The sequence below is a fragment of the Manis pentadactyla genome, chromosome 9 (genome assembly GCF_030020395.1).
Source record: "Manis pentadactyla isolate mManPen7 chromosome 9, mManPen7.hap1, whole genome shotgun sequence".
Classification (NCBI taxonomy): domain Eukaryota; kingdom Metazoa; phylum Chordata; class Mammalia; order Pholidota; family Manidae; genus Manis; species Manis pentadactyla.
The window spans coordinates 73,570,162-74,146,877 of record NC_080027.1 but is presented as its reverse complement, the minus strand read 5'-3'; the positions used below and the strand labels follow the sequence as shown (position 1 = coordinate 74,146,877).

The 576,716-nt window shown below is 41.0% G+C and overlaps 5 protein-coding genes across 9 annotated transcripts; 3 read left to right on the top strand and 2 right to left on the bottom strand.

Moving 5' to 3' along the window:
- The first annotated feature begins 64,189 nt into the window (after positions 1-64,189).
- FBXO3 (F-box protein 3) lies at positions 64,190-93,883 on the top strand. Its single transcript, XM_036891701.2, has 11 exons — positions 64,190-64,335; positions 68,485-68,574; positions 70,519-70,682; positions 77,833-77,947; positions 79,674-79,878; positions 80,995-81,040; positions 83,763-83,847; positions 84,675-84,797; positions 86,164-86,279; positions 88,222-88,412; positions 93,361-93,883. Exons 1-11 carry the CDS (start codon positions 64,232-64,234, stop codon positions 93,535-93,537), a joined length of 1,416 nt encoding a protein of 471 aa, XP_036747596.1. The 5' UTR covers positions 64,190-64,231; the 3' UTR covers positions 93,538-93,883.
- A 3,506-nt stretch (positions 93,884-97,389) lies between these two features.
- On the top strand, positions 97,390-118,158 carry CD59 (CD59 molecule (CD59 blood group)). Of its 2 annotated transcripts, none has more exons than XM_036891733.2 (4): positions 97,390-97,440; positions 107,254-107,338; positions 111,611-111,712; positions 116,693-118,158. In XM_036891733.2, the coding sequence occupies exons 2-4, from the start codon at positions 107,272-107,274 to the stop codon at positions 116,893-116,895; spliced, it is 372 nt and encodes a 123-aa protein (XP_036747628.1). In that variant the 5' UTR covers positions 97,390-97,440; positions 107,254-107,271; the 3' UTR covers positions 116,896-118,158. The 2 variants fall into 2 exon arrangements, with proteins under 2 accessions (XP_036747628.1, XP_057363521.1); XM_057507538.1 differs by lacking the exon at positions 97,390-97,440 and adding an exon at positions 104,543-104,700.
- A 9,415-nt stretch (positions 118,159-127,573) lies between these two features.
- C9H11orf91 (chromosome 9 C11orf91 homolog) lies at positions 127,574-129,689 on the top strand. The gene is made up of 2 exons (XM_036891804.2): positions 127,574-128,127; positions 129,384-129,689. Exons 1-2 carry the CDS (start codon positions 127,662-127,664, stop codon positions 129,467-129,469), a joined length of 552 nt encoding a protein of 183 aa, XP_036747699.2. The 5' UTR covers positions 127,574-127,661; the 3' UTR covers positions 129,470-129,689.
- A 21,702-nt stretch (positions 129,690-151,391) lies between these two features.
- On the bottom strand, positions 151,392-431,419 carry KIAA1549L (KIAA1549 like). 2 transcript variants are annotated; one of them, XM_036891807.2, is made up of 21 exons: positions 431,023-431,419; positions 273,085-275,688; positions 271,618-272,229; positions 269,630-269,745; positions 267,227-267,446; positions 266,256-266,389; positions 257,019-257,181; positions 255,042-255,101; positions 249,084-249,235; positions 243,664-243,835; positions 233,780-233,943; positions 222,083-222,273; positions 209,200-209,327; positions 202,463-202,641; positions 197,974-198,191; positions 191,974-192,103; positions 173,046-173,396; positions 163,298-163,395; positions 160,754-160,902; positions 159,446-159,597; positions 151,392-154,561 (listed from the first exon to the last, which is right to left on the bottom strand). In XM_036891807.2, the coding sequence occupies exons 1-21, from the start codon at positions 431,252-431,254 to the stop codon at positions 154,280-154,282; spliced, it is 6,507 nt and encodes a 2,168-aa protein (XP_036747702.2). In that variant the 5' UTR covers positions 431,255-431,419; the 3' UTR covers positions 151,392-154,279. The 2 variants fall into 2 exon arrangements, with proteins under 2 accessions (XP_036747702.2, XP_036747705.2); XM_036891810.2 differs by having other exon boundaries at positions 275,344-275,688; positions 431,023-431,406.
- A 21,772-nt stretch (positions 431,420-453,191) lies between these two features.
- Positions 453,192-575,389, bottom strand: HIPK3 (homeodomain interacting protein kinase 3). Of its 3 annotated transcripts, none has more exons than XM_036891924.2 (17): positions 574,857-575,389; positions 534,603-535,701; positions 476,001-476,124; positions 469,270-469,389; positions 468,512-468,598; positions 467,835-468,019; positions 466,612-466,771; positions 466,101-466,224; positions 461,714-461,835; positions 461,326-461,450; positions 461,073-461,234; positions 460,854-460,916; positions 460,263-460,559; positions 459,813-459,953; positions 458,328-458,563; positions 457,912-458,036; positions 453,192-457,082 (listed from the first exon to the last, which is right to left on the bottom strand). In XM_036891924.2, the coding sequence occupies exons 2-17, from the start codon at positions 535,697-535,699 to the stop codon at positions 456,606-456,608; spliced, it is 3,645 nt and encodes a 1,214-aa protein (XP_036747819.1). In that variant the 5' UTR covers positions 535,700-535,701; positions 574,857-575,389; the 3' UTR covers positions 453,192-456,605. The 3 variants fall into 3 exon arrangements, with proteins under 3 accessions (XP_036747819.1, XP_036747820.1, XP_036747821.1); XM_036891925.2 differs by lacking the exon at positions 574,857-575,389 and adding an exon at positions 574,111-574,841; XM_036891926.2 differs by lacking the exon at positions 460,854-460,916 and having other exon boundaries at positions 574,857-575,388.
- Between the last annotated feature and the right edge of the window lie 1,327 nt (positions 575,390-576,716).

Below are 576,716 nucleotides of genomic sequence, written 5' to 3'. Positions count from 1 at the left end.
GAATGCGGTGAAAACCAGAATCCAGGTGATACGATTTCCAGAGCGCAGTTTCCTCCCTGCGCGGGGCCAGGCGTCGGGGCAGGGAGCCCGGGGGCGCCTCGGCCGCACGGGGTGGGCGGAGTCCGCAGAAGTTGAGCCGAGGCGGCTCCGGGTCTCCGAGCGCGGCCAGCGCCACCTCTCGGATGTCGCGGGTCACTTCGTCGCTGGCGATAAAAAGACAGGGGTTGCCTCAAAAAGGGGAGCTTGGCTTGATACCTGGTAGGCCCCGGGGGAGAGAGGTAGTATCAGACCGTGATGTTAGCGGGTGTCCGGGAGCGGGGACCCAAGCACCCCGGCGGGGCGAGGCTCCTCCTCTCTTCTCCCCCTTCTCACTCAGCCGGGGCTCCAGGCTGGCTTTTCAGGTGCATCTCCAGTGTGGCCCTGGGGGCTGCTCAGGGATCTTCCAACCCGGAGGGGAGGGGAGAACCCCCTGATCCGGCGAGCCCCGGGAGGTGCGTTTCCAGGTAGAACGCAGAGAGGGACTTGTTCTCTGCCACAGGCAGCGTTTGGGGACCCCGTACTACCACCAACCAATCCGACCCTAACCCAGGCGGATCTGGAGAAAGGTTTTCCGGGCTTTGGCTGCTTCAGAGTGCCCAGGAGCAAGTGAGGAGTATGGATTAGGGTCACACACCCTCCTCTATGCAGCAGGCTTACCCCCTTCTCCGGCCTCAGGCCTCGGTATTGGTGTTGCGTGCCTGGTGCTGGCCCAGTCATGTCCTGTTCTGTGTCCCCAAGGTGAGGGAAGAAGTCTTGTCCTCCCAACTAACTGGATTCTGCTCTCCCGTCCCCGCAGTTCCTCTGTAAGTGACCATGACCAGCGGGAGGTCCTCTAGGGCAAGTTTCCTCTGAGGTGCTGGGCATTCAGCTCCCATCTGCAGAGCAGGATGCTGACCTGGCTCTGGGGTGAGGAGGGCTGGAGCCAGAGCACCTTCAGTGTCTGGGGCCATCTTGGCCAGGCAGCACGAGCCAGCAGGCCTCCTGCAGGGAGAAGTGGAGCCCAGCCTGCCGCAGGGAAGCTCTAAGGCTCCCTGTGGTCTTCCCGGAGGACTTGGGGGTGTCCTGACATGAGTGCTGAAAGAGCAGGGTGGGTGTCAGGATAGATGTCTTGGGGTTCAGTGTAAAGTCTTGTCATTTCAGGGCACCCCCCCAAAGCCATCTGCTCTTGTTCCTGTACATGTTGCTGCTCTTTTGTCTGATTATTTGAGTTGAGAAAAATAAAAAGCAGAAATGCAGAAGGTACAGACAAGGAGCAGACCTGGCCGTGAAGAGGAGGAGCAGCTCTGAGCTCTGCACTCTCTCCTCAGCAAAGCATCCAGAGAGAGTACACAGTAGGATACACCATGCTCTTTAATGCCTTTCTCCACTAAAATGAAGTTGACCACTTGACCCCACATGACCACAGTGATCAGTGCCGGACAGAATGTCATGGCAGGAGGGTGCTTGATCATTAAAACTGAGATAGTGTCATCTGTTTAATGTAACCACAAGAACCCCCTCCCTTTACTTCTTTCATGCCCCCCCCAGCCCGTTACTAGTAAAGGGCTGACAATGCCTTCCTTCATGTCGGAAATCAAAGAGCTCTAGTCAAAGACCTCTTCTAGAAGGTAAAGATCAGGACCAGTGTGAGGTACCACCAGCTCACAGAGCTGCGATGAGATGTGCTCTGTTCCAGGCCATCACTCGCCATCCATCCCCTTTGTGTGTGATGGACCCTTTCTGATGGGGAGATGTGGGGCTTCCTCAAGTGCCTGTTAGTCTAACTGCCAACCCAACATGCAGCTGAACCACTGTGGCTGTCACTGGCAATGCCAGGTGATTGCAGGACACCTCTCCACACCTTAGAGTCAGATGTAGAAGCTGCACTCATCTGAGGAGAAAATTCACATGGAAACGTAGGATCCTCTGGCACATGCTGCCTCCCTTTTGGGAGAGGAGCCCCTGGCTCTGCCTACTTGCCTCCTAATTATAGGTGGGTCTCTTGAGTTAGTCCTGGACTAGAGGAAACCACATACAAAGAGATCAATGGTGTTTGAAGTGTTCAGGAAGATTGGAAGTTAGGAGAAAGATATCTATTTATATTTTCTTATTGGTACCTGGGAACCCCTAACTACAACAGCTGCAGCCTCAGGTGGCCCTCTCCATATCAGGCACTACTGCAAGCCGTTTTCATGATTTTCTTATTTAAACATCTCAAAAGCCTATGAGGGTTTTAGTATCAGTAAAACAGAGGGGGAAGCCTATGCATTAACTGAAAGTACCTTGCCCAAGGTATGGGGAAAATGGAAATTCCTATGGCCAGGATCCTCACCTGACACTAAAATACTTGATGATGTAATTGGCCTACTGCATAGGCTATGGCTTCCACACCCATAGGCAATAACTATTATTGACTGAGTCACTCTATAAAGAACTCTGCCCAGTGCTCTGTCCAGAAGCATAGACAGAGGGGGATTACAGACCTGCAGACTGTTGGATGCAGACGTGATTCTAGTGCTTGACCTATCACTGGAAGAATATAAACCCTTTACCCCAAGAACATTCCATTGTCATTTCTTGGTCTCACTGAATCCACAGTGAACTTCCCTGGGGCTGAAACCCTCAGACAAACAACTGGCATAGCCAGAGGATTCATTATAAATCAAAGAATGGAAGTCTGCTTTCATGGGAAGAGTACTTCTGTGGGCTGCCCCTATGAATGGGGAGACAGTCGAGTGTCCCACAGTGGGCAAATGGTCTGAGGTGGCTCACCTCCTAGAGGGCTGGGCCCTGCCCCAGGACTGGGAGCAGGTGGAGGTGACATCTGAGGCAGTTGAGGTAGCCCTTGGCATAATGAGGTCCTTTGAGAAACAGAGTTCCTGTGAGGTGGCAAGAACTGTGTGTTGGCTGTTTCTCACAGTATTAAAAGTATACAGATGGGAAGAATGTGTTCCTGCAAGAGACGTGAGAAATGGCAGCACAAGAACATGAGCTGCAAAGTGCTGTGGATTTGTTGAAGAAGGAAATGGCATGATAGAAGAGGAGGCAACATGAGAATGCAAGCTGTGAGATGCTGTGGAGGTAGTAAAAGATTTGTCAAACAATGAAATGGTGTTTCTGTGAGGCACTGTGGAAGAGGTAAAAGCCATGAAGGAAAAGAATGTACCCCTGTGAAAAGCACAAGAAGAGACAGCATGAGAATGGGAGCTGCAAGGTGCTGTGGAGAAGGTAAAAGATTGTTTGCAAAATGAGGCAGCAGTGCTGCAAAGCACTGTGGAGGAGGTAAAGGCCATGAAGGAGAAGGATGTACTCCTGTGAGAAGCACAGGAAGAGGCAGCGTGAGAATGCCAGCTGTAAGGTATTGAGGTGAAGGTAAGAGAGCTTTTGAATACTAAGCTAGCATTGCTGCAAGGCACTGTAGAAAAGGTAAAGGGCGTAGCACAGGAGGCACTCAGGGGAATGGAGAGAAAGGTGCCATCAGCCCCAGAAATGGAGGAGGAGCTGGAGAAGGACAATGGGGTGGTGCTGGAGGCACTGACCACTCCTCTACTGAAAGCCTGCGTAGTTGTAATAAAGAAAATAAAGACGCAGCAACCAGAGGTTCCTCTGGGAGAGGTGCAGCCCCCTTCCCAGGTCGTGGAGCCCTCCATGTCCCACCCCTATACTCAGGTTGAGCTGGTGGATTTGGGCCCTCAGTTTCAGCAGAAGACTTCAGAGTCAATATCAGCTTGGCTCCTGTGTTGTAGGGATATAGAGGGGGATGGAATCGTTCTGTCTGTATCAGAGATGGGAAAGCTGGCTTCCCTGACAGTTCATCCTGCCTTGAGGCAGTAATTACAAAAGGCACATCAGACCCCAGAAAATCACTCCCTCCTCAATTGGCTTATGGCTACACTTTGTGTTGTAATGCCCAATCAGGGTGATCTACCATCCTCCCCTGATGGATGGCAGACGTATGCTGAGCTCCAACAGGTATGATGGGAGTTAGGCATGAAAAATGCCATCTATAGTCCAGATAATTATGGCCCAGATGAAGAGCCTTTTACTGTGGGGATGAGAAATATCGTGCTTCAAATGGTTCCCATATCCCTCTTTGGGCCCCTAGTGGCTATTCTTGCCCTTCACTTAGGGCAGCCCATAAGTGAGGTTACCTGTACAGTAGCAGACTGGAAGAGGCTGAAGCAATGAGATCACAGAAGGAAATACGGTCTACTACTCAGAGACAGAATTTAAAAGGCCCCATGAAGGTCATGAGGACCCAGATGTGGGTTGACTTAATAAAGGCAGGAGCACACAGAGGGAGATTAGATGGAAGTCAAATAGAATCTTACTGGATCTATGGCAACACCTGAAACCAGAGCAGCAATTCTGGCCACTGAGGACCAAGAAGCAGAAGTCAGAGACAGAGCCACAAGTCTGGCCTGTGTGTTTGCAACCTGCTGAAGAGTGAACCAACCTCGCCTGAACATACACCAGAAGATGATTGGGGAACACAGTTTGACTGAGGGGAGGTTCAAGGTACCTGCCCTGAGGGACAGTGGAGGGGATGGGAGGCCACACGTTGAAATATCAATTTATTGGTCCCCAGTGAATGTACAATGTGTTCTGTCTCTGGTAGACACAGGAGCTGAATGTTCACTGATTTATGACAATGCTGAGAGGTTTTCCAGGACCCCACTATTATATGGATATGGGAGCAAGGCTATCAGAGTGAAACAAGCCCGAATCCCATTGGGAATAAGGCATCTGTCCCCAAAGGAGTATACTGTGTATATCTCTACTATCCCTGAATATATTTTGGGGATTGACATTCTGCAGGGTCTGTGGTTGCAGATGACTGCAGGTGAGTTCAGACTGAGGATACAGTGGTGAAGGCAGGTCTGAGGGGTCATACTAAGCACCCACACATAGCTTTGCCTGTGCCTCAGCTGGTAACTAATACCAAACAATACAAATTGCCTGGAGGGCATAAAGAAATTGGAGAACCCCTCCAGGAACTGGAAAAGGTGGATTTTATAAAGCCCTCCCATAGTCCTTTCAATTCCTCAATGTTACCAGTAAAAAAGTCAGATGACTTCTGGCATATGACTGTGGATTTCAAAGAATTGAATAAAGTCATACCCCCTCTGCATGCTGCCGGCCCCTCTATTTTAGACTTGATAGACACCCTCAGTCATGAACTAGGAACATATTGTGTTGTGGACCTTGCTAATGCCTTCTTTTCCACTGACACAGAACAGGAAAGTCAGGAACAGTTTGCCTTCCCATGGGAAGGATGGCAATGGACTTTCACCGTCCTTCCACAGCGATACTGCTACAGCCCCACCATCTGTCATAGGCTTGTAGCCCAGGACTTGGTAGCATGGGAGAAACTACCAACAGTACAGCTGTACCATTATATTGATGATGTCATGCTTACTTCTGGTTCTCTTACAGATCTAGAAGGTGCAGCTCCTAGACTGCTGCAACATTTTCAGAAGAAAGGATGGGCTGTGAACAGCACCAAGGTTCAGGGACCTGGTTTGTAAGTCAAATTCTTGGGGGTCATCTGGCCGGGTAAGACTAAAGTTATACCAGAAGCGGTTATAGATAAAGTCCAGGCCTTCCCTAGCCCTACAACTGTGGCATTGTTACAGGAGTTTGGTGTCTTTTAGGCTACTGGAGAGTGTTTATCCCACACTTGGCACAAATTCTGAAGTCCTTAAACCATTTGGTATGAAAGGGCATCAGGTGGGACTGGGATGAGACATGTGCACGGCCTTTACTACAGCAAAATGGGCAGTCGAGGCCATGCAGGCCCTGAATGTAATAGATCCATCAAGGCCCTGTGAGCTGGATGTTCATGTAACCTAAGACAGTTATGGCTGGGGTGTCTGTCAGCAGCTTGAAAGAACTTGCCAACCTATTGGAGTCTGGTCACAACTCTGGAAAGGAGCAGAGATCCAGTACAACTTAATAGAGAAAAAAAAACTGTCTGCCATGTACCGCACCTTGCTGGCTACAGAACCCATCACCAGAATGGCCACAATAAAGGTAATAACCACCTATGGCATCATGGGGTGGGTTCGAGACTGGACCCAAAAGCCACGGTGTGGTGTGGCAGAGACAGCTACACTGGCCAAGTGGGGTGTGTACCTAAAGCAACATAGTACCCTTTCTGCTAGCCCTTTGAGTGAAGAACTCATACTAGTGAAAAGCAGGAAGAATTTACTTTAGAGCCATTATTAGCAGAGAATCCTTATTGGGAGGGAAAAACCCCTATACCCAAAGATGCATGGTACCCAGATGGCTCCAGCCGTGGACAGCCCCCAAAATGGAGGGCTGTAGCTTTCCATCCTAAGACTGAGACAATATGGATGAAAGATGATGAGGGGAAGAGCAGCCAGTGGGCAGAGTTCTAGGCAGTATGGCTCGTGATCAGACAGGAGCCCTCCCCAATAGTTGTCTGCACTGACAGCTGGGCTGTCTATCAGGGCTAGACTCTGTAGCAACCAACATGGTACCATGCCAACTGGTTGATTGGTTCCTGACCCCTTTGGGGCCAAGAGTTGTAGCAAGACTTATGGGCCTGTGGTCAGACTAAAATGGTTACAGTATATCACGTGACAGGACATTTGCCACTGGCATCCCCAGGCAACAATGAAGCAGATAAATTGGCCCAGGTGCGTTGGTTAGAAGGAAAGCCTGCCTCTAATGTGACCCAATGGTTACATCAGCATTTGTTGCAAATGGGGCAAAAGACAATGTGGGCTGTAGCCCATCAGTGGGGCTTGCCTTTGACCTTTGAAGAAGTCAGCAAATCCTGAGAGGAGTGCACTGTATGCTCTAGAAGGGACTTACACTGAGTCCCATGCAACATGGGGCAATAGTTAAGGGGCTGATACCCCCTCATCAAGTGGCAGATGGACTATATTGGGCCTCTGCCCATGTCAGAAGGGTACCAGTATGCCATGACTTGTGTAGACACAGCTACTGGAGCTCTGGTTGCTTTTCCTATACTTTGTGTAGACCAGAGGACAACCAAAAGAGGCCTGGAGCATCTGTTTGCAGCCTATGGCTGGCTGCGGGTGATTGAGAGTGATCAAGGCACCCACTTTACTGGACATGCATTACAAGAATGGGTGCAACGTTAGGAATCGAATGGAAGTTTCATGTACCATATAATCCTATCAAGGCAGGCATGATAGAGAGGTATAATGGTTTATTAAAATCTGGCCTGAAGTCAGACACCAATAGTCTATGGGGATGGTCAGTCTGCTTATGGACAGTGCTGTGGTGTTTGAATGAGAATCCCTTGAAGGGGGCATTGAGCCTCATAGATATGCTAACACATATTACTGCCTCGCCTATACAACTGCAAGTACAAAGCAAGGAAAAATTGTTGAATCTGAGGATGAGCCACCAGAATAATATCTTGCTGCCAGCACAAACTACACTAAACCCTGGAGACTCCATGGAGTGGATGTGGCTTTGCACATTTTCACACATGGACCAGCAATGGCTGGCACTCACAGCACCTTGGGGACAAGCCCTGGAAGCTGGCCTCCTGTGTATTCCTGGAGTAACAGCAAAGTGGCCTCCAAAGATCACAGTAGTATATCCTCAATGACCGGAAGGTAGGAGCATCTTACTGGGGAGTTCTGTTTTGTCATTATGGCCAGTGCATGCACCTCCAGTAGCATTATATATGAACCCCTCAGTAACCCCACAGGGAGAGGGGAAAGGTATGGTATACTAGACCTGATGGGACGCCCTTCTACCATGGCCCTATCACAGGACCACTTTCTTGCATGCATCCTACCCATGGACAAGATTTGCCTATATTGGCATCATTAAAAAATTTGTCTTACTGCCCTTAAGGTAATCTTCTCTGACGTCTTTGTGGATGATGCACACACCATATCAAAAACCTCCTACTTGCAGGAGTGCAGGGAGCTCCCTATCAGTACCGCTACTGGCCTCCCCTGGAAAGTGCAAGTCATAAACTCATCTGAGTAGAACTGGTTTTGAATACATCAGGAGTAACCTCCTCGAGCTTGAGGATTATTACAATTTTTGTTGCCTGTGTCACAGTTTTGTTGTAACATAATTTTTGTTATTATCTTTATGTTGTTATTCCCTGTTGTTATTGTGGAGTCTGGTTACAATGCTCCAGCTTTCTCACACAGGGACCATTGTGGAAGATTAACAGTGAGAATCCTGGAGGGGTGGAGTGTGGAGAAAATGGAAGTTCCTGTAGCCAGGATCCTCACCTGACCCTAAAAACTACTGGATGGTGTAATTGGCCTACTGCATAGGCTATGGCTTCCACACCCATTGGCAATGAGCTATTATTGACTCAGTCACTATATAAAGAGCTCTTGCCAGTGCTCTGGGTGGAGGCAGAGACAGAGGAGGATGACAGACCTGCAGACTGTTGGATGCAGATGTAATTCTAGTGCTCTAACTACCACTGTAATAATAAAGCCAGGTATAAACCCTTTTACCCCAAGAACATTCCATTGTCATTTCTCAGTCTCACTGAATCTATAGTGAACTTGCCTGGGGCTGAAACCCTCAGGCAAGACACCAGGTCACCCAGTCTTAGAGGGGAGAGCTGGCAACTAGTCCTGGGCCTCAGGCTCCGACTCTGGCCACACATAGTTAACCACTTGGCTCCTAGTTCCAGCTTCCCCAGTCCATTGTCCTTCCCCTCACAGGGCACACTGTCTCACTCGCCCTGCTCTGGGGGAAAGGGAAGGCAAAGACAGCGAACAGCAGAAAGTATTGGCTGGCCATGACACAGACTGCAACAAATTATCATTTCTGTTTGATGCCCGATGCTTTTTAATCAAAAGTATCAGGTAAGACCAGGCTGGCAGCTGAGAGTAACTAGATCAGCCAGAGGTGCTGCCAGGGTATCTGAAAATTAAAATGAATCTCTCTAAGATCCAGCCCAAGTCATTTCACCTCGCCCAGGGGGATGTAGGCAGGTTGAGCACTCACAGCCTGAGGAGTTTGTCATCTACTTCACCAAAGCAGGCAAATTAGCCTAGAAACCAGTACCCAAGGTGTGTTTGTGGAGATTCTCAGTGCAAATGCTAGACACAGTTGTGTTTGTAGTTCCCTCAACACTGGGCACTCAGAGAGCAGTGAGGCATTAGTGCTGTCACCAGTCCTGTTTTCCCAGCACACAAAGAAGTCGGTATTTGTGAGCTGGTGAAATGAGATTTTGCAGACCCTGGGTTTTCTAGCTATTTTTTTCACGATTTACTGGGATGGATAGTGAGTAGTACAGATGTCAGAGACGCACCTTAATGTACTCACCTCCCAGGTGAAATGGGTAAGTGAAGCATGGGCTGGGCTGCTGGCCCCGGAGCTCAGCGCTTCACCTTTGTTTCTGATTATCCTAATTCCCATCTGGCCACTGGATTCCACACTGAGAACTATGGAGCGTGCTGCCTTCCACTTCCACAGGAGCCCTGTGATGATCTGAGCAAGTGGCAGGATGCCTTTTCTATTGTAGTTGTTTAAAAAGAGTTTTAATAATAAATTATGTCAAAAAGAGAACTCACGAACAATAGTAGTCAATTGGATTTAACAAATGTCAACATTTAAAAATATTTGCTTTAGAATTCTCCCCCTCCCTCTGTTAGAAATAAAACATTGCAGATACAATTACAGCTGTATCTATTCCGAAGAGCTGTATCTGTGTCTAAAAGGAAGCCACTGTAATGGAGTTGGTGATTGACTCCCATGTAAATCATACTTTTCTATACAGAAATAAAGCCAGCAGAAAGAGATCGTATGGCTTTCTGTGTTTCAGTTTTCATGAAGGGCATCACCTGTGCATATCCCTTTCAGAGGTTCTCTGTAATAAGGACCTAGGCTCCAGTACTCATTTGGATATCTGTTCCTAAAGTTTTGCTGGTGAACATTAGGAAAGGGTCAGGTTTGTTCCTACAGAAAACAACTTTTTCCCATTATTCTTGTCCCCCCCAGTAAAATGTGAGTGGCAGGAAACCTAGGATTGAGATTTCATTGTCCATGTCTTTTGTCCATAGTCAAGGTGGAACCCAGAACAGCCTAGAAGGGACCAACCTTATCCTTTTATAGGAAAGGCTGAATTTTCTTGCTCAAGGTCACAAATAAGTCAGTGGAAAAAGAGGAATGCTCATCCAATTATTCACTAACTCATTAATTTAGCAAACATTTCCAGAGTGTGTACTGTGTGCCAGGAAGACAGGTACCTGGAAACCTCAGGGAACCAAAGGAAAGATGTTCCTACCTTTTTGCACTGACACTCTAATGGGCAGAAATACATAATAAACTAAAAAGTTAATAAATCACTTCATATTAGAAGGGATAAATGCTATAGCTAAAAGAAAAAAGAGGTCAGGTTTTGAGGGTGTGGGCCTGTAGGTGGAGGGGAACACTGCAGAGCAGAGGCCAACTGTGGTCAAGTAAACCTCATTGAGATGATGAGATTTGAACAGACTCAAAAAAAGTGAAGAATAGAGAATACTCCAGAAAGAAAGTACAGCCAGCGCAAAGGCCCTGAGGCTGGAGTTTGCTGGCAAGTTGTAGGAACAGCAAGGAAGCCCGTGGGGCTACAGTGGAGTACCTGAGTGAGTGAATACAAAGGAGGAGAGGAGAGCAAAATGTAATGAGGGGCCAGACATTATAGGCATGATAAGGATTTCAGTTTTTATTCAGAGTGAATCCTTATGGAGTTTAAATAGAGTAACTTGATGTCACTTAGGTTTAATATGATCACTTTGGCAGCTTTGCTGAGAGGACACCATCGTGGGTGAGGCACAAGCCAGAGACAGTCAGGAGGCTGCCCTAACAATCTGCTCCAGACATAAGGTCTCCTGTCCTGCAGTGAAGCAATGGAATGGTCAGAAACGGGTGGATGCTGAGCCACTGCACCTGCTTTTCCCTTTGCCTTGAGTGCTCTTCCCTGTCTATCTGTTTGCCCATCTTACTTAGGGCTCTGCTCAAATATCCCTTAATTAGAGAGGTCTCTCTTGACCACCCTGTACAAAATGCCCTAGATGTACCATCCATTTCATCCTTATACTGGTTTTTCTCCATAGCATCTATTGCCATCTGGTGTATCTCTTCCTTTCTCTTAATTATCTCCCTTCCCTGACTAGAGTAAAAGCTCTATGATAAAGACTTTGTTCTGTATCTGCAGCATTCCCAGTACCCAGGATGGTCCCTGACCCATAGTACCAGCTCCAAAGGAATGTGTTAAATGATCAAATTAATGAATAGATCCTCTTTTCCATATTAGTTATCTATAGCTGCAAAACAAATTACTCCAAAATCTAGTGACTTAAAATAACAAACATTTATTATCTCATACAGTTTCTGAGGGCCAAGAATCTAAGAGCAGCCTCATGGGTTGTTTTGGCTCAGCCTCTCATAAGGTGGCCATGGAGCTGTCAGGGCTGCAGGCACCTGAAGGCCAGCCTGGGGCCGAAGGACCTGCTTCCCAGATGCATCGCTCTCCTCACAGGAGGTGGCTGTTGGTGGGAGGCCTCTCTTCTTGGCCTCGTGGGTTCCCTGACTGCCCTGACTTTCCTCAGAGCAAATTATCAGGGAAAAAGAGAGAGAGAGAAGCCTCAGTGGTTTATAGAATCCAAACTCAAAAGTGCCATGCCATCAGTCTGCCATGCTCTCTGGTCACACGGACCATCCTTGAAGACAGTGTGGAAGAAAATTCCACAAGGGCATAAATACCAGAAGGTATTAGTGACTGTGTCCATCATCTTGGGGCTGAATACAACACGCCCTTTACCAAGACCTTTCTCCTCCCAGCTCCAGCTATTCACTTACAACCCACAGGTAATAAACTGGTGACTCAAAGCTATATTCAACACATGTGCGGGTTTTTTTCCTAAACTACCATGTTTTAGGTTATCAGAAACAACATTTAAAAGTAAATAAGAGGAAAGGAAAGGCAGCTGTCACGGTCAGGTGGTTGGCTTGGGCTGAGTGACAGTTGGCAGTTGGAATGAGGGGCTGTGAAGAATCTGAGACAGTTGGAAGGCAGCCTTTAGACCAGGGTTGGTGGAGGTGGGAGATAGAGGCTAGGGATGAGACAAGGGCAAGAAGGCGAGGATAAATATCCTTTCAGAGGCAAGAGGAAAGGATAAATAACAGTTCTCTGAGCAGAAATAGGAAAATTGGGAGGGAATATGATCTGAGAGAGAGTTGAATCTGCGTCTGCTGTACCTGAGGCTGAGTGAGGCTTGGAGAGGACAGGGCTCTGCCTTCTAGTGGCTCATGGGCTGGTAAAGGAGCCAGGAAATGAGCCTGCAAGGCTGAATGAAAGAAATTCACTGATAAAGCTGCAGAATCATGTTGCCTGATGGAGGAAGGGACTTGAGGTTAGTCAGGGGCTCTCTGATGCTAAGAGGAAGGCAGGCCATCAGGAGGCGCCCGGCAGGCTCCCGGGTGGGAGGGGGGTGGGAACTGAGACTCGGCAAATGAATACACAAGCTCTGTGAGCACACGAGTCTGGGAAAGGGAGAGCTGGCTGAGGTGGAAGAGGAGAGGAGTCCAAGCCCCAGCCTGGAGCCCTTGGAGAACTGTAGGCGGAAGGGAGGGGTGGTTGAAAGGAAGGGGCCTGGAGCCAGTGGGCTTGGGTTTGCACCCTGGCCCTGCCCCTTGCTGGTTGGATCTTCTTGGGCCAGATTACTTCCTCTGTGCCTTAACACCCCCAGCTGTTAAATGGGTACTATTGCAGTCCCTATGCTGTACATGTCATCCAAGTAAAATGCTGGGAGCATTGCTTGGTACATAGTAAGGGTCTGATCAATCTAACCAGCTTTTAGTGCACTGGGAGGGAAAAAGGAGTAATTGGTGAGAGTGTAGGCAGCACTGAGGTGGTGCAAGGTCACAGAAGCTCTGGGGGGGAGAGAGTTTTAAGGAGAATGGGGTCCAGACAATGACAGGAAACATACTGAGTGTGTGAGTGCTTTATTTCCTTAATACTCATACAACTCTGTGTGAGGAACTGTTATCATCAGCTCAGGTTTGCAGATGAGGAAACGATGGCCCCTAGCAAGAGATGAATGGCACGAGGTCACAGAGCCTGACGGATGTGGAGTTGGGATTTGAACCCACGTCTGTACAGTCCATGTACCCACACTGCCCCTCAGCAGCCTCCAGAGAGGGAAAAGGGATTGAAGGTGGGGGAGGGGCTGTCAGGCATGAGGAGAAGGAGCCAGGCATCTGGCACACAGTGGGGCTGCAGCCTGGGTCCAGATCTGCCGGGAGAAAGGAAATGGAAGTGGTGGGTGTAGGTCACTCATCTGAGACTTTGGCCAAGAATGAAAACTGGGGTAAAGGACAGCCTGGAGGCATAGAAGGGGTTTTTCAGAGCAGCCACCCAGGGCTTGTTTTTCCCCTTGGGAGGAAGAGAAGGAGGAGGCACTAAAGAGGCCATGGAGTGTGACTGCTAGAGAAAGGCCCTTGCAGGTAGAAAAGAGCTGAGATCAGGGCCCCAGCTGAAGGAGCTTATTTTTGGACAAAAGGAAAAGAAAGAGTTCACCTCTGCACCTCAGCATTTGAGTGGGGGCTCAGCGGGGCTCTGGGGAGGGAAAGCTAGCAGGGTCCCAGCTGGAAGTCAGGCCAGCCTGCCCTCTGTCTATGCATACCCCCAAATAGAAGTAACTGGAGAGTAGGGATTTGACCAAACAGAGATTCTGTCTTCCCCAAGGTGATTCAGTGTGTCAAGTCGGACCAACAGGTGTACCTGCCTGTTGGGTGAAGTGCCTGACGCTGTAGGATGCCCACAGTGCAAAAGTGAGGGGTAAGCTAAAAGTGGAGGGCAGGGCACTGGGGAGGGGCGAAGAAGGTAAGAAATCATAGGCAGCAGCTGCAGCTTCTGATTGAAGGAGAGCGACACAATACAACCTAGAAACAGAATTAAGTTCACAGCCACAAGAGCAAAGACTGGGGGGTGGGGGAAGCTGCAGTTTATTTTAATAAGGCTAATTGGGCCGTTGATGTCTTTTGAGCAGGAAGAACTGCCTCTATTTCATCTGTAGGATGTGAATTGAACATGCACATGGTGGAGGTAGGAGACCAAGAGGACCATGCAGTGTGAGGCAGGGAGGGATAACCTTGGCGGCCATCATAGAGCAGAAAGACAGACTCAAGTAATAGTCCAGAGGAGGACCTGGGCATTTGGCAGTGGGGAAGACAATAGTGTATACTTCAGTGTGGGGGTCATGCTGGGGAGGAAAGGGGGCTTTGTGCGAGTGAGGGAGAGAGGCTCAGTTTGAAACTGCATTTTGATGGGAATGCAGGACATCTGGGTGGTGACCTCCAGCAGGCTGCTGCAGTGGTGGGGAGGTGGTTTGGAAGAGATCTGAGAAAGAGTTCATGCCGTGGGCAACCTCTGCACCAAAATCAAGTCCTAAATCTGGGTAACGTGTGGAAGAGTCCTCCCTCATCTCCCCAGGAATAGGAGGACTGTTCAGCCTGGGGAAATAAGAAGGTCAAAGTTTGGTTTTGGTTTTTAAGGCAGATAAGGTTTGAGCTCATCTGGACATCGATTGGAAGGAGCCAGGAGAGAGGCAGCTGGTGGAATCCCAACGGAGGGATGATCAGTGGAGGGATGCCCCTGAGAAGTCCGGAGAGCAGGAGGGCAAGGATCCACCCTGGGCAGGAGAAGAGGGAAAGGGGCAGGAGCTGAAGTTGTAAGGAAAGAGGAGACAGGTTTAGATGGCTGCTTTAACAGTGAGAAGACAACTGGGCAGAGAAACAAGGAGAGGGTACCAGACATTGCCGAGGGCTGGACTGGGCTTGGGGACATCACTCCACAGGGGCAGAAGAGGGTCATTTTTAACTGCTTTTGTCCACAGGACTCCGAAGCTTAGGTGCAGGGGAGGAAATTGACAAGAAGCTAAAGCTTGGCCGGCCACTTACAAAGGAAGGCTGTAGAATCCACCCTGCACTTGAAAGGAGTGGACAGAGAGGTATGCTGGAGACATGCGGACAGCCCTGACAGATGTCTGGCCAGGGCTGAGGGTGTGGGCAGTCCTGTCATGGGAGTAGTGTAAGGAGCCTCTGGGGAGAGACCTCATCCTGAGGGGCCATAAGGCCAGGCTCTGAGCACTGGCCTTTTGACTAGATCAGCAGAAAAGTACCTGGAGTGTCCCACAGGGCAGCAGCCATGCTCAGCAAGAGAGGATTGTTTGTGAGAACATCTGAGATGCTCATGGGGCCCCGGGAAAGAAGGGTGCTCCAGGTGGCTTTGCAGGAAAAGAGGGGCCAGGGAAAGCAAAGGAACCCCAGGTGCTTGGCTCTGATCACCCCACAGCTGGTGCTGCCTGTGGATGCTCTGTCAACATCTGTGCCCACCAGCCACCTTTCATGCACCACTCACACCCCCAGGCAATACCTGCCATACCCAGCATTCTTCACAGGTGGGAAATGCTTGCCCACAAAGTACGTCACTGAATGCTCACAACCTCATGGAAGGGGCACTTTGATGCCCATATTGTAAATGAGGAAAAGGAGGTTAAATGACTTTCTAAGATCACACAGCTTGTGTGATTGAACAGTTTCTATTCATCCTCACCTCTTCTCATGTCCAGCTTACCTTCCACAGCTGTTACGCAGTCCCTCACACACACTGAAGCTCCCCTTCCTTGGGCTTATCAAGCACGTGGCGACCCTGGTCACGTTCAACTCGGCCCACTCCTGCCTACAGGACCGTAACTGGAGGTGGCTCTAGGAAACCTCCCCACCCTGATGACAGATTCATGACTTTTGATCTCAAGGAGGCCTGGGGTCCTTGGCACTGTCTGTCCCATGCAATTGCCTCCTCTCACTGCCTCCCATCTTTCTCTCTGACGTTTCTCCCATCCTGGGATCACCCAAGGCCCCAGTGGGCTCTGTGGTTCATGGTGGGAAAGCCCCGCCTCTGACCAGCCCCCTGATGGCAGAGCTGTGCTCCGACCTTGGCTCCTTCCAGCTGAGTGAGAGGAGGGCTGGGCCTGATACCTGCAGGGACCACTCCCAGGCCCAGTCCGCAGGGGCCCACCAAGCAAGCAGAGTCATCTCTGTAGCAGTAGGTCCTCTGACACGAGTTCACACATTGGATATGCTCTTGGGAGGAGGCCCGTGGTGCGTGGGCTCTACCCTGTTGCCATGTCTGGACCTGGGAAAGACTCGGAACCACATCCGGCTCTAAAGGCACAACCTGGGGGAACACACGGGGAGATTCACAGCAACTCCAAATTCTCCTGGAATGCATAGAGCCAGGATTGCTGCTGTCGGCCCCACCCTGGCCTCACACACCACCTCTGTCTGAAGAGCACCTGGCACCAAGCAGAAACATAACGTTGTCTGAGCAGGATAACCCCTTGGCACCTCAGTGCTCCAGCCCAGCCCTGTTAAGGGTCACAGAACGGAGAAGTCTAACTAAGCTCAAGTCTGTCCCTGCCCCAGAGCAATAGTCCTTGTATTCACAAGCCTCTTTGTGAACCAGTTATTTAGAAAGCTAAATAATACTAGAAAAACTACTTAAAAGCATGCATTTTCTAATAGCATTCTAGCTCCATAACTATTTAAATGGCTGCTGGAAGCAAGTGGACATTTCCTCCTCAGGCTACAAGCTGAGGTGACCCGCTTTCGTGGTGAATATTCCAGAGTCAGAGTTGACTCTGGAAGGTTGAGATGTCCACACAGGTACAGAAGCATGCAGATGACACATCTCTTAACTCCCAAATAAGAATCCCTTATGGGTGAGACACAACAGGAATTGAAGTTGAAGTGACAGATGTCCATAAAGCCCCCTCAGTGAGGAGGATAGTTCAGAGAGACGAGCTTGGAGTTGGCATCCTTCTAACAGGGAGACCAGGTATTTTAGTATTTTGCTGGAAGTGGGCCTGTTTGATTCCTTAGCTACCTATATGCTTGGCAGACCTGGGAAAATGCAAGTCCACAGGCCCTGGGCCACAAGTGGGTTTGCAGGAGTGGGTGGGCCCACGTGGTGAAAGGTAGAGAGGCAGGGATGTGCAGGAAGGCTATGCCCTGAATTTGTTTCTGAGAGCTGGGAAACAATGCCCAGGTTAATGTGGCCACCCTGCAGAGTCACTGTGGAAGGTGCTGGGAAGAAAGGCCCAGAAGGAGGAGGGAGAGAGCCTTACATTAGCACCAAGACTTCTCTCTGTTAATTCTCAGTGCCGGGCAGCTTGGCCTTCTGTCCCTGCCAGGCCAGTTCCCTCCTCTTCATTCCTGTCAGGAGGGGTGCCCATGCATCCCCACCGCTGCCGTCCTCCCGCCTCTCATAAGCCTCCCCGGTACCCACCCACTTGCTGGGGCTCCTCATCCTCAGTTGCTTTCTGAAAGCGTGCTGCTGTCCCACAGCCCTAGAGCTCTGAGAGTTGCAGGGACCTAGGAAATGAAGCAGAAGGCTTCTCAGGACACGGAGTGCTGTGTGGGGACAGAAATGGGAGCCCTGTAAACTCCTGGCAGGCTTCCTCCATGTCACTCAGGCCACGTGGCCTGGAGTTTCCATAATGATGGTAACAAGTCTAAGACTCTAAGCTGTAATGGCTGTCCCTTCAAGCTGCTCAAATTAGACAGTGATGGGGAAGAGGGAGGTGGAGGGAAAAGAGTTCCAAGGTGAAGGGTGGTGGCAGGGGTTGGGGGTAAGCAGTGGGTGGCAGACCCCAGGTCCATTTTCTTTCTCCCTTTCTCTGCAATGACTTTCATACCTTTGGTCTTTCCTCAGGCCTCCAGTGCCCTATCTTCTCCTCCCTCTCAGTTGCTACTTTGCTTTCTGTTTAACCGAGGAAACAGATAAACTACCCCTGATTTTACCAAGTGCCAGTGATTCCACTTAAACCCTTGGCCCCTACTACTTCCTAGTCAAGGACACCCCTCTTGCATTGACCTCTATCCACCTGCACTGTTGGTTCTTTCCTATGTGATCATTTTCAAGCAACTGAAATCATGCAGGGAGAGCAAACGTTAAAAAATCAACTCTATTGTGGCATAATTTGGATATAAAAGTTTGGATATAAAAGATTGTCAGTGTGAAGTTAGATGAGTTTTGACAAATGCGTACACCCATGTAACCACTACCACCACCGTCAAGCTATAGAACGTTCCCATGATCCCCAAAACGTATCCTGCCGCTGTGAAGAAGTCTTCCCTCATATGGATGCAGTACAATTCATTTAGTCAGTCACCTGTTAATGTACAACTGGGCTGTTTCTAGTTTTTGGCTATTATGAATGAGAAGTACAGTGAACCTTCATGCATAAGTCTGTGTGGACATATGTTACCATTTCTCTTGAGTAAATATAAGTGGAATGCCTGGTCCATATGGTTATGTTTAGCTTTATTAGAAACTTCCAAACTGTTTTCCAGAGTGGTTGTGCCATTTTACAACTCCATAGTGGGCTATCAGCATTCCAGATGCTGTACTTAGTATTGTCAGTTTTGTCCCCCTAACTTTATCCATTCTATTGTGTGTGTATGCTTACAGCTATGTTCATTTTGTTTGTAATTTGCATTTCTTCGATGATTAATGATGTTGAGCACCTTGTCATGTACTTATTGGCTATACATATATCTTCTTTTATGAAGTATATGTTCATCATTTGTCTATTGCATTAGTTTTCTACATATCACCATAAATTTGTCAGATTAAACAAAAAAAATTATCTTTCTTGTCTCACAGTTTCTATGGTCAGGCACAGCTGAACTGGATCTTCTGCTCTGGGTTTCATTAACTCAAGGTCAACTGATTAGGAATCTTAATTACATCTATCAAATCCCTTCAAATAATATAACTTAATCTGAGGAGTGGTATCCAAATCACAGGCCCCACCCATAGTCAAGGGGAGATAATCGTACAAGGCATGGGTAATTGGGGTCGTCCTAAAGTTCTTAATGTCCATTTTTAATTGGTTGGTTTTTCTCCTTATTGAGTTTTATGAGCACTTTGTGAATTCTATGTACAAGTCCTATGCCAATATAGCTATTGCAAACATTTTCTCTCTGTCCCTAACTTGGCTTCTCATTTTCTTAATGGTGTTTTGGTAGAACAGAGATTTTTAACTTTGCTGAAGTCCAACTTGTCAACTTTTCCTTTATGGTTCATGCTTCTTATTCCTCCACAAGAAATCTTTGCCTATGCAAAGGTTGCAGTACTTTTTCCTGTTATCTTTTAGAAGTTTTATTTTTTTTAACTCTTTAGTTCTGTGACTCATTTTAAGTCAAATTTTGTGTGTGATGTAAGAATTGAAATTGTTTTTTTTCCCCAAATGGATGTACCATTTTACCAGCCTATCTGTTGAAAATATCATTGTCTCCTTTAAATTACCTTGACACTTTAACTGAAAACCATTGATCGCATATATGTGCATGTGTGTGTACATATTTCCAGACTTATTATTCCATTGATTTCTATTTCTAAAATTACAGTAATCTACTTGGTTACTATAAATTTATATTGTCTTAAATCTAGGCAGATCAGCTCAACTTTGTTCTTTTCCAAATATTTGGCTATTCTGTGACTTCGAATTTCTATATAAACTTTAGCATCAGTTCATCAATTTCAAAAAAAAAATAACACAAATAAGCCTGCTGGGATTTTTATTGGAACTGCATCAAATGTGTAACTCAACATGGGGAGAAATGCCTGTTAATGATACTGAGTCTTCCAGTACATAAATTTGGTATATATCTCCATTTATTTTCTCTCAGCAATATTTTATAGTTTTCAGTGTACATGTTGTTCACATATTTCATTAAAATTTCAAGTATATATACTTTAGTTGCTTTTATAAATGGTATTTTTAATAAAATTCCAATTTCCAGTTGTTCATTGCTAACATATAGAAATATATAATTTTCCATATTGACCCTATATTTTGTGACTTAGCTAAATTCACTTGATAAATAGTCTAGTAGATTTTTTTAAAGATGCCTTAGCAGTTTCTATATACATGATCTTATCATCTGCAAATAAAGCTTTGGTCCTTCCTTTCCAATCTGTCTGCTGTTTTGTACTGGCTGAGACCTCCAGAACAATACTGAGTAAAACTGGAGGGACCAGACATCTTCACCTTGTTTCTTTCACTAAGGAGAAAAGCCAACCTTTCCTGAGAATTATTCAATAGTTGCTAAGTCTCAGCAACTACTTATTATTAAAGATCTTAATCATTTTCCCTCAAAGAAGCAGGCACACGGGCAAGAATCAGAAGCCCCATCTGTGTGCAGCTGCCCAGCACAAGACACTAGAGGTCGCTGTTCTCCCAGGAGAGGAAGGCCACAAACCAACAAGAAGGGACATTCTCCCAGCCATCACTCGTGCCAGCTCCGCAAACTATCTCTATCACCATGAAAAGGCAGAATTTGAGGCAGACAAAGATCACAGAGACAACACCTGAGAAGGAGACAGACCTAACCAGTCTTCCTGGAAAAGAATTCAAAATAAAAATCATAAACATGCTGATGGAGATGTAGAGAAATATACAAGAGTTAAGGTATGACATCTGGAGGGAGATTACAGACGTACGGAGGGAGATTACAGAAGTGAAACAAACTCTGGAAGGTGTTATAAGCAGAATGGATAAGATGCAAGAGGCCATTGATAGAATAGAAATCAGAGAACAGGAAAGCATAGAAGCTGATGCAGAGAGAGATAAAAGGATCTCCAGGAATGAAACAACATTAAGAGAACTGTGTGACCAATCCGAAAGGAACAATATCCACATTATAGGGGTACCAGAAGAAGAAGAAGAAGAGAGGAAAAGGGATAGAAAGTGTCTTTGAAGAAATAATTGCTGAGGACTTCCCCAAACTGGGGGAGGAAATAATCAATCAGACCACAGAAATACACAGAACTCCCAACAGAAAGGACCCAAGGAGGACAACACCAAGACACATAATAATTAAAATGGCAAAGATCAAGGACAAGGACAGAGTTTTAAAGGCAGCTGGAGAGAAGAAAAAGGTCACCTATAAAGGAAAACCCATCAGGCTATCATCAGACTTCTCAACAGAAACCTTACAGGCCAGAAGAGAATGGCATGATATATTTAATGCAAAGAAAGAGAAGGGCCTTGAACCAAGAATACTGTATCCAGCACGACTATCATTTAAATATGAAGGAGGGATTAAACAATTCCCAGACAACAAAAGTTGAAGGAATTTGCCTCCCACAAACCACCTCTACAGGGTATTCTAGAGGGACTATTCTAGATGGGAGCACTCCTAAGACTAAACAGATGTCACCAGAGAAAATAAAATCACAGCAAAGAAAGCAAACCAACCAAATACTAACTAAAGGCAAAAAATAAAATCAACTACCCACAAAAAGCAGTTAAAGGAAACATGAAAGAGCACAGAATAAAACAACCAACATATAAAGAATGGAGGAGGAGGAATAAAAAGGGAGAGAAGAAAAGAATCTCCAGACAGTGTATATAACAGCTCAATAAGTGAGCTAAGTTAGGCAGTAAGATACTAAAGAAGCTAACCTTGAACCTTTGGTAACCACGAATCTAAAGCCTGCAATGTTAATAAGTACATATCTTTCAATAGTCACCCTAAATGTAAATGGACTGAATACACCAATAAAAAGACACAGAGTAATAGAATGGATAAAAAAGCAAGACCCATCTATATACTGCTTACAAGAAACTCACCTCAAACCCAAAGACATGCACAGACTAAAAGTCAAGGGATGGAAAAACATATTTCATGCAAACAACAGAGAGAAGAAAGCAGGGGTTGCAGTACTAGTATCAGACAAAATAGACTTCAAAACAAAGAAAGTAACAAGAGATAAAGAAGGACATATAATGATAAAGGGCTCAGTCCAACAAGAGGATATAACCATTCTAAATATATATGCACCCAACACAGGAGCACCAGCATATGTGAAACAAATACTAACAGAACTAAAGGAGGAAATAGAATGCAATGCACTCATTTTAGGAGACTTCAACACGCCACTCACCCCAAAGGATAGATCCACTGGACAGAAAATAAGTAAGGACATGGAGGCACTGAACAACACGGTAGAACAGATGGACCTAACAGACATCTATAGAACTGTACATCCAAAAGCAACAGGATACACATTCTTCTCAAGTGCATATGGAACATTCTCCAGAATAGACCACATACTACATCACAAAAAAAGCCTCAGTAAATTCCAAAAGATTGAAATTCTACCAACCAACTTTTCAGAAAACAAAGGTATAAAACTAGAAATAAATTGTACAAAGAAAACAAAAAGGCTCACAAACACATGGAGGCTTAACAACATGCTCCTAAATAATCAATGAATCAATGAACAAATTAAAATAGAGATCAAGGAATATATGGAAACAAATGACAACAACAACACAAAGCCACAACTTCTGTGGGACACAGTGAAAGCAGTCTTAAGACGAAAGTATATAGCAATCCAGGCACACTTAAAGAAGGAAGAACAATCCCAAATGGATAGTCTAACATCACAATTATTGAAACTGGAAAAAGAAGAACAAATGAGGCCTAAAGTCAGCAGAAGGAGGGATATAATAAAGATCAGAGAAGAAATAAACAAAATTGAGAAGAATGAAACAATAGAAAAAAATCAGTGAAACCAAGAGCTGGTTCTTTGAGAAAATAAACAAAATAGATTAGCCTCTAGCCAGACTTATTAAGAGAAAAAGAGAATCAACACACATCAACAGAATCAGAAATGAGAATGGAAAAATCACAACAGACACCACAGAAATACAAAGAATTATTAAAGACCACTACGAAAACCTAAATGCTAACAAGCTGGAAAACCTAGAAAAAATGGACAACTTCCTAGAAAAATACAACCTTCCAAGACTGACCCAGAAAGAAACAGAAAATCTAAACAGACCAATTACCAGCAATGAAATTGAAGCAGTAATAAAAAAACTACCAAAGAACAAAACCTCCGGGCCAGATGGATTCACCTCGGAATTTTATCAGACATACAGGGAAGACATAATACCCATTCTCCTTAGAGTTTTCCAAAAAATAGAAGAGGAGGGAATACTCTCAAACTCATTCTATGAAGCCAACATCACCCTAATACCAAAACCAGGCAAAGACCCCACCAAAAAAGAAAATTACAGACCAATATCCCTGATGAATGTAGATGCAAAAATACTCAACAAAATACTAGCAAACCGAATTCAAAAATATATCAAAAGTATCGTACACCATGACCAAGTGGGATTCATCCCAGGGATGCAAGGATGGTACAACATTCAAAAATCCATCAATATCATCCACCACATAAACAAAAAGAAGGACAAAAACCACATGATCATCTCCATAGATGCTGAAAAAACATTCAACAAAATTCAACATCCACTCATGATAAAAACTCTCAACAAAATGGGCATAGAGGGCAAGCACCTCAACATAATAAATGCCATATATGATAAAGCCACAGACAACATCATACTGAACAGTGAGAAGCTGAAAGCTTTTCCTCTATGATCAGGAACAAGACAGGGATGCCAACTCTCCCCACTGTTATTTAACATAGTACTGGAGGTCCTAGCCACAGCAATCAGACAAAACAAAGAAATACAAGGAATCCAGATTGGTAAGAAGTTAAACTGTCACTGTTTGCAGATGACATGATATTGTACATAAAAAACCCTAAAGACTCCACTCCAAAACTACTAGGACTGATATTGGAATTCAGCAAAGTTGCAGGATACAAAATTAACACGCAGAAATCTGTGGCTTTCCTATACACTAACAATTAACCAATAGAAAGAGAAATCAGGAAAACAATTCCATTCACAATAGCATCAAAAAGAATAAAATACCTAGGAATAAACCTAACCAAAGAAGTGAAAGACCTATAACCTGAAAACTGCAACATACTCTGAAGAGAAATTAAAGAGGACACTAACAAATGGAAACTCATCCCATGCTCTTGGCTAGGAAGAATTAATATAGTCAAAATGGCCATCCTGCCCAAAGCAATATACAGATTTTATGCAACCCTATCAAATTACCAGCAACATTCTTCAGTGAACTGGAACAAATAGTTCAAAAATTCATATGGAAACACCAAAGATCCCGAATAGCCAAAGAAAACCTCAGAAAGAAGAATAAAGTGGGGGGGATCTCACTCCCCAACTTCAAGTTCTACTACAAAGCCATAGTAATCAAAACAATTTGGTACTGGCACAAGAACAGAGCTACAGACCAGTGGAACAGATTAGAGATTCCAGACATTAACCCAAACATATATGGTCATATTCGATAAAGGAGCCATGGACATACAATGGGGAAATGACAGTCTCTTCAACAGATGGTGCTGACAAAACTGGACAGCTACATGTAAGAGAATGAAACTGGACCAATGTCTAACCCCATACACAAAAGTAAATTCAAAATGGATCAAAGACCTGAATGTAAGTCATGAAACCATAAAACTCTTAGAAAAAAATATAGGCAAAAATCTCTTGGACATAAACATTAGCGACTTCTTCATGAACATATCTCCCTGGGCAAGGAAAACAAAAGCAAAAATGAACAAGTGGGACTATATTAAGCTGAAAAGCTTCTGTACAGCAAAAGACACCATCAATAGAACAAAAAGGTACCCTACAGTATGGGAGAATATATTTATAAATGACAGATCTGATAAAGGCTTGACATCCAAAATATATAAAGAGCTTACGCACCTCAACAAACAAAAAGCAAATAATCCAATTAAAAAATGGGCAGAGGAACTGAACAGACAGTTCTCCAAAAAAGAAATTCAGATGGCCAACAGGCACATGAAAAAATGCTCTACATCACTAGTTATCAGAGAAATGCAAATTAAAACCACAATGAGATATCACCTCATACCAGTAAGGATGGCTACCATCCAAAAGACAAACAACAACAAATGTTGGCGAGGTTGTGGAGAAAGGGGAACCGTCCTACACTGCTGGTGGGAATGTAAATTAGTTCAACCATTATGGAAAGCAGTATGGAGGTTCCTCAAAATGCTCAAAATAGACTTACCATTTGACCCAGAAATTCCACTTCTAGGAATCTACACTGAGAATACAGCACTCCAGTTTGAAAAAGACAGATGCACCCCTATGTTTATCACAGCACTATTTACAATAGCCAAGAAATGGAAGCAACTTAAGTGTCCATTAGTAGATGAATGGATAAAGAAGATGTGGTACATATACACAATGGAATATTATTCAGCCACAAGAAGAAAACAAATCCTACCATTTGCAACAACATGGATGGAGCTAGAGGGTATTATGCTCAGTGAAATAAGCCAAGCGGAGAAAGAGAAATACCAAATGATTTCACTCATCTGTGGAGTATAAGAACAAAGGACAAACTGAAGGAACAAAACAGCAGCAGAATCATAGAACCCAAGAATGGACTAACAGTTATCAAAGGGAAAGAGACTGTGGAGAATGGGAGGGTAGGGAGGGATAAGGGCAGGGAAGAAGAAAGGGGGTATTATGATTAGCATGTATAATGTGGGGGGTGGGGGAAAGGGGAGGGCTGTGCAACACAGAGAAGACAAGTAGTGATTCTACAACATTTTGCTATGCTGATGGACAGTGACTGTAATGGGGTTTGTAGGGGGGACTTGGTATAGGGGAGAGCCTAGTAAACATAATATTCTTCATGTAATTGTAGATTAATGATAACAAAAAGGGGGGGATTACTCCCTGATAGGATAAAATTAACTGCAAATCAATGATTAATGCATGCTTTACATATCCTTAATTTTGATCTTTTAAAGGGTGTTGGATGATCAGCTATGGAAGTACATTTTTCTGATAATATTTCTTTCTCTTAAGAAAAAAGGCAGTTCCTGTGTGGTGGTCTCCAATACATTCTTCACAATGGTATAAAGGTAATATCAAAGTGTGGGCAAAGGGTTTGTTTGTGTTTATACAGAGGATCAAAGCCTAATTTGGCTACCCAGAAAACGAATTAAGATACGATATGAAGAAGAACTTCCAACAGCAACATCCTCTGGAAGAGTCATTCCAGAAGATGATCATCAAAAAACTTCAACAAAGATCCTAGCACTGTTGCATTTGTAGCTGCATTCATCCTGCCAGTTCCTGGACTTGCCATTGAAATGAAGAAGGAGATACCTAAGCTGGCCTGTGCATACAGTAAAACAACAAATTTGACTGGATCTATATTGTTGGAATTCAACCAAGAATTAGGAGAAGTGCAAGTTGCAGTGCTCCAAAATCGTGCGACTATAGACTATCTACTGTTAAAAGAACATATGGGATGTGAACAGTTTCAAGGAATGCGTTGTTTTAATTTGTCTGATTTTTATGAAACTATTCAAATTCAGTTAGACAATATCCATCATATTATTGATAAGTTTTCACAAATGCCTAGGGTGCCTAACTGGTTTTCTTGGTTTCACTGGACATGGCTGGTAATTGTAGGTCTGCTTTTGTCATGTATCTGTATTCCTATTCTGTTACTGTGTGTACGCAATTTAATTAGTGGTTTCTACTTCTAAAGTTTTTCTTCTTCCTTCCTAATTAGAACCCTTTAGTAGAATTCATGCCTCATACTGAAAATTACCAATCATAATTCTTCCAAGTGGTAAAGATACCTCAAGACAAATGCTGGGCATAGAAGCCACAGGGCATAAATCTGCAAAAAGTAAAAAGCTAACCTTTTCAAAGAATATTGCTTCTCTCTCACTTACCAACTTTACATTTCCCTGTATGGCCCCGGAAGATGACTGGTTAGCCAGAGACGGGTAAGATTCCTCAAGGGAGGAACAACCTAAGACAGACACAGTTGCAGGGGGGCCATCAGGTGAGAAATTGGGGATCAACAGAGGTGAAGCTTAGAACCTCATCCCCCTGTTTTGAGAGAAATCTTCTGCATCCGTAATGTTTTGTTGCCCTTGTCTGCTTGGATCAATACTTAGTCTATAGGCACAGACCTGATCATCTACATTTGCCCTCTTATAGCACTAAATTATGTTTTCTACCTTTATCTTGTATCTACCTACCACTTCAGCATTTTATTAAAAAAAATAAGGGAGAAATGTGGGATTCACATATAAATCAAGTATAAAAATCAAATGAATAATCATATCTGACTTGATAGTTTATAGTTCATGATGTGTGATCAAAACCGAAAGTTTCTGTAATATGACTGCCCTTGCACTGTTCAGCATGTAAGAACTTATTCACTATGTAAGACCTTGTTTACAATGTAAGAATTTGTTTGTTATGCTTCAGAAGAATGGAGACTGTTGAGAATTAGGCTTGGGGTTGATTAATGATTGTGCATTGAGTCCCCTATACAGAATTTTATTGTTGTTAACAACCATTTGATCAATAAATATGAGAGATGCCCTCTCAAAAAAAAAAAAAAAAGAAGCAGGCACGTACCCATGAAATTTTGTATAAATTTCAGTGGGTTGACCCCCTTGGAGGCCATATGTGTACTTTATTTGATTCCATGGACCCCAATTTAATAAATTGTTGACTAAGGTCAGCTCCTACCTACAGACATAAGAGGAAGGTAGAAATCAACTTTAATCTGCTGCAAGAGAAATGGGAAACAAGGGATTATTGGACTACTAGGAGCTATGGTCAAACCCCCAACTACAGATCTAGCACAGGGAGAGGCCTGCACCCATTTCTGTGAAGATGGCAGTGTCTGAGCCCTGGGCTGAGTGGAGGACAGGTGTAATCTGAAAGATCAGGGACCAGAGCTTCCACAAGAAAGGAAAAAGTGATGATGCCACATTGAGAAGGTGATGTTTTCAAAAGCTGCCAAATCTTCCTAATAGCAGGAGGGTAGACCCCAAAGGAAACTGTCTGGAATCTGTGAATGCATCAGCTGACTGTGTAAAGCACCCTAGAGTACACAAAGGATGCTGGTATCAGTAAAGGCTTAAATCTGCATAATTATAATCAAAACTGGACCTTTATTGGAATAACTCCCTCTTGCTTAATAATTTTGCTGTTCCCATCTCATGCTACTGGCCATGTCCCAGTGTGAGAAAACAGCTCACCCTCTGGGCACTTCTTTAGAGGAAAGGACACTCTCTCTTGGGCTGGCAGTGCAGATGGGGAAATCCCTGGGCAGCATTTTCTAACAGGGAAACTCTTCCCTTGGAAGGTTCTGATGAGGAAATATACAGGAAGTTCTCAAATCCCTCCCCTACTCTGGGTTTGGTAGAAAGCCAGGAAAGCTAAGAAAGTCAAGGACACAAAGTTTCTGTTAAGGCTTCCAGAATATAAAGGAATCACAAGGTTCTTGGGTTTTTGAGATTGAAACAATGTAACAATATATTCCCCCAACACCAGGATTCAGTGATATGGAACAACTTGTTAATCATAGTCATGGAAGCCCATTAGTTTATAATACAGTATTCCAGTAACCTTTACAGAAATGAATCAAAATATAACTAGCATCCTAAATACACCTATAGTGACCTAATAGCTCCTACTGAAACAGTTTCTGAAAATTCCCCTTAGCTTTGTAGTAAATGTATAAAAGGCATGGCCCTGCTGTACTTGGGGCTCAGACCTTTGGAGATATCACTCTTCTCTGAGCCCATCAGTGTGAAATAAACGTCCACCCTCCAAGACCTCTGAGTGCCGCTTGGTTCTTCCGTCAGCGATCCAGTCCAGGTTTTCCAGTTTTCTGTACCAGTTACAATGAACAATGAAAGACATAGCAGACGTGATATTTCAAAAAGTTTATATTGCTTCGAAAGTAGATGACATTATTTGGCTCCTCTGCTTGCCCCCCTCACCCCATATTTAGACATGTGACCTGCTAGGATGCCTAGGAGCAAAACATTACCCTCCCTACCCCTGGGGAGGCTAGGTTGAACCAGGTTCCAAGAACATCCAGCACTGGGGAAAATGGAGTGTGTTCCTATGTGGTGACCAGATGTCATGGAGCAAGACAAGGGCACACACCACCAGTGCTGTATGGTATAAATACAGAATAGGGCTCATTGGGGAGGAAGGGATCCTAAAAAGCAGAGACGAAGTGGAGTATACACAATTCCTGAGCTCCCATTATCCAAAAGAGAGGTGGGCCAGGCTGGGCCGGTGATAAAGCCTTACAGATGTATGAGGATGGGGTGGAGTGTTAATGCCAGGCTTCTGGAGCTTTCCTGAGGTGAGGTTTCTGGGATCCCCAAGAACATCCTGACTTAAAGAGGAAGGGAGAGAGGGATGTTCCCTCACTCTGAACACCCTGCCCTGCTCGTCTGGGCAATGACCGTTCTGACACTCTTGTAAGCTGTCAGAACCTAGAAGAGCCCTGCTTCTCTCTGAGTGACTCTATTCATTCCATAACTTTCCTACGACCCCATCTGCAGAGGGCACTCTTGTACTCACGTGGCCCATTCCATTCAGCAAACACTTCTAGGACACCTTCCAAAATCACACCTTTTCTAAGTTCGGAGCACCTGGAGAAGGGTGGTCCTAAGGGCGTTCCCTGGGCGGCACGCCTGCACAGGCTGCCTCCACCTCTGGCCCCAGTGGTATGTAGGGCCCGGACCACCTGTGCCCCTCCAAGCCTCAAACACCATGTGTTTCTTCACTGCAACCAGGCTAAAATCTGGAACATTTCCAGGTTTCCTGGAACATTTCCTGTTTCCTCTGTCTGGATGTGCCTCTCCGTATGGGCTGTGCCCCTTCTCTGGGGTGTTAAGTCCCACTGCTCTCCAGGCCCCATCTTTGCTCCACACATACTGACTCACATGGCCCCAGCCATGCCCATCAATGTCCTGGTCCTCTGGTTTGCAGCACAGCCCCCACCATCTATGGGCCACTAAAATCCGACCAATCCTCTACTCCTGCTTCCAGGAAGCCCTCCTTGACTGCAGCTGCCCTCACCATCGCTCTCTTGCTGCTCTGGTTTCCTAGAGCACTTAGCACTGACTCAGCCAACACGGGGTTGGGGTTGCTTTCTAGCTGATTTCTGTAGATCAGTCCTGAATTCTTCCCTCAGTGAGGAGCTCCATGAACCAGGAACCACACAGTCCTGGATCAGAGGGGAGGGGAAGAGCCATTCCTTGGTGCCCTGATGCCCAGGCCCAGCTTAAACATGGAAGAGCCATGTGTTATGGAGGAATGAGAACTGGCTAGATGTCAGGGTCCTGGCTTCTGTCTTCCAACAGTTCCTTAGCCTGTTGTCTCTAACGCTGAGCCTCAGTCCCTGAAGCTTTGAAAGGGAACAGACAGGCTTGGCTCGGTGATTCCAAAAACCCTTTACAGTTTTCAGAATTCAATATTCTCCGACAGTGGTTCTCAGTTCTCTTCGTGTATCAGAATCACCCAAGAAACTTAAAGACTAGCAATGCCTGTGCCCCACTACCACGGATATAAAATGCAACTGGCTTGAGGAGGGGCCCAGGCACCCATGATTTTATACAGGTTGGTCCGATTATTCTAACGTGCAGACAGGCCTGGGAACTCCACGTCACATTTGGCAGGGTAGCCCGTTGATGAGAAGGACCTGTTTATGTTTGGATAAAGCTGGGGTGTTGTGCTGCCTCCTGGTGGTCCTATCGCTCACGACAGGCAACTTTTGCATCTAAGTGTTTGAACCTGGGGCAGGAAATGTAATTAAGAAGAGAAAAGGGGAAGAGGAAGGATAACAAGCTGCTCCACGACCACAGGTATATCTTCTGACAGGCATTTCCCCTCCCACTTCTCCCTATGACAAATAAAGTACCCCCAGAGTGAGTCCTGGGGGCGGTCAAATTTGCGTTAAGCGTGAAACATCTCCCCCGGGGTCCACATGTACAGCGTTAAGGGGAATCCAGATGAACAACGGTTTGAAGGGGCGCCTGAGAAAGCAAACCCAAGCAGCAGGCTTGAGGTGATGAGATAGTACAAGTAGACCGCCTGGGAAAATGAGTGTTCAGTGTTGGCTTTATCATTATTTGCCAGTCACTGTAACTTCAGGCAAGATAATCTCTCTGGGCCTTGGTGACCACTGCACACCTTGCAGCACTCTTCTGAACACCAAACATTTTCATGGACAAATGACTCATCAAGGGCCCTAAACCTTTAACAGAGTCCAGACTGTCCAAATTCCAGGCCCATTTGATATGGCCAGGGCTTTCCAAATTTGGTTGTATGTCTGAAAAAACTGGGGAGTTTTCTTTTTTAATGTAAAATAAAGTTATTTTAAAATATTACTTTATCATCACAATGCAATCCATATAATATTTACAAGAAAAAGAAATAGCAAAATCTGGCAGTCTTGAAAGCTACAGCTTAGTAAATTCCAGGGGGAGTAGAAGCAAAGATGTGGGCTGTCCTCAGTGTATGACAGCCCATAGGGCCATGTGGGAGTGGGTATTTTCTGTGAGACCAAACTGGACAAATATACAAAAGGGGTTTTCAGTGTCACATTAATTATGCCGTGCAACAGGCCCCAGATCTGAGAGACTACGTATCAGACACCCGGATGACCTCACACATAGGCCAAGCACCTTCCCAACACTGCCTTCCAACACCAGCCCCACACCTATTTAATTCCAACACAACCTTCAGATCTCACCTCAACTGTCACCTTCTCAGGGAAGCCTTCCTTCATACCCTGAGCAAGTCACATGCCCCAGTTTAAATGGTCTCACAGCATACCCTGTTTCTCCTTCAAGGATCACAACTTTAATTCATTTTAAGAATTGTTTTGGGTCCATATCTCCCAAATGGATGTGAGGTTTTAATGGAGGAACTGCAGAATCCAGCACAGTGTCCGGTCCATCACCAGGGGCTCAAGAGCCTGTTGAAGGAATGAATCCTATCCTGCAAATAAATACTCTCTCTGTTCTCATTGTTCCATATTTATTTGTCATTCCAAATTTTCCTATGAACTCAAGTAGAAGTAATTTATTACAGTGTGTTTAGGGTCGCTACTTTTTATTTATATCAAAAAGAAATCATTGATTTCTTAGGCTAAATTGAGAACAGATTATTCATACATTAGAAATAGCAACAAAGTTCATACCTTAGCATAGTATTAATCCCCACCTTTTTCCAGAAATACATTAGTCTAACATCTTTTTCCTTGTTTCCCATGTACCCTCTGGCTTTTCAGCTTTGTATTTAAGAGAAAACACATGCACACACCCACCACTTGAATTGCAGTACACTCATCATACAGGTCAAAATTAATTTTAGCTTTGTGGCCATAGGCAATCCTGATCAGAAGTTCACAGGTAAGAATGTTCTCGTCTGCCTTCCACAGCCGGGGTAACTCTAACAGGACCATGCTACTTAAAATATGTTCCCAAGACCAGCAACAATGTCATCAACATGGAGCTTCTTAGAAATATGGAATGTCAATTCTCACCCCAGATGGAAGAATTAAAAATGTGTTTTCATAAACTACCCTAGTGATACACATGCACAAAGAAGTGGGGGAACTGCTTTTGTAGACTCTGGGATTACTATTCTGTTGAACTATGCTGTTCAAAAATTCATGGATCTTATGAATAATATTCAGTACTCATGGATCTGGGTCTGGAAAAACCTTTCTTCCCAAACTCTTCATAAAATTAAATCTTAACTAAATTTGAAATGGCTAAAAAAGTTTGTCAAAAATTTTCCAAGTCAGTATAGCTAACAACAAAATAGAAAACAGAAACACCTGAGGGCAAGGACTATGTCTGCTTATTGCTTTATCCAGAAGAGCATGAAATCATGTAGTAACTAGTACTCAGTAAATACTTGTTGAATATCTTGCAACAGATTACAGTTCAATAAATGTTTGCAGGGTGACCTACAATTAGTTAGGCAGTATATGGGGCACATTCACATTATTACCTCCATTTTACACTACTACTATCACCATTATCAGAGCTGTATACAGTTAACATGCAAGGTAACAATAGAGGTCATCATTTTCTTTCATTTGGAAGAGAAGAAAAAGATAGTGGTCAAACTGGGTGAGTAGTATTTCTTGGAACCTGTGGAAAGAAGAGTTCACCTTAGATATAAATTAAAAATTGGTGATTTCTGGAGTTTATTAAGAGTTGGGGTTTTTTCTACCAAATTTATTTTCAAAAGATAAATACTGATCCCTGAATTTTGCCCAGCTGAAGCAATTCCTAGAGGAATGTCACTATTATAGGCAAGAAGTGAAGGGACACAGTCCATGGGTATTTCCATGGCTGGGTTTTTAGTCTTCCACTTACCACTTCCTTTTCTCTCTCTCTTATTGTACTGAACAATCTAGATATATGTGAACATAGGAATAAATGATATGGAAGACATTAAAAAAGCATGGTGGTTATGCCTAAGGATCTGAGCTAAAGCTGCCTGATGAACATCCTTCAAAAACAGCCCCTTCAGGAGAGAATGGTTTTTCACTGTAATTCAGGCCTGTCCTACAGAAGAAATACAGACAAAACTCTTGTCATATGAATCTCTTGATCTAGCACTAAATTTTGTACTGATGAAGCCCTCTACCTACTAAAACCTTAACTGAAAGACTAGGTAATACAGGACAAGACAGAACTCAGTTGCAATTCCGACTCCACCCATTACTGCTTCTTAGAGTGGACCCTGCTCCATGGCAAATGCTAAATAAATGCAGTTATCATCACCACTGTGGTCACTGTTGCAGCCTCCTGCTCCATCTTTGATGATTTTCTCTGTATCCTCAAGGATCCACATGAGTCTGTCATCTCCATTGCTGCTCCTAAGTGGTAAAGAAGTGTGAGCTTCTGCACTTTGGTGCTGATCTTCTAATCTAGGTTATACAATGCCTGGTCAGTCTCTTTCTGTCCAGTCAAATTACCAAGAATGATTTTCAGGTTTTTCTTCTAAGATGAATGTAAAATATTTTTAAAAAATGAACAGCCCATGAGACCTAATACTCATACTAACACAATGTTAACTGGTACTACTAATAATACAATACTAATCAACATGTATGTTGGAAGTAAAGGCAAGAGATAAATATATATAGAGAGAATGAATAGATCTGAGTGTCAGACACCAAAGGAGACTCAACTGATGCTGACTCCAGTAGGGACCTAAAAACCAGCAAAGCCAACCCTTCCTGAGGAATATCCCTCAGTTACTGAGTCTACACCAGAGTCTAACTTTCGGGGTTTTTTTGAAAGTTACTGACCCTCACCACAGCAAAAGATTTACACACACACTAAAGTGTGAATAAATACTAATGTCTGAACTTTCAGGGTGATAACTGGAACTCATTTGATTCCCTGAACACCATTTTCAGAAAGCCTGGTCTAAGATCAGACCCTGCCTTTAAAAATAAGAAAAAAAAAAAGTGGTGGAGAGGATTATAGATGGCAGCATGAGAGGTGAGACAGAGGCTTCCTCCTAAAACTGCATATAATATGAACATATAATTAATACAACTAATCCTGAGAGAGCAACAGGAAAGAGGAGTGCACCGGACTGCACACCCCTGGAGAAAAGAGCAGACCTCATGGAACAGGGTAACGTACCAAAGCTGTGGCCCAGTGGGATCCAAGCCCTTCCCCCACCCCAGCTCACTGGTGGGAGGAAGAGAAACAGAGCAGGGAGGGAGTGGAGGCCTGGGACTGCTGAATACCTAGCTCTGGAGATCTGCTCTGGGAGCACAAACCTACATTTCATGGTGCTTTCATGGTACTCTTGTGATTAGGGGGTTGGAAAGCTAAGACAGGCAGAATTCCTGGAGAGACTGAGATTCCAGCTGCTTGTGGAAAGCAGGGATCCATAGCTGGCTGCTCTGGGACAAAAGAAAGGTAGACAGTCTGAGAGACTTCCTAACAAGGAAGCCCTTAACAAGACAGCTGTTAAAGGGGCAAGGATTGCATAGAGCTTACTGCTCAGGAGAAAGGACAGGTAGACAAAAGTGTCTGGGTGCACTCTGCACAGCAGGTTGGGAGCTTTCATGATCTTCAGGTGCTCCAGCTCCCTGGCTGGCTACACAACTCCAAGGACCCCCTCCATATATGCAGACTACTTGCACCTTTCTCCAGGCCAGGCCCACCTGGCTTGTAAACCAGCAAACCCTACATTGGTGTTAGGCCAGCCAGAGAGAAGATCTGTCTACAGCAACTACAAATGCAAAGCATAGAGGCTTATACCTGTGCGCTTAGCCCACTGCTTCCAGCAGTGGAGACAGGCATAGCAGCTGGGAAGCAAGAAACAGCTCTTCCCACAATGCCATCCCCCCACTCCCAGGCACCAATACCACTCCCCTGCAACCCCTGACATCGCTTCAGGGGCTGAGCCGCTCCAGAGAGTAGAGCTTCTGGATGCTAGAGGGCACCATATACAAAAATGAAATGTCAAAGGAACTTTGTTCAAAGTAAAATTATTAATACAACTACTGAGAAAGACTTAAGTGACATTGACCTCATGAATCTTCCTGAAAGGGAGTTCAAAATAAAAATCATTAACATCTCATGGAGGTACAGGAAGATATTCAAGAACTCAGGAATGAATTCCAGTTGGAGATTCAATCATTGAAGAGCACAATGGAGGGTTTTAAAAGCAGATTAGATACAGCAGAGGAGGAGATAAATGAAATAGAAACTAGAGAAGAGGAATACAAAGAAGCTGAGGCACAGAGAGAAAAAAGGATCTCTAAGAATGAAAGAATATTGAGAGAACTGTGTGACCAATCCAAACAGAACAATATTCACATAATAGGGGTACCACAAGAAGAAGAGAGAGAGAAAGGGATAGAAAGTGTCTTTGAGGAGGTAGTTACTGAAAACTTCCCTAATCTGGGGAAGGAGATAGTCTCTCAGGCCATGGAGATCCACAGATCTCCCAACACAAGGGACCCAAGGAAGAGAACACCAATAGTAATTAAAATGGCAAAGGTAAAGGATAAGGACAGACTGCTGAAAGCAGCCAGAGAGAGAAATAAGATCACATACAAAGGAAAGCCCATCAGGCTATCATTAGACTTCTCAGCAGAAATCTTATAGGCCAGAAGGGAGTGGCATGATATATTTAATGCAATGAAACAGAAGGGCCTGAAACCAAGATTACTTTATCTGGCAAGATTATCATTTAAATTTGAAGGAGGGATTAAACAATTTCCAGATAAGTAAAAGCTGAGAGAATTTACTTCCCACAAATGATCTCTACAGTGTATTTTGGAGGGACTGCTATATATAGAAGTGTTCCTAAGGTTTAATAGCTGTCAACAGAGGTAATAAAACCACAGTTTTATTATGCAAAATTAAATTAACTATCCCCAAAGACAACCAAGGGATAGACAAAGAGTACAGAATATGATACCTAATATATAAAGAATGCAGGAGGAAGAAAAAGGAGAAAAAAAAGAACCTTTAGATTGTGTTTCTAACAGCACATTAAGTGAGTTAAGTTAGACTCTTAGATAGTAAGGAACTTAACCTTGAACCTTTGGTAACCACAAATCTAAAGCCTGCAATGGCAATAAGTACACACCTATCAATAATCACCCTAAAAGTAAATGGACTGAATGCTCCAGTCAAAAGACATAGAGGCACTGAATGGATAAAAAAACAAGACACATCTATATGCTGCCTACAAGAGACTCACTTTAAACCCAAAGACATACACAGACTAACAGTGAAGGGATGGAAAAAGATATTTCATGCAACTAATAGGGAGAAAAAAGCAGGATTTGCAGTACTTGTATCAGACAAAATAGACTTCAAAACAAAGAATGTCACAAGAGACAAAGAATGATATTACATAATGATAAAAGGGTCAATCCAACAAGAAGATATAACAGTTATAAATATCTATGCACCCAACATAGGAGCACTTACATATGTGAAACAAATATATAATTAAAAGGGAAAATAGAATGCAATGCATTCATTCTAGGAGACTTCAACACTCCACTAACTCTGAAGGACAGATCAACCAGACAGAAAATAAGTAAGGACACAAAGGCACTGAACAAGGACACATTAGAACAGATGAACCTAACAGACATCTACAGAACTCTACATCCAAAAGCAGCAGAATACACATTCTTCTCAAGTGCATATGGAACATTTACAAGAATAGATCATATACTAGGCCACAAAAAGAGCCTCGGTAAATTCAAAAAGATTAAAATTGTACCAACCAGTTTTGCAGACAACAAAATAATGAAACTAGAGATAAATTACGCAAAGATAATGAAAAATCCCACAAACATATGGAGGCTTCACAATATGCTCCTAAATAACCAATAGATCAATGACCAAATAAAAACTGAGATCAAGCAATATATGGAGACAAATAACAACAATAATTTAACACCGCAAAATCTGTGGGATGCAGTGAAGGCCGTGCTAAGAGGAAAGTATATTGCATACAGGCCTACCTCAGGAAAGAAGAACAATTCCATATGAGAAGTCTAAACTCACAATTAACAAAACTAGGAAAAGAAGAACAAATGAGGTCCAAAGTCAGTAGAAAGAGGGACATAATAAAGATTAGAGCATAAATAAATAAAATCGAGAAGAATAAAACAATAGAGAGAACCAATGAAAGCAAGAGCTGGTTCTTCAAGAAAATAAACAAAATAGATAAACCCCTAGCCAGACTTAGTCAAGAAAAAAAGAAAATCTACTCACAAAAGAGAATCAGAAATGAGAAAGGAAAAATCACTATGGACACCACAGAAATACAAAGAATTATTAGAGAATACTATGAAAAATTATATGCCAACAAACTGGATAACCTAGAAGAAATGGACAACTTTCTAGAAAAATACAATCTTCCAAGGCTGACCCAGAAAGAAACAGAAAATCTGAACAGACCAATTACCAGCAATGCAATTGAACTGGTTATCAAAAACTACCTAAGAAAAAAACACCTGGACAGCTGAATTTTATTAACCATTTAGTGAAGACCTAATACCCATCTTCCTTAAATTTTTCCAAAGAGTAGAATAAGAGGGAATACTTCCAAACTCATTCTATACAGCCAGCACCACTCTAATACCAAAACCAGGCGAAGACACCACACAAAAAAGAAAATTACAGACCAATATCCCTGATGAACATAGATGCAAAAATACTCAACAAAATATTAGCAAACCGAATTCAAAAATACATTAAAAAGATCATCCATCGTGATCAAATAAGATTTATTCCAGGGATGCAAGGATGGTATAACATTTGAAAATCCATCAACATCATCCACCACATCAACAAAAAGGACAAAAACCGCACGATCATCTCCATAGATGCTGAAAAAGCATTTGACAAAATTCAACATCCATTCCTGATAAAAACTCTTTACAAAGTGAGTATAGAGGGCAAGTACCTCAATATAATAAAGGCCATATATGACAAACCCACAGCAAACATTATACTTAACAGCGAGAAGCTGAAAGCTTTTCTTTTAAGATCGGGAACAAGACAAGTATGCCCTCTCTCTCCATTTCTATTCAACATAGTACTGGAGGTCCTAGCCACAGCAATCAGACAACACAAAGAATAAAAGGCATCCATATTGGCAAGGAAGAAGTTAAACTGTCCCTGTTTGCAGATGACATGATACTGTACGTAAAAAACCCTAAAGAATCCACTCCAAAACTACTAGATCTAATATCTGAATTCAGCAAAGTTGCAGGATACAAAATTAATATGCAGAAATCTGTGGCATTCCTATACACTTAACAATGAACTAGCAGAGAGAGAAATCAGGAAAACAATTCCATTCACAACTGCATCAAAAAGAATAAAATACCTAGGAATAAACCTAACCAAGGAAGTGAAAGACCTATACTCTGAAAACTATAAGACACTTAAGAACTTACACACCTCAACACCCAAAAAGCAAATAACCCAGTTAACAAATGGGCAGAGCATATGAAGAGACAGTTCTCCAAAGAAGAAATTCAGATGGCCAACAGACACATGAAAAGATGCTCCACATCATTAATCATCAGGGAAATGCAAATTAAAACCACAATGAGATATCACTTCACACCAGTAAGGATGGCCAGCATTGAGAAGACTAAGAACAACAAATGCTGGCAAGGATTCGGAGAAAGGGGAACCCTCCTACACTGCTGGTGGGAATGTAAGCTAGTTCAACCACTGTGGAAAGCCATATGGAGGTTCCTCAAAAAACTAAAAATAGAAATACCATTTGACCCCGGAATCCCACTCCTTGGAATTTACCCAAAGAATACAACTTCTCAGATTCAAAAAGACATATGCACCCCTATGTTTATTGCAGCACTTTTTACAATAGCCAAGATATGGAAGCAACCTAAGTGTCCATCAGCAGATGAATGGATAAAGAAGATGTGCTACATATATACAATGGAATACTATTCAGCCATAAGAAATAAACAAATCCTACCATTTGCAACAACATGGATGGAGCTGGAGGACATTATGCTCAGTGAAATAAGCCAGGTGGAGAAAAACAAGTGCCAAATGATTTCCCTCATTTTTGGAGTATCACAATGAAGCAAAACTGAAGAAACGAAACGGCAGCAGACTCATAGACTCCAAGAAGGAACTAGTGGTTACCAAAGGAGAGGGGTGTGGGAGTGTGGGTGGGGAGGGAGGGAGAAGGGGATTGAGGGGTATTATGTTTAGTACACATGGTGTGGGGGATCATGGGGAGAACAGTGTAGCACAGAGAAGGCAAACAGTGAATCTGTGACATCTTACTACACTGATGGACAGTGACTGCATTGGGGTATGGGTGGGGACTTGATAATATGGGTAAATGTAGTAACCACATTGTTTTTCATGTGAAACCTTCGTAAGAGTATATATCAATAATATCTTAATAAAAAATTTTTTTAAAAAATAAAACAGAAGTGGCATTCAGTCTCCTGGGAGAGAAAAGGGAAACAAGGGGATCCCTGACCTACCAGGCAGAAAGACCAGGCCCTGCCCCACCATGAGGACAGGTGTCATTCAAAAGATGGGGAGGAGCCACCGCTGTCCCAGTGGGAGGAAGTTACAAGCCCACTAGGAGAAGTTGGAGTTGCCAATGGCTGCGGAATCGCCCTAATGCAGGACTCCTTCAAACCAAGGCCTGGGTTATTTTTTTCTTTTCTTGGTCAAAGCGAAAAAACTAATGTTTCAATCCAGTTCAAGCTTTAGTAGTACAGGTCATTCTTGGCCTCGCCCTTGGCTCACTGTTTATAGAGGTCACCAAGAGGATCACTATGAATGTATACAATCAGGACGTTGGGGGACCTGAGATTAGGCGTAGCAAATGTACAGACTGACAAAAGAATGAACTACTACCAATAGCCATGTAAATTCTGGGCTTCAGCAAATTCAGGAAATTTGGAGCCACCTCTTGAGGAAGAGGGGAAGTCAGAGACCAAATCCCAGGCCTAGTCTTGGTTCCTGATCACCCAGTCTGTCTAATTGTCTTAAAGCCTTTCCAGGTTTTCCCATTGGCCCATAAGCCTGCCTCAAAGGAGTATCATAGTCTGCGCCAGGGTTTTCTCTCAGCCTGTCTGGCAGGCTGCAGGTCTGACAGCTGCGCAGCTGGCTTCTTTACCACCACTGCATTTTCATCGTCTTTGCTTCAGCGCCCACCTCCCTTTTGGTGGCAATGAGCAGCCTTGCCACCAGGCTTTTCTTTCTATAATGAATCTGCCTCTTCTTCAAACGATCCTCTCCCTTTTGTCTTCAGCAGCTGGCAGAGTCCGTGCTATCCCTCTCAGATCCCAGATCTCAGAGCAGACCACCAAGCAGCTAGCTTCTGGAATGCTGAGGCCGCCTTACCCAGCCCTAGGCTTGCAGCCACCTGAGATCCTGGCTTACCAGTCTTCATCCCTCCCTGCGGCCTGACACAAAATGTTTCCCACCCCTAAGATGGACCTGCTTAAAATGACCACTTCCATGACCTCCAATGAGTTCTACACAAGGGTATAAAGGGCATATAAAAGTGTAGGCAAAGGGCCTGTTTGTGTTTATACAGAGGATCAAAGCCTAATTTGGCTACCCCGAAAATCAACTAAGATACGATATGAAAAAGAACTTCCAACATCAGCACTCTCTGGAAGACTCATGCCAGAAGATGATCATCAAAAAACCCCAACAAAGATCCACGCACTGCTACAGGTGTAGATGCACTCATCCCACCAGTTCCTGGACTTGCTATGGGAATGAGGAAGGAGATATCTAAGCTGGCCTGTGCATACAGTAAAACAACAAAATTGGACTGGATCTATACTGTTGGAACTCAACCAAGAATTAGGAGAAGTGCAAATTGTAGCACTCCAAAATCTTACAACCACAGACTATTTATCATTAAAAGAACACATGGGATATGAACAGTCCCCAGGAATGGGTTGTTCTAGTTTATCTGAATTCTCTCAGACTGTTTAAGTTCAGTCGGACAATATCCACCATATCATAGATAAGTTTTCACAAATGCCTAAGGTGCCTAACTGGTTTTCTTGGTTTCACTGGAGATGGATGGTAATTACAGGTATGCCTTGGTTATGTAACTATACTCCAATTATGTTAATGTGTGTGCGCAATTTAAGTAGTAGTTTAAAACCTATCCATGCTGAAGTTACTCTACAAGAAGATATGTCAAAGAAATAATCAATCTTCCCAGGTTTTCTTCCGCCTGCTACTTCTATAGCTTTTCTTCTTCCTACCTAATCACAACCTTTAAATAGAACTCGTGCCACATGTCGAATTTACCGAGTATCATAATTCTTCCAAGTGGTAAAGACACCTCAAGACAAATGCTGGGCATAGAAGCCACAGGGCATAAATATGCAAAGAAGTAAAAAGCTAACCTTTTCAAACAATAAGGCTTCTCTCTCACTTACCAACTTAACATTTCCCTGTATGGCCCCGGAAGATGACTGGTTAGCCAGAGACGGGTAAGATTCCTCAAGGGAGGAACAACCTAAGACAGGCACAGTCGCAGGGGGCCATCTGGTGAGAAAATGGGGAGCAGCAGAGGTGAGGCTTAGAACCTCCCCCCTCATGTTCTGAGAGAAATCTTCTGCATACATGGATGTTTATTGCCCTCGTCTAGCTCGGATTAACACATAGTCTACAGGCACACACCTGATCATCTACATTTGCTCTCTTACAACACTAAACTCTGTTTTCTACCTTTATCTCGTATCTACCTACCACTTCAGCATTTTATTAAAAATAATAATAATAAAGAGAGAAATGTGGTATCCACATATAAATCAAGTTTAAAAATCAAATGAATATTCATATTTGAACTGACTGTTTATAGTTCATAATGCATGAACAAAACCGAAAGCTTCTGTGATGACTGCCCTTGCACTGTTCACCATGTAACTTACTCACTATGTAAGAATTTGTTCTCCATGTAAGAACTTGTTCGTTATGCATCAGAAGATTGGAGACTGACGAAAATTAGGCTTGGGGTGGATTAATGATTGTGCATTGAGTATTGACCCCCCTATACAGAAATTTATTGTTGTTAACAACTATTTGATCAATAAATATGAGAGATGCCCTCACAAAAAAAAAATATATATATATATATATAAACAGACTTCCAATTGTAAAATAAATAAGTAACCGGGATGTAATGTATAGCATAAGGAATATAGTCAAAATATTGTAACAACTTGGTATGGTGATAGCTGGTACCTAGAATTATCATGTATATAAATGTTGAATCACTGTGTTGTACACCTGAAACTAATGTAATGTAATACTGTGTGTCAACTACCCTTCAATAAAAAAAAAAGAAAGAAAGAAAAAGAACTTCCAACATCAGCACTCTCTGGAAGACTCATGCCAGAAGATGATCATCAAAAAACCCCAACAAAGATCCACGCACTGCTACAGCTGTAGATGCACTCATCCCACCAGCTCCTAGACTTGCCATGGGAATGAGGAAGGAGATATCTAAGCTGGCCTGTGCATACAGTAAAACAACAAATTTGACTGGATCTATACTGTTGGAACTCAACCAAGAATTAGGAGGAGTGCAAATTGTAGCGCTCCAAAATCTTACAACTACAGACTATTTACTGTTAAAAGAACATAAGGGATGTGAACAGTCCCCAGGAATGGGTTGTTTTAATTTGTCTGATTTCTCTCAGACTGTTCAAGTTCAGTTGGACAATATCCACCATATCATAGATAAGTTTTCACAAATGCCTAAGGTGCCTAACTGGTTTTCTTGGTTTCACTGGAGATGGATGGTAATTACAGGTATGCCTTGGTTATGTAACTATACTCCAATTATGTTAATGTGTGTGCGCAATTTAAGTAGTAGTTTAAAACCTATCCATGCTGAAGTTACTCTACAAGAAGATATGTCAAAGAAATAATCAATCTTCCCAGGTTTTCTTCCACCTGCTACTTCTATAGCTTTTCTTCTTCCTACCTAATCACAACCTTTAAATAGAACTCGTGCCACATGTCGAATTTACCGAGTATCATAATTCTTCCAAGTGGTAAAGACACCTCAAGACAAATGCTGGGCATAGAAGCCACAGGGCATAAATATGCAAAGAAGTAAAAAGCTAACCTTTTCAAGCAATAAGGCTTCTCTCTCACTTACCATCTTAACATTTCCCTGTATGGCCCCGGAAGATGACTGGTTAGCCAGAGACGGGTAAGATTCCTCAAGGGAGGAACAACCTAAGACAGGCACAGAAGCAGGGGGGGCCATCAGGTGAGAAATTGGGGATCAACAGAGGTGAGGCTTAGAACCTCACCCCCCCTGTTCTGAGAGAAATCTTCTGCATACATGGATGTTTTATTGCCCTTGTCTAGCTTGAATTAACACATAGTCTACAGGCACACACCTGATCATCTACATTTGCTCTCTTGCAACACTAAACTATGTTTTCTACCTTTATCTTGAATCTACCTACCACTTCAGCATTTTATTAAAAATAATAATAATAAAGAGAGAAATGTGGTATCCACATATAAATAAAGTATAAAAATCAAATGAGTATTCATATTTGAACTGACTGTTTATAGTTCATAATGCATGAGCAAAACCGAAAGTTTCTGTGCTGACTGCCCTTGTATTGTTCACCATGTAACTTATTCACTATGTAAGAATTTGTTCTCCATGTAAAAAAAAAAAAAATGACCACTTCCAAAAGCTGGAGACAAAGAGGATGTGTGCCTTTGTGGCTGGAACCATCATGCAAGAGGACAAGGACACACACCCCAGCAGGGCCACACACCAATGCAGAGTTCCCAGGGACAGCTAGGAGCAGGGAAGTGTGTGTGTGTGTGTGTGTGTGTGTGTGTGTGTGTGTGTGTGTGTGTGTGAACAGAGGGTGTGTCTAGGCTAAGGGGGCATAGCTGGCCTGGTCACTGCAGTAGTAGCTTAGCGGTGTTGTGCTCTCTAAGGGACAGCAGGAATCCACATAACTGCAAAGCTTCCTGGCTGAGGACATGGCTTTGTGAGGAAGGAGGCCCCTCTGCTCTGGAGCCCAGCCTGCCCTTCCTCTGAGCTAACTCAAACCTGCTGAACCAGTGTCTTGAAAACCACCAAAAGGCAGAGGACATGAACTTTCAGGGCATCCTGTGTTGGTCCCTCCTTAATCCAAGTATTGCCTTTTTTACCTCTAGAGTCTTAAGAGCACAAACAACATTGCATTAATCTTTGTGACCTCCTCAATACTAAGGAAGTAAAAACCAGCCCTGCCATTCATCAAACTGGGATAACAGACACAGATAAAGACAACAGCACGGTTCACAGTAAACAGTATTTCTCCCAAGGACACAGTGTGCAGCTGAAAAGTGCCACAGGACATCCTTCTTAGAGCGACTGCTGCTTCTTACTCCCTAAGAAAACGTGTCCTCTAAAATCAGACTATCAGAAACTTTGCTGTTTGAAATTACTTCAGTAAGAATGAAACATTCAGGTCCTGCCGGGAGGAACTAAGAAACTTTGACAGAGATGCAAACTGGATTTACAGCCCAGGTGCAGAGGTTCAGATAAAGGTATCTGGACACAAGAGTTCACTTTTATCTTAACTTAGTGGTTTCCAAGGAAATATGACCTTGTGCCATTTCACGGTCCAGACCTGATGTTGACACTCTTACACTCACCCTGCATTGTTCTCCGTGCATTAAAGCACTATTTCATTTGAAATTCACCTAGATTCTATCCTTCCCCAAAATTCTATAATAATTCTACTTTCCCCTTTGTTGAGAAGCTCTTGAGTAACTCTATTGTGTAGTTTTCTCATTGCAATGAGCTAATAAGCCTGATTTTGTCAAACTATAAGTTTGTCCCCAGTGGCCTTAGGCTGACTGTATGGTAAAAGTGCCAAGAACAGAGACTTGCATGTAATGGGAGAGACTACTGATTTCTAGACTCTCAATTTTATTCCACTGATCTATGTAAATCTCCATATGCCAATACCATACTTTCTTGATTGTTGCAGTTTTCTAGTAAGTTTTGAAATCAAAATATGTGAGTCCCCCAATTTTAATTTTCCTTTACAAGATTGTGCTGGTATTCTGAGTCCCTTGCATTTTCATATGAATTTTAAGATCAGCTTGTCAATTTCTCCAAAGAAGCCATCTGGGATTTTGATAAGGATTGAACTGAATCTGTAAATCAATTTGGAAAGTATTTCCCTCTTAACATTAAGTCATTCATGAATATGGTATGTCTTTCTATTTACTAAGGTCTTCTTTAACATCTTTCAGTGATGTTTTATAATTTTCAGTGTACACATCTTATATTATTTTGTTAAATTTTTTCCCTGTTTTATTACCCTTGATGCTATTGTAAATGAAATTGTTTTTCTTATTTTTCATTTTGGGATTGCCCATTGCTAATCTATGGGATTAAAATTGATATTTATATATTGATCTTGTATCCTGCCACTTTGCTGAACTTATTAGCTAAAATATTTTTGTGTGGATTCCTTAGGATTTTCTGTATACAAGATCATGCCATATGCATAGTTTTGCTTCTTCCTTTCTAATGTTGATGACTTTCAGTCTTTGTTTGTTTGTTTGTTTGTTTAACTGCCCTAACCAGAATCCCCAGTATAATGTTGAATAGAAGAGATGAGAGCAGACATCTTTGTCTCATTCCTGATCCTAGGGTTAAAAGTTTTCAGTCTGTCACTGTGAAGCATTATATTAGTCATGGGGTTTTCATATATGCCCTAATCTACAAATGTTATGATTCAAATGTTAATCTTACCCAGAAACACCCTCACAGTCACATGTAGAATCATGTTTGATCAAATGTCTGGGCACTTCATGGTTCTGTCAAGTTGATACATGAAATTAACCATCACACTAGTTATCACTGTTAACAACAAAACAACACAAATGTAAGAAATTCAGATGGCCAACAGACACATGAAAAGATGCTCCACATGCTAATTATCAGGGAAATGCAAATTAAAACCACAATGAGATACCACCTCATGCCAGTTAGGCTGGCCAACATAGAAAAGAATAGGAACAACAAATGCTGGAGAGGATGCAGAGAAAGGGGAATCCTCCTACACTGCTGGTGGGAATGTAAACTAGTTCAACCATTGTGGAAAGCTGTATGAAGATTCCTCAAAAAACTAAAAATAGAAATAACATTTGACCCAGGAATTCTACTTCTAGGAATTTACCCTAAGAATTCAGTTTCCCAGTCTCAAAAAGACATAGGCACCCCTATTTTATCACAGCACTATTTACAATAGCCAAGATATGAAAGCAACCTAAGTGCCCATGAGTAGATGAATGGATAAAGAAGATGTGGTACATATACACAATGGAATATTATTCAGCCATAAGAAGAAAATAAATCCTACCATTTGCAACAACATGGATGGAGCTAGAGGGTATTATGTTCAGTGAAATAAGCCAGGCGGAGAAAGACAGTATCAAATGATTTCACTCATCTGTGGAGCATAAGAACAAAGCAAAAACTGAAGGAACAAAACAATAGCAGACTCACAGAACCCAAGAATGGACTAACAGTTACCAAAGGGAAAGGGACTGGAGCGGGTGGGTGGGAAGGGAGGGAGAAGGGGAATAAGGGGCATTACAATTAGCACACATAATGTAGCGGACGGGAACGGGGAAGGCAGTGTAGCACAGAAAAGACAAGTAGTGATTCTATAGCATCTTACTATGCTGATGGACAGTGACTGTAATGGGGTATGTGGTGGGTACTTGATAATGGGCGGAATCTAGTGACCACAATGTTGCTCATGTAATTGTATGTTAATAATAACAAAATTAAAAAAAATTTTAAACACAAATGTATAAGGAGCAAACCAATCATCTTCTTTCATTCCTCTTATTTTCCTTACTCACCTTATCCACAACATTCTCCTCTCCATCCCCAGCAAACCAGTGTTAACAGCCACTTTAAAAAGCCTTCCTGTTCCTCAAGGGAGGAACAACCTAAGACAGGCACAGTCGCAGGGGGCCATCTGGTGAGAAAATGGGGAGCAGCAGAGGTGAGGCTTAGAACCTCCCCCCTCATGTTCTGAGAGAAATCTTCTGCATACATGGACGTTTATTGCCCTCGTCTAGCTCGGATTAACACATAGTCTACAGGCACACACCTGATCATCTACACTTGCTCTCTTACAACACTAAACTCTGTTTTCTACCTTTATCTCGTATCTACCTACCACTTCAGCATTTTATTAAAAATAATAATAATAGAGAAATGTGGTATCCACATATAAATCAAGTTTAAAAATCAAATGAATATTCATATTTGAACTGACTGTTTATAGTTCATAATGCATGAACAAAACCGAAAGCTTCTGTGATGACTGCCCTTGCACTGTTCACCATGTAACTTACTCACTATGTAAGAATTTGTACTCCATGTAAGAATTTGTTCGTTATGCATCAGAAGATTGGAGACTGATGAAAATTAGGCTTGGGGTGGATTAATGATTGTGCATTGAGTATTGACCCCCCTATACAGAAATTTATTGTTGTTAGCAACTATTTGATCAATAAATATGAGAGATGCCCTCACAAAAAAAAAAAAAATATATATATATATATAAACACTTCCAATTGTAAAATAAATAAGTAACCGGGATGTAATGTATAGCATAAGGAATATAGTCAAAATATTGTAACAACTTGGTATGGTGATAGCTGGTACCTAGAATTATCATGTATATAAATGTTGAATCACTGTGTTGTACACCTGAAACTAATGTAATGTAATACTGTGTGTCAACTACCCTTCAATAAAAAAAAAAAAAAAAAGCCTTCCTGCACCTTTCTGTAGGGTTTTACAAACATACACCACACACACATACACACACACACACACACACACACACACACACACACACACACACAAAATAACATTGTTTCTTTTCCTCAAAAAAAGAAAACATACTGAATTTAGAAGTTTGTGCCTTGAAAACACTCCTAACAGCAAGGACAATAGAAAGTATACCTTTCTGGAAAAAGAAGTTCTACATATCTCACTTTTCCTATTCCATACTTAGAATATAAAATACTATACCTTAGTTATGGGACACCCAACAGAGAAAGTCCTAAAATTGTTTTAATTTATGAAAAGATTTCCATATGGTTTTATAGACTTTCTATTCTTTGACAACACTTAAATCCATACAGTAGGATAAAGGTTTTAAATATATCTTTGCATGCTAACATCATCAGCTAATTACAGATAAGAAATTTAAAAACATTAAATTTATATGAAGTTCATTTTCTGTCATAATTATTAATAATGTAAAATAGGCTCTAAAAATATATTACCTGAATCAAAAGAAATTTTGCTGTAAAAGAAAGTGCGTAAGTAAAAATTATAAGGTTGTGTATTTAATAATCCTATAGATGGCTAGAACTAGTTAGCCATGGGAAAGAATTCTAGTGCCTTGAAACAATCACCCACACCTAGACTTCACTTTCTCTATATATGCATTTCACTTGGCAAAATTCTCCTCAAAATTCTGTGAGATGCTTTCCTTCACTAACCTGCCCACCACTAAACTAGTCACTTCCACAATCGTGCTTTCATGACACTACTGACACTGACATTATCCCAATTAATCTCACTGTGTCAGTTAGTTTTGAGTTTCTCTTGTCTCCTGAACTGTCAGCAGAATGGAGGTGGTTTCCGTGGTGGTCCCTGCATCGAGCACAGCTGTATATACACACATACACAAATGCACATTCATATACACATAGAGCAAGATATGGAACATATCTGGCAACTCCACTCTTTTCTAGCCCCAATTCCTTCCACTATGACTTTCCCTTAATTCATATTATCTGGCTTCCTCTAAGTGTATTTGTTCTTTTATAACTTGTGTGGGATGCTTTGTATACCTATTTTTCTCCCTTGTTTAATACAGAAAATATTTAAGGTTTTAAATTTGCTTCTTGGTAAAGTTTTGGCAGAAAAGTGAATTTTTTATATGCCATTCTGGTTGTCATTACCATCAAATAATGCTGTAATATCAGTTTTAACTTATTTGACCGAAAAGGTTTTCAGAAGATATAATTTTAGTTTTTTGAAGGGTGTTAAAATGTTGGGGCTTTTGAGATTATTCATTTGTTTTCATTTCTGACTTTATTATATTTGGGTCAGATAATATGGTCTGCACTACTTCTACACCCAGAACTCAATGTTTTATTTGTAGCCTATTTTGAGACCCATTTAGAAATAGGTGACAAACTGTAAAAAAAATGTTTGCAAATTTGACCCAGTAAGTCCACACCTAAATTTATGCTTGAACATAACTGAAACAATTCACAAAAATGAATGTACAGGATATTTCTAACAATGCTGTTTATTATAATAAAATTAGACTTTTTTCACAATATGAGACAATATGTAAAATATGCTGCATTCATATTAAGAAACACATGTAGTTATTAATAATGATGATATAGATGAACATTTGCTAAGAAGGATTAATTTACAATTTGTTAACAAAATACATTGGAAAAATGTCTATTCAGGTCCTTTGCCCATTTTTTAATTAAAAAAATATAAGCAATTCAACAAAGCATACTTCTAAAAATATGTATGCATTTCTTTTTTATTGTATTTGTACTTTATCTTATTATCTGTTAGCTATTATTATTATCTCTCCCATTTTAGTTTTTTTCCAGCTTGATTGAAAATTGACAAATTGACAAAGCTTTCTTTAATTAACAAATAAAGTAGTAATATATTTAAAGTGTACAGTATGATAATTTGATACACATAAACACTATGAAAGAATTCCCACAATCCTTATGGAATTAGCGCATCCATCACTTCATATATTTACCTTTTTTGTAAGAACACTTATGTTCTACTCTCATAGCAAAATTCAACTCTACAATATAGCGTTATCAACTATAGTCATCATGTTATACATTAGATTCTCAGATATAATTAAAAGTTTGTACGCTTTTGTCAACCTCTCCCCATTTCTCCCACCCTTCACCCCATGACAACTACCATTTTACCATCTGTTTCTGTGAATCAATTTTTTTTTTTTAGATACCACAAATAAATGATTCAGTCTTTGTCTTTCTCTCCGGCTTTTTTCGCTTGATCCATGTTGTTGCAAAAAGCAGGATTTCCTTCTTTTTTAAGGTTGAATAATATTCCATATGTATATACTTTATCCATTCATCAATCAACAGATTGCTTCCATACTTCGGCTATTGTGAATAATGCCACAATGAACAGGGGAGTACAGATGCCTTTTTGAGATAATGATTTCATTTCCTTTGGATTTATACCCAAAAGTGCAATTACTGGATCATATGGTAGTTCCTTGAGGAACCTCCACACTATTTTCCATGGTAGCTGTACTGGTTCATATTCCCACCAACAGGAACAAGCGTTCCCTTTTCTCCACATCCTTGCCAGCATTTGTTGTCTTTTGTCTTTTCAATAATAGTCATCCTAACAAGTGTGAGGTAATAACACATCGTGGTTTGACTTGCATTTCTCTGATTATTAGTATTGAGCACTTTTTCATGTACCTGGTGGCTGTTTGCATATCTTATTTGGAAAAATGTCTATTCAGGTCCTTTGCCCATTTTTTAATTGGGTTATTTGTGGTTTTTGCTACTGAGTTGTTTGAGTTCCTTGTACATTTTGTATATTAAGTCCTTTTTGCGTATGTGATCTGCAAATATCTTTTCACATTCCATAGGCTGCTTTTTCGTTTTGTTGTTGGTTTGCTTTGCTGTGCAAAAGCTTTCTGTTTTTGTCTGATGTAGTCCTACTTGCTTATTTTTGCTTTTGCTGCCTTTGATTTGATGTCAAATCCAAAAAATCATTGCTATGCCTGCTGTCAAGGAGCTTACCCCCTATGTTTTCTTCTAGGAGTTCTATGGTTTCAGGTCTTACATTTAAGTTTTTAATCCATTTTGAGTTGATTTTTGTGTATGGTGTAAGATAGTGATCCTGTTTCATTCTTTTGCATAGAGATATCCACTTTTCCCATCACCATTTCCTGAAGACACTATCCCTTCCCCATTGTATATTCTTGGTGCATTTGTTGAAATTAATTGACTATATATGCATAGGTTTATTTCTGCACTCTCTATTCCATTTCTCTGTGCCTGTTGTTATGCCAGTACCATAATGTTTTGATTAGTATAGCTTTGTAATATGAAATCAGAAAGTGTGATGCTCCTAGCTTTGTTCTTGTTTCTCAAGATCACTTTGTCTGTTTGGGGTCTTTGATAGTTCCATACAGATTTTTGGAGTATTGATTCTATTTCTGTGTAAAGGCCACTGGAATTTTGATAGGGAATGTATTGAATCTGTATATCACTTTGTGTAGCATGGATATTTTAACCATATTAGTGCTGTCAATCTGTGAACACAGAATATCTTTCCATTTATTTGTGTTTTCAATTTCTTTCATCAATGTTTTATAGTTTTCAATGTACAGAAATGGTTAAATTTCACCTTCTTGGTTAAATTTATTCTTAAGTATCTCATCCTTTTTGATGCTATTGTAAATGGGATTGTTTTCTTAATTTCTCTTTCTAATAGTTCATTGTTAGTATATAGAAATGCAACTGGTTTTTCTATATTGATTTTGTATCCTGAAACTTTACTGAATTCATATATTAGTTCTAACAGTTTTGGGTGGAGTCTTCAGGATTTTCTATATCAAATACAAGATCACCAGCATACAGAGATAATTTTACTTTTTCCATTCCGATTTGGATGACTTCTGTTTCTTTTCCTTGCCAAATTCTTCCTTGTGTTATTTATCTCATCTCTTAGCTTGGGCCTGCCCTTATATATGGATGCCGGGCCTGAAAGGCTGCAAATGACATCTCCCTGTTGCTTTTGCAAGCTGGTTCCTGCCATTCACTGTCAATCAGGAAACACTAGCAGGAGACTGCAAGGCAGGAGGCGGAGGAGGAGGGGTTCTCTTGCTGTTCGGCATCCTCAGCAGGCCTCCCTCCAGGGGCAACTATGAGCCCCAACCCCTGGGTGCCCTTTCAGGATCCTAAGCACTAGTTATGAGGTTGTCCCAATGCCAACCAAGAGACACCCTTCATGTAGGGTTCCCAGGAGTCCTCTATATGATGTGTTCTCTATTTAGTGACTGTGTCCTGTATCCTGTATTGACTTTCTCATGATATGCTCAATGCCCTCTTTTCAGCCTTCTGTTTTCCAATAAATTACAAAATATCAGCCCTTAGAGCTCTTTTTCTGCCATAATAATTGAAGCTTAAATAATTGCTTAAATGTAACACAGCTGAAAACCACACCCCCACAAATAAACTCATTGACAATCCCACATGGTTTCTCCAGCAGCTATGACTTAGGATAGACCAAAATGGGGGGACTGAGAGTTAAAGTACTGGTGTTTCATATCATCAAGGAAGGAGATTATTCTTTGATCAACATCCCAGGTCATGGACAAGTACCCACCATTAATTAGAGATAATTTTTCCTCTAAAAATTAATTAGTGACAGCTTCACTCAAATAACCAAACTTCTGAATGTTAGCAAATCCCTGATAGCCTCAAGCTTCTGAAACTGAACCAGTCAGTGTCAGTCAGTACATATCAGTATGCCAGCTCATAATGCAATTGCTGAGCATGTTTTCTCATTACTGAGTGTTCACTGTACAAAAGAACAAAGTAAGTGAGATGTGACCACTGTAGAAACTATGTTACACTGTAAATAAAATGCAGATTGTAAACGCAAGGACTTTTGTAAGCAAATTCTGCAAAACAAGAAGACATTAGGGAGAGCCAAACCAAGAAAGTATAATTAAAGAGATAGATAATTACAGGGTTATGATTTATTTCAGATAAAGAATGAATGATTTTTAGTATAAATATGCCCTATGTGATGTCTTCTTTTTATTTAAATGCACATATACAAGACCAATTACAAATCATTCAAATTTCACTGGGTGTCCCGGCTGTTGGCTTTTTTGTTGTTGTTTTTGCTTCCTTTTTGTTGTTTGACAGCAATGGGGGTGGTCACAGTATGTAGTGTATGTACTAAATCTGGCAACTTCACCTTTAAGGCTCTGAGCATCTGCTGTGAATTACCTGTTCTGCTATCTGGCACCTACTATGAGGTGTTCCCCTTTCAGAGAGCTTGACACCAGCTGCATGTAATCCTTCCTCAAACATCTAAGCATTTGACCCTCAGGGATGCCAGTGTCAGCCCCTCTTTCTAGCTCCTTCATTCTGTAATCTTTTATTTTCCATCTTGATTCCAGAACCCTAGGATAGTAGCTGCTTCTGGCAGTCCAAATTTCTGGATTACTTTCTATTCCTTCTTTGCTTTTCAGCCTTCCCACATGTCTATCTGTTCATTAAATCTCTTCCTTTGAAATCTGTAGTATGGTTCTGTTTCCCCAAAGTACTCATACATTCCTCAACTGTGCTGGGTGTGGGAGGGAGTATCTTCTTCCTGTTTACGTTCTCCTCTGTGCCTGATGCTTGACTCCTGGGTGCCTCGGGCTAAGCCAAGACAGAGGGTGGTATGGTAGTGTGCAACTGATCAACGGCCACAAACAGCTGAACTGGCCAGGCTTGTGGAGACCACCAGGCCACCAACTGGACAGACACCAAGAATGGGCCAAGAGCACAAGCTTTTTCAGTATTAGTGGCTTCTACATGTATTGAAAAAATTTCTAGTTGGATATCCTGTCCTTTTGATGGTTCCATTAGTGTGGTGGGTTAGACTCAGTGGGCTGTCATACGTAGACATGATGCTCATATATGCTTTATCAGTCTTTTTAGTCAGCATTTTCTAGAATTTGTTCCTTTATAATTATTTCCTCAGAAGGTGCCCCTTTTGTGTATATCTTTATCGATTCAGTCTTTGGGTGGCCCAATGGCCTGACCAAATTGCTAGGCCATTAGTGATGTTTTCCTGTGTGATGGCCATAGAAATATCTCAGATTTCCTGCTCAGATCTCCTGCAGCAGGTACCACAATGCAAGCTTGCTGCCCACCATGCTTTTGCATCAAAGTCATACTTCTTCTGGGTTGCTCCTAATCCATGACTGACTGTGATGGAGTATTTGTGCAGGCCAATCCTGTGGGTCTCTGCACTTCTCTAAGGGACAGCTTTGGCTCAAGGACTCTCCATCAACCTCACTGAGACATTCTCAGAGCTGCAGTTGCATGAAATTCTTTCTTCCTTCACTTTTCTTCACCTGCCCAATCCTCCTTCCTCCACCTTCTCTTTTCCCAAGCATCCAGACCTGCCTCGTGGTGTGAAAGCTTTCTTTGCTAATTCTCTGTCCTTCCCTTGTATTCCTCACAAGCACTCACCCATTCCCACCCCTCCCACCCCTGTCTATCTCTTTTGAATCTAATTCTATCTTGACATTTTGACATTTGTGTCTTGGAAGATCCTAATACCAACTATATAAAGATTTGTTTCCATCAATCTTGGAACAGTATGTGCTACAGACAAGAGCAGCACCTGAAGATTAGCCGGTTCTTCAGTGTGTCTAGTGCTACGGGCTTCAACAATTTGTGCTGTGGCATGTCATGGGATTTACCCATCTCAGAAGCAGGCTATTTAATCAGTGAACCATGCCTTTTTGCTACATGTAATTCTTGCCAAAGAGGCTGTCATGAGCTAACAACATGGGTTTAACAGTAGGCCAGTCTCTCTGTGCTTAGTGGGTGGGAAGCCACCTGTTCCTGAAGTTGGCTAGGGTATCAGGAACTAGACTTGGGCCTTGACTGGAGGTACCATTTCTGTATCACTACAGAAATTTCTGGGTATTTCAGTTCAGACAGTCTAAAACCCAAGGCAAAGAGAGAGTATCAGGTTGCAGAGTCATTTTCCTTTGAGTGACAGTCTCTTTTTCCAGCATGGGCTACTTTCAGGCTTTACAATTAGAAGGAAATCCTTGTAGGCATTGCTGACTAGAAAGTGGGGCCTCATTTCCAAAATCTCTAATCTGCTGTGAGAAGGAACATTGATATCTGTAATTCCATGGGTCTGAAGGGCAAGGTTTGCTTTACTGATGATTGGGTTGCTTTCAAGGCTTCTTCCCACAGGCACCCCCCCTCAAATGTGCTTCCTTATCTGGTATATAAAAGCTGTAATAAAATTCCTGGATATGAAGTGTCATTTCCAGAGTAGGCCAGTCAGAGTTTGGGTTTCCATTCCTATCACTAGCTGGATGCTAGCAGCACAGGAAGCCTATGAGGAGGTCACATGAGCGGCATGAGTATTTCTTTTTTTTCTCTTTTACAACTTTATTATACAAAATATTGCACATATTTAGTGTATACAATTTGATGAGTTTGTCCATACATACACTCCAATGATCACCACCATCAAGATTGTAAATATATCCATCACCTTCAAAAGTTTCCAAGCTCATCCATCTTTGGTCAACTTTTCCAGTTAAGTTCTCCAAGTTGGGATGCAATAGAATGCATGCAGTACACCCCGTGCTCGTGTAGTGATCAATGTAGGGGAACGTTTGGCCCCAAGTAGCAGTTCTCATGGTTTAACGTACTATGTAGGAGTCTCATAGTACTTCTTGCCTGGGTAGGTGAAGGAAAAAGATATCAGTCAGGGTCCTATAAGGAAACAGACAAAATTTTCAAAGGGACACAACAGGATTCAGTGAGGAGATTACTTACAGAGATGTGAGCAAGATGAAGGAACCAATAAGGGATGGTGAGGTGCCCAGGGATTAGTAACAGGGGAGCTATTTTCAGTCCTGCAAGAGCAATGGGAGGGACAGTATAGCTGGCTGAGTGGAAGATAAGAAAGAAGGCAACAAAAGGAGTGGGCCCACACCCCAGCCAGTAGAAATTCCCTAATTTTCTTTTCTCCTCCCTTCTCCAATCTCCTACCAATGCTTCCCATTTGCTGAACCTATCCAGAAGTCAGGAGACAAGAGAGCCGAGGTGAAGTTCATAGATGTCAGTGTCCTGGGCCACATAGCAGAACACAGATCAGAGACTGATTTGTCCCTTTTCCTGGAGAGTATCCATCTCCGCCTGTATACCAGGTGTCACTGCTTCAGTCACTCTTCCGATGTCTCTCAGGCACTACAGGAATAACAGTGTACAAGCTAACTTGTTTAAACCCCAAAAGGACATAGTAAGACTCCACATACTAGTGGCTTCCCTAGCCCTACAGCCTGTTGGATTGGTGGGTGGCATCCATTTGGCATCCTGGCCTGTATTAGATATCTCATGTGAGAATATTGCCTTTTCTCTGCCCCTGGTAGGAGACATTGTTTCAATGATGTAATCTTGGCAAATTTGGGGATTCCAGGCCATTCTTGGCCACACCCTCAGGATTCACTGATTTAGAAGCTACCAATAGAGGACACTTAAATGTATTCCATCAGCAGGTCCATTCACCATGCATCCAGAAGGATCATATCAACTACACAGCCTGCAAGAAAACAGATATTCCAGACAAAACAAAAAGACAGACATTTGATTAGCAAATTCAGGAATATTTAAAGTCTTACCTAAGGGAGGAGCAGAGGACCAAAGTCCCAGAACCTAATTTTTATGAACTGTGCCTTTAAATTTCTTACATCCATTTCATGTTTCTCATTAGCCATGGCTTCATATGTGTATGTTTTTTTGCTCCACATGAGCAGTGAAATCCATTCTGTATTTTTACCTCAACCTGTCATGCTGGCTGCCTTTCTGAGCAGCAGGGGCAACCCCTAATCTCCATGGTACCTGAAATTTTATCCTTCTCCCTGCTTCCAGCCTTAAAGCATAAGCATACTCCTGCATTTTCCTGGGCTCTGGCAGAGGCAGGCCTCCTTCTAACCCATCAGGAACAGCCCTTCTGCCCAAGGTCCGTCTGTTGGTGGATGCACTTGTTTGGAAAAGTTGGTGTCCGGAAGCTCAACCCTGGTCCTCCCACCAGCTCATCTCCTGGGCTCCCTGATTCCAGGGCTGCCCCACCTTCCTAAGAGAGCTGACACCAGGGCTGGTGCTGTCCAGTCCCAGTCCCACCCTACAACTTGACAGGACCTCCTGAGAATCTCCAGAGAGCGGCTCCTTCCCCTGGGAAGCCCAACTGGACAGGGCCATTCCCAAAAACACTCAGTGTGAGACAAAGTGGAGTGTGACCTCCATGCAGCTACCATTCAGGGGCCCAGGACACATACCACCAATGCCACGGGGCATAAATATAAAATATTGGGGAGGCATTTTAGTAAGGAAGAGAAGGAAAGTGCAGGCGGAGAAGGAAAGTGCACATGACCCTCTCTCCCCACCTCACTCCCATCCCAGCTCTCAGCCTTCATTGTCCCCCTGAGAGGTAAGCCTAGGCTGGGCAGAAGGCTGAACACACCCTGGAAAGTTTAGAGGGGGACCCTAAACTACAACGTTTTACATATGGGGAGTGGGGCACAGCTAGACCATCATTTAACAGGAGCCTCTGGAGCTGAATATCTGGAGAATGCCTGTCCTGCCTCCCAGTAAACTCAGACCTGCTGAGGCAGCCAGCTACCAAGCCAGAGGATGAGGAAGAAAACAAGACACCAGGGCCCAGTAGATTTGTCTTTCATCAGCCAAACAGGGAAGGAGTGTATCTCTCACCCTCTAAAGAGTAACTGCATCAAAGCAGGGAGAGCACTGTGTTCTTCTTGATCCCTTACATCCTGAGCCCAACCCCTCACATGTGAACAGGTGAATGAATGTCTGAGGGATTTACCAGAATAGCCGATGGGAACCCTGAAGCTGATGAAGCTACAGTGTAATCCCCTAGAGGTAGGGGATTGTACCCTAAGAACTACTCACCATAGACCAAGGTGCCACTGAGTTCTAAAGAGAACATGTAAGTATATTTATTCTCAGGCATTATCTATCTCTATTCCTGAAAGAATAGACAAAAAATTTTTTTAAATGCCACTTACGAACTCTTCTTTCAGAACCTTGTGCTTTCTGATCTACCATAGGACCAGTGATGGCAAACAAATACTATTTGGGGGAAATCCTTCTATGCCCTTCAGGGACTAGCTTCCAAAACAGTAAACAGGTGTGGAGGGACTCTTCTTCCCGTGCAGATGCACAGGCTCTGGAGCCCTTGCCCTCAGCCTTAGCCCAGGAGAGCCGAATAGCCAAGTCCCAGCTCCCTTTTCCAGCCAATATTGAGAGTGTATGGGGATGGGGAAGGGTGCGAACGGTAACAGGAAGCCATAGTCCAGGAAAAGGCTCTCCTGGGTCCTGTTTACCTGCATTGCTCCTCCAACCTCCTCTATCTGCTTTATCATACATTGGGGAGAAAAATGGAGTATGGGTTGAGACCACTTCCCTAGGGAGGCATGGCCCCAGAAGGGGCTGGCACCTTGATGACACTCAAGATGACACTCTGAGACCAGCCACCTGGGAGAAGCAAGTCCTCTTCCTGAGTGCCCTTCGGGCCTTCTGGAGTAAAAAATAACCATTTAAAGAAGACATAAAAACACGTATTTAGGTGCACATATTTTCCTTTTGGCCTTAGGAAATTTGGCTTGCATAGCTCTGTGTGATCCTGTTTTACCTAAGATTTTGGTATTTTGCTCATCATGGATTTTTTTCCACGTTACTTTTGATTGCATTAAAATATTATTTATCTTGATTACTGAGGGATTTTTGACACCCCCTTAGATTATGTGCCCTGGATAAGTGCCTCTCTCACCTCACCTTAATCCTGGCCATGACAATAGGATAACTTCATACTTTTGGTCTTCTCATTAGGTCATTTGGACCAAGTCCAAAGGAAAGGAAAATGCGATAAGATAGCAGAAGCAAATGCAGTGTACTTGAAAGTCCTACCAGCTTTTTGATTTAAAACAATTGTAAAGTAGCCCTTCTGAAGGAGAATAGAGAAAAATGTGAATTAGTATCAAATGCTCATATAAGCATTTACCTATATAAAGAGAGATGACTGTTCTGTCTTCATCCATTCAACCTGAATTTAAACTTCCTACTTGTTGGACACCATGTAGGCCTTGGGGTTACAAAGATGTAAAAGACTGAGTTTACAGTCTGGTGAGACAAACAGGGAATGACTGGCCTGAATTCAATTCAATAGAGGCTCTAAGTATGTTCATAAATAGTTTGGAAGTACAGAGTTGTAAGCAGAGTTTTGTTTTTTGTTTTTGTTGTATTTTTTTGCTGGGATTTGTGCCTGTGGGATTGTAATTTATGGAGGTGACTGAGTAATGACATGGCAAGGGCGATGCCACTGGAAGGTTATTATTACTTACAGTTCCCTAGAGAAAGGAACACACCATGCCATGCAAGGCCACACTGGAAGCATCAGGTTTTGGTCAGGAGGCAGATGCAGGTGCAAGGGGAAGGTTTAGGCTGGAGCCTTTATTAGGGTTTCCACTGGGAAGGCAGGGCAGACCAGAATAAACAGTTTAGGATAGACTAGTTTGAACAATATATGATGGCTTTGGGCTATATGGGTGGTCTCTAGTTGCCGGTTACCTGGCCCTGGGATGATTTAGGGCAGGGAAAATACTTGCTTGGTGTGTGAAAGTTAGATAAAGGGTGTGGTTAACTTGTATGAGAGAGGCATGCTCCTAACTAAGTGGTTTACTATGTTTAGGAATTAGCTAGCACTGGGAGGGCAGTCTCTCCCCAGCCAAATTTTTATGTCAAAGCAGCATTAGATACAGAAAAGTTAAAAACATGATTAATACAGTGTGTATGTGTGTGGGGGGGTATAAATAGACAAAACCACAGATACAGAACATGAATATAAAGGTGAATTGCAGAAATGGAGTGTTTTTGTGTGTGTTGGGGGTGGGGGTTGGGTAGAAGGGATCATTCCACTTTTCCAAATAGTTGGGAGGAAACTTTCTCCAGGATATAGGAAAATTTTCAAAACTTATTGATGGATGCACATGTAGGCTTGGGAAATTAACATTTATTGAATACCTAGCCAGGAGCTTTACACAAACACTTCATTACCAACCCTAAAACACTTTAGGGGAGGGATGGTTTCTGGAAAGGAATGAACAGACTCATAGAATTAGGGCATAGTTAACTAGTCCACCATCTCACTTCGAATAAAGTAAATGACAGACATGTAAAGTCCAGATCTGACTAGACCCCACCCAAAGGTCCTTACACCATACTGCCTTTGGAAAAGCAACCAGAAGAAGAAATAAGATACTTGTGTATTCCCTGCTGGTGGGAATGTAAACTTGTTCAACCATTGTGGAAAGCAGTATGGAGGTACATCAAAATGCTCAAAACAGACTTACCATTTGACCCAGGAATTGCACTCCTAGGAATTTACCCTAAGAATGCAGCAATCAAGTATGAGAAAGATCAGTGCACCCCTATGTTTATCGCAGCACTATTTACAATAGCCAAGAATTGGAAGCAACCTAAATGTCCATCGATAGATGAATGGATAAAGAAGATGTGGTACATATACACAATGGAATACTACTCAGCCATAAGAAAAGGGCAAATCCAACCATTTGCAGCAACATGGATGGAGCTGGAGGGTATTTTGCTCAGTGAAACAAGCCAAGCAGAGAAAGAGAAATACCAAATGATTTCACTCATCTGTGGAATATAAGAACAAAGGAAAAACTGAAGGAACAAAACAGCAGCAGAATCACAGAACTCAAGAATGGACTAACAGGTACCAAAGGGAAAGGGACTGGGGAGGATGGGTGGGTAGGGAGGGATAAGGGGGGGAGAAGTAGGGGGGTATTAAGATTAGCATCCATAGCGGGGTGGGAGAAAGGGGAGGGCTGTACAACACAGAGAAGACAAGTAGTGATTCTACAACAGGTTGCTACGCTGATGGACAGTGACTGTAAAGGAGTATATAGGGGGGACCTGGTATAGGGGAGAGCCTAGTAAACAAAGTATTCGTAAGTATTCGTCATGTAAGTGTAGATTAATGATTAAAAAAAAAAAAATGCAGTTCCTATGTGGTGACCTCTAATGAGTTCTACACAATAATATAAAGGACATATAAAAGTGTAGGCAAAGGGTCTGTTTGTGTTTATACAGAGGATCAAAGCCTAATTTGGCTACCCCGAAAATGAACTAAGAAACGATATGAAAGAGAACTTCCAACATCAGCACTCTCGGGAAGACTCATGCCAGAAGATGATCATCAAAAAACCCCAACAAAGATCCACGCACTGCTACAGCTGTAGATGCACTCATCCCACCAGCTCCTGGACTTGCCATGGGAATGAAGGAGATATCTAAGCTGGCCTGTGCATACAGTAAAACAACAAATTTGACTGGATCTATACTGTTGGAACTCAACCAAGAATTAGGAGAAGTGCAAATTGTAGCGCTCCAAAATCTTACAACTACAGACTATTTACTGTTAAAAGAACATATGGGATGTGAACAGTGCCCAGGAATGGGTTGTTTTAATTTGTCTGATTTTTCTCAAACTATTCAAATTCAGTTAGATAATAACCATCATATCATTGATAAGTTTTCACAAATGCCTAGGGTGCCTAACTGGTTTTCTTGGTTTCACTGGAGATGGCTGGTAATTACAGGTATGCTTTGGTTATGTAACTATACTCCTATTATGTTAATGTGTGTGCGCAATTTAAGTAGTAGCTTAAAATATATACATGCTGAAGTTACTCTACAAGAAGATATGTCAAAGAAATAATCAATCTTCCCAGGTTTTCTCCCGCCTGCTACTTCTATAGCTTTTCTTCTTCCTTCCTAATTACAACGAATTCTTAAATAGAATTCGTGCCTCATATCAAATTTACCGAGTATCATAACTCCTCCAAGTGGTAAAGATACCTCAAGACAAATGCTGGGCATAGAAGCCACAGGGCATAAATATGCAAAGAAATAAAAAGCTAACCATTTCAAACAATAAGGCTTCTCTCTCACTTACCAACTTAACATTTCCCTGTGTGGCCCCGGAAGATGACTGGTTAGCCAGAGACGGGTAAGATTCCTCAAGGGAGGAACAACCTAAGACAGGCACAGTCGCTGGGGGGTCATCAGGTGAGAAATTGGGGATCAACAGAGGTGAGGCTTAGAACCTCACCCCCCCTGTTCTGAGAGAAATCTTCTGCATATGTGGATGTTTTATTGCCCTTGTCTAGCTTGGATTAACACATAGTCTACAGGCACACACCTGATCATCTACATTTGCTCTCTTACAACACTAAACTATGTTTTCTACCTTTATGTTGTATCTACCTACCACCTCAGCATCTTATTAAAAATAATAAAGAGAGAAATGTGGTATCCACATATAAATCAAGTATAAAAATCAAATGTGTATTCATATTTGAACTGACTGTTTATAGTTCATAATGCATGAGCAAAACCAAAAGTTTCTGTGATGACTGCCCTTGTACTGTTCACCATGTAACTTATTCACTATGTAAGAATTTGTTCTCCATGTAAGAACTTGTTCGTTATGCTTCAGAAGATTGGAGACTGACGAAAATTAGGCTTGGGGTGGATTAATGATTGTGCATTGAGCATTGACTCCCCTATACAGAATTTTATTGTTGTTAACAACCATTTGATCAATAAAAATGAGAGATGCCCTAACAACAACAACCAAGAAAAAGTACACACTTCCAATTGTAAAATAAATAAGCAACCGGGATGTAATGTATAGCATAAGGAATATAGTCAAAATATTGTAACAACTTGGTATGGTGATAGCTGGTACTTAGAATTATCATGTATATAAATGTTGAATCACTGTGTTGTACACCTGAAACTAATGTAATGTAATACTGTGTGTCAACTACCCTTCAATAAAAAATAATTATCTAAAAAAAAAAAAAAAAAAAAAAAAAAAAAAAAAAAAAAAGATACTTGTGTATTCCATAGTTCGATATTCAGGACACCTCTCCCATTCCTATTTTAATACCACTTTGTCAAAGCTAAAGAGCAGCCATCATAAACGTTCAAGTATGCCCACTGGGGATCTGTTTGTCCCTTCACATTCGGGGTATTTGACCCTTCGAGATCAAACCTTGGACACACACACACACAAAATCCGTTTACTTTACACTTTGCATTGCCCTAATAGACTGAAAACTAACCATGACAGCCAAATTGAGGGGGGCTGACCCTTAGATTCAGTCCCTGGGCACCTTTCACTTGCGACGGGGGGTTAAAATTATGCCCTCAGTTTTGGTAGATTATTTCCCGGGTTTGGCAGATTGTGCCTTCCGCCGGTGCGTCTGGTTGATTCCCAGCTCTGCCCCACCGAGTGGACAAAGCTCAGTGCTGCCCTGCTGTGTACAAGGCACTAGCGGGGCGAGGGAGGCTGAAGCGGAGGGATGAGGGGTTTTCTAGGATGGATTTGGGGCCAAGAACGGAGGGGACTTCTATGAGATTTAGGGCTAGGCTTCAGGGATACCGGGTGTAAAACTTGGCAAGAGGGGCTGGAAGGGCTCAGGCATAAGATCTGGGAACAAAGACTGAAAGGGGTCCGGGCTGGATAAGTTTAGGGATTGAAAGGGAGGCGACAGCTCGAGAGATCTGAAGGGGAGCATGTGAGCAGCGGGCAGAGTTCCAGCACCTTGGCGGAGTGGAAAGCAGACTCAAACGGCCCCAACCACGCTAGCGCTGCGCTCGCGGCCGGCGGGCGGAGCCTCCCCGGGAGCCGCCCCTTGTCCCGCCTGTGGGCGGGGCTGCCCCGAGGCTTGCATAACATCCTAGGGCGAGCGGCGGAGGAGCGGCCCGGGCAGCGGCGGCGGCGGGCGGGGATTGGGCGGTGCGGGGAGGAGATTGGGCGGGGCGGGGCGGGGCTGGCCGGGCCCGGGGCGGGACCAGGCCTGCACCGGGCCAGGGAAGATGGCGGCCATGGAGATGGATTCGGCCCCGCTGACCCTAGAATCGCTGCCCACCGATCCCCTGCTCCTCATCTTATCATTCTTGGATTACCGGGACCTAATCAAGTAATAGGACGACGCGCATGGCAGGGGTGGAGGTCGCAAGGTGGAGGGAGGCAGTGCGGCAGGAGGGACAGAGGGCGGGCTCGCAGACAGGACCCGGAGTCCCCCGTCAGCCAGAAGGTGACGCCAGGGCCGTCCTGATCCTGCAGAGCCACCCGGGGGCCGGGGCGAGCCGCGGGGTACCGGGCGGAAAGGGCACCGCCTGGAGGTCTCCCGTCCAGGGCCCAAGCTTGCGGGCCGAGGAGAGCCGTGTCTCTCTCAGGCCTTGACAAGGCCCGCTCGCCAGGAGGGGAGTGGGGGCGGGAAGGGTGTACTGCTCCCCGCCGCGGACCCCCGCGCCCCTTGCCCACCGGGCCTGCGGGCCTCCGCCGGATCGGGACTAGCCCCGGCCGCTTTGCAAAGGCGCTGTCCGGGCCCGGCGCTCTTTGCTCGTGCCCGAGGCCTGCGGAGTCGGGCGCGGGAGTGGGAAGGTGGGCCGCGCGCGAGGAGCCAGGTGAGCCCCCGGCCCTAGGTGCGACTTCCGCGGCCCCACGGTATCTGGCAGGGCTCACTTTCGGACTTCCACGCGTGGTAATTGTTTTGCTCTCAGGCTTCCTCCTCGCGGTTGCATGTTGTTATTTTGTGCTTTGGTACTGACTTCCGATGACAGATAACAGGTGACCGTCTTGTCTTCTGTGCGCTTTGGGTTTCCCCCGTTACCAGCATGTCACAGAAATAAACAGCGTTTGCTGGTAAGGGTGGTTAAATGCCCAGTTCCCTCAGTGCTTGAGACCGTCTGGGACGGCGGAGGAAATGGCGCTGTTTACAGTTGACAGCTGGTGGCATGGTCCTGTCTTCCTTGTGCCACCATGTGTATTTGCAGAGGAGGCAAGTCGCCCTCTTAAGGATGGGTAGGCAAGATTCGTTTTATTTATTTATTTATTTTGGATTAACCATTGGATTCTGGCCATTTGATGTTGATTGTGCCTTGTGTTATCAGGGATCCTTTTAGTAACACAGTCTAATTGGAGTTCCCGGGAACTGTTAGTGACCTAGCTAAGTGGTGACAGGGACAGAGGAATAACTAGCTTCTGGCTGCTATCTATAGTAGTACCTGTACCATTTTATTTTTCTAGAAAATAAATTTTTCTCTACTCAAGCTTATACTAAAGCAGGTAAAGTTTATCATCATTTTGGTAAAGTCTGTTCAGCTGCAAACAGTTTTCCTCTGAAATAATATGTTACTATAGCATCTTACAAATCTATCACACAAACCCTTTTTATCTGTGGGATACACCAAAGAAAGAGTGGTATTTAAAAAATCTGTCACTCTTAAAAACCTAGGATGCCTCTTGTTGTTCACAGACTGTAACCTATCATTGGCACAGTCCACTCTAGCCATGTCAGACTACTGCCGGCAAACTGCACACTTGTGTTTTTTTGTTCTGTGGTTTAATCTCCAGACCTGGAATGCCTTGCCCCTGTCTTCACAACCTGGCAAGTTGGAATTCCTTTAAGATCCCCTCTCCTGAGTCCTCTTTCTACTTTTCGTCCTTCCTCTCCAGAGTTTGTCATGCCACATAGATTGTGCACTTCTTAAATGTAAAGACTGCCTTGTTTACCTTTGTATTCATTATTTATTCAACAGATTTTTTCAATGCCTGCTGAATGCCAACCTATTAAATGTTAGGGTGCAGTAGTGAACAAGACAGAAGGCTCCTCTCATGAAGCCTACAGTCTAGTAGGCAAGATGGAAAAGCAAACAAGTGCACAATTAAAGAGATGCTATGTGCTGTGAAAGAAATACAGCAATTGCTCTCTTAAGGAATGAGAGGGAGGGATTCAAATTGGAAGTAGCTGCCATATGTGAAAGACATCATAGAGCAGTCGTAGAAGATGGAGCAGTGTCTTTAGAAGCTGACAGGACAATAGCCCAGCCTGTTGGAGGAGTTAGAAGACTGGTATTGCGAGAGGTAGGGAGTGACTCACAGGCAGCGTGGCTTGAGAACAGACTGGTGAGATCATGCAGGACCTGTGAGCCAAGGTGAGAAGATCAGATTTTATTTTAAATGCTTTAGGTAGTAATGAAAGTTTTAAACAGAAGGGACATGATCCTTCCATAAATATTTGTGGAAGTAAACTAAGTTGAATACTGTATTAGGGTTCTTGAGAGAAAAAGAACCAGTAGACTGTGTGTGTGTGTGTGTGTGTGTACACAAATGTACATTTATGTATACACGTATATGATTTTTAGATATCTGTGTGTGTGTGTATATATATATATATATGCATATATATATGATTTATTATAAGGTATTGACTAATGAGTTATGGAAACCTGAGAAGTACTACAATCTGCCATCCACAAGCTGGAGGAGACCCAAGAAAGCTGTTGGTGTAGTTCAGAGGGCTGAGAGCTGGAGAGCTGATGGTGTAGTTTCCAGTCTGGGTCTGTCTGAAAGCCTGGGAACCGAGAGCATGAAGGGCAGGAGAAGATCAGTGTCTGGGCTCAGGCGGTCAGGCAGAGAGCAAACCCAGCCTTCCTCTGCCTTTTCTATTCAGGCCTCAATGGATTGGCTGATGTGCATCCACATTGAGGATGGCCATCTGGCTGACTTAATCCACCAGTTCAAATGCTAATCTTTTCCTGAAACATCCTTACAGACACAACCAGAAATAATGTTTAACCAGCTGGGCATCCCTTGGCCCAAGCAAACTGACATATAAAAGAAACCGTCATATAAACCATTGAAATTTTATCCACGGAAAAGTTTCCAGTGTACTGCATCTTCTTTCCTACACTCTGCAGCCTGGCTCTGCCAAGTGGTCTGCCCATTGCTAAGTTCTGAAGTTTTTGGTAAATATTTGCTGAACTGGATTGGATTGGTCCAGTGGGGTCATTATGTAAAATCAGTGGCAGAAGTTTGAATCTTCTCTATTCTATGGTAACTTATTATGTATAATTCATTCTTAACTCTCACTCTATCAAAATTACAAGTGGCATTTTTTAAACATGCACGTACCTGAGGTACAGATCTCACTCCAAGCCAGCTGAATCAGAATCTGTAGAACAGTAGTTCTCATCCTTGATGTGCAGTCAGAGTCACCTTTTGTGCTTATTCCAGAGATTCTCTCATGTTGTTTAACTCTTGCGACAGTGGAGGGAGAGGGATCAAGAAAAGAGGGTGTGTACTCTGAATTCACAAAACGAGGGATTCCTATGTTTGCAATTGTTAGTTTGGGCATCTTCTGAGGTTGGCAGAAAAGGATGAGGATGATGTTTGTATAAAATCTGAAAATGAAACAAAGGCAGTGTTTTTTAACATGCCCTGTTCATGGCCTTGACAAACCCCATATGATTTAAGATTCCTTTAATTGATTAGCTATTGCCTAAGGGAGATCTTTGAATACTTTCTATCATTTGATTCCTCTTAAAGGATAGAAATCCATTTTCCTAATCTTAGGTTAATTCTTTTTACAATTTGTTATGTAGGGTGGGATTTTCAGGATTGGAGTGTTATTGTACTAGAAATCTCTGTATAATAAAATAATTTTTCCAACATTCCATGTTTTTAAGCAGCTGATACTAACTTGAATAGCTATGGATAATGAATCAGAATTGTTATGAATCTGACACCTTTTAGAGGTGGGCTGCCCAATAGTTCTTAATTAAAAAGTGTCTTTGGCGGCAATATTTCCTTAAGAAAAAAATCAAAACAAACACAAGGCCTGTATATTTAATATCAAGTGTCTTGCAGATTTTTTAAAAAAGAAGAAAAGAAAAACCACTTTTATACCTGAATAACATAACTTCCTGTAATGAATAAATAATTTTGAAATAATGTAGAAATGACATAGGAAAACTCTGATTTGAAATTAATTCCAATAGTTATATGTTTTATAGGCTTTTCATATGAAAATTATAATCGTAGAGATATGGGGGTTTGTTTGTGACCTCAAATAATTAAGATTTCACTCCTTACAAGGTAATCATACTAGCTAACATGTAAAACATGTTTTAGAAAATACTGTTTTGCAATTATAAGAATAGAAAGTGGAAAATTAAATAAACAGAAGGAATAAAATAAAACATAACATTGAATATATTCATCTTTATTTTTTAGTTATTTTCTTATTTTCTTTTATACTAACTGTGAATCTGGTTACTGCCAGTTGTTGCTATGTCAGTCGAAGACTTAGCCAGCTATCAAGTCATGATCCGCTGTGGAGAAGACATTGCAAAAAATACTGGCTGATATCCGAGTGAGTATTTGGGAACTATGTATTCTTGAAATTTAGCACTTGGCTTCTCTAACACTAGTCTGTTCTGATTCTCCTCTCTAACCCTTGTCTCTTTATCTCCTATGATGGCTCTTCGTGTCCCTGCCCGTAAGTACTGGTGTTCTCTAAACTTCTGTCCTTGGCCCACTGCTCTTCTCCCTCTATGAATCCTCCAACATGCATTGTTGCAATTTATGGTGACTGCTGTGTGCTCCAAACTCCCAAACCTGATTGTCTATCCCTGACATCCCGCCGAGCTCCAGACTTGTTTGCACAACTGTCTGGTGGGCCTTTCTATTGGATGACCAACAAGGGTTCGCTGAATTCAGTAAATGTTAATTAATTTGACAGAATAAAAGCATAGATGAGAGAAGGTAAGAGTTGGAAAATGTGAAAGAAGGGGTAGGATTGTTAGTATCTTTTTCCGAGACTGAGGGGAGTCAGGTAGTGACTGAAGTTAGTGAAGCATGAAGTTAGAGCTTAAAGTATATTATTTAAAGCTGCAAGCTACTAAAAAAAAATTAATAACTAGTAAGAGCTATCAAATATTGGGAGAAGGAATCCAACAGTGGGTAAGAAGGAATTTTAAGTATTACCATATTCTGATCTTTTATTTTGGGGTACCAATAGATAGATATAAAATTGATAAGTTAACAACTAGAGACATAAATATCAAGAATTATAGAGATAACTTCCAGAAATAACAAAAGTTTCCTTTGAGGGGTTGGGCTTAGAACCAGTGACTAGTTTTTCATTGTAAGTTCTTGGGTACTTTTTGGTTTTGATAATATGTGTATGTATTATTTATGTCTTTAATAAAAAGATACTTCCCTGCTAAATCCTCCCCCACTGCATTGTAAAGCAAACACCCTGAATTGTGCTTTTCTCCCTAAACCTGATCCCACTACATTCCTGGCCTTTGTGGCAGTACCATCCACCCAAGCATCTAAACCAAAACAGCAATCAACCCAGATCCTCTCCTCCACTCCCTATATTCATCCAATTACCAAGCCTTTCTGATTTTAACCTCTATATTTCTCGAATCTTCCTACTCATTTCCTCTAGCTATCAGTTTTAGTTTAGTTCATCATATCTTACCAGGATTATGGAAAAACCCTCCTAACTCATCTCTGTGCTTCTATTTACACACCTCCCATACCACAACTACATTCTCCTCTTAACTTCCCTGTTAAAACACTTCAGTGGCTCTCTGTTCCCTACAGGATGAGATCCAAGCTCATTCATATGTTACCTTCAGGCCTGTTGTGGCTGTCTTATCCTGCACTACTTCTGACTCTTAAATTTATACTTCATTCTTTCTCTCTGATTAGGCTATACATTTTTTAAGGCAAAAAATTTGCCTTATTTTTAGTGTCCTTAGTGGATAAGTAGATATTCAATAAATGTTTGCGGAATTGTACAAAATAGAAATATTGAGTTATGATTACTTTGATGCTATATGATTCTCTAGCTAATCCAGTTGGATAAATTAGATTACTATTACTGCTTTGTGAGATGCTCAATATACTTTAAAACAGAACAAGTACATACACGTTTTAAGTTGTTAATTGGTATGTTTTAGGAGCAAGTTGAAATTCATATCCCATGTTATTCACATAACTTTTTTAAGGATTCAAAAGTTAGGAAAAAAATAAGTACAAAGTAAGAAAATAAGTGACTCATAATCCTACCATGCCAGCAGTAAATTAAAATGTTTTAATTAAAAAAAAAGTAATTTAAAATTTTTAAATGTTAAATTTTTTGATGTCTCACTTTTTGCTATCTAGTCTTCATTTGTGGCTAAAACAAATGATAAGGAAGACAAAATTAAGCAGAAATTCTCAAAGTATGTCAGTAAGTGTCTAAAATGTATGCTAATTTAATTTCAAAAGATTTTTTAATCTCTTTTTTTTTTAACCTGTTTAGGGAAGAGAAAACACAGAAGAATCAGTGTTGGAAATCTCTCTTCATAGATACTTACTCTGATGTAGGAAGATACATTGACCACTATGCTGCTATTAAAAAGGCCTGGGATGATCTCAAGAAATATTTGGAGCCCAGATGTCCTCGGATGGTTTTATCTCTGAAAGGTACTGGGAATGCAGGGTCTCTCTTCCCCATTTTAATTAGTATAAGTAGGTTAAATAATTTGGGGTGTCTATCATCTATGATAGTGCTAATCTAACATTATTTGTAATTCACCATTCACATTTGGTCAAGGAAATAGAAAGCCTATATTGCTAAAAGGACCCTTACTCTAGAGTTTGCCCCATTTTTGCCTACCTTAGGACTCACATGATTATTTATTAGAAGGGAAAGCTGAGCTCTTTATCCTTACATTTGTTTTATATAAAGAAACTAGTAATGCTAAGATTGCTTAAGAATAACTATTGTGATTTCTTTTAAAATATTTTTTACTACCTGCTGTATCAACCAACTTTCCTATTTTCAGTATAAGTAAGTGTTTGTTTGACATCCTAATCATCTGGAAAAAACAAATATTAAAGACCTTGGTCTTTAAAAGTATAAGGGCAGCATAACAGAGTAAGGAAAACTTTTATATCTGTTTCGGCATTTACAAATGGTAAAAACTATGATTTGAACTGAGGTCTCTTTGACCCCAGAATCTGTGCTCTTTGAACTATACTATTACTGTCCAGTTTTGGCAAGAAATATTAAAAGCTAGTATCCTATTACCCATTACTTTGATTTGTTACCTTATGTCCAATAAAGTACAAAAACAGATTGTACATATATTGCTACTTACCTGCTTTAGCTTCCTAGCTTCTTCACATTCCTCTACAGAAAGGAATTTTTTTGGTTTTGCTAAGCTGAAATTGGAATCAGTTCTTCTCAAATGCATTCCTTTCTAACTAAGGTCTCTTTTGAAATAGCATTTCTTTTACATTTCATATTTCCACTGTAACTTCCCATATGAATTTCATATAAATCATGATTGCATCACCAAGTACTTAAAACTAAATTGCTAGGAGGTAGAAGAAAGAATGATGTGGCAGAGAGAGTAGAACTTTGAAGGAAAGTACCCTTGATTAGTATTCTCAATAGCTTTTTTCCCTTGGAAGAAAAGAATGATATTACTCACTTAGTATGTGGGGTTAAGTAATTTCAAGAGGAAAATAATTCTGAAGATAGGTATTAGGTAGTGATAAGTAAAATAAGAAGGGTTTATGATACTATTATTTATTAAATGAGAAGTTGGCAAACTTTCTCTTTAAGTGACCAGATAGTAAATATTTTAGTCTTTGGTGGACAGATGGCCTCTGTCATAACTCTTCAATTTTGTTATGTGGGGAAGCAGCAATAGACAATACACGCACAAATGGGGGTGGCAGTGCTGCAAGAAAACTATTTACGGAAATAGTGGCTGACTGGGATTTGGCCTGCCGGATATAGTTTGCTGATCCTGGGTTTATACCAGTTCCCTCATTTTACAGGTGAAGGAACAGGCTCAGAGAGTGTAGGTGACTTACGCAAGGTCCCATAGCTAGTAAGTGACAGAGAACTCTGCTGTAGGTTTCTTGACTCCTCCTAACCTTTTCACTACTTCCTCATACATGTAGGCTAGGGGATAAGGAGAACAAATGAACATTTATTGAGTTCCAGTAAAGCATTAAACACATGAAGTTTCTTTAATCCTCATTATAATCCTTTCAGGTAGGTAGTATTATCCCCCATTTCATGGATGAAACAGGGTTAAAGAAGTGAAATAACTTGCCAGAGATCACCACAGCCAGTACTTGTAGAGCTGAGATTTGAATGTGGTCAGTCTGGCTTCCAAATTCTTTTATAGTAGGATGCCTCTCTGAACCTTGATTTTACTGTATCGTAAACACATATATCCTTATATTTCTCTTTTGCCTCGTTTGTCTGTTGTTTTTATTATTTTACCTTTTTTCCATCTAGCTATCTCTTCTTCAAGAAATTCTTGATTTCTTAATGTTATATGTTACGTGTCCAACAATATTAGTTTCTTTCCTCATCCAACTTATGGTTCAGGCAGCTGTTCAACTTGTTTTCTTCTGTACTAAACATTTTTTTAGTAAACTGTTTATTTCGGAGTAATTACAGGAAGGTTGCAAAGGTATAGTACAGAGAGTTCCTGTATACCCCTCACCCAGTTTCAGTTTCCCTTTATCAATCTCCCCATAGAACATTGGTCAAGACCAAAGTCTTCATTGGTACATTATTATTAACTAAACTTCAGACTTGATTCGGATTTTGCCAGGTTTTCCATTCATGTCCTTATTGATTTCTGTATCCAATCCAGAATGCCACATTACATTAGTTGTCATGTCTTCTTAGTGTCCTCCAGTCTGGCAGTTTCTCAGTCTTCCCTTGTCTTTCATGACCTTGACAGTTTGAAAGAGTACTGGCCAGTATTTGTAGAATGTCTCTGAAACTGGTTTTGTTGAAATATTACTCATGATTAGACTGGAGTAATGGGCTTTTAGAGAGATTATCATTGAGATGAAGTGTCTCTTTTTTTACATTATATCAGTAAATGTTATCCACATCACTAATGATGTTACTAATATAACAGAAATGTGCACAGCTCATAAGTATACAACTCACACTTCATAAGTGTGTAATTCATAACTGAACTACCACAACATGAACATTCCCATTGTAACACCTTCCAGGTCAGGAAGTAGAATAATTATCTGTACCTAGAACCCTCCCTCTTTCTCAGAGATAAACATTATCCTGTTTGCTAATGCATCTGAGTAGCTTTCTCTGTTTTTGAATTTTATATAAAATTGTATTTTGTGTGAATTACTTGTTTTGTTTGTGAGATTCAACTGTACAGTCGTTCATTTTTGTTGCAGTATAGTACTCCATTATAGGAGTAGACCACAATTTATAGATTTATTCTACTGTTGATGGATGATTGAGTTTGAGTTTTGGGCTATTACAAATAATGCTGCAAGTCATTTCTTATGTATATAGAGCATATTTCTATCTAGGATTGAGTTTGCTGGGTTTAAAGATGCTTATATGGAACTTCAAAAGATACCATTAATTTTCCAAAGTGGTTCTACCACTTTATACTCCTACAGGACTGTAATGACTTTAATGTTGTCATTCTTTTTTAATTTTAGACTTCCAAGTGTGTATGTAGTGGTGGCTTTAATTTGCATTTCCCTGAGGATACAGAATACTGACAGTTTTATTTCTAGCTTTCCAATCCTTGTATGTCATTTATTTATTTTTCTTGCTGTATTATACCAGCTAGGGCCTTCGATACAATATTGGATAGAAATGATGATAGGGAGCATTCTTATCTCTGATCACAGAAGGAAAGCCTTCAACATTTCTCTTTTTTAAAGATGATGTTTGTTGTAGTTTTTTGTGGATACTTTTTATCAAATTGTCCCTTCTTATCCTAGTTTGGGAAGAGGGATTTTGTTTTTGTGTCTTAAATAGACAAATGAATTTTTATCAAATGACTTTCCAGCCTTAAGTTATCATATAATTTTTTTACATCATTCTGTTGATCTACTGAATCACATGGACTGATTTTCTGAATGTTAAACCAACTTTGCATTCCTAGAATAAACTTACTTTGGTTGTAATGTATTATTTTTATATATTGGATAGATTTGACTTGCTAGTATTTGTTCGGGGTTTTTACATCTATGTTTATGAGAGAGTTTGGCCTGTAATTTTCCTTTCTTGCAATGTTCTTGTCAGGTTTTGGTATCAAGATGATGCTGACCTTGTAAAACAAGTCGGGAAGTTGCCTCTTTTTCTATTCCCTGGAAGAGTTTATGTAAGCTTGGTCTTATTTCTTGCTTAAATGATTGGTAGAATGCACCAAAGATCCTTGAGTTTTCATTGTGGGAAGGTTTTTAATTAAGAATTCACTTTTTATGAGATAATCAGACTCTTCAGATTTTCTACTTATCCTTAGGTCAATTTTAATAAGTTGTATTTTTCTAGGAAATTGTCCACTTCATCTACATTTTATAATTAATTGCCATAAAGTTTTTTTGTATCATCTTTGTAATGCTTGTTGGATCTATAATTGTTTCACCTTTCCATTTCTGATATTATTTGTGCTTTCTCTCTGTTATTCTTGATCAATCTTACTATGGTAGGGGCTGGTCAATTTTACTAATCTCTTCAACGAACAGGCTTTTGCCTTGGCAATCCTCTCTGTGTTCATTATTTTATTAATTTATCTGATTTCTTCAGAGTTTATAATGGCTTTTTGTCTGACTTGAGATGACTACTTAGGTCATAAATTTTCAGCCTTTTTTGTTTTCTTCAGTTACATTTAGGGCTATTAATTTCACTCTAAACATAGTTTTAGCTTCATCCCACAAGTTTTAATATGTTGTGTTTTCATTACCAGGCAGTTAAAAGTATTTTCTGATTTCCTTTGATTTCTTCTTTGACCCATGGGTTACGTAGAAATATATTGCTTGATACCCAAACATTTGGGGTTTTTTTTTAGTAATCTTTTTAACATAACTTGTATTTTAATTCCATTGTGGTCAGAGAATATACTCTATATAGAGTTCAGTTATTTGAAATTTATAGTGATTAGTTCTGCAGTCCAGCATATAATCTGTCTTGGTAAATGTTCCATGTTCACTTGAAAAGAATGTATATTCTGCCATTGTTGGATTCAATATTACATATCTAATTAGGCAAAAATTGTTAATCTTGTTAAAGTCTTTCTTACTCTTACTGATTTTTTTTTGTCTGTCTTTTCTGGTATTTACTGAGAGAGATTTGTTAAAGCTTCTCACTATGGTAGGCAGAATTCTGAGATAGCACCTAAGATTCCCATCCCACTGTAATTGCCTGGTATAATAATTGCCTGTCTTGAGTGTGAGCAGTACTATGGATATAATCGATTTCAGTCTTGTGATTAGGTCATATTATATGACAAAGATGAAGGGACTTTACACAAGTAATTAAGGCCCCAAATTAGATGAATTTGAGTTAATCAAAAGGGAAATTATCCTAAGCAGGCCTGACCTAACTAGATGAGCCCTTAAAAGGAACTTGGCCCTTCCAGAACTCAGAGACTGAAAACATAGGTGTCTCTCCTGTTGGCCTTGAGTAAGCAAACTGGCATATTATGGAAAGGGCCAGGTGATAGAGAATGGCAGGTGGTCTCTAGTAGCTGAGGAAGGCCTCAGTTCTACAACTGCAAGAAACTGAATTCTGCCACAGCCAGTGAGCTTAGAATTGTAACATGCCTTAGATGAGATAGCAGCCCCAGTTGACACCATGATTTCAGCCTTGTTGAACCTGAGCAGAGGATCCAATTCAGTCATGACCTACAGAAACTGTGAAATAACAAATGAATAAATAATAATATATTAACAAATAATAATAAGTTGGTAATACTGCAGCAATAGAAAACTAATACACCCTCCATGATTGTAGCTCTTTTTTTTTCTTTTAATTCTGCCATTAAAAAAAATATGTTTTGATGCTGTGTTATTAGGTACACAAAATTATAATTATAATATCAATATAGTGAATTTAACCTTTTTGCATTACAAAAAAATCCTCCATTACCTCTAATCATGCTGTTTGCCCTAAAGTCTATTCTGTGTGACTGTAGTAGAGCTAAGTCTACCTTTGTTTTCTCTATCTACATTCTTAAGACATACCTCTTATATATGATGTGTTTTGTCTTTTTTACATCTGATCTGTCAGCCTGTCTTTTAATTAGATTATTTAGTTTCTCTATAGTTAATGAAATTATCAGTTTTGGGACAATGAAAGAACCTTAGAATGCCTTAACTCCAATTACCTCCCTCCTGCCTATTGTATTATGGTTTTGATTATTTAAATTTTCAATATATTTTATATCCCTGAAAACATTATTATCTTACATATTCAATTTTATTTTAGGTTTACCTCCATATTTACCTTTTCTTGTTGCTTTTCATTTTATTTCTTCCTGAATCTTCATTCTTCCATTTGGAATCATTTTTCTTCTGCTTGAAGAATTCCTTTTGGTATTTTTTGTGTGTGTGTGAGGAATTGTTGCTGTTGAAGTTGGTTTTTTTTTTGGTCTAAAATATATTCATTTCATCTTCACCTTTGAAGTATATATTTACTGGATATAGAATTCTAGTCAGCACTTTGAAGACACCATTCTTCTGTCTTCTATTGTTCCTGTTGAGAATTTAGCTGTGAGTCTTATTGCTCCTTTGAAGGTGATATTACGGGCTTTTCCCCTTCTCTGGCTGCTTTTAAGATTTCTATGTCTTTGATTTTCAGCAGTTTTCCATTAATGTGTCTAGATATGATTTTCTTTGTAATTATTCTCCATGGGATTTATGGTGCTTCTTGAATCTATGGTTTGATGTTTTCATAAATTTTGAGATATTCAGCTCTGTGGTGCTACTGCTGAAACCTTTACTCCACCCTCTTGGCCTCTCAGCCTCATGTTTGCTTTCAGAACTGGCAGTTGCCTCAAAGACAAGGTGACTCCAAAGGCCTGGGGAACCTCTCAGTTTCCCTGTTCTTCTGGACACCCCCTCTGCCAGCCCTTCTCTCCCCACCCCCGCCCTTCTCACTATCTGTGAGGTTCTCTACAGCCTTGAAACCAATTTTCTGTTGTTCAGTGTTTTTAGTTCTCAGAAAGAGGTTTGGTCCAGCAATCTGGTGGGACATCTATGGAAGTAAATCACTTGGAATTTGTAATTATTTCCTGCTTTTTAAAATTAGAATATATTGCAAGCTTACATTTGTACACAATTGAATTCAAGTTAATGGCCTCCTTACCAGCAAAAACCTTCACCTATGTCTTATATTTTCCATTAAGAGACTATGTTATGAACTCTTGAACATCAGTTTAGCCAACTTATGAAGAGTTTTTTAAAAATAGAGAAGTGTGAGTTTATTAAATCAAAAAAAATGAGATATGTCGTAAAGTTTGTACTATGATGTGAGAAAAGTATTGTGGATCTCCCCAGGGCCTACCTTTCCATATTTTACTTAGTACCAGTATTTTTCCTATTGAGAGGAAACTGAGGAATTTGTTTGCTTAGTACTTCAAATGTCAGAGCCAGTCAAAAGAGTTGTAATGTTTCTCTGAATTTTCAATTCATTTTCCTGTATTTCAGCAATACATTTCGGACAGAAATTACTTGCTCTAAGATTTTTTCATTGGCTATTGGATAAATTATATTTCTTCTTGGATTTAAAGCTTATTATTTCTTCATAATTTACTTTTTTGTGTATTTGCAGAGGGTGCTCGAGAGGAAGATCTTGATGCTGTGGAAGCTCAGATTGGTTGCAAGCTCCCTGATGATTATCGATGCTCTTATCGTGTCCACAATGGGCAGAAGTTAGTGGTTCCTGGGTAAGATATTCTCCATTTTGGTTATTTCTCAACAACTTTACAAGTTGTTTTGTAGATTTAAAAAACAAATTATATTTGTAGTTACTCCTAACAGATTAAAGATGGCAATTCCCTCTTCTTTGTAGAAATCCACAAGACAAAAACCTGTAGCTTGAATCTGATTTTACCAAAATATATATGTCTCATAGGAACAACATTTCTATCAGCACATCCTTATAAAACGTCTGGTTGGGGATGGGGGCTATGGGACATAGAGTAGATGTGGGTGGGTGAGTATATTTTAACTAAAACTGTTCAGAACCCTTGAGGTATTTATCCTGTTATAGGTAAATTGTTTCAGAGAGACAATTTGGAGAATTTGAATCAAATTCTATGCACCATACATGTGAAAAGCAATAATTTGTTCATAGCTATATATACTAAACCAAAGAAAGTATATTTATCCTATTGAAGTGTAGTCTGTAATTGAATGGCCTATTTTTAAACTTACTTCTAAAAACTGAAGTATTCACTGTGGAACCTTTTAATAAAGACCATCCAGTAGCTGTCAAATTCACTCATAGTTTTAAAGCTCTATGCTTTGAATGGATCTACTCCTTTTGTTCTTTTATGAAATTAAGCTATTTAGGAGACATTTTATACTTGTGAAATGCTAATAAGAACTTTGGGAGAACTTTCCATTGTTATTAGACCATGGTGTCTCTTTGTGAAGAATCACATGAAGCTCTGTTAATCATTAAGATCAGGATTGAGTGAGTAAAGGAAATCTTAGAGGTGATCATAACTGAGATAACAAGATAGTGTTCAGAAATCTATTATTGAAATGCTAATAACTTTGGGAGAACTTTGCATCGTTATTATTGGAACATGGTGTTTCTGTGAAGAATAACATGAAGCTCTGTTACCATTCAGATCAGGGTTGAGTGAGTAAAGGGAACTTAGAAGTGATCATAACTGAGATTCTAAGATAGTATTCAGAAATCAAATAGAAGGCAGTTAGGACTAGATAACGCTAAGTTACTGGCTGTTTTTTTCTAGTCTCTTTTTCTGTCAAACCGAAACCTGACAAATAGAAAAATTGTCATATTTCAAGAGCAAGCAGAAAAGAACTTTATTAAAAGAGTTGCCCAGAATTGACATGACAAACAGATCATGAGTCTCAACACAGGGACTTTTAGCTACCCATCGCCCAAACCATGAAACTTAGAAGAGGAATCTTGTCAAAGACTGACCCCTGTGTTGTTCTCATCTGTTTACAGTGAAACGAATTTAGACCCCATGCATTCCAAGTTTATGAAAATTTGGACAAGGTTTAGGCTGATACATTTATACTGTCTGGAAGCATAGGGTAAGCTAAAGATTGTATCAAGATAAAGGTATCAGAGAGAATGTACCCCTTTAAACATTAAATTAGTCATACATATGTAGCAGAAACATCAACAAATCAGTATATCATGGCAAGATAGATTCTTGAAAATAATAGAAAATTTTTCTTTTAAAAAGGCTGATATTTAGACAGGCTTTTAATTTAAATCAGAATCTTACCAGTCTTGAGTTTGAATTTAATATATAGAAATTATAGCATTTGGGGTATTCCTGGTTTAGAATTGGCATGTTAAAACTCTTATAAAGTTGTCAGTATGAAATTATTATGTATCAAAAAGATGAAACACAGCTGTTTGTTTAGCACTGCAATTGATTTAAATTTTTGAGTCTGTGTTCTCAGGTTGTTGGGAAGCATGGCACTGTCTAATCACTATCGTTCTGAGGATTTGTTAGACGTTGATACAGCTGCAGGAGGCTTCCAGCAGAGACAGGGACTGAAGTACTGTCTCCCTTTAACTTTTTGCATACATACTGGCTTGAGTCAGTACATAGCAGTGGAAGCTGCAGAAGGCCGAAACAAAAACGAAGTTTTCTACCAGTGTCCGGTAAGTAGGAAGTGTGTTTAAGTGCAGCTTTAAAATCTGTTCTGATGAGTATAGGAATGTATGTATTAGGGATTTTCAGGGTTGTAGAATGAATATATGCAATTATTCATTATGCAATTTAACGATAGACTTAACCTAACTGGAGGGCTAGTGTTCTGACCTGATGGCATGGGGTGCCAAAAGAAAATTTTACCAATGGTCAAATGTTTGCTGTTGTACATACAGGGGGGCTGTAATTTGTGTTAACACATTTTAAGTCTAAGGAAAACTAATGAAATTTTTGGTTGAAATAATTATAATACACATTTCTAACTAAAAATTTTTAGCTTTTGAACTTACTTGTGTCAATTTCTGAGTGCAGTAATACTTTCAAAACTCTTCTGTAGGTATTTGAGTTGTGGAAGAATGCAGATCCTTTTAGGAGGCTTTTGTTACAATTTTAATGTTATCAGAAAATATGGTATTATTTCTTCAGTTCTTTACAGTACTCAGTTGTGGAGCTTCTGCTTAGGTGTGAACTTCTAAAAGAGAGATTTACTATATAGAAAGTATTTTTCAGTTATCCATGACGTGTGACTCCATATAACATATAAAAATATTTAAAGACCTTTCATAGCTTTTAATTTTTTTCTAAGCATTTTCAATCTTTTGCCTCATCTCTCTGACTGATACCTTGGTAAGGCTGTAGACTGCTGGCTTGGTCTCTCTGTCGACCAAAAGAAGTAACCAGCCTAGAATTGTTAAAGTCTCTTGACTCTGAATCCAAAACCCTTTCTTCTAGGATAATAAACTATATATCTTCTTACTTTAACATCCTAATTGTTTTCTTGAAGGGAGACTTTTTAATTCATTGTAACAGTAATAGCAGTATATAGGCACTTTACCTGCTATCAAGGAGTGCCCGGCACTCTTCTAAAGACTTTATAGAAAGATTCTAAATATAGAAATCATAAGAGCAGGAACTGAAAAGTGTGAGGAATGTCTCCAGTGTTGGTTAGAGCACCTAAGTTATTTTTGTCTGTTTTGCCTTGTCTCAGGGAAGGATACAGAAAAATGAACAAAGATAAATTAAGTAAAGGTATTTTTCTCAGTTATAATCCTCTTTTTCTCACCTAGGACCAGATGGCTCGGAATCCAGCTGCTATTGACATGTTTATCATAGGTAGGAGAAAAAAAGTCTTCCTTTTTCCCTTCTACCTCCTGGTCAAAAAAATTAAGCTGGTAAAAACTTTGTAGTTACTAGATGAGATGGCAATTTTATACTTGTATTTCTTAAGGCTTGCTGGTTTATAAAGTACTGTATCTAGGCTTGAATTTGGTTTCTATTTGGAAAAAAAGTACAACCTTGAGCTCTTAGGAATCTGCTCTAGAACAGTGAAATGTGTAGAATTGCTATGAGTATGTATATAGTTCCCTTAGACACACAAGCAATTTCTATCAATCATATTAGCTAAAAAAATCAAAGATAAAAATATATAAAATAACTTTTTACTTTTTCTTTTTTGGTACCAATTCTATAATAAGTATTGATAAGTCACACTAGAGACCTCAAAATAGTAGTCTTCAGAGACCAGTATAAACTGGGCTTCATAAACTCCTTGGCACCACTTGTGTTTCTTGGCCTTAAAAAGATATTTCTCCTAGGATTTTGAAAGCAACTCAATTTGGTGCAAGTGCAGCTCACCCCTTTGCTGTTCATCCAGTCTTGTTTTGCTTAATTTTGCTCACTTATGAGAAGCTTCCTGGCTATCCATTCTGCTTTTTAAAGGGATTTCTGGCACATATTAGATATCCCCATATATTAATAGTAAAGGGGACTTGCGGGCTGAGGCATCTGTATTTAGTTACATGTTTTAATTGGAGCCTTGAACAAAGTATAAGTTTCCATTTGTTCTATACTGTGGCATATTCCAGGGTTGTGGCTTACTTCACAATATCAAGAATCTCTCACCGCGGCGTAATAAGTTATAAAAAGCTTTTAAACTTAGCCTCCAGGTTTCAGCTCACCCTGATTCATGTGTTTCTATGTTAAGCACCCTCCGGGAGTCATGACCCTGCTCATTGCTCTCTTTGGCATCTTTGTGCAGCACATACTTTTGAGAGTTGAGCATCCTGGCTCTAGTCCAGTGGTGCTACTTGATTTATAAACTAAAGACTGCCTGAGCTCACAGAGTCAGCTAGGCTAGGCTCTGTGAGTTTCTTACTCTTATTTTGGTGCTGGTCTGGCGTGGTGTGTAAGACCTCACCACTATAGCAGAGTACAGTGGTCTGATACTATTCTGATAGCTAGGATTTCTCCCAGAATGAGAGAGCAAAGCAAAAGATTTGAGTTGCACTGAGAAGGGATGAGGTGGGATGTTAGTGCTGGGAGGAAAGATGAGAAAATGGCTTCCTTTATGCTGTCTTCATAAATTCCCATTCTACCAAGGAAACTTCAAGAAACTGCCTTTAGAACATATAAATTACATCTTGATTCAACTAAATTTGACTTTTATTTGAATTTTTGGTAAAACACTAGATGAAACCTTTTGGTGTTCCATGCATTATTATTAATAGATACTTAAAAAAACTGAAATCTATGTCCAGGTAAGTTTAGGCTACAAAGAAAATTCTGTCCTCATTTTAAAGAACATATTTTGGTATAATAACAAACTAAGGTACATGAAAATACACCATGCTATTTCTTTTGTATGTAAACCATAATAGATTTATTTTTTCTTATACAACATTTTTATCCCATGAAATGTACCAAAATAATTTTTTAAACTTTACAGTGAAATTACTAGTTCTAAAAATGTAAAATTGTGCCTTCTGTGAATTTTAATGACATTATATATGTGGTTCCTTAATTTCTTGCTCAAAGCAGGTAGATGACCGTGATCATTTGAATACAATAGCATTTAATAAATAAAGGATCAGAATAGGCCATTAAACATTGAGGAAAGAACCAATTATTGTAATTTACCTTATCTCAGTTAATACCTTTAAACTTTTTAAGCTATATACCCTCAGATCCAAGCTTCAATTGTTTTTCTCATTCCCTTAATGGAACAATAAGTAAATACTATTTAAGTTTAGCATCTGACACTCAGCATGCCAAAGTGCAGAAAATGGGTTAATAGAAACAAGATTACAAAGAAATTCATTGAGTAACATTGTTTAAGGGACTTAAAGTGTGCTAGGCACTGAGATGTGTTAACCATAGATAATGGGGGTCTGAGAAAGTTATGTATATTACCTAGAAGGGGCAAACCTAATTCATGTAAATACTTGTGATTGATCCAATCACAAGATCACAGATGTATGGTTTGGGCTGGACTTTGAGCTGGTTCCTGAGACTATGGAGGACCACTATGCATTTGAATCTGTAGTGGTACAACTAGACTAGGTTCAGATTGGCCTGATCCCCAGCACTCTGCAGTGCCATCCTTGTTAGATGTCCCAGCTGAGCCTGGCTTCTGCCAGAACTGTGTGCATGAGTCAGGATGTACCCAGACCAGGGATGTACCTCAGTCGCCTGAGCATAGGCGCTGATATTTTTCCTGTAGTTTCTTCCCAGACATAGCTGTATCCCATTTGTTCTTGAACCAGAACAAAATAAAGTTTAAAAATATGTTATTTAATTTTAAATGTAAAAAAGTGGTTTAAAGGTAGTTGGAGGATTGTCTAGCAAGGAAGTTGGGAATAAGGTGGATAAAACAGAATAAAAATTGACCTGATAAAGGACTAGTAAAATTACATCTATAAATGTTTCTAGTTTGGGCCTCATTATCTTATGCATAGAACAAATAATTGTTTCGTTGTTTCCTGTATAGATTTAACAAAAACTATCTGTACTTTCTCCCCACGACCCCCACCTCCCTGTCCCCTTCCCGGGTTTACAGGTGCTACTTTTACTGACTGGTTTACTTCTTATGTCAACAATGTTGTATCAGGCGGCTTCCCTATCATCAGAGACCAAATTTTCAGGTATTTCACTTGGGACTTTGGGATTGAAACGATTATAAATCAGGAAATAACCATTAGTTACAGCTTATGAGATGCAGTTTCCAAGAAGATTAATAACAAGACCTCTCATTATCTTAAATCTCACTATTTTATTCTCACTTTATAGCCATTTGAACAGCCAGTATTTTTCTTAACCTTAAGGAATCAGGAGAAAAATTGATTTCGATTTAGAAGCTGTGGCTTATAGTATAGTTTCTTTTTGAAAAAAAAATTATTTGCCAATTAGTAGATGTATTATGAATAGCAAGTCCCTAACTCTTAACTCCTGGCAAATACTATGTACTATCTCTAAAGGGAACATACAGGTATTAAAGATAGTATTAGAGGTAATACTGGTTCACAGCAGCCTGGCTGGCAGAAATGATAGATTAGTTGTACATGAGAGGCTTCTAGAATAACATGAACACATTTTATTGTCAGAGCCACTGTTGCTAGGTATAGTTGGGTTTTCAGATGTCCCAAAAGTTTCTTAACTCTGAAAACTGAGAGGGGCTCTTTTTAGTTTCCAAATTAGTTTTGGAATCATTATTTGAACCACTGATCATTGAACCTGGACTACTCTTATTCCTGATCCAGAGTCTTCAAGGTTTTCTAGTTTGTAATTTCTAGTTTTCTTCTGAGCTTACTAGGTTTTTATATACTTTTTACTTTTAAGGTCCAAAATATGATTTAAATTTTGATCATAAAATAAAGTATAAAAGCTATTTTGCATTGTATCTTTAAATCTTTTATCTTACAGACTTGAAGTTAGTTGATTAAAAAATGTTCAATTTTTAAAAATTACCCAGGTATGTTCATGATCCAGAGTGTGTAGCAACAACTGGAGATATTACAGTTTCAGTTTCCACATCGTTTCTGCCAGAACTTAGCTCTGTACATCCACCCCACTATTTCTTCACATACCGAATCAGGTGAGAATTGTAAATGGGGTTGCCTTTTATTTTGATCTGTCTTTAGGGTTGTGTTGTTGTTATTGCCTCATTTGATAAGATACATAAAACATTTTGAAAGGCAGCTTCTTGCTGAAGTGTGGAGGAAGGTGGTTAACAAGTTATTATATTAAAGTTATCTATAATATAGTGTTTTTAAAGTCCCTTGAGTTTACATTAACCTCTATGTTATTCGACTATTTCTTGCAAATATATTGCATGAAGTATTATGCCAGGTACTTTGCAAGGTGGACGCTAGTCTGTAATAATCATGAAAGCTCACTATTAAGAGTTGTAATCCATTCTAGAAGCTGTCAGATTGCCCAAGGTAAAAACCATGCATTTAAATTTTCATCTGGTCTGTCTATATTCAGTTAAAAGCCTAATAAATATTTACGGAGTGCTACCTGTGTATCAGATATGGTGTTAGGATTGGATTTGGTTTAGTAAAAAACCTAATAAATTCACTTTAATTAGAATTACTCTGTACTATGACACAAAGGCAACTTACAGTTGTAAGGGATAATGGATACATTGCTTTTATGTGTATTTTTATAAATTTTGTGATATGTCTTATATATACTTATATTTAAAACGTGTACATGCATATATACATACTGGAGATATTTTAGTAATGTATACTTACCAGGATGCACCCTAGGATTTGATATTATGTGCAGCCTTTGACATATCCAGTATATCCATGTACAGATGTTTGTTTTAATTGTTTGATTCAGAACCTGCACAGTATTGAGACATGCTTAATATAACAACATTACACATGCTTATAGGGTACTCAAAATGAAAATTATATCTTTAGCAGATTTCTAGAGAAGTGGGAGTAAATAATAGTATTGGGAAACAGAGACAAGGTGTAATGCCAATAACTGACTAATGATATTTTGCTTTGAGCTCTCTAGAATTTAATGGAAGAAAGGGAGACAGGTTGCATAGCCTTGCAGTGAAAAAATAATATCATTTTTTTAGAAAAAGGTTTTCATGGCACTACATTCTAGAAAGCATTTCCCACACTGATCTTATTTGACCCCAAAAGATTGTTGCCACCATTGGGTTGGTAAGTTTTTATGTCATTTTCTGTTGTTGAGCCTCACTGAAAGTCAGTTAACTAAATTGAGAGAAAGCATTTTGATGGTGGAGTCAAGCTAATCTTTGAGAACTTAACAGAAATAGATGGTTAACACAGACTCTGTGTTGGGTTTCTTAATTTCCTTTGGAAATTCCTTTCATTTAAAGTCAAAAGTCTTAAAGTAAAAAAATTGTAGCTCTAAAGCAAAAGAAACAAAACCAGACCAGATCTATGTCTCTGCTACCCCACTCCCTTATCCAGGATTGAAATGTCAAAGGATGCACTTCCTGAGAAGGCTTGTCAGTTGGACAGTCGCTACTGGAGAATAACAAATGCTAAAGGGGATGTTGAAGAAGTTCAAGGACCTGGAGTAGTTGGTATGCAACCAAAAATTTGGGTTTATACATCAGTTGCCTCTAGGACATTTTGGAGAGCATATATGTGACATACACCTTAGAAATGCATGATGTACTTAGCAGATAAGACTGTGTCGTTTAACAGCTGTCTTTACAGTGTGAAAGATACCATAGGTTCTGGGCTTTTTCTAACAGTAATACTTTGCTTCCTAATATCATGTGCTGTAAAGGCTATTATTATATCAGTTTAGTACCTTAAACATGAACTTTTCTAAAGTTAGAGCAAACTCAAAGTATTCAGGGGTATTTTCCATTCTGTGGGTCTCCTGGGTTCCTTTTTTTTCCTTCTTAAGTTCAGTATTTTTTTTGCCAGATAATTATTCATTATCATATTCTATAGGATTACAAAGGGCAGAAAATAAATTTCTATTGGTCATATTTTTGAAATTTAGGTGGAAATGTTAATAGCACAGATTTTTATTTGTGGATTTCAGTCGTCTTTAGCTCAGATTACATTGACATTCAGCCTTTTTAAAAATTATAATTATCTTAAGTTTCTGAACCCCCAGATTCTTCAGTTTTTCTTTTTGTGCTTCAGGAAAATAACAGCACTGTATTTAAGCTATGTACTTCTGTTATCAGTCCTAATAAGCATATTCAGAATTCAGTTTAAAGTTAAATCTACTGCCACAAATAGATTCATGTTTTACATGTTTATTTAAGGAATGTTTCCTGGATATATTTGAGGACCTAATTGCTAAAGAATTTTATTAAAACTAATTATTTTTCTATTTGGTCCATTGTTCCATTGGACAGACCTCTCTCTCTTGTGGCTGCCATTTTGTCTGGCTAAGTGTTTAGTATGTGTCTTTAGAATTTTATGTTTTAGTCTCTTCCAACTTTAAAACACTTAGGTTACCCTTAGCTCTGTTTGAACTAGTGTCTAACTGTGACACTTTTATTACTCATGTCTTAAAGATGGTGTCTTCAATATAGCAAAGCATTTTGAAAAAGAAAATATTCCTGTTTTGTTTTATCTAAATATTCTCCCTCCCTCTGCCTCACTATAGAGGATTAGGGGAATACCAAAAAATAAATAAGTAAATAAAGTCAATAAATAAAATACTTATAATAACATCACTGTTAACATTTTTTATGTTTCCTTTTAGATCTTTTTCTAGCTGTGCATTTATTTTAAGATAGTTTACATAATCCCACAAAAAAAAGGACACATCTTTTTTTTTATTATTAAGGTATTATTGATATACACTCTTATGAAGGTTTCACATGAAAAAACAATGTAGTTACTACATTCACTCATATTATTGAGTCCCCCCCCATACTCCATTGCAGTCACTGTCCATCAGTGTAGTAAGATGCCACAGAGTCACTGTTTGCCTTCTCTGTGCTACACTGTCTTCCCCATGATTCCCCCCCCACCATGTGTACCAATCTAATACCCCTCAATCCCCTTCTCCCTCCCTCCCCACCCGCCGTCCCCCACCCCTCCCCTTTGGTAACCACTAGTCCCTTCTTGGAGGCTGTGAGTCTCCTACAGTTTTGTTCCTTCAGTTTTGCTTCATTGTTATGCTCCACAAATGAGGGAAATCATGTGGTACTTGTCTTGCCCTGCCTGGCTTATTTCACTGAGCATAATATCCTCCAGCTCCATCCATGTTGTTGCAAATGATAGGATTTGTTTTCTTATGGCTGAATAATATTCCATTGTGTATATGTACCACCTCTTCTTTATCCATTCATCTACTGATGGACACTTAAGTTACTTCCATATCTTGGCTTTTGTAAATAGTGCTGCAATAAACATAGGGGTGCATATGTCTTTTTGAATCTGAGAACTTGTATTCTTTGGGTAAATTCCTAGGAGTAAAAAGGATACCTCTTATTTGCTGTACTGAATAGCTAAATCTTATACTTTGGTTTATTGTTACTGTTTTCTCTGCAGGTGAATTTCCAATCATCAGCCCAGGTCGGGTATATGAATATACAAGTTGTACTACATTTTCCACAACATCAGGATATATGGAAGGATATTATACCTTCCATTTTCTTTACTTTAAAGACAAGATCTTTAATGTCGCCATTCCCCGATTCCATATGGCATGTCCAACATTCAGGGTGTCTATAGCCCGATTGGTGAGTTAAATTTTCCTCTGGGGCTGATATACATGACTCTGTAGAATTCAATCCCAGAGGGACGTTGTTGATTATCCAGACAAATGGTTTATAAATGGTGTTCCAGAGAACCCTAGAGATCCTGAGGAAGTATCATAGGGGACCATGTGAATATGTTGGGGGAGGTGGACTCCACACGATTGAATCAAAGTAACTCTACTTATCTTTTGTTTGTTTTTAGTAGACATCACTTTTTTTTTTAGCAATTTTAGATTCCCAGAAAATTGAGTAGAAGATATAAAAATTTCCCAAATACCTCCTGCCCCAACACATGCATAGACATTCCCATTATCAATGTCTACCGCCAGAGTGATACCTTTGTTACAGTTGATGAACCTATATTAGCACATCAAAATCACGCAGAGTCCATGGTTTACATTAGGAGTCACTCTTGGTGTTGTACATTCTATAGGTTTGAACAAATGCATTATAATGACATGAATACACCACATAGTATCATATAAAGTGGTTATTGGTTTTTAAGGTTCAGCCTCTTTTCCACTGTTTTCAAAAACAGTTCTGTGGCCTAATGAGAAACACCACATTAGACCAGTTAGAACAGGCTGTATTTCATCAAGACTGGGAAGACAATTTCTTAGTGTTTTTGCTAAAACTCCCAATTTTGTAAATTAATGGAAATATCCTATAGCCATCATTACAAAGAGGGCTTAATGAATGGACTTGTATTTTCAATAGTCTCTCTTAGGGATCATTTCCTAAGTCAACTAGGCATATTTTTAAAATCTCATTTTTAGGGTTACCTTATGACAGGTGTAACAGTACCCCAGTCTTATGGGCTGTAAAATGATTAAATAGAATTATGAAGGTCCAGTTATACAACAGGATTAATGTGTGAGAATTGTATACCTAGAATGTAATTGAGTTGTAGGTGTTGTTCAGAAAGTGCTCTCTGGCTCCTCGGGTGACCCTGATGGGTAGGTCTGAAATAAGTCTGGGAAGATGGATGTGACATTAACCTAGCCAGAGCTAACACATTCCCAACTCCAGTTCAGAACTAGGAGGGTGATGATGAGATAAGCCAATATACTTCTGGTATGTCTGGTGAAAGGAGCTACAGTCTGGGTTTGGAAGTGAAGTTTAGCTTCCCTCCTAGTGGAGAAATGCTTTCTATTGTATATTTCTAGTACTTGGAATTTGTTACTTCTGTAATAGTTCAGTAAAGCCTTCTGGAGTTCTCTTTGTGGAAAAGTTTTGAAATATGAATTTGATTTCTTTGATATTCATATTTTCTATGTCTTCTTGTTTCACTTTTGGTAATTTGTGTCTTTCAAGGAATTTGTCCATTTTGTCTAAATGTTAAGTTTATTGTTATAAAAGTTATTTACAATATTCCCTGGATATCCTTTTAATGGCTGTAAGAGCCATAGTCATGTCTTTTGTTCTTAATATTGGTAATTTGTATTTTCCCTTTTGTTAATCGGTTTAGCTAGGGGGTGCACTTTTATCATCATTTAAGGGAACAACTTTTGGTTTTGCTAATTTTCTCTATTGTTTGCTCATTTTCTATTTCATTGATTTCTGCAGTTATCTTTATTTCTCTCTTACTTATTTTGGGTTTAATTTGCTTTTATTCCAAGCTTCTAAAGGTAGAAGTTTAGATTATTAGTTTTAGACCTTCTCTCTAAGCACTCCCTTAGCTGCATTTCACAAATTTTGATGTTATCTTTCATTAACGTTTAATTCAAAACATCAGATTTCCCTTGTAATTTAATTTTGGTCTATGACTTTTCTAGAAATATGTGAATTTCCAAACACTTGGAGATTTTCCAGTTAACTTTTGGTTATTGATTTTTAATTTTATGGTTAGACAACTTGCTGTGTATAATCTAAATCCTTTTAAAATGTTTTATGGCCCAGAATTTTGGTCTAGCTTGGTAAGTAATCCTTGTGTATTTGAAAATAATGTATATTCTACTACTTGAGGGAATGTTGTTCTGTAACTGACAGGTCAAATTGGTCAACTATTTTTCAAGTCTTCTATATATTTCCTTTTTTTGTCTTTGTTTTTTGAGAGGTGATTATTGAAATTCAGCTGTAATTATGGTTTTGTCTATTACTCTTTAATTCTGTCAGATTTGCTTCATGTATTTTGAAGCTCTGTAATTATATGTGGACATGCTTAGAATTGTTATGTCTTTTTAATGAAGTACTTCTTTTATTGTTATGAAATCTCTGTCTCTGATAATATTCCTTGTCCTAAAGTTGCTAATATTCCTGAACTAATTTGTAAAGAATGTTGAGGTTTCTTTGGGCAGGCAGTTAAGTTACGGTTGGGTCTGCTTGATCCTGTTGAGGCTTGTTTTAAATGGTTTGTTAGGGTAGATATAAAGTAGCCTTTACTTAAGAACAGTAGATCTCAAACTTTTTGGTCTCCTGCCCCACTTAAGCTGTCAAAAGTTATTGAGGACTCCGAAGAACTATTGCTTATGTGGATTTTATCAGTGTTTCATGTTAGAAATGAAAACCGAGAAGTTTTATAAGATTTACTTACTCCTTTTTTAAAGTTTAAATTTTTAAAATTTATCACTTTAAATTATAATAAACTCATTACCTGTTCACCCTCTCTTAACTATGTTCTTACTTATTTAGAGTTTTAATTCCTCCCAAACACAAATAAGCATATAAAATCTTGACCTACCTTGTGGAAAACATTTTCTGTCTCTCAAGAATAAGAAATCAATAAAAAGAAATAGGAATTCTAGACTTACTTCTAATCAACACTACAGAGGCAGGGGAACTGTATTTGTATTATATTGTATTTGTATTGTATCTTTCCTGTTTAAATATTAGTTTTCTTGATAGGGAATTTGAGTTGTTTTCCTTTCCTGTCCTCTAACCAAGTACTTTTCCTTTTGCTGCATACTTCGAACACCACTATAAATATATTTTTGGTTGGTCTTCTGCCTTTTCTTGGTTGAGGTGGTTTGTTTTGGATACGTTAGACGCTCCTGCCGCTCACTGATTTCCATTCTTACCTGCATGTTCCACTTCCCATCTGCTGTTTGCATATGTACACTTCTGTCAGACATCATCAGTAATCTCCCTCCTTAACAACACTGATTTCTTTAACACTTTTTCTGTTTTCTTCTTCATTAAGATAATTAATAATTACACTACTGATTTAATGCTTTAGAATTTCCTAACCTCCCTCCTCTCCCCCTTTTGATCTTCTACTGGATATTGAAGTCTTCATTAACCTACATGAAAAAAAAATCAAAAGATAAAAATATTGGATCTTATGTCATACTTACGTATATTTTTGCTGATTATTATTGTTGTTAGTGTTATAATAAACCTTAAGTGACAGTTCCTTTGACAAATCTGAAAGGATAATTCCTTTCTCCTATATTAATTAATTTGCTTGCTCAATCAATATTTATTGAGTACCTGCTAGGTGCCGGGAATAATGCAGTGAACAGTACAATCAAAATATCTGCCTTCTGGGATGTAATGTACAGCATGGTGACTATAGTTAATAATACTGTATTACATATTTGAAAGTTGCTAAGAGAGTAAATATTCACAAGAAAAAAACATTCTGTAACTGTATACTGACGGATGTTAACTAGACTTACTGTGGTGATCAATTTGTAATATATACAAATACTGAATCATTCTGTTGTACACATGAAATTATTATAATGTTGTATGTCAATTATACCTCAATAAAAAATTTTTTAAAAAGAAGAAAATTGGGGAAAAAGAAAATCTCTGTCTTGTAATTTATATTCTAGTTGAAAGAGACAAAGTGTAGCAGACAAACACTATGTATTTATGTCAAGTAGAAATAAGTGCTCTGGAGAAAATCAGAGTAAAGGGGTTAAGGAGCGTCCTGTGGGTTGTCCTAATACAGAGATGTGTCAGGGAAGGCCTCGGTACATTTGAGTGGAGACTTGGAAGAAGTAGAGGGACCTAGATGGGTATGTGGGGGAAGGGTGTTCGAAGCAGCAAAAAAACAGCAAGTGCAGAGGTCTTGAAGCACTGGTTTGCCTGGTATGTGTGAAGGACTGCAAGGAGGGCAGTGTAGGTGCAGTGCAGTGGACAGGGCAGAGCGGCTAGAGATGAGGCCAAGAGGGGCTGTGGGGTGCTGGATTTGTAATGCCATGAAAGCCTCAGTGCAAGCTCTTCTGCTGACATCATATCACATGTTTCTGAATACTTCCCACACTGCCAACTAGGTCCTTGCTGTTCAGAACTTTATGTAGCCACACCTTTCATTGAGTCTTCAAATACATGAAAGAGAAAATTGACTGCCTAGAGTAACTCAAGACTTGATCAGAGACACTGCTTACACAGAATTGAAGTTCCCAAGAGATGTGTTCAGATACTGCATGTTCAGCATCACTACTGCCCTACTCTGAGAGCCTTCAACAAGTTTAAAAGTAGGGGTTACCAGTGGTGGTTGGATGGAAATGATGTGTCTTTACAGTGGGATCTCAGTAGAAGTCTAATTCAGACCTCTTGTTGACAGCACAGAAAAGTTACCAGTAGAGGTTATACCTTATTAATAAGGTATTAGCAATTTCACATCCTTTTTCTGTAAGCATATAGATTAATAAAGAATTGTTACTTAATACACTAATATGATAAATTCAGTAAAATTTATCTTGGGTTGCTAGGACTGGTCTGTTTGCCACCTTGTATGAATTCTCAAGTACCATGTAAAAAATAGTACTGTATTAAATATATTTACCATTAAAACCACATTAAACATTTTTAAACATGAAAAAATATACACTCTAGAATCTTGATCAGTATGTGCATTATGAAAATATACTCTTCAAGTCTGTAAAAATTCGGTTTAGATTCTAGATAAATGAGAATTTGCATTAAATACATATAAAAAATTGATAGAGGTTCTTATCAAAAGATTGTTTTCTCTTTCAAGGAAATGGGTCCTGATGAATATGAAGAGATGGAAGAGGAGGAAGAAGAGGAGGAGGAGGAAGATGATGATGACGATTCAGCAGATATGGACGAATCTGATGAAGATGAGGAGGAGGAGAGACGGAGGAGGGTCTTTGATGTTCCCATTCGCAGACGCCGGTGCTCTCGCCTTTTTTAGCAAGCCTCTGCTGATAGAAGCACTGGGATAAATCCAGTCTGTTAAATAGATTTCTCAGTCATGTAAATAACGAAATGGTTCCCAATATATAGCAGGAAAACTAGCATGAAGTATTGTTATATGGGTTCTGGGTTCTAGGTGACCCTCCATTAGGAACTGGACTGTTTTGGTTTGCTTCGCGTTTTAGAGGTAGAGGAGGAAATGGCAATCTTTTTTCTCTTCTAGAAGTGAATTAGGGGAATTGTTCTCTAATTAAGGAACAGATGTTTCTTTGTTTTGAAATATTTTATACTTATAAAACATGGAGATAGAAGGGAATTGTTTTGAATAAGGATTTAAAGCATAGCAGAAATACCTAAAGGATAGAAAGAAACTGACTGAATGATTCTGTGAAAAGATTCCTTGCAGTTGTCAGTTACTTAGAAATAAACAGAATTTGTATTAAGGCTGATCCATGTAGTGATTCCTATATATTTTGTACTCACAGGAAATTGACTAAATAGCTTGAATGCTAGTTGTTTGTCCTTTCTTAGACAATCTATCCTTGAATTTTATCACTATGACCTTGACCTTGCATATTTAGCCTTCAACTCTACCAACCTTGAATTTAATTTAAAATCTTCAACATTACTTTGAATTTAATTTAAAGTCTTCAACTATGATCTTTATCAGATTCATAGATGCATCATTTTTGAAATATAGTGCGTGAAAGTATGTATCATGTTTATTAACAAGATTCTTCACAATGTCTCATGTAGTCTAAATTTGTAAATACTGCTTCTGTTTTGTGTTCCCTTTATACACTTGACTGTCTGACTTTGTGATTAAGTGACATAAATTTTATGTTAAGATTAAGTATGTTTCCTGAAACATGGATTTTTTTTGTAATTATATAATTGAGAGTTTGGAATGAAATCCTCCAGTGTCAAAAACTCACATTTTACAAACAAATTTTGGTTCCAATCCTGTATTTTGTGTCGTTGCCTATTTTCCATAAACAAATATAAATAAGCCTTTGCTCTGAAGATGGAAGATGAGCTCAAAACTCAGTGGCCTGTTGCCAGAGGCTGATTCAATTATTTCCTGACTTTGTACCCTGACTTGTGCTCCCCCTTCCCTTTTCCCCAAGAACAGTTCTTTTGTAGGGAAACCTTTAGGAAGGAGGAGGTATGTACAAGGTTAGACAAACTTACCTTTCCATATTGGCACTTGTCAAAATGTTCTGAAGTGGAATAAGTAGTTTTCCTGCTAGTTTTTTAATAGAGTATTTTAGGCAACCAAATCCTTCCAGTATGGCTATCTCTCCTTTTTTTAAAAAATCAACCCACAGATTTTTTAAAAAACAAACTTTCCCAGTAAAGCAATAATTTAGAAGTGATGTTGGAAGTTAAAGCTGGTCCCAGGATCCCTTGCCATTCTTTGCAACTTTTTCTTTCCTTCATGACCTCTTCTCTCTCAGTTCCTGGAATACTCATGGTACCCCAGATCACCCCTGCAACCTCATCCAATCCTTACTCCTCAGAAGCTTCAGGCTTACTTATCCTCTCGTCAATATTCACACTCTTAGTATGTTGAATGAATGACCTCTAGTTCATACTAAAGTGTGACTGAATAGTTGATAATAAGCTCAAGTGTTTTTATTTCATTCACAACAATGTGTATTCACACATAAAAGTGATCTAACAGTCAAGGCTATGCCTTTGGTGGAGCGAAGATCATTTCTGGCTCTGAAGTCCCTTCAGAACATCACCTATCTTTCACTCATTTGTCTAAAGCTTGATGTGCCAGGGTGAGACAGGTAACTAAATAATGAGACTTGCAGCTTAAGTAGCTTAGGGATTACTTTTCTCCTGTGAAAAGTCAGAGGTAACTAGGGCTGCTTTGGTGGTCCAATGATGTCATTCAAGATTCCTTCCATCTTTCTGTTCTACCATCCTTAGCACAAGACTTTAATCTTAAAAGGTCACCTCATGTTTGTAAGATGGCAGCTGCAGTTATGTTTTATTCCAGGAAAGATTATAAAAAAGGGAAAAATTAAATGAAAAGTAAAAAGTCAAAGGCTGGAGAGGTAAACCAGCCAGGTCTCTAAGCAGTCATGTGGAGAATAGGTAGAGAAAGGGGAGGAGGTACAGGAATTAACACATGCAGCATGGTGACCTGGTGTGACAGGACAGTAATGGCTGAGTAGGACACACTACAGGACTGAGGGCAGTAGCAATAGGTGGGGACTGAAAAGGCGATGGAATCAGGATACTGAAAAGATAAAGTAGGAGATGGTGATGAAATGTGAGCAAGTGGAAGAAATCAAAGTTGATTCCCAGGTTTCTGGCTTTGTTTATGAAATTGCAGGAAAAGCAGTTGAACATTGGAGATGAATTCAGATTTGGGAACATTTTGAGTTGAAGATTATCTGTGGGACATATAGGTGATGTCCAGCAATCAGTTGGATGTGAATATAAAGATCAAGGGAGTGGTCAGGAGAATAAAGATTTGCAAATTATCTGCAAATACATATATCCCCAAGGTGCTATGGTGGATGCACTGTAGTCTCCCAGGGAGGACACATAGCATTGGTTCTCAGTCCAGCCCAGGTAATACCAGACTATGAGTGGATAGTGGGAAAGAATTCAGACTGAAAGCAAAATCAGGAGAGTGCCATCCCAGAATCCAATACACTTTCAAAGAAGGAACAGCTAATGGGATGCATATAAGATAATGGCATGTGAAAGAGATTTCTAAACAAGCCATCATAGGAAATACCAATATTAGCTGTTTTAAGCAGTCACACTTTAAACATTCAAAGCAAGTCCTTCTGATCTGAGACTTGAATTTGTATAAAGGAAAACCAAGATTTGTGCACCACCAGTGAAATTCATCCCCTGACATCCCAAAGCCATTAAGTCATGGGTAGAAGGCAAAAGTCATAATCAGTTATCCTATGATTTCCTGTGCTTGAATTTTATTCAACCCCTCCCAATTCAGAAAATTCAACCCCTCCCAATTCAGCATAAGCAGTCTTGAGATGTAATACCTGTCTTTTTACCTCTGATCCTCAGTATGTCTCATGGTCCTAACAAGGGTCAGTCTCTGGGAGAAACACTTGTATTTTTTGCCCTTTTTTCCCCACGCTCCCTTGCATGGCGACCTTTTAAAGACAGTTCTACCGTGGGTGGGGCACTTTCCGAGCGACTAATGGAAACGTCAAATTACGTGGTCACATAAAAATAGTGTTCTAAATGGTGCTTCTGGTCCCAGACCGGCCAATATGAGCTTTTCAGCTCACAACAGAGTTGCGTCTTGGTTCCAAACAAGTCAAAAGGCTTGGGTGTGGCTGTAGCCAACGGCCATCTGGAAGGCGGCCCGAGTCCCAGAGCAGAAAGGAGCCTCAGGCTGCAGCAGGGTTTGGCAGTTGGGACGAGTAGGAGCTTGGCATGAGCACAAAAGAGTTTTAAAAAAACTTCATAATTTTTTTAAAACAAAAAATGGAAAATAAGGAGTCTTGGAGTTTCATAATGATTTTGTTTCCGATAATAAATCGGAGAAGAACGTCATAAACTGTCCGTTTCAGAGTTTTAAAGGTCTTACTCTTGACCTGGTGACAGGTTTTTTTCCAGAACCTAGCGGGGCCCAAGTCACCCTGCGCTCAGCGCTGCGGGCCTCTGACCACGGCCGGTTGCCCCGGGTGCAGTGGGCACGGGGACGACCACGGGGCTGGACCCCACGGCTGTAAGGAGCCGCGGGCTCGCAGTACGCGGCGCGCAGGGTGCGGCCGGTGTCCGGGCGACGGGCGGGGGCGGGGCCTGAGGGAGGAGGCGGAGCCCGCGGGAGCCAAGGTTATAAAGGCGGGCGGCGCCCCGGGCGCAGTCGGAGCGGCGCTGGCAGTGGGGCTGCGGCTGCGGTCAGGTAATGCTTGGCGGCCGGGCGGTGAGCGGAGCCGCACTGCGAGCCCGACAGCGGCTGGGACTGGGGGCTCAGAGGGTCCGGGCATTGCCGTACCTACCTGCGCCGGCTCCCGCGCCCAGGACATTTCACCCGATCCCCGGGCCGAACCTCCCAAGGCCCTTCGCTTCCCCGCGGCCTGGCGACAGTCCCCGGCCTCGAGGCCCCGGGTGGCACGCCGTAACTCCCCAGAGACCCGGGCAGCCGCTGGCTTCCTTTGTTTACAAAAGGGGGAACTCGGCGCTCTTTTCCAAAACCCCAGATTCCGCGGGTCAGGCTCTCCAGTCCCCCGGGAGTATTTTCATGGGACCTAGGCCACCTGCCTCCACTTTAGCGTGAAGGGAAGCTCTTGCCCTAGGAGAAAAGAGATTAACGTCATCCCTGAGTGATAATGAATTCTTCTCTTCCTTAGAGATCTAAACTTCGAACTTTACAACGCAGGGCAGGTATTTTAAGTCCAGATTTGGTGTGAGGTTTTGTTTCCTTGGGCCGGTTGACAGCCTGACAGTCGACTGTTAAAGAAACATTAAGCACTGTTTTGTATCGTTTAATGAGAAGCAGGCTGTCCACTGGATCCTGGAAATGCGCCTGGTAACATTCTCCATTTCTCTGACATGTAGAACAGTGTCAGGGAAATGGCTGCTCCCTGTCAGCCTGGAGCCCACGGTGGGAAGAGCTGCGGTGTGTGACTCACCCCGGCAGTAGCTGTGTGACTTCGGAAACTCAGGTTTCAGGAGAGTCCTTGTTTGTGAAATAGGACATTGATCTGGTTGCCCCCTTGTGAAGGCTCTAGTACAGAGGTTTCTGCCAGGAAGGGCCAGCAATCCCTGACACGACGGGTGAAGGATTACTTCACACCTTACTTTACAGCAAGGGAGGAGAAGGCGAGGGGGTCGCCGCTCAGAGGCGAAGACCCTTTTCCTCAGTTCGTCCTCGTATTTATAATGTGCTTTCAAATCTTTTCGTCATGATTAAAAATACCACAGGTGCAGATCACAAGAGTGCAGAAAATCACAGGATGTAATCATTCTTAAAGCTTTCATATCAAAGATTTTCATGTGTTGATTATCGGAAACACAAAACAGAGCTCTATGTGTGCAACGTGCTTGGTTAACTAAAGTGTACTACACAGAAACAAAATTTGTGAAAAACACCTTCAGGCTCATGGGAACAACGGGAGCAGGAGACTCTGGCCGCTTTCCAACGTTTAAGCATTTACGCAGACCCCGGCGTCCCAAGGGTCTACGCCCCGTCCAGTAGTCCGTGACGCCCTCTGGAAGTTTCTGTCTATATCTTAGCAAGCCAAGCACTGTGCACAGCCCTGTCATTAACATTTCCAACCCCCACAGGTTTCCTCCGGTTTTCCTTTTGACCAGAGCTTTCCTTTTTTCTGTAAGATCCTGAGGCCATTTTCAAAGTGTCTCCTGCTGTAACCAGCTGATTCTTTTAAAAAATCATCTTCTTAACTTGCTGGTGACTTTCCTAAAGAAGTCGAGGGGCCCCAGCTGAACCTGGATGCCCCCTCCTTTCTCAACTGCAATACTTTTACTCCATTCTAAACAAATCAGCCCGTAAACTGAGAGACATGGCCCACACTATGTCAAGTTAGTGTGTGAAAAGAGACACTTTGAAAAGGAGGGAGAGACCTCAAACACAGGAGAGGTAACCCAAAGATTGGATTTCAGTTCTCAGAGGAACCCCTCTTTCCTACCACTTCACCCTGTCTTATCTAGCTTAAATCTATTAGTTGATGACTGTGGCTCTAGAATCCACCTGTCATTTTCTTAGCAAGTTCATGTGTCACAGTGTAGTGATCAAGGGCCTGGGCTTCGACATCAGACCAGGGCTTGAATCCTGGCTCTGCTGTTTACTGGGTAACCCTGAGCAAGCTATTTAACCTCATTTTCTTATCAGTTAAATAATAGGCCTAACTTCATAGGATGTTGAAAGGACTAAATGATATAATTCATGGAAAGGTCTCAGTCTGGCACTTGATATGTTGAGGACAAATGGTGGCTGTTAATATTTTGGGTACCCGTGTGACCCCACAGCAGTTAATTTGTGTTCTCCATTGGCGGCAATTTCCAGTTCCCTAAGGAAGGCACACAGAGCTCAGAATGTTAATTGGGAGAGGGAACAGTATTTCCCAAAATGCGGTTATTTACTCTCGTGGGAAATTTATGACCCCAAGGGGAATTAGGGCCTTTCTTCTCTAAGGAGCAATCATACCTGAAATTGGAGGCTTCTGTATTTTCAAAGTAGAAATAGGAAACTGCTGAACCTTGCTGTAAGGAAAACATCCTATTATGCTGAGTGGCTTGGAAAATAAAAGCCCAAATTAAATGGATTTTAGGGTGAGGAGATGGTTATCTAACGGAGTTCATCTTTGACAGCTATAGGTCCAAGCTCTTGAAAGGAAGCACATTAACAATTCTGGGCCAGATCTTGAACTTCAGCCAGCCTGCCACAAACAAAACTAAGCCTAGAGGTCCTTGAGGTTTCCCAAAGGGGAAGACATGCTTTCACTGTTGCCTTCTGTCTCTGTGATGTATCTGCATTAAAGAGCTCTGCATGTGTAATCTCAAAGGGCAAGGCCATGTGCAGGCTCTCTGTGATGAGAGGCCCTCTTTGCAGAGCCAAGGGTTTAGGGTTCTGGAACATGACAGTAAAGGCTTGTGGGAGACGCTGCAGGTTTGTGTGATTTACTGTGTGGTGGTTGTATCTGGCAGTGGGACCTCAAGGTGGCTGGAAGGGGCTGTTTAATTATAATGGTGACTTTCTGTCTGTCTTTACCTGCTGAGGTCATTACTCCTCTGAAGAACTGAGTAAATGGTCTTTGTCTAAGCATCTCAGCACTCTTCGCTGCTGCAGGCACTGTGTATGTCCAAGGTGTTAAGGAGGCAAAGCTCCAGCAGACCCCTGACACTACTAGCCAGTGCGTTATGTGAGTTACCAGCCCCTGGTGGAAGCAAGATCTACCCTGTGTGGCTCTGCAACTAACCTGTTGCCTTGGGACAGTTAACTTCATCCCTCTGGGGCCTCCATGAATTAATTTCCTGTAAAATAAAAACAATGGGTTTTATTCTAGCCTTACAGTTCATCAGCCTTTAAGGCCTTAGGCTCCCAGGAGCAGTAACTAAATTCATGGGTTTCTGTGAGTCTTGTTGATACACTGCTGATGTGAAATCTTTTCGCTGGTGGCCTCAGCTTAACTAATTTATTTCAGAAACTGAATTCCCAAGGATTATTCCCACCAGAGAGTTTAACTGTTTAAGTTAAACTGGTTTAACTGGTGAAGAGAACAGACATGGGTTTAAATGCTGCTCTACCATGTACCAGTTCTGAGGTGGTTCTATTAGTTTTCTATTGTTGCTGAAACTAATCACCACACATAGAGCGGCTTAACACAAATTTATTAACCTTACAGTTTCATATGTCAATAGTCTGACATAGGCCTCATGGGGTTCAAATCAAGGTCTTGGGAGGGCTCTGATCCTTTCTGGAGGCTCTGGGAGAATCCATTTCCTTGCTCATTGACATATTGGCACAATATAGTCCTTGTGAGTGGAGGACTGAAGTCTCTGTTCTGGCTGATGGTCAGAGGGAGGACCACTCTTAGCTTCTACAGGCCACCTCTGTGCCTTCACTGTGGCCCCCCAACTTTCATGAGGCAGCAGTAAGTGGGCCGAGTTTCTACTCTTGGAATCTCTTGCCGCTTCTGTTTCACATCTCACAGACTCTACTGCCTCCTTCCTCAGAGCAGTCACCTGTGTGCTTACATTGGCCCCACTGGATAACCCAGAATAATCTCTATAACTTTAAACTCATCCACAAAGTCACTTGCCATGTAAGACTACCTGTGTTCTCAGGTCCCAGAATTTGGAAGAAGTCTTGAGCGGAGAGAGGTATTACTTATTCTACCTACCATAGTCCTGTGAGATAGTTACCTTCTTCAACCCTGTTTCATCTTATAAATGAAGGCAGAGATTAGATTACATTATAGCATTGTATGAGTATTAAATACAGTCAGCATGTCAAAAGCACCTAGCATAGCAACTGGCCATAATATTTACTCACTAAATGGAAGTTGGTGCAGAAATGCCCAGTGGCTGGCATTCAGTGACAGTGGGTGCAGTGCGATCACATGGGCTCTTAAAAGAAAAGTCCTCTAATTATTTAATGAGAACTAACAGCTTCTTTTACAGCTCTGTTGGGAAAGACACTTCCAACCCTATCTCAAGTAGCCTCTCCCTTGCTCCAGGTCCTGCTAACCGCCATGGTTCTCAGTGAGGTCCTGGGTTAGAAATGCCCCATCCTAGACGTGCTAATCAGAATTTGTAGGGGTGGGGCCCAGGGTCTGCCCTTACCAGGCCTCAGGATAGCTCTGTTGCCTCCTAAGTTTCAGAAGCAGTGCTGTCGTGTTTTGTTTTCTTAGTCTTTAGCATTGGTTGCTGTCTACCTCCACTACACTGTGAGGCCCTTGAGAGGAGGGCCTTGCCTGGCTCAGCTGTCCCTGTAGCCCAGAGCGTAGCATGGCACCTGCTCATAGTGGGGCTCAGAAATGACTGTTATGGAAATGACTGCAAGTATCCAGACTGAACCTGCTTCACAGTAATAAATTTTTTAAAAAAACCCACCAGTGAATTCTTTAGGTTTAAGTAACCTCATTAAATCATTGGTGTGTGAAATGCTTCACGTTCAAATTTCTTTGGGTTGTTTAGACAGATATTTGGGGAGACTGGTTGGGGTTTTTGGATGGATGGTAACATGTCTTTGTTTTCCATTTAAAATAATGGATTACAGGCTCACACTGTCCATAAATTTGCCAACCAAAACATTTTCAGGAAACAGATAAGGGATGCCTGTATTTATAAATCACCTTGCAACTTTTTCAATTCCCCTTACAACTCAGATAGATGGAAGTGAATAATGATTAGGTTGGTTTTACTGTAGAGTGAGAGTCTTTTGTATGTCAGAGATGCCTTCTGCAGGAATCTTTTTTGCATCATCTCTGATCTGTGATCTTTACCCCCTGTTTGAACATTTCCAGGTGATGGGGAGTTTCTTACGTTTGCCCAAGGGGCTTGCTTTCCATATGTGCTGACACTGCACAGTACCTGGCAGGGAGGTTGGAGGGGTGAGGTGAGGGTGAATAGTCACTCCTCAGAAGTCCAGAATGCCTCCCTAATAGATCCTAATGCTGTCTTTGAAATTATACAGAATCCGCTCTCCTTCCCTTCCTTGGTGGCCCTTACCATGTTTGAAGGCAGTAACTCTCTTTGGTGATACTTTTTTCAAATAGAACAGCCCTGGTTTCTTCTACCATTTCTCCTGACTTCTACGGCTATTCATTTTGCCAGCCTGGTAAACGAGAAGAACTTCAGAAATCTGGCACCTAGAAGTAAAAATATTTCCAGTTCAGGTCAGAGCCCAGGACAGAGTCACCCCAGGGGTTGTGTGTGCATTTCTTTGCTTGTTTGTTCCTTAAAGTGTCACATTTTAGCCCATACTGAGCTTTAAAACCCTCATCTTAATTTTATATTTTATCATCATAAAAACTCATGATTGCCACTTCACAAATAAGGAACTAAATAAAGTAAGAGTTGACTGTGTTAAAGTTATAAAAACTGGCAGCAAAGTGGGATTAGAATGTAGGTCTCTGTTTCAGGACTACTGGAAGAGCATCCAAGTCCCATGTTTTACAAATAATAGTCTGTGGCTAAAACAACTTTACAGATAGACATAGGAGAATATATATACATGGAACACTTCTTTCCTCAAAGTAGCCATATTTGAGAGGCAGTATATGCATTTTATACCTAATCAGGTTGAGTAGTAGAAAAATCAAAAGAAACTTCAAGTCAGATGATACAAAAACACATTAAAATATTTAGCTATTATCTTAAGAGCTCTTTCTTTAAAAATGTTCATTGTTAAGAAAATACATAGCATAAGTAAGCTGCTCATAATTCTACCGTTCTGTGAACCACGTATTCCAAAATGTTCGGAAATGTTGATACTGTACTCCAAGCATTATATTTCTGAGAAAAAGTAGTGAGATTATAGCTATTTTTAAACTGACTATTTTCTTAATACATTGTGAACTGTTACTCAATGTTTTGTGTCTGTTACTCGTGATGGCTGCATGCTCCCCCCCGCAATGGAATTGTACTATCATTTACTCAACTCCTTGTTAGATGTGTGCTGCCAAATTTTACTATTTTGAACAGTGTTTATATGTCCTTGACTGTTTACCTTCTCCTGTGATGGAAAGCCTATTTGGAGCCCCCTGAAGGAATTCCCTTGCGAGTTAATCTCAGAGCCACCCAGCAAACTGTCCGTGCTCCTAAGGTGTTGGACAACTCCAGCATGGTGTTTTCCCGAAGGCTCACCCCACCTCATTCTGTGCACCTTATTCAGAGTCACTCAGGGATGTTTCCAGGAACTAATCCACTGTTTAAATGAGTCCTAATATGTTTGGAAAAGAGAGTGTTGAGGTCTTCTGGGTGCATCTCGCATATAAGTGTTTGGTTTGGGTGGCTCGCAAAAGACATGGCAGGTTCACCCACCATCTGGTCTACACTTATGGGCACCATTTAAAAATTTTAAATGGAGGGTGTTTTAGACTAGGAGGAAGAGTTTCAAACCATGAGCTTCAGTTTTTGGTTTTGTTTTTTCTGAAACAGATTTGCCAAAAGGTAAGTGATACATGACTATGAAAAGGGAAACATTTGTGACGTGTGGATTTTCCTGATATGTCTAATTATAAAACTAATACTGGTTCATTACAGAATATTTGAGTAAAGAACATCAAAAGCAAAGAGTCAGGAAGAAAAATAAGAAATCATAAATAATCCCTCTTAGCATGAATTACTGTTAACATTTTGGAGGCATTTACAAGATAGCTTTAAGCAGCTATTCTTTCCCCTCCCCTCTGCTCTATAATGACATTTTGCCCTTGGAAATTCATACTGTAGTAGTGGTTAAGGACCTGGTCTTGCTTTGATTGGAACAGCTCATCCTTGGCATCAGTACACTAGCCACTTCCTCCATCCTCTTTGCCCTCCTGCAGCCACATCACAGAAGCAGCTACTACCAGCCATTTGTGTGAAGTCAAAACTACAACTTGGCATTCCCCATCCCGACCAGAAGCTGGGGCCCGGCCTTCAGTTTGGGGCCTGAGATCTCCCCTGCTCATCCAGTCCAGAGTGTTTGTCCGGCTCTGTAAGGCTACTTTCTGTCTGCCATGCCCCCCAGAGCTCCCCATCAACATCCCTCACCCCCCAGTGGGGGCCCTGCCCAACTTCCTCCTGGTAACCCCATGACTTCCCAGTACTACTAATAATAGCTACTGTACTGCTTTTTGAGGGCCTTCCTTGGCCAGACACTGTGCTACTCAGTACTTGTCATTATCCCCATGTTTACTGGATGAAGAATGAGGCTCAGAGATTGAGTTAATACCAGCAAGTAAGTGGCAGAGCCAGAACTATTCAAGGCCTTGTTCAAAGTCCCCCAGACCAGATGCCACAAGCTGACCCTTGACCAGTTCATTTTCTGCTGCTTTTGTTAAGAGACAAGCCTTTCTGAGTAGGCCAGTTCCTTCTCATGTACTCCATCAGGGACGAGTTCTCCATAGGCCACCTGTGTTACAGTGGTGTTATTTATGTCATGAACTATTCCCAGGGAAGTCAGGTGCTAGCAGCTCCTGCCAGGCTGATACCTTCCCATTCAGGGGGTCTGGCCCTCCTCCTCCATGGAGATACCTGGCATGGCAGCTATTCCTAACTTCTAGGGAGTGTCTGAAGCTCCCTGCCTCCCTATTTGGGGACTCAGTCAGTACCTTCCTCTCCTCGGTCACCTGCAGCCACTCTGAGCCCTAAGTTGAGTGTGTAACTCACCCCTTCCATCCAGAATCCCTGCATGTGGGGAACCAGGCAGGAAGGCAGCAGTGTGCTGGGGCTAGATTGCTGGCCAGGAGAGAATGCTTGTGAATTTTTTCACTTTACTCACCTGGCTCTGGGCAGAGGGCACTGCAGGGTAGTCAGGGTGCCAGCCCTGGGCCCTGCTGCTGGCATCTGTTAGGGTATACACAACTCGGGGCCTCATTCTATGAGGATCAGGGAGCAGGAAGGAAGTTTCCTGGAGAGGCAGATACTCAGGCACATACACACCACACCGGGAGGTGTAGACGTGCCTGCAGGACTCAGGGCAGGCCAGCCACTAGGTGTGGCTGGGCGTGGTAGCATCCACTGCTGGGCTGTGACTGACTGACTGGTGCATATTTGTTTAACTTTCTCTCCCACCTAGTTCTCCTGCATTGGGAAGCACCGAGGTACCTGCCCCTAGTTAGAGGTGGGGAAAATGAGGCTGGCTTGCTGTTGCAGAGCCAGACCTGACACCACCCAGCACCTGAGCTCTTAACCACGGCCTGTGGGTGGTCTCAGATCCCCACGTGCAGGGTTACTGTGGGTCCCCAACCCCCCAGGAGGGTTGGCATGGGGGTTAGGGCACGGGGGACATTATTAGGCTATTGCAGGTTTTGAAGAGGCCAGAGGGAACTGGGAGACACTCAGTTTATAAAGAAAAGCCAGGCCCAGTTTAATTTTCATCCTGGTTCCGCACACATCAGAAAGCCACCTGTCTGTCACACAGTCATGGCTCACTCAAGGTTTTCTTCTTTGGGCAAAGCCAGACCCTGTCCTTTCATCTTCACAATCCTCCCTGGCCTTCATCAACCAATTCCTGAGCAGCAGATGACCTTCAAAGGTGTGAGAGAGGCATTGCTAACCTAGAGGAGGGCAGGGGCTTACCTACCAATAGCCTCATCTGTCTGCCAGGCAGAAGGCCTGCCCGGTGGGGCTCAGAATAGAATGGGGAGTACTGTGGTTTAGAGGAGCTATTGCTCCCTGATTTCAAGATGGGTTCAGGGAAGTAGGGATGGGTTGGGAAACCTCTTAGATCTGCTATTCATGGTTTAGACTTAGGTAATTACAAACCTCCTAGTGCCTTTGCTTCCTTATCAAGTGAAAGGAGGGTCGAGGCATTTCAGCTTTCCCCTCTTCTCCCCTGCTGCTCCCTGCTGCTCATCTAGGCATTAATGTAATGGGAACTAGTCATCAAAGTCCCCTGGTCCCTCTCTCTGCTTCCACAGAGTGAACAAGGAGCTGTCCCCATCCCACTTGCTTATGTGGGGAGCCAGAGCTTCCGTGCAACTAAGCATGCTGGTGCCCTCCAGAGTCACACTCTGACCTGATGCACATGGTGGCATGGCCTGGAGAAGTGGCGCTTGCTACTCCAGCTCAGCCAGTAGCTTTGGGTGGGCCGGCAGAGCAGGATTTTTAGTTGCTGAAGTTAAAGTACTTTTCTTGGATTCACATTTGACTGAACCACCCTTTGGTAGTGCTGTCCCAGCTGCACAACTGCAAACACTGAGACGTGGAGGGACTGCTGTTCAAGGGCACACGAACACTGGGGTGAGAGCTGGGACGGGGCCTGGGTGCTTTGGCGCCCCATGGCTGCCCCTGTCACCAGCACCAGCAGCCTGTCTGCAGGAAGCTGCAGTCTGGGGACAGGAAGAGGTACCCCATGCTGCCCCCCTGAAAGCAGCCCTTGATCATAGCCCCCCAGCTTGGTTGGTAGGTTTCCCATGCTTTCTTGGTCTGCTAGCTCTTTCCCTCTTTTTCTTAAAGGCCTCCTATGCCTTACAACTCTTGGTTTCTGAGATATCTGGCAGTCATTTGCTGGTTCTTGACAACCCTTTGTGTCCCTTCCTTCCAGATTCTGTGGACAATCACAATGGGAAGCAGAGGAGGGTTCGTCCTGCCTGGGCTCCTGCTCATCCTGACTGTCCTGTGCCATTCAGGTGAGTGGTGCAGAGGGACATGGTCTGGGCCACATTGGCGGTGAGCTTCCATTGTCTTAGGCCTCAGGAAGATGGAGCCGATGCCACTGGCCTCTGGACTGGTTTTGGTCCCTTTGCCATCCAGTGTTACAGGTCCAGGCTTGTGTGACAACCTCTACCTTATGGCCTTGCCCTCAGGCGAGCACCTTCCTGAGTTACAGCCCATCCTGGATTACAGATCTGCTTGTGGAGTGAGGGGGACGGAGGGAGGGAGTAGGCTCAGCAGCTTCGGTTTCACGCTTTCACCACAAGCTGCTGGGGACAGCAGTGGGTGCCACCTTCAGAGTGCTGAGCTCAGTCCTCCGGCCCTGGGGCTTCTCCTGCGTGAGAATGAACAGCAGCAGCACTGATGCTTACATGTGGCAGTCACTGTGCTAATCATTTCACACATACTTAATTTATTTAATCCTCATATGAACCCTATGGACTGGGTACTCCTTTTATCATCATTTGGCAGATGAGAAGACTGAGGCCCAAAGAGATTCAATAACTTGTGAAATATCACACAGAAGTGGTATAGCCAAAAGTTGACCCCAAGCAACCTGGCACCAGACTGTCTGCTCTTAACTCCTTCCTGGCCCCTCCCTGGCTCTCAGAGGTCATCGTGTGTTCTGGAGTCTTATTTCTGTAGTGGTGGGAAGGCCCGTGTTACTTGCTTTGCTCCATGATAAGGAACAGATGTCAATTTCTGCCTGTGTCAGGTGGTTACTACCAGTCTTGGGGGCTTGTGGGTGCTAGGGGGAGAAAGGGAGTAGCAATGCCATGAGCAATAAAAAGAGACCTGCTGTGCTGGAGCATGTCATATTTTAGAGGCTTTAGTAGTGACCATGTATAGGATTCTTACTGTGTCCTAGGGATGGTACCAAACCCTGTCTCACTCAATCCTTTCAGCTATCCCATGAGGGGTCAGTGCTGTTATGCCCATTTTACAGTTGAGGAAACTGAAACACAGAAGAAATGAGCCCAAGGACACATTTAAATATGCTCCTTTTCTAAGGAATAGGAGGTCACGGCTTCCCTCCTTCCCCACCACTGCTAGTTCTAGTCAGGGTCGGTTGTAATGTGATTCACCAATGTTACGACACTACCTTGTTATCTCAATTCTTGAACCCGGTGTGTTTTCTGTAATTAGAGTAGCCTGGTCACAGCGGACATCCAGCAGTCTGCATTGTTGATGGGGCAGGCTTGGGTTTGGGGCCATCCGCTATTCTGTGACAGGTCTCAGGGTGCACCTAGACCCTTCCTCGGAGAGTCAGGGCATGAAGCACATGCACCCGTAGGGGAGAGGCTTCCTCTGCGGCTGCCCAGACTCTGAGCACCCTGTAGGGGAACCTTCTGCACTGCCCTTTGTTTAGCCTGAGTCAGAGCCCCTCTGCCTGGCTTAGGAGCTCCACTCCCACATAGTTGTCCCCTGACTTCCTGCTTGCCCCTGACCTGGGTCTCCTCCACAATTTTTGCTATTAACTTCTCTTTTCTACTCTGGACAATTGGAAGAATATCATGGTTAAACCAAGCTTGAACAGACAGCCTGGGTTTGAACAGCTGGCCTGGGTTGGAGTCCCCGCTCTCTCACTTAGCAGAGTGACTTTGGGCAAGTTAATTAACAGCTTAGTCTTAGTTTTCTCTTGTAAAATGGGGATGGAGATCATTGAGCCTGTGTCTTATAACATATCTATGAAAATTGAGAGCTTACTCTTACAACACTAAACTCTGTTTTCTACCTTTATCTCGTATCTACCTACCACTTCAGCATTTTATTAAAAATAATAATAATAGAGAAATGTGGTATCCACATATAAATCAAGTTTAAAAATCAAATGAATATTCATATTTGAACTGACTGTTTATAGTTCATAATGCATGAACAAAACCGAAAGTTTCTGTGATGACTGCCCTTGTACTGTTCACCATGTAACTTACTCACTATGTAAGAATTTGTTCTCCATGTAAGAACTTGTTATGCTTCAGAATATTGGAGACTGACGAAAATTAGGCTTGGGGTGGATTAATGATTGTGCATTGAGTATTGACCCACCTATACAGAATTTTATTGTTGTTAACAACTATTTGATCAATAAATATGAGAGATGCCCTCACAAAAAAAAAATATATATATATATATATATATATATAAACACACTTCCAATTGTAAAATAAATAAGTAACTGGGATGTAATGTATAGCATAAGGAATATAGTCAAAATATTGTAACAACTTGGTATGGTGATAGCTGGTACCTAGAATTATCATGTATATAAATGTTGAATCACTGTGTTGTACACCTGAAACTAATGTAATGTAATACTGTGTGTCAACTACCCTTCAATAAAAAAAAAAAAAAATAAAATAAATAAAAATAAATAAAAATTAAAAAAAAAGAAAATTGAGAGCTTAGCACATAGATACACCAATATTTGAACACTGAATGAATGTGTCAGCTTGAATATTTCTGTCCCACAGAGGCTCCAAGTGGGAGCTTTGGTTCTTCTGTCTAAAGGCTTGTCAAGAATTAAAATGAACTCTGGCTCTAGCCAGGAGAAAATTAATTCCTATGGGCACCCTTTTCAAATGGCCTTCCCAAATAGCCAGGCGAGACCACCACCTCCTCTGACATTATTTCCTCTCATGGCTGTGTACACCCATCTGGAGTAGGGAAGGGACTGTAGAAAAATTGCATCTTTGTCCCTTCTCATTGTTGCTTTTCTCTTATGCAGGCATGACAAACGTTGACATTGGAGGAGAAGGGGCAGAGTAGTAGGCCGATGGGGCCCTGGCCCTGGCGTTGGGGCTGCTCCACCTCTACTGCTTTGGAGTGCTTTAAGTGTGTGTCCTTGGGTGAGGCCCTCAAGGTGGACTCTCCAGGCATCTGTCTGTCACTTGCAAACAAAATGGGGAGGAAGGGAGTTTTTTGGAGTGATGCTCCAAGGTTAATCTAGAACCTTCACAAATCAGAGGGTCCTCTGCTAGGTGAGGTTTCACACCTAGCAGGTGTGATCATTTAAGATGCTATAGAGAGCTTGACTTGTGTCTGTGCTCAGGAAGTGAGGACCCACTTTCTTCTGGCCTTCCAGAAGATTCCCTCTCCTGGCCATGAACCTAGGCTTCAGCTTTGGAATCTTGGGTTCTAAAATACACTCTTGTTTAATCACGACATTCTTCTATGAGATTTTACATATTTCATCTTTGAAAATGTTTTTTCACACAGATAGGTGTCAAATCTTGATTACATGGCAGAAGCCATGGGGCAGGAAGAAGGTCATATCTGATTATAGAAAAGGGTCTGTCCACATGAGTCAGGAAAATTTTCTTCCAGCTCTTACTTCTCAGCCTCTTCCCATCATAGATGTGGAATATGACTCATCTTCTCTTGTCACCATTGTTATAAAAATGGGAAGGCAAAATAATCCAACAAAACCTGAAGTCGTAGCTCACAAAGGTAAATCCTAAGAATGTGAATAGGAGCAATACTCATTTTTCAAATTGGGGAACTAGAGGCAATTTGCTTCTGAAATAAGTTGACTCTTGTGTATAGTGTCCCTGCTAATGCCTGACTTCAGACACCCCCATCCCCCACACACATGGCCTTGATAGTGTATGTATCCTGGATTGTGTGTGCTTCTGGTGATGAGTCAGTCCCACCATGGGGAGCAGCTTCAGTGATGACACTTTATCCAAGAGGTCAGTAAGCTTGTTCTGCAGAGGACCAGGCAGTGAATATTTTGGGCTTTGCAGAACAAGAGACAAAATCAAGGATATTATTTTGGCTTATATAAATAACAAGAGAGAAAACAAATTTCTACAGATTTTTAATGGACAAAATTCAAAATGTAATAATTGAGTACAATTATTTATAATACAGATCTAATCAGAAGAATGGAAATTTTTTTGGAGAATAACATCTTGCTTACTTGGGATTCAAAATTCATGTTCTTGACACCTGAAATTAATATGTCAACTATACTTCAATAAAAAATTAAATTTATTATGGGGCAATTGCAGTTACATGGATTTTGAAGTAGGGAAATTATGTTTGTGCTTGCATTAGGATCCAGAAATGCTGCTGGAACTGTGGTTTGAGCTTAGAAAAAGTATACCTGCTGCAGATTTGTGGAAATAGAAACACGCTGTGTGTTTCCAGTCTCTGCCTCATAATAATGGAGGTGATGGGCTTCTGCTTCCCAGAGGGAGGTCAGTGCTGGTCTAACAGGTCCTGGCTTTTCTTCCTGGTTCTAGATTATGGCCTGAAGTGCTACAACTGTATTAACCAGGTGTCTCAGTGCAATTCGAGCTCCGAATGCCCACCTGATTTGAATGCATGTATCCTCGTCCAACTGGGTAAGAGCCTCCCCTTCTCTCCTAAGTGTGATGGGATGATGAGGGCCTGGGGAAAAATGCATACCATTCTCATTCTCATTAGACTTGTATTAACAATAGTTACCACTGAGGTAAAAATTTAAAAACCCTTTAAGGTTATTTTACTCTTAAACCTTCTACCACAAAATCTTCCCATTGTCAGTATCAGTGAATTCTAAACACACCAGGTAGACTCATAAAAGGCTTGGGAGACCCAGAGATTAAGAAAAACCTGGGAGAAAGAAGAAGATGAATTTCCCCAGAAAGGAGGAACCCCTCAGGAAGTAAGGACAAATCAGAATTACCCTGTCTAAAACACTGGAGCATATGATAATTTTTGTATAAATTCTTGGAATGCAGCTAAAATTCCAACCTCTACATGCAAGCTCCTTGATTCTGTAGGGGAATGGTTCCTCTGCCTCGATTTGGAGGACCATATTAATTCACCATTAACGTAGAAAGCACAGTAAGGCCCCTGGAGAAAACATAGTCATTCACTCCACAAATATTTGAACACCAGCACAGAGACCTGGTTCTTAAACTTTATCATCTGTGTTCTTGGGCCCCCACTACAAAAGGGTAATTTCCAAATAAGAGAATAAAGGCAATATTATGTGGATATAACTATTAGGTCAGTAATTAGGAGCTCTGATCTCTGTCCTAGCACCAGTAAGTTCTTTCTGCCTCTTTTATTTATAAAATGAGTGTAGCGGTAAGGCGGACTGGGAAAGATGTAAGTAGGTTAGAGCCACCATCTTTTTTCCAACTCTCAAATCCCATTGTTTTATCTGAATTCTTAAACTCTTATTTGTTTCCAACTTTACTGAAGTATGACTGACATAAAAATTACATATTTAAGGTATACAACATGATGATTTGATGTACATAGTCATTGTAAAATGATTACCATAATCAAGTAATTAACACATCCATCAACTCAGTTACCTTTTCTTGTGTGATGAGGACACTTAAGATCTACTCTCAACAACTTTCATATAATAGTTTTATTAACTAGTCACCATTCTTATACATTACATCCCTAGAAATTACTCATAATGACTTGTTAAGCTTTTTAAAATGATTAAAATAAACAGTGAGACACACCTATTAGAATGGCCAAAATCCGAAACACTGATAACACCAAATGCTGACAAAGATATGAAGCAACAGGAGTTCTTTGCAAATGGTGGCAATGCAAAATGTTACAGTTTGGCAGATTCTTAAAAAACTAAACATACTTTCACCATAAAACTCAGCAATCACGTTCCTTGATATTTACCCAAATGAGTTGAAAACTAAGGTCCACACAAAAACCTGAACAGAAATATTTACAGCAGCTTTCTTCATAATTGCCAAAACTTGGAAGCAATCAGGATGTCCTTCAGTAGGTGAATGGGTAAATAAACTGTGGTACATCCAGTGACTAGAAATAAATGAACTATGTAGCCATGAAAAGGCACGAAGGAGACTTAAATACATATTCCTAAGTGAGAGAAGCCAGTCTGAAAGGACTACATACTGTCATTCCAATTATATGACATTTTGGAAGAGGTTAAACTAAGGAGACAATAAAAAGGTTAGTGGTTGCCAGAGGTTAACAAGGAAGAGGGAGGGATGAATAGGTGGAGCATAGCATTCTAGGGCAGTGGAACAACTCTTTATGACACTACACTGGTGTGCACATGTCATACATTCGTCAAACCCCATAGAATGTACAGCACCCAAAGTGAACCCACATGTAAATTATAGACTTCGGGTGATAATGTGTCCATGTACATTGATCATTTGTAACAAATGTACCACTCTGGTGGGGAAGGTGGTTTGGGGTGGGACGTGGGAATGCTGGGGTCTATAAGGGAACTGTACTTACTGCTCAATTGTGCTGTGAATCTAAAAGTCCTCTAAAGAGTAAAGTCTATCTTTTAAAAGGATGGTATGAATCTTAAATATTTTTCTTCTCATGACTATGTCTCAAAACTTCAGCTAGACATGTGATAACAGCAGTTCTTGAAAACAGGTAGTTTGACCTTACAGTAAGATAGCTTTTTACAGAGCACCTAAATTCCCCTCCAGCTGTGATTAACATCAGCCTGGGAGAGGCAGGGAATGGGAACGCTGTTACAAACATGACTCAGAGGCCAGGCACTACAGTGGAGAAATCATTTAACTACTCTTGCCACACTTTTCCCCCAGCTATAAAGTGGGAATACTTACCTCCTGGGATCAGTGGACCAGTTGGAGCAGAAAATGGGTATGATAGTTCTGTGCAGATTAAGTCTATAGAAGTGGTGTATTAATTCAGCCACTATTACTGGTGATAACCATTGCTGTAATGGCCTTCAGAATAAGAGGCACACGTAAGGTTCCTAGGACAATTGGGGACTTACTTGGTGAAGTTAGACTAAAGCCAGATCTGCAAAGAGAATAGGGAAGATGTGCCAAGCAAAAAGAGAACCTCTACCATTCCATGACTCTGATATAATCTGCTTTTATTTGGGTGATGCCTACAGTGGCTTTGGTGAGAAGCTCACCATCACAAGGTTGTTATGCAAATAAGTGCTTGGTGTACTGCCGGACACATAGTAACTGATTTCATCAGTAGCATTAGTAATAAATTACTACCTGTTCTCCCCAAGCTGTCAGCCTTCCCTGATTAGTATTACATAACACAGTAGTTTGTCCTTTCCAACAGCATCCTCTAGCACAGCATTAGGAGCATCCACTCACACTTATGACTCAAGCAAATAGAGCCACTGGAATACTTTCTGACCTCCGCCACTTGCCCAAACTTCATTAAAATCCAGTCCAAAAACCCATCTCCTTTGGGGGGGAGAAGGGGGCTGTAATACCTGCAGTTAGTTAGAAGCTTAGAAGTTTTCTTCCTAGCTATGAATGAAATTGAATGAATTTAACTTCAAGTCTTAAATAAGGGCATAGTCACCTGTGTTTTTTTTCACAAAAGATAAAATAATTCCAGGACAGAGATCATACCTTCTATATCTGCGTATCTCTAGCAGCCAGCACACAATCTTGGCACATAGGCAGTTATTTTTAGAGAGAAAAATCTACAACTCCTCTATCTCAACTAACATTTGTTTTCCACGTAACATAACTTGTCTAAATAGTAAAAATCCACTATACTTGGCGTATATATTTTTGGCCTTTATTTCCCTATGCGTGCAAAAATTTGGGAGCGTAGTGACATGTTCTTTTGGAGATTCCTGTGTTACTGAATGGTCTGATAATTTTTAAATGAAGTTTAAAATCTCTTTTTAGTAAATTCATCCAGTGACTTTTAAAGTCAAAATCCATACAGAAATTTATAAAGGAAGAAGAGTCTTCTGTGAAGGTAACACTGTTAAATTATTTGGGAATCTTTCCGAAGCAGATTAGTACATTTACCCCCCACACACTTTATTGACACAAATGGATCACATTCTACATACTGTTCTTCTGCATTAAGACTTTTTTCTATTGAGATTGAGATATAATTCACCTACCAGAAAATACACAGTTTAAAGTATACGACTTAGTGACTTTTAGTATATTCACAAGGTGAATATTGCCACTATCTAATTCCAGAACATTTTTTCACCCCAAAAAGAAACTCCCCATTAGCAGTCACTCCCTAGGCCTCCCTTCCACATACCCTAGCAGCTACTACCTTCTGTCTCCATGGATTTGCCTCTTCTGGACATTTAATATAAATTGAATCATACAGTATTGTCCATTTGTGACTGGCTTCTTTTGCTGAGGATGGTTTTTAAGGTTCACCATGTTATTGCATGTATCTGTACTCTATTCCTTTTCATGGCTGAATAATAATCCATTGTATGGCTATACCAATTTTGTTTATCCATTCCCCAATGAATAGACATATGGCTTGTTTCCACTTTTGAGCTATTTTGAATAATGTTTCTATGAATATATGTGTGTAAGCTTTTACATGAACATAGTTTTCAATTCTCTTGGGAATTGCTAGGTCATATGGTAACTCTTTTAACTTTTTGAGGAATTGCCAGACCTTTCCAAGGTATCTTCTCCATTTTACCTTTCCACCAGTAACATACAAGGGTTCTAATTTCTACACTTCCTTTCTAATTCTTGTTATTTTCCAATTTGATTATAGCCAACCTAGTGGATGTAAAGTCATCCACACTGTGGTTTGATTTTCCTAATGACTAATGATATTGAGTGTCTTTTCACGTGCTCATTGGCTGTTCGTATATCTTCTTCGGAGAACACTTTTAAATTGTGTTCTCTTATTAGGCTGTGAGAATGTTTTATATATTCTAGATACTAGACTTATCAGATATATGATTTGCAAACATTTCCTCCCTTTTTTGTGGGTTGTCTTTTTATTTTCTTGATAGTATCCATTGAACCACAAAAGTTTTTATTTTGTTGAAGTCTAATTTATTTTTTTGCATTTTTAAAAAATTTTAACTTTTACATCAGCATACACAGGCCTATATCATTCCTTATCTTCATGGAGTTCCATTGTGTAGAACTCTACCAAAATTTCTTCAAACACTGTTTTACTAACAGACTGTCTTTTAGTTTCTTGCCGTTACAGATAGCACTGCAGTGACCATTCTCAGACATACATCTTAACCCTTTCTATGAGGAACTTTATTATAGAGTAAATTCTAGCAGTAGGATTTCTGGGTCAAAAGGAACCTTTAATGGTAAATCTCTAAAACATCCATATGATTGCCTGTTGCCTGCCACACACACACAGCTGTACTGGCTCTGATGTGACTTTTATACATAAGTTCCATTTAGATCTGTATCATCATTACTTAATTGTTCCCCTTTACATCCCCAACTGGGGTGCACATTCTTGACCAAATGTTTCTACTTCCACAGGATAGGTTCTGAGAAGTAGAACCAATAGTCCAAAGGCAGTTAGAGAACTTTGCTCCTTGTCTGCTTACCCTTGTGTGTGTGTTCCCTCCACAGAGTCAGAGTTACATCACTACCGTTGTTGGACATTCAACAATTGCAATTATGACTACATTGCGAAAACCTTACAAGAGAAGAAATTTAAGTACAAATGCTGCCAGGAAGACCTGTGTAACAGAAACGCTGGAACCACTGTGTCAGGGAAAACGGTTCTGCTGGTGATCCCGCTGCTGGCAGCAGCCTGGAACCTTTGTTTCTAAATCAATAGCAGGAGAACTTCTCCTACACTCCCTGTTTATGTATATTTCTTCTTTCCTTTGCTGCTGCATTCCAAAGGCTTTATATTTTCCAACTGGATTCTATTGGGAAAGGCTAAAACTAGCTTGAGCAACTTGGCTAATAGAGAGGGACTCTGAGAGACTGTGAAGACCAGTCCTATTCAGAGAAGATTCATTGATAGTAAGTTTATTAGTGGAGCAAATGTGATTTGACCTAGACTACATGCTTCTTCCTCTGCTCCTTACAGGACCAGCTGTGTAGTGACACCTTGAGTAGATTCTCCACAATCCTCAGTTATTTCCCCTCTGATTCCTTGGATGTAGTTAAAAAGTATGATCAGTACCTTTCTGGGGGTGGGGCAAGGGAGTTGCTTTTCAGCAGTCTCTCCCGGAGGGAATGCTTCCATCCTCTTCCTTCATGGTCCCTGTGTTGCCATGTAGGCATGATGCATGTTCCAAATAGGGGCTGCCAGTCAAGGGCAACAAGATTCTTAATGCGGACTGACTGGAATGACTCTTATGTTCTCAACTAGAAGGTGTCTGGCAGGGAAGGAGGTAAGCTGTCCAGATGGGAGGGGATGGAAATACCAGGTCTGTCTTTCAAGAGGTACCAATGGCTAAAATATTACTTTTCCTCTGTCCCTAAATTTTATACAGGCTTTGCTGTCTTTCACTAGAAAAACTTAACAGCATAAATCATTGAAGTGTTAAAACTACTACCCCCCACCTTTTTGTCTTTTTTGCTGGAATGGAGGGATAGCTTGGCTTTTGTCACACAAACACTGAACATTTGAACATTCTGTGTTACATGTGACTTGTAGTATTAGGTGTGCTTATTTTAAATATTACTGGTAAAAAGACTTCAGATGTGTATCTGTTCTGTATGAATATAATGGGGAGAGCTTTTGGATTACAATTTAGAATCTCCAAATGTCACTGGAAACAGTGACAGGTTTGCAGGGGTGTATTTTACCTGCAGGTATCCAGCCTGTTGATGCCTAACTGATTTGGCACAGATAGTGTAAAACACATCTGTAAAGGTTGTTATTAGCATAATCACAAGTGTCAAGGCTTTTGGAGGCTCTACCCATTTCCTAAAAGGCTATACACCTTTTCAGAAGACAGAGTTTTGCCTTTTTCTTGTGGGTGCTGGTGATTAACATGTTTTTAAACCCCTTGATTATGTATCTGTTAAGACAAGCTAGAATGAATGATGCCTTTCTGACAATAAAATCTGAAGAAATGCATGAATGTGGTTATTGGCCCAGAAGGATACCAGCATGTGCACCATGTCAAGTGGTAGCAACTTGAAAAGCGATCTTGAGCAGGACCAATTTTCTCCAGCTAATGCCATTACGTGAATAAAAACATGACTTCCTCATCAAAAGCTAGCCTGACTTCAGTGATCGCGTTTCCTGTTAGCTCAGTGCTTTTCCTTACATCATTTTCAATTCTGTGTTCCAAGAAAAAATACTAGGCGTAACTCTTTTCTGCCTGAGGAAGTATTGCCCATGCCCATAGCCAGCTGGCTGAGCAAAGCACCTCCTTTCATATTGGGCTTATTAGTTCCAAGGAACCAGAACCAATTTTGACTCACTTAAGCAAAAAGTGAATTTGGGGAAACTTGAGGGGAAGCCAATCAGACTACAAAAAGCCAGGAGTTGGGCCATTCCAGAAGCCTCTCAAGATTCATATTCCAGGGTGAGATTATCTGCTATCTTGGGTCATGTGTCCACTTTTGGGCCAGAGTGAGAAAGAAGAAGCAATTCTCTAAGCAGAGCTGAGTGTTACTAAATGGGAAGATGGGGAGAGGATTGCTAGGAAATGAAATCAGCAGGGGTCATATAAATGGCTTTGAACTTCAAGGTTTCTTTCTATAGAAAGTTGTGATGACTCCTGCCGTAGACCAAGGGTTGGGTGTCTAGACCCAAAGGCAATACTGCAACGGTCAGGTGAGCGAAGAGTCAATCACTTTTGCATGGCTTTACGGGACTTAGGGTCAATATTGGGTCATGATAACCCCTTTGGGTCTTCTGTTTGGGGGGAATGAGCTGAGAATACAAGGTATATTTAATGGAACTTATATATGTCCTGATGCTGACCCATTGTTCAACTACTCTTGGAAGTACTGAGATTCAAGGTACAGGTATTTCGCCTCATATCCTTGCAGTTGGCCTCATGACTTAACATCATGCAATGTGTGTCCTGGTAAAACAGCCTGCCCAGCCTACATGTTTTCATCTTTGGGCCTCTTGAGAGTAAGAAACGTGCTTTATATACCTGAGTCCTTGACAGGCCAGATAACTTACCTTGCACATTATAAGCTCTAATCGGTGGTCAAAGTCTACGAGCTCATATTGGTTTTGTTGCTTGCAAACAGATCCAAACTAATGCTAACAGTTCTCTCTAAGAGATTCTTTATGTGCTGAGAAGGCATGGAGCTGGCGTGAACTGGCATTCACTCTGATGAGGGGTACTTTCTGGTGTAGGGTTTAGTGCTCTCTGTTCTACATATATTTTTTAAATTAAGGTGTCAATACATTCACTGTGGTCACTACATTCACCCATGTTCTCAAGTTCCCCCTACACCCCATTGCAGTCACTGTCCATCAGCATAGTAAGATGCTCTAGAGTCACTACTGTTTTATATGTATTTTTATCTGTACTATCATCATCTCACTTTGCTTAAGAGGAAACTATTTAGAGAAGTTAGCTGAATTGCACTCGGTCACCAAGGTAAATATGTTGACAAGTTCAGGGCACACTCAACTCACCAAGTCGGCCACTCTCCTGCCCTATGTTGCACAGTGCCTTTAATGTACTCCAACCTGACTCTGGAATGAAGCCTGGAATGAGACCCTGGTGATTTTGCTTTGAAGAAAGTTATTTCTGCCTTTTCTTAGAGACAAAAACATTAATACAGTTCTTTTTTACTGGACAGTTAAGTTACCCAACAGTGTGAGATTTACAGAACCTACTTAGGCCTTTCTGGAAGCAGGAGAAATTTTTAAAACACTGTTTGCCATAGTCTTTTTCCAAAGAGCCATTTCTTGTAAATGTTTAATTTCAGGATAGTAACAGTAAAGCGTATTTTGTAATTAGGAACCAAGGTTCAGAGCCTGTCTCTTCTACTAAATGGCTGTTTCTGAGTAAGGTTTTTTGAGCCTCTCTGGACTCTGGCTTCATGTACCTACCTCATAGAATTGTTGTAGGGCATGAGGTCTCCCATTTGTATAGTATCTGGAAGGTAGGAAGTGAGCTGTGATAAAGACAGGTCACACAAGAGTGCAAGGTGGTTAAAGTTGCAGGGGTCTAAGAATCAACAGTGAATCACGTTGCATTCACTCCACTGGCTTTGGCATAAGGAGAAACTGACCAAAGATCTCCTTTTCATGTTACTTCTTATAGCATTATTCACCATAAAATGTTTATTTAAGCTATAGCTTCCTATTTATACACATTTAAATTATTTTAGAGTAAGACAGATGACCACAGTACATAACTTTTGAGTGCCTATGAGGCTCCACTGTAGGTAAAGATATCCTTCTCCCCAGTAGCTGTGTAGGCCCAGAGTCTCTGCAGGGAGGGGGTAGCCTGCACCCCACAGGGGGCAAGTGTACTGGCCTGGAAACTCATCATTCTTATATTGTAGAATACGCAGCTTCCCGAGGGTGCTGCTAGTCCCATCCTTCTATAATTGGCCATTTGCAAGTTAGCCAACCCCAGTATGTTGACCTTAGATAGGACCAGTGCTCATGCTGGCTCAACTACCCCACTCAATCTGGCTGTAGGTTTTACAGATATATCAATCAGGTGACCTAAAATGTTGACACTAAAATGTGGTGGTGGCCCTTACTGGAATGTAAACAGCTCTTGTGTTGGTGTGATGATATGGTGCTGTGGCCAGAACTGGAACTTGGTGTTATAATTTGTAAACTCTACTAGTGTAGACAAAAGGGATGTGGCATTAAATTTTTCAACAGGGAGTATAATGGTCACAACTTGAGGACTTAATGTGTGCCAGGCACTGTACTAAGTCACTATATATGTATGAGTTCACTTTATTTTTCTCAGTAACTAACTATGAACAGTATTGTCCATACCTAAACCCATCAGAGTGTTTACATATTACTGTTTTCTGTGCATTTCACTGAGGGACTGTGGGGCCAGGATGGCTTTGCCCTTGCACTCAGTCTGGTCTGTCCATACCATAACTCTTTTCTGCCCTTTTTTTGTGGTTTGAACTAGTTTGAGAAAGTTCCTGTTCTTTGCAACCAAACATCCCTGACAAAGACAACTGGTGGTGAGAGGGCTAACTGACAGTTGCTAACTAAACCATGGTCTTCTCTGACGTATCGGAAGCAGTCAAAAGAACACGACAGATTGGAATGGAAATGATGTGTATATGACATGTATATGATGTGAATAACGTAGCTTTGAAATTGCTTTTTAAATTTAAATTTACAATAAAATTCTGTTGCAACAGACCTGTCCTTAAGTGCAGTGTACCTGCAGCATAGTCATAAAGGGTCCTTTCTCAAGCCTCTATCACTAACTAGCTCTGAGGCCTTGAGCATACTACCTCACCACCCTGAGCCTCTGTGTCATCATCAGTTGGAACAATGGTACCTATGGTAATGGGCATTGGATTTTTAGCCACTCAGTGTCTGTTCCCCCTCCAGAACCATAACTACCTTTTGGGGAACTGCTTCCTCCCTTTAAGTACACTCTCAGTGGGACTGCTAGTAAAGGTGGCCTACCCTTCTCTAGCCAAAAGATGGACATGTTCACCCCTGGAATTTAAGTGTTCAATGGAGTTATGTAAGGACTGAAAAATTTTTTTCTGATTGAAGCTGTGAGTCTCTCAGGCTTCAAGTAACAGATAACCTAACCTAGAGTAGCCTCATCAGGTAGGGGCTGATAAGCAACCTGGAGGCAGGCAGCTGCTAGCATTGGCTCAACTGCTCAACACTGTCTGGGCTGGTGTATTTGTGATATCTTGGTCTTTCCCTCATAATCACAAAGGGACTGCAAGAAGTTGCAGCATTGCTTCCAGTTTTAAGGCAGGAAGGGAAAATCTTCCATTGTTTCAATCCCTGTTTTATCAGAAAAGTATAATCTTTCCCAGAAATATCCCACCTATCTCTAGTCATATCTTTGGGCAGAAACTGTCTCATGGCCACTCCTAGCTGAAAAGGGGACTGGTAAAGCTAGTATTTAATTTTTCCAGCTTCTCTAGGGGAAGGCAGTAAAGGAAAATGGTTAAGTATAGTCACTGAGAAAAGCCAGCCAACAGTGTCCACCACTCCAGTGGCCATACTGAATAAGCTATGGATTCCTTCCTGCTCCCTGGATTCCAATAATTGCTCTGGTTTCTGCATCTTCTAACCCTAATTCTTAAGCTTTCAGTTCCATGACCAGTTTCAGTCTTCTCTATTAATTTTCAGTATCAATTTCTATTGCTGGTGAACAGAAAGTTCTGCCAGACCTGCCCCTGTGCAGGTTATTGTCAAAATAGCACGAGAACATGTGATAGCAAGTGGTCAGTAAGCACTAGCTACAATCATTTTACCCACAGCAAGTTGATACTGTTTGGTCTTCCAAGGCCGGCTCTCTCCATTCCACTAAACTCCCTCTCACAATTCAGTTGATTAAAAATTTTTGCTTACTCTGCAAGTACATAGGAACACATCTGTAAAAGAGAAACAAGAGTAAGGGCTGGACTGCATTTTTTAGAAACTTTGTTGAAATAGTGGGTATTATGAAGGGAGGTGGGAATGCCTGGGCCCTCATGTCTGGACCAACACAATGGTTAGTTCAGATGAGAAATAAAGAAAAGACTGTTTGGAGCTTCCTAGAATTGGGGTACAAACAACTTCCAATTACAGCCAGTCCCTTGCCAGGAAGAGGATGGGAGGCCAGAGGCCAGGAGGGAGGGCTTGGCCCAAGGGCTGGGGGCTGTGGGGAGGCTGTGGGAGGGATGGGAAGGGACTGGGCACTGGAGCCCGCCTGCCTGTTTGGAGGGCAGACTCAGATCCTGACCAGCCACAGGACCTCAGGCAAGTTCCATGTCTTAGTTTTGTCTTGTGGAAAATGGTGATAATAATACCTACTACTTGGGGTTGTTAGGAAGATAAATGAGTTTAGACAAGTGCCTGACACAGAGTCACCTCTCTTTATGTGTTACTATCACCTCAGCAGATAACAGGTGATCAGTGATCAGTTTCTAGGGTGTAGGGCTTGCTAACTTATCTGGAGTGGGTTTGGTTTTCTAGGAGGAACCCCCCACACCCACTTTATCAATTCTTCAGGGCTTAATGGTGAATTAAGGAATTCATGTATAACTGTATAATAATCATACCCATACTTTATTGAGTTCTCACTATGTGTTCCCAGTACTGGTTATACATATTTTCATCAAATACATCAACCCTGTGAAGTAGATATTGTTTTCACTTTATGGCTCAGAAAATTGAGGTTCAGATAGCTGACATGACTTTCTGAGAGTCACAAAGAATCATGAATTCAAACATGACTCAGTCCATTAGGGCTGCTATAACAAAAATACCACGGACTGGGTGGCTTACACAACAAACATTTATTTCTCACAGTCCTAGAGTCTAGGAATTCCAAGATCGAGTCTCCAGCCTATTTGGCGTATGGTGAGAGCCCACTACCTGGTTCTAGGATGCCATCTTCTCACTGTGTCTTCACATGGTGTGTGGTGGGTGGGGGAGCAAGGGAACTCTCTGAGGTCTCTTTCCTAAGGGCACAGTGTCATTTTTGGGGGCTCTACCCTTGTGACCTAATCATCTCCCAAAGGCCCCCACCTCCTAATACCCTTACCTTGGGGCGGGGGGTATGATGTCAATATATGAATTTGGGAGGGGTGGACACAAACCTTCGCTCCAAGACACCTCTGTTGTATTCCAAGCCAGAAGCTCTACATATCCCTAAAAGCTGTCCAGAGCCAAGTCAGGCAAGGCAAATCATGACATACTCCTAAAGAGGCCGAGAACCTGGTTAAGGTGTGATCCCTGGCAGTGCATCCAGATGCAAAGCTAATGTGATGGGGCCAAGTCCGGACGAGGCTTGCTGTACCATTTCCAGCAGCCTGATGACTGAGGGAACCAGGCAAACAGCATCCCGGGTCCTCCCAGGACCTCCCGGCTGGAGATGGCTGTGGCAATGGGAAATTATAAACCCCAAATGCAGGGAGGCAGCGTAGATTAAACAGTTCAAGTCAGAGTGTTGGGGAGAACCTCCACCCTTCTGTGCCACATTTCTTAAAAGTGATACTCCTGGCCTCTCTTCTGAGAGTGAAGAAACGGCTGCCCTGCTTGGCTGGAGAAAGGACCAGGCCTGTCCTTGGCCTGCTCTTCACTGTGCCAGTAGAAGCCCTTTCCCTGTGGATAAGGCCCATGGATTTCCCACCAGGCCTTGTGCTGCATGGGTGAGCTCATGTCACAGGTGCAGTAGTAACAAGCCCACCTGGCTACCAGACCTAAAAGCCATATCCTCCAACTGACCTTCCTCAGTGAGAAAGGACTGATGTGTGCCCCTCAGTTGGTGTCAAATGCAGGCAGGGAGCAGGGGTGTTAGGAATTGAATCCCTTGAACCTCTAAAGGATGGCTCTTAATGGGGAGTTTGAGTGAAGAGGTAGGTGATACAAATACTTTAGAGCCCAGGGAGAGAAAGAAAGGCTCTGATTAAAGAGGATGCAAGCCTGCTCTCTTTTTTCATTACCAACTTGAATTTTCTGGTCATTTGTTTGCAGAAATAATCTGTAGGGTTTTGCCTTAACTACCATGGTTTGTTATTACCCCATGTGGACTTAATCTCCAGACTGGGGCTTATTTCAGTGTTTTTTCATTGTGGAACCCGAGTTCTCTTATTGTGTGGTCGTTAGAGAAAACAACTTCTTTTTTAACCCACCATCTACAAGATCACAATTATGCTATAATTGAACCATCCAGTTATACAATCTGTTTAGGTTATCTTGAAGTTAAGGGAAACAATCTGTATGCCTTTTCTCTTTGGATATTTAGAGTAAAAATGTGATTATATTGCGTCATTTAAAAAACAATGCAAAATCTCTTTCTTTTGTAAGGATCTTCAATATGCAATACCAAGAGTTAACATTTGCATGCATATCATGCAATAACATGAGCAATTACCATAGCCAAGCACTTACATTGTCTTATTCAGTCTTGCCATTCCAGACAAGTAGGTACCATTACTGTTCTCCACTCTATAGATGAAAAACAGGTTCGGGGAGGTTCACCCACACAGCCAAGTAGAGAGTGGATCCAGGGCTCAGTCCTAGGGACTGAGTCCTAAATCCTCGCTCTTTCCATTGCTATGGCTCTGTAGGGATGGGAAAAAAACTTTTCTTGGACTCTCTTGGGTTCAGTAGTTGGGTCAGGTGGATTAAACTGACAAAAAACAGATTAACAGGAGAAAAGATTTATTACGCCTGCACATGGGGACCTCACAGAAAAGTGAAAACCCAAAGAAATGATTAAACTTTAAAGTTTAGAAACCATTTTAACAAAGGGTGATTAATTGCAGAGAAATGACAAGACAAAGGAAAAGGGATTTGGGCTTCTAGGGGCTGTAAATTGTGGGAAGGTAAATTTGGGGGGGAAACTTGTGGGAGGTAAGTGTAGTTTGGTAAGGTCTGTTATGCAGAGGTAAGTCAATGCCATCTCCAGTGAGAGAATCATCTCTTCCTGGTATGGGAGAGGGAAGGAGGACACCTTCACGAAGAGAAATTTATGTTACTTTATTTATGTTACTTTATTTACTTTAGGCAGAAAGGGGGAGGACAAAGAGTTCCTTCTGTGCCTGCTCTTTCTCAATTGTCTTCAGCTTTAAATATCATTATGCCAAAGTGGCGTATTTGGGGGGTGGAATATTCTGATCCCCTCAGTTCACACAACACATAACAAACTCTGCCTTAAAAGTTCCCAAATATTATATATATATATATATATATATATATATATATATATAGAAACACACTTCCAATTGTAAAATAAATAAGTAACTGGGATGTAATGTATAGCATAAGGAATATAGTCAAAATATTGTAACAACTTGGTATGGTGATAGCTGGTACCTAGAATTATCATGTATATAAATGTTGAATCACTGTGTTGTACACCTGAAACTAATGTAATACTGTGTGTCAACTACCCTTCAATAAAAATAATTATCCAGGGAAAAAAAAAAAAAGTTCCCAAATATTTACCGAGTCCTATCATGCTCAGCATTTCAGGATCCCTGGGTTGGATCCTTGTCCCTAAGGAGTTTACCACTAAGTATGAGAAGAAAAAGTTTCTCAGCTTCAGACACGCCCCTTTGTGGCAATAGCTGTCCCTTATATTTGGACAGAGTTTCTAAGTTTACAAGTGTTTCACATACACCATTCTGTCTTCTATTTGAGCACCAGAAACAACCATATGAGGCAGACTTGTCCTCTATTTTACAAAAACCTGTCTTAGAAGTCAAGCAACTTGCTCAAAGATATCCAGCTTGGCAGTCCGACTGCTTCTCTGCTATACACACACATGCATGCACACAGACACACACCTGTATATAGCATATGTATATGGCTATATGTATGTGTGCGTGTGTGTGTGTGTGTGCGTATAGACAGAGAATTTGCTTGTGGAGCTAGTACTGACTCAAACCTTGACTGAGCAACAGTCTAAACTGGCCCCCACCCATCTTTGTTCATTCATGCCAGTTATCATGAGGATAAGGCTTTCATGGAAACTTACGTTCCCTCAGTCTATGACTAATACAGGCTACCCATGCAAATGAGATGGACATATCCTATGTTCTTTCCAGGTCTCTCAGAAAGAATGGGTGAGTTGAGTGGCTTCAGCAGAATTTCCTTTTGATGGTTAGTTTGTTGCTTGTTAGCTCCTGATAATGTGTTTGGAAGAGAACTAAACTGCAGTTCATTGAAGATACTCTTTCAGATCTATTATACATCTATACCAGGGTCCCTTATTCCAGAATCTTCCACATCACTCGGAAATCTGGCAGAAACATGGGTTGGCTCTAATAGCCATTCCCAATGAACCCTCTTCTTTGCCTCCCGTAGTAGAGGATGAAAAGTTGGACATTTCCCCAGACTTCTTCGCAACGAGGGGTGGTGAGGTCTGGTGAAGTCTGTTGTGGCAGGGGACAGATTTTCTAGGAAATACTTTCTCTCTATAAAAGGAGACTAAGATTGAAGAAAGGCTCCGCTGTTCTGGCCAGAAACCTGCTTCCTGCTCTTGTATAAGGCTATATTGGGATGTGAGAGGGGGAGCCAGGGACGCGAAAGCACGTAAGCGAAAAGGTTAAGGACAGTAGGAGGAGTCGAGGAGCGAGACTGGGCGGGGGCTGGAGGACTGCGAGTGCTGTAATCCCGGCTGCTGGGCGATAGCCTGGCGGAACGAAACCCTAGGGGTTATTGAGGCCGCGCTTTAGGGATCGCCTGCCATTCCCGCCACTCAGCGAGCCTTTCTCACTCCAGGGACGCAGCCGGCCACCAATGGGCGGAGCCACGTTCTGGGGCGCGGCCGACCGTACTTTAGATCCCCGTCTATTCGGGGCGGGGCTGAGGCGGAAGGGTGGGGCCGCACACCCACGGGGCGTGGCCTGTGGAACCTCAGAACGCCGGCGACTCGGGGCCGGGCTCGCGTCTCCTGGCGCGGGGTTCGTCTCACGCACGCAGCCTCCCATTCAAAAGATGCCGAAGGGGAGACGCGGCAGCGCGAGCGCCACAATAAGCCAGCGGGCTTCCCCGCCGCTCTACTTCCCGTCCCTCTACGACCGCGGCTTCTCCTCATCTTCGCTCAGCGAATTCAACATCTGGAAGAAGCTCTTCGTGCCGCTGGCGGCGGGCGGGGCGGCGGGGGACCGTCCTCTGCTCCAGGCGCCTCCGCTGCCGCCGCCACCAGGCTTGGGTCCCCCCGGCGAGCACCTCTGTCCCCCGCCCTGGCCCTCGGGCCTGGCCTCCATCCCCTACGAGCCTCTGCGGTTTTTCTACTCTCCGCCGCCGGGACCCGAGGTGGCTGCCTCGCCTCCGGCCCCGGTGCCCGCGACCCCCTGGCTCGCCTCTGCCTCCCACCCGGAGGAGTTGTGCGAGCTAGAGATCCGGATTAAGGAACTGGAGCTGCTCACCATCACTGGGGACGATTTCGACTCCCAGCGCTGTGCGTGACCTGGCGGGGGCCGCCCAAGCCCACCCTTGGCCTACCTTGGCTCTTTACTGGGCCCTATGTCCCCCTTATCCCCTATCTTGCAATGTCGCCTCGGGCTGACACTTCAGCCCACAAAGTCCCAGATCCCAAATAGATTCCTCCATCCCAGATTTCAACCTACTCCTTGCCCCTCCATAGAATGGACTTCATGGACCCTTTCACCCCAAACTACATCCTCCCTCTCCCTCTGAGCCATTTCAGTAATCTGAAATTTAAGCCTCCAAACCTGAAACTCCATCATCCACTACAACCCCCATTCTGAACTTTAAGCCTCCTGGTAGTAATACTCCCACCCCTCAAGCTCCACCGACCTCAGACACCCCCTTTCTCTAGAGGAAGCTGACTTTTAGTGTTTATCTTAGCTGGGGTCCTCAATGGGAGGAGGGGCAAGTAGGTGAGTCAGTTGGGGTATCTGTAAGAGGAGGTGGGAATTTTACAAGACCCGGGAGGCCCAAAGAAGTTCAGTGGGGCTTTGGGACTCTCCACTTCTCAATGTTGGAAGATAGCCTCCCCGTGACCCCTGGCGCTGGCTACAGGAGAAAGGGTAGCCCTCTCACCAGATTCCCAGCCTTTGCCATCTGATCTTTGGTCTGAAGTCTTAGAGATCTGGACCAGGGCAGACCGAGTGTGCTGGTAATGGGCGGGATTCCTCTGGCATGTAAGCTGATTGATTCCTCCCTGTTGGAGGTTAGAATCTACTCCCAGACGGACCTTCTACCCTGTAGACTATTCAGTAGCTCTAGGCTGTCCTGCAGACTTTGTCTTTCCCATCACCTGGTCTGGCTAAGGCTTGCACTTGGCCACCAGAGGAGGGCAGATGGTTCTAGAAAGGCTACCCTCACTATTGTATAACACAGGTTAAATTGGCCCCCCTGCCACACAGGATAGGAAGTATAAAATCTAAATATTTATGGGAATGGTCTCCAACTCATCAGGCATGCTGTAATGCCCCCTTCCCCACAGAAACAATCCCTAGAAAGAAAACACTCCCTAGAAAGCCTGGGCTTTTGTAAGTCCTGGACTTCTTAACTACATATTCTCCACTTAAATGTGTTTTCACTGTTAGGGGTTTTTTCCCACCCATCTTGGATCAGAATGGATTTAGGGTTCATGTAGGAAGCATACATTTGCTTCCCAGAAGTTTGCTTTGGAAATGTTAGGAAAAGCCCCATCTCAACTACTGCTAAGTTTGTTTGGCTCTCCCGCAGATAAATTCTTGAAGGCGCTGAAAGATGAAAAGTTACAAGGACTGAAGAGCAGGCATCCTGGAAAGAAGTCAGCTCCTCTCTCCTGAGGATCTGCCCACCAGAACGTGGATAGCCATGGATAGCCATCTCCTTCTGTGTTAGTACTTAGATAACATGTTCTGTTTGTTGTCATTTCAAAGATCATTATTTTCTGTTCTATAGTTACTGCTGGTTCTCATTGTTCCCAGCATGTACTCCACATACAGTGCCCACTTGTGTGGTAAATCTCACGGTCTCTGTCCTCTCTGTTCTGCTGCTCGGGCAACTCAGACTCTGAAAGCCGCTGCCCAGCTGGCATTCAGTGCCTTCTGAGACCAGGGAAGGGGACCCCCCAACACTACCAAGTCAAGAGAGAACTGGGAAAAACCAGGGGCGATATATATTTGGTTCTGTTGCTGTGTCCCTACTCAGAAATCCTCTTTAAGGACTGGAACAATGGGTTGGTTTGTTTTCACACAGCTTCAGTCCTTGGAAGGGTTTGCTTTTTTTTTTTTTAATGGGTTTTGGATGACAAAAACCTTTTGATAATTCAATCAAAGCCATTTGGTCCTTCCCAGAAATTCATATATTCAAGAAATATTTGTTGAGTGCTTATTATGTACCAGGCATCCTCCTAGGCTCTTGGGATTGGGGGTGGGGAGACAACAGACAATAAATTTTATAAATAAGAAATCAAAACATGGAATCTTAGATGATGGCATGTTAAGGGGAAAACAAAAAGTAGGGTAACAATGGTCAGAAGGGTTGGAGGACAGCAGGGTGGCATTTTAAATAGGGTTTCTTGAAAAGGTAACACTTAAGCAAGATTTGAAGGAAATTGAGAGTGATCGTCATGGGGCACTCTGGGGGAATGTTCTAATCAGAGAGCCTGTGCAGAGGTTGAAGGTGGCAGCAGGCTGGGATGTTGGAGGGTCAGCAAAGAGCCCAGGTGGCTGGAGCAGGAGTGAGGGGAAAGTGGTAGGGATGAGGGCAGGAAGGGTCCCTCATGTGGAACCTTCCAGCCACGGTAAGGACTCTGAATTTTACTCCCAGTAGGATGGGGAATAGTTAGGGCATTTTTAGCCAATGATTGATAGGACCTGACTTCTGCTGTTATGTTGAGAATAGACTAAGGAAAGAAGCAGAGAAAGTGGGAGGCTGCGGTATTAATCCAGCTGAGTGAGAAGCTACAGTGCAGCACAGCGTGGCCCAGCCTGGCTGTCCTTCCCCCTTGCTGGGTGAGAGGTGTCTGTAGGAGGACACCCACCACGTCCCCTACCCACTGCCATGTGCTGTCTCTGTGGAGGAGCAGTGAGAGCTCAGTGACAGAAGCACACAAAGGATAAAGTATTCTATGAAACAATGTTCCATCAAGTATAACATTTTGATGCTTGCCACCTAGACTCACTGGCGCCCTCACTTAAATGTTTCCAAACTACAGTGCAGGCCAGCAGCAAGTGTAGATCATGGCCAACGAATTTGTGAAGTTGGGCTTCTTGCAAAGGAGAATGAAAAGGAGTGGCAGTGACTCAGACATTTTAGAAGCCAAGTGAAGAAGGTATTTAGGAGTGGAGAGGGTAAGCTCTGACAAATAGTGCTGATATGCCAAGTAATATAAGCCTGGAAATTCACTCCAGGACTTAGTAACGTGGATTTAGTATTGGTGATCTTGTCAAGAGCAGTTTTAGGTGGGTGATAGGGGTTGACGCCTTACTGGAGTCACCATTTTAAGTCACTGGAGAGGAATTGGAGGCAGTGGTGTAGATGACCCTTTAGTGGAGTTTAGGGGTCCGGGAGAGCAGAGCACTAGAGTAGTAACAGGCTGGGCAAGTGGAATTGAGAGAAGGTTTGTATGAAGGTGGGAGAAATGGCCGTGTGTTTCTGGCCCAACAAGAAAATGACCTAGTAGAGGGAGAAAAGGTGTTAATGTAGAGGAGAGACAATGAATTGCTGCAATGATGTCCTTGAGTGCACCAGAGAGGTGGCATCTAGTTTACCACAGAGGGATTGGCTTTAGGTGGGAGCAAGGATGGTTTATCTGTAATAAAAGGAGTTTGCATCTGTGGTATGAGGGTGCAGATGCTGGTAGGTGAGTAAATGGACTGGTAGGAGCTCTGAAAGTTGCATACACAAGCCCAGAGTTTGTGTGGGGTCCCCCAGCTTGAGGACACAAATGCGCATGTCTACAAGGCCCAGCTTGAAACCCTGGAAGTGAGTGCAGGGAGCCGGGTGCAGAATGAGGAGCTGCAGGACTCATGCCTGACCACTAGGCAGCTGGTGGCAGGTTCCCTGCTTGTCTCCCAGCCAGGACTGTAGGCACAGTGTCACATGAAAGCTCCTGGGTTCTAAATCTTAGCAACGAATTTAAATGTTTCCAAACTACAGTGCAGGCTAAATAAATAAAGGCTGGGTAGTCCCCAAAGTTTGCCACTTCCGCTTTACCCACAGGAGTCCTCCCTGCTGAGCATTGTTTACAGGCTCTGTCTCCTGTCTCAAGGAAGGAGCCAGTTCCTGTTGCCCCAGGCTAGTTGTTATCAGAGAAGCTCCCTTGTCCTCCCAGAAAACTTCAGGCTGCCAAGGTATCTTGCCAATGGGTTTCAGCCCCAGGCAAGTATGTTATGGATTCAATGTGACCAAAGAAATTGACAGCAAAACATTCTTTGGGGTGAAAGGGTTTATTACCTGGCTTGTTCTCCCTGCTAGCTCTAGGCCGAGCTCTCCATATAACACAATAATAGCTTATTGCAACAGGCCAGTTACATCATCGGGTGGTTTAAGTTCAATGAGGATTCTGGCCATAGGAACCCCAACTTTCCCACACTCCAGGATTCTTGCCATACAATCTACATGCTTTCAATATTCCGCAATGGTCCCTGTGCGAGAAAGCTGAAGCACTGTAACCAGATTCCACAATAGCAACAGAGGAAAACAACTTAGAGATAATAACAAAAATTAAGATACAAGAAGATTTTGATACAGATAACAAAAATTATAATAATCCTCAAGCCAGAGGAGTTTCCTAATAACAAAAAATTATAATAATCCTCAAGCTAGAGGAAGTTCCCAATCCACAAAAACTTTAGGGGCAATAAGACATATGTTTTAATGCCACCAACATAGGCAAATCTTGTCCATCAGGTAGGATGCATGGAGGAGAGTGGTCCTGTGATAGGACTGTAGCAGGAAGGGGGTCCCTTCCAGGTCTAGTATATCATACTTTTACTCCTTTCCCCATGGGGGTTACTGAAGGGTCTATATATAGTGCTACTGGAGGTGCATGCACTGGCCATAATGATAAAACAAAACTCCCCGGTAAGATGCTCTTACCTTCTGGCCATTCAGGATATACTACTGTGACCTTTGGTGGCCACTCTGCTGTTATTCCAGGAATACACAGGAGGCCAGCTTTTAGGCCTTGTCCCCAAGGTGCCAGGAGAGCCAGCCATCATCGGTCCATGTGTCGAAAGGTCCAAGGCCACGTCCACTCAATGGAGTCTCCAGGGTTCAGTGCAGTTGGTGCTGGCAGCAAGATGTTATTCTGGTGGCTGAACCTCAGCTTCAGTAATTCTTCCTTGGTTTGTACTTGTAGATGTATAGGGGATGCAGCCATATGTGTTAACATGTCTACAGGGCTCAGGGCTCCCTTTCGGGGTCTCTCGTTCAAATGCCATAGCATGGTCCATAAGCAGGCTGACCATTCCTGCAGACTATTGGTATCTGACTTTAGTCCAGATTTTAACAAGCCATTGTGCCTCTCATCATGTCTGCTGTGGTAGGCTTGTACAGCATATGAAACTTCTGTTTGATTCCCAGCTGTCGCACCCATTCTTACAGTGTATGTCCAGTAAAATGGGTGCCCTGATCCCTCTCAATTACCTGTGGTCAGCCATAGGCAGCAAAGAGATGGTCCAGGTCTTTTTTGGTTATCTGCTGGTCTGCACAATGGGTAGAAAGGGCAACCAGAAGTCCAGTAGCTGTGTCCACACAAGTCATAGCATACCGATATCCTTCTGACACAGGTAGAGGCCCAATATAGTCTATTTGCTACCTGACAAGAGGTGTGGCCCCTTAGCTGTGGGTTGTCCCATGTTGCTGTGGAACTCAGTGTAAGTCCCTTTTGGAACACATGACACACTCCTGCCTGGCTCTACTAACTTCTTCAAAGGTCAAAGGCAAGCCCCACCAATGGGCTACAGCCCACATTGTCGTTTGCCCCGCATGCAACAAACACTGATGTAACCATTGGGTTATATCAGAGGCAGGCTTTCCTTCTAACCAACTGGGCCAATTTATCTGGGCCAATTTATCTGATTCATCATTTCCTGGGGGATAGCAGTGGCAAATGACCTGTCCCATGGTATACTATAATTATTTTAGTCTGAGCACAAACCCATAAGTCTTGCCACAATTCTTGCCCCCAAAGGGGTCGGTGACCAACCAGCCAGTTGGCATGGTACCAGGTTGGTAGCCACCGGGTCAAGCCCTGATAAATAGCCCAGCTGTCAGTGCAGAGAACTATAGGGGAGAGTTCCTGGCTGATCACAAGCCATACAGCCCACAACTCTGCCCACTGGCTGCTCTTCCCCTCATCATCTTCCATCCATATTGTCTCAGTCTTAGGATGGAAAGCTATGGCCCTCCAATTTGGGGGCTGCCCACAGCTGGAGCCATCTGTGTACCACGCATCTTTGGGTATATGGGCTCTTCCCTCCCGATAGGGACTCTGCTACTAATGGTTCAAAAGCAAGTTCTTCCTGCTTTTCACTAGTATATGTCACCGGCCCCAATAAGCATTGGAGTTCTTCACTCAAGGGGCTACTAGAGAGGGTACTATACTGCTGAAGGTAAGCACCCCACTTAGCTAGTGTGGGCGTTTGTGCTATATCACTCCTTGGCTTTTGGGTCCAGTCTCATAACCACCCCAAGATGGGGTAGGTGGTTATTGCCTTTATAGAGACCATTTCAGTGATGGGTTCTGTAGCCAGCAAGGCGTGATACATGGCAGCCAGTTGTTTTTCTATCAAAGTGTATTGTACCTCTGCCCCTTTCCAGAGTTGTGACCAGAATCCAATAGGTTGGTCAGTTCGTTCAAGCCGCTGCCAGAGACCCCAGCCATAACCGTCTTCAGTCACATGAATATCCAGCTCACAGGGCCTTGATGGGTCTATCACACTCAATGCCTGCACTGCCTTGACTGCCCATTTTGCTGTAGTAAAGGCAGATGCACATGTCTCATCCCAGTCCCACCTGATGCCCTTTCATACCAACCGGTATAGGGTCTTCAGAATTTGTGCCAAGTATGGGATAAACACTCTCCAGTAGCCTAGAAGACCCCAAAACTCCTATAGCAATGCTATAGTTGTAGGCGTAGGAAAGGCCTGGATTTTATCTATAACTGCTTCTGGTATAACTTTGGTCTTACCCAACCAGATGACCCCCAAGAATTTGACAGACAAACCAGGTCCCTGAACCTTGGTACTGTTCACAGCCCATCCTTTCTCCTGTAAATGTTGCAGCAGTCTAGGTGCTGCACCTTCTAGATCTGAATCGGATGTGAGCATGACATTATCAATATAATGATACAGCTGCACCATTGGCGGTTTCTCCCACGTAGCCAACTCCTGGGCTACAAGTCAATGACAGATGGTGAGGTTGTGGAGGTATCCCTGTGGAAGGATGGTGAAAGTCCATTGCCATCCTTCCCATGTGAAAGCAAACTGTTCCTGACTTTCCTGCTCAATGTCAATGGAAAAGAAGGCATTAGCAAGATCTACCACATAATGGTATGTTCCTAGTTCATGGCTGAGGGTATCCATCAAGCCTGCAATAGATGGGACAGCAGCATGCATAGGGGGTATGACTTTATTCAGTTCTCTGTAATCCACAGTCATATGCCAGGAGCCATCTGGCTTTTTTACATGCCACACTGGGGAATTGAAAGGACTATGGGTTGACTTTATAATACATACCTTTTCCAGCTCCTGGAGAGTTTCTCCAATCTTCTCCAATCTTTTTATGCCCTCCAGGCAGTTTGTATTGTTTGGTATTAGTCACCAGCTGAGGCACAGGCAAAGCTCTGGGCGGGTGCCTAGCATGTTCCCTCAGAACTGCCTTCACCACAGGTACTCACAGTCTGAACTCACCTGCAGTGGTCTGCAACCATAGACCCTGCAGGATATCAATCCCCAAAATATACTCAGGGATATTTTATACACATATATACTCTTCTGGAGACATATACACAGTATACTCTTTTGGGGGTAGATACCCCATTCCCAAAGGGGATTGGGCTTGTTTCACTCTGATAGCTTTACCCCTGTATCCATCTATGATAGTGTGGGTCCTGGAGAACTGCTCAGGGTTACCATGAATCAGTGAACATTCAGCCCCTGTGTCCACCAGAGCCAGAACACGTTGTATGTTCACTGGGGACCAATGGATAGTTATTTCAACATGTGGCCTCGGTCCCCCCTTGGTCCCTCAGGGCAGATATCTTGGCCTTCCCCTCAGTTAAGCCATGTTCCCCAATCACCTTCCTGTGTGGGCTCAAGTGAGGTTGGCTTGCTCTCCAGCAGGAAGTCTTGCAAACACACAGGCCAGGCTTTTGGCTCTGTCTCTGACCTCTGCCTCTTTGGTCTTAATGGCTGGAACTGCTGCTCTGGTTTCAGTTGTTGCCATAGCTCTAGTAAGATCCTATTTGACTTCCCATCTAATTTCCTTCCATCTGCTCCTGCCCGTATTAAATCAACCCACATCTGGGTCCTTGTAACCTTCATGGGGCCCTTTAAATTCTTATGAGTAGCAGATCTTATTTCTTTCTGGGTTCTCATGCTTCAGCCTCTCCTAAGTCTGCTACTGTACGTGTCACCTCACTTGTGGGAAGCCCTAAGTGAGGGGGAAGAATAGCCACTAGAGACCCAAAGAGGGATGTGGGAGCTGTTTGAAGCACAATATTTCTCATTCCAGTAGTGCAAAACTCTTCATCTAGGCCATAATTCTCTGGACTATAGAAGACATTTCTTATGCCTAGCTCTCATAACACCAGTTGGAGCTCAGCATACATCTGCCATCTAACAGGAGAGGATGGTAGATCACCTGGATTGGGCTATACAACACGAAGTGAGGCCATAAGCCAATCGAGGAGGGAGTGACTCCCTGGGGTCTGATGTGCATTTTGTAATCGCTGCCTCAAGGCGGGCTGCACTGTCAGGGAAGCCAGCTTTTCTGTCTCTGATCCTGACAGAACAATCCCATCCACCCCTAAGTCCCATAAACACAGGAGCCAAGCTGATATTGACTCCGAGGGCTTCTGCCTAAACCGGGAGCCCAAATCCACCAGTTCAGCCTCAGCCTGAGTATAGGGGCTGACCATAGAGTGCTCCACAACCTAAGGAGGGGGTTGCTCCTCTCCTTGAGGAACTAGCTGCTGGGTCTTTATTTTCTTTACAACCACTGGACATGCTTTCAATACAGGAGGGGCCAGTGCCTCCGGCACCACCCCTTCATCCTTCCCCAGCTCCTCAATTTCTGGGGCTGATGTCACCTCTCTCTCCCCTCCTTAAGTGCCTCCTCTGCTACAACCTTTACCTTTTCTACTGTGCCTCGCAGCAATACTGCCTCTGTCTTCAGAAGCTCTCTTACCTTTACCTCAATGCTTTGCAGCTGACATTCTCGTGCCACCTCCGTCTGTGCTTTCCTCAGGAATTCGTCTTTTTCCTTGATGGCCTCTTCCTCCTTCAGAGCACCTGGCAGCACTGCCGTCTCATTCTGTAAGGAGCTTTTTTTACCTCTTCAATGGCACCTTGCTGCTGGCATTCTTATGCTGCCTCCTCCCGCATCAATGCCATTTCCTTCTTCAGGGAATCCACAGAAGTTTGCAGCTCGTGTTCTTGTGCCACCATTTCTTGGGTCTCTTCTGTAGACCTTTTTAATACTGTGAGAAGCAGCCAGCCCACAGTCCCCGCTGCCTCACGGGCACTCTGCTTCTCAAAGGATCTACTTACTATACCAAGGGCCACCCCTACAGCCTCAGGTGTCATCTCCACTTGCCTCCAGTCCTGGGGTGGGGCCCAGTCCTCTAGGAGGCAAGCCACCTCAGACCACATACCCACTGGGGGACAATCCACTGTTTCTCCATTCACAGGGGCAGCCCGCTGAAGCACCCCTCCCATAAGGGCAGCCTGTCTTTTTCCTCAGTCAACAATGAACCCTGCTGACTTTTGCCAATTGTCTTGCCAATGGGTTTCAGCCCCAGGCAAGTTTGCTATGGATTCAATGTGACCAAAGAAATTGACAGCAAAACGTTCTTTGGGGTGAAAGGGTTTATTACCCGGCTTGTTCTCCCGGCAGTAGGTCGAGCACTAGCGCCTCTGCCTCTGCCCAGAGCACTGGGCCGAGCTCTCTATACAGCGCAATAATAGCTTATTACCTAAAGGTGTGGAAGCAGTAGCCTATCAGCAGGACAGTTACATCATCAGGTGGTTTAGGTTCAGTGAGGGTCCTGGCCATAGGAATCCCAACTTTTCCACACAAAGCCAGTGAGGGGGCTGGAGAATCTGAATGAGAATAAATGGGAATAAACCAGGGATCAGGAAAATCCAGTACAGAGCTGTGGTGGAAACAAAGATGTCCCACCCCAGAGTCCCAATTCTCCCTCGAACTTGTGCATCAGATCGACCACCTATGATGTGCACTTATGTGCTGGGCACATAGGAAGGCAACCGACATGAACAATTCTCATCATCACCACCACCCTGTGAGATAGGTACTATTTTTGTCGTGTTTTACAAATAAGGGAACAGATGCTCTAAAAAAGTGACTTGCCCTCTGTGGGGAAAATGGAAGCTGCCATGGTCAAGATCCTCACCTGGCTCTGAGATACTTGCCCACTGTGCACGTGTGCATGTGCACACATGTGGGCAATGAGTTATTATTGACTCTATATAAGGAGATCTGCCCAGGGCTCTGGGGCTATCCCCTGCTGGAGAGCCAGGCTGGAGTGGGGGCAGCGAGGCCCAGGCTGATGACCGGCTTGCTGCGGGAGGGAGGGGTGGGGGAGGCAGATGGGGTTCTAGTGCTTGAACTGCCACCACGAGAATAAAGCTCGGTATAAACCCTTTTACCCACAACGTTCCATTGTTGTAATATGACCTCAGTGAAACCAGAGTGAACTTTCCTGGGACTGAAACCTCAGGCAAGACACCCAGGATATGTGGAGCTAGGGAATGGCAGAACCAGAGCTGGGACTGGAACTCAGGCCATCAATGTTCTACCAAGCTCACCTTCTAGAGGAAGCCTTAAGACAGCCGTCAAAAAGAACATCAAGCTCAATGCTGGAAGGGCATCGTACAGGGGCTGGCTAGGCTGTTTCTCACAATTTCCCAAGTGAGAATGGAATTTATAGTATTACGGTGTTACTTTACAGTCAAGGTTCCAGGAATGCCAGCACCCAGGCCTGTCACTTGTCCATCATCCCATGGGTTTGGTCACAGGCCCTGTTATCAGGACAGTGGGTAGGTGAGTTATGAGGTTGTCAGCCGCTCTACAACGAAATAGAATGGAGGAGGCCGTTCCCCAGAGAAAAGGATGCTTGGCAGATGAAATCAATAGAGGTCCTGCTTGAGAGAACACTGCATGGGAGGAATGAAAGGTAAGTCCTAATTATTTTGCTACATTTTATGATTGCTTATGCTCTTGAGATTGTCTATTGCATCAGCACAGTTGGTGGGAACGCTAATGCCCATCCGTGTAAGGCTGGGATCCTGGACCGGCTCTGCTGAGAGTGTTCACACCAAAGATATGGGAAAGTGTGCCCTTGGGTTGCTGGCTGCCCCTCCAGAACTACCCCAAGGAGTTTACTGTCAGCATTTCCTGGTATACGACCCAATAAAAACCAAAGGATCACGTTTATTTATAACTGAGTTACCGGGAAGCTGCTGTAGAGCAAAGTTGGTCTGAGTTGTAATGAAACTCCCTACTTCCTCTGGCTGGATGTGCCCAGTTACAGGCATGGAAGAGGCAGGAGAGAAGGACCCAGCCGTTCCGCCCAGGAAGGCAGGCCCTACCTTGAAATTGGCCCTCAGAGAGCACCTGGTATTGACTTTTAAGATGCAGGAAGACTGCTCACTGGTGACAGGGGCCCAAGGCATGCCCTGGAGCCGGATCAATCCAACTAGCAACTTCGACTTCCAGGAAATTAGGGTAGAGGGTGGGTGGACGTGGCAGCCTGGAGGGAGGGGGCTGCCAGCCTTCCTCTCCAGTGGTAACTGTTCTAAGCAAGATGGAACATGAAACCAGCTATTTATATCATACCCCTTCACCACAGATTGTTAATCCTGAGAGAAGTGGTAATTGGAAAAGCCTGCGGCTGACTTGTCCCAGTAACCTGTGACCACTCTGTGGCCAAGGAGCCAGTCAGGCAGGATCCAGGGCCTGCAGGGGCCTGGCTTCTCAGAGCAGAGGGAAGAGAGATGTAATCACCATCCAGAGTTCACTGGGTCACTGGAGGTGAACACCATGTTGGTGTCTCAGCACAGAGACCTTTTCTTTTCAGCAGTGTCTTGATTCCATCACCAACCATATATGACCTGGGGAGTTACTTGGCCTCTGAGCCTGTTTCCTCACTGGAAAATGGAGACACTGCTCTCACAGCGTGGTTGGGTGGGGACAACAAATAAGGTGACAGATGTGAAACTGTCCCCAGTTGGGAGTCATCATGATTGTCCAGTCCATTAAGAACAAACCCCCACTGTCGTTACCAGCGCAGGGAGTGGTGGTGGCCACAGGATATGAGCTGGAGGAAGGCCGGACCTGCAGGGTGAGAAGTGCTATCTTTGCGGCTTCCTAGAGCTCAGCCCCATAAAAAGTGGCAAGGGGGCGGCATGGCTGGGAGGCAGTTTGGGAAGAACACCATCAGCCACACATCTTCATCAGACAAGGCCAAGGGCTTGGCCATTTTGCAGGCGCAGCCCCAAGGGGAAGGCTTTGCTCATCACCCACCCTTTCACCCTGTGCACATGGGAGCTTCAGCACACCCCAGGAGGTATCCATGCAGCCATGGAAAGAACATGACCAGAAGGGTTTCCAGAAAAGACATCAATGAGCTGGGAAGTCACCTGTTTTAGGGGCTCTTTTGGTTGGGGGGAATAGAAGACCACTCCAAGTACCTTAACTCAAATAACAAAATGGTTGACAGAGGGTTTCTTCAGTTACAAGCAATAGAAACTGATGTAAGAGACAATACAAAAAGAAGGTGTCCAGGCCTTTAGAAGGAAAGACACAAGGTGTACCACTGAGCAACTCAGCTTCAAATTCCATTCCTTGGAGAAGAAATGTGATCGTCCCATCTGGGTACATGTCCATCTCTGTCTATGTTGGGGAGGGTGGCCAGGGTACTGTGATTGCAGCCCCGCCACAAGCACTTGGAGCAGGAAAACAGTGCTAGGAAAGACACCACTTGTCCCCTCATGGGCCTCATACCCTGTGGCACCAGGACCCAGGAGCCACCAGGAGCCCAAGCAGCTGCTTCCTTATCTCTTCGTCACTCCACACACCTGCTGCACATTCCTGTCTGTTCCAACCAGTGTCCTTGTAACCTGGACTCCAGCGTGATTCACAGGAGCCACTCTGGGGTTCCAAGTTCACATGACTTGCCCACAAGGAACTCTTTACTGGTCCCAGTTCCTATGAGAAGGGGAGAGAAGAGGGGCTGGCTTTGAGCTAGGTCCCCAGGTGGGAAAGAGAAGAGGCAGAGCAGTGAGGTCATAGCGTCAGCTGGTAACTCAGCAGGGGTCTGAGGGAGGATTCCCCTGGAGGGGAGAGCTTCCGTCAATCTATTCCCAAACTCACCAGGATTGTTCAGCTCATGTCAGAGTTTATCTCAATGCAGGGTATTCGATAACTCTGCAAACAATGCATTTGAGTTAAGCCTGCATTCATTTAAACTCATCTGTCCACTCATTTATTCATCCAGTTGTTCTTGAGATGAAGCAGGTTCTTAACTTCTCTGAGCCCTTTTCCTCATTTGGAAAATGTGCATAATAAAAATGTGCCTGGGGTTGTTGCAAATTAACTGAGATAATGTGCGTCAAACATGACACACAGCTGATATTCACTGTCATTTTGTCTCATAGGGTTTTGCTGGGCAAACTGGCATCTAGGCTTCTGGTCATAACACAAAAACCTTGTTTCTCTCATGGCGGGATCCACCAGGGGGCAGCATAGATTTAGAAGTGGGAGGAAAGAGCCCCCTTCCCTTTCTAGTCCTTTCAGATCCAAACTGACATTTTATCAGCATGTTCATTATTCTCTAGAAGAAAATCCAATTTGGAAACCGTTAGGGAGGAGGAGACTTGCCGCCATTGAAGGCGTTTGCTCTAATAAACAGGTTCAGCACCTGGCCTGTGCCAGCAGCTACAGGCAGCTGAGAGCCAGCTTTTACCTGCACAGGGAAAAACCTCTTTTTAGAACCAGTTCCAAGGTGGAAAGTCCAGTTCACATGAATAAAAGGTGGACTGGATTCATTGATACTTATTATCTGTATTGGTCTGCTTGAGCTGCTGTAACAAATACCATAGGCTTAAACAACCAACATTTTTTTCTCACAGTTCGGGAGGCTAAAAAGTCCAAGATCAAGGGGCTGGTCAATTCAGTTCCCAGTGAGAGCTCTCCTGCTGGCCTGCAGGCGGCCTCCTCCTCCCTGTGTCCTCACCTGGCAGGAGAGGGCTCTGGTGTCTTCTTAGAAGAGCACTGATCCCAACATGAGGATGCATCATGATCTCATATAAACCTACTTACCTCCTACAGGCCCCATATCAAAGCACCAGCACACTGGGGAGTAAGGCTTCAGCATATGAATCTGGGGTGGGAGAGCATACAGTTCAGTCTATGGCATCATCTACAGCATATGCCTCATTAGTCCTCTTTCTCCTGTCATTTATCTACTTAGTTCCTATTATTCAGATACATTTATATATGTAGACCATCCAACCATTAATAGATAACAATAATAATAGATATAAATAGGCAGAGACACCACAGTCCATAGAGAAATATCTGTTTATTTACATATTTGTTTACTTATTATAAATAATGTAGATACAGATAGACTTATCAATGGACTGTTGTGTCTCTGCCTGTTTATTTTTTGTTATCCATTAATGGTTGAATGGTCTACATGTATGTTATCTAATAGAACTTCCTGCAGGGACAAAAATGTTGTATATTTGTGCAGTTTAATATGAAAGCCATTAGCCACACATGGCTATTAGTGGCTAGTACTATATTATATTAGTGGCTAGAATTGAGGAACTGAATTTTAAATTTTATTTCAATTATTTGAATTTCAGTTTAAGTAGCCACATTGTCGTTTGGTTAGTGGCTACCACATTGGTCTAGATAGAGGTGTGCGTATTTATTTTTCACCCCTTAACTAATTAATTAGATTATGTTGAGTTTGGAAAGAAGGAAGATTTGGGGTGTAATGTAGGCTTGGTTTCTAGAGTTAACTGCTGTAGGAACAGATGGAAATTGGTATCTCTTTATAAATGAAGAAACTAAGGCTCAGAGAAGTGAAGATGACACAGTGGGTCAGCAGCTGAGCCTACCTTCTCCCTCCCAGAGGCAGCTCCTTCCCCTACGTAAGCTTCCAGGAATCTAGGGGCGTCTCCTGTCTTCTCCGAAGGTGATTCAGGAAGAGTCACAGGACACTCAGGAGAGGCCCACTTGTGCAGGGTGGGAGGTGTGAGCATTTGTGTGTGTGTGTGTGTGTGTGATGTGTGTGTGTATGCATGTACATGCACAGAAAGAAAGGTTGTATGACCCTCTGCACAGGAAAAAAGGGTGCTGTGCAAACCTGAATTGTTCACTGCATCCTTCCCTAGCCATCCCAAAGAAACAGTTTGTCTTTGGTGCCTTTCAAGGACTGATGTCGTTTTATAGTCTGTTACAGGAATAGAGCAAAGATGCTCTGACAGGACTGGTTCTAGTACCAGCAAAGGTGTCCTGGGGTTTAAACATGAGAGAGACCAAAGGCATTTAGGGCCCTCTTGGAGTTTCTCCCAAGCCCTGCCATCACACCCACCCACCAACACCCACTCTCAGCCACCATCTTTTGAAGGATTTCTCTGAACCAGGTCCTGTGCTCAGCACTCTACATACAGCATCTCATTAGTATCTGTAGCCTTGGCCCATGAAGAAGATGTCGTCACCCCCATTCACAGAGGCACCAAGAGGTTACAGCCAGGATGTAGCCAAACCCCTCCAAAGTCCAAGCACTGAAACTCTCAGCTCACTTTTTAGTGATTCATTTCAAACTATTTTATTTTCCCTGGTCCCCTTCAGCCTATCTTAGCCAACTGCTACGGAGAATGTTTGTGTGGGCCAATGCCATAACCGCCGAGTCTGGACTCCAAGAAAGAACAGGCAAGTTTTCTCCTGATTTCCTGAAGGTGAACTTCACTTTAACAACAGTCCCTGAGCAACAATTACATGGCTAGTTTCATGGAGTTTTCCCAAGGAGTCTTATTTTCCCCTGGCTTTCCATACCATTCTGGTAATGAGTCTGTGTCATTTGCACAGGGCTGACTGTCTGTGTTGCTGGACTTTTAAGTGCACCAAGCACAGGCATTTTACAAAAAGTTGTTTACTGGGACCAGGCTCACATGCCCTGGGTGAATTAAGTCTTTGTTTGTTCAGAAGAATGACTCCCAGAGTGATGGGACTGTAACCAAAACAAAAAAACCATGGAATCTGGGGGAGATCTCCAGCTGATTCCAACTAGTCTCACCTGAACCAGGTGATGAAGGGGCTTTCCTTTCACAGCACCCTTTCCACCTCCCTAGATGTCCCGAGCTCACTCTCTGCTCTGGGGGCTTATGGGAACTGGGGCTGTTGAAAAGGGAGGCTGTCCATGGTGGGGTCCAGGAGGGGCAGCACATAGGAGTCACTCGTTCTGGGTGACCGATAGGTAATGCATCAGCTCTGGCAAGCCAGTCCCCCAATGCTGGAAGTATTTAAGCAGAGGCTTACAAATAATAACCCACCCTGCTTGTAGGGTGCCGTGGCACTTAGAAGTTGTGCATTTTCTCCCTCCAGCTCTACAGCCACTTCATTCAGTAGATCTTACCTTCATTTCACAGATAATGATCAGAGAGGGGACATGACTTGCCCAGACTAATACAAGCAGAATGAGGAGAAGGGAAGGTCAAACCTAGGTCTGGGTGACCCCAAATCCCAGATGGGGATCCCCATACAGTGTGATTACAGTGATCATGGCAGATTCAGAACTAGAGTAAAACCTTTTCAGGCCCCAAACTGAAAAATTCTGGTGTCCTCACTCCATGTGTAATTTGAAATCAAGACAATTCCCCCACTCCCACCCCATGATGAGTACTTTGCTTTTTCCCTAAAGATCAAATATTTAAAGCCCTTCATCTTGCCCCCTCATTTTGAGTATCTGCCTTGTTGAATCCCTAATCTGCTTAATCTTGGACCAGGTAAGCCAACATCATGTACACAGGGCATGAGATATATCCTGTGTTGACTGCAGGCTGCAAATAATTTCCCCACTAAATTCTCTTCCAACTCTCTGATAGTCTGGGATCCTATAATTTCAGAAAAAAGCAAGATATGTCAGTTCATCACAGGTGATTTCTCAAATTCTGAGAATTTATAAATGCTCGCTAAAAATCTTTCCCTTCTGGGGAATGGAGGAAGAAGTATTAAGTAGGAGAAAAGACAAATTATGAGTACAAATGTCCAGTAACACTTGGGAAGGAAAATTACCTTCCAAGGTAAAACAATGAGCTTTATGCCGTATGCAAATTTGCCAAGAAAAACAATTTCAACAGAGCAAAACAGACTAATGTAACAAAGAAATTGTATCACTGCAAAGCTGTTTGCCTATTTAAATTTGCTCTATAGAGCACTTTATTTCAGAGGCTGAATAAAATTGGAAACCTACTCATTAATAATCGAGTACATTCTGAATGGCACTTTACTGATGTGAACAATGCAAAATGAGAGTGTTTGGTGTACTCTGGTTTCAACCATAAAGCATATGGTTCCTGAAATTTTCATTTGGATTGCATAGTACAGTCCCCAGACTGGCTATTCCTTTCCTTACAATTTGGGCTCCTGATTTTGTTTGGTGGCGATAACTCTGAAATTTGGGTTTGTAACACTTGTTGATTGATCCTTGGCAGTTGGCAAGTTGCTCTCTATCCGCATGGGGAGATTGTGGATGCCTTACTAATTGGCTGAAGACCATTGGTCAGGAAAGCAGTGAAGCATAATCAGAAGATGCAACCAGTGTCTATCCTTTCTTAAACCTAAATGTTTCCAGAAAGAAGACTTGGGTTTTCATTTGGCTGGCTCTTAGGAGGTAGAAAAAACACTGCATGAATGGAGAGTCCTTTGTAAGCTGGGCTTGGTATCTCAAGGATCAATCTTCCTTGATCATGACACCTGGCCCTGCTCATGTTGAATGCCCACCACCCACCATGGTAACAGGAGCATAGCAGGAACTTGGGAAATGTTTGCTCAGCTAATGAAGGCCAGAACAGATGTCTATGTGGAATGTTTTGTACAGTTCCATATAAGTGAAAGATTAGTGATGAACAGAGTAAAACCACACCCAGACACACATGCCCCTGGCAGAAGACAGCCCTGTAGCCCTTCTCCAGGCCTCATGTCTGCTCAGATGCAGCAGCCTCTGTCTCTGTTTCACTTGGACTCGTCCTAAAGAGTTGGTCCCTGGGGCACAGAAGACTTGTTTGGGACCTACCAGTTTCAGGGACAAACATTAATAAAAAGATGCAAGCTTCTAATTCCCAAAGCACCTGAATGTTAAAACATGAAGTGATTTGGGCAATTTGGCAGCCCTTTACTTTCACACTCTTTAGACTACCCAGTTCCTTTTCCCTGATGCAGCCAAACCTGCGCTCTTTGGCCGAAGGGAGGCGCTGGTGGTGAAACTGTAATGCTAACTAAACTCTATTTCAGTTCCAAGGAGTCAGATGGCCTCCCCCTAAATGTGGGTTTGTCTGTGTGCAAATTCGAGCTCTGAAATGTTGTTAAAATGAAGTATCAAAGCAGTTTTGGTCATAACCTTACCATTTAGAGGTTATAGAGAGACTCAGAGCAATTACACTTCCCACTAGCCATTGTGTACCTTTTGTAGGCAATTGACCATTGACATCACCCCCACTACGGTTTCCCTTACTTGGTGCCATACTCCTTCCTAGGCCATTCTTTCTGGCTTCCAGCAGAGCTCCTGAGTTGTCCACATGGCAGGTACTCAGAGATGTTTAGCAATCCTCCTTCCGAATACATTTGCTCTACTGTTTCAGATGGGGACCCAGCTAAGAGAGGCTAGGTTTGCCATGTGTCTTCCAGCTCCCAGGGTCTGTCTGTCTGCCATTCCTGGGGCTGAAGTAGGCGCCACTGCTTCCTTCACTTGGTCATTTCATTTGTCCTGAAAGCCGAGGTCAGCCAAGGTCCAGGAGGAGAGAGAAAGAAAATGGAGGAGCAGGGAAGCCCTCAGGTCCTGGGCCCACCAGTCCTGTTCTCTGCAATGCTCTCTACCAGATGGTGAGCCCTGAAAAAGTGCTTCCCAAGTTTATTCTTCATCACCGCAATAAGACAGTGGCTTTAGGGTGCTTTTTGTACAAATCTGAACCCTCCATACAGAGGGGCGGAGACAGGAGTAAAAAATTGCTTCTTCAGTCTCTAATACCTTCTGAGTACTTGCAGAGAACTTCAGCAGATTAGGTTTTAGGAAGAAAGAACATTATGCTGCTCCCCAAACTGCCTGAGCCTCAGTGGAGCCACAAAAACCCCAGGGTTGTGGCTCTCCATTAGGGCACAGGTCTCCCCAAAAATATGCAGAATTGGTTTTGTTTGTCTATTTTTATTAAAGGAGATAGGCATGCTTATGTATACTTTAAATCTCCTTGGCTTTCTTAGATCTTTGCTTTGAATACAGCCCATCATGGCCTCTGAGCCTTGACCATGCAGTTTCAACATCTGCTGCTAACAACCTCTGTTTTTTGGTATTTCCTAGAGAAAGAATCTGGTTGGCCTAGTCCCCTGTACCAAGCTACATTTTCTTGTGGCTGGTCAGCCTAGGAGTTTGTGGCTCCAGGGTCAGATGTGTCTCCTGTCTAATCAGCTTGGGTCAGAGGGCAGAACATGCAGTGTAACACATGGTCTCTGGATAGGGCCGAACATAACGCAGGCTTCGTAATTGCTGAGATTAGCAATGGGGGGAGAGGCAGGTGATCTTGGGAGTTTGTGTCCCATACCAATGTCATCCCTACACTCCTGGAGAGCCAGTGACCCAGATGAAACTTCTGTATGTTTTGGGAAGGGCATAAAAAATGTGAGCAGGCATTGGTTTATTCTGCCCTGGGACACCATCTGTCCCAAGAATACAGTCATGGAGAGGCTGAAACTGCTCCTCTGGAGCCTGTGGATGGCCAGCAGGGAGCTCCTTTGGCTGAGGAGCTCATGACCCAGGCTGGGACAGCTTCTGAGACCACAGGGGGCTGTGGGCCTGCAACTGTTCTTTAACAATTCCCAGCAGGTATAGCTGCACAGGTGGGCAGTGAAGGGCAGCAGGCATTCTGTCTCACCATCTGGAGGAGGCACAATGAGAAGCAGGTAGGTTTGGGCGTATGAAAACTTTTGTTATTTTATTTTATAATAAAAGCTTCTAACAGCCTATGAACACTCGGTTCCTGGTAGAGGCCAAGGATGTACAAAGTTAATTAGAAAGCAAAGCATTAAATAGCAACAACTATAGCCCGAGCTCCTGTGTGGTGCTTGTTTTTGACCAGTGTATTTGGCAGAAATTTGGCCACTTCACAAACAACAGTAGCAAACTATGGTTCCAGAGGACGCTGGCTGCAGTGGGCTATTCCAAACTTAGGAACATCTTTATCTTTTTGTTTTATAGAATATAAATAATTTTATTAGTTTATAGAGTATGTGGCAAATTAGTTCGGTGGATGGATGGAGCTGAAATATTTCATTGGCTAAAACTGAATTATGGAGCTAGTCTTGTAATAAAAATGCCTTCATACATGCTTTTCAAAGCATTTTTAGATGCATTATTCTCCAGGCTCCTCACAACCACCATGGGAGGCAGGAAGCAGAGGAAGTTTCACAGATGAGGAATTAAAAACTAGTTTAAAGTGAGTTGCCCAAAGGTCTTGATTATTCATATTTTTTCCAAAAGTTCCAGACCAATGACACTCCTTTGATTCTGTTTGGTACAAACCTTCTCTCTGCTTCGTTTGTGTATGGGTTGGAGTGAGTTTGGACATAAGGAAGAGATGGGGGGAAATAAGGTGAGGCCTCACTTAATTTATATAAAATACATTGATGGCCTCCCTCCATAATTTTCAAAAGTCTGTATAAGGTCAGAGAATGAAAATAATCAATTTCTAGGCTTTCATTCAAGTGGGGGTTTGACCTATGGAGACAAATTCGGTCCTTATTTATGAAATCTACATAAACAAAGCAACTTAATATTGCTAAAAGAATTTGTTTCTGGCATGATTAATTCTCTTTCCTAAATATTTCTTCCCATAAACACTGTACATTTTAGCACTTACCACAGGCTGGTAATCTGTAACAATTCACCTTAGGAAATCAAGGACCTTTCAATTCTTAGGACAGTAACTTACTATGTTTGGAAGGGCAGAACCACAATAATATCAATTTCACTTGAAACCAATTTTGTTTCAAAAGACTTTTTTGAGAGAGGCTTATCAGTTCTCTCATCCACACCAAGTGTGTGGCCATGAGCCACATTCACAGCGCCTGAACTAAGACTATGCAATTCATTTTACAAGTATTTATTGTCTGCTGGGCAAGACATTACTCTAACTGGACCTTGGTCAAAAATCATTCCCAACCGGAGTTGGGAAGGGCTGTGGTTGGCGCAGGTCTGGCCAGTCCAGCAGGCTTTCAAACACACATTCTCACCTGACGGGCAAGTCAAGGATGCCCTCCTCCTCTCTGTAGCAATATCCATAGGGATGGCTTCCCTGCTGTCTGGCGTCCTAGGAGTAAGTATAAAATACATTGATGGCCTCCCTCCATAATTTTCAAAAAGTCTGGCCAAGGTCAGAGAATGAAAGGTCTGGTCAGTGCTCTGCCCTCTGACCCAAGCTGATTAGACAGGAGACACATCTGACCCGGCGGCCACAAATTCAAGTTCTAGTCAGTGCCAGTCAGCGGTAGGCTCCCTCTGAAGGGCCTTCCCATCCATGCTCCCTCCTTGGGGTACTGACCCCTAGCGAAAGCCTCACTGAAAGGGTCAGGCCAGGAGGCCAAGCTTGTTTTACAGGCCATCCTCCTTGGTCACAGCTAATTGGACAGGCAGGTAACCCAACAGGCAGATGAACTGGACCAATCAATTTCTCAAGAATTTGCCTAAGGGGATATAGAGATGGTAGTGACGGGTGGGTACTGAAAGGGAAACGTGTATGGAGTGGGTCCTGGGATGAATTTTCAGCTGCATATGTACTAACAAGAAAACAGGAAAAGCTAGCAGACCTAGGGAAGCAAGAAATCTGAGTGGGTGTGCAGAGAGAAACAGGGGTGGAAGTTGATGTGGAGAGAGGACATGACAGAGAGCAAGAGCGAGGACGACTGTTTCCATCCCTTCCCCACATGGGAGCTGCGTATTCTTTCTGTGAAACGGACCCGTGCTCTCTCAGTCAACCCCTCCACCTGAGCAACTGTGAGTGGGTTTCTAGTCCTTGCAAAGTTCCTTGACTAGAATACCTCCTCCAAAGTTGTACTAAATGGCAGAATTTAATTTCTAACACTTGGACCAGACTCAGTCACTGCTCCAAGCTAAATTACTAGCTTTTCCTAAGAGTGTTTGGCTATATTTTGTAAAAGCAACATCCAAATTCTTTTGTGGTGTGTGGTAGAAGGAATAGATTAAATATTCTGTTCTCAAACTTTTAAAGTAATATCTTTTTTTTCATTAAACATTGAATGCCTGTTATGTAGAAAAAAAAGGTTATTTACAAATAATTTAAAATTAAAGTATTTAAAACATTTAAATCTTTTGATCCATTTCTCCAATTTCTGCCCACTAGAGAAGCATCTCTTTCAGTCAGGTATTTAAATTCCTCTCCTCCTCCATCTGCACTCTCAGAATTTTTTTTGAAATTATAAATCTAACAATTTCCTACCCATTCTGTTCAGAAATTACATGCCCTTCTTAAATAAATGAATTTTTAAATTAACAAATGTATAGTACAACTTCTCCCAGAACAAGAGAACTGACTCTTATATAGTCCACTCTATTGTAGCTCAGGTGACCACAACAAAGTACACAGATTGGGTGGCTTACTAGCAACACAAATTTATTTCTCAAAGCTCAAGAGGCCGGCAGTGAGGAGCAGGGGCCGGCAGGGCTGGGCTCCAGTGGGAGTTCTCCAATCTGCGTTGCAAACTGTCAACTTCTTAGTGGGTCCTCACAGGCAGAAAAAACAGGAACGCTCTCTGGGGGCCCCTTTTCAGAGGGCACGAATCCCGCTCATGGAGGCTCCACCACATGACCTAATTACTCCATAAAGGCCCCACCTCCTCATACCATCATAGTGGGGGTTAGGATTTCCAAATACGGACTGGGGGATGCAACATTCAATCTGTAACACACCCTGAAAGCAGCACCTTCCTGATAGCTAACAACTACCATCTCAGATCATAGGCACCAGGGCACGAGTAGGTTTGTGTGTTTCTGCACCACAGGATTACCTCCCCTAATGCAGAACGTGGCATCTGCTACCTCACAGTGACAAGCTGCCACGGCCTCGCTGCCTGCCTGTTTGGGTCCGTGGCACTGATAGACAACCCCTGCAGTCTGGAGCAGCAGTGGAGAGCACCATTTCCTGGATGGCACTCTCTGGAAAAAGGCCAAATGCATTTCTTTTCACAAATGTGGAAAACTCACACCAAAACTAGTTTTGAAAAATGTTTATTATGCCACAAATGCATTGTTCTCTATACACTTTATCTGGTGTTCTTTACATATGCAATCATCTTTTCCTTCACAAGAACATAAAGAGTCCCTCATAAGACCCTTGTCTACTTTTTAAACTTCCTAGCATAGTTCAAGAAATGCATCGCAGACAAGTGTGCAGGCAACATGGTGAAATGGAAAGCAAGTTGAATCATGGATCCACAGGCTTGGGCTGGAATCCTTGAGCAGGTTGCTCCATTTCTCTGACTTCTGCTTCCTTTTTCAAGGTCACCAAGGTCCTTTGTGACTTCTTCAACTCTCTCGAGGGTCATGAGGAACACAGAGCCTCTGGGCTCCTGTGGAACTCTATTTTCACTTTCCTGGGGGCACTTTTATCGTCTGCCTTAGAGTCAGCTGTCCAGATCTCTGTCACCTCCATGAGGTCTCTTCAGAGAAGGGACCACATCTTAGTCACAGAAAACAAACAATGCGGCAACTCTCCGGTGGTGGGAGAACTTGAACAGACTGATTTCTTTTGGACTTAAGGTTTTCCTCCCCTATACTCTTCTTAAACCTGTGGTGTCTAGTTGAAGAGCATATCTGATGTAGCATGCTATATTTTTAGTCATTCCTGTTGACTAACTCAATATTTGGTGGGGTTCTGCAAAGACAGCGATGAGTGGTTTCTCCATCCCCTTAGCCAGCTGGAGCCGCACTGCTGCAAACTATAGGCTCATCCTCTGTGTGTCACTGGGATATCCAAAGGTCAGACACTGTCTTTGAAGCATGTGCATATATTTGAGTTACACTAAGGTCTTGAGACTTCATTTTCACATACAGTATTTCCAGGCATTTACCAAGTAGACAAAGTACTGGGTTGATATCATTGTACTGATGAAATATTCATAGTGTCGATAAGGCGGGGCAATGTAGCTGACTTTATCAGACTCATACCATTTGCATGAAAAGGCTGAGTTTCTTTGGCTCTTTGTTCATTCAAGTGCACTGAATACCTAGTTGGATAGACTTCGGCATTGTGTTAATCTGTCAATAAAATCTCCCACTGTCCACAGTGTTTTACAAGCTGATTTAGGTTTTGGACTACTACAACTGGCCATTGGTAGAAATATACCATATATACACATGGAAATTACAAAAATACATTTTATTTATAGCTGATTTTTTTTTTAAGTAACAAAAAGCTAACACTATGAAAGATCAATCAGCATACCAAAAGGACACTACCTAATATCATCCAAACAAGAGACTTATTTGGGGATTCCATGACACAACATCTCTGGAACTTTCCAGAGAGGGCAATTTGCCATTGGGAAATAAAAACAGCTTCTTTGAAAAGTCTGTGCTTTGACAGTTTGAATCTCCCACTCTAATCAGTTCCGCTCCTACTCTTCTATCAACTTTTACATTTCCCCCTTCTCTCGGTAAAGACCAAAGAAACTCATGAGGAGAATGGAAAGATAGGCTCAGAAGGGAATGGATACAGCTGAAGCTCGATGGATCACAGGTTAAGGCAGGACAGGACTACATTCTCCAGCACGCCCCAAGTAAGCCCCCAGCATCACGCACAGCTCCCGAAGTCGGCGAGGGAACCACAGTGCCCCCTCCCCCAGGGCCACCTCAGGTTAGTGGCTGTTTTGCTTTTGTGTTGACAGCAGCCGGGTCTCAGGGCTGTGAGGCAGTGTCTACCCAGAGCTCTGGAGGCTGACTCACCATGCCAGGGAGGGTGGTTTCAACATCAGGCCACGAGGTCAGCAGCCCTGCCATTTTGCCGAATGTCCTCTGAGTCCATTAACTATAAGGGGTAGGGGATGGGGAGGGGACTGGCTAACTCCACACACTTTTTAAAACGTTATTTACATTTAAACATAAGTTTCTATAAACAGAGGCTGCAGCCTGGGGAGACTGTGGGTCCACTATTCCTGCTTCTAACAGGCACTGATTACTATTTCCCTTCATATCACTCAGCAGTACATGCTGGACACCATGTGGAAGAGAGAGAGATTTTCTTGTAAAAGTCAATGTATCTATTATCCCCAGAAAGAGAGAGGCTTCATTCCTAAGCCACCTTCTCAGCACAGGAGAAAGAAAAAACTCCACAAATAACTAGTTTTCTTTTGTAGGCTCCTAAAAGCTCTTAGTACCGATTCTTTTTCAGTTAGATCCCAACTTGCAGGGTGTTCTATTTCCCAAATGACAACACCTTTCAAAAACCTGTCAATACAAATCCACCATCCCGTCTCATCATCTCTCTTCTGTGGGATTTGTTTAACTATGGGCAGAATAAGAGAGTCAGGACTATTTATAGGTGTATTCATTGACAGTACTGATTTTTATCCAATTCATTTGACTTTGAATATGACTTAAAAGAAAAGGATTCAAGTTTCTTGGCTGGAGTCAGTACCTCCCTTAAGAGGGGAAGTGATTCTAAAGATTACAGTCCTAGCTGAATGAGAGAGAATATAGTTTGGTGCTTAATCCCACACCTGCCATGCCTTTAACACAGAAACAGAGTTAACATGCAGAGGTCACCGAAGGCAGAGCCATATTCTCCCCTTCCAGTAATTTATTAAAATGTGGCATTGGACAGAATCTGTAGATTAGCTAGTATCTCTCGTGACTAGGCTCCAAAGGGAAATACACCCACAGTTCAAACATCTGCCTTAACAGAAGAGCAAACATAAGGTCCCACTTCTTGACATACTCAGTTGAATAAGCTGAGATCCAGTTGTTAAAGAGTTTCCCTGAAACGCCACTGTTTACCTTTTCAGACAGAGTGAGAAAGGCTCGTGTACTGTCTCAAGTCTTAACACGTTACGCTGAAGGAATCTGAAGACTATTTCCTCAGAGCTGGAAAGTCCCACAGAGCTGGACATTAGACCTGGAACTCAAACATGTCCGTCTGTTTCTTGGCCAGCTTGGCCACCTCTTCCCGGATGGCCTTCACGAGGGCTGCTGTGGAGATGTTGGTCAGGGGCGTGTCAGATGGGTCATTCTCTGCCAGACTTTGCTGGGAAGCTGCCGCAGAGGGCACCGGGGCCTGCTCCAAGCTGGGGTGCATGCCTCCTGGCTGGCTGTACTGGCGAGGAAGCCTGGAGGGAGAGTTCTGCTGATAACGTGACCGGGGGTAAGCCTCGATGTACCCTGGGAGAGGGATCTGAAGAGGACGTTAAGGGAGGAGAGAAGGGCCTGGAATTAGGAAGAGGATCAAGTCATAGGACAGGCAGGATGCTGGAAGCAGGAGGGGACTGAAGACAAGGACAGAGATTCAGAAGGAAATGGAGGCTACATGCCAATGTACCGATACAAAACCTAGAGTCAGTTTGTTAAGAAAACAGGTGATTTGATTTCACTGGATATACTGGTTGGATGAGTTAAATATGTGTTTTAAACCTTGCTGAAAATAGCTGTAACATCTCTGAGTCTATACCTGAATCTACTCAGCTGCCTTTTTAATACAAGCCCAGCCCAGCAAACAGAAGTGTTGTTCTTAATGGACCTCAAGGACTCAGGGATTTATTATTGGTGCTAATGGCAAAGGAGCCTAGTAGTAAGGGCTTTCCACATATGATCTCATTTAATTCGCAAAGCAACAAGTTAGGAGATAAGTATTGTTATACTTATTTTATAGAAAAGGAAACTGAAGCAGAAAGTGCCACACTCTACGGTGACACAGCTAACAAGCTGGTGAGGAGGTCTGTCCGGCTCCAGGGGCTGGGAGATAGTCACTGCACCGCAATGTGTTGGATCTGGGATATGATCTTGGTTTCCTGAAAAATCTTTCTCTTTTCATTGAAAGTGGGAGACACACAGTTCTGTGCTTCAGTATATGTACATTTCTAGTAATAAAGGACAGGCCAGTGATTTGGAATTCAGGATTGACTTTCCCAAAGGAAACAGTGCCACACATGGGGATGCTGTTTTAGGGTAATCCACAGAGGTCTTTACATCCCCCAGGGTCAGCTGATCCCTGCCCTGAGTACCCGTGGATGGCATACGCACAGTGTGCTATGGGGCATGGGACACGTATGGGGAGTCAGGCAGTGTTCAGGGAGTTTAGCTGAGTCTGAAGGTGACAGGCTGTTGTCAGGAGGCCAGGTTGTGCGTTCGTGTGGGGAAGTATTTCAGGCAGAGGGAAAAGCAAATGCAAAGGCCTAGGTATGCCTAGACAATGGTACACTCAGGGAGGTTGGGGAGTTCCATCTGACCAGAGAGGGTGTGTAGGATGTGGGAGGAGCTCAGGAAAGACAGACTGGCTAGGCCAGATCAGAAAGCCACTGAATGTCAGGCTGCAATTTTCTATGGCACACTTCTGAGGAGCATAGCATGTTCCCCTTCTTTACAGAGATGCTCATCGTGGCCTTGGTGAGGATGGAGTGGGACGGGGCTGGGTGATGATTCAGAAATTCTGGGTGAGTGAATGTATAGTAGGAAAGCAGCTCCCCTCCACTTCCTGCCAAGTGTTCTGACAACCCCTCCTGAGGAGGCAGGTTTCTGAAATGCATGCCTGACACCTGGCCTGGGAGGCACAATGGGTGTCAGAGGAAGGGCCTGTAGTTTAGGAAGGACACTGGAGAGGAACCCACTGGGGGTTGGGAGGAGACAAGTTCTTAGGCCCCTTCAATGGACAGGGTGAGAGCTGGTGACAACTTGAGTGAGGGAGGTAGTGGGATGGATGTCCCAATGTTTGGGGCTTTCATTTCCCCACAAGACCTGGAAAAGAAAGACAAAGTGGTAGATAGGTGCTACTGGCAGGTCTTTCTACACAAGGGCTGGCATATTTCACTTGCAGCTTGGACAAAAACCAGAGTCGGACTTTCTGAGTCCTTGGGCCAAAAGCTGGGAATGCACAGGTGACTGGGAGTCATGGAGAGCAAGGCCAGGACATGGGACCTGCACATGGCCTCAGCTCAACCTTCCTTCCTCCAGCAGTCCTTCCCCTGCCCATGTTAATCTCCCTGTGATGCTTCCATGCAATTTCCTAGCATAACAGTCATCACCCCTGATGGCATCGCCTGTCTCAGGCTGTCGACTGTGAGGGCAGACCTGTGACTCATTTGCTTACTGCTGTGCTCCGGTGCCTGGGACTATGCATGACACACAGTAGGGGATCTCTCAGAACCCGGGGTCTGAGGAGCACAGTTTGAAAATCGTTAAAGGATGGCCAGCTGGCACCTTAGGTTTGTGAAGGAAGCTGCCACATCCTTTTTCCCTGCATATCAAGTTCAGCCGGAGCTCAGAGTCTGCGTCCAATTTGTGAAACCGCAGCTGAGACAGGCAAGGGATATCTGATTCCCACTGGAACCATCTCAGAAGCAGGGAAGATGAGGAGATGAGAAATTCTTCCTCCCTTAGAGTAGGTGTGAGGCAGAGCCTTCACATTTTGCCAGCCAAAATTCAGGGCTGGCAAACCCCACTCCTTTCCTCGTCAGTGCCTGTGGCGGGCGTCACTTCCTGAGTGCAGCACACTTTCCTGCTGAGCCTGGAAGGCCCCCTTCAGCCCTTCTCCATCCAGCATGAAACCTATGTGCGAAGCCTATTTGTCAACCCCAGTCCAGGTGATTTTATCCTAACCAGCTCCTTACATCTGGATACCTGGGCTCAAGGACAGGCATGCAATGATGGTGGGGTTTTTTCCATCTTGCATGGATATGAAGGGGGCACATTATCCCCAACCCAATTTCTCAAGCTGGCAAATGGACCCTCTGAACTTCCTGCACTGTCTTTCACATGTGATAAACCACCTGCCCTCCTGGGAGTATTTCTGCTGCTGGGCTTCACACATGGGCACACTGTCCCGCTCAATGGCAGCGGGTATTTGGGCTCCAGCAAGGACCCATTCCAGCTGCAGCAATTGTCTTCTCCTTAAAACCAATGAATGGGAAACTAGCTCTGCCAACACCGAGTGGAATGAGCCCAGAATGATTGAGTCATCCTGTCAGGAAGGTTAGGTTTTGATTGACGAGGTTGCTTTTTCTTCATCTTTACCACAATATGAACCCGGAGGCATCCAGATGTTGCCATAAGCCTGGAAAAGTTATCATCCATAAGTGTTTTGAGGGCAAAGGCTAAGGTTTTGGGAAATGCTTCTGTTGCCTCCTGCAGAGCACCCTGTGGAACTCTGCACACACAGGGTGAGCCAGCAAAGCTGCAGGGTTACTGCCTAATTAACACAAGTTAAGTATAATCTGCTTTCTGAGAAGTACACACTATGTTTAGGCTGTAAGTTGATTATGGAGTCAAATAAGCTCTGAACTGATAACTCTTACCCAGTGATTTCAGCTGTTTAGACTGGCTGAGCATGACAAAGGAAGCAAAAAAAGGCCCACAAACAACCAAAATAGATGCCATGAAGTCCCACATTAAGATCTGTAGACTTGACAGTAGGGAATCCTTCCAGTTACTCTCTTAGAGCTTATTTACTTCAACTGTACAAACAACTCCAATGAGCTAGACATGCCTCATTTGCAGATTATAGCATGCTAGGAAAAGCATATTTAATAGTACATATGCTGTGTGTCTCTGGAAGTGGGGACATTGACAGAAAAATAAGGTGATAGCTGGGAGCAAGTTCAGAGAAAGAAACACCATATTGAACCTTGTAATAACTCCAAAAATTATAGTGGTTTGGAGATGTTTGACATTGGGGCAATAATCCTACAAACCTTCAGAGTCCATCTTACAAATGTCATTTTAGTGTAGTGAGGAATAATGATGATGCTGAATCATTTGTTGAAGGCAAATTAAATTATGTTCCTCTTTAAAAGAGGGGGGAAGGATATAATTCATTCTAGAATTTTTAAAATGTAAGATGACACATATTTTTAAGTATTTTGGAAATTAAAGGGATAAGCTTTGCCCATCAGGAAAGTTAATACTCGTAGGGTAGCTTTAGCCTTGATGATGCCATTTAGATGTGGCATCATTGCCATAAGACACCAGTGCTGAGGCTGAGTTGAACCTGTAGGGATAGCAAGTATGAATCCCAGGGATTTGGACAGAGAGAAAAGATGACCCAGGCCTTGGGCCCCAATGTGTTTCCTAAATCTAGGATGTATTTCAAATGCTGAGAGCAAACCATAAAATGACATCTGGTATCAGGAGGCCCTCAGGTTCAGCCTGGGGCAGTAGCCTGCCTTTCTTATCTGTGATGGATGATCTCACGCAGGGATTGAGACCGAACTCTAGAGGCCATCATTGTGCTATTTTTGTCAGCTTGTTTGTGTTTTTTAATTTTTAATTATTTCACTTAGCAGCCCTAAGCGACTCAGAAGCATGTTCCAGTGTGAATATCCCGGCTCAGCTGGTTGCTGCCCCTCTTTGGTCCAGGCTGGGCCAGGGCCACTGTACCATGTGCTCCTGCTTGTAATGAAGGAAGAAACCAGGGGATCATGACAGATAGTCCTTGGCTACAAGTTCACACAGAAAGCCTTAGGATCTCTGGGCAAAGAAATTCAGTCTTGGGTTTCTAATACTTCATCTTCTGAAATCTAATCAAACATTTTTATTGAACTTTAAAGCTAAAAGGAATACATTTAATAAAAGCTTTAGAGCCCAACAGATCCAGGTTTGAATTATGGTGTTTGCACCTGACTAAATCTGGGTGGCTTTGGACAAGTCATGTCAGCTGAGTAGGCCTCAGTTTCCTCATCCACAAAATGGGATGCATCATGGGAACAAAAATACCTATCTGACAGGACTGTTGTGATAATTAAATAAGAAAATATAAATAAATAGAATATGTAACATGGTGTCTGACATATAAAAAATACTAAAAAAATGGTTATTATTACAAAAATTTATTTGGTTTAAGTCACCCTGCTGAAAGAGGTGGAACATGAACCAGAAGGCAGGTTCAAGTTCCTCTGTCAAAAGACATCCCACCTTATGAGCGAGTGTCTCCTCTGAAATGGCTGATGTTTGCCACCTGGTTGGTGGGAGGGGTCTGAGATAATAAAACACTCCTCTCAATCTCTCGTCCATTTTCTCCCTGAAGTGTGTCAAGCAGGTAAAGTTGTGAGGGAATCAGCAAGGGTCTCACCGAATCAGCCCACTGGCTCGGGAGCTCATTCTCTCCTGCATAGGACATCCAGGCCTGGTTTCTGTAGGATGAGGGAGGCGTTGGGATGAAGTAGCCTGTGAAGCCTGGTCTGTTAGCAGCTGGGATGGCGAACACTGCTGGCACTGTATTACCTGGCAGGGAGGAGATGGACAGGGGAGATTAGGCCAGCACCCTGCCCAACGGACTGGTATTTTGCACAAACTGTGGGAAGCTGGGAAACAGGAGAGGACTCGGGCACTGGGGAATGGGGTGATGAGGGACAACAGATCCCCACCTGCAGCCCCAGTCCTGCCCACGTGCTCCGTACAGGAGGCATATCATCTGCCTCGCTTTCTAGAGAAGTGATGGCTCACCAGCCCTTGCTGAGCTCTTACCAACTCCCCCATCCCCATCCCAACTCCTCTGACCTGTTGGCAAGAGAATAAGAAACTTTAGTGTCCAGATGCTTTCCCCTCAGGAGGATGGGTATTTTTAAGCAGCCAAGAAAAGGAACCAGAAGGAATGGAATCTATATAAGTGGAATTTTTGGACACAGTGCTTTAATAAGTGCTGACAGCTGGGGGCTTGCAGTTTGAGCTTAACAGGTACGATTTGAATGAACTAAAAAATCCAGTTAGAGCATGGGCAAACCTCAATGTTCATTTCAGCACCGTTTGTAATAGCAAAAAACTGGAAACAACCAACACTTAGTCCCTCACCAGGGGAAAGGATAGATTTGGTATCATATCATAGATATCAAAGGGCAGCTTAAAGGAACGAACTTGGTCTGTAATTATGGGGCAACCTGGAGAAATACTAAAAACAATGTTGAGTCAAGAAAACAAATTGTGAAAGGAAATGCTTAGCTTGACATCACTTATGTAAATTTAAAATCTATACAGAATTAATATACGCTGTTGTATGTACCTACATATGCAGCAAAAAGTTACCACCACGACTTAAGGACCGTGATTATCTCTGGGGAGAGGGGTAATAAGATAGGGGTGGAGAGTTGCATCTGTAATGCTTTGACAATATATAAATAAAAAAGAAACCCCCGACGTCCTGCAATATGTTAACATATACTCTGACTGTAACATATCTTAGTATTTCATCACATTTCAGATCTTTTTTAAGAAATAAAAGCAGTTGCTCTTCTCCACAGGGCTGCTGAAGTAAAGAGGGGATCCAGCAGTAGGGTTGCTTTGATTGCTGAGCAGGGCAGGGAGAAGGGGGAGTTCGTTTTCGTGGGCGGGGAAGGGCCAATAGCACAGCGCAGGGGCTGGGACCGGATCCTTCCTTGCCCACCTGAGTAATTTAAAGCCGACTGGTCCAACTGCGCCACGGCCACGGGGCCCCTGGACACCTGCGCGAAGGAGGCGCTGTCGTGCAGCTGGGCCGGCTCGGGCCCTGCGGACTCGGCCATCCTGGTCTTGCTGCCGACGTCCGAGGTGGACCTGGGCGGGGCAGAGGGGCTGCGTCAGCCGCTTCCCGGGCCGCGGCCGGCCGGGCCCAGAGCGGGGGTCCGGCGGCGGCCACCTCTGCGACCCGCCTGTGGGAGCCCCAGGGGCCTCCAAACCGCAGGAGGGTGGGACCAGGCCCCCCGGCCCCGGTCCCGCCTGGATTTGCCCCAAAATAACAAAGGAGGCCGACACGCCCAGACTTGTGGTGGCCGCGGTGGTGGCCTGAGCTGGAGTCATTTTTAGAAACTCAAGGCAAGTGCACCCCTGAGAGTGGCTCTTGTGTCTCTGGGGAGTAGAACACTTAATTTCCACATAAAAATAAGCCAAGCAATTAGCGCTGGATAGTAGCTGGGGAAGGTCGACCTGGGATATGGTGACATCATCGGTAGCCAATGAGAAGGCTCCGTCTGGAGTGCGCAGTCGCCCCCCTCCTGAAACGGGACCGGAGACCCGGGAGGGCTGCGCGGCCCACGTTCCCTGTTTCTATGGCAGGAAGCAAGCAGCCCAAGGCTGTGGGAAGCTCTGGCTGCTCCCGGGGGCAGGAGCCCAACACTTTCTACGCATTATGAATGAGAGAACTTTTTTTTTTTTTGGTGCCACAGGCAAGAAGCCGGCCCATTTAGCACATCATATTTCCACTTAGTGCTCAAAAAGCCATTTTAGAAGAGGGTAGACTGGGCCCTCCCCCTGCTATAAAGGGTACGTTAGCCAGTCTGTCTTCTCTCACAGAGAGACTTCAGGCTCTCCTAAAATTAAAATCGAAGGAGGCAGAGGCAGCCACAGCAGGTGGCAGACTGCCAACTTAGCCACCCTCTGGGTGGGCAGAACAGAGCCACAGCAAGGAAGCAGGTGGGGAGGCAGAGGGCTGGGTTCGAGCTACCTCCTCTCTCTGAGCCTCAGTTTCCTCCTCTGTAAAATGAAAGGAGTGGATGATCTCATCTCAAAGACTTGTTCTAATCCCAGGCTTATAAGGAGGCCAGTGACCTGTTACATGGTGAGGGTGGCAGACAGTGTGGAAGAACATGGGAGGAGGCTGGTGGTTGAGAGAAGAAATAAGAAATATTGCTGTTCTTCTGCAGACCTACCACAAATGCCTCATGCGAAGCTGCTCCCATCCAGAACCCGCAGGAGTAACTGAGAAGCCCCCTACTATCCCCAGGGAGGGTTAACACAGAAGCTGTGCTGTGCGCATACCTCTCAGGGCAGGCGCTGGAGCTCAGCGTCTAGGGTCTCCCTTTCTTAGTCCTTCCCTCCCGCTCCCGCCTGCTCACTACCACAGCCCTGGCTTCCTACATGCTGTTCCAGGCATCTGCTACTCATTTAGAAAATCCTTCCCTGGAAAATTCTTGGGTTCTCCATACATTCAGTTCCCCTTGAGGAATCCCAGCGGAATTCCAGAGCCTTTGAGATCATGTAGACCCTTGCCTGCATTTCACAGATAAGGAAACAGGCCACTCAGTTGGGGCAACTTGCCAGGAGTTACTCAGCAGGCTACTGGCAGGTCAGGATGGAGCCTTGGTCTGCTGCTTCCCACCCCATCAGCTCAACTGGGGTCAAGAGGTAGTATCTACACACAGTTTGGCATTCTAAACCGTGGAAAGGAGGGCAAGGTCGTTTCTGAGGGAAACTCATTTTTCTTCACCATTTTCACAAAGTCCAGACCTGTGGTCCACAGACAGGGCGTGACCAGCATATTTCAGAGAGGCTAGGGTGGGGGACCCCCGGCTGCAGCTTGTAGGTACCACAGGGCCCAGAGCTTTCTCCCAGCCTTGGACATGATGAAATTCTGACCTCTCCTAGGGCTCATGGCTTTTGTGTTTTTTGTCTGTTTTTATTTAAGACTTGTATATCTCTTTATAAGCTCTATATCATGTTAGAGCAAAGAGTGTGCTGAATGTGTATGTCACAATCAATATACCTGAGTTCCTGGGCTTTCAGCCTCCCCATTTTGGAAGCTAACAGAGTCAGGGCTGAGACCTACTGCTACCTGGCCTCTTGGACACCCTCCCTAAATAACAAAGGGACTTCAGTGTGCACACACATGGCAGGAAGTGCCCAGATTTGAGGCAGCTATGGTGGCCCAAGCTGGAGTAAGTTTTAGAAGTTCAGGGTCAGGGTATAGGGCTTTCAGGGTGTGGAGCAGTGAACCTTGGGTTTCTTCAATTGTGGGTTCTATAGGACTTCCTATTTAAAATAAGAAAGTTAACCCTCTGTGGGCCCCCCCAACCACTTCCTTCATGGTACCTCGGGGTGCCCCAGGCACATGGTTGTCTATACAGGTGATGTACCCTGAATGTGGCTGGGCATGAAGGAAATCTGCCTGGTTGGTGTAAGTGGGACCAAATCCTTTCCAAATATTGCAAACAAGGCTGAGCAAGGAATGTGTTACCGCCTGAGAGAAGCAACAGCCACAGGGCCCGTCCGGGGAGGTACAGGTGGAGGGGGAGAGCCTGTGACCATTTCAGGAAGCTGGGAGAACCTGTAGGCCTGTAAAAGAGACAAGCAAATAGAGGGAGGTTTGTTAAAACCCAGTGTCAATCAGCACACATATTCTTCTTATTTAAAAGGGAAACAAACTCCCAAGAGTTGGACTTTGCCTCCTTCCTCAGACTGTTCCTTAGATCTTCCTTAACATGTTCCCAGCCCCTCTTCTATCTTATCTCCCATCACTCTGCCCTTTGCTTGGGCCGCTGAAGACACAAAGTCCTTCAACTGTCCTTAGAGCCTGCCAAGTTCTGTCCCGCCTCGGGGCTCTTGTGCATCATAGTGCTGTTTCTCTGGGGGATGATTGTCCCAATTCTTCCCAGACCACCTTCCTTCATTTCATTCATCCAATCCCATGTTCCTCTAGGGCCCCATTTAATCTATCCCCATGTTATGCTTTATTTTTTGTCATAGCAACTGCCATTCTCTGGTGTTATATTGTTGCTTGTTTATTTGTTATCTTCCACCAACTAGACTCTAAGGAGGGCAGCAGCTTTATTGTGAGCTATGTCTTCCTGCCTTGAATGGTGGCTGGTGTATCATGGATGATCAATAAATATTAGATGAATGAATCAATGATTACATTTTACTTTCTCACTTATGGAAAAGAGGTTTAATGGGGGAAAGCAATGGGTTTGGAGTCAGGAGGTCTGGGTAAAGGTCCTGGTTTGCTGATGAATAGATTTTATGTCCAAAAGAAAGTCAGGTGACCTCTTTGGGCCTCAGTATCTTCTTCTGAAATGGAGACAAGGATGCCCTGCTCAGAGGGATGCTAAGAAGATCAGGCAGGTCAGTGTATGTGTAAGTATGTGCACTCTATAAAGCACTATTCAAAGGTAAAGTATTGAAACTTTATAAAAGTACAGACTTTAATCAGCACATGGGGGGATAAAAAAAATTTAGCAGATTTGAAAAAGAACAAATACAACTTTTAGAGATGACATGTAATTACTGAACTAAAATTGTCAACATAGGGGAAATGACTAATGGATTTTTCACAGATGAAGAGAGAATTAATAAACTAGAAAATAGAACTGAAGAAATTACAAGAATGAAGCACAAAGGAGACAGAAGGAGACAAGGAGATAAAAAATATAAAAAGGAAGTAAAAAAAAAGGAGGACACAGTAGAAGGTCTAACATGCAGCTAATCAAAATCCCAATGGGAAAGTTGGAGAAAGGAGGAGAGGTAATATTTGAAGAAGCAATGACTAAGAATTTTCCAGAATAGATAAAACTCAATAAATTAATAAGCTCAGGAAGTATCCTAAGCAGAATAAATATATCCTAATCAGATAAATAAAATAAAACACACACCTAGATACACTGTAATGAAATGGTAGAATACTAAAGACAAACAGAAGATCTTAAAAGCAGCCAGAGAAAAAAGGCATATCACTTATAAAGGGATGATATTTAGACTGACAGGTGAATTCTCAACAGCTCCCAGAGGAACATGGCATACAAAGTGCTCAAAGAAAATAACTGTCAATCTAGAAGTGGATCAGCAACTTTCCAGAAAAAGAGTGAAATAAAACATTTACCCAGAGCTAGAGGTACTGAATGAGTCAACATGGAAAGTAACATTACCATGCTGCATTTCCATTTTTTGAGCATTAGTAAACTATTATATGCTAAGGTAGTATTCAGTGAACCAAAATCTTAAGTTCCACTAGATCCTAAGTTCCTTGGGGCTCAGCAACCATGTCTATCTCATCTTTCTACCTTATAAGGCAAAATGCTTTGAACTTAATAGTGCTAAGTAACTATTTGCCAAATGGATAATGAGTGACCCAGGAGTCAGAATACTCAGCTTCTCATGGTCAGATTCTCAGATTCTCATCTTGATTCAGCCATTCACTTTCTGAGGACATTTAATTCAGTCTCTCTGTACCTCAGTTTTTTGTTTTTGTTTTCCTTTTGAAATAAGGTGTTGGAGTAGCTCATGGGATTCCAAATAAACATTTCCATATCCATGAAATCATTTTCACATACACTGAACACATAACCAGATTAAAGCAGAGCTTTTCTGGTTGAAGGTGGTGGGGGTGCCTTGGTGAATTTGGTGATTTGCATGATGTGCATAATGTCACCCTGGGGACCTCCCTGAACTGTAAAGTTTTGCAGAGAGTTTGAACACTGTCCTGGATTTCTATTCAGCTTTGTTTTGTATGTATGTATTGCATTTAATGATAATGTATTATCATTAAAACAACTAAGGACACACCTTTCCCAAAACAGAGACAGAGCTTTATAGCCCCTCTTCTCTCTCCTTCGGCCTCATGATATTCAGTAGAGGAGACAGTCAGACAACTTATTTTTATCCCTGGTTCTTGGAAGGCTTATCCTGTAGTCAACACAGTTTTCCAGCCAAGATAAAGCTTTCTATGCCTGTGTCTGTCCTGTAGCAGTTCACCAAAGAATTGGTAAAAAGTTCTGAATTCCCTCCCTTGTTACATTTTTCCAGGTACAAGGCAAGACCACACAGGAGACAAGAGGGTCCCCTTTGGTGTGTATCCTGGGGACCCTTTGGCAGCCACAGGGGCCACATAAAAAGCAAAGAGGCAGCCTGTGCACTGTGTTCAGGGGCTAAAGGAATCCCCCCAACAATGGCTCCTACCTCCCCCTGTGCAGGTTCCCCATGGTTCAAAGTCTTCCGGGTTTCACTCCTCATGTATTTGGAACCTGGCTCCCTGCTTTGTGACTGGAAGCTACTGCTCAAAACCGTTGCCTTGTTTCAAGTTTCCAGTTCCATGATGTACCCAAGGACACCATCTTTTGGGATCCCTGCCCTCTGGCTAGGAAGATTAGAGACTCAGAACTGAGGGCAGTCTTTGAGAATAGGTCTCAGGTCTCTGAGGTGGATGGAGTCTGGGTTTGACTAGAATAGGCCATTCTTCAGGCTCAGAAGTTTGGTTGTAAAAGTAGGTGGGGAAAAGTGACTACACTCTACTCAAAGTTCTGGTCCTGATGTCCCTGGGTAGGGCGTGAGGGAGTGGGTCAGGGCCATCCTCTCTAAACAGTCCCAGGGAGACCAAGCCCAGGTGAGACCGACTGTGTGCTCTCCCTCCCTGTGCATGTGCATCCATCTGGGAGGGGGAACATGGTCAAAGATCAGCCTCAAGAGTAGCACTATAGGGGTGATAGGTCAAAGGGGCAGCCTGAGGCTGGAGGGACAGGTCGGGTGGTCTCAGGCTTTGCATTGGTAGGGGAAGGATGACTGATAGGTAAGTCAACCAACTCTCATTGGAGGCCCTTGATCAATGCCAGCAAATCAGCCCCACATCAGAGTGCATGCGTCAGTCTTTCCATATGTGCTGCCAGTGCTGGCTCCCACTGCACAATGCCCCTTCTAGTGTGCTGTGCTGACCCTGGGACTACTGCTCAGGCAGAACGAGTGTATCTACTTAAGTCTGTACACAGCTCTAAGTAATTTTATGTTCTGGTGGAAGACATAGAATCTTCTAGAAGGATAGTTAGTATTTAGTTGGAAACAGAGGGTTTGGTAATTGAAGATTAACCCTATGATGAAAACTCAGTGCTTATCTTGATCTGTCAGTTCACCAAGAGCTACAAATGGAGCAATATCTGAGGCTTTCAAGGCCTTGCGGATCATAGGAGGTTCAAGCTGGAAAGAGAGCAGGAGACATTTGAGGCCACACTCCTTCCCTTAAAACAGGGGCTACTGAAGCCCAGGGAGAGGAACTGACTTGTCTAAAATCAAACAGCCAGTTAAGGGCATTGACTCATAACTGCGAGCTAAGGGTGGCTGGTGCAGAGGGCATAGGTTTGGGGTCAGACAAAACTGGAGTTGAATCCTGACTTGATCCTTACTGGCTGCTTGATCTCAAGCAACTCGCCATCTCTGTGTCTGCTTTCTCACTCAGTGATGAAAAGTCACAGTATCATACCCCCATTTCAAAGGCTGTTTGAAAGACTCACTTTATATGCTCATGTATCTGGCACACAGTAGGTACTTGATAAGTGATATTCTCTTTCTTTGGAGAGAGGATACTAATTTGATATAGTAATTGTAGTAACTAAGACTGCCCCCCACTACCGCCTCCCACCCCCAATTCTTTGACTCCAGGGCCCTTCCCCTGACCCAAGCAGCAAGGGCATCCCACCCTCCTGCCCCAAGGAAGGCAGGCCACAGCCACTGGGGAAGGCCCAAGAGCTATTTCTTACTGGAGATTCAAAAGTCAAAGCTTTTGAATTGCAAGGTTTAGGATTTTGAATATCAAAAACCTAAGCCCTAAGGCACCCAAGGCCTAAGGTTGATGCCCAAGCAAGAGATTTGGTCACAGTGAGGTACATTTAGGCTCTCTGCTCCTAGATCAGGCAAACACCCTTTGGTTAGGAAGGAGAGGAAAGCCAGTGGGAAGCAAGAGAGCTTAGATGCTGATGGGTCTGGGAAGGGGCTCCATGTCCTGTCTTACTCTGTGAATATGAGGAAGATGCTACAGTGGGCAGAAGGGCAGGGGTGTGTGTGTGTGTGTGTGAGGGAGAGAGACAGATAGAGATGGGGGAGACAGAGCGAGAGAGAGAAGAAGCACGCTCAGCATGGGAGGAAGAGAGCGAGGGGTCTGGTGAGAGCGTGTGAGCAGGAAGAGCAGGACACAGCCGCACTCTGCCTGGACCCACAGCTAGAGACTCAACAGGACCAAGGCCTTCCAAGGGATGCCAGCTGGAGTAGTTAGGTAAGGACAAACTGGGACCAGATACTGACACCTTCTCCCTACCCCCTCACCATGCTGGGCACCAGAGTGTCCTCCTGCAAATTAGCTTAATGCAGGGATAGGGAGGGAGACCCTGAACCGACTGAGATTGAACTTTTGGCACGTGGAGATGATTACAGAAAAATAAATAAAGTATGTGTCTTGCACTCCTGAGTTTGTGGGCTGGATAAGAATTCTCCAGACTTCATCTCCTACCTTCCTACCTCCCTCTCTCCCTTCCCATGCAGCCTTCCTGTATAGACTGTGGTTGTCACTCACTTGAATGATTTTTCTAAGCTTAGCTGGATATGCATGTGCCGGATGTTGGGTGTCAGTTGGTCTCCAAGGGTAATTTCTCAGGGTAGGCCGAAGGCCAAGATCGCCATGCCCAGGCTGGCCCAGGTAAGACAGAGTGACCTGTCTTCACGGACTCCTGAGCCCTGGGCCGTGCCCGTCACCAGCGCCTGAGGGGCCTTCTCCCAGAGTTCCAGCTTCATCCAACTGCCCCGGATGTGCATCCAGAGGTGGAGGGAATCCAGTAATAACTGGTACTGAATTTCTCACCCACCTGGTCAGATGGGGGCTTAGAACAGATTCATATTTGATTTGGAAAAACAGAAGAAATGTAACATTGGACCCAAGTGTTGTGGTAGATGGAAACTCTTTCCTGATATGTCTGCATGTTTCATTAACAAAGGTTTAGGAAGGGGTCTTTTTGTTTTGTTTTTGAGGGAAGAGGAGGTAAAAAGCTCTCAATTTCATTCTAATAGAGATGTCTCCCTTACAAGGGGCAATGATAGGAATGGAAAAAATCCCCTCAAACTGGGTAAGCTTCCTCATGAGAAGGCCACACTCCCAAGTTTTGGAGATTGCAGTTCTCATCGGAGTCCAGAGGACATCCCGGTGGTTCACTGGGCCAAAGTGTGCACAGCAGGCGGGCTTTGAAGTTAGAGAGCTCTGGCTTCTAAGCCTAGTTCTCCTCTTGATAGCTCTGTGCTCTTGGGCAAGTTTCTTTACTTCTCCAAGCCTCAGTTTCCTCATCAAGTTCCCAGGGATGATAATATGGGCCTCATAGAGTGGGTGCTAGATTAAAAGAGAATGTCTCCACAGCACTCAGTTTAGTGTCCAGTACACAGTGGGAGTGCAACAGATGGCAGCTGCTGATGTTACTATTATTGTAACTGTTACTTCCATCCATCAAGCCTCCAGGAGGGAAGATGTTTTAACCCTGCTGCCTTTCTCTGAATCCCCTGATAACAACAGGAGGCTGGTGGATGTTTTCATGTCACTTGGTACAGATCCATTATGGATGCTACCAAAACTGGACTGATCATTAAGTGTCAAGTCCAATTTCTTCACAGATTCAAGGAGTAAAATATGGTCAAGAGTTTCCTGAATTGCAGGGCAGAAATCCCAAGCTGCCAACAGTAACCTTTTCCATAGACGTAAATGCCATCAGACCTGCCTAGTGTCTTTATAACCACCAGCTTGCAGTTTTCCTCTGGCAGAGCTCGAGGCCCTTCCTTTTGGGAAGCTGCAAAGTAATCATAGTTATCATTCTAAGTTGCCACCTTTCCTACTGATTTCCACATTATCATAGCCTAGAGCTCTTGGCAAGGACTTGGGTTAGCAATCATCATTTCTACTGTGTGTTGTTAGCTATTTTCCCCTTTCATGAAAATATAGACCACACATGTTGCCGGCAAAACAGGAAACCTTAATAACAGAATGGCCTTTATTATTGTTCCGGTTTGAAGGCCCATCTCTCTTTTGTGTTATTTCTTAGTCTTTTTCCATTTTTTGATGGCTTTATTTTTTAAGTATATAATGCTGATGTTTTTGCCCTTCTTGACACAACTGCCAACCCCAAATTAGAGCAAACAGAATCATCTAGGTTTTCATATGTCCCCCAGTGAAATTTTTAGATGGTTTTGTTAAACTGAGATATAATGGGTGTGGGATGTGGCATCTTGTTGCCTGTCGCTGGTTGAAGACTCATCGTGGTCATTCAAGTTGTTCTCTCTGAAGCCCAGATCTCTCTATGGATCCCCAGGACCTTGCTTCTAGCCAGAAGGGTCCAGTTGTTCTTGAGAATTATCTTTAAAGAAAAGTGAAGCTTCTCTGAGCCGCTGAGAGGGGACACCCGGAGCAAACTCTTAGAGGACTTTAACGGAGTAGGAGGAGAAGGTGTAGTCTTGGTACCATCGGAGACAGCATAGAACTACTATTTCCCAGTGAAAAGGAAAGAATATTTTTATCATTTATCAAGTAATTTGATGTGTGAGACCATTTGAGGAACTCTGATTACTATTAGTAAACAAGTATTGGGTGCTCATGAGATGCCGACTGTGCTAAGCACCTTACACAAATTACCACCTCATTCTCACAGCAGCTGTCTTATCACAACTATTTCTTTTTTTTTTTGGTTGAGGCATCTGATGATCAGACTTGTAGTCACTGGCTTAGGGCATTCAGCTGGTGAGTGACAGTGCTCCAGGTGGAGGGAAAATCTAGGGATGTGGTCAATGTATGGAGATCAAGAAGGATTAGCTGATGAAATTGAAGTCAGTGTGCATCAATAGAGAATGGATGCAGGCAACTTTTCCCAGGACACAGACACTTAAGAGGTGCACATACATGTTGTAAGATTAGGGTGTTTTCTAAATCTCAGTAAGAAAATCCCTTCTTCCCCTTACAGGCAGGTTCTGATTTAACAGGTACTTAATTGAAAACTGTAATTGTGGAAACTGTAATGTGATGGCCATAGGAAAGTATTTGAAGGTGTCGGATTTGTAAGGCTCAGTAAGAATTTTTCTAACTCTTTCTATAAAAAGCATGTTTGGATTCCAGACTGATGGGAGTGTGGCAAAGGTGGCCCCAGAGTTGCCAACTCTCTTCTGGAAAGCAGTTCTTCTTGACCATGTCCAGCAGTTCCCTGATGGCAGAAGGAAACTCGTATTTCTGAGATCTGGGTATTGCCCCCAAATACTCTGCTTTTGCTAAAAAAGTATGTTAGGAATTTTGCACTATATCCTACCCATCTCTCAGAAAACGGGATGCAAAAAAGATGGCTGTGTTCACCACATTTCCTTTACTGCCTGCACTTTCCAGATGTGTGTGTGTGTGTGTGTCAGCCTGAGAAGACAATGTCAGTAACGCTCAGCTCTCCTGATAATGTCTTACTTCCCCAAATTGGCTTTGACTTAATGAAGACGGTACTGAGCAGCACACATAAGTATTCTGGCCCTCTTGGTCACCCGGCTTCTCATGACAGGTTTGTAAGTTAATATTCCTACTAGTGAAGCAGTTGTGAGCTTCATCAGCATGAGTCAGATTCCCAGGATCTGATCGCTGTGGGGTGAATGGGCATAAAGAGACATTCTGTACCGGCTGACCAAAAAGACAAACCCTGGCAGTGGTGATGGCCCCCCTAAGCACAGCCAGCCTGCCCTGGGAGGTTCTCTTTGAAGTAAACTTCAGTCTCTCCTGCTAAAGCTTAATCAACAGGAAACGTTAGACGAAAGACTGACATTCAGAGAGAGAATTCACCAACAGAGGGAAGCAGTATCAAGAGGAGACATCTCAGTGGCTTGGGGGTGGGAGTGGGGATGACTCTGGAGCAAAGGAGTTCAATAAGGAAATTCATAATTGTGTGCAGGCTATGTAGTTACCACAGCATAACAACAATTTATTAAGTGTCAGTATAGTGTGGACCTTGGAGGGTAGGGGTATGAAGTTATCACAAGGCTCTGCAAACAGATAGGTGTCCCAACAGTCCACGGCAAATGAGATAAATAATGTAGATGGAGAGGCAGTGTAACATCGCACAAAGCAGAAGAGCACACTGGTTAGGAACTGGTGCCTGACTGCCTGGCCTTGGGTCCCAGCTCCACCCCCTCCTGGCTGTGTGACTTGAACAAGTGTGTAACCTCAGTTTCCTCATCTGCAAAATAGGGATAAAATTAGGACCTGTCTCAGAGGCTTGTGGTAAGGGCTAATTTGTTAACATTCACATGACACTCAGATCAGTTCCTAGTGACAGTAAAGCACTCAATAAGTGTCAGCTTGTACTATGTAGTTACATATCACAAGGGCAATTTATAAAGCTCTGTTACGAGCGGCCCTTGAGGTTGGGCCATGGACTATGCGATAAGGGTGGAATCTATACATGCAGAAAGCACTGTCTTCTCTTGTCTATGACTTATAAAACTATGCCTGTCTTTTTAAAAAATATCGGTAGATGCTATGGTAATGAACAAAATACAAATTAAGATTGTAGTTTAAATTATGGGAGTTTTCAGTCACCGGGTGCTTTCTCAGATACTGACATGCAGTTCCCCTTGATGACATGTTCATAACTGATGCCACCATAGCATTTACTGCATGCCTGGCATTCTTCTAGTAGCTCACATATATCAACCCCTTCAATCTTTCCAACCCCAAGAGGTAGGGATTTTTCCTTATTTATATCACCTGTAGAGAATTTAAATAATGTCCCCAAGTTACAAAGCCTGTGAGTGGTAGACCTGGGATTCAAAGTCAAGCTATGGCCTCCAAAGCCTCTGGCCTGAACCACCAGGCTACATGGCTGCTGAACAAGTGATGTATTTTGACATTTAAATAGGTCACCACACTTGGAAATGCAGGAAACTATTGGTGAGTAAAGTAGGAGGTCAGCCCTTTACAGGAGAGATAGTAGAAGAGGAAATTCATTATAAGATGTATATGGTGGGACGTAAGGGCTTCCTGTTGCCTGTGCCCACGGGACTAAAAGACTTAGGCTTGGATCATGGTGTTGGACGGGATGAGAGCTCAGCAAAGTTCATCTCCAAATTCCAAGGCAGCTTATCACTTAAAAGTCCCTGTTCTGAGACCCCAGTTGGAACACCCTGGGCGGACTGACATGATGATGCAGGTGCAGGGGAGTCTGACTTACCGGCCTGGGCAGACTGTACTGGTACATCTCTGGGCGGTAGGTTGGCACCCACTGCACACCAGCCATGGGCCGCGTCATGGTTCCCGGAGCGCTGGTCACCACCTCCGAGTAGGGCAGGTGCTGCGCTGAGCCGTAGGCCTCCTGGTGCCGGCTCTGGCCCACGTGGCCTGCAGACGCCAGGCTAAAGGCCTCCTCCAGTAGCATGTGCATCTGCTGCCGGACCTCGTCAATAGAAGGCTGGGAGCTCAGCGTGGAAGTCTCCGAGTGGCCTTTCATCTGCCTCGACCTGGCGTAGCCTCGGGGCTCATTAACCCTGTCAATGTTGGTTTCCTCTATGAGTTCAGGCTCAGTCTGTGGGATCAACAAAAAGTCCATTGACTTAATTAACTTTCCTTCTCATTCCTGTTGTCTGTAGTTTACCCTAAAATGTTCAGTATAGACAGGTGATAGGAGGTGTATATGCTAATTGATGTTATATCCTAGGTGCCCTATCCAGGAATTCACACTACAGGGGTAGGCAGCTAGCACTATATTAGTAAGGCCATGGTCCAGCTCTCTATGTGTGCCCCGGTAACCCACAGCTCCAGGAGTGTAGCAGGCTTTGCTCATTAGCATGATGATAATGAGAAATGCTTTTCATCAATGGTATTCTTTAATCCTTTTAGAGACATTCTCACCCTTATACTTTTAGGTAATAGAGCTTCTGAAAGTCTAACACCAAGGGCTGGTGTTCTTAACTACAGACTCATCCTCTAAATGAACCTGTGCCCAGCCATTCAGGGAGATGCTGTTGCCAGATGCCAGCTACCAGAGAGAACAACAAAACCCCCCCTCTAGATCAGGATCTCAAAGCATGGTGCACAGTGGCCAGAAGCTCTCCAGGCCGGGCCTGGCAATCTGTGCTTTCCCAAGCCCTTTTGTAGATTCTGATGCCTGCCCAAGTCTGAGACCCACTGCTCTAGAGCATTATCCTGCCTTCCCCCAGTCAACCTTTCTTTTAGGCAGTAGCTGCAGTACCTAAGTGGGTAGAGAGCTGGGGCCTCATCAGCTTCCAGAGCAGGCTGCAGGGACTGTCCTATGGCTGCTGGATAATGGATGCGAATCTACAAAGTCTGTGATGTGTGACAGATTTTGGTCTGAGACCTGCTTTTTGATAACCTGATAGTGAGGCTGTGGGAGAGTAGTTAATCCATGTCCACTAAAGGAAGTGGAGAGTTGTGCAAGAATAAATTGGCATAGATCAGCTTGCCACCCTGCTCTTCAACCATTACATAAGTAGCACACTGTCACTTTAGAAAAATTAAGAAATACAGATTAGCAATAGGGGAAAAAAATCCAAAACTTATTAATATTTGGTGTATTTATTCCACTCCCGAGCCTATCTGAGTTTGTGTAGACACTCCTCCATACACGCATGCCCATTTAACAAGATTTATGTATTAATATCTTGGTTCTGGGGGCTTATTATTTTACATAGAATGAATATTCTCCTACCTGGGTTCCACAATCTAACAGCTGTCTGACCTTGGGCAATGTCTCAGCTTAAGTTCCCCCAATAAAAAGAGCCTGAGACATATGCTTATATTACAGATGTGGATAAAGTGAAGGTTCCTGTGGCCAGGATTCTCACCTGGCCCTGGTTGGCTAGCTCACTACACAAGTGTGGGCAATACATCACTATTGACTGTATATAAAGAGCTCCGCCTAGTATGGGCAACATGGTGGCACGGCTGCAAGGCTGCAGGAGAGCAGAGCAGAGGCTGGAGTGGTGGCAGCATCGAGGACAGAGACTGAGACAGCTGCAGGGAGTAGAGAGGCCCAGAGGCAGAGACCGTCTTGCTGCATTCAGACTCGCTCTGAGTGGATGGGATTCTAGTGATTGACCTGCCACAGTGGAAGTAAAGTTGGGTGTAACCCTTTCACCCCAAGAGCATTCTACTGTCATTTCTTGGTCACATTGAATCTGTAGTGAACTTGCCCAGGGCTGAAACCCATTAGCAAGACAACAGATAATTTATTTTGGAAAATAATTCTAGGGAATAGGAGTGGGGGCCTAGAATGAGTAAACTGGGGAAGGAAGAAAAGCCAGTCATGAGCGGGGACTAACTTAGTGATCGCTGTGAGCAACTGAGGCTTAATTCCATTGGGCCCTCTGAGAAACCATGTAGAATGTGCATTAGGATATAACTTCATTATTATACCAGCTCTCACCCCTCATTAGTCAAGGGTGGCTCTATAAACTGTGACTTTGCACAGGCACCAGATGCACAAGAATGAGCTCCCAAAGGTGTCCCACAGAATGGTGGCAGAAAAGCCTCAAGGCAGCAGCAAGAGCTGAGGGACTGCGAAGGTGACACAGTCAAGCTGCTGCTGTACAGAGCAGATGCTGCGGCACTGGCCGATTTCAGAAGATAAGAGGGCAGAAAGGACATTCCAACCAGGAAAATTACTTAACTTTTTGATATTTCAGTTCCCTTGTCTGTAAAATGAGGATAATAATAAGACCTGCCTCCACAGGTTTTTATAAGGATTAAATAAGATGATACAGGTAGAGTTTAGAACAGTCGCATGTCGTGGAAGCACAACGGCTCCTGTTGTCATTGTCGTCATTATTATACTTTTATTCATTCAGCCACACATAGTTCTCATGAGATTATTATATATAAAGCATCCAGACACAGGATATATAAGAATGAGCACAGTAAGAAAATGTCAGGGAAACTCACTCATATAAGGAATTCCTTCCCTTATTAAAATCTATACATGCAAGGTCAGAACTTCATTATTTTAAAAATTATTTACTTTTCCTTAGTATTAAATTAATATATGTAAATTACAGAAGAAATAAAAAATATAGAAAGCACAAAAAAGAAATCAGACATTTCCTGTAATTTTATCCCCAGCGTCAGGGCTTGGCTAGAGTTCAAGTTCAAGAGATGAGGTTCTCTATCAACTTTCAAACCTAGATTTATCAACAAACATGTACAGTAAGTAATTTAGAATTCTATTTTTATATTAACACAAGCAAGAATAGATTATGGAGTAGAATGCAAAATTACCTTTGCAGTAATAAACAAGAGATCAAAGACATTTCATGTCTCGGTGCATGTTCCCATGGGGCTCTTATGAATTGCGGTTCTTTAGGGAAATGCTTGAGATTGCTCTCTAGGAAATGTGCTCCCTGGAGGCCTGGTGATACCTTCTAGGGCAGTAAATGCAACGTCTGAAAAACATTTTCTTCACAATGCATAGAATATTCTGAATGGAATTTCAGAGTCTGAAGGGACTTTAGGAGACCATTTAATTGAAGCCCCATTTTACAGATGAGTAGGTCAAGGCCAGAACCGTTAAGTGACCTACCCCAAGTCACCCAGAGGCGGCGGTGGCAGAGCCTTGCTCTCCCAGCTTCTGTCTCTTGCCCATCCTGCTGCATCCCACTGCCTCTTTCACTGCTCTTCCTTCCTACATGGCCACTCTCCCTAATCAGAAATGGATGCCTAATGCTAAATTACTACCAGGTGGAAGTGAGCTATGATTTTCCCACCCCTGAGCTGTACTATGTATTTCCAATTGTACTGGTAGATCTACTGTATGTGAATTTATAGCCATGCCTTAAGCAGGGCAAAAATATACTTCTTAGCAATGACTTCCTACTGTTCCAGGAGCCCTGGGGTGCGGCTGTGCTGGGTTGGGGGTGGTCTTTGAGTAAGTCTGACAGGGAGATACACCTTCCCTGGGGAGGCAGAAACACTCTGAGGGTTCCCACTGCATGTACACCCATAACACCCTAAGGAAATCAACTTTTTTCCCCTACAGTTTCCATTTGGCATGGGGAGGGGCTCCCTTTAACTAGAGGGCCCAGAGTCACAACACAAATATGAATTCAGTAGGTTTGCTCAGGCCTCCTTCTAAGGAACTCCTGTTTCCCCACTGTTGTCACTTGGCTTTGCAGTCTCTGGACATCCACAGATGGAGACCAGACAAGCTCCAGTTACCCCTGGGCTCCCCCTCATCGCACTGGTTCTCACGTACCTCATGTCTGCCTTGTTCAAGTCTGGCTGCTCCCTGAGCCCACCGCACCCTCTGTCTCTCATGAGCTTCGCATAAGGCGCTGGGCCTTCAATAAAGCTTTGTGAAATTGAGCAAAGACTTAAAAATTGTCTGCAATTGCCCACGGGGTGAAATTTGAGGTTAAAGATAAAGGCCCACATTCTCTAACAAATTCCCTCTGGTGCTGATAAGCAGCAGGGCCACAAGTAAGTTACATGGATGCCCTAAGCCTCATCTGTAAAATGGGCAAGTTGAACTTTGGTCTGTGAAGTCCCTCTTCTCACATTTATCTGTTACTTGGACTCTGTCTGACCTAGAAGGGCCCTGATTCCTCCTATTATCATTATTCCTGGGGAAATCTGATGTTGGCTGGTAAGGGGAACCACTCTCCCCATAACCTTCCTCTCTATCTTGAAACGTGTGATACGTTTGTTCTTTTAGTTAACAGATAATTATTGGTTTCAGCCCTGCACCCTGGGTTGACAGTTGTGGACACAACAATCAGTGAAGTAGCGACCCAGCCCTCCAGGAGCTCCCGGGCTATTTGAGGAGACGAACAGCTACCACCGGGACAGTAACAGCACTAACCCTCATTAGCAGCTTCTGTGCCAGACACTGTGGTAACTGCTTTGTATTTATCCACTCTTCTTCCTACAATAACCTGTGAGGTAACAACTATGCTTATCTTTATTTTACAGATGAAGAATTTGAGGCACGAAAAGATCAAATATGCTGCACATAACTGGCAGAGCTGGAATTTGAACCCAGAGAGTCTGATTCCAGTACCCAGGCTCCTACCCATGGTACACATTAAACAAAGTCATTACCATGCCACAAATAGGGGCCCTGACAGACTTCTGTGATCAGGAGGACAGATTACAAAATAATTACTAAAATAATCTACTACACAGTTTACTATAAAGATGAAAAGAATCAGTGTGTAAATACTAAACCCTTAGAAGAGCGTCTGGCACATAAGTATGTAATGAATCTCAGGTGTTACCATTATTGCTGCTGTTTTCTCCTCCTCCCATAGATTGGGAGCTCCTTTAGGGCTGAGTTAGCATTTTACTGTAATCTCCACAGTTGTCAGTCTAGGGCCTACCTCAAAGCCAAAACCAGTAATTGTCTGTTAAGTGAAAGAATGTAAGATGACAGATGCTCAAATCTATATGAGGACTTGATGTGCCAGCCCGGTGCTGGGTTTTCTGCATATGCTACTTTACCAATTCCTGAGGGCTGTAAGGTTGTACCCATTTTTCAGATAAGGCATGTAATGTCTCCAGGCTGAACTTGCCCCAAGCCCTCACTTGCCCATTTCTGAAAATACCTTTTGCTTTTTTTTGACAATAAGTGGGAGACAGGAGCAAAGACAAACCTCCCAGTGTTGGCTGATGCTTGGCTTGGGTACAATGTCAGGAGCTGTCTCTAGGACAGAGAATGTATTTTTTAAACCTCTTTAACTTGAACTTTACCACTCTTATTTATCCAGCTTCAAACACCTGAGAAGCACTGGGAAACTATTTTGTAAAATTATTTTTGTAAATTAATCAAAATACACTTCAATACAAATTCTAAAAAGTTAATCAGGGAATGTCTGCTCATGGTAGGAGATTAGAAAACACAGATAAGCAAAAAAGGAGAAAATAAAAATCCACTCTAATCCTACACCTGAAATAACTACTGTTTACATTTTGACCTTCGTACATGTCTTTCTAGACATTTTCTATGCATATGAAATCGGATGAAGATTATGGATGCTGGAGCATTGCCAACACCCTCCCACCACCCCTCCACCACCACCCGCCACCGCACTACAAAGAACGTTGATTGGCCCAGGTCAGATTCTCCTCTCCTCCTCTTTGGAGGAGGATCCACCATTTGCAACACAGATTCTCTCACTTTTGTGAGAGAATAGGAAGTGGGAGAGGCCAGTGAGGCAAAAGGGGTGGGGGCTGCAGGATTTTTAAGTGAGATTTTGGAGAGCAATGCAGAAGCAGCTATGACATGTGAATGGGGGAGGAATTAAGGGAATTTAAAAAATATTACTGGGCATGATACAATAGACTTCATGTACATGTAAAAGATGAGCACAGGAGTATAAGTATTTTAAAGTTACTTTTGTTAACATAATATCTCAGACTGAGCCATCTGTCATGATTATATAAACAAAATACACATACATGTATATGTATGCAGTCATATACATATATAAGGTTTTTAATAAAATGCAATTATATATAGTATTTTGGAACAGTTTTTATAAAACAATATTGTAAACAAATGTTTCTGCTGATAAATACATGTATTTATAGGGAATAACTTTAATTCATAGAATTAAAGTTCCATAGAATTCTGCTATATGGAGTTCTCAGCCTATATTTAACAGTCCATTATTTTAGGTGGTTTCCTAGTATTCTACTATAGAAACAAAGTTGAAATTAGTATTCTTGTGATTAAAACTTTGCGTATAACTGGATTTGGTCCTACGTTAAAACCTTACAAGAAGAATTACTGGGTTAGAGGACATACATATATTTAAGATCTCGGATACTTATGGCATATTATAACTCAGCAGCAAAGGCCACACGTATTGGGAAGAAATTAAGGCCATTTCTTCTCCACACCTGAACACTCAGGCCTCCTAGGCTTGGGCTTGACCATGACCTCCAGAAAGAGCAAACATCTGCGATCCTTTGAATGTTATTTGCAGAAGAGCACACCAGTCCCGCATACCTAGGATGGTCCACACAGTGGCTACGTATCCCTGTGATTTCAGCTTCTCTTTAAAACATCTCAGAAACAAACTTGAAAGAAATTATGTCCTGCTGAGAACCCCAAGTATCTTCTTTCTGGAAAATACTCCAATACAGCTCAGTCCTATTGCCTGGTTGGTCCTAGAGCACATTCTGAGCCCTAAGGATTCATGAGAACTAAGAACATTTTTTTTATGAGACAACTATTGAAACCAAAAGCCATAGACCAAGAGAAAATATTAGGATTTGTATCCAGAATTCCTACGAATGATTAACAAAAAGACAACCCAATTAAAAAAATGAGCAAAAGCCTTGAATAGACACCTCAATAAAAGAAGATACATAAAAATGTCCAATAAACATATGAAAAAGTGCTCAACATCATTAGTGATAAGGGAAATTATATAATTTCACATTCACTGGAATGGCTTAAATTAAAAAGATTGATAACAAATGCTGACAAGGTTGAGGAGTAGAATTAGAACAATCACACTGAGGGTGGAAGGGTAAACTAGTACATGTATTCTTGAAAACTGTTGGTAGTTTCTTAAAAACTTAAACTTACACTTTATGACCCATAAATTCCACTTCTACATATTTATCCAAGATAAATGAAAACATATTGGCTCAGTCTGTTCAGGATGCTAGAACAAACTACCACAGCCTGCATGGTTTGTACACAAGAGAAATTTACTTTTCACAGTTCTGGAGGCTGGAAGTCTGAGGGTGCCAGCACAGTCAGGTGAGGGCCCCCTTCTGGGCTGCAGGCTTCTCACTGTGTCCTCACATGGTGAAAGGGGCAAGGGAGCTTTCTGTGGTCTTTTTTATAGGGGCACTAATCCCATTCACGAAGGGGCCACACTCATGACCATATCACCCCCTAGTACCATCACAGTATCTCAGCATATGAATTTTGGTAGAATGTGAGCATTGATCATAGCACATATGTTCATATGTTCACAAAATATTTGAATGAGAATATCTATAGCAGTCTTTTTGTAGAAGCTGCAAACTGGAAACAACCCAAATGTCCAACAACAGGATAATTAATAAACAAATAGTGGTATATTTATACAATGGACTAGTACTCAGTAATAAAAAAAATAAACTGCTGATACATGCAATAGCATAAATGAAGTTTGAGCAAAAAAAGGCACAAAAGAGAATATACAGAACAATTCCATTTATATGAAGTTCAAGAACAGGTAAAACTATAATGGTAGATATTGAAAAAGTGGTTGCCAATCAGGGACATGGTGAAGATTCAATGACAGGAGGAAGATTTCTGGAAGTGATGAAATGCTCTATGTTTTGATTGGATTAGTTGTTACAAGGGTATACACATTTGTCAAAGTGCATCCAATTGCACACTAAAGACCTGTATATTTCATCATATATAAATTTTGTCTGAACAAAACAAAATGCATTGGGCAACATACCTAGCTTGATGGGGATGATCAGGAAAGGTCTCTCTGAAGAGGTGATATTTTTGGAGACCTGAGGGAGAAGGGCTTGGCCATGTGAGTGTCATAGGAAAGCTTATGAAAAAGTTCTGAGATGGGAAAGAGCTCATAGTATTTGAGAAAGAGAAAGGTGGACTGCTATGGGCTCAACTGTGTCTACCACCCTCACAAAATTCCTATGTCGAAGTCCTAACCCCCTGTACCTTAGAATGCAACTGTATTTGGAGATAGGGTCTTTGCAAAGGTAACTAAGTTAAAATGAGGTCATTAGCATGGACCCTAGTTCAATATGACTGGTGTCCTTGTAAGAGGGAATTTGGACACAGGGATGTAAGGAGGGAAGAAAATGTGAAGACAGGGAGAAGATGGCCATCTAGAAACCAAGCAGAGAGGCCTGGGACAGATCCTTCCCTTACGATCCTTGGCAGGAGCCAACCCTGCCAATGCCTTGATCTTCAGATTTCCAGCCTCCAAAATTGTGAGAAAATAAATTTCAGTGGTTTTAAGACACCAGGTCTGTAGTGCTTTGCTAGGGCAGCCTGACTAATACATGCCCTGGGTGGGTGAGGCCCCAGCTGTCAGGAGATGGGGCTGGAGAGGCAGGCTGAAGCCAGATCACGTTGGGTCTCCAAGGCCATTGTAAGAAGGCTGGACTGTTTTCAAAAGGCAGTGGGAAACTCTGGAAGAATTTTAAGCAGGGGAGAGACATGATTGAAATTTATGGGAGGTCAGTAGGAGCTCTTGGAGCAACTGGGACAAGAAGAGATGGCAAGGGTGTGGATTAGGGTGGTCATGAACAATGACTGTGTGGATGAGTTCAAGATATATTTTGGAAGAGCCTGGAGATCGCTAATTATCAGGGAAATGCAAATTAAAACCACAATGAGATATCACCTCACACCAGTTAGGATGGCCAACATAGAAAAGACTAGGAACAACAAATGCTGGTGAGGATGCAGAGCAAGGGGAACCCTCCTACACTGCTGGTGGGAATGTGAACTAGTTCAACCATTGTGGAAAGCAGTATGGAGGTTCCTCAAAAAACTCAAAACAGAAATACCATTTGACCCAGGAATTCCACTCCTAGGAATTTACCCTAACAATGCAGGATCTCAGTCTCAAAAAGACATATGCACCCCTATGTTTATCGCAGCACTATTTACACAGCCAAGATGTGGAAGCAACCTGAGTGTCCATCAATAGATAAATGGATAAAGAAGATGTGGTACATATACACAATGGAATATTATTCAACCATAAGAAGAAAACAATTCCTACCATTTGCAACAACATGGATGGAGCTAGAGGGTATTATGCTCAGTGAAATAAGCCAGGTGGAGAAAGACAAGTACCAAATGATTTCACTCATCTGTGGAGTATGAGAACAGAGCAAAAACTGAAGGAACAAAACGGCAGCAGAATCACAGAACCCAAGAATGGACTAACAATTGCCAAAGAGAAAGGGTCTGGAGGGTGGTGGGTGGGAAGGGAGGGATAAAGGAAATAAGGGGCATTACGATTAGTACACATAACTTATGAGGGGGCATGGGGAAGGCAGTATAGCACAAAGAAGACAAGTAGTGACTCTATAGCATCTTTCTAGGCTGATTGACAGTGACTGTAATGAGGTATGTGGTGGGGACTTGATAATGGGGGGAATTTAGTAACCACAATGTTGCTCATGTAATTGTATATTAATGACAAAAAAAAAAAGAAAGAAAGAAAGAAAAGAGCCTGGAGAATTTCTGCTCCAAAGCCTTTAACAGTAAAAGACATTTCCAAGTATCTAAAATGAATTAGATAGTCTTATCTGGAATGCAGTTGAAGAAGAGGAACGAAGGGTTCTTGAGGCCTTTTATTGCAGACTTTCTTGAATTATTAGCCCCAAAGTGGATAGATGTTTTTACAAGGCAATACTTGACAGGACGTACAAGTGTGTACAACATGACTTTGCCTTACACAGGCACTCTGACTCTGGAGCACACGAATTTGAAGGCTCTCTCCAAAATTTGCCTCAAGGCCCTGATTTTCAGCTCAGTGCCACTCACAGCTTCATCCAGCAAGAACAGACTCTGAACTAATTCTGCAAGTTCACAGCAAGGGCCCAAAGAGCAAGTGGGAGTTCAGCAAGATACATTCCTGGCCATCTGGCTGGGATGAAGTGATCTGGCTCCATGTCCATTTTTTTTCTCCAACAAAGAGGGTCCTTGGGCAATGAAACTGTAGCTTCTCTCCATTTAACGCCTGCTCTGGCTCTAGCAGCTCCACTCCAAGTGCTGCCTGCCATTGAGGAAGCAGAGACATATTTCACAGCTGCTTCTGGAAACCAAACTGCAGGGAGTTTTCACTTCCCCTGGAGGGGAGAAGAGCAATCAGAGCCCACAGCTAACTCCTGAGCTTACATCTCAAAAGCTGCTTTGACAACAGTGGGAGATGGTAACTCCCAGAACAGAGAGGGAGCTTTCCAAATAATGGTTTGATGACTTCTTTTCTGTAACAGGTGTGCAAATGGGATTTTTAAAAAAATCTCAGCAAAATTTCAAATTTCACTGAAAAGTCCGACCTCTTAATCATGTGGTCGGGTCCCCTGGCAACAAGCCCCCATCCTTAGCTGCTCTCCAAGCCATCTCATTAACATAACGAAAGACACTTAAAGTTCTCATCACTTAGGAAATTCCAAGGGTTTTAGGAGCTAGGTGCCAGGAACGGTGGACAAGTACCAAATGTGAATTTCTTATAAATCACAATATGACAGCATGTAACAAAATTCATAGCAATCCTGAGATGTCTAAAGTACTAGAATGGGGAAAAAAACAGAGGAGAGTATCAGCTCTCCCTCATGGAACCTGTTTGCCATAGTTATTTAAAACTGCTAATGTTCATGATATATTTTCTTTCTGTGCTTTACCTGCATTAACTCATTTAATACTTACAACAACCCTGTAAGGCCAGTACCATTTGTATCCCCATTTTACAGATGAGGACACTAATGCCCTGATAGGTGAAGTAAAGGGCCCAAATCTATGCTGTTGGTAAGCAGCCAAGCTGGAATTTGACCACAGCTCAGCTCCAGGGGCTGTGAGCAATAACCACTATGCAGCACAGCTTGTGAGCACTGAGAACCATATATGAGCACAATTAATTGACATTACCTTTTAAAAAGGAATCAGCCTGAAGGCAAACACGGAAGAACAATTCTCTCTCATGGGAAGCTATTTTGCTTTGCACTTGGGAGGTGAGTCAGCCCCGGCTTAATCTCCCTGCTGAGCTGGCTGAGAGTATCAATCCTGAGAGTGACGATTTCATACCCAAACAGGCCCTCTCCTCCGCCCCCTCAAATCTGCTCTTCCTCCTTTGAGCTCTTGAAGAAGCCAGACAGACTCACAAAATCCCTCTTTCTCACTCCATATGCCTCTAAAACACAGGCTCTTACTGCAGCCAGGCCTTCCCAAGCCCACGGGGTGGTTGCTGGCTCATCACCACGCTGACTTCCCTTTATGGTGGGCCAAAGACAGATGCTAATACTTGATGAGCAAGGGATGTGGATGATTATGATGGTTTTGTTCCTTCAAAAGCCCAACCAGCAATATACCAAAGGAGTGGGTGATCAGCTCAGCACCCACCCACTCCTCTCCCTGGGTCTCAGCCCAGGGACCTGGGGGGCCTAGGCCAGCCCCAAGGACCTTGGTAAGGTCTGACTGTTCAGTCTGCCAGTATAAACCCCTCCTCTTCTTCCTCCCCAGGGCTACAGTAATTGCTACAGGGGTGGCTCAGTTAGAGCAAAACCCACAAACCTTGTGTTATGATTGGGGAAAGAAGTTCTCCCTTGTGTTGGTCCATGAAGTATGTGGATGTGAGGCCTGAGGCTGCTGCAGCTGTGTCCTCCCAGAGAGCCCACTGGTGGATGAAGCCGACCAAAGGAGGATACCCTGCCTGATGCACAGAAACGCGCCTGGAGCCCAGTCTCACTATACCTGATGCTTTCCCTTAGTAACTTAAGACAATTGGAATTGGGTCAGGTTTTCTGTTATTTCAGCCCAAGCATCCTAACTAATAACCACCATTCAGGCTGAACTTTGAACAGCAGCATACATTTTGTCTATAGTTTGGAAAAGCCAGTCATATCAGATGTTTATCTGGCTCAGAATATAAATCTGCCTCATATTTTTCAAGTCTCAGCACAGGAGTCACCTTTTCTGATTGACACTTGTTTGTTCATTTGCTCAACAAATAGAGACGCTGTATTTACTAGGCACTCATTCCTATTCCAAGTGCTGAGGTTTCCAGGATGAATAAAACATGATTCCTGTCCTTGAGGAGTTGAATGGGGAAATGACACAAGTAAGCTTACAGATGGCAGACAGGGAGCAAGCCTGTGACTGGGTGAGTCCCAGGTGCTTCTGGACAGACCCACAGACATGCAGCTAAGGAAAGGATTCTGGGGCAGATAATGACGAAACTGAATTCTGAAAGCATTGCTGGCATCACTGGTTCTCAACCAGAAGCAGATTTTCCCCTAGGCTGCATGTGGCAAAATCTGGAGACATTTTGATTGTCAAAACTGAGAAGTACTACTGGTAGCTAGTGGATAGAGGCCAGGATACTGCTAAACATCATACAGCTCACAGCTCAGCCCCCCATACAAAGAACTAACTGCCCAGCCACAGATTTCAGTGGTGCCGAGGTTGAGCAACCTTGGCCTGCAGCAGGCAGGTGGAAAGGGATGTTCTGAGCACAGAGATGGACAAGCACATGGCAGGTCTGGGAGGGGCACGTAGGGCTGCAGCCAGGGGCTGGATTAAGGAGTGGTGAGCATCAGCTATAAGGGCATGCCAGGCCAGCCAGAGCAGATGAGCCCTGAGCTAGAAGCTTAGAGTTTGAGTTTTATTTCCAAAACTGTGGGGAGCTACTGAAGAATTTGAAAGAAGGGTGTGCATTTTAGAAGGAAACTGTGGCAGCTGGTATCTTTAGTCATGGTGAATAACAGGGACTAGACAGAGCAGCAGCTATGGGACAAAGAGGAACAGACCTTCAGGAGGACTCCCTCCTCCCGTCCAAGTTCACTCCTGCAGCATGTTGCATGTGTTTCTACCTATCTCCACCAGTCTGTAAAAGCACCATGGGCAAGTACTACAGTTAACCCATATTCCTCTTCTCCAGAGAGCTTCACAGAGGTAGTACGGTGCAATCACATGTGGGGCTTAGATGCTAATGCCAGCAGAGAAGGTAAAAATTATGTATAGTAAAACCTTTGAAAATCCCTTAAATTGTCCATGGAGTATGGCATACACTGCCCATGTATACAACCTTACAGAGTAGTATGTAAAAGGAACATGTACTTTCTCATGTACAATATGAGCAGATATATAAAGAAGCTTTTTGCAACATTTAAATTTTCTTTCATCTTTCAGGACCTATATTGCTGAATTTACATATGTTAAATGCATATTTAATGCAATGGTTCCACTGTACTCAATGCTTGTAAGAAACGAGAGGGATAGCAGTTCCCAAGGGGTGTTCTCATTTGCCCATTTGGCCTCAGGCTCCACAGGGGTTTCAGGAGCAGGTGGACATGGGTGCACGCAGGGTTGGGAAGGCCTCCCTTGTGTGGAGTGGGCATTGAGCGGTGCTCATCAGGACTGGAGGACTTATTCCCCCTGCTGCTGTGCACACTGCCAGCTGCTGGCCCTCAGCTATAATTGGGAATTGCCCTTGTTTTCCCTGGTCAATTGGTGGGAATCAGAATGCTAATTCTCTTGCTGGGAAGTGTCCTTGGCTAAAGAGAGCAGCCTCACCCCAAGGACAGGCAGTGACTGGTCGATTACAGATTACAAGACCACAAAAGCCCAGATGCTTCGTGCAAATTTGGGACAACTCTGCAGAGACATGTGGGCTTAGTGCTGGCAGAGGTAAGAGAAACAAATTAAAGGCTGAGATGGGAAATACATGTAAAGACAGTTCTAGCTGGGATGCTTAGGGGGCGCTGGCTGGCAGTGGAGCACAAGAGCACCCCAGGTCAGAGGGCCACAAGCAGGTTGCTTCTGAGGTGAAGGACAAATTCCTCCAATCCAACCATTTGCTGCCCAATGAAACCAAGAGTTGGTTGTGCCCTTGTCTGGGACTATCACCCAGTGCCAGGACGTTCCTCTACTTCCCTTGGTCTCTGACTATGGTGCTAAAGCCATGCTGTGCTGGGGGTGGGATGGGGGTGGGGGCAATGGGTGAGCAGGAGAGACTCCCATTAATAATACAGGATTTACAAATTTACCTAAAAGGTCTCAGACTTGTTATATAAGCTATCACAGGTAGTCAAGGGCTTTCTAGAACATGTATCATTCTGCTGCAAATGGAACCCATCAAAATAACTGTTCTGATTCTCTGGCCTCCTTCCGTTAACCACTGTTCATCTGGAACAAAGGGAGTTGGCTGCACTGTCAGCTGACAGAGGCCAGCAAATAAATACCCCCTTACACACAACAGAGCGCATCCTGGCCTTCAGCTGGCAGCGGGGTCTGAGCTCTGAGCCATGCCTCCATCTTCCCCTTTGCTATACTTTCCTCCACTCGTTCTACCAACTGCTTCCCAAATATTTGCTCTGCCTGGTAATTCTCTCCTCTTGCTTTTACCCAGTGCCTGTGGTCAGGAAGGTGGACTGATGCTCAGCAACCTCTCTCAGCACACATTCCTGCAGGTCTGGGGCTGACCGGCTAACATATGCTTTGGGCCCTCCCTGAGGCAGTGGCTGTGGTTGAGACCTAGGTTCCGTCAGTTAGGTGCACCTGTGTGCAGTGTGGACAGAGGAAATGAGGCAGGGCCCATCTTTCTGCTCCTCTGCAGTTCCAGGCAAGCCTGCTTCCCCACCTTCTGGCTCCGGAACAGAGGCAGCAGCCTCTCCTCCTGGCCAGCCCTGGGCTTTTATAATCCATTTTTCCTGGAGCATTCCTCCAGGCCTCCGATGATTTTATGAGCATCAAATTCCTTATAGTCATTTTTGGTCTGTTTAAAGTGGCTGGATGTTTTGTATTCTGCAGTGGAACCTCGCCTGATATAGTCCTCCTTTTTGTAGGTTTACATATACAATCATCTGGTTCTCACTAACATTTCAAAACATTTCCCTGAAGATCATTTCCCTGCTTCTAGAATGAGAACTGATCATTGAGATCACTACAGCGGAGCTTTCAACATCACCGCTTCTGAGTTGTATCAATGGATTAATCATCAGTCTCAATGTTTTTGAAACCTCTGGCCACATTTGAGAGTCCCTCCAGGGTGTGGAACCTTGGACAAGGTGCTGGAGGGAAAGCTAAGAGGAAGAGCCTATAAAGGTCTCTACTTCTGAGAAGACTGCATTCATTTTCCAATTTATAATTCAAAAACCCATGTCAGAGGCTCCCTCATAACTAAGGCACAGAGCTGACCCCATTCCTGTTGTAGATTTTTAAACTCCAAACACAAATCAAGGTTGGAAGAGGTGCATTTTTATTTCTGAGGAATGATTTGATTATTACTTGCCCTTTGGAAGCAAAGGCTGACTCATCGTCCACATACTGGGGTTAATAATTTGGCTGGTTAAAGAAAAAAATCACTTGGGTCTTTAGTCTGTCTGAGAATTCACATTTGGGGCATTTTCTTTTCCTTTTCTCACTGCTTTATTATTTTTAAGGACTTTCATTTGGAAAATAACATTTAAAAAATACTTTGAGATAGAGGCATTTTTGCTTTTAAATATTAGGCTGACATTATGTTTTCTACCTGCTTTATGCACTGGGAGGAATTAATTTCAATGCCAAAGTTAGTTTAATGACATGGTCTGGTCTTTTAGAAGTAACCAGTTTTGGACATCTTTCTAAAATCATGCATTCTTCTAAAGCAGATGCTGCCTCCTAGAGAATTACTACCCAAGTAAGCCATAGTTACTGCCAGGAGTGTGTTGCAGCCCTTAGCTGTTAGGATGACCAAGAGGTTGAGAACTGTTGCTGCAAAACACAGTGATTCCCAAACCCATTGGAGCTCAGGGTCTCTCTTCTGCAGGCCCTAACACCTACTGCTCCACAGAAAAAATCTGAAACAATCCCGGCTGCTCTCAGTTCTGGTACTAGGATTTCCCTGTGGAGCGTGTGATTGTTTGCTTATTTATTTATTCCTTTATTTTTACATGCAAGCTTTTCTGTTGGGACTCTAAAGCATTTTTGAAAAATTCACAATTAAATCAGTCTCCCAGTGCTTTGTTTCTACCATGTCAAGGAGCAGGTCCCCCCTGGTGTGTCTTTAATCTGGCAAAAATGACTGGAAATTTTGGCCTGGCTCCAAGATCCCCAGACCCAGTAGGAAGAATGACATGTTTCCAACTGAATGACCTGTTCACTGCTGAGCTAGTGGTTTCTTTTGCCAGGAGTACCTTGGCATTTTTGGAAAATCAAGAGTTCAGAAAACTGAATGCATAGGTAAAAATGATGACTCTCTTCTTATTCTACTTTATCTCTTGGTCCATTTTTTTGCTTGTGTGAGTTATCCATGTAAGAATTCTTGTGAGGCCTGTTATCTAGCCTCTTTAAGAGATCAGAAATATAGAACATGTTATGTGAAGACAGATATAACATGCAGTGGTTGTACATGGAAGCCGTATTGCATGGTGGTTAAGGGGATGGACTCTGGAGTTGGGTAGGCAAATTATGTAACTGCTCTGTGTCTTGGTTTCCTTATTTATACAATGGGCATAATGTGAGTACCCATCTGACTGGTGACTGTGCAAATTCAATTAAATACATAAAAAGACTAGATTAGGGCCTGGTCTGTGTGCACAGTCAGTCGTGATAGCTGCTTTTCATATGATTAGAATAAAAGGCACAGGAGAAGATAAAGTACAGGAGGTAATTTCATTCTTACAGCCAAGCGTCTGAGTTCTTAAAATTATTCCCTAGATGGTTATTTTCTCTTAAGGAAACTTCTATTTGCTTATGCTTTTGAGATCACATGTGCTTCTGAAAGAAATGTATATATTTTTATAACTTAGAATGCAGTGGGCTTCCCCTAAAGTAATCTGCAAGTGGAATATTTATACACGTTTGCGAGGGGCAAACAACTTCCTTTCAAAATTCTCTCTCTCCTTCTATTGTTCTAGGCAATTTACTAACACGATATTCCAAAAGTATGGAGTAGTTTAGCGAGTCACGCACACTGGTTAAAAAAAATCTGCAATGTTCTCTTTTCAAGACTAATAAGGAAGCCTCTGGCCTGTTTCCTCAAACTCCAAAAATATCTGTGCCTAGAATCTCACAAGAAACCTCTTAATATCAATCATGAAATAAATTAAGAATCCTATCATACCTCAGGTGTGCCTGAGCAGAAGAAAAAGTTCCTCAACTACAAGCATCCTGGAAAACTAGTCACTGTGGGGAGGGAGAGATGAAACAGAAAGCTCAAGGCCTGATTTTTAACCACAGGCTGATTATCAAATTGTTGACTGAGTTTGGTTTAAGAAATATTTTTATGAGGAGAAAAATTAATGTTGACTAATTTCATCTGGAGGGAAAAAAAGATTTGCCCAAAGCATCTGGAATTTTATAAAACTAAAACTATCCAGTTGTTTTACATGAAAAAGGATAAAAGGAAATAAGAGATAAGGGTATTACCACCACCACAAGCATCAAGTTTAAATGTAAGGAAGGTAATTACAAATTCAAATTAGGTAGAGTATCTTTGTTTTTATTGGACTATTAAAAAAATCCCATTTTAAGCTTTTGTGGCAAACAATGACCAATCCAGAGGGGGGAAAAAAATCTTCTTGCCTTCAAATTAGTGTGTTATATTTAAGAAATTGAATGTCATTTTCAAATTACAGCCTCAAAAATTCTAACAAGACTTTATCCAGATGTACTGGAATCGTAACTCTTATTACAGGACATTCTTTATTTGTAATTAGAGAAATATTTTAGGAGAATGGGAAAAAAACGTTTTTTGTAAAACCTAAGAGCACATTCAAGACCATTTGACCTTCAGGGGCAGGGTAATGTTATGGACCATCTCAGCACAATACGTTCATGTGAGCTAATGGGAGCAACTATGTGTGACAGTACGGAAGACAGCTTGATCGGAAACACCAAATTGTAACTCATCTGGTGAGGTTTGATGGCAACAGAAAATTTTTTTTCAGTCTGGAGACATCACTGCCCATAAGCATGTGTTTCATTACATGAAATCAACAAATCCCTCTGTTGGACATCTCATTGTTTCCGTGGCATATTGAGTTATGAAATCAGGAAAAGATCCAACTTCTCAACATTGCTATGGGTTAAAAGAAGCCTGTGGGTAAATGAATTCTAACCCTCAGTCCTGGTTCCCCCTGAGTTTCTAAGGACAGAAGAAAAAAAAAAAATTAAGGACATTTAGAATCACCATTAGGTTTGAGGTCAATATTGGACTACTCATAAAATGGTTGAATTTAGAAATGGAGATCCTTTTAGCAATAATTTGTTAATCTGACACATTCCCAGTAGTCTTACTTTGCAAAACAGGTCATAAGAATAATAAAATAGACATTTTAGAGCATTTATGAATTCTACAAATAAATGGTAAAGTGAAACATTGTGGAATGGTCTATCCCCTTTGCTTTCAGGAGAAAGTAAAACTCGTATTTACTTCGGCCCACCAGAGACTTACGTCGTATCCACTGTTACGGATGCCACGCCGCGGTCGCTCTCGAGTCACCAGCAGGTCCATCTCTGTTTCTCCCGGACTTGGGCTGTTCAGAGACTGCCGGCTTCGGTAGACAGAGTTCTTTATCTGTTGCCTGAAGAAAATTCAACAACTGTTATGATGCAGCAAATGCCCTGACAGATGGAATTCTCCACTGATCCAAACTACAGGCAACCAATGAAGGGTCTGGATTTGCCTCACAAATCTCAGAATTGATGTATTTGTTCTTCAGCCATCAGGGGCCATAGAAATAGTGGAATAAAGATTTTTTTTTCCAGATGCTGTAACCCAATTGGCTGAATTGTAAATACTCTTTCATATGGAAACAAGGTAACTGTGATCACTTGCAACACTACAACCTCATCTAAAATTCTGCTGATGACAAGGCCACCAACTCTCCCTTGACCCTTGGGACAGCTGTCACTGGAAGAACAAACTTGTTTCTGTTGATTTTGTTGACTCAGCAGCCTCCTGTTCTTTTACTTTCAATTTCACATGCAGCCTTCCAAGAGGTGTTAATAAAGCCCTGTGGCTAATGGGCTGCTTAATATTGTGACTGTTGATAGATTTTCTTTTCTACTTTCACCACAGAGGATTCCCTTCTGGGCTAAAGAGCCATAAGCTGAGAGGCAATTTGGGGCTCATCCATCCATCCATCCATCCATCATTTCCTGGCCTACTATGGGTCCAGCACTGTGGAAGATGCCAACGATCCACAGCGAGGGGGACTGACATGGCCCTGCTCTCCTGAAGCTTACATTGTAGTGAGACAGACACGCTGACTCGCATGGTGATTTCAGAGAGTGGTAAGTGCTATTAAGAAAAACAAGACGTGACAGAGGGTGACTAGGATGGGGAATGATTAGATAGGATGGTTGGGGAAGGCCTCTCTGGAGAGGTGACATTCCCACAAATCTAAATAGAGCCAGCCACACACCAATTCGGGCAAGAGCATTTCAGGCCCAGGAAGCAGCATGCTGAGAGGCTCCACTTAGCTCCTTCAGGAAATGAGCTCTTCTTTTTCCACCAGAGGCAGCTTTTAGAGTGGGGAGTAAAGTTCAGTGGGACAGAGTGACAAAGGTGGCTATTTCCCCTCATCCAACAGCAGGTTGCTCTCTCTAAATAACTTGCATTTCAGAGCATCTATCTTCAGAGAACTCTCCAACACTTCCTATTTTATGTCTCGGTTCTCAGATTCTGTCCGTTCATGGGTTGAAGGTGAAGAGGTTGCATTCATTCCCAGTGACTATGTGGGAAGCCAGAAACCTGGCAGGCATACATACCTTTTCTTGATCATACACCCAGTTAGTCACAGCATGACAGTCACATGCTGTTAGTCTAGAACAGATTTTAGAACCCCCAAGCAAAACTGACCTTGCAGTTAGCCTAGAGATGATAATAAAAACAGATTCTTTTAGACCTAACCCCTCACTTTGAGGAGCTTATACCTGTTTAGAGAGCATCTGTGCCTCCGTTAGCCTGATACCATGATAGCCTTCTTTGGTAAGAGCACTATGATGTTCTTTGGGGGCTACCCTTCCTCCAGGAGTTAGGCGTGACCCAGGCTGGATGATCACAGCATCACATCCTCATGGCCATGATGACTGGGTTTGTGGGGGGCACATAAGTTGGTCCAGTGACACTGAGTCCCAGAGCATTTGCAACAGCAACGAGGAAAGAGGTACTCTCCTGCCACTGAGGTTTCCAAGGAGGTAGATATAATCCTGAATGCTGGCAGCCAATTTGCCCCTATGAGGTTAAGAGCCTGACTGAAAGGAGCCAGTAAAGAGTGAAGAGAGAACAAAATTAATATGGGAGACACTGTATGGCCCTTTGGATCCAGTCGTGCCTGAAGCCTTGACCTTTCAATAATGCTCGATGATAAATTCCCTTTTTATTTAACCATATAATTCTGGATTTCCATCAGTTGCAAGCAGAAGAATCCTGACAGGAGCTCACACCTAATATTTAAGCTGTGCCCTACAGTTATCTCAATTAGAGGCTTCCTTTAGGAATGGAGCACAACCTTGTGAAACAGAATCTGTTCTGAGTGATTCACCCTTCAGGGAAGCCCCAAAGAATTCTCATCCTTGACCTAATTACAAGTCATTTTTTGAAAAAGCAGACTTTGTAACTGTCCTGAGATTGCCAATTAGCCCAGTTAGAAAAGATTTACTAATAAGGATGGTGGGGAAGTAAATACTAGGATTAGCAATAGACATTTAAGTAGGTTTTTTGACAGTATTAGAAATACAATAGTGAGATTATGTAAGCCCTTTAGAGAGCTATGAACCATGAATGTGGGTGAGGACTCAGACGCTGGAGTGCACTCCAGTCTCCTTTTCCAATGTTCAATCAAAGACAATGTTCCATTATGATGCACATAAAAGGCTGATATTTAACGTGAATCTCAACTGACCAAACCACTAATGTGCTGCTAGTGTGTGAGCAACTGCTTAGAAATGCATGAAGCTCTCAGATAGAGGTATTATTTTAATCAAATAGAGTTACATTACGTATATTCATTTCTTGTTGGTACTTTGCTCTATTTTCTTAAACATTAATTTTGCAACTTGCAAACTTGAGAAGTAAGTTTTTTACCTCTGAAAATATTGCTAGGTGGATAATAATAAATTTTATTTGGATTCTCAGGGGCTTTTTAGTACTCTAATTTAAGAAAGTAGTTCCCAAACTGTGTTCTATGGAATCCTAGGGTTCCATAAAGATGGAACGGAACCACTGAGTGAGTTGGGGGGAGGTGAGGTGGGAGGCTCAGTTTCCATCAGAGCAACTCTGTCTTTATATATTTTTACCTTGGTTGAGTTCCCTTAGAAGCATTCTTCATGATGACTGGAATGTCACTGGTTTACTTGGGAGAGGTTCCAGGAAGCACAAGCCAGGAAGTGTAAAAATGAGAGGGAAAGGAAGCAGCCCTCTAAAGAGTATGATATAGGGCAGATTCATATATCAGGCTACTGGGACTCAAACTCACTGGAGAAGTATGGGAGACAGTTGTTTCAAAATATAGATTTTATTTTATTCAGGTATGGCAAAACCAATAGATCAGGAGACAACTTCTCTTGAAAGACAGCTTATTATACTCACAGATCCCAAAAGGAAGGGGCATGCCACGCCATGGGGGGACACACAGGGAAGCACCAGGGTCAGTCACAGGCCGGTGCGAGTGAGGGAAAAATGTGGCCAGGAGCTTTACTGTGGTTTCCAGGGGAAGGACCAGGCAAGACAGGGTAAACAGGCTTAGGATGGGGTCATTTGAATCACTTGAGCAGCCTGTGTGTGGGGCATGGGGCTCTCCTTAGTTGTTTGGTACCTGCCCTCTGGTGGTCAGGGCAGGGGAATCAGGGAGCCCAGAGGGTGACAGCCTGATGTAAAGGAAGTGATTGGGCCCCAGACTGGCTTGTTTGGTTTGTATATGAAAGGTGCCCTTGCAGATGAGCCCTTTAGTATCTGTAGGAATTGTAGATAGCCTAGGAGGGGCAGGTCCTCTGGGGTCAGCAAGGCCCCAGACGTCAAATTATCAAATACAGAAACTAGAAAATGTGGTTATTACAACAGTGTAGCACACACCTCAGAGTCCTCTGCCAGGGATATTTATATCAGTTTCCAGAGCTCATTAAGTGCCTGATGCTCTGGTTGGGCTGCTGAGAAAAAGCCCTTAAGTTGAGAGTCACAGACGCTCGTGGTAAGTAGGATGCTGCGGCCCTGTACAGGAGCAGTGGGAGCCAAGAGAACAGACAAGGGCCTCTGACAGCATCTGCCTCAGTTGTTAAGTTACATGCTTTGTGTCTCCAGTTAAGGGTTTATAATGTAAAAATGGGGGTGTTCTTCAGACTTTAAAGAAAAGGTTGTGAACACGCTTCTGAAACATATAGGGATGTGTCAACATTTGGAATCTAAACTTTGTCTTTGATGTGACTTACTTTAGGTGTCAGGGTAAAACTCTGGTTCCTGATGCTACCTCTGGACTAGAGAATGATTCCCTTGCTTGTACCTTGCAGGGGCTAGACGCTGGCGAGCAGAACCTCCAGGGAGTGGAACTGTGAACAGCGTTAACAACTAACTCTAACCTGTGATGACAGACAACACACAGTAGGCAGCCTCCAGGGTCAACACCAGAGTGTGGCAAGGATAACACCGGGAGCTCACTGAGTCCCTGTCACTCTCTTTTCTTCTGTTAATCCTTCCCTCTCCATCTCTTGCTTAGGTCATTTCCACTTCGACCCCCACCTCACCCAATTTGTGATCACCTGCATTCTTTCCTTAACAAGTCGAAAAAACTTTTAACATTATTTTTGGTGCTTTAGAGTCATTCAATCATTTTTTCAATAGACACTTACTAAGAATTGACTACACACTCAGAGTACCAGCTGGCTACCAGAGGGCCTTAAGGGTCTGGGCTGGACTTTCGCTGTGCAGTAGAGATGCATTTCTGCAGAAAAAAGTTTGTTCATTCTCCTTATGAAAAGCCTCAGCAGAAATTTTTATTTATTTCTCAAAATAACTTCCGAGCTCAGATCCTTTTATTTGCATATGATATTCTATTCATTTTCTAAGGGTCAGCAGGAAACCTGGGAGAAACAACTCCCTGCCCCAGTCTATTAAAGACTGCTGAAGCAGAATGTCCCAAAGCGGAAAGGAGCCACCAGGCTCCCTGCAAAAGCCGTACTTTTTCTTCTCTTTTCTCTCCAGTTATCAACACAGTGACATATGTATGATAATCCCTTTCACAGTGTGATTTTTTAATTTTAGATCAATAGCTTTCCATACCCATCAAGCCTAATTATTAACACTAGCTTAGAATTCCCTCTTCTCTTTATTGAAAACAAATTACGTCAATTCCATTTATAAAACTTAGTCACACCTCCCAGCTTGATTGTGTGGCTTCCATCCAAGCCTGTCACATAGTCATATTTGCTTTTAATAAATACCCACTCAGGCCAGGACTGTCCTGTCTCTCCCAGTCTGTGGAGGGTGCGCCTGCCAAGGCAGAGAGCTGGCATGCTCAAAGCCAAGGGGCTGTCACCAAGGACAATGTGCATTTGAAAGAGATGGTCTCAAATCAGGAACATGCTTCTGAGGAAGGGCTGGGGTGGGGAGGAAAAGGAGAAAGGGAATTATGTTTAGCTTTGCTAGCTTCTACCCATTCACCCAGTAGGTGAGGTCACGCTGGGCTTAGTTAGCAACTCTTGGAATGATGCCAATTCAAACCACTGGGCCTGACGCTTCTGCACTAGGCCAGGCCCCCTTTCATACTCACTTGTGAGTAACAGACCTTTGGGGTGGTTTTCTTTCTTTTCCATCAGACCCTAAGTGCCACAAAAGCAGTGACTGGACTGTCTTGTCCACCATAAAGTGTTGAATAAGTTGACTGAATGAATGAATGAGAAAGAACACGTATGACCTTGATAGCCTCCAGCATCTTGCCTTGTGCCTAACACATAGTAAGTGACAATAAATGTAGAATAAATGAACAAATCTATGGATTAAAAAGATGAACCCAGCACAGAACTCTGAGTAGCTGTGTGGTTAAGTACTTACTGAAGCTGAATGAAAAGGTGAGGTGTGAAATTTTCTTTTCTTATGCAAGAGCCACTGAAATAATTGAAAAATACAATGTCCCTTGATCTGGAAGTTGCATAACCAGTTAGATGATAATTATAACTTCACCCAGCTCTAAAACAGCTATTTGAAAATATCATTAATCTAAAGGACTATTATGGTCGTTTGCCCAAGTATTTTTTCAGTGACTTCACTTTTATTCTCTTCCGGATTCATTATAGAGCACCAGCTTGCATGGATCAGCATGGTCCAGATCAGCAGCCTATAATGATCACAATCCTAAGGTAACAGGTCAAGGGACCTGGATTGCATTGCTCAAAGCACCCTTTAACCTCATCCCACAAATGGCACAGAGACCATCAAAGAATTCTTTAGAGACTGCACCTGTTTTTAGACTCGGTGAATGGGGCACAGAGTTCTGGGGCTGGATCCAAAACGTGCTCAATTTCTTTTTGGGCTTTTTCATAAATCTTTTTTCTTTCTGTCTGAGCTTTGTTCGTCTCCACTGGGGGAAAGTCGTAATAGCCCTTCCTCTTGGCTTTGAGGCGCAGCTTGTTCCGATAGTGCTCGATGTCTGACTTCTGCTTCAGGGCTTTGTTCACCTGGGGAGAGAGAGATTCTTAGGGCCACACCTGCCCAGGCAGGGCCAATGGGTGGGACGCTTGCATTAGAGGATCACAACTCTTGGAAGAGCTGTCCTAGGCTTCGCCTAGTCCTTTGAGCCACACAGACCCACCTGTGTCCCATTCTAAGACCAGTCCACGCCAGTGGGCCACAGATAATGTGGAGCCTTGCACTCACTTAAGTCACCTGAGACCTTCCATCAGGGTCTCCTTCTTCTTTGTCTCCCACAGAGTCTGCTCCACCCTAGGCCTGACTCCATGCCTTTAGCTTCGTGGTGCAGGCCTTAATCCCGCCTAAACCCTTCTGGTTCCCTTGCGTGGGAGCCTCTGTCTTGGCAGTCCCGCCCTGACTCTAGTGCTAGCCCTGAGGAACCCAGGGGCTTCCCGGACCATTTAGCTGGTGGACCAGCTGGATAAGACAGCTGGTTTACGAGTAGGTTGAGTTGGGAAGAACAGGGTCGGGAGGGGAGCAGGTATCTGCTTCCTGAGGTCTCCCCACTCTATCAACTTGCATTTGAGAGCTTCTTTTCGTCAATCTTTACTTTTCTTGAGAGTCAGGTAATTTTGAAGTTACTAGTGGCAACCAGTTCCTGCTGTATAGGGCAATACCAGTCTGGTCTTACAGAAAGGAACGTGGCCGACATACCTTCTGACCTGTCAAAGATCCCAAGCAGATGATTATGCTAAATAAATAACAAATGATGGGGAAGTTACACCCATGAATGGAGCTGACTGGTGAAATCTGTCTGAAACTTACTGGATGATATAGAGAACCATTAGCGCTGTTTGTAATCAGACTTAACTATATTAATATAGCCATGTACAGTGTTGTTACTATGTTTTAGTTAAAATAATTTTTAAAAGTATTTCATATAATTCATATGAGGAAAATTTACCCAGTGGTAAATTTTATATATCAACCTATATAGCATGAGGCCCAAGGTTCACTAACACAAGGATACATCTTAGATGTTTTATTTTTACAGCATTTGAACATAAACTGGGTAACATAATTTTTCTAACTTTTGCAAAGAGCTCCCCAACCTGGGCCCTAATGATATTTTCAGGCTGGTAGCGTTATGTAAGTCTTAATTGTTCCCTCATTCTGCTTGCACTGAGAAAACTAGGAAAGAGAAGAAGCTGGTATGACATCCTCTGAGCCAGAAATCCCATTTCTGGAATTTCTCCTAAAGCAGCATTCCAAAAGAGGTTCAAAGTCAGAGATGACGTTACCAGCACCAGTAATCACACATATCAGTATCAGGTATGGCCTGGTATGATGCCCCGAGGTATGCCAATATGCATAACCTCAGTCCAATCATAAGAAAACATCAGACAAACCCAAAGTGGGGGGCTTTTTGCATAAAAACTGGTCAGTACTCTTCAAAACTGCAATGGTCATGAAAGACAAAGAATGAATACACAGAATGAGGGTCTGTCCCAGGCTGAAGGAGACTGAGGAGACAACTAAATGCCATGTGGGATCCTGGGCTGGGCCCAGGCAGGAAAAGGACATTAGTGGGAAAATCAGTGATAAGCAAATGAGGTCTGTATTAGTCAATCATATAGTATCAGTGTTAATTTCCTGGGTTTGACAATTATGCTATGGTTATTATGTAAGATGTTAACATTAGGGGTAAAGAATGTATAGGAACTCTCTGCACTATTATAGCAACTTTTTTGTACATCAAATTATTTCAAAATAAAAAGGTTTTAAAACTCATAAGTGAAATTATTCATTGTAGTGTTATTTATAATAACCAAAACCAAAGCTAAAACCAAAAAAATAGCTGGAAGGTTTGAACAATGGAGAGCAGCTTTCCAGTCAATGGCATACCTACTCAACTAGGTCATTAACAATGATCATCAGAAAGACAATAGCAACATAGTAATGCTTAAGATACAAAATATAGTTGTCTGTATATGATGAGATTCTAAAATATATATGAATTTGATCAAAAGCTTGAAGAGAAGGTGCAAAAAATGAAAGCAGGATATGATAGAGTGGTAAAATTATAGTGATTTTTTCCTCTTATTTTCTGAACTTTCTATGCTGTTAGTATGTTTACTGCAAAGTAATCTTCAAGGGGATTACCTGTAATTTGTAAAAGGAAAATGTATAGTATTGGGGCTGTGGTTTCTTCATTTAAACAAGGTAACCATAAGAGAAGAAGGAAGAAAATTCTAAGACAGTCTATCTGAAAGATAAGGCAGCACATTACAGAGAACAGTTCAGTGTTCTTTTCTAACCTAAATGCCAGCAAGGTACATTGCTTAACTACCAAAATGTAACAACATCCATTTCTGGACAGAGAAAATGCTTATCTATTCTCCTTCTGTGACAGGATAATGGGCCTGGCAGAAAAAGGGAGTGCTATGTTGAATTTAGCCAAGGTGTGGAATCTTTCCCTGTAACATTGACATCACTAAAGTGGGATGAAAAGATCCCAGGCATGGTGGCCATTACCTGGGTCCATGCCGGGCAAGGGTCCTAATCAAGAGCAGTTAACCAGAGCATTAGTGGCAAAGGCCTCTCATCACTGGGCTTGCATGTCTGGTGGCAGAACTGTGCCTAAGGAAAGACTCAGTGGGTGTTACTGGCTTTGAGAAGACATACATGTTCCCAGATTATAGAGCCAGGGAGCAGGAAGTACATGATCAATGAATTCTTCTTCATTAGCTGACTCACCAATAATGATAATGATAATAACAGTAACATAATGTACTTACTGTGTGCTAGGCACTATACTGAGTGCTTTACATATTAACTCCTTTGATCCTCACAATAGCCCCATTTTATAGAGGGAAGTACCAAGGCACAGAGAAATGAAATGACCTGCCTGAGATCATACAAATAGTAAGTAGGAGAGCTGGGATTCAAATCCTCGCAGCATAGCTTGAGAGTCCATACTCTTTTAAGCACAATGCTCTTTCATCCATGGTAAGTCAAAGAGAGGGCAGGAGCCCTGGACAGTCAGAGGACCTGACATCATAGCTGTCACAGTAACCTGCAGTGTGACTTTGAGCAAGCTGCTTGACTCCTCTGGCTCCAGTTTCTCTAAGAATGAGCAGTCTGGCACAGAAACGCTCTATAAGCATACAACCAGTTAGGTTCTTTTTACAAGTTGAGGGACCTCAAACTATCACATGTTTGGGTCAGTTCCATCTTTCTGTCCAGAAGGCAAGAGGAGCTTCCTGAATCAGGTTTGTGAAAGGCTTCTATATGTGGCCGGGGTGGGGAAGCGAACACAAGCCTCCGGTGCACGTGCTCACAGTGCCAGGGTATACAGCGCTGCGGCCTGATCCTTGAGGTCTGGTGGGAAAAAGACTTTGAAACTTTGGAAATCTCCCACCCACTGCAGGTAACAATTGCATAGTATAAACAAATGAAGTGAACAGCCAATACCACAGCTTGACAAGAAAGCAAAGCAAAAGTAGGAATGTGTGTGCACACATGTAAACGTTCACAAGCAGCTTCCATAGGCATGTTCTTAGAGGTTCATAACATCCTCAGCCCACGGCTGTTCTACTGCAGAAGATGGAGGAAGGGCAAAGAGTTTTCACCTGCCTTGTTCTCTTGCTCTCCCCTGAACTGCCTACACCTACCCACCTGCCTACTGACCTCTCCACCCATCCATCTACCTGTTTTCCTTTGGTGAAATCATCATTCTCCAGAGTATGTCACAAACGTTTTTCAGACTCTTAGGAAAGTTGGTTACCGTCATGACATCCATGGATATCCTCCTGGAAGCAGGCAAAGTGTGGTTTCAAGCTTGCTTAATGGAGTGAAAGTCATATCAAAGCCTATATATTGGGCCACATCCCTGTCCATATGGCATTATCCCAGTTTCCTCTGGAGAGGGGTGATTCAAGCCCCTCCCATCCCTGTTACAACTGACATCCCATAATGAACAGTTTAGGAATGCTATCAAAAAAGGCAGAAGGTGCTCTGTGTGTGTGTAAGACTGTGGGAAAGAACTTCTGATGCTTCTCTTTGTAACTGCAGTTTTTTAAAAGTCCCCTCCCTCTGGGCTTTGTAATGGAGGCAGAAAATGCTCGAAAAACACCACCCAATAAACTCATCTGACGTGGCTTGTGCCCTGCTTCATTCTGCTGAGACCTGTGCATGTGGAGGTAAAAACGACCGATAAAGCCCTATACACCTGGACGCAAGCTGTCCCCAGTGTTGCCAGGCCTGGTTCACGGAGCATGGCTGCACCGGTCTCTGGCTCCGGGTGCCCAGTGCTCACCTCACCGTTGAGGACCGTGGGCTCCTGGCTCCGGTCCGAGGTAGGCTGCACCATGGGGAGGGCGGTGGGTTTCATGGCGATGAGCTGCACGGATCCAGATGACGTGTCGAAGGGGTCAGCAGCCGCCTTGCCAGAGCTGTCAAAAAGAACCGCTCCTTCCTCTTCATCACTCACCGGCACTGAAGCACAACATAAACACATTAATTTTATGTGTAAGAGAACCGCGTGATCTTGGGGCAACTTATGTAAGGCTCACAGCCTAAGGACCTCAGGAGCAAGAGCTTCTGGTTCTGCACCAAGGGCTTACTGTGGGTAGATTTCTCTAAGATTTCAGATCTACACTATTCATCCCTCCACTGCATTATCAATGGGTAGGAAAGAAAAAAGTAAACATTTTCTCTATGTTTAAGTTGGAGATGGGAAAAGTGCCATTTGGCCAAGCCTGGCAACTATTCTTAAAATATGACAATCAGGAGACTAACTATAGACAGGTCAGTCTCAGCCACCAAAGCTACCCATCTTTGCAGAGTCAAGGTAATGAGTCTTCCCTGGCCAACCAGCCACAGTAACAGCTGCTGACACTTGCATTTTTTTCTTTCTAAAGGCTGCTTCTCCATTGATTTGGGTTTTGGTTTCTTTCCTTTGCTGAAAACATAAGGAAGCTAAGAAATAACTGACAGAAGAACTAATTTAAAGCTGCAGACGACTCCCCTAATTAAATGGTGTGGATCCTACCTCCACTCTGTGCAATTACTTTTCCCCTCTGACAGATAATTTTGCTGTGATGGCTGAAAGACACCAGTCTGCCCCATGCTCCATAACTAAGCTGACAGAGGAGTCCCAGGGCCAGGGCTGTCTTGCTGATTTACTTGATCTCAAGCATGTTCCCATTAAGTAACTACAAGGACAACAGTGTACTGAGCATGGCTTGGCAAGAGATAAATTAAGCCTGTTCACACAACTAAACCAATAGGCAATTTAGGAGCAAAATAGGTGTTATATAAAATAGGAATGTAATAGAAGTGGATTCATCTTCTCTTGTCTGCTCAAGAGACTGGGATGTTATTTAAATTATTGAGAAACACATAGTTTGTATCATTCTGTCACTTATAACCACAGAAGATTTGTCAAATTAAACTGAGCAAATTGTTATTTTACAATGTGCCTGAAACACCTCAGAGTCTAACAGTGGGGCTGTAATTGGAGTATTTTTTGCTTCTGTGGACACATAAGCAGGCTACCAAGCTGTCAAAATGACAGAGTAAAATATCTATTCACATGTGTTACTAGATGCATGTATCTTTTTAGAGTGGAGTTTTGCTGGGCAACTCTTGCCTGGACACTATTATCTCCCACCTGGATAACTGCTATGAAAGCCATCTACAGAAGCCAGCCTCTGAGCTGGCGCCTGGTAATTCTCATGCCTCCTGATATTCACAGCCATGATGAACAGGACTGACCTATCAATAGGAAATTGCAGAAATGACAGCGTGTTACTTCCAAGGCTGGGCCATAAAAACACACTGTGGCTTCTGCATTGCTCTCTCTTGGATCACTTACTCTGGGGAAAGCCAGCTACCACGTTATGAGGACACTCAGGCAGCCCCGTGGAGAGATCCATGTGGCAAAAAACCGAGCCTCCCGCCAATGGCTGTGTGAGTAAGCCATTTGTAAGTGGGCTCTGCAGGCCCAGTCAAGCCTTTCCATGACTATGGCCTCGGCCAGCATCTTAGCTGTGACCTCATGAGATACTCTGAGCCAAAACCACCCAATTAAGCCATGCCTGAATTCCTGACCCACAGACATCCCGTGAGATTAATGACTGCAGATTATCCTTGTTGGCTGATAGATACTGGGGTAACTGGTTACACAGTGATAACTAACTAATCCACCTTCTAAACAACTGCCCTTCTCCCTTCCACTCTTGTCCTCCTGCCTCTAAAATACATGCTTCACCAGCAGCCAGGATGAATTATCCTCTCAAAAGGCAACCAGATCACCGCACTCCTCTAAGGGAAAGACTAAAATTTCCTGACTTGGAAAAGAAGGTGTTGTTAGTACCTGCAGAACAGGTACACATACAGAAGTTAAAGTCACACTGTCACTCGACCGTTCAGAGGGTAAAGAAATGGTACTTGGCACTTTTATTGCTTCTGCACTGTGACCCCCTCACTCCCCACCCTATGGCCAGGATGAGGGGAGAGCATAACCATAATAGGAGAGAAAAAGGATACCCTGGGAATTATGCATACTACAGTTCTTTTTCATCCTCACTCTCAAAAAAGTCATATTCAGATTTGCACAATAATCCCCCAAGATTTAAGAAAAAATTAATTAGTTATCCTCCCCCCAAAAAGACTCTATGGAAAAACGCATTAAATATTGATACATTGAAATGTTGTATGTGTACAGCAGGTTCATAGGAATATTTAATGCATAATTAGTCCCTAAAGAAAAAGGCATAGGAAAATGCTAAAGGAAAGAGCCATATGTACACTGAGCAAGTGCCTAGATACCACCATATCATCACAGTAAATGCCACCCAAGCACCTTCTCAGATCTAGTGGAGTCTTGTTTGCATTGTTGGTCTTAACTTCGGTAAGTTAGTCTAAAAAGGAGATGTCATTCCTTCGTGTTTGAATTGATGTGGGGGCATTCCTCCCATTTGAGGCAGAAAACATTCTTAATTAAAGAATGCACTTTCTGGAATTTTCATTAAAGCTCAGAGACAAATAACATATAACTAGCATCAAAGTCTCTGGTGTTATCAGGTGATGAGCAAGTCTTCACCTCACTGGGAAAGCAAAGAAAGAATAAAAAATGAAATTGTTTATGAGCTAATATGTCTGGACAAACCCTCGAGGGCCCCTGCTAAGAAAGTAGTAATTCATCCTCCAAACTCTGAACAATAGTGCTCTAGAACATTCTCTAAACCAGAGTCCAACTCCTGCCCCACCTGCCTCACAACTATTAGGAGGCAAGGTCTGACTTGATTCTAAGCCCTGGTAATAAAATCTCTAAGTGACTTAAAAGAAGGTGCATACTTAAGGGTTTACAGAGGATTTCCCTCCTAAATGATTAAAGATGCAAATATATGTATGATATACCTTGAACTCATTTCTAACTCTTTCCTAGAAAACATTCTTTGTCAGGTGACACTGGTTTTGGTTCAGAACTTTAAGTGTCTGTATTTAGTTGAGATAATACCAAACTATTTTGCTTTCAAAATCCTAGCTCTCACCACTGTTTTTCCCACTTCCACATAAACATCACCGTGACACCAACTCTGAAACTGCCTTGCAGCTAAAATAACTACTGAGGCCACTGCGCCAAGGACCCATGCCAGCCATGCTGCTCGCAGGATATTGTCTTTTCCTCTTAAAGTTCTTGTTTTCACAAAAGGGGAAAATCAGGAGCTACAAATGCAACAAAGCTGGTGGAAAACAAGAACTGTGTTAGAATGACAGAATGGTACCGTCACATTTATATAACCTTTGTAACACTGACCCCTAGAATGGATACTGCACTGGATAGCAACAATACCTACATATTCCATAGACAAGAACATTCTCAGAGGCCACATTTATACAACAAAGTACTTTCTGCAAGCTGACATGTGATGGAAATACACCTTCTAGCTGTCCCCACAATTCCATTCAATGTTATTTCCTTCCTTCCTTCCTTTGGTTTCATCTTCCAATCTGATAAAAGACACTATTGATTTTTTTGGTGAACTTGAACCTAGTAGTACAATAAAGTGGTGCCCTTTGATAAAGAAGGACAGGTGTTGGTTCCCCCGAAGGCCCATCCTGGAATTCTGATGTGCTTCAGTGTCCTCTGAGTTTTATATTAAATGAGCAGGTTCTATCATTTCTATTTGAAAATTTCATACTGAAATCTAACTGAATGGGGACCTGGGGTGAAACAGAAGGGACCCACCTTGAACATCCATGGGGTTTGCTTCTGGCAAAAATAAAATGCAATGAAGCACTATAAACCTGGATAAAGGATGACTTTTTAATAAAACAAACATTAAAACCTCAACTTGGCACTGTAATGGCATTTTACTCATGTACCCAGCTGCTGTTATTTCTGTAACCTGATGTTTAAATAATCAAAGTGACCTAAGCAGAATAAGGAGGCAGGCAAAGAGGGTGGACACAACAAGAATAGAAGGTAAGCAGGAGCATTTAGAACAGGTCACCAGGCAGGATGGGTAGTGGTGAGGTCTGAACTGACTCTGTTCCTTCCTCTTTCATGGATTAAATGCAGGGGAGGAGGGAAGGCATCATCTTGTAAATGTGATTTACTGACAGGGGGTTCTGTATGTGGGATGTCTTTAAAAAGCAAAAGGACATTTGACCCAGGAATTCCACTCCTTGGAATTTACCCTAAGAATTCAGCAGCCCAGTTTGAAAAAGACAGATGCACCCCTATGTTTATCGCAGCACTATTTACAATAGCCAAGAAATGGGAGCAACCTAAGTATCCATCAGTAGATGAATGGATAAAGAAGATGTGGTACATATACACAATGGAATATTATTCAGCCATAAGAAGAAAACAAATCCTACCATTTGCAACAACATGGATGGAGCTAGAGGATATTATGCTCAGTGAAATAAGCCAGGCAGAGAAAGACAAGTATCAGATGATTTCACTCATCTGTGGAGTATAAGAACAAAGCAAAAACTGAAGGAACAAAACAGCAGCAGACTCACAGAACCCAAGAATGGACTAACAGTTACCAAGGGGAAAGGGACTGGGGAGGGTGGGAGGGAAGAGAGGGATAAGGAGGAAAATGGGGTATTACAATTAGCACACATAATGTAGGGGGGGAACACGGGAAAGGCAGTATATACAGAGAAGACAAGTAATGATTCTATAGCATCTTACTATGCTGATGGACAGTGACTGTAATGGGGTATGTTGGGAAGACTTGATAATGGGGGGAGTCTAGTAACCATAATGTTCAAGTAATTGTACATTAATGATATCAAAATTAAAATATTAACAAAAAAGCAAAAGGACATTGAAGAGTAGGTACAATGACCCCAGTTTATAAAGTAAAACAAAGCAAAACAATAAAAAACAAAGATGTATGTGTTGTCAAAAATATAGTTAAAAAGGTCTGAGAAGGACACACACTGAGTTTATTCAAGGTCATCTGAGGTCCAGGGTGGGTGGTCGGGCATCTGGGGGAAGGTGGACTTTGACTTTTTATATTCCCAGGAAGAATATGAAGGAAGGATGGATGAGCTGGGAGGGAGCAGGCAGGGCGGGGAGGGCGTCTTGGTTAGGAGGCGATGGCAGTCCCAGGGCTTAGTTGAAAGAACCTTCCCCTATGGCTTCAGTCTCCACTGTCTCTGCTGCCCCCTGGCTCCCTCTGCCCATCTCTCTCAGTATCTGGCTCTAGGAAGAAAGAGCAGAAAGTTGCTTGTGGATCCCTCCCTCACAAGTCAGGGCTCCTCTGGCCTTCTGTAAGCTGGCTTAGCAGAAAGCTGATGGGCAGGATTTCTGGGGGTCACAAGTAGTGTAGGTGTTCCAGGAAAACCTGACATGCATACCCTGATTCTGGTGGGGAACACACAATCTCTGTGTTACACTGCATGGGGAATTCAGGAGAAGGAAAAATCCAAGAATCAAACTGGTATGAGAGTTTAAGCAAGTGCTTTACATATGGCTGAAAATGGAAACGGGGACATTTTCCCTGCAGAAGACAAATCCATTGTGTCATTCTTGCTTTTCTTTCTTTTTGGAATATATATATTTGTATTCATCTGAAAACAAAAGAATATTCTGGCACTAGCTTCAAGAGAGAGTCTCTGAGCTGCACTTGATCAAATTCCTGTAAAAGGGAAGCACAGCAATATAGCCTGAGTGCTATATTGTTTGGCTTTTCAACTGGCATTTCCATAGGACTCCACCTACAACCCTCTGAAATCCAAAAGGAATTTTCACTGATCTGAGTGGCAGCACCAGGTATCTGAACCTGGGCTCCAGGTGAGCTAGCATCACACACAGGAGGGCCCAGTGGAGCTGAGGGTCAGATCAAGGTGGGATCAGGAAGAGAGGCCGTACAATGATGTCCACAGCACGGAAAGGTAGCTCTGAAGCTCTGACGACTTATACATATGCCCCAATACCAATCCTTCACAAGGGAGGTCAAAGAGCTGTGTGAGAGAGAAACTGAACTGTTAGGATTCTAGAGAGTAAAGGCAGACACACAGCCTGATTTTTAGGATGATAGATTTGTTACTGTGTGGTTTTTCCTGGGAGAGGTGGATTTGCAAAATCTGGACTCAGTAGCATACACTGAACCCCTGAACTTATTAGAGGACTCAGGGCAAGCAAATGAGGGGAATCGCCAAGATAAGCAGTGTTTCACAGATCTGCCACTCAAGGTTCATATTGCTAGAAATCATGGCGATTCACCCAAGAATGAGAAAAATCCCTAAGCAAACATCTATTCTTTCTGTGTAGGGTTTTACAAGGCACTGCACAATTCCATAAGAGCAGGCATGAGACATAAGAGGGCATGAGATAGAATAATTCAAAGAAGGGGGCAAGGTGATAACCCAAGAGGTAGGTAGGAGACTCCTGGCCTTTGCGGGGCACAACAGAGAAAAGCACCAAGGGTTAAAGACACTGGTGTGTCTGACGTGTGCATGTGTGTGTGTGGGCCAGTGCATATGCCATGGGCTCGGGGGCGGTGCTTGGCAAGGAAGGCTTCTCACCATTTCTTTTCCGTGCCTCCTCCTTTGTCAGCTTCTGCTGTGCCATTACATTCTGGGGTGAGAGCCTCCCCAAGCTGGGCTTCTCTGATTCGTCGCTGCTGACAGAGCCATTCTCACTGGGCGACCTGCTGGAGGTAACCATAGCAACAGGGAGATGGTAAGTTTCGACTAGAGCAGCTTCCTCTCAAGGTTATTTTTTTTGTACTGTTTATGTCTGTCATTCTGGCTTTATCCATAAAGAAGAAATGATACAGGAAAAGCAAGCAAGCAAACAAACCCTGCCCTACAGCATGCGTTAACCTGCTGTTCTGAAGTGCACTTACCAGAGCTTAGCTCTGCAGAGAAGTTCAGTGAGGGCAGCCCTCAGTCCCCATCTCTTTTTAATTAACCCCCAGTGACTGTGGAAATGGTGGTGAGAATGTTTGCTAGTATGCCCTCTTTTTAAAAACAGCACTTTAGATAATGTTGCAGAATGTTTGATTTACATGACATCTTCAGGGACATGCATAAAACACAGCTCTCTTTGGTTATTCCCTTCATAGAATGTACTTAGGCTACTAAAGATTAAGTCACTCCACCATTGAGTTTTTCACTCTGTCACACATATACACACACACACGCATACATGCACATTCTTTAATTACGCTAACTGGTAATCATTTACATTTGAAACTACCAATTTGAGCTATTCATTCCTTCAGGAAATACTTTATGTGCACCAACTCTGTGCTGGGCATTGTGCCAGGTATACTGGTAAATAGACATACTAAGACACCAACCATGCTAAGAGGTCCCCATCAGGATCACCTACTATGTGCCAAGGACTGTGTAGAATACTCTAAAACTGTTAACAGATCGTTATGACAATCCACTGATTTGGGGATTGTCACCCTTGTTTAGCAAGAGAGGAATGTGAAGTTTTTTCCAGGGCAGAGTTGGAAAGTGGTAAATCAGCTCTGGAAGCCAGAGCTCCCCCTGAAGGTAGGGGCCTCCTACACATGCCAGAGCACCTTTCCTTTCCTGTCCCCAACAGTGCCCCAGATGAGGCAGGCCTTCACAGAGGGCGAGTCACTGGGCCTTCTCTCCTCCCCTTGGGGCCTGATGCTGGTGTTCTGGAACTCTGGGGAAATGGGCTCTTGAGAGCCCCTGCTGAGGTTTGTGCTCCCTCAGGCCTCAGATCATGCCCACCTGTGGGTGGGCTGAGCATAAAGCCCAACTGCCTTCCCCTCTGTGGGAGACAATCAGGAGGCAGACATCCAGAAGTTTCATCAAACCTCTTCTGTTGTCAACTGTCCAAATACAGAACCTAATGGCATCTGGCTGCTACAATGGGAAACTGACTGGAATATAATGCAGTGCTTGAGCCGTTATTAAGCAGCTTCTTAAATGGAAGCTGTGTATCCTTGTCCTCCCCCTCCTCCCCCTCCCTTCTCTCTCTTCATCCTCTGGGAATTCAGAATTCTCAGTTCTACATTCTTAAGCGCATGGAAGCACCCTAAAAATGGCCAGTGGAAGCACCTGCTTGCAGCCCTGGCATACTGCAGGATCAGACAAGAGCATTCCAAAGAACACTAGAGCCAAGTGAGATGTTCTTTGCTAAAGTTCCACAGACAAATACAAGTTTGGGAAATGTTGTTTATTATATTCCTACTTTAGATATTCCTAATGCATATTTGCATATTGAAGGATCTGACCAGTCCTGTCATAAAGACATTTGTCTCATTTTGTTTAATCGAGCATCTCTCAGTTTATTTGGCCACAAATCTCTTTCACCATAAAATGGTAACACAAAGAACTCAGTTGGGGAAAATATGGATAAGGCATTAATTTATTGACTATATATTATTTACCCAACAGCTGTTTGCTCACTGAGTGCTGGGTGTGCAGACACACATACACAGAGAAGATATGTGCCCTTGGGCTGTTCCCAGAATCTCATAATTAATGGCACCCTACTCTTCCAACTGGCTTTACTGGGACAAAGAGGCTTTCACTGAATTCACAAAGAAAGGAAAAGGCTCGTGCAACCTACTGTACATCCACAAAATACTTCCTGTAACATTTGCATACACTTTCCCTCATTTGATCCTAAAACAATTTTCTGGCTATTCCTCTCACTCCAAGGAAAGGTGTGAATGAGCACATTTTGGAGAGAAAGCCCAACTCTGCTTTACTCTTTGCACCAGCTTATAGGCTTTGGTTTACATGGAGCCATCAGCTCAAAACTTCTGGTCAAAAGCAGAGAGTGTACTTCATGTGTGTGGGCCCACTCAAATGACTAACATAAATGTTTTTGAAAGCAAGAGTCACCTGTGAGGTTGCAGTTTTAGGCTACTGAATGCAACAGTCCCCAATCTGAGGAAATGGGTGTACATGGAGCCAGGATGGACAGTCATAGGGGTGGCAATTAATCATTTGCTGAACAATTATGGCCAATCACCACACTGAAGTACCCATTGTGAATGGCTGTCCATGTGATGTTGATCCTTGCCCATTAATTCTAGTCATGGACCCCAAAATAGCATCACCAAGAGCTTTGACTAGAGCCAAAGAACCCACAACACCCATTGGTTGTCTGCAAGTGCTGAATACTCAGATTTCAGTTTTAAATAATTTTTAGAAATTGAGATATCTTAATGACCATCAAATACCAGTTTTTCCTTTATTTTTCACTTGCAAAACTTCTGGGACACAGACTGAAAAGTCCTGTGGTGCTCATCTAGCAGGAATGAGGAAACTGATGTGGTGAGATAGGGGCACCCAAAGGTAGATCCACGATGGGTTTGCCCCTGGATGTGGTGTCTTACAATCTTTCCAAATGATCAGACACTCCATGATCAGCTGAATTTGAACAGAGGGAAGGTTTCTCCCATAGCTTTGGCAATGATATAGCCAGCCCTTATAAAATAAAATTTAATTGTTTTGGTAAAGTTATGGAGCAAATACAGAAATAATTTCAGACTGTAGGCATTTTTTAATCTATATTTGTTTCAAAAGCTAATATGTCTTAATAAAAATTGGATATAAGTAATTGAATTTGATTAGCAAGAGTACACTTTATAGATAGGTCATGAGGAAGGCAGTACAGCATGGAGAAGACAAGTAATGATGCTATAGGATCTTACTACACTGATGGACAGTGACTGCAATGGGATATGGGGGGGGGGGAACTTGATAATATTAGTGAATGTTGAAACCACAATGTTGCTCATGTGAAACCTTCACAAGATTGTATATCAATGATACCTTAATTTAAAAAAAAAGAGTAGACTCCTTGTTAATTCAAGAAGAAATGCATGTTTGAAAAAAACCCTTTTTTAAAGAAATCTTTATACAATTTAAACCATTTAACTAGAATAAGTGGAAAATAATTTCCATTCTTCCTGGCAGTGCTATTTTAATATCTTAATTTTAATAATTCTATTCATTTTTTTTCAGAGTCCTCTAAATAGGTGATAAGTAAGTTGTTAAATGCCTTTATTGTACTTGGCAAAGATCAGAATGAGAATAATCACTATCGGTAATACTACTTGCCAACCAACTCAGGTAACTCATCTGCTTCTCAGTATGTTTCAACTCTCCATGCTGGGGCAGACTGCTGGCATTATTGTCCCAATGTGTTCACACCTCCTTAGAACCAAGCTTTGGGTAATCCCCTCCCTCACTGACTCTGCACTTGGTGATGTGTCTCGCTTTGGTCAATCAGGCAGCAGAAAACATTATACAAGTTGAGTACTGCTTGCACTTTGGGGCTTGTTTCTTGCTGTTCTTGGATCCCGGCAGCCATCTTGTGAGAAAGCCAGGGCTAGCCTGCTGGAGGATGACAGCCCCGGTGCCACAAGGACCCAGTTACCCGGCCACCCAAACAAGGCTATCATCGACAAGCCAGCGCAGCTGACCTACCAGTGACTACAGATGCACGAGCGAGCCCAGCTGAGATCAGCCAAGCCTAGCTCAAACTGGAACCACCCCCCAGCTGAGCTCAGCCTAAACTACTGACCCACCAAAAAATCATGAGCTAAATAGATGGCTGTCGTTTTAAGTTGCTAAGTTTTGGAGTGGTTTGTTGTGCAGCAATAGATAACTAATCTACATGCCTTCAACTTTCTTTCCTGTACAAGCTGAAATCCAACCTCTGTTTCTCTGTACCTCTTTCTAAGGTGCTAAGAGCTCCTGGGGAAAAAACACATAGCTGTGCTGCTTAACTCAAATACAAAATTTGCGTATTTGATATGCATTTCCTCCTCCCTTCTCTTGGCATCTTGGATTCCTCTTGCTTTGCTCTTCTTATGCCTTTCTTCCAGATGCTTTTCAGTCTCCCTTGCTGATTCCTCATCACCTCACCTCTAATCCCTGCAATGTCCCAGGAGTCAATTCTTGGATCTCCTCTCCATCTATACTCTTCTAGATAATCCCATCTAGTCTTATAGCTTTAAATAACTTAACACCAACAACTCTTGCATCTATTCATTCATTCATTCATTTACTTATTTATTTTCTTGTTTTTAAATTTTGGTATCATTAATCTACAATTACATGAGGAATATTATGTTTACTAGACTCCCCTCATCATCAAGTCTCCCCAAATACCCCATTACAGTCACTGTCCATCAGTATAGTAAGATGCTATAGAATCACTACTTGTCTTCTCTGTGCTGTACAGCCCTCGCCGTGCCCCAGCCCCTACATTATGTCTGCTAATCATAAGGCCCCCTTTTTTTCCCCCTTATCCCTCCCTTCCCACCCATCCTCCCCAGTCCCTTTCCCTTTGGTAACTATTAGTTCATTCTTAGGTTCTGTGAGTCAGCTGCTGTTTTGCTCCTTCTGTTTTTTTTTTTTTATCTTATACTCCATGGATGAGTGAAATCATTTTATATTTGTCTTTCTCTGCCTGGCTTATTTCACTGAACATAATACCCTCTAGCTCCATCCATGTTGTTGCAAATGGTAGGATTTGTTTTCTTTTTATGGCTGAATAATATTCCATTGTGTATATGTACCACATCTTCTTTATTTATTCATCTACTGATGGACACTTAGGTTGCTTCCATTTCTTGGCTATTGTAAATAGTGCTGCAATAAACATAGGGGTGCATATGTGTTTTTCAAACTGGGCTGCTGCATTCTTAGGGTAAATTCCTAGGAGAGGAATTCCTGGGTCAAATGGTATTTCTATTTTTAGTTTTTTGAGGAACCTTCATATTGCTTTCCACAATGGTTGAACTAATTTACATTCCAACCAGCAGTGTAGGAGGGTTTCCCTTTCTCCACAACCTATCCAACATCTGTTGTTGTTTGTCTTTTGGATGGTAGCGATCCTTACTGGTGTGAGGTGATATCTCATTGTGGTTTTAATTTGCATTTCTCTGATGATGAGATATGTGGAACTTCTTTTCATATGTCTGTTGTCTGTTGGCCATATGAATTTCTTCTTTGGAGAAGTGTCTGTTCAGATCCTCTGCCCATTTTTTAATTGGATTATTTGCTTTTTGTTTGTTGAGGTGCATGAGCTCTTTATATATTTTGGATGTCAACCCTTTATCAGATCTGTCATTTATGAAAATATTCTCCCATACTGTAGGATGCGTTTTTGTTTTATTGGTGGTGTCCTTTGCTGTACAGAAGCTTTTCAGCTTGATATCATCCCACTTGTTTCATTTTTGCTTTTGTTTCCCTTGCCTGGGGAGATATGTTCATGAAGAAGTGGATCATGTTTATGTCCAAGAGATTTTTGCCTATGTTTTTACTAAGAGTTTTATGGTTTCATGACTTATATTCAGGTCTTTGATCTATTTTGAATTTACTTTTGTGTATGGGGTTAGACAATGATCCAGTTTCATTCTCTTACATGTAGCTGTCCAGTTTTGCCAACACCAGTTGTTGAAGAGGCTGTCATTTCCCCATTGTATGTCCATGGCTCCTTTATCATATATTAACTGACCATATATGTTTGGGTTAATATCTGGAGTCTCTGATCTGTTCCACTGGTCTGTGGGTCTGTTCTTGTGCCAGTACCAAATTGTCTTGATTACTGTGGCTTTATAGTACAGCTTGAAGTTGGGAAGCAAGATCCTCCCTGCTTTATTCTTCCTTCTCAGGATTGCTTTGGCTATTCTGGGTCATTTGTGGTTCCATATGAATTTAAAACTATTTGTTCCAGTTCATTGAGGAATGCTGTTGGTATTTTGATAGCGATTGCATTCAATCTGTAGATTGCTTTAGGCAGGATGGCCATTTTGACAATATTAATTCTTTGTAGCCAAGAGCATGGGATGAGTTTCCATTTGTTAGTGTCCTCTTTAATTTCTCTTAAGAGTGTCTTGTAATTTTCAGAGTATAGGTCTTTCATTTCCTTGATTAGGTTTATTCCTAGGTATTTTACTCTTTTTGATGCAATTATGAATGGAGTTGTTTTCCTGATTTCTCTTTCTGCTAGCTCATTGTTAGTGTATAGGAAAGCAACACATTTCTGTGTGTTAATTTTGTATCCTGCAACTTTGCTGTATTCCGATATCAGTTCTAGTAGTTTTGGGGTGGAGTCTTTAGGGTTTTTTATGTACAGTATCATGTCATCTGCAAATAGTGACAATTTAACTTCTTCTTTACCAATCTGGATTCCTTGTATTTCTTTGTTTTGTCTGATTGCCATGGTTAGGACCCCCCAGTACTATGTTGAATAACGGTGGGGAGAGGGGGGATCCCTGTCTTGTTCCTGATCTTAGTGTAAAAGCTTTCAGCTTCTCACTGTTAAGTATGATGTTGGCTGTGGGTTTGCCATATACCGTCATTATTATGTTGAGATACTTGCCCTCTATATCCATTTTGTTGAGAGTTTTTATCATGAATGGGTATTGAATTTTGTAGAATGCTTTTTAAGTGTCTATGGAGATGATCATGTGGTTTTTGTCCTTTTTGTTTATGTGGTGGATGATGTTGATGGATTTTTTAATGTTATACTATCCTTGCATCCCTGAGATGAATCCCACTTGATGATGGTGTATGATCCTCTTGATGTATTTTTGAATTCGGTTTGCTAATATTTTGTTGACTACTTTTGCATCTATGTTCATCAGGGACATTGGTCTGTAATTTTCTTTTTTGTGGGGTCTTTGCCTGGTTTTGGTATTAGAGTGATGCTGACTTCATAGAATGAGTTTGGAAGTATTCCCTCCTCTTCTATTTTTTTGGAAAACTTCAAGGAGAATGAGTGTTATGTCTTCTCTATATGTCTGATAAAATTCAGCAGTGAATCCATCTGGCCCAGGATTTTTGTTCCTGGGTAGTTTTTTGATTACCAATTCAATTTCTTTGCTGGTAATTGGTCTGTTTAGATTTTCTCTTTCTTCCTTGGTCAGTCTTGGAAGGTTGTATTTTTCTAGGAAGTTATCCATTTCTTCTATGTTTTCCACCTTGTTAGCATATAGATTTTCATAGCATTCTCTAATAATTCTTTGTATTTCTGTGGTGTCTGTAGTAGTTTTTCCTTTCTCATTCCTAATTCTGTTTATCTGTGTAGACTCTCTTTTTCTCTTAATAAGTCTGGCTAGTGGTTTATCAGTTTTGTTTATTTTCTCAAAGGACCAGCTCTTGGTTTCATTGATTTTTTCAATAGTTTTTTTCTTCTCAATTTTATTTATTTCTTCTCTGATTTTTATTATGTCTCTCCTTCTGCTGACTTTGGGCCTCATTTGTTCTTCTTTTTCCAGTTTCAATAATTGTGAATTTAGACTATTCATTTGGGATTGTTCTTTCTTCTTTAAATAGGCCTGGACTGCTCTATACTTTCCTCTTAGAACTGCCTTCGCTGCGTCCCACAGAAGTTGGGGCTTTGTGCTGTTGTTGTCATTTGTCTCCAAATATTGCTTGATCTCTGTTTTAATTTGGTCATTGATCCATTGATTATTTAGGAGCATGTTGTTAAGCCTCCATGTGTTTGTGAGTCTTTTTGCTTCCTTTGTACAATTTATTTCTAGTTTTATACCTTTGTGATCTGAGAAGTTGGTTGGTAGAATTTCAATCTTTTTTAATATACCGAGGCTCCTTTTGTGGCCTAGTATGTGGTCTATTCTGGAAAATGTTCCATATGCACTTGCGAAGAATGTGTATCCTGTTGCTTTTGGGTATAGAGTTCTGTAGATGTCTGTTAGGTCCATCTGTTCTAGTGTGTTGTTCAGTGCCTCTGTGTCCTTATTTATTTCTGTCTGGTGGATATGTCCTTTACAGTGAGTGGTGTGTTGAAGTCTCCTAGAATGATGCATTGCATTCAGTTTCCTCCTTTAGTTCTGTTAGTATTCATTTCACATATGTCGGTGCTCTTGTGTTGGGTGCATATATATTTATAATGGTCATATCCTCTTCTTGGACCGCCACCTTTATCATTATGTAATGTCCTTGTTTATCTCTTGTTACTTTCTTTGTTTTGAAGTCTATTTTGTCTGATACAAGTACCGCAACACCTACTTTTCTCTCCCTTTTCTTTGCATGAAATATCTTTTTCCATCCCTTCACTTTTAGTCTGTGTAGGTCTTTGAGTTTGAGGTGAGTCTCTTGTAAGCAGTATATAGATGGGTCTTTCTTTTTTATCCATTCTATTTCTCTGTGTCTTTTGATTAGTGCATTCAGTCCATTTACATTTATTGTGATTATCAAAATGTGTGCTTATTGCCAATGCAGGCTTTGGATTCGTGGTTACCAAAGGTTCAAGGGTAGCTTCTTTACTATCTAACTGTCTAACTTAACTCGCTTATTAAGCTATTATAAACACAGTGTAATGATTCTTTATTTCTCTCCCTTCTTATCTTCCTCCTCCATTCTTTATAAGTTAGGTGCTTTATTATGTACTCTTTTGTGTTTCCTTTGACTGCTTTTGTGAATAGTTGATTTTATTTTTTTGCCTTTAGTTAGTATTTGGTTGGTCTGCTTTCTTTGCTGTGATTTTATTTTCTCTGGTGGCATCTGTTTAGCTTTAGGAGTGCTTCCATGTAGAGCATTCCCTTTAAGATATCCTGTATAGGTGGTTTGTGGGAGGGATATTCCCTCAACTTTTGCTTGTCTGGGAATTGTTTAATCCCTCCTTCATATTTAAATGATAATCATGCTGGATACAGTATTCTTGGTTCATGGCCCTTCTGTATCATTGCATTAAATATATCATGCCATTCTCTTCTGGCCTGTAAGGTTTCTGTTGAGAAGTCTGATGATAGCCTGATGGATTTTCCTTTGTAGGAGATCTTTTTTCTCTCTGGCTGCCTTTAATACTCTGTCCTTGTCTTTGATCTTTGTCATTTTAATTATTATATTTCTTGGTGTTGTCCTCTGCGGGTGTCTTGTGTTGGGAGATCTGTGGGATTCCATGGTCTGAGAGACTATTTCCTCCCCCACTTTGGGGAAGTTTTCAGTAATTATTTCTTCAAAGACACTTTTTAGCCTTCTCTCTCTCTCTCTTCATCTTCTGGTACCCCTATAATGTGAATATTGTTCTGTTTGGATTGGTCACACAGTTCTCTTAGTATTCTTTCATTCCTGGATATCCTTTTATCTCTCTCTGCCTCAGCTTCTCTGTATTCCTGTTCTCTGATTTCTGTTCCATTAACAGTCTCTTGCACCTCATCCAGTCTGCTCTTAAGTCCTTCCAGAGATTGTTTCATTTCTGTAATCTCCTTCCTGCCTTCATCCCTTAGCTTTTGCATATTTCTCTGAAGGTCCATCAGCATCGTTATGACCTTTATTTTGAATTCTTTTTCAGAAATATTGGTTATATCTATCTCCCCAGGCCCTCTCTCTGTGATGTTGTCTGAGTGATTCTTGAGTGGACCAGATTCTTCTGCCTTTCATGGTGATAGAGGTAGTCGTAGGCAGGTGGAGCACATGTCAGCTCAGAGAACAAAGTCCCTTCCTGCTCGCTGGTCACCTTGCCCTTCTCCACTCCCTGTGTCGGTTACCTGCACACCAGGAGCAGCTTCTGTGTTAATTCCCTGAGCTGCTGTGGGCAGGGCCGCCCTCGGGGTAGTCCAGAGCCCTGTGTAGAGTGGCAGGCATGCCGGGTGTGTTCTCCTGCGAGAACAGCACCCCTTTGTGCCTTGCTCCAGGTTTCTCTGTCTGTGCTGGGCAGCTACGCACTGGCGGCAGCCTCTGTGTCTGTCTGGGTTAGCTGTACAATGGGAGGAGACTCTGGGTGGTTGCTGTGGTCCTGGCCACTCTCCAGCTGCTCTGCCACTGTGGCAGGTCAGCCGGTCTGCTTCTAGAGCCGGCTGCGGGGAGCAAATGGCAGGCTGCTTATTGCCATGAGGGGCTTCAAAGCTGCGTTGCCACCCAGGGGATTAGGGTGCCTGAAGTTCCTTAGGATTCCCAGCCTGCTGGGCTGAATGTGCCAGAACGATTCCATCCAGCTGTTAAGCCCCTGTCCCTCTAAGACTTTCAATAAAACACCCGTTTTTCCTTTGTCCCAGGGGAGCCAGCTGTGGGGACCTGCTCACAGTTTTTACTTTTCTGTTTCTCTAATATCCAGTACACCATGCAATGTGTGTCTATGCTCCTAGTGCAGACTACTACGACTGGTTATTTAGCAGTCCTGTGCTTCCACTCCCTCCCAATTCTGATTCTTTTCCTCCAGCCAGTGAGCTGGGGTGGAGGGAGTGCTCAGGTCCCGCCGGGGCATGGCTTTGTATCTTACCCTTTTCATGAGATGCTGAGTTCTTACAGATGTAGATGTAGCCTGGCTGTTGTACTGTATCTTCTGGTCTCTCTGTTAAGTGTAGTTGTATTTGTTGTATTTTCAAAAATATATATGGTTTTGGGAGGAGATTTCTGCCACCCTACTCATGCCACCTCAACTCTTACATTTGTATTTCTTCTCTGGATCTCTTCTTTGAACTCCAGACTCATAAGTTTAACTGAGTTCTCAACATCTCCACTTGCGTGTCTAATGGGCATCTCAAACTTAACACGACCACATCCAAACTCTTGATCTTCCCTTATCAACTTCTTCTCCAGTCTTCTCCAACAAAATAATTCACTCTCCCTATTGCCTTACCTCAGAACAATCTGTCAGCAAATCTTATCAGCTCTTCTTTCAACAAATCTCTGGAACCAATCACTTCTCACACCGCCGTCTCTCACCTGGACTACTGCAATAGCCTCCTCATGGATCTCGCTGCTTCTACTCTGTGTCTCCAGTCTATTTTCCACATAGCAGCCAGAGTGAGCCTTTAAAACTGCAAGTCATATCATGTCACTGTTTTTGTCAAAACCCACCCATGACTTTTGATTTTATTCACAATAAAATTCCAAGTTCTGGCTTTGATCTACTTAGCCTGATGTGATCAACTTCAAGCAGCTTCTACCACTTCCTCCCTAGGTCACACAGCTTCTTTTTGGCCTTCTTGCTCTTATTTAAACTTGTCAAGAAATTCCCCCCTCTGGGCTTTGCACATACTATTCCATCTGCTTGGAACATTCTTTCCCCAGATAGCCTTGAGGCTTACACATCTTTTCAAGCAGGTCTTTCTCAATTGTTACTTGACCAGAGAGGCGTTCCCTGACTTCCTAGCTAAACAGCATCATGTACCCTTCTCCACCACTCTGTCCTCTTGCCATGCGTTGGTTTGCTTCTTCATACCCATCATCATCTGACTTACTCTGTATCTATTTCTTTGTTTATTGTCTCTCTCTCCCCCACCAGATTATAAGCACCATGAGTGTGGGAACTCTGTCCCATTCACTGCAATACCCCCAATTCCTGATAAACAGCAAACAATTCATAAATAACTGCTAGGTGAAGGGAGGGAAGGAGGCAGGGAGTATGTAGCTTCTTCATCCTCCATTGGGATCTTAGCAAGAGAGAAGGGGCTTGGCAATGGCAGTGGGTTTAAGCAGCCAACAGAGCTTGCCATAGGGTGCATTACCTCTGTATAATGCTATTGCAAAGTCCTTACAACAAGTCTCCTGGCCTCTGGCCTAACCTCTGCTCTCTGTCATCCACATCACCACTGGAGTAGTCTTCCTAAAACACAGGCTAGACATCACTGTCTTCCTGATGAACTTTCAGTGGCTTCCTATTGCCTAGAGAATAAAGATCAGACCCTTAGCCTGACAGTTACGACTCCCCCCAATTTTGATCTATCTTCTGGTTTCATCCTTCTCAACATCCCAGCTGTTGTGAACTTCAAACTCCAGGGACAGTCACCCTGAAGGGACATACCCCTCTCCTCTCCCTGCTCTTTCAGGCTGGATGCCTTTATTTCTTCCCAACTATTGACATAGCACCACCCTTCCAGGCTCAGCTAAAATACAAGCTCCTCCACGAGGCATCTCCTCCATCAGGAGTAATTCATCCCCCTCTCTCCCACAGCACTTCATGCAGGCTCCACTATGGGCACCCATCCAGCACACCTATTTCAGCAATTTCTCTGTCTCTCCGTCCTGAGATCCTTGGGATCAGGAATCAGTCTTCAACCTTTCTGTAGTCTCCCCAATGCCTGTCAAAGTGCTCTGTTCATAGTAAAACTCAGATGGTTTTTGAACTAAAATCATAAACTATTGAGAAACTGCCAGATAAAATACCAGTATACTGAATCAAAGGCACTCTTTTTAGATAAGTTAGAAAATGTAATTTTGGCATCAGTGCCAAATTTGTTGTAATGAATGTAAGAGCTAAAACTCCAATATTGTGGCTGATGGGTGATTTAAAACCTTCAAGGTTGGCTCATAAGCAGCAGGCCTTGTGATTCCAGTATCTCTCTTAGTCTCCTTTCCAAATATTCAAAATGAGCATGCAGGAGAATTTTTAAAGAGAACAGTGGTATTAACCTGAGGGCTCAGCTGCTCTCACCATCAATCATTTCTCTTGCTGACATGAAGACGCAGAAGTGGACCCTGTGCCTACCTCTTTCTGGTTTCAGTGGACTTGGCTGTCTTGATGGTGCTTCCATCCTGGACGACATCCCTCTCCTGAGAGGCAGGAGCATCTCTAACAGGGAGTGGGAGGACCACTGTTTCCTGAGTCACAGGGACAACCTCCTCGTCCACCCCTTGCTGGCCCAGGTGCTGCTTGGCATAATCAAAGCCTTGCACGGGCTGCAAAGAGGAAACAGAATTGTAGTCATATTTCTGGCAAAGAGTGACTCTAATGACGGCTTTAAAAGAAGACAGGCGGGAAAGTGCATGTGACGGGACCTACTTTGCGTTCCTCTGAACAGTGGTTAACTAAAACTCCCATCATAATTTCTGTCTCTGCAAAATCAGAATCTGTTAATTCCACCTAGTTACAGAATCTCCATAGATAAGACCTACTCAGAAAAATGAATAGTGTAAACAAGATGCAAATATGTATGTGAGAATAAACTTCTTTCAAGGTTTTAGACCAATAATTTTAAGTCACTACATACTGCTAATTAGAAACTCTTAATTGATACGTTAAATAGGTCTCATATCACACCTCCTGCCAGGGGTATTTTGGCATCCCTCGACTCCACTTTATGTATAATAAGAGGTGTGTAACTTTGCTAAATCACTTGAATTCAGTTTTCCTATCTGAGAAATGAAGATAATCATATCTGCTTTATCTACACTACCCTTGAATATCAAAGGGGATCAGAGATCTGAAAACAGAGGGAAAGAAACATGCTACCACATGTGAAGCAGCACAATCATTAATAATAAAATGGAATTTATGGAATCACTCTTTAATCCAGACCTCGCCCTTAAGCAGACTGGCTCTCCTATAATTCATTACTGGGTAATTACCAAGCCTTTTATTACACAATGTCTGAAGTCCCAAGTGATCAGGGTAGCTGTGAGCAAAACCCAACAGACATCTATTAGTGGGTTAATAAAAAATCACCACTCATGTTTAAACAATTCCTGGGAGGGTCTCTATTCTGTTTTTTACCCCAAAGCAGCAAAATGCAGATTTGAGGTGGGAAAATAGAGTGGTTAAGAGCAGCAACTCCAAAAGCAGGATGCCTGGGTGTAAATCCTGGCTCACTGCTTATCAGCTAGGTGACCTTGGGTAAGTTACTGAAATTTTCTGCACATCAGTTTCTTCATCTGTAACATGAAGATGATATTAGGGTAAACAGGATCAAATGTGTATGTATGTGAGAGTGATTTTCAGTCACTCTCAAAGGGATGCTATGTGAATTAAATAAGTAAATCAAGTTCAACATTTAGTTAAGTACCTAGCACATGGTAGGTGCTCAATCTGTATTAGTCAATCTTCTTTGCCTTCCTATTACATCATAGTCCAGGTAAAATGGACATCAGTGACTTTTTTCAAGAAAATCTGTGGATAAAACTCAACTCCACCATTTGGGTTCTATCAGAATTTGATATAATTAGAAGATCCTCCATCAGCAGTAAATTCAGCTAAGAGATATAACAGTAAGGCTCCAGCCAGATTTAATGGTCTAGGACTATGACCCAAACCATCACATATTACTACCATGGAGTTTTATTGCTAAGTCCAGATAAACTTCCTTATTTCAAACTGTCTGTAGTTTTACCATGGCCAGTTCCCCAATTCCCTGGGAAACTCACTCTAGGAAGTGTGTTCACCCCTCCCTCTCCTCTGAGATACACAATCTGACCCATGTGCTAACCACTGCCATTCTATGCCAGCATCTGGGAATGGGCATCTGAAGTAGTGTTTATCTCTTTCCCTCCCCTGCTATGGTGCTATGTGAAACAGAATGGAGCCTTCAGATGGCTTGATAATGTTCCTAGTGCTGAATTGACTGCTCCTTCATCAACCAATAGTCACTAGCTGGATTCAACTGAAATGTTTCTGGAAACTGACCTTTGTTTTACTGTCTTCTGCCTTGGTCTTGTTGTTTCCATTCACTTCCTTTACAGACCCACAGTCAACAAGCTTCCAAAGTTATCTCCCTTGAAGCTACATCAGCTCATGTCACCCATCATTAAAAATGTTTCATGACACCCAAACTCCTTGGCAAGGCATTCAAGGCCTTTCACATTCTGGCTGAAGCCACCTGCCCAACCTCATCTGCTGTTGGTCCTTTTTCCATAACACCCCCATGCCCCATTATCTTATTCTGTTTTGCTCAAACTACAGTTAGTGAGCACTGGCTTTTGCCAGGTACTGTGCTTGGTGCTGTAGATATAAAGATTTGAAAAATCACTAGCCCCAGATTATTGGATTAAAATGGCAGAATAGGAAGGCAAGATGGAAACCTCCTTCCAAAAACCCATAAAAGAGGAAAATACAGCAAATGCAACTAGACCTGAAAATTAGCTGAAGACTGCAGAACAGATGCCTACACCTGAGGAAGAATCGAGGACCACACAGAAAAGGACCAGAAAGCATAGCAGAGACATTAATACAAAGGAAGAAACAGAATACCTGACAAAATAAACATGCAGAGGAGTTTGATCCAATCAAAACTACAAGACAGAACCCCAGAAAGAGGGCTAAATGAAACAGAGATCACTAATCTTCTTGATAAAGATTTCAAAATAAAAGTCATAAACATGCTCATGGATTTACAGAAAAGTATTCAAGATCTCAGGGAGGACTTCAACAAAGAGATAGAAAAGCTGAAAAAGAGCCACTCAGAGCTGAAGAATACAGTAACTGAAATGAATCATACAATGGAGGGATTTATAAGTAGATCAGATAATGTAGAGGAGATAATGTAGAGGTAAATGAAATGGAAATTAGAGAACAGGAAAACAAAGAAGCTGAGGAACTGAGAGAAAAAGGATCTCTAGGAAAGAAAGAATGATAAGTGAGCCATGTGACCAATCCAAACCAAACAATATTTGCATACTAGGGATACCAAAAGGAGAAGAGAAAGACAAAGGGATAGAAAGTCTCTTTAAGGAAATAATGGTTGAAAATTTCCTCAATCTGGGGAAGGAAATAGACCCTCAGGTTATGGAAGCACAGAGATCCCCTAACAAAAGGAATCTCAGCAAGACAACACCAAGACATATAATAATTAAAATGGCAAAGATCAAGGATAAAGGATAAAGAGAGACTGTTGAAAACATATAAAGAGAGAAAAAACGATTAATTATAAAGAAAATTCCATCAGGTTTTGAGCAGGCTTCCCAACAGAAACTCTTCAGGTCAGAAGGGAGTGACATGATATATTTAATGTACTGAAATAGAAAGACCTCCCACAAAGAATCCTCTCCTTGATGAGATTATCATTTAAATTTGAAGCAGGGATTAAACAATTTCCAGCTAAGCAAAAGTTGAAGGAATTTGCCACCACTCAGCCAGTCTTACATGATATGTTAAAGGGATTGCTATAGATGGAAATGACCCTAAGGCCACTAAATAGCTTTCACCAATAAAAATAAACCCACAGTAAAGGTAGTAGACCAAAGTACAAAATAAAAACAAAACAAAAGAAGCAAAATCAACTATACACAAAATCAGTCCAGGAATACACAGAAAGTGCAGATTATGACAACTAATACAAAAAATGTGGAGGAGGAAGATGAAGGGAAAAAAACCCCAGTACCTTTAGGTTGTGTTTGAAATAGAGTAATCAACAATTTAAGATAGACTATTATATAGTAAAGGAGCTATCCTTGAACCTGGTAACCACAAAACTAAAGCCTACAATAAATACACACACACAAACAAACAAACAAACAAACAAATAAATATTTAAAAGAGAGAAATCCAATTACAATACTACAGAAAATGATCAATAAAACAAGAGAAGAATATAAGAGAGGAAGAAAGGAACAGAGAGGGATATAAAAAAATAGCAGAAACAATTAATAAAATGGCAATAAGTACATATCTATTAATAATCACCTTAAATATAAATGGATGGAATGCACCAATCAAAAGACATAGAGTAGCAGAATGGATAAGGAAACAAGATGCACCTATATGTTGCCTAAAGAGACTCATTTCAGACCCAAAGACATATACAGACTAAAAGTGAAGGGATAGAAAAAGATATTCCATGCATACAATAGGGAGAAAAAAGCAGGAGTAGCAGTACTTATATCAGACTAAATTGATTTCAAAACAAAGAAAGTAACAAGAGAAAAAGGACATTATATAATGACAAAGGGATCAGTCCAACAAGAGGATATAACTATTATAAATATTTATGCACCCAACATAGAATCTAAATATGTAAAACAAATACTAACAGAATTAAAGGAGGAAATAGGTTGCAATAGTTTCATTTTAGGACACTTTAACACACCACTCACATCAATAAACCAATCAACCAGACAGAAAATAAATAAGGAAACAAAGGCACTGAACAATACATTAGATCAAATGCACTTAACAGATATCTACAGAACACTCCATCCAAAAGCAGCAGGACACACATTTTTCTCAATTGTACATGGAACATTCTCCAGAATAGATCACATACTAGGCCAGAAGAAGAGCCTGAATGAATTCAAAAAGATTGGAATTGTAACATGCATCTTCTCAGACCACAATGGTATGAAAATAGAAATAAATTACATAAAGAAAACAAACAAAAAAACATATGGAGGCTAAACAACATGTTTTAAAATAATCAACGGATCAATGAACAAATTAAAACAGAAATCAAGCAATACATGGAGGCAAATGAAAACAAAAACACAACAGCCTAAAATTTGTGGGACACGGTAAAGTCAGTTCTAAGAGGAAGTACATAGCAATGCAGGCTTACCTCAAGAAACAAGAAAAATCCCAAATAAGCAGTCTAAAATCACAATTAAAGAAACTAGAAAAAGATGAACAGATGAAACCCAAAGTCAGTAGAAGGAGGGACATAATAAAGATCAAAGTGGAAATACAAAAAATAGAAAAGAATGAAACAATAGAAAAAAAAATCAATGAAAGCAGGAGCTGGGTCTTTGAGAAAATAATATAGACAAACCCCTAGCCAGACATAATCAAGAAAAAAAGAGTGCACACACATAAACAGAACCAGAAACAAAGAAGAAAAAATCACAATGGATACTGCAGAAATACAAAGAGTTATTAGAGAATACTATGAAAAATAGTTGGACAACTGAGAAGAAATGGACAACTTCCTAGAAAAATACAACACTCCAAGCAAGACTGACCCAGGGAGAAACAGAAAATCTGAACAGACTAATTACCAGCAATGAAATTGAACTTGTAGTAAAAAAAACTCCCCCAAAACAAAACTCCAGGTCCAGATGGTTTCACAGCTGAATTCTATCAAACATTTAAAGAGCTAGTACCCATCCTTCTTAAGCATTCCAAAAAGGAAAAAAGGAGGGAATACATTGAAACTCATTCTATGAGGCCAGTGTCACTCTAATACCAAAACCAGACAAAGAGACCATGAAAAAAGACCATGAAAAAAGACCAATATCCCTGATAAACATAAGGTGCAAAAATCCTCAACAAAATATTAGCAAACTGAATCCAAAAAATACATCAAAAAGATCATCGATCATGACCAATTGGGATTTGTTCCAGGGATGCAAGGATGGTACAATATTTGTAAATCAATCAATACCATACACCATGTTAACAAAAAGAAGGAATAAAAACCACATGATCATCTCAATAGATGCTGAAAAAGTATTTGACAAAATTCAACATCCATTCATGATAAAAACTCTCAATAAAATGGGTATAGAGGGTATATACCTCAACATAACCATATATATGTGGGTTTATATCTGGGCTCTCTATTCTGTTCCATTGATCTATGGGACTGTTCTTTTGCCAGTACCAAACTGTTTTGATAAAGGCTATGCACAACAGACACACAGCCAACACTATACTTAACAGTGAAAAGCTGAAAGCTTTCCTCTAAGATTGGAAACAAGACAAGAATGCCCACTCTCACTACTTTTATTCAACATAGTACTGGAGGTCCTAGCTACAGCAATCAGAAAACACAAAGAGATAAAAGGCATCCAAATTGGTAAGAAAAAAGTTAAACTCTCACTATTTGAAGATGACATGATATTATACATAGAAAACCTTAAAGAATCCACCAAAAAGCTACTAGAATGAATAACTGGATTTAGCAAAGTTGCAGGATACAAAATTAATACACAGAAATCTGTTGTATTCCTACATATTAACAATGAAGTAACAGAAAGAGAAATCAGGAAAACAACTCCGTTTATAACTGCATCAAAAAGAATAAAATACCTAGGAATAAACCTAACTAAGCTGGTAAAAGATGTGTACTCTGAAAACTACAAGACACTTATGAGAGAAATTAAAGAATATACAAAAAAATGGAAATCTATCCTGTGCTCATGGATAGGGATAATTAATATTGTCAAAATGGCCATTTTGCCCAAAGCAGTTTGTAGATGAAATGCAATCCCTATCAAAATACCAACATCATTCTTCAATGAACTAGAACATATAGTTCTAAAATTCATATGGAACCAGAAAAGACCCTGAATAGTCAAAGCAATCCTGAGAAAGAAGAACAAAGCTGGGGGTTTACACTCCCTGACTTCAAGCTGTACTACAAAGCCACAGTAATCTAAACAATTTGGTACTGGCATAACAATAGACCCATAGATCAATGGAACAGAACAGAGAGCCCAGATATAAACCCACACATATATGGCCAATTAATATATGATAAAGGAGCCATGGATATAGAATGGGGAAAAGAAAGCCTCTTCAACAACTGGTGTTGGCAAAACTGGTTACATTTAAGAGAATGAAACTGGATCATTGTCTAACTCCATATACAAAAGTAAACTCAAAATTGATTAAAGACTTGAATGTAAGTCATGAAACCATGAAACTCTTAGAAGAAAACATAGGCAAAAATCTCTTGAATATAAATATGAGCAACTTTTTCCTGAACACGTCTCCTCAGGCAAGGGGAACAAAATAAAAAATGAACAAGTGGGAATACATCAAACTAAAAACTGTCTGTACAGCAAAGGACACCATCGGCAGAACAAAAAAGACATCCTACAGTATAGGACAGTATATTCATAAATGACTCATCTGATAAGGAGCTAACATCCAAAATTCATAAAGAAATCATATGACTCACCATCCAAAAAAACAAATAACGATATCAAAAAATGGGCAGAGGACTTGAACAGACACTTCAAAGAAGAAATGCAAATGGCCAACAGGCACATGAAAAGATGCTCCACATTGCTAATCATCAGGGAAATGCAAATTAAAATCACAATGATATACCACCTCACACCAGTCTGAATGGCCACTAACCAAAAGACAAGAAACAATAAATGCTGGCGAGGGTGAGGAGAAATAGGAACCTTCCTACACTGTTGGTGGGACTGCAGATTGGCGCAACTGCTGTGGAAAGTGGTATGGAAGTTCCTCAAAAAACTAAAAATAGAAACACCATTTGACCCACTAATTCCACTCCTGGGAATTTACCGGAAGAAAACAAAATCCCTGATTCAAAAAGACATATGCACTCCTATGTTTATCACTGCCCTGTTTGCAATAACCAATATATAGAAGCAACCTAAGTGTCCATCTATAAATGGATAAAGAAGATGTGGTACATATATACAATGGAATATTATTCAGTCCTAAAAAGAAAAGAAATCCTGCCATTTCCAACAATGTGGATTAGATGTAGAGGGTATTATGCTCAGTGAAATAAGCCAGGCAGATAAAGAGAAATACCATATGATTTCACTTATTTGTGGAGTATAAAGATAAAACAAAACAGAAGGAACAAAACAACATTAGACTCATAGACACTGAGAAGTGACTGTTGTTTACCAAAGTAGAGGGGAGTGGGCGGGGGCGCGGCGGAGGGGGAGGGAGACTGTTGAACTGCTGTGATGTACATTTGGTAAAATTAAAAAAAATTTTTTTTAAATTACTAGCCCCCTACTCTGTAGAAGCTCACCATTTTAGTTTCATTTGATATTAGTGAGGCAGTACTCAACACATGACATCGATTATGACATTTCATCCTCACAATAGTTCAAGGAGGTGGGCATTATCATAACTCCCACTTTAAAGATGAAGAAACCGAGGGTCAGAGAACTGAAACAACTTCCCCAGGCTCATACAGCTGGACTGTGGTGGAACCAGGATTTGAACCCCGTTCTGTATGACCAGAGCCGGAACAATTCACCACTGCTTGATGATTCCTACATGGCCTCTCCTTTCCTTCTGCACCCTGCCATCTTGATTGGGCATCTCCTACCACACGTGGCCTGGCTCCCATGCTGAGACTCCTGGTCTGTTTGTGAGGAGTCCCCAATGGCAGCTAAGATTTCCCAAGAACCTAGTGAGGAGGACAAGCTGGCTGTGGCCCTCTTCTCTTCACTCACACTCTCTCTGGGTTTGCATCCTCACCCTTCACACTAAGTTGAAGTTATCTCTGGATAGTTAAGGGGACTGGGATGACTATGGGTGAGCAGTAAAAGAAGCATTAAGGAATAACAAGCTTACAGGGCAGCCACTGTTATTAGTTAATGACAATCCCCACATATGCCATACTTACAGCCTGGCATAACACAGACAGCTCATTTCATCCTCACAACAACCCCGTAAGGTAGGCAGGGCAAACACCATAGTGTCCATTTTACAGATAAGAAAACAAAAGCTCAGACAGGGTCAGTGACTTGCCCGAGATCACACGGCTAAATAGTGGAGGACTCAAGACTAGTCCCTTATTATGCTGACTGACAGGGTAGTGGTCTTTCAACCTTCAACTTGAAAATCACCTGAGATTAATTAGTTGCCTATTGGACACACACTAGTGATCCCTAGCACCATTAATACATCATGAAGTATCTATAGTTACTTCAGAGTTTTGTAAAATTATCAAATTATAATAATCTCCAATAATTTCAAAGGTAGACAAGTTACCCAGACCTTTTAAGAAGAAAGCATGTGTAATAATATGTAATTGTATATAATATTTATTTTGTGCCAGGCATAGCTCAAAGCAATTTATATAACTCAGTTGATCTACCCAACAACCTGTAAGTGAATACTGTTATCATTGTGATTTCACAGATGGGAAAACTGAGGCACAGAGAGGTGAAGTACAGGTCATACAGCTAGTCTGTGAGAAAGAGGAGACAGCTGGACATCTTTAGGAGGTGACTGACCTGTCCTGAGCAGATGGTCATGCCTGCCATGCAGGCCCTCTGGCCTCCACCCTGCACGTGGATGTGGCCCTAACTACGCCTGCCTAAGGCTGCCTGGTCCAGGCAGCTGTGTTCTTTCTTTTCAATTACATGAAGGGAAAAACTGGGAAAAGGCCAGGCATCTAATGACAGAGTAAACAGAAGTACACTGGGAAGAAAAGGGGTGACAAAAGGCATGCCGCCTTGCCCTCTTGCCTTCTCAACATTGTACCTGAGCAAGCCCAGCTGACCACAACAGTAACAGGATTATGTCTGCGTTACCTTGTCTCTGAAGAAGGCTTCAGGCGTGCATGGCCTGACCTCAGCTCCCAGGACAGCCACACTCACATCCTGCTAGCACGTCACGCCTATCACTGAGTCCCAGCACGGATCCCCAGGGAGGTCCTTGGACACTGCAGCCTGCATCCTAAAGACGCAGTGACGTCCCTGGAGACCAGAAGACTATTCTCCTGCTCTATGGCTTGGTGGTGAAGGCTAACTTTTTCGTCCTACCTCGTCCCTTGGCATTAAATGAATTCTGCTCACACACACCACTGAGAGGTGAGGCAGACGGCTCTCTCCTCGCTCCAGCACTGCAGTGTCCCTGCGTGGCAATGGCAGAAGGACTGCGGTAAGAAAGAGGCAGTCTCACCTTGCTGGTTTCCAGTGATAAAAGGGCTTTGAAATCAAAGTGCGGAACCCAGCCTCATTGAGGAAGAAAACAAACAGCACCACCACACACAAATGAATTCAGTCATCCCATGGAACATAAATTCGCTTGATGTTCAACATCAGCCAGGTATCTCTCCAAGCACAATGCACTGCGTAGGAACATAAAAGGGGCCATGGAAACCCACAAACACTGATCTGTTCCAGCTTTGGGCAGCTTTCAAGCCAGAAGTTATGCTAAAATCATGCGCTGCTCAACTCCTCTCAGCAAATTAATAAAATTTTGGCTTAAGCTATAACATAAGGATGGCATTTATACCTTAGTATGGCATGTTTTGCATTCCTGGACTCAGCTTTGATTAGAATCTGGTAATTACTGTTATGTCTGAAAGGCTCAGGTTGTAACTAAACTAAGATGGAAATGAAAATACTCCTACTGGGAACGCTTTGATCTGGCACCACCTGGGAAATTACCAACATTGTGCTGCGTCTGGGAAGCGGGGGCCTTTGTATTAACACAAACAGAACATTTGGGGGGATTTGGCTCTTCAGTAGACAGTGTCTCATCAAGCTGCTGTTTTGCAACAAATAAAAGTCATTTGATTTATTTTGCTGACACAAGAGGTGAGCACCCAGAAAGGACTAGGCATGCGTGACTCCCAGCAAGGACAAGCTCTATGAATGCATCCAAAGGGCATGAAATGCCATTACCATTCTGTTCCTGCTCAGTGGACGAAGCTCAGCAGTCCAGAGCTAGAAGAGGATTCTACCTGCCAAATCGCAGGGTTCAGGAGGGTGCATAATACAGAAAGAGGCCAAAGACTCAGATACGGCCTGAGTAGCTCCTATCTGCTAGTTATGTGACTTTGGACAAGTCCTACAGCCTCTCTTTCTTTTAGGTTTCTCAACAGTAAAATGAAAATATAATAAGCCTGCCCTGACTATGACCTGCCTCCTAGGGCTGGTGTGATAAGCAAGTGAGGTGACACACCTAGGACAGCCCAGCAAGTTGCAAGGCATCCTTTAAACGTGGGGTCTCAGAGGTTATTGTAGTTTCTCAGGGAACTCGTGAAGAGAGCTACGTGACTGGAAAATTAGCCTTCGGAACTTCCTCAGTCTGTTCCCCACCCAGGTACCAGAGCTGGCGAGTGGGTGGGGCTCCTGATCAGGCTTCAGTCCAGCCACTGAACTGGAGTTTGGTGGCCACCCAGCCAAGACTCTGCAGCTTGCCCATCAGGCCGGCCTTTGACAATAAGCCGCCCTGGCCAATGGAAGAAGGACATTTTGCGGGTCTGATGTGCCCGAAAGGGCCCTGTGTTAAAAGCCAAGAAACCTGGTTCTTCCATCAGTTCTGCTACTAACTGTGTGATCCTGGAGGAGTCACTTCTCTGTAAAAGGAGGATGTCAGATTAGATGACCCCTAAAGGTCCTTCCAGGTCTCACTAGATCGTAGTTTTCTGTGCCTCATCTGTAGAACAATGACCCTTCCTCCAATGCCTGCTGAGAGGATTCATGCTCTATGGAAAGCACTTGGCAAAGAGTGAACATTAGATAAACATTAGCTATTGTGTCCTGGTTATAAAACAAAAGGGTGTACAACAATGTGAATTACTTAACAACATGAACTGTGCATTGGTTAAGATGGTAAACTGTATGTTATGTATATCTTACTGTAATTTTTTAAGACTCCAAGTAAATAAAGGGTCTCCTTCAGAATGAGGGCTTGTTAGGATATTTCCGAAGATACCTGCAATGGCCTCAAAAGCCAGAAGAGAAAAGGCAGGCAGAGCCCTCGCAGGCCTGGGCCCCTGCTCTGCTGCTCGCCACTTCCAGGTACCTTTGCTCGCTGAGGCAGGTTCATGACGGTGTCAGGCTTGAAGTCGTTCTTGTTCTTCCGGCAGAGCACAGCAGTGATGATGATGATGATGACCGTGACCACGGCGATGGGTGCCAGCACTGCGGCGATGACCCACAGGTTGTTGGGAGGATTCTTCACCACGGCTGTGGGAAAGAGCCGGAGGGAAGCATGTGATAACGAGCACTGGGAAGGGGAAAGCAACCCAGAGAGGAATCCCCCCCACCCCAAGTCGTGAGATGGTTAAGAAGGCTTGGGTCAGAAAGGTTCTTCTCCCCTTCAGGAAATTTCTCAATGTCTCTGAGTCCCAGTTTCCTCATCTGGGAAATGTGGCTATCACTTTCCGAGGAATCAGAGAGACAAGGTAGGTGTGGTATGACTGGTGTAGCCCCTAGTAGGTGCTCAGTAAATGTGAGTCTTCACTATTGTTAAGAGGAAGAAGAGCAAGATGAATCGGTATCAGCCTTCCCCACTGGTGATGTCCATGAGCCAAAGGAGAAGAAGAGAGAAGAAATCTGAGGATTAGAGTGGTGCTGGAGTCAGGTACATGAATAATCAGATACACAAATAAAACATATCTGAGAGTATGGATCTATCCCAATGGCTGGTTGGGGAAGTTTGGAAATACCTTGGTCCAATCAAAAGGACCAGGTTGTTCCCAGAGCCAGAGTGAAGAAGAGAGTAACCAAAGCTATTGTCAAAAGGAAGGATGTGTTATTCTTCTCCCCCATGGGGGCAGGGGGAGCAGAGGATCAATTAACTTGCAAAGAGCAATGGGGTGATGGCCATGACCTATATCATGGTAGGAGTCATGGTTGCACAGGTATATACATTTGTCAAAACTCACCCAACAGTATACTTAAGAACTGCACATCCCACTGTATGGAAATTTTTCCTAAAACATCATAAACAAATATTGAACTCTAGGCAATGATATGCATACTGACATGTTTAGGGTTGAAGTCTACTGATGTTTGCAACTTACTCTGAAATGCATTGAAAAAATTAGATGGATTAATGGATGGATGGAAGGTTAGATGAACAGATATGTGATGATGAAAATACGGTAAAATGCTGATTGTGGAATCAAGGTGGTGAGAACATGGGTGTTGACTGTACAGTTCTTACAACTTTTTGGTAAGCTGGATTAGGAAAATGTAAGAAAAAAACCCCCGCCTTAGGTGAGATGTATGCCCCCAGTCACTGGCTTGGAAAACACTGCAGACCAATCAAAAGGACCAATATGTCCTTTGAATTGGAGTAAAGAAGACAGTAACCAAAACAAGTGTCTGTAGGAAGAAAGAGTTACTGGAAGTGGGGTCTGCAGGAGATCTAGACAAAAGAGAACTAAAGGGCAGGCAAGCAGTTCTCCATGCCAGGGGGATGTGCCCTGACTGGCAGACATGGGGAATCTGGCTGAACGGCAGGTCTGGCTTGGTGGACAAGATGGCTGCAACTGCTCTTCCAGTTTGTGATACTGACTGTTAACACTCACTACCCACGTTCTCTTCTCTCCCACTCAGTAGTTGATCTCCAAGACTCATGACTTTAAATAAATCATCTGCACTGATGATATCCATTTACATATCTTCAACCTGGACCACTACTGTGAATTCCAGATTCCTATATCCAATTGCCAAATCTCCAATCAGATATTTAAAAGATATCTCAGATTTAATATGTCTGGATTTCTCAGTCTCCCCTCAGAATGTGTTAACTCTCAGTTTCCCCTCAAAACCTGTTCTTCTTGTAATATTCTCTACTTCAGTAAATTGCAATTCCTTCCTTCCAGTTGCTCAGGCCAGTAACTTTACCGTCAATGTAGACTCTTCTCTTTTACTCCCATTCAACATCCTATCAAAATAAATCCAGAAAATGTTCACTTCTTTCCATCACTGCTGCTCCCACTGGGGTATAAACGACCAACATCTCTCACCTGAATTATTGCAAAGGTCTCCTGCCTTGTCCCTTGTCTCCTATGGTTTACTTGCCACACAGCAGCTGCAGTAGCTGCAGTGATCCTTTAAAAATTCAGACCACAACAGTTCTCTGCTTGAAACCCTACAGAGGCTCCTACCCACTCAGAGTAGGAGCCAGAGTCCTTATCATTTACTGACGACCCTAAGTGATCTGCCCATCCTGCAACCCTGATTGCTTCTCAGGCCTCAGAGCACACTCTCTTCCCTTAATTCACTTCGCTCCAGCCTACCAGCCTCCTACTGTTCCCCAAACATGCTGGACACACTCCTGTCTCAGGGCCTTTGCACCAGCTTTTTCCTCCACCTTGAATGCTCTTCATCGAGATACCTACACAACTCCTTCCCTCACTTTCTTCAGGGCTCTGAACAAATGTCAACATATCTGTGAGGCCTCTCCTGGGCTCTATAAAATAATAAGCCCTGTGCCAGCACTCTCCATCTCCCACATCTTACTTAATTTTTTCCAAAGCAGTGCTTCTCAAACTTTAATGTACACATAAATCACCTGAGAATCTTGTTCAAATGTAGATTCTGATTCTGTGGGTTGGGGTGGGCCCTAAGATTCTGCTGAATAAGCACCCAGATGGTGCCCATGCAGCAGTGCCCCAGGCTGCACTTGGAATGGTAAGGCTCTACAGCACATGTCTCCATCTGACATGATACATATGTATTTGCTCATCATCAGCTACCCCTGCCCCTCCATGAGCACTACACTCCAAGGGAGCAGTGAGGTTTTTGGTCTCTTGTTCACTGTTGCATTCCCAGGGCCTAGGACAGGGCCTTTGCATGTAGTAGATGCTCCATTAAAAGTTGAGTCAATGTATAAATGAACTACCATTATGACCATCACCATTTGGCTCCTCTCCATACAGGTTTTCATACAGCATAGAGTGACAGCCAGTTAAGAGAGGAGTTCCATCTCTTGGTAGCTCTAGTCCATATTTTTAATTAACATACTACCAATCTGGTTTATATACAAATCTCTTATACATCTGGTTAGTATAAATTGGTCCACCTGATCTTGCTGAACTCTGGGGGCTACTAGACCCACAGAGCTAAGACCAGACTCTGGAATATACAGAACCCTCTGGTAAGTACCATGTGATGAAGGCCTATCCAAGGAGCTGGCTGGTTTTTCTCTGTGACTTCATCAGCTCCCAGACTTCAACTGGTACCTCACTAGCCAAGATTTGCCTCTCATCAGGCAGCACTTGGGTCTGGAGTGCTATTAGTACAAAAGAACTTCTTTTCATGGTTTTTATCAATTGGTGATTCATCACATTGTTAACTTCTGAAAACAGCTCTTTAGGTAATGTGCTTCTGTTGACATTAAATATTTAATTGCTTCTGCTTTTAGTAATTCAGTGTTTATATATAAGTTTTATGCCATTAACATTTTTTAAAGGTTAGAGCTTCTGTGAAAAATATCAACATGCCTCTTTTTGGCTCTGCTATTCTATCCTGATAAAGAAAAATGTATAGTGTATCAGAACGAATACCCTATATATATATATTTTCATTGGCAAGAATGAAATATTTACATGTATCCTGCTCCTGCTTTTACTCAACTTTATTGTTTTGGTGGACATGTATGTTCCTTCTTGGTGCAGTATGTAAAATCCTTTCACCTCTATTTAAGTGGAATAGATTTATCTTATGTACATTAATAAATTCATAAAACAGTCAAAGAGATAGTAGGTTAGGTCAGCTGAAGTCATCCAAACCCAATATATTCGTTAGCATAATGATCTAAAACTACAAAGTCATGTGGAGAGGTGAAAAGCATGAATGGCTATTCAGTTTGCAAGAATTCCTGTGGAGGAAGGATAGAAAAAGGAGACATATTCTGAGCTTCTCCTGTGGGTCAGGCACTGTGTCAGGCTCTTGGCTATTCTTATCCCCAATTGCAGATGAGGAAACTGAGCCCCAGAGAGGTTAGACACGTCTATGAAAAGTAATTTCTTTGAAGTACACAGTTTAAGTCAGCTCTGAGTTAACACACATGAATGGAAGTGTATACGTGTGTGTGCACATACACAAATATTTATCAGCAGGAATGAAGTCAAAAGATCCATATAATCTAAACTAAGAATAAATTATTCTCATGTGGAGCAAATGTTGAAAGGGGAAAGAAACAACTCAAAAATGTCTCTAGCTCATTTTTGTGGCTGTCAAAACACCAGAGTTCATGACTGGTGTGAGTGGATGCAATGGAGGGCCTAGCCCAGGGCCCAGCAGCTGGTGAGTGCTCAGTCCCAGTCACTCTCCTGTGCAGATACTCACTCCCCCGGCTGTCATCCCATTCGGGGTGTGGCCTGTGGGGCTCTAGTGATCAAGGGTCCTCACCTGCACCTCTGACTTCATTGCTGCTACTCTCCTCCATCAATGGCCTCCTCACTGGGTCTCAAACCCTCCCCGCTCTGCCTGGAACCTTGTCCCCAGATAGCCAAAGGCAGTCACTCAGAGGTTACTTCTTTAGTGATCCTCTCCTTGACCCCCCAACAATTTAAAATTGCAACCACTATGTCCTCAAAATCCCAGCCCTTCCCTGCCTAATTTTTCTCAATTGTACTTATTAGCATCTAACTTACTAATTTTATTATTCGATCTGCCCACTCAGAAACAAAAGCTCCACAAGGGCAAGCGTTTTGTCTGCTTCATTTCACTGCTGTATCTCCCATGCCTATAACAGTGCCAGCACATAATAGGTGCTCAAAAATATTTGTTGAAGGAATGAATGAGCATGAGTTCCCTTCACGAAAGGGTCAGTCTATCACTTTCTTTAAGTGACGTTTTTTTTAGATAAATGTCTGATGGCCATGGAAGGTAAATCAATTCCTGCTTCTGGGGGAGAGCATTCTCCCTACTCCATCAGCTGGGTAACCACTCTGAAGGGCCTCTCACTGCAGATCCTGCAAATGGGGCAGATGAAAGCCTCTGCTGGAAATCCAGCCGCTTTCTTAGAAGTCGCTGCTGCCGCATTACCCAGAGGGATGTGAGCCAGGCAGCACACACTCCACTCTGGGATGATGCACACTGGCCCTAGACCTAGTGAGTTAGAGGCACTGGAACACACAGACTGCTAACATTCTCCATTCAGAGAGGCAAGGTGTCCACTCAACACTGTGACTATTCAAAGTGCTGACCTTAGAGTCATGCTGCAGGCTGTTTTCAAAACTACTTGGAGAAAATGGGACTCTTCTCTTCTTCATTGGTCTTAGCTTCCTCCTTATTTGATCCTGGGCAGAAGGTACTTCCCAGGGTCTGTCCTCTGGCTACACCTCCTCCCCAGGCACTTGAATTTCCTCTGGGATTTCAATTCTAACCTGTATCTACAATGTCCTCACATATATCATTAACCTGAACCTCTCTCCGGAGAAACAGGCTTCATTCCCAGCAAGCCTCCTAACCTCAGACTCAATATCCCATCCACACACCCTGACATCTCATCAGCTTAAACTCAACATGGCCCAAACTGAATACATTACCTTCCTCCTTCTAAAAATTCTCCCCCTCTCCAATCCCTTCCTAGTTCATTACTCACACCCTCTTCTCTGGATTATACAGTTTCTTAACCTTCACGTCACCTTTCCTCCTTCATTCCCCCTCTCCTTTAGTCCTTCTATTTTACAGATAAATGAGGCATTCAGCCCATTTAATAGATACTTAGTAAGTGCCCCAGGAGTGTACTAAGCCCTTTACATGCAAAAATTATCTTGTTTAATCCTCCAAGTAACTCTACAAGCTCAGTATATTTTATATTACCATTTTACAGATGAGGAACATGAAGGCCAGTGAGGGTCTTTCATTTGTCTCTGAGCCTCATAGCTAGAAAGTGGAAGAGGAGGCACGTGAACCCAGGTCTGCCTTATTGCAAAGGCTGTGTTCTCCACTGCTCTCCTACAGTGTCTTCCAACCACGCACAGCCTGGCAGAGGCATTTAGCAAAGGTCAGTCCTTTGCCTTCACAACAGTAGAGGCAGGCAGTAGCTGGGGCTGGATATTAAAAAATGAATGTGATGTGGTACCTGTTTTTAAAGAGCTAATGAGGGAGAGAGAGAGAAAACACACCTTGTTTGTGTTACAGGCAACAGAACTAAAGGAGATTGGGGGGCTATCCTTCAGGGGTGAGAGAAGGCTTCAGAGGACACTGAAGTGCTAGGTATGAAGGAGAGAAAAGCAGCTGGTTGGACAAGTACCAGAGACAAGGAAGTGTAGGGACCTGTATGCTTGCTGAGCACCTGTTGTGAAGGGCTTGGAAGACCCATTTGGAGGAGTTTGGATTTTATTCTGTGAATGACAGAGTGCCATCAAATACTTACTTAAATGGAGTCAATGTAGGGTCAGAATCCATGTGCTATGATAATGACTCTACTTATAGTATGGATGGTACATTAATGGCCAAGTGACTGAGGTTGAATCATTTGGGAAGAACCTGCAAAGTCCAAGAGGAGATGATGAAATGGAGAAAAGGAAACAGATTTGTGAGTTATTAAAGAAGATCAAGTGGATTTGAAGGAAACGAAAGAAGTAAGAGTGGAGGACAGCAGCTTTGGAGCCAGACAGAAGAGGGTTTGGAACCCCTCTGGGTCACAGTCAAGCTTCCGGGTCATCCCCAGATGATCCCTAGCCTCTCATTTCCAAAAGGCTCTCTGCATCTTCCAAGGTGAGGCGACCTCTCTCTCCTGCCCATGCTCTCAAACCTTCCACTGTGGCCCATCAGTAACCAGGCACAAAGTCCCCTTAGCCTCAACCTCTTCTCCTGATCCACTCACCTCTTGCTCTATATAATGAAGCCAGCACTCCCCTTTCTGCCTCTTTCCAAGTGCCTGAGGCCTGGAGGAGAAGTGAGGAGGACACAGAACTGATAGGTCAAAGTAGCGGATGGACTGGGACAGGAGAAGCAAGGAGAGGAAGAGACAATGAGCCAGGTAAAAAGCTCCAGTGGATGATGGGGATCAGCTGGGAGTCCAGAGGTGAGTGAGGAGGGTGCAGCTTCAAAGCATCTGGGAGTTTGAAAGAATAGAAGAGATTTGGAAGTTGCCTTGAAGATCAAGGCGTGGAGAAGCCCTGCCAATCTTACAGTATTTCTCTGGTGCTTGCAGATTCTCAGTGTGTATACTACTGCACCCCTGCTCAAAAACCCACACACGATCTCTACCTCAGCTGCCCACTTGACTTCATTATGCCCCAAGAAAGCAGAACTACCACAGAAAACTCAGGCTTCCAGGGCCACATGTACCACTGGACCAGCACCCACAGATCCACAGTCTGCTTTCTCTGCCAGTACAAAAGGAGACCTGTCCCTGCTCCTCACAGAGTAGGACCTCCCCACCAGTGCCATGCCCTCATCCATGTAAGGAATTCACTCCTACAGTCTTCATCCAGCTTTTCTGCAGAATCAATTTCTCCCTCACCATTACAGTAACCCATCAATACTCAAACGGACCCCCTTATCTCCCATGCACCCCGCCAGCAACCACACATTCACCCTCTCCCCTTTGCTGTCACTGCTTCCCCACCCCCATCCTCTCCTCAGTCCCCTCCAGCCCAGTGGTCCCCACCACCCTCTGGAAACCACTCCTGCCAATGTCAGCAAAAACCTCCATTTTACCAAACCCAGTTAATCTCTGCCCTATCCTGCTCCATCTCACAAGAATAGAAGTTGACCCTGTAGCTCACTCCTTTCCAGCACATTCACTTCCTCGGATTATTTTGGGACCCCACCCTCTCCTGGGTTTCCTTGCATCTCTGCAGCTGCCCCCTTTTCAGTGCCCTTCGCTGCTCTCACTCCTCCCTAATGTGGACTCCCCAGCTACGCTCACAGCTAACCCGATTCACTTCACCAGCTCCCTTCGCTCTAAATGGCACCTGGGTGGATGATTCCCAAGGTTCTATCTTCTGAGCTCTATGTGAATGTCTAACAGACATCTTGAGCCCAACTTGTCTAAAGCCAGCCCTCAATGCATCTCCCCCATTCTCACTCCACCCTCAACGAGCCTCTTTCTCTCTTGAACCTTCTGCATCTCAACAAATAGCACCACAAGCAGTACTCAAGCACCTAGGAGTCACCCGCAGTTCCTCCGACCCTTCCTTCCTCCTGCCATGCACAAAATCCATTATCATGCCCCATCAGCTCTGTCTCCAAAAACATCCTGGATCCATCCCTTTTCTGGGTCTCTGCCCCTCACCCCTTCACCTGTGCTCTGGGCATCTGCAGTGGTTCCCCCCATCCCCGTCCTCTGTCATTTATGCTTTACCTGGGGAGCAGGAGAAAGAGCTGCAGATGGAACCCTGGGAACCCACATGCAAGGACGCAGCAAAATCCGTGAAGCAAGTAGCTGGCCTGACAGAGGGGGACACGGCCCATGGGAGGGCAGGTGAGGGGCACAAAGGAGGAGAATCTGGGTTAAAAACATCATTTCTAAGACAAGATTACAGACGGTGACCATCATTCCCAGCAAAGCGTCTCTGTGAGAACGTGCTGGCTGAGCAGAAGCGATGGCATGACAACATGGGGCTGGGCTGTCACCCAGAAGCCACACTCACTCCAGATGAAGGACAGGAAAGGCAGGAGCCAGGAGTCATACTCATAGGAAGTGTGGTCACCAACCAGGAAATCAAGGGAGCTGACCACGGTGCCCTGGGTGTGCAGCGTGCTGCCCCACAGAAACTGCTACCACACCATCTCTCACCTGCATCACCTCCCCCTTACCCTCAGTTTCTTTATAGACCTGGTTTGGGTCCCCAGTGCCTGGGTCACCACAGAGCCTCCTCTCATCCTGGACACTGCGGATGGATTAACCTCCTTAACAATGGGTAGTTTCAGTGACATTACTACTCCCCTGCACAGAAATCTTCAATAGCTCCCTACAGCCAGTGACAGCACGTACAGTCTCCTTCCTCTGCCATCGGAGGCCTGGGTCTTCCCAACAATACACCTTTCCAACTCCATCAACTCCTCCTCCTGTTTCTGAGCTCTAGGCAATCTGAACCCCTTATTTTTCAAGCACGCCCGGCAGTTATCACCTCCCTTCTGCTCATGTTGCTCCCTCTTTCTGGAACATACACCCCTCCTCTCCCTCTGCATGGTATCTTAGAATGTAATACTGTTAAGAGCACATGTTTGAAGTCAGGAAGATCCAGATTCATACCCTGGCAATCTAAGTACTAGTTCTGTGATGCTGAGAAAGTTAATTAACTTTTCTGAACCCAGGTTTCCTCACTCGCAATTTGGAGCTGAATAAAGTTCCCCCAATAAGAAGAGAAGGTGAGAATCAATGTAGAGCAACAAGCATAGCTGCTGCCATGGGGAAGGGTATTCAAAGAAGCAGCTATTATTTTTAATATCCTTTCTCTGTTCATTCTTCTGGATGCCCTGCAGAGCAAATGGTCTTGCTGCTGAGCCCTGTATCACACTGCCTCCCCACTGCACTTTCCACATTATACTCCTTATATCTGCATTAACTCCTCTGGTCCTTAAAGGCAGGGACCAAGGCCTGCCTGCTTCCGATTGTCCTCCAGTACTGAGCACAGCTCATGTAGGACTCTATAAATGCTTACTGAATCAAATTATTTTAATTCCCCAGCAGACAAGTACCTTAGCTATGGTGATTTTTCTAGCTGTTCACTTGATTATACTGAGGAAGAAGAGTAAGTAGGATTTGGGGCAAAGAAAATGATTATCATCATCCTAATATCCAAAACATTTCCCTTACTCAAAACCTATTGCTTCAAACAACACAAAACAGCAGGTTGATTTAAGAACTTGCTAGAATGGAAATATGTTTAGCTCTGGGTCCATTAGCATGGGTTTGGGGAATCACTTTGATTTGCAGAAAATACTTAATGGCATTAAAAATAATGAGTGGAAAGACTAGCCCCTTACGGTCAGCTTGCAGAAGTACAACATGATGCAGGGTCAAGGCCATTCTTTGCGAGTCAATGGTGCTCAGGATCTTGGCAGCTGCAGTCCCAAGCAAAGGCTTCCCGTTGTACAGGGTGTAGTAAGTCAGTTCCGCTGGGTCCTTGGGTCCCGGCACCCGCTGCATCTTCACCATCTTTCAGAAGAAGAAGAGGCCATGTTTAGAGCATCTGGCATCGACCCTGCAACCACCTGGGCTATTCGTAAGCTCTCTCCTGACTGCCCAAGACTTTCATGGCTAAGGGGACCCACACGAACATTTAGACATCTACCTTCGTGTACCTCCCTATCACCAACACCTCAAAAAGCCCTGCTATCACTGGAAGGGGAGGCAGGGAAGAGAAAAATGAACATGTGAACATCTGGAAAGATGTTTGAGACTGCAGAAGAAAATGCTTAAATGGTGATGTCTTAGTCTCCAGAGAACTCTGGCCTCATTTGAAAATAGGCCTCCACATTAATTCAGGGCATGTTAGGTTATTCTCAAACAAGATTTCTAATTTCAAATTCTTGCAATTGCCAGAGAGGAAAAAAATGAACTTACATGTCTGCAATTCAAAAGATCTCTGATAAAAGCAGCACTTGGAGACTCAAAGTTCTTTTTCTAAAATAACCTTGGTTGCTTTTCCTTACTGTCAAAGTTATACATATTCACTACAGAAAATCTGAAAATTCAGAGAAGCATAAAGAAATGAAATAAAAACAATCTGTAGTCCTTCCACCACAAGCTAATTACTATTACCATTTTGGAGTACTGCTTCTGTTCTTTTTTTTATTTTACACAAACTTTTATTATTTTACAAAATTTTTGTCATACTCTATATCTAATACCATATATTGCTATTTTAAACTTGTATCCTTAAAGGGCAGCATATATAACAAAAGCATAAATGTTAATTTCTACATAGCACTCCAGCACACACCACATAAACTTATTTAGCAAATCTTTTATTGTTAAACATTTAAATTGTTACTCACTCTTCAGTGTTATACCTAACAATTGATCATCATTATAATACACAAAACATAAATTTAAATATCTACATAATATCCAACTATATGCATGTCTCATAAACTTTAACCCTTCAGTTTTGAACATTATCAACTTTCCACTATTATAATTAAAAATTGATAAACATTATGACATAGGATAGTATAGTATAGCATAGCATTTTCTAAAATGTATATAACAGTTACAAGTTTCATAGAACAGTAAAAGAAATATAAAAATACTTATAGCGGCATTGTTCATAATAGCAAAAAAACCCAATATTCCAAAGGCATTAACAGTAGAATAGATAAATGAATTATAGTATAGTCACCTGATAAAATATTGTAAAGTAGCATAAGTGAACAATGGCTATTTATATCAACATGGGTGAATACAAAAGCCTGATACTGAGCAAAAGAAATAAATCACAGAATATATAATTCAAAAACAGGCAAAACCAAATGATGTGTTGTTTAGGGATATGCACATGGATGGTTAAAATCTATACAGAAACTCAGACACACACAAACTCTGAGAGAAAGGAAGGGAGTATGTAGAATCAAAGAAGAAACATAAAAGGCTTCTGGGGTAAGGTAAGAACAATATTCTTACCCTTTGGGTTGTGGGTTCTTTTTATTAGTTTTTTTTAAATTCTATATATTTTTACACTCACTTGTATGAATGCTATATATAACAATTACACTTAGACATTACTACAACCCTATAAGAAATAGGTTTTTAAAAAAAATCCAACCAGACACTTCAAAAGGAAGATATCTGAATAGCCAATTAAGCATATAAAAAATGTCCCCTGGAAGGGGAGGCAGGGAAGAGAAAAATGAACATGTGAACATCTGGAAAGATGTTTGAGACTGCAGAAGAAAATGCTTAAATGGTGATGTCTTAGTCTCCAGAGAACTCTGGCCTCATTTGAAAATAGGCCTCCACATTAATTCAGGGCATGTTAGGTTATTCTCAAACAAGATTTCTAATTTCAAATTCTTCAAATACTTAATGGCATTAAAAATAATGAGTGGAAAGACTAGCCCCTTACGGTCAGCTTGCAGAAGTACAACTGCAAGTACAACTGATGCAGGGTCAAGGCCATTCTTTGCGAGTCAATGGTGCTCAGGAAATCAAATTAAAACCATGAGATACCACTACTGCCCACCAGAAGGGCTGACAACACCAAGTGTTAATGAGGATATGAAGTAACTAGAACTCCACATTTTGTCAGTGGGTGTGTAAAATGGTATACTTTGGAAAAAAGTTTGGCACTATCTTATAGAACTAACATACACCAACCCTATGAACCAGCAGTTCTATTCCTACATACCCAAGAGAAATGAAAGCATATTGCCATAGAAACACTAGGAGAAGAATGTTCATAGCAATTTTGTTGATAATAGCTAAAAACTGGAAAAAGCCCAAATGTCCATCAACAAAAGAGTAGATAAACAAGCTAGTATATTCAGAAAGGAAATATTACTCAGCAATAAAAAGGAATAAACTACTGAATATCACAACAAGGATGAATCTCAAGAACACTACATTGACTCAAAAAAGGTTTATATAAAAGAGAGTATACTGTAGGATTCCATTTTATTAAGTTCTAGAACAGTCTAAACTGATCTATGGTATGAAAATGATAACAGTAACATAGTGCACTGTTAACTGCTGAACCTAGGTGGTGAGTAGATGGGTGTTCATGATACAGTTTTTTCAATTTTCCTGGGGTTTGAAAAAGTTCATGATAAAGTCTAAGGGAAATGTAAACATTACTAAAAACAAGGGTCTTACTGGCATTAAACTTAGAAACCAGTATGTTGAACAATATTAACGAGATTTCTTTGCTGCAGTTCCTTTTAAAGTCTTTGGTATGCCTATATACCTTGGGAATCTTCAAGTGCAGGCTACAGGATGCAGCCTGCCCAAACTGATTTGGCCAGAGAGCCCCTTTGCTTCAGGGCACCTTATAGGACCATTTTCTGGACACTGAGAACCACTGCTCTTACCCTTTCATCTTTGTGTTTACCTTTGTCTCCTCAAAATGAATTTCTAGGAGTTAAGTTTGTGACGATCTAAAAGGTCTGTCTAAATCGCTCACTTGCCCTCCAGAAGGTCACACCCATTTACTGTGTTTGAAAGTGCCCATTTCACTACATCCACATCAATACTGGGTAGTACCATTTTACCAATCTTTTGTAGGTGAAACTGGCATCTTGTGGTAGTTAAAACTTACATTAGTGTGATGACAAATAGAGTTAAACATTTAAAAATGTTCACTGGTCATATGTATGTCTTTTTTGGACTCAATTTTTCAAATATATCCACTAGAGAATTATCTTTAAGTTCTAGACATCTAAATCTCCATATTCATGACAGAGTCTCATCTTTTAAAATTATCTGAGCCCAGAAGAAATGATTCTGGGTGGAAGGATGATGTAAGCCATGTAGAGTGAATTTTATCTGGGAAACTTTGGCATGTTATTCTTGTCCCTTGTGGGAGAGGAGGTGGGGAGAGTTAGTACAACCAAGTAGAAGGTGAATGAGAATTCACATATCTAATAACTTCACTCAGTTTCAATTTAATAGCAAACTTTTCTTATGAAGATTTCTCCAAGGGTCATGAGTTACAGCCTCTGTAAATTAGGGATTTGCAGAAATGAACCCCTACTCACTTCACTCAAGACATTCCAGGCAGCTGCTGGGGCCGAGAGCACTGGGCACTCAGCAGGAACAAGGGAAGAACATCTCACTGGGCTCTTTTAGACACAGAGAAAGTGCCAGGACTCTCAGGCTTAAAAATAACACTAGGATTATAGGGCGGCTCTTTCTCCCACTTCAGCTGAGGCAAATCCCACTGTGTGAGTCCCAGTGACTTCCTTCTCTTATTTGGAGAAGTGCGAATTGTAAGGCTCACATGGACCCCACAGAGGGCAAACCACAAGCCTGGCACATGAAATTAACCATTACTTTATCTGGTTGTCACTGACCAAAGACTTTTAGAACCAAAACAGCAGCCAACTTGGCCAACTGTGACTGGAGACCTAGAGTCTCCCTCAGGGCATGTTGTTGACTCAGGCAGGGAAGCACATTCCAGAAAATGGGTTGCTTGTACTTTCCAGATTGCCTGGGAACATGACCTGCAGACAGACTGTGGTAATGTCTATAATTTCCTTTAAAATGCTTCCTCATGAACTGTGCTACCATGCATGTGTGTTTGGGTTAGGCTGCACTCTAGACGTGGCCAATTACCAGTCGGGAGAGCACACCCTCTGGCCAGTTGGCTAGATTCCATTAGGCAGCCCATACTCTACAGGGCAGTTACAAGGAGCACTTCAGAATTTGATACCTTGCTCTACAGAGCTTTGTTAATTAGCATAACAAATGTTAGAAATGGGTTCTCATTTGGTGGAATTAGTGGTATTAAGATGTGTGGATTGTCTAGAATATGCTGTAGACACTCCCACTCTTGCATAGTGGGTTAAAGAATCTAGAGAGGCTTGGAGCCTCTACCTTGGGGATGGCTATCATTTCTGCTGGGTTCCTTCTGAAGCCATCTCTGAGAAAAGTTGAGTGCTTGTGGTTGATTGTGGAGGTGTAAGAAAATGATACGAGGGGGAGGACAGGGGTGGGAAGAGAGCTAACAAGAGGTGCCTTATTGAGCCAGTTCCCACATACATTTTAGAATCATCCTAGCCAAGAAGCAAGAGAGCTGTGGTGTTTATACTCCCACCACTGGTTAATTCCTAGGCACTGTGGGCTAGCCATGGTGCCAATAAAGTGGATTTTGGCATGTCATGAGCAGCCCTTCAATAACGATTCAGAGGAGGCTGTTGAAGTCCACTAGCATTCATTGAAATGGTAAGGAGATTCGGGTAGCAGACCAGTAGTGTCTCTATAGCTCCCTAGTCTAAGTCCCTACATGGTTGTATGTCCATTATAAACTTGGAGGGCTCTGTTCTTTGAAACTGACTAAATAAGGATAACAGAATCCTGCACCTGGAATATTAAATTGGATGTGTCTTCTGTTCACAGTAGTGAGGACAGCAGCCTGAAGCCCTGAGAGTTGGAACTTTGTCCAGCCTACAGAACAGGTTGGAGAGTAGTCTGTGCCTGCTTACTAATAACTTTGATAACTATGTGTACATGTGCAGAATTTGTTCCAAGACCTCCTTTCCTTACAATCTAGTGGTGAGACAGTCAGAGGAGTAACTAACTCACTCTCTTTCATGATTTTGATGGTTAGGACCACCAACTCTCCAAACCCAAGAGCCGTGTTATTAAACGATTTGCTCAGTTTGCGGTGTAGGTGCTCCGCTGCACACAGTGTGATTTCCCTAGTCCTGCACGCTTACTAGATGACCCCAGCAGCTTTGTGCACACCCACCTGCACGGTGTAGCTTCCCAGGGTGGTGGCCCGTTTAAAGCGCCGGCCTTGTTGCTGAGACATCATGAACAGCTGGGCCAGACGCTGCTCCATGACCCGGGCAAAGCTCTGGTTGTGCAGGCCCACCAGCGAATTGTCCACGCCCTGCAGCACTGTGGATGCAGAAGGTAGAGGGGCTGCTCAGAGGACAGACTCTCCACAGACTCAGAAACCACAACCACCACCAGCCCTGCACCGGCCTCTAAGGGCTGTGGCCCTGACCTCACATGAGGCTTGGCCATCCTTACCTCATTTTGCCCTTACAACAGTCCATCACAACAGGAATCACGATCTACATGTTAGATAATGGAAAGGGTAAGTGACTTGTCTAAGGTCACACAGCTAGTAACCAGCAAAGTCAGGGTTCAAACCCATGCCTGTGTGATTTCAAAATGTGGGCTCTCCCCTCCATAAGCTGTGGCATGTCTAATGCTGCTGTAGTAAATGCAAATGTTATGTAAGGTGGCATGTGTATAAGAATACAGCATAGCTGCCTGTGTGACCAGTTGGGTTTTCTGCTGGTTCTCACTCAGAAGCCCTGGCTCAGGGCTACCCTTACTTATTTTTTCCTTCTCAACAGCTTTGCTTAGGAATCTGAGCTCAGCCCCCAAAGCCTGAATGAACTACCCTGTTTAGTGTCTTCATTCTTCCCTTCTCTGTGGGGTCCTTTGAGACCCATCCCTAAAGCTGCCTGGGTCCTCTCCATCCTACTTGAAAGCAGAGCAGCCCAAGAGAAAGAGTGGGCTCACTCTCAGTGCGGGCACTTGCCAGTTGTGGGACTTTAGGTAGACCCCTGGCCCTCTCTGAGTCTAAGTCCACTGTCAAAATGGAATAACAAAGTCCACATCACAGCAAATACATTCCTACTGGGCTGTAAGGTTGAAATGAAACAAGACGTATAAAGCAGCTTAGCACAGTGCCTAGTGTGTGGCAAGTAAATGAAACTCCTCTCTTCCCAGTCCTCCTCCACTGCAGTTCTTCATCTACACCCAGGAGTCCCTGGAATCAATTCGTAAGGCATTACTGATGGAACTCCAGGCAATGGCGGGTACATGAAGAAGGATTTTCATGAACACTGGGCCATCCTAGGACTATTATAGTCACTTTCTATAGGGCAACTGCCTTTTGCTGTCCACCCCCTAAAGTCCAATCCTTCCTCCAAGTCCCTTGGGAAGCACACTTCACCCCAAACACACAAACACTACCTTCAAACAGTCATCCTTGAAATAAAAAATGCTAAGAACAATTCTCTTCTTATGTGGGCTGGGAATGTAATACAAGTTTTTTCATTTAATAGAGTTTGTTCTACCGCGGTCCAGCCAAGGGCCATCTTCTGGGATATGGAAATAGCTTGGATGCAAAAGCACATGTTGTTGTCACGACCGCATTCTGTACAAGGCCAAAACAAGTGACTGATGACAGCGAGATATAGAGAATGATGTTTAAACTGATCAAGAGAAAACTAGGCCCTTGTGAGGAACTGTCAGCTCATTGGTCAGCAGAATTCCTACAAAGATAAAACAGTCCTGTGCTGTTTCCACTGTGGCAGGTCCTGGAATCCCTCCTGACATAGCGGTCAGGTTAAGAAGGGCAGGCCTACCCACCACGTCCCTGGTCTCAGACAGGAGAGCCCGGCTTCTTGCTGGCTCAACGATGCCCTGCTAGTAAAATTACAGAACCAGCTGCTGAAAGATTACTTTTAAGTTGGCCTCTACCGGCCACTGGACCAGAGTGAGAGAGGGGACAGGATAGTCGAGGGGAACCATCATGGGTACTTCATAGGGATCCTAGTAATGATTTAAGTGCAAACATCAAAGAAAGGGATAGTCAAAGCCTCCAGGTAATGAAAGATTTCCAGACAGAGCAGTGATGGTTGCACAACATTGTGGATGTCATTAATGTTGCTGAATTGTACACTCCAGAATAGTTAAAATGGTAAATTGCATGTTATGTGTAATTTAGCAGTTTTAAAAACGGGGGGAAAAAAAACCCTCTGGGGAAGTTCAGGAGGCCGTGGGAACCTCCAACAGTTATGTGGACACTTCCCACATGCCTCCTTGCTCTGTTTGCAAAGAGAATGGGTCCTTCTTAGGAGGCAGCTGGAGAAGAGCTGGGGCTGGGAGCCAGGGGCCAGGTTTGAATCCCTTACGAGTAAGGTTGGGTAGGCCACTTAGCTCCTCTGGGCCCCCCGTTCCTCATCTGAAAACACGGGGCTCATAATCTACTCCCAGTTGTATTATGAAGAACAGACACTATTTAACAACTGTTTCGAGCACAGTGCTATAAGCACTTCAGAGGATGCCCACATGTGGTAGCTGTTATTGTTGTTCCAATGGGCCTCCTGCTTTTCTAGACATATCCTCACCAGAGGAAGACATAACAGGGGAAATATCAAACAGTGGCCCAGGATTGGGGCTCCCTTCCTTTCCCCTGAGAAGTGTAGGAGGCCTCAGGATCCTGGCCTTCTCTTTCCACCTGGAAGGGAGTGGAAAGGGGTGTGTGTCCACATTTCCCACAGAGACGGAAAAGCAGCAGGGGAGCCTGACATGGGTACCCAGGGAGCCCACAGCCCCCCAGCACATTGGTTAGGGTCCTGGCCGCACACCCTTAGCTGCCAATGACTCAGCTTAGAAGAGGCAGGCAAGTCCTCAGCTGTGTTCAAAGGAGCTTCATCCAGTGGCTGTTAGACCACTGGTCTTCTCTTCCTTCTTTATTTACAGTTGTGCTGCACCTTAACATTCCAACAAACTAGGCTAGCCTGACTTCACTTCCTGTATGCAGGCTAAATTGTTTTGTGCTTGAATTCCAAACATTCAGAGCCACAAGAACCTGAAGGCTCAGTTTACATCTGGTCATTCTAAAGGTGAGAGCATGGTATCCACAGGTGTGCAGGACTTGCTCAAGACCCACTAGGTTAGTACCTAGGCCAAAAGAAATCCCAGATCGCTGGTCAGGATATTTGGCTCTGGTGGGTGAAATAAGGACAGATGAATAAACTTAAGATGGGCTCCCACCTCTGTCAGGCAGCAACATGAAATCTGTACACTCTATCCCAACCCAGACTGCAGGATCCACAGACAGCAGGGCAGCCCCAGGTTCTCTGTAGAGGGACTGCGTGAGTCACCCTAAGCCACTGACCTTCCACCGAAGAGGGACCACACTCAGGGAGGGGAGAAGTGTATAGTAGGCAAAAACGTATCTAATGAAAGTTTAGTGGGAAAACAGATGAAAACATGTCAGGCTTTGATACTACAAACTACAGAAAACCAAGTTGTTCCAAATCCTCTGGGCTGTTAGCAATAAGCAGCAGCCAGAGCGCCCATGATGGATGCCCGGGAGTAAAGGGCAGAGCAGTTACTCAAGGGGCTGTGGGCTTCAGCAGGATGAACAAAGCTATCTTCATTTCTCAGTTCCCAGCCCCTCCTGTAAATGATGGCGAAAGGCCAGCAGTGGCTGCTCGTGGGTTCAGAACGTGGCCATGAGCCAGAGGGAGGAAAGGAAGGCCACCCTGAGTGGCTGTGGCCCCCAGGCACTGACTGACCCTCCTAGCCCCAAACACAGCGACAGAGGCAACCCTCTACTCTGCTTCTCATCAGCGGTAAGTGCAATAGCCAATGTGGCTGACATGGGCGAGTGGGCAGGGGCCTGCGCTGCAGAAGAATCCTGCCAATGAGACCATGTGTGAGGGGCTTTATTTAGGCAATGTCACTAAAACAGAAGCGGAGCAAGACACAGGTCCACGAGGAAAGGAGAAGCAGGACGCTGTCAAGGATGGCTTGCGTTTAAGAGTGGATGTGTTACCATTTAATGTAAACCTGAAAGTTAACAGAAGTGGGGAAACATTATGTTAAAAGCAGCATTTCTGGTGGAGGGGGCATGATTTTGTTAATGTTATATAACCTGCTGGCTTCAAAAATGTGCTGCTGGGCACTATTTACAATAGCCAAGAAATGGAAGCAACCTAAGTGTCCATCCATAGACAAATGGATAAAGAAGATGTGGTACATATGCACAATGGAATATTATTCAGCTGTAAGAAGAAAACAAATCCTACCATTTGCAACAACATGGATGGAGCTAGAGGGTATTATGCTCAGTGAAATAAGCCAGGTGGAGAAAGACAAGTACCAAATGATTTCACTCATTTGTGGAGTATAAGAACAAAGGAAAAACTAAAGGAACAAAACAGCAGCAGAATCACAGAACCCAAGAAGGGACTAACAGTTACCAAAGGAAAAGGGACTGGGGAGGATGGGTGGGAAGGGAAGGAGAAGGGGGGAAGAAAAAAGGGGGCCTTACGATTAGCATGTATAATGTGGGGGAACATGGGGAGGGCTGTGCAACATAGAGAAGACAAGTAGTGATTTTACAGCATCTCACTACGCTGATGGACAGTGACTAATGGGGTATGTGTGGGGGACTCAGTGAAGGGGGAGTCTAGTAAACATAATGTTCCTCAAAAAAAAATGTGCTGCTGGGTTAGCATTATCTTGGCTAAAACTCTTGGGCAAAAACTCTGGTGGGTCTTTTTTCTTTTCTTTCTTAAACACGTTTCTTTAGGTTGCTTTCTTAGAGGGTAAAATAATGCCTGCATATCATGGCTACGCACAGAAGAAAGAAATGCCATTTACTGCAATTTAGGAGTGATCTTGAGCAGGTGTCATCAAACAGGGCTGAGTACTTCTTTGCTGGCATTCCAAGCAGCTTGTGTGGGACAGCATGTGAGCAAGGACATGGGGAAGGTGAGAGGCACATCTCAGAGGGGCCCAGACACATCGACTTGCAGGATCTTCCTCCCTTCTTGTCATGGGCTGAACTGTGCCTCCCAAATCCATATGTTGCAGTTCTAAACCCCAGGACCTCAGAACACGACTGTATTTGGACATAGGGCCTTAAAAAGGTGACTAAGGTAAAATGAGATGGTCTAGGGGGGCCCTAATCCAATCTGACTGGGGTCCCTACAAGAAGAGGAGATCAGGACACAGATGCACACAGAGGGGAGACCCTGTGAGGACACAAGGAAAGACGGCCACCCACACGCCCCGGAGAGAGGCCTTGGGAGAAACCACCACTGCCGATAACTTGATACTGGGCTTCCAGCCTCTAGAATTGTGAGAACATAAATTCCTGTTGGTGAAGCCCCCAGGTCTGTGGTACTTTGCTGTGGTAGCCCCAGCAAATTAATACCTTCCCCCTCCTGCCCCTCCCCTTTATGGCTGGGCTGGGTCACATTCCTCCTACAATTTTCTTTTCTCTTTGCTCCCAATCCTTGCTTCTCTGATTTTCAGAGATACTGTCAGGTTTGAAAAACACAAACAAGAACGTTTTTTTGCTGTTTCATAAAGCTCAGCTGGGAAATGTCAAGGGAAAAAAAAGAAAATGCCAGCAAGACACCTTTCTACTTCCATCCTCCCTCCCTGTCAGGACTATGCCTGGGCTCCTCCAGGATTAGAGCAGGTGTGGGACTCATGCCAGGGGAGAGACAGAAGTGCAGGCTGGGCATTCCTGTCACCAGGGTTTTGCAGGACTGTGCAGAAGGGCTGCCATCTTCACACAGGTCAACAACCACTCACATAGACAGGTCCTAGACGGTCACAGGTTAATGTTGTACCTTCACATTGTTCCACTTTCTGCAAAGGGGAGGTTTTGGTGGGACTTTATAGGTTGCTGTTTTGAATCGGTTATCTAATATTCATGCTCCGTGGGATGCCTTTTATTAGTTTTCTGCACCCACTCCTGTGTGGAAGTCACTTCTTGACTTTATAAGACAGGACCAAAGAAAAAATGTCAATCCTATTACTGAATGGCATATACTTTTTGTGTTTATTTTATTTTTATTTAAAAAATTTTTTTATCACACAGTTTTTAAAAATCAAGCCAATCTGACAGGGTGAAAGGGAAGATAAAATAAGAGATTACCTGTAATTACCCAATAGTCTCTGGTTGTTTCTGATATATCAAGGTTGGGATATTCCAGTGCTAAAACAAACAAAAAACCAAGTTACTTTCATAAGTTTTAAATGTAAAAATTGTTATGGGAAATGGAAGTGGGTGACAAAATATCCAGCAGCTAAGTCCTGTTTTTCTTGGGAACTCTAGGACATACAGACAAAACTGTCTTGTTGTTCAGAACACTAAAATACTCAGTAAAGGACTAACTCTCAGACAGAGTTTTCTAGGGTTTGTGAATTTCTGTTCTTTCAGCACAGGAACAAATCCTGAAAAAGCTTCGGTTTGTTTATTTTCCACCAAAACCTTCTTGAGTAAAACATGTTCACTATTAAGACCCTACAGTTTGAAACCGTCTTAACTATAGCTTTCGCTTTAAAAATTATCCACCCACCACTAACATTTTTAGGAATGATTATCTCTTGAATGATTTTTTTCTAATTCAGGGACTACGTTTAGTGGCCAAATGCTTATAAGCAATGGTCCTAGTTTTTTCCAGGTGTGGTGACCACCAGAGCTAACACAGCTGACCCTTCAGCAACATGGGTTTGAACTGTGCAGGTCTACATAATCATGGACTTTTTCCAGTAAATACATTGGAATTTTTTTGTAGACTTGTGACAATTTGAAAAACTGCAGACAAACTACAGAGCCTACAGAGCCTGAAATATTGAAAAAATTAAGAGAAAGTTAGATATGCCATGAATACATAAAAGACATGTAGATGCTGGTCTATTTTATCATTTACTACCATAAAATCAACAGGAGGCTATTAGTAGTTAAGTTTTTGGGGAGTCAAAAGATATATGTATGTGGATTGTGGACTGTGCAGGAGGGTCAGGGCTCCTAATCCCCATATTGTTTGCAGGGTTAACTATACATGCAAAGAGTTTAGCATGTGCCTGGCACACAGTATGTGCTCAATAAATCTTAGGTATTGTTATTATTAGAATTTCAAGATGAAGTAAAATAAATTCTTTACATACTCATGTGACATAATGCCATTTTATGATATCATCTTTTCTATAAAATCCAGAGGCATCTTTCCTTACTACATGGCAATCCACAAAAGCTTGCCCTTACACACACATTTAAAAAGAATTCCAAGTACCTACTATACACAGAGTACATTCACATACATCTTATGTATTTATAATATCAGAAGCAAACACAGAGGGAAAAAGAAACAATTTTGCTAATAAGTGCCCCGCAAAACTTGCCCAGTCACCTTGAGAAATGTACCAACAATTAAACTTAAGAGCACAAATCTTTATTTCCTTTGGCTATCAAGGAAGTTTGGGTACAATATGTAGGCTGCATTGTCTTCAAAGTCTATGCCTGCTGCATGGCAATGAGGATTATATAACTGAAGCATTAGAGGAAGAGGAGGCCACAGACAGTGGGGACTTCATCAAGTGAAGTCACGATGCTGTCTGCAAAAAAGTTGCACCACAGTATCTACAGACAGGGCAGGGCCTGAAGGCTCGGGAACATTTACTGGTGGCAGAAATGAGGGGAACCATACAACCCAGATTGCCGCGAGGCCAGATGCCCCGCCAGGAAGTTACTGCAAGCTCAGAAGGCAGACTGTGTGGGTTTGGACCCCAGGGTCTGTGTCTCACTGGCTATGTGACAGCAGCCATCTTATTCGACCTCTTGGAGCTTCAGTGTTCTTCTCTGTAAAATAGGGGCAATTTTGCACCTACTCAATAGGGTAGTTGTGAGGATTAAATGAAGTAAAGAGATATGTGAAGGTTAAAGGCACCTAGCAAGAGCTTTTTTTCAAGGTGTGATACACTTGTCATCAGTTCAATGCCTATTTATCACATATTTCAGTTTTCTATGGTAAAAGAGTTCACATGCAGCCCAGCACAACAGATGTTTGCCAAATGGAGCATGGCCCATAGGGAAAATGGCCAGGTCCCTGCGTGATGTGGTCATACTCACGTTCAGCAATGGTGAGCGGCGGGTAGGTGAGGTAGAACCCCACCAGCTCAGCCGAGAGCTGGCGGAGGAGGCTGCTGGCCACTGTGCCGTTGAGGAAAGAGCTCCGATTGCCCACCACATACACCAAGATGACTGTCTGCGAGGCGTTGGACGTGCTCACAATCTGAGTCAACACAGGAGGAAAAGGGAAGGAGACAGGCCAGGTAAGATGAGGGTCTGTTTCATGGAGGCCATGGGAGAAGTTTAAGCAGCAGTCAAGGGCAGGAATGAAAGGGAGGTGGGAAACAGCAAGGAAGAGACAGGAATAACAGTTAACATTGTTTACTGATCACTGGCCAAATGCCAGTCATTGTGCTAAGGGCTCATTATCTCATTTAATTCTCACCATACCCCTGGGGAGGTGTATCCAGTTATGACTCCATTTTTACAGAGGAGGAAACTGAGGCCCAAAATGATCGAGGGACCTGCCCTTGACCACACAGCCAATAAATAACAGAGCCAGGACTCAAACCCAGGCAAGCCTGGCTTTAGGTCTCAACCAGGTGTGTGTATCTTTTCTAAGGGTTAAATTATCTCAGGCTACTTCATGGTTCTAAAAATACAAAATAGCGCATTGGAATGTTAAAGTTAAGAAGGACTTAAATACCCACAGAAAACCTGAGTCAAACTTTTGGGGAATTTTAAAGTTGAAAGGAAGGGAACTTACACAGTCGATCATGTCCTCAGTAACAGACAAGTGACTGAACCAGATTACAAAGGAATTAAGAAATATAAAATAGCTTCTTTAGAGAGCAATTACATTCCTTGTAGTCTATTAATTCAATATATAATATGTAAGTATTATTATGAGATGGTGTGGTTTTTTTCCTTGCACTTTGTCTAAGTTAGCTTTTTAGTCCCCAGAAAATGAGATTTTCTGAGTCAGTGTATGGACAAAAATATCCCACAGATGAGATTTGAAAAACAGATGCAGTAAAAGTCATTCAGCTCGACCAGACAGTCTTCACTGGCTTCTGTGAAGGATGTCTGCCCCCTCCCCTCCGACTCACTTGCCGCCACCCTGCCTTGTTCTGCTGAGCATCCTCAGAGGCAGAGCCTTGTGGACCACCCCCATGGGCTCCTCTGCCTTCTGGCTTCAGCTTAAAGGGGCTCAGGAGCACATGGGTAAGAGGCAGGACAGGGAGATCAGAATACCGGGGTCTGGGACTCCATCCCTGTGGGGACACAGCTCCTGTTGGGCGGCTCTGGTCTCTGGTTTCCCATACTGCTCCCTCCCTCCATCCCATCAGTTTCCAACCTGTACAGCCTTGGGCACGGCCCTGTCCCTGTAGTTTCCCTGGAGCCTGCCCACACTTCTACTGGACTTTCCTCACATTACCTTTATCTGAGTATGCCCTCTTTCCTACAGGGAGCTGACTGATACCTGGTCTTTCCCAGACTTTTATTATCCCTGCAACTTTCCTTTTCAACTTTATTTCTAAGAAGACTGTGAAGAATAGCTTCTTCAGGTTATTTCCCACTTCTTCCTGTAAGGGGAAGTTCCTTTTTAATTCTCTAACACAGAGCCTATAGCCCCATGATTAATGATATACTGTGTCAACATAACTGGCCAACTCTTACTCTCCACTTTGGAAATATTTTTGGAATGTGATTGGAACAACAGGTATTCACAGCTCTTTCCCAGGGTAGCAAAAAGAAAGGCACTTCTTTCTGAAGAATTCAAAAGACCTCACTGTACTTCCACCTAAAAAAAAAATTACCAAAATAACTTTTCAACCTTTATCTCTATTGTGAACATTCTATTTTTTTGCTTTTGAACAAAACTACATCTCACTGGATCCCAAAGGAGCCTATAGAGCTTGCAATATGGATCCCTCTACATATGCTATACTAGATCAAACAAGTTATACTTCTTAAAATTGTGGCAAAATACACATAAATTTACCATTTTAACCATTTTAAGTGTAGAGTTCAGGGTATTAAATACATCCACACTGTGGTGCAGCCATCACACCATCCAACTCCAGAATACTTTCGTCATCTCAAACTGAAACTCTGTAGCCATTTAAAAACCGCTCCCTGTTTCTTCATCTCCCTAGCCTCTGGCAATCATGATTCTACTTTCTGTCTCTTAATTTAACAAAACTAATGTTGTAAGTGGTATTTGTCCTTTTGTGACTGGCTTATTTCACCTAGCCTAACATCTTCAAGATTCATCCATGCATATAGATTAATGGAACAGAATAGAGAGTCCAGAAATAAATCCATGCATATATGGTCAATTAATATATGACAAAGGAGACAAGAATATAAAATGGGGAAAAGACGGTCTCTTCAATAGATGGTATTGGGAAAACTGGACAGCTACATGCAAGAGAGTGAAACTGGATTACTCCCTAATACCATATGCAAAAGTAAACTCAAAATGAATTAAAAACCTAAATATAAGACATGAAATCATAAAACTCTTAGAAGAAAACATAGGCAAAAATCTTTTGAACATAAGCATGAGTATATTTTTCTGGACATTTCTCCCTGGGCAAGAGAAACAAAAGCAAAAATACACAAGTAAGACTACAGCAAACTAAAAAGCTTCTGTACAACAAAGGAGACCATCAACAAAACAAAAAGGCAGTCTACAGTAGGGGACAATGTATTCATAAATGATAAATCTGATAAGGGGTTAACATCCAACATGACTCAACATCAAAAAAACAAATAACCCAATTAAAAAATAGGCAGAGGAACTGAATAGCATTTTTCCAAAGAAGACATACAAATGGCCAACAGGCACATGAGAAGATACTACACATCATTAATCATCAGGGAAATGCAAATCAAAACCACAATGAGACATCACCTGACCCCAGTGAGAATGGCCACTATCCAAAAGACAAAAAATAACAAGTGTTGGCCAGGATGTGGAGAAAAGGGACCCCTCCTGCACTGTTGGTGGGAATGTCAATTGGTGCAGCCACTGTGGAAAGCAGTATGGGAGGTTCCTCGAAAAACTAAAAATAGAAATACCATACAACCCAGTAATTCTACTCCTAGGAATTTACCCAAGGAAAACAAAATCTCTGATTCAAAAGATACATTCATCCTTGTTTATTGCCATATCATTCACAACTGCCAAGAAAAGGAAGCAACAAAGTGTCCAGCAATAGATGAATGGATAAAGAAGATGTGGTACATATACACAATAGAATATTATTTAGCCATAAAAAAGAAAGAAATCCTGCCATTTGTGACAAGATGGAGGGACCCAGTATTATGCTAGGTGAAATAAGCCTGGTGGAGAAAAACAAATACCATATGATTTCACTTATATGTGGAATGCAAAAAAAAACCCAAAAGGAACAAAACAGCAACAAACTCATAGATACTGTGGCATGTAACCTGTAAGTGTACACTATGGTACCATTTTACCATGGGGAGGGGTTGGGGTGAGTGGGTGAAATAGGTAAAGGAGATAACAAGGTACAAAATCTCAATCATAATATAAATTAGTCATAGGTATGAAAGTATAGCATAGAGAAATATAGTTAATAGTTCTGTAACATCTTTCTTTGTTGACTGATAGTAACTACACTAGTTGGGGTGAGCATTTAATGTAGGTAACTGTGAAATCACTATGCTATATACTTGAAATTAATGCAATATTATATATCAACTGTATTTCAATTAAATATATAAAGATATAAAAGGTTCATCCATGCTGTAGCATGTGTCAGAATTTCCCTCCTTTATAAGAATGAATAATATTCCACTGTATGTATTTACCTCATTTATTTATCCATTCATCTGTGGATGGACACTTGGGCTGCTTCCACCTTTTGACTGCTGTGAATAACACTGTTATAAACATGGGTGTATGAGTATCTGTTCAAGTTCCTGCTTTCACTTCTCTTGGATATATACTCAAAAGTAGAATTGCTGGATCATATGGTAATTCTATATTTAATTTTTCGAGGAATCATGATACTGTTTTCCACAGCAGCTGTACCATTTGATATGCCCACTAGCGGTGCACCAGCATTCCAGTTTCTCCACATCCTTACCAACATTGGTTATTTTCTTTTTTTTTTTTTTTTTTTTATTGAAGGGTAGTTGACACACAGTATTACATTACATTAGTTTCAGGTGTACAACACAGTGATTCAACATTTATATACATGATAATTGTAGGTACCAGCTATCACCATACCAAGTTGTTACAATATTTTGACTATATTCCTTATGCTATACATTACATCCCGGTTACTTATTTATTTTACAATTGGAAGTCTGTTTATATATATATATATATATTTTGTGTGTGTGTGTGTGTGTGAGGGCATCTCTCATATTTATTGATCAAATAGTTGCTAACAACAATAAATTTCTGTATAGGGGGGTCAATACTCAATGCACAATCATTAATCCACCCCAAGCCTAATTTTCGTCAGTCTCCAATCTTCTGATGCATAACGAACAAGTTCTTACATGGAGTACAAATTCTTACATAGTGAATAAGTTACATGGTGAACAGTGCAAGGGCAGTCATCACAGAAGCTTTCGGTTTTGTTCATGCATTATGAACTATTAACAGTCAGTTCAAATATGAATATTCATTTGATTTTTAAACTTGATTTAAATGTGGATACCACATTTCTCTATTATTATTATTTTTAATAAAATGCTGAAGTGGTAGGTAGATACGAGATAAAGGTAGAAAACAGAGTTTAGTGTTGTAAGAGAGCAAATGTAGATGATCAGGTGTGTGCCTGTAGACTATGTGTTAATCCGAGCTAGACGAGGGCAATAAACATCCATGTATGCAGAAGATTTCTCTCAGAACATGAGGGGGGAGGTTCTAAGCCTCACCTCTGCTGCTCCCCATTTTCTCACCAGATGGCCCCCTGCGACTGTGCCTGTCTTAGGTTGTTCCTCCCTTGAGGAATCTTACCCGTCTCTGGCTAACCAGTCATCTTCCGGGGCCATACAGGGAAATGTTAAGTTGGTAAGTGAGAGAGAAGCCTTATTGTTTGAAAAGGTTAGCTTTTTACTTCTTTGCATATTTATGCCCTGTGGCTTCTATGCCCAGCATTTGTCTTGAGGTATCTTTACCACTTGGAAGAATTATGATACTCGGTAAATTCGACATGTGGCACGAGTTCTATTTAAAGGTTGTGATTAGGTAGGAAGAAGAAAAGCTATAGAAGTAGCAGGCGGAAGAAAACCTGGGAAGATTGATTATTTCTTTGACATATCTTCTTGTAGAGTAACTTCAGCATGGATAGGTTTTAAACTACTAATTAAATTGTGCACACACATTAACATAATAGGAATATAGTTACATAACCAAAGCATACCTAACACTGGTTATTTTCTATGTTTTAATCACAGCCATCCTAATAGGTGTGAAGTGCCGTCTCATGGTTTTGATTTGTACTTCCTTAATGATTAGTCATGTAGAGTATCTTTGCATGTGCTTATTGGCCACATGTATGTTTTCTTTGGGGAGATGTTTACTTAAATCCTTTCCCCATTTCTTAATTAGGTTGTTTGTTTTTTTGTTGTTGAATTGTAAGTAGTAGTTTTGAATTTTTTAGGTATTAACCCTTTATCAGATAGATGATTTGCAAATATTTTCTCACATTTTTTATGCGGCCTTTGGATTGTGTAGATTGTGTTCTCTGATCTACAGAAGTTTTTAATTTTGATGAAGTCCAATATATCTATTTTGTCTTTAGTTGCCTGTGCTTCTGTTGTATATCCAACATATCACTACTAAATTCAATGTAATGAAGCTTTTCTCCTCTATTTTATTCTAAGAGTCCTATAGCTTTAGTTCTTACATTTAGGTCTTTGATCCATTTTGAGTTAATTTTTGTAGATGGTGCTGGGTAAAGGACCAAATCATTCTTTTGCTTGTGGATATCCAGTCTTCTCAGTACCACTGGTTAAAGAGACTGTCCTTTCCCCCATTAAATGGTCTTGGCACCCTTGTCAAAAGTCATTGACCATATATATGGAAAAGTTTATTTTTGGACTTTCTACTCTGCTCCATTGGTCTTTATGTCTGTCTTTATGCCACTACAACACTGTTTTGATTACTATAGTTTTGTAGTAAGTTTTGAATTCAGGAAGTGTGAGACCTCTAACTTTGCTGTGTTTCAAGATTGTTGTGGCTAATCAGGGTCTCTTGAGATTCCATGTGAATTTTAGGATGGATTTTTCTATTTCTGCAAAAAATGTCATGGTATTTTTATAGGGACTGCATGAAATCTGTTGTTGATTGCTCTTGGTAGTACTGACATCTTAATAATGTTAAGTCTACAGATCATCAGCACAGAATGTCTTTCTATTTATTTGTGGTTCTGTTTAATATACTCATTTTTTTTATAGCTAAGAAAAGTGTGACCATTTTGGGTGACTGCTTAACACTAGCTTCATAAAGAAGAGATACACAGATCTGAGACCAAGGTCATATCACTATTCCCTGAAAGTCATACCTTGTCCCCAAATAGAAGCAGCCCCTGCAGGGGGCACTTTTCAATCACCCCTTTACTCTTAGACACTTATAGCTTCTTATCTCTTACTTCCCACTTGCTTAGACCTACAAGGCTGAAGGAATGGAAAGCTGTTTTTTTGCCTACCTAGCATTCATTCTCCCTCATTCTATGATAATTTTCCTTGGGGAAACACCTCTCCTCTTCTATTGGCTCATTTGCTTTGGGTGGGGCTGCCCCACCCAAGTGCTAGGACTGAGTATCTGAGACAGGCCTAATCGACTAAGACATTTCATCTCCTTGGCCCCAGTTACTCATGCAGAAATGGGCACAGGATCCAAGTGGGTTCAATGAGAGCTAATACCAGGATTTTTACTGGAATGACCCAAAAAAAGCACTTTGGTTCCATGAGACTGTGAGCAATAAGGATGAGGCAAGCCTGGAGTTGCCAGGGCCTCAGGGTAATGTCAACCCAGAGCAAGGCAAGCCAAGAGATGAAGAGAGGACTTCATGAGGAAATCCTGTAAGCACCTGCCTCCAGCTCTGCCTGAAGTATGTAAGCTGTGAACCTTTCAGTCACATGAGACAAGCACTTCTTTTTGCTTAAGAAATCTTTTTGTGCTTGGATTCTGTCACTTGTGACCAAAAGTCTTACTTGAGTCTACTGTAATCTAGCCCCTAATACCAATGCTATACAAGGAAAGAAAGAGAAAAAAGTCACTTTTTCAATGACTTTCTAAACAAATTAATTAAATATTTGCATGGTCTTATTCCATGGAAAATCCAAGGTACCCCACAAATTATATTTAATACAATAAAATGTTATTAATTACAAAACCAGGTCCTGGAAAAATAAGACCCAATAAAAGACACCCCCAGAGGGATGGTTAGCATGTAGCTATCTATGCACAATATAGGGGCTTAGCAGTTACAAAATCTAGGCAACAAGTTTGGTTCTGGGCTTCCTGTCAGCCAAGGCAAAAAGCAAAGCAGGGTTAATAAAACAATTCAGCCAACTATCCATTCATTTCAAGAGCTGTTGAAATGTTCAGGAGCATCTAAAATCTATTTAGATGCAATTTTCAAATTGCCAGTTATAGTCTTTTCCAAGGAGGGTTTATTACTTGCCTTACAAAGTTTCACTCATGGACCATGACTATCATACAGCATAAGAGAGGCTTCTTAAGGCCAAAGGCAACTTATTTATCTAAGTGTCCCTGCCAGTGCCTGATAAATAGCAGACGCTCAGTAAGTCTGTGCTTCCTGAGCACAATTACAGTGTGCTCTGCTGCAAGCTCTACCTAGACTCACGCACCTGTGAGGATCATACATCCAACCGGAAAGAAAAAGATCTCCCACAAGGGAGTCACATCCTTCCATAAATTTTATGTTTGTGACATGTTTTTAGATCTTAGTCTAATATGAGCCAGATCATAATAAGATACATCCATATACACTTGAGATGAATCAAAGAAAGGAAAGCTGCTCATTAAAATTAAATTGCATGTTTTCTACATCATATTGGCTTTGCTGATAATTCACTTAAGCTAAATATCAATTTCAAAGCCACTGGGTTTAATTGCAAAGGCTTTAGTTTAATAAAATCAGTGACATTGGGCAGTATAGTTAATTAGAGATATTTGGGGGCTGAATGAATATCATTAAGACAGATCTGTCTTTAGTGAAATGTTATCTATATAATCACAAAAAATTGATCTGAGCAAGACTTTTGGTGGCATGTCTACTCTAAATCTAGGAAGCTTAACTGTAGTATACCAGGAGTGGGATTTTCCCGGGAAAGAATTCACATGTTTGCCATAAATTTCATAGTATAACATAGTGGATAAGACTATGGGCTTTACTCAAGTCCTTGTTCCATTCTTTATCAACTGTGTGACCTTCTGGAAGTTTCTTAATCTCTCTCAGTTCCCTCTTTTGTGAAATGGTAATAATACCTCAGAAGGATGACTTGACTATTATGTATCAAATCATTTGTAAAATACTTAGCACAGTCTTGGCACACAGGACTAAATGAAATTTGTAAGCCCTAAATGAAATATGTGTGTGCATGTGCACGTGTGTGTGTGTGTGTGTGTGTGTGTGTGTGTGTGTGTGTATGAGAGAGAAAGAAAGAGAGGGAGTGTGTGTGTGTGTGTGTGTGTGTGATGTGTGTGTGTTTAAGGTGATTGTTCATGTGGATGTCTGGAAAATAATGCAAATCCTAGAATAGGCAAATCTTGGTGAGTTAGCTACTATTTAGAATTGGTTTATTTTGTAGTAGACATTTGTAATATCTTATATAGTATATTCAGTTCAATTTTTGAAAATAACAACTGGATTGGGAAGGGCTGAGGAAGCTTCTCATTGAAAAATTAATGTAAAGTCCCAAAACATTTGGAAAGCTTATGCTGGCAGCCTAGGAACATAAACATTGAACACTTTATGTACTTTGCAAATGAATAAACTTGCTATGATTTCCTTAAAAAAAAAAATCCCAAAACATAGCAGATACATAGCAACATTGCATCCCTCCTGTTACAGCCATACCTCAGACATCCTCCCCAGTATCAGGATTGACTTGACTCAGTGGTCCCAGAGTGGCACCTTCTCCAGTCTACATCAAATGTCTGAAGTACAAAGTTACATTTACACTAGGCAACTTGAAAATAGGGGACCAAATCACTTGACAACATGTGGATAATGGTTGACCTCTGTCAACTGTAACGAAGCACCCTCGCCTTACCTGAATTGTCAGGTTGCTTTTGGTATTCAAGACTTTCCTCTCAGCATCCTGGAAGGCCTTCTGCAGCCTCTGTTCCATTGTCTGAGCAAACTTGCAGGACTGTATGTTGTCGGATGGGCTCACAAACTGCAGCACTAGAATGAGAGCAATAAATCAGTGCTCACCAAAGTTCTGTGCCTCAATTCCATGAACTTAACAGCAGACATGATATAAAACAGAATGATTTTATATCAGAAAAATTAGGCAAATAAGGACAGACAAGGTTTTTAGATCTTGTTTTAGAAGTGGCTCTTAAAATGATTTACAATGTAAAAGGAAAGTGTGATTGAACCTGAGACTCTCTCCAATGCAAAGGATTTATGTAGACAAGTTTACACAGACATTTATGCGGACATCTGCTCCAAGACTGACAAAAAATAACCTGAGAGATAATAACTTCTATTTCTTTGGAGGGAAAAAAATCAATTGACCTGCATTACTAAGTTGATTGAGTCCTTCAATTTCAGTGGTTTCTCCACTCTTGTGATTACACACCACAAAATTAGAGTTACCAGGGAAATTGAAAGAAAGATTACAAGACCTGAGCTCAGAGATGCTGATCCAGTGGCATCTGGACACATTGCTCCAGAGCATAGATTTTATGGATGCCCACCTCTTATCAGTATCCACTGGTAATACTGAAAACAAGTAAAAATACAGTACTTGGTGCTTATCAAGGACTGATTATATTAATTAAGAAAGAAGGCTCCTCTAAAGAAATATTTCTAATAAATGCAGGATTGGTAAAGTTTAGGCTGATATGCAGAGAACTTGGACATTTGATTAGCAGGGCCCTTTGAGGAAGGTACACAGGGACTTTAAGAGACGACAGAGCAGCTAGCAGTGGAGTTTTTAAACAGGCGTCCTCTTGGTTACCCCCACCCCCATCCTGATCCCAGAACATAAGAATCCTTTCCTTCTGAGCTACTTGCCTGTTTTCAGCTGGAAGTAGCCTGCAGGCTGGGGAATCCATAGGGAGGCAAGTATTGCCACAGACTGCAAGTTTGGGGTATGTTGCTTCAGATCTGCAGTGACATTGCTGACCCCATAAACACCCAGCATTTCAATCACCACAGAGGGCAAGTACACCAGCCTCCCTTTGGTAGCATAATAACCAACTGTGACGTTATGAGAATGTTCCAGAATGTCCACCTACAAAACAAATGGACCCACAGAACACAGTGTTTATTTCCACAATACTTTAAAGTTCTTCTTGGTGTTTCTTAGAATCAAGCTATTACATAGCACATGGCTGGGGAATAGGATGTGCTCATTCAACAAATACTCTAACAATCCTATAAAGCATTTGTGGACTGGCAAGTCTTAAAACATCAGAAGGCAAAAAATATAATTTATATCGGACCTACATGGAATAGAACTAAATCTGTGTTGTTGATTCCTTCAGTGCCTCATTAAAATCCCGTGAGCACCAATCACCACCCAAGAACCCAGACAGGAGATGGCAGGTAAAAGAGATTTCCAGGGGATAGAATGCTGGGGAAAACAGTTTTATTATATTTCTTATCATTTATGAAAATTAAAAGGGAGAAATGACAGATTAAGTGGGGGCACTTCCAGGACAGGGGTCAGGTAGTCAGCGAGGTGATTTCCTTTCTCTGGAAGCTGACAAGAAATATTTAGGCTTAACCCCATTCTTGACTCGTAAGTTGGTTCAAGACCAAGGCAGGAATCGGCCATGGAGAGTTTCTCTTACAGTTGTCCTAGGGGACACTGTTGATCTGAGCTCTTTCTGACCCCTTTGAAAGATTTTTGAGGCTTTAGATTTTATTCCTATTTTGTTTTGCAGTCATATTAACAGTGTTTTAACACCTGCTTCCCCCTCATTCTTGTATCTCCATTAGTGGCGCCATGTGTATTTTCCAAAGAAACCAAGACAACTGATTTTCCAACAGGCTGGGTGTGCCTTTGGGCCTTCCACACTATGTGCTCCCCACCACTCTGTCACCTGAAAGTGGTGTTCAAGGTGACTTTAAGTGGAACAAGAGATACTTCTAGATGGAACATGAACACAGCATTCATAACACCAAATCACTCAGTGAAAAAGTGACTCCCATTCCAATCCTAAGTATCTCAAGGAGCAAGTCTCAGTTTGAGGACTATTTACTTGTAATACCTCTATAATCCTTGATAATCATATTTTTAAACAAACAAAGGGACAGGCTTAGCCTCAGAGCCCTCTGCAAGCAACAATGTCTAACTTGAATTTAACAAGCTGTTTCCGTTATTCTCATCTTCGTGATTACCTTTTATTTGTGGCAAATGATCTTGATTTCCATTTAGGGAAAGTCCTTTCAAAAGATATGATTTAAGTTTTTAAAAATTAGCTGATTTATAAAAAAAAACCTAACACTAATTGTCACAGTGTTCTATGATGATATGGAGAAAAGGCAAAAACTAGGAAGGTAGTTTGAAAATTACTTAAGTTTAGTGAAAACTATATTAGACAACCAAGTGGAAACATTCACATGTTTGACTTTCAAATAAAGCTTCTGGTGCAGATAGAAACCACAGATGCTTCTCCTGGAATGCACATCTTTCTCTTTTTTTTCTCAGAATTATATGAAAGAGATTAATAATGACCAACAAACTGTACAAGGCCTCATTCCTTGTCCTTAGGGTGGTTGTGGGGACCACTGAGCTGAAAGCAGCAATAGAACCAAGCATTCAAGGAAGAAGCCAGAGCAACATTTTCAAGTGGTGGAAAGGCTTGTATATCAACTGCCAGTCACATTTACTGCTTTCAAACTTGGAATCAAATCAAAGGAGTGTAAAGTAAGGCTTCCATCACTTGAATTTGCCATCAAAACCAGCTAGCAGTTGTTAAATAGTACTTGGCATTCAAGTGCTTGGAATTTTTAAAAAAGTGTTTACTTCCCTGTCTGCTGCTGGCAATTTAAGCAAAGTTAGACTCAATTTACAAGTCAGAACAATTTTTCAGTGTCCAGAAATAAATTACTATTTACAATGGTGAGGAAGACAAAAGAGAAAGTGATTGGATAGTTTCTGGAGAATCATACAGATGATATTAAATACTTTCCCAAACAACAGAATAATGGGCCAATTTAAAACAGTATATATAGGCTTAAAAAAAAAAAAGAAAGAAAAGAAATCTAGACATAGGGCAATTAGCCTCAGTTTGCCATCTCAAAATCTGACCTTTTTCTCCAACCGCCATGCATTAGCTATTTGCCAAAATGAAGAAAGAACCTACGTTTGGCAAGTGTGGTTATGGTACCCGAGAAAACCATCTAAACATACTCTGGGGCCAAGTAGATGTAGATGGATTAGTCTGATTACAAAATCAAGGGACTTACGTGAGCTGAGACATCATTCTGGTGGAAAGCCTTCCGCAGTGCCTGTGTGAGCCCTTTGGCGACATTGAGCTTCAAGCTTTCAATGATCTGCACTCTCCTTTGGGTCAGAAAGAGAACTGTGGGGCAAAACAGAAGCATGGCTGTCAGGGAGAGGCAACAGACCTCTTAATGAGCTCTCTCCCCTCCACCGCCACCACCTCCTGAAAGCGCTAAACAAAGCTGGTGAGCACAGGTCAAACCCAGGTGAGGGGTGGGCCGGGGTAATAGTTCTGTTGGACCTGCTCGAGCATAAGGGAAGAAGGCACTAGCCATTTGTGTGGCCCTAGCCTGCTCAAGGGCAGACCCTGAGCTAGCCAGGCCACCTAAAACAACCCGAGAAGTGGGACAGAGACGGGGGTGGGGTGGGAGGGTGGTGGTGGAGAATAGGCATTTTGATTGAACTGAACGTGACAGGTGCTATGTGAAGGGAGGCTGTGAAGGCCCCAGGAGGGGATCCCGCCCTGACTTGGGCAAGGGGGTGAGGATCAGGGAAGGTTTCCTGGAGGAACTGCTGCTACCGCTGAGTCCTGAAGCTATGAGCTAGGCCAAGGGGGAAAGGTCTGCTCCCATCCACTCCAGCAGAGTGAAGACCAAGTGCAAAGGCACTGGGGAGAAAAGTGATGTGTTTCTGTACCCATGTTTAGGCTTGGTCCCAAGAGAACAGAAAGCGAAGGGTTTAAGTGACGGCATATATTTCAGAAAGTTCCCCAGACTGGAGAACAGACTGGAGCAGGGGGAGTCTGAAGGCAGGGGGATAAATTTGGCCACTGTTGCAGAAATGTAGCTAAGCAATGATGACCATGTGAATGAGCAAAGTGGCAGTGGGGTGGAGAGAAGGGGTGTTTAGGAGTAGAACTGAAAGGCACCAGTATTATTTGGGTGCGGCTGGGGTGAGGGGCATGTGCAGAAGAGGGAAGGGAAAATGCTCCAGACTTCCGTATCTAGGTGGCTGGGATTGCCTGCCACTCAGGAGGAGGCATTGATCTGGAGGGAGAGGGGGATGGGGAGTGAAAAACCAGATGGCATAATTTCTTGAGACATCAAAAGAGATACTGTACTTTCTGCTATGCCTAGTTTCACAATTTCCCATTTTAGAATAGGGTATGTCTCAAGACACAATTTCATTTAATTATTTGCCGGGTAAAGAGGGAGGAGGGATACGAGCATTCAACGTTGGCACGCACTTTCAAATAATGTGTCTGATGCTTTTTATAGCCAACACTAGAACACTATTAAAAGCACCCTGTGCCTCTTGGTCTGCTTGCTGCAGCCAGGAGGTGGAAGCTAAAGAGGTCACCTCTACCACCCAACTCTTTCAAGAAAGTCTCCTTTATAACATCAAAATAAATCCTGGGCACCCACATAGTATATTGTAGTATACTTTTAGTACCTGCTGATTGAGAAAATTCATGACCAGAAAGTCCTTCAGGATACTGTAGTACTTCCCAAGATTTTGTATTTTACCAATCATATCTTTCATTCATGTGAGACATCACTGATTCAATCTACAGGCAAACCTTGCTTTCAGACTGACTGGCAGAACTGGCTACCCAGGGGCCTCTGATTCTAAGACTAGAATCCATGTCACATAATGTTCTTCTCTCCTCTGCCACCTGATAAAGACAGGTCTTCTCGACCTTGGCACTACAAACAGTTTGGGCTGGATTTTCTTTGCTGCCGACCGTCCTGCGCCCTATAGGATGTCTGGCAGCATCCCTGGTCTCTATCCTCCATGATGCCAGTACTACCCTTCCCACCCTCCAAGTTGTAGACATCCAGAAATGTCCCCAGAAAGGCCAAGTGTCCCTGGGGCAGGGTGGGGGAAAGGTGGAGCAATCATCCCTGGATGAGAACCACTGGTCTCAAATAAATCTAATAATTCTGTTACATCTCCGTGGCCGTGATGTGCTTGCTGCTTTCAAGTGAAATAAAAGTCAGTGGACTCTTACCTGTCTTCACCAGGAACTTACTGGACATCTGACACTCCAGATTAGATGCCATTTTGCCAGTTGTGACCATAGCAGTCGATGCAGCAGGAGGAGCAGCATTTGTGTTTTCTGCCAGCAAAGGAGGCAACCAGGTGGCCCTCACGGGTGCGGTGATGGACGTCAAGGCTGCTGTGATTGTCAGCGGACGTGGGGTGGATGCCTTGGGTGTGTCTGGGTTGGGGAGGTTTGATGTGTGCATGGCTTGTGGTTTCCTGGGGAGGTGTGTTGTGGACAACAGGCCAGAGGCAGTGCCCGTGTTCCCTTGCATGGCTGTGTGAGCACTCACAGTGAGCGCTGTTCTCGCAAACATATAGGCTGGCGTGAAGGAGAAGGCTGGATGGGCGGTCCCCGGTGTTGCCTTTGGGCCAGGTGCGTTGTTTGTGACATTTTTAGCTGGAGCAGTGGTCAAACTGCTCTTGGCTAATCCCGAGGCCACATCTGAAGGGCTGCTGCCAGTGCCCCTAGCGACCAGGGCTGCAGACAGCGCCGCTGGGCTTGACTTCCTTGAAAACAATGCGGCTGATGCTACCGATGGTGCTGTGGGAGCCACCCTGGGTGACACTGAGGAGCCCACTGTAAAGACAGAAAGAGCAGAGTCTGATATGGCCGGGAATGCTCACGTCATTGTTGTGGTGATGAACAGATGTAACTTACTGCTTTGCTGGGATGGAAGGTTTCTGTGCTCTGGAATTTAGGCAAAACAGCTTTAGGATCATTAAGTCAATTAACCATAATGAGAATGCCACTTAAAGCTATGGTTGGTAATAAGGGCACTTAAATTCTGAATGCAGATCTTCCTCAATTTACATCAGGATTATGTCCGAAGAAACCCACCAACAACTGAAAACACCTTATTCAAAAATGCATCTGTTAAGACACCTAACCTACGAACACCATAGCTAAGCCTAGCCTACCTTAAACATGCTCAGAACACTTACATTAGCCTACAGTTAGGTAAAAATCATCTAACACAAAGCCTATTATATAATTAAGTGCTGAATATCTCATGTAATGTATGGCACACTGTACTGAAAGTGGGAAACAGAATGGCTGTATGGATCCAGAATGGTTGTAAGCCTATCTGTCATTTACCCTTGTGACCACGTGGCTGACTGGGAGCTGTGCTCGCTGCTGCTGCCCAGCATCACAGAGGGTATCATACCACATATCACTAGCCCAGGAAAGGATCACAATTCAAAATTCGAAGTACAGTTTCTACTGAATGTGATCACTTCCACACCATCGTAAGTTGAACATCGTAAGTCAGGGACTGTCTGTACTTCCAGAAAACTCAAGTCGCAGAGGTGCAAGGCTATGACTATGAGGGCTGCTAAGTCATTCATCGTCCTGAAAGGGTGTCGGCTGCTTCTGAGCAAAGCTGGGTATCTGCTGAGCTTGAAGATGCTTTGGCCAGAGAAGCAGTCATACCTGTTTTTTGGGTACCAGGAGGCAAACTACCTGCAGTACTGGCTGCACCTGTCCATTTCCCAGGGCGCTGCGAAGCCAGCAGCACTCTGGGGGGAGTCCTGAAGAATGCACTGGTCAATAGAGGAGGTGACTCAGTAGTAGAGGGGTAGCTCCAGCTACTCTGGAACAGTGTGGATGCATGTACAACAGGAGACAGATTGATGTCACTCGGAATTTGGAAATGTGTATCCATTCCATCTGAAAGCATGTCTGGCAAGCTTGCAGTGGCAGTTGGAGTTGGAGAGGTTAGCAAAAGAAGATGCACTGGATGGGCAGACAGCTGTAGATGGGGAAGAGACACAGCAAGTTGACCTGTGGTTGGGTGATCTTCAACCTCAGCTGTCTGGGAGTCTTTGGGATGGTTTTTACTGCTTATGGCCAAGAAGGCTGTATGATTTCCAACCATGGTGGCATCTGACTGCTGAATGGCCTGGTTGGTGCTCGTACTAAGGACTGGACCCTGAATGCTGAAGCCCTCTGTAGTCACTAAATTCCCAGCAGTATCTTTGAAATCCTGAGATTTTATTACACTGGCAGCTAAAGTTAAACCACTGGGAGGAGTGGGTGAGGCTGAATGAGTTTCCCAACTTGTGGAATTAATCGTGTTCCCATTTAAGTCATAATTTGTTTGCTGCAGCAAGCCAGATACTGTTGGTTCTGTGGAAAGGGACCCAGTTTCTGCTGAAAAAGAGCTCCAGAAAACATCTGTGATTTCTGGCTTTTTCACATCTCCCATTGTCAAGAAATCATAGACCTCAGAGGAGGAGGGAAGTGCTGTCACCTGTTTGGGAGCTGAAACTGGCAACTCAGAATGGTCTAGTGCAGCTGCGTAAGTCCCTGGCTGGGTGTTGGAAAAGCTAGGAGATGGTGAAATGTTCTGGGTGGTTTTTACGGAGGGGATGGAAGGCAGAGGTAATTCTGAAGGAAGGAGGCTTGTTCTTGGTGTTGTAGTGACAGTAGGTGAAATATGATCAGTGCTAAAATCAGAGGTGAATCCATTTACAGTGTAAAGATTTGGACTCTCTTTACTTGGAAGGGTCTGGAGAGCAGCTGTCAAATTTGCCTTTTCGTTTTTCTTTAAAACAGCTGTCACACTATCTTCTTTCCGCAGGGGAAATGTCCAAATTGTGGAAAGAAGATTAGGAAGTTTGCTTGAGAGGAGGAAGTCTGTGGCTGCCGTAGGCGGGGATCTGTCATTTCCCTCTTCTTGAGGAGCTGTCATTTTGGGCAGAGCAGATGGAGAGGCTCGAGTCCATACCAGCTGGAGGAAAGTAGGCCTGGAGGGAAGGTAAGCTGCTGCGCTGTTCAGTAGTGATGCAGGAGCCACCCCAGAAAGGATGGCTTGTCCTTGGCTGGCTGTGGTGGGAGGTAGAGAAGGCACCCAAGAGGAAGGCACCACTGTGTGTTCTGCTGAAAGGGTGGGCCCTTCATAATTCTCTGGAGCTGCTGACAAATGCAGTGGGTTAGCAGACTCATTTGCAGTAGCAGGAGCTGGCTTCCTGCTGGTAGTGGCCATGGCGACTGTAGACTTGAAAGGTGAAGACACAGCCTCATAGGTCGTGGCTGCTACTGGGTTCCTAAAAGTCAGCAAAGACACCCCATTGTGCACTCTTTCAGCCACCTCTGCTTTGACTGGCTGGGTGGATGCAGGACTGGAAGCCGCTCCCAACAATGACCATGAGGGAACGCCATCTGGAAGCTGACGGAGACTTCCGAGTGCTAGGGGCTCGGGAGACAGATGGGCAGGTTCCTCCACAGAGCTCAGAAACTCAGACGTGGTGGAGCCTGCTGTACCAGGACCGTCCACAGAGAACAGCTCAGAATACTGCTTTGTTGAGGATCCAGAAAAACCTAGATGAGGGATGCCTATCAAATCCTGTTCATTTGTGGGTGGAGTGTGGTTCATTTCATCAGCAAATGGGTTTAGGGGGCTAGTTACACTCTGACTTGAAGAGGAGTCAGTTGGAGCTGTTTGGGAGGATAAAGGCACTTTGGTGGGTCGCTGGGCTGGCTTAGAAAAGGTGCTGGAATGAGGTGAGTCAGGAGCCAATGAAGAGGGTGAAGATGGGGGGAGAAATGGGAGAATGTCTGACCTCAGGGAATGTGGTTTGGAAATGGAAGGAGTCCCGGCCCGCACAGGCTGAGATGGGAGGACAGCACTCAAGGATGTCACGGATGGGTCTGTGGACAATGGGGGGAGCATGCTGGTGGGAGGCCAACCTGACATGGCAGCTGCTTCTTTTCCCCCTTGAGGTCTTGGTTGCACCAGAGACTCTGTGGAATCCTTGGAAGGCTCGAGGGAGGCGCCATGTCCACTTGCTTGGTAGGGGGAAGAAGAGAAGTCCCTGGGAGCCCTAGTTCTGCGGCGTGTCTTGGGCGGAAGTGTCCGGGCAAACTGTAGCATGCTTGTGTTGTCAGGGGATGATCCCAGCACATTCTTGATTCTGGCCACTGCTGAGGAAGACTGGACTTCTGAGAAAGGCCATGTTGGTGAAAGTGGTAACAATTTCCCATGCGGAAATGACTCTGGGGTTGGGGTGACTGTTATTTGTAGATTGTTTGTTCCTGTGAAACAAAATATCAAGCAGTAAGGCATCAGTTAGTCCTTAAGTGCCTGCTGTAGAGAAGAGAGTGGAGAGAAGGGGTGGGCAAGACAGGCACCACTCGGCGTTGCTTGGACCTCACAGAGCTTCCACCCCATTACAGAAGATTCATTAATCACATTCAAGAATGAATTAAGTAATTACAAATATGCAAATCTGCAGCTAACCTACAGGGCAGGGCTGGTGAGAAGTAATCTCTGATGAAGCAATATTTAAGCAAAGATGTGGAAGATACCTGTATATTTTAAATATTTTTTCTGTACCACCTACAAGGGTTGGACTGTGAAACTCAACCTAAAAAATCAAGGACAACTGCAAGTCCCTGCCACGGCCAATGGTTTACCAAAATCAACCAGCCAAGAACCCCCAGTGCGAAATGAAAGGTTTGTGCACCGGAGCACAAATGCTTTTGTAGGACCCTAAGGCATCTCGAGCAGAATAACTGAGGTTGCCTGTGTTTGGAAAGACAGCACCAAGGAAACACAGTTGTCTTGTTGGATTTAACAGGATTCTTGACTCTATCATTCACGCTATGTCAAACTGCAAAGGGGATTTCATACAGATTAGGCTATTTCTGAAAGAAAAACGATTCACCTCCAACTTGGAAACAGAGGCACCTCACAAGACTTCGTGTCACTATAAGCACCTGTAGAGAAACCAGACTATTAGCACTAATGTGTGAAGCTGCAGGCAGAAAGGCAAGGAGGCAGGGCACAAAACGGTGACCTCCACAGCAAAGGAGGCAAGAACAACCAGTCAGAAAGCTGGAGATCTTACACTCAGGAATAGAGACGACTTCGTGCCTAATGATTCTCTGGCCCTATTTTCATGGTTCTGTGGGGTTGATGGTACTGATGACCCCAGAGATGGCTAAGTGCCCTTAAATCATATTTTAAATTAAAAATAAAGAAAGGTTTCTCTAGAGCGTTCTACATTGTTAGCTAAAAACATCAGAGCTGTCTGCTAGAAACAAACAAGCCAAGAGTTGAAGTCAGAAAATCTGGTATGAAGTGGAGTGTGAGGATGGGGTAGACTGGAGGCAGGGCAGTTGATGAACAGGTGAAAATTTGTGCTTTAGAATGACCACTCTGGCTGTGGAGTGAAGGACAGACTGGAAAAGGGAAAAGAGTGGATGACAAGAAGACCAGTAAAAAAGACATTAACAGGGGTCTAGGCATGAGATGATGGGAAGTTGTGAAGAGGAGTTGAGCCATGGGTGGGAGACTGAAATATATCATCCTTTATGGTCCCTTCCAATTCTCCAAATTTAGGATAATGCAGTCCTTTACAGCTGTTTGTGTTCACATATGTAGCTGCTGTTGGTGTGTTTAATGGCTGCAGATCCTCCTAAATGCCTCCCATTGAGAGATGGATCTATGTTCCCTTCCCCGGAGTCTGAGTGGGCTGGGGATTGTTCAGTCAATTAGAGTATGGCAGAAGTAAATGCCATGTGACTTGCAAAGCTGCCATCATACAAGACCAGGCAGCTTTTGCTTGGCCTCTTGGAAGCCTTGCTCTCCATATGCTCCTTCACTCTCTCTCCTGGAGCTCGGCCACCACTTTGTGAGCAGCCCAAGCCACGTGGAGATGCCATGTGTAAGTACTCCAGTCAACAGTACCAGCTGAGCCAAAAGCTTCCTAGTCATCCTATCCCAGGCACCAGACGTGTGAATGAAGAAGCCACCAGCTAATTCTAGCCCCCAACCATTTGAATCACCCCAGCTATTTGAGTTTTCCCTACTGAGCCCTTAAGCATCAGGAAGCAGAGACAAGCTATCCCCACTGTGCTCTGCCTGAATTCCTGAAACTGTGAGCGTAATAAAATGGTTGTTATTTTACACTAAGCTAGGGGTGGCTTGTTATGTAGCAATAATAACTGAAATGATATAGGGCTGGGTCCCTCACTTCTGGAAGTGAGTCTCTATAGCTCTAATTAGATTCTCAAAAGGATTCAAAAGCCAAAACACAGTTAAGAACTCTTCATTTCAATGAAAATTACTTCTGTATACACAAGGTTTTAAAATTGTGTCTATGCTAATAAGTAAAATATACCCATATTAATTAAAATTGCACCATGGAAGGAATAAGAAAAAAGAAAAAATTTTGCAGGAAAATAAGAGGTAGATGGTATCTATTAAGAAGAGGAACATTAAGTTAGGAGAAGTAGGGCAAAACCAAATTACAGACAGCTTAAAACACACTCAGAACAGTGAAGTAGAAGTTTGGCATAGGTGGTGTGCAGGACACACTGCAGTATTCCTGGGGTCTTGCGGGCCATGCCTTTACATGATCCCTCTCCTTGAGTATGAGCAGAACCTATGGCTTGCTTCTAACCAATGGCAAAGGTGACGGGATGTCACTCTTGTGATTTTATTATCTAAGACTGCTTGCAGATTTACTCTGCTTGATGTCCGAGTGAATTAAGAGACCATATTGGGAAAGCCCAAGTGGCAAAGAACTGTGGGTGGCCCCTGGAACTTCAGGGACCACGAGCAGCCTCTCGGAGCTGAGGATGGCTCCAGCTGACAGCCAGCAAGAAGCCTTCAATACGGCAGCCACAGGAAATGAATTCTGCCAACAACCTAAATAAGCCTGGAGGTGGATCCTTCCCCAGCCAAGCCTCCAAATGAGAACACAGTCTGCTGGTCCATAACTACAGCTATGTAAACCCTTGTGCGGAAGATCAAAAAAGCTGTGTCCAGCCTCTTGACCCAAGGAAACTGGGAGATAATAAAAGTATGTTGTTTTAAGCCTTAAAGATTGTGGTATTCTCTCACAAAGCAATGGAAAATTAATACAGTGGGGAGTAAGGAGCAGTGGAAGGTTGTATGGTGAAGCAGGAGAGTGGGAAGAAGAAATGGAGCACAAGGTCCCACGACTGGGGAGTAGCATGAAGGATGGTGAGAAGTTGCCATCAAGACAGTAAAAGAGAAGCCTAAGTTAATATGTTTGTTTGGAATATCACAGAGAACACACTGTGAAATAAAAATTCTAATATAGAACCCAGGGCTCAGAGGAAATGATGAAGAGAACACAGGACTTTGCAGGAGAAACAAAACCACATCAGCAAATAGCAGCAGACATGTTGGAATGTTGCTATGAAACAAGCTGTACTCTTCTGTTTAAACCCCATATTTCAAGGGAAAAAAAAGCCACACCACTCTAATCACACTACTGAATTCTTATTTTTCTCAATGAACTCTCACTGACTCTCCAATCCTCCCCACAAAAAAACTCCATAACTTTCTTCTATTTGAATGACATGGATTATTCATTGCTGACAAATATGACAACAGTCTTCAAAAAACACACAGAAAGCAAAGACAAGTCCCACACAGAGAGGAACATGAAAGACAGCAGCACTGTCCTGCACAAGCCTGACTGGCTATCCTTTCAGAACATTACAAATATCACCTATTCTAGGGGCAAGCCAACAATTACCTTCTGTTTAGACAGACAGTGTTTCCCACAAAGGGACTGGTATTCTAAAGAATTTTAAAGGGAAGTAGGATAACTGGTAAGAGATGCAAGGAGACTCTGGATGAAGAATGATGGAGAGCAGAGACGGATTTATGTTGGAAACAAGGCAAAGCAAGCAAGCTGAAGTCTCTCAAAATAACGAAGAGAAAAGTTAAAATGAGTCACCTCTCCCCTTCTCAGGGAAACACTAACCCTGTTCAAGTAGACAACTGACACACACGCACATTTAAAATGAAGCTTCTTTGTTCCAGGTTTAAATAAAACCATGGGTTCTTAGAGTGTCAGGAAAGAGATGTCACTCCTGTAAGAATATCAGACTTTACTGGCACAAAATGGGTCGGTGTGCACAGGTATGGACACACAGTGTGAGCATCAAATGCTTCTGTCACTTAGCACACTGGCATGGAGTTCCATGAAAGCTAAACTTAGCCTTAAGCCGAAAGAGTCAGGAAGCAGAGCATTATAACAGTGAAACACAAAACGAGTGAAGGAAGTACTTGGCCGGGTTGGGAAGCAAGCCGTCTGTCACTGGCTGGTGTCACAGACAGTGCAAACGGCCTCTCTAGCCCCCCAGGCCTCAGAGCCCCGCCTGGTAACGCCAAGAGGCCTAATGATGGGTTGCTCAGGGCTCAGCCCTCCTGAGCCCCTTAGCGCCGCTGGTTTATTGTTCCTGGTGCTTGCCCGTAAGTCTCAGATGCAGGCTGCGGTGCTGTGCTCCAGTGACCCCTCTGTGTAGCAAACGAACCACTGCCCGGAAGCCCACGGGGGCAGCAAGCCCCTCTGCGCCCCCTCCCTCTCTCAGCACCCTCTGCAGCCCCTCGGGCTCTGTCAGTCCCCTGGTCACGGCTGTCTGGGTCCTAGACCCCCCGCAGAGGCCCTCCTTCCCAAGACCTCGCCTGCTACTTAAGGACTGTTCTCTACTCAGGCCTCCCAAAGCTGCCCTGGATTGCTTCCTGGTTTCCTCAGCCATAGTTACAGTCCTTTTCAGTCGGCGCTTTTCCTTCCTGTGACTGCTGGAGACCCTGAGGAGAAGAAAGCCTTCCCATGGCCAGCCTAGGGATAGGTATGACGCGTTTCCAACTTTGGTCAGGAGACTGCTCGCTTTGTCTGGCACACTGCCCACCAGCAGGTTTTCTTAACTGCAGCACTTAAAGAAAAGCAAACCTGACTGTAAGAAACCAAGGCAACCAGTTAGTAAACATTAATAGGTATCTAAACCCTCCTTCTTCCTATGTCAAAGAAAAATGTCTGCAGCTTTCTATTAGGCCCCAGAGTCAGACAGCCTGGATTTAAATCCCACTCCTCCATGTCCTAGCTGTGTGACCTTGGACAAGTTACTTAACCTCTCTGTGCCTCTTTCCCATCTGTAAAGTGGAGACAATTACAGTAGCTACCTCATGGTGCCTATACTACCATGAAATTGTTTTAAGCATTAATACGAGGTGACATATGTTCAGTGCTTAGAACAACACAGTCTCCAAAAATGCTAGCTCTTACTGGTATTATTGTATAGTCATCATTTGTTCAGCCCAGGGTAGGCATGGACACACTCAGAGGCTTCCTCAGAGGATCTGGATGCCAGTCAAAACCCAAAAACACCCTACAGATCTGGAATTGTCACAATCCCTCACACCTGCAGAACCCATGCTAATTTGCAGAAGATTTTCACACCTTCATCCCATGTTGCCCCTCACAGTATCCATGAGGTAGAGAGTAAAGGTTATGCCCATGTTACAGGTGAGGAAACCAGGGCTCAAGAAGCTCAAGTGCTGGCTTGGCCAAAGGTACCCCGAGAGCCATCCCACAGCCGAGGGTGACCCCTTCGACCTCAGATCAAAGGCTCTCTGCTCCCCTGGGAAGGACTAGGTCTTCCTCCATCTCCAGGCCTGGGGTACACTGCATCCTCCCAGAGGACACCCCCCTTACCCCAGCCAGACCCACACAGTAGGTGCCTCTTTCTCCCAAGTGTGATTGGCACTGCTTTGGCAAACACCCCTGAGCAGAGCTCTAAATCACCAAGACCTTGATTCCCAGAAGGTAAAAAGACATGGATTAAGCATTATTTCTATGCTGAAGCATCCACCACCCACCCCCAGCAGTTCTGAAGCTTGGTGCCTGGGATTTTCTTCCTAAGATGATTGCTCTTGGGGCTTTTTAAAACGAAATGTGCTTGTTAAATAGAACCAAATTGCCACTCCTTGAAGTGATGCTAGCAAATAGAAGGTTCTGTTTACTGCTTTGACAGAAGCAATTTAACTTCCAAAGCTCTTTCACAGCTATTTTCTTCTTTAAAAAAGTTTGTTGCTTTCAAATCCTTTGTACAACAGGTTTAAAAAGTAAAGTTGACTTCCCCCCATTGTAACAGTGATACATTTTCACTTTCATTTTTAAAACCTCAGCTTGCGTGATCATTACAGAAAATTTAGAAAAGATGGAAAATTTGAAAGAAAAGGAAAAGTATCCCCTGCCTCCCTCAGCCCTCCCCACAGGCATGTCCCACCACCCCGAGAAAGTCAGGGTGCATGCTCTGGGGAACTGCACTTCCAGATTTCATTCTTGGAAGAGCTTTGGGCTGCTTGTTTTTGAGACCTGTGATCATGCTGCACTTCCGAATCTGCACCTGCTTTTATTTTTCAACTTTATATTAAAGGGTTTTTCCATATTGGATAAGGCTGCTTATTATTTCCACTAAGATATGGTATAATTTTTTTTACCATCCCCTGACTGTTAAGATACAGTTTGCTTATAAGTTTTCAGTATTACAAATAACGGCCTCTTCTACCAATTTTGTCATCATAATCCCTGCATGGCAAGTGGGACAGACTTAAGTGGGACCTCCTCTTATGGACAAGGACACCACATACATCGAAGGTCATTTGCATTAGGAGAAGTAAATCAATGGGACTAGGAGTTTCTCTCCTCCCCCTCTGCCCTGTCATGATTCTGCTCTTGCTGATGGGGTCATTTAAAAGTTTAAAAACTTCACCCCACTAGGTGGATTAAACTAAATCACAGAAAAAACAATTAACTACCAATAATTAATCTTCAAAAATAGGATAATCCTATCAGCAGACCTTTCCAAACCTTCATATTAAATTTTATTATTTCATTATAATGTCCCTGAGGGGAGTTGAGATCATTTAAATCCATTAGACAAGAGAGACTGGAGATATAGGAAATTCTGTACCTAAAGAAAAGTAGTAATAGGAGCTTAGAGAGTTGGGCAAAATAACAACACATTACTGGGCTTCACACCATGCTAAAAAGTTTAAACGTAAACTGCATCTAAGTGACAGCCCCATAATTAAGATGTCATTGTTCCCACAACTCTGTATTTTTAGGACCATTAGAGTACTTTTCCCCTTATGCTTAGAATTATAGCCAATTATCTCCCTTATTTGCTTAATCACTTAACCATTTATCCTACAAATACAATGCTTTTTCTGACAGTCACTCCCTTGTCAAGAATAAAAAACTGTAATCCTCACTAGGAAAGTAGTCAAATGTCAGTGAAGGTGTGGGAACTGGAGTCAGAACAGCTGGGTTCACAGCCTGTCTGCCCAATTCCAGCTATGTAAACTTAGGCAAGTTTTACATACCTCTCTGTGTCTCTTTTCTCCTTTCTAGGATGAGGATAGTAATAACCTTTGTCTCTCAGGCCATTTTGAGGCTTAACAAAATTAATCCACACAGAGTATTTGGAATACATCCTGGTACATAGTCAGTAGTCAATAAACGTTACTTACCACAATTATCCTCAAGGAGCACAAAATCTAACCAAGACATTTCAGAGTCCTATCTTTTTCGAAACCATGATAAAAGTAAATTCTTCATTTTTTATTTTTTATTTTTATTTTTTCAGATAATTATTTTTTATTGAAGGGTAGTTGACGCACAGTATTATATTACATTAGTTTCAAGTGTACAACACAGTGGTAGAACATTTATATACATAATTCGAGGTTCCAGCTATCACCCTACCAAGCTGTTACATTATCTTGACTATATTCCTTATGCTATACATTATATCCCGGTTACTTATTTATTTTACCATTGGAAGTCTGTCCTTTTTTTTTTTTTTTTTTTGTGAGGGCATCTCTCATATTTATTGATCAAATGATTGTTAACGACAATAAAATTCTGTATAGGGGAGTCAATGCTCAATGCACAATCATTAATCCACCCCAAGCCTAATTTTCGTCAGTCTCCAATCTTCTGAGGCATAACAAACAAGTTCTTACATGTAGAACAAATTCTTACACAATTAATAAGTTACATAGTGAACAGTACAAGGGCAGTCATCACAGAAACTTTCAGTTTTGCTCATGCATTATGAACTATAAACAGTCAGTTCAAATATGAATACTCATTTGGTTTTTATACTTGATTTATGTGTGGATACTACATTTCTCTCTTTATTATTATTATTTTTAATAAAATGCTGAAGTGGTAGGTAGATACAAGATAAAGGTAGAAAACATAGTTTAGTGTTGTAAGAGACCAAATGTAGATGATCAGCTGTGTGCCTGTAGACTATGTGTTAATTCATTTGGTTTTTATACTTGATTTATATGTGGATACCACATTTCTCTCTTTATTATTATTATTTTTAATAAAATGCTGAAGTGGTAGGTAGATACAAGATAAAGGTAGAAAACATAGTTTAGTGTTGTAAGAGAGCAAATGTAGATGATCAGGTGTGTGCCTGTAGACTATGTGTTAATCCAAGCTAGACAAGGGCAATAAAACATCCACGTATGCAGAAGATTTCTCTCAGAACGGGGGGGGGGGGGTGAGGTTCTAAGCCTCACCTCTGTTGATCCCCAATTTCTCACCTGATGACCCCCCTGTGACTGTGCCTGTCTTAGGTTGTTCCTCCCTTGAGGAATCTTACCCATCTCTGGCTAACCAGTCATCTTCCGGGGCCATACAGGGAAATGTAAAGTTGGTAAGTGAGAGAGAAGCCTTATTGTTTGAAATGGTTACCTTTTAATTTCTTTGCATATTTATGCCCTGTAGCTTCTATGCCCAGCATTTGTCTTGAGGTATCTTTACCACTTGGAAGAATTATGATACTCGGTAAATTTGATATGAGGCACGAATTCTACTTAAGGGTTGTAATTAGGAAGGAAGAAGAAAAGCTATAGAAGTAGCAGGCGGAAGAAAACATGGGAAGATTGATTATTTCTTTGACATATCTTCTTGTAGAGTAACTTCAGCATGTATAGGATTTAAGCTACTACTTAAATTGCACACACACATTAACATAATAGGAGTATAGTTACATAACCAAAGCATATCTGTAATTACCAGCCATCTCCAGTGAAACCAAGAAAACCAGTTAGGCACCTTAGGCATTTGTGAAAACTTATCTATGATATGGTGGATATTGTCCAACTGAACTTGAACAGTCTGAGAGAAATCAGACAAATTAAAACAACGCATTCCTGGGGAATGTTCACATCCCTTATGTTCTTTTAACAGTAAATAGTCTGCAGTTGTAAGATTTTGGAGCGCTACAATTTGCACTTCTCCTAATTCTTGGTTGAGTTCCAACAGTATAGATCCAGTCAAATTTGTTGTTTTACTGTATGCACAGGACAGCTTAGACATCTCCTTCATTCCCATGGCAAGTCCAGGAGCTGGTGGGATGAGTGCATCTACAGCTGTAGCAGTGCGTGGATCTTTGTTGGGGTTTTTTGATGATCATCTTCTGGCATGAGTCTTCCCGAGAGTGCTGATGTTGGAAGTTCTCTTTCATATCGTATCTTAGTTTATTTTCGGGGTAGCCCAATTAGGCTTTGATCTTCTGTATAAACGCAAAGAGACCCTTTGCCTACACTTTTATATGCCCTTTATACCCTTGTGTAGAACTCATTGGAGGTTACCACACAGGAACTGCCCTTTTTTTTTTTGTTTTGTTTTTGTTTTTGGTATCACTAATCTACACTTACATGACGAATATTATGTTTACTAGGCTCTCCCCTATACCAGGTCTCCCCTATAAAGCCCTTTACAGTCACTGTCCATCAGCACAGCAAAATGTTGTAGAATCACGACTTGCCTTCTCTGTGTTGTACAGCCCTCCCTTTTCTCCTACCCCCCCATGCATGCTAATCTTAATACCCCCCTACTTCTCCCCCCTTTATCCCTCCCTACCCACCCATCCTCCCCAGTCCCTTTCCCTTTGGTACCTGTTAGTCCATTCATGAGTTCTGTGATTCTGCTGCTGTTTTGTTCCTTCAGTTTTTCCTTTGTTCTTATATTCCACAGATAAGAGAAATCATTTGGTATTTCTCTTTCTCCGCTTGGCTTGTTTCACTGAGCATAATGCCCTCCAGCTCCATCCATGTTGCTGCAAATGGTTGGATTTGCCCTTTTCTTATGGCTGAGTAGTATTCCATTGTGTATATGTACCACATCTTCTTTATCCATTCATCTATCGATGGACATTTAGGTTGCTTCCAATTCTTGGCTATTGTAAATAGTGCTGCGATAAACATAGGGGTGCACTGATCTTTCTCATACTTGATTGCTGCATTCTTAGGGTAAATTCCTAGAAGTGCAATTCCTGGGTCAAATGGTAAGTCTGTTTTGAGCATTTTGATGTACCTCCAGACTGCTTTCCACAATGGATGAACTAACTTACATTCCCACCAGCAGTGTAGGAGGGTTCCCCTTTCTCCACAGCCTCGCCAACATTTGTTGTTGTTTGTCTTTTGGATGGCAGCCATCCTTACTGGTGTGAGGTGATACCTCATTGTAGTTTTAATTTGCATTTCTCTGATAATTAGTGATGTGGAGCATCTTTTCATGCGTCTGTTGGCCATCTGTATTTCTTTTTTGGAGAACTGTCTGTTCAGTTCCACTGCCCATTTTTTAATTGGGTTATTTGTTTTTTGTTTGTTGAGGCGTGTGAGCTCTTTATATATTCTGGACGTCAAGCCTTTATCGGATATGTCATTTTCAAATATATTCTCCCATACTGTCGGGATCCTTTTTGTTCTATTAATGGTGTCTTTTGCTGTACAGAAGCTTTTCAGCTTAATATAGTCCCACTTACTCATTTTTGCTGTTGTTTTCTTTGCCCGGGGAGATATGTTCAAGAAGAGGTCACTCATGTTAATGTCTAAGAGGTTTTTGCCTATGTTTTCTTCCAAGAGTTTAATGGTTTCATGACTTACATTCAGGTCTTTGATCCATTTTGAGTTTACTTTTGTATATGGGGTTAGACAATGGTCCAGTTTCATTCTCCTACATGTAGCTGTCCAGTTTTGCCAGCACCACCTGTTGAAGAGACTGTCATTTCCCCATTGTATGTCCATGGCTCCTTTATCAAATATTAATTGACCATATATGTCTGGGTTAATGTCTGGATTCTCTAGTCTGTTCCATTGGTCTGTGGCTCTGCTCTTGTGCCAGTACCAAATTGTCTTGATTACTATGGCTTTATAATAGAGCTTGAAGTTGGGGAGTGAGATCCCCCCTACTTTATTCTTCTTTCTCAGGATTGCTTTGGCTATTCGGGGTCTTTGGTGTTTCCATATGAATTTTTGAATTATTTGTTCCAGTTCATTGAAGAATGTTGCTGGTAGTTTCATAGGGATTGCATCAAATCTGTATATTGCTTTGGGCAGGATGGCCATTTTGACGATATTAATTCTTCCTAGCCACGAGCATGGGATGAGTTTCCATCTGTTAGTGTCCCCTTTAATTTCTCTTAAGAGTGACTTGTAGTTTTCAGAGTATAAGTCTTTCACTTCTTTGGTTAGGTTTATTCCTAGGTATTTTATTTTTTTTGATGCAATTGTGAATGGAGTTGTTTTCCTGATTTCTCTTTCTGTTGGTTCATTGTTAGTGTATAGGAAAGCCACAGATTTCTGTGTGTTGATTTTGTATCCTGCAACTTTGCTGTATTCCGATATCAGTTCTAGTAGTTTTGGGGTGGAGTCTTTAGGGTTTTTTATGTACAGTATCATGTCATCTGCAAATAGTGACAGTTTAACTTCTTCTTTACCAATCTGGATTCCTTGTATTTCTTTGTTTTGTCTGATTGCCGTGGCTAGGACCTCCAGTACTATGTTAAATAACAGTGGGGAGAGTGGGCATCCCTGTCTAGTTCCCGATCTCAGAGGAAATGCTTTCAGCTTCTCACTGTTCAATATAATGTTGGCTGTGGGTTTATCATAGATGGCCTTTATTATGTTGAGGTACTTGCCCTCTATTCCCATTTTGCTGAGAGTTTTTATCATGAATGGATGTTGAACTTTGTCAAATGCTTTTTCAGCATCTATGGAGATGATCATGTGGTTTTTGTCTTTCTTTTTGTTGATGTGGTGGATGATGTTGATGGACTTTCAAATGTTGTACCATCCTTGCACCCCTGGGATGAATCCCACTTGGTCATGGTGTATGATCCTTTTGATGTATTTTTGAATTCGGTTTGCTAATATTTTGTTGAGTATTTTTGCATCTACGTTCATCAGGGATATTGGTCTGTAGTTTTCTTTTTTGGTGCGGTCTTTGTCTGGTTTTGGTATTAGGGTGATGTTAGCTTCATAGAATGAGTTTGGGAGTATCCCCTCCTCCTCTATTTTTTGGAAAACTTTAAGGAGAATCGGTATTATCTCTTCCCTGTATGTCTGATAAAATTCCGAGGTAAATCCATCTCGCCCGGGGGTTTTGTTCTTTGGTAGTTTTTTGATTACCGCTTCAATTTCGTTGCTGGTAATTGGTCTGTTTAGATTTTCTGTATTTTTCTGGGTCAATCTTGGAAGGTTGTATTTTTCTAGGAAGTTGTCCATTTCTCCTAGGTTTCCCAGCTTGTTAGCATATAGGTTTTTCATAGTATTCTCTAATAATTCTTTGTATTTCTGTGGGGTCCGTCGTGATTTTTCCTTTCTCATTTCTGATACTGTTGATTTGTGTTGACTCTCTTTTCTTCTTAATAAGTCTGGCTAGAGGCTTATCTATTTTGTTAATTTTCTCGAAGAACCAGCTCTTGGTTTCATTGATTTTTGCTATTGTTTTATTCTTCTCAATTTTATTTATTTCTTCTCTGATCTTTATTATGTCCCTCCTTCTGCTGACCTTAGGCCTCATCTGTTGTTCTTTTTCCAATTTCGATAATTGTGACATTAGACCATTCATTTGGGATTGCTCTTCCTTTTTTAAATATGCTTGGATTGCTATATACTTTCCTCTTAAGACTGCTTTTGCTGTGTCCCACAGAAGTTGGGGCTTAGTGTTGTTGTTGTCATTTGTTTCCATATATTGCTGGATCTCGATTTTGATTTGGTCATTGATCCACTGATTATTTAGGAGCGTGTTGTTAAGCCTCCATGTGTTTGTGAGCCTCTTTGCTTTCTTTGTACAGTTCATTTCTAGTTTTATGCCTTTGTGGTCTGAAAAGTTGGTTGGTAGGATTTCAATCTTTTGGAATTTTCTGAGGCTCTTTTTGTGGCCTAGTATGTGGTCTATTCTGGAGAATGTTCCATGTGCACTTGAGAAGAATGTATATCCTGTTGCTTTTGGATGTAGAGTTCTATAGATGTCTATTAGGTCCATCTGCTCTACTGTGTTGTTCAGTGCTTCCGTGTCCTTACTTATTTTCTGCCCGGTGGATCTATCCTTTGGCGTGAGTGGTGTGTTGAAGTCTCCTAGAATGAATGCATTGCAGTCTATATACCCCTTTAGTTCTGTTAGTATTTGTTTCACATATGCTGGTGCTCCTGTGTTGGGTGCATATATATTTAGAATGATTATATCCTCTTGTTTGACTGAGCCCTTTATCATTATGTAGTGTCCTTCTTTATCTCTTGTTACTTTCTTTGTTTTGAAGTCTATTTTGTCTGATATTAGTACTGCAACCCCTGCTTTCTTCTCACTGTTGTTTGCTTGAAATATGTTTTTCCATCCCTTGACTTTTAGTCTGTACACGTCTTTGGGTTTGAGGTGAGTTTCTTGTAAGGAGCATATAGATGGGTCTTGCTTTTTTATCCATTCTGTTACTCTGTGTCTTTTGATTGGTGCATTCAGTCCATTAACATTTAGGGTGACTATTGAAAGATATGTACTTATTCCCATTGCAGGCTTTAAATTCGTGGTTACCAAAGGTTCAAGGTTAGCCTCTTTAGTATCTTACTGCCTAACTTAGCTCGCTTATTGAGCTGTTATATACACTGTCTGGAGATTCTTTTCTTCTCTCCCTTCTTGTTCCTCCTCCTCGATTCTTCATATGTTGGGTGTTTTGTGCTGTGTTCTTTCTAGGAGTGCTCCCATCTAGAGCAGTCCCTGTAAGATGTTCTGTAGAGGTGGATTGTGGAAAGCAAATTCCCTCAGCTTTTGTTTGTCTGGGAATTGTTTAATCCCACCGTCATATTTGAATGATAGTCGTGATGGATACAGTATCCTTGGTTCATGGCCCTTCTGTTTCATTGTATTAAATATATCATGCCATTCTCTTCTGGCTTGTAGGGTTTCTGTTGAGAAATCTGATGTTAGCCTGATGGGTTTCCCTTTATAGGTGACCTTTTTCTCTCTAGCTGCCTTTAAAACTCTTTCCTTGTCCTTGATCTTTGCCATTTTAATTATTATGTGTCTTGGTGTTGTCCTTCTTGGATCCTTTCTGTTGGGGGTTCTGTGTATTTCTGTGGTCTGTTCGATTATTTCCTCTCCCAGTTTGGGGAAGTTTTCAGCAATTATTTCTTCTAAGATACTTTCCATCTCTTTTCCTCTCTCTTCTTCTTCTAGGACCCCTATAATACGGATATTGTTCCTTTTGGATTGGTCACACAGTTCTCTTAATATTGTTTCATTCCTGGAGATCCTTTTGTCTCTCTCTATGTCAGCTTCTATGTGTTCCTGTTCTCTGATTTCAATTCCATCAATGGCCTCTTGCATTCTATCCATTCTGCTTATAAACCCTTCCAGAGTTTGTTTCATTTCTGTGATCTCCTTTCTGGCATCTGTGATCTCCCTCCGGACTTCATCCCATTTCTCTTGCGTATTTCTCTGCATCTCAGTCAGCATGTTTATGATTCTTATTTTGAATTCTTTTTCAGGAAGACTGGTTAGGTCTGTCTCCTTCTCTGGTGTTGTCTCTGTGATCTTTGTCTGCCTGTAGCTTTGCCTTTTCATGATGATAGGAATAGACTGCAGAACTGGGACGAGTGACGGCTGGAAGGACTTCCCTTCTTGTTGGTTTGTGGCCCTCCTCTCCTGGGAGAACAGCGGCCTCTAGTGGCTTGTGCTGCGCAGCTGCGCGCAGACAGGGCTTCTGCTTCCTGCCCGGCTGCTATGGAGTTAATCTCCGCTGTTGCTGTGGGCGTGGCCTGGCTCGGGCAGCTACTCCAAAGTGGTGGAGTCGCGTTGGAGCAGGAGCGGCTGGGAGGCTATTTATCTCCGTAAGGGGCCTCCCTGCTCCCTGCAGCCCAGGGGTTAGGGTGCCCAGAGGTCCCGGATTCCCTACCTCTGGATTAAGTGTCCCGCCCTGCCCTTTTAAGACTTCCAAAAAGCACCCACCAAAACAAAACAATGACCACCAAAAAAAAAAAAAAAAAAAAAGATTTTTTTAATTAAAAAAAAAGGTGGTCGCTCGTTTTTCTTTATTCTCCGGTGCCAGCCTCAGGCCTCTGCTCACCGGTCCTGCTGCCCTGTTTCCCCAGTATTGGGGTCCCTATCCCTTTAAGACTTCCTAAAAGCACTCTCCAAAACAAAACAGCAAAAAAGCAAAAAAAAAAAAAATGGTCGCGCGCTTTTCTTATGTCTTCCGGTACCCGGCCTCCAGTGCCCGCTCACTGTTCTTTCTGCCCTGTTTCCCTAGTATCCAGGGCCCCCTGGGCACGCACTGTGTCTGCGCTCTGGCCCGGATGGCTGGGGCTGGGTGTTCGGCAGTCCTGGGCTCCGTCTCCCTCCCGCTCTGCCTACTCTTCTCCCACCGGGAGCTGGGGGGATGGGTGCTCGGCTCCCGCCGGGCCGGGGCTTGTATCTTACCCCCTTCACGAGGCGCTGGGTTCTCTCAGGTGCGGATATGGTCTGGATATTGTCCTGTGTCCTCTGGTCTTTATTGTAGGAAGGGTTGTCTTTGTTATATTTTCATAGATATATGTTGTTTTGGGAGGAGATTTCCGCTGCTCTACTCACGCCACCATCTTTCACCCCTCTCCAAAAGTAAATTCTTATGCTCCCACTTTTGCAGTAAAGTTATTCTATTGTCTAGGGATAATCACATTTCTTATGATGAATTCCTTTTCTCCAACCTTTATTCTCTAGTGAGTACCTGGGTCATCCAGCTGGCTTTCTTAGCATGAGTAAGACTCTGAACTTCTGCATTAGATTCCTTCCCTGATGTCTATTTCCATAATCAAGCATGTGGTTTTGGAGGCTCTTCAGCATAGATGCAAAGTGTACACTGTCCCATCAAGACTCCTTATAAATCTAACTCACATGTCTAACTACAACTGTAGCTGAGATGCTGTGAGGGGAAAGCAGACACAGTACAAGAGCTCCTCATCTATCTGTATTCTCATATTTTACATATGTATGCATGTATGTATGTACACATATTCATTACCATATAAATTGTTATGTTATATGTGTATATATGTAAGTGAATAATTTTGATAACCAAAATTAATCCAGAAATGAAAAACCCAGACAAATTAACAAAGGAGAAAGGAGCCACTATTGAAAAAGCCACCAGGGCCAAATATATTCAGCTGAATTCTATCTAACTTTTAAAAAATAGGTAATTCTGATGTTATTAGCTAATTCAGGCCATTAAAACATATGAAAATGTTTCCAATTCATGTTATGAAACCAGTAATGCCTTAATATAAAAATCTAATGAAGAGATATTAAACAAATAAACAATTATCAAATATGTAAATGAATACAGGGCAACTAAGTAAAAATGTGTGTGTGCATATATGAATATATAGTCTTTTTTTCCTCAAATCATCACATCAAACAGTATTTATTGGAACAGATGTTGAGACATGATTATCTTTGCTTATTTTCACTTAAAAATGTGTATGTGCCAGTCTGAGATGGGACATCAGTCTTCTGCCCTTGGACTGAAATTTATACCATCAATTACCTGGCTCTCAAGTCTCTGGATTTGGGCTGGAATTGCAACCTGGGCTCTCCTGGGTCTCCAGCTTGCCAACTGGAGTGTATATATGTGTGCATGTGTGAAGACTGCAATAAAAAGTAGAAACGTATGTACACTCCAAGATCACATTTGTGCAATTACATAAAAATTATGTATGTGTATTAGTAATAATATATTGTAAAAATCTGAATGCATAAATTATCAATAAATAATAAAAGTTTTGTAAAGTATGTGACAGTCAACACAAACACATACACAAACGCATGCACACAACATACATACACACAAAAAGGAGAATATAAGACTTTTCACTGCATTTGAAGACCAAACAGTATGATCACAGACCAAACTCTGGATTCTATGTTTTCCTGAAGGTCATCATTGGCAACCCCAACCTTGCACCATCTACACTGTTGCTCATGATAGGCAGAGATCTTCCTATGTATCTCATAGAGTATTTTGTTAGATTGAAAAGAAAATAATTCTATGTGGGAGACATCCAGATAAATTGACATCCTCTAAAACTGAAAATAAGCAAAGATAATCATGTCTCAATATCTGTTCCAACAAATACTGTTTGATGCAATGATTTGAGGGAAAAAAGGCTTTATATTCAAACAGTTTAGTAAATCTCTTATGGGAGATTCACAGTGCAGACAAGTACACTAACGGCTCTGAGAAGTCTTGTAGTAAATAAAAGTTTAATCTAGAAAAGCTCCAAACTAGTTGACGGTGGAACTCTTCCTTCTCTTTCTTTTTTGCACAAAACCAGTTACTATCCTAAGGAACCACTGCTCTGAAGAGTTCTTGAGGGAATTCTAGCGTAAGATCATCTCACAGCGCAAAGCTGTTGCCCTTGAGCAATTTCAGACACAGAGAGAAACCAAAGAAGAACTGCTGGATGGACTGAATCCATCATGGAATCAGAAAACATGTTCTTGGCCATTGTACAGCTGGCAAAATCGGCTTGTGTTTGCTTGTTTCACAGTGTCATTTATCAGACTTGTTCATGAACTCCCCTATTGATGCACATCATTTGAGATAGCGTAAGAATGAGCGCTAGGAAACCTGTAAAGTTCCATAACAGATGTGAAGGACTGATTGGCTCTCATGCCTTCCTGGAGCATTAAGTTAATTTAGGTGAAATGATAATATCGGTAACTTGATTTTTCTTCCCTGACTGGATAAATACAAGAAAAATGATCCCCTGGAAAAGACCGTGTGACGCTTCACAGATACTGATGTTCTGCTTATGATTAGACACTAAAAACCTGTAAGTATCTGTGTGGGGGCAAATGAAGCAGAATATGTTGCCAATATTAATAACAAGTATTTTTATTAATTCTTAATTCATATTCATTGATAACTGATTTAGACATAAGTTTTACTACAGTTTAGCTTCATTACTATGAATATCAACATTTCAAGATTTAACTCAGATCTTTACAAAAAAATTATTGACCAACTCTATTAGGACTGAATAATGATTAAACTGATTACCTCTAAGATAAAAAAGAAAATACTTATTTTACATAAATAATTTTCAAACCCTTTAGAAGCAACAAAACTCAAAAAGATAGCAAATATGTTCATAGCAAGTAATTTTTGTTTATAGTTTACTTGCTTAGGGTTTACCTGTATGAACATATCAAGATAGCATTCATTTTTAAAATTCTATAATTTAGATATTTCTAACTGAGACTACATTTGTCTCATTTGATATAAAATAGTAAGATCTAGCTATATTATGTTTAAACGTATTCCATCAACCAAAGTTCCACTTCTATTTTCCAGTGCCTCGGCTTACCTAGTAATTACCAAAATCATTAGACAAAGTTTTCACTATTGGCAGTGGATTTTCCTCTATCCTTCCAGCCTCCTGCAGGCCAATTTGTGGCCCCTAAAGAAAGAACTGCTCTCCTGAGGTGAAGAATTTATCCACCCTATGATTTTCCAAACCTCTAGCTCCAGTATCATTATCAACGCACAGCTTCTTGAAGTTCAAAACATACACAATTACTCTTAAGATAAATAATATATAATCCTATCTTCTACCCAGAGTTGTTAACACTATGATTTTCACAGTAAATAATTGTTAGGATCATTATCAGTGAAATAGTGACATATACTGCTGACTTCTTATGAATACCAAGAGAAATTAATGTTTCTTGTGGTACACACTGGTTGGGTTGTTAATTACTTGTAATTGAGCCTGAAATTCTGGCCCTTTTCAAAAGGAAAAATAATCAATGACAAACGTCACTGTAGCATACAGAAGTTAATATTTCTATTATATAGCCTTCATTAAAACCTATTTTCTCTCAAACTAAATTGAAGTATTGAATAATTTAACCCTAAATCTATTCCCACAGGGTACATTTTTTGGCTAACTTGCTTGCATGATAATAATGCACATATCTTTATTCAGAATTCTTATAATTTAACTGGTTATTTTTCATATCAACCTACATTAGACAGCTCCCATTTTCAAAACATGGCTTTTTTTCTGTTTAAAAATGGCTTCCCCAAGAAAAAGTACTACACTTGAAAATAATTATTGGGAGAAAATGAAATTTAATAACAAAGGTAAAGATTACTTTATAGCTTTAATTGCAACTTTGGGGCACTTAAATAATGCTGAGTAATAAAACTGACTTTGTAATATTAAACCAAGTGGAAATCAAAAGAGTGACTTTTTTCTGTGAATCTGAAAGTCAGAGAATGTCACAGCTCCTGGGCTTACAGCCACTGTATACAGGACAAAGCCACAGTCAATTCTGCTTGAAGAACAATTCACAGAACGAATGAATACAAAGTAGTCTCCTGTATGTAGTCAGCTTTACTGTGATTTTACTTATCTCTAGGATCTCAAAAGGTAAAATTAATGTATGATAAAGATTGTACTCAGGGGAAGTAGTAGAAGCATCACACATGTTCAGGAGATCTGGATTCTGGCCTTGATTCTCCCACCTGCTCCCGTTCAGACATGAAACAAATCACTTTGCCTGACTGGGCCCCAGATTCCTCCTCTGTAACATATAAGGGTAAAATCAAGCCATCTCTAAGAGCCCATTGATTACAGAATGATTTAAACCAAGAAATCACTTTTTAATGGTTTTATCACCCTAGACATAGATGAATCTTGTCCCATGAAATAATTTTTGCTCTGCTTTTTAATCTCTCTTAATCTCCAGGCTCTTTCCCCCCTTCCATTCCTTTTTTTCCTTACAATGCATCTGATGAAGAACCTGGGCCCTTAAACTGGTAGAGCTTCCACAGTCTGGATTGGTATGACACATACTTGCAGTGCAGTTGAATATGTTCCTCTGTCCTCTGCATTTCCTGCATATGGACAATTGGCTCCAGAAATGGAAGAATTTTAAGTCCTCAGTTTTATTAACTTACAATATTTTTAAGTGGTATGTGAATAACAATAAAAAAACATTTAAATGTAGTCCATATGAGCCAGACCCCCACTCTTCTTCATTTGCCTAGAGGATCACCCCTTTCCAAGGTGGAATAAAATGGAATGGCCACATTCTCTACCAACACCAAGGATTCTTTTTACTAGAAAGCCAGCTCCAGGCTCCTTTGCATTAGAGATATGGATTTTTGTCCCATGTCTGTTCTTTGAAAAAGTTTCCCTTTTATTTGCATTTTGTCTCTTTTCTTTCTAGACCTACAGCTCCTCTACCTACAGAGATGTTACATAAGGTGGCCCTGCACCAGGAGGCTGCCATCAGTAACTATTCCAAGAGGTAACATTTTAGCAGGAACAATAGGAAAATGCTGTCTTAGAAGTTTAAGCCCATCTCTCCTGGAGAAATGAATTCCAGAAGACGACTTAAAACACAGCATACAGCTAAGGATTAAAGATGGCAGTGTGAGAGGTGAGACAGAGGCTTCCTCCTAAAACCACATATAATAGGAAAATATAATTAATACAACTAATCCTGAGAGAACAACAGGAAAGAGGACTGTGCCAAACTGCATACACCTGGAGAAAAGAGCAGACCTCCCGGAACAGGGCACCAATTCCACTCCCTTGCGACCCCCGACATTGCTTCAGGGGCTGAGCAGCTCCAGAGAGCAGAGCTTCTGGACACTAGAGGGCACCAACACAAATATGAAACACCAAAGGAACGCAGTCCAGAGTAAAATTAATATAACTCTGGAGAAAGATTTAAATGACATGGAGCTTATGACTCTTCCTGAAAGGGAGTTCAAAATAAAAATCATTAACATGCTAATGTAGGCATGGAAAGATATCCAAGAACTCAGGAATGAATTCATGTCAGAGATCCAATCACTGAAGAGCACAATGGAGGGTATTAAAAGCAGGTTGCATATGGTGGAGGAGACGATAAATGAAATAGAAACTAGAGAAAAGGAATACAAAGAAGCTGAGGCGCAGAGAGCAAAAAGGATCTCTAAGAATGAAAGAATAGTGAGAGAACTGTGTGAACAATCCAAATGGAACAATATTCACATTATAGGGGTGCCAGAAGAAGAGAGAGAGAAAGGGATATAAAGTGTCTTTGAGGAAGTAGTTGCTGAAAACTTCCCCAGTCTGAGAAAGGAGATAGTCTCTCAGGCCATGGAGATCCACAGATCTCCCAACACAAGGGACCCAAGGAATACAACACCAAGACATATAGTAATTAAATTGCAAATTGGCAAAGATCAAGCATAAGGACAGACTGTTAAAAGCAGCCACAGAAATAATATCACATACAAAGGAAAGCCCATCAGGCTAATGTTAGACTTCTCAGCAGAAACCTTACAGGCCAGAAGGGAGTGGCATGATATATTTAATGCAATGAAGCAGAGGGCCGGAACCAAGATTACTTTATCTGGGAAGATTATCATTTAAATTTGAAGGAGGGATTAAACAATTTCCGGATAAGCAAAAGCTGAGAGAATTTACCTCCCACAAACCATCTCTACAGTCTATTTTGGAAGGACTGCTATAGACTAAGTGTTCCTAAGGTTTAATAGCTGTCAACAGAAGTAATAAAACCACAGTAAAGAAAGTAGAACAGCTAATTACTAAGCAAATGCAAAATTAAATTAACTATCCCCAAAGTGAATCAAGGGATAGACAAAGAATACAGAATATGATACCTAATATATAAAGAATGGAGGAGGAAGAAAAAGGAGGAGAAAAAAAAAGAACCTTTAGATTCTGTCTCTAATACCATACTTAGTGAGTTAAGATAGACTCTTAGATAGTAAGGAAGTTAACCTTGAACCTTTGGTAAACACGAATCTGAAGTCTGTAGTGGCAATAAGTACATACCTATTGATAATCACCCTAAATGTAAATGGACTGAATGCACCAATCAATAGACATAGAGTCACTGAATGGATAAAAAAACAAGACACATCTATATGCTGCCTATAAGAAACTTACTTTAAACCCAAAGACATACACAGACTATAAGTGAAGGGATAGAAAAAGATATTTCATGCAACTAACAGAGAGAAAAAAGCAGAAGTTGCAGTACTTGTATCAGACAAAATAGACTTCAAAACCAAAAACGTCACAAGAGACAAAGAAGTACATTAAATAACAATAAAGGGGTCAATCTGACAAGAAGATATAACCATTATAAATATCTATGCTCCCAACACAGGAGCACCTACATATGCGAAACAAATACTAACAGAATTAAAAGGGGAAATAGAATGCAATGCATTCATTCTAGGAGACTTCAACACTCCACTATCTCTGAAGGACAGATCAACCAGACAGAAGATAAGTAAGGAGACAGAGGCACTGAACAACACAATACAACAGATGGACCTAACAGACATCTACAGAACTCTACACCCAAAAGCAACAGAATACCCATTCTTCTCAAGTGCACATGGAACATTTCAAGAATAGATCATATACTAGGCCACAAAAAGAGCCTCGGTAAATTCAAAAAGATTGAAATTGTACCAACCAGTTTCTCAGACCACAAAGGTATGAAACTAGAAATAAATTATGCAAAGAAAATGAAAAACCCCACAAACACATGAAGGCTTCACAACATGCTCCTAAATAACCAATGGATCAATGATTAAATAAAAACAGAGATTAAGCAATATATGGAGATGAATGACAACAATAATTCAACACTGCAAAATCTGTGGGATGCAGCCAAGGCAACAAAGAGGAAAGTATACTGCAATACAGGCCTACCTCAAGAAAGAAGAACAATCCCATATAAGCAGTCTAAACTCACAATTAATGAAACTACAAAAAAGAGAACAAATGAGGCCCAAAGTCAGTAGACAGAGGGACATAATAAAGATTAGAGCAGAAATAAATAAAATTGAGAAGAATAAAACAATAGAAAGAATCAATGAAAGCAAGAGCTGGTTCTTCAAGAAAATAAACAAAATAGATAAACCCCTAGCCAGACTTATCAAGAAAAAAAGAGAGTCTACTCACATAAACAGAATCAGAAATGAGAAAGGAAAAATCACTATGGACAGCACAGAAATACAAAGAATTATTAGAGAATACTATGAAAAATTACATGCTAACAAACTGGATAACCTAGAAGAAATGGACTACATTCTAGAAAAATACAACCTTCCAAGCCTGACCAAGGAAGAAACAGAAAATCTGAACAGACCAATTACCAGCAATGAAATTGAACTGGTAATTAAAACCTACCTAAGAACAAACCACCTGGACCAGATGGCTTCACCACTGAATTTTATCAAACATTCAATTCAAAAATCTAATACCCATTCTCCTAAAAGTTTTCCAAAAAATAGAAGAGGAGGGAATACTTCCAAACTCATTCTACTATGTCAGCATCACTCTAATATCAAAACCAGGCAAGGACACCACAAAAAAAGAAAATTACAGACCAATATTCCTGATGAACATAGATGCAAAAATACTCAACAAAATATTAGCAAACTGAATTCAAAAATACATCAAAAAGATTATCCATCATGATCAAGTAGGATTTATTACAGGGATGAAAGGAAGGTACAACATTAAAAATCCATCAACATCATCCACACATCACCAAAAAGAAGGACAAAAACCACATGATCATCTCCATAGATGCTCAAAAAGCATTTGACAAAACTCAATACCCCTTCATGATAAAAAGTCTCAACAAAATGGGTATAAAGGGCAAGTATCTCAACATAATAAAGGCCATATATGACAAACCCACAGCCAACATGATACTTAACAGCGCGAAGCTGCAAGCTTTTCCTTTAAGATTGGGAACAAGACAAGGATGTCCACTCTCGCCACTTCTATTCAACATAGTACTGGAGGTCCTAGCCATGGCTATCAGACAACACAAAGAAATAAAAGGCATCCATATTGACAAGGAAGAAGTTAAACTGTCCCTGTTTGCAGATAACATGATATTGTACATAAAATACCCTAAAGAATCCACTCCAAAACTACTAGATCTAATACCTGAATTCTGCAAATTTGGAGGATACAAAATTAATACACAGAAATCTGTGGCACTCCTATACACTAACAATGAACTAGCAGAGAGAGAGAAATCAGGAAAACAATTCCATTCCCAATTGCATCAAAAATAATAAAATACCTAGGAATAAACCTAACCAAGGAAGTGAAAGACTCATACTCTGAAAACTACAAGACACTCATGAGAGAAATTAAAGAAGATACCAATAAATGGAAACACATCCCATGCTCATGGATAGGAAGAATTAATATTGTCAAAATGACCATCCTGCCTAAAGCAATCTATAGTTTCAATGCAATTCCAATCAAAATACCAACAGCATTCTTCAACAAACTAGAGAAAATCGTCCTAAAATTCATATGGAACCACAAAAGACCTCGAATAGCCAAAGCAATTCTGAGAAGGAAGAATAAAGCTGGGGGCATCACGCTCCCCAACTTCAAGCTCTACTACAAAGCCACAGTAATCAAGACAATTTGGTACTGGCACAAGAACAGACCGATAGACCAATGGAACAGACTAGAGAGCCCATATATGGTTGGGTTTTAGAAATAAACCCAACCATATATGGTCAATTAATATATGATAAAGGAGCCATGGACATACAATGGGGAAATGACAGCCTATTCAACAGCTGGTGTTGGCAAAACTGGACAGCTACATGCAAGAGAATGAAACTGGGTTATTGTTTAACCCCATACACAAAAGTAAACTTGAAATGGATTAAAGACTTGAATGTAAGTCATGAAACCATAAAACTCTTAGAAGACAACATAGGCAAACATCTCCTGAATATAAGCATGAGCAACTTTTTCCTGAACCCATCTTCTTGAGAAAGGGAAACAAAAGCAGAAATGAACTCATGGGACTACATCAAACTAAAAAGATTTTCTACAGCAAAGGACATCATCAACAGAACAAAAAGGCATCCTACAGTATGGGAGAATATATTTGTAAATGACATATCCAAACAGGGGTTAACATCCAAAATATATAAAGAACTTACATGCATCAACACCCAAAAAGCAAATAACCCAATTAACAAATGGGCAGAAGATATGAACACTTCTCCAAAGAAGAAATTCAGATGGCCAACAGGCACATGAAAAGATGCTCCACATCACTAATCATCAGGGAAATGCAAATTAAAACCACAATGAGATATCACCTCACACCAGTAAGGATGGCCAGCATCGAAAAGATTAAGAACAACAAATACTAGCAAGGATGTTGGGAAAGGGGAACCCTCCTACAGTGCTGGTGGGAATGTAAGCTAGTTCAACCATTGTGGAAAGCCATATGGCGGTGCATCAAAAAACTAAAAATAGAAATACCATTTGACCCCGGAATCCCACTCATTGGAATTTACACAAAGAATACTTCTCAGATTCAAAAAGACATATGCACCCCTATGTGTATTGCAACACTTTTTACAATAGCCAAGATATGGAAGCAACCTAAGTGTCCATCAGCAGATGAATGGATAAAGAAGATGTGGTACATGTACAGAATGGAATACATTTCTGCCGTAAGAAAGAAACAAATCCTACCATTTGCATCAACATGGATGGAGCTGGAGGACATTATGCTCAGTGAAATAAGCCACACAGAGAAAGACAAATGCCAAATGATTTCCCTCATTTGTGGAGTATAACAATGAAGCAAAACTGAAGCAACAAAATGGCAGCAGACTCAGAGACTCCACGAATGATCTAGTGGTTACCAAAGGGGAGGAGTGTGGGAGGGCGGGTGGGGAGGGAGGGAGAAGGGGATTGAGGGGGTATTATGTTTAGTACACATGGTGTGGGGGGGATCACGGGGAGAACAGTGTAGCACAGAGAAGGCACACAGTGGATCTGTGGCATCTTACTACACTGATGGACAGTGACTGCACTGGGGTATGGGTGGGGACTTGATAATATGGGTGAATGTAGTAACCACATTGTTTTTTCATGTGAAACCTTTATAAGAGTGTATATCAATCATACCTTAATAAAAAATTAAAAAGAAACAAAAGAAAACAAAAAAAGAAACACAGCATTCAGAAGGAAAGGTGGAGAGGGAGAGATGTTTCCTAGTAACATCACTGAGGACACAATTCTGCCAAGAGCCATTACAGCTGCATCATCTGCAAAAACCGTCATTCTGTAGGCAGAGCAGATGGTCCAAGGCTGTATCATTTGTAAATATAGATGAGAAATGTGAATTGAAGATGTGACCTCACTCAATATTATATTTGAGGGTAACAGCAATTAGGAACATTGACATAATTTGAGCTAAGAATGCAAGGATCTTTTTTTCAGTCCAAATATAACTGCAGAAAACATATTTTCAAAAAGTAAAATAACCCAGTGTTGCCTGCCACCACACAGTTGCAAAGTGAGCCAGTTTAATTCTGAGGCCCTCAAACATGGATAATTTCATATTTTTGCTAAAAAGAACCATCAATTCTTCAGCCACAGGAGAAATTAAGGCTGGATTAGATAGAGGTCAGGAAGTAAACAGTTTTTGTAAAAGAAAGAATAACTAGGAAGGGCAGAGGAGGGTATTTATTTTTTCTTCAAAATTTCAGGGTAGGAATAATGGCTTCACATATGGCATTCCTCTAGGAAGCTAAGAAGAAAAAAAGTTGGTAGACATCTGGGCCTTGATTTTTCACTTAGAGATGGCTAACTGGTCATATATCAAAAGTAGGTCACCTCCAGCTGATTGGTAATATCTGCCTGGACTGTTATGAAGGATTCTAAGCACAGCTCCAGATCAGCAAGAAAGTGTGCTGGAAAGTAATGTCTGCCACAGATGCCGTACTTGTAGAACGGCTGCATGAATGGACAGATATTTAGCACCTTTGAAATTCACTTTGTCTTGAAAATGCTTAATGAGATACAATGAACTCAGAGACCAAAAGGAAAGCTTCCCAGCTGATACTTGTGACCATTCTGTGGGGAGCACCTGGAGAAAGCACTGCTGATATCCTCTATCCCTCGTGTCCTGAGGTCAGTTGTAACACATCATCAGTAGAGCACTGGGGCAGGGGAGGGGCATGAACCAACGTGTGACTGGTAAAGGTGACACATGCTCCCATTACTCAACCCTCTGCAATTTTCTCTTAGCTTTCTTTCTTTTCTCTCTTCTGTCTCAGTGGGTATGAAAATGAGCCAGATGAAATCTGAGAGCCAGATGAAAATCCCAGTTCTAAGTTTACTCTCTGTGTGATCTTGGGCAAGTCTCTTTACCTCTCTCTGTGCCTCCATTTGGAGACAATGCACAAAAAGGATTCAGAATAGTACCTCATACATAGTAACAAGTAACACTGAAAATAACTGGCTTTTGCAGACTGGTGTGGCCATGTGACTAAGTTCTAACCAACAGAATGTGAACAAAAGTAATGCCCAATTTGTTACAAAGAAAATGCTGTCCCTATACTCTTTCATATATGTTTGGGTTGGAACATAAGATATGTAACTGGAAAACCAGCTTCTACTGTATGAACAAGGAACACATTTTAGAACATGGCTAAACATTGAGAGAAAAGAACCTGGGTCTCTGTATGGCTTCACGAAGCAGAACTTCTTCCTTGCCTTGCACTTCCCTTCTCAGGAATAGTTAGAAGACAGAAATAAACTAGCCTGGAGAGAAAAGTGGCTAATATATTTATCATTACCACATTAAAAGGTAAACATTTTATGCTGGGCATAGAAGCCACGGGGCATAAATCTGCAAAGAAGTAAAAAAGCTAACCTTTTCAAAGAATATTGCTTCTCTCTCACTTACCAACTTTACATTTCCCTGTATGGCCCTGGAAGATGACTGGTTAGCCAGAGACGGGTTAAGATTCCTCAAGGGAGGAACAACCTAAGACAGGCACAGTCGCAGGGGGGCCATCAGGAGAGAAATTGGGGACCAACAGAGGGGAGGCTTAGAACCTCACCCCCCCTGTTATGAGAGAAATCTTCTGCATCCATGGATGTTTTGTTGCCCTTGTCTAGCTTGGATTAATACTTAGTCTATAGGCACAGACCTGATCATCTACATTTGCCCTCTTACAGCACTAAATTATGTTTTCTACCTTTATCTTGCATCTACCTACCACTTCAGCATTTTATTAAAAAATAATAATAATAACAATAAGGGAGAAATGTGGGATTCACATATAAATCATATATAAAAATCAAACAAATAATCATATCTGACTTGATTGTTATAGTTCATGATGCATGATCAAAACCGAAAGTTTGTGTGATATGACTGCCCTTGCACTGTTCACCATGTAAGAACTTATTCACTATGTAAGACCTTGTTCACCATGTAAGAACTTGTTTGTTATGCTTCAGAAGATTGGAGACTGTTGAGATATAGGCTTGGGGTTGATTAATGACTGTGCATTGAGTCCCCTATACAGAATTTTATTGTTGTTAACAACCATTTGATCAATAAATATGAGAGATGCCCTCTCAACAACAACAACAAAAAATGTACTGCATGTATAATCTCAGTTTTAAAATGTAGTCCTAAACCACCTTTTGGGGCAATAGACTATTTCTCATATAACCATTTTGAGCTAAAGAGAGATCACTTTTGTTCAAAGAATCATACAAATATGCTCCCCCTGATTTTCCTTCTCAGTTATAAAGTAAAAATATATTAAATGACATAAATAAACTGGCAAAAAAAAAAAGGTAAACATTTTAACAAAATGCTGACCAAATTCAAAAGCCTAACTGTGTTTATAAAAAAGCAGTGGTCCCACTTTAGCATAATTATTATCCCTGTCCATTAAATTGTTAAACACCCAGTCACTCTGAGAAAAATGTCAGGATAGCTACACTTATTATTGGTCTATTTTTAAAGCTAAATCTGGTCATCTTTTAATGACGATATCTCATAATAGTATAATCAACTAAACAATCTAGCCACTGGAATTTTACCTGTCATCAAAAGTGTTAACATCAGAATATTCTAAGGTAATCATATTAAGCAGTATATTAAGATTATTCAGGAGAAATGACTAACAAGCTTGTGAAAAAGACCTGAGGCAAATTTCTTACTCAGAAGCTCTCTAGGTAAATGATCATTGTCAACCTAATAATTGCTACTAACATTTCTTGTATACATACTTGTAGTGTGCCAGACTGGGCTGAGCCTTTCCGATGCATTAATAATCCATTCAATCCTCTCAGCAATGCTAAGGTTGATAGTCTTAATACCCTCATCTTACCAGGGAGAAAACTGAAGCTCAGAGTTGAAGTCACTAACCTAAACTAGAGGGGGTAACAAGGCACTTGAACTTGTGCAGTTGACTCCAGAACCTACATCCTTGACATATGCCATCTACGCAAGGAGCTTCCACCCACAGGCTCTCCAGATCACTCCAATGCCAGTGTGTGTACTTGGGACTTAGGTTTTATAGTCATCCACCCTGGGTGCCAAGGCTTTGCATCTTGTGGTATGGATAACCGACAGCTCAGATTTGCCTGGGCAGCCATGAATTTCAATATTGTGAACACAGGTGTTCAGTAACATTGCAGGACTGATTCCCTGATTAAAGGAAACCCTCCAGTGACCTCCAGTTGGAAATTTTGTTCCTTTCTGAAAAGAAATTAATTTTACTGAGGGCCAGCTACTTACGGATATTTGACATGTTATCTCATTAATCCTCCCCACAACACTTGAGTAGGATACTATAATCTCCATGTATCAGCCAGATGTCCATTGCAGAGAAGCCAGTATAAGCAGGAAGGGGTTTACTAGGGATAATAAATGGCTTAAGGAATTTACTGGGAGACCTAAAGAAACAGCCTCTGGAGACAGCGCTTCCAGGAACACCCCCAAAGTCACACCAAAGAACCGAGACACTGAAGAAAGGAAGGCGGCACAGCCATGCCTGGGCCGGCCTGGAGAAAGAGCGGTAGCCAAGTGTGGCCTCTGCTTCTGGGTGTCATGGAAGTGCCCCTGACTGGCTGTTCCTGGCTGGCATCCAGAATCCTGCCTGTACCAGAGGCACGGAAAGGTGATGTTTAGCTTTCCAGTTTCTGAGGCCAAGGAAAGCACACACTGGAGAGAGGGCCGAGGAAGTGGAATTCCAACGGCGACTTGCCTAAGTGGGACTTGAACTTGCTCTGACTCACAAGCTGTGCTTTTTCCACAGAACCATGCTGCTTCCACTTGCTTTCCTTCCTGTTTGTTTCTGTCTCGGCAGTTTTCAAACTCAGCTTCATATCTGGGTACAATCATCCCAAACCCACTGAGTCAGACCCCTCAGGGCCTGGGCCACTCACACTTGAGGAGGCTCCACAATTGACCCTGAGGAACAGCCAGTTTGGGAACTTATGCACTTGCTTCGTCTTATTTCCTACCCCCCAGGAGCTCAGGGCCTTCTAGCCCCCACGACTTAGGGCCTCCCTCTGCTCTCCACGTCCTCTCCAACATCAGCACAGCTTTGCTCTCGCAGCTGCCCACCCCAACTCTGGGGGCCCTCCTCTTTCTCGTGAGCACCTCAGAAGCCTGAGTCCATACTGGTGTCCATAAAATCTGGTTACTTTAAAGACAAACTGTCCTGGGATCCCAGAGACAAGCCTCTGCTTCTCTGCTGTCCCAGCCAGTCCCTATGATGCACATTAATGAAAGTGCCTTCTGCACTTGGCCCAACTGTGATCACCAGTTTCCTAAAAGGAATCAATTTCCAAAACTTTCCTCAAGTCCACTCTTACTTGACACTGCATATAGAATTCTCCCCTGCATAAACATGACACCAGCAGAGCTATTGCTAAGGCAGAAAAGTGAGTTCCCAGAGGAGCTAGGACAAGAATACAGAGCTTCCTGGTGGGGGAGTCATTTCTCTTTCTCCTCCAATTTCTGAGAATGATCAGAGTGACATTACTGAGGGCAGCCGGCACGGCAGAGATGGCTACCTTCATTCCCAACACAGATCACACTGCGTCCTGGCTATAAATTCCAGCGGCAGCAGGTGTGTGCTTTAGAGGAATAGCTTCTGCAATTAAAAAAGTGACACTTTAATGGATTATGCAGATCAGCTAAGGCTCTAAATCATATATCTCCTGCCTTAAATGAGATCAAGAGTACAGGCCAAAGCAAAAGGAGACAGCATAAACACTATGAAAATTTTATCACTACTTATGACCTTTTTATAGTTCACTATGAAAATGAACATTAACCTTCATATCCAGAGAGGCTCCTTTCTGCTGCCTAACAAAGGCAATGGTTCCTCTTTGTAATGACATGTGAGCTTGCTTGACTTTGTGCTTCTTGAACATCACAGAATGTTATCTGACATGGTCCCATTACCACTGGAAATAAAATAAGCTGTCTTTTTTGGTAATGGGGTGAGGGAAGAGAATAAAGGGAGACACTGGAGGTGAAATGCACAGACAGGAACTTTGGTATTTTCTATTTGCAAATCACACAGGGTAGGTTTGGCCTTTCTTCCTAAAGCTAAGATAAAGCAGCAGTTCTTGTCTGTAAAGACTGAGGGGAAGACAGATGGGTCAATGACTCGTTACAAATGCAAGGCAGTGAGGACAGGAAATGCTAAAAGAGCAACGGAGCCAGGGAGTTAGGGACCCTCAAGTGGAGAGTCAAGGTCACAGTGAAAGTGGCATAAGGCACTGGTCTCACTTCAGAAAACAAGCCACCCCCTCAGTTGTCATTAGGAATTGAACTCTTCAAGGAGATGATGAACCAGAGCTGAAAGGTGGCCATTTCATATATGAACTGAAGCCAAAGGTCAGATGACTTCCCTGAGATCCCACAGTGTTATAGACCTCATTGAGCAAACCCCCACCCCCCAGATTCATGTTGAAGCCCTAATCCCCAGTGTGACTCTAGTTGGAGATAGAGCCTCTATGGAAGTAATTAAGGCTAACTGATATATGAGGATGGGGCCTAGCCCAGCAGGACTGGTGTCCTTATAAAAAGAGACACCAAGGATGCACATACAGAGAGAGCAGGCCATGGGAGGTGACAGAAAGAAGGCAGTCTTCTACAGGTCAAGAGAGGGGCCTCAGGAACAACCAAGCCTGCCAACAGCTTGATCTGGGACTTGCAGCCTCCAGGACTGTGAGGAAAAGTACCTTCTGTTGTTTAAGCCACATAGTCTATGGCCTTTTGTTATGGCAGCCCTAATAGCCTAACATACACAGCAAGGAAATGGGCTGCCCTAAGACAAAAACCCAGGCTTCCACTTCCTTTGAACACTGTTCTTTCCCTACCTCATTCCAAGAATAGACCTCAAAGGGATTTTCAAGATGGTGGTGGGAAATGCCTGGGTGTCCAACAGAGACGCATATGTCTCTGTGATGCAGCATGATCACTGACTGACTAAATGAAGAGCAGGCTAAGAACAAGGCATGGAGGAGGTAGGAGGGGAAGGATGCGAGCTATACCTGAGTTAGGAGGGCAATCTCACCTCCCAAAGCCTCAGGTAGGCAGAATGGGGACAATGAATCTGAACAGACACTCAGGTATAATTCCTCAACTCTGCTCCTCTGTACATTATACCATTTAGCCATTCATTTTTAACCTCTCCTAAATCTGCAAGGAGCAAAGTAGAGCAATTTATTTCTCTTCCTCTCCTTGTCTCCATTCCTTTTGGAGGTTAAGGGTCAAATGGACAGTAAAATGGGGAGATAGGATGGGGAAAGAGCAGATGCCAGTGCCTGGGGCTCCTCATTCAGCAAGCCACCATGCCTTTATAGTAAATTAGCAGCACGCAGCAGTGGCAAAGTGGACTGCCTTGCTCCACACCCAAACCAACCTCTTTCTAAAATACAGAGAGTGGAAATGCAAAAGTTGTGCTTCCCAGATGCCCTTGCAGCTCAGGTTTTGTGTGAATTCAGTTCGTTCACGTAGATTCACTGCACAAGATTCTCACTGGGAGCTAAGTCACATGCAAAGGCTGAGTGTACCACATTGGCTTTGCTCCATGGGTTGTGGCTAATGCAGCATGATTCGCAAACCAGCAGCAATGGTAGCAGTTTTGTGATTATGCAAATGCCCAGTTGTCAAGGTAGTTTTGAAAGTTATTCCAGAAGAATTCAGAAACTCACTAATAGTTGATCATTTATTCAAGATATTTTATACATATCATATGATTCAATCCTCAAAAATATCTTGTAGAGTAAGACTATCTCCATTTCATAGATATGACTTAGGTCACATGGCTGGTAAGCTACTGCCAGGGTCAGACTGAGAACTGAAAACTGTCTACACTCACACAGCTCACTGTTTACACTGATGTGATTATTTAGTTAACTTCACTGACAGGACTTCTCTATTCCACTGTTTTCATCAACATGACTTTGCTCTTTCAGGAAACCCTTGTCCAGGAAAATAGAAGTTGCAAATAACTTTATCATTCAGTTCCAGGACTTTCCAGAAACCTATTTTAAGCTGCCTGATTTTTCAATGTATTGCATCAAATGACTATTGATACTCCAAGACCCTTTGAAACTCTTGCCAAGATTATGCAGTGTTACAGACCTAATTGTGCCCCCACCCCTCAAATTCATGTTGAAGCCCTAAACCCCGGTGTGACTGTATTTGGAGATACAGCCTTTATGGAGGTAATTAAGGCTGAGACCTGTAATCTTAAACTATTAAATCTTGATCCTCACCCAGTCCTTCTCAAAACTTCATAAATATCCCAACTGCACTCTCCTCACTTTGAGATGCTAGGACTCCATCAAGGTGGTGTTCGCCTAATTGAAGCAAGTAATAACCTCAGCCTTGTCTTAGCTGCAGGTAATTTGGTGATATTTTGAGGAGCCAGCATTCAACAGACCCTAATCTCCTTGTGTTCTTTCCACTATGCCTTGCTGTTTCCTGCTTAAGATGCTGCCATACCAGCAATGAGGCATCTTCCCTAAAATCAGCTGCTCAGGGGTTTGGCACAGAAAACTATGCAGGGCTGCATCCCATTCCTTCTGAGAGTCCCCACCCTGGGTGTCCCCTCCACTCTAAAGAGCCAGCTCACAAATGGCAGGGCCACCCAGTTTCCTATCTTCAAAATACAGAGTTCTTTCCAGAACACACCCACCATTCGGCAGGGGAGCAGAGTAAGTAAACATTATTAGAGTTAGACTGCCTGAGTGAGTTCAAATCCTGGCACTGCCACTTTTAAGCTAATCACCATGGGTAAATTTCTGAACTCTCTCTCCCTGCCTCAATTTCCTCATCTGCCCAATGGGAATAATGACAGAACTCATAGAGTTGTTGCGTGATAAATTAATATGACATATGTTACACATAATTTGCCCTGAATAATACCCAGCACATGGTAGGTGCTCAATAATATAGGCTCTTATTTTCCTGGAGGTCAAACATTAGAATCTTTCACTTTGCCACTGAAATATCTTGTAGTCTTGGAATCATGTTCACAGACGCCAAAAATCTGGCTATAAAAATGGACCCAGAACTGTAGCTACAGGTGGGAAGGGTCAAAGAGAAACTCCTTTTCACTAATTTTTACAAATATTGCTATGTGAACCTCCTAGAGAGCACAGATGGCAAAAGAAAAAACACTGCCTCCATTGCTTTGCTCAGACCTGAAATAACCTGAGAGGGACAGACATAACAGGTGAAGGCTAACTTTGATGACAGGGGGAATAGGAGATAATCAGAGGGAAATGGGGAAGGGGTGCAAGCTGGAGTGGGAAAGCACCTGGATTTACAATTTGCTAAAGATTTACAATTGATATGAAATCCAATGTAAAGCAACTGCGGGGGTATTATGTAATAAGGACAGGAGAGAGGTGTGTTGGCAGCAGAATAATGAGCTGGTTGGCAAGGAGAGATGAGAGACAGAGAGTTCCCAGCTGCAGTTTTCAACCTTCACTGACTAAAGTCATGGATAACATGCATTTGCTGGACATTCTCTTGACAACCAGCTAATGAACCTGAATGAACAGAACATTCATAGGTTAACTGACTTCAGAGAGTTTTGTGCATGGGGTGTTTTGTTCTTTGTGAAGTAAGTACTTATGAGGGAGGGTAGAGAGATGGGAGAATGTGGGGGAGGGAAGGAGCTCTGACTGCAAAGTCCTGTGCACTGTGGTTACAACCCTGACCCCACCACTTATGAGCTGTTTTGAAGCATCTTACTTAAGCTCTCTATGCCTTGGCTTGATCAATCATCTGTAATGATTCCTATTGGATGGAGACTTGCTATGAAATTTAAGTGGAATAACACATGTAAGATGATGGGGGGAGTCTGGTAACCATAATGTCACTCATGTAATTGTAGATTAATGATACCAAAAGTAAAAAATAAAATAACACACATAAAGTGATTCACTCTGTGCTCTGTCCGCAGCAGTCAGGCAATAAATGGCAGAGATGTTGGTAATGGAAGATAGCATAAATCTTATTAAGTCAGAAGGAGACAACTTATGTGATTAGGGAGATTTCAAAATAACCATTCTTCAGGCAGTTCTGAAGGCAGACCTTGTGTGACTGTTGTCCAAGCTGAATAATGAAAGTGGGTGCACTCTGTTGGCTTCCTTGCTGCAGATTAGAAGAGGGGACAACACTCTGGGAGAAGAGTACGTAACTAAAGGGCTACAGTCACAGAATGGAGAGGGGGAAAAGCTTAGGATAAACACAGGCCCCACTATAGAAAACCAACCAGGTAAGCCCTGCACATGTAAAACTCAGGTGACTGTTTGATGGTTAAGAGAGGAATTCTCAGGAAAAGGAACTCAGGAATAAAGTTACAAACACACCCAGGCATACTTCACTTTATTTAATGGGTATATTACTGAAGGTGTAGGCTATCAATAAAATTTTGGCAACCAGATTCATGCTTATTTTAAAAAACCTTGAGATATATTCCTTTATAAAAGGAAAGGGAAGAAGTAGAACCACCTTGTAAAACTGTTTGACTGTTTGACAGTGTCTACCAGAGATGAACATAGACAAATCCTATTACCCAGCAATTCCACTCCTGGGAAAAATGTCCCCCCAAAATACATTCATATATGTGGATAAAATGAGAGTTCCTGTGGCCAGGATTCTCACCTGGCCTTGGTTGTCTAGCTCACTGCACACCTGTGGGCACTACATGGCTGTTGACTCTATATAAGAGCTCTGCCCAGTGCTCTGGGCACAACACAGTGGCCGGGCTGCAAGGCTGCAGGAGAGCAGAGCAGAGGCTGGAGTGGTGGCAGCGCCAAGGACAGAGGCCCAGAGGACGGCTGTGCGGGATGACTGTGCAGAAGAGGCCTGGAGGACGGCTGTGCGGAACGGCTGTGCGGACAGAGGGGCCCAGAGGCAAAGGGAGAGACCAGCTTGCTGCAGGCAGACTAGCTGTGAGTGAATGGGATTTTAGTGACTGACCTGCCACCTGGAAATAAAGTTGAGTATAATCCTTTCACCCCAAGAACGTTTTGCTGTCATTTTCTTTGGTCACACTGAATCCATAGCAAACTTGCCCAGGGCTGAAACCCATTGGCAAGACAATATACAATAGAAACACCTACTTATGTTCACCAAAAGATGTGTACTAGAGTGATCATAAGCAGCAAAATTCATAATAAAAAGGAAACCACCCAAATTCCCATTAAGAGCTGGATAGATTAATAATTGTGACCTATTCAAATCACAACTACACACACCAACATGGTTGAATTTCACAAACATAATGTTGAGCAAAAGAAGGCAGACACCGAAGAGGACATACACAATTACTCCATTTATGTAAATTTCAAAAGCACTCAAAACCTATCAAAACCTATTTATGCGAAGTTGAAAGAGTAATTGGAAGGGGGCATAAGGGCTTTTCAGGTGGGCTGGTAATGTTTCTTGATACAGGTGCTGGTCACACAGATGTTTTTATTTGAAAAAAATTCATCAGCTGTAAACCTAAAGTTTGTGCATTTTTCAAGTGTCTGCATTATACTTCATGTAAAGTTTGCATTAAACAGGAGAGATCAACTAGCATTTACTATTGCTAGGCAGTGTGCCAAGATCTTTGGCTGTATAATCTCATTTGACCTTGACACACAATGGTATGAGTTTAAGTACTATTCCAACTTTAAGACAAAAGATGACCATGGTTCTAAGATTATTACTTTCTCAAGGTCGCAGAGCTCACGAGTGTTAAATCTGAGGTTTTGCTGACTAAGGTCTTGCTGACTGAGAAGCTCATACTCTTTCCATGAGACCACATTATGCTCCACGAAGCATGTCTTGTTAATAAAAATAATGATTTCTTTGATACATCTGCATTTGGCATTTGTTTATTAGATCTCTTGAACTTTTAAAGTGGGAGATAGCAAAATTCTCATTAGATGTCATTTTTTTGTGTCATATTATGTATAAAATACTAAAGCTCCATGACAAATGGCACCCAGTGAAATAAGCTCTATGGTCACCTTGAGAAACTGAAAAGGGCTAACAAGGCAGAGTGTGTCTGAGAAGGGATGAGGGAGAAGCAGGTCCCATGTCTCCAAGTCTCCGTTCACACAGAGGAAAATGAACTATCTAGAAAAATGTTAAAAGCTTTCAATGCAAAACTTCCCATGAAACAAACTGCCACTCAGTCTCTTTCCCTGCCTCTGAAGTTCCTCTCAGAGACTGAAGGCAGTCATATAAAACTCCCCAATTAAAACTGACTTCTCATGAGAGATGCCATGGAGCTTTCTCCAGAAGCAAGCGTAGCAGAATCTCACTAGGAATCAGGTCTCAGCAGTAGACTGCTGTGACAGGGGGGAAATGATTGATTTGTGAAGACCAGAAGGTTAAAGCTGTGCAAAAGCAAGCTGCAAAGCTCTGCATGAGCTTCTCTGAAAGTCGCCAGTCTCCCAAGGCTCTGAACTCCTCTGCCTCTGGGCTTGAAGAGGTTGTCTCCCTATCCTTTCTTCCTGTATGGTCCTCCTTTCTCCCTCGCCACTAGCTTCTGAGAATCTCAGATTCTGGAGTGGGCTCTGAAACCTGGCTATCTGGGCTCCAGTCTCAGCTCTAGCACAGACTTACCAGGTGGCCTTGGGCAAGTATTTAAACTTCCCGTGCCTCAGACATCTCATCTTTAAAATTGGAGTAATAATAGTAGCCATCTCCTAGAATTGTTGTAATTGTTAAATGAGTTAATACAGGTAAGATATTCAGAACAGTGCCTGGCATAGAGCACTAAGTAAATGTTAGCAGTTATTAGTATTGTCAATTATATACAATATTGTCCACACATATGATTCCCAAGAAAAAAGATTACTTTCTTTCTTGATAACTGCTGATAATTTACTTCATTGTATCTATTAGCAACTCAGTTATTTACATTTACCTCTCTTCAGTCTTCTCCCACAAAAATGCTATCTCCATGACAACAGTGACATCACTGTATGTCTGGCTGCCAAGTACAGTCCCTGAAACATAGAAGGCTCAATAAACATTACCAGAATAAATGAGCTACTGTGGATCAGTATTTCCAGAATCTCTCACTAGGCCTTAGTCCATCTCCATATCAATAAGTGATTACAAGGGTGGGGGGAGCAAGGGTATATCTGGACCAGAGAGGTTTGGTGGGGTCCTTTTTTACAGTCAGGTCATGGGAAACACCTGCGAGCAGAAGTGGACGACTGCTTGTATGCAATAAATGGGTTTCTCCCACTTGATTTCTCCCTTTGACTGATTTCATCTTCAAAGGTAATTTGCTCCTGGCTGGGAACTTATTTTCCCCCTGGAGTTACAGCTACAATTATAATAGTCCTTCATTACCTAAATTATTTCCATTTCTGAGATAGGAAAGTTTATGCAGTGAAAGATACTGTGTTATATCAACAGTATTTTCTGACAGCATCAGCAGCAAGAGTTTGGAGAGCAGGGGATTTCTCTGAAAACACATTTGTAGCTATTTGATTCCTAAGTTTGAATGACAAAAGATGTCTGTATTTGAAAAGAATAGCAAACAAAGGCCTCTCTCTTTTTGTTCCTTGAGATTTCTGTAAGCAAACAGGACTTCCCAACAGCTTCTGTCCACTCTTTCTCTGTGGTCCTGCTCCCTCTCTTCATTGTTACTTCTTTTCCTGACATTTACAGCAAAATTCCTGAGAGAGAATGGATAGTGATGTGTCAGCACCACGGACAGAAACGTGAGCTGGAGGCCTTTTAAACACCCCCATTTCATGGTTCAGAATGAGGATTGCAGAGGTTCAGAGTTAAGGAAGACCCCAAATAATTCCCTTTATTTTGCTATGAACTGCATTGAGTTTTAAAGGAGAATAATTCATGTGTGTTCTTTGCTTGCTTTATGAATGGGGAGTGAATTTGACTCTTTCTGTATTTTGAGTGCCTCATGCACCAGTTAGTGTTTGAGGGGGCTTTATATATACTTTATCTTATTTAATTCTCATACCAATACTATGAGAGCACTGGATGTAGAGCCAGAAAGCTCTAGATTTAAATCTTGACTCCACCTTGGAAAGTTACTTAACTCTTTTATAATCTATAAAGTAGAGATAGTATATTCTATTAGCCTGAAAACTCCAGTCTAAAACTCCTCTTTGTATAAGAAGTCTCAGGATTCCTATCTGTAACTGGGGTAATAACTGCACACTGTCGACTGAATGAGAGGTAGGAGTTAACACAGAATTACGGAAGGAATGAATGTGCCCAATTTGTGAGATAGTGAGGAGACTACTCTGACAGCATTGAAGGGACAGCGATAGGACACGGGGCTGAACATGTGGGTGGGGAAGGGCAATAGCCAAATTTCAGAGGGCCTTGAAAGCCAAACCAAAAAAAGCAGATATACCAAAAGCCTTGAAGAACTTCTCTAATGGTCAGGACCATGTTTTCTATTTCTTTCTTACCCTGCACTCCCCACCCCTATCACACAGTAGCTACCACAGAGTCAGCACATAGTAAGTGTTTAATAAATGCATGCTTAGCAAATGAATAGTTCTGATGAAGCAGAGTAAATAATGGCCTGGTGGCATCCAAGATAATGATCTACTGCAATTAGGGCCAAGATCCAACAAGAAGTGGAAGTGAAATAAGTCTGAGGTCCTAAAGTTGACCCAAAACTAACTGCACAAAACCAAAATGGAGAGTGAGGATGCTCCCTCTGGTCTCAGGCAACAGAGAGTCTTTTTGTATAAAATTCTCTTCACTCATTTAATCAACAGTTATTAATTGAGCATCTGTTTTGCACTGGGCACTGTGCTAAATAAACCACAGGACGAGGAGGGAAAGAGACCCCTCCCTTCTTCAATAAAGTTTACATCCTGGAGTGGGAACACAGATCCCCTGAAATGCCCCCAAAACACCCAAATAATCAAGAAGCATCTCTCATTACTTAAACTTATAAGAGTTTGGATACAAATGTGGATAGTGAGGGATCCTCCCAGTGCATTAGCTGCTCCTATGCTCCAGCAAAAGAGTAACCAAAGTTCAGATGGTATAGATTTATTTAATAAGTAATTGGATCTACTCGGTTCCTGAGTTTGGATAGAAAAGCCTAATTGCTGAAGTAAGCCGGAAAGAGAAAACAACCAAGAGGCTTATATATGGGAAAAGAGGAGGATCTTTTCTATGCAGCAGAATGTCAAGTGAGAGTTTGTCTTTTAATTGCTCAGTGTAGTGATTCAGGAAGGAAAAAGCCAAAAACACCCTAAGTGTTCACATTAAGTCCAAAGAGCTAGCAGCTTTAGGGTCAGTCACCTTCATTTCCTCACAGAGCTCTGTGAGAGCCACTGGGGTGGAGACTCACCCCTCTCACCTCCCTACCCCATCAGGTAACAGGTAACATAAGAAGAGAACAAGGAGCTATGAGTGTAGTCTTACAGGAAGCATACTGCGTGTGCAGAATCTGTCTCCTCCCTTCACCCTTCTGCCAGAAGGGCAAGGGCCCTTCCTCACTGTGGTGGATCACCTTCAAAGATCGCTGCTAATGACTCTCCCCCTTCCTGCATGCACAACCTCCATCAACATATGGAGTCTTTTTGACCTCCCCTTGAATCTGGGATGGCCTTTTAATTGCTTTGCCTAATAGAATGTGATGGAAGAAAGGTTCCAGGACTTCTGAGCCCAGGCTTCAAAAGTCCTGTCAGCTTCTGCTTTCTCTCTGGAAGGAAGTCAGCTGCCAGGTAAGAGGTCCATCTTCCCTGAGACCTCCATGCTGTAAGGAAGTCTAAGCTAGCAATGTGGAGACCATCCATGTAGGGGAGAATTGAGAGACCCATATATATGGCCCCTATTGAGCTATCCAAGGGGGCTCTCAACTGATTAAGTCATCCCATTGTGCCTCAAGGAACGGGATACATCAGAAGGGCCCAGCCAGCTGGATCCTGAGTAAGGCAAACCACACATTAGGTTCCAACTAGGGCACAGGGAACTGCCAAAAATTCTTTCAATGTAGCAATCAGACTGATAGAAAAGATTGTAAAGAAGAAGGAGGGCAGAGTGAATCTGGAGTGGGCCCTGTGGGGTAGTGGTGAAGACAGAGGGTGTGGGAAGTTTCCTGGATAGTCCCTAGATAATACTAACAGGCTGTGATGTCCTAACCTGTCCCATTAATAAGAGTAATTTATGGCATTAAAATTAATCCTTATTGAGCACTGACCAGAAGTCCAGACCTGTGCTAAATACTTTCCATATATGATCTCATTTAATCCTCACAAAAGATGCCAGAAGGCTGCCACTATTAGTATCTCTGCTGTACAGGTGAGGAGACCAAGGCAAGGAGAGCTTAGATGACTTGTCCAAGATCACACTGCTAGCAAATGACAGAGCTGGGATTTGAATCTGGGTCAGTCTGGCACGATAGCTCAAACAAACACCCAGATCTGGCAACTACAGTGCAACAGCTGTTACTTTAACTGAGTACTTAAGTTCTCATGGACTTTTATTTTATGTACACATATTTATTCAACACAAACTTCACTGGAATTTTGAAGAAAGGTTAAATAAATGTTAGATGTGTACTGACAGAATACTGTCTTGTTATTTTCTCTTTTGTATTTTAATCTTCAAAAAAATTTTGTAATGTAAATGGGGGAGAAAAGGAAAGTATTGATAAATAGGTTCCAATTCTCCACCCATAGAGATACTAGGAAAGAAAATGAAGAAACAGGATGTGTACAAAGTTCCACAATGCTTTGGAGTTTGTACTTCAGACTGCAGTGAAGATTCTAATTCTTTTTGATTATTTTAGAGGATGGAGTGATGCATTTTGGAATGTGACTTCATGCCTAAATGTGGCCACAAGACAACTGTGCTTAATATGGGCTGCCATAATGACTTTTCAGTTTTCTTAAAAAGAATTATTACTTTCTTATTGATAAAGTTACACATTTGGGTGTGGTGATTTAAGTTACTTGCTGAATGTTGGGGCTGTATATTAGGCTTTACTTTGAGGTTTACTGTTTCCTACTTTGTGCTGGAGACACAACACTGAATTTTTAAAAAAATCCCTGCTCATGGCATTTATATTCTAGTGGGGAAAACAGTTGAACAGGATGTAAAAGTGGTAAGTTCTGTGAAGAAGAGAATAGGATGATGTGTTGAAGAGTGCCAGGCTACCTGGGTAGTCAGGGAAAGCTTCTCAGAAGAGGTGACCCTGACCCTGGAGCTAAGATATGAGTGATAAGAAGGAATAGTTCATGGAAAGATTTGGAGAAGAGATTCAAGTCAAGGAGAACACCAGTTGCAAGGATTCTGGGGTATGATTGAAGTCAGTGTGTTTGAGGCATGGGAAAAAATCTACTGTGTCTGAAACATGATATGCAAGGGGAAGAATTATACAAGGAAGAAAGGAGGCAGGTGTTAGATCAGAGGGCTGTACAGTTACCATAAGGAGTTTGGGTTTTATTTTATTGAGATGGGAGGCTATTAGAGGCTTTTAAATGAGGGAGGGATATAATCTGAGTTGCATATTTAAAAGATCACTCTGGCTATGTTGTGAAGAATGAACTGCAGCGCTGGAGGGATGGAGGCAAGAGTGGAAGCAAGACACCCTGTAGGAAGTTATCACAGCGGCCTGGCAAGGGTCATGGTAATTGAACATGAGGAGTGGCAGGGGAGGGGCTCAGAAGTGGATGGATTTGCAAGCCATCCATACTGAGATGGGAAGAAGAATTCAAAAGCGGGGCTTTGGGCACATTAGGCCGAGACACGGATGGGAGTGAAGAGCAGTGCTGCAGTTGGGTGGCCCACTCTGCATCAACAGCTGCGGCGGGCGCCGCCCAAGGTGCCGTCCGACAGAGAGCCTGGCATCCTAACACGGACTTCACAGGTGTTTCTAAGAGAGTCCAGCGACTTCAGGGGTTATCTGTGGGTGAAAAGAGACCTGACCGCTATACAGTGGCAACTGCATTCTAACTTCGGATCTCCTAAAGGGGCTTAAGAAAGCTGTTAATACACTTGACGACAATCCCCAAGGACTAGACGTGTGCGAATCTTTTTACAGCAAGTATAGTTCTCCTTTCTTCACACGTCATAAAAAATGCATTTATTTCCTATCAAGATCACTCTGCTTCAGTATCTAACTATGATGAAAAGCGATGTGACTATGAATGCCGATAAACTGTTCACAGCATGGCCCGCTAAATTACAAATTCTTTCTTCTCACAGGAAAGGCACATGAGATGCCTCCGCACCTTTGTTCAGAGGCCTGAAATTCAGCTGTGCACCCAGGGGAGAGGCATCAGGCCAAAGTGGCTCTTTTCCCGATTTGCAACACAATCAAACTGAAATCTGGCTTTTGGGAGAATTTCCATTTTCACTGGCCACTTATTACCCTCATTCACTAAAATACAATTTCCTCTTCTGTGATGCCAACTGGAAAATCTAAGGCACTTTGAAGCTCTTTGAAAGTCCAGAAAGCCCTCCCATTGCCACCGCCTTTGAAGAATCCCTTCAAAGTCCCTGATTTACATGTTTTCTGCCAGTAAGTAGCTATTTGGCTACATGTTAATTTATCTCTAGCAGGTCCAGAGAAGGAAAAGAGAACATGTTGGTATTTAGAGTATGCTTTTGCTTAAACCCTCCAGGGATTCTTAAAAAATTGTTCCTAGTATCATACAAATCCCCAGACTTGTGCTGTGGAATAATGGGTTTATCCATGAGTCGATCTGGCTTTTCTATAAGGAAAGGAAGAATATTGGTCGGCTTTAAGCTGTCAAATCCATTAGTTTTGGGTTTCCTGGCAAGGTGGCTTACTTGCATTAGGTTAAGAGTAAAACATATCCAGACCATTGTTTTTTATTTTACTATCAGGGCTCAGCTGCTACAAGAAACCAAGTCAATTCTGATTAACTTAAACAGTCTGAGGATTTAAAGGAAGGCATTTCAGAACTCAGAGACTCCACAAGATGGGTAGTGAATTAGGCATGGAGACCAGGCAGGGCTGGCGATTCCAGAAGCGGCCTCTTTGGCAGTGTTTCTGACCCTGGCTGGAATCAGCAGGGGAGATTTTAAAGCTTTTAGAGAATATTGGTGTCTTGACCTCATCCTCTGAGATTCTGATTTAATTGGCCTGGGATGGGACTACTTTCATTGGAATCCTGCTGTTAGAAGTGATGGCTCTCTGGTCATCTTCAGCACCATAGTCATGCAGCTCAAGACCATAGTCCCAGGCCAGGGAGAGTACTTTTTGCTTAGTTTGATTCACAAACCTGCCCCTTGGCTCAGGGAGGACAGGGCACATGGTTACCAGCCTTGCTAGACTGTGGCCCTGGGGAAGAGGTAATTCCCCAACAGGACACATCCTACTCTTAGGTGAGCAAACAGAGGGTAGGCAACTAAAATGTCAAAATGACAATTCTCCATCATTTTTTTCTCCCAGATATAAAGGCAGAATTTAACTGCTACACAAACCCATGGGAAACAATCCCCATGATTCTGGAATTCTGTGGTTTACCAGAAACAGCCTTTCAACAGAGCGGAAACTCAGAGAGACACATGTAAGATGCCCCCTACCATCACATCAATGTGCACAGTCAAGTTCACCACCTCAGATGCAGCTCAGATGAAGAACTCAGCACTGCCTCAATGAGCCCAGCCCTGGGGGAGGGCGAAGAACTTCTGGCATCACCTGCATGAACGGCAGGTACAGGTTAGACTGAGGAATCCTGTTCTTTCTGTCTTTAAGTTAGAGACCATAACAACTTCTTGGGCTTCCACAGAAGGAAACACTGTATTGCTGATGATGAACATAAGCTGCATTGTCTCCCTTCCCACTTTGGCGTTATTGCTGCAAACACTAATGTTAACCAAGCTGAAAAGCAGTTACTCCAAACAGCACCAAGAACTACCCACCAGAATGATTGATATTCATCTGATGACAGCACTGCAGGCGGACAGAATGAATAGAGCTTGTGAGATAGCTTTTGATAGGAAACATTGTACGTGTGCCTGGGACAATACAATCTAATCTCACTAAAGAAGCGGAACTAACACAACGACCTATGCAGCACAATTATCACAGCTATTGACATCTCAGATTGTCTCTGAGACTGTCTCATGTTTGAAAAGATGCCAAGCTCTCTCTGAGCAGCCTAAACAACAAAAGGTAGAACCATGTCCATGAGTAGTACCTGTGTAAAAGTCCACTTGGGAACAGATGAGAGAGAGAGAACAACTTTAAATCCTGCCCCATCTTACTCATACCCTAGACTTCATGTCTCTTCACTCCAGGGGTTCTTAATCCAGGGTCTGAAGATACCCTGAACTTACTGAAATCATATGCAAAAGTTTGCATGCATGTTTTTTCCCTGTGCAGAAGCCCCATGAGCTCCATCAAATTTTTGAGAGGTTTGGTGACTCACAAAAAAGTTAAGTCACACAGCTCTCTGGGAAACTTTACCTTCTTCCTCTCCTTTGTTATTCTGACTCCCTTCTAGACCTCACCCTCTGCAAATAGGTCTTGTCTCCAAGCTATGTGAACTTCTGACAGAAGCCAGATCTCTCCTCCAGCACTTGATATCTGTGTCCTCTTTTTCTTGTTTCTGGTCAGAACCAGAGGGACCAGCAGCCTCAGATGACCCCCAGGATCTGCTATTCAGCAGGAGGAGTGTCTCTACAAAGTGGGTTGACACCATTCTGTTTCCAATAGCTATGGCCCTGCGAGATTCTGATTCTTTAGAGAAAACAGGTTTTCTGTCAAAAAATAAAATGTGAAAAGAGTTTTGTTGGGGAAGGATGTATATTTTAGGGTGGGGTTTGGTTTGTTTGTTTGGGCTACAAAAGTACTCCCAGATTCAAAATCTAGTACATACAAGAAAATAGCCATGTAGGAACTGCAATCAGTCCATCTTGGCTTGTTGGAACGTTATGGACTGTGTATTCCAGATCCTTCTTCCCACACCCTGCAAAGTACCATTAGCATAGGAATTTCCCATGTCTCCCTCTACTCCGGTCTTGCTCTATGTTGCAGTGCCACATGAACAGCAAAGGATCCAAAAGGACAAAAAACCCCATGGCGGAGGGGCGGAAGATGGCGGCGTGAGTAGAGCAGCGGAAATCTCCTCCCAAAACAACATATATCTATGAAAATATAACAAAGACAACCCTTCCTAGAATAAAGACCAGAGGACACAGGACAATATCCAGACCACATCCACACCTGAGAGAACCCAGCGCCTCGCGAAGGGGGTAAGATACAAGCCCCGGCCCCGCGGGAGCCGAGCGCCCCTCCCCCCAGCTCCCGGCGGGAGAAGAGCAGGCAGAGCGGGAGGGAGACGGAGCCCAGGGCTGCCGAACACCCAGCCCCAGCCATCCGGGCCAGAGTGTAGGGCCCTCGATACTGGGAAAACAGGGCAGCAAGAACAGTGAGCAGGCACTGGAGGCTGGGCGACAGAGGACATAAGAAAAGCGCGCGACCATTTTTTTTTTTTGCTTTTTTGCTGCTTTGTTTTGGCGAGCGCTGTTTGGAAGTCTTAAAGGGACAGGGACCCCAATATTAGGGAAACAGGACAGAAAGACCGGTGAGCAGAGGCCTGAGGCTGGCACCGGAGAATAAAGAAAAACGAACGACCACCTTTTTTTTTTTTTTAAATAAAAAATTTTTTTTTTTTTAATTAAAAAAATTTTTTTTTCTTGTTTTTTTTTGTGGTCGTTGTTTTGTTTTGGCGGGTGCTTTTTGGAAGTCTTAAAGGGGCAGGGCGGGCCACTTAATCCAGAGGTAGGGAATCCGGGACCTCTGGGCACCCTAACCCCTGGGCTGCAGGGAGCAGGGAGGCCCCTTACGGAGATAAATAGCCTCCCAGCAGCTCCTGCTCCAACGCGACTCCACCATTTTGGAGTAGCTGCCCGAGCCAGGCCACGCCCACAGCAACAGCGGAGATTAACTCCATAGCAGCCGGGCAGGAAGCAGAAACCCTGTCTGCGCGCAGCTGCGCAGCACAAGCCACTAGAGGCCGCTGTTCTCCCAGGAGAGGAGGGCCACAAACCAACAAGAAAGGAAGTCCTTCCAGCCGTCACTCGTCCCAGTTCTGCAGACTATTCCTATCACCATGAAAAGGCAAAGCTACAGGCAGACAAAGATCACAGAGACAACACCAGAGAAGGAGACAGATCTAACCAGTCTTCCTGACAAAGAATTCAAAATAAGAATCATAAACATGCTGACAGAGATGCAGAGAAATACGCAAGAAAAATGGGATGAAGTCCGGAAAGAGATCACAGATGCCAGAAAGGAGATTGCAGAAATGAAACAAACTCTGGAAGGGTTTATAAGCAGAATGGATAGAATGCAAGAGGCCATTGATGGAATTGAAATCAGAGAACAGGAACGCATGGAAGCTGACATAGAGAGAGACAAAAGGATCTCCAGGAATGAAACAATATTAAGAGAACTGTGTGACCAATCTAAAAGGAGCAATATCCGCATTATAGGGGTCCCAGAAGAAGAAGAGAGAGGCAAAGAGATGGAAAGTATCTTAGAAGAAATAATTGCTGAAAACTTCCCCACACTGGGGGAGGAAGTAATCAAACAGACCACGGAAATACACAGAACCCCCAACAGAAAGGATCCAAGAAGGGCAACACCAAGACACATAATAATTAAAATGGCAAAGATCAAGGACAAGGAAAGAGTGTTAAAGGCAGCTAGAGAGAAAAAGGTCACCTATAAAGGGAAACCCATCAGGCTAACGTCAGATTTCTCAACAGAAACCCTACAGGCCAGAAGAGAATGGCATGATATATTTAATACAATGAAACAGAAGGGCCTTGAACCAAGGATACTGTATCCAGCACGACTATCATTCAAATATGACGGTGGGATTAAGCAATTCCCAGACAAACAAAAGCTGAGGGAATTTGCTTTCCACAAACCACCTCTACAGAACATCTTACAGGGACTGCTCTAGACGGGAGCACTCCTAGAAGGAGCACAGCACAAAACACCCAACATATGAAGAATCGAGGAGGAGGAACAAGAAGGGAGAGAAGAAAAGAATCTCCAGACAGTGTATATAACAGCTCAATAAGCGAGCTAAGTTAGGCAGTAAGATACTAAAGAGGCTAACCTTGAACCTTTGGTAACCACGAATTTAAAGCCTGCAATGGCAATAAGTACATATCTTTCAATAGTCACCCTAAATGTTAATGGGTTGAATGCACCAATCAAAAGACACAGAGTAACAGAATGGATAAAAAAGCAAGACCCATCTATATGCTGCTTACAAGAAACTCACCTCAAACCCAAAGACATGTACAGACTAAAAGTCAAGGGATGGAAAAACATATTTCAAGCAAACAACAGTGAGAAGAAAGCAGGGGTTGCAGTACTAATATCAGACAAAATAGACTTCAAAACAAAGAAAGTAACAAGAGATAAAGAAGGACACTACATAATGATAAAGGGCTCAGTCAAACAAGAGGATATAACCATTCTAAATATATATGCACCCAACACAGGAGCACCAGCATATGTGAAACAAATACTAACAGAACTAAAGGGGGATATAGACTGCAATGCATTCATTCTAGGAGACTTCAACACACCACTCACCCCAAAGGATAGATCCACTGGGCAGAAAATAAGTAAGGACACGGAAGCACTGAACAACACAGTAGAGCAGATGGACCTAATAGACATCTATAGAACTCTACATCCAAAAGCAGCGGGATATACATTCTTCTCAAGTGCACATGGAACATTCTCCAGAATAGACCACATACTAGGCCACAAAAAGAGCCTCAGAAAATTCCAAAAGATTGAAATCCTACCAACCAACTTTTCAGACCACAAAGGCATTAAACTAGAAATAAACTGTACAAAGAAAGCAAAGAGGCTCACGAACACATGGAGGCTTAACAACATGCTCCTAAATAATCAATGGATCAATGACCAAATCAAAATGGAGATCCAGCAATATATGGAAACAAATGACAACAACAACACTAAGCCCCAACTTCTGTGGGACACAGCAAAAGCAGTCTTAAGAGGAAAGTATATAGCAATCCAAGCATATTTAAAAAAGGAAGAGCAATCCCAAATGAATGGTCTAATGTCACAATTATCGAAATTGGAAAAAGAAGAACAGATGAGGCCTAAGGTCAGCAGAAGGAGGGACATAATAAAGATCAGAGAAGAAATAAATAAAATTGAGAAGAATAAAACAATAGCAAAAATCAATGAAACCAAGAGCTGGTTCTTCGAGAAAATAAACAAAATAGATAAGCCTCTAGCCAGACTTATTAAGAAGAAAAGAGAGTCAACACAAATCAACAGTATCAGAAACGAGAAAGGAAAAATCACGACGGACCCCACGGAAATGCAAAGAATTATTGGAGAATACTATGAAAACCTATATGCTAACAAGCTGGGAAACCTAGGAGAAATGGACAACTTCCTAGAAAAATATAACCTTCCAAGATTGACCCAGGAAGAAACAGAAAATCTAAACAGACCAATTACCAGCAATGAAATTGAAGAGGTAATCAAAAAACTACCAAAGAACAAAACCCCCGGGCCAGATGGATTTACCTCGGAATTTTATCAGACATACAGGGAAGACAAAATACCCATTCTCCTTAAAGTCTTCCAAAAAATAGAGGAGGAGGGGATACTCCCAAACTCATTCTATGAAGCTAACATCACCCTAATACCAAAACCAGGCAAAGACCCCACCAAAAAAGAAAACTACAGACCAATATCCCTGATGAACGTAGATGCAAAAATACTCAACAAAATATTAGCAAACCGAATTCAAAAATACATCAAAAGGATCATACACCATGACCAAGTGGGATTCATTCCAGGGATGCAAGGATGGTACAACATTCGAAAGTCCATCAACATCATCCACCACATCAACAAAAAGAAAGACAAAAACCACATGATCATCTCAATAGATGCTGAAAAAGCATTTGACAAAGTTCAACATCCATTCATGTTAAAAACTCTCAGCAAAATGGGAATAGAGGGCAAGTACCTCAACATAATAAAGGCCATCTATGATAAACCCACAGCCAACATTCTATTGAACAGCGAGAAGCTGAAAGCATTTCCTCTGAGATCGGGAACTAGACAGGGATGCCCACTCTCTCCACTGCTATTTAACATAGTACTGGAGGTCCTAGCCACGGCAATCAGACAAAATAAAGAAATACAAGGAATCCAGATTGGTAAAGAAGAAGTTAAACTGTCACTATTTGCAGATGACATGATACTGTACATAAAAAACCCTAAAGACTCCACCCCAAAACTACTAGAACTGATATCGGAATACAGCAAAGTTGCAGGATACAAAATCAACACACAGAAATCTGTGGCTTTCCTATATACTAACAAGGAACCAACAGAGAGAGAAATCAGGAAAACAACTCCATTCACAATTGCATCAAAAAAAATAAAATACCTAGGAATAAACCTAACCAAAGAAGTGAAAGACTTATACTCTGAAAACTACAAGTCACTCTTAAGAGAAATTAAAGGGGACACTAACAGATGGAAACTCATCCCATGCTCGTGGCTAGGAAGAATTAATATCGTCAAAATGGCCATCCTGCCCAAAGCAATATACAGATTTGATGCAATCCCTATGAAACTACCAGCAACATTCTTCAATGAACTGGAACAAATAATTCAAAAATTCATATGGAAACACCAAAGACCCCGAATAGCCAAAGCAATCCTGAGAAAGAAGAATAAAGTAGGGGGGATCTCACTCCCCAACTTCAAGCTCTACTATAAAGCCATAGTAATCAAGACAATTTGGTACTGGCACAAGAGCAGAGCCACAGACCAATGGAACAGACTAGAGAATCCAGACATTAACCCAGACATATATGGTCAATTAATATTTGATAAAGGAGCCATGGACATACAATGGCGAAATGACAGTCTCTTCAACAGGTGGTGCTGGCAAAACTGGACAGCTACATGTAGGAGAATGAAACTGGACCATTGTCTGACCCCATATACAAAAGTAAACTCAAAATGGATCAAAGACCTGAACGTAAGCCATGAAACCATTAAACTCCTGGAAGAAAACATAGGCGAAAACCTCTTAGACATAAACATGAGTGACCTCTTCTTGAACATATCTCCCCGGGCAAGGAAAACAACAGCAAAAATGAGTAAGTGGGACTATATTAAGCTGAAAAGCTTCTGTACAGCAAAAGACACCATCAATAGAACAAGAAGGATCCCTACAGTATGGGAGAATATATTTGAAAATGACACATCCGATAAAGGCTTGACGTCCAGAATATATAAGGAGCTCTCACGCCTCAACAAACAAAAAACAAATAACCCAATTAAAAAATGGGCAGAGGAACTGAACAGACAGTTCTCCAAAAAAGAAATACAGATGGCCAACAGACACATGAAAAGGTGCTCCACATCGCTAATTATCAGAGAAATGCAAATTAAAACTACAATGAGGTATCACCTCACACCAGTAAGGATGGCTGCCATCCAAAAGACAAACAACAACAAATGTTGGCGAGGCTGTGGAGAAAGGGGAACCCTCCTACACTGCTGGTGGGAATGTAAGTTAGTTCAACCATTGTGGAAAGCAGTATGGAGGTACATCAAAATGCTCAAAACAGACTTACCATTTGACCCAGGAATTGCACTCCTAGGAATTTACCCTAAGAATGCAGCAATCAAGTTTGAGAAAGACAGATGCACCCCTATGTTTATTGCAGCACTATTTACAATAGCCAAGAATTGGAAGCAACCTAAATGTCCATCAATAGATGAATGGATAAAGAAGATGTGGTACATATACACAATGGAATACTACTCAGCTATAAGAAAAGGGCAAATCCAATCATTTGCAGCAACATGGATGGAGCTGGAGGGTATTATGCTCAGTGAAACAAGCCAAGCGGAGAAAGAGAAATACCAAATGATTTCACTTATCTGTGGAATATAAGAACAAAGGAAAAACTGAAGGAACAAAACAGCAGCAGAATCACAGAACTCAAGAATGGACTAACAGGTACCAAAGGGAAAGGGACTGGGGAGGATGGGTGGGTAGGGAGGGATAAGGGGGGGAGAAGTAGGGGGGTATTAAGATTAACATGCATGGGGGGGTAGGAGAAAAGGGAGGGCTGTACAACACAGAGAAGGCAAGTAGTGATTCTACAACATTTTGCTATGCTGATGGACAGTGACTGTAAAGGGGTTTATAGGGGAGACCTGGTATAGGGGAGAGCCTAGTAAACATAATATTCGTCATGTAAGTGTAGATTAGTGATAGAAAAAAAAAAAAAAAAAGGGCAGTTCCTGTGTGGTAACCTCCAACGAGTTCTACACAAGGGTATAAAGGGCATATAAAAGTGTAGGCAAAGGGTCTGTTTGTGTTTATACAGAGGATCAAAGCCTAATTGGGCTACCCCGAAAATGAACTAAGATACGATATGAAAAAGAACTTCCAACATCTGCACCCTCTGGAAGACTCATGCCAGAAGATGATCATCAAAAAACCCCAACAAAGATCCACGCACTGCTACAGCTGTAGATGCACTCATCCCACCAGTTCCTGGACCTGCCATGGGAATGAGGAAGGAGATATCTAAGCTGGCCTGTGCATACAGTAAAACAACAAAATTGGACTGGATCTATACTGTTGGAACTCAACCAAGAATTTGGAGAAGTGCAAATTGTAGCGCTCCAAAGTCTTACAACTACAAACTATTTATTGTTAAAAGAACATATGGCATGTGAACAGTCCCCAGGAATGGGTTGTTTTAATTTGTCTGATTTCTCTCAGACTGTTCAAGTTCATTTGGACAATATCCACCATATCATAGATAAGTTTTCACAAATGCCTAAGGTGCCTAACTGGTTTTCTTGGTTTCACTGCAGATGGCTGGTAATTACAGATATGCTTTGGTTATGTAACTATACTCCTATTATGTTAATGTGTGTGTGCAATTTAAGTAGTAGCTTAAAACCTATACATGCTGAAGTTACTCTACAAGAAGATATATCAAAGAAATAATCAATCTTCCCATGTTTTCTTCCGCCTGCTACTTCTATAGCTTTTCTTCTTCCTTCCTAATTACAACCCGTAAATAGAATTCGTGCCTCATATCAAATTTACCGAGTATCATAATTCTTCCAAGTGGTAAAGATACCTCAAGACAAATGCTGGGCACAGAAGCCACAGGGCATAAATATGCAAAGAAGTAAAAAGCTAACTTTTTCAAACAATAAGGCTTCTCTCTCACTTACCAACTTCACATTTCCCTGTATGGCCCCGGAAGATGACTGGTTAGCCAGAGACGGGTAAGATTCCTCAAGGGAGGAACAACCTAAGACAGGCACAGTCGCAGGGGGGCCATCAGGTGAGAAATTGGGGATCAACAGAGGTGAGGCTTAGAACCTCACCCCCCCGTTCTGAGAGAAATCTTCTGCATACGTGGATGTTTTATTGCCCTGGTCTAGCTTGGATTAACACATAGTCTACAGGCACACACCTGATCATCTACATGGGCTCTCTTACAACACTAAACTATGTTTTCTACCTTTATCTTGTATCTACCTACCACTTCAGCATTTTATTAAAAATAATAATAATAAAGAGAGAAATGTGGTATCCACATATAAATCAAGTATAAAAACCAAATGAGTATTCATATTTGAACTGACTGTTTATAGTTCATAATGCATGAGCAAAACCGAAAGTTTCTGTGATGACTGCCCTTGTACTGTTCACTATGTAACTTATTCATTATGTAAGAATTTGTTCTACATGTAAAAACTTGTTTGTTATGCCTCAGAAGATTGGAGACTGACAAAAATTAGGCTTGGGGTGGAATAATGATTGTGCATTGAGCATTGACTCCCCTATACAGAATTTTATTGTCGTTAACAACCATTTGATCAATAAATATGAGAGATGCCCTCACCAAAAAAAAAGGACAGACTTCCAATGGTAAAATAAATTAGTAACCGGGATGTAATGTATAGCATAAGGAATATAGTCAAGATATTGTAACAGCCTGGTAGGGTCATAGCTGGAACCTAGAATTATGTATATAAATGTTCTACCACTGTGTTGTACACTTGAAACTCATGTAATGTAATACTGTGTGTCAACTACCCTTCAATAAAAAATAATTAATAAATAAAAAAAAAAAAAAAAAAAAAAAAAACCCCATGGCACCTGCTTGTGGCCAGCTAACAGCTTTTACATAGCACCCCGCTATGTAGGGTGGGACAAAAATGTCCCTTGACAGCCCCTCAAGAGCAGGATTCTATGAGGCCTCTTTCCAATACTGACACTTGCAGTCATTTGTCATCCATTCAAAACATGGAATTAGCAGCTATTATGAATCAGGCATTAAGCCAAACATAAAAGTTTCAAGTATCAATGGTCTCAGACCTCAAGAAACTCAGAATCTAGTTGGGGAGATAGGTAACTATCTCATTAGCTACAGTACAACATGATAAATGAAATGGCAGATAAGAATAAAGGCTAAAATAAACTGAGAAGGAAGCAGGCTCATTCTATTATTATATAAGTGCCAGACCTTCGCTATTCAAAATGTTGATGGGCCAGCAGGGTAGGCATTACCTGGGGGCTTGTTAGTAATGCAGAATCCCACCCACTTCAGACCTGCAGAAGCAGATCTGCAGTTTAATAAGATTTCAGGTGATTTGTGGGCATGCTAGTGTTTGAAAAGCTCTGTGTTAATGTCAGTGAAAAGGCAGGCACCTGTGTCCTTGCTGAACTACCTAACTGCAGCTGCCAAGTACTAGGAGCAATTAGGAGGAAAACATTTTACATCTGTTTGAATGTACGTGGATGCAGGACTTAGAAAAAGCTGGCTAATTAGAAGCAAATTAAGTAGTTCTGTCAACTGCCACATCAGACGCAGACCCTTCATGTCCTGGGCACTGGATAAGAGAGGGGAAATAACCAGTGCTCCCCAACATCCTCAGCTGCCTGATCACTCAAGTCCTGTGTTTTACTATTAATGGCAAAAGTGGGACTCAAACCCCACTCTCCTGACTTATATTGGAAAGACATAAAACTTACAGAGTGGTTCTAAATACTGACTCAAGAGTGGATTAGCACAAAAATGCATATTTACAAACCATATTTAGAATTGGAAAGATTCTAAAATTCCAAGTTTCATTAATGAAAAAGCTGAGATTCCAAGATGTTAGGTGTTTTGGCCAAGATCACAGCTAACTGTAAGAGGATGGATTCAGATCAAACTCTTTCAATACCCAATTCCTGGACTGCTCTATCATTCTGGCCCCAAGGAACAGCAAAGAGAAGATAAGAAACAACAGGAATGAAAAAGAGGAAAAGTTCTGAAAGATAACTGTAGGTTTAATTTCCAAGATTTCACCTATATGTAAAAGAGTTTTTACTCATCAGCAATCTCCCCAAAGAACACTGATCAGCTGTGGATTCTAACACTCCTGATTTGGGTTTTCAACTTCAGAGCATTACACTGGTCTTTCTATTTTGTCCAGGGGTCCTCAACCCTGGCTGACCCTGGCTATGTCACATGAGAAAATCTCTGAAAAACAGTGATGCCTGGGCCCTACCCCAGATTAATTGGATGAGAATCTCTGAGGCTAGAGTCTAAGTATCACCTTTTTTAAAGTTCCCAAGTGATTCTAAAGTGCAGTAGTGCTTCCAAATCAATGCTTCAGCTCATGGACTTTGGAGGGCACAAGAGGGGAAGAAGAGCTTCCAAAACTGAAATGCTAGAGCTTTGCTAGACTATCCCAGTGCCCACAACCCCCCGGCATTCATTCAGTCATTCAGTAGGAGTCAAGACCTTGTGTGCTAGCTGCTAAGGATGCAAAAGCAATAGACTGGTTCTGCCTTCAGAGCTTACCATCTAGCAAACTGCCTCCATCTAGTGGACTGAACATACTACCTTTCTGCTGCACAGCCCTGCCCTTCAGATCAGTCTGTGGTCTGCAGGAGTCTTACAGATGATCTACAGCTAAGGTGGAGGAAAGAGATGGCTAATAACCTTCTCAAATGACTCTGTCCTTGCTGGAGCCTGATCTCAAAACTCTGACATCTAGAAAAACAACCAGCCTTTTCATTATTAGATGTTATCTTTTCCCCATTAGTGAGCCTCCTAAAGGTCAAGGCAGAATGAAGAAATACAATTTATTTATGATTCAGTGAATAATCAATTACTATGGATAGCCACGTAATACGATATTCATCATGTGCAGGCTCTGTTGAAAATGCTTAAAGCCACTTGCTTTCATGGGTCCAAAAAGTGTTTGATGTCAATGTAGTGGTTCCAATAAATGAAACTGTTAGGAACTGATGAGCTAAAGTCAGTCTAGGCTAGAACAAAGCTGAGAATACCTGCTCCATCATCAGTAATCAGGTTTCTGTATCATACCTGATCACTATCAGAAATTGAGTTTTGCAGGCAGGTCCTTGGTTGAGTTATCCACAGATTCTCTTTTTATTTTAATCCGGAAGGACCTTGACATTTGAAAGATGTTAAAAGAACTGCTACACATAGGCAATGATTCAAAGGGTAATTTATTCTTCAGGAGATGACAAAGTAAAAAACTGTTACGGTGTCTCTTCTATGAAAGACCATTTGTCTTGCCTGTGGGTTTCAGCCCCGGGCAAGTTCGCTATGGATTCAGTGTGACCAAAGAAATAGACAGCAAAACGTTCTTGGGGTGAAAGGGTTATACCCAACTTTATTTCCAGGTGGCAGGTCAGTCACTAAAATCCCATTCACTCAGAGCGAGTCTGCCTGCAGGAAGCCGGTCTCTGCCTCTGGGTCCCTCTGTCCGCACAGCCATTCCTCACAGCCGTCCTCTGGGCCCCTCTGCACAGCCGTCCCGCACAGCCGTCCTCCAGGCCCCTCTGCACAGCCGTCCCGCACAGCCGTCCTCCGGGCCTCTCTGCACAGTCATCCCACATAGCCATCCTCTGGGCCTCTGTCCTCAGCGCTGCCACCACTCCAGCCTCTGCTCTGCTCTCCTACAGCCTTGCAGACCTGCCACCATGTTGTGTCCAGAGCACTAGGCGGAGCTCTTTTTATAGAGCAACAGTCATGTATTGCGTGTGCAGTGAGCTAGTCAACCATGGCCAGGTGAGAATCCTGGCCACAGGAACTCTCATTTTATCCACACTCCACCCCTCCAGGATTCTCTCCTCTCAATCTATGTGCCCTTAGTCCTCTGCAATGGTCCCTGTGCAGAGAAGCTCGAATATTGTTCTCCAGCTTCTCCAGCAAAACGTTTTGCAGACACACAGGCCAGACTCGTGGTTTCAGTTGTTGCCATAGCTCCAGTAAGATCCTATTTGGCTTCCCGTCTAATTTCCTTCCATCTACTCCTGGCCGTATCAAATCAACCCACATCTGGGTCCTTGTAACCCTCATGAGGCCCCTCAAATTCCTCCTGTGAGTAACAGGTCTTATTTCTTTCTGGGTTCTCGTTGCTTCGGCTGCTGTACATGTCATGTCACATTTTGTAATCGTTGCCTCAAGGCAGGCTGCACTGTCAGGGAAGACAGCTTTCCAATCTCTGATCCTGAAAGAACAATTCCATCCACCCCTAAGTTCCACAGCCACCGGCTCAGCCTGAGTATAGGGGCAGACCATAGAGTGCTCCATGACCTGGGGAAGGGGCTGCTCCTCTCTTTGGGGAACTTTCAGCTGCTGGGTCTTTATTTTCTTTATAACCACTGGGCATACTTTCAATACAGGAGGGGCCAGTGCCTCCAGCACCACCCTTTCATCCTTCCCCAGCTCCTCCATTTCTGGGGCTGATGTCACCTTTCTCTCCACTCCCCCAAGTGCCTCCTCTGCTACAGTGCCTAGCAACAATGCCAGCTCAGTCTTCAGAAGGTCTCTTACCTTCAGCTCAATGCTTCGCAGCTGATGTTCTCATGCCACCTCTGCCTGTGCTTCCCTCAGGAGTTCATCTTTTTCCTTGATGGCCTCTTCCTCCTTCAGAACACCTGCAGCGCTTCCGTCTCATCTCCAATGGCACCTTGCTGCCAGTGCTCTCATGCTGCCTCCTCCCGCATCAATGCCATTTCCTTCCTCAGGGAATCCACAGAAGTTTGCAGCTCGTGTTCTCGTGCCACCTCCTCTCGCATCAATGCCATTTCCCTCCTCAGGGAATCCACAGATGTCTGCAGCTCGCGTTCTCGTGCCGCCATTTCTTGGGTCTCCTCTGTAGACCTTTTTAAGACTGTGAGAAGCAGCCAACCCACAGTCCCTGCTGCCTCACGGGCACACTGCTTCTCAAAGGATCTGCTTACTATACCAAGAGCCTCATTGGTATAGGGTACTATACCAATACCCTACAGCCTCAGGTGTCACCTCTACTTGCCTCCAGTCCTGGGGTGCGGCCCAGTCCTCTAGGAGGCAAGCCACCTCAGACCACATACCCATTGGGGGACGATCCACTGTCACCCCATTCACAGGGGCAGCCTGCTGAAGCACCCCTCCCATAAGGGCAGCTTGTCTTTTTCCTTGATCAACAGTGAGCCCTGCCTACTTTTGCGAATTTACTTGCCAGTGGGTTTCAGCCCTGGGCAAGTTCACTATGGATTCAATGTGACTAAAGAAATTGACAGCAAAGCATTCTTCGGGTCAAAGGGTTATACCCAACTTTATTTCCAGGTGGCAGGTCAGTCACTAAAATTCCGTTCACTCAGAGCAAGTCTGCATGCAGCAAGCCAGTCTCTGCCTCTGGGCCCCTCTGTTTGCACAGCCATCCTTTGGGCCCCTCTGTCCTCACAGCCATCCTCTGGGACACTCTGTCCACATAACCGACCTCCAGGCCCCTCTGCACAGCCGTCCCATACAGCCGTCCTCCGGGCCTCTCTGCACAGTTGTCCCGCACAGCCGTCCTCCAGGCCTCTCTGCACAGTCGTCCACACAGCCATCCTCTGGGCCTCTGTCCTCAGTGCTGCCACCACTCCAGCCTCTGCCCTGTCTCCTGTAGCCTTGCAGCCCTGCCACCATGTCATGCCCAGAGCACTGGGCGGAGCTCTTTTTATAGAGTCAACAGCCATATATTGCCCACGGGTGTGCAGTGAGCTAGTCAACCAAGGCCAGGTGAGAATCCTGGCCACAGGAACTCTCATTTTATCCACACCATTTATTAGCCTTTAATAAAACATTGTTCTGAGCATAACATCACTTATTACAGAGACTTAACTGAATTAATTATAGAGAGTATAATTTCAAACACCAAGTAAATGTATAAAAAAATTATAAGTAGTTAATTTTTTTTTCAACAAGTTGAGTAGCAGTATTTTCAGGGGATTCCCTCTGAACTAAATTTGCCAAAATAAAAAATGCCAAATGTCTTAAACCAACAGACACAATAAAAAAACCAAGCAAGGTATGACCCAAAACCAATCTCAAGAGACACAGATCCTTAAAAGCTTTGTTGACTCCAAAAAGCATATTGGCAGGACAACCAAATACTCCTTTGTTTGGTACAAGTTTTCCAGCGGACAGGCTGCCTTGGGACAGATGCCCTTCTCTGAGGAAGCACCAAGACTCCAGTAACAAATTAAGCTCCAACTTGGGTCATTCATTCAAGCTGCTGAGCTTTGAGCGGCAAAGAAAGAAGCCATGTCTGTGCTGGGCCAAAGGCAGCTGGCAAAGTCAGAGAGCAAGGAAAGCCTTCTGAGCCAGGAAGGTGGAAAAGGAACCAAAATAGATTAGGATCAAAGAGGGGAGGCAATGTGGGTCCTGAACAGTGACCCTGATTAAAATACCACCTTGGTGCTTTCTGAAGGCCAATAGGAGCATGGTGCAGGAAGACTACTTATTTTAAAGATGCAGGAAGAAATAAATTATCAAAGTAAGACTGACTGTGAAGTAATGATACTACAATAAAACTGTATAAACTCTAGAGTGGGACTGAAAAAAGGAAAGGGAAGGTTAATAAGATGTAACATTGATACAATGGTGTGTTATTGTGATTTACAATAAGAAAAACAGATTTGGTCTTCATCCACTGTTCCTGACACTGAGCTCCTCAAACCCTTGGAATCTCCTAAGTGATGAGAGGAATCAAAGCATCTCGCATCTCTTATTATGTTAGTGAGGTGACTTTTGGGCCTCACTATGGGATGGGGGCTGGTTGCCAGGAGAACCAGCCAGTGATTAAAGGCTTGGATCATTCAGTCCCACCCCCTGGCCTGGGGAGAGCGAAAAGGGGTTGGAGGTTGATCAATGACCAATGGCCAATGATTTGATCAATCATGCCTCGGTAATGAGGCCTCCATAAAAACCCAAAAGGATGGGATCAGAGAGCTTCTTGGTTGGTGAATCAGAATGCTTCCACATGCCACCATGCCTGGCCCCAAATATCCACAAGGACAGAAACTCCTTTGTTCAGGACATCACCCTATGTATCTCTTCCTCTGGCTGTTGATTTGTATTCTTTAATATCCTTTGTAATAAACCAGTAATCTAGTGAGTAAACAGGTTACCTGAATTCTGTGAGCTACTCCAGCAAATTAATGGAATCCAAGGAGGGTATCATGGGAATCTATGAGATTTACAGCCAGGTCAGTCAGAAGCACAAGCAACAATCTGGACTTGAAACTGGCATCTGAGGTTGGGGTGGTCCTGTGGGATTGAGTCCTGACCCTGTAGAATCTGATGCTATCTCCAGAAAGACAGTCAGAAAGTGAGTTGAATTGTAGGGCACTCAGTGGATGTCAGAGAATTGTTGCAATACACACACTGTAACAGGAGTCAGAATATTTCAATGCAGAACACACAGAACCACAGGAAACCTAATTACAGCTTTATCACACCACCAGCAGAACCTAACAATACACTTACAGCTAGTATTTATAGAACACTCACCTTTCGCATGCATTATAGAAAGCCTTATATATTATCTCATTTTTACAACTCTTTGTAGCAGTGGTCATGATTCCCATCTGTAGATGAAATAGAAGTCCCTATGGCCAGGATCCTCACCTGACCCTAGTCTACTTGATGATGTAATTGGTCTACGGCTAGACTAATGCTTACACACCCTTTGGCAATGATTCTTATTGTCAGTGTTACTATATAAAGATCTCTGCAGCATGCTCTGCCTGAAGGCAGAGATGGAGAATGACTGTGAACTTGCGGAGCAGTCGTGATTCCAGCACTTACCTGCCACGCTGAGAATAAAGCTTGGTATAAACCCTTGTACCCACCTAACATTCGGTTGTTGTTATTCAGTCTCACTGAATCCAGCGTGAACTTGCCTGGGGGCTATCCCCCTCAGGTGAGACACCATCACATAGTTGGAGAAGCCAGGTTACAAACGAGTTAAATAACCAGCCAAGGTCATTCTGACTTTAAGCAGCAGAGCTGGCATTAGAACCCAGCTGGCTGCAGAGCCCTTGCTCCTAAAACACACCACACTGCCTCCTACACAGAAGAAATAACCATAACTGCAAGAAGAATGAAGATCCACACCTTATGACATGGACACCAGATGAAAAAAGGAAAACAAATGCAGCACCGCTGAGACCCTAAGAGGGAGGGCAGCGACTACACACAATAGTCGTGTCATCTCCATAGGGATACCAACTACCATTGCTGCTCAGGAAGGCTCAGGACTGAAGTCAAAGAGCAGTCTAGAGATTTACACTGAATCACTTTCTAAACTTGAAAATCAAAGAGATCCACAAGTTGCCCCAAAAATTTAGAGTTAAGGTTGAAGTAAAAAAGAATAACCTTAGGATTCTAATCTTCATACTTAGGAAAAGTAAAGGATCTGGGAAGGACCTACCACAAATGAAGCCATATGCAGTCCTCACAGCACAGACAATACCTGACCAAGAAGAATATTTTCCAGACCCAAAAGACGAAGATCAAATGGCCAGACTAATTCCCTGGTAGAGAAGATAAGTATAGGAGATACAAGAGGTGCAGAGCAAAAAAGAGCCTGCTTCCTGCCTTTCATGCCCAGTTGTATGCCAGATGGGTCCCATTCCACCTCCCCTCATCCCTTTCACCCTCTATAAGTGTCATGCCCACCATTCCAGATCAGTTATTCTCTCTAGGTGAACATAGCCAACTCCTAAATAGTTTGTCACCATATCACCCCCAAAGTCATTCTACCCAAGGCTGGCATATTCACCTTCCCAAAGGGCTCCTCAGAATGTAGGATTCTCCTTCACAGTTTCCAATCCCCTTGTCCACTCCTCAAGCATATTCTTTGTTACTATGGGACTCACAGGAGAATTTCTCCAAGCCATTTATTATATAAAGGATCTCACATTCTAAAATGATGGTATTCTTAATTAGGTTAGTCTATGAAGTGAAGGCCTTGATCTCCAACCTGACAAAGACACCACCAGAAACAGGGATGGAGGGAGGTAGAAGGGAGAGAAAAGAAGAGGGGAGAGGAAGGAAGGGAAGGGCAGGAACGGAGGGAAGGGAAAGAGAGAGGCAGACAGGAAAAAGGGATGTGAGGGGAGATGGGGAGCTCCCTACAAAGAGAGGAGATGGGAGGAGTTTATTTCTCTTATGAAAATATCAGGAAAATAGTGAACATTTAAAAATCTTTATTAATCAAGTGGAGTTTGTCCCACTCATGTAAATCTAGTACAACTCTTTTTTAAAAAACTATTTCCATAACGTAGCATCATATTGACAGGAAGTCCTTAGATACATATAATTATTCAATATGTACCCAAAGGAACTCGGTGAAATTCAGCATCAATTTTTAATTAATTTCTTTTTGAAAAAGGATGCAGAATTTCTTAGCCTGGTGAAAAGGATAGGCATTTTATTGTAAAGCTCTAGTTTTATATCCACTGGAAACAAAACAGCAATGGTCCATTGTCACCACCTCTATTTCGCCTAATTCTAGAAATATTAGCAGATAACTATTCAAAAAAAAATTAAGTGCAAAGATAGTGAAGGAAAAAAATAGAAGTATCACCATTTCCAGATAACATTTCTACTCCTAGAAAAATGAACCAGAAAAATGACTTGCTCAAAGTTGAAGATTTAAAATACAGCCACAAAAATCAATAACCTGTGCTCACTTATACTAGCACAAGGCAGTTGAAAATAAGAAGTCGGGGTTTGGTCAGGGGGACTGCTATTTGCAATAACAATACAAAACACATGTATTCATTTAATCTGAGACAAAACTTAAAGAAAACTATAAAACTCTGTGAGGAGAAAATTTGACTAAATGGAGTAATAATGCTACTCACTCCAAGGGTAAATCTCCAACTTCCTCTGAGAGAAAAGGGAGGTGGCAGGGGAAGTAGGCATTACAGAGGGTATGGGATGAGACACCAGGCTTGGGAGGGGACAGTTCAGGACATAGAGCTGGTTCAGGTGATGAAACTATGTCCTACTGAATTATAAATTAATCCAATATCTATTAAGACTTATTGTAACACTTGCTAAAACCAGACAAGTATGTAGTAAAACTCATGTGGAGGAATGAGGAATAAAACAGACTTATTTTTAAAGAAATGAGTTTGGATCCATCCCTGGATTGTAAACTATAAAGCTGTAGTGTGATCCCCACTCATCTGACACTAAACACAATGGTGAATTTTTCCCTACATACATGTACAACAGTAACAATATTATACACAGCAGTAATAGTAGTATAACTTTCTTCAGGTTCCCAGACCCAGTTCCCATGTACGTATGTGGCAGGGGGTCTTCCCACACATACTAAAACCAAGCAATTCTCGAACACCAGCAGGGTGGTTGGAGAACTCAATTCTGATACTATTGCCCGGAGACAGCACCAGATTCCCAGGTTAAGGTATCTGTCTGTCTTGCCAATGGGTCTCAGCCCCAGGCAAGTTCGCTATAGATTCAATGTGACCAAAGAAATGGACACCAAAATGTTTTTTGGGGTGAAAGGGTTATACCCAACTTTATTTCCATGGTGGCAGGTCAATCACTAAAGTCCTGTTCACTCAGAGCGAGTCTGCATGCTGCAAGCTGGTCTCTTTCGGGGCCCCTCTTTCTGCACAGCCGTCCTTTGGGCCCCTCTCCCTGCACAGCCATCCTCTGGGCCTCTGTCCTTGGTGCTGCCACCACTCCAGCCTGTGCTCTGCTCTCCTGCAATCTTGCAGCCGTGCCACCATGTCACAGCAGAGCACTGGGCGGAGCTCTTTATACAGAGTCAACAACAATGTATTGCCCACGGGTGTGCAGTGAGCTAGTCAACCAGGGCCAGGTGAGAAACCTGGCCACAGGAACTCTCATTCTAACCATGGTGTCCTACAAGACTGCCCTCCAACCCCCACTCCAGGTGCAGTTGCACATCCCAGGCAGTTCCCTGTGCCACTGACCTACCGGCTACAGGCTGGAGGTTCCCACAAACTCCCTCTTAGGTTTGATTAATTTGCTAGAGCAGCTCACAGAACTCAGGAAAACACATTTCCCAGTTTAATAAAGGATACCGTAAAGGACACAAGTTAACAGCCAGGTAAAGAGAGACAGAGGGCAAGGTCCCAAATAGAGGAGCTTCTGTCCTTGTGGAGCTTGGGGCCTGGCTCGGTGGCACATGGAGGTGTTCTGGTTCCCCAAGCATAGAAGCTCTCTCTGACCAAGAAGCAGGATCCAACCCATCCAAGCAGATCAGAGAGAGCAAAAAGCTCTTCTCTGGGGGTTTTGTGAGGGCTTCATTGCATAGTCAAGACTGACTAAATTATTGGCCATTGGCTGATTCCACCTCCAGTCCCCGCCCTTGGGTGGGGGTCCAAAAGTCTCTCATTAACACGATAAAACATCTGTTTCACCTTTAAGACTCTGCAATGTTTCCAGGAACTATGGATGAATCCCAATATACCTAGGAAATATATATTTGGTCATATGAATGACCAAATATGTATTTCTTAAAACTCATTATATCTCATGTAGTTATTTAAATTGTATGGAGCTATATGAAAAACAAGTATTAGTAGGCTGGCATATGCTTCAGAAACAGAATTCAAACTATTAAAGGAATATAATAACCGACATGTTAGAAGCAATACAAAAGTAGAAAAAAGAACTATTGTTAAATGCCAACTTAAATAAAAATGATTTATTGTACCTTCATCCCTGGTGATAGAAAATAACAAAGTTCAAACAGGGCAATGAATTATGTATTAAAACCGTCTGATTTAAACTGTATGAATTAAACTATCTGATGAAGGTGAGAGAATGGTCTATTAAAGAAATAAAAGAGAAAATATCAATGGGCCTGAAAAATAAATAAATAAAAAGTAATGTGGAAACATGACAAACATAACTGATAAAACTTTCACTATTCAAAATAGTGCATATAAAGAACTTATATAAACAAATACAAAAAGCCCAGATTTTATTCCTTAAGTGGGCCAGAGAAGATGGTCCACTTAACCCAAAGGAAATCTAAATAGGAAAAAAGAGAGAGAGAGAAATATACATTCTCTAGTCATTAAAGCAAAACAATCTAAATGTAAGCCATCACTCAATATATTAAACTAAAACAAATACCAGTGGGAAAATTAAATGCTGGTGCAGTTATATGGGAAAAAAGTTAAGTTGCTGATGGTAGATTTAGTAGAAGATGGTGATGTACCATGTTCTTTAAGTAGCAGCAAAGATGGATTCCTCCTTCCATGTGATATCCTAGGGGGTGGCTGGGCTTCTGATGGGGAAGGCACGTGGCAGCCAGGAATGGAGCCATAAGCACCCCAGCCATGGCAAACAGTGGCCATCCCACTGCAGAGGTTGGCACACGGGGACTAAGAGGTCATGGGAAATAGCAGAACCAAGAACTTTCAAATGGGCCAAACGGACTTGGACAACGAGTATCTTGCAGTGTCCATGTGTACTGAAGACCAGAAATTCTCTCCAAAATGTATAGATAACCCATTGCAAGTCTGTTACACCTTAGGGATAAAAACGTGGAATTCCCAGAAACTACACTTCTAGGTATATACCAAAGAGAAATGAAAACATAGATCCATACAAAACCTTATATCTAAATGTTCATAGCAGCATTATTCATAATAGGCAGAAGGTGGAAAACAACAAGATGTCCCTCACTTGGTGCATGGGTAAATAAAGGCTTATCCAACACAACAGAATATAGTTCAGCCATAAAAAGGAATGAAGTTCTGATCCATGCTACAACATGGATGGACCTTGCAGACGTGCTAAGTGAAAGGAGCCCGTCTCAAAGGAGTGCACACTGTATGATTCCATTTACTAAAATGCCCAGAATAAGCAAACCCATAGAGACAGAGAGTGGTGGTTGCCTAAGGCAGGGAGGCGTAGGGGTCTGCTAATGACTACAGTGTTTCTTTTGACAGTAATGAAAATGTTCTAAAAGTATGATGCTTGCAGAACTCTGTAGATATACTAAAAGTCATTGAATTATAAACTTTCAAGGGTGAATTGTGTGATAGGTGAATTGTATCTGAATAAAGCTGTTAAAAAAAAAAACCTACACACCATTAATACAAACCTCTCCCCAAACATGCTAAGTGGAGGCTTGCAGCCAAATTCAACTTGATTTAGGAAAATAAGCTAACAGGATGTTTCTTATAGCCCAGTCTTTTGGAACAAGTTCCTGCCTGCTAAATATATTGAGCTTTTAAATGGAGAACCTAGTTGTGGAATTCTCAGCCTCTCTTATCCCACCCTTGCTTGGTCCTGACAGTCCCACATTTTCTTTCTTTTAAAATCAACCTAATTCTTTCTCAAAATGGGACCAGTATTAGCTCCTCTTTTCCCTCCCAATTCTGCTAAAAATGCTCATCTCAATTCAATTTCCAGGCCTAGGGTTATGCTCTTTGTAACAGGAGAAAAGGTTTGAGAATCACACGATCCCTCTTTTATGCCAGTACAATGGAGAGCCTTCTCTTATCCCCCCAAGGCTTCTTTCATTCCAGATTTTATAATCCAACTTTTAAGTTTCCTCCTGATTTTCCCTTCTATTCCTGGCACTTCCTTCCCTTTCTTTTTGTCTCAGCCTCTTCAAGGACCAGCTTGTCATCTGTGCAGCCCAGACCTCCTGCCCACTGCTGCCTTACTTTTTGGTCAAAGATTTATTTTCACTCTTTACCAACCCCTCTTAACCTGGATGTACCCCAGTCTCATCCCTCAACAAGCCACTTGTAAATTCCACATTCTGCCTTTCTTCCTGGCTAATCACAGATCCTCCAGGCAAGGCCAGGTGGTGGCTCCTGGGTGGTCAGTGTGGCTCGAAAGCCCTCCGGCTTGCTTCAGAGCCTCCCGGGGTGCCACAAGTGTGGCTGATGCTCCTACCCCAAGGCTCCCAGCCCCTGCAGACCCCAGCTGGCAAATCCACAGAAGGCTTCCACTTTCATGCCCTTGGCTATGCCTCTTCTCCACCCAAACAAAGGCAAAGAGGGCAAAGACATCCTAATGATCACTGTCGAAAAAGAAAACTTGAAGTTTTGCAGATTTGTGTATATGCCATATACAACTGCCTTGGGTTCAAATACTGGCTCTGTGATTTATTACCTGGGTGGCTTCAGGGGGGCAATATGCTTATCCTCTCCAAGTCTCCACTTCCTCACTGGTAATAAGACTATGGATTAAATGAGATAGTTCAAGTAAAGGGCTTCAGACTGTGGCCATTCTTTCAGTCCATATAAAGCAACACGCAGATTACTCTTTACATGAAGAACAATCTATAAATCAGATGGGAAAAATGACATTACTATCTGTGACCAGCTCTTTACAAAGACAGAAATGGAGGGCTCCCCATCCACCCTTCCTTGTTGCTATGCAGCCTTCTGCAGGCACAATCCGCTAGCTTGGAAACTCTGCTCCATGTGGTTAACAGCTCAGCAAAGCCTAAAAAACCTTTCTCTCTGTTCCGCCCCTCAATCAGTTCAGGTCAATCTGTTTTTCGTAAGACAAAACTGCAGTCCCTGCAAGACACAGCTTTGCAGAAATCCTTGCCCATTCTGGGGGCTGCTACGTCATCCATGCCTATCAGGTTGAAACAAAACGCGCCTCTCTCAGAGCCCTGTTAGAGGGCTGCCATTGGCACCTACTGCCACAGGGCCACAGGTGGTGGTGCACTGACACCATGTGACTGGTAAGTTCAAGGTCAGGGGAATCTGCATGCTGCTGACGACAATGACTCAATGCTGTTGGAGCTCTTTTCCCTCTGTGCCTTTGCACTGTAGGGAAGGAAATCCCAGGGACACTCAAACCTTGCCCTTCTGCACAACAAGCCAACAGCCCCTCTGGCTAGATACTGTCCAAACGTGGCCTCACCATCTTCCCTCTGGTTCACAGGTTTCCACACCACCCACTATTTCAGGATGGCATGTGCCCTGTGCCCCTGGGGCTGTTTCCTGGTTCCATGAACTCAGGCAAAGCTGAAATATGTTCCAGCAGTGATACATGAGTGCATACACATTTGTGCATCCAGTAAACATATTTTCTGCACCCCTACTCTGAGTCAGGTACTATGCTGGGGGAAAGGGATGCAAACACAAATAGTACAGTCCATTGCAGAGCTCACAGTTGTGGGGGAGGGTAGTTGTGATGAAGTAACCGACAATCCCATGAGGGTAGATGGGCTCAGACAGAGCAATCTAAAGGGATCGCCAAGTAAGAGAGGCTCGCCTGGCCCCCAGTGGTTTCCTAAGCAAGTGGCACCTTAATGTGGCTCAAGAACTGAGGAGTTAGCCAGAGAGAATTGTGTGCAAAAGTATGTGCATGTGTGTGTGAGTGTGTGTGTGTCCCTGTGCACCCCATACAGAAATACTCCATCACAATGCCTTTCTGAAAATCCCACATTAAACACCTTACATGTTGAAATTTATTGTGTTCCCTCCCATTGATCAGAAGGTCAGAGAGAACATTTCTGTGAGTCATACCTCACTGGATTTCCACATCTTGTTAAATGTACATTTACTCTCTCCAAGATGTCAAAGACAGACTGCCTGGTCCCCCTCCCCAGTACACCTAAAGTGAGGGTGACTTTCACCCTCTTGGGCTCAAAAGAGACTACAGGGGGTCTCTTCTGGAGAAGTTGCTGACTGCTCTCTTCTTAGCTGATGAAGCTCTGATGTAGTATGCCTTTGGCCTGACCCTGAGCTGTCAGAACCTCAGTCTGGGCCCCAGTTTATTGGTTTGGGATCTAGAATCTGCATTCATTCATTCTTCCATTCAGTTACTCAATCACTTATTTATTGAGCTCCCACTCTGTGCCTAGCATTGTTTCAGGTGCTGTGGGACAGAATCAAACCAGACACACATGTCTACTCATATGGAACCTGCAATCTAAATGAAGAGACAGATAATAGATGAGCGAACAAAGAAGTAAACATACAAGAGATTTTTACGTAGTGATAAGTTCTATGAGAAAACAAGATAAAACAGGGTAATGCATTTCAAAGTAACATTGGGAGAAGTTATTTTTAATAGGGTGCCCAGGAAAGGCCTCACTAAGGTGGCCTCAGCTGTGACACCCGAATGAGGAGGACCCAGCCATGCAGCAATGAAGTGCGGGGTGGTCAGCAGGGGAAGAGGACAGGCAGGTTCCAGCAGGCCATTGTATGGAGTTTGGATTTCTTTCTAAGTACAATGGGAATCCATTAGAGAGTTTTAAGCAAAAGGATGACATGATCTGACTCATATTTTTAAAAGATCACTGCATCAAAAGTGCTCTGGATTCTGGCCCTATGCCCTCTCTGAAGTTGATTTTTGGTTTACTAAATTTGAGGTTCTCTCTACTCCAACATCTGATCCCTGTCTCTCTGCTATCCACAGTGAGCCCTCTCACTGAGCATACCCCCTCCCTACTCATTCATCTAAAGGCCTCATTCCCTAATCAACATGGTCTGCATACTCATTAGCTGAGTCCCCTGATTGCACAGTAAACTCTCTCAACAAAACTGCAGATTCTCATTCTCTTTAAAGCCACCAGCTTGGCCACTTGCCAGCTTCAGCAGAGGAATAGATTTCCTGAGTGGCATTCAAACTTGCCATCTCCCACTTAGGCCATCACTCCGACCAGCTGTATGGGGTTTCCAGGTTTTGAAAGACCTCATGAGAAGGAAGGCTTCTCAACCAGGATGGGGAGTTTTTGAAGGCTCTACACGTGCCTAGGACCACCCCAGATAAAATGAATCACAACCTGGAGGTGGGGCAAGGAATCTGTATCTCTTTAAAGTTCCCTACTCAATTCTGATTATTACTCCAGCCTAAGATCCACTAAACTGGAGGAAGATAGATTATATTTACAAGCTCCTCACTGCAAATTTCTTTCCTAAATAAAAATAAATAAATAAGCATGTATCCATACACTAACAGCCACAGAACCAAAGAAGGCAAGACTATGTCCTGTATATACAGATCAAGGCTACACCAAAAAGGAGAAGATACCAAAGGGAAGGGGTGGCGTGGGGAGAAGAGAAGTAAGGGATGAGGTGTTAGTAGGTACAGGCAGCCCTGACGCTCTCTGCTCAGAAAATCATTGCAGGAAAATGAGCTGCACCTGCTTCTGCACCCTCATCTCTCTAAATGTTCACAGCTCCACAGCAGCAACCAGCAGATACACACACACAGGGTTTTCAACACCACACCCCCTGCAGATACACACTCTGCCAGATTTTCAGTTCCGCTGAATATTTCCCTGAAAATTAAAAATACTGCATCCCTCCTTAATTAAAAAAAAAGTCTATAGCAGCAAATAATTGGAATTCCTATGCCATTCCTCACCCTAGAGTGTTTAGGAAGTTGACAGGCATGCACACCCATGGTCTGGGAAAAGCAGGACTGCAAAGCAAGGCCATCAGGTTGCAGCCTATGTCACTCAGTGGGTGCTTACTGAGCACCTGCTCTGTGCCAGTTTCTATGCAACGTGCTTCACTTATGCCACTTCACTTAATCTTCCAACCCACTTCTCCAAGTGGTTATTATCATTAGCCCTCTTTGACAAATGAGCAAATTGGGAGGCCAGGGAGGTTAAAGGGCTTCCCCAAAGTACAGAATTTATGCCAGAGGGATCACTGAACCCAGACCTGAGTCTAAAATGGGTGTTTCTTCCACGTTGCTCTTTGGTAAGAATCTCCTATGTGGCAGGCACTGTGTGGGACATATAGATGAACCAGCCTTCCAGCCCTGCCCTCATGTGCTCACAGAAGAGCAATGGGCAAGGAAAACAAGTATCTGACTACAGTATATGACTGAATGTGGTTGCTACATGGTGAAGATTTGAGCTTCGGAATGGAGGCAGGCAAAGCCAGTCTAATTTAGGAAAAATTTAAGGCTTCTCCAATTAGAGAACATCTTAGCTAAGACTTCCCAAAAGGAGACAAGGTTTGACCAGTGGAGAGGATAAGAAGGGTTATTCTAGGTAGAGAATCTATAGTCAGCCAAAATGGGAGCACAAGGAACTTGTTCAGGGAAGGGGGCATAATCCCATTTGACTGGAACAGAGCATGGGTAAGAGGGCAAATGGGTGAAGAGCCTTGAATACAGAAGGCAAACAGTGACTCTGTGGCATCTTACTATACTGATGGACAGTGACTGCATTGAGGTATGGGGTGGGACTTGATAATATGGGTAAATGTAGTAACCACATTGTTTTTTCATGTGAAACCTTCATAAGAGTGAATAGCAATAATACCTTAATAAAAAAATTTTTTAAAGCCTTGAATGCCATGATCAGAGGTGGGGACCACGTTCTTTAGGTAAAGGGGACTACAGAACACTACTGGCCAAAGGACAGAGATGATAAAAGAGGGGCCTTGAGAAGATAACTATATTCTGGCCACTTTAAACTACTGACAATTCCTCTCAGCAGTGAACCTTCACACACACTTTTCTCTCTCCTCTTCAATGCTGGGATGATTTCCACGTAGCCTTAAGAACTTTCTTTGGCTATCACCTCCTTCAGAAAGTATCCCGTTCTCCCAAGATTGGGTCAAATCCCCTCCAATAAGCTTCCTGGGCTCAAAATGCCTTATACTGAAATTTCTATTTGCTTCCTGCCTTTCCCACTAGATGGAAGCTCCTTAAAGAGAAGCACCATGGTTATTTATCTTTGATTTCCCTAAATCCTTGGATTTTTGACATGTAATAGGTGCTCAATAAGTGTTTGATGGCTCAAAGTGAACATGCATCAGAGAAGCCCCAAAATAACACTATAAACACAGCCATGCAAATCTGATTTATAGGTACAGCTAATTCATTTGTTCTCTCATTTTTTCAAGAAATACTTTTTGTGACTCTACTTCATACCCTACACTGTGCTCCAGGTTTGTAGCTATGGGGTGCCTGCCTCTAAAGGCAGCCCTATGCTAGTTCATGGCCACATCTTGGACTCTAAAATCCCTAAATACTACCTCCCACAGAGCCTACTGAGCCAAAGCCTGCCTTCCTGGGAAGCAAGTATCATCACTGAGCCCAGGGAAAGCCTTGCTTCTCAAACTGGACATACAGCCCTAGGAATAAGCAGAAGCATGGTAGGAAATGGGTAAAGCCATGGCAACCAACCATGGCAAATTTTTCCAAAGCACTGACTTACTTGTTAGATTTTTACAGTATGGGAAACTTAGATATATCATGAACTATGGTGCAAAACATGCACAGAATTTTAAAAGAGACCTGAAAGAAGTGTTTTACATGCAGGAAGCAACTATTTTGGGTTATCCCCACTGACCTCTCCAGAGTCTGAGATCCCTCTCCTCTGTTCTCGAGGTGTGTGGCAGCTACTCTTGGCTGCCTTCCTTAATGCCCATTTCCCTTTCTCCCCTCAATTTAGAATACTCTGATTTTAGTTAGGTATATGGCCCCTGAAATTACAGTTCCCAGTCTCCTTTTGTGGCCTGTGGATAAAATGAAGGTTCCTGTGGCCAGGATTCTCACCTGGCCCTGGTTGGCTAGCTCACTACACATGTGTGGGCATTCGTTGTTATTGGCTCTATATAAAGAGCTCTACCCAGTGCTTCTGGGCGACACGGTGGCACGGCTGCAAGGCTGCAGGAGAGCAGAGCAAAGGCTGGAGTGGTGGCAGCACTGAGGACAGAGACTGGAATGGCTGTGCAGGCAGAGAAGCCTAGAGGATGGCTGTGGGGGCAGAGAGGCCCAGAGCAGAGACTGGCTTGCTGCATGCAGACTCCCTCTGAGTGAATGGGATTCTAGTGACTGACCTGTCACCGTGGAAATAAAGTTGGGTATAACCCTTTCACCCCAAGAACATTCTACTGTCATTCCTTTGGTCACACTGAATCCATAGTGAACTTGCCCATGGCTGAAACCTATTGGTAAGACATGGCCATTTCCTATATTTTGGCTAATTAAGTGCAGGTGGAAGTGTCGTATGTCACTCCCTGTAAGTGTCCTTAAAGGGAAGAGGCATCCTGTCTTTGTCTCTTCCTTTTTTTCCTGCTGAAAAGAATGGAGATGTGATGCAGAGTTCAAATAGCCATCCTGGGTCATGAGGCAGTTCCCTAAGGACAGCAGAGCAGCAGGATAGGAGCTTGCATTCCAGCTCTGGGCTGCCTATCTCCAGACTTTTTACTCAAGAGATACAACCTTGTATGTTTAAACCACTATCTGGTTGCTTTTCTGAAACTGTCAAGAGACTCTGACAGGGAATCTAAGGGTTCACAGACTCACAGAATGTTAAACCCAGGAGGGATCTCAGAAACCAGGTTCCCTATTTCTGCCTACCATAGCCCATGCCAGAGCTGCACGTGCCTACCAAATTCCCCCATAGGCCTAACAGACGTTGCTGTGAATTAACATGTAAAAGCAGATGGGAAAAGGGTTTTTTTCTCTTAAGATGCAAAAGAGAACTTTTGCTATTGGGTAAAGGCTTAGCTGAGCTTCTTGAGCTAGAAGGATTCTTCAAATCCTGAATGTGGCTTCTAAGAAAGAGGATAGCTGTTCTTCCTAATTAAGCATCAAGAATTGGAAACAGGGTTGGGGAGATCTGGCATGAAGGGTCTGAGGAGAGAGAGGAGAAGAAGGGGCAACTGAGATGAAAGAATGCCATACCTTGCATGGCCATTCGAAGAGACCCTCCAATTTTCATAAAGTCTGCCAAGGTTGCAAAATGCTTGGCACAGTGGCATGGCTTGTAGAACCAATGAAGTGGCTAAGTTTGCCTCCAAGAGTGACTTGGGGAAAGAATCTAAGACGGTCCACTCAGCTGCAGGGCAAGAGACAGGCGAGGCCTGTCTAAAGTCTAAAGATGTTCAAAGAAATCTTGAAAAGGGCTTTCAATTTCCCTAGGCTGTGAAAAGTTAGCAGGAGGTGGTAGGGGTGTTCAAAGATATTTCATTCAGAATGGAAGAAACCTGCTGAAATACCTGGGCTACCAGGGACACCAGCGCAAACCAAACTCACAGGGCAGCAGGACTGTGCTAGTTCACTGTCCCCTCCGTCAGCTGCCAGCCCTGGCCCCTTCTTCCTGCAGTCAGAATTTTCATGGGAAGTGGCACTCTAGCACTGAAAACTCCACTCAAAGACCCAGAATAGTCAAAACAATCTTTAAAAAAAAAAGTCAGAGGACTCATACTTCTTGATTTCAGCCCTTACTACAAAGTTACAGTAATCAAGACTGTGGTACTGGCATAAACATGTAGATCAATGGAATAGAATCGAGAAATAAACCCTTACATTTATGATCAATTGATTTTTGATGAGGGTGCCAAAACCATCAATGAGGAAAGAATCATCATTTCAATAAATGATGCTGGGACAACTGGATGCACACATTTAAAATGATGAAGTTGGACCCCTACCTTATACCATATATAAAAATTAATTAAAAATGCATATCAACCTAAATGTAAGAGGTAAAACTATAAAAGTCTTAGAAGAAAACATAGAAGTAAGTCTTTGTGACCTTGGATTAGGCAATAATTTCTTAGATATGAAACCAAAAGCACAAGTGACAAATGATAGATAGACTTAACTTCATCAAAATGTAAAACATTTGTACTTCATACCATCAAGAAAGTGAAAAGACAATATATAGGATAACATATTTGCAAACTTTATATTTGACAAGGAACTTGTATTTAGAATATATAAAGAACTCTTACACCTCAATAATGAAACGGCAAACATTTTTAAATGAGTAAAGGAAAGAACAATGAGATACCACTGCACACCTATCAAAATGACAGAAATCCAAAACCCTGACACCACCAAATGCTGACAAGGATGTGGAGCAACAGAAACTTTCATTCCCTGCTTACTGGAATACAAAATGTGCAGGCACTTTGGAAGACAATTTGGAAGTTTCTTACAAATGAAATACATTGTACCATATGATCCACCAATCATGCTCTGTTGCATTTGCCCAAATAGTTGAAAACTTATGTCCACACAAAAACCTGTACACAGATTATTATAGCAGCATTATATGTAACTGCCAAAACTTGGAAGCAACCAAGATGTTCTTCAGTAAGTAAATAGATAAACTGTGGCACATCCAGACAATGGAAGATTACAAACTACTAAAAAGAAATGAGCTGTCAAGCCATGAAAAGACACTTAAATGCATATAACTAACTGAAAGAAGCCATTCTAAAAAGGCTACATATTGTATGGTTCCAACTACATGACATTCTGGAAAAAGCAAAACAGTGGAGATAGTAAAAAGATCAGTGGTTGTCAGGAGTTGGGCAGGGAAGAGAGATGAATAGGTGGAGAATGAGGACTTTTAGAGCAGTGAAACAACTCTGTATGATACTATAATGATAGATACATGTCCTTGTGCATTTGTCAAAACCCCAGAATGTATAACACCAAGAGTCACCCCTAATGTAAACTATAGACTTTGAGTGATAATGATAATTTGATGTAGGTTCATCAATTGCAACAAATGTACCATTCTGGTGAGAAATGTTGATAGTTGAGGCTATTCATGTATGAGTGCAGGGGATATACAGAGGCTCTCCTACTTCCTGCTCAATTTTGCTGTGAACCTAAAACTATTCTAAAAAATAAAATCTATTTTTTAAAAAAGTTTTAATGGGCAAAGGATTTAAACAGACAGTTCTCAAAAGATGGCATAAAAGTGGTCAATAAGCACATGAAAGGCTATTCTACATCGTTAGCGATTAGGGAGATGCAAATTCAAACAACGAGATACCACTTCACATCCACTGGGATGGGTAAAATTCAAAAGACAGTCAATAGCAAGTATTGATAAGGATGTGGGGAAACTGGAGTCCTCATACACTGCTGGTGGGTATGTCAAATGGTAGTTTTGGAAACTTTGAGAAAACAGTTTGGCAGCTCCTCAAAGGAGTAAACATGGAATTACCATGTGACCTAGCAATTCCAGTCCTAGAGAGAACTGAAAACAAAAATCCACACAAAAACTTATACATGAATGTTAATAGCAGCATTATTCACATTAGTCAAAAAGTAGAAACAACCCAAATATCCATCAACTGAGGAATGGATAAACCAAATGTGTTATATATACACACAGAATATTAATCAGCAAGAAAGAAGCAAAGTACTGATATTTGCTAAAATATGGGTGAATCTGGAAAATGTCATACGAATAAAAGATGCTACACACAAAGGGCCACATATTATATGATTCCATTCACAAGAAATGTCCAGAATAGACAAATCCACAGAGACATAAGGTAGATCAGTAGCTGCCGAGGACTGGGGATAGAGGGCATGGACAGTGAGTACTCATAGGTATGGGGGTTTGGGGGAGGTTATGAAAATATTTTAAAATGAAGGAGTGTTGATGGTTGGACTACTCTGTGAAAATATAAAAACCACTGAACTGTACACTTTAAATGGGTGAATTTTATGATACACAAATTATATCTCAATAAAGCTGTTATTTAAGAAACAGAAACAAACCAAAACTCCACTCAAGGCCCACTTCTGCCCAGACCCAACACAGCCCAGAGCACATTATTGCTCTCCTTCCAACACTTAACTTCTCCTACTTCCTGAGGATATTTAAAACACTGTTTGCTGATAGTCCTACAACATTTTAAGAAGAAAATAAGCTCAGTATCTTCAGTTCACCCAGGACCAGGGAGCAATAAAGTATATCCATGGAATTTACGATGGCATAGAACACAGAATTGTGACCATGTAATGCCATATTTTAGCCAAGAAGAGTTTCTTACAATATATATTTTAAATGCAGTGCTGAGAATGCTAATTAAGTCACAAAATTTAATCTTCTCCCTGCATGCACAATGTTTGCTCCCAAGTTTTATTACTGATGCACATCACTCACCAGTGCATAAGAGGAACAATGGACAGGACAGGATACAGGTGTTGTTCTGCAACAAAAAAGATAAGCTCTCTCTCAATATGCATCATTCCTGATAATGTGACAGTGATGGATATGAGGCGACAGATGTGTCCCAGGAGCAGATGATGACCTCCCGGCAGGTGCCACATCAGGTGCTAGCTGGTTGTCTCTGTAAACTTTCTTTGCCAGGGGTTGGGATTTCCCCATAACTACATTGAATTGAAACGAATTTCTTTTTGATGATTTTTTCAAAATTTGTGACACCTTTATTGATAACTGGAGCTACCCTGGAGTATCGACTGCTACAAAAAAAAAAAAAAACTTTGGTTGCATGGAAACTACTGACAGGGAAAAAATATGAAAATGTATACCCTTGTGAAACCCTAACATGCTAAAATCAGTAGTTCTCTTTGAGGAGCGTGATACTTGCCAACCAATCTGTTTTACAATCCAAATGGCTTTGCTCAAACCGCTATGGCCCCACTGGGCAAAAAAAGCTTTGGCACTTAAAAAATGATTAAAAACTCCCTGCTATTTATAATGATGGAGAAATGTCACTGAGAATTAAATGTTTTGTCAGTGGGAAAATGTGGCTGTCTGGAAAAGACTGTGGATTCATGCAGGGAATTACTGACAGGATGGCTGTGAAGACTCAAAGCCCTACTCCAAGGGTGCTCAAAAGACAAGGCTTTTGGTTTGGGATTTGTTTCTTCTTTTTTCACCTCATTCAGCTGAGCTGTAGGATGGTATGGGACAAACAACCAGACTCCAGAAAGTGTTACACTTTTCTTACTGCAGAGTGTCGCCATTTTTTTTTCTGCATTCTCAAAATAAAGCCAGTATCTCTGACCACATAGTAGATTTTCATTAAAGCTGATCTCAAAATAAAAACTAAATCTCCTACACTGTCCAGACAGAGAAAGCAACGATGAAAATACACAAGTGTTCTCAGGATCTGATGTGCGGTTCTGTGCATCCAGGTAACCAGGGTATTGGTGGCACACTACCCAACCGGCAGCCATGGCCTTTTGCCAAGGTCTGTGTCAACCTCTCCTCCTCCCTGTGGAGCTCCAACTCCACCCAAGCAAACTACTAACTTGCTGCTGGCCATCCCATGCTCCCTGGAGGCCTCCGCTCTGTCTTTACCATGGATGCAGTGCAGGACGTGCCACCCTTCTGGTTATTCCTCCTTCAAACGCAAGATGAAGCTTCCCACTGGCTCCAAAGTCACTCCCTCTGCTGGACATGCCTTTTTTTAACAGAAATGTTTCTGTTTCAGCAGCATGAGTGTGCTTGTGTTCTGTTTCCTGTTTGTTAGTCACACACACTCTCCTATAGAACAAAAGGTTCCAGCATTCTCATCTCAGTAAATTCCAGACTTCCTTTCCTGTTCCTCATCTTTGACTCTTCATTCCACTAACTGTTGCTGGCTTCTCAAAATTTTCAGCATGTACCCTTTCAAATATTTGCACGCCAGGTACAGGTCAATCAACTCAGCTGTGTGTATTAGGGCTCTCCAGAGAAATAGAACCAATAGGAGAATATGTAGATACATGTATTTCATTATTATTTACTTAAGTCTGTAACATCTACAGTGAGATTTATGTATAGTATGTATAATGGTATGTATTATAAGAACTGTGACGGGAGGCTGAGAAGTCCCACAACCTGCTTTCTGCAAGCTGGAGACTCAGGAAAGCTGGCAGTGCAGTTCCAAGGCCTGAGAGCTGGAGAGGTGATGGTGTGGATTCCAGTCCAAGCCTGAGGGCCTGAGAACCAGGGGCACCAGAGGCAGGAAAAGGTCAGTTCCAGTCCAATCAGTCAGGCAGAGGGTGAATCCTCCCTTCCTCCATTTTTTTATTCCAGTCAGGCCCCCAACAGGTTGGGTGTCTTTACTCAGTCCACCAATTCACATGCTAATCTCTTCCAGAAACACCTCACAGACAAACCCAGAAATAATGTTTAACTAGATATCTGTTAAACTAGATATCAGTCAAACTGACACACAAAATTAACTATCAGACTATGAAAAAATGTAGGAAAAAAGTCAACCATTTTTAATGAGTACTTATATAAAAGCATAATTTGTTTTCTTCATATCAGTATATCAATTTATGATCTATTCACTCAACAATATTTATTAATCTCCTACTATGAGCCAGCAGGGTTCCAGCTCTGAGGACTCAATAGAAAACAAGATCAAACCTCTGGCACTTACAGGCCAATAATGGAGATAGACAAGTCTACAGGAGGCTGTAAAGTATGGGATAAATGCCATAGCTGGGATGGGAACATGCAGCAGGGACCCCCCCCAACCCAGTTTCTGGGGCTGAGGAATGCTTCCCAGAGGAGGTGATTAAGAGAAGACAAGATGGTCAGGTAGGAGTTGGAGGGTGGGAGGGTGGGCATGTCGCAGGCAGAGAGAACACCTGGGGCAGCCAGCCAGAGCTCGGAGATACAAGCATGTTCTTAAATTTCTAAGATCTGTAAGAAGTTCACACAGCTGGATCAAAGACTTGGGGGTGGAGAAAGATGCAAGGCTAAGAAGCCTGAACTGTGTCCTGAGAGCATCACAGAAATCTAGATGGAAATCTACTTCAAGGTGGTTGGAGATGCAGAGCTGATCAGGAAGGAGCTGGCAAGCCTTCTTAAGAAGTCTGGACTTTATCTTGGGACCATCAAGGGATGTTAAGCAGATGTGCAGCTGGAAAAGTCACTGGCTGCAGTGTAGAGAAGGCATTTAAAAAGACAGGGCAGGGATTGGGAGATGGGAATGCTAACTTCTTTGAGCAGGTGAATGTTAAATGTTATCAGGCAAAAAAAGCACAGGGGCCCTCAACCACCTTGTTCACATACACACACACATGCATACATACCCACACGTACACACTGGGCTCTACAGTCAGGCATGTCTGCAGTTTGTCACTGTCGGCTTGCCTTGGTCCTCCACTGGGATGTAAGGGGGGAGACTGAGTCTCACTCACCTTTTTGTCTTACGGGCACAGCACAATGCCTGACACAGGGCAGGCAATGCATAAATATTCGCTGGTTGAATGAATAAATGAGTGGACAGAAGTGTGAATGGAAGAACAAATGACAGGGGTCAAGGACCTCGGGAAGTATTCATGGAAAGATCCTGGGCTTTGGAATGAAGCAGGATTTCATTTAAATCACAGATCTACCACTCACTCGTTTTGGAGCAAGTTTATCCACTCAGACTGTTTCCTCATTTGTAAAAAAGTGATAATAGCAGCTCACAATATTGTTACTAGGATCAAATGAGACAGTGTGTGTGAACTGCTGAGGGAAGGTCTGGCCCAGAGCAGGCCCTAAACATATCTCTGCCCATTTCAGGTCTGTTTGGCTCCCTCCTGCCTGGCAGCAGCACAGTGTTCCAGAAATACAGCACAAGGAAAGAACTATGAAGCAGGTGTTCTAGACTTGCATCAGAGGCAAAGTAGAAGACAACTTTTAAAAGCTCCTTGTTAATAATAGGCAGAATTGGCCAATCCTCATTCTAGCAGCTACTGAGCTAATAACTAGCAGGAGTTTAAAAAAATTATTAACAGAGCAAAAATGTTAAAGCCTTTAGAAAATGTGTCATAGAGAGCAATATGAAATGACAAAAAACAGTGTTTCCTAATCATGTTCTGCCAAGTAAAAAGAGGTTCAGATTATCTGTGACCAATAATTACCAACCAGAAAAATAATCCCTGATTTCAGCTTGGCCACTTCAGTGGTGTCCCTGAGAATAGCCTGACAACAGATAGTCACATTTCTTTTCCCTCTGGTACCAGAGGTATGAGTATGAGTATGAGTATGGACTTGATTGTTTGCTTACCTGAAAGGTTGGTATTTATTCTGGGTGGTTTCAGTTGGTGATAGTTCTAATTAGTGCATCTTACAACACTATCTGCTTTTTTCTTGCAATTCATTTACACTGGCTTTCAAAAAGGACTAACAAAACAAAATGAATAAAATTGAAATAAAAAGAAGAGTGATGAGAAGGAAAGCAGATAAGCCAACAATAAGGATGACTGTGCTTCCTGGGATGGAGTGTGAATAGAAGTGGTCACACATTCATGACCTTTATGTGTTGAGTGGTGTGTATATGTTACTTCATGTAGTTCTTATAAGACCCATTGAGAGAGATACCATATTTCAATGAATACAAGGTGTCACTAAGATAGGAAAAGCTGCCAGTTAAACGATGATAAAATACTTTGATTTCACAAATGATTTCACTCATATGTGGAGTATAACAATAAAGAAAAACTGAAGGAACAAAACAGCAGCAGACTCATAGAACCCAAGAATGGACTAACAGTTACCAAAGGGAAAGGGACTGGGGAGGATGGGTGGGAAGGGAGGGATAAGGGGGAAGAAAAAGAAAGGGGGTATTACAATTAGCATTTATAGTGTGTGGAGGGGGGCATGGGGAGGGCTGTGCAACACAGAGAAGACAAGTAGTGATTCTACAGCATCTTACTATGCTGATGGACAGTGACTGTAATGGGGTTTGTTGGGGGGACTTGGTGAAGGGGGAAGCCTAGTAAACATAATGTTCTTCATGTAATTGTAGATAAATGATAAAAAAAATACTACAAGTGTAACATTAAAAAAAATACTTTGATTTCAGAGATGTTAAAATAAAAAAAGTGTATGGCCAGCAATCAGGGAAACATGGCATCACCATTTCCATTTTATAGGTAAGGAAACTGAAAAACAGGAAAGAAAGTTGCTCAAAGTCACTAGTCAGTAAGCAGGAAGTGTGACACCAAAGAGCTCAGGTTCCTTATCACTGAACATACTGTTTCCCTGCTGCTGAGCTTCCTGGCAGCCATAGTAAAAACAGACATAAGTTGAAATACAAAATTCTTATTATTTGGGAAGAAGCACACTAGCTTCTCAGGGAAGCCAAAGCTATTCCTAGTACAAAATTCAGAGGAAAAATTCTTAGAGGTACTACATGAGGGTTATATTTCAGAGGATTTTGTTGAAACCTTCAAAAGCAATTAGAAACTAATATAAAAACACAACTTAATGAAAACAATTGTCCTAAATAAGGTCGTGTGGTCTAAGAATGCCACCTTCTCATAGTATCAACAACCCACAGATCGAACTAAATGTAGCCAGAGAAGTAGAGAATATGTTCCTTAAATTATCTTCTCTAAATATCACTGTTCTCCATCCAGTTTTTATGAGAGCCTTAATAGACAGTTCAAGATACACTGCAACTAACGCCTGAGGGAAGAAGTCTGCTGATTGATAAATTCTGTCCATACAGTGATCCATTTATGAATTAGGAATTAGCTAGTCACTAAATGAGTCAGACACTCTTCAGGATTCAGCACACACTATGCTCTCCTCCAGAAAGTCTCCACAGACTTGGCTTCAGCACGGGAGAGGCTTAGCAATCCTGAGCCAGCAAGAAGGATGCCGACACTTTCTTCAGCATCTTGTCCTGAAGAAGTGTGCAGCTCTGGAGTTGACTGCCCGGAGCCCGATATGTGCTCTACTATCCGCTACCTGGGGGATCCTTCACAGGGTGAGATGTCTTGGTTTCTCAATTTCTACATCTGAAAATGAAGAGGATTCTGGGTAAAATCCTACCTCCTGGGGCTTTCCTGAAAACATGAGACAATTCATGTAAAAGACTTAGTATGTCTGGCACATGAAGAGCACTCTATATATGCTGGCTGCTTTTATTATTTGGATACTTTTTTTTCTTTTAACAGATAATTTATTTAGCAGTAGTAACACTCTGTCCCTGTGGGAGAAAAGGTTCCCCAGGTGTGAACCATTCTGTTATTCAAGCACAAGGTAGCATGAAATGTCTGGGGGTGAAGAGCAATCAGGAGGGAACATCGGTAAGATCTCATTGCAATCATCCTGGATGCCTTCATGTTGAGGGAGGCAGCCTGTCATGTGGGGGAACCAAAGTTTAGAGTCAGGCATTTGCTCAAATCCCAGCTCAGCACTTACCTGCTCTGCAGGCTGGTTAACCTCTCTGTACCTCATTTATAAAATACAAATGACACACCTACCACAAACTGTTGCTTTGTGGAAATGAGAAGAAAATGGGTAAAGTGCCCAGCACAGCATAGATGCTCAAGACACAACAGATATTATTATTATAGCAGCCTATCAAATTTTATTTAAGTCTCAATTTTCCCCTTTATTGAAAGACTGGTCCAATTTCCAGAGAAACAAAAGCAGAAAGAGTTCATCACCACCACAACTGCTTTACCATAAATCCAAAAGGGAGTTCTTCAAGCTGAAAATAAGGGACACTAATGAATAACATGAAATCATTTGAAAGGATAAAACTTACTGGTAAGTGTAAATACGTAGTCAAATCAGAATATAGTATATTATAATCATTGTGTGTAAATCACATATAACTCTCATTAAAATACAAGAATTAAAAATAGCTACACCTAAAAAAAGTCTATAAGAATGTTGTTTTCATTTCTACTAAGAAAAAAATTTATATCCTATGAAAATATGACATATAACTGATTACTCTTTAGAGATAGGGAATTTGTGTGTGTGTGTGTGTGTGTGTGTGTACATAGCAAAGCAATTCACTGTAGAAAAAACAGAAAATTGAGATTATATAAAAGGAAGAAAAATAGTCTCCCATAATTTCACTGTGCAGAGATAATCACACAAGGCATTTTGGGGTTTACCTTCCCAGAATGTTTTTCTCTGCACATAAACATATACATGCAAATCCATTTTTAATAATCCCACACAGCAAAGATCAGGAATCCCATTTTCCCTTAGGATCATTCCTGTTTGCTTTAAGCTTTGCAAGGAACAAAATGTAAATGCTTGAAAGGAATTTTTGTTTATTTATTTATTTATCAGGAGCACATTGGTGAGGGAGTTATTTTCAATTAAACATACTAACCCAAGACCTGCAACCTCTCCAATATGTATAAATCTCCCTGAGACCAACAATATGTAACTGAGCACCAGGCAAACAAATACACACACATTCCCAACAAATGCTGAAGCCAAATATACTCAGTATTCATGCACTCAGCAAGCTGAAGACCTGACTGAATGTGTCAGTACTTGAATACCACTCCATGCTTTTAAGTCAATACATGGCTCCGATACAACAGCAACCCACTCGCTCACCCCTTATATGCATATACACAACCATGTGAGTCCAACAAATAGAATTTCTTTCCCATTCCACATCTCCATCCTCACAACACCAGACTGACTTAGGCTGTGCTGTGTGTAGTGCTGGGTCTGGAGCAATTCACTCTCATAGTATGAGCATGTGCATCTGTTCCCCACCTCTTCTCAGTCTCTGCACTCCCATCCCTCCCCAGTAAGAGGTGCTTCTGAAAAGCCGATTTCCTAAGTCCACTCCAGTGGAGCTGAGATCCCACCCTGAGGCCGGAGAGCACTTAGGATTAATTGTTATTTGCTCTGTTTGAACATACAGGCAGCCCTGTCCAGGGTAGCCATGGTCAGTAAGTGCTCATACATTTTAATCACTTTCTTTGACAGGAGCTGCTCTCATGAAGAGTAGGGAGTGTGGTGAGGAGCATAAAAGCTGTGCTGTGGGTTGCTAAGGGAGAGAAGAGATAAAGATAAAAGCAGGTGGGATGAAGGCTATTTCTATCAGCCAAACAAGGGAAAAGACTGATGGATGGTTACAGAGGACATGCATTAGAAGCAGTTTCTGTATCTCCAGGACACTGGTTTTTCAACTCCTTGCCCCTTTTATGGTGACAAATAAAAAGCAATATGTTATGATGCTAATAGGACTTTGTTGTGCCAAGCAAACCCTCCTGGGCTGAGCATGACGAGACAGGACTTATGTGAGACTGACACAACCAAGTGGCCAAAGGCACTGTCACATTAGATGGCAGATCTGTTGAGTAATGGCTCCAAAATGCAATCTGATTATTTCCAAAGGAGTCGACGCAAACCACCCTTCAGTATCACCTGCCATGCCTCCCTCCTCTCCCCAAAACACACACACGCAGCTGGAGAAAGCTGACCTCTGAAGGGGTGGAGTCAGAGCATACATCCAAATGAATACAGTCTGGAATCTCTCTCCCGCCCCACAGCAAGGTCAGAAATAGTTGTGTCTGAGCTAAATGGGTGAAACCGAGCATCCTTTTACACTGTTATCAATTCACGCTGTTGTAAAGTTGAAATAAACTCTCCACTAGCACACAAAAGCCCAAATCTATAAATGCAGTCCATTAAAAGCCTATCTCAGAGCAACTGGTAATTCCAATCAAAACTGAGGAATTCAGGATTATAAAAAGCAATGTAAGTAATAAACATGTTGTTTAAAAGCTTTAAACTCCTCATCATGCCACTCCTACCATCCCAGCTGTCACTTTCAGACCCCATCATTTCCCAAATTTTGTCTTGGGCTTCAAGTTTAATACTGTTAATTCTACCCCTTCCCTAAATCTATGTCGAGATTCTGGTGGGGCACAAAAGCACCAGCCCAGGGGACACCTAGAGCTCTCATCCCAGCCATGGCAGGACAGTGAACAGCATAAACCCATCACTTGATCAGCACCATCATTAGTGAAAAATACACCTGGGTAGGAGCCACCTGCTTTTTTTTTCTTCTTAGATCACTCTCTCTTTCAGATAGGTATACTCGGAATATTACTGGTCCTGCAAACAGAGCCAGCCATTAAGCTGTCAACCAATAATCACCCTCAAGTCCTGTTCTGTGCCAGGCACCATCTATAAGCCTACAAGATATGCCCACTCTGACACAGCACCCCTCAGCTACCCAAATCTTCCTACTACTGAGTCTTCCTATAACTGCAGGTTTCACTTGGATCTTTTCCTAACGAGGATTCTTTTCTTACTAATCTAGAGCTATCTTCCATCACCTATAACCTGAAGCCATCCAGTCGCCCAAATTAATGTGCTTACCTTCAGTCCCATTCCTAACATTTGCAGAACCTGGGGCAGGAGGACAAATGGAGGCCATATGCCATAAATGTTAATATTAAAAGTTATAAATTAAGCTACATATTATTAAAGTATGTTCTATCCTCTCTTGATACTGATTCCTTCATAATAATCTAGGCCAGTTTCAAATACAGAATTCCCACTCTGGCCTTCGGCCTCTGGCCCTCAGCCACCTCACCTTCTTTTCTCACTCCCAGCTACCTCCCACACCACCAAGGGCTTCATACTAATGGAAATGCTGGCTGTATTACAAGTCCTTTTATCCCCGCCACCTCTAAAAGTCACTTCTTTGCCATCTCTGGAGCCTATGGGGACACATACTAGTGTCATCATATGCTACCCTTGGGAGGAAGGAATGAGGCCCACACAGGCCATGGAGGCAGATGTGCACAGGGAATCCCACGGTCCTGGGTACCCAGGGCATGATGCAGATCCTATATCTGCATCTAGGTAGGGCATGCGCTCTGAGCGGGCCTGACCCCTTGGCCCTGCATAGCCCCTGCCCCAAAGAGACGTGCAGACCAAAGAAGGTCAGAATAGGCCCAGGCCTAACGATGATATGCTGTTCCTCTTTCAAAACCTAACTCAAAAGAGATCACCACCTCCAGAAGTCTTCCCTGACCACCCTAATCCCAAAATCCAGTTGGTTCAATGAATGCTTATTAAATGAATGTGGATGAGCATGGGTTACCTGTAATACAGATTGAGCTTGTTTTCATCAGTCTTTTCTCCCAATAAGAGATTTAGATCCTTGTGGGAAGAGGCCACATTAAACTGAAATGCCATGAACTCACAGGTTCATTACCAAGTATGTGGGAATCAGGGTTTGCAGCTAAGAAACTTATTGAACTAGGCCTTTCCTGAGAGGTCCAGACACTTTTGTAATGGGATATTAAAAGCTGCTTCTTCTGTGGTCTCAGAGTTGTTGAGGTTCCACAAGGCAAAACCATTCAACAGATGCCAAGAATGCCCATATCCTGGACCACTCTGGCAGAATTCATGGGGAGGGCAGAGAGATTTTCTATGGAGAGAGTTATCAGTGTGCTGCATATTTCAACACACCCCACCCCGTCCCCTGGAGAGGGGACTGAAGTTCTTTCCTCACTTGGGAAAATGAGAAGCCTCAGCTATGGGGGCCCCAGAGAACCCTCAGAAGTACCTCACAATGAGCCAGCAACTGTGCATCTGCCAACCCAAAAGGTCCTGTATCAAACTGTAAAATCAGGTAAGACCGCTTCTCATCCGTGATCCTTGACCTCCCTCTCCCCACCCCCAATTTCCTTCACTACAGCAACTAAGGGAAGGATGAGGGGGAGCAAGAAGTAGAGATAAAATCATTATACATCTCTCTTCCCCAGTATCTGTTCCCAGATCAAGGGAGGCCTGATAAAGGGATGGAAAGGAATTTTAAATTGGGTGTCTTACACTGGATTTTTAAAAATATTTTTAAAATTGGATTTTGATAGACATTGGACCAACATTCTTAATACATGGGAAAAGAGACACTTTAGTTATTAACGAAGAGTGGCTAGAAAGCTAAGGGACTGAAAGGGAAGGATATAAGGAAAAGCAAAGTTGTTTCCTACAGGTGCTCTACCGAGTTCAGCATGTTCAATAAACCAATAGGCTTTCATTAATTCACATATATAAAATACCCACGTCACTAGAGACACATAGGGACCATTATGACATTCTCATAACCCCTACCTCCCACGGAGCATCAGCTGCCCTTGGGGGGAAAATAAATTAGGTCATCGATTTGAGTTTTAGAAGATTGGAAAGGTCATTTTGTGCCTTGCTCAAATTATGTAACCTATTAAACTGACTTTAGTTTCCACTCTTTTCATTTTAAATCCACATGTATCAGGAAGACTATCAGCCAGCTAAAGAGGAGTCTCCATGGTCAGTAACTGAGTACCTTTATTGCCCCTGTAATTCACTCGTCTTCCACTTTTCCTAAGAGATGTCTTCTTTATCATGACCCTCATTCACAGATCAGACCATGGCTAATAAGCTGGTCAACATTTCCTCCTCAGGTAATTTAAAACACAATAGTGTTTCAGCTGAATAGACCTGTGAAGAAGAAACATTTTTCTCTCCCTACAATCTGTTTGAAAGACCTGGTTGAGATTTTTTTTCCCTATTGCTTTCAATATATAGCTTGTAGAATGAATTCTGAAAATTGAAGATAAGTATACCAATTATTTAGCATGGAATTAACCAAGAGACTTATGACCTCTGTGATTTTTTTTCAGATCCTTCTGTACATTTAGAAAAAAGGCTCTCAGAAGCATTCCATTTTCAAATAGCTTTTCTGGCTGCTCCTAATTATGCAGAAATATTATATACTCTTGAAATCATTTCAGACACATCATTGTTCTGATTCTGATTCTAACACAACCAAACCTAACTGGAATTCCACTATAAAGTTAATTAAAATACTCAAACACCATAAGCCAAACAAAAAAATATCACTGAAAGGTGTCCATGTGACTGCTTTAATCCCACATGAAGCCTTGATTTCTCCTGACTTTCTATGGCAGTCAGTTCAAAAGAATTTTCTGTAGTGATGGAAATATGTCATATCTGCACTGTCCAATATGGTAAGCATTAGACACAGGTACCTAGTGGCATTGGAAATGTGGCTAGTGCAACTAAGGTACTGAATTCTTAAGTTGAAATAGTCACATGTGACTGGTAGTGAACGGCTTACCACTTTGGACAGCACAGTTCTACAGCGTACATTACTACTGGCAATCTGAACTATTCTTGTGGACAATTAGTCCTTGTGGCTAACTAAGCTTTCTGGAAAAGTAAGCAGAAATCACTAAATCTTTGTTTTTCCAATGGTTTTCAAACCTTTTTTTTTTGAGCAGCAGAAAAGATGAATTCCTATTAATATTATTTGTCGTTCCTTTTCAAAAGATGTATCTTCTATGATAATGCTGCTACTTTAGACATTTAGGAAGGATGTCTTTCTAAAATGACTTTAAGAAAAAAATTACAATACATATACCCATATACCTTCTTAAGCAGCATCCATTGAGCACAACTTAGTCTTTCCTGCAGGCCTCAGGGTCATCGTTATCAATACAGGCTATCAGACTCAGGAAAAAACACATCAATTACTATAATGTACTTTAATGCAATGAAGCCTTCAGGGTCACTGGGCTCAGTGGGGCTATTTAAACCTACCTCGGGCACAAATTTTTATAGCTTTCTGTCACATCTGTTGCCTAGCTATTAATGTCAGGACCAATTACTGTCAGGGTGTCCGCCTGTATTTATTTATTGCCTACCTTGTTTCAAAAAGGTAGTGGCCTGTGCCAATGGTAGCCTTTTTTCCCATCTCAGCCACTGTCTCCGGTTTGCTAACATTGCACAGGATGCTAGGGGGTTAGAAATGTTTATAAATTTAGGATAGTAAGGACATAAATGAGCATATGAAGAGTTTTCAGTAAACTTCAGTTTTAACACCAGGATCTCTTGTTATTTAGTTCATCAGCTCAGAGCTGCTTCTGCTTACTTCTTGGTTCCAGGCAGAGAGCTTGCATAACAGCTGTCTGCAGATAGATCAGGTCTTAGCTTTTGGCTGGAAGGAATCTTATTCTTGCCCTTAGCTATTTAACTTTTTATTCAGTATTACTTGTTTTCCTAAATAGAATATAATCATTTTGGTAACAGAGGAGTAAAAATCTGAAGGGATAAAGGTAGGAAAGAAAAGTGCTATTCTTCCTTCTATTCCTTCTACTCCTTATAATATTTTGCCCAACACTATTCACCCACTGCATAATACAAATGGTTTTCAAAGTTAAACATTACTCAAAGCAGAAACTGCAGATGCTCAGCAATGATTAAGTATTAATATTTCTTGGCTATTTTTATCTGATGTGTTAGGAATTTAAGTTGAAACTTCATCTACTTGGCCACATCCAACTATATTCATGATACAATCAGATGCCTGTCATCTCTGACAACTCCTGCTTTTTGAGCTCAGAAAAGTGATCCAGAAAGATTCTAGAATTCTAAATAAAGCAGAACTGAACTAGTGAAATTCCAGAAATGAGCCCAAGGCTTTGGGAGCATCTCCCCAGCATCCCTGAGTATGGGGAGAACCATTATATCTCTGATTCTAGATAACCATATTCCTGTTAATTTGGCCGAGGAGTGAATCAGCTCTTTCAGCCAGCCTTAGCACATTGCTGGCACATATTGAACTTAAAATCAACTAGAAGGTCCCCCTGCAACAGACATGCTTTTATAACTATTCTCCTCCATTCCCTATCCTTACCTAAGATGTGGATGCTGAAACTAAAACCCTCTCCAGAAAAATTCAGAGACTCCCCCATCCTTACAGATGTTCCTTCCAGAAATAATATGACTCCTCCACAAAACCTCCCATTTTCACAGGTCTGCAATTCACTAACACTCTCATTTTTGTCATCTATCCTGTGACATTTACAAGGATTCAACTTCTACCTGAAAGAGTGGTATTATACTATGTGAGCCACTCAGACACTGCTTGTGGCTTCCTAGGAAATAATCAAATTCATCAAAAGAATCCTAAAAGTGTGAGTCCGGCTGGAAAGATTTCTTTTTAAGTCTAAGCATGAGTGTATTCCTGGACAAGTCTGAGTCACCAGAATGGGCAGTAGGAAGCATGCAGGAAACACTCCCACTTCATAAGATTAGACAGACATTGGCCCCACAACCTACCTCCCTCACCCCAGCCTCCAGGTCCTTGCACAACAGGAAAATCCACGGCGAGGGCGAGGAGGGTGGAGAAGACCCGCAGAGAGAAGGACAGGCCTTCCGAGAAATGCCCAATAGGCTGAGCTTTGGGGCAAAAGGAAAACCCAGCTCATCAACAGCCAATCACAGCAGGGTTTCTGGGAAAAGGTGGAAAAACCTTCCCTCCCACAGTGGCAGTGGCGAGGATGGGCATCTTCCTTCTCTTGCTGTCTCTTCCCGGCTTTCACCTACCTCCTGGGTACAAAGGAAGGGCAGGACTATGAAGGGATTATCAGTGTGAGAGATCAGGGTAAAGGAAGACTATTTTTAAAGTCTGTAAGTTTGAGAACTTCTTTTTCTCTTTGAACTAAAGGGTATCTTCTCTTTTACTGGGATCTTGATTTAGAAGTACACAGCTCAGTGGGAAAAAACATTGGTTTTTGGAGCCAAGCAGGCTGAGATCCAAATTCTAGCTATATGATCTTGACCAAATTCCTTGACTTCTTGGCCTCCATTTCTTCATCTGAGATGTGAGAGAATTCAAGGTAAATATATGTAAAATGTCTACTGTGTGTTAGGCACTCAATAAGTGATAGCTAATTGCTCTTGAACTCTATAGGGGCCCCAGCAAGGCCTAAAAGAGTGGAAAGGAAGAGGGGTTGGCTATTTGGAGACTTATCAAAGGGGAGGAAGGTCCCTGTTGCTGAAGTTTTTTCAATTGTCTAATTCAATTCTCTATGTTAGGATAAGTGCTACAGAGAAGCTCCAGCTACTTCTGCTGAAACATGCTGACAGGTGGAGAAAAGACCGTGAGGAGTTTTCACAAGTGAGACCCTTCTGTTCTCTTCCAGACAAGAGCAGAACAACAACAACTCAAGCAAAACCCTTAACTCAGAGCAGAGAATGAGCAAAATATAACGACATTTATGCACAATGGTAAGTTTGCCACAGTGTGTGCAATAAATAGAAATAAAGTAGGGGGAGATGCCCATATGTTAGAGAACCTTCCAGAAAATAAACACGTTTCTTTATGTGCCTGGGGATGCTTAAAAATATATTCAGGTTGGTTGTTTATGCTGTCCTCTTGTAAATAGTTAAGAGTTGAGCTCATAACACTTTATGCCTTCCCTGGGGCAATTTACACTTTCAACTTTGTAAAACTCTATATGCTTGTAGGCTCCATCTGTCTATGTAAGGCTATGAATTCCTTGAGAGAAAATACATCTCTTCTTCCTTTTTGAATCCTCAGTGAATTGCACACAGTAGGCCCCCATAGATAGCTGTTGGAAAGAAATTTAATGGCTTATCTACAAATTGAGGGTTTGTGTGGGTGTATGTCTGTGTATTTTTAAAAACTATATTGCTTTATTATTCCCAGTAGAAGTGGCCTGCATGGAGAGGTGGGTGCTCTGGGCTCAGGTACATGTGGGTAATGAAGAATAAATGGAGATTGGGAGGCTGACAGGGAAGGGGGTAAGTTACAGGCCAGGCCCCAAATCCTCAGATTTGCTTGTGGGAATGGCCAGTTATGGTGAAGAAGTCATGACAAGCTTTAGGACAGCAAGAAGATTTAGAAATGCTTGAAAATCTAGCTGCCCATCACAAGGCAGGTCCAATTCCTTCATCATGTGATCAAGGACACCCCAGTCTGTGACTCACAACTGGCGCAGGAAGCTCTCCTGAGGGTTTTCTACAGATGGCTTCTTTGATCACACCTGGACTGAAAGCCCCTACTTGCCCATTTCCATTCTAAGTGGTTGTGTGTCAGGGGATTTGCTTATATCTGTCTTTCTGCATATCAAGATAAAGAAGCTTTTGAGGTTATAACTTGATGAGGTATCCAGTTACCAGACTCACTATGTAATCTCTGAAACCCTCATCTAAGGAAAAGCTGCAAGCATGCCATCTAGCCACTGAAGCCATCTAGCCACCAAAGCCATCAAGCCACTGAAGCCAGCTTTGCAAACAGCTCTTTGCTAAAGACACACTGATGTATGGCTGGTGGACAGGCTGGTAGGCTGATTTCTTCTATTTTTGTCACCTGCATGTGCTTTCTGTGGGAAACAGAGCCTGGTAGTTGAAAATTGGTGGTCTGCTCAAATATTTAAGGTTTATTTTCAAGGCTGTTTTATTTTACTCAAACCCACCACCTTCTTTTTTTTCTGGATGAGGACTTCATCTGACATACCACAGAGCCATCTGGTTACCCTGGGACAGACAGAAATAGTGTGCCTCCAAACTTCCTGATGTTTGTGATGTTGGTGTGAGGAAGATGCAACCATGAGGTGAGAGGGGATGGCCAGGAGATGGTATCTCAAAAAGCATCAGCCAGATGGCTGGACAGCAGACATTGCCAGGGTACACTGGGCTTGGTCGCTTCATATGCCCAGTCACTGACAAAACATCACAGAAAAATGGTTGTTTCTGGTCCTGCTTGTTAGGAAATGAAAGTTATCAGATGGGAATAAATGTCTCCACTTTGGCAGCCTGACCCAGCCTCTGATGATTCAGTGGTCTCATTTGCTTGGCTCTGCTTTGCCCCGCTAACCTCCAAGTAACTTTTAGTTAATAAATGAGAATCCTCCTCCACCATTTGAAAACATCACTCAATCCACCACTACTGACATTGAAAAGTGAGCTCCCAAGAGGAAAAAGAGTGAGGATACTGAACATTTACATTGCTAAGTTTAAGTAGCAGTAAATAACAAGGAAAAAAATCAAAGCAAGTTACTAAGGAAAAAAATGAGGACCAGAGAAAATTCTTGAAGCTAAGATGCTGTTTTTTGGCATGTTTTTCTAAGCTGTCAATACTTGCAGATTATCTGAAGATGGCTGCCACTAAGAATTTCATAAATGCAGTGCCTGGAAATCTATGAAGGTTTTGTCTTTCCTCTGAGCAGCTGTTTCCTGAAATTCATGGACAAGTGACAAGCAGAGGGCCGCAAGAAAGCACCTTCAGATGTGCCAACATTCCTGCACTGAAGAAGAATACTGGGAAAATGATAACCTAAAAGACCTCAAGCCAGTCCTATAGTACCATAGTATAAACAGTATCTGACTTAACCTCTCTCATCACAGACCCGCAACCTCCTCTACTGTACAGTATCCTGAGCTGTGGCTCTATCTAGTACCAATGTGACAACATAAGAACATCTTCAAATCAAGAGATGCCAAAAACCACATCTCGTGTCAAATGTATAGGGAAAACTAAATCTATTGCTACTGCATCTAAGAAATATATTTTATAGGATAAGTGCATATAGTATTGAGGATAACAATCAATAATAGAAGGACACGCAACTCACTATTTGTGTTTCATTTATAGCCCCAGCGTAAGATCATCTATCAACTAGTGGAGTTTTCAGTTTAGAAGTATCTGCAAAGGGTGCTTTCTTTCCTGTGTGTTTTTTTAAATGAATTGTTATATAAGAGCAACTGCTGCAAGATGCTTTTCTTATCTTGTAATTAGACTTTTGGTTTCACAAAAATACATAGAGACAAGCGCCATCAAGAACTGTGACCATGCTCTCACCTGTCTCCGTTCCTTTGCTCCCAAGATCTCCTCTGTCTTGAATGCTCATTCTCCATTCATCCACCTGGCAAACTCAATTCATAAAGCAAGTACCCTACAGAGCCTTCTTTAGACACCTCCTCCCCCTGTCTCAGGAGGACCAGACATTTCCTCCCCTTAAGTTCCCACAGCACCTTCTGGATCTTTCTATCACCTCACTTCACTTGTGCATTTATTCAACCGCATCTTTACTGAGCCCCTAATATGTGCCAAGCATTATTCTAAGCACTGGGAGTATAATGATGTAAACACAGTCCCTGGAGCTTATATTCTTGTAGTTTATATCCTACACATGAACATAAGCAATAAACATAAAATACAATGTAAAGCCAAGTAGTGATTAGTGCTATGAAGAAAAAATAAAGCAAAACACACTAAAATTGTGTGTATGTGTGTGTGTCCACAAAGCAGAAATTGTGCTGGTCATCTTCTTAAGAGGCTACTTGTCATACAGTCTGCTGGGAGCCATGCTACTCAAGCTGTGTAGCAAAGCTCAGGCTGGAGGAAGACCCCCACAAATCAAGGGCCTTTGCAGCTGGCTGCCCCTATTACCCACCTTGATTTTGTTATTCTCCATTATACTGTTGGCTTTGTTTTTGCTTGCATTGTTGCCAAGGGCTAAGCTAACCTTTGCTAAGCAGCATGGAAAGGAGGAGAACATAAACTTCCCAGAAGCTTTTCAGGACAGTGGTCCTGAAGAATAGAACACGCAGGGGCCAGATGGCAATCTTGGCATAGAATACCAAAACCTGCAGGTAGCTAGTCAAACATTGACTGCCCCATCTCCATCTAAGTGGGAATGCCCCCCTTTTTTGTAATGCTAGTGAAATTAGTGATGAAGAGTTTTATAGGAAAATTAGAGAAATAGAGTTATGAGGGAATATTGAATAGAATAATCCTGTCTGACACTTAATCAATCTTCTCATGTTTTCTTCTATTTGCTACTTCTATAGTTTTTCTTCTTCCTTCCTAATTACAGCCCTTTACTAGAATTTGTGCCTCATATGTGAAATTACCAAGTACCATAATTCTTCCAAGTGGTAAAGATACCTCAAGACAAGTGCTGGGCCTGGAAGCCACGGGACATAAGTCTGCAAAGAGGTGAAAAGCTAACCTTTCCAAAGAACATTACTTCTCTCTCACTTACCAGCTTTACATCTCCCTGTATGGCCCCAGAAGATGGCTGGTTAGCCAGAGACGGGTAAGATTCCTCAAGGGAGGAACAACTTAAAACAGGCACAGTCGCAGGGGAGCCATCAGGTGAGAAAATGGGGGTCAACAGAGGTGAGGCTTAGAACCTCACCCCCGCAGTTTTGAGAGAAATTGTCTACACCTGTGGATGTTTTGTTGCCCTTGTCTGGCTTGGATTAATACCTAGTCTACAGGCACAAACCTGATCATCTACACTTGCCTTCTTACAGTTCTAAATCATGCTTTTTATCTTTGTCTTGCATCTACCTATGATAGAATAAATATAATATATGGGGATAAAATGTACCCACTGCATTAGAAATATAGATGATGATACCTGCCTAGCTAACTGTAGCAGTGAGTGACCCGTATTTCACCCTGAGCTGATAGACTCCATAGTCACTATTACATGCTGCACGTTTCTGAGGTCACATGCATTACTTAGAAACCGCTTTAAATAGAAACAGGAGACACAATAGAGTTCATGTTGCTAGGAAAAGTTTCGGTCGAGCAACAGAAAAAGATCACCTGTCTAACACTTGGCTAACCATGTATAGATTAGAAGAAAACAGAAAGAAAAAAGCTTGCCTATGCTTGTTAATCAAAAGAACAAATAAAAAATAATCATATCCTTGCACAAAATGGTATAAATAAAGCTGTCATCGGCACTTTTTTGAGAGACCACCTCCATCTGACTCTGTGTCTTGTCTATCCGTGCGTGGACTCCATCTCACCCTTTTGGGCTTCACACCCCCCTGCTGGAGCTGGACTCCCGCAACAGTCCAAATACAATTAATCACAGTTGATTAACTGGATGAAGAGATGGATGGATGGACAGAAGGACAGATATGGATGGATGGGTGGATGCAGGCATGGGCATCCCAAATACTGCAGAAGTATTTAGAGGATAAATCTTTAAAGAATGTGAAATAATTTTTTCATGTGTAAGTGCAGCTGTCACAGTTTGTCTTTAACTATCATCACACCATTCTCATACAGGCAGGTCAGCCCAGCCCTCATCACCACATTTACCTTCCATGACCCTCCAGGGCCTTTGGTCCAGGCCAAGAGATGTTCTTTCAGCTTCCAGGGTGTTCTATGCTCACTCTGGCCTCTGTGCCTTTTCCCTGCAGGTCCTTCTGCCCTGGACACTCCCTTTCTTCACACACCAAGCCAAAATCCTTCTATGCCTTCAAGACTGACCTCAAGCTTCACATCCTCCTTTCTTGACAAGACCGTATGCCATAAAAAGACCCCTGCAGTCTATGTCCATCACAGCACTTTCCTATGATTTTATGTCTTTCTCCCCAGCTGTGAGGGCCAGCCTCCAAGATAGTCCACAATGATCCCCACCTCCTGGTACCCCAGCCTCTGAATAGTCCCCTTGCACACTGAACCAGGGTTGAGATGTGAGGCTGATAGAAATAAAAGAAGTGATGGTGTTTGGCATCCAAGGCCAGGCCATGGAAAGCACTCCAGTTTCTGGCTTGGCCTCTTGCACCAGCTGCTCTGGGGAAAGCCAGACCCTATATCTTGAGAACATTCAAGCAGCACCAAGGGGATGCCCACGTGGAGAAGAATCAGTCTGCCGGTCATGTGAGTGACATACCAAGCCTTCAGATTACTGCAATTCTGGCCAATACTTTGGCTAAAAGTCCATGAAAGACCCTGAGCAAAGCCAGCCAGCCAAGCTGTTCCTGAATTCCTGACCCACAAAAACTGAAAGATAATGTCTACTGTAGTTTTAAGCCACTAAATTGTTGTGTAACGCATTACAAAGGAAGGGATAACTAATACACCAACTAACAGCTGAGTTCTTGGAAGACTGGAATGATGTCCACCTCCCCACAGTGTCCAGCACAGAGCAGGAGCTCCAAAAATGTTCAATGATCAATGAATGGTTTTAAGAAGACCTGGTATTTATTGAATACTGATTATGCCACATACTGTCCTAAGCACTTTACATCGGTCATTATATTTAACATTATGGAATAGGTTCTACTATCCCCATACTAACAATGACAAAACTGATGCACAAGGAGATTAAACAACTAGACTCAGGGTCCTACAGGTGGCAAGTAATGGAACCAGGATTTGAATCCAGAAATCTGGGTTCAAACATATCAAACATATCATTCTTTACCATTATGCAAAATTATTTTTTGGTGATTAGCTACTTAAAGAAGAGGACCTATCTAATTCATCTCTGTGTCCCTCATGGGGCACAAAGCCTCAACAATAAATATGGAGTGAATGAATGAATGAATGAATGAGCACGACCAGACATCCCATTCATACTTGATTATAAATACCTTCAATAATTGACACAGATTATTTCTTACAGTCTTGATATTAGCCAGCTTGTGTGTTCCTTCTGGATTAAAATCAAATTCTAAATATAAATTGAATTTCATTCTTGAAAGGCACTGTGAAATTTCACTGAACAACTGCTGTTATCCAACTTCTCTGATTCTCTCCCACCTACAGCTCCCATTCTGCTGGCTTAGTCTCCTGCACAGCACCCACCCCAACAACAGAGGTTTGGCGATAAAATTAGGAATGCCGATGACAGACACCCTCAACAGCCTCAGTCCTTCCTGGTCTCCCTTCATTGCCTCTGCTCTCCCTTTACCCCCATCCAACTGAGAGCCACCAGGGCATGGGTCTGGCTATGCCACCTGCTCTGCTATAGAAAGACCCAGGGCCCACTACTTATTTCTGCATCTCTAAGCCCCACTCCCAGCAAGATCAAGAGTGACTCATTCCTTCTGCATTGACTGTGGACCTGCTCTGTGCCAGCCACTGTGTGAGTCGCATGCCTCCCAGAGCTCACAGATCAAGGAGGGCAAAAGAGAGCACAGACAGCTACAGAGTCTTGTGTATTTGGTGTAAGGAGGAGACCAGGCCTGAGGAGGACCCTCAGGGCATGGTGAACACCCTGAACCCCGGGGCCTCGCCTTCTACACCCTGGACTTAAGTATGGCTCGTCTTGTTTAAAACAGGACTTATTATTGAGAACTGTTTTCTTGTTATACCCAGTGGTGTATCAGTTAATGAATATGTTATTTGACAGGTTTAATTAGCATATATTCTTTATAAGCTTTAATTTTATTTCAATATCAATAGCTGCTATAAGCAAGGACAGTTCATTTTTTAATGAATTAATTAGAACAGGTAATGCCTTCACATGGCAAACATTCAAGAAATACACAATGAAAAGTCAGTCTCCCCATCATCCTCCAGACCTCCAGTTCCCTTCCCAGAAATAATTACTGTTACCAATTACCGGCATCTCCAGAAATACAATGCGCTTTATGAATGGACACGTTCTTACAAGGAAGAAGGCACAATGCACTCATCTACTCATCTACACTTTTGCATTTGCATTTAATGACATGTTATAGTTCATGTATCTTACAGCACATATATCTCCAGTCTTTTTAATGGCTGCATAGGATTTTATTATATAAATATATAGATTTTATTTATACCGATTTATTAAGTAAAAACATGATGACCCAATCCTTTAAGGATGTTCAAGATTATTTCCAATGATTTGAAGCAGTTCAGTCCGATACTGAAATGAACAAGAAATAAACAATATTTCATTCTAAGTAAGTCACAGCTTTCTTAGAAAGATAAATGGATTCAGTTTATTTTCTCTTCTTTTGTTTGTTTTCTAAGATCATCTTTAACATATAAGGTCAATAACCCGAAGTAGTACTCATCTTGTCTTATTTCATAGTTTACTGGAAACCCTATGGGTATAAAACTAAGATCTTAGGAGTTCCTTTCCGATGTGCCATGTTCTTACCACAGCAGACATGCTTTGTTCAAATACATGTGATAAGACTTCTGATTTACAGTGCCTCTGTAGAGAGAGTACCAGATCCAATTCCCCTTTTAAGAAATTGAGGAAATCAGTCATATCATAAACTACTTTTTCCCATCCAGGATAGAGATGTAATTTAATTATGCCACAAAGTTTAATAATCTAGATATCTCTTCAGGGTCTGTGAATAAAGCTGTATTTCAATATATTTGTCTTCCTTTTCAATTCAAAGGATTTTGTTTTAAGTACTAAAACAATCATTCTGAGAAGGATCCAGACTTCACCAGACTGCCACGAGCATCTGTGTCACCACCCTAGGGTCAGACTCTTCCACTACCAGTGATCTGCAGACAAGCAGAATCAACTGCTTTAAAAAATGTACTTTACCTACTCACCACTTATGCTTCTGAAAATTCCCTGACATATCTCATTAGCCAGAGCTGCCTCTAGATCAGGTGAAAGAGGCTCAGTACACTGAGCTCATTTACTGGGTTCTTTGATATTTTGAGACATTTCTTATAAAAATAGCTTTCTCTCAAACAGCATTTGACTCCAAAGCAGATCACTGGACGATCAAAATCTCTTGCATCAACTTCATTATCAGATGTGTTGATCATCTAACTGTTTAAGAAAAAAATTTTTTTCAGCTTTTTCTTCTGTCTCCATGCTTTCAACTAGAAAGGTATGGATTAGTCTAAATGCTTAAAGGTACTAATAGTTATTCCTTAATCCATCTGTATCACTGACAAAAATGAGGTAAAGGGTTTTTTAAATTAAAACATGGCTTTAAAACATGGTTTAATTTCAGAGAAGAGCTGTATTCATGCCTTATAAGATTGTTCTCAGCTTGTCAAAAAAACTCATGTTCAATCTCACACATGTCTTAACAAACGTAAGGACGACTGCTTGAGTGGGATGTGGATGCTCCCCGCCTTGCAGCTCAAATTCAAGGGCTTCTCTATGGTGCTGTCCTTAACACTGAATTAACCAATCGCTTAATAATGAGGTGATTTCATTCAACTCCCACAGAGTAAGGGGTAGATTCACCTTACAACACAGCAATAGAGTGATTAAAATACACAACTATATAAAGAGATACAGGATCAAGTCCTTTCATGGGTCACTTCATGGTAAAACATTTTATAAGATGACAGTATTCACCAGTTTCTGAAATTATCTTAGGTATTTATTTGTTTTCTCTCGTCAGCCCCACCTAAATGAGAGAGATAAGATCTGTCTTGCTCATTCACTACTCCGTTCTGGACATCTAAAATAGTGCCAGCACCCTTATTTCCACAACTAGAGAGGGGAGAAGCCTCTTCTAATACAAATCATTTCAGGAAAGGGGTAAAATATTTTAATCTGTTTTAAAACATGGTTGAAGTGGTAATAAAGTGAGGGAAACAGCTGGAAGCCAGAAGCCAGAAGAAAGCATACTTTTACTGTGGAATGCAGAACTGGCGTTTTCCCCAAGGACATCAGCTAACCCATGAGCCTGGGATTTTACACACTGCTTTGGTGTGGGAACCTGAGGACAAAGCTTGGGTCCTGATCATGGTCAAAGGCCAGATCAAGTACCCCTTTCTGAAATGCCACAGTCCTCAAATGGAAACAACCTCAGGGAATGAGGCAGAAAAAATCCTGGCCTTTAGAAGGAGATGTAACTATCCCAGCCTTGGCCCTCAGTGAGGCAGAAAAAAAGCAAAGTCTCTCCTAAGAACCTCTAACCAAAAGCCCACATTCACTCATATAGGTGTAGGGACAGAATCCAAACTACCACCATGGCTTTGGAAGAACAATAACAACCACTAATGAGCTGAAAGTGTGATTAACGCAGCCCTTGGTTGTCATTACCCGGTGTTTGGAACAAATGTGAATCCTTTCTCTCTGGAGAAAAACACTTTGAACACAGAGGTCTAATAATTCCCACAGAAAAAGATTCAAGGAACATGAGTTCATAATGGAAAAAAAAGTCACTAAAAATAAGAGTAAACAATTCATTATGAGTGAAAGTTAGCAGAACACTGGAGATATTGCAACCATGAGATACAGAGTATGAAATAGTTTAATATGTATAAAGAAATAATAGAGGGGATTAAAGATATGAAGACAATTGAGTAAATAATTTTTAAAAGAGCCAAATACAGTTTCTGAAATACAAAACATAATGACAAAAACAAACAAAAAGCAGGTACATAGCATATCGGACATAGCTAAAGGCAGAATTTATTAACCTTAAGATAGACTTAAATTACCCAGAAGGCAGCACAGAGACACAAAAGTTAAATTACACAAAAGAATTAAGTGATGTGGAGGACACAATGAGAAGGTTTAATATATGTCTAATCAGATTTCCAGAAAGGAAAAAAAAATAAGGAAGACTGAGGTAGAGGAAATATTCAAAGAAATAAGGGCTAAGAATTTTTTTTAATGAGTTAAAGACATGAATTCTCAGACTGCAGATGGACAATAAATCTCAAGCAGAATAAATAAAAAGAAATCAGTATCTAGATATTAAAAATTTCAACATTTAATGAAACTGAAGAAGCCAAAAGCAAGCGGAAGAGAACACAGCAGTAGGACAGAAAAGACAGGTCACTGGCAGAGGCTGGTGACTACTCAGAATCCAAACATGAAACTACAATGACATCGTCAAAGAGTTGAGAGAAAATAACTGAATCTAGAGTAAGCAAAACTCTCAAGACAAAGGTAAAATGAAGACATTTTCAGGCAAAGAAAAATGCACAGAGGTCATTACTAACATATCCTCACTAAAGGAATTTTAAAAGAATGTACTCAGAAAGAAGAAAGTAATTCAGAAGGAATATCTGAGTTGTCAGAGGAATATTTAAGCAGTTCAGTGTAAATTCCGACCATTGGACACGTCTTCCCAGAGTCTGCCCTGGTGGTGTTTTGAGACTTGTACAAACTATGCTAATTAGAAAAGGGAGCTTAGCTGGGGGCTTATTACTCACAAAAGGAATAATCTGGACACACTTAACCATGAATGGAGCAACTAGGAAATACTGGACATAACTTTTCTATCATTTTCATGCGAACTGTAATTGCTATAACTTAACAACTCCCAAGTGTAAGAGAATTCTCTATGCAAATGAATTCAAATCCTTCAGAGGAAATACCAAAACTTAAACTTTTCAAGGGAATGGTAATTTCTCTTGAAATGAGAGATTGTACCAGCTCCCTTTCGTAAATATCTTGCTCAGTAATTTCCACCATCTATCTGAGACTTGCTTTCTCACAAATGACTGGCACATGATGACTTGGATTTCCCAGGCCACAAACGAAATCAGAAAGGCTTTCCTCCTCAGGATTAGGATCCATTTCAGAAAGTAAGGGAAGAAACTGGAAAAGTCTGAAACGTAGCCTCTTCAGAGGACTGTGTGGAGATTTTTTTCAGTTCTAAATCACTAACTGACCAGAACATGTTCATAAATGATTAAAGTCACCAGCATGTGATGGCTCTTATGGGCCAGTGCAAAACAAGAATTATGGTTTCTGAGAACCCTGAAGTTACATCTTACAGCACCTTCAAGTTCCTGCATTTTGATCACAGAGGAGCTGAAAGGGAAACAGTCAATAGAACACTTTTCACCCCATAAATGGCTTTCAGGAGCTACCACAAAGTAATGAGTATCTTCCAATTGAAAGTGGAGACTCATTCACCTGGTTCTCTAAGTGATATTTCTGGAACCTGAATTCAGTCAAAAAGTTCAAATGATAGTAATTCTAAGAAAGTTACATAGAATCAAATAATTGATGCTATGGTTTCTGCTTTAAAGAGCTGCCTTCTTGTTGGTATGGAAGGCACAGGGGTACCCAGCATCCCTGCCTCTTCTTGGCCTGGGCCTGATGGCCATTGTGACCTCTGCTCCCGCACTCAGGGCCCCTGCTGGAAGCAATACCTTCCCTCCACCTGTCACCCAACAGCACAGCTGAGATCTCTACAGTCTTGCTCCCATATACTGAAGCTTCCAGATCCTTCTGAAGAAGTTCCATCAAAAGCAAAGCAAAGACCTAGGTTCAACCTGCTGTTAAACTCTAGGCATCAGATTAATAGAAGCTGGGGTAAAACCCGGGAATGGGATACTAAGTCTGTGTCTAAACTGGTCACCAGCTTGACTGGATTAAACAGCCCAGTCAGGTTAATTGATACCAAACAGATACCAGCTTAATTGACTTTTCCCCCAGGAACTTGCCTCAACCAACCAAATCTTCTATTTCCCTACCACCTCTCTTGAAATAGTACAGTTCTTTCTAAAACGATCTGTGTGAACCAACTCTTTGTCCAAAAGAAAGTTAAGAAAGGTGTCAGCCCAGACTGACACCAACAGTTAGCCGACAGTGGAAAAACCAGGACAGAGACAGGCAGAGAAGAATGGCCTGGACAGGGCTAGAAAAGTGGTAGTAGGGTGGGCTAAGTTCAGAGAAGGAATCCCAAAGGCAAACCACAACCCAGGGAAAAGGCCCCTTTACCCAGTCTGGCACACATGTGGGGAGTGAGGGACAGGTGCTCTCCACCCACACCTGGCCTGGAGCAGCTGAGCCATGGGCAGGGGCGATAGTTATATTGGTCACTATAGGTCCAGGAGCTGGGTGGCAAAGGGTAGGCAGAGTCTTTAAATAAGCAGCTGGGGCCTGGTAAAAGGCAGGCCTTACTATAAGAGGTGGGAGGAATTAGCAATAGTTTTTATATATCAAGAGTTTACTATGTGCCACGCACTGGACAGGCATTTCTTATCCTTACAAACATCTGATAAGGTATACGAAGTATAATTTCCATTTTACAAATTATGAAAGGTTCAGAGAAGTAACGTGGTGTGTCTCTTCGGTAAGTAGCTGAGCCAAGATTCAAACCCACAACTGTCTGGCTTCAATGCCCACAGTCTCTGTGACTCTATACCTCTTGGTCCCAGGCTCCTGAATCTCCATCAGAGCTGCCTGCCAGTGATTGTGGTGCTTGAATAAACACCCTTTTCCTTCCAGCACCTTCTCATAGCTCATTTTCTTCCTTTATAATCTTGGCTAAGAGGAGGTAAAAGCCTTTTTTCCATTTACATCCATGAAAGGCCACCACCCCAAAGCAAATCCATTTTGTCAAACTGATCCGTTTTCAAAATAGTATGTATAAGAGTGCTCTAAAAAGTCTGAAGTGCTTTAAAAAAGGAAGATAGTGTTATTAAAATAACTCCCATACTCTCCATGCAGGCCAAATCATCTGAGAATATTTTAGGTCTGGAATATTATAGACAAATTATAAGGCTGATAAGGTGGGAAGCTAGGAGTACTGCACAGATTGCTTAAGCCAACAATTCAGGTACAGAACTGAAAGTTAACTTTTTTCCTTTCACGACCAAAATGGCCATTATACAGAGGATTCCCCACGTTGCAGTTGAAGGACTCCTCAAAGCTGGGCCGGGTGTCAGGAGACCCAGTTTCAAACCCCAGCCTTGCTTCTCACAGTTGGCTGTGCTTAGGCATGAGCCCAGACCCCTTTGCTTCCCTCCTTTCCTGTGCCCCCCACCACCACCTCTGCTTCCTCCTCTGAGAGGCAGTCTGCTGCACCCATCAGAGGGAGGACCTGGGGAGCCAGGCCGCCTGGGCTTGTGTTTTGCCGCCACCATTATTACCACATGACCTTGGCCAAGTAACCTGACCACTCTTCCTCCACTTCCTCATCTCTAGAAAGGGTAAAAACAGCATCTACCTGTGACAGTTAATTTTTATGTGTCAACTTGACAGGGCCAAGGAGTGCCCAGATTTGGCTGAACATTATTCCGGGTGGGTCTGTGAAGGGGGTTCTAGGTGAGATTAACATTTGAATCAGTAGTCTGAGTAAAGCAGACTGCCCTCCTCCAGTGTGGGTGGGCCTCATAGGATAGAATAAATAGACTGCGTAAGAAAGAATTTGCTCCACCTGCCTGACTGTATGTTTTTCTCCTCCCTTGTCCTCAGACTTGGACTTGGACCAGAACTAAACCGTCAGCTCTCCTGGGCCGCCAGCTTGCCCAACACAGACCGTGGACTGCTCAGCCTCCATAATCTTCTGGGCCAATGCCTTAAAACAGACCTCTAGATACAGATATAGATGTAATATACACGTAAGTATAGGTATAGACTGATAGACAGATACGCATCCAATTGGTTCTGCCTATCTAGCAGACTACACTACCTCAGAGTTACTTTGAATTAAGTTAGACAACACTCTTAGGACAGAGCCTGGCACAAGACCTTCATAAATATTCTATTTGACCACTAGATGCTTAATATCCCAGTTCTATGAGTCTAATTAAAGGAACCATAAAATGTGTAGAAGCAAATGGTTTTTCTAAAAGCTGTGGAAAATTTGTAGAACTGTAAAAATTTGGGTTACTTCACCTGCATCCACAAGTTTCTTCATTTTTCCATTTCTGTAGTATGTGTGTGATTTCCAGAAACTCTGTAACTATGGTGACATCTATGATAAACTACAGAAAAAAAGGAACTGATCCTAGGGTCTAAATTACAGCCCCATTTTCTTCCTCACCTTTGGTTTTACCACCTCTTTCTAAAGCTAATGTCCGTCCCATCCCTAATCAGATGGCCTTCGAATTTGCTGAACTTAATTAGAGCAAGTCAAGACACTATACCAGATGTTGACACTCAGAGTTAATTAACCAGATACAATGCAATTCTTCTTGCTGTGCAAATCAGAGAACACACTGGAAAAGCTAAAAGGAAAGGGCACATCACTCTGGGATTAAGAGAGCAGGCTGAAAACATCTTGGGCTTTTCCAAGTAACCTTTTATTCTTACAGTTTCCAGAAATAGCACAGCTGTTCTTTTGACCATTTCTAGGAAATTAAATACCAAACCACCATTTACACTGTGGGCTGACATCATTCCTTCTCTTTTCAAAATCAAAAGATGACAAAACTAGTTCACCACAGCAACTTTTTTCTGGGAACGCTGCTCACACAAGCTGCTTTACACATTATGGTGGCTTTCAAATTAAATACCCAAATGGAATCTTTTTAAAATCTATTTATAGCAAACTTCTCAAACTACCTAGAGAATCTTTCCAACAATGTCCATATTATTGTTTGTGAGTTGAGATCATGAAAAGAGCAGGAAAAGATACTTGATTTCCATTCAGACTCTCGGCAGCTTCACAAAGGACAAAACTATCGCTGTGCCCAGCAAGGACTACACAAAAATCTTCCATTTATAAAATCCACTAGGACTGCATTCTCAAACATACTTTCAAAGAAAATTTATTGATGCTGAACCCTAAATACAAGTCATCACAAAGCCAGGTCAAGTGAAATGAGATTTACCTGGTGCTATTTCAAAGGTTCATTCCATAAATATAAGGTGACCACCTATTATGTGAACAGCATGGTGCTAGGTGTTTGGGTCTACAGTGGCCAACAAAACAGAAATATCCCCTTCCCTCTCCAAGCTACTTCGGACAGAATCCAGGTAAGTCTGATACTAGAACATAGCAGATGCTGCTTATGGGACTCTGCAGGATGCTGACATCCCAAAGGCCACAGCAGAGATCCTCTGAGGTATTGATTCAAAAGCAGAGGAAGGACAGGATTGAACTGTTTCAACAATTCCAGGAGAAACTGCTCCCAAATTATACCACATTTTGCTTATAAACAGATCTATGCAAAAATATTCAATGTAAGACCTCACTTTCAAAATCAAAGAAGAAATAATTGGCCGGATCTTACCTAGTGAGTTATCAAAGCACACCCTCAGGGTAAGTTCAAGTCTTCTGGATGTACAATTCTTCGACATGCTGAAATGTATTAGTCAAGGGAAAAAGACTCGGGTTACATAACATTCACCCTCCCCTACATCACTCCAAATATGACTTATTAATAAAAGTCTGTTCCAGCATTTCCCAAAAATATTTTGTGTAAAACAGGCCCTATGGGTAAAAAAAAAGGAGATGGGGAGGAATACTGCAAAAATATTCTCTTCTTAGAGATTTATAATGAACATTTAGCATATTACAAACGAGGAGAAGTTCCAGGTATCTGTGCTTTTTTGTCTGCAGAGTTGTCTATTTGGGACTAAAGTGGTAAACAAACAAAAACTCCTTGCTTTCCTGGAGCTGATATTCTAACACGGGCAACCAAGAAATACATAAGTGCTGTGGAGAAAAATAAAGCACAGTAAGTGAGATCAAAAGAGGGTGGAGGACACTGCTATTTCATCCAGGGCAATCAGTGGAGACCTCACTGACAAAGTGACATTTGGGCAGAGGCAGGAAAGGAGAAAGTCATGTGGCTTTTGGAAGGAAATGCATTCCAGGCAGAGGAAGCAGTACATGCAAAGGCCCTGAGTCAGGAGTGTGTTTGGCAGACTTGAAGTGCCACAGAATTGCCACCATTAGCTGGAATGGTATGAGCAAGGCAGGGAGTGACAGGAGGCAGGATGAATGGAAGAGGAAGCCAGGGCTAAATCACAGAGAAATTTGGCTCAAACTTGGAAGTGAAATGAGATGCAACTGGACACTACTGAGCAGAGCTATAACATAATCTGAGTCATGATTTAACAGAATCTCTCTGGCTGGTGTTTTACACAGAATAAATGGGGGGGGGTGTGGCAAGAGGAGAGGCAGGGAGACCAACTGGTAAGCTGTTTCAAAATCCCAGCTGACAGGTGATGGTAGCTTGGATCAGGGTGATGCAGTGGAGGCTGTGAGATGTGATCAGAGTGTGGATGTATATGAAAGTGGAATTAAGTGGAGGAAGAAAAAGTGAGGTGAAGGACAACTCCAAGGTTTCTGGCCTGAACAACTGGAAGGATGGGGTCACCAAGGAAGTTGAGATGGAAAGACAAGAGGTTTGAAAGATGAGCCCTGAGGAAGTTTTAGGTTGAGAGGGCATGAAGATGTGGAAAGGTTAGCAAGGACACCAAGCAGAACTGAAATAATGGTATCTGGGAAGCCCAGTGAAGAAAACATCTCAAGAAGGAAGGAGTGCTCCTTGCATAAAGGCTGCTGTGAGAAGAACAAAGTGAGGGCCAAAAATGGACCACTAGATCTGACACAGAGAGAGGTCGTTGGCGGCCTTGATAACAGCAAGTGTGTGGAATGGTAAGGAGGAAAGTCTGATTAGAGTGGATTCAAGAGAGAATGAGAAACTCAACAACAGAAAAACAAAAACCCAGTGAAAAAAGGGACAAAGGACTTGACTAAACATGTTTCCAAAGACATAGAAATGGCCAATTACCACATGAGAAGACATTCAATATCATCAGCATTAAGGAAATATAAATCAAAACCATAATGAGATATCACTTCACACCTACAAGGGTAGCCATGGGGGAGAAAAAAGCAGGAAATATCACTGTTGATGAGGATATAAGGAAATAGGATCTCTCTGCTGGTGGTATGGTAAAATAGTCTAGCCACTCAGTCCAAGCCACCAGTTTGGCAGTTTCTCAAAAAGTGAAATATCGAATTACCATATGACCCAGCAATTCCACTCCTAGATACTGTATTAAAAACAGACACTCAAATACATGAATGTTGAGTAGCCCAATTCACAATAGCCAAAAGGTAGGAACAATTCAAATGTTCATCAGTGAATGGATAAACAACATGTGCCATACATATACAATGGGATATTAAGACACAATAGAAAGGGATGACATTCTAATGTCACTACAACATGGATGAACTCTGCAAACATTGTGCTATGTAAAGCCAACATACTGTATGACCTGTTTGCGTAACCATTTACATAAAATATATAAAACAGGTGAATCCATAGAAACAGAAAACAGACTGGTAGTTCCAAAGGCTATAGGGAGGGGAGAACAGAGGGTGACTGCTTAGTAAGGGGATGATGAAAAGCTTTGGAACTTGGATGTGGTGGGCGCACACCATGGTGAAGGTACTAAATGCTACAGAATTGTTCACTGTAACATATTAAAATGATTAGGTTTATGTTAAGTGAATTTCACCTCAATTTTTAAGAGTGAGAATGGGAAGGAAGGAATTTGAGACAGTCTGTAAGAAACTTGGAGGCGGCTGCCTGGAAAGGAGAAGCACAGAGCCACAGCTGAAGGGGACTGTGTGGTCAGGGGAGCACTGTCGGCATCTGGGGGGGCGCTGAGCAAGGAGAACTGGAGGAGGCCCGCAGCCTCCCCACTGGAGTCAGAGCTGTTTCATCCTGAACAGGAGAGAAGGCAGGGCTGGGGCAGCCTGGTGAAGGCAGCAGAGGGGCCTGTGGAAATGCCCCTTTGGACTGCATGTTTCTTTCTTAGGTGATATGGGGTTTTTATGAGGGAAGGGAAGGTGGGACACAGTCACCCCCGAGAGTGGGCAGTGCCTTGCTAGGGCCATAGAAGGGCACTGCCAGGCAGCTCCAACAGCCTGCTTAGGGTTGATGGAAATAAACTGAGGAGCCTAGCTAGCCTGGTTGTGTGGTTTTCTTCACATTCTCATTCAGTTGCCTAAGTAAAGGTGAAGAGCTATTTAATTTGTTTATCCCTAAGTTCCCCCAAACATTTCTGATCACAGAAACAAAGTAATAGCCCAAAGAACCTACATGAAATTCTAGTCTATTTTTAAACAGATAATAGTGGATAGGAAAATGCTGGCACCCCTTAGTTCCTCTTTCCTATTCAGTGTGTAGCATGATGACAACAGAGGGGCCAGGTCTAGAGGCCCCGAAGGAGAACACAGGCATTAGACTGGCCAGAGGAGCCTCACGGGGAGGCAAGGAGAGCAGAGCAGCGCAGCAGCCAGAGGCTGAGCTTTGGACTCAGGTTTCCATTAGTGGTCATGGGAATGTGTGACCCCCTCGGTCTGCTGAGTGATCTTGGGCAAACGGAATCTCTCTGGGATGTATTATAAAATGAGGGAAATATCAGCTGTCTCTTAAGGATGCTATGACGATTAATGATGATACGCACTTAGCACTCAGTTTCTAGCACAGAACAGGCATCCAATCTGAGGGGGCGTTTGTCATTATTAGCCAGTCAGCTCTGCCGAATCAACCAGACAATAGATGATACAGCCAAAACACCGTCAACACAGGTACCCAGCTACCTGGATGCACCAGGATGGCCTCTGGGAATCTCAGAGTTAACACTCCTCACCCTTAATTTATAATCAGGAGCCTCATCAATCAAGATATAATTTGACTGCTTTAGCTCAAGAGTAAGTTGGTGTTTATAGCTCCTGAGTTCATGTGCAAAAAATGAAGCCCCCTCCATTTCCTATAACAGAGCACATTTCACCAAAGCTGCCGTGTATCCCAATATCATATTTTAAACTTTTAATTTTAGACTTAGAGAAAATTACAGAAATGGTACAGAGTTCAGTGTCTTTCAGCCAGCTTCCTCTAATGTTAACATCTTACATAACCATCACGCAACTGCCAAAACCAGGAAAATAACACTGATGAATTACTAGTAATTACTCTACAGACCTTATCCGGATGTTCCCAACTCTGCCTCTAATACTCTTTTTCTCCCAGCCCCCACTGATCTCTCACAGTTCCTCAGTCTTTGTCTTTCACAATCTTGACATCTATAAAGAGAACTAACTGGTCAGGTTATTTCATAGAATGTCCCTTAATTTGGGTTTGTCTGATGTTTTCTCATGACAGAATGAGTTTGTGCATTTTCAATAAAAATGGCCCAAAGAGGATGTTTGCCCTCCCGGGTACCTCAGAAGAGGAGACACATGTCAACACATCTCCTTACTGGCACTGTCACCTTTGATCATTCGGCTAAGGTCTGTTTGTTGGGTTTCTCCACCCACATCATATTCAATGCAGTGTGAAACAGAATTCCAGCCTTTCCTTCAATCATAGTGGAAATAGATGTTTTCATCCACATTCCAGCATTCCATACACCAATAAATTAATCACATTCACACCCAAAGGGTTTGTTTTGTTTCTCTTTTGATCATACTCTAGTTTATCCCAAAATACGTTTAAAAGAGAATTTTATTTGCATCCCCAGCCCGTGACACCTCCTCTTCCTCACTCAGACACACCCAGAATCCCTTCCCCACATCTCATGGGCCCCCAGATCCCACACTGAGAACTCAGGTATCAAAACAATCAGAGAGTATCAACCCCTTGGTGAACACTGCATTCAAGGCTCTTTACATACATCATCTCTATTTCCACAACTTCAAATATATATGTTATTAGCCACATTTGAGTGAATGAGGAAAGCTTGGAGAGTTTAAGTACATTGCCCCATACCTCAAAACTTGTAAGTAGTAAAGCAGAAATCCAAGGCGCTCTGCTGCTGAGGCTCCTGACACAGCACAACACTGCACTATTAATCTGATCAACGTGGGAGGAAAACAGCCTCCCTGGGGTCCAACCCCATAAATGCTAACAAAAAAAGTGTCATCCTATCATAATGACAATGCTCTTTATAGGGTGTGTAAGTGGTCTTTCCCTGGATGTTCTCTTTCTAAACTTCACAACAGCTCTGAGATGGATAGTTCATACCCCATTTCACAGAGGTCAGAAAGGGCAAATAACATGCTCAAGATCTAAAATCAAAACAAACCAAACCAAAAGCCTAACCTAAATATGGCCATGCCTCTGATTTACAAAAACTATACTGCAAAGATACTGTCAGCAAAATCCAAACTGAGAAATTCTTTAGGACAAACAACCTAGTTTTTTTTCCCTTGTATTTTTATGTGAAAAAAGAGAGACGATGAAGAACCTACAGAGTAAAAGAAACTTAAACATTTTTACAAATTGCAAGATGTGGACCATATTTGGATCCTGAGTCAAACAACTGTAAACACACACACAAAAAATTAATGACATTTCAATTCTATCAGAAATTTGCTATTAAGGATTATTAATTTGCTAAAATGTGATAAAGATATTTTAGTTCTCTCTTTTAAAGTTCTTATCCTTTAAAGATTTGTATTGAAATATCAATGAGTGAAATAATATGACATCTTGGATTTTATTTAAAATTATACTGAGGGAAGACTAAATGGCTTCAAATAAACTGGCCATTAGTTAATAATCATTGAAGTTGAATGATGGATAAATGGGGGTCCATTATATTATTCTGCATATTTTGTGTACATTTTAACTTGTCCATAATACAATATTACAAAAAGAAAGATCATACATACTGCAAATAAGGGGCAGAGTAAGGACTTGAACTCAGGTGACCCAAGTCCAAAGCCGTCTTCCTCCCACTTCCACTACTGCACCTGGCATCTCTCCTGTATATTTAATTTCATTTCAAAGCTACATTCCAAAAGGAAATGCCACAACAAATCATTCTTACAATCCTAGAGTTTCTTCAATGAAAGCTACAGCGCAAATACAAAATACAGCTGTCAGAGGAACAAGTGTCAGCAGGAAGATCCCTTGATACACCACTGTGACACAGAAACACTCTTGATGCCTGCACTTCATTTGCTGCAAATACAGACATCAGCAGAGAATGAGCCAACCAAGAGAACCAAGAGTTCCCTAATTAACAAAATTTTTAAATAAGCCTACAGCACCAAGAATAGCTGATTCTAAGAAACACAAAAAAGGTTCTCTTCCTCTCTAGGTAATAATACATATATAACATTTTTCAAAAGTGCACTCAGGTCAACTAACTCATGTTAGGCTCTCAAAAGTTCCTTGAGATAAAGTTAAATCACAAATTAATATCCTGAGCCTACAGATGAAGAAGTAAGACATTAGGAGGCCAAGACTTGGTACCTGGATATGGGCTCAAAGTCAAGATTTCATTCATTCATTCATTCATTTCAACAAGCTCTGACTCCCTGCCTGCTTTCTATTCTAAGTGCTAAAGATACAGAGATACTAGAGACCCTCTGCCTCCAGACTGGAGGAGTGTGGCTTTCCCCAGGCCCTGTGTACCAACAGTCTAGGAGGGAAGCACCCCCAAAAGCCCCATCTCCCACCCCCTACACATCCTAAATCCCACAGACATCCGGGATTCTGCACAAGCGGGCTGGCTCTTGGTGGTTCCTGTGGGGCACTGTGTGTTTGAAGCTTCAGTGAAGATCATCATTTTCCTGGTTGAATATCTTCTGTTTGCCTTCTCTTCAGTGCCCAGAGCAGGGCATGTATTTCCACATGTAATAAGAGAACCAGAAAAAGAATGGTGTCAACGTCCCCCACAGATAAATGAATCCTATTTCCATCATTTAACCAATATTTATTGAGCATGTAAGATAAGCCAGGTACATGGAGGACCAATATGATGAATACAAGTGAGTCTCAGCTATCCAGGAGCCTATGAACAGTAGGGACTGTGATCACATACCTAACAGCCACAAGGGCAGTGCTGTTTTGTGCAATGTACCACTGGGTTTTTAAACACTTAACAACTTTGAGAAGTCATAAGCTTTTCTTACTCTTTTCCTTGTTTTTCATGGCAACATACACTGACCTATGCCTCACAATAAGTCACATGTGGCACATACAATAAATTCAACTCAAAATTAGGAGAGGCATGGACAGGGGTGAAAAGGGCACCTTACAATTGATGAGAATGTAAGGATGGGCATCTCATTTCTCAGAGCTTATTTTAAAAGGAAAGCACAGTCTATTATGATTAGCACACATAATATAGGGGGCACAGGGAAGGCAGTATAGCACAGAGAAGACAAGTAGTGACTCTATAGCATCTTACTATGCTGATGGACAGTGACTGTAATGGGGTTTGTGGGGGGGACTTGGTGAAGCGGGGAGCCTAGTAAACATAATGTTCTTCATGTAATTGTAGATTAATGATAACAAAATTAAAAAAAAAAAAGGAAAGCACAGTCCAAGGATCACGTCCAGCTAGGGGTGTCAGAGAAAGTCTCAAGGAATGTGTAGCTTCTGAAGAACACCCGGGATGGGAGACTCCTAGCAGATGTGCAGTGCAGGAGGGCACTCCTCATGCAGGGGCGACCCCAAGGGGCCAAGAACAGGGCAACACATCTAGAAACTAAGAACGTAACACATTTGGGGAGGAACACACGGGGCAATGGCTGTTTATCGTATGTGCCTAAGAGTTACCCTGGAATGCTTACTAACCATCCTGTGCCCCATCCCAGGGATTCAGCCTCAGAAGGCCCAAAGAGTGGGTTCTGGCAACCCACAGGTATAGGTGGATCATGGAGGACACCCTGAGGATCAGTAGTAACAAGGTACGATCAGAGACCAGGCAGGGGAGGAGGCAAGCTTGGCTCTAGAACACAGACTTCACAGGGCAGCGTGCACACAGACAAGTGCCACATGCTATCATGATCAGAATCATACTTGAAGAGTGTGATTCTTAAAGTGAGGGCCCCACACCAGCAGCAGCAGCTGGGAGCTTGTTAGGAAAATTCTCAGACCCTCCCTCAAACCTAGTGAATCAGAAACTCCAGGGTGGGACCCAGCAACCTTATTTCAACAAGCCCTATGGTAATTCTGATGCCTGCTCAAGTCCAAAAAGCCCCACTGGGTGTTCACAGTGGAGATGAGGCGTGATGGCCAGAACTGTATTAGAAGTCCTGCCGAATCCACTCCCAACTAAATGCACATCATTGCTGGTGTTATTCAGCTCTTCCTGAAACACAGGGGATGGGTGCAAATCAGCATGTGTCTGAAAGACTTACTAATATGCTTTATAAATCACTAACATTTACTGCTTGACCAAGAGTCTATAAAGGTATTAAAATGAAAGTGTTCACTTAGTACTTCTCAAATTTTAATGTGCATATGAATCGTCTAGAGATCTTGTTAAAGTGCAGATTATGAAACCTAAGTCTGATGTAGGGCCTTGGATTCTGCATTTCTAATAAGCTCCCCAGTGATGCTGTTGCTACTAGTCCACAGCCCACACTGCAAGTAGCAAGAACTTACATGATTCTAGAAGTCTAAAAGCCCTGTGGTAGGATGTCTCCTCACCAGCTGGGCTTTTCTCTCAGATCTGTCCCCTCAACGTGTGTCTTCCCAGGTCTGCCCTTTCTCTTAGCCACTGAGTCAGAGCTTGCATTGGTACAGTCCCAAATGAGAAGAGAGGCAGTCGGTGCCCACAGTGCCAGCGAAGGGAGCTAATGCACTTCCTTAAGCATCTCCATGCCCCTCCAGAGGGACTCTAGCAGGCAGCAGGATCTGGTTCATTTGTTTGAAGAGCTAACTATCCATTATTAAAGAAAAAACAAATGAACCATCAGCTTTAGCTTCATTTGATGCTTCAAATCAACAGTAATTCCTCAGGGCAAGAGGGGCCCTTGTCACCCTCCCATGAGCTCTATCAGTCCAGAACAATCAAAATCCCAGCTGGGACCACTGCATTAACTCAGCGAAAAAACATGATGCCTGCAGACAGCACATCCCTAACAAGTGGGGGGGCGGTTTCCTCCTGCTGTACGCTGCACCAGTTCCCTGCTTCATGAGCTCATCGGATATTCCCTGGTTATGAAACGGCTATGCTAACAAAACTGCAGAGCTGCACCTCAAGACTTTGCTGTAAAGATTTATTAGCCACAACCATCAAGACACAGCTTCCCTTTAACATCAGTTTTCTGGGTTTTGCTGTGATGTAGTTCAATCCCCACTCTCTGCCCCTCCCTAAAAAAGTACATCTTCTATAAAACTGTTTTTGAAAATGCACATGACCTCTTTAGAACAGCTCAACTAAAATTAATATAAAATTTCTCAGATACAAACCAGGACTCTTAACATTTGAGCTTGAGGAGTAGGGAGAAGCTTTTCAGATGCTCTTTCTGTGCACAAGATCATAAAATGATTTAATCACTGGGGAATCTTTATCACAAATAGTGTCAGATGATGTACTGTAAAATTTATGCAGCTAAAAGCTCAAGTATACAATACAGATTGCTCAGATGTTTTGGACTTACTGGCCCAGGTCCACTATTTACTACATGGAGGTTTAATATTCTAATAGGTTCTCTTTGAAGACTTCCTGTTAAAAAAAAGAAAGACATTCAACAAATTATATTTAATGTGTACACTCAACAAAGGAGAAAATACAGCACCATCCTGATGACTCTGTAATGAAGGACAGGGGGAAAGCCTAAGGAATAATAAATCTGACTATAAGGAAAAGATGAGGGAAAATAAACCAAGAATAGAAACACTTTGTGCCTTCAAAATGAATTCAACAACCACCAACATATCCGTAGTATAAGCAGAAACCATCAAGTATAAAGGTTGGCTAATAAAAATTTCAAGGTATGATTATAATTAGGTAGCCATCCACCAAACCCATTACTCAATTCTCATAAAGCCTGCCACTCTGCACTGAAGCGATAATTTTTTTTTAGATTGGCCATTTTTATTTCTATGTCAAGACGAAAATACAAGAGAAAACTGTAAGAGATGCAAAGAAACTTCTGTCATGGGAGATAAGAGACCTGAATTCTAGTCTAAGACTCTCATGAAGTCCACAATATAAACTAAGATGGGCACATTGCCAGTACCCCTGTGCTTCCATGTACAATTCTGTTCCACCTCTCAGCAGCCCCATGAAGGGCTGCTTAGGCTTTTGAAAAATATAAAATCTCCACAAGATTCCTCTGATTTCCTGGTACTTATCCAGACAACATTCCAGGAGGCCCAGAGATCTGTCTATACACAGCAGAGACTTGTCTACCTTTCGCTCTAGCATATCTATCTCCAGTGCCCAGAGCATAATGAGGCCACTGACATGTGCTCAATACCCTCAGCATAGAAAGACATAGCAAAAAATCTGAGTGAGGTCACAGGGCCGAGTCTGTTCATTTATTCAACAAATACTTATGAAAGCCTCTTCTGGATGCTGGGACATACCAGCAAATAAAACAGTCCATGCCTGCAGAAAGCTGATATTCCAGCTGGGAAGGCAGACATAAACAAATGACATATGTATCGGGTGATGAATATTACTAAAGAGAAAAACAAGTCAGGATAAGAGGGATGGGGAGCTCCCCAGAACACTCCAATAGCGTGGTTAAGGATGCAATCTCTGGTGAGCATTTGAGCAGAAATCTGAGGTTCTAAGAAATGCAGGCATGAGATCATACAGGGAAAACCATACCAGGTGGAGGGAACAGCAAGTGCAAAGATCCTGCAAGGAGGCCAGATGCAGCAACAGGAGATGAGATAGACAAAATGTCTGGAGGTGAGAGGGCAGAAGATGTATGGCAATGTTCTTCTAACTGGGGCCACTCACCCATGAGTCACAAAATCAATTTGTCAAATTACAGCCAGCACCTTTAAAAATTAAATAGAACAGAATAAAATAGGAAATACCAGCATGCACTGGTACCATACCTATAGTAAGGCTAAGTATTGTTTGATGAAGTTTTGGTGATGTCAGGGAGCAGGGTGGGGGCAGATTTGCTCAAACATGTGTTGTGCATCTGTACTACAGTACAGTATAAAATGTGCTTCTCACGCGAATTACAATAAAAATGTTTGAAAAACATAAACGCAACACTATAAATCTATGCTGTCCAATTCACCATCCCCTAGCCACATACAGCTATTCAAATTTAAATTAACAAAAGTTAAACAAAATTTAAAATTCAGTTCCTCAGTCACACTAGCCACACTTCAAGTGCTCAGCAGCCATATGTGACTAGTGGCTACTGTACTGAACAGAGAAGATATAAAACATTCCCATCAGAACTCAGAAAGTTCTCTTGGGAAGCACAGCTATAGATCATTCTCTCTCTGAGTCTGTGATCCCTCTAATGTCACCTGATAGAATTACAAGTGTGTCCAGGACAATCAGATGAACAGATTTTCTGAAAAGCAGGCTCTGAATTTATATTGTCTCATAATACAGCTGGCATCCAGCTGGAGATAAAACCAAAATATACTAAAAATAACCTTGACACCTACCAGCCAGATGCCTGGATTGCTAAGAGTCAGTCTGCCTCAATTTCCTTTACCATAAAGTAACGAATAATAAGTAACCACCCATTGTTTGTTTTGAATTATAAGGACTTACTAGGGGAAAAAATACAAAATTTAAAGAATCCCAAAGGATAGCACTTCAGGAATGGGCAGCTGACCAATTGTGGTACAACAGTGTGATTCTTAAAAACTCATTTCCTGCCCCCGCGAAGGGCTGAGACCAAACCCCAGGAAGGCATCATGCCCCACACGGGACTCTAATCATTGTCAGTCAGTGCTGTTATTCAGAAGTCCTGCAGCCCAAGAAGACGGTGCAACAGCACAAGGAGGGTTTTCGGGCACCAAGCTCAGGTGCAGTCACCCTGCTCCAGGACAGGTCCTGACCATGTGGTGTCTGGGGCGGCTGCTTCTTGAAGGGAGTCTTTTCAATGCTGGGGAGTCATTGGTGTTTGCAGCTACTTTGCTCTGGACCTCTCTCCTGGCAACAATGTAAAGAAAGAACCCTATAGATGTGTGGGCCTTGTCACAGGCTTTGACTTCTGCCTACCTTAAGAAGAGCAAGATCACTGTGCCGGCATGTGCAGTGTGGTCCAGGGAGCGAGGACTCTGCTGCTCTACGGTACCCCACACCAATGCTCTCCCAATCAGGACCAGAAGAAGCAATGCTCGCCTTGTCCTCACGCCTTCCACTGCAGCAGAACCATGGCCCTCTACCAGCTGCAGCCTGGATGATGTGCTCGCCTTCTGTGTCCAAGGTGCAGGCAGGCAAAGTAGAATCCCTAATGAGCATGTTAGCCATACCTTCAGAACAGGTAGTCTGACACCTAAGACTGACAATGGGGTGGAACAGGTATTTGAAATTGGGACTGTGGGAAAACCCGTAATGCATGGGCACCATATTCATGCAGCCCCGGTGCATATTGTGAAATGCAGCGACTAATACAATGCCCAGAACGCAGAATACTCAATAAGTATTTTCAAACGAATAAAGGAATGAATGATTGAAATGAACTGTGTAACTGCACTAACCTAACATGGCTACAACTGCATTTGTCTTTCTGAATTGGGGCAGAAAGCAGGGAAAAGCAGGCTGCTTTGCCTAATATTTCACCAGTCTTATCAATAATGCACAGAAGAAAGAAACCATACAGGAAAACATTCACTGATGTGGCTATATGAAATGTCAGATGTCAAAAAACACCATAAAAACTAAAGGGAAAATGAAAAATTGGGAAAATGCCTGTAACATATTATAAAGACTTAATATTATGACTTTATAAAGAGGTCTTAAAATCATTAAGAAAAGCTATACAGTAATAGAAAAATGGCAAAGAATGTGAATAGATTCCACACACACACCACACACACACACACAAATAGCTAATAAACACATGAAAAAGCAAAGTTCAGCTTCTCTGTTGGTAATCAAAGAAATGTACATTAAAACAACAACATGATACCATTTTCAACTATCAAATTGGCAAAGGAATTATCTTGTTTTGCTTTTTAATGACAATACCCATCAATGGCAAGGATGTGGAGAAATGGGTTCCCTCCTACACTGTTCATACACTTATGGGAGGTAATCTGGTAACATGCCAAAAGCCTTAAAAATGTATGCTCCATTTGATTCAGTAACTCTATTTCAGGAATTTATTCTAAGGAAATAATCGGAGATATAACCAGTGATTTATGTGAAAGATATTCATCAGACATTTATGGCACCCCTACCATAAGTCACTTATAAATCCATCAATAGAAAGGTCATTAAGTGAACTATATTACTAGCCTATGATAGAAACTATACATCGCTTTTTAAAAGTCCTTTCACAATATTCATGATAGCCAAGAGTTAGAAGCAACCCAAATGTCCATTGACTGATGAATGAAGAAAATGTGGTATATACAATGGAAAACTCTTCAGCCTTTAAAAGGAAAGAAACCTATCATAAGCTACAACATAGGTAAAGCCTTGAGGATATTATGCTAAGTGAAATAAGCCAGTCACAGAAAGATAAGTACTGGAGGAGTTCCCTTATTTGAAGTATCAAAAATAGTCAAATTTATAGAAACAAAAAGCAGAATAATGCTTACCAGGGGCTGGAGGGAGTGGGAAGTGGAGAACTATTTTTTAATGGGTACAGATTTTCAGATTTGCAGGATGAAAACATTCTGGCGATCTGCTGCACAACAATGTGAATATACTTAACATTACTGCACAGTTAAAAAATGGTCAAGAAAGTAGATTTTCTATTTCATGTTGCTTTTCACCATTTTTAAAAAGTTTTCTTATAAAATTATCATCATCTATGGATAATTTCATAAATTACCATGCTAGAGAATATATTTCATGCTACTCCATATTGCACATAGCTTAATTTTTGTGTGATTCTTAAGGATATTTCAGAACACACAATGATGATCTTCATAACCACCGATTATAATTTTAGTAGACTTCTAGGCTTGTCTGCTAATTGAGAGTGACAGTTAACAAAAATACAATAACAAAAATACTAGGTAGCAGATTCACTGAATTAAGAAACTACAATGTCACAAATGTTTTGCCAATGGCTATCTCAGGGTTTCTAAGGAATTTCAAATATTTTATGTTTCCGTACACGTCCAGATCCTGGAGACTGCAAGTCTTTTATGTCCTCAGACACAAATACTTTGTCAGACCTCTTGCTAATTCTATTATACATGCGAACACCCTAACTAGAGGCACTAAACATATTCAAGTCTATGACAAGGCAGTCTAATAGGACAGCTCCTCAAAGAGGGATGCAGCATCTGGACCTGGATATGCACAGAAGTCCATGTCGACAGTTCACAGAGACCTGTTAAGATGCTAAATTGTTACTATAATTGTCACCTTCTTTGTTTCCCCAGTGCCTGAAACAGTGCCTGGCCTGCTATAAATTACAATTTATCCAATAAATAAGTAAAGATAATTAATTAATTACACAGATGGAACTATAACATAAAACAAAAAAAAACCCAAAGTCATCAGAAGCTTTAAATATTAACACATTTTGCTAAGTGACAGCATAATGACCCTAACTGAGCATGGTTAAGGGAATATATCTCCTAGAATTAATTATTCTAAATCCATGTACAACAAAGGCATGCTCCATAGACCACTCACTGGGCAGAATAGTAATAGGGATTCTTGATAAAAGTATTCCATGTTCAAAAAAGTTTGGGAAATTCTGGGGTAAGCAAAGTAAAACTGGTTTCTTTATCCCCAAACCTCAAGTTTTAGAAAGTGAGGGTGAATCATTCATCTTTAGGAAGGGGGTGTCCAGCACAGCATTTTCCTAAACCATCTAAAAATGAGATGCTTTTAAATGGAGAATCTCATGGGATGCATGATCTCCACAGTCAGCTTTGGAAAATCTTGTTCATACTTCCTCTGTGAAAGCCTGCAGTTATGCCAAGATGATGTAAGTACCCTGGCAGCGGAGTGTATCAGTTAAGATTATAGCTGGAATCGGACAACCTGGGAGTTCAAACCCTGTCACTGACACCTACAAGCTCGGGCAAATTACTTAACCTCTCTGTATCTCAGTCTCTCTGCAAAATAGGAGGGACTAATAGCACCTGTGTCATGGAAGATGACTGTGCATAAATGTTTGTGCTAGTATTTGATCAGTTTATATAATATTTCAATGAATTAAGAAATCACAATAACAAGTCAAACAGACATCAACAGATTTGAGAACAAATACAGTGGATCCTCCCCTGGTGAGAGACAGTACCAGCTTTCTAACTGTGGGAGATCTGCATGCCATGCCGTCAGTCATAGAGCAAATGATCAGCACAGACTAATGCAGCCAGCTGGTAAAGTGGGAGTCTGTTAAGACGCTCTTTACTATATGACACTACGTACTTCAGTACTAATACTGGAGCACCCAGAAACATCATTTCTTGCCCCATGGTGGAACCTAACCACCTTCCCAGCATAGTCCAACCCACACATTCTTATTTATAGCAAGTCTGTAAGGGTGTTAGTAATTGAGGAAATGTTTATATTAGCGAGATTTAGCCAGTATACTTAGTCTGCAAAACAAGCCCCCAAAACAATACATGTAATTCTTTTTATAATTTGGACATATATAACAGGAATCATTCCTATAAAAACCCAAGAAGACAAGTTTTCAATAGCCTCTGCACATAATGTTGCATAAACATACAGATTTTTCATATAAAACATTCATGTAAGATATAGAACATTAGCTGATTCAAACGTCATCGTTTTTGTAGGCTATAACACAGCCTTAGAAACCTTTAACTCTAATGGAAATTAAATGCTTTGCATTTAAGATGCTTCCTGCTCTGACCTTTAAACATTAACATAACTAGAAGCACCACAAAGTAGAAATGAGAATGTTTCACTTATATGGTGTTACATGTCAGACCCACAAGTGTAAGTAAAAGGTTTCACCTTCAAGGTCAGAAAGGACAAGACATTCGGTGTGTAGCTAGAATAGAAGGCATGGCTGAACCACACACAGAGTCCTCTCCCCCCACAAAACAGACAAGAGAAGATTCAAATGGAGGGTGTCCTGTGTGTTTTCCATCCATCAAATCTAAGTCTCCAACTTGATTTCACAATAATCCTCAGTGATACTCAGTCTGTGCTGAAAAACACAAGTGAGCCATACTTCATACAAACGCAACCAATGTTCCTGAAAATGTGAGTACATTGAATGACAATCAAAAGCACTAGGGGTGCTAAATCTTTGAAAGGAAAACTATTAAAAATTCCCTTGTCATTTAAAAAGTTGCTGGACTTGGGTCCCTGCCATTTGAATGTCACAAAAAATAAAAACAAAAATATAAGTAAAAATGAAAAGAAAACAAACAAGGTTGGGCAATGAACCAAGAGCTTCCGATTTTTAATTTTGCCAAATAAGAGCATTTAAGAATTACAACAAAACAAACACCAGCCAGATCCTGCCATCCCATAGCCTAAAGGTCCACAATCCTGCCTGCACAACAGAATCACCTGCGAAGTGTTGTACCCACACCGGTACCAGGCCTGCCCCAGGATTCTGGTTCTGCTGTCTGAGGCAGAGCCAGGACTCTACTCTCTGAAAGCTCCCCATGTGGTTCTAAATGGGCAGCAGGGTTGAGAACTATCATCATTTTGGAACCAAAAAAATAAGACTATTATCTCAGATTATGGAATGGCTCCTAAAAGTAAATAAAATTATGAAAAAGCCACTCTGTTAACAATCTAAGCTTCAGAGCTTGTGGACCAGCATTTGGGGCTATCCTGTCTACACTATCAGACTGCATTTCCCCATCCCTCACTCTATTACCTTGTACAACCTGGCTTGTGCCCTTGCTACTCCACTAAAGTAGCCCTTCAGAAGCTCACAAAGGAATCTTGTGTAACCAAATCCACTCACTTTTCTGCATGTCTCCTATGTCCTCCTGTTCGCAGCACTTCAAAGAGTGGGCTAGCCCCACCTTCCTGAACCTGCCCTGCACTGGCCAGCCAAACTCACTCCTCCCCAAACCCATCATGCAAGTCCTCACTTCCAGTTTTACTCACACTGCTCCCTTTTCTTGGAACTCCCTTCTGCCTTCTCAGTGGACCCAAACCCTACATGTACCTCAAGGACAGAGTCAAATACTACCCACTCCCTCTACCCATCCATGTTCCATGGGCAGTCCACAGGGAACCTTGTAGAATTTAAAACAAGTATTAATGTCAAGGGGTGAGATGAGGTCATAAACTTCAAGGTCAAAGCCGTGAAGACTGAAAACCTTGGAAAGCAGAGCATGAGATGGACTGAGGAAGGTGTTTCAGAACCCAGAGGGTTAACAATGTCCATTATAGTAAGAATTCTGTAACAGAAATTAATCCAGGTATTACTTCTAATCTCCTTGTAATAATAGATACCACTTTCAGGGGTGATAAACTAGGCACTGACTAGGAACACGAAATTCATCATCTCATTTAACCCTCCTAACTCCATGAGAATGCATTACGGTCCCTATTTAGAAATGCAGTATACATCAGCCATGTAATGAAGAGACTTGCCCAAGAACACCCAGCTAGTAAAGGCTAAGCCAGCTTTTGAGCCCCACCCTTTGCAATGTCAAAGCTTGTGAGAAATCCCTCTGCTACGATCCACTGCCTCCTTTATGGCAACTCCTAAGCCTTAGCTTTCCTTCCCAAAATTATGAAGGAATAGGTCTTAGTGATTCTCATGGTCCACCCTCCAAATCCAACATTCCACAGTTCTGTAAAAAAGAAGGAGGTAGGAGCAGAGGCACAGCAGAGAGCCATGAACAAAGAGAAATAAATAACAGAAAGGCAGCGATAACAGACAGACTCATGAGGAAAGGCAGAGTGGCCTTTGTGGCCCCTTCTAGCCCAGACTCCCTGGGGTTTTTTCCTGGCTGTTTCAAGTCTTTTTCCTGCTCTGGGATGGGTATAAGGTAACTTCATACAGTATTCAGTTTTCCTTCCAAATCTCATCCCAAAATGCCCTGAGGACTTACAGAAAACCACCATGGAAATAAAAATACAGGGAAGAAAAAAAAAAAAGAGGCAAGAACACACTAGAAAAGCAAGCTTTGGGTTTTTCATTTTATACTGAGAAAGAGGATTATGATAATGATCAAATGGAGTCATTCAAAAGGGGTATTTTCCAAAGAAAGAAAATAAATGAGTATGGAGAACAGAAAGGAAAAAGCAAGCAGAATGACCTTGATTTAACAACGGATCTTTATTGATTTTTTTTTTGCCTTCTTACTTGATTGTGGGGAAAGTCACGGTCCAAAATGTGTAATATAAGAGCCTACCCTTAATGAAATTAGTGGATTAACAAAAATGTCAGTGAGGCACCAAAAAAGAGGGAAATATCTTAGAGAAATACTACCTCCTTTAATCACAGGGAAAACCAGCATGGAAAAAAAACAGAACTCAATGGAAACTTTCAGGTTGGTAAACATCATCCATTTTATACTTTCCCACAAAAAGCCCTTTAGAGAACAGTAAATTAACCACTACCTTTCTGACCTCTGGTGAAGAATTTTGCAAAGCCATTGAACCAAAACTTTAGTAACCCAGCCCCTTAAAAAGTATGGGGTTTCACAAGTGTCTGCAGTGACCAGTTTGGTTTCAGAGATGGAGGTACAGTTTTGAGACTCTTTCCAAGGTTCAAAAACCCCACCAAAAAAGAGAAGAGAAAGAACAAATGTACACAGATGCTCTGATACCCGCCCCCAAACCTCCGAGCATCAGTCACACTTTGTCTAAACTCTTGACTATTGTTGTTTTAAAAGAGAAAAGATTTTCCACACAAGCAGCTTTTGGCCTTTCTAGAATCCAGTTTAAGGGTGAGACACATAATCACAAGGACCTTGTCAGAGGTGAAGCAACCAGCCCTCTAACAGAGGAAAATCTGCATCACCTGGGACATGTAGAGGTTGGATGCAGAGACACCAAAAACAAGTTACCCACACTTATATACACACACACATATACATGTAGGTAGTGTTGGGAGACATTAAAAACCATTGGATCTAATTTTGCCAATGGAAACAGAAGGCAAGTGATTGGTCCAAAGCCAGGGTCATACAGCTGAGAAGTAGCAAAGTCCCCTACACTTCACTTCCAGCTCATAATTTAGTTCTCTACTCCCCACTGGTCCCAGACCAGTTACTGGTTAAAAGAACTTCCCTCTTAGCTCCAGAATGCATTAGCTAACTTACTTCATGCTTTAGGAAAGAAGGCGCTGCAAGAGACACTGTCCAATATGTATTTTTTGCATACAATGAATATGTCCTCCTTGTTTCAGAAAAGTAGAAATTATTCTCTAGAAAGTAGTTAATTAAATAAAAGGGTGAAATTTCTATTATCTTAACAGCCCTTAAGAAGGGAACTATCTTTTTTAGAAGAGAAAAAAATGTCAGTGAGCTTATTGGGCTTGGAAGGTGAGACCCTGCAGGCAGGTTCATTGAGAGTAAGAGGTGATTCAAAAAAGCTCAACAGCTCTGAGTGAAAACCCATGAGGTGTCTAGGGGTCAGGAATGAAACGGAAAAAATAGAAAGATGGAAGCAGAAGGCTGAGGATTTTTAGAGTTTTCTGGGGAAACGTTCAGAACAGAGAGGTACCATGAACTTAAAGTCATTTGTCTTGCTACAGTGCCTTTGGACCCCCCAACCCTCATTAAAATCTTCTTAGCAAAGGCAACAAAATCAAAAATAAACAAGTAGGACTACATCAAACTAAAAAGTTTCTGCCCAGCAAAGGAAACCATCAACAAAATGAAAAGGCAACTGACCAAATGGGAGAAAATGTCTGCAAATCATGTATCTGATGAGGGTTAATATCCAAAATACATAAAGAACTCTATAGCTCAATAACAAAACAATAATCAGTGCATTAAAAGATGGGTAGAGGAGCTGAATATATATATGCTTTCTCCAAGGAAGAAAAACAAATAGCCAACAGGTACATGAAAATGTGCTCACCATCACTAATTACCAGGGAAATGCAAATAAAAACCACAAGAAGATATCACCTCATACATATTAGAATGGCTAGTGTCAAAAAGACAAAAGATAACAAAAGTGTTGGCCAGGATGTGGAGAAAAGGGAACCCTGGCACTGTTGGTAGGAATGTAAATTGGTGCAACCACTATATAAAACAGTATGGAGGTGCCTCAAAAATTTAAAAATAGAACCACCAAGTGATCCAGCAAGTCCATGCCTGGTTATGTATCAAAAGGTAACAAAATCACTACACTGAAGAGATATTTGCATCCACATATTCAATGCAGCATTATTTACAATAGACAAGACATTGAAACAACCTAACTGTCCATTGATGGATGAATGGATAAAGAAAATGTGATATATATCTATATAGATATAGATAGGTAGTACATGATAGAATATTATGCAGCCACAAAAAAAGAAGGAAATCCTGCCATTTGTGATAACATGCTTGAGGGCATTATGATAAGTGATAAAATAAGTCAGACAAAGACAAAACCTGTACAATTTCACTTACATCCACATGTATCTTAAAAAAAATTCATAAGAACAGAGAACAGTTTGGTAGCCAGCAGGGTCAGAGATGGGGTTGGAGCTGGGTGAAATGGGTGAAGGCAGTCAAAACGTACACACTTCCAGTTGTAAGATAACTGAGCTCTGAGGATGTAACATAAAACACCTTTAATTAAAAAGCAATGCTTTCTGTATACTTGTAAATACTTAGTTCAGGTGAGCTGTTAAAAGAACTTAAGAAAAAGGACTTAACTCTGTATTATACAGTTGGACATGTGAAGAACAAGGGGACAGAGCCCCTAAACTGAGCTCATTCTGTGGATGAAGAAACTCAAGGGCAGAAGTGAGCACAGAATATAAGCCCCTGAGGAATTGTCAGCAACCTTAGGGCATCTGGCAACAGGGTGGTGGAGCCAGTCTAAGTAGGGCTTAAGGGACAAGAAGGAGGAGGAGGAGGAGAATCTGAAGCAGCAGCAGTGAAGTAACTGCTTCCTGGAAGACACCATGATCCTTTCAATTAGATTTTTAGAGAAAGGGCAGTGGGACGTAATCCCCTCAATGCAATGCAGTCAGGGGGTCTTAAGAAAGAATAGTGCAGGGCAGGGAGCAACTGTCAGCTGTCCCGGAATTTCAGCGCTCCAGGGAGATGGGCTGAGGTGGTCCAGATTTCTCTGCCAGATTACAACAGAGCCTTAGCAAGGGTAAGTGTGCACCACAGCCCCCCATCTACATCCACCTGTCTGTGAGACATACGAGGTCATATAATTTGGACCAAAGATAATTTGAAAACAGAGACACCAAATGGAAAGCCAAGGGGTCCTGGCAGTGGCCCCTCCCCGGCACATGCACATTCATGCTGCCATCTGGCTTGTGCATGTGTGAAGCATAAGTGGGAGCCTCCAGGAGCCCCCCCACCCCCAACCATTCTGAAAGTGAGCCAAGCAAATTAAAGCAACACTCCGTTACTAACAGAAATGGGAACAGCGGGTATGTTGGGATGGTGGGGTTCTGGATTATGTTTTTCCCTCTCTGCATGCCAGTTCTGGGGGCAGCAAAATGGTTTTATTATTTCACATACACAAAAATTATAATACAATTGTAATTTTGTTACTAAAGTAAAAAAAAAAGGAACACCCATCCCAGTGATCATTTTTCATTCTTTTACAGTTGTAGTAAAGAGTCTGTTTGGCTCCAACTGTCAAAATCACTCAAAGGAGTGGTACACACAGGTAATAATTAATAGTTCTACTGGGTGAAACCACTAACTTTCTAACAGTCCAGGTCCATAAGCCTATTGACATATAGCCTTCCTTTTCTGAAAACAGGGCTAACCACACTTAGAACATGGAGAAATGCTATTTCTAATGCAGCTTTTGGTTCTTTTGAAAAAACATATAGGGAAATTAAAGAGGATATTTAATATGAATTTTTTTGATAATTTATTATGGCAGTTTTGTCTGAAATCTCTGTTACTCAAAACCACTGCTGAAATGATTTTGTAGCTTAAAATAACATTGGTGACTTGTAATGCTTTGTAATGTCTGTGGTCTCCCTACACACCCCTGCCACAGAACTAACTTAAGCTTTTCTATTATATATTTTGACATCAATGCATTTATGATATTTATCCTACTTATATTAATGCTTTGTTGATACTCTTTTTATTTCTCATTCTTCTTTTCGGGATTGAAATACCCCTGAGGGCAAGAATATTTATTCTGTTTGCCACTATTTTCTTCATTCCTATTATTAAGGGCAGTTGTTGAATAAATGACCTAATATAGGCCACCAAAAAAGTTTTCTAGGTTTTTTTTTTTTACTTTAAATAAAGGTTTTATTAAACCTCCTTCACAAAGTGAATCATTTTATGGTGCCTGTGGGTAAAATTGCAATATTTCCAGAATATCTTGCCTGGCCTTAGTGCATCTGCATCCTCAGGGGTGGAGAGAAGTATGGCTTTAGTTCATCTGCATATCAATAAGCATTCCTCAGGGGTGGAGAGCAGTATTCATCTCCATATCAATAAGTAATTACCTGGGCAACCAAGGGTGTATCTGAACCTGAGCGTTTAAGGGGAGGGGCTGGCTTGCTTGCTGGTTTGTTTCTTCCTGATCAGGGGACAGTTTGTAAGCGATAAACGGGTTTTAAACTTCACTTGCCCCTTTGATTGATTTCGGTTTTAGAGGTATTTTGCCCCAGAATTTCGTCTCCCCAGAGGTACAGTGCCTCAGCCAGCTTTTCCTTGCCATTGTGTGCAAGAGATGTAGGGAATCCATTTCACCCTCCCTGAGAATTTGCATATATTGACTTCATTTAACAACAAACAATACAGGACACGTCAGAGATCTCACACAAAGGACCCACATTCAAAATAATTCTCACTAATGTCTATGCTTGGGTGCATGAAAATGGCAATGTCAAATCCCATTGGAAAGAAATGATCTAAATCAGTGGTTATGAAATCTGTTTTCTTCAAACCCCTTGGAAAGCTGAATGCTAAGGAAGTCCCTCTCTCCCAGAAAAACACAGGTATGGCATAAACTAAACTTACACATATAATTTTAAGGATTTATAGGCCACCACCACCCCCAGGGCAGTGTTTTTAAAAGTATGGATTATGATCCATTAGTGAATCATGAAATCAATTTACTGAGTCATGACCAGCTTGGAAGAAAAAGAAGAGAGAAAGGGAAAAGAAAGGAAGAGAAAGGGAGGGAGGAAGAGAGGTAATGATAAGTGTTATTTCCTGGCATGTTTTTTTTTCAGTTGCAGTGTGTATCTGTGTGTGTGTGTGTGTGTGTGTGTACACATGTTGTGGGTCAACATGTAAAATATAGTTTTTTTTGTGCATTGCCATCAAAATAATTTAGAAAAAAAAAATACCCTGGGGGTTCATGGACCCCTGATGCAAATGATTAAGGAGGAAACTGTCATTTTACTTGGTTGCCAAGATCCTCAGAAAAAAATATTACCTCTTATGCGAGTTTTAAACAGAAGAGGGATTTGTGTCAAGACAGCGTGCTGACGGTATGAAACTGAATGCTGAGTCTGAGTATTCCAAGAAATGAAGTTTAATGGGTGCAGGACACAAGGAGTGCTGTGGGCCCCTGCAGCTAGGGGAGGCCCAACTTCATTCCACAAACCAAAGGAGGCCGATTCAATGATGCAGGAGCTAGGTTAGGAACTGGGAGCAGATTAGAAAGCTCAAGGAGAGTCGTGGCCATTTGGAAGAGCCCTTTGGGAACTAGGAAATGGCACTTACAAGGACTCCTTGACGGGACTGCTTGACTGAAGACCCTGCTAAGATGAGCACCGTTGGACTAGCTGACTACAGGGATGCTGGAAATAAGAATCATGTAAAAATACCAGTTGTATTTTTATATAATCAGCAACCTGTAGATTGTGATAGAGACAGTGAGTGGCTGGAGTTTCCCAAGGCTCAGTGTATGCAGGATGAGAAAGTAAGACAAGAGAGCTGAGACATGCATGGGGATTGGCTGGACAGAGAAGGAAAAAGAAGTGTGATGGGGGAGATGGACTACAGGAAGTCAGAATGGTGGCAGCTAAACCTCAGAGAGCCTCCAAAATTGGCAAAGCAGGATAAGGGAACGAGCACCACAGTGGTAAGAGGCTGGGGACGGGAGCAGGATACTGGAGTCTGAGATCTTCAGTAGGAGCGCAAGCTCCTGAGGGGGGTCCAGGGTGTGGCCACTGGGGAAGGGTGGCCAAAGTAAAATGAAAGTAAAGATGGTTCCAATGAGAAGCCAAGAAGCTTTGAAGCTCGGGGGGAGTAGAGGGTGGGTTATCCACGTGGACCCTGATGTGACCTGGGCTGATGCTGGCATGGAGTGTAAGATGTTGAACATTTCAAATCCTCAATAAATGAAGACAGGTGACTGTAAAGCAGAAGCTGACAGCAACAAAGAGGAGGAATCTCAACAGAAGAGAATTATTTGTATGAGGGTGAAAAAATTAAGGTAGCAGGGAGAAGCAGAAAAATTCAAAACAGCTTCCCACCCACACATTCCAGGTAGTGCCAAAGAACATGTGACCTACTGCAGAACCCAAAATACTACATACTAAGTCCCAAAATAACCATGCTTGTTCACCCTGTATCTTCCTCCTCTTCCACTTACAATCTATTCTCTCTCCTCTTTTTTGTACCCAACAATGCACAGGGGCAACAGGGGCACTGTTCCAGCCAGGGCGTGGCAGACAAGGAAACAGCAACTCAAGCTGTGTGTCTTACTCCATCATTACCCAGCTCAATCATTTAATCTCTGTATGCCTAAAGTTACTCATCTAGAAACAGGGCTTGTGATATTCATTGTCTTCATACCTATTGGCTATTTAGAAAAATATGAGAGTCAAAGCAGGAAAGTGTCTTAAAGGGCAATTTAATTCCTTAACCTTACTGGTGGAGCTTAAAGCTGAAGAGGTTGTCAAATCCTAAAATGAAACTTTAAAACTACTGGTTACTAAATTTGACTAAATGTTTCTTCTCTGAGCCTCAATATCTTATCTGTAATATGAGGGAGATGGATTAAATGATCGTTACTGATCTACGCAGCATTTATTTTAGTTATTTGCTTCTGAGAGATTTCTCCTGTGCTCCAATGCCTAATGGCATTTCTTTGGCCAAGATTCTCCCAGCCTCAACCCACCATACTATAGCTATTCATGACAATGTCCTAATGCCTGATGATCCCTATAGATAACTGACTTCCAGCAAATGTTTGGTGAACAGGTGAGTGCTAATGGTCACGCAGCTGTAATAGCAGCTGCCCTGAAGAAGGGTCTGGAAGACAGCGATGGGCAGTCTTCATGTCAAGGAGCACACAGGTCCTGGCACACAGAAGGCACTCAATAATTACTCTTGAGTAGATGAGTAATCTAAGAAGTCTATTGGAAATTTTAAAACTCAGTATACAGATGCAAGAAATTCTCAACACCCATCTCAGACCCAGTCCTCTGGTATAAATTTATGTGAATTAAATGAAAGGTAGGTGGAAACCAAAATATTATTTTCAATATTGCCATCATGAGAAATGTAACAGTCACTGAGAACAGGGAACATGACAAGTCCCCAAGACAAATTCATAGTCTGCCAAGCTCAAAGGCAAATTCAAAAACATAGCCCACAGTATCTAAATTTTATGTAGTACAGCCCACAGTGTGACCTGGGCCTGTGCATTTTTTTTAAAGGCTGAAACAAAACCAAAACCACAATTGATTCAATCTGTACATGTGAGATTTGAAGAATTCCATAAAATTCTTTAAAATTCTTGCCAGTGTACTTAAATTTCAAGCCCCCATGAGGGCCAAAAGACAAGTCAATTATTGTTACCCCCAGTAATTAGAGCTTGGATGTAATTATCAACTTAGTATGTATGTGAAACCTGAAATGGGGAGACACAAACATGGGCATCCTGATGGCCACAGCCACACCCATACCCCCTTTGTGGCCAGATCATACTACAGAGCTGATGGATGCAAAAGCCCTCTGTAAAGCATGCAGTGTGTGCTTACCGGGGGAAACTGCTTTATCTCATCCTCAGGCCTGGGCCATGGCTCACTGGGCGGGAAGGAGCACGCACGGTCAGGGGAAGCACTTCACGCAGCAGTGGGCAGAGCACAGGCCTCAGGATCCGAGGCACAGATCCCACAGCATTATGCTCTGTGGTCCCAGCCAAGTTATATCACCTCTCTAAATCTCAAGCTCCCCATCTGTAAAATGGGAATAATTATAGCCACATCTCATAAAATGGCTGTAAAGATTAAACACCGTAATAAGCATATTAGGCAAGCAACACAGTGTCAAGAACATCAAAAGTGCTGACAAAGGAAATGCAAACTAGTACTTTCACTGTAACTTCCATGTTGTGGAGTTGTTTAGTAAAGTATTCGACAGTTTGAGGTAATTCAAGTAAGTACAGTTTAAAGATCATTTCATCCTGCAGTTTCCACTGTGTGATGTGGTGAGAATATATTTCAGAAGCAAAATGCCAACTTCTCTTTCAAAGATTCTTCTGCTAGTGCATGATTCTCTAAGACTTGTTCTGGTAAAAGTCAACAATTTGGAAGTTCCCAGAGGGCCTCCATCACCACTCTAGGCCATGGGAATCCCAGATCACAGACACTCAGCAATGGTTGGTCTTTCCACAGGTTCTTAGCATTAGGACCCACCAGCCCACCCTTACTGGAACCCAGAATAAACCTGAATTTGACTGCCCAGTCCATGGGGGATAAAAATTAGATGAATTCTTTTAACACCTATTCTCTGCACCACTTATTTTGCATCTGGATACTTTACCTTTCATATCTAATTAGCCATTTTCATGCAATCATGTCCTTGTGTATATATTCCTTAAAAGCACTACTGATACTACTTTGGAAACCTCACCTAGCACCAGCCTTACATAGCACATCATGCATGTTCTGTAAGTATTTGATTGGTTGATTTCTACATATTTGTACATATCATTGACTCTTAAAGATGTGCTGTACCTGAAAGGCCAGAAATCAATAAGCCTGTCAAAATTATTGTCGAATGTGACATTATGGCAAAACAGAAATTCTTTTTCAATTAATATTAAATTCAGAACAGATTATTAAAATTCCTTCTTAGAGATGGCCTGAGATAAACAACTAACCAGTGAGGAGGTGTAACTCCAGGGACAGGAAATCCCTGGGCAAAATACTTCTAAAACCTAAATCAGTCTTAGGGAGAAATAAAGTTTAAAACCCGTTTATTCCTTACAAACTGCAGTCCGGGGCCGTTTCTCTCTCCTGCTTTGGCAGAAGAGAGACCTCCCCCAAGTCTCTCAGGTTTAAATAAGCCCTCGGTAGCCCAGGCAGTTACCCACTGATAGGGAGATGAACTACTTCTCCCCACCCCTTAGGAATGCCTATTCATGTGGAGATGCACTAAAGCCAGGGGAGATATTCTAGAATATTACAATTTTACCCACAGGAGTCAAAAATCATTTCCTGTCGGCACGAGTGGGGCTAGCTCTCCCAGCAAGGGCTGGCTTTAGGCCGTGGTCAACCAGAAAGCAGAGCCCACAGGCAGATGAGCCACAACAAAGCAGAGCTGGGGCACCGCAGCCTGTGACTGTGATATGGCCACGTCCTCCTTCCTCCTTTGTCTTTGTCATTCAGAATTCACAAAACTGAGTGACTACACTATGAAATGATTTCCAAAGTTCAGGAAGAGATTAAAAAACAAAAAATAAAGCCAAGGTAGGCACAGGTGACAAAGATATCCTAATGCATGCAAAGCCAAAATAAACCCTGGGGTGGGAGAGCAGATGGCCAGCGGGCAGCAGAGGGAGCCCCGGGGGATTCAGAACAACAGCCCTAGGTGGCATTCCACCAGGGAAGATGCCTATTTGTAGGAGGTGATGTCCATTTCACCAGATGGCCAGCTCACTGCCTAGAGTCTCAACCACAAGGTAAGCTAGATGACATGTGAAAATTTTACCTCACCTGAACGCAGAAAACTAGCAGAAGATAAAAACTGCATCTTTTGCAACCCTTGGGATTAATGAGAATAGAAGACTGAAAAGATAAAAATGTTTGAACTATTTTCTAGCAGTTCTTTGGCTGCATGACAATAAACCAACATTTAGAATAAAGAAGAAAGGGGTTCTCCTTTCCCCTCAAATCCTGCAAAAATCTTAGGATATTATAAACAGACTGAACTAAAAATTCCTCTTAAAAAAGAAACAATTAGGAGACATAACTGATTATTAAATCTTTAACTCAGACTATAGGTGAAACACAAAAATTGTCCATAATATGTCAACCAGGAACCTGAATCCACAAAGATTCAGAAACCGTGATGGGCTGGGGTTACAATTGTATTTGTAAAAGGCACACACACAAAAAAGAACTGAAAGACTCCCATCCTAAGAATGTTTGTATTAGGTTGCTGGGACTGTGGGTGATTTCTCTTCTTCTAACTTGGCTATGATAACACAATAGCAAGCAGTTAGAGCACTATCCATGGCAAGAGAGTCATGGTTCGTTGATTGGTTGGTTTTTCCTTCCAATACATCACCTATCAATTCATGGCTCTACAGGCTCGTGCCATCTGTGACTCACCATGTGGGTTCAATGCCACCAGAACTAGTCTGGTTACTATTCTATGGGACAAGTCCATGATCACGCACACATGTCTCACCAGTATGTAATTGCTATAAAAGTTTCTACACTTTAAGTCCCTGTACGTACCTCGCCACAGGCTGGCAAAAAGTAGTGTGGGCCAGTAACTCTGATATAGAGAGAGTGCTGGCCTGGCATTACCTTTTAATAGCCAGCTACCAAATTTGAACTTGTAATGCTCTAAACAGATAAAAATCCGCATGGTTGAGACATTAATATGGGGAATCGTGGGTGATTTTGCCTCCTTTCAAAATTTTCCTTTAATATTATGAGAATGTTGCCTTGTGATATATTTTTTAAATAGGAGAAAAATGTTTTAACTTCTAAAGAAATTATGATGAAATTTAGGAAAAGCTTGAAGACCTAAAACTAATGTTAATTCATTACTTGAAGCTTTTAAAGGAAAGAAAGAAAAAAGCTCAAAAGCGAGTGCTACTGATAAGAAGAGCAAAAAGGGGAACCCTCCTACACTGCTGGTGGGAATGTAAATTAGTTCAACCATTGTGGAAAGCAGTATGGAGGTCCCTCAAAAAGCATAATAGAAATACCATTTGACCCAGAAATTCCACTCCTAGGAACTTACCTTAAGAATGCAGGATCCCAGTTTGAAAAAGACATATGCACCCCTATGTTAATTGCAGCACTATTTACAATAGCCAAGAAATAGAAGCAACCTAAGTATCCATCAGTAGATGAATGGATAAAGAAGATGTGGTACATATACACAGTGGAATATTATTCAGCCATAAGAAGAAAACAAATCCTACCATTTGCAACAACATGGATGGAGCTAGGGGTATTATGCTCAGTGAAATAAGGCAGGTGGAGAAAGACAAGTACCAAATGATTTCACTGATCTGTGGAGCATAAGAACAAAGAAAAAACTGAAGGAACAAAACAGCAGCAGAATCACAGAACCCAAGAATGGACTAACATTTACCAAAGGGAAAGGGACTGGGGAGGGTGGGTGGGAAAGGAGGGATAAGGGGAAAAAGGGGCATTATGATTAAGGGGGTGGGCATGGGGAAGGCAGTATAGCACAGAGAAGACAAGTAGTGATTCTATAGCATCTTACTATGCTGATGGACAGTGACTGTAATGGGGTATGTGGTAGGACTTGATAATGGGGGAAATCTAGTAACCACAATGTTGCTCATGTAATTGTGTATTAATGATATCAAATTTAAAAAAAAAAGAAGAGCAAAAAGAATGAGTGGGTTGAACTGAGTCCCTTTAACTCCTCACGCTTATCCACTTAAGGTTTTGCCTGAGTTTCCCACTGTAACCAGCAATAACTCAAGTCAAGCTCCTCCTTTTAACACTCATTCAAGGTCCTCCCTGAGATTAACCCAACTCATCAGAAATTCTACCAGCACAACACACATTAATCCTTCCCTCTCATAATACTTCTGTAAATATCTTAATAACCTATGTCTTTTGGCTATGTGTTTATAGTACATCTCTATTTTTATTACATTCTCCCGTCTGCTTGTGGGTAGTTTTCTGCCAAAAGGGATTCAAGTAGAGTCTGGGAGAAACAAAGACCATCCACAAAGGTGGATTTCCAATGTTCTGATGGTCATGTAACAAGGTATATTTCTGTGGGTAAAACTGTAATATTTCCAGAATATCTCATGGGACTTTAGGCATTCCTCAGGAGTGGAGAGTCATATCTCATCTTCATATCAGTGGGTAATTACCTGGGCAACCGAGGGCTTATCTGAACCTGAGAGGTTAGTGGGAGGGTTGGCTTGCTTCTGCCACAGCAGGAGAAAGAAATGGCCCCGGACCACAGTTTGTAAGCAATAAATGCATTTGAAACTTTATTTTTCCCTTTGACTGATTACAGTTTTAGAGGTATTTTGCCCCAGGATTTCCTCTCCCCAGAGTTACAACTTCATACAAAGGTAATTACACTTCCTGCTACCCAGAACACTGAATTTCCCTTAAACTGCTCTAGGTGAGGTCTTCAGGTGATAGGGTCCCATAATAGCCAGCAACCATGCAGTGCCAGGGATAACAAGATATGGAGGATTTTATTGTATTCCTATGGGGAAGGAAGAAAATACATTCAATGCCTTCCAGTTAGCCTCAAAGCTACCCCCAAATAAATCAAAGAGTCACAACAACAACAAAAAATTGCTTCAAATGTTCCACAAAAACTCAAACTGAGTAAAACCATCAGGCCTTCTGCCCTCCATGCTGTGTGCTGCTAAAAGACATCAAAGTGACTTTGAAAAGTGACACTAACTTTTTTGACAAACAAAAGACAGTAGATCACAATACATTTGAAATACAATTGAGGACAATATAACCAGAATTTGCTGCATAAAGAAAGGAAAGTCTTCCTTTCAGGAGCAACCATCTATCTACCAAAACTAGAGAGGTTGAAAACAGCTGATTTTTTACCCTAGCAGTCAACCAATAAGAAAAAATAATAAATCTCCTCATGGATATATAGATAGAAGAGAGGTCCTGAAAAACACTGAAAGTGGGAGAGAAGAGAAAAAGAAATTTTCCTTTACCCTTCTTTCTAATCCTAGGTTCCAATCACTGACCAAATCTTGGCAACCTTTTCCTGAGATAGCACCCAACCTACTAACAGAATTAAGTAATAATACACACTAAGTAAGTGGTAGCTATTATCACTGCCTGGGACAGAAGAGGGATTCATTCATTTAAGCAATAAGACTTGTTGAAGACCTACTGTGGGCTAGGCACGTGGCATATGGCAGTGACCAAAACAGATTAAGACCCCGTTCTGCTACAGCTGACATTATAGTGATTTGAACCCAGGTTTCCTTATCTCTAGGGACTGCAAACTCAAATGCCTAAAGCATTTGAGTTTGTCCAACCAGGTAAAATAAATGAGTTGGGTTAGATACAAACTGACTGTTCACACCTGTCTTCTCTTCCATCCAGGCTCGCTCTTTAGTTACGTTTCCCAGTCTCTTTCTGCAGACAGGTGTGGCCATGTGACAGCTCTAATCCACGGAGCATGTGCAGAATGGTGCCTGGCCCTTTCTTCTTCTCCTTCCACCTGCTGGACAGCAGCCTTGGAAGCCACTGACTGAGGATGTCAAAACCATACAGGAAGGATCCTGGGTCCCTGAGTCAGAGCTTGGTCGACAGCTCCACACTAGCCAGGAACACTCATTTGGTCTTTATGTGAGAGAGAAATAAAACTCTATGGCTTTGAGCCATGGGGGTTGGATTGTCACCACAGTTAACCCATCTCAGCCAATACATGATTCAATGTATGAAAACTCATCTGTGGCGTGGACAGAAGGCAGTTCTGTGGGTGGTGATCCCGGCAGTCCATCCCACCACTAGTACTAGGCTATCATAAATATTTGTAGGCAGAATGATCAAGAAAGGTTTTAAGACAAGAAACAATATAACAGGATTTCCTAAGTAGGGTGAGACCATACTAGGAGATTCTCTTCCTCACTTCATGCATGCCACAATCATCCTGCATCTATTATGTATGTGTAAGACCCTGTGTTAAGACACATAAGACAAGATCCCAGCTGATAATATAGTGGAAACCTTAGAAACTGTCTGCACACTTCATGCCTAGAACTTAAACTGATTCCACAATTATCCCACCTTTTAGCATTTTAAGTAGCACTGCTTCCTGCCCGGACAGCCCTGTCTACTGCCTTGTATGCTCAGCAGTTAGTAACCCTTAGTGCTAGTTTGACTCTCTAGTATATTCCTCTCTCTTGCTCTGAGCAAGTTGTCTCACTAGCCACTTAGCTCAATGTTTCTTGTAGAAGACACGGCTGTAACAGTATGCATGCTCAGGAATAGTGAAAATAGCATTTGCACATGGATCACACTGGTGAAACGGTTTCCAGGACCCCAGTGTATCTGGGATTACCTTTTGAGAACTGCTCTAAGGAACTCACAGTCTGATAAGGAGACAAACCAGTGGACCATCGAGGTGGTACCACAGGTGGGAACAGGGACAACAGCATCTCTTGTGGCAGAGGGCACAGTGGGTGCCAGGAAAGGCTACCTGACGGAGGCTGTACTTGGACTGAGTCTTGAAGGAAGTACAGATGCTAACCAAGCACACAGGGCTGGGAAGGCTTCCCAGGCAGAAAGAATAAAATGTCAGGGGCACGAAAGGGCTTTGAGGAAACTGCAAGTCTGGCTGTGTTGGCAGGTATGAGTTGGAAGTGGCTCATTCATAAAGTATCTAGATTACTAAGCAATGGAGTTGAATTCAGTTATGAGGAGCCATTGAAGGGTTTGAGTAAATTTGTGTTTTATAAAAATCTCAGGATAGAGGGTGAGATTGGCTAGAAGGGGGCCAAGACTAAAGGCAGGTAGAGGTATGGCTTTGACAAGAACAAAGGAGGAGGGAGGATCTGAAATAAGGCAGCAGAGACAGAAAAGGAACAGAATTACTAGTGTTATTAGCAAGATTTAACTTAATTATTACCAAGATTTAATGGCCACCTAGATGAGAGGAAGGAGGAAAAGAAAAGAATCTGGAATGGTTCTTAGACTTCCTGCTCCAACAAGGCATAGTGGTTACACTCATTGAAATAGTAAGTGCAGACAAGGAGCAAGGCTCCAGAGAAAATGAGTTCATTTTAAGGAAAAAATGTGGAGTTGTAGCCATAGGCAGAGATATCCAATAAACAGTGGGTGTTTGAGTCTCATCCTCAGGAGAGAGCGGACAGTCTTTTGTGTCATTGGTACATAGGTGGTTGTTGAGTCCGTGAGTTTGGATGAGGCCCCCCAGGGGTGGTCTAGCACAGCAGGGACTGAACACCTGCCCCAGGATTAAGCAATCAGGCCATCACCCATGACTCCAGCCTGAGCCCTTCCCAGGGAGGCTGGAAGGGGGGTTAGTTAGGGAGTGAAGGAGACAATGAAATGGAGGCAGCAAGAATGGGAGGAAAGAGCAGGCAAGAGCTGGAGGCACAGAGGATCTTTATTTAGTAACTATTGCCCTGGCTGGCAGACAGGTGAGGGAGAAAAATCATATGAGGAATCTGAAGATCTGTGTAGGATTCGTAATGCAAATCAGGGCTGTCCTACAGTCTGGAAGTTTGATGCCAATAGGATTTAATTTTAGCTGTGACTCCAGCACATACAGTCCATGTCTCCTCTTCATTTAACTCAGCTGGGTGGATAGGTGAATGTCAAGGTCTCTCTTACTTAACACCACACAATGCCTTCCCATCACTCTTGAGATAAAGGCTTGAGTCCACAGCCTGCGTCGCTGTGATGTGGCCCCTGCTACCTCCCCTGCCTGGTTAATGCTCACTCTTCCCTCCCTTCCTGCCCCCCAGCCACACCCACCTTCTCCCCAGTTTCGAGAAAGTCACACACCTACCCACCACAGAAGACAGTACCCACTTTTCCCTTTGCCCCAAATTCCGGTCTGGTTACTTCCTATTCATCCTTCTGATGCCGGCTCAGATGCCACTTGCTCAGGAAGGCCTGGTCTGGCGATCCCCCTCCTCACTCACCAAGCCTTGCCCAGCACCCCTGAGAGTAGCTATATACTTACTCCTAAGAGGAGCTGACTGACATCTCTCTCCCACATGAGCCAATGCCTGTTTCCCAGACATCACACCCCTTGCACCCAGTATAGTGCCTGCCACATACCACACACTCAGTAACCATGGTCTGATTTAATACATGTAAGGAAAAGTCACTTAGAAAAATAGACATCATTATATAAAACTGCTTTTTAGTAGAAAAACTGAACAGTGGTGGAAAAAAACCAAACCGGGATGCCTGGGGGTGGGGGTGGGGAGTGGGCAGAGAACGTCTGGAGAGGGGCCAGAGGGAACTTACTTCCTGGGGGGGTGATGATCATGTCCCATATCTTGACAGGGATTTGGGTGCACACGGGTGTGCATTTGTCAAAGCCTGGGAATATGCACTAGAGATTTCTGTTTTTCTATGTATGTAAAATTTAACTTAAAAAAAAAGAATCATAAACAAATATTGAAGTCTAATCATGGCATGCATGCTGAAGTGTTTAGGGGTGACATGTACTCAAGTCTGCAACTTACTCTGACTATATCAAAAAATAAGAGGAATTAATGGATGGATAGAAAGACAGAAAGATGATAAAGCAAATATAGCAAAATGTACCATCTAGATGGTAGGTATATGGCTGTTCACTGTATAATACATTCAACTCTTTTGTATGTTTGAAAATTTAATAAAATGAGTGGAAAAGGCCTGCACAGTACAGCTGAACATATATTTACATTGTAGTCAGATCTGGTTTCAAATTCCATCTTCTCCACTTACAAGCAATATGCCCTTAGGCAAGTCAGTTTCTTAAATGGTCTCTCAATCTTAGCTTCTTCCCAAGCGAAATGGGCGGAAGTCAGTTCAGGGCCATTGTGGGGATCAAATAAGATCAAACTCTTGACCCAGTGACCAGCACAACAGCAGCTGTTTCATAAACGTTAGTCTTCTTATTCAGAAGTCAATGTATTCACAAACTAGGACAAATCTCCAGTGAAACATAAGAGGATCTTGTAAATTTTTCTTGCTTCATCCCCCAGGGAAATTAAAAGAATAAATCAACTGTGCTATTTTTATAGGTAAAGACACTGACCTTTCATCAGTAGGATGCTTGGAATTCTGTGTCTAAGGAGAGATTGAAGCTGAGGACACTTCTGCCCTCTGTCTCCCTCTGGCCGACACCCTTCATGAGAGCTGGCTGGGGTTAGCACAGAGTCACATCAGGCAGAAGGAGGGGGAACATCCGCAGGACTGGAGGCTGTGCGTGGAAGGCAAGACTCCTGTCCCCTCCCCACACGTGCAAGGGAAGAGAGCCAGGCACACACACTGTCAGCAGTGGCAGTCACAGGACTACCATGGCTTTTAGCATAATCACATTAACTGAGAGATACGTTATGATCCTAAATAAAAGCCTTCAACCAATACTAATAGTGTATTATTCAGTATTCAACTGAAAGATGTCTAATAGGCGTGGACTCCACTTCTCTGGGTGGTAAGGTGGGAGAAAGGAGCCCATTAATGACAATACCAAATGAGGAGGGGGTACTGACACCTGGAAGGGAGGAAAAATTACACCTTTCAGTGCCAGACAACAAAACTAATTCCCCTCCAGGAAAATGAGGTCTGACATCTTAAAATAGGTGAAAGGGTTAATTATACGTTACAAGTGAGACATTACAGGCAAAAGAAATTGTCAGTTTTTAGAAAGCATTTCTGTGTGTCTGCCAGCTTGCACACGTAGGACTACATACGTCAAGCTCTCTTAGGCTGGGCGTGCCAAATCTAACTTCCACTCTCTCCTCCTTGAAATCTTCTTTCCTTTTACATAATCATAACCCCACCTAGTTGGTTTAAGCCTAGACTTCAAACTCCCGGGACATCCTGTACGTACTGTGTGAGCTGCCTTGCACCTGGTCCATACATGGTCCCGATCCCGGCCACACTGAGCCAACTGTGCATGTCTTCTCACTCCATTTTCATACTGGTCATTTGAAATGGGCCACAGTCAGGGTATTTACACCATGGAAATTGCCCAGTGCTACAAATCAGGCCGCTTTTCCTCAGTGTTTTCCATAAAGCCAGATTATGGCACAGGAACCTGATTTTTACTGCTATGTACAGGAAGACACATTTGGGGATGCTGGCCCCAGCCACATCACCTTACTTAAAACTGCCCCCCACTTAAGGCCATGGCTGAAGGAGCAGTTAGCCTAGGAAGTCATTTTGTACTATATGCCCCCTTCCTCTGGCCTCTGCTGATCAGATCAGGGGAAGACTCCTCACTCCTTTGGCCGGTTGTGGCAGCCTGATTTTCCCTCCTGGGAAATGCAGAACTGGGACAGAGACTGGATGGTGGGCACTCCATTTTAAACTTGATACTGAAAAGTCTTGCCAACTCTGGCTGCAGCAAACACCACAACACACAAAAGTTCTCTGTAAGGTTTAATTATGGGGGAACCAAAAAGCTATGGGGAAGCAGAGAAAGTCAGTCTGCAGAAAGAGGCAGAAGGAGGGACCCAGCCTTTGGGAAAAGAGAGAGGCAAGAGGCCACAGGGTCCACAAGAGACCAAGCCAGTCATCTCAGCCTGTTGCTATTGAGGAAGGCAGTGCTGCGAGGAGAGTTAGAGCTGTGAAATCAAACTGAATGGGTTCAAATCCCACCTCTGACACTTACTGATGGAACACTGAATGAGTTACTGCGAAGTTACCCTGTGCCTCTGTTCTCACATCTGAAATAGGGGGATCATAACAGAACCCACTTCATAGGATTCTTTGTGAAAATCAAATGAGCTGATATAAGTAGTAAGTGCTCAAAAATGCTAGCTATTATTTCCATCAATTAATTACACTGTCTACAAGGTCTGCTTATATTTTATTCCTTCTCTGAATACATAACCTAAGATTCCCCAGTGGCCTGGGGCCCCACAGTTGAGCTAGTTTTAGTTGAATAGGTTCACAATCTGTCCCTGGAATCACAGAATAATGAAAAATCCCTGGACCAGAGTGTGACATTTAGCAAATCTCTTCTCAACCCTCTCTTAGGAGCAAAATGAGACTCAAATAAAAACAGAGAGTGAAAAATTCAACAACTGTGAATGAAGAGCTCTACCAAAGTCTGGGAACTCATCTCTGCAGGGAAAAGTAAATATATTACATTAGGCATAAGGATGGACAATCACTTGTTTAAAATAACATTTTTATTGCTGGACTAGAGACAAGAAAGCATTCTCCATCCACTATAAGACTTAGTTTCTTTAGGAACTTCCCAGGTTGATAAGTGTGTTCACCTCCAGATTAATAAAATAACAAAAGCAAACTACCAAGAACAGCTCTATGGCACTGACTTTTTAACACACTTCCATCCAGTTTAATTATACTCAGAATAATGCTTATAATCCAGAGCCTACTATTCTTTTCAAAACAAAGACTCATTTTTGATAATGAAGCATGTAACTTTAGAGATGTTTTTGCTCAGCTCTTTTTGATAAGGATTTATAAGCTCACTGCTAATTTCAACACATTTCCTTCTCAGCCTTCATATTTTCTTCAGCCTTCTTTGATTGGCTGGTGATGTTTGTAAGTAAAAAGACAGGTGACAGAGAAGCAACATGCGCTACAAGGGATAGAGGTAAAGGGGTGGACAGTTTCATTCTGTCATTACTTCTGTATTTCATGACAAAAGAATAAAGTTAGAAATATGCTAGACCTTCCTATTTACTCGTACTACATAAATAACAAGATGTTTTGCGTTTCTGACTTCAGGAGATTTTATTTTGAGCTAAGAATAGATTTAATGTATATAAATCAAAATAGAAATTGAATTCCCCTCTTGTGGTTAGGATGCATTAGGCAAAGTCTCGCCTGAGTGGACAGATGGCAGGTGCAGCAATGACCTTGAGCTAAAAGCTTGAGGCAGCTACTTGGCCTTATTTAGGTCTACATTAGTTGGTTTAAACACAGTGTTTATCTCTATTTTATTTGGTGTTTAAAAGGGTCCACAATTTTCTTAAACATCTATGGAAGTTTTTCCTAGGAAAGGAAGCCAAGGAATAGGAAAAATAGGAGGAATGGGCTAAGAAGATATTTTAACTCTGTAGGTTGAATTCAATCTGTGGTTTTAAAACTGTTTTCTTTTATAGTAAAGGCTTTTCTATGTTTCAGGGAGAAATGCAAATTATCTTATGACAAAATTTACTTAGCATGGAAAGACGGTCACAACCCAGTGTTAAGTGAGAAAAGCAAGGTACTAAATATCACACCCTTTATCTAAAAAAAATTAAGTGAGGATATATATATGGATAGAAATATTTGTATGAAAAATGGTCTGGAAGGATCCATTATATTTGCTTGAGAGCACAACTCTAGGAAACAGTAATGGGGTCAACACGCCCTTTTGCATGCAACTCATCCACTGTGTATTGTTTGAATTTAATAAAGTATATATTACCTGTACAATTTAAAAAAGCCATTGAAGATTTATCTGGGCTTTAAGTTGGAAACATGACAACAAAATATGGGAAAATGCTTCCCTTTTCAGAATGATAGTCCTTGCCCAGGCTTGCCGTTAATGTAGGAAGAAGTAAGAAATGCAGATATCCTAATCTACCAAAACATCTGCCCAGGGCTCATAAACACACAGTCTGGGGAATGAGGGAAGAAGGGAGGACCTTGAGGCTGCCATTCACAGATGGGAAAACTGGGCCTGGAACAGTAAAGTGCCTTAATAAATAGTCAACAGTCAGCCAGGGCTGACCTGTCTCCTGAATGTATCCAGTGGGACTTCCCTCACCCAGGCTATGTTCCCTAGACCTTAAACCAAACTAATATCCTAATGTCTAGGAAGTGTCCACTGTTAGCCCTGAGAATGAAGAAATATACTAGACATACCTGATACTTTTTATTTTATGAAAGAAACCTTGAATAACCTTCAGTCTCATTTCTAAGACCATTGACCTTAGGAAGAAATAATACCAGTGCTACCCAAACACTTCCATAAAACAGAAGACAGAATACTTCCCTACTATTTTATAGACCAGCATCACCCTTATTCCAAAACCTGACAAAATATTTCAGGAAGACAAAGCTACAGACGAATATCCTGTATGAACATAAGACTTTACAAATTCCTAATAAAAGATTTGAAAATCAAATCCCACTGGAACATACATCACGACTAAAGCAGAGTTTATACCAGGAATACAAGGTGGGTTCAACATTCTAAAATCACCTAGCATCTTTTTACAAACTAAAAAAGAAATCCTTGTGATGATTTCAATAGAGATAGCATTTGACAAAAATTCAATATCCATTCACAAAAACAATTCACAGCAAACTAGGTATAGAAAGGAACTTACTCAACATGATAAAGGACCTCTACAATAAAATAAAAACAAAACAAAACTGCAACTAATGATATACTCAATAGCAAAAGACTGAATGTTTTCCCCACAAGAGAGCAAGGCAAGGATGTCCACTCTCCCCATTCCTATTTAACAATGTACCTAAAGTTCTAGTCAGTGAAATAAGGTAAGAAAAAGAAATAAAAGGCATACAGATTTGAAATGAAGAATCTATTCACAGATAACATAACTTTCTATTCAGAAAAATTCTAAGGACTCTACAAAAAGCCACTAGAACTAAAGTGAGTTTACAAAGGGCACATGAAACAGTTATTATTTTTTAAATCATATTTCTATACATTAACAAAAATTCTTTAAGTATTATTTACCAAAGCATTAAAAAACATGAAATACATATGTACAAAATTTGTATGCTGAAAATTATAAAACCTTGATGAAAGAAAGGAAAGAATACCTAAATAAATGAACAAAGATATGCTCATGGATCAAAAAACTCATTATTATTAAGATATCATTCTTCTCCAATGAAATCTTAATAAAATTCCAGCAAGATTTTTAAATAGAGATTGATAAGAAAATACTAAGATCTACAGGGGAAAGTATAAATTCTAGAATCCAAAACGGTTTTGAAGAATAAAAAATTTAGAGGATTCACACTACCTGATTTCAAGGCTTATTATAAAGCTAAAGCAGTGGAACTCAATCAGGGGCAATTTTTACCCCCTAGGAGATATTTTGCAAGGTCTGAATGTATTTGGGTTGTCACAGCTGGGGAAGGAGGAACTACTGGCATCTACTGAGCAAAGACCATGAATGCTACTGAACACGCTTCAAGGCACAGGACAGTACCCCACCAAAATTTCCCACCCAAAATGTCAATAGTACCAAGCTTAAGAAACCCTGAACAAGAGAAATCAGACAGTGTTTTATTGGCATAAGAACAGAACTATACATCAGTGGGACAAGCTAGAGTTCAGAAATAAACCCACACATACATGGTACCAAGGTAATTCAATGGAGCAAGGATAGTCTTATAAATAGTGCTGGAACAATGAAATATATCCATTTGAAAAAAAAAAACATTAACCTTGACTCTTGCCCTGCACCATATACAAAAATTAACATGAAGTAGACCACAGCTCTAAAAGCAAAAATAAAACTGTAAAACTCTAGGAGAAACTACAGATGTTTGTGACCTTCCAGCAAATAGTTCTACCCTAGGAGGCAATAAACAGAAACCTTGTATTTAAAAACTGATCAACTGGAATTAATCAAAATATAAAATTTCTGTTGTTTAGAACACACTGTTAATAAAATGAAAAGACAAGTCAAAGACTGGGGGGAAATATTTGCAAAAAGCATGTCTGATAAAGGACTTGTATCCAAAATATATAAAGGAAGCTCAAAACTCAATAAGAAAACAAGCATTCCAATTTTCTAAATGGACAAAAGACTTCAATAGATACTTCCAAGTAGAAATATAGATGGCTAAAAAGAAGATGAAAATGTATGCAACAATAACATTACTAGTAATTAGAGAAACTGAAACTAAAACTACCATGAGAAGCCACTAAAAAACTATTGGAATAGCTGAAATGTAACTTTAAAAAAAAAACTGACAAAAACCAAATGCCAGTGAGAATACAGAGGAGCAACTAGAACTCACACATTGCTAATGAGAACATGAAATTGTACAGCTGCTTTGGAAAAGAATTTGGCAGTTTCTTATAGGGTTAAACACATACCTAATGTTGGATCCAGCAATCCCACTCCCAGGTATTTACCCAAGAGAATGAAAACTGCGCACACACAGATTTTTATGCCAAAAACCAGAAGCAACCCAAATGCCTATCAAAGGCTGAACAGATAAGCAGACTATGATGCAATGGGTACCACCTCCCAATCAAAAGGACAGAACTAGAGATGGAAATGTGCAATAACCTAAGAGCATTATGCCAAATGAAAGAAGTCAGACACAAAATTTTACGTGCTGTATGATTCCATTTACATGCCCCTTGGGTAAAGGCAGTTTTACAGGGACAGAGAACAGGTTGATGCCTGTCAAAAACTGAGTGTGGGGGTCGGGGGAGAAGACTGACTGCAAAGGAGCAGGAGGGAATTTTTGGAGGTGATGAAAATGTTCTGTATCTGGACTGTGGTCATGGATCCATGATCAGGTGCATCTGTCAGAACTCATCATGTAATACACCTAAAAATTTTACTATACAGATTTTACTGTATATAAATTATAAGTTAATAAAATTGTCTTAAAAAAAGAAAGAAAGTGGTGCCTCATGGGTGTGTTCTTTTTGTACAGCATGACATTTCAAAAACCTAAATTAGTTGGTGATATTTAAAAACAGGATTTTAAATAAAGATCTGGCTTTTCTCGAGAAGTCGGAACTTTGGCACCCCAAGTCTCATTTCCTCGCAGGCTGCAGCTGAGCACAGATTGCCTCTTTGGACAAGACAGATACTTACCGTCCTGTCACACCCCTTCACCTGACCCAATTCACGGAATTACTTTGCCGACCTGCAACTCCATCTATGGAGTAAGGTTTCCTGTCCTGGGCTACAGATTGCTGGAGGGCAGGGGCCGGGCCTGGCTTGTTCTCCACTCTATCTCCAGTCTCTGTTTGGCCTGATGCATGCCAGGGGCTCAATAAATATTGCCACTTTCCCACCAGCTATATACCTAACATTTACAATACCAAGATTGCTAACTGCTCCTTCGGTCCCCGAGTCCCCAAAGCAGTCACCATCCAAGGCAGCCATTCCCGGACCTAGAATAATGTGTCCCTCTGTGTGTTTAGAAGTCCCTGTAATATGTTGTTAAGCAATGAAAATGTTGTACGGTCATTCCAGCTATTCATTTTTGTCCGGAGAAGAGTAGAGTTGTTGTTTGTTTTAAAAAAAAAGAAGAAAAGGAAAGAAAAAAAGCACAATACAGGCTTGAAGGTTAATGAAAATGAAAAAGGAAGTGTGCACATTCATCTTGAATATTCTCAGATCATATTCTGGTAATTTAAGACTTCAGATAAGTAGGCTTCTGAAAGAAACTCTGCTTGTCATCAGCATTTCAGTATCTCAAAGTTTCCACAGTGATGTGCAGTTTCAGAGACGGGTGTGGGGCAGAGAGGAGCAATCTGACTTCTGTTTTATGTCAGTATCAAAGGTGTAGCATTACTGTTCCCAAAATATTCTTCTCCGTGTATGCGATGGGGAAGGAAAGGGAGGCAAGGTTTGGGGTATCTCACAAATATCTTTGAAGCACTAATGATTAATAGTGAGAGTAAAAAGTTGAAGTACATTTTATTGGATTGTGTATATCTGTAAAAATCCACCAAATCAAACACTCCTATATATCTTTAATGTTAAAAAATGAGAGAGTACAAACAAAATGTGATTATATCCCATCTTAACTTTCTCTTGACACACTTCCCCTGTTACTCTCCTTGCCTGTATAGATAAGACTTTCAAAGAGCTGTCTTTTTTACTGTCCCTGATTTCCCTTCTTCCTCTCTCTCTTGAACCCACTGCAATAAGACTTTTGTCCCCTCTGCTCTCAGGGCCCTCAGACACACCCACATCTCCAAACCCAACGTCCATTGCTTGTCTCCATCTAGCCTTGCTCAGTCTCTTTTGCTGGTCCCCTTTCTCTCTGAAGCCCTAAATGTGGCAGTATCCCGGGGCTCATTGCTCATCTGCCTTCTCTATACTCACTCTCTAGGTTTCTTATCCACTCCCATGCTGATGGCTTCCAAATTTATATCTCTGGATCAGTGTCTGCCTGGAATTCCAGACAACTGTGTTCAAATGGCTTTCCGACATCTCCACTTAATTGTTCAGTAAACATTTCAAACTTAACACACTCCAAGACAACTCTTTATTTCCTATGCCTATCCTGAGCTTCTTGCAACCATCCCCATCTCAGTTAATGACAACTTCATCTTCCCACATGCTAGAGCCAAAAACCTTGGAACCATATTGGTTCCCTTTCCCTCCCATGACACCTCTAACCCATCAGAAAATTCTATTAGCTCCATCTTCAAAAGATGTCCTATCTGGTCTCCCTGCTTCCACCCTTGGCTTTACAGTCTTTTATCCTCACAATAGCCAGGGAAATTATTTTAAAACTGATCATGTCACCTCTTGCTTAATCTCATTCAATATAAAATATCAAGTTCTCACCATGCCAAAAAGTCCTTCATGATCTTGCCTCAGTTTTCCCTTAGACATCGTTTCTTACATATCTGTATAAATCTACTCACATCTCACCATGGATGCCTTAACCCCACCACTCTATGCAAACAAGAGCATGTGTGAGGGTGCGTGCATGCGCGCGCACACACACACACACACACACACACACAGAGGTGGTATCAGGCATCTTGCAATTCCCTTACCCTGATTTATTTCCCCCCACCATCCAATCTACATTTATTGTCATTTGTTTATTGTCATTTGCTACTCAAAAGTCAGGTCAATGATTCATCAGCATGAGTATCACCCAGAACCCAGGCCTTTTTCCAGAGCTCCTGAACCAGAATCTGCATGTTAACAGGATCTTCACATGATTCACATGCATGGTGAAGTTTGGAAAGCACCACACTAGTTCCTAACTGCCATGAGAACCGGAGCGTGTTTTTCATTCACTTGTAACCTCATAAAGCTGAGGCACTCAAGATACACTGAATGAATAAATGAATGAACAAATGAACTGTCGCAACTGTTTCAAGTGGGCCTCCAAGTTGATGATGTACACAAGGTTGGAGAAGGGCAAGAACGACATCTTAGGTCAAAATTTCCTCCCTCATATATTGTGCTAAATTAAAGATTTCCTAGTATCAGCAAATCTTTCTTTCAAAATGCAAATATATTCCCCAAATGAAGCAGTCATTCACAACTTACTGTGGATTACTTAAGTGAGATGATTATTCTAACATCTAAAGAACCAGTAAACTGAGGGAATAGGAGTGTAAGAAGACTGAAAATTTGTTAAGTCCCTACTGGGTGCTGGGTAACAGGCAAGAGGGAAACAAAGATAAATCAGGAACTTACAAGTTGGTGGGAGAAGCAGAAGACCCTTCAGAAGAGGGCCAAGAACACCCCATGGGGAGGGCTTGGGGAAGCCCCAGGCAGTGAGAGTCCGGGGCCCTCCTCCTATGGCATCCTGTGCTGTGGACCCTAAGAACCCTTTAGTTGTCTTCTGCCTGACATGCCGCCATCAACCCCATCAACACCTAGTCTTCCTTCAAGGTCTCTGCTCTCCCAGAATTAACTGTTTCCTCATTTTATTAGCTCCAATCACATTAATAGTGTGTATTGTTCTCTTCATGCGGGGCTTCTACAAACTGCCTTATCCTTATTTGCCTCTGTGTCCCCCTACCCCAGCACAGCACCTGGACACAGCAGATGTTCAGTTTCTGCCATTGTATAAGAACAGCTAGCATTCTTCGAGCATTTACGAAGTACGAAGTACTGTTTTAAACACTACGATGTATTAACTCATGTAATCCTCTCAACAACCCAGTGAGATGACAACTGTTATCAGCCCCATTTTACAGATGAGGGAACTGAGGCCCAGAGAGGCCAGGCTACATAAAGGAACAAGCGTGGCACCTGCACCTAACAGGCAAACGGAGAACGTTCCCCAGCATGAACTGAATAGATGATCAGTAGGTAAGCAGATCAGGCAGTCAAATTTGAACTTTACCATTCTGCCTGGAGTCCCAAGGGCAGAAAGGAACAGAGGGTGTCAGAGCTCGCTGCTATAAAGAACTCTCTTCCACATCCAAAACAGAAGTTGCTGCCTGGGAGGAAAGGTTCTGTGGAGATGGAAGTTAGGAGGGGAAATGTGAGAGAGGACATAAAGGCAGTGGCCTTTCCTTTACATGGAAAAGAGAAGGAACCTCAGTTCCTCAGGAACATTAAAGCAAAGAACACAGGGTGGAATGGATGGAGGTAGACTGGGAACACACTGCAGAGGCTCCAGGACACAAAGGTTTTGAGCTGCTGCAGCATTTTCCTTTCATCTGTTTTTCAACCGAGACGGATGTCTGTCTTAGCCTTGCTTAGAAAACAAGGAACAACAATGATGCAAATGCTGTAACTGTAGCAAACTAGCTCTTTTAGTAGGATCTAAATATCATAGGTTTGGTTTCCATGCAACTCAGTCTCAGACACATTCTGCAGTGAGTGACGGCCCCAAGCTTCACCTACCCTAAGGGAAATGCAAACCCAGGTTGTAAGTCAAAGGCCCCAGAAGAGTGTCATCCACTGTCCTACCTCCCTCCAGACACTGTTTCCTTGTACAAGCCCCTGGAGACGCCCCGCATTCAGCCCAGGACTCACCCACCCTGCATGGAGCTGCCTCAAGGGGCAATCAGAGAATAAACAAAAGCAGGCAGAAGACAAGACAGGGAGTCCAGGGCTTCACTTTTCCATTGAGAGAGAAACAAGTCAGAAGCTGAATCAGCAGTAAACCCACTGGGAAGGCCAACGGCAGCCTCTGGATCCACAGGTGAGCTGGACCACAGGAAACTGGTCATCAAGAATGACAGCAGAAAGGGCACCCAAAACACACAGAGGAAGCAACCAGTCATTCCAACAAGAGGGGAAAGGAAAGAGGACTTTGGGGAACATCAACTTTAATGATTTTTACCATCATTTTAATCAAAGCATCTTTCCTAGCAAGCCTCGTGATCCCCACACTGAGAGAAAAAGGAAACGGGACACCAGGGCTAAAGTCAAAAGATACAGATCAAAAGTCCACTAGGCTCTGGCAGTCTGAATGAAGAGCCAAGTAAAGTCACACAGGTTCAGAAGGATCTACATACAAAGGTCAGAAGGGGGAACAGGTATTCAAAGCTAATCAGAGGAAATCATCTGACAATAGGCTGAACAGAACAATACACAAAATCCAAACTTCACATACCACTGATGGTTGAATGGGTTTTGTTATCTGTACTCAAACAACATCCACAAGTTAACATCTCATAAAACAGTTTACAAAATTATCAAGAAACTGATTCATTTTAAATGTGATTCAGTTTAAAAACTCAAAGCATGTTCCTGATCCAGTGAATACTAATGTACATGTGTCTGACTCCGGACTTACCTTTCAGCCACTATACCAAATACGTATCACTGAAAACTGCTACAGGCATTAAAACTGGGGGCTAAGATTCTTCAGTGGCTTTTCTCAGGTCTCAGGCACACATACAAAGATTACCAAACTTGTTAACCACTATCATCAGAGTAGAAAATCCTGGACAGTAACTTGCACATATAGATGCCTCCTGTCAGTGACCTTTTAAGTGAATCAAAGGAAAATGAGCTTTAAATTAAATTGTTGAGGATAGGAAATATTTTTAACCTGAAACCCTCTTATCTAACAGTTTGAGCGCCTTCATAATTAATCTAATTTGGGGGAAAGGGATACACTGGGAAAAAAGCAGTCCTCATGAGTCCTTGCCAAAAAACACAAAAATACAGGATCACATTAACTTAAATGAGAGCTGTTATGTCTTGATAAATGAAATGTACTAAAAGCCCAGAATTTCATCACAAACAAAAGCCTGCCCTTTGCAAGTGCCATAGTAATCATTCTTATTTCAAAGACAACTGCACAGTAAGTTTTGAAGCACATTAGCAGAATAATCCTCACTCCCAAATACCCAAATAGTCACAACAGATTTCTCTAAAATTATCCAAGGAATTATAGAAATCAACTTCCTGAAGATTCTTGGGGGTCTAAGAGCCAAGAGTGATTATCTTTAACTAACCTCCTGCAAACAGTGGATTATATAGTTGATCAGTGCCTGGATCCCTTTTTTAAGACGCAAGCAATTATTTAGGTACCTCTATCCCAAAAGAAAAGGGGTCTCCTGTCAACACAGAGAGGGAAACGTTATATGGGAATTGCCTAAAACTCTCTGGCAATTTCATGCAGTTAAGTTAAAACAAAGTGGACACTCAACAGGGAGTCCAAAATATAGTGGATGCCCCACCCTGAAATGTGTCCTACTAAAACACATTCGTTTTAAGGTATCCTAAACACGCCATGTCTTTAAATAAATGACGCGTGCCTGCGGGACCACTTAGGAAGGATCTGCAACTTATCCAGAAAGAAGATGCGAATGGACCTCTTTCTACTTCCCCGCCCAACGGTACCTTCCCGGGAGACGGATTTCTGATAGTTCGCCTGCTGTTGCAGCAGCAAAGGGCAGAGTAAATCCCAGCACCGGTACTGCAAAGTCGTCTCCATCCACTACCACCCCATCAGGTGCTGGCCCCAGCACGCGGCCCCGCTCCTCCAGAAACCTTCACCGGCGCAAAGCAGCCTCCAAGTGCTTACCCTGCTCAGCCAGGCAGTGCTCGGGGAGGGCCGCCAGCAGCAGGAGTCCCAGCAGCAGCGGCGGCGGCGGCGCATCCTGGGACGCCGCGGCCCGGAGACCCGGCGCCGGCCCGGAGCGCCTCACGCCCCTGCCGGCCCGGCCCGGCCCGCGCGCCCCGAGCCAGCCCCTGCGCCCCTGCGCCGCCAGCCCAGCTTCCCCCGGGCCCTGGGGCTTCGCCTTCTGCCGAGCCATGGGGACGCTTCACACATCCAGGCCGCTGCCTCGCTCCGCACCGCGCCGGGGAGCCCAGCTTTCGGCGCCCCGGTCCTCACCGGGCATCTCTGGCCACGGCGCGGGCGCCGGAGGGCGGGGGCGCCGGGCGACGCGACTCGCTCGCTCGTCCTGCCGAGCCCGGGGAGAACTCCGGGAGCCGCGGCCTCACCCGTGCAGGGGCCGGGGCCGCATGGAGCCGCGGCGGCTGCGGCCCGGAGTTCCCACGCTGCCTGTCGCGGCGCGCCGGCGCGCCCGGGCAGCGAGGGTGGGCGGGCGCCGCCCGGGCCCCCACCCCGGGCCCGCTCCTGCAACCGAGGGGGCGAGGCTCCGGGAGCGAGGGCTGGAGGCCGCGGGGTGCCCTCGGGACCCTCCCTCCCGCTGCCGGCCGCTGCCTCTCCGCCCCGCTCTCCTCGCCCGCTCGCTGGGGCTCGGGGTCCGGCTGCGGCTCCGGCTCCCGGGCCGAGAGCGTTACTGCAGCTCAGAGCGGCGCCTCATTGACAAAAGAACGCACGTAGCCGCCCGAGCGGGCGAGGGAGGATAGGCAGCGCGCGCGCGCATCCCCGCGCGGAGGCACCGCGCGCCCCCCGCTCCCGCGCTCCCGGAAGGGGGACCCTCGCGGCCTTCTCGCGCCGCGGAGCTCCAGATGGGTTGGGGGTCGGGGGAGCGGACGCTTCCTTCCCCCACCAGTCCCCCATCTGGTAGAGGAGAGATCCGCAGGAGAGATGGTCCGGGCCCCAAAATGGGGGGTATATGGTCGTGGTCAACGTGCTGAGGAGGCCAGAAAGCTCTTCAGCCTGTATTTTGGAAAGCCCTTTGCTGTGGGCGGGCTCGCTTTGTGCTGTTTGTTCACTACTTCTGTGAGGGACCAGCAGACAGACACCTGCAGGCCGGATTTACCCTCTGAGGACCTGAAGCCACCGTGGCCTCCTTGCAGAAACACGTGGACTGAAACACATTATATACATTTATTGCAGCCATACTATGTGCAAAGCAGTGCACTGCCCTTTAGAAAGACCAGGGGAAGGTCTTCTCATGGAAGTCCCTTCCTGCAAATAAGAGAATTAGGCAGCAGTTCTCAGTGGGACAACCCCGCCTCCCCCACCCCGCCACCACCCGCTGAACTGGCCTCGCTGTTCCCCTTGCCGAGCAGGTTGCCTGTTTCATGGGAGCTTCATAGACCCCTCAGTCAGTACATACTTACTGAGGGCCCACTGCTTGCATTAGTGCCAGGGATATAAGAGGCGAGCAAAACTCCTGCCCCTGACGTGATAAAGCTGGAACTCTACTCATTCAACAATATTTACCAACTGCCCTTTATAAGTCAGGCACTGTTCTAGACACTAGGGACACGGCCATAATAAAAAGGCTGCCCTGCTGGAGCTGATATTCTGCTGGAGGTACACTAGCAACAAACAGATAGTAGGTAATGTGTCAGCCAGAGACAAACGCTAGGGAGAAAAATCAGTGTGAGACAGGAAAAGCGGGGAGGCGGCATTGCAGTGTTAAATATGGTGAGGGAAGTTCTCATCAAGAAGGTGACATCTGAGCAAATACCTGAAGGAACTGAGGGAATAAGCCTCCCCGGAAAAGCTTTCAGATACAGGAAAGAGCAGGGGCAGAAACACCGAGGCGAGACTGTCCCGTGTGCTCAAGGCGCAGCAAGCCAGCCAGTGGGTCCAGAGAAGTGTTAAATCTCACTTATTGTGTGTCTGTGGGATAGAAATAGCACCATATTTCACCTAAGACACACATTTTTTTCACATATTCTAAAGAGTCAGAGGTTTCTTTTACTGCATTTAAGATTTATTGAAATAGAGTACTGCCTTCTTGGGGTTATTCTTACTCTTTAAGCTTGCTGTTCAATTAAATTAGTTCTGCTGTTTTTAAGAAACTTGCTGTCTAGTTAAGACAATAAAACTATTCAAAACATCAGTTTAAGACACTAATAAGAAAGCCAGTCCGTGGCTGTGATGCAGACAACATTGCAAGACAGGAGGAAGTGCCCTGGCAGCAAGTGGTGATCCCAGGAACAGGGAGCTGAGGGTGATGGGGACGGGCTGTCCAGGCAAAGTCAGACGAAGAAAGGAAGGTTGGGGGCAGCTTAGGTGCTGGGGAACAGGAGCATGGAGAGAGAAGAGAGCTGAGCAAAGGTGGGCAGGGAGGCAGGAAAATGCATGCTTGGAGCCCTGGGGCTGCTTGTTTGAAGCCAAGAACTCTGTTAGGGAGAAATGGGAGGCAGAGAGGGGAAGAAATTTTGGAACCAACTTGTGGAAGGCTTTGGGCACATTTGGGCTTTTCCCAAAGGGAGGGGGAGGGTGAAGGGAAGGAAAGTCACTCTCAAAAGCACCAGCCATGTGCCAGGCTCTGAGGACACAAAGGCGGTGTGGTGGGGGATAACATACAGCTTTGGGTAGTCATAGCCTCCCCCCACTGCTCCCCCTGCCCCCAGCCCTTCTGCACATTGTGGTGTTGATAGGATGGTGAGGTGAGACTGAAACCGAGGAAGCAGGAGGGGCTGGCTGGATTCATACCGGAAGGGGCAGAATGCTGTTGGCCTCAGAGGAAAGCCAAAAGGGAGAGGCTGTGTGGCATGAGAGGCTACACCTGACCAAGGCTGGGTCCTCCGTGAGCATTTATAGAGTGTGGAATGAGATTTGGCCGGCAACTGCCACCAGGCGGAGAGAGAGCAAATTCATGTACAAGAAGGTCTATGTTGTAAATGGGATTTTCCCTTCAACACTATTTCCCACACTTAGACAAGATACAGATTACTTTTCAGTGGTTTTGGTTATTAGACTTGTGTTTCATTGAATTTTTCTCCCTTGTGAGGCTGGTCTCAAGAGCAGACACGATCCCTGTCCTCAAGCTCGCAATCTAGAGAGAGGGGCAGACACAGGCAGAGTTAACTTGAGAGAGATACAGGAAGGCCGAGGAGGCAGGCGCAGGCGCAGAGAGCCCTCATCCGCCCAGGCCCATCCTCATCCTCGTCGTGGGAACGTCGGTGAGGGGCGCTACTTCTAATTGAACAAGGAAGGTGAAAAAAGGTAACATCGAAAGTCGGGGTTTGCTGAGCACAGCAAATGGCAAAATCTAAAGGCATGCAAGTTCGCAGCATTTTGTGAGGAAGGGTAAAGTATTTGGTGAGGGTGCAACAGAGGGGACTTTGGGGAGATGCTGTGGAGAGAGAAGCCCTAAGTGGGAGGCAGATGTGGAGAGGCTGAGTTAGTACCTTCGCCTTGTCCAATAGGAACAACTCCAGAATTGTTTTCTAATGGAGCAGGAAGCTTGATGAGATGATGAGTCATTGTACAGACTGAAACTTGACTAAGATTTAAATTCAGGTTCTACCATTTACTAGCTGTTTATCTCTGGGCAAATCCCAGATTCTCTGTATAGCTCATGTATAACACTGGAAATGATAAAAGGACCTACCTCACTGGGTTGTTTTAAGGATTGAGTAGTACACTTAGAAGTACACTTGACACACACTGAGTGTTCAGTCTTATTATACGTTATATAACAAATGCAGCCCTCTTAAACCATACTCCCTTTTGTTAATTTTAGTCTATCATAACTAGGGCTTTGGGACTTCCCCTATATATGAATTTCCCCTATGTTATGAGTTTCTATACCATGGCATAGATTTGCTATGAGTGACTGCAAAAGGTACAAACTCCACTGTTAGTTCTTTCAGTCCAAGCATCACCATGTAAGTGGTATGCTTCATGATCAGTGACCGATCACATCACTTCCTTCAAAGACTTGGTGATTGGTCAGTGTTCATCTGTTAATCAGCTCACACAACAGAGCATGTAGTTGTGTTACCTTCTTGTCTTCCAGTGATAAACCCATGTGGCATTTTACAGAAATGGATAATGGAAAGAGGGAATCTGCCAACAAATATGAATAGTGTGGCAAAGAAATGAAAACTGGTAATGCTAGAAGTCAAATTTGAATCATATGTAAATGAAGTCATAGAAGAAAGAGCTAACTGTAGGAATTCTGGCACACTGCCATGTGAGGGACTCTGTACATACACAGCCAAAGGAACTCAGTGAAGGCAAACTCATTAACATAAATGAACAAAGTGGTCATGACAAAAAGAATGAAGATATCCCAGAGAGGAAGTGATGCTGGTGAAAAAATTCACACCAGAGGAACTCTGAGATATTTCACATTTGCAGCACAAAGGATAAAACGTTTGACACTGATCCATAATTAGAAAGTTTGACAATTCACCACAGTATAGAAAAGATGCATTCTAAGTTATGAGAAGAATGAAAGCACTGCTTAACAACTTAAGATTTTTACAAAGAAATAAAACTTTAATTCTCAATGTTTCTAATGTCTTAAGTTGTGTTCTATATATATACTAACGTATTTTTTCTATGTACTTTTATAACAAACAGTTACAGAGTTTATAATACTTTACCAAAAAATACTGAAGGTGATTAAAACAATTAAAATTTTCCTTAGAGATTATTAAGATCACTTTGCATGGTTTCAGCTTGCACAGTCATTTTTAAGGTCCCACACTGCTGTCCAACTGAGGACTGCTTGTTCTCAAAATTTACCTCTTTCCAGTTATTTTACTACATGTAACTCCAGGGGGAAAATATGTTTCCAGCCCAGGTCAAATAGCCTTTGAAGCCAAAATCAGTCAAAGGGAGAAATAAAGTGGGAAGAATCCATTTATTGCTTACAAGCAGTTGTCCACTTCTGCTCACCCATGTCTCCCATGACCCAGCTGCAAAAAGGGACCCCACCAAATTTCTCCTGTCCAGATATGCCCTCGTTCCCCATCACCCATCTATTAATATGGAGATGGATTACTTCTCTCCACCCCTTGGAAACATCTATTGATATGGAGATGCACTAAGGCCAGGTCAGAGATTCTGGAAATATTGCAATTTCATGCACACCACATTTTACTGTTATCTATGCTCTTGATGTTATTTATGTCTATTGTAGCTACAGTGAAATTACTATATAATGGTGCACATCTCTTTCCAATTTTATGTTCAATGACATCATGTAGATGGCTTGAAATTGTCTATAGTAGAAGCATTTTCACTATGCAAATTGGGAAATATTACAAATCAGCTCTTGGTTTATTGTTTTTTTGATTTCCTAGGCTTAAGTGCATTAAAAGTATATTGTGTCTGTAGTTGTACATTGTAAATAGCACAGAACAACTGAGGGAGGGCATATTCTTCCAATATATGAAAACTATCATCAATTAAGCAAAGAATTCACTCATTTCATTGACGAACAAATGAAGTTCTAAGATATGTCTTTGCTGTTTCATTTTAGTCTTAAATGTAAAAGAAAATAACAATGAACATTCAAATCAGAACTACCTCTGTGTATCAATAATGTAAGTAACTTCTTTGCTAAATCATATAGTAATCAAGCATTTATTCATAGCCTGATTTTGTCAAATTGTGGCTGAATTAGAACCAGAGGTTGGCTCTATATACACTAGTTTGACAAAACTCAGTGAAAGCATTGTGAGAATCTATTGGCTACATGGAAGTAATAATAAAAGACATTGTACATTTTATTATCATTTCTAAATTGTATGCTACATTCTTTATATTAATAAAATTTACAACAAATTTATGTAATTACACATGTATACAACCCCCATCTCTGCCTCCAGCCCCAGCTAGTCGTCAGACATTTGCCAGCACTGGGTTTCGAGAATGTGATGAAGTGGACAGCCCACAAGCTTGAAAGTCAAACAGGGCCTTGTATTCGGGCATTGCTATTTTTTGTGTTAAGTAAATTATTGAGCCTAAGTCTTTCCTCCATCATCAAAATAAAAAAACCATAAGTAAATAAAATAAAAAGGGACTTTGGCACAGTAAGACGTTGCCGGAAAGAAAGGGAAGATGGCGGTGTGAGTAGGGTGGCAGAAATCTCCTCCCAAAACCATATATACTCTGAAAATACAGTAAATACAACAATTCCTAAAAGAGAGACCAGAAGATACAGTACAACAGCCACGCTACATCTACATCTGGGAGAACTCAGTATCTCACAAAAAAGCCATGACCTGGCGGGACCTGAGCACTCCCCCCACGCCAGCTCACCAGTGGGAGGAAAAAGAATCAGAGAGGGGAGGCAGTGGAAGCACAGGCCTGCTAAGTAACCAGCCCTAGCAATCTTCACCGGGAGCACAGACACATATTGCATAGTGTACTGGATATTAGAGAAACGGAAAAGTAAAATCCAAGATGGAGATGGCGAGCAGGTCCCCACATTCGACTCCCCTGGGACAAAAGAAAAGCGGGCATTTTAAAAGACTTAAAGGGACAAGGGTTTAACAGGTGGACAAAATCGTCCCAGCACACTCAACCCAGCAGGCTGGAATGTTAAGGAACTTCAGGCACCCTAACCCCCTGGGTGGCAATGTAGCTCTGAAGCCCCTCATGGCAATAAGCAGCCTGCCATTCATTTGCCCCCGCTGGCACTGCAAGCAATCCAGCTGACCCGCCATTGCTGCCGACCAGCCAGGAAGCAGCCCCGCCCACAGCAACGACACACAGTCTTCTCCCAGTGGGCAGCTACCCAGGCCAGACCCAGAGGCTGTTGCCTACGCGCAACTGCCCAGCACAAGCAGAGGAAGCTAGCGCAAGTTCCGGAAGGCATGAAGGGGCACCATTCTTGCAGGAGAACATAACTGGCACAGGCAGCAAAGTAGGATGAAGCAATCAGCAAGCAGGAAGGGACTTTGTTCATCCAACTGACACATGCTCCACTTACCAGCAATCATTCCTATTGCCATGAAAAGGCAGAAGAATCTGGTCCAGTCCAAAATCACTCAAACAACGCCGGAGAGAGGGCCTGGCAAGATAGATATAACCAATCTTCCTGAAAAAGAATTCAAAATAAAGGTCACAACCATGCTGATGGAGCTGCAGAGAAATATGCAAGAGCTAAGGGATGAAGTCTGGAGGGAGATAACAGAAATAAAGCAATCAATAGAAGGACTTAAGAGCAGACTGGATGAGGTGCAAGAGACTGTTAGTGGAATAGAAATCAGAGAACAAGAATACAGAGAATTTGAGGCAGAGAGAGATGAAAGGATCTCTAGGAATCAAAGAATACTAAGAAAACAGTGTGACCAATCCAAATGGGACAATATTCACATTATAGGGGTACCAGAAGAAGAAGAAGAGAGAGAAAAGGGATAGAAAATGCCTTTAAAGAAATAATTGATGAAAACTTCCCTAATCCGGGGAATGAAATAGTCTCTAAGACAAGGGAGGCCCACAGATCTCCCAACACAAGGGACCCAAGGAAGACAACACCAAGACATATAATAATTAAAATGGCAAAGATCAAAGATAAGGACAAGGTATTAAAGGCAGCCAGAGAGAGAAAAAATATCAACTACAAAGGAAAACCCAACAGGTTATCATCAGACTTCTAAGCAGAAACCTTATAGGCCATAAGACAATTGCATGATACATTTAATGCAATGAAACAGAAGGGCCTTGAACCAAAAATACTGTATCCAGCAAGATTATCATTTAAATTTGAAGGAGGGATTAAACAATTTCCAGATAAGCAAAAGTTGAGGGAATATGCCTCCAACAAAACACCTCTACAGGGTATTTTAAAGGGAATGCTCTAGATGGAAGCAATCCTAAGGCTAAATAGATGTCACCAGAGAAAATAAAATCACAGCAAAGAAAGCACACCAACCAAATACTAACTAAAGGCAAAGAATAAAATAAGCTATCCACAAAAGCAGTCAAGGGAAACACAAAAGAGTACAGAATAAAACACCTAACATATAAAGAGTGGAGGAGGAGGAATAAGAAGGGAGAGAAATAAAGAATCACCAGACTTTGTTTATAATAGCATAATAAGTGACTTAAAGTTAGATGGTTATATAGTAAAGAAGCTACCACTGAAACTTTGGTAACCACAAATCCAAAGCCTGCAATGGCAGTAAGTACATATCTATCGATAATCACCCTAAATGTAAATGGACTGAATGCACCAAACAAAACACACACAGAATAGAATGGATAAAAAAGCAAGACCTACCTATATGCTGCTTACAAAAGAATCACCTCAAACCCAAAGACACACAGAGACTAAAACTGTCGGGATGGAAAAAGATATTTCATGCAAACAATAGAGAGAAAAAGCAGGTGTTGTGGTACTTGTATCAGACTAAGTAGACTTCCAAACAAAGAAATTAACAAGAGATAAAGAAGGACATTACATAAAGATAAAGGAGGCAGCCCAACAAGAGGATATAACCATTATAAATATCTATGCACCCAACATAAGAGCATCTACATATGTGAAACAAATACTAACACAATTAAAGGAGGAAATAGAATGCAATGCATTCATTTTAGAAGACTTCAACACACCACTCACTCCAGAGGATAGATCCACCAGACAGAAAATAAATAAGGACACAGAGGCACTGAACAACACACTAGAACAGATGGACCTAACAGACATCTACAGAACTCTACACCCAAAAGCAGCAGGACACACATTCTCCTCAAGTGCACATGGAATATCTTCCAGAATAGACCATATACTAGGTCACAAAAAGAGCCTCAGTAAATTCAAAAAGATTGAAATTCTACCAACCAACTTTTCAGACCACAAAGGTATAAAACTAGAACTAAATTGTACAAAGAAAACAAAAAGGCTCACAAACACATGGACACTTAACAACATGCTCCTAAATAATCAAAGGATCAATGACCAAATTAAAACAGAGATCAAGCAATATATGGAGGGAGATAAATGACAACAACAGTACAATGTCCCAACTTCTGTGGGACGCAGCGAAGGAAGTGTTAAAAGGAAAGTATATAGCAATCCAGGCCTATTTAAAGAAGGAAGAACAATACCAAATGAATAGTCTAAATTCACAATTATTGAAACTGAAGAACAAATGAGGCCCAAAGTCAGCAGAAGGAGAGACATAATAAAAATCAGAGAAGAAATAAATAAAATTGAGAAGAAAAAACTATTGAAAAAATCAATGAAACCAAGAGCTGGTTCTTTGAGAAAATAAACAAAATAGATAAACCCCTAACCAGACTTATTAAGAGAAAAAGACAATCTATACACGTAAGCAGAATCAGAAATGATAAAGGAAAAATCACAACAGACAACACAGAAATAAAAAGAGTTATTAGAGAATACTATGAAAATCTATATGCTAACAAGCTGGATAACCTAGAAGAAATGGACAACTTTCTAGAAAAAAAAAAACCTTCCAAGACTGACCAAGGAAGAAACAGAAAATCTAAACAGACCAATTATCAGCAACGAAATTGAATCAGTAATCAAAAAACTACCCAAGAACAAAATCACTGGGCCAGATGGATTCACCACTGAATTTTATCAGACATTTCAAGAAGACATAATATCCATTCTCCTTAAAGACTTCCAAAAAAATAGAAGAGGAGGGAATACTTCCAAACTCATTCTATGAAGACAGCATCACTCTAATACCAAAACCAGGCAAAGACCCCACCAAAAAAAAAATTACAGACCAATATCCCTGATGAATATAGATGCAAAAATTCTCAACAAAATATTAGCAAACCAAATTCAAAAATACACCAAGAGGATCCTACGCCATGATCAAAAATGGGATTCACCTCAGGGATGCAAGGATGGTACAACATTCAAAAATCCGTCAACATCATCCACCACATCAACAAAAAGAAGGACAAAAACCACATGATCATCTCCACACATGCTGAAAAAGCATGTGACAAAATTCAACATCCATTCATGATAAAAACTCTCAACAAAATGGGTATAGAGGGCAAGTACCTCAACATAATAAAGGCCATATATGACAAACCCAAAGCCAACATCATACTTAAGAGCAAGAAGCTGAAAGCTTTTCACCTAAGATCAGGAACACAACACGGATGCCCACTCTCCCTACTGTTATTCACCATAGTACTGGAGGTCCTAGCCATGGCAGTCAGACAAAACAAGGAAATAAAGAGCATCCAGATTGCAAGGAAGAAGTCAAAGTGTCACTATTTGTGGATGACATGATATTGTACATAAAAAACCCTAAAGATTCCACTCCAAAACTACCTGAACTAATATCTGAATTCAGCAAAGTTGCAGGATACAAAATTAATACACAGAAATCTGTTGCTTTCCTATACACTAATGATGAATTAGCAGAAAGAGAAATCAGGAAAACTATTCCATTCACAATTGCATCAAAAAGAATAAAATACCTAGGAATAAACCTAACCAAGGAAGAGAAAGACCTATACCCTGAAAACTACAAGACACTTTTAAGAGAAAATAAAGAGGACACTAACAAATGAAATTCATCCCATGCTCTTGGGTAGGAACAATTAATATTGTCAAAATGGCCATCCTGCCTAAAGCAATATACAGATTTAATGCAATCCCTATCAAAATACCAACTGCATTCTTCAACGAACTAGAGCAAATCATTCTAAAATTCATATGGAACCACAAAGAATAGCCAAAGCAATCCTGCGAAGGAAGAATAAAGTGGGGGGATTACACTCCCCGACTTCAAGCTCTACTACAAAGCCTCAGTGATCATGAAAATTTGGTACTGGCACCAGAACAATCCCATAGACCAATGGAACTGACTAGAGAGCCCAGATATAAACCCAAGCATTTATGGTCAATTAGTATACAATAAAGGAGCCATGGATATACAACGGGGAAATGACAGCCTCTTCAACAGCTGGTGTTGGCAAAACTGGATAGCTACATGCAAGAGAATGAAACTGGATTATTATCTAATCCCATACACAAAAGTAAACTCAAAATGGATCAAAGACCTGAATGTAAGTGATGAAACCATAAAACTCTTAGAAAAAAACATAGGCAAAAATCTCTTGGACATAAACATGAGCGACTTCTTCATGAACAAGTCTCCCCGGGCAAGGGAAACAAAAGCAAAAATGAACAAGTGGGACGATATCAAGCTGAAAAGCTTCTGTACAGCAAAGGACACCATCAATAGAACAAAAGGGCATCCTACAGTATGGGAGAATATATTCATAAATGACATATCCGATAGAGGGTTGACATCCAAAATATACAAAGAGCTCATGTACCTCAACAAACAAAAAGCAAATAATCCAATTAAAAAATAGGCAGAGGAGCTGAACAGATAGTTCTCCAAAGAAGAAATTCAGATGGGCAATAGGCATATGAAAAGATGCTCCACATCGCTAATCATCAGGGAAATGCAAATTAAAACCACAATGAGATATCACCTCACACCAGTTAGGATGGCCACCATCCAAAAGACAAACAACAAGTGTTGGTGAGGATGTGGAGAAAGGGGAACCCTCCTACACTGCTGGTGGGAATGTAAATTAGTTCAACCATTGTGGAAAGCAGTATGGAGGTTCCTCAAAAAGCTCAAAATAGAAATACCATTTGACCCAGGAATTCCACTCTTCGGAATTTACCCTAAGAATGCAGCAGCCCAGTTTGAAAAAGACATATGCACCCCTATGTTTATTGTAGCACTATTTACAATAGCCAACAAATGGAAGCAACCTAAGTGTCCATCAGTAGATGAATGGATAAAGAAAATGTCAGACATATACACAATGGAATATTTGCAAGCCGTAAGAAGAAAACAAATCCTACCATTTGCAACAACATGAATGGAGCCAGAGGGTATTGCGCTCAATGAAATAAGCCAGCCGGAAAAAGACAAGTATCAAATGATTTCACTCATCTGTGGAGTATAAGAACAAAGCAAAAACTGAAGGAACAAAACAGCAGCAGACTCACAGAACCCAAGAATGGACTAACAGTTACCAAAGGGAAAGGGACTGGGGAGGATGGGTGGGAAGGGAGGAATAAGGGGAGAAAGGGGACATTACAATTAGCGCACATAACATAAGGGGGGCATAGGAAAGGCAGTACAACACAGAGAAGACAAGTAGTGATTGTATAACATGTTACTACGCTGATGGACAGTGACTACAATGGGGTATGTGGTGGGGACTTGCTAATGGGGGGAGTCTAGTAACCGTAATGTTGCTTGTGTAATTGTACATTAATGATACCAAAATAAAATTAATATAAATAAGTAAATAAATAAATAAATAAAAAATAAAAGAAGTTGCTGTAAGGAGGATAATGTGCATAAAAGGCCTTGGTGCTAGGTTTAGAGTGACTGCCACTCTTTTCCTGTCACCATTCCCCTCCCCTTCTAGCTGCCAAATTCTCTAAATTTGATTTCCTTTGCTGGAGAGGAAATGATCCACACATTTTGGTACTATACAGCAGGTCTACATGACAGTGGAGGAATGGATGGATTAATGGATGCCTTCCTTTGATTCCAGGATAAATGAACCAATCTAAGTAATTTAAAGATCCACTGAAGCTTGGAATCCTTTCTCAATATTCAAAATCTACTTACAAAAGTTAGAAATGTCTCACATTACATTATCAATGCTCATGGGACATAGCCTACACTGCCCTTATTTCTGCTTTATTTGGTATTTTCTTTAAACTTGTTATGGCACCAAACTTGAAAGAAAAATAATTAGAGAACCTTCTCCCCCTGCTGGTCATTCTACAATATAGCAATAATATAATGAAATTATCAAATATTAAAACTGAGAGGAAACTCGAAGACTGGGTATTTCAGCAAAATGGCAACTCACAAGCTAACTTTGGCCACAGACAACTTGTGTTTGGCCTACACTGTATTTACAAAAAAAATTTTTTTTTAATCTTTTCACTGGTTGCCAATATTTTGCCAACATCTGTATTTCTGCGTTTTCTCAGAAAAAAATAAAAGTTGGTACACACTGGGTTAGCTGTCCTACAGGCACTTCTTGCTCCCTTTGGACAGAGCTTGACTCTGCACTTCGCCATAGTCCCTACTCAGTTCACTGTATGTATATAGTCTGCCTAGTCCTTGCTGTTTTACAACTCTCAATTACCCAGGAAATAAACTGAAGCCCAACTTGCCCAAAATCATACCACCTAATTAGCAGGAAAGCCAATAAAATTTGAGCCTCCTAAATTCCACTCAACAAATGTTTGTCAATTTCATTCCTTCATTCATTCAATAAATGTTTTAGTGCCTGCTATAGCCAGGCACATAATAAATGCCAAGGATAAAGAGTGTACAAGATTAAAATGGTCTTTGCAGTCAGTTTAGTTAGTGGGAAGAGCAGACAGGCAATTGCAAGAAATATGAAGAAAGTGGTGAAAGAAAGCATAAGAGAATGACGGTGAAACAGCAGCACAATACCTGCTCTTACCGCATCACTGGTTCAAGTTAATCATCAGTGAATATAATAAACATTATTAAGTTTTACTAAATTATCTTCTCAAACCCTAGGGTCCACATTTACTCAACATTCATTGGGCACAAGCATTGGTGAAACAGCAGCACACATGGCATTTATTTTATTTATTTTATTTTCACATGGCTTTTATTAAATGAATTCTCCATCCATGTGTGCTAAGCTAGTCACTCATTTCTCCCTGTTATCCTGGCTTTGAAGTTGCCATATGCAATCAGTGTGCACGGCTAACAGAGAGTCAAGATCACTAACAGTTAAGATGGTTAAAGGACGTGGGCACTAGGTATGGGCAAGGGACATCTTCTCTGCAGAAAGAGGGGTCAGATAGGAGACTGAGTAACGGAGACACCGGATAAAGCTAAACCAAGAAAATTGTAGAAACTAAGCTTGGTCAGAATACACATGGCACCATAATTGGACAGCACTACAAAAGAGAAAAGAAGTACCCTTGTATCTGAGATGAACATTACTCAAATGGGGTTCTTTGAGACCTGGGCTCTTTGGAGAAATGCCCATTTCAGATCTAAGGCAGAAAAAGTACAAGGTTAACCTAAGACACCTTATTGGGCCAGAGACAACAGTGGTGGTGACAGAAAGATTCAGGAGTTTTGAAGATAATTAGTAATTTTAACTTACTGAATAAAGCAAAATCCATGAACCCATAATGATGGTTGGGGAGAGGAAAGAAGAGAAAATGAAAGACAGAGAGAGAGGGAGAAAGGGAGGGAGGGAGAATGTGAGCAAGCTCAGGAGAAAGCCAGAAAGCCCTTCTTTACGGAATGATGAATGATGCCAGGTAATGATGTAGAAGGAATGACGGAACTGAAAAGCATCATTTTGCAAACCCCCATGTAATAAATGAGTCAGACAACATTCAAACGATCATCAATGGATGCTAAGGCCACTGGGTAAAATGTTACTGATACTGCCACAATACCACTACAGAGATGACAATGGAGGGATTTACTGTGTTCTATCCTAGTATCATCACGGATAATGGCCAACCTCATATCATGTGCCTCTTGACATGATGCAACAGGGACATACCTCCTATAATTCTTGCAAATGAACAGTGACTCTAATCAAGTCATTAAACCCATCTTCTACTTTACAGAAAATACAGAGATGAGTCAATTAGCAAGAAGAAACAATCAAATTCAGAATGCAGGATATTCTAGCCTGAATTGTTCAAAAATGTAATCTAAAGAAGAAGGAGGAAAGTTAAGTATTAAAATTAGCCAAAGATACATATTATAACCAAATGGTGATTGTTGGTTGGTTCCTGGAGTGAGGAGGAAATAACTATAAAAGACATTCTTGAAACAGTTGGGAAAATTTGGAGATGGACTGGAAACTAGATGCTATTGAATTATCAGTTTTGCTGGGTGTTATAAGGTTTTCTGGTTAGTTAAATGTCATTCTTAAGATGTATGCTTAAGTGTTTAGGAGCTAACTGTCATGATTATTCACAAATGGTTTAGTATAAAAATTACATATGAATATAGAGATAAATTTAATGTGGCAATGCTAACTACTGGTGAATCCAGGTGAAGGTTATGCATGTGTTCACTGTACTATATTTTTTTCCTCTTTGCATTTTCTTAAATAAAAAATTTGATGTGGTGAGAAAAAAAGTGAATTCTTTGAATTCTTCATTAGTCTCTGAGGAAACAAGCAATGATTAGAATAAAGCTCATCACCTCTAAATTTCACGTTTTGGCAGTCAAAATGTTCCTGAATTTTGTAAAACATATGAAATGCTCATGTTATAAACTGAAGTAGAATATACCAGGATCTAAAATTGCTTACATTAACTATCTGAATACTTTTATGTTAATGAGTTTTTAAAAATGTTTTTCTGCATTTCCCAAGTACACTGTAATCAGGTATTTTTTATGATGGAAAAATATGAAACACTAACATTTATTTTTCTATTTTAAGTGACCATATTTCTTATTAAGGAAAAGTGTAGGTTCTCCGTAAGATAAAATAAGGTTATTAAAATAAAAAGTTGACACAAAAACTAACATGAAGTGGACCAGATACCTAATGCTAAAACCACAGAACTCCTAGCATAGAACAAAGAAAGTCTTTGCAACTTTGGGATGGGCAAAAATTTGTTAAGACACAAGAGCACAAACCATAAAATATTAACAAATTGGGAGAAAAAAGATGGTGGCATGAGAAGTGAGGCAGAAATCTCCTCCCAAAACCACATATAATACAAAAATACAGCAAATACAACTATTCCTGAAAGAGTGACCAGAAATATGATTGCACCAGCCAGTCTACATCTGGGAGAGGAGAACAACTCACGGAAAAGGGTAAAGTGACAAAGCTGCAACCCTGCAGGACCCAAGGACTCCCCCCACCCCAACTCACTGGCAGGAGGAAAAGAATTAAGAGCCGGGAAGGAGTAGAAGCCCAGGACTGCTAAAAAACCAGCCTTAGAAATCTACTCTGGGAGCACAAACCCACATTGCATGGTGCTCTGGAGATTAGAGGAGGTGAAAACCAAAGTCAGAGACTGAGACTGCAAACAGGTTCCCAAAAAAGCTGCCCTAGGACAAAAGAAAGGTGGGCGTTTTGAAAGACTTCCCAACAGTGAGAGGGCTGCAAAAGGGGCAAGGATTCAGGAGAAGGAACAGGTGGACAAAATTGTTCTGGCACACTCAGCCCAGCAGGTTGGGAACTTTCAGGAGCTTCAAGCGCTCCATCTCCCTGGCTGGCAATGCAGCCCCCAGGCCCCACACTGCAATAAGCAGCCTGCAGCTTCTTCTTCCCTGCAGCACCTGCGCACAAACCCACCACCCAGCAATCACTTCACACCAGTCAGAGGGCAGCCCCGCCTAAGGCAGCATAGGGCCTTAACGCAGAGGTTGCTCTTTGCATGGGGCTCACTGGCCCTGATAGCAGAGGCAGGCACTGTGGCCGGGAAACAGGAATGGCTCGCTCTTTAGGGTAGGGACCAGCACTGCTCTCCTGTGACCACTGCCATGACTCCAGGTACTGAGCAGCTCCGAAGAGCAGAGTTTCTGGGCACTAGAGGGCGCCGCCTACACAAACCTAATATTTCTCACTATCCAATAGGGTTATGAAAAGACAGAGTAACCTTGTTCAATCCAAAATCACATCAAAAAGTTCATCCATCATGATCAAGTAGGATTCATTCCAGGGATGCAAGGATGGTACAACATTCGAAAATCCATCCACATCATCTACCACATCAATAAAAAGCACAAAAACCACACGATCATCTCCACAGATGCTGTAAAAGCATTTGACAAAATTCAAACATCCATTCATGATAAAAACTCTCAACAAAATGGGTATAGAGGGCAAGTACCTCAACACAATAAAGGCCATATGACAAACCCACAGCGAACATCATACTTAACAGTGAAAAGCTGAAAGTTTTTCCTCTAAGATCAACAACAAGACAAGGATGCCCACTCTTCACACTTCTATTCAACATAGTACTGGAGGTCTTAGCCATGGCAATTAGACAACACAAAGAAATAAAAGGCATCCACGCTGGCAAGGAAGAAGTTAAAATGTCACTATTTGAAGATGACATGATACTGTACATAGTAAAAATCCCTAAAGAATCCACTCCAAAACTACTAGAATATCTGAATTCAGCAAAGTTGCACAATACAAAATTAATACGCAGAAATCTGTTGCATTCCTTTACACTAACGATGAATTAGCAGACAGAGAATCAGGAAACAATTCCATTCATAATTGCATCAAAAAGAATAAAATACCTAGGAATAAATGCAACCAAGGAAGTGAAAAACCTACACCCTGAAAACTATTAGACACTCTTGAGAGAAATTAAAGAGGACACTAACAAATGGAAACTCATCCCATGCTCCTGGCTAGGAAGAATTAATATTGTCAAAATGGCCATCCTGCCTAAAGCAATCTACAGATTCAATGCAATGCCTATCAGATTACCAACAGCATTCTTCAACGAACTGAAACAAATAGTTCTAAAATTCATATGGAACCACAAAAGACCCCAAATAGACAAAGCAATCCTGAAAAGAAAGAAGAAAGTGGGGGGATTACGCTCCCCAACTTCAAGCTCTACTACAAAGCCACAGTAATCAAGACAATTTGGTACTGGCAAAAGAACAGACCCAGAGATCAATGGAACAGAATAGAGAGCCCAGATATAGACCTAAGCATATATGGTCAGTTAATATACGATAAAGGAGCCATGGATATACAATGGGAAAATGACAGTCTCTTCAACAGCTGGTGTTGGCAAAACTGGACAGCTACATGTAAGAGAAAGAACCTGGATTATTGTCTAACCCCATACACCAAAGTAAACTAAAAATGGATCAAAGACCTGAATGTAAGTCATGAAGCCATACAACTCCTAGAAGAAAACATAGGCAAAACTCTTTTGAATATAAACATGAGCAACGTTTTTATTAACATATCTTCCCGGTCTCGGGAAACAAAAGCAAAAATGAACGAGTGGGACTATAACAAACTAAAAAGCTTCTGTACAGCAAAGGATACCATCAATAGAACACAAAGGCATCTGACAGAATGGGAGAATATATTAATAAATGACATATCTGATAAGGGGTTGACATCCAAAACATATAAAAAGCTCACGTGCCTCAAATAACAAAAAGCAAATAATCTGGTTTAAAAATGGGCAGAGGATCTGAACATATACTTCTCCAAAGAAGAAATTCAGATGGCCAACAGGGACGTGAAAAGAAGCTCCACGTAGCTCATCATCAGAGAAATGGAAACTAAAACCACAATGAGATATCACCTCATATCAGTTAGGATGACCACCATCCAAAAGACAAACAACAACAAATGCTGGTGAAGATGCATTCTAAGGAGAACCCTCTTACACTGTTGGTGGGAATGTAAATTAGTTCAACCATTGTGGAAAGAAATATGGAGGTTCCTCAAAATACTAAAAATAGAAATACCATTTGACCCAGGAATTCCACTCTTAGGAATTTACCCCAAGAAAACAGGATCACAGATTCAGAAAGACATATGTACCCCTATGTTTACTGCAGAACTATTTACAATAGCCAAGAAATGGAAGCAACCTAAGTGTCCATCAGTAGATGAATGGATAAAGAAGATGTGGTACATATACACAATGGAATATTATTCAGCCGTAAGAAGAAAACAAATCCTACCATTTGCAACAACATGGATGGAGCTAGAGGGTATTATGTTCAGTAAAATAAGCCAGGCGGAGAAAGACAGGTATCAAGTGATTTCACTCATCTGTGGAGTATAAGAACAAAGCAAAAACTGAAGGAACCAAATAGCAGCCGACTCAAAGAACCCAAGAATGGACTAACAGTTACCAAAGGGAAAGGCACTGGGGAGGATGGGTGTAAAGGGAGGGATAAGGGAGAAAAAGGGGCATTAGGATTCGCACACAGATTGTTGGGTGGCAGCACGGGGAAGGCAGTAGAACACAGAAAAGACAAGTAGTGATTCTACAGCATGTAACTATGTTGATGGACAGTGACTGTAGTGGGGTATGTGGTGGGGACTTGATAATGGGGAGAGTCTAGTGACCATAATGCTGCTCATGTAACTGTACATTAATACCAAAATAAAAATTAAATTAAGCTAAATTTAAAAAAAGATGTGTTACATATACACAATGGAATATTATTCAGCCATAAGAAGAAAACAAATCCTACCATTTGCAACATGGATGGAGCTAGAGGGTATTATGCTCAGTGAAATAAGCCAGGCAGAGAGAGACAAGTACCAAACGATTTCACTCATCTGTGGAATGTTAACAACAAAGCAAAAACTGAAGAAACAAAACAGCAGCAGATTAACAGAATGCAAGAATGGATTAGTGTTACCAAAGGGTAACGGATTGGGGAGAGTGTGTGGGAAGAGGGATAAGGGGATTAAGGGTTATTATGATTAGCGCACATAATATGGGGGCGGAGCATGGGGAAGGAAGTATAGCACAGAGAACACAAGTAGTGACTGCAGCATCTTACTGTCAGTGACTGCAATGGGGTGTGTGTGAAGGGACCTGATAATAGGGGGGAATGTAGTAACCACAATGTTACTCATGTGAATCCTGAGCATAACATTGTTTATCAATGATATCTTAATTTAAAAAAAGATTAACAAATTGGACTTTATCAAAATTTAAAACCTTTGCTCTTCCAAATGCTCTGTAAAGAAAATTAAAGGACAAGTCACGAACTGGGAAAAAATATTCATAATGTCTTGACAAAGGACTGGTGTCCAGTATTTCTCATCTGGGCACTCAGGCCCTGCAATTATTCTGCATGACAGTCAGGTCATACTGTTTTCCTGTTTAAAATCCTCTCATGGCTTCCCACAACATATGGCATTTAATCTAGACTCCTTTCCCGGCAAAGGCCTGTATGCCCACAGATCGAGCTCTTGCCTTCTAGCTCCTGCTCCCCCCTCCCACTCTTCTTCCCTGGCCTCACAGACCACTCTCCTGTTTTGCCTCCTCAGTTCTCATTACTGACCTAAGTCCTTTGAACTTGCTGCTTCCTCTGCCAGAGATACTCTTCCCCTGGAGGGCTGACTAGAACTCTCCTTATTACAACCCATGTGTCTGTCTCTTCACTGTGGCATTCCCTGAAGCATGTCCCCTCCAGTCACTTCATCAATATCCTTACTCCACTTAACCCTACTGAACTCATTTACTTTAAATCTTTTCCTCCCACAAAAAAGATCCATAAGAGCAAAAGAACTTTCTATTTTGTCCACTGATAAATGCCTATCATACAATGCTGAGAACATGACAGATGCTTCATAAATATTATTGAGGAACTCACAACATACCCACTGTGCTAGGTACTGGCTGATTTCTATGGGCTGTTCAAAGACTTTTTTCATCTCTTTACAAAAAAATGTATTTTGTATTCCTAGATGCACTTAAATAACTGAGTATTTCCTAGTACAGGTATCTCTGCTTTTTCTAAAGTTAGTGTTACACTGTTTTACTTTTCTGAAAATCCTCTTCCCATTTCTTTCAGTTAGCAAAACAGATACTAACAGGTTTTTAGTAAGGTGAAAAGCAAAAATAGTGGTATTTGTTTTGCAGCAAGTCCTTAGAGGCATCACACACCCAGAAAAGTCAGAGTGGCTTCATCAAGCTCCTTCCCTGGTAACTATACTCAACACCTCAGCATCATCACCAAAGTTTTGCACTGTCTGAGCATCTGTGCTTTCTCTCTATTTTGTGCATCAGTTGGCAAGATGCATCCTAAGGTATTAGAAAAGCCTGAGAGGTGATTTCTGGGGTCCAGGAATACTCAGAATTTTCCACATGAATTAATGGCAATTACTCCTTCCCCTTACACCATTCAGCTTACAAGAGGTTTCACAGGAGCACTCTACTTTCAGATGCGGGGAAACCTGTATTCTCAAAAAGCCAATTTACCTTCAAGCAAATTGCAAAGTCTGGATTTCCTCTACATGTAGGCTTGGTGCTTTAGGCTACATGAAAACATCCACATTATTTCGAACAACTCACAGCCACAAGAATGACTAAGGTGAAGAAAAAAACATAATGTTTGAGGATGTAAAGTAACTAGAACTCTCATACTCTGCCAGTGAGTGTAAATTAACTTAAGCACTTTGTAATACTGTTTGCAGTATCTAACAATGTGAAACATATGTATACTGTGATCCAAGCAATTCCTTACCTAAATATATACCCAGAGGAATGCATACATGTTCACCAGAAGATACGAAAAAAAAGTTCATAGCAGCACTATTCATTAATAGCCATACAGTGGAAATAACTCAAATATCCATCAACAAAACAGAGAAATCAATTTCATATGCAAAGGATACTATCCAGCAATGATAAGTGAACCACAACTACACACATGGATTTATCTTACAAATAAAATGATGGAAAAAAGCCAGACATCAAGGTGCATATATGTAATACCTCAATTAAAAGTTTACTGAGAGAGATTTAGAATATGTACTCTCACTGATGTGCTCTGATAGACTACATATTCTGACTGGTGTGCTCCCAAAAAAACTTTCCTGAAGTCATTCTCGTTAGATCCTCAAAGTATGAGAAGGTATTTGAGGACATAATCAAAACTGGCACACTACTAACATGCTCTATCAAAGTCTCATGTTTAGTATCTTAAAAACACATGTCAATTTCCTCTTCTTCACCCATACATACTGAACACAAATATTTACCTCAAAAACCTGTATTCAGGCAAGCAACATTCAAGGGAAATGAGCTATGGTTATCCTGAGGTTGCAGCACTTCTGGCACACTGCTTCAGCCTTCAGTTTATAAAGTGGTGGAAAGTAGATTAATTATGGTTGGATAGCTTGGTTCTTATCTCAGATTCACCCACTTATTGTAGGTGGGACTTTGGACAACTGACCTAGTTTAAGCCTATTTCTTCACTTACATAATGAAGATAATACCTATCTCCCAGGTGGTTTTGGGGTAACATGTAGTTAGGTACTCAATGCTACTAATCTTTCCTTCCCTTCTCTGTAAGCAGTACTGGGATGGAAAAAAAGTCAACAAGCTGTTTGCTGCAATATATATATTTTAATTCAAAGTGAATCGACAGTAATACACCATAAATTCTTATTTTGACACTCACCAAAATAGTCACCTGGAAAACCCGCTTTTTGTGACAAAGTACAGAAGGCTTGGTCACATTTAAATCACTGAGAACTAGAGAGAAATACTATCGCAAACTGTAATAGACATTACATCCATAAAAATTTTCCCAGTCCTTATTGTAATATTGCACAGTGCAACTGCTACATGGCAAACTAGTGTAGCATAAAAGTAAAAGCAAAAACAAACTAAAGAAAGCCACAAGTCTAAAAGTGTTAAACAGTTAACAGTTCAAACTTAATAATCAAATCTATATCATTGGATTCATTAAAACAAATCTTCCTACACCTTGCAGTGTATGAGTTAACTTTTACTTAACACAAACCAAGTTTAAAACTAGTAGTAGACATTTTAAAAATGTAAAGGTTTTGCTACTACAGTAACATATTTAGTTAAAAACCCTGAAGGAAGGGAAAACTAAACATCAAGGTATTTGATAAAAAATGATCTGAAAATTAAAATAGTATGCAAATGAGCAACTTGGAAGTCATGCAGTGTTTTATTTAAGAAAGCATTCAAACCAAAGAAAACTAGGAAAATGGCTTTAAAGAGAGTATCCAGATTCTTTTGTCAATATGCTCAATTTACACTTTAGCAGGATTTTCAAATTTTTTATCTTTAAACACATAAAAAGCCCATGATTAGAATCAGTTAGAAGTGTACTTAACTGGAGTACACTTTTACGAAACATTACTATTATACTATGAAAACATTTATGTCAATTAATAAGACCATCTCAGTCTTGAAATTGAAATACAGAAATACAACATTTCAGGGTAGTAACATGGCCCCAAACACAAAGAAAACTGAGCCAGTTTTGAACTTGTGGTACAAACATCAATCAACCCTTTGCACTTGGTGTTTCTAAAACATCCACTGCTAGCTTTGATTCTTTTTCAAGAAGTGAGCAGATACCAGTCAATCTACTGGGCCATATAAATAAAAGAAGGCTGTGGAGGGCAGCAAGTTTACTTAAATAGTGACACCATAAATTTGCCATCTGTAAATAATCTTTTAAATTAATCTTAGGCTACTCCTTTTTTATGTGTAATATACATATATTTCTATTTATATAAAATGCATAGAGTTGATTACTAAAAACACTGAAACTTGTGGGGATAATTAAGTCCTTCACTTTCAGTGTGACTAAAAATGTACTGCTGGTTTTTATGATCTAATACTGTAATTTTTAAAAATCAATTTCAGGCACATTTATTTCATTGATGATTATTAAATAAAACACTGCTTGTGTTAATGGAGTAAAGAAAAGTTTATCCATTATTAGCTTATTGTCAATGCTGTACTAGAGCTGTACTAGTGGTATGCAATTCATTTACCAAAGAAATGTTGTAAATCCAAAACATTTGGAGAATTTTATACTCAAATGCTTTGTACTGTTTATTCCAGTAAATGCTGTAAGATTATATTCCAGATTTTTAAGGAAAAAAGTTAAGTCAAGCCTGCAAGATACAGCTTCCTCAAGTGTCTACAATACCAGTATGAAAATAAAAAATTAAGTTACATTGATACATCCAAGTTTTTTTATATGCAGTGATGAGCACAAACATTAAGAGATAAAATACTGATGTAAATAACACACCCCAAAATAACATATGCAATTATTTTCCATCATTTACAATACAGTAGTTACAATGACACTCCAAACAGAAAAAGCAAAGGAAAAAAAATCAAAATCCCAACTTCTATTTCATGTAATTAGACTTGTACAGAAATTAGAAGGCTAAATAACAACTAGTTAATCACCTAATTTCACAGCTATCTGAAGTGGCAATCGTTATATAGCAGCTTATCTATGATACATTCAAGATAAATGATACAGTTTATACTTGCCCATAAGCTAAAACACAGCCTGTTTAATACCTTTCCTTAAATTCCACCTCTACACTACAATATACTTGAGGTCTATGCAAAAAAGTAGCTACCTTTTATATAGGAAATGGATGATTAAGTCTTTGGTGCTGTAAAAGCAACTTCATTTAAACATAACCACCACCACCACAAAAAAAAAAAAGGAAAAGGGAAAAACCAAGACACACTCCCTAGGAAAAAAAGCATGTAATTTCTGTCCCTGACGGAATGTTATTAAATAAGCAAACACCACCAACAAGCAAAACAAGTACTACAATGTAAAAATACTTAAAAAAAAAAAAAAACCCTCTCACATGCATAATGAAAAATTGCACACAAAGAACTCACATCTTTTCAAGCTTCAATAGTAAATATTCTGCTACTATTTATTAAATACTGCATGGTTTGCCCAAGCTAAGATGAAACCACATCATGAATCAATGAGTATTTTGCATTTTCTTTCATTATCTATTCAAAGTCATGCCTACTGCACCTCTAAACATTTTATGAAATCCAATTATACAGCAAACACACCCAAAATAAACTTAGATTGTATTGCAGTTCACTTAACAGTATATAAAATGCTGTGTTGTGACATGTCAACTATCCATTAGATACTGAGTCAATTTTTCTTAAGCACTACTACTGCTTGCTTTTCTTGAAGCTAGATCATTCTGAAAACTCAGACAGCAGAATTCAGCTATAACAGACATGCTGCCCTCTTAGTAAGGAAAAAACAGCGAAGACCTGAAATCATACCACACAAAACTGAAAATGAACATTACTCTATCAAAAGAAAACTAAAGAACAGGTCTGAATTTTAAGTGCTGCAGTCCTCAACATTTATATATAGCTAATAACATTAACAACCTCAAATATTTAAGGCACTATGTGTGGGAACGGTTTACAATGCAGCTGAGATTATTAGAACAACATTTAAGAGCAAAGTCTAGGCAACATTTTGCCCATGCAAAGACACATGCAAATGTAAAGAACAATAGCTCAATTTCTTAGGTAAGTGACCCAACATTTATACACTAAGACACAGATAATACAATTCACTTGTATGCTGTAATTCTGACATATGTGCATCTGTTGCTCTAAGTCTGTACACAGAATGGCTTCCCAAATGTGGACGTGTCTTGCACTAGTTAGAAGGCAATTTTATAAAAAATAGCAGGAGCAAAATTGGGCTTCTGCTCCCGTAAGTCACCTGTCTAGTTACTACGTAAGAAGATAACATGACCAAAGACAAGTTATACCAAATGTGCAAAACACATTAAAAGTGAGTTTTTTTTTAAAGCTCAAAGTTGTTTAAATTGCACCCAAGTCTACATGATTCAAAAATAATTTTCTTGTGCCATGGCTAATATTTATTAAATACCATGTTTTAATTTTAATCAAATGTTTTTACCATTGAGCTTCCTCAATATACTCTCTTTTTGAGTTCTCACATATACGGATACTGGCTGAGTTTTGTTGGACTCAGTGGAAATCCAGTATATGCAGGTGATGCTGCAATGAAAGAATGTGGTGGGAAGATTGGTTTGTACTGAGTCTGATGAATGGTTGGGGATGGTAACAGACGGGGGTTTATGCCCACTGGGACTTGGTGAACTATGCCGCTGGGATGGGAGATACTATAAGTCGGAGGTTGTAACATAGGTCTTGAGGTACATGGAGAGGCTAAGAGGTGGGCCACAGGTGCAGCACTGCTGAGGGTGGCTGATGATGGGTATGGAAGTAGAGTAGGCTGTCCTCCAAGGTGCGCATTTCCCGCCATATGGGCATGCACAGCTGTGTGATTGGGACTCCCATGAGAAAGAGTGAATGGATTACTGGTAACACTAGTAGGGATATAAGCTTGCTGTCTTCGATGTCCAAAGTTTCCATTCCACTCTTGATGCCCAGATCCAAAGTGCTGAACCTACCCAAAACAAACAATAAGGACTGAATAGATATTTTATAAGTTAAAAAGAAAGTTAGAAAGGGAAATTACAACATACTCTCTAACTAATAATCTCTCAGATCTTAGCATATACTAAGGAAGAGAAAATATCGATTACATATATATTAGTATTAATATTTTAATATTTATTACTACATATTATTAAGTATCAACATTGCTGCTACCACTGAGAGCCGTATCACTAACCCCACTACTACCAATAGCTGCCATTTGTGGAGCCCTTACTATATGCAAGGCTAACATTTTACACACATGACATCATTGAATTCTAAAACAACCCCACAATATAGCTAGTATTCCCACTACTGATCCATATTTGTTAAGAGAGCTGGCCAAGGTAATATAAATATATTTGGCAAAACCAGGATTTGAACATAGGTCTGACTCCATTATTGGTGATTTTTTTTGTTTACCCAAGTGAAACTCAACTGCCGAGCATAGTTAGGAATAGATGAAAAGCACTCAGGACAACCCGCCATTATCCCTACTACTAACACACAGAAAGTGTAGCCATTGATCCATTAGTGTGCATTCTAATTTAAAGGTTCTAAGACAACAAACACTAAAAAATTATCTGAGAATCTAAAAGCCTAATCTTTCTGAAGAATTCAAGTTGTATGTATAATCTGCTTACTTATCCTATTATTAGGCTGATTACTCTTTAGTCACTTGGAATAATGAAAAGGGATAAATTTATTAAGGCTGTACAGAGTTTTGGAATCTTCCTCCCCCATTCCCAAGTGAAAAACAGCTGAATCTGCAGACATATATGAATTCACAAACACACCTGACTGAAATTCAAATGCTGCTGCTGGAATGCTGTCAATTTTTGCTGACGATTCCCCACTGTGGAAGTCTGGTTTAATCTCCCAGGAGCAGATCGGCCTTTTATTAATGGCTGGCAAATAGAATCTGGCACCAATTAAGAAATTAAAAAGTTAATGTTTTTTCTTTTCATGTAAAAATTAGAAAGGGCTTTAGATATTTTACACAATAGTGATTTAAGAACATTAAAATTAAACAAAAAGAAAAAAGATAACATGGTGTCCAAGCATTGGACGAAACCAGAAGAGATTTCTTTTGTACAGCAGATTTGGCAGGTCAAGTTGGAAATTGAGAGATAACGCTGGCCATGTTAGTCTTTGATGTTCCCAAATTAAGACCTTTTAAGGGGTAGTTAGGGAATAGGGAGGACTCAGGTACCTGTGTTTGCCATATGCTCATCAGCACTTAATCCGTTTTCTAGCCCCACAGGCGGCACCCCAACAGTACAAACAGCTGGTCTGGGTTCTGTGCTGGCAGAGGTTACCAGCTCTGTGTCCTGACGAGTGTCCCCCACGAAACCGCTCTCTGCAAATGGGCTGTCATGTCCCGAAGAGCCGGATGTTGGCGAGCCACCCACAGCATCACACCCGCTCTCCTGCTCTTCATCTGACATACTACAATAAGGGAGCATTTTTAGGAATAATGTTTTCAACATAAAATCTAAAGTTAAATAATATCCAGCCTCCATCAAATTGATGAGAATCTTATTCAGTTATTTCCTATCTAATTACAACTTCCTCCTTGTCTAAGAAGAGCATTTTCATAGGTTCCCTAGACTTTCACATTAAATCTCTATTCAGACCGCCAACCCTAATTCTCTCCTACTCAGGAATATACTTTTGGCACTTAATTTTCTCTCCTTTCCCTTTCCACTTGATCCATAGCATGAGTTCATAAATTCAAAAAAATGCCAGCAAGACACTATAAAAGAAGCACTGCTCCAGGTAATTTAAATGAAATGTACAAACATGTAAGCATGTGATTTGAATGTTTCAAATTAAGTTCTAACATTAGGATACATGCTTTTACTGTAATTTGAGTCCTTCTAACTAACCAGTTGATCTGAAGGGTCTTCTGACTTCTGATGGCCTAGCCAGAATCCCATACTTGTCTCCTCTTTCTGACCCTCTCTGGCCCTGGCAATCTCTCTCCCTTTAGGATTTCTACATTTACTGTCTGTTTTAATGACTCAGTTCATATTTAACCATTTGAAGCACCTCTTTTCGTATGTATACTTTTATATCTTCTACTAATTTATATATGCATATATATTTTATATGTATATTTGTGTGTGTATGTGTGTATGTCAACTTCTACACCACATCATACACAATTTATAAGATGTGTTAAAATTTCTTTGCATCTTCCACAGTTGTTTGTAAGTATTCAATATCATATTTCCTAACTAAAGAAAAAAAGAGAAGACAAATGTATAAATTGAAGTCTTAAAAATGTTTCAAACTTTGTTTCCAACTAAAAAAATAATCTCTGAAAGATGAACTTAAATGTAGTTCACTGATAAAACATTCCTTTTTAATTCACTAAAATATATGCTCTTATTCAAAACTTAACAATAGTACTATGAAGCTGAAATTGAGAATGTAGCTTTTTTACCCTTTCAAAAACAAATGGTTCCTTAACAATCATTTATTAGGACCTCAAGTTTTCATTTAGATCTGTTTTATAACAACAGAGAAAATTACTACTAAAACCTGAGTTTATAAAAAGTGATCTAGTTCAAAATTATGTTTAAGAGAAACCACTGTGATAAATTGGCAGGAACTTAATTTAAACAACAGAAGAAATCATAGGCTTTTTAGTAGTCTTAGTATTTGCTATATACTGCTATTAAAATTCCATTACCTGTTCGGTCTCTTGCAAGGGGATGGGCTTGATTGCCCTGAGGAGCTGGTGCTCAGAGTACTATCAGGACTACTTAGCGAACACATCCGATCAATATTCAAAGTGCTCTGGCAAGCTTCACAATCTAGACTGCCTTTACATCTAGTGAAAGAGGGAAGGGGAAAACATGGGTTAAAATTGAGAAGATATACCTCTTGCCCTACCTAGCCAAATTTATATTACTTATTTAGATACATTTAAGAATGACCAACATGGACAAAATCTAAAGCTTATAAATACAGGAAAAATTATACAATAATCATTTTAAGTATTATTCAAACACTTGATTCCAAAGGACATTGACAGCCAAGGAATAAGTCACAGAAAGCTTTTCACCATGTCAGAGGGTGCCACCATTATTACATACAGGTGTAGGTGGCATAAGGACAGGAAACTGCTTTTGGTACTCACTCTCTGAGTGAGTGCCTCTGCGGCGTCTCTTCCTCATCAGTGTCACTGCTAATAGTAATCACACTCACTGCAGGACTTGGGGAGTCGGCAATGACGATGGTTTGCCGCTGTTTATCTGAAACTGATGAATCAGAGTCCTGCCTGATAGACGTTTCACAGCAATCTCTTGCCTCTTCTTCTGAGTTATGATTGTCCTGTGTTTCTATACAACTTTCTTCCTCAACATCTTTCCCATTTACTATCTTTGGAGAAATAAATGCTGAATGTGGGACACTGGTATTCTGCAATGAATTACTCCTGCAATCAAATGAATAGAATAATGTGTTATTTCTAAAATCAAAATATGTAAATAACATTCTTCTAAGATATCTTGTTAAAATAATATGAACCTTCATTTGTTCAAGATCATGTAACACACTGACACAGACTGTAAGTTTTGTGAAATATAAAACAGCTCTAGAAAGATCAGTGTAGATTGCATTTACATGCATTCAAATGACCATTTTTTGGTCAATGTGATATCTGAATGTATAACATTGTCTAAAGTTATAGGTAGGTAACAAATCAAAAGGGCAATAAAGACAATCTTACCAACTGAAAGCATTTATTTCCTCTCTTCCTGGCTCCCATTCCATTAGTCTTACCAAAATACCTCTGAGAAATTGAGAAGGGAGCTCGCTTAGTGTTTGTAACAAAGCTAACAAAGAGGTCATTTTGAATACAACAGTGTGACCCTTTAGTGTACATGCAAATTTAATTTTAAAGATTAATTCTCAAAATGCAGAGGAAAGTTAATATATCAGTACCAACCTGTTCTGGCACAGTTTGTTTTTCTTAGTAGTGGCAGGCTGAGGCCAGACAACATGTGCAATGCCCACACTAATTGGCTGAGGAGCCGATAGAGTTATCTGATTGGCTAGAAGAGGCGGCGGCATCACTGAGCTATAATGATTGCTATGTGAAATCATTTTCCTAGGGAGAAAGTTTAGAAAAATTGAATCTCTTCTTACCAAGATCTACTTTGCAAACTATTCTCAAATAAGTACTTTTGTTTTTAACTTACCCCCAGTCTCCAAGCCTTTGTGAACCAGCAACACCATCAGAAGTTAACGTAGTAGTAGCTGGAGCCATGGGTGTTACCTGTTGCCAGGCAGGTACCAGCATCTGCTGTGTTCTACCAGACCAAGTCTGATACACCAAAAACAAAAAACAAAAGAAACCTAATCAGTTGCAAGTAATTCATCATTTCTACATCTTAAAATAAAAAAACATATTAATGTAATGATCTAATAATTAAATAAGTTTAAGTCAATAATCTACAAAGGATTGGATTCCCATTCAGGTCATTTTGTTGTTTCCCAACAGCATAAGCTGATACATTACATGGATCAGCACCCCTACTTGAGTATAAGGAGACAGCACATATGCAAAAATAATGAATTAGTACCAACCTGAGAAAGAACTCCTGGTCGGATCTGTAGTGGCTGTACGGCTGGAGCCTGAGTTACTAGGGGAACTGTATTATCAACCCTTATTGAATAACTAGCAGGTTTACCATGTGTTGTAGGAATACCTGTGAAATAGAGAAGAACAGTTCTCAGGTAAAAGAAAAAAAACTTTCTCTGAGTTAACTTACAAAATTCTTTTAAACTCAAAGAACTGATAAAATTCTGATTAGGATTATAAAACCATCCCCTACATAAAATGTTCATAACACTAACAAAGCAATCTATTAGGAAAGTGAGGTACTTTCTATCTACCTTGTAGTACATCATTCCAAAATGGTTATAAAGCTACTCTTCCTACTGTTTTAAAATGCATACCACAAATTTAGTTCATATATTTTTCTTGAAACTTCCCATTCTTTTTAAAGTTTACTACTGTAGTTCTCTTTCCCTTTTCAAATAGTTCTGGCATTATGATAAAGGACATGGACAGGTGAATCTAACCTAACATCCTGACCCTCTGGCAAGTAAATGTTCATCTTTTCATACAAACTTTCAGCTATGCTTTTTTTTTTTTTTTAAAAAGAACTGTACAGGATCTTACACTCTTGGGAGCAATGGGAGAATGTATTCAATTTCACACTTCCATGGCCATGATGATTTACATGATGGTTAAATTCAGGGGTGACACACTTATTTTAACCTCCAAAGGGAAAAGCAAAATTAACCTTTTCTGCCTAATATGATGATATAATTAAGCTTTGACCAGTGTGGCTTAATACACTAGTATTCCTAGTGGACAGCTGCTGGAATCCCAAAACAAACATGTTCCATTTTGCTTACCCACTAAGAAACTTAAAAAGCAGGATTACCAGCCATGTTAATCCTGTTAATGTTAACATTTCTGTCTCATACATTGCAAAAGCACCTTGCAAATATTAAGTCTCACAATATTAAACTTAGACAGTTTAGTAGTATCACCCCAACACAGAGCCTTGACTAACAAGATTTCAGGGACAGAAAGCTCAGTGAATAGAATAAATCCAGTATTTCTAATTCCAGTCTACTGTAGCAGTTACTTTCAATATGGCTGGCAGATAATATAATCAGCTTTTGGTTAAAAATGATCTTGGTTATTTCTGATCAGCTGTAAGAGAAAAATATTACAACTGTTTTCTTTTCCTATTGTAAAATAACCTTACAATTATTATTGTACAAGTATGTCAAGTATTAACCCTAAGGAGAAAATATTAATTCTGTTGTGTTTATTTGTTTCACAGAGGCTTTTATCCTACTGCCAGGGTGCTCTATACTCTGAGCTCTACCTCAAGAGCTAGATATGAATTAAATTTAACAAAAATTTACAGATTATTTTTTAAAACTGACCTTCTTACCCCTTCCAAAAAGCATGTCTTGATCAGCAAACTCTCCAAGAAATGGAATATAAGCACACCCAGGCAGTGTAGATATATTGCAGCAATAGACAATCTCATCAGAGAAAAAAGCAGAATTCACTTTGACAAGGATGAAAGGACAGAGCAAATTCTCAAATCCCAACAAAAATCACATTGCCCTTAAATTCTCCTCATAATCAATGCCTTAAAGATGAGAAGAATTGTTCCATTATCTTCTCTCTTCATGAGCTCTAGGTTTTGATTTTATTTTTTAAATCAAATTCAACAGCAGGTTAAGATTCCAATTTTCTATATCATTATTTGGTTAGCTAAAACTTTGTCTTCAATTAGATTTACTTTAATAATTGAGAGCTGGGTACAAAAAGTTTAAAGATGGTTCTAGTACAACAGAGGAGAATTCTACTGGAATGCATTTGATTCTGAAGTAGCAGCTTTCATCCAGAGGGATGAATTACTAACTCTTCATACAGCCAAGTAATGTTAATGGTTGTTTAATATATAACCAGACTTGTTAAATAAAAGCTTGACTACATCTTCTCTGCTTAAAAAAGGTACAACATTATGGATATAATATCTATGTATCTGTGCCTACATATCATAATATCTTTATATGATATGCCTTAAATTTAGGACTAAACATTAAGCCCCAAAGAAAAAAATTTAAAGTAAAAGGGAACAGACATAAAATTTATTTTAAATACAAATTATAATGGTATCGTAAGTGTTAACCAAGAAGAGTCCAATAATCATTTAAAAATGTTTCCTCCAAATGGATTGGCACATTATGAGGGAAAGCAGTAAGAGTACCAATATTGGGATTTTCTACAGAGATGCGAAGATGACTCCATGAGGGAAAGCTTTTATTTCTAAGCAGACACTATCCCAAGATAAGAAACGACAAAACAATGTATTTATAGAACCTGCCTGTCCTTTTGCTGCAACTACACCTCTTAGATAAACTAACATATTGGTTGTGCCTCACTCTTAATTCTAATTCAAAAGTACTGTTCTTGATATTTAGTAGGTTAATGAGTCTGAGGCTATCTCCTTTTCTTTCTCTTATCCACATTATGAACTACTCATATAGTTAACCTATGTACACCAAGCTTACTAACCTTTTATCAACTATAGCCACGTAAAATGATAAAAGCTTTATCTAACTTCATTGAATGTTTTAAGAATGATTCTCACCATGTTTAGAAATGTGTCTCTTAAGTTTTTGCTAAAACAGAAGGTAGGCTCTGAAAAAAAGAAAACAAAACTGCTATTCCAAATCTTGATGAAATGTACCACACTGTAGATGGGTGGCTCTCAAATGGACTTTGGTACATGGGGGAGGTAATTAAAACCTAACAATCTATTTGTTAGTACAAATTAAAAACTCATCTAAGTGAAAATGCATTTGTCGAGATACCACTTAAATGATAGGTAATTAAAAAACAAAAAGCATCAGTATTAGGTATTTAGAAGAAAAATATCTACCACTTACTATCAAGTGTTACATCTAGAAAGACAGACCAAATATGGCAAAATTAACATTTCCTGAAATTAGTGTAGAAGGCATTATATTATTCTTTGAACTTTTCTATACATTTGAAATTTTTATAATGAACAGTTGAGGAAACACAACAGCATCTTTAAGAGAGCTGATACGAGAATGTGGGTGTTTTGATTACCGGAGACCAGTCATGGGTCACTGTCACAAGAACTTAACAGACCACCACTGGACCACAATTTCATCTTGATAAGTCACTATGTTGTCATTTTATATACTTTTAGTACAGAAACCATTCTCTCAATGAAGCATTATATGAAAACCCAAATATTAAAAAGATGAAAATAAAGCTACTTCAAAAGTTGCTCAAATCTTAAGTAAAAAATTCAAGTAACATTCAGAATCCAGAAGTATTAGAGCTAGAAATGACTGAGACAGTACCTGTTCTGTTTGTTTACCTTGACTAAGGGTGAAACAGGTTAACAGATTTGTCTTGGATGACATAGCACATGACAGAAACAGAACTATATCCAGGTGTCCTGACTAGCACCAACTGCTTTCACTTACACTATACGGTAACACCACCAAGTTCAAAGTCTCATTTAGGGCTCTATTTGTAATTAATCTTTTCTTTTAAGACATAAGCAGATGTAAAGGGCACAAAAAATGCTTAATCATAGTATAATTTGGTCATGGGGATGGCAGTACAGCATGGACAATATAGCCAATGATTCTGTAACATCTTTCTATTGACAAACAGTAACGACACTAGCAGGGGGGAGGATTTAATTAAATGAGTAATTCTTGAACCACTGTGTTATATACTTGAAACCAATATGATTTTATATCAATGATACTTCAATAAAAATACATAATTTTTGTTTTAATAAGACATAAGTACATGTTAAACCCTAGCAAGAACGAAATGCTAGGAAAGGACCTCAGAAGAAGGGTTTTAGTCTGGTTATTCCAGTGGCATGCAGTATTTGCTATCACTTGCTAAAAAGCACTAACAAACTCCCCAGTTTGAGAACATATGGCCTCTTCAAAGGTATTCTGCCACCCATCTCACTCAAGTTTTCATTTGCTAGTTCCATCTAAATGATGGACATAATCTGATCATTCTGTCTCTTTTTTCTAAATAAAACCTAAGCTGAGGGTAAAGAACAAGACTATAACATTTTAGGACATAACTCCTTTGACCAAATCTGAGCTCTCAGTCACTTGAACGTCTAGTCTTGAATAGCCAGATACTATGTACTTACCTGAGCAAATGGAGCAGTGTTGCCCAGTATAGGACAACCCATAGCTTTCCAAGCTCAGTAATTTCTACTAAGGTATTTTATCATGCTAGACTCTACAAAAAATATAGCTGTCATATATTATTCGTTTTGTTGATGATTACAAGGGAGCTCCTTGTAAGTAATGAGTGTTTAAAATAATGCATGCCTAAATTCAAAGTGTAATCTAAATAAAAGAATACCTTGAATAGCTGGGGGACAGATAATCAGCGTCTGCTGAAAAGCATCACCACAACCAAAATGGGCAGTTCCAGCCTGCAGAGGAATTCCATGGTGCACAACTGAGTGAGCAGATGTGGTTAACGCCTGAAACAATCAATGTAGGTGGCATTATACTGAGCAGTCTTCTAATTGCTACACATATGCTTTAATAAATAGAATTCATATGCATTTCTTAAAATCCTAATTCTACAATAAAAATAGACCCAGAAACTGATTTTACTGAACTCTATTTTTGTAGAGTTGTGGCATAGAAGGGCAGGTGGCAGATACTCAGAGAATTAAAGGTAAAAGGAAAAAAGTGAGCAAGCAAATATGTTCCAACTGTTACCCTGAAATTAATTAGAGATTTAATAGAATAACCATACTAAGACTTCACCATCACTATAACTTCTAACTGCTGGCATGAGACCCATATACTTCAAAAACAAAATGAGCAATCATAAAAAGGAGCATAAATTATGAAGTTCTTACCTGACTTCTTAATGTGCCAATTTTAGTAAAATTTGCTGTCAAATTAGCAGTACTACTTGAAGCAACTGGTCTTAAAAGTGAAGTTTTATTGTGATTATTTGTGTCACATGAATTTGGGTGGAACTTACAAATATCCATAATATGAAAACAGGACTTTACACTGCAAAAAATGGGGAAAGTTAACTGTAATATTATTTTAAATGTTCAGTAGTTTAAAGTTAATGCACATTAATAATATTTAAAAATTTCCAAGAAAAAAATTTGACTTGCACTTAATCTGCTTATTTCTAACACTACATTTACAAGGAAATCCTACAAAAGATAAAATTTTAGAGCAAGTAAATCTTATTTCTGTAATTTTTTTAAAGACATCAAAGCACTTTTTTGGTTAGCACAATTTAATTTTATGATTCTTACTCTAAATTAATTTTTCCTAAATTTCTAGATCTTCACATCCCTAAATTAATGGTACCAAGTACATAGTTATCATGCTGTTTTCAAAGTACCTATATATAGAAACCATTAGACATTTTTAAGTGTTGTGATTGGGGTGGGGAGAGTAGTTGGGCTTGATAAAAATACCAATTTTCAAGGTAATCCACAATAATGGATATTGGTTCATTCCTGTATCTTCTTCATTCAGTCTTTCTACAATATTAAAAGAAACTATTTTAAGTGACTTATTTTATTCCATTCAGCCTATAAAAAAAGAGATCTGGGGTTCGAAGAAGTCACAAGATTTTAAGGTGACTGAAAATGTCTTCTAAATTTGAGCACATACTCTTTTCTTCTCTTTAACCCATTAAAAACCTCCTCTGCTTCCACTAGAGTAGAAAGTGGGGGAAAAGGAAAGCACGTGGAGTATGCAGGGAAACTGAAAATGGAGTTTGCAGGATTTAAAAGAGGGAGGAAATGGTTAACACTTTCTTTTATTATATATTTGCCTGGTTACTAAGGTAAGAATGTCATGTGAGAACAAAATCACTTAATTGTTTTCACCATGGCATTTAGGAAAAAGAAAACTGGAATCCAATTCAGATTTGTGTTCTAGTTCTATGCTGCCACCTACTAGTCTTTGTAAACTTAGCCAAGTAAGCTTAACCTCTTTTGACTCAGTTTACGTACATTTAATGAAGAAATTGAATCATTTTTCTAACATACTGATTTTCTATAGACTTAGTATTATTTCTCCAGAATTGTTTTAAAAAGAATTTTAAACATACTGGTTGCTATGAGGGAAATCCAGAAGATGTTTCATATTAACAAAAGGATGGTTCAAAGTCTCAGCTGGAGTAATTCTTAAATCTGCATCAATCAGCAACATTTTCTTCAACAGACTAACGAATTCTCTTCTATCAGCTTTCTCAGCCAAAAGATCACTTCCTTCCAAATCCATCACTGTGTTCACCTAAGAAATAAAAATCTCAAGTCATCAAATGAAAATAAGCCAGAAGGTAGTATATGTTAAAGGTTCACAGTTAAAAATAATAATAACATCAACACAGGAAAGAGGGCTACAATTATTTTGACGCAAGAAGATACAACTGAGTTTAATAAATCCTCAAAATGTTTTGAAGTGCCAAATAGCATTCAAGGCAGGAAAAAAAAAAATTTAACTAAATATCCATTTCTAGTGAAATATTTTTTTTAATTTTGTTTGCTAGGATTTTCTCTTTTAAATAAAATACATGTTACTGAATAACAGGAGAGTATAAATTAAATATTTGATAAAAACAAATGCAATTTAGTTCCTGAAAGATTAAAACCAAAGAATCAATTTTGTTTAAAAGCTTAAAACAGCAAGTACTCTATAGTCATTTAGAAAATGGTTAACGTGTGTGGCATCCTTAACATTCAAGTCCACCATCTTTAGATCAACAAATGTAACTGTGGTACTCACATGCACTATATCATCCAGACTGTTGAATATGTACTTTCTGGCTTCTTTAGACTTCATTCCTGTCTCTGCTTCATGCTCTTCTAGTGTCTTATTGAATATATCAAAGAGAGAAAATAATATATTATTACCCACCATTTATAAATGCTTTATTTCTTTAATTCTGGCACACTTAGTCTAAATATATTGGTCATCCCAAGGCAAGTAATAGTTTCAAAGAATAACTATCAAAATATATTTTTTAAAAGAACCAAAAAAAAAAGAAGAGAGAAAAACTTGGTTCAGGTCAAAAAACATTTTACATATATAATATATACATACATATACAGCAAACTTCTTAAACAAAATAACTAATTAAAAGTTAAACACTGAAGAGTTTTCTGATCCCTCCAAAGATCCTAGTAATAAATTAGATACTGAGGCTACATAGTAAATGGTTAGATTCAGCTCCTATTCTGTGAAACTTAATAATGTAGAACTGGGTAAAGATGATAAAACATACAACCCAGAACTAATACACATATAAAATTTTAAAAACCATTTAAGATGAATTAATAATTATGTAACCAGGTTAGAGAATGAGCTGCTATTCAGAGGGCTTCTCTTACTTAAAAAAGAAAAGGCAGGAGGACAGGAGGCGAGAGTTAAAAATGAAAATTCAAAAAAAAAGGAAGAAATGCAATAAAAATAGGCAGAATATTATCCATATACATGAGACATCTTAGAAGAATGTTTTTCTAGTTTCTTTTTAAATGAATTACCTTTAATCTCCAACCAGAATGAGAAATATCTGTTTCTCTGAAAAAAAATCTTGTGGATTTTGTACCCACATTTAACAACTGTTCTCCTGGTAAACCTTGAGTCTGAGAAATATATCGAATCTGAAAAATAATTAACAAAACAAAATGGTTTATTCTTTTAAGCAGTAGATATGAATTGAATACCTATTAGATTTCAGACACTAAGCTGGATGTTACATCAAGAATTAAATGATGTAGTCTGTGCCCTCAACAAATTCAGTCTGGCAGGGAACAGACAAGTAAACAATTATAATATAGTGTTATAAATACTGTAATAAACGCATGCTTATGGAAAGATAGAGAAAGGAACACTCAAACAATTGTAGCTTTCTAGAAGATGTGATGCTCAAGTTGGGTATTAAAAGACAAGTAAGTGTTCGTTAATCCCTGGAGGAGTGGGGAAAACCTGATGTATCGTGATTTATGCTAAGGTTATAAATATGAATAAATATGGAAAATCAATAGAAAATATCCACATAATTCAGAGATTGGAAGTACAAAGGCTCACTAAGTAAAAGTGACAAGAAATGAAATTGAGTCAGCAGGCAGATCTTTATTAATAAGTTAAGAAGTTTGGATTTTACTCTATGAGGTAATAATGAAATACCACTGGAGAAATCTGGGCAGGAAATTGACAAGTTTATACTTTTAAAGTAATGTCTAAGAATGGTGAGAGGATGAGACCAGAGGAGGAATGAGGAGGGCCTGAACTTAGAGACTTGAGTCAGTATAGAAAGGAAAGAGTGGATTGAAGAGAGCAAAACTGATAAAGACTTGGTGAACTGGAAGGAACACATCATTGTCATTGGCGTATGTATGGTTGAATCAGGAGAGGGAGAGACATGGATGTAGAAGAACTCTCTCGGAGGACATTGAAAAGCTCCAGACCAAGCCTCTGAAGTTGATGTTGTTTTGTGTGGAACACTCTTCCCCCATATCTTGCTTTGATACTATTAGCTATTACTTTTCTACCTACAAACTGTCCCTTCCACTTTCACATCATTCTTTCCTAATTCTCTTCCTACTTCTTGACACACTATTTATTCTTTATATGTCACTGCATTCCAGTTTTATGTCTTCTTTCCCTCAACAAGCCCAAGCTCCTACACCTTTATATCTAAATCTCATCTAAATATTTATCTCCACCTCTGGAATGTAGCTCCAACTGCTTACTGAAACTCTCCACCTAGCTGGCCTCTAGACACCTCAAAGTGAACACATACTAAACTGATTTTCTCTTAGATCTGTTAAGCCTCATGTATTTCCCCCTTTGATGAAGAGAACATCAACCACCCAAATGCGAAACCTGAAGCTGATGCCAGACAAGTAGCTCTCCCTCATCACCTGCCCCCAAACATCCAAACCCTAACCCTAACCCTAACCCTTCATTTCATTTGTATTGTTCATATCTTTCCCTCCTCTCTATCCCCATTTCAGGTCTTCTTCAATTCTAAGTTATACAATTCCACAAGCCTCTTAATTTGTCTATCTGTCTCCCTAATGACCCCTCCACTCATTCCAAATTCATTATTCTCACTGCTAACAGCAAGTTTGGTAAAATGCAAATCTGACTGCTACTCCCCTCTATAAAATTACTTCACTGCCTAAAGAATCAATTCCAAACCTCTTAAATGGCATACAGACCCTCCAGCTTTCTCTCCCCCCTGCTCTTAGGTGTTCCTGTATTCCAGCCTCAGCTAGCACCATGCTAAAACTTTGCACAAGCTAGTTTCTCTTCCCTAAATTGCTCTCTGACTCCTGCTTATCACCATCCCTGTGCCCCTCCCCAAATCACCAAAGCCATGACTTTCACTGTTTCTTCTCCAAGACCCAATTCAAGAACTTCTCCTTTGTAAAGCTCTGCCCACCCATCCCAAGCAGAGGAAATCACTTTCCTCTGTGCTTCCATCACACGAAGAACCTAACCATTTTAATACATCTGTAACACTATATTTTTTACATGCCTGTTTTCCCTAGACTGTGTGCCTCCTGACAAGTCTATATTTATCCATATTTGTATCCCCAATTTTACAAGAACTGGTAACTAAAATTGCCCCCTTACAAATTAGTTTTATTTCATTAATGTGGCACCTTCCCTTCACCCCACATCCCCCAAGTGGCTGAGTTCCTTGTTTTACGGGATCAGAAAATGAAAAATACTATGAGTTCAGCACATAGATCCTACATCAGAGTCTCTTAGATGGTAGTAAAGGTGGCCAACGATTCAATTTCAACAAACATACACAGAGCATTTATTATGTGTCAAATGCTGAAGATAGGCAGATGAGTAAAATACAGTGCCAATCTTCAAAGCATGTGATTCAGTACAACAGGTAAATAGTTAAGCACATAATCTGCAATTAAGCTAGGAAGTGCCATCATGAAGAAAACAAAGTGCAAAAAGAGCACAGAGAACAGAGCAATTAATGTACCTCAGTCGGAATGGCACTAAAAAAAAAGTGGCAAATGAATTTATTATTTTTGGTCATAATGCCTGCCCAGTCTTTTGAAGGAAATTGTTGCACCTATAACCCCTAATATATGAAGGGACCCACTCATTGCCTACTGTGTCCCCAACAGATGAAGGGTGTGGACTTGACTCAGAAGCAATTAACTCATTAATTCACCTTGTGAACTCAACTAGAAATAAGCTAAGCAAATCAGACTTACAATGTCAGGAATGTGAACTTAGAAATATCCATTACTGTTGGGGGATGAACTGAAGGGTTGTACAAAACAGAGCCAGGGTTCAATGGCCAAGTTAACCTAACCAAAGCTAAAAGTGAGCAGAAATTCTGAATAACAAATTAGAATCAAACCAGATAAAGGCACCTGAAGGGCAGCTAAGCCAAACTTAGGATCCAGCACCAGAGTGAAGTTCTACCAGAGCCTATTCACTCCTCTAAACATTGCCTTAAATCCAAAACCACCTCCAACTCCAGACTTCACAAAATGCAGTCATATTAGAGATCTACTACTGTTGGATTTTTGTGATAGTCCACACATAAATAAATGAGCTCTTTTACATGAGCCAGCCTGAGATAGTCTCTTTTGTAACCCAACTGGCTTGACAAAATATAATTATTTAAAGATTTCCACTCCAACCCCATCACTGGAGTTGAAACAATGAACTTTCTTTTTCTTACATAAGATGATTTGAAATTACCAAATATATTATTTGAATATATCTGGATAAGATTCTATCTAAATTCCAACAAACATTTTGTAAGAACAGTCAACATTTACTAAGTAAATACTGTCCATCCATCCATTAAATAATAAAAATATTATTTAATTACCTAGAATGTTTTTGATACTTCCCTTGTAAATAGAAGTTGAATCCAGTACATAGAATATACCTACAGTATAACTACAGTTAAGGCAGGAAAGGGTCCAAGCACAGTACCAATTTACAGGGAAGCCTTCTCTAAACACACACAACAAAAATTTCTGGGTAAGAACATAATGAAGTGCACATGTGAGAAAATATGACATGAGAAGGCCTATGCCTAGTTGTAGAATCCAAAAATCACAAAGGGAATTGTCTTGGAAAGTCCTTAAGAGATGATAAAGATGATTAAAGAGCTAGAACACTAACCCCATAATGAAGAATTAAAATAATCTGATTATTTTGTCCTGGTGACTCAAATATGGCTTTTAATTATATAAAAACTAAAGGTCTACTGTTAACCCTCTTTCATCTCCTTTGGAAAAAAAATGGTATTATATTAGAAGGTTAAATAAGGATTCAACATAAGACATATCAACAAGAGTTAAGAAAGAGGTCAGTTATAATCTATTTTATAGTAAGTCTATTTTTGTAAATGTTTCATGTGCCCTTGAAGAGTATGTATTCTGAGTTCTGAATGTAGTACTGGTTGTAGTGCTCTATACTTACATTATTAGGTCAACTTAATTAACCATGTCTTCAAATCTGCTATATTCTTACTAATTTCTACTTGCTCTATCAATTACTAGAAAAAACTACTTAAATGATTGTGGGTTTGCCTTTTTTTTTGGTTCTGTCAATTTTAGATTTGTATCACTTTGAAGCTGTTACTAAAAGTCTAAAATTTGGAATTGTTATGTGTTCATGTTGAATCTAATCTCCCAAATTAACTGGATGAGCTTCCCCTCTTTATAAATAAAACCTATGTATTTTTAATATAAGAATACTTCTGTTGTTAGAAGCAATGTTATTAATAAAAGCAAACAGCTCCTACAAAATACATTTCTAAGATAGATATTTGTGCAAAATGTTATTATAAGATGAAATGATAAACTAGTACAGGCTACCTACTCCTTCCCCAGAAGGATTAATCCAGTACATCTGAATTGAGTATACATCTAATTAAATGTGTTATCTAATTTATCATCAAAACAACTCACATTATAGCCCCTTTACAGATCAGGAGTTGAGAGCGGTGAACTTCCTAAGATCAAATCTGGATGTAGAATACCAACAAGCAGTAGATCGTTTTGATAAACTAACATAAAGACTGTGAAAACCCAATAAGAGATAGCAGACTGACAGTGGTAGGGTGGAAGTGTAATCTGGAAGAGGGCCAATGCCTGGATTAAGGACAGAGTAGAGCAGGGTTTAGCTGGGCCCTTTTAACTACCCCCATGTTGCCTTGAAAGCATCATTATCGAGGAGGTAGTGTAAAGGCCCACTGCTAATAGAACAGCTTCAGGATTCAGACTGCCCGTGTGAAATTCTTGGCCAAGGTATTTAACTTCACCACACTTTGGTGTCCTCATCTATAAAACAGAGGCAAGAGCAGTATGTACTTCACAGGGTTGCTGTGAGCATTAAATGAATTAAGAACAGTTACTGGCAATAAAAGAGCTCAATAAGCATTAATTAGTAATTTGACTCTATTGCCCACTGTATTCCCACTTTAAGGCAAAAAAATAAAAATAAAATAGCAACTATTGATGCTATATGCTAAGTTTTTTTCAATTACTATAACCCTCTGCAATTAAAGTAATACACATTCTGAAAATACTGTAAATCTGGATCAGATGGCACCTGGTCCCAATTTTTTAAAAAATCATCTATTTTAGAATTTAGAGAATCTGGGTTTTGGTCAGGACTTTGTCTTAAATTACCACTGTGACTTTTGACAAATCATTGCATTTTTCTGGGCCTCAAAGTTCTCCTTTATAAAACAGGAAGGGCAGTAACTAGCAAATGTTTAGGTATTATTTCAGTAGCCAATTTCAGTACTAACTTCAGTTGTCGAAGACTAGACTTACATAATAGCAAATCAACCTGAAACTGCCACTAGATGGTGCCCTGCTCCAAAGTACTATGCATGTCATGATCGGTGGTCCAAAAGGCCAACGACATGCTTCTAACATTTGACTTGTACCTTGGTACTTCAGCAGCTAAAGGGTCATAGAACTCTCCGAGTAGATCACCAATTCTTTCAAAACTAGCAACAGTCTAGCATTTGCATCAAAGTTAGTGGTTGGGTAAAAAGCTGAAGGAAGCCAGACTGCTTGACAAATTTTACAGGAACAGTCTTTTAAAAGGTATGCTGAACACAGAGGAGGGAAGGTAGAGAAATACAGGAAACCTAGCCTAAAAGAGAAGGCTTAAGGGTAGAAAGTCATTAGAAGAAAATAAGAGATTAAAGCTTCTAAAGCATCCAATCTAATTAATATCAAATGACCCTTAGACTCATCCCAGCAATATTTAAGTCATCAAATTAACTACCTCTCATATTCTTTTTGTGAGAGCTAAGCCTTGAAAATCAAAAGGCATATTTTGTTGTTAAAATTATGACATGTGGTTTTAAATGCTCTATTTACTATTTTTCCATGTGAAGTTAAATAGTCTATCATTTAAATAAAAATTTCATTTATGTACTATAAGCTGAATGAAGACAAAATGAATGTTAACCATTTTGTTAATTTTAACTAACATTTCCCACTAAAAGAAGTTGAGTATATCTCTCTCTAATAAGGGAGATGCTATGAAACTCTTCAAACAATAGTAAGATAACAATTACTCCAAAAAGAACCTTGGTATTAAAAAAACCAATAAAACAGCAAACAACATTATCTAATAGCTCATAGCAGCTAGTGAACATACCTGAAAACTATCATGAAAAATGTTTAATGAGGCAATTTGCTGGATTCGACTAAGAATTATTCAAATAATGTTAAACCAGATTTTCAGCACCATTCCAAAACAGATAAAAATACTTAAGAGGATTTAGATGACTACGATACTTAAGACCAGTAACGGTTATTGGTATAGGACCAGTAGTTGGAGACTGGGGGGTGTTGGGGGGAGACTTATGTCTTTTATTGGGAGAAGCTGACATTTCACGCATAATCAAAGTCTGTCACCCAAGCAAAGCACTATTATTTATATGGACACAATCCAGCTTTCATATGTCTTTACTATGAAAATGATACAAAAAACTCTTGTCAAGAGTTTTACAAAACTAGTTTTTAGGCTTGTGGATTGTATCTACTACATTTATGAGAAGATACTTCAGTGTTATGAAAGATTTTTTAAACATCAAATACACTTTTGAGATCCTGAATTTTAATTCCAAAAGATTCCAGGTTTTAAAAGATTTTTACATGTATTATATACCTGGGAAAATGCATTCCTTAAGTCTATCATTATTCTTTACATTCTACCAGTTGTACTAGATTATCATGACAGTTGTTACCTGGTCATACTCCAAGGCTCCTGGGTAGAGAGGCCATCCAAGGAATAATTCAGCAATCACACATCCCAATGACCACATATCTATGGCTTCACAAAATGGCAACCCCAATATAATCTCTGGAGCTCTGAAATTTAAAAAAAAATCAGTGTTTTTCCTTTAAAATTTTCTGATTTCATCTGACATTCTAAAAAAAGTTAGAAAAATGACAGTGAAATCACCTTCTGTTTATTCTATTTACAGTGACCCTTCACTTTTCAAAACTCTAAAACCTAGCCACAACTGTGAATTAAGCTTAAAAGGAATCAAGTATAACATCGCTATGATAAAATGTCTACTTAAGCCTAATAGAGAGTTTTATTAACAAAACATTTTAAGAAGGAAAAAGTATAGATTTCTTTTTGAGACTATAGCAGATCAGAAATAGCACACTAAGAAAAAAACTGGTAAACTATTAAATACATGCACAACAGAACTGAAAACCAGACATTTAGAGGGAAGACCAAAACAAAACAAACAAAACCCCAAAGGCTAAAAGGGATCTAGACCTAGATATTACTTCAGAAGACAATGGTAAATATTCACATAATTAGGACTACTAGTTTACCAGAAGAGACAGGACCAAGTTCAATGTACTCTGCTTTAAAAGGCATTGAAGTATAAAATACTTCAAAAGACCTAAAAAGCATTTTAGCACTTGAAGAGCTTTGATTACTTAGAAAATGTATTCCATGAAAAATATCATCTCCACATATATTATGTTACTACCTTATATGATTTTCCCATGAGATTAACATTCTAAGAGAAGCTTCAAACACAGCTATTAATTCCAAACTAAGTCATACAGTTATCCTAAACAGTCTGAAACTTACAGAGTTATAAGAACACAATGAATTTTTTTTCGTGAACCACTTGAGAATAATTTGCCAAATAACTGTATACTTTATATTTCCAACAAACAAGAATACCCTCCTACATTAACCAATACAATCATTGAAATCAGGAAATGAACTGATACATCTCTGCCATCTAAGCCTCAGAAGACTCCAAGTTTGGCCAATTATACTAATTGTCAGAGCAAAAGGATCTATCCAATTCAAAACCATGCATTGCATTTTGTTGTCTCTTCTCTTTTAGTCTTTTTCAATAAGGAATGTTCCTCAAGACTTTCTTGATTTCTGTGACGTTGGCATAAAATATTACAGGTCAGTTATTTGTAGAATGTCCTTCAATGTGAGTTTGTCTGATGTTTGCTCATAATTAAATCTGGGTTATGAATCTGTGGGAGGAATATTACAGAAGTAATGTTTTTTCTCATTATATGCAATCAGGCAGTATACAATTTTCATTTGTTACATTCCTGATCACATTCACTTCAAGGACTTGATTAAGATGGTATCTGCTAGGTATCTCCACTATCAAGTTCCTCATTTCCCCTCTGTAACTAAGTATTTTGTGGATTTCACTTTGAGACTACATGAATAATCCATTCCTTAACAAACTTCCAATTTATTCATTTATTTACCTATGTGAGTATAGATTAATGGATTCCTACTTTATTCAATGGTTTAATTCCATTACTATAATTATTTGTTTTGATCCAATTTTCCCTAACTTGACCATTTGGAACTCCCTCAATATGAATCCTCATTATTATTGGGATGGCACTGTCCCCAGACTCTCTGCATTACATATTATATGGTTATAAAAAAACAAGTCTTCTGCTAATTTCTTTAACTGAGACTGTTGATTACCATCTTCTCCTAAGGCAGTACCCCATACCAATTAAATCAGAAACTCTGGGAATGGGACTTAAGCATCAGTATTTTTTAAAGCTCCAGAGGTGATTCCAATACATGGCCAAAGTTCAGAACCAAAGCCCTAGACTCAAGCAGACCAGTGGGAAGATGACTCCATCTCTCTACAGCTCTTCTGATCAGAGTTAAATTCAAGGGATAATAAACAAGTTATATGCTACCATATGTTTGGTATCTACTCCTGGACATCTCTGCTATAAATTACACTTAAGATTCAGTCGACTCTTAATACACAAGGATTTGTTAAAAACAATTAAGTGCCATGGGTAGATGCTATCAAATATAAAAGATCTTTAAAACATAGTCATAAAAGGCTTTCATTCTTTTGACAAAATATTTAATAGATGCTTGTGTAGATGCAGACACATAATTACATTTAGATATAATCAATTATAAATTGTGTTCTAGAAAGAAAAAAATAAATTATCAAGCATATATTAATAACATCACACAAAAGAAGAGAGAGATCTTATTCTTTTTTGTTTACGACTGTATACACAGAACTTAGCAGAGAATATGCACACAGTAAACAGTTCTCAAATAAATCATTCCAACATAGTTTGGGTCACACAAAACATCAGAACAAAAAATGGATCTGAATAAGTCCTTGAAGAATATAAGTCTAAGCAGAAAGAAACAGAAATGGGTGTAAGAGCTCCTAAAGGGTATATACTAACCTATACTAAAAAAAGATTTAAAGCAAAAAGGGGGTTTCAAAAGTAAGGAGTAAAGAAGAAAACAAAATCTGATTCGAAAAGATACTGTTAGGCTGGAGGAAGGAAAAACAAGGACATGCAAACAGAACAGAGAGATGCCATAGGGGGAGAACAGACCAGACCCCAAGGTCCATGCCTTATATGGAAAGGGGACAGCTCTTTCTGAATTCCATCCTTCTGATGTGCCAACTAAGACCCGGATGTCAGCCTCCTCCCTCTTGGAAGGAAAAGTTTCTAGTTGTCTATTATGTCACCTTCAGCCAGTCATACCTCTCCATGCCCCCTAGGATAGCTTGCCCACTCCTCCCCCTCCTAATCCCTTATAAGCCCCCACCTCCCTGACCAGGTGTGACTTCCCTGGCCTGTAACACCCAGACCGCAGAACATCAACCGCGAGTTGCACTCCAATAAACTACCTGACCCTTTGTTGCCTCTCTTCACCTGCTTATTTCGGCTAAAATTTATCTTACAGATACATGCACCCATATGTTTATCACTGCATTATTTACAATAGCTAAGATATAAAAGCAACGTAAGTGTTCATCAATAGACGAATGGATGAAGATATGTTACATATACAATGGAGTATTATTCAGACATAAAAAAAGAAATCTGCCATTTGTAACAGTATGGATGGATCTAGAGGGTATTCCACTCAGTAAAATAAGCCAGGTAGAGAAAAACAAATACGACATAATTTCACTTATTTGTGGAACACAAAAAGAAAACAAAAAAGAATGAACAAAACAGCAGTAGGCTTATAGACACTAAGAATTGACTAGTGGTTATCACAGAGGAGGTGTTGGTGGGGTGGGAGTGGGGGTGTAGGAAGGTTGAGGGGGATAAAGAGGCACAAAAATTCTCAATCATAATACAAGCTGGTCATGGGATAGTAGTACAGCATGGAAAATACAGTCAATGATTCTGTAACATCTTCCTATGTTAAAAGGGGTGACAGTTTAATAATATGGGTGTGGGTAAAATTCAAGTATTTCCAGAATATCTCACCTGGCTTTGGTAAATCTGCATATCAACAGGCCTTCAGAGGTGGAAAGAAGTATGGCTTTACTGCATTTGCATCTTTCCTCAGGGGTGGAGAAGTTCATCTCCATATCAATGGGTAATTACCTGGGCAACAGAGGGCTCATCTGTACCTGAGAGGTGAGGGGGAGGGCCGGTGTTGTGGTTGCTGCTTGAGCAGAGAAGAAAGACGGCCTGGGACTGCAGTTTGTGAGCAATAAACGAGTTTTAAACTTTATTTCTCCCTTTGACTGATTTTGGTTTTTAGAGGTATTTTGCCCCGGGACTTCCCTTCCCCAGACTTACAATGGGTAACTGTTGAACCACTGTGTTGTATATTTGAAACCAGTATGATTGTATATCAATGATACTTCAGTTAAAAAAAAAAGTAAGGAGTAAAAAGGAATTCACTAGTGATAGGTACTTGTGTACTAATTTGAATTCTAAAGAATTGAGAATAATAGAGCCATATCTACGTAAGAGCTTCATGACTTTTCTGAAATATTTAATATGAAAAAAACCACTTGATTTGAAACTGGCTATTGCAGGGAACTTTCACATCATGTTTGGCAATGAATGAGAGAAATGTACAATGACAGTACCTAAGATGTACAAGTTAAAGATACGGAAATTCTTTGAAATCTGATTAAAAATAAGAAAAAAGTTTCTGTCATCTGACAAAGAGCAATGAATTTCTTCTGCTCTTTGCTACCATCTAATTTCACTTTCACTTTTTACTTTTAATGAGCCATGTTTCTAACTGATGGTGACAAGAATGTGGAGAGCTCTTTTCAAAATCTTCACCAGAAATTGCATAGACACTTCAAACATAAAATCTAAGATACAAAAGTTATATTCATAGAGGCAAACTCAAATTTCTCCTTTTAAAATATGCACGAATTCTAACTGCACATTTTATACAAATTCATTGTATACTAACTATTACATCAGTTTGGATCCTCTGAGTTTAGAAGAGCAAGAAATAGGGCTGGGTGTTGGGGAGCTGGGGATGCCTGCACAGGATACAGGAAGAGCAAGCAGGTGAAGAGAGCCCTCAGACCCTGATCAGTTCTGACATCTGAGAAAGAAGAGATGCAAAGGAAGCAACTGGGTAGAAAGAGCCTCTACTGGGATGGCAGTGCTGTTATTAGAAAATCTTGGCTGGCCCAATGCAGAGTCCCTGAGAAAAAAATTTCCTGCTAGAGGAGTTCCCCACCAAGCAAGCATAGCCAGCTCTAGTTACATTTGGTCACTGGCTGGGAACAGCCCAGAGGAATTGTGGCCTCTGGTTCAATACATATCTGAAGGTTCAAGAGCTGGAGGTTCACAGTCAACTCCTCAAAGGGGGTTCTTTTGAAGGGGGATCTGAGTGGTACAATTCCATGACTGCCACACTATCTTCCCAAGAGCTTTTCTATTTTATTGTATAATACACATATATATCAACAAAAATGCAAAAAAACCCTTCACCAAGGCCCATTCAAATGTGACCAAATTCTCTCCAGTTTACCCCAGTATGCCATAAAACGTTATCAATTTCTTTGTGTATCATCACACATAGGAAAATGTTGGAAACAATACCTTAAAGCATTTCCAATATAGAGGAAACTGCCAGAGGTGTCAGAGTTCTACCAGCCAATCTTACAAGACAATAAACTTTAAAAATCGAATAATGCATGAAAGAGAGTCCATCTGTCAGTAATGAATAAAACTTAAGTTTTCTGGTTATATCTTAAAAGTGCTCAAATTCTTCCTCTGGGCAAAATATACTTTTGTATAAAAATAATCATAGCAAGGATTCTGTTTTGTGGACTACCCTTTTTTGTTTTACTTTTTTTTATTAAGGTATGATTGATATACACTCTTATGAAGGTTTCACATGAAAAAACAATGTGGTTACTACATTTACCCATATTATCAAGTCCCCACCCATACCCCAATGCAGTCACTGTCCATCAATGCAGCAAGTTGCCAGAGATCCATTATGTCCCTTCTCTGTGCTACACTGTTCTCCCGGTGATCCCCCACACCATGTGTACTAAACATAATACCCCTCAGTCCCCTTCTCCCTCCCTCCCCACCCACCCTCCCACACCCCTCCCCTTTGGTGACCACTAGTTCATTCTTGGAGTCTGTGAGTCTGCTGCCATTTTGTTCCAGCAGTTTTGCTTCATTGTTATACTGTGGACCACTCGTAAATCTCTGTTCTACTCCTGAAGGAAATCCTTCCACTTCGGTTTTTCATCTACTGTAACTCCCTTCTGAGTATGATATAGCAAAGAACAGAAATCATTCTTATTTTTTAGAGTAGGCAAGGACCCCATTAAACATATCTACTGAATATAGAGTGTAACTAAACCTGTTGTTTACCACTCTATAAATAACTCACAATTAGAAGACAAGTGTCAAACCCACCAAACAAACTTGGAAATTTAGTCATATGATAACAAAGGAAATCTGTACCTAAAATGGCGCGGTTTTTTTTGCTATGAGTGTTTTAATAAAAGGTATCAATTCATTAAGATCAAATCCTTTCTACTTCCCTGAAATCTTGAAACACTGACATAAAATACACGGTGAAATGGCTAAGCTGAAAAACAATTTTTTGAAGTGGGTAAACTGAACTCTGGATGTTTTGCAGACTTTTGCTAGACCACTAGGAGAGCATGTTAGCAGTACATGCTTCAAATCAGAACATAGTGAAATACCGTCAGTAAAGAAGATGAGTATTAATGAACTATTTACTCATTTTATTTTTATTTACTTTTTTAAGTTGAAAATTCAATTACTGTCAGAAGAAACCAAGCCTTGTTAGGAAAAAGGGTACCTTAGTTCAGAAATTAAAAATGTCTAGTTCTAGGAACAACTGTATTCTCATACTAGAGACAGATGTCTTGGGTTTTCACTGGAAATGCCATTAAACTATGAACTTGTGATGATTTCGTGGTTATCAAGAAAATCTTGATCATAATGCAGCTCCTAACTTCATTTTTCTACATATGGAGAATATAACAGGCCAACGTGAATATCTAGTCTGCCTAATAGCTTCATTTCTCATTAAAGTTAATGAACTAGCCTAGTGCTGATACACTTTAGCTTCTTGTGAGTCTAGTGAGGAACAACCCATGTCTGGTCAACACTAGGACACTGATTAAATGATTTCTAAAATGACAAAGCCAAAAGGGCCAGAATCTGATGATTCTGTCAGGTAACATCAGTCAGTAAGACTGAAACATAAGCATCCCGGTTCCTCTTGATGATAGCTCTCTCTCTCTTTCTCTCTCTAGTGTGTATCTATATGCTTCTCTCTACTTTTGACAATTAGATGCCAGAGAAATGCAGCACAAACTTGAAAAAAGTAAATTAATGGTAAACTCAATAAAGATAAAAATACTAAAATCAGAACAGTTTTCTCTGAGTGGACGAAGATACAAAAGCCATTTTAAAAAAATAAGTTTTGGAGGTGGAGCCAAGATGGCAGCATGAGTAGAGCAGCAGAAATCTCCTCCCAAAACCACTTATATTTTTGAAAATACAACAAACACAACTCTTCCTAAAAGAGAGACCAGCAGACACAGGACAACATCCAGACCACATCCACACCTGCGAGAACCCAGCGCCTCGCCAAGGGGGTAAGATACAAGCCCAGGCCCGGTGGGACCCGAGCGCCCCTCACTCCAGCTTTCGGTGGGAGGAGAGGAGTCGGAGCGGGGAAGGAGAGGGAGCCCAGGACTGCTGAACACCCAGCCCCAGCCATCCGGAACAGAGCACAGACACAGTGCGTGCGTGGGGTGCTGGAAACTAGGGAAACAGGACAGTAAGACCTGCGAGTGGGTCCCTGCAGTCGGTGCCCCTGGGACAAAGAAAAGCGAGTGCTTTTTGAAAGTCTTAAAGGAACAGGGACCCCACAGCTGGACGGAAGCATCCCAGGACACTTAGCCCAGCGGCTGGGACTCCCAGGGAACTCTGGGCACTCTAATCCCCTGGGAAACAGGGCACCTTGGAGGCCCCTCACGGAAATAAACAGCCTCCCAGCCATTTCCCCTCTGATGCGACTCCGACATATCGGAGCAGCGGCCAGAGGCAGGCCACGGCCACAGCAAACGCGGAGCTAAACTCCACAGCGGCCAGGCAAGAAACAGAAGCCCCGTCTTTGCGCAGCTGCCCAGCACAAGCCACTAGAGGTCGCTGTTCTCCAAGGAGAGGAAGGCCACCAACCAACAAGAAGGGCCGTTCTCCCAGCCATCACTTGCGCCAGCTCCGCAAACTATCTCTATCGCTATGAAAAGGCAGAAAAATTTGATACAGAGCAAAATCACAGCCCTTGAGAAGGAGATAGACCTAACCAGTTTTCCTGAAAAAGAATTCAAAATAAGAATCATAAACATGCTGATGGAGCTGCAGAGAAATATACAAGAGCTAAGGGATGACATCCGGAGGGAAAGTACAGAAGAGAAATAATCTCTGGAAGGATTTATAAGCAGAATGGATAAGATACAAGAGGCCATTGATGGAATAGAAACCAGAGAACAGGAATGCATAGAAGCTGATGCAGAGAGAGATAAAAGGATCTCCAGGAATGAAACAATATTAAGAGAACTGTGTGACCAATTCAAAAGGAACAATATCCGCATTATAGGGGTACCAGAAGAAGAAGAGAGAGAAAAAGGGATAGAAAGTGTCTTTGAAGAAATAATTGCTGAAAACCTCCCCAAACTAGGGGAGGAAATAGTTGCTCAGACTAGGGAAGCACACAGAAATCCCAACAGAAGGGACCCAAAGAGGACAACACCAAGACACATAATAATTAAAATGGCAAACATCAAGGACAAGGACAGAGTATTAAAGGCAGCCAGAGACAGAAAAAAGGTCACCTACAAAGGAAAACCTATCAGGCTATCATTAAACTTCTCAACAGAAACCTTATAGGCCAGAAGAGAATGGTATGACATATTTAATGCAATGAAACACAAGGGCCTTGAACCAAGGTTACTGTATCCAGCACGATTATCATTTAAATATGAAGGAGGGATTAAACAATTCCCGGACAAGCAAAAGTTGAGGGAATTTGCCTCCCACTAACCACCTCTACAGGGTATTTTAGAGGGGCTGCTCTAGATGGGAGCACTCCTAAAAAGAGCACAGAACAAAACATCCAACATACAAAGAATGGAGAAGGATGAATAAGAAGGGAGAGAAATAATCATCAGACTGTGTTTATAATAGCCCCATAAGTGAGTTAAGTTAGACAGTAAGGTAGTAAAGAAGCTAACCTTGAACCTTTGGTAACCACGAATCTAAAGCCTGCAATGGCAATAAGTACATATCTTGCAAAAATCACTCTAGATGTAAATGGACTGCATGCACCAATTAAAAGACACAGAGTAATAGAATGGATAAAAAAGCAAGACCCATCTATATGCTGCTTACAAGAGACTCACCTCAAACCCAAAGACATGTACAGACTAAAAGTCAAGGGATGGAAAAAGATATTTCATGCAAACAACAGGGATAAAAAAGCAGGTGTTGCAGTACTGGTATCAGACAAAATAGACTTCAAAACAAAGAAAGTAACAAGAGATAAAGAAGGACACTACATAATGATAAAGGGCTCAGTCCAACAAGAGGATATAACCATTATAAACATACATGCACCCAATACAGGAGCACCAATATACATGAAACAAATACTAACAGAATTAAAGGAGGAAATAAAATACAATAAATTCAGTATGGGAGACTTTAACACACCACGCACTCCAAAGGACAGATCCACCAGACAGAAAATAAGTAAGGACACAGAGGCACCGAACAACACACTAGAACAGATGGACCTAACAGACATCTATAGAACTCTACATCCAAAAGCAACAGAATACACATTCTTCTCAAGTGCACATGGAACATTCTCCAGAATAGACCACATACTAGGCCACAAAAAGAGCCTTAGTAAATTCAAAAAGACTGAAATTCTACCAACCAACTTTTCAGACCACAAAGGTATAAAACTAGAAATAAATTGTACAAAGAAAGCAAAAAGGCTCACAAAGACAAGGAGGCTTAACAACATGCTCCTAAATAATCAATGGATCAACAACCAAATTAAAATGGAGATCCAGCAATATATGGAAACAAATGACAACAACAACACTAAGCCCCAACTTCTGTGGGATGCAGCAAAAGCACTCTTAAGAGGAAAGTATAGCAATCCAGGCATATTTAAAGAAGGAAAAACAATCCCAAATGAATAGTCTAATGTCACAATTATCAAAATTGGAAAAAGAAGAACAAATGAGGCCTAAGGTCAGCAGACAGAGGGACATAATAGAGATCAGAGAAGAAATAAATAAAATTCAGAAGAATAAAACAATAGAAAAAAATCAATGAAACCAAGAGCTGGTTCTTCGAGAAAATAAACAAAATAGATAAGCCTCTAGCCAGACTTATTAAGAGAAAAAGAGAGTCAACACACATCAACAGAATCAGAAACGAGAAAGGAAAAATCACGACAGACACCACAGAAATACAAAGAATTATTAGAGAATACTATGAAAACCTATATGCTAACAAGCTGGAAAACCTAGGAGAAATGGACAACTTCCTAGAAAAATACAACCTTCCACGACTGACCCAGAAAGAAACAGAAAATCTAAAGAGACCAATTACCAGCAACAAAATTGAAGGGGTAATCAAAAAACTACCCAAGAACAAAAACCCCGGGCCAGATGGATTTACCTCGGAATTTTATCAGACATACAGAGAAGACATAACACCCATTCTCCTTAAAGTTTTCCAAAAAATAGAAGAGGAGGTAATCCTCCCAAACTCATTCTATGAAGCCAACATCACCCTAATACCAGAACCATGCAAAGACCCCACCAAAAAAGAAAATTACAGACCAATATCCCTGATGAACTTAGATGCAAAAATACTCAACAAAATATTAGCAAACTGAATTCAAAAATACATCAAAATGATCATACACCGTGACCAAGTGGGATTCATCCCAGGGATGCAAGGATGGTACAACATTCAAAAATCCATCAACATCATCCACCACATCAACAAAAAGAAAGACAAAAACCACATGATCATCTCCATAGATGCTGAAAAAGCATTCGACAAAATTCAACATCCATTCATGATAAAAACTCTCAACAAAATGGGCATAGAGGGCAAGTACCTCAACATAATAAAGGCGATATATGATAAACCCACAGTTAACATCATACTGAACAGCAAGAGACTGAAAGCTTTTCCTCTGAGATCGGGAACAAGACAGGGATGCCCACTCTCCCCACTGTTATTCAACATAGTACTGGAGGTCCTAGCCACGGCAATTAGACAAAACAAAGAAATACAAGGAATCCAGACTGGTAAAGAAGAAGTTAAACTGTCACTATTTGCAGATGACATGATATTGTACATAAAAAACCCTAAAGACTCCACTCCAAAACTACTAGATCTAATATCTGAATTCAGCAAAGTTGCAGGATACAAATTAACACACAGAAATCTGTGGCTTTCCTATACCCTACAATGAACTAGCAGAAAGAGAAATCAGGAAAACAATTCCTTTCACAATAGCATCAAAAAGAATTAAATACCTAGGAATAAACCTAACCAAGGAAGTGAAAGACCTATACCCTGAAAACTACAAGACACTCTTAAGAGAAATTAAGGAGGACACTAACAAATGGAAACTCATCCCATGCAGTTGGCTAGGAAGAATTAATATCGTCAAAATGGCCATCCTGCCCAAAGCAATATACAGATTTGATGCAATCCCTATCAAATTACCAACAGCATTCTTCAATGAACTGGAACAAATAGTTCAAAAATTCATATGGAACCACCAAAGACACCAAATAGCCAAAGCAATCCTGAGAAGGAAGAATAAAGTGGGGGGGATCTCGCTCCCCAACTTCAAGCTCTACTACAAAGCCACAGTAATCAAGACAATTTGGCACTGGCACAAGAACAGAGTCACAGACCAGTGGAACAGAATAGAGACTCCAGACATTAACCCAAACATATATGGCCAATTAATATACAATAAAGGAGCCATGGACATACAATGGGGAAATGACAGTCTCTTCAACAGATGGTGCTGGCTAAACTGGACAGCTACATGGAAGAGAATGAAACTGGATCAATGTCTAACCCCATAAACAAAAGTGAACTCCAAAAGGATCAAAGACCTGAATGTAAGTCATGAAACCATAAAACTCTTAGAAAAAACATAGGCAAAAATCTCATGGATATAAACATGAGTGACTTCTTCATAAACATATCTCCCCGGGCAAGGGAAACAAAGGCAAAAATGAACAAGTGGGACTATATCAAGCTAAAAAGCTTCTGTACAGCAAAGGACACCATCAATAGAACAAAAAGGTATCCTACAGTATGGGAGAATATATTCATAAATGACAGATCCAATAAAGGGTTGACATCCAAAATACATAAAGAGCTCACACACCTCAACAAACAAAAAGCAAATAATCCAATTAAAAAATGGGCAGAGGAGCTGAATAGACAGTTCTCTAAAGAAGAAATTCAGATGGCCAACAGACACTCCACATCGCTTGTCATCAGAGAAATGAAAATTAAAACCACAATAAGATATCACCTCACACCAGTAAGGATCGCCATCATCAAAAAGACAAACAACAAATGTTGGCGAGGTTGTGGAGAAAGGGGAACCCTCCTACACTGCTGGTGGGAATGTAAATTAGTTCAACCTTTGTGGAAAGCAGTATGGAGGTTCCTCAAAATGCTCAAAATAGAAATACCATTTGACCCAGCAATTCCACTTCCACTAATTTACCCTAAGAATGCAGCACTGCAGTTTGAAAAAGACAGATGCACCCCTATGTTTATTCCTGCACTATTTACAATAGCCAAGATATGGAAGCAACCTAAATGTCCATCAGTAGATGAATGGATCAAGAAGATGTGGTACATATGCACAATGGAATATTACTCACCCATACGATAAAAACAGATCCTACCATCTGCAACAACATGGATGGAGCGAGAGGGTATTATGCTCAGTGAAATAAGCCAGGTGGAGAAAGACAAGTACCAAAGGATTTCAGTCATATGTGGAGTATAAGAACAAAGGAAAACTGAAGGAACAAAACAGCAGGAAAATCACAGAACCCAAGAATGGACTAATAGTCACCACTGGGAAAGGGACTGGGGAGGATGGTTGGGAAAGGAGGGACAAGGGCGGGGAAAAAGGGGGCATTACGATAAGCATGTATAGTGGGGGCAGGGGGAGCATCAGGAGGGCTGTGCAACACAGAGAAGACAAGTAGTGATTTTACAGCATCTTACTACGCTGATGGACAGTGACTATGAAGGGGTATGTGGGGGGGACTTGGTGAAGGGGGGAGCCTAGTAATCGTAATGTTCTTCATGTAATTGTAAATTAATGATATCAAAATAAACAAATAAATAAACCCCTCTCCCCCAAAAAGTTTTAAGCTATAATTCGCCTATTTAAATGGTACCATTCAATGGTTTTAGTATATTCACATAACTGTGCAACCATCACTACAATTTTATAGTATTTTTGTCATCCCAAAAAAGAAGCCCTATATCCATTAGCAGTCACTCCCCATTCCTCCCAAACTCCTCCATCCCTAGGCCACCATAAATCTATTTTCTATCTCTTCATATTTGCCTCCTGTGGATATTTCATACAAATGGAATTGTGACTGGCTTCTTTCACCTAGCATAATGCTTTCAAGGTTCAAACATGTTGCAGCATGTATCAGTACTATATTTTTATTGCTGAATACTATTCCATTATATGGATATACCATATTTACTTATCCATTCATCAAGTGATTTGTTTCTGCTTTTTTGCTCGAATGAAAAATGCGAAGTTAACCAAGAGGCCATTGTCAGCTCACCAAGCTACTGAGCAAGAATACAGTACTCCAATGGTGAAGGTTAGTGCAGAGAGGCTATATGCCAAAAACAAGCACTGTGTTAGATAGAATTGGCCAGTATAGGAAGAAAATGCCTTTCATAGAATACATACCCAAAACAGAAGAGGGAATCAGAGTTAAAGGAACTACTGATTTTCTACTTTGTTCAGTGCAGCAGGCTTTATGATTTAGTCTTGTGCTTACCCCTTTTGTAAACCTCTAGGGCGCTAAAAAAAACAAAAAACCTGCCCACATATTGCCAATCCAATATAAGAAAGCATGGATCACAGGTGCAATCCCCTTTGAGTAAATTTCATGAGAGCTTTATGCTATACTGATACTAAAAAATTGGGAATCTATGAAGAAACGTCCTGGGAAGACATATCATGGAGTGTAGTAAATCATCTAAACAGACCTAGATTTTAAACACTCAAGAGTAGATACCTGGCTCTCCCTCTAAGAGCAAGTAATTTACCTGAGTTTAATACTTTCATTTTTAAAATGGTTTCTACTGACCTTACATATTCTGAACATTATCTAAGGGACTAGATACAAGTGTGTAAAACCTAAAACAGTATATACATTTCTCAAATTTATTCATACTCCCAGTATCCTAATTCACACTTCGTCTTTTCTCAAACCACCTCCTCCTCCCCAATCCTCATTCCTGTTTTCCTTACATCCTACTTTACTGGTGGGGAAAAAAGACATAATTCTAAAGAAACTTCCACATTCTCATCACCCCATCTACTAGCCCACTTGCACCTGTCAGTGCTTCTATCTAAGGCTTTAATGCTCACTTACGGAAGTGTTTCACTCCACCGATTTCCCACTCTCTCAGACCATACCCCATCTCCCATCTTAGAAAAAAACGTTCTTGTTTACACACCCTCCTTCAGCCCTCACCCCTTTGTCTATTTCCCCTCACACCAATCCTTCTTGAAAGCACTGTTTAGAAAAGCTATCTCCAATTCTGCTGGTCTTGAACTCATTCTAATCAGGCTTTCATTACCCTATCATTCCACCAAAATAGCTCTTGCCAAAGTCGCCATCAGCCACTGCATGATCTACTTATCTTACAGCATTTGACACAGCTGATTATGCTTCTCCTGTTTAACTCTGCCTCATTTGATTTCCAGGACACCACTCTTTGTTCTCCTCTTTACCTCACTAGCACCCCCTTCTCAGGTTCCTTTCTAGTTCCATCTCATTTCCACAACCTTTAAATTCTGGAATGTCCCCTAGGCTCAGTCTTTGGATATCTGTCTTCTCTATCTATATTCATTTCCCTTAGGTGGGCTCATCCAATCAACAGTTTTAAATTACTGCCTATATTCCCAAGATTACCAATGTGTATCTCCAACTCAGACTTCTCTCCTTAATTCTAAACTTACATACCTGTCTCTTCAACATCTCTTCTTAAGTGTCTATTAGATAACTCAAACTGAACATGTTCAAATAGAACTCCTAATTCTCCCCACCCCAATCCTCTGCAGCCTTCCCCATCTCAGAAAATGGCAATTCTATCCTTCTAGTTTCTCAGGGCCATAGTCTGGGACAATCAAATTTGACTCTGCTCTTTCTCTCACTTCCCACCCACATGTATCAGCAAATCCCAATCACTACCTGCAAAACAAATCCAGAATTTGACCACTTTGCTTCACTTTACTGTTGTCACACTAATCTAAGCCACCAGCATCTCTCATCAGGATTTTTACAACAGCTTCCTATTCTTGCTTCTGTCCCTGTCTTCTACCCCCTATTTTCAACTTAGCAGCCAGAGTGATCCATTTAATACACAAATCAGACCATGTCACTCTTCTCTTCAAGGTCACTAAACTGCTTTCTATCCCAGAGTATCTTAGTCAAATTCCTTACAACACCCTACAAGGTCATACATGATTCAGGCTTAGCTACATCTACTATTTCTTATGATTAATCCACTTGCTTGCTCTGATGCACTCACACTGGCCTCCTTATTGTTTCTAACCAGAGTTCCTGCCTCAAAACCTTTTACTTATCGATAAGAAGGTTCCAGGCAGAGGGAACAGGACTAATCCCTTCGCTCTTACTTTGTGTATCTGCTCAAAGGTCATTTTTAGAAAGGGCTACCCTGAACAACTTAAACAGGGTAAGCCTCAGACATGTCCTTTGTTGTTCTGCTTTATTGTTCTCTATACAACTTGCCAACAACTCATATATATGTTTACTTATTATCTATTTGCCCCTCCCCAACTAAAATATAAATTCTATGAGGGCAGAAATTTTATTTTAATGCTATATTCCTAGCACCGAGAACACTGCCTGGCACATAGTAGGCACTCCACTATTTGTTCAATGAACTGATCACCCAATGGAGGCTATTAGCATACATTCATTCAGGAATGCTGAAAATATCTTTGTTAAATCAAATACATGAGCCAAACAGGTATTAACCAAGAGAACTTACATGCTACCCACTTTGCATTTGGGACAACTGAAATGTTGACTCTACGGTAAAAACAAACACTATTTACTGAACTTTAGTAATGGGCCTGGGATCATAGCAGGAACTTTTAATGCATTATCTCATTTAAAGAAGTGTTTAAAAAACAGATTTCTGCATTGTTTTTCTGCTCCAAGATAAAAAAATGCTGTTAAACAAAATGTTCCACACAAAACAGAAAAAGCCCTCAGTTGTGTACAGTCAGCCCACAGTATCAGAGAAATAAAAAAATCACTGGGGTGAAGCAACTAAGTTTTAGAGTTGTCACACAGTAACAGATAACTGATACACTGCCCAAAGTTATCCCGAAAGTGATGGAACTAACATTTCAAAATGTGTGATTCCAAAAGCCTTTCTCTATACCACATCACCTCAAATTATATAACTGAAAGAAACTCAGAAAGCCAAACAAACAGAAAACCTAGAAATTAAAAGTCGCTTTTAGCATTTCAATCAAAGTCATTCTCTAGTTTTATTTTCCACAGGACAGGAATATACTAACTGAGCTATGTCTTCTAATAGTTCCAAGACATGAGAAACCATCTGTTATGTGCCTTTTTTTTTTTTATAACTTGTCTATAGCTTTCTAGGAAAATCAAAATAAACAAGTGTTTTGCTGCCATTTTTTCAACCAACTTTTCATTCTGTGTAAGTCATTTTAAAAATGCATAATAACAGCCATCACATCAAGCAGTTACATAACACTGGGAACAAGGCAATGCTCTAAGTGCTTTAAAAACCACTTGATATTCATGCCAGTCCTTTTAACATATAAAGAAAAGACACAAGAATTAGTAATTTGCCTAAGGGTCACACAGCTAGCTGGGACTCAAACCAGGTTTTATGGATTCAGAATCCATGCTTTTAACTATAACACAAATTAAATAATTCCTCCAAGTACTAAAATTATCAGGCTTTTAGCTTACTTGAAGTTCTCCCACTCAGATGTTATACTTATCATGAATGTGTTTTTTCCTCTTTTACCTTGGTTGGATTTTAAGACTAACCAGGAAATGTAAAATAAAAATATACTGATAATGAAAGAACTTAGTTTACATTTTACTTAGCCATTTTCCTGATCTTTAAGCATTTGCTCATCTTAAACCATAAATAATCTTTATATTAAAAACACAGACATCTGCTGGATACCTCTTACTTAAAGTAAGTCTCTTTTTGGCAGCTACTGTGTTCCTAAAGATGACTATAACATCCTTTTACACAGGCAATTAGGATATGAGCTAACAGCAGATGTGACCATCTATTATTAGCCAGTAGCTGTGATTACTCATAAATACCAATTCAACGTCATTCACTCAATAAATTCTTACAAGTCAAAGCCCCATAGTTGGCAAAAGACAGCAAAGACCTAAAGTGGATGTGAGAAACACACTCAGTGGTCCAAATTCAACAAGTGGACACGGAGACAGAGAGTACAGCGGAGCGAGGCTTTAATGACGGTCTTGCAAGATCGGGTGTCTGGTGGGCAGGCACACCTGGGGAGTTTGGCGCCAATAATTTATCTCTTAGTACGCGAGTCCCTCCCCTGGTTCCTCACTGGCTGAGTACTACAGGGTTCACATTCTTCCCTGGACATGGCCTAAGCCAGTTATATCTTTCCTTTACATTTGTCTTAATCTTACTGGTAGGTTTAAAAAACTCAAACAGGTATAGCCAGGCCCTTATCAATTCCCCCACCCCCACTCTCAGCCCGAGCAGCTTCCACCACCTGGCCCTTTGTCAATATCTTACTGTTAAAATGTTTAAACATCCTAGTGGGAATAAATCACATTTAGGTTTTATACTCTTTCCTAACAGTGGATATAAAATGCAGGCACAGATAAACATGTTTGTACAAGTACAGCATATCTAAGAAAGCATATACAACCCAAGTTTTATTGGCAATTATCTCTGAGGAATCAATATGGCAAGGAGAGGGAAAAGCATATATTTCCACAATATTCAATTGTTTCTAAGTATCTCATACTATATAATAAGACTAATGTAAAAAAAATTTGTCAGTCATCTGGATTTTATAGGATTTCACGTTTTCTGCTAATACTATTATCAAATTAGATTAAATAATCAGGGTAAAGTGAATCTTTTTATTTCCTTTTAAGTAACAATTTCCTAGTGAGAATTTTTGACTTGGGAATGCACTGCCTCTGGAAGAAAGGAAGAATGGCCAATATCCCCTAGAGGGTGTATCACTGTCTAGAGGGGAGACTTTTCTATGCACATCAGGTGAATTGGCAAACCTTCAAAAATTCTTCCAAATCATACTGCAACTAAAATTTATGAAAATGTGAAAGAACATTTCTATAACTGGAACTAACAGAAGGGTGACTGTTAAAATACATTAGCGAGTTAATTTACATTAGTAAAATTAGTGACAATGCAAAATGGTCCTTTTTTTAAAAACAACTAACAAAACTTCAACACTCTTAGAAAGGCAAATAGGTTTCAAAAGAGACAATCACTTCTAGAAACATTTTTTTTAAGTTATGAATGTCTTTAATATTGTAAGAAATTTTTTGTTATAGGCAATAACATCACTAGTAATACTGGATAATCACACGTCTTTGTGGCTGCAACTGCAACTATCAGGAACATACTAAAATGTAATCAAAGTACAGGCTCTTGTAATAGACACTCATTCAAATGTAGCTTAAGTAGTAAACTAAAAATATCACAATTAAAAATATCCTTACTGCAAGGCCACTTAATCTTTTAAGTATGCAGGACAATGATCCAGATCAAAGTAAAAAGAGCAGTAGCAATAATAAATATTTTCAAAACCTACTAAATGTTAAACCTGAGAGGGGGAGGAGATAGGGAAGATTTAATACTCATTAACGAATGCCAAAGGTACAGCACTGAGCCCAATGCTCAAAAAGATACATACATCAATAATTTGCATATCCATGACTTATCAATTCCTAATATTCTATACAGATAGGAGTCAGAAACATATTTCATTTAGACAGCACTATTTATTTCATGTTTTATCTAGGAAGGTATGTTTAAATCAGACAATAAAATTTATTTAATTGCTTAATGATTCAATTTTGTAGCTCTATAACAATTATTGAAAATTAAAAAAATGTTTATTCAGCTCTTATGAGGAATCAGATTCTATGCTAAATCTTTTGTTTTCACTATCATTAAATCCCAATCAAATCCTCTGAGGTAGGTACTATATTATACCATTTTGGAGATGAGGAAAACTGAAGCACAGAAGTAATTTTTCAAGGACTCTCAATTAGCAAGTGGGAGGGCTTATAAACAGACCTGTATGCCCTGAGTGGGAATCCAAGCTTCTCAATACCATATAAATAAATCATTTTTATTTTATGAACTATTGCAAATGTATTATTTAATCATAAGACCACATACCTATGCATCAAAGCAGGTATAAGATTAGGCTCTGATGCATCAAAGCACGTATAAGATTAGGCTCTGATGCCTCAAGTGGTCTCTTACACAACTCTGGAGCACACTGCTTCTTAAAGGCAAATAATTAACAGCTAGGCAAATATGCATATTACTATTTTTCTCATAATTCTTTTTCCTTTTAACTTTTTATGTTGACATACTTTTAGACTTATAGAAAAGTTGCTAAAATTGTACAAAGAATTCTAAAATACCCTCAAGCAGATTCCCCAAATGTCAACAATTTCTCACACTTGCATTATCCTCTCTCTAAAATACACATAAATATAATTCTTCTGAATTGTTTGAGAGTAAGTTGAAGACACTGGATCCCTTTACCCTTAAATACTTCATTTCGTGTGTACTTCCTAAAAACAAGGAAAGTCTCTTACATAGTTACAGTGTATTTGTCAAAACCAGGAAATTAATATGATACTATTATTCAGCTTTTTCCGATTGTCCCAATAATGCCTTCCTTTACAACAAAAAATTTTAAATATAAATAAATCCCAGAGCCATGCTTCTTTAGTTTCCTTTATCTAAACTGGCTCCCTCAGCATTTTTGTGGTTTTCATGATACTGTCATTTTTTAAGAACACAGAACACTTCTTTGGTAGGATGTCCCCCAATTTGTATTTACTTAATGTTTCCTCACAAGAAGGTTCAGGTTATCTATTTTCAGCAGGAATACCATATAAATGATGTTATCTTACATTTAAGTTTTATTAAATTAGAGCACATATTACCACCAACAATTTTTTCAAATACTATCTATTACTACTTCTCAGAATGGACTGTTATGTGCTGGTATAATCAAATAACTACAGACTTTGGAGTAACAGAACTATTCAAATCCAAGCTCTCACGGTTACTTACAAAACTGTAGGCCTTATGCATGTTATAGACTCATTACCACCTCAATTAATTTATTTGCAAATGAGAGATTTACTTGCCTTTCCAGATTGTGACAATAAAACCAAGTAAAGTCATTGGCTCATAATTAATCTCCCCTCCCTCAAAAAGCATCTGAAGTTCAGTGCTTGAGTAATTTCCCCAATAAACGACGGTGTCAAAACAAAAACTTGGGTTTAACCAATAAGCCTTGTAAGAAATAAAATGTGCCCTCTACAAACAGTCCTGTTAGTATTTATGCACGTCTTACACTCTATATTAAAAAGACTGTAAGGTCCTTAAAACAGGAGTTGTCTCTCACTTGGTTTTACACTTCATGTAGTCTGACAGATTATTTTACAAATTAAAGTTGTTCCTTAAAGACATATTCAATGAATACAGTCAATTAGACAAGATGCTCTCCAAAATACATTCCATTTTAATAGACATTTTAACTGAAATTGTCAAGTATTTGATAACCTACAAAATGGCCAACTACATTAAGCAACTTCTTTACGTAAATTAAATTAAAGAGATGATGAAAGTTTACTCACACACACATATTCCCCCATATACCTACCCTTGTTTAATTTCTTACCAGAACTATTAGTCCCTAAAAATAAACACTCTAAAGAATTGCCAGGAATTGCTGAGAAGATTCCAAATATAATGAATTATATTCTGCCTAATAATAACAACACAGAAGGATACTTAGTAGCTGGCATCAGACTAAAATCCCCAGTAAAAACTATAAAAGCTGGATAAAACACATACACCAAAAATAGCTGTGTGTATGACCTTTGGGTAATAAGGATGTGTCAATGTACATTCATCAGTTGCAAGAAATGAACCACAGTGGTGGTAGTAATGATAGTGGGGAAGGCTTTATGTGTGTGGGTATGGGAATTCTGTACTTTCTGCTCAATTTTACTGAGAACCCCAAACAGTTCTAAGAAATAAAGTCTATTTTTTAAAAACACAGGGGTGTAAAGTCATTACAAAGACGACAAGGCAGCTAGGAACTGAAGAAACAAAATCCTAGATCAAAAAGAAAACATCATTTTAAAAAAATTAGGTATCATTGACATACAATCTTATGAAGGTTTCACATGAGCAACACTGTGGTTACTACATTCACCCCTTATCAAGTTCCCCCACTCCCAACATTCCACTGCAGTCACTGTCCATCAGCATAGTAAGATTCCACAGAGTCACCACCTGTCTTCTCTGTGCTATACTGCTTTCCCCAAACCCCCTCTATATTATGTGTCCTAATCATAATACCCCTCAATCCCCTTCTCCCTCCCTCCCAACCCACCCTTTCTACCCTCTTCCCTTTGGTAACTGCTAGTCCCTTCTTGGAGTTTGTGAGTCTGCTGCTATTTTGTTCCTTCAGTTTTGCTTTCTTGTTATATTCCACAAATGAGGGAAATCATTTGGTACTTGTCTTTCTCCACCTGGCTTATTAAACCGAGCATAATACCCTCCAGCTCCATCCATGTTGTTGCAAATGGTAGGATCTGTTTTCCTCTTCTGGCTGAATAATATTCCATTGTGTATATGTACCACATCTTCTTTATCTATTCATCCACTGATGGACACTTAGGTTGCTTCCATACCTTGGCGATTGTAAATAATGCTGCAACAAACATAGCAATGCATATGCCTTTTTGAATCTGTGATCTTTTTTTCTTTGGGTCAATTCCTAGGAGTGGAATTCCTGGCTCAAATGGTATTTCTATTTTTAGTTTTTTGAGGATCCTCCATATTGCTTTCCACAATGGTTGAACTAGCTTACATTCCCACCAGCAGTGTAGGAGGGTTCCCCTTTCTCCGCATCCTCGCCAACATTTGTTGTTCCTTGTGTTTTTGATGTTGGCCATCCTAACTGGTGTGAGGTAATATATCACTGTGGTTTTAATTTGCATTTGATAATTAGTGATGTGGAGCATCTTTTCATGTGACTGCTGGCCATCTGAATTTCTTCTCTGGAGAAGCGTCTGTTCAGATCCTCCACTCATTTATTAATTGGGTTATTTGTTTTTTGGGTGTTGAGGCATGTGAGTTCTTTATATATATTTTGGATGTTAACCCCTTATCAGATATGTCATTTACGAATATATTCTCCCATACTGTAGGATGCCTTTTTGTTCTACTGATGCTATCCTTTGCTGTTACAGAAGCTTTTTAGTTTGATGTAGTTCCATTGGCTCGTTTTTGCTCATTTCCCTTGTCCTAGGAGATGTGTCCAGGAAAAAAATTGCTCATGTTTATATTCAAGAGATTTGTGCCTATGTTTACTTCTAAGAGTTTTATGGTTTCATTATTTACATTTAGGTCTTTGATCCATTTTGAGTTTACTTTTGTATATGGAGTTTGATAATAATCCAGTTTCATTCTCTTACATGTAGCTGTCCTGTTTTCCCAACACCAGTTGTTGAAGAGGCTGTCATTTCCCCATTGCATATCCATGGCTCCTTTATCATATATCAATTGGTCATATATGTGTAGGTCTATATCTGGGTTCTGTATTCTGTTCCATTGATCTATGGGTCTGTTCTTGTGCCAGTACCAAATTGTTTTGATTAAAAACAGAAAACATTATTAAAGTGAGCCTTACATTGAGGTAGTCACCAACTGACAGCGAGGCTTAGAGACTGAACAGAAAGTAATGGCCTAGAGCCTGCAGCTATCCCACTGGCCTGGGAAAACGACCAGAACTGCAAACCTGCCAGCATAGAGGGCCCTTGGCACACACTCCAGGCTTTTCAACTGAAACCACAAAGGGCTACACCCCAGTAAATAGGACAAACTGAAAAAGACAAGCCTCAGTGGAATAATATGACTTACCATGTTTTTTACTCTACCAGGCTTCCAAAATAAAGAAGAATGATCTCTGGAGGAAGATACTACCATCCAGAGTTCCTAGCATAACACTGTCCAACAGAACTATCTACCACAAGGGAACTGTTCTCTCTGTAGTATTTCCACATGGCTATTGCCTGAGATGTGGTTAGTTTGACTGAGGAAATGATAATCTTAATTTAAATTTAAACCTAGGTAGTCACAAGTGATTAAGGCTACCATATTGAACAGCACAGCTCAAGAATTTTTCATACCCAAGGTCCTGAGCTAAAGAAACAAACAAGCAAGTAAATAAAAACAGAAAAAGTTACCAGCCTAAGAGGAAATATAATCCAGTGCAAAGAAACAAAAGGAGAAAAAATCAAATTGAAGCAGCATCATAGTTATGCAGCTATTAAAATTATAATAGAGACTTTAAAGATGAAAATGTTCTGGAAAATGGATGAAATGATAGAAAATTAAATCAGAAAACTGAAAGAAGTTTTTTAAATGACAAATTCCTTTTTTTAAAACAACAAATTCATGATTTCTAAATAATATTCCCCCACTAAATATAACAAGTCTCGTTGGAGAAATAAATAGGATACAATGTGGGTCTGGAAATCTTGTGTGACAAAAATTACTCAGCAATAAAAAGAAAATGACCTACTGATACAAGCAAAAATATCATTCCATTTATATGAAGTTCTAGAACTGGAAAACTAATTTGTGATGGAAAAAACTGAGATTGGTACTTACATATGGAAGGGTCTAGAGGGAGAGACCAGGATTGTATGGGAAGGACATGAGGAAGCTCTCTGGGGTGATGGTAATGTTCTATATCTTGATAGGAGTTTGGTTTACACAGGTGTATGCAGTTGTCAAAACTCATTGAATGGTATACTTAAGATTTGTGTGTTTCACTGTACATAAAATTTGCTTCCCCCCCAAAAACAGCATATATACTGTGCTGTTTTCAAATAATCCTCAAATTCATATGGAACCACAGAAGACCTTGAATAGCCAAACTAATCCTGAGAAAGAAGAACAAAGCTGGGGGGATTATGCTCCCTAATTTCAAGCTATACTACAAAGTTAGAGTAATCAAAACAATATGGTACTGCACAGAAACAGACCCACTGATCAATGCAACAGAACAGAGAGCCCAGATTTAAACCCACAAATATATAATTCAATTAATATATGATAAAGGAGCCATGAATATACAATGGAGAAATGACCGCCTCTTCAATAACTGGTGTTAGGAAAACTGGACAGCTACAGGCAAGAGAATGAAACTGGATTACTGCCTAACTCCATACACAAAAGTAAACTTGAAATGGGTCAAAGACCTGAAAGTAAGACATGAAACCACAAAACTCTTAGAAGAAAACATTAGCAAAAATCTCTTGAACTTAAGTATGAGCAATTTTTTCCTGGATACATCACATCTCCTTGGGCAAGGAAATAAAAGCAAACATGCACAAATGGGACTACATCAAACTAAAAAGCTTCTGTAACAGCAAAGAACACCATCAGCAGAACTAAAAGGCAACCTAAAGTATGGGAGAATATATTTGTAAATGATTTATCCGATAAGGGGTTAACAACCAAAATACATAAAGAATTCATACACCTCAACACCCAAAAAACAAATAACCCTGTTAAAAAATGGGCAGAGAACCTGAACAGACATTTCTACAAAGAAGAAATACAGATGGCCAATAGGCACATGACAAGATTTTCCAGCTTGCTAATCATCAGGGAAATGCAAATCAAAACCACAGTGAGCTATCACCTCACACCAGTCAGAATGGCCACTATCCAAAAGACAAGAAATTACAAGTCCTGGAAAGGATGTGAAAAAGAGAACCTCTTACACTGTTGGTGGCAATGTAAATTGGTACAGCCACTGTGGAAAGCAGTATGGAGGTTCCTCAAAAAACTATACAGATAAATACCATACAACCCAGTTAATTCCACTTCTAGCAATTTACCTGAAGAAAACAAAATCCCTGATTCAAAAAGATATATGCACTCCTATGTTTACTGCCACCTTATTTATAATAGTCAAGATATAGAAGCAACCAAAATGTCCATCAATAGATGAATGGATAAAGAAAATGTGGTGCATATACGCAATGGAATATTATTCAGCCAAAGAAAGAGTGGAATATTACTCAGCCAAAAAAAGAAAGAAATCCTTCCTTTGTGACAACATGGGTGGACCTAGAGGGTATTATGCTAAGTGAAATAAGCCAGGCAGAGAAAGAAAAATACTATTCAAAAAAAGATTGATTTCACCTATTTGTGGAATATAAAAATAAAACAAAATGAACAAAATAGCAGTATATTCATAGACACTAAGTGGCTGGTAGTTACCATGAGGGAGAGGCTGAGGTGGATAAGTGGAGAGGGGAAGGGGGATAAAGTGGCATAAAATCCTCAATGACAATGTATATTGGTCATGGGGATGGTAGTGCAGCATGGAGATTATAGCCAATGTTTCTGTAACATCTTCCTATGTTGACAGATAGTAACTGCACTAGTGGGCATGAGGATTTAATAATACGGGTAACTGTTTAACCACTGTGTTGTATATCTGAAACCGATATAAGATTGTATATCAACAATACTTCATTTAAAAAAAAGACTGTATATCAACATACTTCAGTAAATTTTTTAAAAATAGGCAAAAAATACTCAGTTATTTTATGATAAACAAGTGTTAAGTGTTTAGTGGGGTAGTATACTTAAGTTTACACCTTACTTTGAATTGCCTCATAAAATAAAAATGGAATGATAAATGGATAGAGGAGTATCTATGATAGAGCCAATGTAGCAAAATGTTAATGCAGGTAAACTTGTAAAGTGCAGGTAGAGTATAATACTTTGAAGTTACTTGTAAATTTGATGTTGCCCAGTAAAATATTGTGAGGGAGACTTCAATACAGGCCAAGCAGAATTTAACACATGCACATCTAGACATTTCAGTGTCAACTTCTTAAACCAAACACACAAAAACACATCAAACACAGCCAGGTCTGGGGAAAGGCCACATCATCATCAAAGGAGCTGGTTTTTCACAGAAGTAATGGAAGCCAGATTATACGAGAATAAATCATTAAAGTATTGAAAGAAAATAACTCCCAAAACATTCGTAGGGAAAAAGATACTTAAAAAATTAGAAGTATTTTCTGCAGAACTGACACATTCTAAAATTCATCTAGAAACATAAAGGATCATAAACCATCCCCTGAAGAACCAAGACGAGGACTTGTACCACCAATTATGGTAATGATACCAGCGCAAGAACAGACAAAATAGTAAGTAGGACAGAACAGAGAATCTAAAAACAGACCGACACTCTTAAGGTCACCTGGTTTATGTATGACAAAGCTGTCACTGCCAGGCAAAAATGAAATTATAAATGATGCTCAGTTAAGGGATATCCACATGAGAAAAAAAGTGCCTTAATCCCTACCTCATACCATGGACACGAACGAAACAATTCCAGGTGGATGGCAGATCTAAATGTGAAAGGTAAAACAATGAAGCTTTTAAAAGAAAACAGAGAGAACATCTCAGTGACCTCAGAGTAGGTGAAGATTTCTTAAAGAGGACAAATGGTGTTAGTGGTAAAGGAAAATTTTGAAATATAAAACTAAGTTAAGATCATGTGTTAAAGTAGTTCATGTATTCACTCACCTAAGTCAGCTGAAAGAAAGTGAAAAAGCAAGCCATAGAATGAAAGATATTTCTTCAAAAGGTTTCATATTGAGAATACACACTTTCAAAATCACAAATGAACAATAAGATAGCCAAGCAAACAGAAAATTAAGCAAAAGAAACTTCATAAACTACAACACCTAAACAACCAATAAACTTGACTTGGATAGTGGATATACGGGTTAGTTTGCACTGTAATTTATCAAGATGTAAACTTAAAATTTTTGTGCTTTATACTACCTTATGCTTAAATAAAATACCTTAACAAAAAATAAATGGCTGCTTAATCATTAGTAACACAAATTCAATGACTTTTTGTAAGCTTCCTAATGTACACTCTTTAGAGTAACAGCGGCACATATACCAAATGAAAGCCACCAGGAGCAACTATTGTGTTCATCTTGTTACCCTATCATCTGTTACCACTGTATGATTTTCCTTTAACCTGTACTCATTTCTTTTTTACAGCTGCTACCTATAAACTATACACAATGTTCCAAGACCTATATTAACTGCTTTTACATGCATTATGGAGTTGAACCTTCACAAGAACCTTTGAGGTAGCGATCATAATTATTATTCTACAGATGAGTAAACTGAGGCTCAGAAAGGTTAAACTTGCTCTAGGTGACAAAATAAGCAGAACTGGAGCTATGAACCTGTGAATAAATATAGTGACATAATTTGTTACTTGACACTATTTAGCACCAACAGACACAAGCATATTGTTTCAATTTTTTTCTTACTTCTACCTTTCTTTAATAATACTTCGTGAGGTCTCACCTCACACCAGTTAGGATGGCCAACATCAAAAAGACTAGGAACAAATTCTGGCAAGGATGCAGAGAAAAGGGAATCCTCCTACACTGCTGGTGGGAATTAAGCTAGTACAACCATTGTGGAAAGCAATTTGGAGGTTCCTCAAAAAACTAAAAATAGAAATACCATTTGACCCAGGAATTCCACTCCTAGGAATTTACCCGAAGAAGGCAAGATCTCAGATTCAAAAATACATATGCACCCCTAAGTTTATTGCAGCACTATTACAATAGCCAAGATATAGAAGCAACCTAAGTGTCCATCAAGTAGATGAATGGATAAAGAAGATGTGGTATATATACACAATGGAATACTATTCAGCCATAAGAAACAAATCCTACCATTTGCAACAACAAAGATGGAGCTAGAGGGTAGTATGCTCAGTGAAATAAGACAAGCAGCGAAAAGACAAATAACAAATGATTTCCCTCATATGTGGAGTATAACAACGAAGCAAAACTGAAGGAACAAAATAGCAGACCCACAGACTCCAAGAAGAGACTACTGGTTACTAACGGGGAGGGGTGGGGGAGGGAGGATGGGGAGGGAGAAGGGGATTGTGGAGTATTATGATTGGTGCACATGGTGCATGTGGGGTCACAGGGACGAGAGTGTAGCTCGGAGAAGACAAACCAGGCCTCTGTGGCATCTTACTACACTCACTGATGGACAGTGACTGCAATGGGGTATGGTGGGGGGGGACTTGATAATAAGGGTGAATGTAATAAGCACATAGTTTTTCTTGTGAAACCTTCATAAGAGTATATATCAATAATCCCTTAAATAAAAAGAAGATGTGGTACATATACACAATGGAATACTATTTAGTTATAAGAAAGAAACAAATACTAGCATTTACAACAACATGGATGGAGCTAGAGGGTATTTATACTCAGTGAAATAAGTCAGGCAGAGAAAGACAAATACCAAATGATGTCCCTCATTTGTGGAATATAACAACGAAGCAAAACTGAAGGAACAAAACAGCAGCAGACTCACAGACTCCAAGAAGAGACTAGCAGTTACCAAAGGGAAGGGGTGGAGAAGGGTGGGTGGGGAGAGAGGGAGAAGGGGATTGAGGGGTATTATGATTAGTTCAAATGGTGTGGGGTGAAGACAGTGTAGCACAGAGTGGTCATGGGGAAGACAGTGTAGCACAGAGAAGACAAGTAGTGACTCTGTGACATTACTACACGGATGGACAGTGATTGCAATAGGGTATGGGGGAGTGGTCTCGATAATATGGGTGAATGTAGCAAACCAAACTGTTTTTCTTGTGGAACCTTCATAGGAATGTTTATCAATGATATCTTAATAAATAGTGCCTCATATGAACCATTAAAAAGTATGAGGTTTCCTATAAGCACTCAAAAAGGAATTCTATCATATCCAAAATACTATTGTGTTTAGAACCTTGTTATTAATTCAGTAATATTCTCTGAACATACATGCTAATGAAAAGCAATTTAGAGCAAACAAAATCTTTAAAATATTCAAACACATACTTTCGTCATGTTACAAGCTTCACCACTATATTATTCAAACAAATTCACTCAATGTATGTATTCCTTCTAAACACTCCTAAAAGTATTCTGTTTGAAAATGAAATCCTGTTTTTGGGTGATTTTAAAAATCTGACACAATTTCTACACTTACATTTTACTATTTGCAAAGAAGCCAAATCCTTACATTCCAAGGATAAGTTATTACTTTTTTATTACTTAAAATCACATACATGCATTACATACATATGTAACTTAGTTATTTATAAATGTTGACATGCCAATTCTCATTGAAGTGTATTTGATTTCAGTTGCCTCTTCTATAAAATTAGACTAAATGTCTACATAGATGTTTCCAGCTCTAGAAAGAGTGTGAATATTTAAAGGCTCCTAACGCAAGAACAGAGTTACAGCATTCATGTTATCAAGGAGTATACTATAAAACCTACTGAAAGTTACCAAATGCTTCCTAAGCATAACATTCTACTTACACATTTTTTAAGTATTCTAATCCCTTTTTTGGTTACTTTTTTGGCTTTTCCCAACTGTATAGAACTATTTCAGAGCCAAAGGCATGCCGTAATTTTGATGCCCCTGCAATTACGTTTCCAAGAGGTCATTAGCTGGTGACATTTGCTGAATGAATGACATATATTCATACCAGGCACTGAAGGGGCAAAAAAAAGCAAAGTAGTAAAAATAAGGTCTTCCAGTATGTATGTGTGTGCACACTTCTGTGATCTTTTAATTCAATCCATTACACATCTGTAACAATGCAGGATAAACTGAAAAGGCAGGGACTACAGGTTAAAAATTAATTACCAACCTAGTACAGAAGTCCAGACCAGAACAGAACAGTAGGAAGAATATGGGAAAAAGTACATGTGAGGTTATTTCAGAGGTAAAATCAATGGGATTTGGTCACACAATATAGAACAGGGCAAAAACCAAGCCAAAGAACTCAAAATTTTCAATGCTGAATACCCAGGAAAATAGTTCTTTTAACAATCGTGGTATGTAATGCAGGTGGATAAGAAGATTTTTGAAGAAAGGTGAATCATTTGAATATGAGTTACTAATATCCAGAGACTGTCCAAGGAGGTAACTATAAACAGAAATTAGGGAGATCAGGGCTATAGGAAGGCATCTGAAAGTTTACTGTATTAAACAAACAAACAACTGAAGTCATGGGAGTACAATCTCCCAGAGGGCACTTTACTAGATGAGAAAAGGGCCCAGACTGAACCCTAAAGAATAGACTCATTTGGGAAGTAAGAAAAAAGGAGTAAGAAGGTTTATCAGAGAAGAGAAAGAAGAATCTGAGGGTATAATGTGTAGGAAGCCAGCAAAGAAATTTCTGATAAAATAAAGCACTAATAGCAGTGAATGACAGAGGTCAGATGTGGACTTTAAAATTCATCCATCAAATTTGATATTAACAAACAAGTCACCAGTGTCCTTCAGGAGAGGAGTTTCAAGAAAATGAGGTAGAATCCCTGGAGAAGGAGCACGATAAAGTAGAGAGGCAGAACTGAGCTCAAATCATAGCTCTGCAATTTATTAGCTGGGCAAGCTGATTAACATATCTGATTCTCAAATTCCCACTTAAAAATATAGATAGTTATTACCACTTATCATGGTTGTTTTAAAGGTAAATGGTAATTACAAAAAATTTCTAGCACAGTGACTGGTAACTAAGCAATCAATAAATATTATTATATGAACTGTTCACTTTTACATTCCCATTCCACGGAGGGTCTGCCAGTATAACATAGTGTAACAGAGAAGACAGACTTAAAACTTTTTTTAAAAATGCAGTACAGAGAAAAATTAAAACTTGATTTTGTTTTTTGCCTATTTAAAGTCAATAATTTGAAAAACGATAAACACCCTTGTGATGACAAGAATTTGAAGGGCATTTTTCACATACTACTGGTGAGACTATAAACTAGAACAAGTATAGCATTCTAGAAGGAAATTTGGCAGCACCCATCAGAAAAATGTACATATCCTTTGACCCAACAAATTCTCCCTCTAGAAATGTGAAAATGTACCTACAACTGTCCAAAGACATATAAGATGCCTGTGGTATTAACAAAAAACAAACAAAATGTACATCATGGAGGGCTATTCAAATAAAGTATAAAATATATTACAAAAATTATAAAATAGCCACTATATAAAGGGGAAAATTGTCTCCGTGTTGCTTCATAGCCTTCTCTACTATTGAATATTTTCTAACAGTAAGCATCCATTACTTTTGCAATTTAAAAAGCATTAAATACTTTTTAATTTAGTATACTGGTTTTTGTATTGTGTTTTCTCACTAAAGATCATTCGTTCTTTTTAATGTCAAAGTTTAGCACATACTAGATTCTCTCTCCTAAGTAATACAATCTCACCACACCAGCTGATGTCTAAATTATTTACTGGCCACTGAACTGGCACTCTTCTGTGGCAGCAGGCACTCTGTTAATAACATCCAGGGTGCTGAATTCCATTCATGGGAAAATGCTGGAGACTCAGAAACAAATAGGCACATACAGCCTGAGGTGGATGAGGTTAGAACTGACATCTAACCCATGATATCACTATGTTCTATTATAGTATATTCATGAGACTATATGCACCTTTAAAACAAGCTATACACCAAAAAAGGAAAAAACTGATAACCTTTGAAATTAAGAGAAGGATGGAGGGAAGTAAGGTGGAAATTGGGAAGGAAGGAAATTAGAAGTTACAAGTATGTAGACATACAGGAATCATAGAATTTTAGAACTGAAAAAGATTTTACATACTTTTATAGGATCTAATAATTAGAATATCTAAGTAATAGCAAACCTGTTTCCAAATGGACATAATTTAGCATATGGCAAAGTATTCATATTTTCTCTCCTACTTTCTAAGGAATTAGTTCCTTAGCTACTCTTAAGAGATGATGTCTAAGTAATGACTCTTCTGCATCTTACTACACTGATGGACAGTGACTGCAATGGGGTGGGGGGGCGGGGGGACTTGATAATATGGGTGAATGTTGAAACCACAACCACAATGTTGCTCATGTGAAACCTTCATAGGATTACGTATCAGTGATATCTTAATTTAAAAAAATAAAAATAACAACAACAAAAATGCATGGTGCAGTACCTGGTACACAGGAAAGATCAATAACCATAAAAAAAAGAAAAAGACCCTGTCGAATACATAGTCCCATGGTACAGAACTCAAGGACAGTGCTCTAAAGCATTTGGTTCTAATACTTGTGGATTTTAAAATGAGATATATTTAGGAGGATTCAAGATGGTGGCATGAGGGGTGAGACAGAGAACTCTTCCCAAAACCACAAATAGTATGAAAATATAGTTAATTACTACAACTAACCCTAAAACAGCAACAAGAAAGAAGGCTGAACCAGACTGCATGCAGACCTCATCTACAGAGCAGACCTCATGAAAGAGGGTAACGTATGAAAGCCTTATTCTGGCAGGACTCAAGCTCTTCCCCCACCCCAGCTCACTGGGAGGTAGAGAAACACAGCAGAGGAGGGGGTGGAAGCCTAGAACTGGGAAGCACCAAGCCCTGGGGGTCTGCTTTGGGAGCAGAAAACTACACTGTGTGGTGCTGTGGACATTGGGGAGCTCAGACAGGTAGAGTGCTTGAGAGACAGATTGTGGCCATTTGTGGAAGAGGAGATCCACACCTAGCCGCTCTGTGACAGAGGAAAGACAGGCAATTTGAGAGACTTCCTAGCAGCGAGAGGGCTGCTGAAGGAGTGGGGTTTTCACGGAGCTTCCTGCACAGGGGAGGGAAGAGCTGGACAAGGTTGTCTGGGTGCACTCTGCCAAGCTGGTTGGGAACTTTGAGGAGCTTCAGGCACGCCATCCCCCTGGCTGCCTACTCTGCTCCAAGGCCCCCACTGTGACACACAGCCTGCTGTGCCTTCCTCCTAGCTTGTCGGCACCAGTTTGCAAACCAGCAATCACTGCACTGGCATCAGGCCAGCCAGAAGGAGGCTCAGCCTACAACAGATACAGATGCAAAGTACAGAGGTTTACTCCTATGTGCTTGGCCCACTGGCTCTGACACTTAAGAGAGGCAGCACAGACAGGAACCAGCCAGCAGATCTTTGCTGCTCCCAGGCACAGCTCCGCTCCCCTACGGCCCCCAACCTGACTCTAGGGGCTGAGCAGCTCCAGAGACCAGAGCTTCTGGGCACTAGTGGGCACCACACAGAAATATAAAACATCAAAAGAACATGATTCAGACAAAAATCTCACAAACCACAGAAAAAGGGCCTAAGGAAACTGAACTCACCAATCTGCCTGAAAGAGAGTTCAAAATAAAAATCATAAACATGCTTATGGAGGAACAGAAAAATATTCAAGACCTCCAGAACGAATTTAAGTCAGAGAACCAATCATTAAGAATTCCCTATCTGAAATGAAACATACAATGAAGGGATTTAAAAGCAGATTAGACACAGTAGAAGAGAAGGCAAATGGAACAGAAATTAGAGAAGAGGAATACAAAGAAGCTGAGGCACAAAGACAAAAAAGAGTCTCTAAGAATGAAAGAATATTGAGAGAACTGTGTGACCAATCCAAATGAAACAATATTCATATTAGAGGGGTACCAGAAGAAGAGAGAGAAAAAGGGATAGAAAGTGTCATTGAAGAGGTAATTGCTGAAAACCTCCCCAATCTGGGGAAGGAGATAGTCTCTCAAGCCAGGGAGGTGCACAGATCTCCCAACACAAGGGACCCAAGGAAGACAACATCAAGACATATAATAATTAAAATGGTAAAGATCAAGGATAAAGACAGACTTTTAAAAGCAGCTAGAGAGAGAAAAAAGATCACATACAAAGGAAAACCCATCAGGCTATCATTAGACTTCTCAACAGAAACCTTACAGGCCAGAAGGGAGTGGCATGATGTACTTAATGCAATGAAGCAGAAGGGCCTTGAACCAAGAATACTATACCCAGACAGGTTATCATTTAAATTTGAAGGAGGGGTTAAACAATTTTCAGATAAGGAAAAGTTGAGAGAATTTACCTCCCACAAACCTACGGTGCATTTTGGAGGGACTCCTATACATGGAAGTATTCCTAAGACTAAACAAATGTCACCAAAGGGATAGACAAAGAGCACAGAATATGATTCATAACATACAAATAATGGAGGAGGAAGAAAAAAGAGGGGGAAAAAAACAAAAAGAAGAACCTTTCAGTTGTGTTTGTAATAACACACAAAGTGAGTTAAATTAGACTGTTAGATACTAAGGAAATTACCCTTGAACCTTTGGTAACCACGAATCTGAAGCCTGCAATGGCAATAAGTACATATGTATTGATAATCACCCTAAATGTAAATGGTCTAAATGCACCTATCAAAAGACATAGATTCACTGAATGGATTAACAAACAAGACCCATCTACATGCTGCCTACAAGAGACTCACTTCAAACCCAAAGACATACACAGACTGAAAGTAAAGGGATAGCAGACAATACAGACTTCAAAACAAAGAAAGTCACAAGAGACAAAGAAGGACATTGCATAATGATAAAGGGGTCAGTCCAACAAGAGAATATAACTATTATTATTATCACAACACAGGAGCACCTACATATGTGAAACAAATACTAACAGAATTAAAGGGGGAAATAGAATGCAATGCATTCATTTTAGGAGACTTCAACACACCACTCTCTCCAAAGAACAGATCAACCAGACAGAAAATAAGTAAAGACACAGAGGCACTGAATAAGGTATTAGAACAGATGGACCTAATGGACATCTACAGAACACTCCACCCAAAAGCAACAGGATACACATTCTTCTCAAGGGCACATGGAACATTTTCAAGAATAGATCACATACTAGGACACAAAAAGAACCTCACTAAATTCAAAGATTGAAATTGTACCAACTAGCTTCTCAGATCACAAAGGTATGAAACTAGAAATAAATTACACAAAGAAAATGAAAAAGCCCACAAACACATGGAGGCTTAATAACATGCTCCTAAATAATCAATGGATCAATGACCAAATAAAAACAGAGATCAAGCAATATATGGAGACAAATGACAACAATGATTCAACAACACAAAATCTGTGGGACACAGTGAAGGCCGTGCTAAGAGGGAAATATACTGCAACACAGACTTTCCTCAGGTAAGAACAATCCCAAATGACCTGTCTAAACTCACAATTAATGAAACTAGAAAAGGAAGAACAAATGAGGCCCAAAGTCAGTAGAAGGAGGGACACAATAAAGATTAAAGCAGAAATACATAAAACTGAGAAGAATAAAACAATAGAAAGAATCAATGAAAGCAGGAGCTGGTTCCTCGAGAAAATAAACAAAATAGATAAACCCCTAGCCAGACTTATCAAGAAAAAAAGAGTCTACACATATAGACAGAATCAGAAATGAGAAAGGAAAAATCACTGTGGACACCACAGAAATACAAAGAATTATGAGAGAATACTATGAAGAATTATATGGTAACAAACTGGATAACATGGAGGAAATGGACAACTTTGCAGAAAAATACAACCTTCCAAGGCTGGCCCAGGAAGAAACAGAAAATCTGAATAGACCAATTACAAGCAAATAAATTAAATTGGTAATAAAAAATTACCTAAGAACAAAACTCCTGGACCAGATGGTTTCACTCCTGAATTTTCTCAAATATTTAGTGAAGACACAATACCCATACTCCTTAAAGTTTTCCAAAAGTAGAAGAGGAGGGAATACTCCCAAACTCATTCTACGAGGACAACATCACTCTAATACCAAAACCAGGCAAAGACACCACAAAAAAAAGAAAATTACAGACCTATATCCCTGATGAACAAGGATGCAAAAATACTCAGTAAAACATTAGCAAACTGAATTCAAAAATACATCAAAAAGATCATCCATCATGATCTAGTGGGATTCATCCGAGGGATGGTACAACATCCAAAAAATTCAACAACATTATCCACTACATCAACAAAAAGAAGAACAAAAACCACATGATCATCTCCATGGATGCTGAAAAAGCATTTGACAAAATTCAACATCCATTCACGATAAAAACTCTCAACAAAATGGGTACAGAGGGCAAATACATCAACATAATAAAGGCCATATATGACAAACCCACAGCCAACATTATACTTAACAGCAACAAGCTGAAAGCTTTTCCTTTAAGATCGGGAACTAGACAAGGATGCCCACTCTCCCCACTTTTATTCAACATAGTTCTGGAGGTTCTAGACATGGCCATCAGACAACAAAGAAATAAAAGGCGTCCAGATTGGCAAGGAAGAAGTCAAACTGTCCCTGTTGGCAGATGACATGATACTGTACATAAAAATCTCCAAAGAATCCACTCCAAAACTACTAGATCTAATATCTGAATTCAGAATCCAGCAAAGTTGCGGGATACAAAATTAATACAAAGAAATCTGTTGCACTCCTATACACTACAATGAACTAGCAGAAAGAGAAATCAGGAAAACAATTCCATTCACAATTGCATCAAGAAGAATAAAATACCTAGGAATAAACCTAACCAAGGAAGTGAAAGACCTATACCCTGAAAACTAGGGGACACTCTTAAAAGAAATTAAAGAGGACACTAATAAATGGAAATTCATGACATGCTCTTGGCTAGGAAGAATTAGTATCATCAAAATGGCCATCCTGCCTAAAACAACTACAGATTCAATGCAATCCCTATCAAAATATCTACAGCATTCTTCAATGAACTAGAGCAAGTAGTTCTAAAATTCATATGGAAACACCAAATACCCCGAATAGCTGAAGCAATCCTGAGAAGGAAGAATAAAGCAGGGGGAATTATGCTTCCTGACTTCAAGCTCTACTACAAAGCCACAGTAATCAAGACAATTTGGTACTGGCACAAGAAAAGACCCATAGACAAGTAGAACAGACTAGAGAGTCCAGATACAAACCCAAGCATATATGGTCAATTAAAACACGATAAAGGAGCCATGGATATAAAATGGGGAAATGACAGCCTCTTCAACAGCTGGTGTTGGCAAAATTGGGCAGCTACATATAAGAGAATGAAATTGGATTATTGTCTAACTCATACAGTAAAGTAAACTCAAAATGGATCAAAGGCCTGAATGGAAGTCATGAAACCATAAAACTCTTAGAAAACAATATAGGTAAAAATCTCTTGGACATAAACACGAGCAACTTCTTCATGAACATATCTCCCCAGGCAAGGGAAACAAAAACAAAAATGAACAAGTGGGACTATATCGAAGTAAAAATTTCTGTATAGCAAAGGACACCATCAGTAGAACAAAAAGACGTCCTGCAGTATGGGACAATATATTCATAAATGACGTGTCTGATAAGGGGTTGACATCCAAATTATATAAAGAGCTCACACACCTCAACAAACAAAAAGGAAATAATCCAATTAAAAAGTGGGCAGAGGAGCTGAACAGATGCTTCTCCAAAGAAGAAATTCAGATGGCCAACAGGCACATGAAAAGATGCTCCACATCGCTAATCATCAGGGACACAAATTAGAAGCACAATGAGATATCACCTCACACCGGTTATGATGGCCAACATCCAAAAGAAAAACAACAAATGCTGGCGAGGTTGTGAAGAAAGGGGAACCCTCCTACACTGCTGGTGGGAATGTAAACTAGTTCAACCATTGTGGAAAGCAGTATGGAGGTTCCTCAAAAAACTCAAAATAGAAATACCATTTGACCCAGGAATTTCACCCTTAGGAATTTACCTGTTAAGAATGCAGCAGCCCCGTTTGGAAAAGACATATGCATTCCTATGTTTACCACAGGACTATTATAATAGCCAAGAAATGGAAGCAATTAAGTGTCCATCAGTAGATGAATGGATAAAGAAGATGTGGTACATACACACAATGGAATATTATTCAGCCATAAGAAGAAAACAAATCCTACCATTTACAACAACATGGACGGAGCTAGAGGATATTATGCTCAGTGAAATAAACCAGGCCAAGAAAGACAAGTATCAAATGATTTCACTCATATGTGGAGTATAAGAACAAAGAAAAAACTGAAGGAACAAAACAGTTGCAGACTCATAGAACCCAAGAATGGACTAACAGTTACCAAAGGGAAAGAGACTGGGGAGGATGGGTGGGAAGGGAGGGTTAAGGGGGAAAACAGTGCATTACGATTAGCACACATAATGTAGGGGATTTGGGTCATGGGGAAGGCAGTATACACAGAGAAGACAAGTAATGATTCTATAGCATCTTACTATGCTAATGGACAGTAACTATAATGGGGTATGACTGTAATGGGGTATGTGGGGTGGACTTAATAATAGGGGGAGTCTAGTAACCATAATGCTGTTCAAGTAACTGTCCATTAATGATATCAAAATTTTTAAAAAAGATATATTTATGTTCCTCAGATAATATACATGCATTTAATCCACCTGTTAAACAAGCTTCTTAAAGTTAGCAGAATCACTTATTTTATGAGGATATGTTGGATTTCTGGTTACCAAAGGGGAAATTTATTTAACAATGAAAGATGCCTGAAAACAAGATGGCTTACTTCATGTTATCCTCAAAAATTTTCCACCAATATAGACTTAAAGAAAAGACAGAACAGAGAAAATTAAACTCATAGTCCTAGAAAAGTCTATAGATCTAAAGGGGGAGGGTCTATGAACTACTGTACTTGATTCTGTAATATACTTGTATTTACCTCCCAAAAGTGCTTATTTCTTTAAATTTAAGACCACAAAGTGACATCACAAAAAGATCTATACTTATCCTATTATATCAAATGCTCCTACACAGCTTAAGTAGCCATGGGAATAAGCAGGACCCAGTTTTAGAAAGGAAGTCTCCTGTAATTGCTGAAGAGAGTTAAAGGTGGTGCTGGACAAATAAATGTGTTAGGATACTCTTCAAAGTAATGCATGCATGGGTAGGGAGTTATACTAGAAAACATCAAAAGTCCCTTCCAGCTTTAAAATTTTATGAGTCTACATTCCAGTCATTCACAATAGGATAAGCATTTCCTCATTAAGTCTCAGTGAGAGCCTATTCCACATGCGAATACACTACTACACTTACGTACAGTTTAGACAGAGGAACAAGGTAGTTGAGGAAAGACTTCACCCAGGATTAAGTTAAACCTTGAAAGATTAATATAATTTTCATCATCAGAAGAGAGACTGGTATTCAGGCATAAATGAAGGGATAGGATGAAAAGTACACAGCAAGTTTGAAAAATATTATTAGGTAAGAGATGCTCTGAGAGTAAACTGCACTGTAAGACTGGAAGAAAAGATGAAATCAAAATGTTAACACAGACAAAACACATTATGTACTGAACAAACTCACTGGTCAATCTAAATTCTTAAATTCTGACATATTAAAAGTAGCTCTGACATTAAAATTTTCAATGTATGACAGATGTTAACTAGACTTACTGTGGTGATCATTTCATAATATATAAAAATATCAAATCATTATGTTGTACAACTGAAACAAGTATAATGTTATATGTCAGTTATAACTCCATAAAAAAATTCTTTATGTGACATCAAATTTGGGGGCAAACGATGATATAAATAAAAAACCAAAAGAACCCGAGAATAGCCAAAATATTTTTTGAAAAAGTACAGAGTTGGAGGGCTCATACTTCTTGATTTCAAAACTTATTACAAAGCCAAAGTAATCAAAATCATGTGGTTCTGGTATAAAGACAAACAGACCAATGCAATAGAATACAGACCCCAGAAATAAACCCTCAAGTATATGGTCATGTGACCTTCCACAGGGGTACCAAGAACACTCAATGGGAAAAGGACTGTCTCTTCAACAAATGGTGCTGAAAGAACTAGATATCCACATGCAAAAAAGTATGAAGTTAAATCCTTACATTACACCACATACCAAAATAAGCTCAAAATGGATTAAGGAGGTAAGTGTTAAGACTTAAAACTATAAAGCTCTTAAAAGAAAATGGGAAAAGCTTGACAATGATTTTTTAATATGACACCAAAAACACAAGCAACAAAAGCAAAATAAACAAAAGGGATTACATCAAACTTTAAAAAGTTTGTACACCAAAGGACACAATTAATGGACTGAAGAGGCAACCTACAAAATAGGAGAAAATATTTGCAAATAATTTACCTGATAAAGGGTTAATATCCAGAATATATAAAAACTCCTACAACTCAACAACAAAAAAAAGATGAAATAACCTGAATAAAAAAGGGGCAAAGGATTTGAGTAGACATTTCTCCAAAGACGGTATCAAATGGCCAACAAGTATGTGAAAAGATACTTAACATCACTAATTAGAAACATGCAAATCAAAACCACAATAAGTTATCATCATTAGTATGGCTACTATAAAAACAAAAAAAAATCATCAAGTGCTGAAGAAGATGGGAAAAAAACTAGAATCTTTGTGCACTGTTGGTAAGACTAAAATGGTAAAGTGGCTATGGAAAAGAGTTCAAGAACAAAACTACCTCTACAGCACAAAGAATACAATTAATGACAACTCTATAATACCTTACTATGTTGATAGACGGTGACTACAAAGGAGGGGGTGATGGCTTGTTAATAGGGGTGAATGTTGAACCACTGTGTTGTGTATGTGAAACCATCATAAGAATGTATGTCAATGATACTTTCACAAAAATAAAGAAAAGAATAGAACTATCTCATCCAGCAATCACACTTCTGGGTACACATCAAAAAGAACTAAAAACAGGATCCTGAAGAGATATTTGCACACTCATATTAATATCAGCATTATTTACAACAGCCAAGAGGTGAAAGCAACCCAAATGTCCACCAATGGAAGAATGGATAAGCAAAACGTAGTATACACATATATGGAATATATTCAGCCTTTAAAGGGAAGGAAATCCTGTCACACACTACATCTATGACTTTTGAGAACATTCTGCTAACTGAAATACACCAGTCACAAAAAGACAAGTACTGAATAAGTCTACTTAAGATATTTTAAAGTAGTCAAATTCATAGAAACAGAAAGTAGAATGGTGGCTACTAGAGGCTGGAGAGTAGGGGGAAAAATATGTTATTTAATGGGCATAGAGGTTTAGATTTACAAGATAAAGTTCTAAAGATCTTTTTCACAACAATGTGAACATACTTAACACTACTGAACTATACACTTAAAAATGAGTAAGATGGTAAATATTATTTTTTTCACAATTAAAAATGAAAAAATTTCCATATTAAAAATAATTTTGGCCACCAAACTGTTGGCTCAAGATGATAGTAGTTTATAAATTAGCCGAATTTTTAATATATGGGGAGCAGTATGCATAAAATGTTTTCAGAGTAAAATACACAAAGAAAGAGGTTAAGTATAAAAATGCTAATATTATGTAGCAATTAAAATTATGTACAATATTCTAAATATTAACAAAACATTAATATGTCTAAAGCTATAATTTGATAAAAGAATGCTGAAAGTATAAAAGATTTTTTAAAATTTCAATCAGTAGTCAAGATTTCTATTTTTCACCTATTGGAAATAAAAGATAGTCTAAAACTAAATAAAAAGTAAACACAAAAGAATTAAAATTCAAAAGATTTTAGTTAATCACCTTGATCTGAAAATATATGACTGACTTAATCATTCAAACCATGAAATTTAAGGAAGTTAGTCACAGTTGCAACTAATATATTAATATCAAAAGGCTTCCTGAAAACTTAGTAGACTAACAACATAAAAGGTCAAATTTCAATACTACTTAATTATACATTTGAATCTTACACTTTTAAGTTTATACCCCAAAAAAACCCTGCTTTTGATAAAAGCACACTCTAGGAAATCACCAGAATATTCCACAGATTTTCAGATTTTTAAACATTAAGAGCTATGATAACTATTTTTGACACTTAAATATTTAAGACCTAATTGTATTTATTAAAATGTTTTATTATAGAAGACAACAAATACACATAGTTGAACCACCATCTACCAATCGCTCAATTTCAAAAAATGAATCAAAAAAAAGACTGTATAAAATTATTATAATGGCTTTTCACTAAATGGTAATGGGAAAATCCCAGATATATTAATTTCATTTACAAATACTTCAACATATAACTTGTAAGAGATACTTTAAAAACAATCACTTCTCTATTGCCTTATAACTCTCTTTTTAGTTGGTCTGTTCAATTAATGTTTTAAATGGAATTCACACATGAAATTTCTATTTAGGTAGTTTCATTGACTAAGATTAATCTACATAAACTTACATTGAAAAACATGTCCACAGATACACAGTTAATCAAAAACAAACTGCAAAACAGTATCCCGTGATTATATTTTTATCTTAATATACAATAAAAAAAAGTAGTCATTTCTGGGGGATTTAGAAACAAATCAGCCTAAAATACTTTAACTTTAAAAACAAAATGTGTTGTTTAGCTTAAAAAATTTTATATATGAGTATATATAGAAATATAATCTGAATCATGACATTCATATCTGATAAATGAGAAACTGAGGTCATGTAAGTCACAATTCTCTAAGTTCACAATTTAAACCAACAAATATCATCAACCATTAACAGAAAGCATCTACCCCTCAGGAAAAAAAAATTTAAGTCCTAACAAATAGCAAAATAACCACATTAATACTAAAGCGTATGTCAAATCCATCTATTTATTTCCATTGCCACCACCTTTTCTCTGTGGGTTACCATGATGCCTCTTTACTAATGATTTTGTACTCTTACTTTTTTAAAAAAAATTTTATTAAAGTATGAATGATATACACTCTTATGAAGGTTTCACATGAAAAAACAATGTGGTTACTACATTTACCCATATTATCAGGTCCCCACCCATACCCCAATGTAGTCACTGTCTATCAGTGCAGCAAGTTGCCAGAGATCCACTATGTCCCTTCTCTGTGATACACTGTTCTCCCCGTGATCCCCCACACCATGTGTACTGAACATAATACCCCTCAGTCCCCTTCTCCCTCCCTCCCCACCCACCCTCCCACACCCCTCCCCTTTGGTGACCACTAGTTCATTCTTGGAGTCTGTGAGTCTGCTGCCATTTTGTTCCTTCAGTTTTGCCTCATTGTTATACTCCACAAATGAGGGAAATCATTTGGCATTTGTCTTTCTCTGCCTGGCTTATTTCACTGAGCATAATGTTCTCCAGCCCCATCCATGTTTGTTGCATATGGTAGGATTTGTTTCTTTCTTATGGCTGAATAGTATTCCATTCTATATATGTACCACATCTTCTTTATCCATTCATCTACTGATGGACACTTAGGTTGCTTCCATATTTTGGCTATTGTAAAAAGTGCTGTGATGAACACAGGGGTGCATAGGTCTTTTTGAATCTGAGAGGTTGTATTCTTTGGGTATATTCCAAGGTCAAATGGTATTTCTATGTTTAGTTTTTTGAGGAACCTCCATATTGCTTTCCACAATGGTTGAACTAGCTTACATTCCCACCACCAGTAGGAGTGTTCCCCTTTCTCCGCATTCTTGCCAACATTTGTTGTTCTTAGTCTTTTCGATGCTGGGCATCCTTACTGGTGTGAGGTGATACCTCACTGTGGTTTTAATTTGCATTTCCCTGATGATTATAGTGATCTGGAGCATCTTTTCATGTGTCTGTTGGCCATCTGAATTTCTTCTTTGGAGAACCGTCTCTTCATATCCTCTGCCCATTTGTTAATCGTGTTATTTGCTTTTTGGGTGCTGAGGTGTGTAAGTTCTTTACATATTTTGGATGTTAACCCCTTGTCGGATATGTCATTTACAAATATATTCTCCCAATGTACTCTTAATTCCATTCTTGTCCCCTTCCCCTTCCAAAGAGCAGGCAGAGTGATAAAAATATAAATTATATTGTAGCTACCCTCCAGCCTCCAGTCATACCTCTACCCACCTAACTCGGACAGGCTTTCAGACTCTACCTGACACCAAGCTATTCCCAAACTCAGAGCCTTACACATGCCCTTTCCTTTGCCTAGGGCTGTCATTCTACCACTGTATGGTGGACTCATGTCAGGTCTTAGTTTACTATATAATGTCCTTAGAGCTTTCCTCTATCTCCCCACCCTAAAGTAGGTCCCTATAACTGATTAACTACTTGGTAAACTACCTTACACCAATTACAAGAATACACTCAAAATGGATTAGAGATCTAAATATGAAAAATGTAATTCTTTAAGTATTAGAAGAAAACAAGGTGAATGCCTCTTTAAACTCAGTGTAGGGAAAGGCCTTCTCGCTATGACTTTAAATCCTCAGAAAGGACTGGTAAAATTGACCACACAAAAAACAATTTTTGCAAAGCAAAAAACATCATTAAGTCAAAAGATAAATAACAAAAAAGAAAATACAACATTAAACATACTTCTAACACAGAGAGCTAATATTCCTTATATATAAGGAAATCTTAAAAACCGAGGGACAAAGGACCAAACTCTTGATAGAAAAATGGGCAAAAGAAATGAACAGGCAATTCACATTACACGCACACACACACAGAATTTTTTAATGACCCTTAACCATGAGATGTTAACTTCACTCATAAGAAAAACATTCAAATTAGAACTACATGGATATATCATTTGATTGGCAAAATATTTAAAGAATGATACATAAAAAACAAGGCTGTTGGCAAGGCTACATAAAAAACAGGCACTATCATACACTGTTGGTGGGAATGTAAACTGGTGCGGTCCTCACTGAGAGGAATTTGGCAATATTAACAAAACTACATTTGTATTTACCTTTCAACTAAATAATTCTACTTCTGGAAATTTACCTTGAAGACACAACTCAAACAATACAAAAATACATATGCATAAAGTTATTCTTTGCAATTGTTTGTATTTGTGAAACACTATGTCAATAATTAGGAAAGTATATGAATAAACTATGGTAATCCACACAATGAAGAATTCTTCAGCAGTAAAACAGAATGAAAACAATCTCTATGAATTGACATGAAGCAATTTTGGGGAAACACTGTTGAAGGAAAATAGCCAAGTGAAAACAGGTATCTACAGTATGTTACCTTTCCTGTAAGAAGAGGACTTGAGAATAATAGACACTTACCTGCTCCTCTGTACTGCTCACACAGACACACACACAAAGAATAAACTAAAACTGAATGATAATGGTTATTGAAGTGGGTTGGGTAGTCAGGAGGTAGAAAGGATGGGAGGTGGGGATGGAAAGGAAAAGTGTGACACTTCTGAGATAACCTTTTAGTATAGTTCTGATTTTTTAAAACCACATTAATGATTCATATAGTCAAATAAACAAATAAGGACATGTGGTACCTAAAATGGAATACAAAGAAAACAACTTCCTCATATTTAAAATAAATAACCCAATCACACTGAAGGTGGGGAAAGAGGAGGTTTGGGAAAGAATTAACCTAAGTAACTTTGGAACACAGTATTTTGACTGCATTCTCCAAGCCTAAGGTTAAAGAATAAAAAAACTCCAAATAAATGTTGTACTCTGGTTGGTAAATTAGCAGTGGTGTGAGTTAGCAATTCAAAAACGACTTTCAGTGTATTCTACAATTGGACAAATAAATAGCATATTGTGGATAACGACAGCCAAGTTTCTCAGTGTCAGAAAAGGGATTGTAAATAAAGGAAGAATAGAATGAACTCTCAGGTGTCAAAATAGGATGCATCTGGATGAATTCAGGGTTTTAATATATAAACAGATAGATACAGAATTACACATACTACACACACACAAATGTATTTTCTAGCTTTGCCATCCAAAGGGCCTAAAAGCACTAACACCCCAGTACCAATGAACACATCTCGCACTAGAATCCAGATTTTGTTATCTAAATAGCATTCTCCAATCAAAGGAACCAGAATAGAGAGCTCCTTAGAGAAACGGACATTATCAGGATGGGGCAGGAAAAGTACAAAGCAAGCCTGGTATATCTTGTGGTGCCAGAAAGTAAGCACTCAAGGAAAGATAGGGCCATGTCAAAGGGACACAGGAGCAAGCTTAAAGAAGCTCTTGCTGGACAGTGTAGGACGAATGTACAGTAAAACAAACAATAACAATAAACAGATTATTATCCATGAATATGAGTCCATATGGAAACAAAGTGAAGGAAAGCTGTGCTTTATAGAAGAATTTCTTATCGAGGAATGATAGAATTAGAAAATCATAATTTCTCAACCCCACACTTGTACTTAAGGCCATGTTCATCAGTCAATGCTAAAATTGGTTTGTGAAAATAAGATAAGAAACAGTGTACATGAATAATCTCAAGTTATCTCTCATGATACTCACTAATTACCAAAGAAAAAGGAAAATAAATCTCACTGTGGAAAATTTGGCAGTTATCACCTCAACTAAGCCATCAAAGTTAACTTTACCAGTAATGGGAGAAATTAACATCATGTGCCTCTCAATATGTGAGGACAGAATGTAATTCTGTGAAGTTACTCCAAAAACTCATAACCTGCAAACAACAGACAAACCCAACTGAGGAATATTCTACAAAAATCACTGGCCAGCACTCTCTGCAAGTGTCAGGGTCATGAAAGACAAAGAAAGAGCTAAGGTACTACTACTCCAAATCAAAGGAACACTACAGAGACATACACAGAAAATTTTGCAGTGTGTGGTCTTCCATTGAATTCTGGGCAGGAAAAAGGTTATCAGTGCACCAACTGGCAAAATCTGAATAAAGTCCGTGAACAAGCTACTAGTATTGAATTCAGTTTAATTTCCTCAAATTAAATAGTATTTTGAGTAAGTCAAACAGTTCATCAAATCAATACTAAACTGATATTAACTGATGATGAATCTGATCTTTGTAGTGGGGTTACAACAAGGGAAATGTCCTTATGTTAAGGAGATACACACTTAAGTATTTAGAAGTAAAGGCTTCCCATCTGAAACTTACTCTCAATTGTAGAAAAAAGATTGTATGTGTGTGTGTATACACAGAAAAAGAATAAATAATAAAACTAACTTGGTAAAATGTTTCACTTTGAAACATTTGGATAATCTGGTTGAAGGGTACACAGGAGTTCTTTGTATTATTTTTCAACGTCTTCTGTGTATCTAAAATTATTTCAAAGTAAAAAGTTAAAAAACAAAAACAAAAACAAAATATATCCATCCTGTTATTCTCTCTCCCTCTTATTTTCCAGCAGAGTACTTCACCTTTTTGGCTGTCTATACATTAGATCATAAGCACCATAATGGTAAGGTCTATATTTCTGCTCCGTAATGTATAAAGCACCCAGAACAATGCTTCACACTTTACAGGCACTAAATACGTTGAATGAAAAACTTAATCATGGACTGTATTACAGTTTTCTATTCACTATCTTTTCACTGATACAATTTAAAGAGGTCTCCATCAACTGATAAATGGATACATAAAATGTGGTATATCCATACACCGGCATAGTATTTGGCAACAAAAAGAAATGAAGTACTAATAATACATGCTATAACATGGATGAACCTTGAAAGCATTATGCTAAGTGAAAAAAGCCAGTCAAAAAGGACTTTATACTCTATGCCTGAGTTTATATGAAATGTTCAGAATATGCATATGCATATCTAGAGATAGAAAGTAAACTTTGGGTTGCCAAGGGCTGCAAGGATGGGGAGACTTGGGAAAAATATGGCAAGAGGGGGGATATTTTGGGAGTTAAGGACAATGTTCTAAAATTGATTGTGGTAATGATGCACAACAGTGAATATACTAAAAACCACTGATTGTATGCTTTAAATGGATAAAGTTCATGGATGTGGATTATATTTCAATAAAGCTGTTTAAAAAACAAAACAAAACAAAACCTTATGAGCTCTGCCTAAGTTTTTAGTTGAAGACCTGATATATGTAGTAATCTGTCTGTGGCCAGGGCGAATGTCATTGAAATTCACATCATTAAAACCTTGTGCTAAAACTTAAAAGTAAACCTAGCTGACAACCTTATATCTGTCTAAAAAGATTCCCAAACAAAAATAACTGCTTTATGATACAGAGGAAAAAATGCCAGGAATTTCAGCCAATACTGAGCTTTTTTAGGTAAGGGGGAGTTGGTGAGAGAGAACAGGTTCTTTAAGTCAATCCTAAGTTTTTATCTACTCTAGAGGCTCATTTAAGGGTCATCTCTTCCTGGAAACCCTGAAATACATACTCTGGGTTACCACTGCACCCTAGCACTTCTTGAGACAAACTATTTTTCTCCTTCATTAAATGACAAAAGTACAGGGAAGGCAGTATAGCACAGAGAAGACAAGTAGTGACTCTATAGCATCTTATTATGCTGTGCTGATGGACAGCAACTGCAACAAAAAGGGCTCAAAAAAATTGTTGAGTTAAACTTGCGATGTGAATTTGGGACTCAGTTTTCTTATTAAATAGGAATTCCATCAATTGTCTTAACTAATTCATAGGGATAAGTGAAAAATAAACTAGGAAATATACACAGAAGCACTTAAGAAATGATGCTATATATACATAGTATTCTGTTATTATAAAGTATCCTATATAAAATTTAATTTTAATTTTATAAGTCATTCTATGTACCTTAATTTTGGTACAGGAACTTTATCTTTGATAATTCAGGGTCTAAAAAGGCATGAGGGAGTGAGAATGCCCTAAACAAAAACTGATGAGCCTAAATTATTTACCATTACATACCATTCTGCCAATTATTATACACAAAACAGAAAGCATTTTTCACCTCAACAATTAATGCTGAATTACTCAGTAAGGTAGCAAAGATTACAACTGTTATGTAAGTTACTTTACAGCCCACTTTCCTGTCTCTACGTTCTGAAATGATTCACAACCACAAGCTGAAATTCTGTATTAAAAAAGAAAGAAAAATATTCATGACTTGAATGTTGCCACCACATCTCATAAATATACCACCTTCTGCTACTAAAACCGTTTATGTATTCAAGAGCTGTACGTGTCCTTGACAGAAACCATACTCAAGCAGCTGAATTTAGAACATGCTGACCTTGAGCAAATCAGTGCCCTTAGTATGTACTTCTGGTTTATATCTCTGCAAGAGCTAGACAGCCTCACCATCTATAGTAGTCAACAATTTTTGGCCACTGTCCCGTCTATTTTAAGATATCCCTACTACATTTCTATGTTGCATAGTTCAAAGAAATACAGTAATACATGAACCTGTGTTTAAAAGCAAATAGTCTACATTGGAACTTGGAGTGGGTGTGTTCCTACTGTGATTATCTCAAAAACATTTAATTTGTTAAGTTTCCACTTCCTCTTTCATTTTTCAAATATATTTTTAATAAAGAGTGAAAAATCAAGTGTAAGATACTTTTGCTTATTGTCTTATCAGATTTATAAGTAATCTTAGTCAAAACCTAAATCAGAATTGGAAAAGTTCCAAATATGAACTGCAAACATTGGAAAAGAATAATTTACCTGCTATTTTCATGTAAAATTACACTAGATATTAAAACAGTACCTGATGAATGACTACACTACATTTTCACCCACCTATCTTAATATTTACTAACTCTTCTAACTCTTGTATTTAACTACCATAAATCCAATTTAAACAATTTAAAACTAGTCTTTGTTTACAAGCAATAACCTTTTTTTTACTATAAACACAGAACCTGTAAGACAGCAATTGTACAGCATCTGAAATTCACGTAAAAATTATTTACTTGCAATTTATTTATAAAAACAAATCAGAAACTACTAATGGTATTTAGCAATTACTCATAGCTTTTCTTTTTTTTCATTCCTAACAGAGGGCTAGTATTTGTGCAAAGGCTGCAAAGGCCTAATGCTAGAAACCAATTATAAAATATTTATAGTGTTTCAGATTGCTTTTTAAAGAATTTTCTTTCCTCTCTTGAAACATTTAATAAATGTCTAATAATGTTTTAAAGCATTAAATAAAGACAGATTTTTTTTTTACTCTCTTCCAAGAGATTTCAAATAAAGAAAAGGAGTCCTGGTAACACACAAAGCTAAATCTAATATCCAGAATAATGCAGGACCCAAATAAAATGAAGTCATTTACTAACAAGTGAACTAAATATAGAGCCCAAGCAGCTGGAGCCTGGGAGTTTATATAACATGCTGACTACCGAAAGTTCTTGAGACAGAACACACAGGGGAAAAAAAAAAAACCATTCTTCTCATGCTGTTTAGAAAGATTTTAAAATAATTTTTCCAGAAAAATTCAACTGAAAGCTAATCAGAAGCACAGATCAAACAAGTGTAATTATGAGTTATTAAGTAAGACTAACTACCTGCCCACAACTATAATACCTTTCAAACCATCTGAAATGCTTTAAGAATCATATTTAGCATTCTAATACTAAAATTCACACAATCAGGAATATACCAAAGGGTAAATTAGGCTATATTCCTAATTTCAAATACATATTTTAATAAACTTCATTATCACTAAGTGACGTAAATGTGGGATTCCTTCTGATGATACAATAATGGTAGGATATAAAATCAAGTTGATTTTTATACTAGTTAATTTCTCCTTTGCTTTTTCCAGGGCACTAAGGCATATATTTTTAAAAAGCTAATCAGGATGAGAAGTTAAGAGGTATAGTGCAAAAGCAGATTCAATAACAGAAAATAACTTTCCCTTACTGGGCCTCAACTTTTTTTTTTCCCCAGCTATGCTTTTTTTTTTCTTTTTTACTTTTTTTTTTCTTAAGGTGTTGATATACACTCTTATGTAGGTTTCACATGAAAAATAATGTGGAGACTTTCAGAAGGCCAGATAAAGATGGTGGTGTGAGACGTGAGACAGAGGCTTCCTCCTAAAACGGAATACGAAAATATAATTAATACAATTAATCCTGAAAGACCAACAGGAAAGAGGGATGCACCAGACTGCATAAACCTGGAGAGAAGAATAAAACTCATGGAACACGGTAACATACCAAAGCTGTGGCCCGGCAGGACTCCAGCCCTTCCGCCACCCCAGGTCACCGGCGGAAGGAAGAGAAACGGAGCAGGGAGGGAATGGAGGCCTGGGACTGCTGAACACCTAGCTCTGGAGATTTGCTGTGGGAGCACAAAATTACATTACATGGTGCTCTAGTGATTAGGGGGGTTGGAAAACTAAGATAAGCAGAATACTTGCAGAAACTGAGATTCCAGCCACTTCTGGAAACAGGGATCCATATCCAGCTGCTCTGGGACAAAAGAAAGGCAGGCAGTCTGAGAGACTTCCTAAAAGCAAGAGGGCTGCTAAAAGGGCAAGGATTGCACAGAGCTTACTGCTCAGGAGAAATGACAGGTAGACAAAATTGTCCAGGTGCACTCTGCCCAGCAGGTTGGGAACTTACACAACATTCAGGCACTCCAATCCCCTGGCTGGCTACACAGCTCCAAGGCCCCCCACCATGATATGCAGCCTGCTGTGCCTTCCTCCCGGCCAGCCCACACCTGGCTCACAAACCGGCAAACCCTGCAATGGCACTAGGACAGCCAGAGGGAAGCCTCGCCTATAGCAGCTGAAAACAAAGCACAGAGGCTTATACCAGTGTGCTCAGCCCACTGGTTCTGGCAATGCAGACAGGCACAGCAGCTGGGAAGCAGGAAACACCTCTTTCCTCCCCCCAGGAACGAACACCACTCCCCTGTGACCCCTGACATTGCTTCAGGGGCAGAGCAGCTCCAGAGAGCAGAGCTTCTGGGCACTAGAGGGCACCACATACAACTATGAAGCATCAAAGGAACCTGGTTCAAAGCAAAATTATACATACATCAGAGAGAGTCAAAAGAAATTGACCTCATGAATCTTCCTGAAAGAGATTTCAAAATATGAATCATAAAGATGCTCATGGAGGTACAGAAAAATATTCAAGAACTCAGGAATGAATTCCAGTCAGAGATCCAATCATTACGGAACACAGTATCAGAAATGAAACATACAATGGAAAGTTTTAAAAGCACATTAGATATGGTGGAGGAGAAGATAAATGAAACAGAAATTAGAGAAAAGGAATACAAAGAAGCTGAGGCACAAAGACAAAAAAGGGTCTCTAAGAATTTAAGAAATTTATTCAGAGAACTGTGTAACCAATCCAAACAGAACACTATTCACAATATAGGGGTACCAGAAAAGGAGAGAGAAAAAAGGATAGAAAGTGTCTTTGAGGAGGTAATTGTTAAAAACTTCCCCAATCTGGGGAAGGAGACAGTCTTTCAGGCCATGGAGGTGCACAGATCTCCCAACACAAGGGACACAAGGAACACAACACCAAGACATATAGTAATTAAAATGGCAAAGATCAAGAATAAGGACAGATTATTAAAAGCAGCCAGAGAGAGAAATAAGATCACATACAAAAGAAAGCCCATCAGGCTATCACACTTCTCAGCAGAAACCTTACAGGCCAGAAGAGAGAGGCATGATGTTATTTAATGTAATGAAGCAGAAGGGCCTCAAACAAAGAATACTTTATCATGCAAGATTATCATTTAAATTTGAAGGAGGGATTAAACAATTTCCAGATGAGCAAAAGCTGAGAGAATTTACCTCCGAAAAACCATCACTGTAGTATATTTTGGAGGGACCGCTATAGATGGAAGTGTTCCTAAGGTTGAATAGCTGTCACCAGAGGTAATAAAACCACAGTAAAGAAAGTAGAACAGTTAATTACTAAGCAAAGTCAAAATTAAATCAACTACCCCAAAGTCAATCAAGAGATAGACAAAGGGACAGAATATGTTACCTAATATATAAAGAATGAAAGAGGAAGAAAAAGGAGGAGGGAAAAAAAAAAGAACCTTTAGATTCTGTCTCTAATACCATACTAAGTCAGTTAAGTTAGACTCTTAGATAGTAAGGAAGTTAACCTGGAACCTTTGATAACCACGAATCTAAAGCCTGCAATGGCAGTAAGTACATACATATCGATAACCACCCTAAACGTAAATGGTCAATGTACCAATCAAAAGACATACAGTCACTAAATGGATGAAAAAACAAGACTCATCTATATGCTACCTACAAAAGACTCACTTTAAACCCAAACACATACACAGACTAAAAGTGAAGGTATGGGAAAAGGTATTTCATGCAACTAATAGGAAGAAAAAAGCAGGAGTTGCAGTACTTGTATCAGACAAAATAGACTTCAAAACAAAGAAAGTCAAAAGAGACAAAGGACACTACATAATAGTAAAAGGGTCAATCCAACAAGAAGATATAACGGTTATAAATATCTATGCGCCCAACACAGAAGCACCTACATATGTGAAACAAATACTAACAGAATTAAAAGGGGAAACAGAATGCAATGCACTCATTCTAGGAGACTTCAACACTCCACTAACTCTGAAGGACAGATCAACCAGACAGAAAATAAGTAAAGACACAGAGGCACTGAAAAACACATTAGAACAGATGGACCTAACAGACATCTACAGAACTCTACACCCAAAAGCAACAGAATATACATTCTTCTCAAGTGCAAATGGAACATTTTCAGGAATAGATCATATACTAGGACACAAAAAGAGCCACGGTAAATTCAAAAACATTGAAACTGTACCGACCAGTTCCTCAGACCACAAAGGTATGAAACTAGAAATAAATTACGCAAAGAAAATGTAAAACCCCACAAACACATGGAGTCTTAACACCATGCTCCTAAACAATCAATGGATCAATGACCAAATAAAAACAGAGATAAAGCAATATATGGAGACAAATGACAACAATAGAACACTGCAAAGCCAGTGGGACACAGCAAAGGCCGTGCTAAGAAGAAAGTATATTGCAATACAAGCCTACCTTAGGAAAGAAGAACAATCCCATATTAGCAGTCTAAACTCACAATTAACAAAACTAGAAAAAAAAGAACAAATGAGGCCCAAAGTCAGTAGAAGGAGGGAATAATGATAAGAGCATAATAATGATAAGAGCAGAAATAAATAAAATTGAGAAAAATAAAACAATAGAAAGAATCAATGAAAGCAAGAGCTGGGTCTTTGAGAAAATAAACAAAATAGATAAACCCCTAGCCAGACTTAGCAAGAAAAAAAAAGTCTACTCACATAAACAGAATCAGAAATGAGAAAGGAAAAATCACTATAGACATGACAGAAATACAAAGAATTATTAGAGAATACTATGAAAAATTATATTCCAACAAACTGGATAACCTAGAAGAAATGGAAAACTTTCTAGAAAAATACAACCTTCCAAGACTGACCCAGAAAGAAACAGAAAATCTGAACAGACCAATTACCAGCAACGAAATTGAACTGGTAATCAAAAACATACCTAAGAACAAAAATGCTGCACAAGTTAGCTTTATCCCTGAATTTTATCATACATTTAGTGAAGACCTAATACCCATCCCTCCTTAGTTTTCCAAAGAGTAGAAGAAGAGGGAATACTTCCAAACTCATCCTATGAGACCACCATCACTCTAATACCAAAACCAGGCAAAGACACCACAAAAAAAGAGAATTACAGACCAATATCCCTGATGAACATAGACGCAAAAATACTCAATAAAACATTAGCAAACCGAATTCAAAAACACATCAAAAAGTTCATCCATCATGATCAAGTAGGATTTATTTCAGGGCTGCAAAGATGGTACAACATTCAAAAATCCATCAACCTCATCCACCACATCAACAAAAGGAAGGACAAAAAACACACTATCATCTCCATACACGCTGAAAAAGCATTTGACAAAATCCAACATCCTTTCATGATGAAAACTCTCAACAAAATGGGTATAGAGGGCAAGTACCTCGACATAATAAAGGCCATATATGACAAACCCACAGCTAACATTATACTTAAGAGCAACAAGCTGAAAGCTTTTCCTTTAAGATCAGGAACAAGACAAGGATACCCACTTGCCCCACTTCTATTAAACACAGAACTGACGATCCTAGCCACGGAAATCAGACAACACAAAGAAACAAAAGGCATCCACATTGGCAAGAAAGAAGTTAAACAGTCCCTGTTGGCAGATGACATGATATTGTACATAAAAAACCCTAAAGAATCCACTCCAAAACTACTAGATCTAATATCTGAATTCAGCAAAGTTGCAGGATACAAAATTAATAATGCAGAAATCTGTGGCATTCCTATACACTAGCAATGAACTAGCAGAAAGAGAAATCAGGAAAACAATTCCATTCACAGTTGCATCAAAAAGAATAAAATACCGAGAAATAAACCTAACCAAGGAAGTGAAAAGACCTATACTCTGAAAACTACAAGACACTCATGAGAGAAATTAAAGAGGATACCAAAAAATGGAAACACATCCTGTGCTCATGGATAGGAAGAATTAATATTGTCAAAATGACCATCCTGCCTAAAGCAATCTACAGATTCAATGCAATTCTTATCAAAATACTAACAACATTCTTCAACAAACCAGAAAAAAATCGTTCTAAAATTCATGTGGAACCACAAAAGACTCCGAATAGCCAAAGAAATCCTGAGAAGGAAGAATCAAGCGGGGAGATAATGCTCCCCATTTCAAGCTCTACTACAAAACCACAGTAATCAAGACAATTTGGTACTGGTACAAGAAGAGACCCACAAACCAGCGGGACAGAAAAGAGAGCCCTGATATAAACCCAACCATATATGGTCAATTAATATATGCTAAAGGAGCCATGGATATACAATGGGGAAATGACAGCCTCCTCAACAGCTGGTGTCGGCAAAACTGGACAGCTGCATGCAAGAGAATGAAACTGGATCATTGTTTAACCCCATACATAAAAGAAAACTCGCAATAGATCACAGACCTGAATGTAAGTCATGAAACCATAAAACTCTTAGAAGACAACATAGGCAAAAATCTCCTGAATATAAGCATGAGCAACTTCTTCCTGAACGCATCTCCTCGAGCAAGGGAAACAAAAGCAAAAATGAACTCATGGTACTACATCAAACTAAAAAATTTCTGTATGGCAAAGGACACCATCAACAGAACAAAAAGGCATCCTACAGTATAGGAGAATATATTTGTAAATGACATATCCGACAAGAGGTTAACATCCAAAATACATAAAAAACTTACATGCCTCGACATCCAAAAAGCAAATAACCTGATTAACAAATGGGCAGAGGATATGAAGAGACAATTCTCCAAAGAAGAAATACAGATGGCCAATAGGCATGTGGAAAGATGCTCCACATCACTAATCATAAGGGAAATGCAAATTAAAACCACAATGAGATATCACCTCACACCAGTAAGAATGGCTGGCATCGAAAAGACTAAGAACAACAAATGCTGGTGAGGATATGGAGAAAGGGGAACCCTCCTACACTGCTGGTGGGAATGTAAATTAGTTCAACCATTGTGGAAAGCAATATAGAGGTTCCTCAAAAAACTAAAAATAGAAATACCATTTGACCCGGAAATCCCACTCCTTGGAATTTACCCAAAGAATACAAGTTCTCAGATTCAAAAAGACATATGCACCCCTATGTTTATTGCAGCACTATTTACAATAGCCAAGATGTGGAAGCAATCTAAGTGTCCATCAGTAGATGAATGGATAAAGATGTGGCACATATACACAATGGAATACTATTCAGCCATAAGAAAGAAACAAATCCTACCATTTGCAACAACATGGATGAAGCTGGAGGATATTATGCTCAGTGAAATAAGCCGGGTGGAGAAAGACAAGTGCCAAATGACTTCCCTCATTTGTGTAGTGTAACAACAAGAAAGAACAAAATAGCAGCAGACTCACAGATTCCAATCCAAGAAGGGACTACTGGTTACCAAAGGGGAGGGGTGTGAGAGGGAGAGATGTGGGAGGACGGGTAGGGAGGGAGGGAGAAGGGGATTGAGGAGTATTATGTTTGGTAACATGGTGTGAGGGGTCACGGGAAGACAGTGTAGCCCAGAGAAGGCAAATAGTGAATCTGTGGCATCTTACTACACTGATGGACAGTGACTGCAATGGGGTATGGGTGGGGACTTGATAATATGGGTAAATATAGTAAACAGATTGTTTTTTCATATGAAACCTTCGTAAGAGTGTATATCAATAATACCTTAATAAAATAAATAAATAAGTAAATAAATTGAAAAAAAAAAAGCAAAGCAATGTAGTTACTACATTCACCCATATTATCATGTCCCACACACACCCCATTGCAGTCACTGTCCATCAGTGTAGTAAGATGCCAGAGTCACTACCTGTCTTCTCTGTGCTACACTGTCTTCCACATGATCCCCCCACCATGTATACTAATCCTTACAGCCCTCAATCCCCTTCTCCCTCCCCCTTGCCCGCCATCCCCCACCCCTCCTCTTTGGTAACTACTATTCCCTTCTTGGAGTCTGTGAGTCTGCTGTTGTTTTGTTCCTTTGTTTTGCTTTGTTGTTTTACTCCACAAATGAGGGAAATCATTTGGTATTTGTCTTTCTCTACCTGACTTAGTTCACTGTGGGCCTCAATTTATAATCTCATGTTCCAGCAATTTCCTAAAATAAATTGCATGTATTCATCTATTTACTAACTTATTTTAACTGGCCAACACTGGCAGACCGTGTATTTGCTTACTTTGTTGAGGCTCATGGGGGTTCTGGAATACATATCAAGACCCTAAATTCATTCTGGCTGAAATGAAAATTTCTCAAAATTATACAACTACAAATTCCAAAACATTTACATACTGAAGAAATTTTGGATCTTGGTAATTATTATCTAGACTTTAAGCCTATTTATTGTACTCCAGGCTAGCACTGTATTAATTAAGACACTGTAGCACTTTATATTTATATGGAAATTATCTTCTTTAAATTCCACCCATAGCACCAAACCCAAAACAGCATTATCTATAGCCTAAAAATGGAAAGAACATAATAAAACTTATTATGAAAAAGTGGCCTGAACATTTATGGCAGCCTTGGATATGTTTGACTCTTAAAATCATTAATCAGAACAACTTTTTGAATTCTTACATATAATTTCAAAATGTACATTTACATCTTATTATATCTTTAATAAATTAGTTCTCTAAGTGCTGAAATGCCCAAAGATGTATACAAAAATTACTATACCCCTTCCCAACATTTAAAGACTTCTTTTGATCATCAATCGCCTATCATTCCTTCAGGTATTCTACTAACAAATAACAAATGTGTTTGGCATGGAACTTTGCAGGAGAGATTTCTATTTGGCTTGGGCACATTTTATGCCTAAATTTTGGAGCTCTTTTTAAAACCTCAAACCTGATCTCATCTCGTCTTGATTTTTTTAATCCACAATCTGTTTCACCATATACACACACAAAATTATGTCATTTAGCAGAAATTCAACATTAAATGACCAAAAAGTAATTGTCACTTACCTGTAGTACCGAGACTGCAGATACGTTGAGCAAACAGTCTTTGATACGTGACTGGCCGACCCAAAGTCTATTACTTTGACCCTGTATGGCTGTCGAACAGGATCCACCAACATAATATTCTCTGGTTTGAGGTCAGCATGAATTAATCCAAGACTTTTCAATTTTTTTAATGCAGTGGCCACTTGTTGAAGAATGGGTCGAATTACTTTTAGTGGCAGGGGACTGAATTTATTTTGTTTCAGGAAGTCATACAAGTTTTGTTCCAGCATCTCAAAGACTAAACAAGTATGGTTACGGTGCTGAAAACATTCATAAGCTCGTACAAAGTTATATTCATCAGCATTTTCAGTACTGAGCCTCGCTAATATGCTCACTTCTATTTGACCTTGACGTGCATAAGAAGGGTGATTCTTCAAAATTTTGATTGCTACAATTTCATTTGTCCCTCTTTTCCAGCATTTGACTACCTGGCCAAACGTGCCACGACCAAGGAAATCAAGAACTTCGTAAGTATTTTTCATGGAGCACAAGACTTCATGCTGTACTAACTGATAGTCACCCTCTCCCGTGGTACAATTCTGTTTTGTTCCTGTGCTAGCTGTCACAACTGTCACTGGGTTCCCCATGTTGGTTTGCAACATTGCAGGAATTATGGACAATTCATCTACAATCTGCATTGCGCTGCTATGATTATCCAATTCCTCACTCTTGCGCTTCAATCCACATCGCTGGGGGCCTTCTAGGAAATTTAACCTGGTTCTCCAAGTCCCAATCTGAGGTGCCTCTACTAGAGCTTGCTGTGTCTGAGCTGCTATGACCTTTGTAGCACCCGCAGTGCTTTTTAAAACAACAGCACTTGTCTGCAATGAGAAGCTATGTCTTCGAGGTCTGTTAAATGGTATCTTTGTCTGAAAAGCACTACCCTTCGTGAGAAGATGAGAATTTCCAATGTTTCTACCATTCACATAGGTTCGTGGATAGTTTCTTTCCTGGAATACACAACTGCTTGGCTCTACTTTGAGTTTCTTCACACTACAAAAGGCACTTGACTGAGTTTGATAAACATACGGTGGGTAGACCAAGACTTGTGAGGCCATACCTGCAAAGAAAAGAAGAAAGACGATGTATTAACTACAAAAAACTTTTTTGATTTTAATCTCATGAGGAAAACTTTTAAGGGTCAAGCCTATAACTTGTAATAATAATTAAATTACATTAAGATTTTTCACCCTTAAAGAAAAAAACCATATTCAATATCTCCATTTTAATTAATTAGTGCTTCAGCTATTTTGAGTAGTGCATAAAAGGCTGGGAATAAAGGATTAAGTGCATTCATTTAATCAATAAATATTAACTAAGCAGCTATAATGGCCACGATATGCTCTAGAAACCATGCCAACCATTTTCCCCCAAAAGAGAAAGTACAGATCCTTAAACTGTACCTATTGTGCAAAAGTAAAGCATTCTATCACCAAATTATCAATTATGAATCAATGACAGTCATACAAATTTCGCTTCAGCATGACAGGGAAATAAAATATATATCACATAAACATAGTCATCATATTCCTTAAACCTAAACCTCAAGAATTGCCTCAGGAAAAAAAATCAAGTAAAATTTAAGTATATAAGCCAGATACTCCTTTGCCTGATATTCTCTTTAATGTCCTTTTCCTTTTCCACATCCACTCCTGAACACTTAGCAGACTTCTTTACATTCAGATAAAAGTGATGCAATACCTTCTTGCTGAAGCTTTTTCCAGGACACGTACACACCACCACTCACCCTCCAGGCAGAGGTGGGCATTCAGTGTTCTCACAGAAGCTTCTATATTCTTCTAGTTAGCATTCATGACATGACATTAACATTAGATTGTCATTGTCAGTGTATAACATCAGTCTTTCACACTAGTTCCGAAACAAAGTGTCCAGGACATATAGAGTTGGTGTTCGATAAATGTTAGTTGGTTTGAATTAATTTCAAAATATTTCCAATCTCCACAATTTAAAAATCTCTATCATGCGAACAGGGTGGCCTATCTCCTACTACTTTAATAAATCAAATATGAATTCTTTAACTCAAAAACAAAAGATTGTCATCACAATATGGTATTTTGAAGTTAATATGCAATGGTTTAATAAATGTTTTATTTGCAGTATTTTATTTAATCATATTACTATCTTGCCAATTTGCCTTTAAAGAAAACTAAAACTCAGAGGGACTAAGTTACTGGCCCAAGGTCACATAGCTAGTATAATAAAAGGAACAGGAAATACACCACCCATCAGATAAAAGACATAAATATACGCTTCCTTCAACTTCCTCAATGTTTCTTGTTAACTACCTACCATATTCCTAAGTTGATTTGGCTTGGTAAGAAATCAGCTTATCACACAAATCAAGATCTGATGTTTAATGTGTAAGAGAAAATCATAAATTGAAATATTGGAGATTCAAACCATTTCATCCATTTTCTTAAAATTTTGTTTGTAATCTATTCTATACCTTTATTCAGAGGACCTAGAATTAGGCAACTCAGATAAAAGAACATTCACACAACAATGTGTAAAGAAACACAGTATTAGAAATAACCTCAACATCATCTATCTAAATGGCAGTGGTTAAACACACACTGATAAACAGATCAACATGTGTTTAGCAAGAATAAAAACAATTATTCTGTTGTGGCCTGATTCCCAAGATAACACTGTTATATGAAAAAAGATATTCATAAAAATATGTACTTTACAATAGATATTACAATGTTTAGCAAAAAAAGGAGAACTATATATGTATTTGCATATACATTCAATATCTGTACATACATAAAGAATTTGTACGCTTCTTTGCCTTAGAAGAGACTAACAGAATACTGGGAGCAATGAAAAAGATTTACTTTTCACTGCATGTCCTTTTTGCCACTTCAGTTTTTATTATGTACATGTAATATCGATTCAAAGAAAGGCTTTGAATCATCTGGGAAGTCTATTAAAAAATACATACATTTCATATTTACAGATGAAATAATACACTGAGATTTGCTTCAAAATAATAGAGAAGAAGAGACAGTGGATACAGATGAGGTTAGCCACGTTCAATAAAGGAGCTTGATAGTGAGTAAAAAAGGGTTCATTATACTATCCTGGTAAATTCAAGCCCTACCAATTCAGGGCTGTCAGAAAAATTAGAATGAAGTCCTAAGGAATAGAATGAATGCATACCACTCTAAGCCATTCCATGACACATTAAATCAAGGTGGACAACAACTAAGATTCAGGCAACTGACCTAGAGATACTAAAGAAACTATTGCAATTTCTGAATCGTGTTGTTGCTATCTTTTCTTTCCCAACATGCCAGGCTAGAAGGCAGACAACTAACCAGGGCCAACTAAATGAAGCTTAGAAAAAGCAATTACCCCTCAGCAAAGCACTCTGTTCTGTAGGACCAATCTCAAAGGGGGCTTTCTTAAACACCATGGAAATGTCACATAATACACATAGCACATAAGAAGAGGGGACGAAGGTGATACTGGAGATCACTGTTACAATAGATCAGAAGGAAAGTACTCTAAATTTCTAATTAACTTGACTACTGTGACTCCCTGCCATATGGTTATTAAAGTCTTTCTCTTCTTCCACCCTCCATCAGATAAACTCAAGACCTGATAAGAGTATCTTATACGTGGTGTTTATGGATTTTACAGAGCATAGTTTTCCCAGGAGCTGCTGAAGTTCATGGAGTTCCAGAACACTGATTCAATAGAACATTATTTCCAATTTTTTTTTGCAATATATACCATGTTATATACCTCTGCAGCTGTATATTCATGACTTGGTTATTTCTTCTTATCAACAGACTAAGAAATAAAGTTTTGAAATACTACACCTTTGTGAGCCGGGGCTGCCTATAAAATATCACTCAAAAGACAATGAAGACTCTTACTAGAGCAACCATTAAACTTTCATTCCTCAAACTTAATGAACTCAGGTACTGTAACTTGGATTAATAGGCCTTATTTTTCCAATCCTCCAAAAATACTTTTAAGAGCCATCTGAATTCTATCCAAATTCTTCACCTCCTTTTACATTTACCACACAGCAATGTAACCAATATTGACACCCACAAGCATGGGTCTGACCACCTAACCATAATGAGATATGTTTTCTTCTTTTTTTGATTTCTTATTACACATAATATCAGGCCTTCTGAAAAGGAAGGGAGAAAGCAGAAAATACTTTACTATCTTATATTCAATTTATTAGCCAATAAGAAAATTCTGTATCATATTCTGCCAAACTTACAACAGCCTATATATAATTGAGGTTTCTTTTAATGTACTGTGACATCACAAATAGATTTAATTAAAGGCAATAATGCCTTGCATTCTCCTTACTCAACTTTTGTTCCATTTGTTCAAATCTCATTAAAAAAAATTTTTTTAATCATGATAAAATACAAAATATATCGTTTTATATAAGTGTACAGTTCAGTGACATTAATAAATACATTCACAATGTTGTGTAACCATCACCATGGGCACAGCTCTAGAACTTTTTCCTCTTCCAAAACTAACAATCTATATTCATTAAATAATTATCTGTGTTCCTTTCCCCCAACCCCTAGCAACCACCATTCTTCACCTTGTAGGAATTTGATTACTCTAGGTACCTCATATAAATAAGTTAATTACACAACATTTGTTCTTTTATAACTGGTTTGACTTAGCATGTCTTCAAGGTTCATCTGTGTTTCAGCATGTGTCAGACTTTCCTTTCTTTTTAATATGTCTAAGTAATATTCCATTGTGTATATATATGCCATCTTTTATTTATCCATATAGCCATTGAAAGATATTTAGATTACTTTCACCTTTTGACTATTGTGACTAATGCTCTGAACATGGATATAAAAATATCTCTTCAAGACCCTACTTTGAATTATTTTATTTATATACTCAGAGGTGGAACTAGATTATACAGAAATCTATTTCTGAGGAATCACTATACTGTTTTCCATAGCAGCTGCATGCTTTTACATTCCAACCAGTAGCACACAGCAGTGCCAATTTCTCCACATCCTTGTCAACACTTGCTATTTTCTTGTTTCTTCTTTTTTATAATAGTCATCCTAAATGGGTGCAAAATGGCATCTCACTGTGGTTTCCAAATTTCCATTTTAAAATCTAATTTTATCATGTAGATATACTGACACCTAGAACTTGATGACATCAGTAGCTCTAACAAGTAGACTTTTTATTTTTTCATTTGAGTTACTGATGAATATTAAACATTACACTTAAGACTGCATAGAAACATATATATTAGTTGGGCACTCCCAAATGATTAATAAATAATCCCTAGTTCTTCAGACCATTACTGAGAAGTACAGAAACCATTAAATTACTAAAAACATCAAGCTTTAAATTAAGATACAAATATGAAAATGTGATCGGTATTAAAGATTTCAAAAGATCTGCAAGAATAAATGAAAATACCAAGAAAAAAAAGCCTTTTAAATAGGGAGGAAAAAGGTTTTTTTAAAACCTTAAGAGCAGCTCAAGGCACTGAAGACTATCTCATAATAAACACGGATAAAAGACCAAAGCATTAAATTTATAGCCAATATTCCACAATTTAAAAAAAACAAACTAGCAATAAAGCAAACTAAAAAAGTCAACTCAATTTAAGTTACCTCAGGGAATATTTTCATTCAACTGAAATAAGCAAACAGCTATACTAGATCAAAGTAAACCTTTGATTCTGTTTACATAAAAACCCTACATATTCAGATTTCTTTCTGAACACACCTATGAACTCTGTTCCCAGGATATATTAAAGTAAGTAGGCTGCAGTGCAGTAGTAAAGTGAACATACTACCACTCTAAAGGGAGACAGAACAGAACAGGAAATGAAAAATACAGTTAAGACAGCTTTATCAGGTAAAATTTACCAATGCACCATTAATCTGATGGTTTCAAAACTAACAACTACAGGACAGTCCTATATGAAAACAGTAATGATATCTTATTTTCTGAACAATTAGGGTATTACTAAATTCACTAAGAGAATGATGTTTTAGTCAAAGTACACAAATATACATTACAGAATACATACAATTGCTTTTCAGCATGCCATGATGAGCACCACTGACAAAAAGATGGAAAAGCCACATGTAAAAATCAGTGCGCATGCTAAAAACAAAGAAAACACCCCCCCAGCCTACCCCACCCCCTCCAGAGACAGGTGCTTCCTGACCTACTAACAAGTCCACATCCTAGTATTTACTTGGATCCAGTCAGCTCTCATAGCCCTCTGTCCCTCCCCCATCTCAGATGTCAGATATGCCTCCCTGCCATATCAACACAATACTTCACATTCGGTCCTCAAAATATTATGCATCTCTTCGTTTGACCTTAACCTCTTTCTGATCATCTCCCACCACAAAAACTCCCAATATTCTTTGCTAAATTCTGGTTTCTCTCCTACTAGTAAAATAGACTCTAACTTAACACTTCTTTTATATAACATAAAAGGTATGCTTTTTTTTTTCTTTAACAAGGAAAAGGATGGTCATTTATTGATCATGGTTCTGGAAATTTCCATATACAATTTTATTTAATTCCTCTAACAATACAGCTTCCCTTCCCACCAACCTTTCAACATTATGCCAAAACTTACATTTAGTATGTACATTGTAATACCTACAAAAAAGTTTGCCTCTTTCTTTGAATAGTCCTTTTTTTTCTGGAGTTAACGATTGCCTTAGATTGTCATTTGTCTAGTTTTCTATAAACCAATTGGCATTTTCCTATTTATTCCAATTCATTCGTCCTATGCCTATGCATAAGGTAACCAATATCATTATCATTTTGTTTTTCACAGCAATAGCTCTTGCTCTCAACTCTGTAGGAGACCTCCACCTGCTGCTTTAATTTCACCAGATGTTTTCTAAGCTGTCTACCAAGCTGCAGCCTTGTTATCTCCTTCATTCATAATGCTGGAACTTCACTTTGCAACTCTCTTGCTTTCCAGATCTTTTATCTTCCCTTCTCTCTTGTTTAACACATTCTCTCATAGCTTTCCAATAAGGATACCTCAGAAACAAACTTTTAGACCTGCTTATCTGAAGTTGTCTTTATTACATCCTCATACTTGATTGGTATTTGGACAGTATGTAGAACAGAAACTGAAAGCCATTTCCTCTTAGAATTTTCAAAACTTTGCTCTTCTGCGGTTTTATTAACCATTTTTTTTTGTTCTTTTCTCTTTTTTTTTCATTTTGATATCGTTAATGAACAATTTCTTAAACAACATTATGCTAAATGGTTACTAGACTCCCCCTATTATCAAGTCCCCCCAACATACCCCATTACAGTCATGGTCCATCAGCTTACTAAGATGCTATAGAATCATTACTTGTCTTCTCTGTATATACTGCCTTTGCCGTGTCCTCATGCACTACATTATGTGTACTAATTGTAATGCCCCTTTTTCCCCCTTATCCCTCCCTTCCCACCCATCCTCCCCAGTCCCTTTCCCTTTGGTAACTGTTAGTCCATTCTTGGGTTCTGTGAGTCTGCTGCTGTTTTGTTCCCTCAGTTTTCTTTGTTCTTATACTCCACATATGAGTGAAATCATTTGGTACTTGTCTTTCTCGGCCTGGCTATTTCACTGAGTGTAATATGCTAGGTTCAACCATGTTGTTGCAAATGGTAGGATTTATTTTCTTCTTATGGCTGACAAATATTCCATCGTGAATATGTATCACATCTTCTATATCAATTCATCCACTGATGGACACTTAGGATGCTTCCATTTCTTGGCTATTGTAAATAGTGCTGCGATAAACATAGGGGTGCATATATATTTTTCAAACTGGGCTCCTGCATTCTTAGGGTAAATTCCCAGGAGTGGAATTCCTGGGTCAAATGGTAAGTCTGTTTTGAGCATTTTGGGAACCTCCATAGTGCTTTCCACAATGGTTGAACTAATTTACATTCCCACCAGCAGTGTAGGAGGGTTCCCCTTTCTCCACAACCTCGCCAACATTTGTTGTTGTTTGTCTTTTGGATGGTAGCCATCCTTACTGGTGTGAGGTGATATCTCATTGTGGTTTTAATTTGCATTTCTCTGATAACTAGCGATGTGGAGCATCTTTTCATGTGTCTGTCGGCCATCTGAATTTCTTCTTTGGAGAACTGTCTGTTCAGCTCCTCTGCCCATTTTTTAATTGGATTATTTCCTTTTTGTTTGTTGAGGTGTGTGAGCTCTTTATATAATTTGGATGTCAACCCCTTATCAGACACGTCATTTATGAATATATTGTCCCATACTGCAGGATGTCTTTTTGTTCTACTGATGGTGTCCTTGCTATACAGAAATTTTTACTTCGATATAGTCCCACTTGTTCATTTTTGTTTTTGTTTCCCTTGCCTGGGGAGATATGTTCATGAAGAAGTTGCTCGTGTTTATGTCCAAGAGATTTTTACCTATATTGTTTTCTAAGAGTTTTATGGTTTCATGACTTCCATTCAGGCCTTTGATCCATTTTGAGTTTACTTTACTGTATGAGTTAGACAATAATCCAATTTCATTCTCTTATATGTAGCTGCCCAGTTTTGCCAACACCAGCTGTTGAAGAGGCTGTCATTTCCCCATTTTATATCCATGGCTCCTTTTTCGTATATTAATTGACCATATATGCTTGGGTTTATATCTGGGCTGTCTATTCTGTTCCACTGGTCTGTGGGTCTGTTCTTGTGCCAATACCAAATTGTCTTGATTACTGTGGCTTTGTAGTAGAGCTTGAAGTGTATTTCCCCCTGCTTTATTCTTCCTTCTCAGGATTGCTTTGGCTATTCGGGGACTTTTGTCATTCCATATTAATTTTAGAACTATTTGCTCTATCTAGTTCATTGAAGAATGCTGTAGGTATTTTGATAGGGATTGCATTGAATCTGCAGAATGTTTTAGGCAGGATGGCCATTTTGACAATATTAATTCTTCCTAGCCAAGAGCATGTCATGAATTTCCATTTATTAGTGTCCTCTTTAATTTCTCTAAAGAGTATCTTGTAGTTTTCAGGGTACAGGTCTTTCACTTCCTTGGTTAGGTTTATTCCTAGGTATTTTATTCTTTTTGATGCAACTGTGAATGGAATTGCTTTCCTGATTTCTCTTTCTGCTAGTTCATTGTTAGGGTATAGGAATGCAACAGATATCTATGTATTAATTTTGTATCCTGCAACTTTGCTCAACTCAGATATTAGATTTAGTTGTTTTGGAGTAGATTCTTTAGGATTTTTTATGTACAATATCATGTCACCTGCCAACAGGGACTGTTTAACTTCTTCCTTGCCAATGTGGATGCCTTTTGTTTCTTTGTGCTGTCTGATTGCTGTGGCTAGGACCTCCAGAACTATGTTGAATAAAAGTGGGGAGAGTAGGCATCCTTGTCTAGTTCCCGATCTTAAAGGATAATCTTTTAGCTTCTTGCTGTAAAGTATGATGCTGACTGTGGGTTTGTCATATATGGTCTTCATTATGTTGAGGTTCTTGACATCTATACCCATTTTGTTGAGAGTTTTTAGCATGAATGGATGTTGAATTTCAGCGAATGCTTTTTCAGCATCTATAGAGATAATCATGTGGTTTTCGTCCTTCTTTTTGTTGATGTGGTAGATAATGTTGATGGATTTTCGAATGTTGTACCATCCTTGCATCCCTGGAATAAATCCTACTTGATTATGATGGATGGACTTTTTTTTTGTATTTTTGAATTATTCAGTTTGCTAATATTTTGTTGAGTATTTTTGCATGTATGTTCATCAGGGATATTGGTCTGTAATTTTCTTTTTTTGTGGTGTCTTTGCCTGGTTTTGGTATTAGAGTGATGTTGGCCTCATAGAATGAGTTTGGGAGTATTCCCTCCTCCTCTACTTTTGGAAAACTTTAAGGAGTATGGGTATTCGGTCTTCACTAAATATTTGATAAAATTCAGGAGTGAAACCATCTGGTCCAGGAGTTTTGTTCTTAGGTAATTTTTTTATTACCAATTTAATTTATTTGCTGATAATTGGTCTATTCAGATTTTCTGTTTCTTCCTGGGCCAGCCTTGGAAGGTTGTATTTTTCTGCAAAGTTGTCCATTTCCTCCATGTTATACAGTTTGTTACCATATAATTCTTCATAGTATTCTCTCATAATTCTTTTTATTTCTGTGGTGTCCACAGTGATTTTTCCTTTCTCATTTCTGATTCTGTCTATATGTGTAGACTCTTTTTTTCTTGATAAGTCTGGCTAGGGGTTTATCTATTTTGTTTATTTTCTCGAGGAACCAGCTCCTGCTTTCATTGATTTTCTATTGTTTTATTCTTCCCAATTTTATGTATTTCTGCTTTAATCTTTATTGTGTCCCTCCTTCTACTGACTTTGGGCCTCATTTGTTCTTCCTTTTCTAGTTTTATTAATTGTGAGTTTAGACTGTTCATTTGGGGTTTTTCTTCTTTCCTGAAGGAAGTCTGTTTTGCCATATATTTCCCTCTTAGCACAGCCTTCGCTGCATCCCATAGATTTTGTGTTGTTGAATCACCGTTGTCATTTGTCTCCATATATTATATGCTTGATCTCTGTTTTTATTTGGTCATTGATCCATTGATTATTTAGGAGCATGTTATTAAGCCTCCATGTGTTTGTGGGCTTTTTTGTTTTCTTTGTGTAATTTATTTCTAGTTTCATACCTTTGTGATCTGAGAAGCTGGCTGGTACAATTTCAATCTTTTCGAATTTAGTGAGGTTCTTTTTGTGTCCTATTATATGATCTATTCTTGAAAATGTTCCATGTGCCCTTGAGAAGAATGTGTATCCTGTTGCTTTTGGGTGGAGTGTTCTGTAGATGTCCATTAGGTCCATCTGTTCTAATACCTTATTCAGTGCCTCTGTGTCTTTACTTATTTTCTGTCTGGTTGATCTGTCCTTTGGAGAGAGTGGTATGTTGAAGTCTCCTAAAATGAATGCATTGCATTCTATTTCCCCCTTTAATTCTGTTAGTATTTGTTTCACATATGTGGGTGCTTCTGTGTTAGCTGCATAGATATTTATAATAGTTATATCCTCTTGTTGAACTGATCCTTTTATCATTATGTGATGTCCTTCTTTGTCTCTTGTGACTTTCTTTGTTTTGAAGTCTATGTTGTCTGATACAAGTACTGCAAGTCCTGCTTTTTTCTCCCTATTAGTTGCATGAAATATCTTTTTCCATCCCTTTACTTTCAGTCTGTGTATGTCTTTGGGTTTGAAGTGAGTCTCTTGCAGGCAGCATATAGACGGGTCTTGTTTTTTAATCCATTCAGTAACTCTGTGTCTTTTGATTGGTGCATTGAGACCATTTACATTTAGGGTGGTTATTGACAGATATGTGCTTATTGCCATTGCAGGCTTTAGATTCGTGGTTACCAATGTTCAAGGGTAATTCCTTTACTATCTAACAGTCTAATTTAACTTACTTTGTGTGCTATTACAAACACAACATAAAGGTTTCCCCCCCACCCTTTTTTCTTCCACCTCCATTATTTGTATGTTATGAATCATATTCTGTGCTCTTTGTCTATCCCTTTGGTGACATCTGTTTAGCCTTAGGGATACTTCCATCTATAGGAGTCCCTCCAAAATGCACTGTAGGTTTGTGGGAGGTAAATTCTCTCAACTTTTTCTTATCTGAAAATTGTTTAATCCCTCCTTCAAATTTAAATGATAACCTTGCCAGGTATAGTATTCTTGGTTGAAGGCCCTTCTGCTTCATTGCATTAAATATATCATGCCACTCACTCTGGCCTGTAAGGTTTCTGTTGAGAAGTCTGATGATAGCCTGATGGGTTTTCCTTTGTATGTGATCTTTTTTCTCTCTCTAGCTGCTTTTAAAAGTCTGTCTTTATCCTTGATTTTTACCATTTTAATTATTATATGTCTTGATGTTGTCTTCCTTGGGTCCCTTGTGTTGGGAGATCTGTGCACCTCCCTGGCTTGAGAGACTATCTCCTTCCCCAGATTGGGGAGGTTTTCAGCAATTACCTCTTCAATGACACTTTCTATCCCGTTTTCTCTCTTCTTCTTCTGGTACCCCTATAATGCGAATATTGTTCCACTTGGATTGGTCACACAGTTCTCTCAATATTCTTTCATTCTTAGAGACTCTTTTTTGTCTTTGTGCCTCAGCTTCTTTGTATTCCTCTTCTCTAATTTCTATTCCATTTACCGTCTCTTCTACTACATCTAATCTGCTTTTAAATCCCTCCATTGTATGTTTCATTTCAGATATGCAATTTCTTAATGACTGACTCTCCAACTTAAATTCGTTCCTGAGTTCTTAAATATTTTTCTGTACCTCCATAAGCATGTTTATGATTTTTATTTTGAACTCTCTTTCAGGCAGATTGGTGAGTTCAGTTTCATATGGCCCCTTTTCTGGGGTTTGTGAGATTTTGGTCTGAACCATGTTCTTTTGACGTTTCATATTTCCGTGTGGTGCCTACTAGTGCCCAGAAGCTCCAGTCTCTGGAGCTGCTCAGCCCTTAGAGTGAGGTTGGGGATCATAGGGGAGCGGAGCTGGTGCCTGGGGGTAGGAAAGATCCGTTTCCTGATTCCCGTCTGCGGTGCCTGTCTCCAGTGTCAGAGCCAGTGGGCTGAGCCCACAGGTGTAAGCCTCTGTGCTTTGCCTCTCTAGCTGTTGTAGGTGGGGCCTCCCTCTGGCTGGCCTGACGCCAGCAGTGTGACTACCAGTTTGCGAACCGGTGTCGGCAAGCTAGGACGAAGGCACAGCAGGCTGTGTGTCACAGCAGGGGGTCCTTGTAGTTGAGCAGCCTGCCAGAGGGATGGGGCGCCTGAAGCTCCTCAAAGTTCCCAAGCTGCTGGGCCGAGGATGCCAGACAACCTTGTCCAGCTCTCCCCTCCCCCAAAACACTGCCCCTTCAGCAGCCCTCTCACTCCTCAGAAGCCTCTCAGACCGCAAGTATTTCCTCTGTCCCAGAGCAGCCAGATGTGGATCCCCTCCCCCACAAATGGCCAGAATCTCAGTCTCTCAATCACTCTGCCTCTCCGAGCTCCCCAATGTCCACAGCACCACACAGTAGAGGTTTCTGCTCACAAAGCAGATCTCCAAGGCTAGGTGTTCAGTAGTCTTAGGCTTCCACCCCCTCCCCGCTCCGTTTCTCTTCCTCCTGCCAGTGAGCTGGGGTGGGGGAAGGGCTTGGGTCCTGCTGGATCAAGGCTTTCGTACGTTACCTTGTTTCACGAGGTCTGCTCTGTTCGTGAGGTCTGTATGCAGTCTGGTTCAGCCTTCTTTCTTGTTGCTATTTTAGGATTAGTTGTATCAACTTACTACATTTTCATAGTATTTGTGGTTTTGGGAGGAGTTCTCCATCTCACGTCCCACACCACCATCTTGAATCTCTAAAAGCTATGTATTTTTAATGATGCTTAGCAGTAAAAGAATCCAAAGCTCTAAATCTGACTGTAGTGACTCTCTTTTTCTTGACACATCAGGTACAATGAACTTAGGAGAGAGAACATTCACGAGCAAAACTTTTTCAGAGAATTGAAAGAATTTTAGGGAAGGTGGTCTTTATCAAAGTATTTTTATATGCAAATGACTAATTAGTCATCCCAAGAAAGGAGCTTTGTGCACCATTATGACATTCAGCCTTTTTGAAAATAATAGGGTCAACCTACTTAACCTAGCTAGTGGGCCAGTGAAAAACTGCTATTCTTAAACTACTTTCACATTCCTCATAAAGTGTAAATGAATACAGTTAAATGAATAAAGCCTCAAACTACCCTATAGCCTCACCTTACCAAACTTATTTTTAATAGGATATTGCAAACATTTGGTTTTATCAGAACTAATGTCTGTACAAATGACTGCATCTTGGTTTCTCAAGGCCTGACAATCGAAGAGATCGAAGGAAATATAATGAAGTCTTTAAGGTAACAACACTGTCCATAATCTAGTTTCATGTAAATAAGATTACTGCAGCTTGGTTTACCCATAGAGTTAAAGATTTTGCTTTCACAGGTGTATTTAGAAGAAAAGGTTTGACTTCTTTCATTTTTTAAATATTTTCAGGCAAATGAATATTTTCAGGCATGAATATTAAGGCATTGATAACATTTCATTCAGAATCATTTTTATGACATTTATAACTGGATACCACAAACCAATCAATATCAAAACTTCACTTGTTTCCACTGAAAATTTGACATTTTATAAAGGCATAAAGGGACATTTTTCTGAGGAATTTTAAAACTGAAAGATGTTATCAAATACAGAAAAAAAATCTTAAAAACAAAATACCACACTATTATTGTAATTACAGTGACTGATTAAAGTGATGAATTATACAACTATTTGTTATTGTAATGCTATTTTTACTATTTTGGATTATCTCCCACAAACGTAACTCTTTGTTAGTATTAATGTGTTATATGTACTTTCAAAAACTCTCATAACAACCCCTAAAATAATCATGGTTGAAACCACAAATGGAAATTATTAGCCAAAAACTGTATTATTTGGGCTGAAGTTTACATTTCTATTTGACCTAATTTTCAACTTATTTTTCAAATTATAAATCAATATTCCATGAAAGTCATTAGCTTAATGTTTCATAGTCACATCCACTGTAAATAATGTTTTATTATTAATTCTACTTTTACTATATTATCCCTGACAACAGACAGCTGGCCTAGTTCCCAGTCATAAGGTTGAATTTTACAGATTCAATCACTTGAGGGAAAAGAAAACAAAGATTAGGATTCTTCATTAGTACCGAAACTTTATGACAAACAAAATACTTATGAAGTATGTTTTTGAATAATGTCAAATAGATCATATTATGTGTAACAGATGGAAGAACTGCTAATTTAATGCATTGGAAAATTCTTTTATAAATTATTTTCATTTGTAAATTCTAATTGTGGCATACTATTTTGTAAATAACCAAATTATTATACTTGAAATTTAATCACTCCTTTATTTTTTTTCCTTAGCATGTACAAACAACAAAAGTAATGCAGTTTATAGTTCATTTACATCCTGTATGGACTGAACGGGTAACTTCCCTGTTTCATTTTGGTATGGTTACATACCTCACCCTACCCCATCCAAAAAGAAAGATATTCACTGATTTAAAGGAAAAAAGAACTGTCTCCAGTTAGTGATTTCCCAAGTTTTTATCATATAATGACTACCTATGAAGTTATCATGAGAAGTTTACAATGCTGTATTTGTGCCTCATTAAACAGTTTCACACCCACATGCTCTTAATTCTTCAACTCAAGTGCCAGAATTTCCTTCAAGAGAATAAATATAAAAGAAGGAAAAAACCTTTACCAGTGATAGATATTCCCATTTTTCCATTCCAAAGATTAAAGAAAATAAAAACTGAGTCTATAAATGTCACAACACAAAGCACACCATGATCATCCTACACAAAAGATTTCTATTTTTTTTTCCCTTTCAGTTTAAAATTATTCCTTTTTTTAACAAATCATAAATCTGAGAAATAAAGGAAGAAAAGTTTGCTTTAAACAAGCTACAAAAAACACAAACAGTAAGAGGGAAAGAATGGAAATCTTGACTTCATTAAAATTTTTAAATTTTATTCATTTATCAATGAAATGACACCTGAAATAGAAGTGAGCCACAGGTACGGATAAGATATTGGCAACAAACGTAACAAACAAAAGATCTAAAAAAATCATACTGTATTTGGCAAAACTCATTAGAAAGATAAAAAGGTAAAAGATATAAACAAGCAATTCACAGAAAATGAAATACAAAAGACTTATTAGAAAAATTCTCAACTTCAGTAATAATATGGAAAATACTAATTAAAACTACAGTAAAATGCCATTTTATACCCATCAGACTGATGAAAAGTAGTACAATACCCAATACTAAATAGTAGAGCAACAGAAACTCTATCACAGGGTAAAGTATAATCACTTCTGAGAGCAAAGCTGGAAACAGTCTATCACCTAGCAATTCTTCTCCTGGGTATATATACTGCCTAGAGAAACTCTCACACATAAGTACAACAAAACAGATAAAATAATGTTCACTGTTGTACTGCATATGATAAAATTTTGAAATAACCTAATTATCAGAAAAGGAAAGGATAAAGTGTGGCTTTTTCATACAATGTACATAGTACAAGTGTGGCTTATATCACAATCATATTTATGTGCCACACACACACAAAAACACCAACTGTAGGGGTAATACATCATTGATTTTAAGATCGATCACAATTTCAAAGATGTTAAAATGTGGGGAAAATTATGAACATTAGAATTAATGATATGCAGAAGGCAAATTAAAATTACACAGATCAACATAGATCAATCTCAAAACAACAATGTAGAACAAAAAAAAAGTTGTGGCAGGGCATGTATCATTTCATTATAAAGTTAAAAGCAGACAAAACTACATCGTTTTTAGATGTATCAAATGTGTGGTATAAGTATAAAAACACACATGGAAATGATACACATGCTGGGAACAAAGTGGAAAGGAGGGACTTCAACTATATAAGCTGTTTATTTTGTACCCATAATGGAAGTTGCATAGAATTGATTCTATACTTTCTGTAACTTTCACAGCCTAAATTTACATCAATTTTTAAATGAGGAGGGAAAGTATCAACCAGAATAGAATAGCCTCTTAAATTAATTGTATTTTTAAAAGCTGAAAATATATAACCATTTCAGACATTTTACTAGCATATTAAATCACCCATACACTATTTCATTCCATTTGTCTTTCAATTTTTAAAATTTTTATTTTAAATCAAATTAAACATTTAGGAGCAAGCAGATTTAGTGATGAACAAAACATGTTTTTCATCAATGAGCTCCTTCTAGCAAGAGGAATACATGAAGACACATAACTACATAACTAAATCACTAAAGGCAGTAACATAAGGATATGCAAGACACGCAGGTAGCAAAGGGGGTAACTAACATACACTCTGAAGAAGCACAAAAGAATTCAGTAAGAAGTTAAAATCCATGAACTAAGTTTTGAAAGATGAAAAGTCTGCTACAGAGAAGAGCATATTCCATGCAGGACAAACCAAAAGCATATTTGACAAATTAGCTTTATTTGGCTGGAAGAGGGGCTCACTAATTATGGTTGGCCAAATCTGACCGAGCCTTTCTTTAAGACCCACAAGCTAAGAATGGTTTTTATATTTTTTAACTTGTTTAAAAAAAAAAACTGGAACATAATTTGCCAGTGGAGGGGACATTTGGAGAGGGAAGCTGGAGAAAAAAATGGTCCTTGAGAAGAAAGACCACCTTAAAAAGAAAGAGCACAGGGCATTTAGAACTTTGTCTTTCATGCTAAAGAGCCATAGGTAATGGAGTGCCTCTGAGGGGTTTTAAATATAAACTCAATATAATATTTGTATTTTAGAAAAACTGCTCAGGCAAATTTGTGAGGGATAAACTGGACAAGAAAAATAATGGGAACAAAAGTTGAAAGACTGCTGTAAAAGTCAAGATACTAGTTGATTTGCGTCTGTGCAAGGCAGAATTAAGGAAATGAAGTAGAGAGTACTGTTTACCAAAAGGTAAGTAGGAGGAAGAACCATAAATCTTGATGAAGACTGAAGGAAGGAAAGAATTGACACAACCATGTTTCTGGCTTGAAAAACTGAGAGCCAAATGATAATTTAAAAAATTTTTTTAAGAATAGGAGAATTCAGAGGAAAAATTGAACTCAATTTTAGACATGATGAGTCTGAGGTACCTTGTAACTTAGTCTGAGTTCCCTTAATGTAGAATCTTCAAGAAAGATCTGTATTCCAAAATTAATACACAAAAATCTGTTGTGTTCCTATGAACTAACAATGAACTAGCAGAGAGAGAAATCAGGAAAACAACTCCATTTACAATTGCACCAAAAAGAATAAAATACCTTGGAATAAACCTAACCAAGCAAGTGAAAGATCTGTACTCTGAAAACTGTAAGATGCTCATGAAAGAAATTAGACACCAATAAATGGAAACCCATCCTGTGCTCATGGATAGGAAGAATTAATACTGTCAAAATAACAATCCTGCCCAGAGCAATTTACAAATTAAATACAATCCTTATCAAAATACCAACATCATTTTTCAATGAAATAGAACAAATACTCATAAAATTCATATGGAAGCACAGAAGACCACAACTAGCAAAAGCAACCCTTATAAAGAACAACAAAGTTGGGGGAATTACACTCCTTGAGTTCAAGCTATACTACAAAGCTACAGTAATCAAATCAGTATGGTACTGGCAAAAGAACAGACCCATAGATCAACAGACTAGAGAGCCCAGATATAAACTCACACATATATGATCAATTAATATACAATAAAGGAGCCATGAATATATAATGAGGAAAAAACCGTAACTTCAATAACTGATTGTTGGAAAACTGGACAGCCACATGCAAGAGAATAAAACTGGGTTACTGTCTAACTCCATACACAAAAGTAAATCGAAATTGATCACACACCTGAATGAAAGACATGAAACTATAGAACTCTTAGAAGACAACATATGTAAAAATCTCTTGAACATAAGTATGAGAAATTTTTTTCTTGGGCACATCTCCTGAGGCAAGGGAAACAAAACCAAAAATGAACAAACAAGCAGCACTACATCAAACTAAAAAGCTTCTGTACAGCAAAGGACACCATAAACAGAACAAAAAGGCATCTGACAGTATGGGAGAATATATTCATAAGTAACATATCCAATAAGGGGTAGACATACAAAATATACAAAGAGCTCATGCACCTCAAAAAACAAAAAGCAAATAATCCGATTAAAAAATGGGCAGAGACTCTGAACACGCACTTCTGCAAAGAAGAAATTCAGATGGTCAACAGGCACATGAAAAGATGCTCCACATCGCTAATCATCAGGGAAATGCAAATCAAAATCACAGTAGGCTATCACCTCACACTAGTCAGAATGGCCATGATCCAAAAGACAAGAAATAACGAGTAGTGGCAAGGTTTGGGGAAATGGGAAATGTCCTACACTGTTAGTGGCAATGTATATTGGTACAAGCACTGTGGAAAGCAGTATGGAGTTTCCTCAAAATAGTAAAAATAAAAAATGGGCAGAGACTCTGAACACGCACTTCTGCAAAGAAGAAATTCAGATGGTCAACAGGCACATGAAAAGATGCTCCACATCGCTAATCATCAGGGAAATGCAAATCAAAATCACAGTAGGCTATCACCTCACACTAGTCAGAATGGCCATGATCCAAAAGACAAGAAATAACGAGTAGTGGCAAGGTTTGGGGAAATGGGAAATGTCCTACACTGTTAGTGGCAATGTATATTGGTACAAGCACTGTGGAAAGCAGTATGGAGTTTCCTCAAAATAGTAAAAATGGAAATGCCATATATGACCCAGTAGTTCCACTTCTAGGAATTTACCGAACAAAAACAAAATCCCTGATTTGAAAGATACATGCACCCCTATGTTTACTGACAGGTTATTTAAAATAGCCAAGATATGGAAGCAACCTAAGTGTCCATCAATAGACAAATGAATAAAGAAGATGTGATACACATACACAATGGAATACTATTCAGCCATAAGAAAATTAATTCTCCTTTTGTAACAACATGGATGGATACAGAGTATATTGTGCTCAGTGAAATAAGCCAGTTAGAGAAAGACAAATACCATATGATTTTACTTACTTGTGGAATCTAAAATCAAAATGGAATGAACAAAAGAGCAGCAGACTCGTAGACACTGTGTAGTGACTAGTGGTTACCATGGGGAGAGGTTGGGATGGGTGTCTGAGGGAGACAAAGGGGCACAAAAATTTTCAATCATGATATAATTGGTCACAGGAATAGCAGTATAGCATGGAGAATATAGCCAATGATTCTATAACATCTTTCTGTGTTGACATAACTTTACTAGTGGGGATGAGGATTTAATGAAGATGGGTAACTGTTAAATCACTGTACTGTATATTTGATACCAATATAAGATGATAAAGGATACTTAAATTTTTTTAAAAAGATTGTATTCAAGTAATTCACTTGGGAATTTATCTCAATGGGTAGAAGAGAAATGGGGAATAAGTCAGGAAAGAAGGAAAAGCAATTCATAAATTATTACACAAAAGTAAAGTGATGGAATTAAAAATTCACTATTGGCAACAATCATAATTGATTCAAACAATTACCAATGGATGCAAAAACTAGTGGGTGAAAGTTTAAAGAGTAACAGGACATTGTTGGGAGACAACTCACCATGGGTTTTCTATCTTTCTGCACGTCTTGCAAGCAAGGATAGATACTGACTGCCTTTGTTCTGCAATCTCTTCCCAGGGATATTTGTAAATTGAATATCCTTGGAAGGCAGAGATAAGTGTCTTCCTCTGAGCAGAGGGCAGGCATTTTAATGTCCAGAATAATAAAGATAATGACTCCCTCCTGAACAAAGATCAGGCAGGCTTACTGTTCCTTATAAAAGATATGAGTTTCCTAATCTGGGGTTCCTTTCGTGTATAATGTAATTCCTTTTCTGAAGGAGTCATCTGGTCCTGTTCACATCTCCCTATGGGAACTGAGTTGAGGAACCAGGGCAAATACTAACACACTGACTACTGTTATTGCTGAATACGAAGGTCTGTTATCTCTGACCCAAGAGTCTGCTATTTTCTGCCAGCATCCATGGCTAACCTGTTAGCTTGCAGGACTTCAGAGTTCTTGACAATTAGTTTCAAAGTATATCCCCATGAAACATGTATTAATCTAAAGGAAGAAAGTGGCAGATGCCACCTTAACCAAGTGATCAAGGTTAAAATCACTAATGCAATATATCAACATGACGTGCCTTCTGACAAGATATACTGAGAAGAATACATTTTACTGTGATATTTCTTCTAAGAACAAAGAAAAAAAACAAACTGAGGTCCATTCTACAAAATAACTAGCAGAAGTCTTCAAAATCTCAATGTCAGGAAACAACACAAAGACTGAGAAACTTTTCAGATTACAGAAAAGAAAGAGACAAGAACAGAATAGTCTTTGCTTTTAAGAAAAAAATTAGAGCTAAAGGGATATCCTGTCTACAACTTATTCTCAAAAAGTCCAGGAATAAAGTAATAAAGAAAGAAAAGATAAAAGCAAATGAGAGAAAATGTTAACATTTGGGAGGAGGCACTCAAGATGGCGTCGTGAGTAAGGAAGCGGAGATCTCCTCCCAAAACCATACATATTTTTGAAAATACAGCAAATACAACTATTCCTAAAAGAGAGACCAGAAGATACAGTACAACAATCAGGCCACATCTACATCTATGAGAACTCAGCATCTCACGAAAAGGGTAAGATACAAAGCCGTGACCCGGCAGGACGTGAGCACTTTCCCCACCCCAGCTCACTGGCGGGAGGGAAAAAAACAGAGTGGGGAGGGAGTGGAAGCACAGGACTGCTAAATAAACAGGCCTAGTAATCTGCACTGGGAGCACAGATACACAATGCATGGTGTACTGGATATTAGAGAAATGGAAAAGTAAAATCTGAGATGGAGACAGCGAGCAGGTTCCCACAGCCAGCTCCCCTGGAACAAAAGAAAAGCAAGCACTTTAAAAGTCTTAAAATGGACAAGGGTTTAACAGGTGGACAAAATCGTCCCAGCACACTCAGCCCAGCAGGCTGGGAATCTTAAGGAACATCAGGAGCCCTAATCCCGTCGGTGGCAACGCAGCTCCAAAACCCTCAAGGCAATAAGCAGCCTGCCATTCATTCCCCCCAACTAGTGGTGCAAGCAAATGGGCTGACTTGCTACTGCTGGGGACCAGCTGGGGAGAAGCGACGCCCACAGCAACAACAGAGTCTTATCCCAGCACACAGCTAACTGGGCCAGACACAGAGGCTGCCGCCAGCACAAAGTTGCCTGGCATAGTCAGAAGAAGCCAGCACAAAGTCGGAAGGTATGAAGGGGCACCGTTCTCACAGGAGAACACACACGGCGCATCGGCAACACCTGGTCGTGCCCAAAGCCATTCCGAGGGACACCCTGCCCACAGCAGCTCAGGGAATTAACCCAGAAACTGCTCCCTGTGTGCAGGTAACCAGCACAGGCAAACGGAGAAGGGGAAGGTGAGAGCAAGCAGGAAGGGACTTTCTTCTCCCAGCTGACACATGCGTCACCTAATGGCGATAACTTCTAACCCCATGAAAAGACAGAAGAACCTGGTCCAACACCAGAGAGAGGGCCTGGCGAGATAGATACTATCAATATTCCTGAAATAGAATCCAAAATAGAAGTCATAAGCATGCTGATGGAGCTGCAGAGAAATATGCAAGAGCTAAGGAATGAAGTCCAGAGGGAGATAACAGAAATGAAACAATCAATAGAAGGACTTACAGCAGACTAGACAAGGTGCAAGAGACTGTTAATGAAAAAGAAATCAGAGAACAGTAATACAGAGAAGCTGAGGCAGAGAGATATAAAGGATCTCCAGGAATAAAAGAATATTAAAGAGAACTGTGAGACCAATTCAAATGGAACAATATTTGCATAATAGGGATACTAGAAGAAGAACAGAGAGAAAAAGGGATAGAAAGTGTCTTTGAAGAAATAATTGCTGAAAACTTCCCCAAACTGGGGAAGGAAATAGTCTCTCAGACCATGGGAGCCCACAGATCTCCCAACACAAGGGACCCAAGGGGGACAATACCAAGACATACAATAATTAAAATGGAAAAGATCAAAGACAGGGACATGGTATTAAAGGCAGCCAGAGAAAAAAAAAGATCACCTACAAAGTAAAACCCATCAGGCTATCATCAGACATCTCAACAGAAACCTTACAGGCCAGAAGAGAATGGCATGATATATTTAATGCAATGAAGCAGAAGGGCCTTGAACCAAAAATACTGTATCCAGCAAGATTATCATTTAAATTTGAAGGAGGGATTAAACAATTCCCAAACAAAAGTTAAGGGAATATGCCTCCTACAAACTACTTTTACAAGGTATTTTAAAGGGACTGTTCTAGAAGGAAGTACTCCTAAGACTAAATAGATGTCACTAGAGAAAATAAAATCACAGCAAAGAAAGCACACCAACCAAATACTAACTAAAAGCAAAAAATAAAATCAGCTCTCCACAAAAGCAATCAGGGGAAACACAGAAGAGGACAGAATAAAATACCTAACATATAGAGTGGAGGAGGAAAAATAAGAAGGGACAGAAATAAAGAATCATCAGACAGTGTTTATAATGGCATAATAAGTGAGTTAAAGTTAGACAGTATACCGTAAAGACGTTACCCTTGAACCTTTGGTAAACACGAATCCAAAGCCTGCCATGGCAATAAGTACATATCTATCGATAATCACCCTAATGTAAATGGACTGAGAGCACCAATCAAAAGACAGAGTAAAAGAATGGATAAAAAAGAAAGACCCATCTTTATGCTGCTTACAAGATACCTCAAAACCAAAGACATACAGACATTAAAAGTGAAGGGATGGAAAAAGGTATTTCATGCAAACAATAGGGAGAAAAAAGCAGGCGTTGCAGTACTTGTATCAGACAAAATAGACTTCCAAAAAAAGGAAGTAACAAGAGTTTAAGAAGAACATTATATAATGATAAAGGGGTCAGTCCAACAAAAGGATATAACCATTATAAATATCTATGGATCCAACACAGGAGTATCTACATATGTGAAACAAATACTAACACAATTAAAGGAGGAATTAGAATGCAGTGCATTCATTTTAGAAGACTTCAACACACCACTCACTCCAAAGGACATATTCACCAGACAGAAAATAAGTAAGGACACAGAGGCACTGAACAACACACTAGAACAGATGGACCTAACAGACATCTACAGAACTCTACACCCAAAAGCAGCAGGATACACATTTTTTTCAAGTGCACATGGAACATTTTCCAGAAGAGACCACATACTAAACCACAAAAAGCTGCAGTAACCTCAAAGAGACTGAGATTCTACCAACCAACTTCTCAGATCACAAAGGTATAAAACTAGAAATAAATTGCACAAAGAAAACAAAAAAGTTCATAAACAGATGGAAGCTTAACAACATGCTCCTAAATAATCAATGGATCAATGACCAAATTAAAACAGAGACCAAGCAATATATGGAGACAAATGACAACAGCAGAAGAATGCCGCAACTTCTGTGGGATTCAGCGAAGGCAGTTCTAACAGGAAAGTATATAGCAATCCAGGCCTTTTTAAAGAAGAAAGAACAATCCCAAATGAACAGTCTAAATTCACAATTATTGGGACGGGAAAAAGAACAAATGTGGCCCAAAGTCAGCAGAAAGAGTGACACAGTAAAGATTAGAGAAGAAATTAATAAAATTTAGAAGAATAAAATAATAGAAAAAATCAATGAAACCAAGAGCTGGCTCTTTGAGAAAATAAGCAAAATAAATAAACCTCTAGCCATATTATTAAGAGAAAAAGAGAATCTATACATATAAACAGAATCAGAAATGAGAAAGGAAAAATCGTCATGGACACCACAGAAATACAAAGAATTATTAGAGACTACTATAAGAATCTATATGCTAACAAGCTGGATAACCTAGAAGAAATGGACAACTTCCTAGAAAAATACAACCTTCCAAGACTGACCAAGGAAGAAACAGAAAATGTAAACAGACCAGTTACCAGCAATGAAACTAAATAAGTAATCAAAAAAATACCCAGGAACAAAAATTCCAGGCCAGATGGATCCACCACTGAACTTTATCAGACATTTAGAGAAGACATAATACCCATTATCCTTAAAGTTTTCCAAAAAATAGAAGAGGAGGGAATACTTCCAAACTCATTCTCTGAAGCGAGAGTCACTCTAATACCAAAATCAGGCGAAGAACCCCCCCACACACAAAAAAAATTACAGACCAATATCCCTGATGAACATAGATACAAAAATACTTAATAAAATATTAGCAAACTGTATTCAAAAATACATCAAGAGGATCATACACCATCATCACGTGGGATTCATCTCAGGGATGCAAGGATGGTACAACATTCAAAAATCCATCAACATCATCCACCACATCAACAAAAAGAAAGATGAAAACCACATGATCATCTCCATCAATACGGAAAAAGCTTTCAACAAAATTCAACAGCCATTCATGATAAAAACTCTCAACAAAATGGGTATAGAGGGCAAGTACTTCAACATAATAAAGGCCATATATGACAGACCCACAGCCAACATCATACTTAACTGCAAGAAGCTGAAAGTTTTTCACCTAAGATCGGGAACAAGACAGGGATCCCCACTCTCCCCACTTTTATTTAACATAATACCGGAGGTCCTAGCCACGGCAATCAGACAACACAAAGAAATAAAAGGCATCCAGATTGGTAAGGAAGAAGTCAAACTGTCACTATTTGCAGATTACATCATACTGTACATTAAAAAACCCTAACAACTCCACTCCAAAACTATTAGAACTAATAACTAAATTCAGCAAAGTTGCAAGATACAAAATTAATACACAGATATCTGTTGCATTCCTATACACTAGCGATGAACTATGGACATACAATGAGAAATGACAGCCTCTTCAACAACTGGTGTTGTCAAAACTGGACAGCTACATGCAAGAGAATGAAACTGGATTATTGTTTAACCCCATACACAAAAGAAAACTCAAAATGGATCAAAGTCTAAATGTAAGTCATAAAAGCATAAAACTCTTAGAAGACAACATAGGCAAAAATCTCCTGAATATAATTAGCATGAGCAACTTCTTCCTGAACCCATCTTCTCGAGCAAGGGAAACAAAAGCAAAAATGAACACATGGGACTACCTCAAACTAGAAAGCTTCTATAAGGCAAAGGACACCATCAACAGAACAAAAAGGCATTCTACAGTATGGGAGAATATATTTGTAAACAACATCCGACAAGGGTTTAACATCCAAAATATATAAAGAACTCAAATGCCTCTACATCCAAAAAGCAAATAACCCGATTAAAAAATGGGTGAAGGGTATAAAGAGACAACTCTCCAAAGAAGAAAATTCAGATAGCCAACAGACACATGAAAAGATGCTCCACATCACTGATCATCAGGGAAATGCAAATGAAAACCACAAGAGATATCACCTCACACCAGTTAGGATGGCCAGCATTATAAAGATTTAAGAACAACAAATGCTGGCGAGGATGTGGAGAAAGGGGAACCCTCCTACACTGCTGGTGGGAGTGTAAGTTAGTTCAACCATTGTGGAAAGCAGTAAGAAGGTTCCTCAAAAAACTAAAAATAGAAATACTATTTGACCCAGGAATCCCACTCGTATCCAGGAATTTACTCAAAGAATACAAGTTCTCAGATTCAAAAAGACATATGCACCCCTATGTTTATCGCAGCACTATTTACAATACCCATGATATGGAAGCAACCTAAGTGTCCATCAGTAGATGAATGGATAAAGAAGATGTAGTACATATACACAATGGAATACTATTCAGCCATAAGAAACAAATCCTACCATTTGCAACAACATGGATGGAGCTGGACGATATTATGTTCAGTGAAATAAGCCAGTTGGAGAAAGACAAGTGCCAAATGATTTCACTCATTTGTGGAGTATAACAACAAAGCAAAACTGAAGGAACAAAACAGCAGCAGACTCACAGACTCCAAGGGACTAGTGGTTATCAAAGGGGAGAGGTGTGGGAGGGCAGGTGGGGGGGAAGGGAGAAGGGGATTAAGGGGTATTATGTTTGGTACACATGGTATGGGGTGTCACAGGGAAGACAGTGTAGCACAGAGAAGGCAAATTGTGAATCTGTAGGATCTTAATACACTGATGGACAGTGACTGCAATGGGGCATGGGGGGGACTCGATAATATGGGTAAATGTAGTAACCACATTGCTTTTTCATGCGAAACCTTCATAAGAGTATATATCAATAATACCTTAATTAAAAAAAAAAGAAAGAAAGAAACATCTTCACAAATAAGCCAGGCAGAGAAACACAAGTGCCAAATGATTTCCTCATTTGTCGGGTATAAGAATGAAGCAAAACTGAAGGAACAAAACAGCAGCAGACTCAGAATCCAAGAAGGGACTAGAGGTTACCAAAGGGGAAGGATGAGGGAGGGCGGGTGGGGAGAGAGGGAGAAGGGGATTGAGGGGTATTATGTTTAGTACATATGGTGTGGGGGGGTGTCAGGGAAGACAATGTAGCACAGAGAAGGCAATTGGTGAATCTGTGCCATCTTACTACACTGATGGACAGTGACTGCAATGGGGTATGGGGGGGGACTCGATAATATGGGTGAATGTAGTAACCACTTTGTTTTTTCATGTGAAACTTTCATAAGAATGTGTATCAATAATACCTTAATAAAAAAAATCTTCACTTAAATACAACTACATATTGTAAAGTTTCACAAAATAAACCTGCCATCTGAGGTGCCTACAAAACATTTATTTGAAAACAGTAGAGTCCTGGGCATTTTCCAGTAGTATTATGAACAAAGCATCTAGAGAATGTGTTGACTGTAACACAAATCAGCATGTTAAATAACAAGCTTCATCTGACCTAGCAAAACATTCCAACTTTTGGAACAGAAAATGACCTGTTGGACATTTCAAAGCTGCTAGGAATCACCCTGCCAATATAAATCTTCACTTTAGAAAAACTAGAAAAGAGTTCATTAAAAACAGTACTTAAGGGCTACTCTTACTAAAGCATGTAAGTCTCTTGATTTTTTTAAGGCTTTATAAAATCAAAACTCAGTAATAACAGAAAAATTGACTGAAAATAAAGTTTACCCGAAGCACTCTCTTCTTGAAGTTAACAATTCAAATCCAGTTTATAAAACTTAAGTATAAAAGAAATTTTTATTTAAATTTATTATAGAATATCTATCAATACCAATATGTAACAATGGATTGTTAGAAAAGTAAACAGTTTTTTAACTTGGGGTTAGGAAAAACTCCTTTAATAGAAAGCCAAATTAATTACTCTATATAGGAAATCTGTCCCAAAAGAACCACACAAAACTTTTATTCCTTACTTTTAAAAAATCCATTGTAAGTAACTTTTAGGCAAAGGTAAGTATGAACTGTTAAAGACTAAAAAGGTCGTGCCTCATATTGAAAACTACCGAGTATCATAATTCTTCCAAGTGGTAAAGATACCTCAAGACAAATGCTGGGCATAGAAGCCACAGGGCATAAATATGCAAAGAAGTAAAAAGCTAACCTTTTCAAAGAATATTGCTTCTCTCTCACTTATCAACTTTACATCTCCCTGTATGGCCCCGTAAGATGGCTGGTTAGCCAGAGACGGGTAAGATTCCTCAAGGGAGGAACAACCTAAGACAGGCACAGTCTCAGGGGGGCCATCAGGAGAGAAATTGGGGACCAACAGAGGTGAGACTTAGAACCTCACCCCCCCCGTTTTGAGAGAAATCTTCTGCATGCGTGGATGTTTTGTTGCCCTTGTCTAGCTTGGATTAATACTTAGTCTATACACACAGACCTGATCATCTACATTTGCCCTCTTACAGCACTAAATTATGTTTTCTACCTTTATCTTGCATCTACCTACCACTTCAGCATTTTATTAAAAATAAATAAATAAATAAGGGAGAAATGTGAGATTCACATATAAATCAAGTATAAAAATCAAATGAATAATCATATCTGATTTGATTGTTCATAGTTCATGATGCGTGATCAAAACCAAAAGTTTCTGTGATATGACTGCCCTTGCACTGTTCACCATGTAAGAACTTATTCACCATGTAAGAACTTGTTCACCATGTAAGAACTTGTTCGTTATGCTTCAGAAGATTGGAGACTGTTGAGAATTAGGCTTGGGGTTGATTAATGATTGTGCATTGAGTCCCCTATACAGAATTTTACTGTTGTTAACAACCATTTGATCAATAAATAAATATGAGAGATGCCCTGTCAAAAAAAAAAAAAAAAAAAAGTCCTACTCTGGTGGGTGATGCTGATAAGATGGGTGCTGCACATGTGCAGGGGCTAGGAGATAACATGGGAAATCTCTGTACCTTTCCCTTAATTTTGCTGTGAGCCTAAAACTGCTGTAAAAATTAAAGTCTTATTTTTTTTTAAACATAGACTGTGTAACACCAAGAATAAACCCTAATGCAAACTATGAAAAAAAAAAAAAAAGACTAAAAAGGTAAAAGTCAAATATCCTTACCAGAACACCTCCTAACCTAACCTACCTCTGAAATAACTCAAATCAACAAAGGAAGTTAAATCTTAGATTAATAATTTGATCAGATGTTCACTGCTGACAAAGTAATATAAAGAAAAAAATTCTGCTGACAAGATTTGTCTGAGAGATAATGATTCAAAGTTCTAAATGAACATTTATAGAATCAAAGGTGAAGTTCTACGAAACTTTTCAAATTTATGGGCCACCATAGATTCTCATTTTGTATTTCCAATAGTCCAACATTCTATATTTATTACTGAAAGAGAACTATCACTCTAGAGTAATGTATATCACAAAAAAATTAAGTCAAAAAACCAGTGGAGTGACAATGGTAGCTGCCCCCTCCCATACCCACACAAATAATAATTCTGCATTTGTAAGAGCTGAAAAGACAATTATCTACAGCCGCGTAAGCTTGATTTATAGTACTTTTTAGCTTTGAGAAATCTTTATGGAAAAGATATTTCAGGACTTGAAAAAATAAACTGGAACAAATACATCAACTACTTGCTCTTTCCAAATTCTGTTAAGATCCTCTATGGTCCGGATGTGACCTATGCTGCTAAATTCAAAGTTTGTTTCCCCACCACCACAATTATGTTCTCTCTTTATCCATATTTACTTGTCAGATATGCCACTTTACATAAATGCTCTTTTTTAAGGAATTTAGTGAAGTACCTTCAAAAACATTTCTGATGCAGAAAGTATATTTTTTAAGTTTCAAATTTTAACTGTCATAAATATCTTGTGAGCTGAGGATGGTCTTTCACAATGGCTTCAGGAAATCCTGTGCTTCTGGAAACTCTCCAGTCAAACAACAGAAGGCACAGAAATGAAAACATGTTAAGAAAAATAAAGGTTTCTTATTCTCATGACAAATTTGAGGAAGGGGACAGGGCAGAGATTTGTAACAGGTCTCCATAGGAAAGTCAGAAAAAAACTAAGAATAATGTAATTCATAAAGACCTAAAGAGGAAAAGAAAACAAGCAGCTTTTCAAAACAGTACTGTCAAAGAAAGGACACTTAATTCTTACAAATTAGAACTGCTTCTGTTTGGCACTGACTACCTCTAATCATTAACTTTTTAAAGTAACACATTGTTGGGTTGCTTGTAATCACCTGTGCACTGAAACTGCAGATTTATATGGACCTAGCAAGGGTCACATAAATATTTCTTCTGCTACAAGCCCCACAGAAACACTGAAAAAAATTTTTACAGTAGTGTAAAAAGCCATACTGCCATACATGATACTATAAAGTTATATGTATCAGAACTGTAACAAGAAAAACATATTCAGAATTATCTGGCTGGGTAAAGAAACTTTTTAATGCATTCAACATATAAAAAGATGATTATGAAAGTTTAATTCACTTTGAAGTTGCATGAGTAGTAGCTAGTACATTTTAAGTTCATTAAATACATTAATGCTAGCTATTGATCCCATGGAATAAAAAAAAGAAAAATACGCTTAATGGTATGTCCGAAAATAGCCACAAAGTAGTTACAGTTCACTGATAGGAAATTTATTCTCAGAAGACAATAAAAATCTCTTATTGGCCAAAACTGACTTCATGTCATTTTTCAGGGCATTTGCATAAGAAGATAGAATCTCAGACATAGAAGAAATGATTACATATGAATTACACATGATGAATATGCCAAAGTCATTTTGCAACAATGTTAAGTTAAAATGTTATTTATTCATCAAAACCCTGCAAAGTGAAACAGTAAAAATCATCATTAAGCCATTACCATTACCTAGAATCAGACTACTAAAATGGGTAGACTAGACTAATGTGAAATTTAACACATTTTGCCATAAAAATATGAAAATATATACATTGTTCACTCCAGGATGAGGTGGAATTTCAATAAGCAAATAATTCATAAATTACCCTATTGTTATAAATTATAAGATATTCAGGAAAAAGGAGCCTATTTCCTTCCAGTCATTCTAATGTACATTTTACTATATGTGTGTAACCATAATACATGTATAACTTGATATGCCAATTTGTTCTCTTTAGGATATCTTAACTATTATTTTGAATAGGAACATAATATTCTACCGTATTTGTATATTACAATTTGCTGAACTTTTTTCCAATTTTTCCACTATACTTACATAAAGCTGTAATGAACGTTTTCATCTAAATAGCTTTATACATTCTTAATTTTCTTCCTATGGATTTCCAAAAAAGGAGACTTGATCCCATGGAATAAAAAAAAGTTGGCAAACTGCTGGCAAAATGTAACTGAGCTGTTTGTTTGTTTTTTAATGAATCCACCAGAAACAAATATTTTAAGATTTAAGGTTTCAAACATAAACTGCAATAAAAATGAGTAAAATACTAAAGAGAAAGGAACAGAGTTGGAAATAAAATAATCAATTCCATTTCAGCTACCTGTGGAGGAAAAATATGGAAATCAATATTCAGCTCAAAAGATGAGCTGAAAGTTCAGAACTGAGTATAGTATACTATGGATGCAATTCCCTGGAGGAATAAGTTAAACTATGAATAAAAAGAAAACTACTGGAGAGCTTAGTAGGAATAATTTCACTAGAGTTAGCATGGTCAGAGCTAAACTGCTAAGGACTAAGAAGTGAATAGAAATTCAAGTAGACACTAGAGGACACATTTAAGAAGTTTGGAAGAAAAGAAATAAAAGGGAAGATAGGTACACAGATATGAGGAGGCATTATTAAAAGATGTCTGCTTACAATCCCACCTACCTGGCCATTTTTAAAAGCTCAAGAAAAAGGGGGAACTTGAAGTTACTGGGCAGGCCAAAAAGATTGAGAAACACAATTCAGGATGAATCCCACAACAGAGAATACTGTGGGCAATATTGGAGGGGAGAAGATGTTTCCTTCCTTGAGAGAGTACTGAAAACACGAAGTGCATATTGGTAGAAGTTACATTTACTGAAAGGTTGACAATCTGGAAGAAGTTCGTGCCTATTGACCTCTAGGGAAGAAACAGATTTATCTGCTAGAATAAAAGAATTAAAGAGGGGTAGGGTAGGGTTTTGAGAAGTCAAATGTGTATACGACACATTCACAAGTGCTTGGTCAGATGGGTGTCAAACTTATCAATAGATGCTATACTCTGACTAAAAAGAATGTAAGCAGAGTGTGGCTTGCCTGTATTTGATTACTGTTACAATATATTTGATTCCCCAATGTGTATTAGGCACTTAAGGGGATATAAAAAAAACCTTTAAAATATGGTCTCTGACATGAATGAATAGTTCAGATACTTTAGATTTTTTAATGTAACCTTTCCCCAAAATGTAATGTTATTAAGTTACCTCCTAAGGTTTAAATAGATATACTTCGTGTTCGTCCAATCAGATTAATGGGAAACAATTTCAAGCTGAATATACCTTCAGATGTGAGATACTTTAAAGAGATACTCTGGTTACAGAGTAGCCACCAGAAACAATTTCAGAAATACCACACTAGGCTTAGAAAGGGCAACTCACAAGGCAAACATTCCAACTATTTTCTACTCAAAAGCTACTGGCAAACCAATTATGTTCTAGTCCCTAACACCAAAAGTTTCCAAACAGAATTCAATATTAAGTACACATTTAATATCAAAATGTCACCAAATTCTCAAGTTTCATTAAGAATATACCATACACAATTATAATAAGGGCAATGCAACACAGTACTTGCCCTTTGCATTAACTGCTTTAAGGACTCCAAGTTAAAAATACTTTTTAAAATTGAAATATAGTTGATATACAATATTATACTGGTTTCAGGTAGACAACACAATGACTTGAGAATTACATATTAAATGTTCACCCCGGTAAGCATAGTAGTTACCACCTGTCAACATTCAAAGATATTATAATATCACTGATTGTATTCCCTATGCTGTACTTTCATCCCCAAGACTAACTTATTTTATAATTGGAAATTTGTACCTCTTTAAATATACGTCTGTATATTTGCACCTCTGTAAATATACTTTTGCTTTACATTAATTAAATATGCAAATAATACCCCTTTGTATAATAGTTTAAATTAAATTATAGCTAGAATTGCAATATTCTTTAAAAAGTACCTTAAGATGGAATTTTATCTATATTCTGTTTTCACTTTCTATTTCCACAGATTTGTATAGGAATGAAGTTTGGAGAGCTCTGCATTCCAAATTTAGAAGAAAGATAGTAATAGTTAGAAAAGGCAAACCTATAAGAATTTTACAGCAATGTATGAATTGTGCATATCCAGAAAGAAAATCCATGAGAGAAAAGAGAACTGGATTATTAACCATATTTGAGAATTATGGTCTCCCCCTTCGATTTGAATTAACATGTCTCTACAAGGCAAACTTAAACTGGTTAGACTTAATGGAAAAGCTTATCACAAAAATAAGATACACAGAATTTTTGTTGGTATTTTTGGCTTTAAACACAAGCACAGTGAATATTAACACACATCTTTAAGAGGCTGAACTATCCTGATATTTCAAATATTAGTCATTTAAATATTTCATATTTAACAAAATGAAATGAACAACCTTAAGAAACCTGAACATGCTGTATTTAAATCATTATTTTTCTTGGTGTTTTCCACTCACATACACATATACAAGAAAATTTATAGTACTTAGCTAATCTCACTAAGTGCTCAAAGCAGGAAGCGTGTCTTAACTGTCTTCATTCACAACATAGTACTTTGTACTCAGCAGATATTCAAATATATACATACTATATAAAATAGTTTCTAAACACACATTTTATCATTATTTTACTTGCCATAATAAAATTTCATTTATTTGTGGTATCTGTGATCTAGCTACCAGAAAAATATTTAAAGTGTATTTACCAGATTAAAAAATCTAGTATTTTTTTAACCCAACACTATTCTTATTTTTAACTTAAAATACAAAACTACAACTAATATATTGCACAGATACTTGTACCATCTCCATTGAAACTGATTACAAATTGGGCCAAAACATATTGTTTTATTTTGAGAATATAATGAAGCACAGCACCATAGTTATAGGTTATGTGATATACGCACCTGTAATTTTCATTGTTATTTTATGACTTTATGCCCTTTTTGGTGTCAACAGAAGTTGTAATAGATTACATATATAAAGCCCTCAGAAGTATTAATTTAAATTATACTTTAGAGGAAATGTCTCTAAAAAGTCAGGTTCACTTTTCAAATGTTATCACTCGATCTAACTTATTAACTATTTAAGACTATAGCATTATATATCTAAAGTCATATAGTTTACCAAACCTACAAGACTTTCTTTGTATTATTAAACAGATAACACACAGTCAAAATTTACACAAATGATATTTTTAGGCCCTTATATAACTGCCTTATACAGTAGAAAGATTTTCTAAGCAAGTTATTTTCTGCAAAGGCTTCAAAGTTTACTATTTAGTTTTATATAAACCATAAAATATTTTGCTTAATCTAGAATAATATGCAACAAAGTAGGGAGAAGTTAAAGGATTTGAGGTTAATATAAATTTTATTTTTAGTAAGTCAAATACTTTTTTAAATTTCTAAAAGATCTTCCTTGACTTACAATGGGGTGACATCATAACCCATCACAAAAAGAACTGTTTAGTTGAAAACATTTCAAGTCAAAAATGCATCTAATACACCTAACCTACCAAACATCATTAGCCTACCTTAAATGTGCTCAGAACGCTAACACTGACCTGCAGTTGGGCAAAATCATCTAACACAAAGCCAGTACTTTATGATAAAGTGCTGTTTCTCAATGCAATTCACAGAATACTGCACTGAAAGTGAAAAACAGAATGGTTTTTAGTTCATCAGCTGTTTACCCTCCTGATCATGTGACTGATTGAGGGCTGTGGCTCACTGCTACTGCCCAGCATCACAAGAGAGTATCATACTGCATATTGCTAGCCTGCAAAAAGATCAAAATTCAAATTTTGAAGGATGGTTTCTAATGAATGCCTATCACTTTCACAGAATCCTTAAGTTAAACCATTTTAAGCTGGGGACCATCTATATAACTGGCTAGTCCAATGCAGCCCAGTTTCATATTTTCTATCAAATCTGAAAGACAATTTTCTTGGTCAGCCATAAATAATATAATTTATTAATAAAAAGCTACAAAATTTTTAAAGGAGGGAGGGGAATGACTCATTCTATTTATTCATCTGATTATTTCAATATCTATCAAATCTAAACAATTTTTTTATTGGAAAAGGTCTTTCAGCATTAACAATTACGCAAAATAAAAAAAGAACTTGTCTAACCACCCCTGGGAATCCTTTATTTTCAATGTAACCAAGAGTTATACCAAAGAATCAAGTCTTTCACAATTTACACCCTTACCTAAAGGAAAAAGCATAACTTCTTACTACATTCCCTTTACATTGTTTTTTTAAATCTCCACTTATTTTAGGTGTAATCTTTTTGTATAAAAAAAATGACAAAGCAGCAAATAAACTGTAACATGAAAAGTGTACCTGGAATCTTTAAAAGACGTTTATCTCAGAAGGTAAAAATGGACTGTGACAGAGAAATCTGGGGTTTAATTCAATTTGACAAACCTAGATTCATTTATTATATGCACCTTTATTTTTAAGTATCTCCAAAAACTAGAAAAATCATTCCTATAAATCAAACTCATTTTAATAGTATGTTCCATACTCTTCACACTTCTGATTTCAAGTTAGGCCTGCAAGATTTTTTTTTAATTGTATAGAAAATTTATCTTCCCTAAATTCTACATTAAGGAAAAGTCTTAGATTGAAGAAACAAAGAACACAAAGAGAAGGGGAGGCAAGAAAGGAAAAGAAAATTTTAAAAGCTGGTGAATGATGATAAATATATTGTTTCAGAGACTGATCATTTAGCAAGTGTCACAGCACTTAAAATCTTTCCCACAAGCTACCACAATATTTCATTGACTTTATAACTAAGTGAACTCTGGTCTCTCGCAACTAAAAACATTTAACTCAAACAGATTTCTAAGTCTCTCAATTTAAACCAACCTCTTCCCCAACTGTGACCAGCTTCCTCTACCTTACCTGCCCACAACTTTCCCTCCCACTCAGTCTCCCCCAGGAAGGAAAAATTCTCACTGTCAGAAAATTTAAGAAATTGTTTGGGTCAAAGTAACAAACATTTAAGGTAAAAAATATTGTCCTTGATTTGTGTCATTTCAAAGACTTCCCTTTAGAAAAAAGTTTTCTAAAGTACTGACTTGTCATTAACTACTAAATATAAAAAAAAAGGAAATCAGTTCAAATACTTAACTGTCCCCAAACCACAAATGCCACCCCAAATTTAAGTATTTCCAGTACTCATCCAATTCTCTTAATGTTCACACAAGTAGTAAGGGCAGAGGCTCTAGGTCCCTAACATAGCAGTGGTGTACCTCAGAATCAAGGCAGCAGTATGTTGCCTTTGTGTAATGTCATATGGCCAAGTATTAACTGAGGAAAACAGCCTGATCTGCTAAATAGGTCAAGGTCTAATTGGACAAACATTTAGGTAAAATTTGTAACATACATCCTCCAAATACCTATTCTGACTTGATCCTAACAAGTATTAGGATAAGGTCCAAAAGAATGGCAAAAACAAAGCTACAGAAGCAGCACACTAATATTGTTTTCCCTCTTTATTATACCAATCCAACCAAAAGAAGTAGACTGTATTTCCTTCACATAAGTGAGTGCTCTGGCTATCCTCAAAATCTCCACATTCAAAATGAACTCTGGTCTCTTGCAACTAAACGTTTAGTTTAGGGATATATATATCCCTATTCTACTTAAGTCAAGTGCCTAAATATACTAGGCAAGATACACATTTTTAAGCAGCTGGATCCATAACCAGGAAGGACATTTAAAATGATTTATTTAAACCTGCATTTGTATCATATAGAAAGGGTTACCCACATTTTCAGTAACTTGCATGGGGGGAGGGCACCTTTTAAAAAGTAATAAAAGACACTGATATAATTCCTCCATTTTAAGAAAGTTCTAGTAGTTTGTCTTCAAAAGTAACTTCCAAGTTAAACATGCCACATTGCCAGTCTCAATTTCAGGCATTAGGAAATTTCTGCAAAACCAGAAATTTTACATGAACATTTCTTTCGGCAGCAACAATATAATCATAAAAAGTTACTCTGTGTACTACAATAGTTAAGAGGCAATAACTCTGGAGGAATATTTTAAATATGGAGAATTTCAAAGTTCTTTAGAATACTCTTAAATCTAAATAATGCCATGACATCTTTTCAGCTCCAAACTCAAATGTACAGTAGCAATAGAAACTACGTTTTTAATGTCTTTGAATTAACCAATAATTCAATTCTAATCTACCATATCATCACCCTTGCTGAACTGCTGCAATCAGAACAACATATTAAGAAAGTTAACTTCAAAAGTTACCAGAGTAAGTCATTCTAACATTCAAACAGAAAACAACATGCAAACCCAAGTATTCCATTCAATGGATATGAAACAAGTTCGGGAAACAATATTTCAGCATTCTGAAATGAATGTATTCCAATTCCTCCCTTCCATTATATATGCCTGCAGTGTTCATGCATCAAATATTTAAAACAAAGGCTCAATCACAAAGTTCATTTGACAGCTGTTGCTATTTTAAGTTGCAAGGAAAAAGGCTTTCAATACCTTGCATTAAACAAATACTCTATGACCTGCCATACTAGCTACAGCAATCTAGACCTGTAATTTGTACCTTGTCTTATGGTACCCTATGATAGAACATCCAAAAAATTAAAATAGTATGATCTAAAGCTTCTTTTCAAGCATGTTCACAAGAATTAGCTCATAAAAACCATCCACTTTTATGTGACTCTAAAACTCCATGCCCAGAAGCCAATGGCTGGTTTATAAACAAGATAATGACTAGTTCAATGGAAAAAGTATTGTGACAATAAACTAAGACTGGCTCACCATGTTATGAGCTGCTTGCCTAATACATGTTTAGCTATTGTAGTCAGCAATGTCCAAATATAAATATGAAACATTTAATAACTGGTTCTGTTCTAGATTTCAAGCTCATTTTACCTTTTTAAAACACAGTTTTAATCTAAGCCTCTAAACAATTTTGTTTAGAAAACATATTCCCTAGAGTAGAATAAAAGTTATTTAATTTTCTGAAAATACAAAAAAACAATGAAATGTCCAAAATCTCATATACTTCAGCACTCCTCTACCTTAACACAAATTAAAAACAAATGTTTCAAAAATAAAATAAAAATAAACCTCAAACAGGTTGAGCATTATATTTCATAAATAAAAGTTCCCTATACTTCATGAATACATCCATAAATAAACCAAGCAATACCTTGTTGATTAAAAGCAAAGAACCTAATTTGGTTGGTTACATTTCAATTTCCCTTAAGTGGCATAAAGGCATAAAACAACCAATAATCTATAAAAGCTGTTTTTTATAAAAACTATGTCAGTCATATTTTGTTTACTTAATTACTAAGTTTAATCATGACCTATCAAAACCTTATCATGGCTCATTGTATAAAATTAGCACTGCACTTGCAAACAGAAGCAGAATCTAGACTTATCAAACATATGGTGAGGTTTGCCCAGTTTCTGAAAAATTACATGAGAATGTAGGATTAAAATACTTTAGTTGAATAACCAACAAAACCCACCAATCTGGCTCAAAAGTTTTCATCAATTATTTGATCAAAAAGGGATCCTCTAAAACTTTAAAGCACCCAACAATTAAAACTTTGAAATAAACTGAAATGGCTTGGATATAAAAGCACTCCCACTTAAGAAGCTACCGTTAACAAGCAAGTATCTAAAACAAGACGGAAAATTTTTAGCCGATTTTCCAAACTACTACATAGAAGCACAGCACAGACGGGTTTACCAGGGAACTTTTTACCCTGTACCGGAGAGTCACCAAAGTTGACAACAGAACCAACCACAAGCTTTGCCTGTAAATTGGACAATAATTTGGAAAACTTCACTGTTGCTAATAGAATTAGAAACAAAGAACTGACAGGTGGAAAAATAAATTCTAACAGGGCAGCAAGAGATTGCGAAAACACAGTTCAAGGGCTGAACGTGTTATGACTACTCTGTAACAGGTCCAAGGTAATTTATGCACACACCCTTTAGCGCAATTCCTCCAGTGGAGATAAAAATGGGGAAGAACAGGCTTCGCCGAGAGCCACATACCATTTTAAAACAGCCGTCTCCCTCCAGACAGGAAAACACACATTCTCCTTCGAAGTCTATCCGCGAGCTCTCCCAGCGCCACGAAGAGAAGCGTAACCAGAGAAGCCGGCAACAGCCCAGCTGCGCGGCCGCCACGCCTTCCTCCCGCCGCGGCAGGGGACGCCGAGCGGGCGGATCGCATTTCTCCTCCCCAACAATCACACGCACTCCAGTCCCCCGAGTTGCCACCCTCTAAACCCGCCGCTCGGCGACGCTGACGACTGGGCCTCAAAGACACGGACGCAGCCATTGACCGGGGCGCTCAAGCTGCGAGCGTGCGTGCGTGCGTGTTTGTTTGTTCCCCTTAATGAAAAACAAGAGGTACCCGTAGTTACGGCCTAGGGTGGCGGTGGGGGAAGAGGCCCCCCCTGTGGGACTAAACAAAACTTCGGTTGCTGGGAAGAGCCATTGCGCAACCCTGGCAGGGAGAGGCCGGGGCCGCCCGGCCGGGCCCGGACCGGCCCAAGCGTGGCTTCCCGGAGTCTGCGCCACCGCACGCAGCAACCACGCGCGGCCCCCGCGCCCGGCGGCCTCCGGCAAGGAGCCGCCCGGGCCTCAGGAGCCCAGGGGCGCAGGAGAGGCTGGCCGGGGGTACACGACGCGCGACGCGTGCGGGGTGTGGAGCCCGCGGGTTCCGGACGAGGGTCCCACGGGCCGCGAACGGTGCCGGTCCCCCCGCCCTCTCGCCCCCTCCCCTACTGCCTTACCTTCTAGAGGCCTGCACTCTCCCCTCTCCGGGCGGCCGCAGCCCTGAGCATGTCCGGGGCGGGTGCGGGGCCGCGCCGCGGACAGGGAACTAGGCGCTTCAGCAGGCGGCACCACCCAGCCCGGGCTCAGCCCCTCTCCGCGGCCGCTGCCATCTTGTCCTGGCGGCTGAGAGGAAACGGCGGAACACCCTCCCCCGACCGCTGCTGCTGGTGCTGCTCGGGCTGCTGAGCGCCGAGCCCGTCTCCCTCATCTTCCCTCGCGGGGATTGGGGTGGGGGCGGCTTGGCTAGGGCCAGGGAATGAGGCCGGCCGGCCGGCCCCCGACTGCTGGGGCCTACGGACAGCGCAGGGTGCGGGGCCCGCGGCGGTTCGGGCCCATTCCTGACGCCCCTGCCGGGAGAGGAGGAGAACGCGGGGAGAGGCGGCGACCGGGGGGCCCGCGCCTCGGTCTCCTAAGGTCGCAGCGCTGCCGGCAGTCGTCACGAAGGCAGCTGCCGCCCGCCCGCCGCCTCACTCTCGGGCCCCTCCTCCGCGCCCGCCGGCCTCGGCCGCCGCCTCCGCAGCGCCACCGCCCGCCCGGCCGCGCAGCGCGCCGAGCCCGGGCGGCCCCGCTTGGCTTGGGCCCCGCGCCTCCTGGAAGCCCCTCCCCGGGCCCGCCCGCCCGCCCGCAGCCGCGCCCTCGTCCGAGGCTGCGAGACCGCCCGGCGACCGGCGTAGATCCGACCCGAAGCCGCCCTCTCGCTAACCCTACCGCGGAAGGAGCCTCGGTCCGCGCCGTCTCTGCTGTCCTGAACCTCACTCTGGGCCCGCCTTGCCAAAAATAAGTATTTTTTAAATCCTAAAGACATCCCCCCACCCAAAGAGAGGATTAAAATGCGGAAGCGGGATTTTACAGGTTTTTCGAGTTCCCGTAATCACAATTTCTCCTTCCACCTCTTAAGGATCTGTTTTTGGGTGGTTTTTTTTTTTTTTGGTTGGTTTGGTTTGGTTTGTTTTTTGCGTCCAAGGAAAGGAAAGAGGAAACGCTTAGTCAAGGGAACAATCCCAACCTAAAATAGGACCTTCCCGCTCCCGCATACTAGTCAAGTAAACTAAAATCAGTTTAAAAGAGGAGAAAAGGACTTTCTTGGAAATTTTCCAAGTGCATCTCTACAGTCCAAAATCCCGTAACTGTGAAGTTCACTCACCTCTGCGTTGATAATTCAGCGCAAGTTACACGCCCAGAGACGAGTTACCTCCCTCCTAGAGACGAGGAAATCAACAGAATCATAATAAAACAACGTAATCATAGAACTACAGAATTTTAAAGATGAAAGAATCTCAAAGCTCCTTGGTCCAAAATCTTAAGCTAGGACAGCGGTTCAAAGAAATTTAGGTGACGTGCCCGAGGCTGTAATAGCAAAGCTCTGGTCTGAACTCTCTCTCCTCTACCCAAGGGAACAACCAACCTTACAAGTGCCTGTCAATTCAGAGTTTATATTTAAAATAAATTGTTTCCTTTTGCTCTGAAATAATGTTTAACTTTTTGGGAACCGAACACCTTTCTCTGAGGAATGGATGAAGCCTTTTTTCGTTCATAATATTCACTTCATAATATTCACTACGATGATTGAATCTACCACTTAATGTATGTGTCCCAGACATTTTCTATTGCAGTAACTGGGGTGGGGCAACGGGAGTGACAAACTGCTGCATATTTAATACTATACATTTATTCCCTGTTGCTTTTCAAACGGGGAGAGGAATATTTTGGAAGATGCCTTCAAAGAGAAAAGGATAATATGCCTGAGGCAGTTGGAAATAATATTTTCAAATGAGTTTTCTTCAAGGTAGGGAGAAATCACCAGTTGAAAAGCCTTC

Bases quoted from the DNA above. Each gene is read 5' to 3' on its own strand.
- HIPK3 (XM_036891924.2), bottom strand. From the start codon at position 535,699: ATGGCCTCACAAGTCTTGGTCTACCCACCGTATGTTTATCAAACTCAG. The intron at 476,125-534,602 runs GTAAGTGACAAT...TTTAAATTTCAG, and splicing joins CTGCAGTCTCGGTACTACAG to AGCTCCAGAGATTATATTGG. The intron at 466,225-466,611 runs GTAAGAACTTCA...TGATTGTTTCAG, and splicing joins TTGGCACATTAAGAAGTCAG to GCGTTAACCACATCTGCTCA.
- FBXO3 (XM_036891701.2), top strand. From the start codon at position 64,232: ATGGCGGCCATGGAGATGGATTCGGCCCCGCTGACCCTAGAATCGCTG. The intron at 70,683-77,832 runs GTACTGGGAATG...GTGTATTTGCAG, and splicing joins GATGGTTTTATCTCTGAAAG to AGGGTGCTCGAGAGGAAGAT. The intron at 86,280-88,221 runs GTATGCAACCAA...TTTTCTCTGCAG, and splicing joins TCAAGGACCTGGAGTAGTTG to GTGAATTTCCAATCATCAGC.
- KIAA1549L (XM_036891807.2), bottom strand. From the start codon at position 431,254: ATGGCTCGGCAGAAGGCGAAGCCCCAGGGCCCGGGGGAAGCTGGGCTG. The intron at 249,236-255,041 runs GTAATCTCTTAT...CTGCATCCACAG, and splicing joins AGACTATTGGGTAATTACAG to TGCTGCAGGGCGTGGACAAT. The intron at 159,598-160,753 runs GTGGGCAAGGAA...CCTCCCTGCCAG, and splicing joins GTCGGCTTTAAATTACTCAG to GTAATACAGTGCCAGCAGTG.
- C9H11orf91 (XM_036891804.2), top strand. From the start codon at position 127,662: ATGCCGAAGGGGAGACGCGGCAGCGCGAGCGCCACAATAAGCCAGCGG. The intron at 128,128-129,383 runs GTGCGTGACCTG...GCTCTCCCGCAG, and splicing joins CGATTTCGACTCCCAGCGCT to ATAAATTCTTGAAGGCGCTG.
- CD59 (XM_036891733.2), top strand. From the start codon at position 107,272: ATGGGAAGCAGAGGAGGGTTCGTCCTGCCTGGGCTCCTGCTCATCCTG. The intron at 107,339-111,610 runs GTGAGTGGTGCA...TCCTGGTTCTAG, and splicing joins GACTGTCCTGTGCCATTCAG to ATTATGGCCTGAAGTGCTAC. The intron at 111,713-116,692 runs GTAAGAGCCTCC...TTCCCTCCACAG, and splicing joins ATGTATCCTCGTCCAACTGG to AGTCAGAGTTACATCACTAC.